At 36.2% G+C, this 484,648-nt stretch overlaps 10 protein-coding genes across 15 annotated transcripts; 3 read left to right on the forward strand and 7 right to left on the reverse strand.

Moving 5' to 3' along the window:
* Positions 1-11,336: 11,336 nt before the first annotated feature.
* foxg1a (forkhead box G1a) lies at positions 11,337-28,886 on the reverse strand. 2 transcript variants are annotated; one of them, XM_051133382.1, is made up of 2 exons: positions 27,306-28,886; positions 11,337-11,736 (listed from the first exon to the last, which is right to left on the reverse strand). In XM_051133382.1, the coding sequence occupies exon 1, from the start codon at positions 28,573-28,575 to the stop codon at positions 27,328-27,330; it is 1,248 nt and encodes a 415-aa protein (XP_050989339.1). In that variant the 5' UTR covers positions 28,576-28,886; the 3' UTR covers positions 11,337-11,736; positions 27,306-27,327. The 2 variants fall into 2 exon arrangements, with proteins under 2 accessions (XP_050989339.1, XP_050989338.1); XM_051133381.1 differs by lacking the exon at positions 11,337-11,736 and adding an exon at positions 16,680-17,205 and having other exon boundaries at positions 27,306-28,885.
* A 4,024-nt stretch (positions 28,887-32,910) lies between these two features.
* sptbn5 (spectrin, beta, non-erythrocytic 5) lies at positions 32,911-77,423 on the reverse strand. Of its 4 annotated transcripts, none has more exons than XM_051133457.1 (71): positions 77,277-77,423; positions 76,390-76,536; positions 70,847-71,014; positions 70,615-70,731; positions 70,377-70,534; positions 70,070-70,298; positions 67,155-67,789; positions 65,069-65,207; positions 64,722-64,945; positions 64,475-64,628; positions 64,058-64,258; positions 63,728-63,934; positions 63,436-63,580; positions 63,199-63,335; positions 62,883-63,086; positions 62,641-62,793; positions 62,381-62,511; positions 62,044-62,295; positions 61,583-61,870; positions 61,275-61,512; positions 60,580-60,719; positions 60,363-60,462; positions 60,055-60,225; positions 59,800-59,964; positions 59,394-59,620; positions 58,346-58,532; positions 58,011-58,211; positions 57,813-57,926; positions 57,575-57,732; positions 57,348-57,480; positions 55,325-55,470; positions 55,052-55,166; positions 54,850-54,960; positions 52,271-52,450; positions 51,952-52,155; positions 51,677-51,826; positions 51,395-51,499; positions 51,101-51,292; positions 50,852-51,007; positions 50,563-50,754; positions 50,351-50,446; positions 49,526-49,644; positions 49,302-49,416; positions 48,442-48,555; positions 48,024-48,145; positions 47,723-47,885; positions 47,288-47,476; positions 47,122-47,199; positions 46,833-47,005; positions 44,947-45,037; positions 44,679-44,825; positions 44,438-44,575; positions 43,966-44,222; positions 43,424-43,610; positions 43,066-43,278; positions 41,684-41,880; positions 41,144-41,348; positions 40,716-40,892; positions 40,484-40,639; positions 40,185-40,402; positions 39,913-40,102; positions 39,074-39,250; positions 37,867-37,974; positions 36,943-37,686; positions 36,806-36,871; positions 36,579-36,662; positions 36,230-36,321; positions 36,019-36,135; positions 33,937-34,040; positions 33,734-33,841; positions 32,911-33,518 (listed from the first exon to the last, which is right to left on the reverse strand). In XM_051133457.1, the coding sequence occupies exons 2-71, from the start codon at positions 76,510-76,512 to the stop codon at positions 33,373-33,375; spliced, it is 12,141 nt and encodes a 4,046-aa protein (XP_050989414.1). In that variant the 5' UTR covers positions 76,513-76,536; positions 77,277-77,423; the 3' UTR covers positions 32,911-33,372. The 4 variants fall into 4 exon arrangements, with proteins under 4 accessions (XP_050989414.1, XP_050989413.1, XP_050989416.1 ...); XM_051133456.1 differs by having other exon boundaries at positions 77,273-77,416; XM_051133459.1 differs by lacking the exons at positions 70,070-70,298; positions 70,377-70,534; positions 70,615-70,731; ... (1 more) ...; positions 76,390-76,536; positions 77,277-77,423 and adding an exon at positions 67,960-68,176.
* A 1,641-nt stretch (positions 77,424-79,064) lies between these two features.
* Positions 79,065-97,404, reverse strand: ehd4 (EH-domain containing 4). Its single transcript, XM_051133551.1, has 6 exons — positions 96,931-97,404; positions 95,638-95,814; positions 93,025-93,122; positions 87,720-88,132; positions 83,851-84,015; positions 79,065-80,930 (listed from the first exon to the last, which is right to left on the reverse strand). Exons 1-6 carry the CDS (start codon positions 97,158-97,160, stop codon positions 80,373-80,375), a joined length of 1,641 nt encoding a protein of 546 aa, XP_050989508.1. The 5' UTR covers positions 97,161-97,404; the 3' UTR covers positions 79,065-80,372.
* Positions 97,405-99,186: 1,782 nt separating this feature from the next.
* On the reverse strand, positions 99,187-116,528 carry traf3 (TNF receptor-associated factor 3). The gene is made up of 11 exons (XM_051134117.1): positions 116,121-116,528; positions 108,250-108,506; positions 106,231-106,282; positions 105,952-106,056; positions 105,578-105,742; positions 105,064-105,144; positions 104,844-104,918; positions 103,821-103,913; positions 103,532-103,672; positions 100,834-101,017; positions 99,187-100,754 (listed from the first exon to the last, which is right to left on the reverse strand). Exons 2-11 carry the CDS (start codon positions 108,501-108,503, stop codon positions 100,183-100,185), a joined length of 1,722 nt encoding a protein of 573 aa, XP_050990074.1. The 5' UTR covers positions 108,504-108,506; positions 116,121-116,528; the 3' UTR covers positions 99,187-100,182.
* Positions 116,529-118,075: 1,547 nt separating this feature from the next.
* Positions 118,076-128,096, reverse strand: rcor1 (REST corepressor 1). The gene is made up of 13 exons (XM_051134000.1): positions 127,329-128,096; positions 127,172-127,231; positions 126,102-126,182; positions 125,423-125,475; positions 123,054-123,215; positions 122,615-122,733; positions 122,358-122,436; positions 121,840-121,890; positions 121,522-121,725; positions 121,329-121,406; positions 120,026-120,083; positions 119,685-119,920; positions 118,076-119,518 (listed from the first exon to the last, which is right to left on the reverse strand). Exons 1-13 carry the CDS (start codon positions 127,483-127,485, stop codon positions 119,477-119,479), a joined length of 1,380 nt encoding a protein of 459 aa, XP_050989957.1. The 5' UTR covers positions 127,486-128,096; the 3' UTR covers positions 118,076-119,476.
* Positions 128,097-133,730: 5,634 nt separating this feature from the next.
* Positions 133,731-134,963, forward strand: ankrd9 (ankyrin repeat domain 9). The gene has a single exon (XM_051132596.1). The coding sequence runs from the start codon at positions 133,937-133,939 to the stop codon at positions 134,798-134,800; it is 864 nt and encodes a 287-aa protein (XP_050988553.1). The 5' UTR covers positions 133,731-133,936; the 3' UTR covers positions 134,801-134,963.
* A 2,162-nt stretch (positions 134,964-137,125) lies between these two features.
* On the reverse strand, positions 137,126-158,868 carry tecpr2 (tectonin beta-propeller repeat containing 2). Its single transcript, XM_051133031.1, has 20 exons — positions 158,734-158,868; positions 157,953-158,213; positions 157,720-157,848; positions 156,564-156,695; positions 156,306-156,463; positions 155,890-156,196; positions 155,663-155,795; positions 153,752-154,216; positions 152,946-153,670; positions 151,903-152,086; positions 151,618-151,791; positions 150,264-150,444; positions 148,875-149,016; positions 148,439-148,679; positions 148,221-148,310; positions 147,853-148,086; positions 143,343-143,491; positions 140,066-140,207; positions 139,764-139,913; positions 137,126-139,682 (listed from the first exon to the last, which is right to left on the reverse strand). The coding sequence occupies exons 2-20, from the start codon at positions 158,169-158,171 to the stop codon at positions 139,531-139,533; spliced, it is 4,107 nt and encodes a 1,368-aa protein (XP_050988988.1). The 5' UTR covers positions 158,172-158,213; positions 158,734-158,868; the 3' UTR covers positions 137,126-139,530.
* Positions 158,869-163,008: 4,140 nt separating this feature from the next.
* ptpreb (protein tyrosine phosphatase receptor type Eb) lies at positions 163,009-182,750 on the forward strand. 2 transcript variants are annotated; one of them, XM_051134125.1, is made up of 21 exons: positions 163,009-163,115; positions 169,407-169,605; positions 170,568-170,639; positions 171,648-171,744; positions 174,671-174,744; positions 174,920-175,053; positions 175,163-175,253; positions 175,391-175,467; positions 175,640-175,676; positions 176,695-176,792; positions 176,952-177,071; positions 177,286-177,449; positions 178,393-178,528; positions 178,609-178,758; positions 178,897-178,990; positions 180,516-180,592; positions 180,689-180,823; positions 180,963-181,088; positions 181,196-181,347; positions 181,467-181,602; positions 181,744-182,750. In XM_051134125.1, the coding sequence occupies exons 3-21, from the start codon at positions 170,570-170,572 to the stop codon at positions 181,816-181,818; spliced, it is 2,043 nt and encodes a 680-aa protein (XP_050990082.1). In that variant the 5' UTR covers positions 163,009-163,115; positions 169,407-169,605; positions 170,568-170,569; the 3' UTR covers positions 181,819-182,750. The 2 variants fall into 2 exon arrangements, with proteins under 2 accessions (XP_050990082.1, XP_050990083.1); XM_051134126.1 differs by lacking the exons at positions 163,009-163,115; positions 169,407-169,605; positions 170,568-170,639; positions 171,648-171,744 and adding an exon at positions 174,408-174,591.
* Positions 182,751-185,082: 2,332 nt separating this feature from the next.
* kctd3 (potassium channel tetramerization domain containing 3) lies at positions 185,083-200,394 on the forward strand. Its single transcript, XM_051132844.1, has 18 exons — positions 185,083-185,487; positions 185,984-186,037; positions 186,233-186,278; positions 187,321-187,394; positions 187,491-187,549; positions 187,652-187,732; positions 187,838-187,993; positions 190,273-190,363; positions 190,446-190,636; positions 190,728-190,843; positions 190,934-191,021; positions 192,531-192,647; positions 192,728-192,898; positions 192,975-193,130; positions 193,267-193,363; positions 193,590-193,789; positions 193,871-194,009; positions 195,688-200,394. Exons 1-18 carry the CDS (start codon positions 185,417-185,419, stop codon positions 196,259-196,261), a joined length of 2,481 nt encoding a protein of 826 aa, XP_050988801.1. The 5' UTR covers positions 185,083-185,416; the 3' UTR covers positions 196,262-200,394.
* Positions 200,395-201,556: 1,162 nt separating this feature from the next.
* Positions 201,557-471,079, reverse strand: ush2a (Usher syndrome 2A (autosomal recessive, mild)). The gene is made up of 73 exons (XM_051132845.1): positions 470,803-471,079; positions 468,783-469,435; positions 467,193-467,358; positions 445,181-445,316; positions 443,458-443,521; positions 443,029-443,323; positions 440,339-440,523; positions 437,030-437,251; positions 433,962-434,055; positions 427,821-428,016; positions 425,656-425,786; positions 422,249-422,444; positions 416,680-417,327; positions 413,455-413,638; positions 411,347-411,510; positions 408,271-408,429; positions 407,431-407,928; positions 404,714-404,992; positions 402,598-402,767; positions 399,544-399,688; positions 392,694-392,924; positions 381,340-381,470; positions 371,843-371,969; positions 371,252-371,353; positions 370,984-371,172; positions 370,751-370,881; positions 370,200-370,476; positions 368,779-368,982; positions 368,202-368,282; positions 365,813-365,998; positions 361,721-361,834; positions 359,357-359,518; positions 353,876-354,035; positions 346,630-346,792; positions 344,518-344,665; positions 341,330-341,481; positions 339,092-339,239; positions 331,588-331,776; positions 321,318-321,465; positions 318,796-318,938; positions 304,399-305,027; positions 299,686-300,014; positions 297,102-297,224; positions 296,263-296,426; positions 295,911-296,120; positions 289,697-289,899; positions 288,092-288,204; positions 283,554-283,752; positions 281,385-281,553; positions 281,042-281,263; positions 268,962-269,185; positions 266,004-266,256; positions 261,830-262,027; positions 260,948-261,102; positions 257,739-257,937; positions 247,320-247,427; positions 246,949-247,132; positions 241,091-241,248; positions 235,409-235,567; positions 233,773-233,935; positions 228,937-229,291; positions 218,175-218,402; positions 216,576-218,095; positions 214,380-214,701; positions 208,646-208,852; positions 208,304-208,542; positions 207,967-208,184; positions 207,671-207,847; positions 207,460-207,543; positions 205,935-206,170; positions 203,898-203,963; positions 203,142-203,366; positions 201,557-201,689 (listed from the first exon to the last, which is right to left on the reverse strand). The coding sequence occupies exons 2-73, from the start codon at positions 469,313-469,315 to the stop codon at positions 201,600-201,602; spliced, it is 15,780 nt and encodes a 5,259-aa protein (XP_050988802.1). The 5' UTR covers positions 469,316-469,435; positions 470,803-471,079; the 3' UTR covers positions 201,557-201,599.
* Between the last annotated feature and the right edge of the window lie 13,569 nt (positions 471,080-484,648).

Raw genomic sequence — 484,648 nt, forward strand, 5'->3', positions numbered from 1 at the left:
AAAAGAAAGGAATCTTCAAGCTGTGGAGGAGTGTAAATTAGTTTTCTCTTTCTTCTTCTTGGTTGCTTCCAAAAGCCAACAGAACACCTCTCACCCCATTCCTCCTGTAATGAGGAAGGCTATACAAAGCTTTCCAAGTCTGTAAAGGTGCCATGTGCTGTATAACCCCCCCGCCTCCTCCAAAAAAAGGGAGAGATAGAAAGAAAAGAAAAATCAAATTTTATTGCATTTTGACTTCACATAAGTCATTTCATTATTTACTTTTATTAGATTATAAAATGTTACTAATTACAGATTACATGCTAAAAAATAGTAAGTAATATAATCTAGGTTACTCATTATAGGTAATTTATTCTGATTACTTTTTACTTAGCTTACCATTAAATGTACCATATTGATATAAAAAAGCAAAGAGAGAAGATATATTCTAATATATTATGTTAATTTCGTTGATGAATACTTTTCATCAAGGGCACGGACCTTTTCATGGACGAAAACGAGAATAACAAATCTATGATGAAAATAAATAAAAACTAGACGAAAATGTTAGGGAGGGACGATTTGGGAAGAGATTTATTGAGAACGAATCTGCTGCGTGGTTACTCCTAGCAGTAGCAGTTAATGCGCACATTTGAACTGTATCACACAGCGCACGAGTGCTCTTTTGCTTTGCTTGAACTGAGAAATACACATAAAATGATGGCGAATTGTCCATTTTGTTCCATTTTGACAAGTAAATACACCCAGTTATGTCTTATGTTAACGTAAACAGTTGGGAGAATATCGGACATGTATCAGTACATTGCGTCTGTGCATTCGATTTTAAAGGGACAGGAGCCAAATTTATTTGCTATTGTCTGAGTCACTGATGTTAATCAAGCAACGAAAGAAAGACAGAAAATCACTGCTGTTGACAAAATCCCTTTAGTAGCCTTAATAAAGATTAATCTAAATTTATTTATATAAATAAATATGTCTGCTTGAAAGAATGAAGAATATTGTAAACAAGTTGTTATAAAGAAAGCATAATTAGCCTGTATAACCATTGGTATTTCATTAAAAAGAAGACCATGTTCTTGTTTCTTTATGAGAAGTGGTTTCATTTAATTTGAATATAAAGATGTTGCGTGTCACAGCAGTTAAATCTATGTATCATGTTAAAACCATGATATCAAACCTATGGAATGAGTTTGGTAATTTTAGAGAAATGCTTATTAAATGCATTACACTGTAATTAAACCTGTTAGATTTTAGCCGACTAAATTTACTGTAGACTTACTTATAAACTAAAACAATTCAGATGACTAAAATATGACTAAACCTAAATGGCATTTTAGTCAGTAGACTATGGCTAAAACAAAATTTGCTGTCAAAATTAACACTGCAGTATATTTTTTAAATCAACATGTACATTACACATTACATTAAATCAGGGTTTCACAAATTTGGCTTAATGTAAGAACTGCAATGGGTTTATAAAAAGCTATAAAAATGTAGAACAAATTATTTAAACTTGAACACTAAAAATAGAAATAATTTCTTTGCCTGTTTACTACTATGTCGATGTGACCATTAAACATCAGAGAACTGAAAACATACAAATGTGTTAAATGATTGAAATATTAATTTTCTCATTTATTGTTTATTTCTCAACTGAAACATTGAAATGTCAATACCATTAACCTCAATTTAAAATACAAAAAATTACAAATTTCATAGAGAGTACTAATTTCATGTCAGACATTCCATATACAAATGTTATTTTTAAAATATGTAATCATTTAAATGACTGAATAGGTGATCTTCTGTCATGTCAAAGCGGTTTAACTGACAAAAATATTTAGGAATCCCTGCAATACAGGATTAAACATTAATTCTTTCAAAATCAATAAATTATAAATGATTTACTGCCATTGTAAGAATAACATAATCAGATAATCCATAAAAAAGTAACTGTAAAATGTAACATACTCTAATTACGAGTAGATTATGTAATCCAGATTACATGTAATCAGTTACTACCCAAGTCAAATCTGTTTACTAAAAAAAAATTACTAAATTAATTTTAAATAAGGACTAAAGTTAGTATGAAAATTTGGTCAATGTTGTATGAATAATTTAATTTGCATAAACTTTATATGTTTCTTAAGAGATAATAATAATAATAAAAAATTTGTGTTAGGCGAGCTCAGGTGTCAGAGTGAATTCCTAACCCTTAGTGCCAACGATTAAGTCACATTGCTTTAAAAACTGCATTTAATTACTTTGTCAAAGCCTATGTAAGTACAATTAAATATAATAAGAGAAAACTGAGAGATCAAGATTATGATATGCACATATTTAATGAAAGCCCATATTTTGTGTCACCGCACTCGCTTTGCTTTACATTTGTACACTTGACTCGGAGCGTCTGAGATAAATTTAATTGTCACTTTTCGAAATGAATGTTAACGTCTTATAAGTTATTGCAGAGCTGTAATGTGTTTGTTATTTTTGTGCTGTCTTTTATTGAACATTTTTAGTCTTGTCCCCTATCCCAGAAGGGGGATCCATACGGCTAGCATCAGGAGTGTTGCCAAAACACCTATCTAGATTGACAGGTCAAACAAGTGAGGCAAGCGATGTGATGCAGTGACCGGAAAGATGTGTTGAAGGCTGAAAGAGCGGCTGACGTCTCGTCTTCGAAAGCAGAGAGTGTGGACTGTGGGAAAATAAGAGGAGAGCCATAGATCCTGATTTTGTAGGATCTGAAGTGTGAATGTGTTCTTGGCTCAAGTTGTAAGGCGGTTCACTGCTGTCATATTCAGACGCTAACCACTAAATAACTCCAGCTTGTTGTGGTGAGGGGACATCTCCAGAGAGGCTATTAATTTTTTACCTCCCGGTTTCCCCTGTCAGCAGGGCTGAATATAGCATATGCAACTGAAATGTTCACTTTAGAAAAGTTAAGAGGCTAATTATTTGATTTTTAACATCGTTCGGATTTCTCGTGGAGTTCGATACTTATTGGTTGTTTTTCATGAAGCAAATCGCTGGAGAACTGCTCTTTCTAGTTCTGGTGTAACTATGTTGAACATTTGGATCAGCAGTATCGCTTTATAACAATAGCGAACCTCTTGAAAATAGTGATATTGCTGATAATTGAATATTCTGGCACAAATGCGATTAAAACTTTTCAGACACTCTGCTGGGAATCACCTTCCAAACAACTAGGTAACAGTTTCTTCCCTGTCATTCCGAATGTGTGCGCACAAACTGGGGATTGTTATTTTCAGGATAAAAAAAATGTGTGCAAATATTAAAAATGGAAAATAGCACACACTCATCCTCCCAGCTCCCACGGGGGCAGGGTGATATTGGGCACACCACTCTGGTGTCAATTTATGCAGTCCATGCTTCTGTTGCCTCGATTCATTAAGATGATTCACGCTGCTGAAATGCTGTGAGGAAAGAGACAGAGTGCAACAGGGAAACATTAATTACATGTGACTTAATTCTCCCTACTCTTAAAAAACTGCAAAAGTGTATATGACCATGTTTTACATCTAGACAGAATTCTTTGAGGAATACAAAGCGATGAATAATACGCCGTGAGGTGTTTTGTGGGCTCCACACAGGCGTATTTCATGAATTTACTGGTTTGCTTTAGAACGCAAGTTCAGCTGTCCCAAAGGATTGCTCTGGGAATGGTAAACAGTGGGGGAGAAATCAATGCAAAACTGTTTGGAAAAAAGAGTTCATAAAAGGAGTTTCTTAGAATACAGTGGAGAATCTAATTACGACCTAATAAACACAGTGTCTCAAAGCCCACCACTGAGAGAGCGATGCAAATGGAGCTGGAATTCATAGCAAACCACTCAGACCAATGAGCTCTGATCAATGAAAACAAACATCAGGAGGAATCATTAGCAATATTTCAGCTCCAGATAAAAAGCCCAAGACACTGTCTAATACAAGTATTATGGCCATTTGTCCATTTACAGTTTGTTTTGCTTTCTGATCAGGTTACAGTCTTTGCTCCTCTTTGGCTTGTTTAGAGTCATTAGGATAAATATGGCAAGAGTGCTACATATATAATTCTGTAATATATATATATATATATATATATATATAAGGGCTGTCAATCGATAACTTTTTTTTAATCTAATTAATTACATGTGTCGATTAATTAATTTAATTAATCACAAAATAAATTTGACTGTGAAAACGCTCCCCAGAAGATTATTTTAAACTATTTTTGTGTTAAATGAGAAAGTATCAAGTAGACATTACAAATTGTAGCTTTAGAAAGAAATATTTTATTTGATTCAACATAAAATTTATTACACACAAATATTTAGGCTGCAACGTCCTAATGTAAACTATGGAACATAAAAGAAGATCATTTGAGAAACGTCTCAGTATTCTTTGTTCATATAATGAAAGTCATGGTAACCAAAACAGCTTGTTACCAACAGTCTTCAGAATACTTTATGTCCACAAAAGAAAGGTTTCAAACGATATGAGGGTGAGCAAAATTTTAAATCTATTTGGGTGAACTATCCCTTTAATGTTTTTATTATTATTATTATTATTATTATTATATATGTATTTTTTTAATTTAATTAATTTTTTTTTAATGAAATGAATACTGGTGGTGGTAAAGGTCTTTATGAGTCAAGTTCAAATGGTTCGTTCAAACGGCTGATTCATTCAGGAATGTAGTTAACGGCTGTCTTTATGAGTGGGACTTTGAATCATTGATTCACATGATTCATTCAAAACACCGCTGTGTTGGTCGGAGACACGCAACAATTCTACTATGGCTTCAAAGGTAATATGTTCTCTGCAAAATTGAGCAAAAACACATAATATTGTGTTTAAAATATAACACAATATCAACTTCTTATTTACTGAACTGTTGTATAAAATCACATTTAAGCTTGTGATAGATCAGAACAAAATCAGCACTCGTGTCATAATTGCTCTTGCTGCCGTGTGGTATGTGTTATATATAAATATGAGACAAAATACTTACAGGGGCATTTTTGAACCATGCAATATCTTGAATTTTAGGGAATAACTGCATTTGTGGAGTTGTTGCCCTGAATCATATTTGTCAACAGTCAACTGTATAAAATATAAGATGATGTAAAAGTCTGGGGGCGGGGCCAGCACGTTAACTGCTTTAAAATAGTTTAATCACCTTGTGTTTCATAACTAATTAATTTTTAATTAACGCCTTACACTGACAGCCCTAATATATTTATATATATATATATATATACACACACACAAAATTGGCACTGATGGTAATGTAAATCAAATTTGGCCTTTAAATAAAGTATTTTTGTAAGAAATCTTTTACCATTTTGTGTGCAAGCTCCTCTTGAACTTTGGTATGGTTTTTGAGCTTTTTCACCAAAGTATTTATCTACTAACTCCTTCAATATTTACTGTGGATTTTGTTATATAATCATTGTATGTAATTATATTACTAATTATATTACTTAATTATATACTTAATGTATACTATATATTTCAGTTTTAACATTCAAAATTGTTTTCGAAAGATGTCTCTCTTGCTCACTAAGGCTGCATTTAAAACTTCAATCAAAACAGCAATAGTGTGAAATATTATTACAGCTTAAAACAACTGTTTATATATATTTTTGAATAATCTGTAACTGTGCTTTCAGTGTCTCACGATTCTTCAAAAATCATTTAATATGTTGATTTGTAGTGTTGGGGGAAGTTACTTAAAAGTAATGAATTACAGTTTTGCTTTATTCACAAAAAAATTACATTTTATAGAAAGTAATGTATTACATTACTTTTGCATTACTTTTTCTCACTTTACACTTTACAGTAAGGTTCACTAGTTAAGTACATTAGTTAACATGAACTGAGAATGAACAATACGTCTACAGCATTTATTATTCTTAATGTTAATTTCAGCATTTACTAATACATTATTAAAATCATAAGTTGTTTGTTAATGTCAGTTAATGCACTGTAAACTAACATGAACAAACAATGAACAATTGTATTTTTATTAACTAATATTAACAAAGGTTAATAAATAGTGTAATAAATATATTGTTCATTGTTCGTTCATGTTAATACATAATGTTAACAAATGACACATTATTGTAAAATGCTACCAAATAAATTAATAACAATAACACTTTTATTTCAGCAATAAATACATTTAAAAAACACACAAATGTGATGTTTAACTAAAGTCATTTTTGCTTATTCATATGATTGAATTGGACCATAAAAGGTCAGCAGTAAGAATAAATGCACAACGTATATTTGTGTAATTTAACAGATGTAATTATTGCAGGTTTGTGGAATATTTTGAGTTTGGATTTCATTTCCAGGAATACTGAATTTGTTTTTGAGCAATTTCACATTTAGTCTAGAACTGCAATAACCATCATGTTTACTCAAACGCACACAACGCCTCTGCACTTACTCCTAATTTCTCTCAACTTGGAAACAAGAGAGATCTCAATCAAAAATGAAGTAACTTCTAACTTGACCCCCAACACTGCTGATTTGGTGCTCAAGTAAAATTTCATCATCATATTTTTGTTTTTCAGGATTCTTTGATAAATATAAAGTTCAAATATAATACAGTATACTTATATTACTTGCTTGGAAGTACAAATATTTTTTGAACCATGTTCTTTTTTTAAGCTACTTCTCCAAAGCGCACGTCCTTGGTGAATTTGGAGTGGTGTCATCATAATTGCAAATAATTGCCTAAATATTTTTCTCCTGATCTCAGAATAGTCTGCGCTTTAACTCTCTTGACCCTGTCTTCTTCATTCATTACTTTATCACAAGTAACAATGTTTTGCAATGTTTGGTATCATCCTTCTTCTGCTGCATGATAAATTCCCCCTCTGGGATTTCGAGCTAATACTCTCAAGAGCAGTCCAGCCCCCAGCCCGCTCTTCTCTATCAACAGCCACTTGTTCAAATAATTAGAGAGCAATATCTCACTTTACCTCCTTCTTTTCTTTCAAAACTTCTTCGCCGAGCCTGTTGCTCAGTGTCAGCCCGAAGCCCAAACCTCGTGTTGCCCCAGGTGTGCCCTTTCAGTGTTTCTTCCATCGGTGTTTATGCTAAAAGTGCATGTTGAGGACAGGATGGTTAACAACACTGCGCCTGGCCTCTCTGTGATGTTTAAACCCAAAAGGTCCGCCGCCAACCGTCAGAGCTCAAAATCTGACCATCGTCTTAATTATAACCTCCAACTACAATGAATTTCCCCATTTCTGTGCAAAAATAAATAAAGAAAGACTATTAAGGTGTCATCCAGCTGGGATTTTTCGCCTAGTCTGTGTTCTTGCAGGACTTTGTCACCCTCACACTCTTCACCTCCCCAATCAGCCAATCCAGAAGGTCCTCATTCTTCATTGCCTTGTATATAACATCTGGCTTCTAAGGCTAAAGTTGATCCATCCATTGCGCTGAGGTCCAGTCCATGTTTAGATGTGAAATTGGGCAAAATAACTTTGAATGCAAAAAAACATGTCTTTCTGGCGTTGTGTAGAAAAGTAGAGTCAGTCGAAAACTCATACAGGACAAAATAGTAACAATAACAGCTTTGGATTGAGTAAACATTTTGGTCAACCAAAATAATTTAATAGAATCATTTATCCTTTTATTTATTATTTCATTCAGTTATTGTACGAATTTCTCGAGGAATAAAGTAAACATGGTGTCATCATTGAGAAATGAAATTCACCTTTAAGAGTAACTTGAGAAATTTTAAATAATAAAAAAAAATATGACAGAACAACAACCATAATAATAATAACACTGACATTTAACCAGAATGACTTGAATTGTAGAATCACAAATTACCTGTTACATGGCTACAGTCTTTTTTTATACATCTATGATGATTCAAATGCTTTTATACAATTGAGTGAACATTACAAAACACTTTATCTCTCCACACCATATCTGCATGATAATGTTATGTACGTTTCAGTCCTCACAAGCAAACTCCCCCAGGAACAAATATCAACCACAAACAATTGCTAAGCACTTCGAGAGAGCAAGAAAATCTATTCCACTTAACAAACTGCTCAATTGTTCAGCTGCTACTATTGTCCTAATACTTGTAAGCTAATTTCCGCTCTGGTTAACAGTGCACCGTTTCAGATCTTTGACTTCTAAAACATTGTAAAATGACATCTTTCAGCACGAAAGAAATTCTCATCACTCTCCTGCAATTCGTGACAGTTTTAAAGGCTTAAACGATGCTAATGTATGCCCTCCTTCGCCGTGTGAAACCTGTAAAATGGAGTGTAACAAAGCAAAATGTCTTTAACAGTCCTGTAAAATAACAAAACATGTTCTTTTACAAAGAATCCTCACGGTACTTCGGAATTAAGAATAATGCCTCACATCACACTTTTCCTAAAAGTGACTCGGGTCTGCTAAGGAACATGAGAATAAAAAAAGGAAGTGAGCGACCAGAGTTTTTTGGCAAAATTCATATCTCTCAAAGCTGTTGAAATATGTAGAGCAAGTAGAACGTCCAGCATTTTCAATAGGACTTGCACTATAATCTCATCTACGATCTTTCTCAAGCATTGTTTGCTTCAATACCTGGTGGATTACACTAATGGGCAAAGCAATCTGTCAGTGATATCTTTATCTCACAGCTGTTCCCAGGTCAGTCAGGGCAACCAGTTGAGTGGTCAGTGATACACCACTCATGAGCCCCGGGACATGAGTCCTAAAACTGCTCGAATATCGCCCTTTACGACTACCTTATCTGTCACAAAAGTGTAAGATGAATTTGGACATCTACCTGAAAGCACATCTGTGAGCCTGGAGAGTTTGTGTGTTCTTTGTCAGTTCATCACTGAAGAAATGCATTGCCTCTAAGCATGCACAATATTTATTAAACTAATCAGAATTAGTGCATAAACTACATAGTATGATTATGTAAATGATTAAAAGCAAATTAGCACTACATTCAGCAGTTGCATAACATTGTTTTATTGCATAACAAAGAAACTTGTACTTTCAAGATTACTTCCACAAAGGTTAAAACAGATCAATATTATTTTTTTTGAAGAGCATTAAAGAATAATCTTTAGTAACTATGTTGATACAATTAATACTGAGCTGTAAAGGGATATTTAGCTCCAAATAAAATTCTAGAATTGTTTACTTACCCTCATGTCATTACAAACCTGTATGTCTTTTTTTCTTCTGTGGAAGATAAAAGAAGATGTCTTGAAGAATGCTGTTAACCAGACAGTTTTGGTTACAGTTGACTTCATTATGGACAAAAAATAAGTAAGCAAAGAAAGAAGTAAAAATGTAATGCTGGTTTGGAATGACATAGGGGGTAAATTACAACAGATTTTTTATATTTTAAACTTTAATTAATAAACACAGGTCAGTGGTAAATTTGTGTAGGTGTGGTCATTAATTCAATTTTTTGTGCTTTTGTATTTTTAAGTGCTGTCAAATCGATTAATCACGACTAATCGCATCCAAAATAAAAGTTTGTGTTTACATAATATATGTGTGTGCTATATTTTATGCATATATAAACACACACGCATACATGTATATACTTAAGAAATATGTGATATATATTTATATTTATATGTGTAATATAAAACATTTATAAATATATGTATACATGTAAACATTTCTTAAACATAAACATGTATGTGTGTGTATTTACATATATATAAATATACACAGTACACACACATACATTATGTAAACAAACGTTTATTTTGGATGCGATTAATCACGATTAATCGATTTGACAACAGTAGTATTTTTATATTTATATTATTTTGTAAATTTTAGAGCATCTGTTTTGTTGTTGATGATGCAGACTGATGCATACAGTGTACAGACTATATATGTAAGATAAACATTGTGAATAATTTGTAAACGTGTCCCAAAGTGTTTCAAGACCATGCATGCTTGGTTGTTCGTGAAGCATCAATATGATGAATACTTTGCATCAGTTGTTGGCTTCGTAAGCAGTGGTGAAAAAATGCTTACGATTAATTTTTGCTTGTGTTCTTTTGATGTTTATTCTGGATAAAGCAAATGGTTAAACAGAGATAACCTCGCATTTTTATTTACTGCAAGCATATACAACAAATGCAAAGCTCGCTCATATAAATCACCTACTGTTAACCCCTGGCAAATTACAATACAAGCTGTTATGATTCATCATGATGTTTATATTAATCATATTTATATAAATGTAACATTCTTAAATTATAGCGTCTGAGACATCATGATTGTTTATGTACTGCAACATTGCATGAAAAAATACAGCTGTTTTTCACAATGCAAACAACCTTTATCTTACAAGTACAAAGAAAGAACCCCGTAATCCTTCATTTTTATGTGACTTGTTGGAAATTCAAACATGTTGGACAACTTTTCAAGTACTCCGTCTGCAGACAGGGTCTGTTATTTTTAGGTAGCCTATTATATCAGTTGTTTTCCAGATTTCCCGTAATTAGAGGCTGACTCAACCGATTTAAGACAAATGCTTTGAAAAGAAAGCTCAAAACATTAATTTTGTCCTCTGGTGGGATGCACAATTTTTTTCAATTATAGGCTATTGTTGCTTGTTTGGTCTGTTCATGTTCTTACAGTTGGTAATAGCAGGCCTAAGTGTGGCTGTCAATGGTGTCTTCAGTTTTCATAAATATTCTCCTCGGTATAGACACTCATGCAAAAACTTTTGCCCTCACAATGTCAGTTACACCTCTGAGATGTCAGGTATGTATTAATCTGTCACATAGGGCTTTGCGGGTCACTTAATTACTCTCTAATCAGATGTATTTCAGTGGCTGAATGACAGATGTACACTATTCTTACTGATGTTATTCCATTAGTGGTCTTTGTGACATACTGGTCCCTCCTTCCATTACATGCAGCAAATGATTGTCATCGCATGATAACCGCACAGGTGCTTTGTTGCGGCGGTGCAGGTGCTTCTTGTGTGTTTGCAACAAGAGTAATGATCAGCTAGGGCTTTGCAATAATTGCAGACAACACAGCATCCGTTCACATATACATAAAATGTATTCGGTTCAAATAAAGCTTTTGATAATGTCCCACTTGCCACATGTCTTCTATCCACCCTGACCCTCCCCCTCGTGACCTCACCAAAACTCCAAACGCGTTTGATTCATTATTTGTCTCTCCTACTCGGAGATTAGCTGTCTGAAAACAGACACACATTGCGCGGGTCTTGTGTATTCCAGCACATCTGTTTTGAATAAAGACTTCTCCTGTGGTCTCGCCCCTTACTTAGCAAGACTCCCTGGTTGAATCCAAGTCTAATTTTCAGTATGACACCCTGAGGTATCGCTTACCGGGCTTTAGTGGTGGAGCGGCGGCTCTTTGTGGCCAGCAGGTCGATATATGAGAGTGTTCCTGCTGGAGCTGGGCACAGGTGAAAGCAGTAGATTAAGATAATGAGAAGAGTGAGGCTAGTCTTTGTGTCCCCTGAACACATTCAGCATGTGAGAAGGTGCTATGTGCAGTTTAGCCGTTCTGTACCATGGAAGGAGACCGTTGTGTACATTTGCAGATAAAAAGACAGGAAAGATTTATTGTGAGAGGAAAGCGTGTGTCTTCAAACCCAGGGTTGCAACCGAAGGTAAAAGTTCAGGACGCTGTCCTGATTGACCACAACATGAATTTGGGGTAACGCGTTCGTGTTCCCCTCAATGTCTGTGGAGGAAGGAAAGATGAGTATTAAATACATGATTATTAAAACAGGTGTCATTCAGCATCACAAAAATGCATGGTATTTCAAAATGCATTTCCAAGCGATAGAGAAAAGGAATGAACCCCGTTTTCTGTGTACACCTGACTCAAATAAACACACAAAACAAATTCCACAACACATAATGCGGCAAGCAGGTTCGGCTCTTGTCACTGTACGTCTCGCCAACTGAAATAGCAGTGGTGTAAGGCTATTTCTATTTCAGCCGACCACGACAAAATCCAGTTCAGTGGAGAGCAGCTCTCCCTCGTTTTCCGTGAGTCGACAATCATTGGAAGCGCGCACAACTTCGTAAGTGAGGGGCTGCCAGCTGCCGCGACGGGTAAGAGCAGGTTGCCATGGCAGCCGCGTTTGGAGGAGAGCTGCAGATTGGCAGGAAAAAGCGTGTCAACAATTGCCCTGTTGCAGCGCAAGAGAGGAGCCGCTTCGTAGCCCTGCACTCCTGACGGCCCCGTGCCTCGCGCCTCAGCCACCCCATGCTGTTTAATAATATCCATTCGCAGAATGTGATTGATCTTGGACTGTGTGGTAAAGATCAGCAGTCAGAGACTTTCCATTTTCTTTCCTCAAAACTCTCCAAACAAACATAACTGCCGCAATTAGTAAACAAAGGTCTGTCTCCGTGCTACGAACGCTTAAACGCGCGGGCAATTATAACAGATCTTTTAAACCGCGTGTGTGTCTTCGCCACGTACAGTGACAAACTGAAACCTGGGCGAAAAAACACAGTCGTGTTTGACATATTATGGGTAACAAAAACGGTTTATTTTGTCGACTTATTGAAATTATCAAGCCATTGTCAATTTAAAAAGGGCTTATAAACGAGGGCCTACAGTCTCTGCTGTTCACTATTCCTTACAAAATGCGTCTGTAATAGTTCACTTAATAAAATTCTTTTGGAACGCCTTTGAAACGTCATCGAGCACCTGATTAATAACAAACCCGTAAATTCTAATACATGAGTGTTGTTGTGCTGTTGCATTTGAAAACACTGATTTCGTCAAATTTATAAATGTGTCTTATTAACCTTTTATTGAATGCTGGCATTTTGCGGCCTTCAAGGCCACAGGACGCTTTTCGTTCCAAGCGGGAGCAAACTAACCCACAAATGTGACCCTGGACCACAAACCAGTCATAAGGGTCGGTTTTTTTAAATTGAGATTTATACATTATCTGAAAGCTGAAGGGAGAAATAAGCTTTCCATTGATGTATGGTTTGTTAGGATAGAACAATATTTGACTGTGACACAACTATTTGAAAATCTGGAATCTGAGGGTGCCCAAAAATCTAAATATTTAGAAAATCGCCTTTAAAGTTGTCCAAATGAATTTCTTAGCAAAGTATATTACTAATCAAAAATTAAGTTTTGATATATTTACGACAGGAAATGTACAACAGATTCTCATAGAACATGATCTTTACTTAATATCCTAATGATGTTTAGCATAAAAAGAAAATCGGTCATTTTGACCCACACAAAGTATTTTTGTCTATTGCTACAAATATACCCGCGACACTTACGACTGTTTTTGTGGTCCATGGTCACAAATCCATTTGAAGTGTGCATTCCATGCTCACTTCAAGGAATTCTTTTTGCAGTTTATGATCACGTGATCCCTGGTTACGCGTAAAGGTGAATTTATTGAGATTTTACCTGCGATTCAAAGCCAACGGAAAGTATTTCATAGGCTGTATGTGTTCATAGGCTGTTTGTTTTTTTTATCAAGTGCTGCGCAAACAGACAGTAGGATACACGGGTTGCAATAAATTTGATGTATTGCCGCAAAGAGATGACGCAAAAGTTGACGTTTACCACATCATAATAGTTAAACATAAATTTATGATGTTGTCAAGGTAATATTTTGTGAATAGACAAATAAATAAAAACAAACAAACAAACAGGTAAACGCACACGCACCTCAGTGCTCCCCTAAAGTGGTCCGCCCTGTTAAGTGAGTAGGGCACGATGCTCATTTTCGACTGGAATTCGCCCAATGACATAGTGCAACAGTTGCGTCTAGTGAAGACACCAAAGGTGAATTCAGGTGAATAAAATGCCAGTTCACTTCGCAAGGCACTATGGGCGTTTGGAGCGTGCCCGGAGAGGGTTGTATTTTCACAATAGTTTTTCGTTCACATTGTCCTTTTTCATGAATGTTCTGTTTTATCACGAGGTAAAATACCAATCTTCTTTCCTTTCTTCTTTCTGTCTTTATTTTGCTGTTTTTGTTCTCTGAGGTCGATGAAATCAAACCTGTCGGTTAATGTGGGCCTATTCAGCGACTCGATACACAATGGCTTTGAAAATTGTCAAAAATATTTTTCATAAAACGCTGGCGACAAAACAGCCCGAATGTCCTCGGTACCCTGCAATCATTCCGGATTTTTACACCTTATAAACAAAGACGGGGGGATTTTTCCTTTGTGTGCAGACAAGTGCGACTTATTTGCCATACACCTCGTCTCTTCCTGAACACTCTCGGTTGAAACTGTGAATTTGCTGTCATCGGTCTAATCACGGTGGCATTGATTTTTTTGAGCTCTGGAGCCATATCTGCCCTAATAGCCGTACAAGTCCAATTGACTGGTCTGATGATGACAGACTGTTGGTGTTGTTTATTTAAAAGCAAGGCAAAAGAATATGAATCATAATTGCTATAAACAACAGCAGCATGGCCACGGATCAGCACACAGAACTGTTCGGGTGAGTAATTAAGGCTAATAAGATGCATAGCATGGAGGTAACACATGTATAAAATGGACACCTGTTTTAAGACACAAAAATAATCGATACATATAGGTGATGAAAGTGTAGTCAGGGTGATCATCGATGGCGCTTTGTGATGTAGAATTGATCTGGGCCGCAGCCTGAGAGGGGCGCAGCGGGGCTGCCGTTTGTTTAGTAAACTCCCATGAATCCAAGTAGATAATTGCTCTGTGAAATTGGTGGCAAGGGCAGCTTGGGTTCCGTGTTCCGCCCACCTAGAGGGCCGAATGAACGTCTGCATCTCTTTATTTTCTCAAATTATCAGAAACCATCGCAGCATGAGTACGAGGAGAGAGGTATTTTTATTTGTTGCATGAGCGAAGAGGCCGTTGTGTGACTGGAGCCCGAGCTCTGCTCCTCCGTGTTGAGTCTCTGTGACGAACTTACTGATGATGACTGCGACTGTTTATTGACTGAAGAAGCAACACATACGGCATAGCTGCTCCCTTCCGATACCTCCATGATTGTGTCCTCGCTCATTCAGAGAATCACCCCCAGAGCGTTTGTTACACTGATTTATTTTAATTAGTCATACGCGAAGTTAAGTGCGCTCGTTTTCTGTGTGTGTGTGTGATTGATAGATAGATAGATAGATAGATAGATAGATAGATAGATTTTAAGGTTACGCTTAGTATCAGCATTATTTTAGTGTCATTATTATTTTAATTCAAAAAATGAAATGGTGGGATGTCATTCTGTGTTATTATCCCGTAGTCATTTGCATTAAAATTAATGCGGCCATTCAGTGCATTAGAAGTAAGGTTTTATATTTGGATGGATCACATACTGTGGTGAAAAAATAAAATAGGGCTGTCAAACGATTAATCGCGATTAATCGCATACAAAATAAAAGCTTGAGTTTGCCTAATATATGTGTGTGTACTGTAAGTATTATGTATATATAAATACGCACAAATTAATGTATATATTTAAGAGAAATATGTTATGGACAAAATATTTGTATTTTTATGAAGTTAAATTATATAAAAATTATAAATATACTTGTAAATATTTCTAAAATATGTGTTTTTATTTTTATATATACATAATAATTACACACACATATATTAGGCAAACTCAAACCTTTGTTTTGTATGCGATTAATCGTTTAAAAGCCCTAATAAATAATAATAATAATAAACATGTAAACATGTCATATATTATTGTTATTTTATTTTGAATTCAAATATAAAAATACATATATGGGCCTGCCTTATTTTAAGTATTTTTAACTGCTGCACCTCTCTCATATGAATTTATTTGATACAATGCACTTATTGTGTATGTACATGGTTTTCCATTATACTTATTTTAAAAATACCTCTTATTACATGAGTAATTAATTTCTTTAGTTTCTGTTTATATTATGTATAAACCTAATACCATCAAACCTGTCCTACCCTAATTTTAACCATATCTCTCCCTCACAATGAACACAATAAGTGCACTGTACCTAAAAAACTTTTTCTTTTTAAAACATAAATGCATAGTTATAGACACCTAATATCAAATTGGACCATATATATTTACTATATATACTATTTACATTCTAAGGCATAACTGTTTTTTCACACGTTTCCCTTATGATGTTTTCTCACCTAAGAAAGCAACGCAAACCCTCATTATCTGCTCCATGATGTATTAGTTGTCTTTCAATGAGACATGTGTTGTTTACTTTCAAAACTGTAGACAATAAAAGACACCCTCAAGATGATATCTCTGGAGACCTGTAATGTCTACAGTGAGTGAAGCCTTTGGGTGTTGAAAGTGTGCAAGCTTAAACCTCTCATATCACATGTGGGAAATGCGCCATGGCTTGATAAACATTTTTTTTTTTAATAAATAAATAAATGCATGAGATGTCTGAATTAAAATAGCTGCTGTGACACTGATCCATTGCATTCCCTGCGTATGTGTGTGTGTGTCTAAGCAGACCTTTGTTCAAGGTTTTCTTACGTTTACAAGCTGCCAAACAGAAACACACACAAATCTGATATTATTTAGGCATCAGTCTCATTTCTGTCAGCAAACTGGCCAAATGTTGGGAAACATTTCAGGAAATACAGAAATCTAGAAGCTGCAGTGGTCATGCAAAGGCTTCTCTCCCCAAAGGAATCAACGACAACAGATATGTTTTTATCTCCCAAAGTAACAATTTACTGGGTCACAGTAGATCAGCATGTTTCCTCCTTTACAGCAAAAACATTAGCAACAGGGGAATACTGTCTTGACAACAAACAAAATCTCACAAAACATTGCTTTTAAAATACGGAAAGTATACAGTTCTTCATATGCAAAGCAAGTCGTACAATGCCATGGTTTTCTTTTCTATTTAATTTAAATAATACGATCGTCTAACGGGAGAAAAATTAAACTCCTGCTATAAAGGGATGCAAAATAACAGTCTAGGTTTTGTACAATGCTTCTGTTTTCTTTTTCTTTCTTTTTTGTACTGACAGCAATTTAATCAAACTGTGACTTCATGCCCTACTATTTGCAAATTGTATAGCACCTCTAAAACATAAAGGCAAAACATTTCACAAACAAGTTACATGGACCTTGATTACAACTGTAAACATTCTCAGCATGGGTGAGTAACGCATCACAGGGTGGATTCAGGCTACTGCAGCACACACTGCCAGACATCTAGGAGGAAGACAATGACAAATTTAAGACTGTTATTTCTCTTTTCAATTTATGCACATCCCTCTATCCCCCCCCTCCCCCCTGCCTCTTTGGCACTAAAAGAAATGGTGACACAGTAACACTAACAGATGCCAGATCATTCATCATAAGGCAAGATAACAGTAATATAGCTAAATTTACCTTGTATTTAAAAAAGAAAAACATATGCTATTAAAATGATACTGAGAGCATACTGACAATAGCAAATAGAGGAACTGGGTGAGCACGGCGGAACATCTTCAACATCTGTACATTTTAAAATAAAGATCATAACTTTGTATAGACAAATCAAAACAGAATGTAAATTAAACTGGGTATTAAATACACAAAATATTTTGAATCAGAAATTAATAGCAGATATAATGCAACAAGTTCTTTGTTGATGTAGAGTAATACAGACAGCAAAAATAAAAACATTTGAAGTCATACAATAATATACTTTTTTAAGTATCAAAGCATGGTTTTAGTTCTATTTTACCATTATTCTGTAGCTAAAATAAATAAAATGACATTTAATCACTCTTTTTTTCTATCATTTTGATGTAAAATTTGTTTTTTGTCAGTATATGATAGACACTTCACCACCTGGACAGATATTAATTGTTTTCCAAAGCTCTGCTTTGTATTTCAAAATAACACTGTAAATTCTCAGTGAACATTAACCTAGTAATAATTACTCATAATTTGCATTGCCAAATAATGCTGTGTTCTTCTGCACTTGCTAAATTATGATCAGATCATTTTGAATTTTACTGACGATAATGACGTCTGATGATGCTCAATAATTTCCTGCCAAGGATACCAAAAATATTTAACCTGATGCTAATTCAAATAAAGTTATGTTCTTTAGTATTTCAGTGGACGCTTTAAATATACCTCCATAACCAGTTTACATATTGTGCAGATTTTCAGAGTTTAACATGCATTTTTGAAGTTAATGGCTTGTTGCACAGAAATGTAGTTTTTATTCAGTTCTACTACCAAATTCCACATTCGTTTCCAATGTCGATGACCATATGCCACCCTCGACGACATCGTAATAGTCACGTCTAAATGATATGTGTGACTTAATCTCTCTGTCTTCTTTTTTTGTCTCTCTCCCTTCCTCTGGTCCTCCTTGAAGTGCAGTCAGGCTGACGAGGATGAATAGTGAAAACTATTCAACGTGTCACGGGCTTGTGCACAGAGCATCAGAGGGACAGAGCTGAGGTCAATAGGAGGCACCTTAAACACCCTTATTTCCTCCCAGCCTCTAAACTCATGTGCTCTCATTTATATAAAACTTCAAACTTGTACACCAGCTTAGAAAGTAGTACAACTTTGAAAGAAAAGCGCAAATTCTTGTTTACTCAGTGTTTCAGAGCCTCACAGCACTTAATACTGGCATTATTGTTTCTTCAAAAGAATATCTCTTGCACCTCAAAGCAAACAGCCAGATTTTCTCACAATATCAATACTCCCATTTCCCCCTTATACCTTTATTTAACCTGGGAAAACTCTTGGAGAACAGTTTCTCTTTTGCGGCGGTGCCCTGGATGGAGGAGGGGTTAAGGGGACCAGAGTAACATGATGCAGCACTCAACTTGGGGTTAAGTGCTTTGCTCAGGTGCACAACGGCAGTACTATACACTAGGACCCTTCTGTTGGCCATTCATTCTCTTTGGTGCCCCACTGGGGAATCAAACCCACAGACCCCCAGTTTGTAGTTGGTAGCCCTGTGTGCTCAGCTAGCTACCCTATATAGACACACATGCTCCCTCAGATCTCGGCATCTTTCCTCCCGATCCGTCCTGCGGAATTCCCCCTTGATCTCAGTCAACAATGCCTCACAAATTAGAGCGCCATTGGTTTGCAATCTCATCTCAAGTCCTTGTGCCCAAATCCTCTGGGCCTGTCTCTGTAACATCCTCAAACAATCGGACATCTTAACACATCTTCCCGTATACAATCTCCTGCAGGCTGGCAATAGAGAAGTTTGCCTTGTTTGTTGAGCAGCCAGAGACTTTTTTATCAGTATAAAAAGTGTCCCCTGATGAGATACTCCATGGGCACGGATGACCCACATCTATCTGCTATCTTTGGAATGATGCCACAGCCACCATTTAGAGTATTGTCCATTCATAGTATTTCACAGGTGTACGGATGATCATCAAGAGCAGTGTAACAGCCACCACATTTTGCATAGCATTCAATCAGGATCTCATATACCAGAACAGCAAGTGCAAAAACCGAGTTTGCTAGCTTGAGTGTTTGTTTACTGGTGAAATGTTTTTTTTTTGTTGTTTTTTTTTAACATGAAATATATAAGGACATTAAAAATAATCAACAAAGAGGGCATTTATTTTATATGGTGCCCAGCTGCGCTGTTTGATCGTCGTAATTTTGATTATGACTTTATGCTAAATGAAACGCAACCAGACATGCCAAATATATATATATATATATATATATATATATATATGGTAATGTGTAATGTGAGTTATTATTTCACTCTGCAATTCGTGTGACGTGAATGTTCATATTTATTCACCATCACGTAAGATGTCAAAGCACGCATTGCGTGCCACAAGGGTCTGGCACCTGTTCGCTCCGACTTGATGTATTTGCGTATAGGCTGTGTGCGTGTTCAGATAAAATCTGCTGAAAAATTCTCGCTTGTGCACATGTTGTAAAATATTATGGCTCTAACAAATCCGCATGCATTTGCATCCGAAATTAACAAAGGAATTAAATTAGCCGAGGCAACGTTTTCCTCTCTGGTTAAGTTGGCTGTCTGTCAGCAGCGCCGTGTTCAAGGCATACTGATAAAAGAGGTGGGCGCAGGGCTGTATGAATGAATCTGTGCGACACCATTGCAGACGAATAGTTGTACAAGATCAGAAAGTAATCTTGATATGTTTAACAAGCAGCCCAAAGCGAAGGCTGATAAATAATAAAGGAGCTTTTAGTGGATCCAATTTATGAAACATTAACTCTAGGGGCATAATGGAGTAATTAGTTTTATCTCACGTTGGATGTTATTGGACACTGCGCCGCTGAATGAAAACTTTTATTTTCAGGCCTAACTGTTAAGACAACGGGGAGTAATTTTCTGCACCGGGAGAGAAGGGTGGTCTCTAATGCTGCTGGTGAGATCTGGATGTTCAGGTACAACACAGTGTTTATGTAGTACTCCCAAAAGTGTATCAAAGTTCGGATCCATGGAAATAAAAGAAATGTCAAACAAAACAAGCATTAGACTGCATAAAATAAAGTATGGACAAGGGAAACAGGTGAGGCTTTGTTTAGGTGGCTGAGGTAGATCAATATCTCGGCTTGCAGGCCAGGAATCTTGCCCGTTTTCCTCTAGCACTCTGCAGATCAGCTTACGGCTTGTAGACAGACTGTCGCCTATACCTCACTGACAGACAACCTGCCTCACCCCAAAAGACGGAATAAGGAAAATATCTTCATTCTCTTCTGAGGGAACCGGTCGAATTAGTTCATCAAAATCATTCAGAAACGACCAATAGGACTAGTTCGACTGAAATAATCAACGTTGTCTGTAAACAGTGAGGCAAGACGCGGCTTTGTGGCTTTATCAACCTACGCGTGTTTATGATGGGACCGTCTTAATGGCCAGGCCCATCCTCCTCTGGGCCTCCTCCGCCTCCACTGAATAACCTACATCTTCAGTGTCTGTCTAAAACAGCCCAATGTTCGTTTTTTTTTTTTTTTTTTAAATAAGAAACATTTTTGTGATACGTATTGATATAGATTTTTTCTTCAGATTTAGTCTTTCAAGACACCATGGCGTGTTGTCCACCAGCAAGGGCGGAAGTCTGAAGAATCGATAGATGCATCTGTGCTCGACTGGCCAAACTGACAGCCAACGGGTCTTCTCTTTCTTTCTTTAAATTTTTTTTTTTTCTTTTTTTTGCTCAATTCTACATTTTTATGGCTTTTGCCAGACCCAAATATAATTTATTTTGAAGGTGGATCTAAGGTCCTCATAGTCTTCGATCGAGCGTTATTATTATTATTAGTGTTGATGATGGTGATTTGTTGTTTATTATTTTTGTCTTATTATTGTCTAACAATTTATTGTCATTATTTCTGTTTTCACTGTATTCGTTTTGTTGTTACTATATGTTTCTTCACAGTTTCATTAGGTTTTAGAATTATGTAAAGGAAATTGGCACTATATGATTCAGTAGACCAATGTGTTACACTGGCTTCATTAAACCCCATGGGTCTAAGTGTTTACATAGACAATCAGGATTGTTTGTGAAATCTCTGAATTTTAATAAAATAAAATAAATAAAAACAAATATTTTTTGACTGAAGGTTAGTGTTCCATTAAAATAATCATCGTTTACCATACAACATAACGGTGTGACAGACATATAGTGGGATTATATGTTCACAGGAAAATAAAAAGCTTAGACCTTAGAGAATAATGTCTAATTTAACAAGAAGCTCACACCGATGTGATATCACAAATAAGAGCTTGTTGCATTAATCCATCAGTCGTTTCAGAGGCGCGAGTGGGAATTCATTACAATCAGCAGTCCTTTTTGTAAGCCTGTTGGTTCCGTTTCGGACACCCAACCCGCACTGGGAGTTTGCAATTTGATAGCACGAAGGCTGTGATTCCACGCATTGTCTCGAAGCTGCTTTTGATAGATAGTGCTTTACAACTTAAGGAGTGATGTCAGGTAACAAGAAGAATTTTGGCACCTGTTGGTAACGTTTAAACCTAAAGAAAACTTTAGTTTACATTATAAATAATAAAAATGACACGACCATATAGTGGCAAAAGAAAACTGGCCTAATATTTAAAAATAATGTATGTAATGTATAATAATAATAATTTTATATATATATATATATATATATATATATATATATATATAGTTGTTCATTAGCCTGAATGAATGTTATTACATCATGCATCCCAGGTGGTGTTTCCTTCTTGTGACTAAATACACCAGACTAAACATATTGGTTTAGCGCATGTCTTTTATGTGTCACACAACTCTCCAAAAATGGCTTTGGGGTTTGTTATAAGAAAGAACAAACGATATTAAAGCTCAGACTATCACAATTAATATTAAAATAATTAGATAGATAGATAGATAGATAGATAGACATATCCCCTGAGGGAAAATGTAGGCGCAAAACAGCAGCAACGTCAAACATAAAACTGCATGATATACGAAACATTTAACAGTAGCTATATACCTTTGGGCGTTTTAACACTTTTTCAGTACAAGGAAATCTGTGAGAAAATAAAAATTAAATAAATACATAAATAAATATTATATCTTAACAGAGAAGAAATTATTAGTCACCAAAAGCTGTCTGCAGTTATAGACAATGCGGTAAAATCACCGCGTAAACATATTCCAATTGAAAGCTTTTATTTCCCCCGTTTTACACTACTATTTTGACATTGTGAATGCACAGTATTTCTGATAAGCTGAGACAGCAATCGACTATTACGAAATAACTGGCAAAATTATTAATGTAAAAACTTTTATTTATATTTAGCACTCGGAATCTGAGATAAGAGAGACAGATAGAGAGAGACAGGAGTAGGGGGAAATAGAGGTAGAAATAACGGAGAACTGGGCTGAACGCATAGGCCAAGGGACTCACGAGAGCGTAACTTTAGTAATAAATCTTTTAACATTAAATCAATAAAATGAATCATTATTTTTTATTTTTTACTTAGACTAAATATGGCGCATCTTTCACTTATTTTTGGCAGCTTATTCCATTGGGGTTAACGTTCAAACGACCCGGAACACAAATAGTCTCTCAGTGGAGACTTGCCCCTCCATTGTGGTTTAAAACCGTAGAAGAACAAGACGACAAATTAGAGCAAAAGCATACAAGGATTAAAATTAGCTATACTACTCTTCTGATTGTATCCTTACTAGTCACACCTTAGCGTATTTGCAAGAGTGTAGCAAATATTTCGCCAAAAGACACAAAAAACCCAGTTTGATAATAACAGATAAAAGGTGAATAATTAGCTCAGATGTGGTGTTTAATCTAGTAATATTTCGATAAGGAATTTTGTCAAAAGAAGTATAAAAATGTATATTTTAATTTGCGATATTGTTGATATGAAAAACTACCTTATGACTGCTTGTCATAAAAGCTACACGCTTTTAAACACTGAAGTATCTGGAATAACTAAAATTCTGTATATAAAATCCCACAGAGACAATGAATTAGAAGAATTACATTTGCTTTTAAACAATCCAATTTCATCATGATACAAGTTGTTTGTTTAACTCGACAGTTCCCCTCACTAAGTCGAGAGCTTTACACACACTCATTAAAACGATTATTCACGATCTGTCGAATGTTTTCTTTCACTAAGCAAATATTTTACTACAATATAGACCGGGGTATACCACAAACCCTCTTCCAAAATAGCCTGTTGACCCAAAGACAAAGAAGATTAGCCTACTCGGTCTAATAGCAAAGTAAATCTTGTTTTATACTGCTAAAGAAAAACTCTTTTTGTGTGAAAAAAAAAATCATAGAGATGTATGACATGATAACCTACATTTGTATTCACTATTTTGACAACAGTGCGATTTATTTATGCACATTGTTAATTTATTATGCTTAATATTTAGTTTAAATTTATTGGTTTTAATGTTACAGTTTTTATCAATTTAATAATAATAATAATGGTTAAAAATTCCACTGCTTATTTTTGCTTTGTGCATATATTTGTTAAAATATTAGAAGTCTTTTTAGTGGTTTAGTTGGAGCAGATTACTGTATTATCTCTTGTGGGTTTTTTTCACAGCTTGTAAATGATATTACAGTTCGTCTTGCCACAGGGAAAACTAAGTTTACGAGAGGCCATGTATTTTGCAAAGATATGAAGTTAATGTCACCACAGTTCTGCGTCATTCTAGCGCCCTCACTCTGCCTGGCTCGTCTGGCTCATATTACTTGAAGAGAGGAAACGTCCTTTTACATTTTACAAGTATTTTAATGGTTAAGAGTTGGATCAGCTTCGTTAAAGTTTCGTTTTACCACACCATTATCTGTGAACTGGCGAAAGGGAATAAGCATTATAACACTGACTTATATTACATATTCTAACCTGGCCTCTTCATAGGGCTGTACTGACATTTTATAAGACAAGTAATACCAAGCAGAAAAATTACACTATTATAGGCGCCAAGGATTTTTTTAAATGTAAATTTCATGTGCAAATAGCAGAACGGAATATTTAAGCACAAGCTGTCGCAATATTCAACAGATTTGACAGTTTATTGGAATAGATGAATCGTACAGGTAGCACTTTTGCATTAGCGTTTCGGTCACAGAGCTCAAATAATTATTTCATCGGCATTTTATAAACATATCAAATGCTTTATATTCAGCCAGTGACATAATAATTTATTGTATAATCTGTACAACATATTAAATATGTTTTGTACCGTATCGCTTTGCACGTGTTGTTGTACTTATTTTGTTTAATGCTTTAATTTTATAAGGATACCGCGATATTATGATGCTGATGTGCTTGCGTGCTGTCCCCAGTTCCCCCCACAGTCTCTCTGTGCCTCGGGGTAATAAGCAGAAACCACGCCTTTTGTGTAGCCTGTGACTAAACCCTGCTTACAAGATCTTGTCAAAAGACACAAAGGAAAAATAACTATTATTTCAAGAGCATCGCTTCATTAAGTCTGCATAAACGTCTGTACAATTCAATACAAGCGATTCGTCTTAACTATGGGTCCACAGCGTCGAGCCGAAAATTATTTCCTTGCAGATTTCAATTATTGGTGCGAGGCCTTGTTTCTGTTGCAGGTAGAGAATGGTTGTTAATCTTTGTGGGTTGAAAACTCACGCTGTTGACCGGAAACAGATGCAAAGCAATTAAACAAACTCAGAGCAAACAATCACTACCCAAAGATCATAATTTTGCTGTCACTAAAAATGCTTTGTTCGTGATGCTGTCATTTAACATCCGCCACATGCAAGTTCTGCTTTTGATACATAGCCTCCACTCGTTGTAATTATTGCAAGGTGTATGTCTTTTAGAAGTGTAGAGAACACATTAAAATAATTAAAATTGAAAACATTGAAATGGAAGTTCAGCTGAAACATTTCGTGCATTACATCTAAATCCTCATAATTATTTTGCATCTGTATAAATATATGTGCACCCATAAGCACGCATAAATAAAAAAGAGGGCGGAAGAAACACTTAAAATAAAGCATTAAAAACAAAAGCATTTTGCATTTCAGCAAGTACACCAAGCGAAATTATTTTCATATGAAAAAAATATATATATTTTAGCATTTCCACTAAGAAAAAAAAAAATATGCTTCTATATTTGACCTCTGCCTTTTTGCTTTTGTTTTTGAGTGGTCACCCCGTTTAACATTTGAGCGATAACATCTTGCGAGGAGATATTGAGTTCCACCGGTCTATTGTATAAAGCACAGAGGTTATTGCATTACGGTTGGGCACATTTAGCACAATGTCTCTTTTAAAAACATGAACAAATTACTGGACTTCAAGTGTTGAAAGCTAGGTTGTTGCTCTGTACTATTGCAACGAATGACTCTATTGTTGGTTGAAAAACAAGAGCTGATAGTGATTATCAGGCGTTATGCATTGCTTTGTATGGCCTCTACAACCAGGAGACCCTTGTAATAAATGTGTAATAAGCTACAGCAAAATATATCAGAACAAATATTTGAGAGGAAAATAGCATAAAGTAAACCAAGGAAATTGAAGAGTTTGTTTTTCAGACACAATATTCAGGTAGGTTTGTTAGGCCTACGATAATAGGCTAATGTAATAATTTTAGTCTATATCGACTGCCATTGTTTGCTTTTTTTTCTTATCGCTAAAAGAGTAAAACAGACCAGATTATTTTTTGACGAGTGTAGTAATTTCTGTCCCCCTTTCGTAAAATAAATATGTAAGTTTATGTTTGTAACACATTGCAGGCCGGGGCCTTCAGGTATACCCGCAAACTGTCGCTTAAATGTTTTATTAAACACACTATGCTAATCAGTATCTTGTCAGACAGCTACTATAAATGCTAGCTCTTCAAAAAAGACAAAATGTTCGTAATAAATGTACTTAGCCTACTTTTTTTTTATTTTGTTCGGTTAACATTTTAAGCGACAAACACGGGCATAAGACCACAAAATCACAACCATGGAATTTAAAGACGACATAAACAATCACTCAATATTTTATGAGGCATTTACTCAACACGGGTTACACGTTCGCAAAGTTAACCTATAATTACAACAGGTATTGACATTTCACTAATTACAAAAAGAATGTGACCTGCATGGTGGTGACCACATACAGTAAATATGCAAACACAAGCTAAAAGCATTCATTACGTCTGTCCCCTTCAGAACTGTCTGTAAAGTTATGAATACTGAAAAAAGAAACTATATTTTGTTGTTTGATACCCATTCTTTGGTCTACAAAGAAACTGTATTGTTAATATATGTATAGAATGCACTAAAGATGCATTATTCAGTCTGTATTATTAAAGAACAAAACAACAAGGAGCCACGGATTTGAACGGGCATTGTGCACTTATAGAACATATTTATTTCAAAATGAAAATAAAACTTTGTGTTAATTTTTGAAAAATCTCACTCCACCAGTGCGCTCATGACGTGATAATACTGCAAACATGATGACTGGAGGTTGTTCTGTAACGTATTAGATATTTCAACATTTAAAATTAGACAAAACTGCAACCACTATTTAAATAAACATTCTAAAGTAATCATACTGCCTTTCCAACAAAAAAAAAAAAACAACCTATGCTTCATCCTTTTTTTTTTTTTTACTCTGGTCACATTGCACGTTGCTGACAGTGGAATAATAAACAGTTCCGCGACACTTGACGTTTGTATACAGTCAGAAATAAATGCAGAATAATAATAATAATAATAATAATAATACAAAATACCTGGAATTCGGCTTGCATTGTCCGTTCATTCTCCTTAATTTTTTCATTTATATATATTACAGTGTAAATTGGTGTAAAATGTTCACTTACAGTCTGATCCTGTGGATGCTAGTTAGTGTATAAGTGGATTTGATGTTGACCCTTGATTCTGATGTGTGAAGTAGTCAGAAAGTCCACTGGAAAGTCCGGAGGAAAAACTAGGTAGGGAAGGCCTTAAGGAGTCACACGGGAGAGAGGAGGCCGTTTGCGGGGAGGAGGAAGAGGCGGCCCGGGAGCTCATGGACGTGCTGCTCTGGGAGGTCATGGATGGGTGAGGGACGTGGGGGAAGAAATAACTGGTCTGGCCCGCCAGTAGGTTCACCGAACACGGATTCAAAGAGTAGGTCCCGGAGCAGGGTACGGAGAGCCCACATGGCACTGAGGCGGCCAAAGCGGCCGCTGTGAGGTGGTGTGTGGCGTACGGAATCTCTCCATTCACGAGTCTGTCAACAGTCAAGCCATTGGAGGCCGGGAAAGAGTGATTGTTCCCCAAACTGTTTTGAGTCAACATTGTGCTATAGGACATTGGGTGACTAGGGTAAGCCGACGACGTGCCGTTGTAACTCAACGCGCTGCTCGCCCTCGGATGGTGGAGCGACAGGAACGGCGACATGGGCCAATATAAAGAGCCAGCTCTATCCATAAATGTCAGTCCGGTGGAAGTAAGCCTCGCGCCCCTCTTAAACGCCAGCTTCGCCCTAGAAGTGGTCGATCTCCGCCGAAGTTTGCCCGTCGTGCCGCCAATGAACACGTCGTCACTGGAGGGGTCAAGCATCCAGTAGTTCCCCTTCCCGGGGTCATCGTAATGCCGGGGCACTTTGACAAAACATTTGTTCAAACTCAAGTTGTGTCTGATGGAATTCTGCCATCCCTGCTTGTTCTCCCGGTAATACGGGAAATTTTTCATAATGAACTCGTAAATGCCGTTAAGGGTTAACCGCTTCTCCGGACTCTGCCGGATAGCCATCATAATCAAAGCGTTGTAGCTAAAAGGTGGTTTCTCGTACTTGCCGTTTTTCTTGTCGCCTTCCTTGCCTCCTTCGCCCTCTTTTGAGTCCCGTTTCTCTTCCTGCTTCTCCTTCTCGTCCGTGCACGACGAGTCGTGGGATGAATTGTCACTTTTAGCGCAAGTGTTCTCCGACTTTTGCTCCTGTACTTGGACAGGTAAAGGAGTCTTCTCTTCTTCCTCGTGCACCGCTCTGTGGTGTTGGTGGTGATGGTGGTGGTTGTCGCTTTGCACGGCTTCGGGAACCAGACTGTTTATACTGAACGATGATTTAGGAATCATTTTGACTTCTTTCCTTTCTCCCATATCCAACATCACAAGTAAGATAGAGTAGCGACAACCAGCAGCAGCAGCAGCAGTTGGACTTCAAATCTCGTGCTCTGGCAACTCCTCTAATTAAAAAACACAACAACTATTTCATGTTCCTTAAAAACACGTCGATATGAGACAGCTAGCTACAATTAATTACGGAGCCACAGACACTAAGCTGTAAAAAAATTGCTTGAACCTTTTTAGAGACTGCAGCCAACCACAGCAGCATAAGTATTAACCGTGCAGCCAATCATTGAGCAGTTCTTAGCGCCTGTTCCAGTGCGTAAGGATACACAAGATCCACCAATGCTCATGCCCAGTCAACAATGGCTTTCATTTCCCCCAGCAAACTCCTACCAAGAAAACAGACCACATAACCTCAATCAATTTTTTTTTTTGATAATTGTAGAGTGCTGTTTCAACATATCCATGCGTCCTCAATTTGTTTTCATACCGCAGGGGGAAAAACAAAAGGGACTCAAAGGTAGCCACAAAAACAGGTACTACTTCCTGTATCGGAAATTTATGCCTTTTAATATACATGCAGCTACAGCACATAGGTATAACATTAATTGATCATATTCGCTGAACAGCGACAGCATATTTGCAGCTTTTGCATTAAATGCAGATCCTTTTTGACGATCGGCTGTATTTATACCATGTTATATACTTATTCGTTCTCGCGTATCTCTCACATTTTAAGTGTTTTTCTTAAAAGCGTCAAGTCGGTATACATAAGTCGCACGTTTATAAACGATTGTTAAACTTAACGATAGTATATTCATCCACAGCGTAATAAGACGCTATAAACATCTTTATTCCTAGCGTGTGTTAATAATCATGCTACTAAGCACCACCATGAACGATATCATATTAACAATTACACTAGAGGCATTTGATAAGAACAAGATATAGCGCTATCACTATTAATAATAACAATAACACAATAATAACGCCAGTAGAGGATTATTTATTTCTTGCTACGTTTTTAGATTATTAATTTAGCGTGATAAACCACACGCTTGCAGGCTTTTCATTGTTGGAGCTATTTACAAAGCAGGCAACAACAAATAACAGTTAATATAGAAGGTCAATTAGTATGATCAAAAATGTCCGCATACAAACTTCTCGCCTAAGTGGAGGAAATATAGTATTTGTAGAGGATGGAGAGTATCTTCTGTAAGAACTGAGAGATAACAGGGAGCTCCCAACACAAAATAAGGACTTTATATACCAGAATAGTATTAGATAAGGCCCCTAGTATTTTTAAGGAATTCAGAATAGACCTACAATGCGTTATAGTTTAAAAATAAAAATAATAATAAATAAAATTAATCTTATTAAGGATGCAAGAATAACCTCACGGATGCCGACATCAATTAGTTGCTTTATATTTAGGGTTGAAGTTTCTCTAATGGAAGGGGTGATATGTGTGTATTTGTGCTGGGGACGTTGCAGGGGGGTTGACTGAACAACAGACACACGCACGGCACACACGCATTCACATGTGCAAACAAATCGTACACACAGACACACGCAAACAAACAAACAAACGTACTGGATTCCCACAAGGTGGAATTTTAATAATCAACTCGGGCCTGCATAAACCTATAGCTTCACATTCAAATCAATCAGATAAACATTTGACCAAATTCAGCCTATTACAGTATAATAAAAAATAGTAGTTTATAAACACAAAATGATTTTTTTTTTAAACTTTTATGTTGTTTGTTTTGCATTATTAAATAACCTTTTATTTTCTGCACTCTAGACGTGACCAAATGTTTTAACTTACACCAACATGCAATACATTCGCTATTATTTCACGTTAAAAACTAAAAGTGAATCAGAGAAAATACTTAAGGATTATTACTGGTCGACATTAAGTGTTTTTCGCATAGGATATGATAGCTAATGTTGCACTTGCAATTTGATTTCACAGAAAATCTTGCACCAGTTGCACCGGCTATAATCATGTATTGTAGTTATGACATAAACGATTGCATATATTTCAGACCATTTGTATCAACGCACATCCCACATGTTGCTTTTAATGTACTTTGATGAAAAAAAAGGCTATTGACCCTTCCAAGTCGAAGGGAAAATAACAATTTGAGCGGGTAGGATTGTGTCTCGATCATGTTAGGTTGTTTTTATAAATGACACGTGTTTGTAGCCCACCTTCAGCAAACAAGATGTAAAGATTTCTTCGTCACTGACCGACTAAAGTGGACCAAAGGCGCAAAACATCTTTGCGCGGAAAATCCAGATCTAGATCAAACTGATTAGAAATAGGTATGCGGATAATCCACAAGTTTTCAAACTTCCCTCATTTGATTACAGCTGTCCACACATTTTCCTTTAAGTAAGTGCATTTTGCCCGTATTCACAGCTTGAAATATTGATATATTGTTTTATAGCCCATATCAAACATGAGCTTTCGCTGCCATTGCAAAGTTCTGTTTGCCGTTAACAACAGGCACCGGCCTGAGTAATATTATCATCCGATTAATTACATAAATATGGCACATTGTTGTATTTGACGTAGCCTTCTGTTTGATAAATTGTAATAAGTATTAATAGGCACATTTTATTGCTTTTATTAAGGCTGGATCATATATCTAGTCTAGTCTATGGCCACGTCTTGTGCTAACGAATTATAAACTAAACGAGAGGGGGTTAATTTGTAATATTTATTTATTTTAGTAGTTGTTATTTCCACTGGACCAACCTGAATGCATACGCATGATAGGTTATACCTGCAGCAATATAAAGTAAAATGTTGATGTTTCTATGAGTAGGCTATGAAAATATGTGAGTATGTGATATTTTCTGAAATGTTTATTACCACTTAATAACGTCTATTTGTATTTTTTTTATTTAGACTATAACATAATCTTCATCTTTTACCAACAGCAGTACGGTTGTGTTGATGCTAGCTAGTAGACTGCCAAAGTTATTTTTGCAAAGTGATGTGGGCTCTTTCTAAAATGACTGAAATGTTCATGAGCACGTCGCTTAAATAAACACAGTTGTCACTTACCTTAACAAACATACGCCTGTGTTGAAATGAGAACTGATAAACAGGGAGGTAATCCTGCACAAAGTCAGACCCGTCTTTTGTAGCTTGTGTCTTTATAAGAGTGCCCTCTACCGGCGAGGGACATTTACAACATGTCTTTTCTTTCGCGCTTAGAATTTATTCAACAGAGATATTGGTAAACTCGCTTTTTTCAATATAACAAAATATACTTTTTTAGTAGTATTTAGTTTTCCAACAGGCTACAAAATAATTTAACCACTCACAGGGTGGAAATGACAAAACTTACGCAAACATATATGTCATAGCGCCAGCTATAAAATGATTTAAAGTAAAACAGATGTGTTATATAAACTCAGTCGCTTTATAAAGCCAAATAAATAGGCAAACATATACATTTAAAGCATAGTCTGCTTTTAGGCCTAATACCCTCTTCAATTCTATCTTTAACTAAAATCTTTAGTTGAATGAAATTTTGACAACGCGTCAAAAACAAAACTCGTAATGTATTTTTTTGCATTGTTGTAGCCTACTATAGACTATTTATTTGAGCGAGATATTATTTTAATGTTTAATGCTAAAAAGCATAAATAAAAACATTGTCAACAACACTAGCATATTATGACTAAATAGCCTACATCTCGTAAAGACGACCAAAAAATAAGGTCATAAAACTTTTACGGACAATAAATCGTGCATAATCATTTCATTTAACCATTATCGTTGTGCAATGCATAAATCATAACTAATAATCATCATAATAATAGACTAATAATAATGCATTTTGTGTTCAAAATAGTTCAAAGTTTAAATATCCGGTAGCAGTGAGACTTGTGTATATATATATATTTGTCTTTAACTGTTTATACAACTAACATAAGTTGTTTCTGAACTATTCCTAATATTATAAAATGTTTATAAGCTTGAACACGACGGCTTTTTGTGGGGTGGATTTTCTCATGGAATGATAACAATCGTTTTTCATAGTCTGTAGCGCCATCGTGTGGAAGGTCAACTGACAGCATAATTAAGTTATTACGAGGAAATATATACAATATCAAATGACTTATTTATGTGATATGATTGTATTTAGGCTGCAGTATGCAAACGTGGGACCAAAAGTTTTTGATAAATTCGTGATAGAGCCCCTTTTTTACTACTATAAATGTAAAACAACTGTAAATGTAATATTTGTAGACCAGTGAACACAGTAAGCACAGCTTTTCCATGCTTTTTTGTTCTTATTCATTTTAAAACAAAGACACATGCGGCAATTACTGATGACAGGTATATTTGATTGTTTACTCATGTTTAATAAAAAGGCAAAAATCATTGTTTTTGTTCCATTTTACCCCACTTTTGCTGAACCCACCCTACAGTACACACCTTCATCAGGACTAAAATCTTTAAATATAATACAATCAGAATTAAGCACATTTTTATTCATATACCAAAAATATATATTCATATATGGAAAAAAAACCCTGGATTTTAGTTTTTAACATTTGCATTATTTGTGAAACACTCATTTACTGTATATCTTGGAATTCTATATACAGTAATCAATAATTTATGAGGTATCATTGCACATCTGTAATCACAAAAAAGTTAGATCAGCATTATTAGTTTTAGAGGATATCAATTCTATCAAATAATGTATAATATTAGATTAAAATATAAATAGATTTTGAAAGAAATCAATTGTCAACTACTACCACATCAAGGTAGAGAAGGTCAAATCTGTTAAGTGAAAAGAAAAATCATTTTTTGAAAAACTTCATAAAGACATTCTTGTTTTTGGACTTGTCCTTGACTCCATTCTCAGCCTGGTTTTGTGGTGGAGGAGGTGGGGCATACGAGGGAGGCTGGTTCCTCTGTAGACTTCTTACACTTTGGGTCACACTCACTGAGAAGAAAAAATGATTCTGTTTTAGATAAATCAGTGACCATGTGATGATCCATCACAATAACATTAAACAGAGATCTTCATTTTGATTAACCTTCTTGTTGCATTTGATTACAGTCCAAGCACTGATCCTAGAGACTAATTATCCTTTAGTAATTAGATTTTACAGCAACACTTTGAGATGCATGACTCATAGCAGGTATGGGATATCTCACCTGAGTCTTGGCTCTCTCCTCCTTCAGGGTAGCGGTGTTTGTTGTAATAAGTGTGGGGAGGTTTAGGTGGTGGCTCTCTCTCTGTCTCACAGCTCTCGGTGGAGTCTTCTGTTAATACAAATCCACAGTAAGTGTTAAGCAGAAGCACACACATTGGCACACATAAACGCACAGAAGTACTCAGGCTCTGTTTGTTCTCTCACCCTTTTCCTGGTTCGACTTTGTGGTGGAATCGTGTGTGTCAGATGTGTCGGCTGGCACAGGCTCGCGCTGCTCTGTGCTTTCTCTACTTGCTTCTGTGTTAATTCTGTGTGGGGACAAACATGACAATCAGATGAGCATGTGAGAAAACCTAGTTGTCCAATAATCTGATTCTGTCAGGAACTGATATATATGTAAATGGGTCAAAGACAAATAACAATGTTGCTTTCAAATGGTTTTAAATAAGTGTAATATCCAGTTCGTAAAAATTCATACATTTTCAATACGTTGAGTGTACACATCTTAACAATTAGTATCAAGAATTATTCATTCATAAATATTACATTTTTGGGTTGGAATCATGTGACATTTTATGACATATTTTATGACCTGAAGCAACCTTGCCTTGTCATAAAAAGTCATATTATATTATAAGCAGGGGTCGACCAATATTTGTTTTTCAGGGTCAATGAAAATACCTAATATTACAAGTTGACCGATAACCAATATTTTGAAAATGAAAATAAATGTCATTAAGAATAACAAGGGCTCTGCCGAAAACTTTTTTAAAATGCTTTTAAATTATTTTATCAGACATCGGTTTTGAAAATGACCAATGCTGATAACTGTAAAAATCACTTGCTAAACTTGACACACAGTCATGGGGGTCTGCAAAGCTCCACTTTTGCATCAAATTGAGTTGTATTTTGGTGTTTTTTTTTTTTTTTATAATAATAAGCAGTAGTCAGTTTTAATCATGCATACGCTACCAGTCAAAAGTTTTTGAACAGTAAGATTTTTAATGTTTTTTAAAGATGTCTTTTCTGCTCACCAAGCCTGCATTTATTTGATTCAAAGTACAGCAAAAGCAGTAATATTGTGAAATATTCTATTTAAATGTATTTTAAAATGCAATTTATTCAAATATTACATTTTCAGCATCATTACTCCAATCTTCAGTGTCACATGATCCTTCAGAAATTATTCTAATATGCTGATTTGCTGTTCAAGAAACATTTTTTATTATTATTATTATCAATATTTAAAACAGTTGAGTACTTTTTCCAAGATTCTTTGATGAATAGAAAGATCCAAAAGATCTGCATTTATCTGAAATAAAATGCTTTTGTAACATTATACAAAAGAAAATAGGGGAAAGAAATTATAGAAATTAATACTGTTAATTAGCAAGGATGCTTTGAATTGATCAAAAGTGATGATAAAGAAGACATTCATAATGTTACATTTCTATTTCAGATCATTGCTGTACTTCTAAACTTTCTATTTATCAAAGAAACCTGAAAAAAATTCTACTCAGCTGTTTTCAGCATAACAGTAATAATAAATGTTTTTTGAGCAGAAAATCAGAATATTAGAATGATTTCTGAAGGATCATGTGACTGGAGTAATGATGCTAAAAATTCAGCTTTGAAATCACAAGAATAAATTACATTTTTAAATATATTAAAATTGAAAACAGTTATTTTAAATAGTAAAAATATGTTTGTTCTGTACTTTGGATCAAATAAATGCAGGCCTGGTGAGCAAAACAGAAAAAAAAAAACATCTTACAGTCTTTGACTGATAGTGTACACTATTTTTCAAAAGCTTGGGGTCAGTACTGTAGTTTATTTATTTACTTTTTTTTTTTTTTTTAATTAGTACTTTTGTTCAGTAAGGATAAAATAAATTGAACAAAAGTGACAGTAAAACATTTAGAAAGTAAGTTTATCCAATGTAATCAATGTTTATAATGTTAACAATATTAGATATTAAGAACACTGATAACAAGAACAAATGTTTCTTGAGCAGCAAATCAGTATTTTAGATTGATTTCTGAAGGATCATGTGACACTGAAGACTGGAGTAATGATGTTGAAAATTCAGCTTTGTCATCACAGGAATGAATCACATTTTAAAATATATTAAAATAGAATATTACAGTATTACTCATGTTACTGTATTCATGTTAAAAAATACCACCTTGATAAGCATAAAATATCAAAACTAATTTTAATTCTGAAAAGAAAAACATGCTCAAGTCACGGAATGCATCAATGTAATCGTTGTTTATATGATGTTACCCAAGACTCTCTTGTGAAGAAACTGCTGGATTTATGCAGTTCTGAATCTCATTCAACCACTTTTGCTTCTCTTCTTGAGAAAAGGCGGCAAACAGATAGTGACTGCCATCGCTCAACCTAAGCCAGAGAGTCAAACAGATTATAAATTAGTTTTCATCTGACACGTGAGCAGATGTTTTTACAATGGCAGGTGGTGTGAATCGTAACTCACATGATTTTGAATGTGTTCTCCTTTCTCCTGTAGTAAGGATTGTCTTTACAGACTGCTCCAGTCAACGTGATCGGTGGCCAGCGTGTACAGTTCTGTATTACACGACATGGATTAAAGAGAGAAATAATCAGAGTCCACAAAGTCCACCACAAAAACATTAATATAATGGCTCTTAATTATTGTCATCATGTGGTGGACTCACAGATGCAGGGTTGTCTGCAAAAATAATTGCTTTGTCTGTCTGGATATATAGTTGATTAATAATAAACACAGCGCTCACTGAATCTGTCTTTCAGTAGCGCGTCTAGCCAAGTGTGTGTGCGACCATGTTGTGTGTGTAGACTCATACCTCACTGGCGGCATCTTGGTCTTTAAACAGATTGAGTGTCTCCTCTTCCAGTAGTGCATAGACTGTTTCCCAGTGATCCAAGCCCTGATCCAAACCAACAGATCAATGTTCCACCATTAAGTGCTCTTACAGAAACAAAACCACACTATAAACAAAGAAGTGGAGCTAAGGATGTCAGAGAAAGCTTTTTAATCAATATCACCATTGGTGTTGGTTGGAAAGCTTACTTTATTTCCTCCTTGCTTCAGTTTAATCTCCAAGGTACCGTCCATTTTGGCACGTCCCGCTCCGATCTAAAAAAAAAATACACAAATTAGAGACTAAAAAAAGTGGAGTCTAAAAAAAACAAATAAGAAGCATTTACCTTGGTGGCAACAGTCGTCTCTATTGGAGACTCAATAGAGAAGGATGTTTGTATTTCTTCTGGGTCTGAAAGGGAAGCTGGAGGAGATGAGTGAGTTTTTTCAGGTGGGGTGGAGAGAGGAAAGTTTTTATCCTCTGAGGTTTGGTTGTTGACTATTTCTTCATCTTTGGAAGGTGGCTCAGGGGGTTTTGACATAGGAGGAACCAGCATCTCTCTATCAGGGGTTGATGGTTTCAAATGCCTAGGAGTGATCGTTGGTTTAGTAATGACGTTGAAGGCGGTTTCGCTGTGTCTCAGAGTATCGACCTCATCTTCAGATGTAGTATGGTCAATCTTGGGGGTGTTGTGTAAATAATGGAGTTTGTACATAGCACTGGAAATTTCTGAGTCGTCGTCAGGGCTGTCCGGAACAGAGGTGGACGGTTTGTCGGGGACAGTTACGATTTCGCTGTTGCTGCTGTTTCTCCTGAGGCCTGATGCCACTCTTGACACCACAGAGGAATCATTTTTACCGCTGCTGTTTCTCCGCAGGATGGCAGATCTGGCTGTAGGGACTCGGGAGGGTGTGGATGAATCGTCACTCTTGCCATCGCTGTTCCTTCGGATAGAACTGGTCAGCGAGGGACGTGGGGTCAAAGCTGGTTGCTCAGATGGCTTTCGCTTTAGGGAAGTTACACGAACGGGCTTGTCCCTACTGCTGTCTGTGCTGCTACCTCTCCAAATTTCTTTGATTTTCTTTTCCCGCTGGGAGAAAGAAGAAAGAGAAGAGAAATGACAAAAAAGGTGAATCGAAACTGATAAATGTCAATGCTTCTGTTCTTTATCTTGTTTTTGAAACATTTCGCAAGCAGTTATGGACAGAAATATGCAATAAAAAATTAAGAGTAATGCAAGTATGTGTAATCATTATTTTATACTTCTTACCTGTATTTTTCTGGCTTGAAGGGCATTAAATCTCTCACTCTGAGCTTGAATCATGGCCTCCAGATCCTCCTGCTTTTTCATCAACTCCAGAACATCTGAAACCGAGTCCTGTCCACAAATTTAATATAGTTACATTTTTTTGAAGCTTAAAGGCAGAGTTCATCCAAAAATGAAAATGACTCCTTGATTTACTCACCCTCAAACCATCCTAGATGTATATGACTTTCTTCTTTCAAACAAATAGAATCAGACTTACATAAAAATGTTCTGGCTCTTCAAAGCTTTATAATGGCAGTGAATGGGTGTTGAGATTTTGAAGCAAAATAAAGTACATCCATCCTACATATGAAGCAGTCCACATCGCTCCGGGAGTTACAAATAAAGACCTTCTGAAGCGAATCAATGCGTTTGCGTAAGGCCCGGGACACACCAAGATCACTTCAAAGAACTAGTGGCGAAAAAAACAACAGTGTCTTGTGTTGGCAGCATCTGGACCTAAAAGCTGCGCTTGAACACACCGCTCGGACTACAGCCAAAGAGAGGGGAATTCCAGCAGATGACGAAGGATGTAGGTGTAGCATAAACTCCGGTGAGAAGTGATGAATGCAGAAGCACAGAGAAGAGAGCAAAACAAAACACCGGTCATGAATTAGAAGTACAAAATGAGGATTTATAAAGAAAAATGTTGGAGGATTTCGATATAAACCAAGAGGAGACAGGTTTTGCTCTCCTGTAAACAAAACATGGTTCTCACAAGACTTGCATATTCTCACCGGAGCTAAGCTACACCTACATCATCTGCTGGATTGCCACTCTTTTATGAACATGCATTTGACAGCGGAAGCTAAAGATTACGGTTTATAACATCTTAAATATGGATATTTTTCTTATACAAATGCATCAGTTTGCTTCAAAAGGCCTTTATTAACCCCCCGAAGCCATGTAAAGCACTTTTTGGATGGATAGATGCACTTTATTTTGCTTCTAAATCTCAATAGTCATTCACTGCCATTATAAAGCTTGGAAGGGCCAGGACATTTTTAAAATATAACTCCAATTGTACTCATCTGAAAGAAGAAAGTCATATACACCTAGGATGGCTTGAGGATGAGTAAATCATGGGATAATTTTCATTTTAAGGTGAACTATAACTATAAGTTGTCTAGAAATATGTAAATAATTTTTCAAATTCCCAAAATGTTCCCACCCCGTATTCCTCTGCTCTGAGTGCGCTCTCATAGGTGTTGAGCCAGTGCTCAGCCTGCTCCAACTCCCTCTGCAGCTGCTGCAGTTCAAGTTCATCCTGATATTGAGCTCTTCTTTCGGCCCAGGCCTCCTGCACCCGCTCTCCCAGCTCCTTGAGCTCGGCTAGACGGTCCTCCAGCTGCACAGACATACATACACAGAGTGATATCAAGTACTGTTACAGGTTTATTTTCATTTGCTTTGACAACAAAATGATAATTTTATAAAAAGGTTTATAAAATTCTGTCATTAATAACTTACTCTCATGTCGTTCCAAACCTGTAAGACCAGTGTTGATCTTCGGAACACAAATTAAGATATTTATAGGTATTTATAAAGTAATTATTTTTGTTTTCTTTGCACACAAAAAGTATTCTTGTAGCTTTGTAAAATTAAGGTTGAATGACTGATGTCACATGGACTATTTTAACAATGTTCTTATCAGCTTTCTGGGCCCTAAGAATGGTAACTGCATTGCTGTCTATGCAGGATTTCATCAAAAATATATTACTTTGTGTTCCTAAGACAAAGGTCTTATGGGTTTGGAACGACATGAGGTTGAGTAATTAATGACAGAACTGTCATTTTTGGGTGAACTATCTTTTTAACTAAACGTTACTTGCTTTGAATCTCTTCTTAATCTACCTTAGGTTTTTAAAGCCTCTCAGAATTTTAATTTAGATTGTGACCCCCCTGAAATGTGCAGACTGGCTCTGGTGAAACTAGCGTCAACTCATCCTGACTGAAAATCAGGGCAAAACTAGTGTATTGTATTCCAGCCTGTAGGCGTAAGTGTCATACCTCGTGACTCATGAAGTTCCCCTCTTCCATCAGACGTCTCCCTTCATTTTTAACCATTTCTGATTTGTCTAATTGCCTGTCAATCTGTGTGCGGTACTCTTCGTGTCTTTTAATGAGCTGCTCCAGGTCTTTAACCTCACCTCCAACCCCATCCCCTGTCATTAGAGACAGTGTCTCCTTAAGCCAGCCCCTAAGACAGAATCAACAACATCAACAGCTGAATAACACATGGAAAAACAGAGAGAGAGAGGGGAAAAAAAAACACTGCATACATCAGCTCTCTCCATTCAGTGAGATATCTCTGAACGGCCTCCGCCTGTTGGAGTCTTTGTCTGCGCTGGTTGGCCTTTTCCAGCAGGCTGCTCCAAATCTCCTCCACTTCCTGCAGCCTCTCGCTCAAACTGTCCTTCACTTGAGGATGCCTGCGAACCAAAGCTTTGCCTTCCTTTTTTCGACGAGACACATCTTCTTCTATCACTGCAAGGTCTCTCTGATGAAACAAAAGGTTGTACTATTTTAGAAATCCACCTGTGGTAATTTAAATGTTTTCAATATTGGGAATATTGGGTACCTCCAAGCCTTCATGTTGGCGGATAAGAGCTTGGACGCTGAGCAGGTCGTTTTCCTGCTCCTCTGAGTCCAGAGCCACCTCTTTCTCATTCATCCAGCTCCTAAGCTCATCCAGGTCATGGTCAAACTGGTGAACCTCTCGAGCGGAATGCAGGTTCTGTCAAAACATTCACTTTTAGCCTCAAGAAGTTTCAATCAAATAGAAACAGATACGCTGTTGTTTTTAACATTACCTCTGCTCTTGCTTTCATAGCCTTGTTTAAATCCTCCCAGAGCTTGAGTAGATCTTTCTCTTTCTGCTGTGCCTCTGATGACTGCACCGTCTGCTTCAGCTTTTGGGCCGTACTCAGCTTACTCTGGCCCAGAGTGCCGACCTCTTCTGCAAAATCCTCAAACTTCTTCTGCAGTGCCTAACAAGAGCAAGCCAAGTTGATTTAAACATAATTTTGATGTTACGGCTATGATGTTGTAGTCTGACAAGTGTTAAGTATCTTTTTGTAAGTTACCATGATGGAGTTACAATATATAAATGTGGTATGACTTCTAATCTAAACCCATTTATAATTAAGATATGGAAAAAACAGATTAAGGCAAATCAAGAATATATTAATCTTAAAACTGTACAGTGTGTTTCTGCTCTCTATATTTGAGCCAATCTTACCTCCACTCCTTCCAGATCTTGTCCAAAGTCATCAGACTCTGCTGTGGTTTTGCGAGAAAGGAGCCAGTTCTGTAGGTCTTTGGCTTCTCTCTCAAATACATAGAGATTGTACTGATTCTCCAACTCTTTGCGACGTTGAGCAGACAGTTGCAGTAGTGTCTCAAACCCACCATGCATATCTTCAAGGCTCTTACTCACTAAATGACTGCAAAGACACATTATAAATTCCAAACATCATTATTTGAGGCCTTCAGCTTCAAAACCGTTCAAAGGTTTGGGGCCGGTGAGTTTTTTTTTAAAGAAATTAATACTTTTATTCAGCAAGGATGCATTAAATTGATCAGAAGTGACAGTGAATATATTTTTTAATATTATAAAGATTTTTGAGCTTTCTATTTATCAAAGAATCCTAAAAACAGTATGTTTCCACCAACATATTAGACAGCACAACTGTTTTCAACATTGATAACACTAAGAAGAGTTTCTTGATCACCAAATCAGCATATTAGAATGATTTCTTGAATGACCTAATAACTGTACCTGTTTGGATGTTGGGTCTTTTCTAGATCAGTGCCAGTTTTCAGGAGTGCCTCTACTTTTCCACGCTGGCTTTCCAACTCCAGGTCAACTGTGTCTATTTTCCTGATGAAAGCTTCAGTGGCCTCCTCACTCTTTCCATAGTCCTTGGACTCTAATACAGGCCTCTGCTCATCCATCCATTGCTCTAGTTGGGAAACCTGGGTCATTATGAAGAGACATCAGGGATTAGACTTAATAATATATACAGCTGAGATCAAAAGTTTACATACATAAAATCTGCAAAATGTTAATTATTTTACCAAAATAAGAGGGATCATACAAAATGCATGTTATTTTTATTTAGTTCTGACCTGAATAAGATATTTCACATAAAAGATGTTTACATACAGTCCACTAAAGAAAACAATATTTAAATTTATAAAAATGACCCCATTCAAAACTTTACATATGCTTGATTCTTAAAACTGTGTTGTTACCTGAATGATCCACAGCTGTTTTTTTTTTGTTTAGTGATAGTTGTTCACGAGTCTCTTGTTTGTCCTGAACAGTTAAACTGCCTGCTGTTCTTCAGGAAAATCCTTCAGGTCACACAAATTCTTGGTTTTCCAGCAGTTTTGTGTATTTGAACCCTTTCCAACAATGACTATTGATTTTGAGATCCATCTTTTCACACTGAGGACAACTGAGGGACTCATATGCAACTATTACAGAAGGTTCAAACACTCACTGATGCTCCAGAAGGAAACACAATGCATTTAAGGAGTGAAAGCCAGGGGTGGAAATACAGGGTATTTAAATACAGGGTAAATTTAACTTATTTTGTCTTCTGGGAAACACACAAGTATTTTCTGTAACTTCTGAAGGGCAGTACTAAATGAAAAAAATATGGTATTTAGACAAAATAAGAAAAATGTAAACATTCTGTTCAAAAGTTTACACCCCTGGCTTTTAATGCATATGAGTTGTACTCAGTGTGAAAAGATGGATTTCAAAATCATTAGTCATTGTTGAAAAGGGTTCAAATACACAAAACTGCTGAAAAACCAAAGAATTTGTAGGACCTAAAGGATTTTTCTGAAGAACAATGGGCAGTTTAACTGTTCAGGTTAAACAAGGGACTCATGAACAACTATCACAAAACAAAAACAAACAAAACAAAACAAAAAAACATCCAGCTGTGGATAATATAACACAGTATTAAAAATCAAACACATGTGAACTTTTCTACGGGGTCATTTTTATAAATTCCACTATTATTTTCTCTTGTGAACTATATGTAAACATGTTTTATGTGAAATGTATGATCCCTCTTATTTTGGTAAAGTAATTAACATTTTGCAGATTCTGCATGAATCACATTACAGTGTGAACTGGCAACACACCTCTGAAAGAAAGGTCTGGATTTTCAGTGCTTGTTGAAGCTGGCGATCTTTATTCGCTGACTCTTTCTTCAAAGTGTCAAAGTTCTTCTTTAACTCCGCAAGTTTTTCACTGATCTCACGTGAAGCAAAATGTCGTCCTCGTACTAGGTTCTGTCCTGCCTCCTGTACAGCCAATATTAGAGGGGTTCGGCTCTCAATTTCCTGCATCACAACCTGTAAGAGAAGGTGTTTTGGATTGCCGACAAGTTTATTAAATCAGATCAGATTAAAAATATAGTACTACAGTCTGCTAGAGTTTTGAAGCACCAGTTTAAACATGCATAAGTATTATAGTTTCAGATTTCTGGACCAGACTAACCAGATGCTTTTTGACTATAGCCTGTATACTGTGCAGGGAGGTGCCCCAGTCTTTCACGGCTGTGGCCTGCAGCTTGTCCTGAATCCACAGCAGCTCATCCTCTAAGTCCCTGTAGAACTGGAACAGCAGCTGCCATGACTCCAGAGTTTCCCTGCGGGCCTGCAACGGCTCAGCCAGCCCATTATACCTGAGAGAAATTATTAAATGTCAGTGTTTTCCTCTCAGTCTGTCAGTCAGATGGAAAAAAAGCATAATACCACATGCTATGGGATTACATGCAGTATGACACAGCAATTATGTGGTGACATTTCAAAGCTCATGAAGAGTAGCCACATTAATGTTTAATCTTTGAACGTCAGCATTGCTCACTTGTAAATAACGCTTATCAAAAATCCAAATTATTTACTTTCTTTATTATCAGTTTTCGTGCACTCGGGTTAGGACTATGGACTCCAACCACATTTGAACGTCAATCAAATCCATGTGAAGGACTCACTAAACTTTCTACAGCAGGATGAAATCGGGGTAGAACAAAAACACACCTGTTGACCACTCCCAAAACCCTCTGCTGTATATTTTCTGCAAGGAAGTTGCCTTGAGTGCTGAAGTCTTGGGCTGTGTCCACCAGCCCCTGGACCTTCTCCATGTGTGCATCTACCATTTCCTCCAGACCCTGGAGGGCCTTAAGCAGCCTGTTAACCGAGGCCAGGTCACTACCGTAGTCCTTATTCGCCACATCTACCTCCACTGACCCAAGCCACTCCTCTATGTCATCCAGAGAGCGCTGGAACTGTAACGCCTAGAGGAAAACCACATTATCCAAGATGATATTTCAAACCCGCGTCAGTAATCTGAATTAGCTTTGTCTGAAAGCCATGTTGGTGTATCTATTATTCATTGTAAGGGAACAATGTGTAAGTGGCACCTCTACATGACATCATATACAGTAGATTCAGGAAAAAATCATTTTCAGTGTGCACACTTATGCCTTGATCTTGATGTTCCATGCTGTACCTGGTATGCTTGCTGCAGACGTAACTTCTTCTCTTTGCAGTTGCTTAAAAGCTGATCCCAGCTGTCATCGACATCCTTTATTCGTGGTTTTATCTTGCCTTTTGCAGGATGACTGGAAGTTAGCATGTTATTACCCTCCTGAGAAAACATTTAAATGCTGTTGATGCTCTTTTAAGTCTGAATTTCATACAAATAGATTAAGATTAAAGAGATATTCAGACATTCTATTCCAATGACGTACTTTCATGAGGTTCTGCACTCTGTTGCGGTTGGCCAGAATCTCTGCCTCAAAGCTCTGGTGTTTTAGTAGCTTAGCCTGCAGGTTTATAGGATCTCTCCAGCTTTCATCAAGAGCTACAGAGTTCTTCTCATTCAACCATGAGGAAACCTTTACAAATGAGAATTGAACTTTGTTAAAGACGTACTGATGTTTAAAATAAATCAGACCACGTAGGTGAATGTCATCTCTCTATTTTCCACATTCAGCAGGAGCTGTTTACTTCACACACCTCATAGCTCCCTTCCAGGAATTTCTGCAGCTGTAGAGATTCTTCCAAAGCTTTTCGTCTGGATTTGCTCATTTCCAGTACTTTGTCTTTCCTTTAAGAAAAGAAATTTTATTTAAACAGTACTTTCCAATATTTCTGATCTATCCACCTTATTCTTAATGCAGAAGTAAGCCTATGAGCGAGACTTCTAGTTCATTAGCTGCTATAGGGTAATAATGAGAAAAAAACAAAGTGCTGAAAACGGTAAAACTTTTTGCACTACAAACCAGTGTGTTTATAATTAAAATAATACATTACAATAATATGGTAAGACACACCAAGATACAATATCAAACAGCAAAACGAGCTGTTTTGTACAGTTAAAAATAGTTGGACGTGGATGAGACCTGACGTCAGACTTATAAAATGTACAAATGGCCACACCCGCTCTTAAGAGAAGAATAAGGTGGATAATACATTTTCTTTTAATTGCAATTAGCATGCAATTAAAGGTTCGTAAAAATTACACTCAGTTTGCACTTCTATTAAGGATATTATTTTCACTTAAGTATATTATTTCTGTAGTACTTTTTTTTAAAGAGCAGGTCATCAGGTATTTTAAAGTGTCTTAATATTGTGTTGTAGTCCCCTCTAACAGGTTTAAATACATCTAAAGGCAGAAAGCATTGTAATTTTCTCATTTTTAATATTAAAATCATTTTGCAATGATTTCAAAACTATTTGTTCAAAGCAGTTCTGAGCTTTAGGCCTTTAAACCCCTCCCTTCCATAAGCTTACTCTGCTCTGATTGGTCAGCTGGCCAAGTCTGTTGTGATTGGTCTTTCTGTATACAAAGCAAGCAAATCGTGCCCACAGCTAAAGTTTAGCTGCTAAACTACATTCTTTATTATTAAATGAAGTAATTAGAAGAACGACAGTCTACATTAATCGACACATTCGTAGGAAATAGTGGGTTCACATCGAATTATCAGAACTATTTCAGTAAGACTAGTAAGATATCGTTGTTTACCTAAAAACTAGGTATACATCACATATTAGCACAAAAATCTTTTGAGCACTAAATAGAAAATGTACACATAACGTATTAATCATACTTACAAGTTGTGGTTCGGAGACACTTGTTGGTCCAAATAAAGAAGGTACGGATTTATCTTTCATGTTTAGCAAATGTCGCATTTAGCGAATCCCGTAAAGGTTAAAGACGCAGTCCTTGGTAAAATGATGAGCACACAACATGGTTTGAATTGTACTGCTGTGGTATCATGGAGAAATTTAATTTTGACCGTCAATTATCATCTTTCGGCAATAAAAACAAAACAAACTTGCTTTTACAGCACAGAACACAGCGTCTTCTCAACATGATGTAAACCAGGGCTGGGCAACTTCGGTCCTGGAGGGCCACTGTCCTGCAGAGTTTAGCTCCAACCCTAATTAAACACACCTGCCTGTAGCTTTCTAGTGACCCTAAAGACATTGATTAGCATGTTCAGATGTGTTTTATTAGTTGGACAGTGGCCCTCCAGGACCGAAGTTGCCCAGCCATGATGTAAACACACTAACTAGGGAAGTGTTTGTGGGCAGGTCAGAAAGTTTGTATTCTGTGGGCAGGTAGAGATTATTATAATATGTTACCTAGTGACATATATTGGTAACAGGCAGAAGATTCGAAAATATGACGGCGGTTCAGAGTAGACTATTTCTTTTGATAGACGATATCTTAATGTATCATGCACTTTTTTATTAACTTTGTAGACTGTTTAAATTGAAGGATAGCTATGTTACAAACTGCAAAAAAGATATTTTTCAAAAACCCATATGACGTGCTCTTTAAAGTACACTAAAGTGTATTTCTTCTGAGGAGTGAGTTTTCTTGCCTTACTGCTTACCTGAGCAGAATTGTTTTAATCTTCTTCTTGATGTTGTCAGAGTCATAGTGCTGTGCCTTTATGAGCTGCTGAGCATATTTGTCAACCTCTGCCACCTGCCCCATCTGAGCTTCTAGAGAGTTCTCAAACAGAGCGTGCTTCCTCTGAAGTGCCTCCACCTCTGACACTGAACCCTGCAATGACATCCATCCATTACAGAGAAGAAAACAACTAAGGGCATTTTGTTTTCTTATGAGGTGAAATGTTACTCTGTCTTTTAAATGATGTCCAATAAAAATGGAGCTCTTACCCCAAGATCTTCATTGATCAAGAAAGCTTCCCTGTTACTCATCCAGCTCTCAGTCTGGTCGACATAGCCCAGGAATATCTGCAACCAATCAATATCTCAGTATGCTTTACATAATAACTCACAGATACTCCAGAATAAACAGAACCTCAGTGAAGCCATTATTCACCTGGAGCTGCAGAGCTTGATCCAGAGTTTTCTTTCGGTCCTCCCAAGCTTGAGAAAGCTTTGTTTTGGCATCCTCCAGCTTGCGTAGAGCTTCTTTAATCTCTGCTGAATCGCTGTGTCCGGACTTCACAAGATTCTCTCCAGAACTCTTAACTGAATTAATACGCTCAGCGCGAGCATCAATCTCAGCCTGCAGTCATTAAATGTTTATATAACACAAGTCTGGTATCATATGACATTATGTATTAGTATGTACTATGGAAAATTATAATGCACTTTGGATCAGTACGTCTCATAAAAGAATAAATGTAACTGTATTAGTATTAGCATTGTATTTTGTGACAGAAGATCACACAATCTGAAAAGATGAATGATTTAATGTATTATATATATATATATATATATAGTATATATATTTTTTTATATATTTTAGTACCTTCCAGTTCTTGTGCTCTAGTATGAAACTCTCAGCTTCCTTCTTATTCTTAGGCAGGCCTTTCTTCACCATCTCATCACTTTGTTTCAGGGTCAAGTCCAACAGGAGGCGCTGGTTAGCTTTAAACATCTGCAACCCATGAGACTCTTGCAATCGCACCTTCCTACCAAAACAAAATACATTGTTTATTTTCTCATTTAATGTATGTTTCAAATACATTTTTTCCATGTTACACTATTTAAATTTTCAGAATTATTATTATTATTATAAATTAAGAATATAGCAACAAATGGTTGCATACCTTCGTTTGATTTCCTTGTCCAGCTTGACTAAAGCAATGTTGACCTCTTCCTGCTTCTTGCTAAGTTTGTCAGCCAGATCACAGTGTCTCCTTAACCGATCTTTAGTCTCCTTCTCCAGGGCCTGGTTTTACAAATTAGAGCAATTATTTTCTTTGTAACCCTTCTTGTAAGCAGACTAGCTTTAGTGAGTTACACAAACCCTCACTCTAAAGCATATAATGCACCATGAATGTTTTATTTAAAGGCTTTTGTACATACAGCAGTTACTTCAGTGGAAGGTGCTGAGACTTTTTCTATAAAGCCTTTAACCACAAAGCAAGCACACACAATAGATATTGTATAGGACGTGCTACCCACAGTGCACTGATTAATATGGATGAATGTGTTCTTTGTATAACAGCTGTTCGGTCTACTCACAGTGCCTCTCTCCTGGATGACTCTGGCCTCCCTCTCCATCTCCTCATGTCTGCGAATAAGGTTTTCCACACTCTCCACATCCACTCCATAACTCTGACCCTGGAGCAACAGCATCTGTGGCCAAAAATTGAAATTAAATATTTAATTAAGAATATATAATTAAAAGAGTAAGAATATATAATTTAAGGAGTAGTTGACATCCAGAATAAAAATTCCCTAAACCAGTGTCATCCAAGATCTGCATGTGTTTCTTTCTTTAGTTGCAAAGACTAAAAAGAAGTTTTTTGAGGAAAATATTCCAGGAATTTTCTCCATATAGTGGACAATAGTGGTCAGCAGGTTGAAGGGCCACAATGTAGATTCAGTGCAGCTTCAAAGGGCTCTACATGATCCCAACCAAGGAATAAGGGTCTTATCTAGAGATACGATCTGTCATTTTCCAAAAAAAAAAAAAAATTCTATACTTTTTAACCACAAATGCTCATCTTGCACTAGCTCTGCGATGCGCATATACGACTTCACGCATTACGAAATTATGTTAAAAAAAGTCATGTGTGGTTTGTTCTTCATTTGTGTACTTTGGTTCAAAAAGGCTTAAAACTTTTGAAAAAGCATTTGTGGTTAAACCGTATATAAATTTGTATTTTTCTTAGAAAATGACAATTTTACTAGATAAGACCCTTATTCCTCAGCTTGGATTGTGCAGAGCCCTTTGAAGCTGCATTAAAACTGCAAGTTGGATGTTCAACCCGTTGGCCAAACAATATCCACAAAATCCTGGAAGTGAACTACTCTTTTAAAAGCATGTAATTTGATACATGAAAAAATGTAATCTTATAGCTATAAAATCTCTCTCTCACCTTCTCTCCAGCTCTGTCCCGGACTTCCTCTAGCTCTCGAATCAAGGCGTGGATCTCTAGCGCTGCCTCTAGCTTCCGCTTATAGCTGCTCAAGTTGCCATGGAAATTACTCCATCTGTTGGGAAGGTGACAAGAAAGTCAAAACAAACATATTAGATAAAACGGGAGAATGAATGTATTTCCTAAACTGAACATGGATCCAGGTGAAATGTAGGATAATGTACCGTTCATTGAGCTGCTGCCTACGCTTTTTCACAGTCGCCAGCTCATCACTATTCTGTCTCTCTAGCCGGGCTGCCAAAGTGTTGATTGTCTTGATGTGAGCATCATCAACAGTCACATCCTAAGGGATGAAAGTACTTAGTGCAAGAATGTTACTGAGCTGTATACTTCTCTTACATAATACAAAGCAAACATTATCTAGTTAATTTAACCTACAGTCAAAAGTTTTTGAACAGTAACATTTTTAATGTTTTCTAAAGAAGCATCATCTGCTCACCAAGCCTGCATTTATTTGATCCAAAGTACAGTACAATTTTAAAATATTTTCACTATTTAAAATAACTGTTTTTTATTTAAATATTTTAAAATGTGATTTATTCCTGTGATTTCAAAGCTGAATTTTTAGCATCATTACTCCATGCACATGATCCTTCAGAAATCATTTTAATATTCTGATTTGCTGCTCAAAAACATTTATTATTATTACTGTTATGTTGAAAACAGCTGAGTAAAATTTTTCAGGTTTCTTTGATGAATAGAAAGTTCAGAAGAAAAGCACCGATCTGAAATAGAATATATATATATATATATATATATTTTATATTTTTAAATATATTAAAATAGAAAACCATTAATTTAAATAGAAAAATATTTCAAAATGTTACTGTTTTTGCTGTACTTTGGATCAAATAAATGCAGGCTTGGTGAGCAGAAGAGATTACTTAAAAAACATTAAAAATCTTACTGTTCAAAAACTTTTGATTGGTAGTGTGTGTTTTACTTTGTTAGGTTTGCATTTTCTATACCACACCAAACACCAAACTTACTCCAGAACCTGAGCCTCTGAATTCACTGAGCTTCTTTAGCAGCTGCTGACCATGTTCATAATCCTCTCCAACATCACCAACATTTATCATCACCTCCTATACAGAAACAAAAACAAGGTTCAGTGAAACCAAATATTAATTCTGGTTGCACCAGTAGTTTATATCAAGGCATGTTTTCAACAGTTCGTTATGGGATGGCCTCATGTGTTTACCTTCTGCCTAATCCAAACTTCAACCTGTTCCACTTTTTGCAGGAACTCGAGAAAATCACGGTTATCCTCAAGAGCTTTTCCACGGACTGCAACTGCTTGCTTCAGAGCCTCCCAATGTGAGATCAGCGCAGAGACGGTCTGCTTTATCTCCTTCGATTTTGGGTGACGCATGTTCACCAGCTCATTTCCAGCCTTTTGATGTGACAAATTATGTTCAATATATTTATGAAGACCAAAAGAAGAACAAATAACTACTGGACCAACTTGTCAATTTGGTACAGCGGCTTACCTGCTGAACAGATTCAATGATCTTTCCATGGGCCAGAATCTCTGCTTCAAACACTTGATGTTTCTGCAATATCTTCATTTTAGTCTGAAGGTTGCTCATGTCCATTTTGGAGTCTTCTTGTATTTTATTCATACGGTCTGTGATCCATTCCTCTTGCTAAAATACAAATAACCATCACAAACCAACCAATTAATTTGTTTGTTTCTCTTCTTTAAAGGTCACCTGAACCGGAAATGACAAGTACTGTACCTCAGAAACATCTCGGTTGAAAATACAGAGAAGCTTTGAGATCTCAAGATCCTCACTACGTTTATCCGACAGATCTTTGATGCGTTCTCTTCTCTCCTGGAGAGCTTTCAGTTTGTTCTTAATGTTGCTGCTTTTTTCTCGCTTCAAACCTTCTGTCTTTAAGCGTTCTGCTGACTCCTGAAGAGCCACCATCTACATGACATGATAAGATATTCATTCATCTATACTTTTTCTAAAAAAAAATGTAATGGGTTTGATGCTCTAGGCCATACTGTAGCCTGAAGACCAACCCACCTTGTCTTCCTGAGAATTAAGAAGTTTTTCAAAGGCTTCATGTCGTTTGATCAAAGTTTCAACATTATCCACTGTTGTTCCCAAATCACTGTTCTTCAACTGGATCTGCAAAGAAACAGATGTTATTAGTCTTAAAATTATAAATGTCTAACTACAAAACCTAATTCTGAAACAAGCCTGTAAACTTGTGAACCATCTAATACTAAATGGATATTTATTTTTAGAGGTCACCAGACTAGATATTTCTTACATGTTCTCCTGGTAATTTATAGGAGCACTAACCTCTTGGGAGTTAGAGATCTTTTCCATGTACTCAGTGTCTCTATAAAACACCTGCTCCAGATATGTGTTCTCCAGCCATTTCTGCTTGGACTGCCAGTTGTCAGAAAGCTTCTCTTTCTCTTCTTGCAGAGCTTTCAGTTTTTCCTTGATCTGATGGCCACACAGGATGTTTAAACATACATTTGTTATGTATTTAGCATTTATATTTATGTCAGTTTAATAAACTGCTTTACAGTTTGCAATATTGTAGTTTCAGAAAAATGTGAGTTTCTCACCTCTTTAGCATTAGGTATGTCATGCTCTAGTAGGTTCTGGCCCATGGATACGGCCTGAGCATACGTCTCCTCACGTGCCACAATCTCAGCCCATAGCTGCTGGTGTTGGAACAACTGCAAATCGCAGGTGGCAACATCTCGGATGGATTCCTCTGCCTTCATCCCACTCAGCACCTGCGAGCACCAGAGGGAGTAGTCCTGTGCCTGGAGAATAAAGCAATTTAAAATGATCAAGAAAAGGTTTTAAACCAATATTTTCTACTGTTTTTGAATTTTCCACTAAATAATTTAATTTCAAAGTGCTGTGAGTGTAGCGTACCGTGTTGAGGAACATGTAGCGGCCCTTAGCTGCCCGCAGCTCCTCCTCCCTCTGCTCCATGTGCATACGGAGACTTTCCCAGCTCTCCACCACCTCCTGCTGCAGCTCCTGCAACCTCTCCTTCAGCTCAGGAGAGCACATGTCCAGAATGTCGTCGGTTCCGTCTAACAGCTCCTGCAGCTATAAAAAAAATCATAACGTATAATCAGCCTCCCAGATAGCACACATACGTCTGCATGATGTCTGTTAAAGATCGCTTCATCTAGAAAGCATCTGCTGTGTACAAACATTTAATAAATGCCTTTAAAACATTGTAGGGGGAGAGTGGGGTAAGTTGAGCCAGTGGGTAAGTTGACCCACCCCCTGTATCTTGGCAACTGTACACTTTTACTTTTTTTCATGTGACCATGTATTTTGGAATCACACATCATTTCTGTCAGACTGTGAAAAGGAGAAACACATGGGAAGAGTGGAAGGCACCCATTTACTTTATAAACTGTTGTTAAAGTAAAATTTTAGCATAACAGATGTAATGGCTGTTACGTCAAAGCAAATTAATCCAGGGCTAAAAATATTTATGATACATATAGGTGATTTAGCAACATATAAAACCATGCAAATCATTTAGCTAAATATTAGCTAGTTTTTTTCCAAAATGCCAGCTATGGGGCAAAGTGAGCCAAATGCTGTGGGGTAAGTTGAGCCAACACTTTAACTCACCCCACCATAAGGCAGTTAAGTTAAATCTCTGAAGTATAAACTGGTATTGAGATTAATGTGAGATTAAGCAGCTGGTTTAGTTTATCATATATATACATATTATTTGTGTAATTTATTTTATAGGGACAAGTGCACCAAAACCTTCTCTGAGAACCAGAATATGCTTTTCATCACATTATAATCAAATATATCTTTCCACCTGAAAAACTACCATGACAAGAATCTTATGACTAATATGTTTCAATTACATTTATTCCCTCATTCTAATTCAAATTTTATTTCATTTTACTCAACAAACTATGTGTTTAGTCTTTTTGTGAACGTTGTGAACTTTGGTGTTCAACATATTGTTTCGGAAATGCAAACAATTAAGGATTAAAAAAATTAAACTTAATTTAATTGGTTTTATTTTGTTTAAGTTAGCTTTAAGAAAAGAAATATGACTGTTTGTAAAATAAAATCGGATTATTAAGTTAATTTTTAAAAGAGGTAAATTATCTTTATAAATATCTAAATTTCACATGGGTTTGAATCAAATTCAGTCAGATGGTCAGTTTTCACCCAGATGGTTTATTTTACTCACTGACTCGGGTCAACATACCCCTAACCTGGGGCAAATTGAGCCACAGGAACACTTTTCTTTTATAAGAAGCCATAATGTTAGAACCCTTTGTCATAGATACATTCTGATAATTTAAAACAATAGGAAACATCCTGAAATTACTTTATATACTTTCATTGTACTTCTGCCCCATTTTCCCTTATCTTGTGGACCACATAAGTAAAAAATGGCTTATCTTACCCCACTCATTATCCTACATACATTCTAAATCATAAACATCTTAAAGACATTTTCTAAAAGTCTATTTGACATCTGATAGAAAATGTCCTATAGACGTATTGCAGATGAGCAATCAACACTATAAAAAATGCGTCTTGCAGACGTAGATGCAGACGTCACATCGATGTCTCGATGATGTATGTGTGCTGTCAGGGCTGAGAGAGCGAGTTTGCAGTGAACATTTCTAAATTAATTATTTATTTACTTATTTTCTGAGTAATTACTTCTTAAACCCTTTATTTATTTACTTATTTGCTAAGTAATTACTATAAAATCCTTCCATTTATAATTTTTAGTTATAACGCACATAAGATCTAAAATGTTTTCACCACAATGCGACCAATCAGACCACAGGGCGGGTAAAGCTTTGTGGCGCGAAGTAACGGCACAAAAAGGAGAAGAGAGGACGAATACGGAGAAAATTATCATTTTGTGTCAAAGAATAATTCACCAGTTGTAGTATTTCAGTATTTTGGACAAAGGAGAGATGTCACTGAATCAGGTAAATCGTAAATTGACTAAGTTACCAAGCTTTTCCAGCACTTACTCAGCGGCACAGACGGATGAATAGTTAAGACGAGGCGAACATTTATGAAATCCTTAAAGACACGAAATAAACCAGCAAAATAAATTAAAAAACGTCACTTACAAGCAGAAATCCGAGTGACATGAGCTCAAAGCGACATAACCGAGTCATTACTTTTTACTCATAGCCAGATCGTTTTTATAACACTCCATAAGAGACTGATAACCAGCTTTTAACCACACGTTGCTGTTCTCCAAAAACTATAGTCTATATAGGGCTATATAAAATAATTATAATACAAAACTACATTAGCGAAATGGTAGTGGATAGTTATTGTAACTTAAACAATAACTTAACGGTAATAACGGATCATTTTTCCCTTTGCGCAAAAGAATCCATGCCAGCCATTAGGTGTCGGTATAACGTTACTGTAAATTCAAGATAATCGCCATTTTACCAGTTCAACACACCTGTAATGCTCTCACTTCATACCTGTTGCTCTGTTCCAGCCAGCTCATGTACAAGAGCTTCATGTTTCCGTAGCTGTGACTGCACTCCTTTCAGATCTTTAGCTATGTCATCAGGAATGCTTTTGTTCCTTTCCTGTTACAAGATATGTAACGTGAGCACCAGGGCTAATATGTTTATTATATTATTCATTAGCATGACTTTAAAGCACAGTTGGACTGGATACCTTTATGTTTCTTAGTGCATCAGTCAAGTCTTTGTAGAACTTGTGGCATTCCTCAGATTTTCGTAGCTTTTCTTTACGACCCTTGGATAAATCCTGCAGCTCTTCCCATGATTCTCTGTCATAAAATAGACTTAATGTAAGTATGAATTGCAAATGGTACCTGTAGATTGTAAAGTCATGTAACTGTATACACAGGTTTTATTTGACATAAATATGATTACTTATTAGTTTGTAATATTTTGTTTATAATCTGTTTTCCTTATCAGCCGTTACCTGAGTTGATTCTGTGTTTCTCGGATGAAGCGGCTCTCAGGATGATTACTTTTGATGAGTTTGTCAGCCAACTGTTCACAGGTGTGCATCCTCTCAAGTCCCACCTCCAGCTGCTTTAAGAATACCTCAAATCTCCCACACAGTTGCTGTCATAAAACAAGAGGTGCTTAGATCGTGATCACAGACAACATGCATATCTGATACGGGATTAACTTTATGAATCATATTAAAATTTTAAGAATATTAAGAAATAAGAAGATTTCAAATATTTCAATGCCAAGGACCCGAAAATATGATCATCTCTAGGGTCAAATAATATGTTTGAATTGACAATTAAATAAAAAATATACCAAATATATACTGCCTTGTGTATTCATACCTCTTAATTTTTTCACGTTTTATGTTGCAGCCTTATGGTAAACTGCTTAAAATTAGTTTTTTCCCATCCTTATACACTCCATACACCATAATGACAAAGCACATAATAGATTTGTGACAACTTTTCAAACTTATTAAAAATAAAACACTGAAATAAGTACATTGCATAAGTATTCATACCCTTGATTCAGTACATTTTCAGGTTTCTCAAGAAATGTTTGAATGGGTTCAAGCCCGGGCTGCAGCTGCTAAAAACAGCCCCACAGCATGAGGCAGCTACCAGCACACTTTACTTTTGGGATGGTACGCTGCAGGTGATGAGCCATTGTTTGGTTTCTTTCAAACATAATGCTTGAAATTGAAGTTCATCAGACCATAGAATCTTGTTTCTCACAGTCCCTTTAGGTGCCTTTTTTGCAAATTCCAAGTCGGCTTTTAATGTGTTTTCACTGAGGAGAGGATTGAGTTTGGCCACACCGCCATTAATACCAGATTGGTGGTGTGTTGCAGTGATATTTGTCCTTCTGTAAGTTTCACCTAACTGCATATATGATCATGGAGCTCAACTAGAGTGATCATCAGTTTCTTGGTCACCAAAATAAACAAAGGATCTTCTCCATCAGCTGATCAGTTTGGCCAGGAGGCCAGCTCTAAGAAGAGTCCTTGTTGTTCCAAACTTTTTCCATTATGGATAATGGAGGCTACAGCGTTCTGTGAACCTTCAGTGTAGCAGATTTTTTTCTGAACTCTTCCCCAAATCTATGACGCAGTCCTGTCTCTGAGCTCTACAGGCAGTCTTTTTAACCTCAGTGTTGGATTTTTGCTCTGATATGCATTTTTTAGCTGTTAAACCTTTTCTGAGAGGTGTGCGCTTTTCCAAATCATACCCATTCAAGTGAATTTTTATCACAATGTAACTCCACTCAAAGTGTAGTAACATTTACAATTGATATGAATGCTCCTGAGTTAATTTTAAGTGTCCCGAAAAAGGGTATGAATACTTATGCAATGGAACAATTTCAGTTTTTTGTTTCTAATAAATTTGCTAAGTTGTTATAAACCTGTTTGTGCTTTGTCATTATTGTGTATGGATGTGTAGACTGATGTGGGGGAAAAATACTTTAGCAGTTTAAAATAAGGCTGCAACATAACAAAATGTGGGGGAAAAAATGGGGTATGAATACTTTCGCAAGGCACTGTATGAGAAAATAAGTGTGAAGACAACAGATTGTAAAAATTAGCTGTTATATTTATATTGTCACTGCACTAAAGCCATAAAAAGATAAAATATTAATAGGCATAAGATATTATTTGGAAATTATTCACTTAAGTTGACAGTGTATCATTCTTATACCCAATACTGAATTAATGCAACTATTAAAACTGTATTGTAATAAGTCTCTCAATTTCTGACCCAAAAATGAAAAAGTAGTACCAAATTTAGTAAATGTTTTAAAAATTGTGTTATGTTAATTATCATCCTAACCTATTATAACTATCACCACACTAAAATACCTTTAGTTCATTTTTTTTTCTTTTAAAATTTCTTGATCCAACCCTGAAGTACAGTGCAAAGTAGTTTGAAGGTAAATAAACTGGACAATGACAAATCATTGGGCAGGTAGTCTGCAAAAGATGGTCTCACCAGTGCGTTTTCATAATCACTCCCTAAGTCATTAGAGGCAGCAATCTGTCTCTGCTGAGCAATCCATTCGTCCAATTCGGCAGACTCACGCTTAAATTCATGCAGGTGTAAAGTCTCTCGCAGCCTCTGCTCTCTGTTGTAATGACATATGTTTGTTTTAACAAGGCAAACCAACATGAGGGTGTGTACTTCTGTTATGCAGGTTTATCAACTGATTTTTATTTTACCTGACTTTTGCTGAGTGCTGAACCTCATTTAGCTTAGATTTAATGTGGTTGCAGGGCTTGTTCAGCTCCTCTAAACCCCACACACGTACAGCTTGCTTAACGTTTGACTTGAGTTCATCTACTTGAGCAGCAAGTACCTCAATCTGCCCCTCCACTGCCTGAAGAAACAAACCAGTACGTGCTGTTAACATGTTAAAACCTTAAGCTATTGCATTAGTACAAGCCAAAGATTACTCACCTCGTGCTGCTTTATTAGACTCTGAGTAGCTAATTCAGTCTTGCCATAATCAGTGCTGACCAAAGCTGATGTTTCTGACAGAAGGGTCTCTAGCTCAGTGCAGTCAAGCAAAATCTGTCCAACAGGACCAAAACGTTAACACTAATGGTTTGAATAATTACTGGACCAAAAAAACTGCAAACACTCCTACACTTTTACCTGCTCCCGTGTAACTGCCTTGTTAAGTTCGCCAGACCGTTTCTCACACATCTCTTCTAAATCCTCCCATTCTGCACTCAGTTCCTCACACCTTTCCTGTACTTCCTGTCCATTCCACTGATTGGACCGTGCCATGGCTCGTCCTCTGTCCAGGACTCGTTTTAAGTACTGGCTGTGGGCATTTACCTCTGCCTGCAGGTCCTGGAGGATTTTGAAAGATTTAACAGTTACAATGAATACAACTTGACTCTGGAACTGTACAAAGAAATGTACAGTCATTTGTTTAAAGTTATTAAAACTATTTGTTGTATTCATACGCTCAAATCTAATCGCACCTTGTGTTTCTGAAGCAGGCTAACTGCCCCTGCAAGAGATCTTTCATAGTTTGTAGTATCAGCTACAGGGTGATGCTCTGATATCCAGTTTAGCTCTAGGTCTACATCATGGTAAAAGCTATATAGAGCCACATCTGCCTCTAACTGGCTCCTGCGATGATCCAAAGGTTTCTGTAGAGACTTAAATCTGGCAAATAAAACAGAAGGCATCTTAAAGCATGTAGATAAAGCAACGCTTTTGTACTGATTCACCCTTCATATACATACACTACCAGTCAAAAGTTTTTAAATGTTTTTTCAAAAATTATCTTCTGCTCACCAAGCCTGCATTTATTTGATCCAAAAAAGCAAAAGCAGTAATATTGTGAAATATATTTACTATATAAAATAACTGTTTTCTATTTGAATATATATTTTAAAATATAATATTTTCCTGTGATCAAAGCTTAATTTTCAGCATCATTACTCCAGTCTTCAGTGTCACATGATACTACAGAAATTATTCTAATATGCTGATTTGCTGTTTAAGAAACATTTTTATTACTATTATTAAATTAAATCAATATTTAAAACAGTTGAGTAATTTTTTTCAGGATTCCTTGATGGATAGAAAGATACAAAGATCAGCATTTATCTGAAATAAAAAGACTTTCGTAATGTTATACACTATACCATTCAAAAGGAGACAGTATAATTTTTGGGAAAGAAATTACAGAAATAAATACTTTTACACAAAAACTGTTTCAGCTTAGAAAAGTAAGCATTCTTGCTGCCTTAAAAATTTAAGTTTAGTCAACATGAAGCAAGGATGCTCCAACCCTAATCAAACACACCTGATCCAACTAATCAAGGTCTTCAGGATTACTAGAAACTATTAAGCAGGTGTAGGTTGGAGCTTGTTGGAGATTTTTTTAAAAAAACATTAAAAATATTACTGTTCACAAACTTTTGACTGGTAATGTATAAATGATTATTAATTTATTAGCTATTGTTTCCCCAAAACAGGGAATTCATTGCAAGTAAGTTTTGAAGAAAAACGAGTACTAACAGTTTCAGGTAAGTGTCAGTCTCCCTGAGAATGCGTTGAGAGTCAAAATGGTTGGTTGCCAGGTGTTTGGCACGGGTGACAATGGAGTTGATTTTTTCTGCAAGTTCTTGAGCCTCCTCCTCGAGCTGCTTGTGCTCCTTCAGGAGCTGTCTGCTTGAACGAAGGTCATGACCCCTGATTGCATTCTGTAACATCCTTTCAATTGCCTCAATCTTCAGTTTTGCATCCTGAAAATGTGCAGATGTGTAAATTTCAACTGATTTGATACACTGACACCAATTTACATAAGCACAGATTTAAAAACTACTCAGATAGAAATTTATTCTGCTTACATTTCAATAATAAATCTAAAAATATTCTGAAGTATTCAAAAGTAGAAGTAGAAGTAGAGCTTGAGTTTAAGTACCTGAAGCAGCTCCATGAGTTGCTCTTGCTGGCCAGCCTGTCGTAGTTTGTCCCCTCTTTCTGCCATCTTCTTCTGGAGTTCGGTCCACCTTTTGCGTACCTCTCGAGTCTTTCTCTGTATGCTCTGGCTGTTGTAGTGATCCTCTCCTAGCATTTCCTCTCCAGTCTAACCACATGAAATCCAGTAATCAAAATAAAACAAAATCATGGCAAAGTACTTAGAAGAGTAAACAATACATCTGATGTGGTGCTGTACCTCAGTCAGTCGGTCTATGCGGACTTGATTGGCCTGCATCTCTTTTTCAGCCGCCTCGTGTTTTTTGAGCTTGCGAAGGATGTTGGTTGGATCTCTGTACGATTCGTCTTCAGCAATCTCAAACTTCTCCTCTATCCACAACAGCACCTCTTCTGCATCTCTTAAAAATTCCTATGCAACGAAAAATGTATTTTAAAGCACTGTAGTAGTTTAGACAACTTTCTTTGATATATACCTACTAACACATTTGAACTTCCATTATTTATAAATCATGCTATAGCTCTTCAAAACATAAACTGAAGGTCTACCTGGTACTTTTGTGAAGCAAGTAAATCAAGCCTTCTTAATTTACAACTTTCTTTCAGCTTCTTGAATCGATCTTGAATGACCTTTGATCGCTCTTGAATTCTGGAAAAGGGTAAATGCCAGAGTTAATTAAGATAATAGCACTAAGAAACAAGCAATTATAATTATTTAGTAATCAAATTAATTATAATGTTAAAACAAGTAAAAGACTATACTTACTCTTTGGCGGCAAAGTTACGTTTGCTGATGAGCTCCTGGCTCTTGTCTTGAAAGAGGTTAATGGATCGTTCTAGTGCCTCAAGCAAAGCCTCAAGCTCTTCTTGTCGGCCCAGCAAACTGTGAACGCTGTCCACAGAGTCCTGTATAGAAATTATGCATTACATTTTTACAAATTTTGACAAAAATGTGCTTAGAGACATAAAATTAATTAACTTCTATCATGACAACTCTCAAAAGATTTTAGCATGGTAATGGACCTGACAATGTTAATGTATTTGGTCTTGGCAGAATAGATCTGTTACGCTGCTGAATTGCTGTTGTTGTAAATTATTGCTGCTCCTGCTGCAAAATCAAGTACAGGAACTTGCTACTGCCAATACAATACGCTGCTTGTGAGTATTTAAGACATACTGCTGCTGCAAAAGTAGCATATATAATAAGTTGTAGCAGATCTATACAGGTGGAGCTGGGGAGGTGGAGGGTTTCAGAGTAACTGAAAGTGCTCTAGTGAATGCTAACCAACCATTTAAAAGTAAAGCAGTAAGCTCATTGGCTGCGTATGCAACATAAACCAGTCAGGTGGGCAAGTAGTTTAAGCCTTGCCATTTAGAGTTTCATGACAGAACTTGACATTTAACGAATATATTAAAATAATAGAAGAAATTAAATGTCACAGTATCATCTCTTTCATTTACCCCCAAGTCTTTGACTTTCAGTCTGGCTTCATGACCAGAAATGGTGGCCTCTATGCGATCTGCTTCCATATTCAGCTTTTGAAACTCCAGTGCTTGCTCAAGCCTTCTGTTGCGGCTAGACCACAGTTTATCCAGCTGGCTCCACTCATTATCCAACTTAGAGAGTGTCTGGTGAACATCTTTAGCTCCTTTGTCTCCAGATGCCAGAGATTGACCCAGCTTCTCCATATCTTTCAATCTGAAATAATGTTAACGTCAATTATAGGAACTAAGTAAGAATTACAAGATCAAGACCAAACACAACTAACTTTGCTCTCTGAAGCTCAATCTCTTGCTTGAGATCAAGGTGCTCCTTGAGCAGGGCTTGAGCAGATGCTACATCAGATCCAGTGTCGTCTTCCAGAAGGTGCTCTTTTGTTGCCTCGCCCCATAACAACAGGTCTCTGGTCTCTTTCTGAAAGCGTTGCAAGCGTCGGGCTTCCTCAAGCATACGTTGTCTCTGAATAGCTTGGGCTTTCAACTGCCGCAGCAGGTCCTCCAAAGCACGTACTTCTTCCATGATAGCAGCGCTCTCTGCAGGACTACAATCTTGTTTCCTGTACAGTCAACAGAGAGAACAATGAAGATTGATTTAGTTTTACAACTTTATACATAACACTGGACATTCTCCTGTTAGTTAGTGTAATGATGGTTAGCTGTGCCAAGGTTAGAAACTATAAACATATCATCAAAAAGAAGTGGTACTGCAATAATTTTGTAGCAAACCTACATCTTGGCAACACTTTTAAGGTATTCTATTTTCCTTTCCAAGGCTTCTATGTCCCTCTCAGCTTGAGCTTGTCTTTGTTCCTCAGTCTGTAGGGCTGATGATGAGCTTCCCACATCAGGTGTGTCAAGCTGAACTAGCCTATCCTGGAGCTGAGCCTGGACTTCCTGGCAGGTCTGCAGGAACGACTTCACATCAGCAGAGCTAAGCAGCTCATGAGCCATCTCATCCTTTAGTTCTTGAATGTGTTCCCACCTGGTCACATGAAAAAAACTCTTTAAGGACAAAATAGCATGGTGGGACGGTACGGTTGCACCAGTGCAGATTTTAACCTTCATACCTGCGGGTAACGATTCCAAGTCTGAGCTGAATTTCTTTTTTCTTGCTGTGCTGTTTTTTCACAAGCTCCTCTCCAAGCTTGGTAATGTCATCGAGCTGCTTTCTACCACTGGCTAGTTCGGTAAGAAAGTTCTGTGTGTGACATTGAGAAGGAAGTGAAAGTTTTTCAATCAAAATACCAACAAAGTACACAAGTATATCTATTGGAGATTCTTTTTCAAGCAACTTTAAGGCTCTGAATGTTATGCTTGGCGAACTGACCTCATATTTGGCTTGTACAACCTCTAAGTTGTTGGAGTTGGAGCCAAAAGTGTTGAGGACATTCTCCTTGTCTCCCATCCAGGACTCAAACTCCTCACAGGCATTAAAGAACCTATGTAGTTGTGCAGTATCATCCAGGATCTTATTTTTTGACTGGTGGGAGAAAATGCTATTTTAATGCCTGGAAAATGTTTAAAATCATCTAAAATGGTAAAGAATAGAGGTGAAACTTGAATACTCACCTGTGCTAAATTATAAAGGCTGTTGAAATCTTGTTCCAGACTGCTTTGTGTGCTTTCTATTGTGTCTTTTTGGAAGTGTGGGTCGGGCAGCGATGAGCTAGATATTTCAGCTGTGCCACGCCGCATAGAACGAGTGCGGCGAGGTCGGCTCACTTTCTTTTTGGGACTCTCAGCTTCTCCATTCGCAGTTTCAGGTGGTGCGTTCTGCATTTAAATGCATCAAAATACAAGCAAAAGCTGTCTAGTAGATGCAATTTACAGAGGAGTGTTATTACTAATAAGATTTGAAACTCAAGTAGATTTTCAAGAGTCTTACAGAAGATGGCATCTCTTTGATGTATGTGGGAGATACTAGCTGCTCATTTCCTTTGTTGTCTCGAAGAAGAAACCTATCATCTTTTTCCCTGCTGACAATTGTCAATATTTCTCCTCTGTCCCAGTTTACTATAGGACCTGGAAAAATGGTCAGGATGAGAAGAGAAACTGGTTCACTGTACACACAAACCAGACCAGTAGCATTTATCATTTTTTAGCACTAAAGGATGCTGGGTACCTCTGAATCTGAACCTAATCATTGCTTGTTCCTGTGGTACAACCTTGCTGAGGACTTTTCCTCCTTTGTCAGCTTTTTTATCCTTCCCATCTTCACCATCTGATGAATCACTGTAGTGGACCATTCTACTCTGCTGGATTTCAGTCTTAAATTGATTTAAAAAATGTATCATTGAATCTGTATCCATTAAATTATACAGTAAGTGCTGTAATTGCATTACAAAATAATTTGTATTTCTTGTAATATTTGTAATAACTTTTGTACATAATGGGTTATTTTGGTTGTGACTCACAGTAAGAGGAGCAAGTTGGGCAGCACTCTTGGCCTGCTCACCCAGTCGTTTAACTTCTGAGGCATATGCTTCCATTTCTTTCTCCAGTCTTTGGTGACGCTGGAGCAGAGCAGTAGTGCTGGCCTCATCCTTTCCATAATCCTCATCAGTTAGAAGTGGTTTGCGGTCATCAAGCCACGAGCTGGCTTCGGTAACATCTGCAAAATACTGATGGAAAGGAGGAATGGCATTTACAATGCATTTTTATCCCAACCACTGCTTGATGTAACTCTCATAAATTCTCACTTTCCTCCCAGAAGGAGCCTAAACATAGCCAAGCCTGGTTTCTACCTGTTTGATGACATTGGCTGCATGCAGCCTGTTTTTTCGGATGGTGACTTGGTCTTTAAGTTGCTGCCATTGTTTTTGAAGAGTCCGAATCCACTTTTGGATGTCTCTCTCGTTGGTGTGTCTCCCCCTGCACAGCTCTTGGCCTCTGGATAAAACTCCAGAGCACAGAGATTCCTGTGACTGAATCTCTGCCTCTAAAGCCTGCAACATACATAGTGATTTTTGCTAATCTTAGCAGTTCTGATCCAGTCACACTGAGGTTAAGCAACATAAGTCTGTTCTCCATTATAGAAGTGCTTAAAAGAGCATCAGTACGCATATAACTGTTTTGAAATAGATCTAAAAATGTATGCAGTAATGGCTTTCTTCAGTACTTCAATTTTGTATCTTATCATGTAGTATCTGATGGCCACATACCTTGTGTTTCTGAATTGCTTGCTGAATTTGACTGAGGTCTCTCCCCAGAGATGCTGCCTGTAAGAGAACCCACTTCTCATAGATCCATGCTTCTACTTCTTCACAATCATAGAAAAATTCAAAGAGCTTCAGCTGTCCCTCCAGAGCTTTTCTCCTTTTTTTCACAAAAAAAGATCATGTGATTGATGTACAGTATATGTCTTATAAATGTCCACAAAGTACAATTTGAAGGGCTTAAAGAGTTTACCTGTTCTTGTTGCGAACCAGTAAAGAGTTGTACTGGCTGTTAAGATCTTTAACTCCTCTCTCAACTTTTGTGGCACCTTTGTGTTTAACCTTTAAGGCACTACTGCTAATGGCATTCAGGCTTTCTCCAAGTGAGATGATTTGAGTGTCTAGTAAGTCCTGTTTTTGCAGTAGGACTACCACCTCTGGCAGCTGTTTTCCTATGTCAGAGGAATCTACCTGGGCCTAGGAAAGAACGTAGTTTATTCTCAAGTGATAATTTGTTCATAAAGTTCATAAAGCTCAGTGGTAATATCTGTAGTTAAAAGCACATTATATATTTAGATATATTTTGGAAATTTGACTCACCTGTAATTCCCTTAGGTCCACAGATATTAACTCAATATCTCTGAGAACAGCAAATGTGTTCACAGCATCTCCAGCATGTTCTCTCTGCTGCTGCAGAAGCTGCTGCAAAGTTTGCCATTGGTTCATGATATTGTCGTTCCTGTCATGTATAAGATAGTAATGAAACATTCATAAGATAATATGCACATATTATCTACTATTAGGTAATGTTTCCACACCGATAAAATGTTTTTTTTACTTAATTAATGAGAAGTGATTTTCAACATCCACATTCCTAATGATGTGTGCACACTAAAAACGAATTTCAAAGTCAATGCAAAGACACGAATTGATGCAAATTCACACCGGGCATCGCAGATTACACAAATTGGGTGGTGCAATTGACCCTTCGCAAAAACCTGCCCTCCTTAGTTACTATTGCTGTGTCCAAAAACAGTGCCGCTCTCACACTAAACATCATGTTCTTACGCAGTGAAAAATACACTGCAGAACAAGAGGAAACTGACAACATTCAAGACAGAGCAGGTTACTTTTAGTATTAAACAAGGTTTCAGCTTTAAAATGTCATTTTTTAAAGAAATTCAAACAATAAATACTGCTTTGTGGCTCTTTGTGTGTTGTGACAGATCACTGTACTGCCTTATTAGATCAATCGACACGTGAACCAATGGTCTTTTATTTACTTGAAATAAACATGAATGAACATTAGAACATGTATTCCAACTGCGGAAAGACATTACTATACACAATTTTTCAAGTTTAAGTCCACCCAAATTAATATACCCTCATGTCTGATTGGTTTGTCAGACAAAATGGCGGATTTGGTGTTATGACTGGTCAGATCCAGTGTTGCCAAGTCCGCGGTTGGAATTGGGCCTTGTTTTTTACGTCCACGGGTTGAAGTGACTCCAGTAACGTAATATTTAGCCCCTGGAATGGTAATTTTGACTAGGGGAACCCCGCCAAAATATGTGTATTTTACCCCCCGAATTTAAACAGGGGACCCCCCCTCAAAACGCAATTTGGCTACTTTTGGGCTAGTTTTGAGTAGCAATTGGGCAGGTTTTGTTGTGAAATCCTGGCAACCTTGGTCAGATCCCCTGTCATTCAAGATGTTTTCTAAGGGTTAATTACGGCAAACACACGATATCGTATGATGTTTGTCACGCAAGCCAATCAGCCAAGGACTTATTGACACGTTCAGTTGTATCAGAAAACAGAGAAAAGCATTATGCAATGATTTTATTCACGTGAGTGACACGAAAAACATTCTGTGAGTAATCTAGAGCGATAACGCAATGAGAATATTCGCTTTGCATTTGGTGTGCACACAGCATAAGGATCAACAAATGTTGAAAAATCTAGTTTACCTCAAGATTAGTCATATCTAAAATGCTATAAGCATTTTACATTAAATAAAAGTCAAGCACCGGTACATTGCTGCAACAGCCCAGTATTAAAATAAAAAATCATCACTAAGAACCAAAAACAACAGCACAAATAGGAAATTATGTTTTATAGAGCTAGCATTAGCGGAAATGTTTTTACTAAAACTTTATTTATTGTCTTTTTCTCTATATGTGACCCTGGACCACAAAACCAGTCTTAAGTAGCATGGGTAAATTTGTAGCAATAGCCAAAAATATGGTATGGGTCAAAATTATTGTTTTTTCTTTTATGCCAAAAATCATCATGTTCCATAAAGATATTTTGTAAATTTCCTACTTTAAATATATCAAAACCTAATTTTTTTATTAGAAATATGCATGGCTAAGAACTTCATTTGGACAACTTTAAAGGCAATTTTCGCAATATTTGGATTTCTTTTGCACCCTCAGATTCTAGATTTTCAAATAGTTGTATCTCGGTCAAATATTATCCCATCCTAACAAACCATACATCAATTGAAAACATGTTTATTCAGATTCCAGATTATGTATAAATCTTAATTTCAAAAAACTTACCCTTATGACTGGTTTTGTGGTCCAGAGTCACATATTATAACAGGACATGAAAAACAGCTATAGCCCGTGTTAGAGTTTGTATTAAGTGTTTATGAACTACCTGCTATTCTTTGTCCCCTCACCTGCGAGTCACTTGTGTCTTGCTGTGGTAGTTCTCTTTTTCAATAACAGCAGCCATCTTACTTAAAGCTCGGAAACGCGGTTCACGAGCCAGCACATCGGTTCCCAGGGCCTCTAGTTTGCGAGCCGCTGTCTCAGCCTCCTCCAGTCTCTGCAGCCCTCCCAGGTCTTGTTGTTGGATCAGTTGCAGAGTGTCCTCCAGGTAGCTCTCCCTCAGCGTAGCCTTACGCCCAAACTTTTGGGCCAACTGTTCCAGCTGCTCCAGCCTCATCAGTGCACCCTGGAGGGCCCTCTCTCGCTGGTGTTCTGCTCGCTCTAGCAAAGTCCAGCTCCTTTCGATATCCCCCAAGGTCTTGCCTTCCGGTGGAATATAGTCCCACTGGTTGTTTGCTCTCAGCTTGGTTCGCAAGTTGAAGAGGTGGGCCTCGATAGCCCCTCGCTCCTGGTACTTGGGTGGTTTCTCAATAGTGCGGTATTTCTTGAAGGCAGAAACCAGATGCTGCATTTCTCGCAGGGAGTTGGGGAAAGAACGGTCGTTGAGCTCCATTATCATGGTCTTGATCCAGCGTAGTAAGTCAGACACCATGCTCTCATACATGCGCTTCATATCATCCAGCTCTTTCAGAAGGTCAACAATCTGCAGGCAGAAATAAAGTATGTTGAAGCACAGTAGGTCAGTATTAAACATTAAGCAACATCCTGGTTTTAAAAACATGTTAGCAAGCATGTATTTCTTTAAAGGATGGGTGATTTGGGAGCATGTTTTTGTTCAGCAGCTACACTGACATCTATCTACTGAATACACACCTGTCCCACTTCAGGAACACTCCTCTGCGGCTCAATAATTGTTTGTCTCATGTTCTGCCATCGCAGCCACTGACTGCTGAAATAGCCACTGAAAGCCATTGTCATCTAGTGTCCCAACAGCGTCACACCTGAGAGCTGCTAGTCTTACCATAAATGAACTCAGAGTCTTGACATCTCAGAGCCTGGCCGGGCTTATCTCCGTCCCATCTATCCATCCATCCAACGAGATCTGTCTGTCATTGTTTAATACACTTTTGTGACAGCTAACACTACTCCACAGCTGTGACCCAGTCAACACATACCGCTATTTCTATTCACACTTGTGGACATGGCGGTGAGTGAAAGTGTCGTACTGCACAGGCAGAACAGGACACTTCACGCCCCTGTTCCTCTCCATGTGTATCCTGCCAGCATGTTAATGGCATCGCCTGACCTCTGAACTCATCCTTGCTGGATCAACGCCTCCTGTTTTTCAAAGAGTATCTGAGAACGTCTTCTTCCATATTGTCAGTATGATCTGAAAAGCTGTGTCTTGACTATGCAGTGCAGACACCTGGCTTTCTTGGTTAGAAGCATTTACAGCCCAGTGTTTACACTGATCTGATTAAGACCAGGGCTCCTCCTTTTGACCCACAGTCAAATCCACTAATCCTAAAGAGTTTGAGATTAGAGTCCTGATTCAACATCACAGTAGCTGCAGTTCATACTTTCACAAACAGATGGTGCCAGTGCTTAACATTTCCCAAAACAGCTTTGCATAAACTTGCCTGGAAGGATATGCTCATGTGACATTGCTTTGTCCTAGTGGACCAAAGCAAGAAATGTATATCTTTGTTGTAACAACCAAATCTATTCCAAACCAAGTCTAAAAAAGACTAAACACCCAAGGGAATAAATCTTATGTCACTAATAACTATGATGGCATTAGTGTAGTTCACAATATTACTACTACTAAGTTAGTTGATTAAATAAATTGCCAATATACAGTAGTCAACATCTGAAGTGGATCAAAACCTTTCATCAAAGTTGTCCTAAAACCAAAACAATACCAGTTCTTGTCTTAGGACAAATCTGATGAAATGTTTTGATCCACTTCAAATGTTGACTACTGTACATACAGTTGAGGTCAAAAGTTTACATTCAGAATCTGCAAAATGTTGTTTTACCAAAAATAAAAGAAATCATGCAAAATGCATGTTATTTTTTTATTTAGTTGACTCTTAATACTGTGTTGTTCTCTGAATGGTCCACAGCTGTATTATTTTGTTTTTTTAGTAATAGTTGTTCATGAGTCTCTTGTTTGTCCTGAATAGTTAAACTGTCCGCTATTCTTCAGAAAAATCCTTTAGGTTCCACAAGTTCTTTGGTTTTTCGGCATTTCTGTGTATTTTGGACCCTTTCCAACAATGACTATATAATTTTGAGATCCATCTTTTCACACTGAGGACAACTGAGGGACCTGTATGCAACTATTACAGAACGTTCAAATGCTCACTGATGCTCCAGAAGGAAAAAACGATGCATTTAGAGCCGGGGGGTGAAAACTTTTGAACAGAATGAAGATTTTTCTTATACTTTTTTTTTTTTTTTTTGCCTAAATATTATATATATTTTTTTCATTTAGTACTGCTTTTCAGAAGCTACAAAAGATACTTACATATTTTCCAAAAGACAAAATTTAAGTTAAGTTAAATTTACCCTGATCTTCAAATTCAAAAAGTTTTCACCCCTGCTCTTAATGCATTGTGTTTAACTAATGTATGTAATGTATGATCCCTCTTATTTTGGTAATTAACATTTTGCAGATTCTGCAAGGTGTATGTAGACTTTTCACCTCAACTGTATGGCTCGGGTCACTAAGTATAACGTTTGGGATTTTTTTGCCTGTATTATCACCAGGTAAATCACCATATGCCTGATTGCTTAGAAGAGTAAACGCACACCTCTTCTCAAGCAACAACTGAACCAATGCACTCGCTCTACACCATAATATGGAAAAAAAAAGTTCTGTTGCTACTTCCGTTACGTCATGAATTTTAAGTGATGAGTAATAGCGATGCATCCCATTGCATTTTGCATTACTTAAAACTACACATATTTGCTAACTAACCTTAGCTATCCTTTTCTGGATAGTCTGACCCTGCTTCATTTTGGAGAAGTAATGGTAGTACAGGGAGACATAAGTCATAATAGACTTCTCATCGGGATGGGGCACCATGACATCTTCCACATCCAAGAGCTGCATTATACCAAACTCCTCCTCTGCCAGAACGAAAGCATGGGTGAGGCTCCTCTTTGGATCATCTTGGCGTAGTCGGTTGTAGTCAAAAAGATCAGGCCTGGAACAGTAGTGGAAAGAGAACATAGTCAAATTCTGTTCCTTATCAAAAGAAAATGCTATACGCTGAAGATACTACCGATGAGCGTGAATAAGAGCATTGAAGGCCAGTCCATCTCTCCAGCTGCCTGAGAAGTCTTGCACATTAACATTGGCGTAACCAGCGGTCTTACGCTGACACCATATCAGTAGAGCTTCTCTGGCTGAGCGCTGAGCACCACTGGCATCACCACTAGCCTGAAACCAAAACAGAATGTAAACATCAGTGTATCTTTTGCTTTTAAGAAAATTTACAGTGGCCATTCTTAAGGCCTTACCTCAACAATATTGATGGCTCCAATCTGGAAGCGGAGAATGATGATCCAAATCAAGCCTAGGATCAGGGTTCTGTCTCCATCAACAACATTTTCTGGACCAATCAGATCTACTTTGATCTATAGGAAGATGAACAGAGGGGAAAAGGATGCATACAATTATAAGTAAATAACTTGTACAGATTTATTTACAGTTCAGTTTTAAGAAGTTTAATGTGATACTTGCTCAGTGTACCTTGGTTTTAAGGAAATTAATGGCAATGCTGTTATTTTCCAGACAGTGAACTCTTAGGGTGCGTCGACTGGGATTGGGCAGTTTCTCCCCAGAAATGAGCTCCAAAAGTCGCACGAGATGCACACCAGTTCTTAGTTCAGTGTATACATCAGTCAGTTCAACCTTTTCCTTTAAAGTAAATGCACATTAAAATACAACTAGATGAGTAAAGTTTGCAAACAAACTTTGAAGATGGCTTGAAAAAGCCTTGACTGAAAGTTTGAAGCAGTTGTAAAAGCTTTAAGTTTGAAAGTTTAGATTGATTAGATGTTGATAGCACATTGTTAACATGATTAGCATGTTGTTAGCATGTTAACATGTTCTTAACAAGAGCTATAGCATGTTTTAACACAATTATCATGTTGCTAGCATGTTTGTAGCATTATTAGCATGTTAGATTAGCATTAACATGTTGCTTACATTATTAGCATGTAGCTAACATGTTATAACTGTACTAGCATGGTTCTAGCATGATTAGCATTTTGCTGGCATGTTTTAGCATGATTAGCATGCTTAACACATTGCTAACATGTTTTAGCATGTTGCTAGCATGAATTAACATGTTGTCCTAGGACAGTCATTAAGCTTTTCCAGTGATAGATAGTTGAAACATTCTATTAGTCTTATTGTACAACGGTTTTCACCCCTCAATAACAGTCTGTGGGATTTTTGCTGGTTTTGATAGTCTGGTTTTCAAAAACTGTAAGACAGATCAGTTAAAAAAGATATAGCAACTACACTGTTCAAAACAAAAAACACAATTTGTTGAGTCATCTTAAAATAATTTGTTAACCCTGCTGCCTTAAAATTTTAAGTTCAGTCAACTCAAATAAGTTTATTCAACCTGAAATGTTAAGTTGTATTAAGTGACAACTTAGATATTTGTGTTTATTAAACTAAAAAGTTGAATCAACTCAAATATCTAAGTTGTCACTTAGTATAACTTAACATTTCAAGTTGAATAAACTTTTTTTGAGTTGACTGAACTTAAAATTTTAAGGCAGCCGGGTAACAAATTATTTTAAGTTGACTCAACAAATAGTTTTTTACAGTGTAACTTCAGGACAGTCTGAAGGTCTGACCCAATTTTGGTGGTTGTAGCTTTAAAGCTTTTTCAAGCCAACTTAATTACACACATTTCCAACACACCCAGTTTATACAATTATATAAACAAAGTGGGAAGACTCCGGCCTACAAGTAACACAGTGACATACATGTTCTTATATCCTATAATTATATTTGTTTTATGCATCGTAGGCAGTTTTAAACAAGTTTAGGCATGAAATCAGCAGCTGGCTTTGTTTTAACATTGTGTTTGGCTAATTGCCACTGTATTCCACGATGACGTGACTCACTCACACTCCTCTCAGTAAAGCCATCCTGCTCTCAGCTTTCAAGCAAGAGACTTGCAACCACTCCCTAATCCATGTGTTGTGGGAATCTGATGTCTCTCAACAGATCTGCTTACTGCCTTCAATAGGCTCTGCTTACCCAGGGAATGAACCAAAGGGAGCTTAGAGCACACCCTGCTCCTCTGGTAGGTCTACAGAGATGCAGTTCATCACTCAAGAGCAATGACAAAAAAAATATGCTTGCAATTACTGCACTTTTTTTTGCAGCTTCCATAATTGCTTTTAAAAATGATGGTTTCTAGCTAACCTCTAACTTACATGTGAACTAGTGAAGGAAATGCTATGTGTTTGGGTGGAGTGGTTTTCTCAGAAAGCAATATTTAGTTATTTAATTATCAGTGTGACCTTTTATAATGAACATGTTATGTACTGTGTTGTTTGATATAGAACAATACACAGAAGCAACTAAGGAAGGGGAAAAGGAAAGGGAAACATTTAAAACATGTCATTCTGCCTGTATACAACTATTAATATATTTGTGAGCCCTAACAAGCTGAGAAAGGTCGCTGTAGCACCACTTGTCTGTTTTAGCATCTTCCTGCTGTTAGTGTTTATTATGTAAGTGAAGTCTCTCAGTTGGTTCACACAACAAATGGCAGTAAGTAGGAGAGGAAGTAATATGTAACCACTGTTAAATATAACATACAGTGGAAATATCAGGTATAACAAACACTACATGATGACAATCAAGGCGGCACTATTTCCTTCCTAAATCTAATATTGGTCATGTTGAAGTAATACAAGATAAATCATCTGTGCTTTTAAATCATCACGTCTTGGCATCTATTTGCGCCTTTGCGTTCACTTTGTAATCTACTTCAACAAATAATTAAATTTGCTTTTGGTGTGCACACAACATCATAGTGACCAAACGTGAAGTGAATATTTGCATCACGTTACTCACTCTAGTTTACTCATGGGATGACTTTTGTGTCACTTATGCAAATATAATCACTGTGTAATGTTTTCTTCCATTTTCTGATGCAACCAGATCAAAGTGTCAAACTGTATGTGTCAATAAGTATTTGCGGATTGGCTAGCGCGGCTTTCGCGTCTTTGCATTGATTTTGTATGTAATCTACTTGCATGAATAATTAAATTAGCTTTTATTTGCAGCACGTTTCTTGCTCTAGTTTACTCGTGGGACATTTTTAGTGTCACTTGCGTGAATTAAATTGCGTTATGCTTTCCTTGATTTCTAAGTTCTTCGCCGATTGGCTTGCACGAGAACGTGTTGGGCGAATTTTCCGCTCAAGTTGAAATTTTTCAAATTGCCTGAAAGACGCGGTATCACACATTTGTGGAAATCCCAACACCCAGTTCACATTATTCACATCGCCCGGCATCTGTTCACATCTTTGCACTGACCTTGTTTGTAATCTACTCGCACAAATAATTAAATTAACTTTTAGTGTGCAGACCAAACACTAAGCAAATATTGTCATTGTGTAGATTACTCGCGGGATGTTTTTTGTGTCACTCACATAAATTAAATAATTGCGTCATGCTTTCTTCCATTTTCTGATACAACCGGACGTGTCAATGATTAGGCTTGCGCGACAATGTGTCATGTGAATTTTCTGCTCGTTCGACTGCACTGACACTGACTTTTGGTGTGCACACAACATTACAGTGACCAAATGCGAAGCGAATATTTACATCGCGTTTCTTGCTCTAGTTTTCTTACGGGATGTTTTTGGTGTCACTCATGCAAATAAAATCATCACGTAATGCTTTCCTCCATTTTCTAATACAACCGTAGGTGTCAAACTATGTCAATGAGTTCTTTGCTGATTGGCTTGCGCTTGCTTCAAGCTAATTTTCCTCTTATTTGCGGCAATCGAGTCGCCTGGCACGAAATTGCGTCTTTGCATTGACTTTGTATGTAGTTTACTTGAATGAATAATTAAATTTGCTTTTGCACATTATAGTGTTGCACCAAACGCAAAGCGAACATTTGCATCATGTATCTCGCTCTAGTTTATTCACGGGACGTTTTAGTGTCACTCATGTGTAATGCTTTGTCAAACTAGACATTTCAATAGGTTTTTCACTGATTGATTATTTGAATAATTAAATTTGCTTTTGGTGTGCACATCAAACGCAAAGTGAACATTTGCATCATGTTACTCGCTCTAGTTTACCTGCATGTCACTCGTGCGAAGTCATTGTGTAATGCTTTCCTCCATTTTCTGATACAACCCAACCAAACATGTCATACTGGATTTGTCAGTAAATTCTTCACAGATTGGCTTGCACAAGATCGTGTCATGAATTTTCCTCTCAAGTTGAAAATTTTCAATTTGTGTAAAAGATACGGTATTGCAAGTTTGCGGCAATCACATCACCCAATTCGCATCATTCATGTCGCCCAACGAAATTTGCATCTACTTGCGCAAATAATTAACTTAGCTTTTGGTGTGCACAAACATGAAGCAAATATTGTCATTGCATTATCGCTCTAGACCTCTGGGAGTTTTTTTCATGTCACTTGCTCAAATAAAATCATTGCGTAATGCTTTCCTCCATTTTCTAGACATGTTAATAAATACTTCACTGATTAGTTTGCACGACAATGCGTCGTGTGAATTTTCAGCTTGATTTGTAATTTTTCAACTTGCACGGAAGACGTTGCCCAATTGACCATATGCACGATTACTTTCATGTTTTAGACAAGCCAGCTCAATCATTTCCGGTCAACTGTACTGTGTTGTCACAGGAGTGCCCTTAGCACCAAAGGTCCACGTATACCGTTTCAAGAATGACAAATGCGAGTGTAAAAAATCATGCGTCATATTGATTCATATTGAATGCATTAAAAAGTATTTTATAATAGATCGAAAAGAAAGACTGGGGAGTTGAAATGGCAGGTGCAGTTAATGAGTGATCCTCTGTTGCCATCCTCTGGTTATAAGGAAAATGTCATTTTCATCTTAAAAAGTCTTTGTTTTCCATGAAAAGACATATTTTTATATTGTCTTCATGAATGAAAATTGAATCTTTAAAGTGAATTTTACTGCACAGCTGTAGAATTGAATAAAGGCATTAAAATTGAATAAAATTTTATAAATGTGTTCATGGCTATGAGGGCAAGTTATTGATTATCAAGAATACTATTACAATGTCGTTGAAGAGATAGCATCGCTAGCTAGCTAACATTAGCCTAAACAGTTATGACAGTGTTTAGCTGTCAGCATTTAAATGTACAACTATATGTCTAGGTACTCTCCTGGGATTACCAGGCTTGGCATTTAAATTATATGTTGTTAAATAACATGAAACTGAATGCTAATGTCACTATCATTTTTTACGATGTTTCAATTATTAATTTCTCAGTTTCTGATAAGAACCAGGCAGGGGAGGAGTCTCAAGAGTCTCCACCTATTTATAGCACATATAAAATGAGCTTCACCGGAAGTTTACGAGCTGGCTTATCATTATGCGGAAGTTCTAAAGAACGCTCCGTGCAAATGGTGTTTTCCCGGCACATGTTCATGTCTATTCACGTTTTTACATTGACTTTGTAATCTACTTGCGTGAATAATTCCATTCGCTTCTGGTGTGCACACACCATTACAGTATGTATATATGGAAAACAGTGGGCTAACTTGTTTAAAGCAACTAAACTAACTTTTGACTTATTATGAGACAAGTACATAAAGTATGTAGAAGGTAATGTAATTGGCAATGTTAAAATAATTATGACCCTAACTGGGTTCAAGGGTTCACAACTAGAGGTAATCATGTTGGAATGAGCATATTATATCATAAACCGAAGTAAGTCACAAGACTGGAGTCACGATTACTAACATTATATTACACTAGATATCACCAGTTATCGTGATATCTTTTTGTGAAACATGGATTTTTGTGTAATCAAACCGCTGTACCGCCAACAGATATCACTGATATTTAACAAACTGGATTATTTATAGATAGATAGACAGCCATAGCAAGATAAATTGCTTTGAAAAAGGGTTTGATCATGACACATTTGAAATGTAAGCTTTAGTTTAAGTGTTGTTGGTGCTTAGTTGTGTCTCTAATCTTGTTTCCTGAACTAGCACTGAGGTTCAGGATATATATTCGTACCCCATTCTTCGAGAAGACACTGTTCATCCATTTTGTGTAGGTCTTCTTCTGCACAGTCATCCGCTGTTCCTGAAGCTCTCGGAATCGGCCATCCGACTCCTCTCCATCTCCCTGTTTAGACATCTCCTGACTGTGTTACTCCCGTCCCTGATAATAACACATGAAAAATGTTTCAAAGACACAAAAAAGTCAGCCATCTCAAATGCTGCACCAGAGATTGTTCATTTACAATAAATAGCTGCCCACAATGAGTTTAAACATTAAGCCATACACATGATTAGTGAGGCCTTTGAGTTTCATTTTTCAACTTTTTGGAAATTTTAAATAAAAGAGGATCATACCAAGGAAATGTCATTGTGAAACTTAAGTATATATCATTTTGAATTTAGAATATCCTTTGTTCTCATGTTTATGAGGAAGTGAAAGTATCAAGGCAATCATGCCTCTCCTGCTGACAGTGTAATTATGTCCTTCAGCTATGACTTTACAGACATATTTAGAAGTATCATAAAAATACCTAGTATTTCCCAGTAAGGAGATAGATTTAATATGTTGGGATCAAGGATTACAGATTACTTAGGCCAGTCTTTCATGTCTTAATACTTTTCAAATGTTGAACAGCATCCTAATGCTATGGTGCTACTATATACATATATATAAAAATATTTAATATTCGTATTTATCATTCAAATTAATAGACATTTTTAATCTAGTTTAAAACATAAAATAAAAAATAAGAATAAACTTTCTTTTGCTTGTATTTTTTGGTTTCTTAAATGTTTCCATTTGCATATCCCACAACAATTATTTGAAAAATTTGCGAAACATATTACATTTGTCAGATTATGATTAGCAGCATGCAGCAAATGTAGATATCACTTACCCACCTCAATATTTGTTTTCAGCACTTAAGCACAGTCAGTGCTAATCACAGACTTTCATCATAGGCAAATATTCATGATATGAGCTTAATCCGATAAATCCTCTTTTAGACTGATCAGTGTTAAGAAGCTGAGCTGAACTTTGACGCTGTTGTAATGGACTGGAAGGGAGGGTAATTCTTACTCACCTGACAGTGTGCTACATAAGGGGTAAAGGTTGCAGTCATATTCAGTATTTCATGCAACTCAGCAGCACACACCTCTCTACAGGCCCATTCAGGAACAGCCATGCCAGTCGTATGCTAATTATTTCATGGTTGAAACTCAAATTTCTGTTATTCAAAAAAGATTTAGTACACATTTCAAGTTTGTTATGATTATGAATTTAAAATAAAGTGTTTGAGAAAAGATTTCCCTTGAAATAGAATTTATTACATTCCCTTATTTCATTTAAAAGGGTATATACAATTTGCAAATTACATATTAACAGATGGTTGAAGGTTGTTTATACGTCAAAGGCTCATTAAAGTATAGGCAGCACCATCAAACACGTATATAAATGTCCCAGAAACTTGACTAGAATGACTTTAATCACATTTTACAGTAATCTGAATTTCACCTGCACATAAACACAATGATTTTTTCCTTTGAAAGCCGTAAGAGTTGGCCTCATGTCAAATAGTTACAGTCTACTTGATGTAATCCACCTCTGAGCTGACAATCTACGTATACTTTTTAGTTGAAATGTACATTAGGTTATAGTGACAGTGTTTAACATACACAATTACATTCATTAATGTATGTACAGCATAAAGGAATTTCATAATAACAGCCGATGCCATCATACAATCGTTTTTTAACACCTCAGAAAAATAAAAACTATATTTAATTCAATGTTGTCTTTTACTGTCATTGTATATAACATTATTTTTTATGTAAAATATTTAATATATACATATTTTTTTTAATTAGAAGGCAGGGAATTGGCAGCTTATAGCCATTCTCTTAAAAAAAAAAAGCTTAAGTAAGCGAAGAAAAGCTAAGAAAAAAGCATGGTACTGGAACACTTCTGAATACTGAAATTGTAGAATAATTTTGCAGGATTATTTTTTAAATGTAGATGTTTGACATTTTTAAATGCTTTCCGCTATAAACTCTTTATAGCCTAGTCAGTGTAAGACAGAAATATTATACACAACAAAAAAAAACTTTGGCAAAACTCAGTGCTGTTTAGGATAATGCTGTTATATGTGTGTACATTTAATCCCATAAGTCACATAACTCGATCCAAAACATAAAAAAATTTAACACCCAGTGTGAGAAAAATATATGTAGTATATGATGTAGTACTGAACATAATTTTAACTGCATCATGAAACACTGAATACTCTCAATTTGCCCACATTAAAAAATGCCCACAAAGAGTCTATTTCAGCATTATGATGCAATCATTTTCCAGTTCATACGAAGTGTACATTCAATGAAAAAACTATACTGTTTCAAAATTAATTTAATAGATATTCACACTGTGTCAGAATGAGTGAAATGAATGGATATTTCTGTCAGTGCGTCTGTGATAGTGTGTCATGTACTTGTATTATTTGTGGCTGCTATTATGCATACTTAACTAAAATTATTTAATATGAAATGTAATATAACATTGAAAGCACTGCACTGCCATCCATTTTTAAGAGTCTGCAAGCACATGGTGAAATAACACAAGGTTAGGGATAAAATTGCAAATAATCACAATTGTATGGACTGTAATTTATGAAAGTGTTTTAGTGCCACGTTAAAAAAAAAATCTAAGATTATGAGATTAAAGTGATAATATTTTGAGAATAAAGTAAAAATTATGAGAATAAAGTTGATTCTCATAATATTTTGAGAATAAAGTCAATATTTCAGAAATTTCAAGAATAAATAAATTTCAAGAAATTTCAAGTATAAAGTCGAAATGTTTTAAAAATAAAGTTGAAATGTTTCTAAAATTAAGTCGAAATTACGAGAATAAAGTTGAAATGTTTCAAGAATAAAGTCAAAATATTTTGAGAATTTAAATCGTAGAAATTAAAGTTATAATATTTTGAGAGTAAAGCCTATACTGTGCATGCAAATACCCCAGATTGAGAGCACCAGGAGATCTGACTTTATTCTCATAATATTTAAATTTTATTCTCGTAATTTCAACTTTATTCTTAAAATATTTCGACGTTATTCTCGTAATATTTCAACTTTATTCTCATAATTTCGATTTTAGTCTCAAAATATTTCAACTTTATTCTCGAAATATTTAGACTTTAATTTCGTAATTTTTACTTTATCCTCAAAATTATTAGATTTTAATGTCATAATTTCAACTTAATTCTCATAATATTTCGACATCATTCTCGTAATATTTCGCCTTTATTCTTGTAATATTTCAACTGTGTTTTTTTTATAATTTTGACTTTATTCTTGTAATATTTCAACTTTATTCTCGTAATTTCGACTTTATTCTTGTTATATTTTAAATTTATGTTCATAATTTCAACTTTATTCTCGAAATATTTCAACTTTATTCTTGTAATATTTCAACTTTTTTCTCATAATTTTGACTTTATTCTCTTAAAATCTCGACTTTATTCTCATAATATTTCAACTTTATTCTTGTATTTTCGACTTTATTCTTGTTATATTTTAAATTTATTTTCATAATTTCAACTTTATTCTTGTCATTTCAACTTTATTCTTGTAATATTTCAACTTTGTTTTCATAATTTTGACTTTATTCTCGAAATATTTCGATTTTAATCATGTAATCTTAGATTTTTTTTTAACGTGGCACTAAAACGCTGTCGTGGTAATTTGAATTTGTATGCCTTTAAAAATATTTGTCTTTAAAATGTATGAATATGTTGTTCTTTAACACTGAGTTAGTGCACTTATACTTAAACATACTCAAACTTAGGCATGTGAAAGTCATACATGTCTAATTTCAAGACATGCACTGTTGAAGATAAAAGATAAAATGTCATCCCTTTTTGACTGAAGTAAGACTTCAATATTCAAAGGCCACTTTGTGCTAGCAGCTGGCTGATAAATATACAGATATGAAGCTGATCAATCCTCCTGGTGGTTGTACAAGATGTCTGCGGTTGGGTTCTTCCTGTGCGATGGAGGCACTAGGTGATTAGGTAGCTCTGCAGGAAGCTCAAATCCCTCCAGTTTGACTTTAATAAGGTGCTGAGCCAGCGCAAACTCTTCATCATCCAGCATGCCGTCCTTATCGCAGTCTGCCAGCTTCCAGATCTTTCCCAGTACAGTGTTGGGCAGACGAGAATTCATCATCTCCTTCTTGGCATTGATGCCAGTTACCTTTCCATTGATAGGCATCAGCGTGTAGAAGATTTCGTCGTAGCGATGTTTGTCACGACTCACGATCCAGTCCTCGGTATCAGCCCCTGCACTGATACCCTCACCATAGCCGTGGCCAAAAGGCCCGTCGGATGAGTCCTCAAATGCTCCTCCCATTACCATCTGAGTAGGCTGTTTGCTTTCTTCCTCTCGGATCATGTTCATAAGACCTGAGATCTTGGTGGACAACATTCTGTCCACAGATTCAATCAACTTCACCTTCAAAGAAGGGAACTTGCTGAAGTCGTAGTGTAGCAGTTGCTCCTGCATGTTAGTAGATGTGAGTGACAGAGGGAGATTTTAATGTCAAATTAAAGTGTCTGAAATAATATTGCATGAACAGCTGATGCACACTAGTTATTTTTTTTGTTTCATTATTCATTAGCATTTTTTATAATGTGTTTACACATCACAACCAAAGCACTGATTTATAAAGTGAGACCTAAAGGAATGAGGCATCCAAGTACTAAGGTTTTTCAGTGATGTGATGTCTAATTTTGGAGTAAATCAATGTTGCCTAGTCTATTTTGAGAATGCCCTTTATCTTTCAAGTGCTGCCTGGAAGCTGTCTGGTTGGAATGTTCACTGAGAGCATGTGTGCAGTCAATAATCAGCAATGTTATTATAGTTAATTAATGAGTTATTCCGTGTCAAATCAACCGAATTTTATCAGTATTTTTCTGAAGAAAGATAAACATCTATAGTGATAAAAGCCACTGAATATCACGGATGTATATTTACTGAGCAATCCACTATTTTGTAGAGGGAGGGAAGATTACAATTTTCACCTGAGATTTGGAGCCAGAGTACAGGGGGGTAGGGCTGGGTGATTTTATACACTGCCCTCCAAAAGTCTGGAAACGCCCTAGAAAAGTGGGGTTTTGGACAATATTGGCATGAATCTTTTTTAATTTGTGATAATTTTACACTGATAAGGGACAACACAAACTACAAAAAAATATTTTATTACATAAACAGTTTATACACAGAAAAAACTTACATTTTTCGATTCATCAAAATATCCACCATTAGCAGCTATTACAGCTCTGCATAATCTCGGCCTAAATTCACTGTATTCTAAACTTAATTGGCAATCAATTGTTGAAGCTATTAAGGTGTGCTGACTCAAAAATCTTTTAAAAATCTGGGATTATTATTGCTGCTCTTCAATGATAATGTCAAGTTACTTAATGTATTTGCACCAAAAAATGATAAGGATTTATGCTGATATCCAAAACCACACTTTGCCAGGGGTGTTTCCAAACTTCTGGAGGGCAGTGTATTAATTCAAATGTAAAGTTTTGCCAGAATTTTATTTTTTAGAAATCAAGGAATTGTGATTTTGAATAGAATATAACCAAATCTTAGAATTAGACACTTTGACAATATGCCAATGATAACAGTAAAGTCATCATCATGTGTGGTGCAGTTGGAATGTAATTTTCTTCATAAAACAGATAGCTCCAGTCCTTGATTCTGATTGGTTGAGCCACGTTCAAAGCTGTTGTAAATTACTCTACAAACATACCAGTACACCACTTTGTTTCTGTGTGTTGCTCTGCAACAAGTGTTCTGAGGAACTACTTTTTTTGGCGGAAGAATAATGTTTGTATTAATACCATTACATTTTATTTGCATTGTTTTATTTTGTGAAACCTTGCTACATACGGAATATCTGTTTTATAAAAACAATAAGCCCAGTGAAGCTGTGTTTTACAGTGAATTTATAACAGCGTTATACAAGTGGGTTTAACAACGGCCGTTAGCTGTTATAAATTCACTGTAAACCACGGCTTCTTTGGGCTTATTGCTTTATTAACTAGAGGGTTAATAAAAAAAAAGTTGCTTGAATCATGTTGTGGTTGCATTTTAAGGCTGACTAGTTAACAATTTAAAAAAATTGAGAATCGGTCAAACGTTATGAAAAAAGTTGACATTTTAATTTTTTGCCACATTGCCCAGCCCTATGGGGGTAAGAATTACTTTAGAGATTACACAGGGATTGGTAGCTCTGTTAGTAAAATCTGTTGACTTTAACCATCTTTGTTGCATTTTACGCCAGTGATGACCATTCAAAAAGGCAGAAAGCACTTTTATGTTGTTTTCTCTAAAGTTTGCATGCCTATAACTCAATATTTTAACATCCTTTTAGAATTTGGGTCTTAATAAACTTTCCTTTTGGCATCTTCATTTTTAAGGCCCTATTTGGTTCATTTCCAGAGATCTCTCAATATGGCTCTAGGAGTAAAATGATAAATTGTACATATTTTCAGTGGTCAAAAACCAAATGTGGGTCACTTTGAATAAAGATGACACTTTATTTAGTTTTCCTCTATCAAAACAAAAGTATCATCTGTATGCGAAGGAATTTTACTAATGCATCTACCAGTCTCTGTGTAAATATAATATAATGACGCTGCCATCTTTCTAAAGTCATTTTTATCCCACTGTAATCTGGCTCTGAATCTCAAGCGAAAATTGTTATTTTGTCCACCCTCTACACAAAAGTAGAATTACTCAGTAAATATACACTGATGACATTTAATATTTTGGGCTTTCTCACTATACATGTTCATCTTTCTTCAGAAAAATTACTGACAAAATCAAAAATGTGAGTTGACACAGAATGACCCTACTGTCATTTCATATCAGTTAAGATTCTGCATGCCTGGACAATAAGTAAATGTGAAAGACCGGAATATGAGATGCGTCCCCATTGATCTCTGTTTAATAATGTGAAACTGCATTACAGCGCTTGACTGAAATCTTGTTTATATATACTGTAATGCAATTTCTGATGCGGGCCTAGAGTCTACAGAGAGTCATGCTAGGTAAACATCCTCAGACAAGATTAGAAGAAAGTGAAAGTACAGACTCTGTCTGATCTTCTAACAAAAGCAGGACTGGGACCCCTCAGGGACCACAGTGCTAAAACACTGTACAAAACAAACATTTCTCAGATCTACAGCTTGAAATCCTCATAACATCTGCACCTATACTAAACATTTTCTAATAATCTGCAGTTGTTGGAAATTTTATTCATGCAAGAACAGCTGCATAAAAAGTATCTTTCTAAATAAAACAAACATCCTGGTTAGTTTTATTTAGTTTCTAAACATATGCAGAAGCCACAGTATAACATCTAATATTTACCCATGTTCCAAAGACACAGGCCAAGTCTCACCTGCATTTTAATGACGTTAGGGAAGTCTCCAGGTGAGATGTGGTGCTCCCTCTGCAGAATCTGATAGATCTCAGGCAGGTGGGCAATCAGCTCCTCCTTTTTCTTCTCTTTTCCAAACAGGGAGGGCATTTCCTTTTTCAAGTAGCTGATGATGTAAGCATGCACCTACAACACACACAGCAGATTATCGTCAGTAAGTTCATGAGAAGGTATGGTGAACCTGCGTTTCTGGAATAATATAAACTGGAAATATGGACCCACATTTAAAAAGACAGTTCACCCAAAAATGAAAATTCTGTCATTAATTTCAAAACCCGGTAGACCATCGGTCATCTTCAGAACATAAATTAAGATATTTTTGATGAAATCCGACAGCTTTCTGACCCTCCATAGAAGGTCCAACCACTTTCTAGGCTCGGAAAGGTATCAAGAACATCAACAAAAGATGACCGAAGATAAACAAAGGACTTGTGGGCTTGGAACAACATGAGGGTGAGTAAGTAATGACAATTTTTGAGTGAACACATTGCAAGAAAACCCAATTATTATATTTTTGTTCGTAATATTTTTTCCCTTTGTCTTCGTCTTTTTAGCATCAAATTAAACTGCCCTTACATTTAAGAACTATATTTAAGGTACATTTATGTACACAAGATGTAGCCTAATGACAATAAGAGCAGGTCAAACTATTAATTTAAAAAAAAGGCTAATTTATGGCATACAGTGTTGAAGGTAATGCATTACAAGTAGCACGGGCTGTAATCAGATTATTTTTTTATTTAGTTACTGTTCTTTTTCAAATAAGTGATGCCAGTTACTTTGTTTTCCCATTTAATGACAGACAGCTCTCCTGTCCCCATGTTGAGAGAAATCAGGAGTAAGTGCAGAGGCATTGTGTGAGTTTGTGTAAACATGATGGTTACTCTAGATCTAGACTAAATGTGAACATGCATTTACTTATCTCACTTACACGAAACAGATTCAGTATTCCTCAGTGAATAAAAACAGTAAAATCATCCTGTGTCATATTCGTCATCCAATCCAAAATGGCAGCACAGTTGAAAAGTTTGTTTGAGCTGCGCCCTCTACTGTACAGACACTGTACAGCCTAAGGGCTGTTTTATGTTAAAACCAACCAAACAAGCAAGCCAGCCCAAATGAGAAAAAGTAACGCAAAAGTAACATAACACAATACTTTCCATAAAAAAGTAACTAAGTACAGAAATAGTTACTTTTTTAGGCAGTAATGCAATATTGTAATGCATACATTTTAAAAGTAACATCCCCCAACACTGATGGCATACAGCATAAGTTAAAAAAAAAGTATGTTTAAAATGAAAACTTAAATGTTACATACATAAACACACAGGATTATATCACTATTATTACACTATAGACATATTTTCTCACATGACATCCACCTCCTGTTACTCTACGCTGGTTACATAATCAAACAGCATCTGTGTGTTTACACCTTGAAAGTGCTTTTGCCAAAGGAACATTCAAAAGTGTCTGTATTTATACAAACTTTTTCCTCAATATAGAGGAAGTACACCACGTGAGATCCAAATTAAGGCTGGGCTTTTCCCTTTTAAGCTGTGTTTATTCCTTTTGAGGAGGACAGGAAAGGCGTAAACATGACGAGTGGCAAGACTAAGTGGGGAGGAGAGGTTAGGAAAAATAAGGGCCGTGCTCTCTTTAAGCCTGTTACACACATTCCTTTGTACCACGGAAAGGGACTTTTCTGTGCTTTTCCAGGAGATGGAGAAGGCATTTAACTGCCTCACATGGCTTTACCATTACAGGAAGGCATGCAGAGGGCTACAGGATTCCTGTTTGCTAGACGTGTTTGGAAAATATTGCGGAAGAGATAAGACACACTTTCTGTCATGGTTCCATGAGTGGATTGTTTGTACATTCATATTTAAGTGTTTAAGTGCAACCAGGTTGTGTTAAACGGGCTCATGTGGTACAATGTGTAAGTTCATACAGTGCACTCAGCCAAAAACAACAGTGGTTGAACTAAGGTCAAACACAAGACAAAATAATACACAATGAGCAGCTATGCTGGAAAGAATGACAAGCAGCAAGGTATTATTAACAATATAAGATCTCAAAGGATTAGTTCACTTCCAGAATAAAAATGTCCTGATAATTTACTCACCCCATCTCATCCAAGATGTTCATGTCTTTCTTTCTTCAGTCAAAAAGAAATTACGAGGGAAAAATTCCAGGATTTTTCTCCATATAGTGGACTTCAATGGGGATCAATAGGTTGAAGGTCTAAATTGCAGATTCAGTGCAGCTTCAAATGGCTCTACATGATCCCATCTGAGAAATAAGGGTCTTAAAGGGTTACTCCACCCCTAAATTTTGTCATTAATCACTTACCCTCATGTCGTTTCAAACTCGTAAAAGATTTGTTAGACTTCGGAACACAATTTAAGATATTTTGGATGAAAACCGGGAGGTTTGTGACTGTCCTATTGAGTGCCAAGTAAATAACACTGTCAAGGCATCGAAAAGTATGAAAGACGTCATCAGAACAGTCCATCTGCCCTCAGTGGTTCAACCATAATTTTACGAAGCTAAAATAATTTAATAAAATTATTTTACTGGAGGCAAACAGCATATGCTGTTCTGTGTCAGCCACATCACACAGATACGTTTTCTACATTTATTTACGCTTTGATTCAAACGAAAACAGCGTAACCGTGTGACACAGCTGACACAGAACAGTGTGCGCTGTTTGCACCCAGCAGATACTCTCCAAAATGGTGCTACGGTGACGCGGAGGAGACGAATTGTTAAATAAAGTTGTTATTTTTGTTTTCTTTCCGTACAAAAAGTATTCTCATAGCTTTGTAAAATTAGGGTTGAACCACTTATGCCAGATGGACTATTTTGACAATGTTTTTCATACTTTTCTGGGCCTTGACAGTGTAATTTACTTGGCAGTCAATGGGACAGTCACAAACCTCCCGGTTTTCATCCAAAATATCTTAAATTGTGTTCCGAAGATGAACGAAGCTTTTACAGGGTTGGAACGTCATGGGGGTAAGTGATTAATGACAAAATTTTCATTTTGGAGTGGAGCAAACCTTTAACCTGTGAAACGATTGATCATTTTCTAAAAAAAAATTTTATTCATATTCTTTTTTAACCACAAATGCATGCCTTGCACTAGCTCGACCTCACGCATTACATAGTCACAAACAGGCAGAAGTACCAACCCAGTGTTTACAAAGCAAACAGCAAACACTCTTTACAAAAAAAGGAAAAAGACTTTTGAAGTTGGAGGAGAAAATTAGATGTTTTTTGCCCTACCCTACCTTTTTGAACCGAAGTACATAGACGAAGAACTAACTTCAGTGTGATAACGGACATGGGCATCACAGAGCTAGTGCAAGACAAGCATTTGTAGATAAAAAGTATATAAATGTTACTTTTTTTTAGGAAATGACCGATCGTTTTGCTAGACAAGACCCTTATTCCTCGGCTGGGATCGTGTAGAGCCCTTTGAAGCTGCATTGAAACCACAATTTGGACCTTCAACCTGTTGGTCCAAAATATGGAGAAAAATCCTGGAATGTTTTCCTCAAAAACCTTAATTTCTTTTCAACTGAAAAAAGAGAGACATGAACATCTTGGATGACAACGAGGGTGAGTAAATTAAATTATCAGTCATTTTTTTATTCTGGAAATGAACTAACTTAAAATACATAAACACTAAATATAATAGTATCTAATATGTATAAATGTGTAAAGTATAAACATTTTCTAAATATAAAAAAAAAAAAAAAAATTGAAAGCATCAAAATGTATTTCTAAGTGTGTGGACTGCTAAGCTGTGACATTAAAACCCTTACTTTAGCAAGACGAGCTCTTTTGATGAGGTCATTCAGCTTGCGCAGGGCAGCGTTGCGAGGCAAACTCTGGATGTCTCTGAAGAGATCTTGTGTTTCAGCTTCAAACAGACGCCGGTTGTCTGCATTTTGAAGAGGTTTGGCCCAAAAAGAGCCAAGATAGACTCTCACCACCTCTGGAGTGTTGATCACCTTCCCCAGCGACCACATCAGCGCACCATAAACCCGCATCAGCTGCTGAGTGTCCACCTGGTCGGCCTTGTTCAGTACCACACGGATTTTGTCATCCTGCCCACGGAAAGCTTTGATTGCTTCAGAAAACTCATCAGAGATATCTAGCTTATGGGCATCAAAGAGGAGAATGATACGGTCCACTCGCTCTCCAAACCAACGCAGAACCTCAGAGAAATCATAGCCTGTGGGGGAAAGATGTCAATAGATGTCAATAGAACAGAATTAAAATTAATTGCCCTACATGTAAGGGAAAACAGATTGAGTGTACTGCATTTTCAGCCGATACTGATTAGTACAGATCAAGTAGATGAGAACCGATATTTTGAACCGATATATATATGTCTGGTGTGAAAATAAAAACTTATGTCAAAATTAAGAATAACAAGGGTTCTGACAAAAACTTTCTTTAAATGATTTTAATTTATTTTACCGACAAATCGGTTTTGAAAATGACAGATACCGATAACCATAAAAATACCTAATATCGGTCAACCCCTAGTAATAACATAATACAAAAACATATATAGAATTATAAAGGAATTCCCAAACTTTTTTTTGTTAGCCAAACCCCAAAATCTAAAAGTAAATTTTAATGTAGTATGTTAATAATTTGACAGTGCATTCATGTGTTCATGATCGAAAGACATTTTAAAATCTATAATAAATAAACCTTTTAATATAACATAATTTCATAAAAAAGATCCAAGACCAGCTTGATATTTAAAACACTCATTGTGGAAACATTACATTAAAAATAATCTGAAATTGGTTAGGGATGCACAATCTTATCGGACTGAAATCGGAATTTGCCAATAATGGCTTTAAATGTAAATATTGGCATTGGCCCGATAAGAAAAATTATGCCGATATGTCTTGCCAATAATACGGAGGAATACGTTAACTTACATGTGCTTAGGGTGTGCTAGCGATTTAGTTCACGTCAGCAGTGTGGCTCATTCTCAAAGCAAAGTTTTGCCTGAATGATGATTAACTTCACTGTTTTGGATCACTGCATTTAATCTGAGAATGCATGTACAGAATGACGAGTTCGATGTGTGATAGAGTACACAGTAATAGCAATGTAATGTAATGATCAAGTAATGTTTTGGTCAGAAAATCAGAAGCTATAGCTTGCATGAATACAAAAATCACAAACATAACACTTGTAACTAAAATAATTTTATATATACTGATTTATTCATTAATGTGTAATATGTTATATTTTTAAAAGAAATTATAGGCTCTAAAAGATTTTCAGAATGCTTTTTTGCCTCATCTACAAATGTAAAAATCTTTAAAAAATCTTTTTAAAAAAATAAAGAATTAAGGTTACTACCGCATCTTTCTGAAAAAAAACAAAACAAAAAGGCAAGGATTGATAAATAGTTTATTAACAGTTTTTTTCAAAGCTTCAATGTACTGTCATTATAAAATAACTTCATTATTTTTTAATTCTAACAAATAAGTTCTTGTTAAAAACTAACCAAAGTAAAAAATATTTTCTGAAAAAAAGCACAGGAGAGACTTGGTGATGTTTCCAAACAAAAGAAACTATATCGGTATCGCCATTGGTTATCGGCCAAAATGAGTTATCGTACTTCCCTAAAATTGGTATTTCACAACTGGAAAATGTGTTAAACTGTCCTTTATGCATAAATAATGGTCACTGATCTGTCATGACCATGAGAACCTTGTAGAGACAGGGACACCACTTCAGCCCTCATGCACATGTAGCTCACTATAAACCAGTGCAAATTCAAATTTTAAAGTAATGAGATCCCGCTTATCCAACCACCCAACAGTCATGAGGAAATTACACTGTTCCAACAACAATGGCATGGATTACACATTGCTAAAAAAATTTTTGCAAATAGCTCTGCCAAGATTTTACAAAGGAGGAGTGCAGTGGGAATGTGGGAATCATCAATGCTGTTCCATGTACGGCAACTTTGTACAGAAGAAGGACTCTAAATGAATCTTTTTTAATTAACCATTTCTTTTTAAATATTTGACCATTTTAATCACTTTTTGTTCAATTTAATTGATCCTACAATGTGAATACAATTTTAAAAATACAAACAGTCCTGTGTAAAATTGTAAAATAAAAAAAAATTAGATGGTTGTAGAGTATTACAAGCTACATCAGAAGTTGTCAACTTACCAGCTTTATTATATATTAAACAGCAGTCTTAAATATAAATATGCTGCACTCACAGATATTGGAAAAAATTAAAGAAGATACAACACTAATGTGACCCTGGACCACAAAACCAGTACTAAGTGGTACATATTTGTAGCAATAGCCAAAAATTATTGATTTTTCTTTTATGCCAAAAATCATGAGGATATTATATGTAAAGATTGTGTTCCATGTATAATTTGCAAATTTCCTGTCATAAATATATCACAACTTAATTTTTGATTAGTAATATGCATTGCTAAAAACTTCATATGGACAAGTTTAAAGGCAATTTTCTCAATATTTAGATTTTTTGCACCCTCAGATCTCTGCCAATTTTTGTCCTATCCTAAAAACCATAAATGGAAAGCTTATTTATTAAGCTTGAATAAATGATGTTTCAAAAAATTGATGCTTATGACTGTGGTCCAGGGTCACAAATGTCTGGGAGTAGAATTCAGTTATTTTAAAATTTTGAAAATCTATAGTTGTATTAAAAATGAAATATGATTAATGCATAAGGTTAATGGTGCACTGTGAGATATGCCAGAGACGCTAACATAAGAGGAATGCAACCTCAGCTGAGCTGGGCTAAAGCAGGAACAGATGTGGAACGCCCATGTGTCTTATCCCTCATGGCCGAAGTTGTGGCCGTACATTTGTGCTGTTCTACATTTGTGCCACCAGGCCTAATCTGTAGTCTGCAGACCCTCTGAGTCTGCGTACACCCGCGGTGTACCTCTGCTGCTGTGCATTTTCATAGATAACACTTGTACAGCATTATCAGGCATATCTCACAACTGTTAAAAATTGCTTGGCCACGTCTCAGACATACCCTGTGTTCTTAGTTTAATAAAAAATAAAAATATAAACAAAGCACGTAGCAGCTTGTGTAATTAATTGATTATCCAGTAACACATTAACACCAGCAACATGATGAGATACCAGAATGCTGATGTAAACCTTGAAGTGTATTTGGCAAGCTAAACTCATGCTTTGGAAATGAGGAAAAAGAAAGTGAGAAATGCTGACTTCACAACACCACAGACTCATCACAGTTTTCAGCTTGTCTGCTGGTGTCATGTAATGGGAGACAGGGACGGAAACAACAGAGGAAATTTACAATGAAACAGGCCAGATCTGGTGACTAAAATGAAAACGAATGACTTAAGCATTATGATTGTTCCTTATACCGGGAACATGAGCTTCAGTCCTCCAGGGACTGAACCAGGCTGTCTGCTCTAATGCATCACACCAAATCTGTTTTTACTGGAAAATAGCCACAGAGACTTCAGAATGAAGAATTCTGCCAAGGCTAAATAGCACGGTTCACATTGTTTTGGACATTATCTTCCCTTCATTAAAGTCCCCATGAAATCAAAATTGAAGTCTTTTGGCTTTTAGTGTGAATATGTTAGCCTTAAGGTTATCTGTAAACTAGTATGCTCCAAAACAATGACAAAATTTCATTGCATTCAAAACTTTACCGAGCTCAGCAGCTCTGGCCCAAGCTAATACAAAAAAAAACACTATTGGCTACTTTAAGAAGTGGGTGGGACTTCTTGATATGTGCCACCCTGTCTTCCTGTTTCAGCTGAAATTACGTCAACACACAGAATAATGCTGCATGTTTCAAATCTTTTCAGTGGGCCTTTAAGTGTCCAATCATGTCTAGTTTTACCTTAAAGGTCCACTGAAGTGCTTTTAAACACACTGTATTATTCTATTCGCTGATGTAATTTCAACTGAAACAGGAAGGATTTTTAAACAGCCAACAGCATTTTGTTTATAGTAGCTTGGGCCAGAGTCGTTGAGCTCAGTAAAGCCACATTTGACAGTGTATGACAGTCAAAATCTCATCCATATCACAATAAAATATAGCATTCAAATGTAGGTTTGTGCATTTTAACCACTCCATGCTATTGTGTCTCTGAACTGGAGCAGACTGTGCACGTGCTGTGGTGGTTCACGTGACACAGCGCAAAGCCAGACTTGTTTTTTTTGGGGGGCATTTTTCCATTTTTCTTGACAGGACAGTAGAGATGAGACAGGCAGGATTCAATCTCGGGACACCCGAGGTGCAACTGCACCACATATGCGCACTGCCCACAAGGCTACCGTCAGCCAGACTTCTTTTGCCCCTATCAAAGGCATATTTACTCTAGCTGCATTTCCATAACCTGTCAAATTGCATAAATTGAAATTGCGAATTGAAATTACAATCAGTGGAACCACGTCAATTTTATTTTTCCCATATATCAATGTATTATCGATGTAGATGATGTTTTAGTCGTATAACATCGGTTAATGGAAACACCGTCATTTCGCAAGTTTTTTATCGACATTTATAACATATTGCAAAAATAAAATTTGCGCAAATTGTAATGGAAATGCACGTAGTGTCTGAATTGTAAACAACTGTAAACAAGTGACCGATTTCAGCTGCAGCTTCAGTGTCTATTTATAATGCAGGGGGCGGGACGCTTCGGATTCTACAGAGCATCTGATTGGACAGAAATTTGATGAGAAGCTGAAGTGCAGCGTGATGTCATCAAAATCACTGATCCATAGTGGCGTACGTTTTGAATACTTATATCTTATAAATGCGAATTTTGTCATTGTTTTGTAGCACACTAGCTTACTGCTAACATATTCATACTAAAAGCACGAAATTTTGATTTCACTGGGAAGCACTGTCAGAGAGGAATGGTGTTTATTTGATGTGTCCGTTTTGTCATTTGATACCCTATTGCATGTGTGTACCCATGTGACAGAGTCTGTGCGTAACTCCCGGTCTTTGTTTGTCATACAATACAGGATGGACCGGCTTGAAGACGCTACAAAGACTAGAGTGAACATCCTCCTGTACAGTAAACTCTCACCGCAGTCACTGACCTCTGCTTATGCGCTGCTTCTCGCCAGACAAGATCCCTGGCGTGTCAATGATGCTAATGCTCTGCAGAACTTGGTTGGGCATTTGTGAGCAGATGAACCTGGCGAGACAGATGGAGAGAGTTCATCACCTCATGTTGTCACAGGAAATGTTGGTAGTATCACTACATTTGTCAGCTGACTCATTCGATCTTAGTCACGGAAAAGTGTAACAGCTGAGACACTTTTTAAAATTCTTGCTAAAATGATACAGATGGTTACCAAAATAGATAGAATGTTAGAAGTAACATTCTCTGACAATGCATTTATCTACAACACGACATTGTCAAGGCCAAAGACAACAAATGAGTTTTAGGGAGGGTTTTAAACATGTTGAGGTGGAGGACCTGTTGGACAGTGGTAAATTACTCCACAATCTTGGGATACAACTCACATATTTAACAAATGTATAGTACATTTATAATGCGACTATAACAATTATTTAACTTCATATCAAAAAATCTTCATATTATCAGTCATGTTAAGATTGCAACACCATCTCAAGTGAGTTAGAGGATGTCTTTTTTTTTTAAATAAGACCTTAGAGGAAATTGCAACATCTGTAAGCAAACATCACCTGTCAGCTGCAAAGCAGAAGGACACGCTGAGAAATAGAGGAAGAAGCATTCAACCAAGTTTCATTTTCAAGAAAATTACACATGCATCTTATTCAAAAAAGCCAGTGGATAAAAGTGAGTAGATAATAAGCAAAAGAAACCGCTGTGCCCAAACGCGCCATCACATGACGCACGACGGGGTCCACAGGAAACAAAGTGCATTGTTTTGAGGTTCCTTTGGAGGAGAAGAGATGTTCTCTGTCAAGTGGTCCTTTGACCTCTATAGTGGTCACTGTCAAAGAAGTACTAACCCATTTCCTCTCCACATAAATATCCAGCAAACAGGAAAAAAACCCTTTGTCTAACTGTCTAGGTACTAAAATTAAACATTAAAACTTGTGGAAGCTCTTGCAACAGCTATTACCTAAAAGGAGAAGTGACTAAGAGAAACTTTTTGGAAATTATTTGCACTGTAATAGAAAAGCAGGCTGCGTGGGATGAAAGGAAGAATGAATAAGCAGCAGAATGAGCTGGTTAGAAAAACATGTCAACCTAATAGAATGTAATGTGACAACTGCAAATCCACAAAGCATTGTGTATTAAGTGAATGCATGGTCTCAGTAGTCTTTTTATAGTTAAACTGTAAACCTTAAACTGCGCTAAGGCCATTCCAGACAGTTTTCCATACCCTTATACCACTGCCTGAGCAAGATAATGGAAAATCCTTGTTTTGGCAACGGCCCGGGCAAGAGGGACATCAGTTACAGAATGTAGCGAGTAAGGATATGTGACCACATCCTAGTTTTACCTGCTGCATGACATCCTGTCTAACAACTATTCTCATGGAACAAGCTTGACTGAACACTGGAATATGGTGTTATCAATTGATTCAGCCTCATTTTACTTCTTTAGAGGTGCTGAAGGGTTAGTTCATCCAAAAATGGGTAAAAGGAAGTGCAAATGTGCTTGTTTCATGCATTAATAAGTGTTTATATGCAAATTAAATTCAAGACAACTTGGATTAAACCTCTTGATTCATACATACACTATCAGTCAAAAGTTTTTGAACAGTAAATCTCTTCTGCTCATCAAGCCTGCATTTGTTTTATCCAAAATACAGCAAAAGCAGTAATATTGTAAAATAGTTTTACTGTTTAAAATAACTGTTTTTTTATTTTTAATATTTTAAAATGTAATTTATTCCTGTGATCAAAGCTAAATTTTCAGGATTATTACTCCAGTCTTCAATGTCACATGATCCTTCAGAAATCATTCTAATATGCTGATTTGCTGCATTATCAATATTTAAAATAGTTGAGTAAATATGTTCAGGATTCTTTGATGAAGAGAAAGATTAGCATTTATCTGATATATATACATTTACATTTACATTTATCAAAAGTGATAATAAAGACATTTATAATGTTACAAAAGATTTCTATTTCAAATAAATGCTGTTCTTGAAACCTGAAAATAATCTACTCAGCTGTTTTCAGCATAATAATAAATGTTTTTTGAGCAGCAAATCAGAATATTAGAATGATTTCTGAAGGATCATGTGACTGGAGTAATGATGCTAAAAATTCAGCTTTGAAATCACAGGAATAAATTACATCTTAAAATATATTCAAATAGAAAACAGTTATTTTAAATAGTAAAAATATTTCAAAATTTTACTCTTTTTGCTGTACTTTGGATCAAATAAATGCAGGCTTGGTGAGCAGAAGAGACTTCTTTAAAAAAACATTAACTGTTCAAAAACTTGACTGGCAGTGTATTACTTTTACAAACTCTTAAAGCTCACATTTTAAAGCGTCCAAATATCTTACTTTGTGTTTCAAAGAACGACAGTCAAAGATGAATAACAGTTTCCAGTTTGAAACAACACGAGGCTGAGCAATTGGTGACCTTTTTCATTTTTGGATGAACTTCCCTTTTAATATGCTAAGATTGAAAACTGCTTCTGAATAAGAATGTGAATCGAGAATATCAATCACAATCATTGAAACTTGGTATTTACCTGTTTAAGAAGGCATTTCCAAATGCATTGAGTTTGCGGAAAGGTTTCTTGGGGTCCACAACCAAGGCATTTCCAGGAACAATCCCTTCGTTCTCATTATACATCACAGCTATGAATCCATCTGTCGTTGGTTCGGGGCCAATTCGCATCCCTGGAAAATCTTGCTCCAGAAGATACCTGCAGGAAAGAGAGATTAAGCATTAACAAACCACTGCTTTGTAAACCAGAGTAGCCTGCTCATGTGACAGCACATGCTAACAATAAAATGTCATGGTTGGGTGAGAATAAAAACAAAAATCGAATATACGCTGCAGCGATTTAATTTTAAAAGCTACCCAATAACTTTTAGGCTAAGACACAATGCAATTAAATCTCCAAGCTGATCTAGGATCAAAGCTAAACAGTAGCACCCAACTTTTGGACGAATGCGAGAATGTGAAAACAGACCTATTCATCAGCCTCGCTCTTCCTGTAATTCCCTAGCCATAGCAAAGATCTCTACTACATCCTGTCAGAGGATGAGAAAGTGTCAAAGGTTTCCAAGCAAAGAAACACACATGGCTTGTCATTAAAATCTAACAAAAACATAAGGGAACTGTAAATCAGACTGTTCATTGTTAAATGTTGCTAGATTACTCCTTTGTGCAAATGTAGAGACGTGAAACTCTCTACATACGATGGAAACACAAGTTGCCTCTAGAATTCATTCAATTATTAATTCAACAGTGTTTAAGGAGCCTTAAATATCCATAATTTTCAATAACAACCTTGTGTTTTACATTACGAATGGCTGATTTAGTAATAAGCTAATTCTAGTTTAAGAGGAGTTAGTCATGAAACACAAAGCTACTGGATTTTCTCATTCATTCAGAGACTGAGAACTGGACTTGATGAGCAACAGCACATACATCAAAGCTAGATGGTATTGACTTACAGTGGAAAGCCAATAAGAAGAATAATGATGCTTTTATGAGCTGTTTGCATAGTCTCCAGCCTTCTGCATCTCTTCAAAGATGAATGCACTATGTGAGTTGGCATAAGCTGTTTTTACACACCCCCTTGCTAGGGTTTGGGGCAACCACAAAGAGCTGGCTGTACTAAACTTTACACGTGTACATGCTGTTCTTCGAGAAGTTAAATAAAAATAAAATAAATACATGAAAAAAAAAAACAAACATGCTTGAGTCTAATAATATTATAATAACACTGTAATGCGTTTCTTGACTTACTAGACATAAGTATACTACTTAGTGTTTTGCTGACACTCACCCATCTGTCAAAGCCATGCATTACCTTATGAACGTGGTCTTCCCTGTGGAATACTGTCCGACCAGGAGGACCATAGGCTTGCTCTGGAAGTCCGCCTCCTCCAGCGCCGGTGAGTGGAAGTCATGGAAGAGGTAGGTCTCCTCCAAAGGCAGAAGTTTTTTCACATAAAGACTCTGAAGTCCCTCAGTCACCGTTTGAAACATGTCTCCCTCCTTGTTCCTTCCACCCTGTTCCTTATTTACCCAAGTGAACATGTTGGCGTTCCTCGCAGAGCTTTCTTTTATAAGTGATGCAACCTTAGTTCCCTTTTTATGCTTGAGGAATTCAAAACTGCCCCAGTGTTGCTGTTTCTATTTTTTTCTTCTTTATTTAAGTATCGATGTAAGCCCGTCTGCTGCCCTCTGCGCGGACTGTCCAGCTGCGTATCTGTGTCTCGGTGACCTCACCTGTATCCTTTTATGTGACGCGCTGTTTCTCGTGACGCCCGTTTGAATATTCATGAGTTGGAGTGACGCACTGGTTTCACACTGGAGAGCTGCAGTTGCTGAGCTGCTCAGGGCGGGTGCAGTGGTTAGGGCGCAGTAGGCACTGGCAGTGCTGACTGCTACTGCTTTTCAGTGGAAACGAGAAGGGTAGAAACCAAATTGCTGACATGGAGAAAACCAAATTCTTTTACAATTTCAGAAATGTAATGCTTTCTCAAACACATCCCGCAGTACATAATAGAAGCCCTGGTTAAATTGTTTGACAAAAAGCCGAAGGATATTTTAAAGAACTTTTAAAAAAGCATTTTAAAATATATTTGGACAAAGCAGATGAATGTATTAACAGCATATCCGTTTTGTTTACATCATGGTTATTGCGTGGCGTCCTTGTACGTTGTTTCACTGTGTCCGAAATTCCCCGTTATACAGCTCAGCTGATAGTGGGCAGTCAGACTTGTGCACTTACGCCACCTAGTGGCCAGCAATGAAATAGCACAATATTTTATTTTATTTCAGGCCAAATGGCAATTCTACACTCAACAGCGTATGAGGCAAAAATGCCACCCAATGTAACAAGAAATTCCTGGTTTAGAAATCTGTTATATAATATTTGATATATTTTGTAATATTATTTCACTCAAGTCATTAGACATAAACAGAGCAGGAGTCGTTAGAAAAAATGCCATTTGCTCCTTAATAAAATAAAATAAAATAATTATATTTATATATATATATATATATAAAAGATAAAAATAATTTTTTGGTGCTGATTATACAACCATGAAAAATAATGTCAAAATGGGCGTGTTCAGTTAATTTTTCAGCTAGGATAAGTCTACGTAATTTTTTTTTTTTTACTCTAAATGATTTTAAGCCTGTAGTAAAGTCCTGGTTTATAAATCTATTATGTAATATTTGAAATATTTACTCTAGTCATTAGAATAAAATGTCATTTGCTCCTATTAAAAAAAATAATAATAAAATAAATGGACATGGTTTAAGCATTTTTTGTTGTTTCTAATCGTCTAGAAGTCTACATAATAATTACTTTTTTAAAACTAAATGGTTTTAATTCTGTAGTAGAATGTTAAAATGGGAGAGTTTTAAGTGTTTTTTTTCCCCCTAGCCATTCAGGATAAGTCTACATAATAATTACTTTATAACAATTAATTATTATTTTATACATAATAATTATTTAAAACTAATTCCTTTTAAATTCCTGTTTTATAAATCTATTATCTAATATTAGATATATTTCATAATAATATTTTACTCTAGTCATTAACCAAAGCCATTTGTACCATAAAATAAAATAAAATAAAATATAAAATAAAATAAAATAAATTTTGCCACCGATTACACACAACCACGGAAAATAATGTCAAAGTTGACATGGTTTAAGCGTTTTTGTCTGTAATTGTTCATTAGGCCTATTATTATTATTATTATTATTATTATTAATAGTGTAGCAGTATCTCAAGAAAAAAAAAGCTACTTTTTGTCCAATAGGAAATGGGTATTATAGGTATTGACCTGTTATAAGACATTGGAGAGAGAGATAAAAAAAAAAAAAAAAGTATAACGGTATTAGTTTGTGAAAAAAAGTTCTAAATTGAACTAAATTGAAATTTTTCTAGCATGACATTTGCCTAACTGCACACTGAGAAATAAAAGCAGTCGCAAAGTCTAGTAAGGTAAGTTTCAGTTCCCCTCAGGTCCAAAAAAAAAAAAAAAAAAAAAAAAAAAAGTACTTCAACTTGACATCCATAAAAACAGAATTCAGAATGTTTTCCAACAATTTTATATTGATATATTTATACATATATTACACATTCAAACAATACTTGTGCAAAAACCATCCCTACCATGAAAAATGATCTGGATTATTGTATGTGTCTCTGGCAGCATGGCTGGAGGCATAAAGGCATTATTTCAGACAGTTTTAAAAAATAAAATACAAAACACAAAAGGACAATAGATTCTGATGCATAGCATCTATTCATTAGAACATTACAAAAAATAATGTGTCAAAGTGGTAAACGCAGAGAAGGTTAGGTCATGTAAGAATAGGTTTTACATGCATAAAAACTGAGGTTTTTGCTTTTTTTGACAATGGAACCCTCACGGGGTCACTGTTTAGTGCCAATGTAGTCCTTCATGAATGCTCCCGTCAGGTCCTTTATATCTTCTACAGAAACATGTCCACCACTGCCCTCACAAACAAGACTTTCTACTCACAAAACTCCCATTCACATCAACTGTCCATCAACAAATCCTCACAACACAACAGATGTCAGTTCAATATTTGCAAATTCTACAATACCACCAAAAAACCCACCAATACAAAACTTGCCATGATTACCAAACATGAAGGGTTACCTTCCAGACTTAACAACCAGTATGAGAGATGGCCATTAGCCTCAAACACATTCATACTCATTGAAGGCTAACATAACGAGTGTAAACAGCTTCCTTGTACTTTGGGCTGGATGTTAGTTAACCAACACATCATTTAGGCATCATCCGCTTCCATTTCACCTTGTCCCCGTAGATCCAAAGACAGTGGTTGATTAGAGTTGACGTACTACTCTTCACTGCATCTTAGATGTGGTTGAGATGGGAGATTTCATCTACTCAAACCTCCTGCAAAAGGCTGAAACTATCTAGCCCAGCAAGGCACTGTTTCCCGAAGAGCGCAAGCTTACGGCTCGGGCTGCTATAACCCCAAACTTGAAGTCTTGGCTGGGAGGGCTGCGCGACTTGATATTATCTGGACCCGGCGAAGATGAAATCAAGGGTCCGGGAGGTCGGAGGTGTCTACAGTCACCTTAATAAAGATGGTGTCGTCTTTGATGTAGGTTCCGTTCTCCAGGACAGTTTGAGCCACAAAAAGTGGACAGCCCGAGGCGATGTTCATTTCCCCAGTGGGCCGGCGAAAGCTACTGCTATTGGGGTCCGGTTTGAAGGCATCGCCTAAGTGTTTCCGTGCCGGCCCCTGGTCCATTAGCATTAAAGTTACTTTCTGTTTAAACGGCCACGGCAGCAAGGCGTCATATTCCCCGCGCATGACCACGAAGAACAGCGATAGGTGTGTGCCTTTACCCATTCCGTCCCCGTTTAGATAGACGCGGGCACACATCTTGTAGCCGAAATACCCTGTGTAGAAGGGCTGGCTGTAGAGCGAGAGGGTTTTGGAGGCTACGGCTTCTTGTTTCCGTCTTTTGTAGTCACGGATCTTCCAAATGAGCGTACCGTTGAAGCTGGCCGTCTCTAGCACCTGCAGCTTCAGGTCCATCTCTGCTAGTCGGATGTCGTGGACACTCATCATGTCGTCGTGACGTGAGAGCTGCTGCTCTAAGGAGCCTGGAGACGGTATTGAAATGTGTTAAAAGCATATCATGTTTAATGTATAACAACCGAGGTGTATATGAAGTTTTCTTACCCAGGGTGTGAGAACCAGAACTGGAACCGACACGACCCGAATCGAGAGAAGATACAATTGAACGCATGCTCTCCACGGACCCTCTCAGAGCCTCCACCTCCTCTCTCATAGCTCGCAGTGGACGGAGCTCCCGCAGCTCCATCTCAACCTCAAGCAGTTTCTCTGAGTGAGCGCTCATTAACATCTAAAAAAAACGCAAACAAAGAATTGTAATAACAGTTTTCCAGCATTTTTGTGTATTTGAACCCTTTCCAACAATAACTGTTTGATTTTGAGATCCATCTTTTCACACTGAGGACAACTGAGGGACTCATATGCAACTATTACAGATGGTTCAAACACTCACTGATGCTTCAGAAGGAAAAACCATGCATTTAGAGCCAGGGGAACAGAATGGAGATGTGTTATTTCTTATTTTGCCTAAATAACATATTTTTTTCATTCAGTACTGCCCTTTCGAGGCTACAGAAGATGTTTAAATGTTTCCCAGAAGACAAAATAAAGTAAATTTGCCCTAATTTTTAAATTCAAAAGTTTTCACCCTCGGCTCTTAACGCATTGTGTTGGCTTCTGGAGCATCAGCAACCATTTGAACCTTCTGTAATAGTTGCATACAAGTCCCTCAGTTGTCCTCAGTGTGAAAAGATGGATGAGGAATCAAGGGGACGTAAAATAAAAATAAAAATGTGTATATTTTTAAGCACAAAACCTTGTGTAGCACGGGCTCTGGGATGCGCGTCCACGATGCTACGAATTAGTAATGAGTCATTCTTGAACGTTCAGTCGCGCATGTGCAACATCCTATTAGGTTCTGTACTGGAATTAGTTCACCTGTTTCGAGTTGTTTGTTCATCTTATGGGGCTGTCATGTGATGAATGAACGACTCAAACCCAAACATTTGTCAGATAAGAGGTAAGGTGAGCTAATCATAGACTAAAGACCCAGGTAAACAATGAATTCATCTTTTCTGTTTCTTATAGCATTATAGTTCTGTCTTGTTTGTAGTGTGATCAACGTTTGTGTAAGCAGTAGATGTGTTAGGGGAGTAACACGTAACATTTTAATTATATTTTGCTAAAATGAACGAAATGCCTCAAAAAAAGATTTGTTCATTTTGCTGAACGAGACTCAAAGGTCAGAGTCGGTAAAATGATCCGAACTTCCCATCATTACTACGAATCACGTGTAAGTTCATCGTCTGTGTACTGAGTATGGCGAAAAACTCCATCTTATTTTCTCCTACAACTTGAGAGGAGGACATCGTTGTACCTTTTTGTTTGTAAACAGCGTTTGACTTACTTGCACTTTCTTAGTCTTTGCGCATTCACTTTGTAAACACTGGGTCTGTAGTTCCGCCCACGTTCGGCGTGACCTTTCGACATGATTCAATAGTATGTGAACGCACATCTCAGAGCCTGTGCTACACAAGCTTTTGTGCTTAAATGTATAAAAAATATTTTCTGAAAAAAATGACAGATCGTTTCGCTAGATAAGACCCTTCTTCCGTGGCTGGGACTGTTTAGAGCCCTTTGAAGCTGCATTTAAACTACATTTTAGAAGTTCAAAATCACTAATAAAGTCCATTATATGGAGAAAAATCCTGAAATGCTTTCCTCAAAAACCATAATTTCTTCACAAATGTAGACAGAAAGACATGAACATCTTGGATGACAAGGGGGTGAGTAAATTATTTGTGAATTGTTGTTCTGGAAGTGGACTTTTCCTTTAATGGAAGGAAGAAATCTAATAACCTTTTATACAAAGTTAAAGGGCTAGTTCCCAAAAATGTCATCATTTACTCCCTCTCAAACAGTTTGAGTTTCTTTCTTCTATTAAACACAAAAGATACTTTAAAGAATGTTGATATCCAAACAGTTGCCTGTACTTTTTTACCATACTGATGGAAGTCAACAGCTACTGTAAACTGTTTGGTCATCAACATTCTTGAAAAATATCTTCTCAGCAGAAGAAAGAATCTCTTACAGGTTTGGAACGACATGAGGGTGAGAAAATGATGACAGAATTTTTTTGGGGGGGGGGGTGAATTATTACTTTAATTTGTATAATACATGGTAAATGCCACACACCTCCCATGAACTATCATTCACTATCACTTGATTACTGACAGAAGTCTTGGTAAAACTCTACAATAAGGTGTCATTTGTTAACATTAATGTATTAACTAACATGAACAACAGATTTATTACACTATTTAACAATCTTTGTTAATGTTTTTTAATAAAAAAAACATACAGTCGTCCATTGTTTGTTCATGTTAGCTCACAGTGCATTAACTAATGATAACAAACAACTTGTGATTTTAATAATGCATTAACAAATGCTGAAATTAACATGAACTAAGATTAATAAATACTGTAAAAGAATTGTTCAGTCTTAGTTAAATGTAGTTAACCAATGTTAACTAATGAACCTTATTGTAAAGTGTTACCGAAATCTTCAGTGTTTTCTATTTTCAGGATGTTTCTTTCTTTTAATTGTTTAAAATCCAACATCTTCTTAGTCTCAGTGTAGGAGGCATGTCTCAAAGCAAAGGCATTAAAACTTAAAAGCCTGTGTCAGACTGAAATATTGCACACTACAGCAGACTTACATCACATTATACAAAGTAGAAGTTATTTATAGCTTCACCAAATGACTCAAAAGAAAGTAAAACCACTTCTTGATGACGACTCTCACCTGCATGCTGACTAGCTTCTGCTCCAGCTGCCTGTTCTTTTCTCTCATCTCCTCATACTCAGTCTCAACCTCCGCAAGACGACTGCTGAGGCTGGGCAGAACTTTATAACGCTCCATCAGCTCGCTCTTAACATCCTCTACCTACACACACAGATTAATCAGTGGATGTGTTTAATGTAAATACATGCATGGTGGAAATGTGAACAGGAAAAAGCATATTCATTTTCACACCGGAAACAACAGTTTCTTGTTTCGGATATGTTAAATATAAATGTTTATAAACGTGTACCTTGGCTTCTAGTGTGGTGTTTCTGACTGCCATCATTCTCAGGTGCTCAGATGCAAAACTGGACTCATGTTCCCTCATCTCTTGATTCAGTCCCTTTAAAATAATTTGATGCATATTTTTATATAACTCTAAAATACACTACAAGTCAAAAGTTTTTGGACGGTAAGATTTGTAATGTTTTTAAAGAAGTGTCTTCTGCTTACCAAGCCTGCATTTATTTGATCCAAAGTACAGCAAAAACAGTAACATTTTGAAATATTTTTATTACTTTAAATAACCACTTTATGATTTAATACATTTTAAAATGTAATTTATTCCTGTGACTAAAGCTACATTTTCAGCATCATTACTCCAGTCTTCAGTGTCACATGATCCTTTAGAAATCATTCTAATATTCTGATTTGCTGTTCAAGATAATTTGTAATGTACTTCAAATCAAATAAATGCAGGCTTGCTAAGCAAAAGAGTCTCCTTCAAAAAAAACATTAAAAATCTTACAGTCCAAAAACTTTTGACTGGTAGTGAATTCAGTAAAAAAAAAAAAAAAAAAAAAAAAATAAAGAAACACTTGAACCACAATATACACAATATTTGACTGAACTTATGACTTCCACCACAATATAACAGCAACATCAATTAAACAAAGAAATATTTTATTATCATTATCATGTTGATGTTAAATATATATAACAAAAATATAAAACGCAAATACTTGTAACACTTTACAATAAGGTTCAGTAGTTGACCACATTAGTTAAAATTAACTAATAATAAACAGCATTTATTATTCTTAATGTTAATTTTAGCATTTACTAATGCATTATCAAAATCACAGTTGTGTTTGTTAACATTAGTTAATGCACATAAAAAATGAACGACTGTATTTTTATTAACTAACATTAACAAAAATGTTAAACAATTAACAAATGACACCTTATTGTAAAGTGTTACCAAATTAAGTACTACAGTACTGTTAGTACATTTCATATGTCTTTTAAATCAATATCTGCTCAAGAATATCACCTTAAATGAGCATCCGTAGCGGATAAAGGAACAGGTCACCTGGGCCTTTGGACAGTCATGCTGATGAATGGACAGCTATAGGAGACACATTCATCTCATAAATATATATTTCAATTAATCTGCCTTAATCATTCACTTGCAATCGAAATCACCATTCATGCGTTTAAATGCAAAACATACACAAGTTAGTGAATGAATCAAAAGTGCACTCCAAGCCTACCTCACTTCTCAGAATGGAAGGAAACGAGCAGTGATTAGGGCATGCTACAGGAATTGCGGGACAGACTGTATCTTTGTGTTTCTGTAAAGAGAGATGACTGTTAGACTGAAATGCACTCAAACATACATACTGACACTTTCATGGTTCAAGACACTCACGGTTAAAAAAAAAAAACCTGTTAGTGTGTGGAGTAATAATGACAGGATCAACCAGGCGGAAAAACAAAGCATTCTTGAAGTGAAAACATACATCGATCATTCTCTAAATGACAGTCAACATAACGGGAGATTCCCCTAAGTTCCTTGTACAAATGTGAAACTCAAAGGTCATGGGACATTAATGACAGACACAAGGGGAATACTTCTCATAGAGGAACTGAGACGTCCACTAATTCCAATCAAGGAAAAAAAACTCAATGAGAGCTGAAAAAAGATCTCTTGAATTTCTAAGTACTTTCCATTAGATTTCAGGTCCTTTTTATGGGAACCAGGGGATTTTGAGTAACATGTGGTACCTGTAGTTCGGTGAGGGCCATCTTGTGATTGCAGAATTCACAGGTGATCTCTCTGTGTTTGCATTTGCGGCTCAAGTGCTCAGACATGTCTTTCCTCATCATCTTCTCCTTGCATTTTCCCAAGGGGCACGGCACCTCGAAGTACGGACAAACTTCCAAGTGGTCCTGTTTTAAAAAAAATAAATAAATAAAGAGACAAATCTGAATTTTGCACTCTAACAAACACACGGCATGTCATCTATGCACTATTAAACTACATCCACTAGTTTGTTGAAGTCTAGGCTCACATTTCTCTGTGCTCCAGGCAGGTTCTAGTCGTGAGGAATTTACCATATGATATGTAGACTATTGTGTGTAAGAATCATATGACTTACCATGACCTGCTGTAAACTCATTTGTTCTTTACATCCATTTTTCTCACTTCGGCAGTAGACCTTCAGAGCCATAATTTCCCTATTGCAGCAAACATCCCGGAATATCTAACATCATGAGAGAGAAAATAAATTAATTAATCCGTTACACGGTTTGTAAAATAGAGATGTGTTGTGTGCCTGTTATATGGCCCACAGTACTTTCACTTGGAGCTGTGAGAGTGAGATTTAATATGTAACGGAGTGGGTGTGTCCTTGTAGGTTTTGGCTTCACTTTCTTACCTTATCTTCAAAGAGTGGTTCTAGATCAGCTGGACAAACTGGGTTAGGCTTACTGAAAAAGAAAAAAGTCAGATCCAATTGTAAGCATATTGTATGTAGTTCAAATGACCTACATTTTAAAATAAAATAACGGGAATACCCCAAGTTTATTTTGAAATGCTATTTAGATCAGTGGTTTTCAACCATTTTGACTTTTAGGCCCATCTAACATCCACAACAATATTCAAAGGCCCCATGACTTGTCAAGTTGTTTGTGAAGGACTGATGGTAAGAATTTTTACAAATATTTTTTACTCAATATATTTTACTTAATAAAACTTGGTTGAGCATAACTAGAAAAATGTAAATTTATTATAAAAACACCCATGGAGTTTTATCATTTTGTTCATTTACATACATTTTCCAAGTCTAGAAATCACGCTTTAAAAATGAACGATGAACAGTACATCACAGTATTTATTAATCTTTGTTAACATCAGTTAATAAAAATACAGTTGTTCATTGTTAGTTCATGTTAGTTGCATTAACTAATGTTAACAAACACAACTTTTGATTTTAATAATGCATTAGTAAATGCCGAAATTAATATTAACTAAGATTAATAAATGCTGTAGAAGTTTAGTCCATCTAATGTTAACTAAAGAAACCTTATTGTAAAGAGTTACCGACAAAACAAACATTAAAATATTCAAAAAAAAAAAAATTCAATAAAACAGATACTTATTATTTTAATTCACCCTCTTAACAACTGTTTTCTATATATATATATATATATATATATAACTAATATTAACTAATGAACCTTACTGTAAACGGTTACCAATATTTCTTACAATTGCTATTCAATAAAATATTTTAAAGTTGGAGGTAACTAGAAAAATGTATATTTATTAAAAACACACACATGGAGATTTATAAATGTCTAGAAATCACACTTTAAAAATTAAGCTACCTTGTCAATTTGGGTTTTTCAAGACAATATAAAGCCTGGTTCTTCTTAAAAAATAAGTAAAATAAAATAAAAATAAATTAATTAATTAAAAAGACAGAAAACCGTTGTTAGGTGAATTCAAATAAGAAGAATCTTAATTTTTAGATGAACTATACTTCTACAGCATTTATTTATCTTACTTAATATTAATTTCAACATTTACTAATGCATTATCAAAATCAGAATTTGTGTATCTTAACATCAGTTAATGCAACTAACATGAGCTAACAATGAACAACTGTATATTTATTAACTAACGTTGTTAGTTAATAAATGTTATTTAATATATCAGCTAATGTTGACAAATGACACCTTATTGTAAAGTTACCATTTTGTCTTTAAAAAAATTGCTAGTTGAGAAACCCTCATTTCAATCATATTTAGCAAAACTGGCTCACTGTACATCTGGCAATAACATGCATTTTAGGAAATCAGATAAATCGAACATCACTTTACCATAAAATCCAGGTGTAAATGCACCCAAGACACATTGTGGTCACATTAAAATCAATAAAACAACATTTGGAGGTGATGAGGGTATAGCTTCTGGCCACATTTGATGATGGGTGGTATTTTTATATGATCTCACAATGGGAAAATAACCTTTCAGTTTTGTCATCTGATTTGTCATCCATTCTCTCATTAATGATTTCACTAAAAAACACGTCTATTATTTTAAAAAAAAAATCACCCATCTAGCTCTCTATTTATAAGATTTCAAAACTTTTTTTCTTATTAACCCCCTACTAGCATATTGCATAAATTATATACTGTACTTTTTACATTGGAGGTTGTTTTTACCAAAGAATAAGTCAATAAAAATTTGTGCCATTTTCCATTTTGTGCAACTTAGTACTAAATGCAATCCAGATAAAGAATACCCACACACTATCAGGATAAGAAATATGCTGGAACAGCTTTATGTAAATAAATATCTGATGTAGCTTGGCTTATTTCTTGACTTGTGATACTGCATATTCTTATTAACACAGCATTTGTATGAAGCTCACTAATGAAGTGTCGCCCACCTAAGCAGGTCTGCGATGCAGCTCTCGCAGAAGCGATGTCCACACTCAGTTTGCCGAGGTTTACAGAGCACTAGGCTGCAAGACTCGCAGCAATACTTGGCCTCCGGCGTCGTGACAAAGCGGTCCCTGAATCCACCAAGCAGGGGCAAGAAGCCCGGCTCGGACCTGGGCCGCTGGGCCATGGAGGGCACGGCAAGAGACGGAGGACGCTGCTGCAGGGCAATCTGCTGTTCCACATTACGCCCTGCGGACATGACCTGAAGAAAAACACCCAGATTAGAATCTAAACTCTACGCCCATAAAAAGTACATGAGAAAAGTTGAAATGATGAATATATCAGTTACAGAAAAAGGTTCACAATGACTTCCAAAAACATGACATCCTGAAACACGAAAAATGATAGCCGACTGTCATCTTTGGCATATGAAATTCTTTCTTGTCCAGACTGAAGCTGTCAAGATTTCTGTATTGTCTGGGAAACATTATTCATACTAAAATGGAATAGGCTGTTGTCTGATTGGATCCAGACCCCCTTGGCAAACACCAATTTGTGGCCGCCTCGCTGCCATTGTTTCAAGAACACAAGTGCTGTTAAGTGTTTAGTAGGAATAGTGTTTTTAACCATATTAAGTCAGAAGAGTTTGATGAATTGAAGGTGTGACTGGCTGAAACCCCCAAAAGCATTTGGACACTTAAAATATCAACAATAGATTAAACCAAGTGGCATCTGCAAACAAATCATGCTTGACTTTCAGTTGTCTAACTTCACTCTTGTAATTACTTTTACTAGTCCCAAGATGATTTTACTGGATGAATGAGTCAGTTCCTCTCAAGTTCACACAGGTGTCCTGCTAGAGAAACCACCGGTGTAGCTCATCATGTTAGCTGCGGAAATTTGTGGAAATGCTTGAAATTAGCTTAGCAGAGAAATATAAATTCCCCATGTATAAAATAAAATAAAAAATGAAATAAAATAAAATAAAATGAAACAAAATAAAATAAAATAAAATAAAATAAAATAAAATAAAATAAAATAAAATAAAATAAATACTACCATTAAAAAGTTTGGGGTCAGTAATATATTTTTTAATAAAATTAATGAAATTGTCTTATTTAAGGACATATTAAACAGATTAAATGGACAGAAAAGACATTTCTAACATTTCAAAGAAATGCTGTTGTTTTTATCACAACAGCAATTAACGTTATGTTCATCAAAAAATCCTGAGAATCCTAATATTATATATATATATATATATATATATATATATATATATATATATATATAAACACTGCCAGTCAAAAGTTTTTTAACAGTAAGATTTTGATTTTTGTTTTGTTTTTTTTAAGAAGTCTCTTCTGCTCACCAAGCCTGCATTTATTTGATCCAAAGTGTAGCAAAAACAGTAACATTTTAAAATATTTTTACTACTTAAAATAACTGATTTCTATTTGAATCCTTGCTAAATAATCCTTGCTAAATAAAAGTATTAATTTCTATCTTTTTTTTACCAAATAATAATAAAAAATAATAATCATACTGACTCTAAGCTTGAATGGCATAGTGTATAATGTTACAAAAGAATTTTATTTCAGCTAAATGCTGATCTTTGGACCTTTTTATTAATCAAAGAAACAATGGGGGGGAAAAAAAGTACTTTAAATATACATAAAGTGAATCTGTCCATCCACCTTTACAAAAGCAGCGTTTCTGATACACACAAAACCAAATTACCATAAAATGATGTCAGCATTTTCATTTCATAATTGCTTATGAAAAACATGACGGCAAAGTAAGCCATGACTCAATCATCTTGATTGCGAGTAAGTGACGAGGGCGTCGTCAGACTTATTAACCTCTTAAATGCCGTCTGACATCACAACAGCTTGTCTTCTGCCTCTGCCTGTTCCACGTCTTGAGCCGAGGTCAGACAGATAGAAGTTAGTCATCTCCTCTTACATTTTCATATTCTAATGCTTGCCATTAAGGCGACGCTTCAACATTGTGCTTACATTGCCACATCAACAGCTCCTGACCGGCAGCTCTCAGACTGGGAAATCCCTTCATAACAGGCATAGCTCTCGAGCTCTAATAATATCTCCCCTATGAGCCAGCTACACGCTAACCACACATACAGGAAGGTCCCGACTCCACTGCTGAATGCTGTTAGAATTCCTTTAAGCAGAGGATACCACAGTTATTCCACAAGAGTGACTGGTACCCACCGCACATGCCTCTTCTCCAGTACAGAGACTTTCCGACACAAAAGGAAACTGAAATTATAGCTATTTATGGTGAATTTTTATGAAGGTAGGTAAACCTCATAAAGAAATATTCTGAATTGGGAAATTAGAGCTCAGTCAGATCAGTCGAATCGGTTTGGCCAAACATCTAGTGACAAACAACTGCTCTTGATGTGAAAACATTAGTATTATTGTTTGCTAAGACATATTCATGCTTACAGATATGAACAAGCTTGTACTTTAGCATGTAACTCGACCCGCTTGTACTGTACTAAGGACAAAAATGGCACCTCAAATTGTGAGACTTGTTGAAGAGAGGTGTGCAACAATTTTTTCAACCAATCAGCTGGTGAATGACAAAATGGCTGAAAATCCCATTAACTTACATTGAAAAATAGACTAGAACCTTTACTTGCACCAGCAGGATTAATCAAATTTTTATTTTCAATTACAATTATGGCTTCCAACAATTATGAACAAATTTATAATGTTTTAACATTTGATTAGATAACTTGTTATATAATCTTATTCTCATCACTGATTGCTTTTTGCTATTGTTCTCCTGTTATACTATATATGCCAAAAATATTTTTTAATATATAAATACGTTTATTTTTCATTTAACAAAATCATGCATCTATGCACGCACATAAATAAGTAAATAAATAAACTAACAAAAACAAAAAAAAAAAAAAAAAAAAAACCACACCCGGTCAAAAGTTTTTGAACAGTAAGATTTTTTTTATTTATTTTTATTGTTTTTTACTTTTTACTATTTAAAATAACTGTTTTCTATTTGAATATATTTTATTGAATTTAGATCTGTGATCAAAGCTACATTTTTAGCATCATTACTCCAGTCTTCAGTGTCACATGATCCGTCAGAAATCACTCTAATACGCTGATTTGCTGTTCAAGAAACATTTATAATTATTATTATCAATATTTAAAACAGTTGAGTATATTTTTTCAGGATTCTCTGATGAATAGAAAGATCCAAAGATCAGCATTTATCTGAAAAGAAAAGCTTTTGTAACTTTATACACTATGCCGTTCAATAGCTTGGAGTCAGTATATATTATTTCTTGGGAAAGAAATTATAGAAATTAATACTTTTCTTTAGCAAGAATGCAAATTGATCAAAAGTGATGATAAAGACATTTATAATGTTACCAAAGATTTCTATTTCAGATAAATGCTGTTCTTCTAAACTTTCTATTCATCAAAGAAACCTGAAAAAAATCTTCTCAGCCGTTTTCAACATAATGATAATAATAAATGTTTTTTGAGCAGCGAATCATATTGGAATAATTTCTGAAGGATCATGTGACTGGAGTAATGATGCAAAAAAAATCAATTTTGAAATCACAGGAAAAAATTACATTTTAAAATATATTTAAATAGAAAACAGTTATTTTAAATAGTAAAAATATTTTTACATTTTTGCTGTACTTTGGATCAAATACATGCAAGCTAAAAAAAAAAAAGACATTAAAAATCTTACTGTTCAAAAACTTTTGACTGATATGTATATTAAAATAAGTAAAATCAAATGCTATAGTGCACTGTGGAAGTCCAGTGAAACTTTCATATTTGCATTTTTTTTTCAATTTTATTCCATTCATGTTGTACTGTTTATTATCAAATGTATAATATATAAATATTTATTTGTATCTACTTTTGTTTGTGCAATGATGAGCAATCATTGCGCAATGATATTAAATAATCATCAATTTCAATATTGACCAAAATAATCGTTATTATAATTACTGCCATAATAGCAACATGCTAAAAACCATTCAAAAACTTTTTTGAACAGGCACTCTTATTTTCTTCAAGCGATTAAAGGTTTGTTGCCCAGATACAGATAGCTTTTGGAAGGAAGATGATGACCATGTTTGGACAGCCATGTGGGATGCTCACACACACACACACACATAGTCACACCCATCAAATTATTCACACTCTCAGCAAGAAATTTTAAATCCCATCTGACGTACACAACGCGTTACAGCCTTAGTGACGGGTGTTTCACAAACATTCTCCATGGCTCAACATGCCTTTTGTAAAACTATGACGACAGTACCTTAACTTATATCTTTACACTACGACTGAAAAACAAATCCAGAGTCCCTCATGAAAACAAAAGTGAATATTCCCAGTTAGTTGCGTTGGAAAGTTCAGTGGATCTGGTCGCTGATTTTGTTTCTGTTTTACTTAGGCACAGGTATTTCCCTACCTTTATCTCTCGCCTTACGCTGCATTGTGCTGAAGTCAGAAATAAAACCACCTACAAGTGTGCATAAAACTGTCCCTGAAATAATCCACAGACTCTGAGAAAGAAATGCAACTACACAAACAAATAAAAGAATATTCAACAGAGTAGAAATACAAATCCATGTACTGGTGGCTGACCAGAACGTGCAGTTCTCTAGGGATTTCCAGGAATATTTAAGGGGCTTTTCCATTTGCTGCCTCATCCCTCTCTGTCACTGCTGACAATACACATACACACCCACACAGACGCACACACAAGCACATAAACACCCATTAAGAAAAAAAAGACGTTAGGCAGCTGCTAGTAAACTATTGTTTATGCCAGGAATTAGGTGACCTTATCCAAATGTAAAAGAAACTAAATAATGAATCAATTTTATAAACAAAAATTCCCATACACTACCGAAGTACAAATCTTGGGAACGATTTAACTTGCTTGTTTGTTTCTGAATGCAATTATTTAATAAAAAATACAATAAAATAGTAAGTTTTAGTTGTGAAATCTCGTTACGATTTAAAATAACAATGTATTTTAATATATTTTAAAACGTAATTTATTCATGACGTCAAAGCTGAATTTTCAGCATCATTACTCCAGTCGTCAGTGTCACACGATCCTTCAGAAATCATTCTAATACGCTGATTTGATACTCAAGAAATATTATTTTCAATGTTGAAAATAGTTGTGCTGCTCAACTTATTTGTTGAAACTGACATGCAAATTTCAATAGAAAGAGAACTCCGCTGCAGCATTCTAAAAAGCGTTTGCCGTCACTTTTGATCGATTTAATGTGTCCTTGCAGAATAAATGCAGTAATTTATCTAAAATAAACTATTGAACGGCAGTGTGAAGTTCACGGTGAAATACAACTTGAAATTGTGACCTAGTCAAAGACGTAACGCAACAGTTTACTCACCGTCATGTTACAAACCCGTATGCCTTTATTTCTTTCGTAGACAACAAAAGGAGATGTTTAACAGAATGTCTAAGACATCCTTTTCCATTCAATTAATGAACTGTTTCACCATTTACTTTCACTTTATAGAGACATTCAGGTCATTCAGGTTTAGAATGACGGTGAGTCAATAAGGACGGGGTTTCCAGGTGAACTATTTTTTAATGTTAATGTTTTATATTTTAGAGAAGCGTGTCCCAAAAAGCAAGCTGAACAACAAAAATGTGTCCCATATTATCAGTGCACTTACAGTTTGAAATGTGTGACTTAAAAACAAAAAAGAAAATAAAAACTAGGTCTAAGACTAAGAAATGTTAGTGTTAAGCAAGCATCCATCTCATAAAGAACATAATACCAGAGAGAGCTGCAGGTGAAACGTGTAACACAATACATTTCAGACTGTTAGTTTAGAGCTGAGAAGCGTCAATGTAATACGGATTCTTTGAATGTATTTGCGCTGCAGGAGATCTCATAACAAAAATGAAAGAGAAGTAAGAAGGGGAATATCACCTCTTTCTGGCCTGACCTTTTACTAGAGGAAGACAAGTGTGACTACTATAGGTCACTTACAGGAATAAAACACCATTTCAGAGGTGAACATATGATGAAGGTGTGATGGGTAAAAAGTAATGGGGTTACTTTATGTGAAAAGGAACAAGCTGGGCTTATGTCATCTTCTCAGCCACCTTCTGCTTTTAGCAGAGCGTCTGCTCCAACTTCTGTTGAAATCAGGCCCCTGTAGTGTATCACAACACTTTACTGTGTTATTCTGAGAGTGAAAGCTGGATTCAAACAGTCTCAGTTTTGATCTGCACACAGCAGCACATGTTGGACTGTTTTAGATCTTCAAACCGCTCCTGTCCACTGGCTGTTTTTTCAGCAGTGTTTTTAAATAGAGACGGATCTACATTCGCGTTTTTCTACTTTATTAGCCGTCACTTTATTTAATATCAAATTTGCTGATATATTTCATATGATTCTTCTTGGTATAACATTACCTAATTTACATAACAGTCACCATATGCATCCACAGCTTGTAGGAAAATTAAATATGGCCAAACTCTGGATATAATAGTTACTTTTTTTTTTAGCATTCAACATAATTACACTTAATTAAAGACATTTATTTCTTTGGGGAAATTAAACTTTTATGAACATTACTATTTAAAAAAAAATGTGTTTTTCTTGAACTTTCTATTTAAAGAATGCTCAAAAAATGCCTCATGGTTTCCACTGAAATATTAAGCAGAACAACTGCCTTCAACACTGATAAGAAATGCTTCTTGAGCACTTGATTAATGGCTGCTGAAAATTCAGCACTGCCATTAAAAGAATAAATGACATTTTTAAAAAATTCTATTGAAAGCAGCTATTTTAAATTGTAAAAATATTTACAAAATTTATCACATGAATGCAGCCTTGGTGAGCAAAAACATTCCAAATGACGTAGTGTTTACAGACACATGATTTTTATTAGCTGTCGTTATTTGTAAATGTTGATCAACATAATTAAAACACTACGTGTTATGTTTGTGTGTTATTTTGCACACATAAAATATCAGTTTTACATATAGGTTATCTGACACACATACAAACAATCATCATATTCGCTGTGAAAAATCAGTATTGGTCAATCTCTATTTTTAAAACTAAATTAGTACAGAAGCATTGCGTTAAAACTCATATACACTGATAAAAGTAGTCGTTTCTGATTAGAATATGATATGTAAGACAGAAGTACACCCATTCTCTGTCTCATAAACTGCATCCAACAGTGGAATACAGTATGCCATCATGGTTTTTTCCATCAGTAGCGTACAGGCCTAAATCATGCAAGAATTTTGCAAGTTAGGTATTGCCCCCAAGGAATAAGACCACAGAAGATTAAAGAGAAGAAAAACATTAAAGATCACACTGTATGAAGGTTATACAGGCTTCAGTTCGAAGACCATACGTCCTTTCTATACAACAAAGCCTATATAAAACGTACATGTGGAATTTATAAACCCTTAAATATTAAAAGATCACAACTGTGATCTCATAATAAAAGCCAAAGTAGATAGCACACTACACATAGACATGCAAAGGTGAGAAGGTCTTCTAGCAGCATTGGTAGCAAAATCATCCATCATGAATTTGTGAAAGCAGCTGTTCAGGATTTAACCTGTTAACATGTTGATAGCCTTAACGTTACGTGTTTCACAACTTAAAGAATCGGAAGCCAAAAGATCCATATTTGTCCAGGAGAGCAGGTGAACATCTCAGATCAAAGCAGGACACACTTTGATTACAGTAGGTGAACCCATAGACTTCGCGTTTGCCTAATCTCACCTTTCAGTAACACGAGCTACACATTATTTTACATGTGGACCTGTGAAAAAGCCATCCACTTACATGAATCAGTTGGTCAACGATGTCGTCCGATGATCCAACCGTGTTTCTCTGAAGAATTTCACGAAGGGAGCCACGGATGGTCCACTCATATGACAGACACACCGAGACAACAACGTCCAAATTTACGCGGCCACAGCTCCGTCCTCGCTTCTCAAACAGGCAACAACGGCCGTTGGATCAAAACGGGTCATTTTGACATCGGAATGTTCCAAAAACGACTCGGTTGAGGTACACGAAAAGGTAGAGAAGCCGCCACTGTGGCAGGGTGCTGTTGATATCAAGTCTAGTAACTGGAAAGCCCCCTTGCTCTGACTTCCTCAGGAAATCCCCGTCATGAAAAAAATTGTAGCTGGTTGTAAAAGGACGCCATAGAGAACGAATAAGCTGCAACGTAGCGTCTGGCCGCTGGGTGGAGCCAGAGCTCATGACAGAATCGCTTTCACTTCAGCGGCTCTTTTCCACGTGTTTCTAATAGGTGATGAACTCTGAGGTGCGTGCATTTGGCTACTGCTCAAATCTACTTACAGTATCAAGCTGAAGGAATCGAATTCAAACACCTTTACGATACTATATTTTTCATAGTTGTTTTGTGTGACAAAACACTATATTGAAATAATAGGTAACGGTGCAGGGTTATTAGTTAATTACAAAAACATTTTCGTTACTTGAGTAATAAACTTGACTAACTGAAAAAACGTATTGCATTTTAGCTAGTTTCTAAACTAACTTTTGGTTTAGTTTAGCGTAATGTATTAAAATAACTGACAATTAAGTAATAAATTCTCTTTACTGTGATTCACCGATAATCTTCCAAGCTTTTCATCGCATATAACAATGGGGACACTTTAGACTAGGAAACACTATTCACTATGAAAGGTTAGTTCACCGAAAAATTTAAATTCTTAAATTAATTACTCATTCTTACGTAGTTCCAAACCCTTAAGACCTTCCTTCACCTTCGGAACACAAATTAAGGTATTTTTTGATGAAAACTCGCATTCATTAGAGTACCACAGCCACTCGTGTGCATTCCTCTGCTTGTAAACAAAGCAAAGCTCATCCGGGTTCTACATTAGAACTCTGGCTCCTGCGTTAGCAGCACCACACGCATGCGTCGTGGTACTCTCCTGAACTCATGTTAAGACCGACACGTAAGAGAAGAAATGGTTAAGTACAGTCGCTATTTTTGTTTTCTTTGCGCTAAGAAAGTATTCTCGCTGTTTCATAACACACCGGTTGAACCACTGATTTCACATGGATTTTTTAAGGATGTCCTCACTACCTGTCTGGACTGAAAACGTGGTAGTTCCGTTGCTGTCTATACAGGGTCAAAAAGCTCTTAAAAACATCTTAATTTGTGATCAGAAGATGAACGAAGGTCTTACGGGTTTGGAACAACATGAGGGTGAGTAATTAATGACAGAATTTGCATTTGTGGATGAACTAATCCTTTAACTAGGTATGTATTAGCATGCATATAACTAGCATTTTGGCTGGTTATTAGTACTTATAAAGCATATTAATTCTTTTTTCTTCAAGACCATATTGTAGATGCCTTAACCATACCCACTACCTAAACATACCTATTACAACTACCTTATTTACTATCAGTAAGAAGTAATTAAGGTTTACTGAGGAAAAACTCAATAGTTAATAGTGAATATAATATTACCTAATCTAAAGTGTTACTATTATAATGGTAACACTTTAGTATAGGAAACAATTCTCACTATTAAAGTTACTTGTTAACATGCCTTTTATTAACATATTGGCTAAGTTAACAACTACTAACTACTTTACAAACTATTAATAAGCACCAAATAAGGAGTTTATTGAGGCAAAAGCCATAGTCACTGGACCTTAAAATAAAGTGTAACCATTATAATTTATATTGACAATTAACACACTAAATATAACAAAATGTAATGTACAGAGGTTGAATAACTCAGTGCATCTGACAGTATAAATCCCTTAAGTTTATTATGACTAATGTGACAAACTTGATTACATATATGGGCCAGTCTTTGACCTCATTAGCTCCCACCCACACACGCAGACACACAGAACTTCACCCCAACCATGTACTTGTTATCTGCACACATAATAAGTTTAAAAGGAGTTCACACATGTATGGTACCATTACAGTTATTAGAGGGAAAAAGTTGGTCGAAACAAGTGAGAGTGCATGTATTTTAAATAACTTATTCCATTATCAAATTAAACAAACAAACAATATGAACCCATCTAACGTTCATCTCCAAACACCATAATAAATTAGGATGTGTGGAAAAACATATACAAGCATGGAATAGTAGTAGAAAATTTGATGTGCTGCCATATTTTGAAATTCTTACCAACACGCGGCGATCCATACGTTTAGACACCCTTCAGAGGGTGGAAAGCTTGACCCTGGCATTAAGAAACTGTTCATGCATGCAAAACAGTTCGAAATAAGATTTTAAAAATCCGAGCAAGAACAAAAAAAATACCTCCCATTCCGTTACAACACTCTGCTGTGCCTGTTCTAACAGTCAACAGCCTGTCAAGAAACCTTTTGAGATAAAATGCATTTCAAATACACCATGTACAAGGGTCCATGATTAAATGATATATATTACGACCTAATACTAAACCAACTCACTTAAACAATATAAGAGTTGCAAATCATCTCATTTTTAAAAGAATAATATTAAAATTGGTATTAAAATTATTTAAATTTCATCTACACTGGCAATTCATTTTATCTACACAGTGCAGTTCTTATAATTCACTTTTTATGCAAATAAATAGCTTAATAACAATCCAACCAGAGATCAACTAACCCCCCCAAAAACTATTTTAAAATAACAAATCATAACTAGATAATATGCTACAGTAAGAAAAAAGTAACTGGAAAGGGATGTCGCACTAGGACCAAATCAAAGTCCTATGAATATATCAAGAAAGAGAGATGGTCAAGTGATATTAAACTCCTTCAGATCTTTCAAGACCACAATTCACTGTCCAGTGACGCTGGGATGGGTATATGGGTGTTTTATTCCCCCCCACTACAGACCAATAACCATTTGTGGAGACTATAACTGTTGGAGCACCAGACTGGTAGAGACCAGACAGGAACTCTACTTCTGTTGGCAGTGACAATCCTAGTTCCGTAGCTTGGTGACGTTTGCGCTCCTATGCGGTAGCACCTGTGAGAGTCCTGGGTTCGGCTGGGGGGTGGGAGTTGGAGGGACCGGGATGGGGGGAGGAATGTCCATTACGAAGAGGCTTCACTTGAGGCAGTTGAAGCCTTAATGCCTCTTACGCGCAGCTGCGATATTAACTGATCTGAGCTCGTGTGACCGCTGTTGGAGAAATCAGGAAACTGAAGGGTTCTGTGTTTCCATTGCTGTTGGTTCCTGTAAATTATCATGTGATGATTATTCCCAAATGACACTGATCAAACAAAACCAGATGCAGGAAAAAATACTTCAATTAGAATATGAATTTCCACCCTGACGGGAATCTAAAGCCACATTTTGGTGGGAAAGCCCATTAACTAAGAGGTACTGATGGGAAACTGACCTCTGTCTGGTTTTCTGAAAGCCCCGGGGTGGTTCCCTCTTCGGATGACACCTCCATCTTCTCTTCATCTAAACTTTTGCGTTCCTCCACGCCGTGCTCAGCTTCCCACTCCTGCAGTACCTCGTCCAAGTTGAAACGACGCCGGTAATTCACAAAGAAGTTTTTCACTTGAACCACAGACTTGTTGCCGATCACATCAGAAATGGCTTGGAAATCCCGCCCGTACTTCCTTATAGCTGAGAGAGGAAACCCAAGATTTCGCTACTTGAAACTTGCCATTTAAATTATCATTCATTATCCAGTAAGCCCCACAAATATTTGAGAAATGGGGTCAAAATTACCTTGTACTGCAAGCAGCTGCTCTTCTGTGGTCCAGCGGGTATTAAATTTCTGATTAGCCTGAGGGAAAAAACAGCACATTTATATTCTTTTGTGAATGAAATGCATAAAGATGGCCCTCTATGAAGCAAGTATGGTGGAAAGTAGGGATGTAACACTATCAAAATCTCATGGATCGATATTTATTAAGATATTTAAAAAAAAAAGAACACAAATGACTTGGGGGAATTTTTTTTTTTTTACATTTTAAAGTTAAATTCTTTTATCTAATGCACTTTTAGAGTTCAAAATTAAGAGCTCCAACCCATGTTCTTAAATAAGAAAACTAAGAAAGTCAGAGAAAAAAAAAAAAAAAAAAAAGTGAATTGAATTGACTTGTACCTGAACATTAAAGGGGACTCAACCCTCTTTTTAGTTGTAGTATACTTTCTCAGTCTAAATTACCTTCACACTGGTGTTTTAGGAAGTCAAACAAATAAAAATATAATAATAATAATAATAATAATAGCAACAATAACAATAACAGCAACTATTTAATATTATTGTTATTCATATGACAGTAATGGCCTTATATTGTAAAAGTTGCACTGTAAAACAAATAAAAAGGAATCCATATATGATTTTTTTTTTTTTGCTTTACACTACAAAATATTAATTACTACTTTCCTAATTTCTACACTTACAATAGATATTTTGAATTTGCTCTGCATTTAAACCGATAACTATCAGCGATTCATACTGCGCTTCTAAGCTTTTTTTTTTTTTTTTGACGGAAATAGCAGTAGAGCTTTTATTTTAACGGAAGGCTCCAGCTTCAGTGAAAACAGGCTTACAAAAACACGTCTCTCTACAAATGTTGTGGAATGCTGTAATAATCTGCCATTAAAATAAAGCAGAACTGGTGGCCGTTGCATTCCCAAACGGGCACTAAACTCGCAGCACATGCAATAAACGAGTTCAATGCATTCACTGTGAACAGAACCCTTCTGAGGCAAGGAAAACATCGAATCACAAGCTGATCGCCTGAACGACGTGCGCACTTCACAACACAAAGACACAACAGGCTTGATGAAGGGATTAAGCCATATTGTGCTTTCGGTCTTAGTTTAACAAATACTGTGCCAAAGCATAATGGCCCAAAACGGAACTTAAAAGACTTATGTTAGAATAATAAGTTTAAAACATCTACACTTTCCCCGGAAGACCTAACGTTGTCATGTGACCAAGATGATATCGAGACCAGGATATTGATAATACCGTTACATCCCTAGTAAAAAGTAATACAAAAGATCCGAATATTGTTACCTCAGATGGCCTAAACTCTTCCACGCCTGTGTCCAACTTTTCTCTGAGGGCACTGTTGTGCTGTTTAATGCTCTGAATCTGTAAAAAGACGTTAGGGTTATTTGCATCACTTCAAACTTACAATTTTAAATCACGTGTAAATAAAACACACTGAGATGAAAGAGATGTTGCTGGGAAGTAATACAACGCTAACCTGTCGTTTAATGGCAATGAGCTCCATATCCAGCTGTCTCAGAACACTAACTGCGGCCGGGCCGCTGCTTGACATTGCCGCCACATCATCAGAGTTTAAATGCATTCCTTTAGGAGGTTTCTTCTTCGCCCTGTGTAGGTTCCTCCCAACAAGTCCCTGTGGTTCCTTCTTAACATGCATTGACTTCTCTGCAACATTCGCTGGCTGCAGAAAATCCATGAAAATATAGAGATAGATTATAGATTTACATATGTACAGTCAGTGAGCATTCCACATAAACAAAACAACATTTTAAGAAATACATATTTAGTGTCATACCTTCTGCACAACTGCAGGTTTTGAATCTTGTTTCTCAGGTCCAGATGCTCCCTTAAAAAAAAATATATATATATTTTTATGAAGATAGATGCCCTTTATGTAAAGCGTAGCAGCACTGACATAATATATTAATATATTCAAATAAAATAAAATAAATGAAAAGACAAATGCAATAAATTAAATTACATTAAAATGCATTTTATTTGTCCTTGTTGCATGTTACGTGAACTTACTATAGTAATAATAAATTACACACAATTAGACGCAACAAACCCTAAACCAAGTCTTTATCTTAACCCTTACCACATGATATTAACCCTAACTACATTATAAGTCCATGTAGTTAATAAGTATTATTCACTACTCAAATGTGTAATTACACTGTAACAAGGGCATTGTAAAAATAAAGCATAACCTTAAGTGTTAATAGAATTTTAGTTATTATATAGTTTTATGTTAATGCAAAATGTAAAAAAAATGGGCATAATAATGTACAGAAAAATATTCATTTATATTACCTCTTTCTTCTCATCCTTATTTGGCTCAAATTCAGCATCCGCTGGAGAGTTGCAACTATTTTCTTCGCCTTCTTCATCACTACATGAAAAAAAAAGGTATAAAAGTTTCAAATATGATATTTCCTTTTCAGCAACGACCACATACTCTAAAAATAGACGTGACAGCACAACTCATCTTTGATCAAGACTTTCAAAAACAAAGAATACACAAAAGGAGACAGCAAACATCCTATTAATATTTTCATGCCATGGCTGACCTCTCCTCTCTGTCTCTCTTTTGTTTGCGCGCATGGCGGTCCATCACACTCGTTTTGCTGCGCGTTTTCTTCCATGAATAATAGAATCTAACCAGGCTTGCAATTGACTTGTCTGGAAGCTGGAATTTAAAAAAACAAAACAAAAAAAAACTTGTTTGTGATCAAACACAGTGATGGAAACATCAGACATACCATAATGATACATCATTATTCAGGATCAAAGCTGACACAGATTCAGTTGTAATTTAATCAAAGTGTTGAAATTTAGGACCTGACAGAACCCATTTGGTCTTCATATGCACCAGTGATTGTCTATTAATGAGCTGGATTTCTGAGGCTCCTTATGATTAGTTGTCACTTCAATACGTGAAGATGCTGCTTCTCAAGTGCAAGTTTTATTTTAATGGTAAGTGTGGTTGCAGCCATCTCACTCACTCACCATCTGCTGGATGCGGTGAAACGTCTTTCCATGAAAGCTGAAACCCTGTTCAAACAGAACCTTGTCTTCAACTGTCCACTCATCTGGAAAAGGGGTGAAGTTGGGGAGATCTGCCAATGATTTTTCAATGTTGTGTTTGTGCCAAAATAGCATGCCCAATGCCTGTTAAATACAGAAAGCCACATCATGAGACCTGAATGGAAAAAATGTAAACTATTTGAAATGTTAGACTTGTGGCAACTAACAGTTGAGGTCAAATACTCCTTGCAGAATCTGCAAAATGTTCATTATTTTATCAAAAAAGGAGGGATCATACAAAACACATTTACAAAAAGATGTTTACAAACAGTCCACACAAGAAAATAATAGTTTTATTTCATAATTTATAAAAATGACCCCATTCAAAAGTTTACATACACTTGATTCTTAAAGGAGTCGTCCACTTAAAGAACCAAAATTTACAGATAATGTACTCACTCCCTTGTCATCCAAGATGTTCATGTCTTTCTTTCTTCAGTCGTAAAGAAATTATGTTTTTTCAGGGAAACATTTCAGGATTTTCCATATAATGTACTGGTATGGTGCCACGATTTTGAACTTCCAAAATGCAGTTTAAATGCACCTTTTAAACGATCCCAAATGCGGTTGTAAACGATCCCAACGAGGTAGAAGGGTCTTATCTAGCAAAACGATTGGTTATTTTAATTTAAAAAATAATATTTAAATACATTTTAATCTCAAACTCTCGTCTTGCCTTGCTCTCCCTGAACTCTGTGTATTCTGGCTCAAGACAGCTAGGGTATGTCAAAAAACTCAATTTTTTCAATTAAATTTTTCAACATAACCTAACTGTAATGAACCGGAAAAAAAGAGAGTTCAGGCAGAGCAAGACAAGACAAGCGTTTGACATTATATAAATTGTATTATTTTTATGAAAATAACTGATTGTTTCGTTAGATAAGACCCTTCTTTCTTGGCTGGGATCATTTACAGCTGCATTTGGGATTGTTTGAAGCCGCATTTAAACTGCATTTTGGAAGTGCAAACTTGGGGCACCATAGAAGTCCACTATATGGAAAAACTAAACACTAAAATGTTTTCTTCAAAAAACATTTTTTTGGGGGTGAGTACATTATCTGTCAATTTTTGTTCTGGAAGTGGACTTCTCCTTTAATACTTTGTTGTTACCTGAATGATCCACAGCTGTGTTTTTTTTTTTTTGTTGTTGTTGTTTTTTTTGTTTAGTAATAGTTGTTCATGAGTCCCTTATTTGTCCTGAACAGGTAAACTGCCTACTACTGTTCTTCAGAAAAATCTTTCAGGTCCCACAAATTCTTTGGTTTTTCAATATTTTTGTGTATTTTAACCCTTTCCAACAATGACTGTATTATTTTTAGATCCATCTTTTCACAATAATGACAACTGAAGGACTCATATGCAACTATTACAAAGTGTTCAAACGCTGATAAATTATATATCATTTTAAAGCTTAGAAGCCCAAGAATCATCCTATGAAAACCATTTTGAAATCAGACATTGTGTTACCATGGAAATTGTACTGTAAATTCTTTTGGCGATCTCCTCCCCTTTAGCGGCGGTGTCAAGTGTCATATTACAAAATTATTTATGGTCTTTTAGAATTAAAACTTTTTATAATCTTGACAAAAAAAGCATATCATTGGATAGGTATGAGTCTCAGGATTTCGTATTTGGTGGTATTTTGTGATAGAAGTAAAACTGACAGAGAAATTTAGACATTTGTGACAGAAAAATGCATTTAAAAAAAATTCTACAGCGTTTGGATGGCACCCAGTGGCTGTTTGTGGTAAATCGCCCTAAACAAACTTTCACAGGAACCTCAATTTTTTTCATATCAACTTCAAATTTGGAACATTACTTATTTAAACAAAAGGCTTTAATTTGATATCAAATTTAGGGTAAAATCTTTTATGTAAAATATGTATTTTATATAAAATAAAATAGAAATTGTACAGTGCATTAACTTTTTAGTAAATTTAAACTTCTATAACTTATCAATAGTTTATTTATTTATTTTATTTTTTTTTTAAACTCCACTTCTGCATTTTGTATGATCCCTCTTATTTTGGTAAAATTAACATTTTGCAGATTCTGCAATGTATATGTAAACATTTGACCTCAACTGTATGTTTGACACTGTCAAACTGTAACTACAAGAAACATTCAACTAAAGCAGTAAAGAATATACTACCATATCTTATAAGTTACAATTGGATACATCGAAAGAGTTAAAAATAAAAACACTGATCACTGATTGTGCCTACAGAGCTTCCTTTAAAAAATTACTTTCAAGTTTATTATTTTTAGAAATCAAACATAAATCTTTTTACCTGCTCCATATTGTATCCATGTTTTTCTTTGGCTATTGCAATGTACTCATCCACTGCAACAAAAAAGGGAAAAAAAACATTAATCAGAATATAACTTAAAATTCAATCACGTCTAAAACCAAAATCACTTGAAAGATACACATTTATTTCACATATAAATTTCTTTATAAACTTAATGACAAATATCTAATTCAATAAAATTATTTCCTCCTATATTACAGCCTTCTCAATGCTATTGCAATGTGAAGCTTTTAAATCCTGTTCTACAAGAGGCACATGACTGTTTGGAATAACATACTATCAAACCACCAATATTCTATGCAAATAGTAGAACTGATACATATCTAACATGTACAGTAATAGGAAGCCAGTGGTCCAATATGAACACAATCTGTTTGATTATCCGTTGGCGGCATCTGTACAAGCCTCTTGTCTTCCGTTGGTTGGACAAACAGTCCAGCGCTAGACTCAACATTTGTCTAATGATGCCATTTTGCGCTATTCTGCATGCTCAAGTGCATCAAGATTTTGTGAGTATCACACAATAGCTTTAAATATAAGGGCCAGAATACCACCGGGTGACATGGTAAAATTAGAAAGAGTGCCAATATTTACATAAAAATACCATTAACTGTTTTTATATTTATAGGGCCAATTAACATCTTCATAAATGACTCACATTTGGCCTCTGGTATACTTGGATTTGGAAACCACACCAGCATTCCCAGATTATCTCTCTCTTGGCTTGCCTTTGCTACCTCTGTTGAAAAAAGAGAGAGAGAGACATCAATGGATTAAACAAGAACACATTCATCTATTTTGATTTCAAACAAAATCATTGTCATTACTAATAGCAATTTGTATTTACTCAAAAACCTTTTAATAAATCTAAGAATCTAAATCTTTTGACATCTGTGTGCCTAGACCACAAAACCAGATGCAAGCACAGATATATTTGTAGAAGTAGCCAACAATGCATTGTATGGGTCAAAATTATTGATTTTTCTTTTATGCCAAAAATCATTAGGTTATTAAGTAAGAATGATGTTTCATTAAGACATTTTGTAAATTTCCAACTGTAAATATATCAAAACTTAATTTTTGATTAGTAATATGCATAGTTAAGAACTTAATTTGGACAACTTTAAAGGCGATTTTCTTAGTATTTTGAATTTATTTATTTATTATTTATTTATTTATTATTATTTGTATCTCGGCCAAATATTGTCCTAACAAACCATACATCGATGGAAAGCTTATTTATTCAGCTTTCAGATGATGTATAATTTTCAATTTCAAAAAATGTATCCTTATGTCTGGTTTTGTGGTCTATGGTCACATTTAGGTAATAATACATATCAAATGTTTAAAGTTTAATAAAAATAAACTAAATCAAATCAGAATTACGTGAAGATATTTCTTTAAAAAATACCTCGTGTGCTGTTCTCTTAACAAATAAACAGTCAATGATTGACACATCAGGTGCTCATTATCATCACCTCAAGTTTTAAACAATAGTCAACCACTTAAAGTTTTTTATTTCATATTCTGTTTTTGTTTTAACATCTTTTTCGTGAGTACAAAAGACCACTTTCTATGTAGGCTGCTAGCGAGGGAAAAAATAAAAATATTAATCTTGCTGAACATGAAGTGCACTAAACGGACGAACTATTCCGGACAGTGTTCGAGGCTATTACACCATCCACCCTGTGTTGTCAATGAACCTTCCAACACTCAAAAATCACAAACCAGGATCATAATCAGGAACAACTGCTTGATACTGCGGTCCAACTCGCATCCCGCCTGCACCTTGTGAGTGACAAAAGAACAAATAAGACGAACTGATTACATTCGTGAGAAGTGTATGAACTTGTGAAGAGCGACCGAGGCTACCACCATGACTTACCATGCTCGTCATCACTTGAGGAACCCGAACTTCCTTCCTCCCATGAATTGTTGCTGTTCCCATTTGAAGTAAAACTTTTGGTCGGATTATTGACAGAGTTTCTGCCCCTTCTTTTACCCGATATCTCAGCGGTGCCCTTCTCTAACATCGCAGGCATCTTGACAGCGAAACGCAAAGGAGCTTGAAGGAACTTGGGCTCGCTGGCTGCTCGCTACAGCTAAGCTAACTCAGCTCAACTGCTCCGATCTGAAACAAATAACACCGTCCTGCACTGATGCAAACTCCCCCAACTGGCAATACAGAGTTAGGAACACTTCAAAAGGTGCATCGAATGCATAATATTTCCCCCAGTCGCGTTAATAATAAAGTTTAGCTTTGGAGGCAGATAAAAGCACATACGGCTGCAGTGCTAGCAGTGCGGCTGCTCTAGCTTTAGCTCTCTCTCTCGCTCTCTCTCTCTCGCTCTCTCTGATTGACCTGCTTTAGCTAACGTCAGTTCCTCTTCAAGGCAGAAATTCTAACTTCTTCTGCATTCAGTTAACAAGCTAATTATTTCCCCAGACCAAGCGTCGATACAGTCTTTATCTAAAAAACCTCCATGTGCATGAAAAGCAACTCTAGACATCCATAAGCCGTTGCATCAGCCGGCACTTCGTACTTATGGACTAGTTTAGTGAAAACCATCAATGCATCAGCTAGCATGATCTCCAAATACAGCGAATAGTGAAAGATCCCCTTCATATTTGATTTTCTTGATGCTGTTTTGCTTCACTCCATTACCCACCACACCGTTTCATAAAACCCAAAACTCAAAGTGGGAGAGTTATCATCTACAGAATTAAACTAGAACATGTGTGGCTTGCACCTAAATGTGAGCCTGGACCATAAAACCAGTCATAAGTAGCACGGGTATATTTGTAGCAATAGCCAAAAACACATTGTATAGGTGAATATGATCGATTTTCCTTTTATGCCAAAAATCATTAGGATGTTAAGTAAAGATCATGTTCCAAGAAGATATTTTGTAAATTTCCTACTGTAAATATATCAAAACTTAATTTTTGATTAATAATATGCATTGCTAAGAACTTTATTTGGACAACTTTAAAGGTGATTTTCCCAACATTTTGATGTTTTTGCACCCTCAGATTCCAGATTTTCAAATAGTTGTGTCGGCCAAATAATATCCTATCCTAACAAACTATACATCATGGAAAGCTTATTTATTCAGCTTTCAGATTATGCATAAATTGATATTGTTTATAAGTCATGGTTAGGACAGAGTCATGTAATAAAACAAAAATAGAATTTTAAATTCTAGTTCAATACATGGTTATGAGACAGATTGGTTTAGGTTGTTACCAGCGTTGGGGGTAACGCATTACAAGTAACGTGAGTTACGTAATCAGATGACTTTTAATAAAGTAAAAGTACAGTAACGCATTACTTTTAAATTTACAAGAAAATATCCAAGTTACTTTTTCAACTTTTTCAGTAACGCCAGTTACCTTTTATCCCGTTTATTGATTGTAAGCTCACCTGTCCCCATGTTGAGAGAAATCTGGAGTAAGATGTTACTTTAGTTCTAGAATAAATGTGAATGTGCATTAATTCTTACTCACAAAAACAGATTCAGTATTTCTCAAAATAAATATAAACAGTGAAATGGGACTCGGAATATGAAGCAAACCTGCAATAATTAAGTATGTTAAATAATAGAAATATCCTGTGTATCCAGTGTCTTTGCTGCTGACCTTCGATGATCTAATTCAACCATAAGCAAACATTACTCAGGATAAACTAACATTTGTTCTTTTTTTATTGCTGAAGAGTGCTGAACTTTCTTCTTTCACGTTCTGCTGTGCAGGCGTGAATTTACTTTTCCTTCAGCCTGAGGCTTTTAGTGCGAAAGGGTTTTTATATTTGCCAAAAATAGAACTTTTTATATTAAAAACAAACAAGCAACCCCAGCCCAGATTTAAAAGGTAACATAACGCATTACTTTCCATAAAAAGTAACTAAGTAACATTATTAGTTACTTTTTTAGGGAGTAGCGCTTTTTAAAAGTAACTTTTCCTAACACTGGTTGTTACTAGTAACATTTCTTGTTTTATTATATATACATATATTGTATTTTTCTATTCAAATTCAGTTAAAAATCTAGAAAATCCTAAGAATAAAGTTACAGCAACAACTGGAATGCATAATTGTCTAAAAAAAGGCAGGTAACTATTGAATAGTTACTATTCTGTTGAATATAGAGTAACTATTTGAATAAACACTACTGAAAAAAAAAGTTATGGTGTTTAATGCAAAGTCAATTGAAATATACTAGTCAAGATTACTTACTAACAATTAAAATATTTAATTATCTAGTTATTAGTAGAATATTAGTCATTATATTTAGAAGGAATAACTGTTAATGTTGCTCATATGCATTCTGTCTCATTCTAATTTGAAGTACATCTATCCAAACGCTACAAAGTCATCAGGATAACTGTGTAATCAGATTACTTTTTTAGGCTAACTAGTAATGTATTACTTTTAAAATTACATCAAAATATCGGAGTTACTTTTTCAAATATGAAACACAAGTTACTTTGCCTTCTATTTATTGATTGAGATCGCTCTTGTTTCCATGTTGAGAGTCATTGTGTGTGTTTGTGTAAACATGGTGCTGTAGTTCTAGACTAAATGTGAAATTGCTCAAAAATAGATTCATTATTCCTAGAAATGAACAAAAACAGTGAAATTCAAACTCAGAATATTCAATCTGTTAATAACACAAATTTATTCTCAATGCTGACCTTTGATGATCCATATGAATACATGAAAATGACTTGAGTTAAATATCACTGTTTTGAAATTTATTGCTGAAATGTGTTAATTGATATTATTTTTTGTTAGCAAGCCCAGCCCAGGTAAGAAAAAGTAACACAAAAATACAACACATTGCTTTCCATAAAACGTAACTAAGTAACACAATCATGTAATGCATTACTTTTAAAAGTAACTTTCCCCTACACAGGTGGCATCTCAAAACAAATTTATGAATAATAATTGCAAATGGGATGAACAGCATAAATACAGCACACAGCTGCAAATAAATTTGATAATAATAAATAATAATTGGGTTGTTTTGATGCAGCGTTTAGGTTAAATGTTTAACCCAACCTTCTGAGTAGTTTTATTTAACTCAAATACTGTTTAAAAATTACTATATGGCTGGGTTTAAATGAACCCAAAGCAGGTTGTAAATTAAAAATCAGATAATTACGAGAGGCATCAGCAATAATCAAAAGGTGAACATTTCATATTAAAGGAGAAGTCCACTTCCAGAACAACTATTCACATATAATGTACTTACCCCCTTGTCATCCACGATGTTCATGTCTTTCTTTCTTCAGTCGTATAAAGAAATTATGTTTTTTGAGGAAAACATTTCAGCATTTTTCTCCATATAATGGACTTCTATGGTGCCCCGATTTTGAACTTCCAAAAGGCAGTTTAAATGCGGCTTCAAACGGTCCCAAATGCGGTTGTAAAGAAGGGTTTTATCTACCGTTACAACTGGTTATTTACATAAAAAAAAATACAATTTAAATACTTTTTATTCTCAAAGTGCGTCTTGCCTTGCAGTCCTTGAACTCTGTGTATTCTGGCTCAAGACAGTTAGGGTATGTCGGAAAACTCCAATCGTATTTTCTCCCTCTCAAAAATTCAAAAATCATTTCAAAATCATCATTCCTACATCATTGAAAAAGTTCCGACCCAGTCTTTGCAAAGTGAACATGCAAAAAAGATCAAACACCCTTAAAAAAAAAAAGGTAAAACAATAATATAGGGCAATTTTGAAGTTGAGGGAGAACATGAGATGGGAGTTTTTCTAAATACCCTAATTGTCTTGAACAGGAACAAAAACAGTCCAGGCAGAGTAAGACAAGACGAGCGTTTGACATTAAAAACTATACAAATTGTATTATTTTTATTAAAATAACCGATCGTTATGCTAGATAAGACCCTTCATCCTCGGCTGGGATTGTTTACAACCGCATTTGGGATCGTTTGAAGCCGCATTTAAACTGCATTTTGGAAGTTCAAAATCGGGGCACCATATCAGTCCATTATATGGAGAAAAATGCTGAAATGTTTTCCTCAAAAAACATAATTTCTTTACGACTGAAGAAAGAAAGACATGAACATCATGGATGACAAGGGGGTGAGTAAATTATTTGTAAATCGTTGTTCTGGAAGTGGACTTCTCCTTTAAGCAATTAAAAAAATAGATTATTTATTAAACTTATTATTTATTTATTTTATTTATTTATTTATACTTTTTTAACATAGATTTTAAATTACAACCTATTTTGGATTCATTTTAAGCAATAAATGTAGTAATTTTTTAAGCAATAGTTGAGTTAAAACTACCTAGAAGGTTGGGTTAGACATACAACTGCAGGGTATTCATATTTCACCCAGCACTGGGTTGTTGTTAACTCAGCCTTTTTTTTAAAGTGTGAATAATTAAATCCAAACAGTACAATTTTTTTACCAGTAATATGTCTATAATATAAGTTTTGCAGTATTGCTAGGCTGTAATTACATGTTATTACATCTGATTATGATCCATCTGATTAGAGATAAACTAATATTATTTTTCTAAAATGGGCAAAACCAAAAAGACATCAGAAAATTAATTTATTGCTATTTTCCATTTTATTGGGACTCAAATAATACAATTTCATGATTTTTTTTGACTCTTGACTCTTATTTTTTTATTTTAATATTTGTATTCCCCAGGATACGTCGCCCCTTTGGGGGTAAACATTCACTGAAAACAGAACACTTGTTTATCAATGCTTGTTACAACATGGTTGTAATTCCTAAACACTCTGGAATACAGACCTGCTGAAAGCATTTCAAAAAAAGAAAGTATGAAAAAGTTAAACAAGTTTACAGAAGTTTAAGTTTACAGTAAAGATAATGTAGTATAATTTTTTTTATTTTATATAAAATTAATATTTTATAAAATATATTGCACTCTAAAACTGGTATAAAATCAAGTTATGTTCCAAATTTGAAGTTGTCACAAAAATTGTGGTTCCTGTGTGATTTTGTTTGAGCACTATACCGAAAATAACCACTGGGTTCCTCACAAACTCTTGAATTTTTTGATACAGCTTTCTGTCACAAATCAATCATTCTCTGTCACAATATCACTTCTGTTACAAAACATCTACCAAATATGGAACCTTGACTGTCAGATCTTTTCTAAAACACAAGCCACAAAATGACAGAGTCCATGTGTTTATACCTTGATTTATACCCCCCTAAAAGGCAGAGGCAGATTACAAAAAATTTAAACATTTATTTTGTAAAATTTCAGTGTAAACCTAATAATCTAATGCTGAACAACAGACAGGTAAGTCCCATCCAACATGTGTAAATATGTAAACTAGGTCAACTTTTATCAGCAGGTGAGTAGATTTCCCATTACAGGCGGCCATGCAGATTTAAATGATAAACAAAGAATGTAGAAACAAAGTCAGTTCATCTAAATACTCACAACAAATACAGTTTCAAAATGAAACCAAGAAATAAAAACCCACACTTTCACTGCTTCTCCTCACAGCTTCTCAGATGTTTGTATCCCCCATACGTCGCCCCTTTTAGGGTTAAGTGTCCGGGATTTGCAGAAACGGTTTGTCTACATTAAATAATAAACTGATTATTAAATAACCGTCAAAACGTGGCGCTGGTCCTATATTAATAATGAGAAAAATATTAAATGATAAATGTGCTTTTTTTATGAAAACAAGCAAGCATAATATGTATCCGCTAGGTGGCGCAAGTGTTCCTCAACACATTCTGCCATCCACTTGACTACTGCAGTTTATTCAAACATTCTTAAAGCGTCTGGAGTCGTAACTCGACGAATTTTATTCATTTTTACTTTAACATGCGCTTCACTTCTTCAAACGAAAAATCTCTTAACTTCAACTAAACATGCATACATACATGCAACTCTTAATTGTGCATATATACAATTAATATAACCTCAAGGAAGTATACTTAATCGTTCACCCATCATAATAAACTCTTTCATACTGCCATGATAAACAGATCAGGTAGACTCGATCACCCCGTGCAAAGAGCGCATGGCTCGGTCTATGAAATATTATGTAACAAGACTCGCGCTGAATGTACTGAATGCGCTAGGGTCACTCGATAGCGCCCAAACATACGCACACATGCGTTCTACACTAATAAGGAAAAGTTGGAGGCACTTTGTACCCTGGTGACGTGCGCCAGCGTCCAATGGAAAGGCGCGCAGCGATAGGCACAAACCAACACGGGCTGCCCAGCATATATAAACTCTCGGCTGAGTTTGTAGTGGGGTTTGAAGGCGGCTGAAAGGTTTTAGACACTATCGGACGAGATCACAGTCTTATTATTCCGCCTGGCCTCCTGGGTTACATATTTCTATTCTCACAGATGTTTCAGTATCAGCTGTGGCTGCACTGAATATCCACGTAAAAGTCGTTAAATCGTGATTTTAAATCCAAACAGCCCCTCAAAAACGTTTAATAACAACAGCGGAATTCACAATGCCTATGGATCTGGGGATGTACGAGAGCCGCGCGGATTATAAATCCCCGAAACAATGCCAAAAATCCTCATTTGCATTTTATCAGGCTGTACGGGACCTGTTGCCGGTGTGGGTCCTGGAGGACATGCGAACCATGGAGGTGTTTCATTGGGAAGATGACGGACAGGCGTGCGCGTACTCCCCGTCGGAGGCGTTTCTGTACGCGCTGGTACATGATCACCAGCAGTACGCGCGTTATTTGCTCAACAGATTCTCCACCCGCGCGTTGGAGATGCCCAGCAGAAGTTTCTGCTGCTGCCAGGCATCCACCACACCGCACCTGGCCATGGCCGTCCGCTACAACCGCGTCAACATCCTGAAAATGATTATGACCACCATGAAAGATTTCACAGACTGCGAGAGACGGAGCTACCTCAACCGCCACGGATGCGTCCACACGGACGGCGGCAAGACCGCGCTGCATCTCGCTTGTGATCTGGTGCGTCCCGAGTGCTTGATACTCTTGCTTGGTCATGGAGCGTGTCCTTACGCAACGGACCTGACAGGGAACACCCCCCTGGACTGTTTACTCAGTCAGATCTGCCAGAGTGACTTTGACATGCGGACGAAGCGCATCTGCCTCGGCTACCTCATTTTATTCATGCCCACATTTCGCTTCCAGATGAAGAGGCAGTTGCAGGACAATGCTGATGTGTGGAGGGCGCTCATAGGAGAGCAGGCCTTCCAGTGGCTTTCTGGATCATCACCTCCTTCACTCTTCGTGCAGGCCATGCAGAAGCTCAGCCAGTCCATTCCCACAGACCAGCTGGACTCACTGCCGGACTTCCTGAAGCCTCTAGACTTCAGACTGGATCAAGCTTAAAGTGCACAACTGGAAATCTTATTGACTCAAATGTTTCTTGAAATATTCAGGTTTGAATGTACATGGGAAGCTCTGTAAATATGTGAATAGTTTGATGTTGCATAGTCGCATTGTGAAAGACTGTAAAATTATTAAAATATGTCTATTTTTTGCATTTGTTGCCTTGGAGCTTACTTTTTCAGACTCGGTTCATTCAAGACATATCTTGGGTTTTATGAATTGAAAATCACAAGACATCCTCTTGTCTTCAACATGAACACTGCCATTGAGAAGTCTGAACATGCATGCTCATCTTAATGATTTTTTTTTCTGATAGAACAATAGTAATTAAAACTATCCACCCTTTTCCTCAATGCGGAAGACATGGGTGAGACTTAACAAGGGAAACAACGAGAAGAATAACAACATGCAGTAAACAGTAAAACTGTTTGCACTACAAACCAGTGTGCTCATAATTAAGATAATACATTAAAATAATACGGTAAGACACCAGTTTGCAATATCAAGTGCAAAATGAGCTGTTTTGTACAGCTAAAAATGGCTAGGCACGGATTAGACCTGGAAGCCACGCTCATAAAATTTACAAAATATAAAAAATAGGTAAAATATAAAATAATACTAATTAAAGTATTTGCAGTAAGAAAATTTAAGCAAGATGCAAAACATGTTAAGCAAATCAAAATCATTACATTTGAACATATTTGAGGATGTTCTCATGAGGCCAATTCTGGGATATTTGTTGGATTTTTTTTTACTATTTGGTTCAATTTATCCATTTAAAAAAAAAAGGTTTTGCAAAGTGTAAATTAATATCCACACAGTTTACAATTGCCTTTATAAGTTTGACTTAAAGTATTTAAGCATAAACAGTAAGCATTTGAGCAGAAGATCATGATAAACACACTACCATCCAAACATTTGGGGTCGATTAGAAGTTCCTTGTGGACTGTAATTATTTGATTAAAAGTACAATTAGACAGCAATTATCAGCACCGATATTAAGCATTTTTATGGTTATTGGTATTGGTCATTTTCAAAACCGATTTGCCAGAAGTTTTTGTCAGAATCCTTGTTATTCTTGCATATATTTGCATAATCTGCAAAATGTTTATTATTTTATCAAAATAAGAGGGATCATACAAAATATTTTTATGTTATTTTATATTTACTACTTACCTGAAGATATTTCACATAAAAGACGTTTACATGTAGTCCACAGGAGAAAATAAAAAGAAAATCTGTTCTTCAGAAAAATCCTTAAGGTCCCACAATTTTTTTGGTTTTTAAGCATTTTTGTGTGTTTGAACCCTTTCCAACAATGACTGATTTTGACATCAATCTTTTCACACTGAGGACAACTGTGGGACTCATATGCAACTATTACAGAAAGTTTAAACACTCACTGATGCTTCAGATGGTAAAACAAAGCATTAAGAGCCAGGGGGTGAAAACTTTTTGAATTTGAATATCAGGGAAAAATTTACTTATTTTGTCTTCTGGGAAACATGTAAATATCTTCTGTAGATTCTGAAGGGCAGTACTAAATGAAAAAAAAAGATATTTACGTAAAATAAGAAAAATGGACCCATCTTCATTCTGTTCAAAAGTTTTCACCCCCCAGCTTTTAATGCATTGTTTTTCCTTCTGGAGCATCAGTGAGCGTTTGAACCTTCTGTAATAGTTGCATATGAGTCTCTCACTTGTCCTCAGTGTGAAAAGATGGATCTCAAAATCATACAGTCGTTGGAAAGGGTTCAAATATGCAAAAATGCTGAAAAAACAAATAATTTATGGGACCTTTTGGGATCACTCAGGTAACAACACAGTATTAAGAATCAAGTGTATGTAAACTTTTGAATGGGGTTAATTTTATAAAGTCAACTATTATTTTCTCTTGTAGACTATATGTAATTGTTTTTTATGTGAAATATCTTATTCAGGTCAGTACTAAATAAAAAATAACATGCATTTTGTATGATCCCTCTTATTTAGGTAAAATAATTAACAATTTGCAGATTCTGCAAGGGGGATGTAAACTTTTGATCTCAACTGTATAATGGTCCAAAATATTGGTTATTGGTCTACTTGATCTGTAATAATCGGTATCGCATCGGCCCTGAAAAACACATATTGGTGGACCCCTAGAAAGAACAACATTTATGTGAAACATAAATGACTTTACTGTGACCCTTTGATTCATTTAAAAGCATTAATTTCTTTTAGAAAAATCATAAGAACTTTTGAATGGTAGAGTAAATTCAAGTGCATCTGAACATTTGGTAGTGTAATATCGCATCATTGCAAATAAACCACAAAATGCAGAGACTCTTTCTGTAAACATTTTATTTGGAAGTTTGTCATGACTAAGCATGGAGTAAAGACCGCAGATGTTAAGTCATAGTGAGTTCACATTTAGCTGCATCACCACTTTAACCACACTGGCTTAGCATTACATGTCCAGTGTACCACATTTATTACTTTAATCTGATTTACAATATGGTCTAAAAGTGCAAAACTAAAACTAGTGGGGCAGATCAGGCCAAAACAATGGCAAATGTATCAGTAACGAAAACAACTCGCAGCAATGCTTACATGGTAATTTTAATCTATCTGCATATGATGCATTACTGGGGTGTCAAAATCTCAAAAAGAAAGATTTACAAACACTTCACAGTCAGACACTAAAGAGAGAGCAGAGGAAATGAAACATCAGACCTAACACTGAATGAATATTTAGATATCTATGATAGATTACTCATCAAGATGCGTTCTTTATATGGACGTATATGAAGAATGCTCGCCCAGCATTAATATACAGTATTTTTCCATAACAGACTATGATAGATTCTATCAACCAAGTAGTAAGTTCAAATAGTTTCTGTTTTAAGAGTTAAAAGTCAAACCGTCCTTTTAAAATACCTCACGTTGAACTGCAATACGTCACTAACAGTGTAGACAGAGGCAAGTCAGAGACCATGCTCCCTACACGACTCACAGATGTGTGCCAAATGCTACCATGATTTCACTCCTGTGTATTTAACAAGGTACAAGTGTATTTACAGATAAAGCTCAATCCCTTCTTCAACTAAACCCAACTTACGCCAAGTTCCCTTTCTATATTTTAAAAAAAAATTAAACAAAACACCCTGCCTTTCCAAATGTGTTTGTTAGTCTGAACTATATTGTAGTAGCATATATTTCCTGTACCTATAATGATAATAAAATGTGTTTGGTCAAATTAGAGATATTTACATAATCTATCCTTCTAAAGCAGTTGACCATAGCTATTAACAGATTCACATTAAACATTTCCCTATGTTGTGAGCAAAGTGCATTAGGATACACTAACATTCAAAAGCTTAAGGTTAGTATGATTTTATTTATTTTTTGTGTTTTTTGGAATGAAGTATCTTATGCTCAACAAGGCTGCATTTATTTAATCAAAAACAGTAAAACAATATTCTAAAATATGATTACAATTTAAAATAATTGTTTGCTATATTTAGATATTTAAATGTAATTCATTCCTGTGATGGCAAAGCAAAATTTTCATCAGCCAATACATCAGCCTTTAGTTGTCACATGATCCTTTAAAAAGCAATTCTAATATGCTGATTTGCTTCTTAGTAAACATATCTTTTTATTATCAATACTGAAAACAGCTGCGCTGCTTCATATTTTTGTGGAAGCCATGATAGATTTGGTTTCGGTATTGTTTGATGAATATAAAGTTGAAAGGAAAACAAATATTTGAAATCATAATCTCCTGTAACATTATAAATGTCTTTACTGTTACTTGTGATCACTTCAATGCATCCTTGCTCAAAAGTATTAATTTCTTAAAAGACAAAATAAAGTAAAAAAATCTTACTGACCCCAAACTTTTGAATGATAATGTATAAACAGAACCTCCTTCTTAAATGAACAAGAGTTAAAAAAAAAAAAAAAAAAAATTGATCTAACCGCTCACCAAGCCTGCATTTATTTGATCCAAAGTAGAGCGCAAACTTTTGTAAAATTTTGAAATATTTGTACTATTTCAAAATAACTGCTTTCTTTAGGGATTATAGAAACTAGTAGAAATTACAGAAATTAATACTTTTATTTAGCAAGGATGCTTTAAATTGGTCAAAAGATAATAAAGACATTTATAATGTTACAAAAGAAACCTGAAAAAATTCTACTCAGCTGTTTTCAACTTAATAATAACAACAAATGTTTTCTGAGCACCAAATCAGAATATTAGAATGATTTCTGAAGGATCGTGAGACTGGAGTAATGATGCTAAAAATTCAGCTTTAAAATCACAGGAATAAATTACATTTTAAAATATATTCAAATAGATAACAGTTATTTTAAATAGTAAAAATATTTCAAAATTTTACTCTTTTTGCTGTATTTTGGATCAAATAAATGCAGGCTTGGTGAGCAAAAATCTTACTGTTCAAAAACGTTTGACTGTTGTGTATGTGGATATTAAAACTTCATAACGTGCTGGATAAAACAAAATGGGTAAACAATTTCAAGTCACAAGGTGCACAAGGTATTAAAAAAAAAAACACCCTCAGAAAGGTTTCAACAGAGCATAAGAATAGCATAACGGTGAGTAAATGATGACAGAATTTTCATTTTTTAGGTGAACTACTCCTTTAAGAAGAAATGAGTAAAGTGCCTAGAAAGAAATTTCACAGAACAGTGATTCTGGGATGCTTTGACACAATTTGTGGCATCTAAATCACCTCCCACTCTTCCTCCAGCTCCTCTCCACTCAGAGAACCTGTGTTGCCATGGTTTTTGCTCCTATTGTTTTGCAGAGTCTTGGTAAGGCGCTGGTTGAGAGCTCCAGCAGGAGCAACAGCCCACAGTTCATCCATCGGGGTCACTGCGAAAGACTTGCTTGGTCAGTTTTTTATCATTTACGTGTGTAGATATACATGATCACTAACCGACTCTAAGCGCTCACCTGCAAGCCAGCTGACCAGTCCTGGGATCTTCTTCCAGTAGTCTCCAGCTGGGTTCTTCTCTGTAATGCCGTATCGTCGAGCCACTTCACCATTATAAAGGCGAACCCAAGCGGTCCTCATACTAAGAACCAGTTGGCTTGCCTGTAGTCCTATAATTTGGAAAAAAAAAAAAAACTTGAACCAACAACCATTTAAACAAGCTCCTTCTCTAATTAAACATCTATAAAAATGAGTTGAAGAATAATAAAGTCTGAATACAACAATAATAAAACCATGAATGAGATTATGTAATTAACTATACCAGGAATGTGCTCCCAGGCAGTTCCAACAGGCATCTCCTCAGTAATGCCGACACGCACATGCACATTGCCTCTGTTGTCCAGCGCCCACAGCATTCGGTCATTAGGACTAGTCTGAATTTTCACCAGGTGAAGGCCTGCAGGCTGCTCAAAGAGCACATGAGAATAAGAAAAGTGCATAAGGCTGGTGAAATAATGACATGGTGTATTCAAAGGGCCAAATGTATCCCTCACTGGTCATGGTAGAATTGATCCATGTCATCTAAGATCTTCTTTCTTCAGTCGAAAAGAAATTATGGTTTTTGAGGAAAACATTCCAGGATTTTTCTCCATATAGTGGACTTCAATGGTGTCCAACAGGTTGAAGGTCAAAATTGCAGTTTCAATGCAGTTTCATAATACCAGCCACAGGAATAAGGCTGGTATAAGCGAAACGATCGGTCATTTTCTTAAAAAAAAAAATTATATACTTTTTAACCACAAATGCTCATCTTGCACTAGCTCTGTGTCCACAACTTCATGCATTACGTAATCATGTTGAAAAAGTTGTACGCGGTTAGTTCCTTGTATACTTCGGTTCAAAAAGGTAGGGTATGTTGAAAAACTTTTCTTTGCATGTTTGCTTTGTAAACACTGGGTCGGTACTTCTGCCAACATCACACATGAGCTTTCCAACGTTACTACATAATGCCTGAGGTCAATGAGCTGAATCAGGTGTGTTAGATGAGGGAGACATACAAAATGTGCAGGGCAGGGGTGCTTCCAGGACCGGTTTGAAAACCACCTTAGAGTATGACATTATAAACCTACTCAGGTGCAAGCAATCAACTTCCAGATTAAACACCAGACTAATTGCCCACCTGACATCAATAGTAGTGGTGTTGATTACTTCAGAATAAAACGAGCTGTTTCTTGAGGATTCCACTGTCAGTAGAGCATGGTACGGCAAAGAATTCGCCATGGTTTATCCGGGATAAAGTTGTAGAAAGGCACAAGTTAGGAGAAGGCTACAAAAACATTTCAAAGGGTTTAGCTGTCCCTCGGAGTACTGTTCAGAGCATCATTAAGAAGTGGCACCAAAAAGTGTATAGCACCACTAGCCCAGCACATTGCCTAGATCAGGCCGTCCATCCAAAGTGGATGACAGAGGCAGGAGGACTTTGATAAGAGAAGCTGCCATGAGGCCAAAAGTAACTTTGAAGGACTTACAAGACTTTTTGGCTGGGTCTGGTCAGTCTGTGCATGTGACAACTATCTCCCAAGCTTTACACGAAGCTGGCCTGTATAGCAGCCTTTCTTAAAAAAGTGTCTCGCTCAGACATTTGGAAAAGTCTGATACCTTCTGGCAAAATGTGCTATGTTCTGATGAGACCAAAATTGACCTTTTGGTCTGAACTCCAAGTGCTATTTTTGGTGAAAAGCAAATGCAGCACACCACCCAAAACACACCACACCTACTATGAAGCATGGTGGTGGCAGCATTATGTTGTGGGGGTGTTTCTCTTCAGCTGGGTCTGGCCGATTGGTCAGTATTGAAGGGAAAATAGATGCTGCCATGTACATCCAAACTCTTGAGGAAAACCTACGTCCCTCTGCTGGACAGCTGAAGATGGGCAGGTTGTTCACCTTTCAACACGACAATGATCCTCAACATACTGCCAAAACAACAACGAAATGGCTTAAGGATAAGAAGGTGGATTCCTTGAGTGGCCAAGTCAGAGCCCTGACTTAAATCTAACTGAAAATCTGTGGATGGATTTTAAGACAGCAGTCCATTGCCGCTCACCACAAAAATTTGACTGAACTTCAGTTCTGCAAGTAAGAATGGGCAAATATTTCTCAATCAAGGTGTGCAAAGCTAGTACAGACATATCCAAAAAGACTGATGGCTGTAATTACAGCAAAAGCTGGCTCTACAAAGTATTCCTTTTGTTTAGAGCCCTTTGAAGCTGCATTGAAACTGCAATTTGGATCGTCAACCTATTGGGCACCACTTAAGTCCACAATATGGAGAAAAATCCTGGAATGTTTTCCTCAAAAACCTTAAAGGAGAAGTCCAATTCCAAAACAAAGATTCACATATAATGTACTCACCCCCTTGTCATCCAAGATGATAACATGTCTTTTGTCTTTCTTTCTTCAGTCGTAAATAAATTATGTTTTTTGAGGAAAACATTTAAGCATTTTTCTGCTATCTTATAATGGACTTCTATGGTGCCCCAAGTTTGAACTTCCAAAATGCAGTTTAAATGCAGCTTTAAACGATCCCAAATGCCATTGTAAACAATCCTAGCGAGAATGAAGGGTCTTATCTAGCATAACGATCAGCTATTTTAATAAAAATAATAAAATTTCTATACTTTTTAATGTCAAATGCTCGTCTTGCCTTACTCTGCCTGGACTGTTTTTTTTCCGGTTCATGACAATTAAACTCCCATCTCATGTTCTCCCTCAACTTCAAAATCATCCTATATTGCTGTTTTACCTTTTTTGTTAAGGGTGTTTGATCTTCTTTGCATGTTCACTTTGCAAAGACTGGGTCGGTACTTCTGCAGTGATGTAGGATGATTTTGAAATGATTTTTGAAGTTGAGGGAGAAAATACGATTGCAGTCTTTCGACATACCCTAACTGTCTTGAGCCAGAATACACAGAGCGTTTGAGATTAAAAAGTATTTAAATTGTACTTTTTTAATGAAAAATAACCAACCGTTTCGTTAGATAAGACCCTTCTTCCTCGACTGGGATCATTTACAACTGCATTTGGGATCGTTTGAAGCCGCATTTAAACTGCCTTTTGGAAGTTCAAAATCGGTGCACCATACCAGTCCATTATATGGAGAAAAATGCAGAAATGTTTTCCTCAAAAAACAATTTCTTTATGACTGAAGAAAGAAAGACGTGAACATCTTGGATGACAAGGGGGTGAGTACATTATATGTGAATCTTTGTTTTGGAAGTGGACTTCTCCTTTAATTTCTTTTCGAATGAAGATAGAAAGACCTGAACATCTTGGATGACATGGGGGTGAGTAAATTCTCAGGAAATGTGTGTTCTGGAAGTGAACTAATCCTTTAACAAAACCGTATTTACTGTCACTTTGGATCAATGTAATCTATTTTTGCTGAATACAAGTATTAACAGCATTGAAATAAATCTTACCTACTCTTAACATTTAAACATTAGAGTATTTAAGCTGGATGTAAGTTTGTGTATGAGCTGAAACTACATTAAAGTTAGGATTCTGCAGACAGTACAGTCATGTCAAATACTTGTTTACCTGTTCGGGAGGTTCGATGCAGATCCAGGCAGGGAGCATCATGCTAGGGTTCAAAGGTTGAGTTCCAACCCGAAAATACACCATTCCATTACTATCACACGCCCAAACATTTTGACTGCCACAAGACAAACTGAGAAACTTCACGTGTCCTGTGAGTAACAAAGAGAGATTTCCCATGTCACTATGATACTCCAGTGAAACATGATTAGCATTTGAGTGATTCAGAGAATGAACATCCCATTTATGTAAGACTAAGAAAATTTTCCATCAACCAAAACCTGTATTACTCATGAAATACCACACCTTTTATCAATAAACCATATGATTGGTCATATTCATGTCAGTAAACAACATCAGATAAGTTACACACAAAAGTTTTTAAGGGTTCACTTTATTACACTTTTAACGTGGTGAAATTCCTTAAATGACTCACTGTACCTGGAAACATTCATCCATCACAATCCATCTGAGGGTGACTGACAAAATAGACTGTGACCTTGTGCAGGGTGTCCGAACTAAGCTCTACAACATACATCACATCTAGCACTATTTCACTAATGTATATGTCAAGGACATCCAGGGCCATTTTTCCAGACTCTTTAGTGAGCAGTAGGACTGTGGGGGGACTATAGAACTGTGCAGAGGTCTTGTCTGTACACTATGATATGATAGGGAAACCTTGAAATGACATTTATACGTCATGTGGGTTTTGTTGAGGACTTAGATAGCAAATCTTAACATAACATGTGATACACTAGCACACATTCTCTCCTCCTTTTGCAGCTCATATCATCTGTCACACTTTCCATGACAGTGTTTATTTTGCAGTATGATTACATTATCTACAAAGCAATATATATATAATCAAAACACTAATTTACATTACCACTTAAAATTTTGAGTCCAGAGTTTATTTAATTTTTTGCTAGCACTTTACAATAAGGTTCCATTGGTTAATGTTAATGTATAAACTAACATGAAGAAACAACGAACAATACATTTACAATACAACACAATACAATTACAGTTATTTATTGTTAGTTCATGTTAATTCAAAGTGCATTAACTAATGTTAACAAGCACTTTTGATTTTAATAATGTATTAATAAATGTTGAAATTAACATTAATGAAGTTTAACAAATGCTGTAGAAGTATTGTTCATTCTCATGTTAACTAAAGTGGTTATTGTAATATGTTCACTTTAAAAAAGCAAACTTTTATTTAGCAAGGATGCATTAAACTGCTCAAAAGTCACAGTAAAACATTTATAATGTTACAAAAATATAGTTATTCACAAGTTTGTCCTGAACAGTTAAACTGTCTGCGGTTCTTCACAAAAATCCTTCAGGTCTAACAATTTTTTTGGTTTTCGAACATATTTATGTACTTGAACTATTTCAAACAATGACTGTATGATTTTGAGATCCATCTTTTCACACTGAGGACAACTGAGGGACTCATATGCAACTATTACAGAAGGTTCAAACACTCACTAATGCTCCAGAAGGAAAAACGATGCATTAAAAGCTGGGGGGTGAAAACTTTTGAACAGAATGAAGATGTGCACATTTTTCTTATTTTGCCTAAATATTATATTTTTTCATTTAGTACTGCCCTTCAGAAGCTACAGAAGCTGCTTACATGTTTCTCAGAAGACAAAATAAGTGAAATTTACCCTGATCTTCAAATTCAAAAGTTTTCACTCCCCGGCTCTTAATGCATTGCGCTCCTTCTGGAGCATCAGTGAGCGTTTGAACCTTCTGTAATAGTTGCATGAGTCCCTCAGCTGTCCTCAGTGTGAAAAGATGGATCTATAAATCACACAATCATTGTACAAAATTAAATGACATTTGTTTAAAATGCAGTTGCTTAATAGAACTGTCACCCAATGCAAAAGTGAAAAACAGAAAACCTGAAATGTACTTCATATATTGATGTGTTGTTTCACATTCTTTCACTAGACGAAACACACCTATCTACCAAATCAATACAAAAAAAAAACGTGTTTCCCTGATGAACACAATGAATAAAAACAAAAGATTGCTTAGATGTCGTCACACCCGTGACCTTTGGCCGCAAGGGCTTTTCACACAATGTGCTGATTCATTACCAACAGAGCAAGATAAAGCAAAGCTGACGCTTCAGTTCAGCGGATAGCCTTTTTCTAAGCCATTAGTGTTTGTCTGCTGTGGGATTTTAAGAGTTTTCCTAAAATGAGACGACTCAGTGAGAACAAATGCCACAGGACAAGTAACACAGAGTAAAGTTCATGAGACACTAAAGAACCAGTACTTCAAGACACTTTATTACACTAGACGAACTCCAATAACCCTATCTGAAAGTTAGTCAATAGGCCTGAGTCTAAAAACACTGAAAACATCATGTGCCTAGTCTGTACCCGATCTAAAAATGCTCATAGATCCAGGACTAGCCCCAGACTCATCTTTCACATTGCCGCCCACATGAAAACAACCCGAGACGGACAGGGCTACAGCTGTTCTATCACATGGCTCTGCCTATTTGTGTCTCCATCCTGTCACATCACAAACACACACGCACACAGACACAAAACACACACTTGCGCTCAATAAACAAATGCCTTACATTGATGGCACCGAAGTGCAAGGCGTGTAATTAAAATATGTCTGATGTAATCAGATTAGATCAGCCTGCATTGTCATTTCAATGGAAAGCTGCATTGATTGCATTTGTGAACTTTGTTACCAAATTCACTGATTAAATGTGTGTTTAATGCATTCCTAAAGCCTAATCACTGCAATATTCAATACTAAAGGATTGCTCTCTTCCTCTCATGACCTTTGATAGTTAGCTTACCGGCTTTATTACAAAATATGTGTTATGCAAGAACCACCTGCTTGAATTAAAAATATAACCAGCACCCCTGGCAACAGACGGCTTTGATACACAAAACCATGGCTTGCTATTTAACCTGCTGGAAGCTCAAAATTCCAAGAAATGGAAGTTAAGACGTGAAAGTGAAAGCTAAGTGTGTTTAGTAGAAGTATAGCTTCTGTGGAAATGGGAGTGCGCTGGTTACGTGTGAATTTGACAGAAGTAGGTCAGCGACAGGCCATGTGGACAGCCAGGAGACACAGTAATCTGAACTAGGAGAAACAAGAGAGGGTCCTCAGCAAGGTATGCCCAACATGCGTCATTCTGTCACACATGACCTGTGTATACGGCACTTGAGACCTTGAAGAGCAGTGACATTTGAGCAAATTATTTAAATCATGTGTCAAAAAACATCATCATCATGATGTTATCTAATGCATACGTGATTAAATGCAAACAAGCAAAAAAAATAAAATTAAATTTAGTTATTAGTAAAATCTTACATAATCTTACATTTAGTGAATCTTACATAACATGTCGAAAATATGTCCAGGTCAAATCTCAAGTCTCATTACCATTATGTTCAAAAGTTGTTGTTAACACTTTTATTCAGCAAGCAATTAATTAAACAAAAGTAAAATCTTTTATATTTTTTACTAAAAATTCCATATAAAATAAATGCTGTTCTTTTGAACTTCCTACTCATCAAGGATCTCTGAAATGTATCACAATTTCTATAAAAATATGAAATATTTACCCTACCAGTCAAAAGTTTTTGAACATTAAGATTTGTAATGTTTTTTTAAAAAGTTTCTTTTCTCACCAAAGCTGCATTTATTTGATCCCAAGTACAGCAAAAACAGTACAATTTTGAAATATTTTTCCTATTTAAAATAACTGTTTCTATTTGAGTATATTTTAAAAAGGAATTGAATTTTTAGCATCACATGATCCTTCAGAAATAATTCTAATATTCTGATTTCTTCCTCAAAATATTATTATTATTATTATTAGTAGTATTATTATTATTATTATTATCTTCATTTAAAACAGTTTTTTTATTTAAATATTTAAAAGAGTATATATTTTTTTTAATTTTAGGATTATTTTATCAATAGAAAGATCCAAAGATCAGCATTTATCCGAAATAAAAAGCTTTTGTAACATGACGATAAAGACATATGCAATGTTACAAAAGATTTCTATTTCAGATAAATGCTGTTCTTCTGAACTTTTTATTCAAAGAAACCTGAAAAAATTCTACTCAGCTGTTTTCAACATAATAATAATAAATGTTCAGCAAATCAGCATATTAGAAAGATCATGTGACTGGAGTAATGATGCTAAAAAAAAATTAGCTTTGAAATTGCAAGAATCGCAGAAGTCTCACAGTTCAAAAACTTTTGACTGGTAGTGTATACTTTTTAAATAATTTGCAATCATATTTGCTTTAGTACTGATGATACTGATGACAAAAACATGTAATGAGAATGGGGGTGCTTAATTATCACGAAACCACTGGCACAAATGCAAATTATTTTCTTCATTTTTACTTCTTTGTCCTTGGATTCATGCTCTCACATTACAAGAGTTTAAATTTAGCCGGCATGTGATCCACTGATAAAACCATTGTTAATGGAAAGAAAATTCTCTCACCAAGCTGGCTGAGGTCCAGTAATGTCCAGTGCATTCCTATGGAGCAACTGGCAGATAAAGTGCGGATGTGAACACGGCCGTAGTGATCTAAACCCCACAGAGCGTCACGACAGGCAGAGAGCTGCACCATCTCTACATCTGGGGGAAACTGTATGGTGAAGGGCCGCATCTGGAGGTCTTGGTCCCAGATACAGAACAAGTCTTTCCTGCTCTGACCCAACCATAGAAAACTCCCTGTGGAGACATCAGTGAGACGTACAAACATGCTTCAATATACAGTTTTAATTATGCACAATAATATTTAATTGCTTTCTGCATGACAGCAGTTACTGCATGGGTGTGAATGTGAAGACAGGATTTCTAAATACCCTCTTTTGCTGGAACAGCAGAGGAGAACACAAAGGCCCATTTTGCGGCAGAGGCTGTTCCTCTGGGTACAATACTCTTCCAAAATGTCCCTGTATTAAGATAAAAATCACTTTAATGTAATGAAATTTTCAAACAAGAACAAATCAAAGGATCCTCAGTCAATAGGAGAGCATATTTCAGTTCTAAGCCCCTGTTTCCCACGCTCATTGTGTCATACCGATGAGGCTGCCTTTGGCAACGTGAAACTCATTGCGTCCAGAAGCAATCCACACGCCGCTGGTGCTGACACTGATGAGGCTAGGCTGGCACTGAGAGTGCTGGGAAAGGAAGGCCACACGCAGACGTTCAGCAACCCGCTCAACTGGAGCTCTGGTGGCTGTGGCGACAGTCTGTGTGGCCTGGATCAGAGTCTGGAATAGGCTGCCCTGATCAAACACCACATAGTCTGTGATGCTCACCTAAATGAAAAAAGTAATGAAGACAAAAAAGATGGTCATTGTTTTGTCAAATCTAAAACATTTGCTCACAGACATTTTTACACAAAATGTGTGATTCATCTACAGAAAGGGTGTTAAACACACAGCATACAGGAAGAAAATCTGACCAGCTGTAGGACAGGATGTATTTTGCATGCGTATGCTACATATATGTACCTGCCACCAGTGGTCATCTTCACCCTGGGGGTTTTTAGCCGTTACCCCCGTTCTGAACCATAAGTTGCCACTGGTATCCAATGCCCAGACTGTGTTATTCTCACCAAGAGCAATACAGATGGGTTCCAGACCTTGGCTCTCACTATGGGCACACATAAACAAATATCTCAATGTTTAAATTTATTTCCATATCAAAAGCCAGCATAAAAATTTCGCCATTTATGCACAATATACAGTTGAAGTCAAAAGTTTACATACACCTTGCAGAATCTGCAAAATGATAATTATTTTACCAAAATAAGATAGATCATACAAAATGCACATTATAACATAAAAGACATTTACATATAGTCTGCAAGAGAAAATAATAGTTGAATTTGTAAAAATTACCCTATTCAAACGTTTACATACGCTTGATTCTTATTATCTAAATGATAACGAGGGTGAAAACTTTTGAACAGAATGAAGATGTGTATTTTACCTAAATATCATATTTTTTTTCATTTAGTACTGCCCTTAAGAAGCTACAGAAGATACTTACATGTTTCCCAGCAGACAAAATAAGTTAAATATACCCTGATCTTCAAATTCCAAAGGTTCCCCCCCTGGCTCTTAATGCATTTTGTTTCCTTCTGAAGCATCAATGAGTGTTTGAATCTTCTGTAATAGTTGCATATGAGTCCCTCAGTTATCGTCAGTGTGAACAGATGGATCTCAAAATCATACCGTCACTGTTGGAAAGGGTGCAAATACACAATTATGCTGAAAAACCAAAGAATTTGTGGGACCTAAAGGATTTTTCTAACGAACAGTAGGCAGTTTACCTGTTCAGGACAAACAAGGGACTCATGAACAACTATCACAGCTGTGGATCATTCAGATAACAACACAATATTTTGCATTTTGTATGATCCCTCTTATTTTGGTACAATAATTAACATTTTGCAGATTCTGCAAGGTGTATGTAAACTGTTGACCTCAACTGCATATAAACAACATGCCTTTGAAATACAATAATTAAAACAGCACAGTGTTAGGGCTGGCAGGCCATAAATCAAATATTCATTCACATGGTGCGACATGTATATAAACACATTTAAACATACCTTACCTTTTGAAAATATACTTTACAAAAATACTATACATGTACTTTAAACAAATACGTATTATTTGTAGCACAATATAGCATCTAATGAATTTTAAGTCTCACATTTTTACCAAAAATAGCAGTGCAAAATAATGTGGGCACAACTTTGATCTTGCATTAGGTGGCACCCTGAAGTTCAAAGTAAAATCTGTGTTCTAAAGTAAAATCCAGAAACATTGTTTCATTTATTCCTTATAGTGAATTTGCCACCTGCTAAGAGAAAACCACACTGACAAACATACCTGACGGTGTCATACTTCCAGTGTTCCCCTTCTGCACAGTAGCTGCTAAGACCCTCTCTGTAAAACACACCCCTCTGCTCACTCAGTGCCCACACCACACTGCCCCGTGCTGCTATCTGCGCCATGGGGCACGGACAGTCCACTTTCACTGACCTTGCACATGGCCTGTCCACACTTAGCCCTGAAAACACATGGAGCAACATTATTGCAGCTGATTCATGAACAATTTCATAGTTACTATTCTCAATGAAACAATTAACATGGTTAGTAATATGTTCACAGTACTGTAGCGAATTACCTCTACTGGACTGGTAGAGGTCATTAAGGGATGACCAGGCTTTAACAGAGCTTTAAGGTAATGGGCAGAGCCAGCATGAGATGATTATGTCCTTCATATAATATCAAAGCAAAGCTCAGCCCAAAGTTACTTTAAAGCAAAACAATCTGACAACAGGAAACACCTATAATTGCAAAAACGTGATGTGACATGTGATATGACTATTTATTATGTCACTGATGTCAGTTTTGAGGAAAATTAAAGTGTCATCATCAGGTCACACACCCATATAATTGCTTTCTTTTGTGCAACACTAATGGAGAAACTGTAAACACTATTTTCCATTCACTTACACTGTAGTATAAATGATATTTTGTAAGTTAATTCAGTCTTTTTCCAAGTCATATGGAGAACTTTTATGGTGCTTTTACATTCTTCTTGTAAATACTCAGCCCACAACTAACTAATATATAGAAAATAGCAATTAGTGCATTTTTCCTTTTGTGTCACAGTGGAGAATTAAATTCACATGGGTTTGGAACAACATGAAGGTGAGTAATAATGAGTAAATTCTCATTTTTGGGTGAACTGTCCTGTTAATGAAAAGACAATGACTTATTTTCAAGAACATACAGCACTCTCTAGTGGTCCAATAGTGAAATAACATTTCAGTGTGATCTGTGGTGATACAAGCACTGTCTTTGAACTTAAAATACTTTATTCTATCCCAGCTAAACAAACATTTGTTGGTTAACTTCCCCAGGAAGTGTAAACGCTTCAAGCTCTGTTCAGCTATCAAAACATTACTCTGTTTATTTGAGCATCTAATACGTTTCAACCAATGTTATAAGTTTGGGCCGGCACTATCTGTTTTTCCAAAAAGTAGAGGTGTTCGGAAACCCGTTTGAAAATAATAATTGTTGCAATTCTTGAATTTAATAAAGGGACAGTTCACCCAAAAATGAGGGTGAGTAATTAATGACAAACTTGGGCGAGGATACTTTGGGCGAACTATGCCTTTAGGTAGAACATGTCATTGTAATGTGAGATCAGTATGGTGTGTTTATTCCCCCACACCTGTCTGTATGTACATGTCTCCATTAGTGCGAATGATCCAGGCTGTCTCATCACCAAGTGCTACAAACGCTGTGTCGTCCAGAGCTTTGTACCAGTGTCTCTTTCCCTTGATGGTGACTTTCCCGCATGCGTAAGCAGTCATGGTCTTCTGTTCCACCTTCCATAACAATGAGCCTATGAAAACACATCAGCAACAGGACAACACTTAGTCTAGAATACATTAATTAATGTTTGCTGAAGCAGTTGTATGCTTATTTAATAACAAATCAAAACCATGCCCCTTACCTGATGGGGACAGAGCCACCTGATGGACATTTTCCTCAAACTTCTGCCAGCTCAAGCTACCGTTAAGAAGACCACTACAGAAAAGGCCTCCTTTAAAGTCTAGACACCAGATATACCTGTCTGTCACTACTAGACTGAGAATGCCATAGCCAGGCCCAGTGTAGCCCATCCAACTTTCAGCCAACTGCAAACAAAGAGAAATACGTACAGAAATTGTGGTGATTCTCACAAAGACTTTTAAGAATATTATACTGCTGTTCAATGGCAAGGATGCATTAAACTGATCAAGAGTGACAGTAAAGACATTTACAGTTGATCAAAAGTTTACATACACCTTGCAGAATCTGCAAAATGTTCATTATTTTACCAAAATAAGTTTAGTATTGATCTGAATAAGATATTTCACATAAAAGTTATTTACATATAGTCCACAAAAGAAAATATGTAAACTTTTGACCTCAACTGTATAATGTTACAAGAGATATTTATTTCAAATAAATTTATTCCTTGAACTTCATTCTTTTATGAATCCTGAAAAAAAGTATATCACAGTTTCCCCTAAAATACTGTTTTCAACACTGATAATAACAAGAAAAACTGCATAACAATAATTTATTTCTCTTTTTTTTTAAGTTATTTTCATGGGCTTTTTATGCTTTTTTATTGAGTAGAAAGACGACAGGAAGATATTGGTGGGAGAGAGGGGAGCGGGATCGGAAAAGGACATCAAGATGGGAACTGCCCATTGTCGACGCGCTAATCACAAGGTTATTGGCGCCGACATATCAGAATGAATTCTGAAGGAGCATATGACACTGAAGACTGGAGCAATGGCTTTGCCATCAAAATGAATATTTTGATCAAATAATTGTAGCCTTGGTGAGCATAAAAGACTTCTTTCAAACTCAGAAACATAAAAAAAAATCTTACTGACCCCAAAATTCCAAAAGGTGTTGTATATTACACAATTATATAAATCATAGAAGAAACTTTGTCCTGATCTGATACAGATCCTTGATCTATTAGTTGGTTAGTTCTCTAACCTGGTCAGCTTTGAGGAGCTGCGTCTCTTCGTCCTCTTTCTGCTTAGCAGATGAGCTTTGCAAGCTCAGGGCATTCAGTCCATCCCCCAGACTAGCACTGGATGGCACTCCATGTGCGTAGATGTCCTCCTCGTCACTAGATGGCGTGGGTTCTGGTTCTGGGGAGTAACCCAGCGGCCTAATGGGATCGTAAGATAAGTCCAAATTAAAGTCTCCATGTAAACTCTCTTTAAAATGTTCTTCTGAATCCTTCAGGGTGTCTTTGTCCTCCTTCACGTATTCCTTCATGATGTCCTGCTCGTCAGTTGTCTGCATGTATGAGAAGGTACATTCCAGCAGCATGTCCACGTCAGGCGTAGCTGCAATTTGCTCATTCTCTGCAAACACGTTTTCACTGTACACCTGACACTCCATGTCTTGTAGTGACAGTGATGTAGGGCAAGGCGGTAGGGTCTCTGCGGTTTGGTTAACTGGATCCTGACTAGGCTCTTCGCTCTGTAAGGGTTCTGATGGGCTCTGAATGGGAAAGGCATCGGAGTTGTGGGATTCGGAACCGTCCTGGTCGGGTGAGCCAGCACTGTGCAGATCGAGGCTGCTGCACAGGAGGCTGGTGTGGTCAGAAGGAGGCTCGCTCATGGGGGTGTTTAGAACGTCACTGCCTGCACCGTCCTGGCTTAAGATGCTCTCTGACCAGCTGCTGCGTTCGTTGACACGACTCCCACTATCTACAACAATGTATGGAGAACATCAGTGAATGGGACATAATCAAATTTACACACCACATCATGTGATACTGAACCTCTTACCCTGTCGTCTCCTCTTGCCTTTCTTCTTCAGCTTGATAGCTTTGACCACTAGCTCCTGCTGGAAGTCTTCTTGGGCGATGGTGCTGTACCGGCTGGAGGAAAGCTCCGAGGTGGAGGCCTCTGTGGCGGTAAGCATGCCCTGCGTGCTCTCCCATGAGGTGATCGAGCTGCTGCGGCTGCGGGACTCCATTGTACCCAAACTGGCCCGCTGCTGCTCCAAGTCCTCTGCCACCTCCACAGCCTCTACCACATGACTGAATTCCTCCAGATGCTGCTCCTCCTGCACCTCCTCTGACTCCTCAACTTCATCATGCACCTCCTCTGAGTTAGGACTGGCTTGAGTCTCCTGCTCTGTAATAATGGGCATGGTCCTGATTGGCTGAGCGGTTTCGACGGAGCCATTAGGAGGCAGCAAAATAGTGGGTGTGGAAAGAGGAGATGTAAAACGGTAGGAGTGGTCTAATACTGAGGGGAAAAAAGCAAAAGAAAGATATGTATGTAAGACACAATGGCCCCAAAAGGAGTGTGGACACTCAAGCAATAATTAAAAATGCCTTTTAAGCTAAATACTACAAAAAGAAGTTTTCTGACTTTTTTCTTGCGACTTTATATCACGTAATTCTGAGGAAAAAAGTCAGAATTGCAAGTTTATACCCCATAATTCTGACTTTATTTCTCCAAATTGTGACTTTATTTCTTAGAACTGAGTATTTTGTCTCAATTTTGACTTTGCAAGTTTAAACCTCACAATTTTGAATCATGTAATTCTAAGAAAAAAAGCCAGAATTATGTGTTTACATCTCACAATTTTGCCTTCATTTCTCCAAATTGTAACTTTATTTCTCAGAACTGTTTTTGTCGCGATTCTGACTTTTTTCTCAGAATTGTGTTTAAAACTCGCAATTTTGAGTTTTTCTCACAATTGCGACTTTGTCACGTAATTCTGAGAAAGAAAAGTCAGAACTGTGAGTTTATATCTCACAATTCTGACTTTTTTTCTCCAATTTGTGACTTTATTTCTCAGAATTGTGAGCTTTTTGTAGCAATTCTGACTTTTTCTCAGAATTGTACATTTAAAACTCGCAAATTTTAGCTTTTTTTCCTCGCAATTGCAACTTTATATCACACAAATCTGAGAAAAAAAGTTAGAATTGCGAGTTTATATCCCATAATTCTGACTTTATTTCTCCAAATTGTGGCTTAAATTCTCAGAACTGCGAGTTTGTAATCACGCAATTCTGACATTTTATAACTCGCAATTGCAAGAAAAAAAGTCTGAATTGTTATAGACTGCAGCTAAGTTTAGGGACAATAAATTTGTTTTTTTTGTTGTTTTTTCATTCAGTAAGGATACATTAAAGGGATAATTTACGCCATAAAAGTCAATGGGGACCAGCAACTATTTGGTTTCCCCATTTTTCAAAATATCTTCTTTTGTGTTCAGCAGATGAAAGAAATTCATACAGGTTTGAAACAACTTTAGAGTGAGTAAATGATGACAGAAGTTTCAGTTTTGGGTTAATTAGCTTTTTAAAATGGTCAAAAGTGATCACATTTTAAAATATAAATGTGCAGTAAATAATAAAAAGTTAAATTGTAATGATATTTCAAAATGTTTTTTGGTCAAATAAATGCTGCCTTGTTAAAAAAAAATATTTAGAATTTATCTGCTAAGAATTAAATATTCTCTTTATGTTGAGAGAGAGAGAAGGGGAAAACATCAACAACCATAACTCACAAAGTTACGATTTATACCAATTGACCCATAAAGGATGACTAAGTAAAAACACTGCAATTTTTCAACTGCCAAGGGCAAAATAGGCTTTTTCCTATCCCTTAATATCTGAGTACTGCTGATGGAGCAGAATGCATGACTAAAACTGCCATTACGGCATCAGTACTGCAACTCACGGTTAGAAACCAATCCCTCAGGGCAATTTGAGATCCGCAAAATGTCCCGATCTCCTTTCAGAATGAAGATTTCATTCTCAGTGCATGACACAGACACTATATCTCCACTGCTTTCCAATCCTCCAATGATGACCTTAATGAGCAAATGAAATAAGTGAGAAAATTAAGTTTGCATTGACAACATTTCAATTATGGATATAATTTAGATTTAAAGTGTACATTCATACTTGATTGGTACAGTCCACAACATAAACACTATATTCGTTCCAGCTGAGGACCCAGCCCTCCTTCAGGAAGCAGCTGACTATTCCCAACTGTCTTTCTGAAGGTTTATAGCCACCATTGTGGCCTGAACGAGGGAACAGCTCAAACTGAGGTATATCCTGATTAAAAAGTGGCTTTAGGACGTGGGTCTCCCCGACACGTCCTCGCACGTCTGTCCTCCACAGACGCAACCCTGGCCTGGATGCGTAAATCACCAGATCGCTCTGCTTGCACAAAGCTGGTTGGAAGCAGGCACCAAATTTGCCATTACTGTGAAAAGACAGCCAGATTTTAAAAAATTCAGTATAAACTCAGACAGTGCAGCAACCCTGACAATGATAGACTATTTTTAGGTGAAAACTGATTGGGGGTTTTGTACCTTTTACGTGGTTTAGTGCCCAGCTGATGATGCGACTGCTCTTGCGTGTAGAAGAGCATCGAGCGCTGATAGGATGAAACCAAAAGTACTTTCTGACTATATTCCAACTGAACTATTGCTGAAGGCTCTTCAAAGAGGACCACTGGATTACACACTCCCTAAAATACCAATGCACATACACATATTCAACCATTAGATAGTAAAACTAAATCAGATGTCAGATAGACAGATTAAATCTACTGCTTATAAAAGGCTTACCTGATCCAAGTCCACAGCAGAGTAGACCACCCTCCCTTTATCATCACCAGAGAAGAGCTTCATGCCATTAGCACTCCACGCTAATGCAGTAATTGTGCTTTTGTGCAAACCCACAACATCAAACCTTCTCAGCTGCAACAAGACGACAAAAAATTAGACACCATGGACCATTCACTAATAAGATTTAATCAACAATAGTCAGATTATTAATTAGATATATCTGTATTTATGCTTTGTCACTGTAGAGACAAAAAACAGCTACTTTGGACATAGATATATAAATTATGTTATTATGTATTTATATGATTTTATGTACACTACCAGTCAAAAGTTTTTGGACAGTAAGATTTTTGACATTCTGTAAAGATGTCTTTTCAGCTCACCAAGCCTGCAATTATTTGATCCAAAGTACAGCACAAACAGTAACATTTTGAAATATTTTTACTCTTTAAAATAACTGTTTTCTATATAAATACTGTGATTTCAAAGCTGAATTTTTAGCATCATTATTCCAGTCACATGATCCTTCAGAAATCATTCTAATATTCTGATTTGCTGTTCAAAAAATATTTAGTATCGAAAACAGCTGATTTTTTTTCAGATTTCTTTAATGAATAGAAAGTTCAGAAGAACAGCATTTATCTAAAACAGAAATCTTTTGTAACATTATAAACATCTTTATCATCACTTTTGATCAATTTAAACCATCCTTGCTAAATAAAACTATTAATTTCTATAATTTCTTTCCCCCCCCCAAAAAACAAATTTAAACTGCTTCCAACTGTTTTAAATATTGCTAATAAAAATCAGCACATTAGCAAATCAACATATTAGAATGATTTCTAAAGGATCATGTGACACTGCAGACTGGAGTAATGATGCTAAAAATTTAGCTTTGATCACAGTAACAAACTGCATTTTAAAATATATTCAAATAGTACACAGTTATTTTAAATAATACAAATATTTCAAAATTGTCCTGTTTTTGCTGTACTTTAGATCAAATACATGCAGGCCTGGTGAGCAGAAGAGACTTCTTTAAAAAAAAAAAACATTAAAAATCTTAGTTTAAAAACTTGACTGGCAGTGTAGTACATATAAACAAAATCTAACCACTTATTTAATGAAACCTTTGTAATCAGAGGTAAAATTGTACCTGTTTGTTTCTACCAGGCAATGGTGACACAAGCTGAAAGAATGCAACCCGGCCTGATGCCGTCCCAACAGCCACAAGATCATCGAAACAGCTCAGCAATTTCACTGCAGTAATAGCTTCACATTTGCCCTATTAAAACAGATTATAAAAATACATTGTATAAAACACCACCCATCCAGATGAGCTCAACCGTGGATGCTGCAGAAGAGTGAGAAAGCACTAAATGGACTTACCTCTAAATTGTATTTGTTCATTTGGCTTACTCTCCTACAGTAAAGGTACAGCATACCGATGCTGCTGCCAATGGCTATATAATCATTGTTGCTGTCCAGTGCGGTCAAGTAGACGAGGACCGAACGGAAACCTTTCTGGATTTTAGCAGGTATGGCATTGAGAAGGTAGTAGAGGGGGCAGAACTCCCTCAAGGGCAGAGGTGCTGGATGGGTGGCCATGGTCACCCTATGGATCTGTGCTCCCACTGATGATCAATCAATCTTAAAAGAGAATTTCAAAAGTCCATTTCCAAGTATAGTCTTTTATGTTTTATGATTATAACACATAGGATATTATATAGCTTTATTCTTTTATTGCATAACTTAATCACGTGGACAGTCAAAAACAGCTACTCATTCATCTCTCTAACACAACACGTCCACTTCACATTGACACTTCAAGTATGAATCGCATCTAAACATCCGTATAATGAACTAAATAGCGAACACACCCACAAGACAATATTAATAACATTAACCACGCCTCACACACACAACACAAGAGCATCTTCTGCTATTTTCCATCATTACAAAGGCTTCATCGTGTTTAACACGGTAATGTAGGACAGTAAACGTCCAACTTTTAATCTGTGGCACATTCACTAGTTTGAATAAATAACAAAGGCTAATAACAAAAACAGTCGTTTGCTATTTGCTGTACAGGATGTGTATGTTTTCTAGTTAGCGAACTCTACGCAGTAACGTTAAACAAGCTGAGCGTTTCAGTTTCTACAAAACTTACCACAGGGAAAAGTTCACATTGATTCTCAACCGTAAACGTTTTTATACTTCATATGAGGGCGATCTGTTGACATTTCTGCTGCTTTGACAGATAGCTCTTGTTGACAGGCTCGTGATTTTCTTCGCTGTGTTTTGGGTTGAAACAGAGATTTAACGCCAGCGACACCTACAGCAGCGGAGGTGAAACTCACATCGCTTAAATTCCTCTTCTCTCATGATACTAGCTTTATTTGTGAAGAATTGCATATTTCTTAAAGTTGATCCAAGCTTTGTGTCATTTAAAAATAATTTAGGATCTATGTATGATGCTTTAACAATGATAACGTCTGCTTGTCATTTGTAATAAAGTGAACTCTGCTCTCTGTGGGTTTTATTTACATTGATCATTTCATGTTGTCCTACTTGAAATATGTGACCCTGGACTACAAAACCAGTCTTAAGTCGCTGGGGTATATTAGTAGCGATAGCCAAAAATACATTGTACAGTGGGGCAAAAAAGTATTTAGTCAGCCACCAATTGTGCAAGTTCTCCCACTTAAAAAGATGAGAGAGGCCTGTAATTTTCATCATAGGTATACCGCAACTATGAGAGACAAAATGAGAAAAAAAAATCCAGAAAATCACATTGTCTGATTTTTAAAGAATTTATTTGCAAATTATGGTGGAAAATAAGTATTGGGTCACCTACAAACAAGCAAGATTTCTGGCTCTCACAGACCTGTAACTTCTTCTGTAAGAGGCTCCTCTGTCCTCCACTCGTTACACGTATTAATGGCACCTGTTTGAACTCGTTATCACTATAAAAGACACCTGTCCACAACCTCAAACAATCACACTCCAAACTCCACTATGGCCAAGACCAGAGAGCAATCAAAGGATACCAGAAACAAAATTGTAGACCTGCACCAGGCTGGGAAGACTGAATCTGCAATAGGTAAGCAGCTTGGTGTGAAGAAATCAGCTGTGGGAGCAATTATTAGAAAATGCAAGACATACAAGACCACTGATAATCTCCCTCGATCTGAAGCTCCATGCAAGATCTCACCCTGTGGGGTCAAAATGATCACAAGAACGGTGAGCAAAAATCCAAGAACAACCAAGGGGCGACCAAGTGAATGACCTGCAGAGAGCTGGGACCAAAGTAACAAAGGCTACCATCAGTAACACACTACGCCACCAGGGACTCAAATCCTGCAGTGCCAGACGTGTCCCCCTACTTAAGCCAGTACATGTCCAGGCCCGTCTGAAGTTTGCTTGTGAGCGTTTGGATGATCCAGTAGAGGATTGGGAGAATGTCATATGGTCAGATGAAACCAAAATAGAACTTTTTGGTAAAAACTCTACTCGTCGTGTTTGGAGGAGAAAGAATGCCGAGTTGCATCCAAAGAACACCACACCTACTGTGAAGCATGGGGGTGGAAACATCATGCTTTGGGGCTGTTTTTCTGCAAAGGGACCAGGACGACTGATCTGTGTAAAGGAAAGAATGATTGGGGCCATGTATCGTCAGATTTTGAGTGAAAATCTCTCTCCATCAGCAAGGGCATTGAAGATGAAACGTGGCTGGGTCTTTCAGCATGACGAGGATCCCAAACACACCACCCGGTTAACGAAGGAGTGGCTTCGTAAGAAGCATTTCAAGGTCCTGGAGTGGCCTAGCCAGTCTCCAGATCTCAACCCCATAGAAAACTTTTGGAGGGAGTTGAAAGTCCGTGTTGCCCAGCGACAGCCCCAAAACATCACTGCTCTAGAGGAGATCTGCATGGAGGAATAGGCCAAAATGCCAGCAACAGTGTGTGAAAACCTTGTGTAGAGTTACAGAAAACGTTTGACCTCTGTCATTGCCAACAAAGGGTATATAACAAAGTATTGAGATGAACTTTTGTTATTGACCAAATACTTATTTTCCACCATATTTGCAAATAAATTCTTTAAAAATCAAACAATGTGATTTTTCTGGAATTTTTTTTTTTTTTTTTTTTTTTTTTCTCATTTTGTCTCATAGTTGAGGTATACCTATGATGAAAATTGCAGGCCTCTCTCATCTTTTTAAGTGGGAGAACTTGCACAATTGGTGGCTGACTAAATACTTTTTTTTGCCCACTGTATGGGTCAAAATTATTGATTTTTCTTAAAAGTCACTTAAAAAAAAAAGTAAAGATCATGTTCCATGAAGATATTTTGTAAAATTCCTACTGTCAGTATATCAAAACTTAATTTTTGTTTAGTAATATGCATTAAGAACTTCATTTGGACAACTTTTAGGCAATTTTCTCAATATTTTGATTTTTGATGTATTAATCTCAATTTACTCTTATGACTGGTTTTGTGGTCCAGGGTCACATATTTTTATGCTTTATTTACCAAAAATATAACATGGTTTTGAACTTTTCAGCAAAAGGAGATGAAAATTACGCACAGCTAATGAAATAATGATTTCATCAGTATATGGAATGACAACACTTGTCAAAGTACCACCATACAAAGGGCACTCAAATTTAATAGGGCATATAAAAAACTATGGATCTGAAACAGAACAAACAGTAGACTAAAATTCACAGACCACGTATTTAGTCATAACATCGTTAGCTTCTAACTAGTTTGCCCAAATGTTTGTTCACCAAATAATCCGTTGGATGGACTGTATCAGCATTATGTTAATACTCATGACACAACTAAGCCTGCTGGTCATAAACATAATATGAGGACAGGATCAATGCTTTTTCCAATCAGTATTCAGTCACAGCACGATCATCTGTGAGACTAGAGCATAATGTTGTTACTGTATGCCTAATAAAATGTATGGAAATGTTTATCTGTATTATTATCAGTATTATGGACACTAGATAATGCCATGCCCTCACATCCACATTCAATTAACAACTGCATCTATTCCTCTCTCCTTACAGACAAGAATAGAATCTGAGCCAAATCTGGCTTACATTCAGCATTTCAGAAGAAACAAAACGCTAAGGCATCTGTCTGGATAAGTTGAGTGTGGTCAGCTAAAAAAGAGAAAATAGTTGGATGAGATCTGGGTTGGTTTTGGTTACTCTGAGATTGCTGGCCTGGCACTGCTGTCCGATATGGTGCTGCAGTTCAGCAGAACTAACTTCAAATATACAGTACCAGTCAAAAGTTTTTTAACTAAGATTTTTAAAGAAGTCTTTTCTGATCATCAAGCCTGCATTTATTTCAGTCCAAAGTACAGTAAAAACAGTAAAAAAAATTTGTAAATATTTTTACTATTTAAAATACCTGTTTTCTATTTGAATATATATTTTATAAGTGTAATTTATTTCTATGATTTCAAAGCTGAATTTTTAGCATCATTACTCCAGTCACATGATCCTTCAGAAATCATTCTAATATTCTGATTTGCTGCTCAGTAAACATTTATTATTATTACTGTTGAAAACAGCTGAGTAGATTTTTCAGGTTTCTTGATGAATAGAAAGTAAATGAACAGCATTTATCTGAAATATAAATCTTTTGTAACATCATAAATGTCTTTATCATCACTTTCAATCCATAAAATACATACATACAGATTCCAAGCTTTTGAATGGCATAGTGTATAATATTACAAGCGCTTTTTAAAAATGTTTCTTTAATGGCAAAACAGAATATTAGAATGATTTCTGAAGGATCATGTGATACTGAAGACTGGAGTAATGATGCTGAAAATGTAGCTTTGATCACAGGAATAAATTACATTTTAAAATATATTCAAATAGAAAGCAGTTATTTTAAATAGTAAAAATATTTCACACTATTAGTGCTTTTGCTGTATCAAATATTTTGGATCAAACGAATGCAGACTTAGTGAGCAGAAGAGAATTCTTTAAAAAACAGTAAAAATCATACTGTTCAAAAACTTTTGACTGGTAGTGTATAATCTCATCCCTAACTTTCAGTTTGAGACTGCTGGCCTGAAATTGCAGTCATGCATGGCAGTGCAGTTCTGCAGCTGCACACTAGAGGTATGTCCAACTGCAGACAATATGGTTATTATAAGTCTATTGTCCTTCCTCAAAGAGATTTTTTTTTTTCTAATTTGTACATTTTACATCTTAAAATTAACATTTTATGCGTTTTATTATTATTAACGTTTTTTTTTTAAACAAACATTTGCTGTCTGGCCAGCATCCAAAATAAGATCATTATTTGCAATGTTCCATCTCCAGAGTACATATAGATGTGATGACTGACTGGAGAAATTTTTTCACCATAAATGAGAGTGACGCACCGACGGCGCATCATCATCACACGGCACCGGCGCTCGTAGAGGAGGGACCACCGACACTATCTGCACAGCATCCTCAACAACCATCTCAGCACTGGATTTTACCGATACTTTACATGGACCGGGACATCACACTGGTAATACCGCAGTTATTACTTTGCCAAATAGAGTCGGTTTATCATTTGCATAGTTTTTTTCGCCGGTAAAAGGAAATATGTTTTTATTACCGGCCTCAGTCACGTTCGCGTTGATGATGAGTTCGAAATAATTCATTCTCTCAGCATCGCCCATTTCGTCGTTCAGTCGAATTAACGTGTAAACACGAGGTTTCATCAACACGTTTTGCGTTTTTGTCTGTTTATTCTGCATGCAGTTACTGTAGAATTTAACAATTGCAAGATCTGTTTATGAGGAACACGAGTAAGTGGGCTGTGTTTCAAAATCTACTGAGCTGCCTGTCTAGACAGCATTTTGCGTGCAGCAGTATTATTTTTGCAGCTGTCTCGTACCGCATCTATGGTGCCCAAAAATGTTACACACGCCTATGGTGCTCAAAAAATGTTGTCTAGGCAGCTGGTACACAGATATTAACCCTTAAATGGTTTCTGTATACTAGGGGATACAGAGGTTAAAAATTACATTAAAAGGGAGTCTCTGCAAATATTAGGCCAGGTGACTAAAACCTGAATTAAAAATGTATAAATTTACCATACTGATTATAAAGTAAAATGGCATAATGTTGATATCTCTAGATGTTATTTTAATAATATTAATTTATCTATCTATCTATCTATCTATCTATCTATATATATATATATATATATTAATTATGCTGAAAAATATCAGTAAACTAGTTCTGTGTCTAATTTTAAATGTATTTATTTTATGTTCCTGCCCTTCTAAGGGTTAAACAGTAAACAGGGAGGCAGAATAGTGTTATTGCATTATTGAATCAACATCCTGTGTTTACACTAATGACATATAGATGAAAACAGCTGACTGACCTTTTCGTCACTTGAGTTATTCCTTTACGTGTATATTAATGGAACATAAAAAGTTGCATAAGGCAATTCTCATGAGTCTGTTTGTGTAGATGTGATGTTTGGAAAAAGAGGCCGATAGATTTTGCCCTGAGGGTGAGGCAGAGAGTGATGCCATTGGTATGCCCAATACCATTCTTGCCACAAATGCTTTAGAGCCACTGTAAAGGATGTTTAGATGTAAAATGAACAGATTTTATTAAATATTAAAAATACTAAAATATTATTTTATATGACAAAATCAACCAGAATTCATTAAGATACACCAATAAAAATAATTATTATGGCTAAAGTCAAGTAAAAGTAGTTTTAAACAACTAGAATTTTTATACTGTACTTTTATTTCAGGGCACAGATCATGTGGTGACACAAACATTAAAATGTATTAATAGTACTATAAACTGCATAAAAAACATGACAGTGAATAGAAACATGTTCAAATGTCCCAATATTTCAATAGTTTTAGTAATTTTTTCAATATTTCAAAAATTGCAGTAGTTTTAAAACAATAGCCTTTGATGTCAACAACATTCCTCCCTCTTCCCTTTCAAAGTTTAATTTGATTCAAGTAGACCCTATCAAAATCCATTTTTGGGTCACTACCCACCAGCCAAGAACCACTGTGATCTACACGCTATATTAAACCATACATCTACTACAGTAATAGTTTTCAAAAGCGTGGATTATTCATTAATAACCATTTTTACAAACATCTTCAGTCACAAATCTTTTTATCCCTACCTTGCATTTGAGTATTATCCAGCGGTTAGCCTTTTTATTTCTCAGAGATTAAAGCAAAGCTGTTTTAAGACTCAAAAGCATTGCATAGAAAGCATACTGTGTATTTGAATCCTATTATTGCAATAAATAAATGTTTAGAAAATGGATTTTAATAATATTAGCATATCTCACAGATGAATTTTCCTGAAGTTTATGTAACATTTACAACAATGGTGTGATGTGACCTTGTTTCTGGTAGAGAGAGAGAGAGCACAGCCAACAGGATTAAAGCGACATGCGCTTAAATGGAGATTAATTTCATAATTACTTGTGCGCAGCACTCTAATCTGAAAGCTTAAGATGTTGGTAAACACTTGGGTTTTAAGACCCTCGTAGCTGACAAGGCCAAGAGGTCAGTATAAATGAAATGGCAGATTTAAAAGACTTACTGGAATCTGATTCATTATCGGTTCTTATTCCATAATGTGAACTCAGGTAGTAGATATTTCACATGAAACAAATGCCTGTGACCTTTTCCACTAAAGTGATTATGTTTCAGGTCTCTCATCGATTTAATCTAATTATAGGACATTCGACTGCACGTGAGTAATGTAAAGTTGTTACAAATCATTTTGCTTCTAGAGGTTCGGCCACGATTATGGATTTTCGGTCTATATTGGTTTCGAAGTTATCCGTTACTGATGCGGTAAACCACATTTGTGAAGGTTAAGTGAATTTTAGATAGATAATTTATAGACTATAAGTCTGGTAATGCACATAAGAAATTAATAGACGTAGAAGCTCTCATAGCTTATGGAAGAGCCTTTTTACTATGCATCAGCATTTGCATTTGTTCTGCATTAAACGCGTCTCTCTCGAACTTGAAAATAAACGCTGGTAGTCACATTCTCGCACAGAGGTCAGTTATAGTGCAGAGTCAGCCTTCTGTGTGCTGGTCAGCATCTCTCCATGCGCAGCAACCACCTCCGTCCAATCTGTTTCCTGTGTTTGAAAAGACTGCATGGTTACTTGGACCTACACTAATGTCATTATGCTGTTTGTACAACTGTTAAGATCTATGTGATTTTTGCTCAGAGAATTTATCAGTTAATATCATGAATGAAAACAAACACATTGATTTCTAGGATATGCTTTGAATGTATTAGTGGCACAAAAATCACATACTAAAAGGTTCTGGAAAATTGTTCTATTCGAATAGGATGTTATTTTGGAATGCCTCAAAAAGCAGAAAGTCTTAATGGACCATAAGCAACAATCAGTTAAAGGGAGTAACAGGAGGCAACATCCTGGCTATAGATCTAAAGCCCCCCATTAACACAGGAAGTCTATTGGATTTGAAAGCTAAAATCTCTTCCTGTTTTGTACTCAAAGGTTCTGGTTAGCGGATGATGAGGAGCTTATTGCCTCTCGTAGAGACAGAAAAGTGTTCTGTTTTCCTCTGCGAATGAGTGGGAAAATGTGTCTGAGATCTATGTAAAATATATACATACATACATAATGCTAACAAAGAAAAGCAAAGGCTGGATTATGTTAATGTTACAGGCACTTCCTCCTGTCTTTATTCATCAGTGGTGCTCTCACATTGTTCATTCAAACTATTAAGCATCAACAATATGCATTCAGTTTCCATATGAAAGATCTGCAGAGCGCAGCAACATGCATTTCTCAAGGTCGCAGGATATATTGACAGTCAGATCAGGTTTTGCTGCTTGAGATGCTGCTTGTTCCTTGTAGTGTGTCAGTATGTTGTTTCGTCTTTGGGGAGATTGTTTCATTTGGTGTTGTCTGCATGATTTTTTCATGAGAATTTGTCATGAAGGCCATTGACTCATACATTAACAACAGCCTCCAGACTGCCACAGTTGAGAAAGCCACTGTGTTGACTGAGCAGTGCAATCCACATTCAGCAAGACCATGAAAAATAAAGAATGGTTGCATGTTTTGAATAAAGGTTTGATGATATGCACATATTCTATTCACCTTCTCATCAGATTTGCCATGTGACTTTACACTCGCTTTTGTTAAATGAAAATTTACAGCCATCCAGAATTGAGTAAAATCTACTTAATGGATAAGATGGACTGTAACCAGATATACTAAATTAACCTTAATTTAATACAAACTTGTAATATATGACTAGATGCTGTCATTATTCACAATAATGGTTTATGTAAAAATAATGTTGGCTTTCAGTGCTGTTATAGCCTGAGTACCCGTCACTTGGTTTTGATTGACAACGTTCTTGATTTGATTTGCTTTCATGTGATCTGGTCACGGCCCCGAGATGACCAAAAGTGACTGACCCAGTTTTACACAGTATATTATGATTAGGGTTGTTGCTAAAATTTTTATGGGTGGGACACTTCTCCTACTTGCCCATAATGTTCAAGGCTTTTGGCATTCTTTCCAAATTCCTTTATTTCTTAACTTCAGATTAATTTAAAATTTTCTATATATAACATTTTATATTGATGAATATAAAAGTGTTACGAGGTTACTGTGGTGGGATATAAAAATTCTTATTTAGTAGAGACAATGCTGCATCACTGCTTAAAAGCATTATATTAGACTATGAATAATAATCTGTGGGGTCGTTAATGTTAGTTAAAGTTTGCCATGCTTGACTCAGGGTTGAAATTCATGAGAACTTGTGGCAAAAATGCCACCAGAATGAACAAAAATGCCCCATAAATTCAAGACAAATGGGCAAAAATTGCCCCTGCACAATTAAACAATGTATTACGTCTGTTGCAATTAAAATGAAATGTGAAAATGAATGAAAAGTGTAAAATTCGCAGAAATACATTCAGATTGACACACTAAATCAGATTGATTTTACGCGCTATTTTGTGCAGCGTTGAGCCAATCAAAAAGCGTTTCTATTACATTTTTCAAATGCATTGGCCAATCAGAGGCGCTTAGATTAGTCAGCGCTGAAACGCGCCAATCAGAGGCGCCGGAGCTGTGTGGCATGCGTGCTCTCGCGAATTCGCTCATCATAAACAACACAGTGCAGAGAAGATGTAAATAAAAGATTAATTTCGTAGCTTCAGTGATTATAACGGGTGTTTTTGCATAACTTGCGCAAGGCTAGACTAACCACCATGTTTGTCTGTGAAGCCAGAATGTGATGTGCCCAAAGCACAGACAAGAAAAAAAGTTATTATATTGTTTTCTATATCGATATTAATAATCATTACAAAAAGAGCATAATCTACAATAATGATTTTTGTCATATTGCAGCCTCATGCAGCTGTATACATCTAAAACAGTGTCCACAGAGAAAGGTTCAATCATTCATATGCTATAAAATGAATAAAAATGTTTTTTTAATGATAAAAAAGACCATGATCAATGATCAAAAGCAACACAATAATATCTCATATCAAAGCAAGGATGTTTTTCAGTGACACATGCATGTTTCATAAGGTTTCAAAGTTGTGTCCCTACTTTTTGTCAACACCGTCAGGCATTCATTAAAATGTAATAAAATGGGAATATCGGGAGCAGCTGTCACTCTAAATGAACCCCTTGCCACAATCCTCCTCTGCGGAGTACATCAGTGTCAGACAGGCTCAGCTAAGTTTTATAGTTTTAGAATATTTTAAATCCTAATGTTAATATTTCCTGTGTCACAACCATGATATGTCAACACCATCTTCCAATTTCTGAGGAAATTATTTAAAATATTTAGATCATTTTATCCTACTGAAGCAGGTTCCATTAGCATCTAGCATCAACAGAAAAAACAAAACAAAATGGCTACTACATGAACCAATTTTTGTCAACACCTTCAGATATCACCACCATAAGATTTTGTGTTCCAATGATATATCAAAATACTTAAATGTGACTCTTGAATAAAAGCTTTATATAAACAATAACATACTCACTGTTTGTTGTGTTTGTTTTAATACAGTAATTGACTGATTCAATGTATTTGATAGTAAAAATGACTACATATTCAGGTTTTCGTCACCAGCTCTGTCATTTCTGTCACCTCCGTCAGTTGAATATTTTGATAATATTTCATTATGATATTTTATACTTCGTTGTGGAATTGTTGGTCACATGTGAAAGTGTAATCTGTCAGCTAACATGAGAATGTGTTTTGAAATGTTGATAAACTTGAAATTATATTACACAGTCCAAGGTAAAAAGCACATTTTGTTGGTTGTATCAAAGCATAGCTTAGTAGATTAGTACATATATAAGATACATAAATGTAGTTTCATTTGTCTGAGTACAAGGTTTTATTTTTTCAATTTTGCACCCTGTTTTGTCCCACTTCTTAAGAATGACTGTAAAAATATTGAAGTAATTGGGTAAATCTAAGTATTTGACATTGAAGACAACATAGTATGGTGATTGTAATAATACGGTGATTAGAAACATTGCCCTCACCAATGTAAAAAATACTGTGTCTTAATGGTAAAGTTAATTTCTGGCATTTTACTTCAGAATAAAGTTTTTTTTATTTCTGGGTGAAAAATCAACTGGCACATGCTAAAAGAGAGCTTTAAAGTAGATCTTTTGCTTCTCTCTTCCTCCACAACCCTCTGCCACTGCCTGTCATACACATTTTATAAGGTTTTAAAAAAAGACAATTCCCTCTCCTAATGTAACCTTATTCTTTGTTCTTTGCAGGCAGTGGCTATCTAAGGATAGCCCACCCAGAGAGGACAATGAAAAAACCTGCACTCATGTATTATTGAAGGACAGAAGTGCCTTCACAGATATCATGACTCGTGGAGACCTTCTGGAAAAGTATCATAATAATTAATGTCTCCTCTCTTGAAAGCTATGGACTGAGAAGTTGCCTCGGAGTGAGACATATTTCACATTTGTGAGTATGCTTGTGTGTATGGCTGCTTTAGTCCTTCATGTTTTCTTTTCTAATCTCTACAGACAGAATTCATAAACGTTTGGTGGCAGGTAGATTTTCTGCTTCAGCTTTTGAAAGGATTATTATGTGAAATCTCTGTGGAGTGGGATTGAAAAAGTTACAGGGGATCAATCATAAACAGGTTATGTGACAGATTTTCTGAAGTCGGCTTATTTCTCACGGGTGGACATCTATAAGTGCAGTCTTATAAAATGTCTTATTTATTTGGGAAGGCATTTAAAAAATATAGTGGGGTTCAAATGTTTATGACCAGACATAAAAATGGACTTGAACAGCTGAACATCTGTGTAAGTTTCACATGATCAGTGAATCAAATTTGATTATTTTCCTAGAAATAAAGTAGAATCTGAAATACTTACATAATGAATATTCATTCAACTTTTTATTTGAAAAATTGTCTTTTGAAATCTTCTGTATTTTATCCTAAGTTTATTATATACTGTAGATCACATAGTTCCATAATGATCATTGTTGAGATGCATTTGCACACAGTACCTTTTTAGATATATAAAAATGTGATCATATCTGGGGTAGTAAGTCTTGTCCTACTTTTCTCAGTTGCTGCTGGTTGTGTGTGGTAGATGATACCGTATCTCCAGAGGCCATAACTCTCTGGACCATTAATTGGAATTAATTTTAGATTTGGTCATGCAGAGGGAAGATTCTTACTGAATGCCATGTGAAAAAGACTGATGGCTTTAATATAGGCTAATTGAATCTCTTTTGAAGCTTTTGCACATTTGAACATGTCTTAGTTCTGCAGAATTTTTTCAGAAAATGCCATTTTTCTAAATAGTACCGATAATAGACTCTATTAATCATAATAAAAATACAGATTTTCATATAAAGTCAATTGTCACTCACATAGTTGTTTGTTTGTTGTTTTCTCTTTTTATGTGTAGCCATGATGGTCCTGTTTCTAGTTTCAGCAGCTCTCATTTCAAACAGTTCCTCTCATGGAAACCTGACCACAGGTATATATTATCTCTAGATATCTGTTTTTCATTCAGAATTATTTATAAACAGGCCGACACATAATGCGTACAAACAAAACATGAATTTCCATAGATTTAGAATGTCTGAAATTGGAAAGTTTCACATTTAAAATTGAGAAGTCTCATCTGCTCACCAAGCCTGCATTTATTTGATCCAAAGTGCAGCCAAAACAGTAAAATATTAAAATATTTGTACTATTTAAAGTAAGTTTTTGTAACATATTTGAATATGTTTTAAAATGTAATTTATTTATCTGATTTCAAATCTGAATTTTTTGCATCATTACTCTAGCCGCATGATCCTTCAGAAATTATTCTAATATGCTGATTTGCTGCTCCAAAAACATTTAGTATCATTATTATGTTAAAAACAGCTGAGTTGATTTTTTTCAAGTTTTGACGAATAGAAAGTTTAGAACAGCATTAATCTGAAATAGAAATCTTTTGTAACATAATAGTCTTTATCATCACTTCTGATGAATTTAAATCATCCTTGCTAAATTATATAATTTTAGATAAATGCTGATCTTTGGATCTTTCTTCAAAGAATCCTGAGAAAGTACTCAGCTGTTTTAAATAATGATAATGATAATAAAAAATGTTTCTTGAACAGCAAATCAGCATATTAGAATGATTTCTGAAGGATCATGTGACACTGAAGACTGGAGTAATGATGCTAAAAAAATAAAGGAATAAATTATTATTTTTTAATATATATTTAAATAGAAAGCATTTTTTTTAAATAGTAAAAATATTTTAAAATGTTACTGTTTTTGCTGTACTTTGAAACTCAGGCTTGGTGAGCAGAAGAGACTTCTTTAAAAAAACATTAAAAATCTTACTGTTCAAAAACTTTTGACTGGTAGTGTAAATCCATTCTGCAGAATTCCACACATTATCTCTCTTAAATAAAGCCTGCAGATTCCATTTGGGTCTGCTGAAAAGCCTGTGGAGAATCTTACTTCACTCACTTCCATTGTCTTTCAGAGTCTCCAGCGCCTCAGGGCTCACATGTCTTAGCCTCAGGCCTCGTCACCTCTCTCCTGCTCATCATCTTTCTTCTCCTAATCGCCTACATACTACGGTAAGAAAACACACATACCCCCAAAACATTATATCCGAAACAAATAACACATTATACATTATATGTAGAGATACAATGAAATATGTATAAGTGAGCTGCCCTTATTTGACTCAGCACTAGGCTGTTATAGTCTGGCTTACAGTGTTGCCAACTGCTGTGCTTCCATTCCTTTATGAAACATTTCAGACCAGCTATGCCTGTACAAAGATCTATTTGTAGACATCTAACTTCCTGCTCTCTCTGCATGAAAAGTGCTCATTTGTCCAGGCCAGAAATTTCTTTATCCAAAGCTTCCATCGTTACCACAACATCAACTCAGTTTCAAATACCACCTTATTCTTCCCGTAAGAGTGGGCATGGCTATTTGTACATTTTATGGGTCTGGCTTCCGGTCTCATCTGCGTCCAGCTATTTTTAACTGTACAAAACAGCTTGTTTTGCTGCTTTATATATTTTAAATTGGTGTGTCTTACCATGTTATTTTAATGTATTATTTTAATTATAAGCACGCTGGTTTGTAGTGCAAACAGTTTTACCATTTACTGCACGTTGTTATCTTTCTCATTATTTCCCTATAGCATTTAATGAACCAGAAGTCTCACTCATAGACTTACTTCTTGTTGAAGAAAAAGGTGGATACTTTCTCTAGGGCTCCTCTACATCTTGTTTGGAGTACCTACAAAAACTCTCAGCCTTCACTAGCTTTGTTTCCATCACCCCGTTTTTATGTGCATTATGATGAATCGCATAAGAAACATGATGGAAACGACAAATTTCAAAAGTAAACCCTTAATTTGCAAACGTTTTTATGTTTACATGAGATGTTTCTTGACTTTTTAGTGCAAAAAAGAGTTAATGCGAATTATAGGAGTTGGAAACACATTTGCCGAATAAATTCGTCCATACGCATCAAAAAGTCATGTGACTTGGCGCTATGAAACAGCATAACCTGACTTTTTTTTTTGCACAGCATCTATGTTGTTATGGTCATTTTGAAAAGTCCAAGCAAAGTCTGTCATCAAAGTATTTCTGTATAATTGATTCCCAGAACTGTCTCACAACTGTATTCCCAAACAGCAGGCATCCACCTCCGAAAACAATGACCGCATTTATTATATATTGTGTTTCTGCTCGCTCTGACCTGCAAGTAATTCATTATATATAAAAATTATTATATTTAGTGCCTTCTCCTACTTTTCTTAGTGATATTTATTGCCAGTTTATCAGCAAGTGACGGTTTTGTTCTCTTTGACTCATTGGATGGAAACTCTGCATATTTGCACGTTTTATGCAATATTCCAGATTTGCACATAAGTTAAATTTGCAGCTTTGGATGGAAACCCAGTTACTGTTCCTTACTTGTTCCCCTCCAGTCTTTACAGCTAATTACAGCACTGCAGTTTCAAACATATCCTGTATATGGCAAAAAATGCTTTTCTTACTTAGATTTTTTTGTCTTTCTTTCCAGCCAAAATATCTAAAAATTCTAAAATCAAGAATGATTTTCAAGCAAAAATTATTGTCTTGTTTTTAGAAAAAACAAGTCAAAATTAAGTGAGTTTTTGCTTAGAACAAGCAAAATAATCTGCCAATGGGGTAAGCAAAATAATCTTGTTTTCTGCGTGAAATAAGATTATTTTGCTTACCCCATTGGTAGATTATTTTCTGCTTGTTCTAAGCAAAAACTCACTTAAATTTGATGTCTTTTTTCTGAAAACAAGACTTTTGCTGATTTTTGCTTGTCTAGAAAATCCCTCTTGATTTAAGAATTTTTAGATATTTTGGCTGGAAACAAGACAAAAAACTAAGTAAGAAAAGCATTTTTTGAAGTGTAATATAGAGCACAGAAATAGTAAGCAGAACATAATTTTAAAAATCAGCATATTCAGATGATTTCTAAATTATCATGTGACACTGAGGACTGGAGTAATGACTGCTGGATATTCAGCTTTACCATCACAGTAATGAATTACATTTTAAAATGTTAAAATCTGTAAAATGTAAAAATATAAAACTGTAATAATATTTCACAATATTACTGCTTTTTTGTATTTTTTGATTAAAAAATGCAGCCTTTGCGAGCATAAGGGACTTCTTTCAAAAACAAATGAAAAAAAATTACCAGCCTACAAAATGTGTCCCTCTTATTTTGGTAAAATAATTAACATTTTGCAGATTCTGCAGGTGTATGTAAACGTTTGACCTCAACTGTGTGCGCTAAATTTGCAGATATTTTTGTAATTTTGGATGCAAATAATGTTACAGAAAGATGTGGGGCTGGTAATTTTTTTTCATTTGTTCATTTCAGTTTATGTAAACTTTTGACCTCAACTGTATAAATGCAAAAACTCAGCCTCTGTGTTAAAACTCTGTCCTAAGAACTAGTCTAACCAACTAGCATTTACCAACATTTTTATGTAATCAGCCACAGGCTTTCAAATAGGTTTCTTGACACTTTCCCTGTCCACCATTGGTTGGTCTAACAGATAGTCTTGCTCCAAACTCTGTGATTAAACAAACAGAGCAAAGTTTTGAAAGACAGAGCCACTGAGGGACAGTGTTTACACTTTTTCAGGGAGTCAGCCTATAAAAGGCTTAGTTACAGTTGTTGCTGCCTTTTCAGCCGAGAGAGAATAAATAAGTTAAACATAAAATAGCACACTTCACCTTTAAGAGTATGTGTGTGCGTGTCTGTTTATGACCCTGCCTAGTTGCTCCAGCAGCAGCTGCATGTGTAGTGAAATGTGAAAGCAGTTGTGATGGTGTGTCAGCGAGTCATTCTCTCTCATCTGCTCTGAGGAATCAGAGAACCAAACAATCTCCCATGAGAAAGAACTTTAGATTCTGGTGTGTATTGTGAACTTTGTCATTTTTGGAAAGTTTTTGTTTGTTTTGTCTCTCTGTAAATGTCTTCAAAATCTCTTAGGTTTAGAGAGCAAAGGAAGGATCTTGTCGCCTCGGTTGACAAAAAGCTGCCAAATGGCTTTTTGGAAGATCAAGGTAAGTTTTGATTTGTCAGATTTTTTGTTGGCATTTTGTTTATTTGTATTAAGCCAGTATTTTTAGAACAAAGCTTTTAGAATTTGGAATCTGTTCGAGAGATATAAAACGGTGACAGTAAGAAAAGTAAGTCTCTCTTCCAGCCTGTATGTTTTTCTACTTCTCTCTCTGTCAGAACAAACGGTGGTGCTCCTCCCCAGATCACCCTCTCCATCAAAGCGTTATTTCCCCATCCCTCTGGACTCCCTGGAGGAAGAGTTTCGCCTACGCATGGCAGATGATGGCAAACTGTTCAGAGAGGAATTTAATGTAAGAGCTTAGACTCACAAACTTTATCATTCTCCACATGCACACTAACTCCATTTTGTTTTCTTATACTCACATATTGTTTCTTTCTTCTGCTGCTTCTCCTTTACAGTCTTTGCCTTGCGGTTTTGGCTGTGGTACCTTTGAAGAGGCGAGCAGAGAGGAGAACAGAGAAAAGAACAGATATCCCAATATTCTGCCCTGTAAGCATTTTTTTTTCACTCATTCATAGACACTTGCAAACTTTCCAAACACTCTGAAAGAGCTTGTGACTAAGATTTGAATGGAGGAAGTTGGTCCCTAGAGTTTAATAATACACATCTTTTCATTTCCTTCTCAGATGACCACTCAAGAGTGCTGCTTTCACACATAGATGGATATATGGGCTCTGATTACATAAACGCCTCTTATATAGATGTGAGTACTTTCTCCATGCTTTTGCAATAAGAAGTAGGGATTAAATCCTGTGATCTAATATATGTAAAATGTTGTTATAAGACTTTAATACCTTATATATAATACATATAATACATTATATCACTAATGTAGTTTTCTGAGCCTCAGGATTGATTCATTGATCTTTCTATAGGGCTACAGAGAAAAAAGCAAATTTATTGCAGCTCAAGGTACGTGCAAATATTTTCAATCTTCCCATCTGTAATAAGTAAAAAAAAAAAATTAGTAGGTAATTTAATCAATCAAATGTAAACATTCTAATTGTAAAGTATTAGTTCACTTCCAGAATAAAAATGTTCTGATAATTTACCCACCCCATGTCATTCAAGATGTTCGTGTCTTTCTTTCTTCAGTCAAATTAAGGTTTTTGAGAAAAACATTCCAGGATTTTTCTAAATATAGTGGACTTCAATGAGGATCAACGAGTTGAAGGTCCAAATTGCAGTTTTAGTGTAGCTTCAAAGGGCTCTACACAATCCCAGACAAGGAATAACGGCCTTTTCTAGCAAAACAAGGGGTCATTTTCTAAAAAAATGAAAAATGTATGTACTTTTTAACCACAAATGCTCACCTTGCACTAGCTCTGAGATGCACGTCTGTGACTTCAGACTTCTTTGTCTGTGTACTCTGTGTAGGGCACAAAACTAAATCTCGTTTTCTCATTTTCAACTTCCAAATCGTCCAACATCATTGTTTTACCTTTTTTGTAAAGGGCATTTGACATTCTTTACACTTTAGCTTTGTAAACACTGGGTCGATACTTGTGACTGCGTGACTACGTAATGTGTGAGGTTGAGCTAGTGCAAGAGGAGTATTTGTGGTTAAGAAGTATATAAATTCTTTTTTTTGTTGTTGTTTTTTTTAAAGAAAATTACAGATTCTTTCGCTAGACAAGACCCTTATTTCTCAGCTAGGATCGTGTAGAGCCCTTTGAAGCTACATTGAAACTGCAATTTGAACCTTCAAACCATTACCTACGATTAAAGTCCACTGTAAGGAGAAAAATCCTGGAATGTTTCCCTCAAAAACCTTAAATTTCTTTTTGACTGAAGAAAGAAAGATGTGAACATCTTGGATGACATGGGGGTGAGTAAATCATCAGGAAATTTTATTTTTTGGAAGTAAACTACTCCTTTAAATGACATTCAATTCATCTTTCTTTTGATTTTCAATATTTGTTATTTTCAGGCCCAAAACCAGAGACAGTGGGAGATTTCTGGAGGATGGTTTGGGAGCAGAAATCAGCCACCATAGTCATGTTGACCAACACAAGAGAGAGAAAAGAGGTAAGAGAAGACATTACAAAGTCATACCGCAGACTTGATAAGAGTTTAACATGTAAATAGGGGGCAATATAAAAAAAAAAGAATTTCAAAACACTACTAACGAATTGCAATAATCAAGTATTTGGTTAAATATGTGTGATGTCTGTGTGTGAAATGCAGGAAAAGTGCTATCAATACTGGCCTGAGCAGGGCTGCTGGATCTACGGCTGTGTGAGGGTGGCAATGGAAGACGTTACAGTGTTGGTGGACTACACAATCAGGAAGTTCTGTGTGCAGCACGTGAGTGGCCATTTCCCTTAGAAACAATACAGCATCAGTAATCAAATGCTTTGTATACTATCCTGATATACTAGTACACTACGTCTCCTGACAGGCCTGTAATTTACTAACCAAGCACATTTTACACCCTTGTGGAATCAGCCAGGCCATTCAATTGAGTATTTGCTGTGCTATTTCTAAATTTTTTTTAATGCAAGCTGGTGTGATTTTGCAGCATGCTGCTGATGGTTGCAGACCTCCAAGGTTGGTCACTCAGCTGCATTTCACCAGCTGGCCTGATTTTGGCGTACCCCTTTCACCTATCGGTATGCTTAAGTTCCTCAAGAAAGTCAAGACTGTCAACCCTGCCCATGCAGGACCAATCATAGTGCACTGTAGGTAAGACTGTGTACTATTCTTAACATACATTCGCCTACAGACTAATGGGTAATTCATTTTCCATTCCACAGTGCTACTTTTCCATTGTTTTTCTGTGTAAATTAACTAGTTCACTTTGTCTTTCCCTGTTGAAAGAACCAACGTATGCTGGTTAGGTATGTTTTGAAGCATGGCTGCTGGTTTGAGCTGGTTTAAGATGGTCCTTACCTGGTCAAGAGGTGGTTTAAGCTAGTTCTTAGCTGGTCATGTGCTGGTCCTAAGCTGGTTATAAGCAACTAGCTCCTGCTTAGGACCAGCACATGACCAGGTTAAACCAGCTCAAACTAGCAGCCATGCTTTGAAACATACCTAACTGGCATATGCTGGATTTTTCAATAGGGTTTGTCTAGTTTTTAAAAAATACAGCACAACTTGTCTTGATACCTTCTGTTTTTCCCATTCCCATGCCTGCATCTCGCATATTTCAAAGCAAAAACACATTTTGTGTGAATGGCCCCTAAGAAAAGGAATGTATATAATAAAATTGTGCTAAACATTTTAAAACGGTGAACATTTCAACTATAACAAACTGAAATGTGAAGTATGCAGAAACAACCACCAACGCAGATGTCTTGAGGCTCAGCTGTTAAACGCCCCCCTCATGTGGGATTGTTAACACCTCAGCCAGAACTACAGACTTTCCCACTTGTTAAAGTGTGAAAAGTGCCTTATTGCAGTTGAATGGCAAACTTTTTCTGGTATGCTGTACAGTAAAAACCTGCAATATTCACAGCATTATGAATGTTAATATAAAATTGCTCCCATGTTTAATTGATCCAAGATAATTATCTAGCCCAAAATAGTAATTCAAATAAAAAGACCCCGCAGTTTTTACTACATTATCTCATTATCCCTTATTTCATGCCCTACTTCACATCTCACGACTCATTTTCTCTCCGTGTAGCGCTGGGGTTGGCAGGACTGGGACGTTCATTGTGATTGACGCGATGATGGATATGATGCACGCTGAAGCGAGGGTGGACGTGTTCGGCTTCGTGTCCAGAATAAGGAAGCAGCGCTGTCAGCTCATTCAAACAGACGTAAAGGACTTTCCGCAGTCCCTCTGCTTGACTCATTTCAGCAGTGACTGGCCACTGATATTCCTTTCTCTCACCCACAGATGCAGTATTCGTTCATTTACCAGGCACTTTTGGAGCATTACCTGTATGGTGACACTGAGTTAGACATCGCTTCTTTGGAAGGCCACCTCCACAAACTTCACAACACACACACACAGATGGACCGAGTGGGTCTGGAGGAAGAATTCAGAGTAAGAACCATATCAGTTACACTTACCACAGAATTTGCTAAGCAAGAGTATGGAATGATCTTATGATTTACTATGAACATACAATGACAGAAAGTAATAGCTGTTTTTAACAAGTTGTTTTGTTTGGAATCTCCTTAGAAATTGACTAATGTCCGCATAATGAAGGAGAACATGAGAACTGGAAATCTGCCTGCCAACATGAGAAAGAACAGAGTACTGCAGATCATCCCATGTGAGAAGAGGGATATATTTATATATATATGGGAAATTCTACAGAATTGGGCCAAACTGCTGTCCCACAACCAAAAAACACATTTAAAAAACATAAAATAGTGTATGTTTTAGTCCATAGGCTGAGACTGATTTTAACTACACCCCTACATTTATGACCGGGAAATATTCATGTGTCCCTCTCTCTTATAGCTACATGGTGAGTAGACAGGCAGATAGGCCATCATTTTGAGGCAAATGTGTTCAAAAGTATTAAAAATCTGTAACTTTAAAGAATGTCAGTGAATGTTTCAAATAACGTTTAGTTTTTATATGCGTATAGCTGTTCAGAACTGTCCTAGCTAACCATGTGCTGATTTACATCTTTGAGCTAGCTTCAAAAGTATCTAAAATCTTTGTTTTTTTTGGGTGTTATCCCATAAAATTTTCACTACCGTAACAGTCACGACCAAAACATGCCATCACTGTTTCGGTAATGACAAAAGGGAACACGCAATCCTTTATTTGGGAGAAATAAACCAATTTTAGTACAGCTATGCAAATTTTTGTAGTTATGTTTTAGTAATGTTTTAGTATGTGGGTTAAAATTCTGAAATGTGATGTGGTCACTACCAAAACATTACTGACACTATCGAAAATGTGCTGTCAACCCCGAAACATGGAATGTTTTTTCAAAAATAAAGTATACTAAATTATCAAACAAGATGTTATGATAGTGTATATTCAAACGAATGAGTCCTTAAGTTTAAAATCAGTATGACGGGGTTGCCAGGTTTTCACAACAAAACCCGCCCAATTGCTACTGAAAACTAGCCTAAGAGTAGCCTAATCGCATTTTGAGGGCGGGTCCCCTTAAAAATCATGTTCCGGGGGTAAAATACACATTTTTTGGTGGGGTTCCCCTGGTAAAATGATCATTCCCGGGGCTAAATATCACGTTAGTGGCGTCGCTTCAACCCACGGGCATGAAAAACAACCCGCGGCAACATTGTTAAAGTAGCCCAATTCTGCAGGAAAATCGCTGACTTGGCAACACTGCAGTATGATCAACTTTTTTTTTTTAGAAAGAAAAATTGGATTCAAAATACAACAAATCTCATAAATCACACTTGAAATATTGTTCAAATTGTAATTGTTATTGATTTACCTCTGAAAACTTGTTAATATAATAGAAAAAAATATATATTTACAAGGAAGATGTAAGCAAAATCTTAATAGGTCAATATAACCCTTCTTATTAAATTGTATATTACTGTGTTTCAGTAGTGACAAATCTGGGTAGAGGAAAAATGTTCCAAACCTTTCTGAAAATACAGTATGAGAATTAACTGCACAATTACTAGAAATGTGTTCCTTGGAAATTAAGCAATTTGCATACATACAAAATTTGTGGAAAAAGACACATTCAAGATGTTTCTTTGACTTTGAACCAATTCTGTAGAATGACCCATATACAGATTTATCATATTAGTGCTTTCTTTCTTTCTTTTTTTCTTAATGTAATTATTATCCTGTCTTATTACCAGACGACTTCAACAGGGTAATATTATCAATGAAAAGAGGGCAAGAATTCACAGACTACATTAATGCATCTTTCATAGATGTAAGTATATGTTTCATAAAAATGTTTAAATACTGCCTGGATAATTAAACAGAACATTTGGAAATGTACTCGTGACACTGTGCCTTACTTTTTCAGGGTTACAGGCAGAAGGATTACTTTATAGCAACTCAGGCACCTTTGGCTCACACTGTGCAGGACTTCTGGCGCATGGTATGGGAGTGGAAGTGCCACTCTATTGTCATGCTGACCGAGCTGAAAGAGAGAGAACAGGTACAGTTTAAATGTTTATATCTATCATTTTAATATTTATATATTAATCAACATAAAGAAATGTGCAGTTACTCTTCCACAACTCCATCTCTGAAGTATTCACGCATTCACTTCCTTTCCAACAACTCCCACATTTCAGGAGAAGTGTGTGCGATACTGGCCAGCAGAGGGCAGCGTTTCATTTGGAGAGTACGTCCTGGAGCTGAAGAGAGACACACTTTGTGAGACTTTCAGCATTCGAGACATGCTGCTGTCATATGCATCAGTGAGTTAAATGTGCAATGAATTTGGCCATTTTATGCTCCAACACACGCTTCATGTAGGAGTTTACTTTATTTTGCTCAAATTGAGGCTAAATTGGGCTGTTTGCAGGAAAAGCAGACCCGTCTAGTCAGACAGTTCCACTTCCATGGTTGGCCAGAGATTGGAATCCCATCAGACGGAAAGGGAATGATTGACATTATTGCTGCAGTGCAGAAACAACAGCAGCAATCTGGAAACAACCCTATAGTGGTGCATTGCAGGTACACATACACTCACTATCACTCTCTCACTAATACACACATAGTCTTTCATATTGTTCAACAGCATTTCTTTGTATAAACCTCATATAAAAGTATGTTTTTTTGGGGGGTGACATCAGTGCTGGTGCTGGTCGGACTGGAACCTTCATTGCCCTCAGCAACATCTTAGAGCGGGTCAAAGCTGAAGGGTTACTGGACGTATTCCAGACAGTAAAGAGTTTACGCACTCAGAGACCACATATGGTCCAAACTGTGGTAAGCATGTGAAACCCAATGCATATTTCACATAGATCTGATGGCTTCACTGTTATATTACAATATGGAAGATAATAAAAAAAATAATAGAACAGATAATATGTGAACTATGATATAATGTATTTCCATTTGTCTTTTCAGGAGCAGTATGACTTCTGCTACAGAGTTGTGCAAGATTTTGTTGACATCTACTCCGACTATGCTAATTTCAAATGAGTGCAGCTTACCAACACACATTTATATTATATTTAAACTGAAGAATATTACTGTGGCTTAGTGACACTCCATGCACTTGACATTTCCTATTCTTGTTATATGCAGTAAGGTAATATTTTGGATATGACCAGACTCCAGTGGCTTAACCACATCAGTTCTTTTGCATTAAGTTTAGTGTAAGTATTCAGTATGAAAAAATGTTTTTCTTTTAATATGAGCATAATATTTAATTTGTACATTACCAAATTTTGTTTACTACAAAATTATTTTTATTTAAAAAAAAATGTTCACAAGTGTAAAGCATTCCATTCTCAATATTTGTTCCTTCTATTTATCCTCCAGCTTGCTTCCCAAAAAATTCTGCATGGTTATTTGTGTGTACTAGTGTACTAAAATTAATTAAGATACTTCTAAATTTGAATTTTATGGCAATTCTTGGCCAGACTCTAATTTGCATCAGCCCTGATAAGTCACTTGTACCATATACATGCTCTTCACCTTTCACATCACCTTCATAACCTGACTGAGATGTCCAACCACTTAATGAAACTTTAGCAGGCTTTAAAGTTTCTGTGATGATAATGTTGTTTATTCATATGACTTCTCAAGCCAATCAAATACCCAAAAGGCTAAAACTGTGACAGAGATACAGATATGGATTAAAGCGTAAAACACTCAAAGGAATAGTAAAATCATAAAGGGTTTAGTGAAACCTGTGAAATAACAAAGGAATAATTTCCTTTCATTATTTCTTACAAACACTGTCGATATCTTGTGTGTTTTTGTCTGCTTGTTTAAACGTCAGGTAGAAAAAAACTCATCTGCTGTCACTGCAGTGCTACAACAGGGTGACAAATTCTGAAGAAAATTAGAAAATACATATGCCTTAATCCTGAATAACACCATTTTCTGCAATAAATGTTTCAGTCAGTACTTGTGTCTGGGTGTGTGCGCAAAATTCTGTCTATTGTTTTACTATAAAAAGTCGATATAAGCTGATTTTCGTAGTCGCATACTAGTTTTACAGGTTGTAATACTCACCACTTTGCATTTGATATTGGTAATGCAATTACAATTACTTACAGCAATTAAAAAAAGACATTTTTACCCATAAAGAAATTAATAATAGACTACTTGAAACATGGTAAGACTCCTGGTAACCTAATAAAATTTTATTTTACATGGAACGAGTCACCTCACAGAGGCAAACATGTTGTTTATGATTTGTAAAGTGCCATCAGACGTAAAGGGATAGTTCACCCAAAAATGAAGGTTACCCCATGATTTATTCACTCTGAAGCCCTGCTGGGTGTTTCTAACTTTATTTTTTTTTCAAGTGAATACAGTTGAAGTTATATAAAAAATTGTCACAGCTCTTCCAAGCTTTTTAATGGCAGTGGAAGTTGAGATTCTGAGGCCCAAAAAAGTGCATCCATCCATCATAAAAGTACTCCACATATTTCCAGGCCTTCTGAAGTGAAGCAATGTGTTTGTTTAAGAAAAATATCCATATTTAAAACTGTAAAAACCATAATCTCTAGCTTCCTCTAACTGTCATACGCACATACACATACATAGTGCAAGCTCTGGTAAGACTATGCTAGTCTCGCGAGAACCAAGTTTTGTTTACAGCAAAGGAAAACCAGTCTCTTCTTGGCGTATATCGAAATCTGAATCCTCTGACATTTCTTTAACAATTTCTGGTTTTGTACTTCTAATTGGTGACCAGTGTTTTGTTTTTCCTCTCAGCTCTGCGCTTCTGTGTTCATCACTTCTCACCGGAGCCTACACTAGGTCCTAAGTCATACACTGGAACACCACTTTCTCATGAACATGTGTACGACAGTTAGTGGAAGCTAGAGATTACGGTTTAGAAAGTTTTAAATATGGATATTTTTTATACAAATGCATTGTTTCACTTCAGAAGGCCTTTATTAACTCCCTGGAGCCGTGTGGAGTACTTTTTATGATGCATGGATGCACTTTTTTTGGACTTTAAAATCTCAACAACTATTCATTGCCATTATAATCTTGGAAGAGCCAGGACATTTTTTAATATAACTCTGATTATGTTTGTCACATACACCTAAAATGGCTTGGGTGAGTAAATCATGGAGTAATTTTTATTTTTGGGTTAACTATACCTTTAAGTCATTAAACATATTACTATGGTAATTATTATTGGTGGTCAACTGCATGACAGCTGGTCATGTAAAAACCGTTGCACTGGATATTTCTCCATATAATGGACTGATATGGTGCCCCAATATTGAACTTCCAAAATGCAGTTTAAATGCAGCTACAAGCGATCCCAAATCAAGCGATCGGTTGTAAATGATCCCAGCCAAGGAAGAAGGGTCTTATCTAGCGAAATGATCAGTTATTTTCATAAAAATAATACAATTTATATACTTTTTAATGTCAAACGCTCGTCTTGTCTTACTCTGCCTGAACTGTTTTTCCCAGTTCATGTCAGTTAGGGTATGTCGAAAAACTCCCATCTCATGCTCTCTCTCAACTTAAAAATCGTCTTATATCGCTGTTTTACCTTTTTTTGTTGAGGGTGTTTGATCTTCTTCGCATGTTCACTTTGCAAATACTGGGTCGGTACTTCTGCAGCGATGTAGGATGATTTTGAAATGATTTTTGAAGTTGAGGGAAAAAATACGACTGGAGTTTTTTGACATACCCTAACTGTCTTGAGCCAGAATACACAGGGTTCAGGGAGAGAAAGACAAAGACGAGCGTTTGAATTTAAAAAGTATTTAAATTGTATATTTTTTAATGAATATAACCGATGGTTACGCTAGATAAGACCCTTTTTCCTTGGCTGGGGTCGTTTACAACTACATTTGGGATCTTTGAAGCCGCATTTAAACTGCATTTTGGAAGTTCAAAATCGGGGCACCATAGCAGTCCATTATATGGAAAAAAATCCTGAAATGTTTAACTCAGAAAATATAATTTCTTTACGACTGAAGAAAAAAAAAGACATGAACATCTTGGATGACAAGGGGGTGAGTACATTATCTGTAAATTTTTGTTCTGAAAGTGAAAAGTTTTTTATTACTAAGTTTTATTTATTACTACGTTTTTTAATACTATCCACCCTATCTACCCTAAACAGTATTGAAATTTACTAGTATCACATAGACTGTAGGGTGGACAGTATGCACGTTGGGACGCAAGCCAGCTTTCTCTTCAAGACACACTCCCAAAACACTGGGCGGAGTCTGCGTCCTGTGTCAGGAATGACGCTATTCGATTGGCTGACGCTCTGTGGAGTCCACAGTGTTCTAGCATCGCTCTATGGCGTCCATAACACTGAACGTAGCGTTCCCAAGTCCCACAAGCTACAGAAAAAAGGCCTTTGATAGTTGAACAGCGTGTTTTGAGTTGTTTAATAAAGCTCTGAATATGGAGAACACTGTGTACGAACAGCTTCATACCACACGTCCGTCTCGTTACGCATAATTTATGGGTTTGCTGGGTCGTGAGGAAGAGTAAAGAGAATCTTGAGGACTCCAGCTTGATCGATGCACAAACTGGATAATCAAATCGCGTGTACTCCTCCTCGCTAACCGTACGGAATTAGAGGATGGCTGGAATCGGGAACGGTTCAACATCTGGGATGGGTGACATCATCCAGCTGAATGTCGGAGGAACGAGGTATGCGGACGTCATGACTTCTTATATGAACTCGGGAGTCAAAACAGTTTTATTTGAGATCAAAGGCTTCGTCACTGTGTAGCGGATTTTGACTTTGATGTTACGCAATGAGCGTTAATATGTAACGGGACACAGCGTGTCCGCTAACCATGCCTTTAACTATGAAGCATATCATTTTTAGCTCTTAAACCTACCCATAACTATTATTGACTAAGAGTATACAGTTCCTTATTTCATCCCCAGCTTCCACATGTTCTACAAGATGTCATCATCATATCCAAAACCCCCTAAACTACCATGATTATTAAATAGAAATGTATAAATGACACAAATACCCTATAATTTCTCACAAAATATCACGGTTACTTAAGTTACTTTAATAATAAAACATTAAAAACTTACTATAACAATAACTGCAAACTATGTGATTCTAACTCACAAAGTGATAGAGAAAGGAGAAGTGATTGTATCATAAATCTTATCTATGTGTTTTCAGATTTAGCACATCAAGGCAGACTCTGACATGGATTCCTGACTCTTTCTTCTCAAGGTAAGATAAGATGTCTGAAGCAGCACCACACAGCCTATTGTTTTTCTGCCTTTTTTGGGCTGGGAGAAAGTTTCGAGTTTTAAAAAGCTGTAAGAAGTTCAAGAGAAAATTTATGCATATTTGCTAAGCCTTTGTACATTCTTCCTGAATAATAAAACTAACGCAGTTTTTTGTTTAAATGTGTTTTGTGCCCAGTTTACTTAGTGGAAGAATATCAACACTACGGGATGAAACTGGAGCTGTGAGTAGAAGTCTTGAAAAATAGCTGTAATTGTGTATATACAGTTGAAGTCAAAAGTTTACATACACCTTGCAGAATCTGCAAAATGTTATTTTACCAAAATAAGAAGGATCATACAAAATGCATGTTATTTTTTATTTGGAATTTATTTATTTCACATAAAATATGTTTACATATAGTCCACAAGAGAAAATAATAGTTAAATTTATAAAAATGACCCTGTTCAGGAGGTTCAAATGTTCACTGATGCTCCAGAAGGAAAGGCGATGCATTATATTTGAATTTGAAAATCAGGGTAAATTTAATTAACATGTAATGATCTTCTATAGCTTCCGAAGGGCAGTACTAAATGAAAAAAAAAGATAGGCAAAATAAGAAAAATGTACACATCTGAATTCCGTTCAAAATTTTGTGTTTCCTTCTGAAGCATCGGTGAGCATTTGAACCTTCTGTAATAGTTGCATAGGAGCCCCTCAGTTGTCCTCAGTGTGAAAATACGGATCTCAAAGTCATACAGTCATTGTTTGAAAGGGTTCAAATACACAAAAGTTCTGAAAATCCAAAGAATTTTTTAACTGTTTAACTGTTCAGGACAAACAATGGACTCATGAACAACTATCACAAAAAAAAAAAAAAAAAAAAAACCCACAGCTGTGGATCATTCAGGTAACAACACAGTATTAACCCATTGAAGTGTATGTAAACTTTTGTACGGGGTAATTTTTATGAATTCAACTATTATTTTTTTCTTTTGGACTATATGTAAATGTATTTTATGTAAAATATCTTATTCAGGTCAGTACTAAATAAAAAATATGCATTTTGTGTGATCCTATGATTTTGGTAAAATAATTAACATTTTGCAGATTCTGAAAGGTGTATGCAAACTTTTGACTTCAACTGTAAATGAAAACAAAACAAGAAAATACTTCATGAATACTTAATTACCACGTATTGTAGGTTAATTATTTAAAAGTTGTCCAGATGCAATAAAATTAGAAATGTTATCCAGCTCTGAATCTGATCTTTTTTTTTCCATAAGATCTTTATTGACAGAGACCCAACAGCATTTGCACCCATATTAAACTTTCTTCGAACTAAAGAATTGGACTTGAGGTGAGATATAACATATGCATATTTGTTGTCCATTACATTTCCCAAAAATATATACCTGTAGTTTCAAGTGTGTAATATTCCTACTTTCTCTGATAGGGGGGTTAACATAAGTGTCCTGCGACATGAAGCCGAGTTCTATGGTATTACACCCTTAGGTAAGTAATAGGAAAAGCAATGTGAGTGAATTAGGCACAACACCTAATTTATGCATGTGTAATTCTTATCGTGCCTTTCTATATGTTACCGACATGGTTTAGTCCGACGCTTACTGCTTTGCGAAGAACTGGAGCGATCGTCGTGTGGAAGCGTGTTGTTTCACGGCTACCTCCCTCCACCAGGTAGGGTGAGAGTAGATCTGTAGAAGAAAGAGAAATACAGTCAACGTTTTATCCTCTGTGCCAAATATAACACATCAGGATGAGACTGGTATTTTTGTCCTTCAGCTCTCCCAGCGCGGAGCAGTGCCGGTGGGCAGGCGGCAGCTGTTGCAGGTCCAGAGGAGCGCTCAGGCCCCAGTGGTGCAGAGGGAGGTTACTCTCGTTCCTGCCCTCAGTCTTCTCTCCCTGGACCCTCTGGGGCAGATGGACCTCAAAGACTGGGTGAGCAAAGGTCATTCAGTGACCAGATGTGGTTAAAAATAAATAAATTAATTAATAAATAAGTAGTATACTTGAAACAAGACTAAACAAGGGAAAAGGGGGGAAAAACAAGAATCTGCACTAAAAATTAATATGATCCCTGACATTTTCAGTTTTTGTTAATAGTGTTTTGTAAACCATGTTATGTAATATTTTTATAGATGTACTGTGGATTTTGAAATGCAGCAGTAGGAGAGCTGTAGAACTGGGTTGGCCGTAGCTGTGTCAATGCAGACTGGAGAACAGCATGTGCTCCATTCTGGTATGGGCAGGCGGAGAGGAGGGGGTGGGGGTGCCATGAAGACAAAGTATTCCCCTTACAAGCAGTAGTGCAGTAGGCAGGGTGAGGTCATCTTAAAAGGCCTTTTATATCCTCTGTGCCCAGCGAAGTCATGTGAGAAGAATGATGAAAGAGAGCTGGAGAAAACAAGTTAATGGAAGGGCCTTCTTTTTAACCATTTTATTGCATCTTGGTGCATTCATTTATTTACAGGACAAAATGTACTGAGCCAGTACCACAGAGAATTTGGATAATACTTGTGTAATAATTGACAGAAGAAAAAAAAATTGTGTTTGCAGAGGATTTGTTGTAATGGTACAAAACAAAAGTGACTATAGCCACTAATAACAGGCAACAGCCAGAAGTTTAAACATTAAGAAATAAAACTAAATAAAATACAAAATTAATAAAAAAAATACTCTAGGGCTGCCCCGACTAAAGATTTTTCTGGTCAATTAGTAGTCGTTCATTTAAGGCATTAGTCAACTATTAGTTGCATGTTTAAACTATTAATAAACCATATAAATCATAATAATGAGCCTTTAATTGCCTACATAGCCTAATAAGCGTTTAAGCACGCACAAAAAAGCTTGCCACAGTGCACTGGCAGATATAATAATTATGAATGTGTTAGGGAAAACCAGTCAGTAGACTGCATTAACATTTTAGTAATGTATTGATAAACTAGTGCTTTCTTTGTTTTCGGCTTAAGAGATGAAGCCGGCAACACTGACTCGTCATCTCTACAGTAGTGGATGAGCCTGTATGCATGTTTCATATGGATTACATAATCTGAGAATATTTGTTTTCTATTTGAATTGGTTAATTTAAAAGTTTCTATAAATATATTTTATAGAATAAGTCTGTAAAGCAAGTATACACAGTTTCGAAGTTTCAAAATCGAGACGGCAGAAATCGCATCCTGTTTGTTTTTTTATTTTACAAAAGCGCAACATTTTGTTGTTATTGTGAGTGCAGTCTTTACAGATTCGAAAGATGTATTACTTTTATTTGTATGACCTAAAATGACGGAGTATTTTAAGAGCAAGTGACCGCACCAACGCTTGGTGCTTGGCTTGGCTTCCGTCTTTCATGTAAGCGCACTACTATTCAGCTTCCAGATTCGACACAGACACTTCAATAGCACACATTTTTCTAGGTTAACATTAGATTAAACGTCCATGTAAAGTTGCTACTACTTACATCTTTCAGATGAAAAGCCATATTTGAGGTAAATGAACAGTAGGTGAGCGTATGGATGTCCTGCCCAATGTACTGTATTACCACATAGACCAGCCATTAATAATCTGTCTGTTGCGGATTGCGTGACTTCTCCACTTCATGTTTTTTCTGTGACTAAGCGACTAATAAAATTTTGGTCGACCAAGCCTCTTCTCGCCAACTAATAGTCGACTATTAGGGGGCAGCCCTAAAAAACTCAAAACACAAAAATAGCTTGTTGTTGTGTTATCATATTATTACTATTTTTTAATTTCATGAACTTGTAACTTTAATAATATATTAATAAAATTTTACTGTAAATATTGCTGAGTCCACTGAACTGAATGTTTATATACTAATTACTTTCTCTGATTAATCATAAAAATGGGACATTATTCACTTTGTTATTTTTGTTTTCTTTGCACACAAAAAAGTATTTTCATAGCTTCATAAAATTACAGTTGAACCACTGATGTCACATGGAATATTTTAATGATGTCCTTACTACCTTTCTGGGCCTTGAACATGTCAGTTGCGTTGCTGTCTATACAGGGCCAGAAAGCTCTCAGATTTAATAAAAATATCTAAAATTGTGTTCTGAAGATGAACACAGGTCTTACGGGTTTGCAACGACATGAGTAGCCATTGACTTCCATAGTATTTGGCTACCGTCAACATTTTAGCCTACATGTGTTTCAACATACTCAGATATTGTTTGGGAATTTTTATATTACAACAGGATCACCAGTGGACCCTAGGAAGGTGCTGATTGTCGCTGGCCATCATAACTGGATTGTAGCTGCCTACGCACATTTTGTCATTTGCTACAGGTAAAGCGAGCGATCACATGACTTTAAAATTGAAAATAATAAACATCATACTCACCATTGGCTGACTGTGATTGTTCTTTAGGATAAAGGAATCTTCTGGCTGGCAGCAGGTGTTTTCCAGCCCTTACCTGGACTGGGCCATAGAGCGGGTGGCCCTCAATGCAAAAGTTGTAGGCGGCCCCCATGGAGATAAAGACAAGATGGTGGCAGCGTCATCAGAGAGCAGCATTATATTGTGGAGCATCCAGGATGGAGGGAGCGGAAGTGAAATAGGTGGAAGGACAAAACAAAAATAAAATGTGCAGATGTGTAGTCATTCATGTGTGTCGATTTTGTGAGATAATGTTTCTCTGTTTTTGTGAAGGTGTGTTCAGTCTTGGAGTACCTGTAGACTCTCTGTTCTTCATTGGGAGTCAGCTGGTTGCTACCAGTCACACAGGGAAAGTAGGAGTGTGGAACGCCGTCACCCAACACTGGCAGGTCCAGCCATTTAAATTTGATTCTACATGCAAACATATTATCAGGGTTCATATTTGATTATGTCATTTGCAATATATATCACTTGTACAGGTGCAGGATGTGGTGCCCATCACAAGCTGTGACACTGCTGGCTCCTTCCTCTTGCTGGGCTGTAACAACGGCTCAATTTACTATATTGGTAAGCTGCTTAACTTCTCCTAGATTGCATTGAATTTATTATCATATGACGTGAGGTGTTAATGAGATGAGAAGTCGGCAGTAACAGAATCAGTGTCGAAAATGTAATTACAATTGCATAAAGACATCGGTGTAATTAATTTTTACATAGTAAATAGGTTAAAAATGTGGTGCTGTGATCCATATGTGATTGAAGTTTAGATCCTAATGTTTTGTGAGATTTTAATGTAATGAACGGTAGGCTTATTAGATATAATTTTTACATAAATATATAAAAGTTTGGGATCAGTGAAATTATTGTTAAAGAAATTTATACCTTTACTTAGCAAGGATGCAGTAAAGACATATATAATGTTACAAATATTTTGAACGTTCTTAGAATGATGCTGAAAATTCAACTTTGCCATCACATGGATACATTATGTTTTAAAAGATATTAAAATAGAAATGTAATTTCAAATTGTAATAATATTACTAACAATATTACTGTTTTTCAAAACAAAACAAAACAAAAAATCTTTTGAACAGTAGTGCACACTGCCATTCAAAAATTTGGGATTAGTAAGAATTTAATGTTTTTTTTAAACAAATTTCTTATGTTCATGAAGGTTGCATTTATTTGATCAAAAATCCAGAAAAAAACATCAGAATGTTGTGAAATATTATTTCAGTGTAAAATAACCATTTTTTATGTGAATATCTTTTAAAAAGTAATTAATTCCTATGATGCAAAGGAATTTTCAGCATCATTACTCCAGTCTTCAGTGTCACGTGATCCTTCAGAAATCATTCTAATATGCTGATTTATTATCAATTTTGAAAACAGTTGTGCTACTTAATATTTTAGTGGAACCTGTGATACTTTTTTCAGGATTCCTTAATAAATAAAAAGTTAAAAAGAACAGCATTTATTTAAAATAGAAATCTTTTGTAACAATATAAACTACAATTTAAAGTTTGTGGTTAAGTTGATTAAAAAAAGTGATAGCAAAGATTTCTATTTTGCTGTTCTTTTTTTAATCAAAGAATCCTGAAAAAAGAATCACAGTTTCCAAAAAAAATATTAAGTAGCACAACTGTTTCCAACATTGATAATAAAAGTAATAAATCAGCATTTTAAAATGATCTCTGAAGGATCATGTGACACTGAAGACTGGGGTAATGGCAGATGAAAATTTGCTTTGCATTACAGGAATAAATTATACTTTAAAATATATTAAAACAGAAAACCATTATTTTAAACTGTAATAATATTTCACAATATTACTGTTTTTTTCTGTTTTCGATAAATGCAACCTTGATGAGCATAAGAGAATTCTTTAAAACATAAAAAAAACATTAAACCAGTGTATATTAAGTTTTTGAGTTAACTGTAGTAATTAGTATTAAACCCATTTTACGTTTGAAATATCACCTTTGTAACACTTTAAATACCTCTAATACGTACACGTAATATGCTAAATGAGAAGATGATAAAGGAAAGACCTAACCATATACTCTCCACTCTCAGACATGCAGAAGTTTCCACTGAGAATGAAGGACAATGACTTGTTGGTGACAGAGCTGTACCACGACCCATCGAATGATGCCATCACAGCCCTCAGTGTCTACCTGACGCCTAAAACCAGTACGTTCAATGATGGTTAATTAGACTAGAAACAATGAAGTGGTGAGTCTGACCAGTCACTGATCTCACTGTGTTTGCAGGTGTGAGTGGAAACTGGATTGAGATAGCGTATGGAACCAGTTCAGGGGCTGTGCGTGTCATCGTGCAGCATCCAGAAACAGTTGGATCTGGTCCACAGCTCTTCCAGACCTTCACTGTCCACCGCAGCCCCGTCACTAAGATCATGCTCTCAGAAAAGCACTTAGTCTCAGGTAAAAACTACCCAGATATTAGACAATATAATTAAAAATGGTGGTGATTTATAATTTTGGCCTGGTTTTGTTCAAGTGTGTGCTGACAATAATCACGTACGCACATGGACGGTGACGCGCTTCAGAGGCATGATCTCCACACAGCCAGGATCTACTCCACTGGCCTCTTTCAAGATCATCTCACTGGAGGAGACAGAAAGCCACAGCAGCTATTCCTCTGGCAATGACATCGGTGAAATATTTGCTTGTAGCTTTCCACTGTATCTGTGCAATTAGAATTGAAAAGCTGCCATTGTCCTCCATTATCCTGTGAGCCAAACTGCTGTTGTAAGCAAACCAGTATCACTTCATCTGCTGTTTTCATTCAGGTCCATTTGGAGAGAGAGACGACCAGCAGGTGTTCATTCAGAAAGTCATTCCAATTACCAACAAACTCTTTGTTCGCCTCTCCTCTACAGGAAAAAGGTACATTCTGAGGCATTTAATCCTTAACATAATAAGTGTACTGTTAAAAACACCTCAGTGACTCCAAGAGATAATCCACACAAAAATGAAAATTCTGTCATTAATTACTCACCCTCATGTCGTTTCAAATCTGTAAGACTTTTTTTTGTTTCGTGGAACATAAAAGAAAATATTTTACATTTATTTATTTTATACATTTATTGATATTTTTGTCCCTGTATTTCAGGATCTGTGAGGTCCAGGCTGTCGATGGCACCACCATCACGTGTTTCACAGTGCGAGAGTGTGAAGGCTCGAGCCGGATGGGATCCAGACCACGCCGTTACCTCTTCACTGGCCATGCAAACGGAAGCATTCAGATGTGGGACCTCACCACAGCTATGGACACAGTCAACAAGAGCGATGACAAAGCCAAGCGGGAACCAGGTATGATTATTACTGTAGGCAAAATAAGGAAAATGAATTGCCTGTTTGATTAAGTTGTAAAATGATGTTACCTGTCTGCAGAGGTGGGAGGTCCAACTGAGGAGGAGCTTCTGAAGCTGCTTGACCAATGTGATTTGAGCACATCCCGTTGTGCCACGCCCAACATCAGCCCTGCCCCTTCTGTGCTGCAGCACAGCCGGCTGCGAGAGTCCTGCTCCAGGTACTAAAATTTAAAGGCTTATTGGGATGCACAATTTTATCGGACTGATATCGGAATTGGCCGATAATGGGTTTAAATGTAAATATGCACGTACAGAATGACGCATTTGGTGTGCGATTGAGTACACAGTAATAGTAAGTGCAGTGGCAGCAGTGTCAGCCTCCCCAGGGTCCTAATGCCAGTTAGGTAAGGAGTTTTAACTCCGTAGGGGGCGCTAAAAGCACAAATAACATTTAGATTGTCTTTCTGATTAAATAAAGCAGTAGTTGATGTCATAAAATCATGAGTATGTTTTGATTTAAAGGCCAAAAGTTATAGCTTACATGAATTTAAAAAAAAAAAAAAACAAACACATGACACTTGTGAATTAAATAATTTTTATATACTGATTTATTCATTAATGTGTCATTTTTTTAAAACAAATTATGAGCTCTAAAAGATTTTCAGAATTTTTACAACTCTTCTGCTTTAGACTGTCTACGAATGTTAAATATTAAAATAAAATGTTAAGGTTACCACTGCATTTTTCTGAAAATAAATAAATGCAGCGATTGATATATATATATAGTTAATTTATAGTTTTTTTCAAAGCTTATTATGAAAGGACTTCATTATTATTATTTTTTTAACTAATAAGTTCTTGTTCAAAATAATTTGCTTATAATTCATACACAGGAGAGATTTGGTGTTGTTTCGAAAACAAAAGGAAATATATTGGTATCGGCATTGACTATCGGCCAAAATGAGGTAAAAAAAAAAAGTCAGTGCTGATAGCCTCGCGGTTAGTGTGTGACCCTGAGTTCAAATCCTGTCTCGAGGTCCTTTGCTCACAAGTCAGTATTACTTAAAATTTATATTTTGGCAGCTCTTTTTCATATGACTTTTCATAGTACCGACCTACCAAAATGTAAAAATTGTGATGATCCCAGCATTTCCCGCAAGCACTTTGAGCGCTGCTGAGTGTATCATAGACGGATCCGCTGATAGACGAGGCTTTCAAACGCTCCCTTTTATATCTGTGTAAGCGCTTGGTGAAAAGCGTGTAGCAATGATCATTGTAGCCAATCACAGGCTTTTCTGTTGAACACAATGGCCAATCAGAGGTGTTTAAGAATCCGATCAACAGCGCTCAAAATGCTTGTGGGAAATGCTGGTATCGAGGCATTTTTTAAATTTCAGTACCGACTGGTACAAATCGAAGTCAGTACTTTTGACAACACTATTGGTCACTATGAAAAGTCATATAAAAAAGAGCTGCAAAAATATAAATTTTTAGTAATATTATAAACAAGTAATGTCAGAATTTTCCTTCTTTGGGTAAACTATTCCTTTAATTTTCTTATTGAACCTTAAGATTAACTATGTAATCTTAAAGTAATCTAAGGCTCAGACTAAGCGACTAATATGTTGATCGACTAAAGGTCCTTGTACACTGAATCTGAAATTTTTGTATGCGTTTTTTTGTGATGTATTTTTATGATGGATTAAAGTTTCAGAGGCAGTGTGTAAACGTGATTTACATAAGGTGAGGTCGTATTTATTTTTTAACGTGAAAAAATCGGACAAGACTTTTAGGCTCAGTGAGCAAGGACCTTAAGCCTCTTCTTGTTGACTAACGGTTAGTCGACAATTAGGGGGCAGCCCAAATATTAACACAAATGTTTTATCATTTTTACAGTCTCCAGCTGCAGGCTCAGGAGCCCATACCTGAGACGGCCACTTATGGAGCTTTACGGCCATACCGAGAAAGCCCCTTGCTGGCCCGTGCTCGACGCACAGAGAGCTTCCACAGCTACCGCGACTTCCACAGCTTAAACCTGACCAAGGCCCTGCTGGAAAACCACGGACAGTGCGGATCCTCTGAGGACGAGATGCGCCAATCAGTGGGAGAGAGCAACGCTGAGGACCCCGACAAAAGAAACTCTACCCTGGATCTTTGGGCATCCAGATCATCCGAAACCCAGTCTGCAGTCGCACGCAAACCCCCAGACAGCCCCGGAGACCAACGGCGAAGGGCCAATTTGATGGAAGAAGGGGCTGCAGACTCCAGACCGGATGGGGGCAGGAGGAGAGGGGCATTTGAAGCAAATTTTCTCAGCAGGAAAAAGGCTCCTCCGGTTCCACAGTTGAGCCCCCCACCAGCAGGAGCCGATGGAGGGGGCAGTGACTCATCCAGCACCGCCTCACCCTCGCCAACTAAAGTTTCCACGTCCCCACGCCATCGCAAGGCTCCTGACACAGCATCTGAGTGATGGTTTACACAGGTTTGTCATACGCAGCGGTCGTACCAAATACAATAATCAACGACAGGGAAAAGTAAGTAGTTGAATGGATGATGAAATAGTCAAAAGTGAAGTGTTTCAGAATGCAGACGTGAAGCGTTGGCAGCTAAAAAAAAAAAACCTCACTCACTGTGGATAGATTTAAAGGGAAAATACAAATGTCAGGTCAATTTCATGTGTGTTAACCAGTTGAAAGAATTTATTTAGCTTTCGTCAGACAAATATGGACCCAGTCCTCTCTTCGTTACTTTTTCCAAGCTTAAAAATGAGATTCATTTACTTTTCAATTCTCTGAGAAAATTAACAAAGAGTGACTAGATTATTTATTACTCAACCAGTTAGACTTTAGCTTTGTTCACCTGCGCCTTTACTGCAATATTTAAACGTTTTAAGTATTTTTGGCCATTGAAAATAGATTTCTTGATTTTAACCAATTCTCATTTTTCCAATAAGATATTGAGTCTTAAATCCCAAGAATCGATAAGTCAAGCCTGTTTTCAGTTAATGGATGGAACATTGTAGCACACCTCTCATCAAATGAATCGCAATAAGCTTTGTGCTTTGTTACATTTGATATTTTTTAGTCTGATTTTTAATTTCAATATTCAAACAATAAATACTGTTTTGCCGCTGTTTAACGTGGAGTGACAGATCACTGTAGCGCCTTGGTTCAAGAAGCAGCATGTGAACTGATCATCTCCAGTTTCAGCACAAAATAAACATCTGAAGGTATATTAAAAAAAAAAAGGGTGCAACTTACCAAAATCCATATCCTGTCTTGTGTAGTCGCTCAATCAGAGTTTCAACCATAGAAAGACAATGCCACAAAACGTCACATTTACCTCAGAAAAAACATATTCGTTGACAATAAACTTGTTAGTCAGCTAGAAAACTGAACTCTAGGGAGGAGCATTTTACTAAATATATCAAAAATACAAGTTGAATCGTGAATTGTGGTGCTTGTGATTCAGAATCGAATCAAATTGTGAAATTTGTGTCAAAACCCAGCCCTAATAAGTACATGAAAAAACATAAAAATTGCCCATACAGCGAACAATATCTATTCAGAGCTCTAAGTAGTAGAATTAAATTTAACTTACTGATAATCTTGTTTTGCTAATCCTTTCTGACAGCTGTGATATGCATTTGCTTCATTGTATGGAAAAGATCGTATTGGACAATGTGCTGCTTTTGTGTTCCATAAAAAGAAAAAGAAAAAAAAAAAAAAACAGGGATTGAAAGGCTCTTCAGATTTTGGGTGGATTGTTGCTTGAATGGTTTGCTATTCTCTTGTAAATTAAGTTGCTTTTTTAAAAAGTAGATTAGCATGCTGATGCTACTGGCCACTAACGGTACCTTCAAAACACTGTGATGCACTTTACTGTCTGTCTTTACATTCACCCTTTTATAATGAAATACTAAAGAAACGAACTTTGAAGTTTGAAGCGCAGGTTGGACTCTACTGCTGTCATGAAGGCTGCAGGAATCAGAAGCCTCTGACATCTCAATATGTTTCTTTCTTCATCAATCCTTTCAGAAGGTTTGCACTCTCTGAACTTTCAGCATGCATCCGCAGGGGATTTTTACTTGCTCTATTCATTTTTGGGATTTATTCAGTGCATTTTGCTAATTTGGATAGATACTGCTGTGAGAAATCAAAACAGATTTAGCCTTTTCTGTCTTTCTGATAAGAGGGTTAGTTATGGAAGTCAGTTTCTGCCGCTGAATGGCAGGAAAAAGGTTATTGTGAATTTTATCTCACAATTCTGACCTTTTTTTCCCTCATAACTACGTGATATAATCTCGCAATTGGTATATTGTCCTGATATACCATGATATAAAAAACTCGCAATTCTGACTTTTTTCTCCCAAATGCGAGTTTGTATCTTGCATTTTTTTTTTCTCAGAATTGTGATACAGTAGAAACTCACAACTGCAAGTTAAGTCCATGTTTGAGAGAAAAAAAACTGGTATGTTCTCACAATTCTGACTAAATAACTTGCAATTGCTTTATAAAGTCAAAATTGTGAGTTTATATTTAGCAATTCTGACTTTATTTCTCAGAATTGCTTGTTTGTTTTGCAATTCTGACTTTAGAACTTGCATCTGCAAGTTAATAACACAAATCTGACTTCATTTCTCAGAACTGAAATGTCTCAATTCTGGCTTTATAACTTGCAATTGCGAGTTTATATCATGCGATTTTGAGAAAAAAAGCCAGAATTGTGAGTTTATATCTCACAATTTTGACTTTATAGCATGCAATTGCGTTAAAAAGTCAGAATTTATATAAACTCCCAATTCTGAGAAAAAAAAGTCAGAATTGTAAGTTTATATCTCAAATTTCTGACACTATTTTTCAGAATTGTAACTTTTTGTCTCAATTCTGGCTTTATAACTTGCAACTGCGAGTTTATATCATGCGATTTTGAGAAAAAAAGAGAATTGTGAGTTTATATCTTGAAATTCTGACTTTATTTCTCAGAATTGTGACTTTTTGTCTCAATTCTGGCTTTATAACTTGCAACTACGAGTTTATATCATGCGATTTTGATATAAAAAAGCCAGAATTGTGATTTATCTCTGACAATTTTGAATTTATAACACGCAGTTGCGTTACAAAGTCAGAATTGATATAAACTCGGGAATTCTGAGAAAAAAAAAGCCAGAATTGTGAGTTTATATCTCAAATTTCTGACTTCATTTCTCAGAATTGCGAGTTTGTCTCACAATTCTGACTTTATAACCTGCAATTGCCAGTTTATATCATAAAATTCTGAAAAAAAAGTTAGAATCGTTTATATCTCTTAATTCTGACTTTATTCCCAAAATTTCAAGTTTGTGTTTTACAGTTCTGACTTTAGAACTTTTATGCAAGTTTATATCATGCAATTTTGAGAAAAAATTTCAGAATTGCGATAGAAATTACCTTTTTCCCGTGCTGGAAACAGGCTTCCATAATTGGATTATCACATTATGCAACTGATTTAAGTGAAGCTGGTTCAGTTTAACTCGAAGAAGACATTTGTCAAGATGAGAAAGAAAAGAAAAGAAAAGAAAAGAAAAAGTATGTTTTACAGACAGTTGCCAGATTTAAAGATAATATACAATTAAAAATAGGAAAAACATTTTTTTACTAATGGATTAGCTCTGTATTTACAAACGTATAATCATACTGACTTATGTAAATACAAACTTTTAAATATATCTAAATTAATCAACGTGAATAATTTCATCATAAAGTGTGTTATCGTTTGCATTTTCACTTCTGTTTAGAGTATATTGTAAAGGATTATTTATATTTGACATGAAGCTAATTTTGCATTGTTGACTGACAAGCATGATCACTTTTTTTCCAGCCATTCCACTTTGTGCACAGGTTATATCCTACAAGAAAATGTACAGTATATATCAAACGATCAATGATACATATCCAATATGTAGTTTTATGTTGCTAAGTGAGATTATTATTTTAATTGTAACTAAATAGAAGCCTTTAACAGAGTACTTACTTTATATGAAGGAAATAAGATCTTATTAACGCTATGCAATCAGTGATAGTGCTGACAGTAGGCTACGCAGCCTGAAACTTAATGAATACATGTATAACAGAAAGTTCTTTAGACAACAGCATAAAGCTAGAAAAATAAAATAAATAAAATACAAATAATTAGCCCTCGAAAGATCTGTATCTTTCATCTGTCAAAATTTTGTTGCTCATAAATCTTTTTAAAATGTTCTTTGTGTATTGATCTTGGTATCAAAATGATATCAAACCAGAAATTAATATTAATTAATTGCACTAATGTTTTTTTGGTTTTTGGTCCATCATCTACTATACATAACTGTTGTGAGCAAGCGAAAATAAAATCTTATTACATGTATTTCATTAAGCATTGTACTTTAATCAGCCACTTGTATCATTCATTTGCCTTCTGGGGTGTTTCAGTGTTGGGGACTATTTAATTGACAAAAGTATGATGATTTTTCATGCTTGCTTTCTGAAATACAGCCACAAGCTGTTTTCAGTCTGGTTACATGCACTACAATTTGGTACTCAGCTTCTGTACATTTCCAGTGGCTCAATAAAGTAACCAAACAGAGCAGCGTCTCAGACTTTTTTTTTTTTTTTTAATAAGCATGGAAACATCAGCATTAACAAACAACTTTCTTTAACATTTCACAACTCTCTATAACAATTGTCCACATACAAGTTTACGAGACCACAGCCACACAAACCTCTGATTAATCTTAGCGTGAAAAAAAAAAAATATTGCAACAATAAATAATACTGACAATCTTTAAAAAAAAAAAGTTTATGTAAAAATGTTTTTCTTTTTAAGAGTGCCATCTCATTTTTTGCTAATATCTATGTGAAATAATAACAACGCATGTATAATTAAATATATTCACACTTTACAGGTTTAAAACAACCTCTGATAATAATAAAAACACATCCACATGTAACAATGATGACAATTTTTGTACATTTAAGACACTTGATCCATTGGCATCATCACAAATGTGTTCACGCTATTGCTCAGTCTAATAGGCACAACACCACATTAGCTAACATTTCCATTAATGCACACGTCTACTGGATTGACTATCTTCCTCATTCATGTGTCTGTAGAGACAGAAGAGATAGACTTCCTCTCTATGTTGGCATGAATAATTTGGAGACTCAGTTCATTAATACTTTATGATTGTGGTAATATTTCATAGCTACACAGCCAGTCATAAGACTCCATTTAAAGCTATAACAATACAGTGCTATTTTCAGAACAGTTCACTTCCTCTCTGCATCAGTGCTAAGCACATACTACCGCAAAATATAATCTATGTCCAGTAAGAACGTACAAGAATCAAATCAGAAGTTAGACTATATAGGTAAGTGGAGACAATGGGTGATACCTTGAAAATATGATATTCAATGAGACTTTTCTGTTAAACAAAATAAAACCAATTTGAGTAGACCGTAATATAAATAAATAAGTCATTCTAGGATTAAAACGGAAGCAATAATGTGATGTCAGAGGTAGTCAACACTTAGCTGCAAAATATATATATGCAATAAAAAAAAACAAATTTCAGCATTATCATAGTCTGTATATATATGCTGTATACTGTATGTATATATATATATATATGTGTGTGTGTGTGTGTGTGTGTGCTGTATTAACTGTCACTGTCTTATTTTATTGTTGTAAATGTTGTAAATTCATTCACTCAGCTACATAATAAGCTGGCGAATAATGTTATTGCCAAGAATGTTTTCTAGTTGTAGGTGTGTTTGTGTGTGATCGCTTTACAAGTGAGTGTCTGTAAACATGGTTTGCTCTTTCTTCACTGAGCTGTAGCTTTTAATCGTCTCCCCAAACTCCTCATCCCCCACATACTGTAAAAAAAAAACAAAAAAAAGAAACAGTTATCAGGTAAGGTGTCTCTTATGTTCACCAAGGCTGCATTTAATTAAGCAACAAGTACAGTAAAAATAGTAATATTATGAAATATTATTACAGTTTAAGATGAGTGCATTCAAGTTTAATATATTTTAAAATGTAATTATTCCTGTCATGCAAAGCTGACTTTTTAGCATCATTACTTCAGTCTTCACTGTCAAATGATCCTTTAGAAATCATTCTTATATGCGGATTTTCTGCTCAAGAATTGATATGTTGAATAAAAAGTTGTGTAGCTCAATATTTTTCTGGAAATTTTAATATAAGATTCTCGAGCATTTATTTGAAACAGATTTCTTTGTAACAATGTAAAGTGTTTACTGTCACTTTGATTAATTGTATCCTTGAGGTACAGAAGTATAAATGTAAAAAAAAAGTACTGTGTACTGTACATATCTCTTGTATCACTCTGTATAAATCAATATTTTATCTCAAATAAACAGCATATCCATTTATTTATTTACATGTAATCTTAGAACCCCTTTAAGGGCAATACAAGGCCTCTCCTTTTTATTGTTTTTATGGTAACACTTTACAATAAGGTTCATTAGTGAACGACATTCGTTTTATATTGCATTAAGTTCATACTCAATCTTCAAATTAATGTAGAAACAACATAAAGACAGTATATTTTTTAATACAGTTGAGGTCAAAAGTTTACACCCCCCCTTTCAGAATCTGCAAAATGTTATATTACGAAAATAAGAGGGATCGTACAAAATACATGTTATTGTTTATCTAGTACTGAATAAGATATTTCACATAAAATATGTTATTATATATTCCACAAGATAAAATAATAATTTAATTTACAAAAATGACCCCATTCAAAATCTTACATACGCTTGATTCTTAATACTGTGTTGTTACCTGAATGATCTATGGCCTTGTTTTTTTGTTTTGTTTTTTGTTTAGTGATATTTGTTCATGAGTCCCTTATTTATCCTGAACAGTTAAACTGCCTGCTGTTCTTCAGAAAAATCCTTCAGGTCCCATATAAGTATTTGAACCCTTTCTAACAATGACTGTATGATTTTGAGACCCATCTTTTCATACTGAGGACAACTGAGGGACTCATGCAACTATGAATTTAAATTCAGAGTGTTCTGGCATGAAACCCTACATGGCACAATCCTGATAGGTCTAACTCGATCTAACCTAATGACATCATTATCACATGGCACAGCTGATTGGTTCTCTCCTGTATCAGTAGCCAATGAGCTCACTGCTCAACATTTAAATATATGACTAGTGCTAGCTGTAAGCAGTTTTGCAGCTTCCTTCAGAAACCCTCCACCTTCCCCAGCTCCACCTGTATAGATCTGCTATGAGGTGATTCATGTATGTTATTCATATATGTTATATGTGCAGCAGCAATATCATCTTACCATGCCGCTGTCAGTGCCGTGCAGGTCAGCGTCCCATGCTCCACCGCCCAGAGATTTCTTATCCTGCGTGTCGATCAGCTGGCTAACACTCCGATGCAAGGAATTCTGGGAATAGGCATGGCTGAGCTGGCTCTGGCTGGGAACACGCAGTACGGACATGCTGGCCTGATAGCTGTGGTTGCTGGTGCAGGTGCTGGTGCCTCCGATCTTAGTGTCAGTCAAACCCTGATCATAAAAACACACATCAATATAAAGCACAAATACACACATAACTGCACACACAATTGTCAATCACATGCAGTCGAGACAGTCACTTCCAGCTGATGAGCAAACACCAACAACAAGCCATTGAATAAGAAGGGTTGTGCATTAATAAATATTGCAAACATATTCTGCATGCATTGCCAGTCACCAGCAAAACAAAACCCAAAGCATAAGTGAATGCAGTCTCTATTAAGTGCTTGAACATGCAAATGGTACAAATGACATTCATGACTTTAGCACAAATACTTTACACATAAGTATTTGTAATTAGTATAAGAAACAATAATAGTTGCCTTAGCAAGTACCACTAAATGAGGAAAAGTGCAAAACATGCCAGTGCAAGCAGGCCATGGTGATAATCTATTTTGAAACACATCCCAGAGAGCCTGTACCTCAGTGCGCATGACAAAACGCTTTAGTGTTATACTGCAGGAGGAGTCCGGTATATTGTCAAACTGGGAAGAGGAAAGAGAGAGAGAGGAGCGAGCTTACCATTGGTGCGTCAGGCTGAAGTAGAGCAGCAGAAGCATGGTTAGAGCAGAGTTCAGAGGAAGGTCTCTGGAGCAGCAAGAACAGTGCAGGAAAGAGACAGTTAAAAGACACACAGAAGATTTAAAGAGAAAGGCCTGAGTTTAAAAGAATAGTTCACCCAAAAATCTAAATTTTGTAAAAATTGACTCACCCTCTTTTCAACATGTAGATGAGTTCGCTTTTTCATCAGAACAGATTTGGAGAAATTTAGCATTACATCAGTTGTTTGTTTTAACATTTACTGATGGACTGAAATCATGTGGATTACCTATGGATAACTGTGATGTTTTTATTAGCTGTTTAGACTCTCATTCTGACGGCACCCATTCACAAGAGGATCCATTGGAGAGCAATGGATGAAATGCAATTAAATTTTCTCCAGATCTGTGCTACATTTACACTTTATGTTCAGTCATTTAGCAAACGCTTTTATCCAAAATGACGTACATATGAGAATAATAGAAACAATCAAAACCAACAATAGTTGAGCAATAATAAGAGCAATAATATGCAAGTGTAGTAAGTCTCAAAAAAAAACATTCCAATTCACCTCAAATCAAACTGCAGTTGGCTTATTCTGATCAGGTAAAAAATAACTAAAAAAACAGCTAACACAATAAAACAATAAAAACATGATAACATCATAAAAAACATGATATTTGAAAATTAAAAAAATAAACTATATGTAGCAAGGGTGTTTTGTTTGTATGTTTTTAAAAAGAAAACAAGTAGATAGAATAGAAAAAGAATAGAGAACACGTGTTATAGATTCATTCTTTTTTAAATGAATATAAAGAAAACAAATTGAAAGAATAGAAAAGATTAAAGAATGCTAGTGTTATAGAATAGAGAATGCTAGTGTTAGAGGGTCAAGTTTTTTTTTTAAATAAATAACTACATAAACAAGTAAATAAATAAAAAGAAAGAAAACAAGTGCATAAAATAGAAATAGAATAGAGAGTGCAAGTGTTTAGAGGGTAATTTAAAAATAAATAAATAAATAAATCAATAAAAAAAGCAGATAAAATAGAAACAGAATAGTATGCAAAGCTGTTTTTTGTAAAAAAAAAAAATAGATAAACAAATAAATTTACAAATAAATAAAAAGTAGATAAAATAGAAATAGAATAGAGAGTGCTCTGATGAAGAAAGGAAAACTCATCCACCGCTCAGATGGCCTGAGAGATTTTAAGCAAATCTTTTAATTTTGGGTGAACTATTCCTTTAAAGACTGGGAGTTTGCTAAGAGGCTCTTAGCAACTAGACAGCAGCCAAGGCTAAATTTATTTGATTGAACTTTACTGGAAAAACAGTTAAATATGATTGCAGTTCTATATTTGAACACATTAAAAAATGTAATTTATTTTCATGATAGTAGAGCTGAACTTTCAGGAGCCATTACTCCAGTCTTCAGTGTCAGATGATCCTTCAGAAATCAATGTAATATATGCTGATCTGGTGCACAAGAAACATTTCTTACTATTATTAATTGTAAAATTTTTGTGGAAAACTTTTGTGTGATACTTTTGTTTTCCAGGTTTCTTTGTCGAACAGAAAGATTCTTTTGTAATACTATAAATGTTCTTACTGTCACTTTTGATCAGTTCAATACTTTTATTCAGGATATATTAATTTCTTTAAAAAAAAAAAAAAATCCTACTAACCCTAAACTTTTGAACAGCACCCTATCAATAGTAAGTATTATGGTAATCTGAAGAGTCACTGCCTTCATGACTATGACATTGCCATACAATTGCAGTAGAAAGAGAAGAGCAGTGTTATCACTCCCTCTTCTGGACATCTAAAGGAAGTGCAAGTTGCAGCTACGAGAGTAAACATTTGTGCAAGCATAATTGAAAATGGAAAAAAGGGCATCTTTTGTATTACACCACCCCAATCTAACATACACCTTTACAGAATTATAAAAAAAATGGTAGAATGTTAGAGCAAGCATTACAGACCCTAGTGAATTACCGTTCGAAAATAACTTTCTCTCACCAGATAGGTGTCATTAGGTGGATACTTGGTGCTTCTCCTTTGAAGGGGCACTATTGGAGGTCTCTCCCTGATGAAGGGGGGCTTGCTTAGGGCTCTTCTCAGCACCAGACCCATTAACAGAGCCAGCAGCAGCAGCCCCAGGAACGCCATAAGAATGATGAACCACAACTCGGTATAGAACTTGTATTCAGCACCATACAAACCTGTTTTACCTCCAGAACTCGTCTCCACGGCATCTGTGAGGAACAAATGAGATGCTCAGATCAGAAAAAACCACAGAGAACAGAAAAAAACATATATTTAACTATTTAGTCTTAAATAGAAAGAGCTTACAAACTATTTCACAGCTAAGACAAAGAGGCTTCGCTTAATAATACAGAATAAAAAAGTAAATTCTCTTTTATTCATAATTTAAAAAAATGTATATTATTAAGAGCAAACTGTGATATGAATTCAAGTAATGACTGCCTGTATTTTTGTATTATCTCAAAACCTATGCCATTAATACAGTTGAGGTCAAAAGTTTACATACACCTGCATAATCTGCAAAATGTTAATTATTTTACCAAAATAAGTGGGATCACACAAAATGCATGTTATTTTTAATTTAGTACTGACCTTAATATTTCACATATAAGACATTTACATATACTCCACAAGAGAAAATAATAGCTGAATTCATAAAAATGACCCCGTTCAAAAGTTGACACACCCTTGATTCTTAATACGGTGTTGTTACCTCAATAATCCACAGCACTGTGTGTGTGTGTGTTTTTTTTTTTTTGTTTGTTTAGTGATAGTTGTTCATGAGTCCCTTGTTTGTCCTGAACAGTTAAACCGCCTGCTGGTCTTCAAAAAAATCCTTCAGGTCCCACAAATTCTTTGGTTTTTCAGTATTTTTGTGTATTTTAACCCTTTCCAACAATGACTGTATGATTTTGAGATCCATCTTTTCATGCTAAGGAAACATGCTATTACAGAAGATTCAAATGCTTACTGATGCTCCAGAAGGAAAAACAATGCATTTGAAGCGGGGGGTGAAAACTTTTAAATAGAATGAATAGAATGAAGATGTGTACATATTTAATTTATATTATATAGTATTTGCTATTTGCGTCATTTAGTACTGCCGTTCAGAAGCTACAGAAGATATCTACATGTTTTCCAGAAGACAAAATAAGTTAAATTTACCCTAATCTTCAAATTCAAAAAGTTTTCACCCCCCATGCCAGGAGTGTTTCACCACATGGAACTTCTGGAGCATTGCAAGTAGTAAAAATGTCTCTAACCAGACAACGAGGGCTGCTACATCCACAGATTTAGTTGTATTTATTCAGTGTGACTTAAACTATTTGTATTATTGGAATTCCTAAAAAAGTGTTTATTTACTCGCCAAACCCAATAGTGTGATTGGCGCTTCAATGAAAATTGAAGAACTTTCAACACTGATATTGGCACACGACCAGCTCAGCTCAGAAAGAATAGAGACACTGTCCAGTCACCTGCCAAGATGGAGTAAACATACCTATACCAGTAGCTGTGTTGTATTTAATGACAGGAGAGCTGGCGCTGCCACTGTCAGTGGTGCAGGTAACTTGAAATGCAAGTGCTGGAGAGAAAAGTGACAAAAGAGATGATGAGAGAAAGACCCAAAAAAGAGAACCACTGAGCTTTACAGTAAGACAGGAAAAAATCAAGCCCGGCCCGAGATCATTGTATAACCATAGTGGGCATACTTTTATCAGAGGTGCGTGGGATATGCAGTGAGCTGTGGAAGCCGCTGTAGATGCGCAGGTTGTTCTCGGTCAGGCTGTATTCTCTCAGAGGCCCGTTCAGAAAGAAAGAGCCGCTCCAGTCCACAAACACTGTGGTAAGGTTACTGTGCACCACAAATGGCTCCTTATACTGAGGAGCTACAGCGAAACAGCAAAAGAGGAGTTTGATTTAGGTGCCATAACTATATTTTAAGAATTTTAGATGGTAAAAGCCATAGTGGAGTACCAAACAGTAGTGAGAAGGAGAGAGTCCTTACGTTCTTTGAGTGTGGTGATGGAGACCCAGTCAGACACAGCGCTGCCCATGTTATTGTAAGTTACTACAGACAGCTCATAGTTGGCATACGGCAGTAGATCAGTAATGTTGAAGCTCTGCCCCATTCCAAAGAACTTGATTTCCACAGGGCCGACGGCACAGGTCACAGGGACAGGCTGCAGCGGCTGAGGACAGGACGATCGCACATGGAGCTCACAGCTACAGAGATAGAAGTGAAAGGGTCAAATAAAAAATTAAGCTTTGCCATAATATTTTGGAATCAATGACATTTTAAAATTAGGTTATGCAAAATAAATATTTTTCTGTGAGATCTGCACCTTTCAATGATGCCGTTGGGTTGAAGAGGCATGTCCCACTCCACCAGAGCTGATCTGGAGGTGAGGGCGACTAGACGTGGCGGGGGCTGCTGGGCCGGGGCAGAGGCCTGGGTGCGGAGCTCACTTAAGGGACCTCGGCCGCAGCACAGGAAACAGGTGCAGGCCTCTACACCTACAGAATACACTGTGAAGGGCCTAAGACCGTGGAGAGTCTGCTGGTGGGACGTCCCCTCAGACAACTGCAGACACAGATGTGAAGGAGTTGTTTCCAGTTTTGTACTAAATTCTAAGTTGCTTGTATGTAATGTTAGAATAAGAGTACTTATATTGTACTTTATGTACCAGTTGGTATGAGTTTTTGTTTTGTGCGAAGACTCTGTAGAGGCTGACAATGCCATTTGGCTTGGTGGGTGGGCTGATATCCACCACAGCTGAGGTGGCGTGGATGTGCAAGAATTTAGGTGGGCTCAAACCTTCTGGAGGAGCTGGACCTGTGCGACCTTGAGCCCAGGGGCTACCAGCACGACCTGCAGAGTTTACAGCCCACACCTGTAAAAACAACACATGAAATCAGGTATACATATCAGGGGCAGTGCCTCCTCAGAATATTGGATGAGAAAAAAAATTGTAGTACAAAAGTAAAACAACGCCAATATTACAAAATATAACAGTGGAAAGTGTATAAATCACTTGTTTTTCTAAAGAAATATTGTCTCACAGCAACATAGTGGGTAAAGTTACAGCGGGTGTCTGTCTCTCTCATCTCCCCTGAGCCCACTGAGTTTTAACTGACCCCCTTAAAATGGCATTAAAACATGATCCATGGGAGTTTTAAGTGAGCAATCATCTTGGTAAATTTTAAGTTAAATTTCCATGTCTCTGAGCAATATTTACCGAGCTTTGATGACTGATGATCCGAAAAATTAAAAAATTGTTAAAAGTAAGTAAAAATATAAAATATAATGTTTAAGTTATTATTTTGGAATAAATGTGAAAGGCTTAAAAACACTAACTTGATGAGATTCACACTTGGCTTTTACATTACATTGTTCATGTAAAAATATATATTTTTTTATATATTAAATTTCTTTATCTGATAGTGTAATGTTTATTTAACCAAAAATTTCAGAACATCATCGCACACCACTGAATATATACATATATAATCTAAAAGTATTATTATTATTAGTTGTAGTAATAATTTATATCATTACTACTATATCATTTTTATTAATAATAAAATTATAAAATAATAAAAATAAAATATTATATTAATATTAATGATATCATTTAAAGTACACATACAAAAAAAGCAGTTCAAACTACTTCAAAGGTCAGAATGCGTAAAAAAACGACAATAAAAGCACAAAATAAATAAAAAAAGAAGTAAGCAGGTGAAAACGGGATATAATGACAAAAACAATTACTTAAAAAAATCATTTTAAACATGAAAAACTTAAATCGCAGTAGAATTAAAAAAAAAATCATAATAATGATAATAATTTGGTGCTGTATGAATAAAGAAAACAGAGAGAAGAGGGTTTTAGTCTTCCATTTTTGCTAAAAACTTCAACACTCACACATAATGCATTTTTGTTTTTGGCGTCATCCCTCTGTTGATTCCATTTTTCATATGCAGGTATACAAAAATGCAGGAGTTCAATCTGTAGTTTTAACTAAAACCGCACTTTGCATCATCTGGAGAGTACACATTGTACATTTCCATATGCTACCAATTGTACAATACAAAGCTGACTGAAAAACTGTGAAATTATCACAGCTTTTAAACGAATTTCATAATAATTCTCTCTTTTCTTAGCACTTGCTAGAACACAGCTGCGATGGACAGCGTCGAATTTTCCCTGCTGTTTGAGTCACCACCAATACTTTTTTGAAAGAACAGGAAAAGAAACTTTAGTATGCAAAGCTACAGGTGAGCGTTTGGAGACGCCTGTGGTCTCTCTCACACCTGCAGGGCCAGATCTGATACCGACACCGGCTCTGAAACGGCCCAGCAGACAGAACGGAGACTCGGCACCATCCTCCTCTTAAACAGGAGTCACCTTCACCTGATGAACCCACCTGGCGCCTTTTGCAAAAGGAAACTACCCATTCAACTACTTTGAGGAGTCAGTAGTCTTGCACTCTCAAAGCCCTGCTGTCATTAATAGCCAAAACATCAGCATCCATTACAGAATCACTCCGGCCCGAATCTACATGAAAATTAAATTTCACCTTCATCAAGGAGTAAATGAACACATGGAAAGGTGAAGTAATCTTATTTACTAGACGAGCTGTTTGTATAATTACACAGGAAGAGTAGGAAAAGGTCAGCCGGGGTCGCTATTTGCATGAGTAAGTAATTTGTAGACTGTCAGTTATAATAGCAGCGGCAGATGGATGTTCCTGTGGATAGGGTTAAATTAGCCTCAATAATAGGCAATTACACCGTGATCAATCCAGATGATAGATCTAAGTGGCAATACGCACGGACTGCACGAGGCACCGGCTGATTTCACATTCCCATCCGAACCCCGTTCCACTGCCAAAGTGACGACTGGACGTGTCGGAGCGCAAACGGGCCGACGGAGGTGTTGCAGGGTGACAGAAGAGAACGAGGCCGGTCACCGCAACAGCCTCTTGTCACCCAAAGAGAGAAAAGGTCACGTTGGCAGGAAGACAGTGAGGAAGAAAGAGTGACGGTTCGCTTGTGCGACGTTACGAATGAGCACGGGACGAAGAAATGCGATAACCTTAATTTCTCACTGATAAATCACCGATAGGAATTTGGTGAAAAGAGATATGGGCGCTACGTTTTAAAGTGGAGTCAGCCAGGACATCACCATGCCCTTGTATGCGCCGCAGACGTTTTATTGCCACCGAAGCACTTGCATACAGAGCTGTAATTAACGCGGGAAAATAAAACTATTTCATGAGCGAGCTCTAATGGATGTGGGTGTACACCGCCAGGGCCGAATCTGCCCGGAGACAGGCCCTCATTGGCTGTGGCCACGCCCCCAGTCATGGACACAGGGCCAAAAGTTCCCTTTTCTGTTATGAGCACTAGGCTAATTAAGATTTGACATAAAAGTGTCAATAAAATATGTAGCCTCTTAACATGGGATGGGTTTGATTTCACAGGGACACATGCCCTTGTGTGAGAACGAGTAAAACCAAACAACAAAAAGGAGACAACTTCATGACATTAGGACAAAAACATTAAATAAAACGGTAGTCCTGACTCCCTCAAACACACGAGCGATTTATATTGTCAAACTAGCAGACATAGACGTAAGTTCAATGACGCATCCAGTATAGTTAGCAACCTCCCCGGGGAAAGCCAATAGGCATTAAAAGGTCTTTCCAATACTTGTACATTTGGGAGGCCTAACAGCTAATTCAATGGCTTCGATCGTAATCGTCAGCATTCAGCCAGGCCCAGATTAATGGCCCTGTCGCTTGTCCGTCATCACTCAGCTCCGCCCGCCAGCTGTCATAAATTACCGCTCATAAATAAGATGGAACAATCAGGCAAACTCTATCAATTTAGTCCTGATCAGCCCACGCCTCTCAGGCCTGACAGTCAAATGCTAATGTTATTTTGCTCCAAAGGCTAGGCTGTCAATTAAGAAAGGTCTCGTAAGGCGATGGCGCTGCGATGAATGTAGTGAGTTAGATTAAACGCCTGTCTGTGTGAATGAGAGAGTATAGATGAGCAGAACGTTAAACACAACAGCAACAAATAATCATGCTAATTAAATATTCCTTGAGGACGACTTTATACGGCAGATCTAATTATGTTTAGCTGCGTGATTACATTAAAATGTTATGTATCATAAGAATATAGAAACACAAAGTCTAGAGGGATGATTTTATATTCAGGATGCATCCTGCAGCGGAGAGACTTACAGCAGTCTTGATATTGTTAACCATGGATATTAAAATAAACTTGAAATAAAATAACAAATTCTACAAATATTAGATGAAAAACTTAAAAACCGTAAAATGAAAATAAGAAATGCTGTCTTAACAACTAACTGAAATAAAACAGGTTTAAGTTACTAAAAAAGAACTAAATTTACTAAAACTAATACTAAAATAAAAAAAAATTACAAAAACTTACATAAACTTAAAAATTTAAATTAAAAATTTAAAGCCAATTTAAAATATTTTAAATACAAAAATATTGTTTACTACAGCTATTAAAAATAGTTTTTCATTAATTGAAATAAAGCTGAAATGAAATAACAAATTATATAAATATTAGATGAAAAACTTAAAATATTAAAGAAAAATTTAAAATTTAAAAACGCTGTCTTAGCAACTAACTGAATTTAAATTAAAATAAGCCAGTGTAGAATATTTCAAATATTTGCTACAGCTATTAAAAATAGTTTTCGTTAACTGAAATAAAGCTGAAATAAAATAACGAATTATATAAATATTATGTGAAAAACTTGAAATTTAGAAATGCTGTCTTAGCAACTAACTGAAATAAAACAGGTTTAAGTTACTAAAAAACAACTAGATTTACTAAAACTAATACTGAAATGAAAATAAAAAAGCTAAATAGAACTTAAAAAAATAAAGATGGTTAAAAATGGCAAATGCATCTAACCAAATTACAAAAAAAACTTAAAAACTTTTAATTGAAAATTTAAAGCCAATTTAAAATGTTTTAAATACAAAAATATTGTTTACTACAGCTATTAAAAATAGTTTTTTCGTTAATTGAAATAAAGCTGAAATAAAATAACAAATTATATAAATATTACATGAAAAACTTGAAATTTAGAAATGCTGTCTTAGCAACTAACTGAAATAAAACAGGTTTAAGTTACTAAAAAACAACTAGATTTACTAAAACTAATACTGAAATGAAAATAAAAAAGCTAAATAGAACTTAAAAAAATAAAGATGGTTAAAAATGGCAAATGCATCTAACCAAATTACAAAAAAAACTTAAAAACTTTTAATTGAAAATTTAAAGCCAATTTAAAATGTTTTAAATACAAAAATATTGTTTACTACAGCTATTAAAAATAGTTTTTTCGTTAACTGAAATAAAGCTGAAATAAAATAACAAATTATATAAATATTAGATGAAAAACTTAATTTTAAATTCTAACTAAAATAAAATAGGTTTAAGTTACTAAAAAACAACAAAATTTACTAAAACTAATACTGAAATAAAAATAAAAAAGCTAAATAGAACTTTAAAAAAAATGTTAAAATGGCAAATGCATCTAACCAAATTACTAAAACAAACTTAAAAATTAAAATTGAAAATTAAAGCCCAATTTAAAATATTTTAAATACTAAAATATTGTTAACTATAGCTATACAAATAGTTTACGTTAATTCAAAAAAAAGCTGAAATAAAATAAATTATATATATTTTAGATGAAAAACTTAAAAAACTTAAATGAAATTTAGAAATACTTTCTTAGCAACTAACTGAAATAAAAAAGGTTTAAGTTACTAAAAAAGAACTAAATTTACTAAAACTAATACTAAAATAAAATTAAAAAGCTAAATAGAACTTAAAAAATAGTTAAAAATGGCAAATGCAACTAACCAAATTGCTAAAAACAAACCTAAAAAATGAAAATGAAAAAAATTACAAGCCAATTTAACATATTTTAAATATTTCCTATAGCTATTAAAGTAGTTTTCGTTAACTGAAATAAAGCTGAAATAAAATAACAAATTCTATAAATATTAGGTTAGAACTTAAAAACCTTAAATAAAAATTTGGAAATGCTGTCATGGCAAATGCATCTAACCGAATTACTAAAACAAACTTAATTAAAATGTTAAAAAATTAAAAGCCAATATATATATACATATATATATATATATATATATAGAAAATGCATAGCATCTCTCTGTCAAACACCTACAAGCTTACAGACAAATGACCCATCACATTTTCTTAAGAAATGGAAAAAGTCTGTCTGTCTTTGTGCAATATAATAATTTAGGTATAAAAAGTTAAAATAAATGCACCAGTGACAGTCAATTCTGGCATTAGGATTGTAAAATATCTAAGCGAAATGAGAAACAGCGGTGTGACCTGGTATTCATAGGCTGTGTAGGGCAGGAGTTTGTCATCGTGGCAGGAGGTTGAGGAGTTGCGGTAGACCAGCGTAGTCACAGATCGACTTTCCATGTCTAAAACGTGTTTTCGGTACAGCTCGTAGTGCAAAAGTTTCCCATTCGGCTCAGCTGGAGGAGACCAGGACAGCAGAAAGACAGTTTGTATGCCCTTAGGGTTAGTCTGCAGCTCCAGCAGCGGCGCAGGTTGTCCAGCAGGAGGCGACTCAAGCGTCTGTATTGAAGACCAGTCACTAGCAGCGCAGCCTAACAGGGTGCAGGCCTCCACTCTTACCTCATACCTGCAGAGATATGCAAACAAATAATAAAAATAAACATTAAATAAATAAAATAAGGTAAAAAAAATCAATAGGGCATATATTAAAATAAATAATAATATATAAAGAATATAATATATAATAAATATATATAATAAATAATAATAAAACACTTTTTTAAAAAAATATTGGTGTGTAATGTTTTTTCACCTTAGTTAAAAAAGGACACAAATATGGTAATTTTTTGGAATATAAACAGCATCTTTTATACCTAGTAAAAAGTGACATTATTTATCAACAGTATAGACAACGGACACTGTTCTCCTTCAAAAGGTCACCATCGATGGACTGAAGGAGAAAAAGGAGAGAAGAGAGGAGAGCAGGAGAATAAAGGGAAGGTCGTCTGAAAGAGGCAATGAGTGGCGAGTTGATAATGTTGATGAACCATTATCATCACCCCACTTATCTGGATTTTCACTTCAACATACGTATACAGCTCCAGACTTTAGTCATCCCTCATTTGAGTGTCTCCTCCTTCTGACCGTCTTTGTCTATGCCAAGGATGGAAACATTAGAAAAGGCTCAAGGTTGACTCCCTCCCCCTTCAAGATTCTCTTGCTCTCCTTTTCTTCCTTCTCTCATTTGATTTTATCAGTCTGTCTGTCTTTAGTGCAGTAACTGAAAAAGTCTGACCAGCTAATTTAATTAAGATTAAAATTACGATTTACAGGTATTAATCAAAAATATATATGTACAAATGTATTTAAATATGCTTTAAGTACTCTTTAAGCTTATTTATCTATATTCAGACTGAAATGATACACTCTTTTGGGTTATTTGGCAACCCAGCGCTGAAAAAAAAAAATTAGACAGAACACATGCTGGGCTATTTTGACCCAGGTTGTTGAGTTTTATACATTAACCCATTTGCTGGGTTGTTTTTTGACACAGAGTGCTGGGTCAGTCAACTTATATATATATATATATACACATATCTACCCAGCACATGGGTAAAAAGTTTAAAAATATCCCAATAAAATGACCCAACAAGCTGAATCCAGCATTTGGCTTAAAAAATAACCCATCATTTTTTAGAGTGCAGAAAAACTACCCAGCACCTGGGTAAAAAATATAAAAAAACAAAACAACAACAACAAAAAAAAAACAATAAAATAATCCGACAAGCTGAAGCCAGCATTTGGGTTAAAAAAATAAAAATAACCCAGCATTTTTAGGGTGCAGAAAAACTACCCAACACCTGGGTAAAAAATATTTTAAAAAATCCAAATAAAATGGCCCAACAAGCTGAACCTAGCATTTGGGTTAAAAAAAACAGCATTTTTTAGAGTGCAGAAAAACTACTCAGCACCTGGGTAAAAATATTACAAAATAACCCAATAAAATGACCCAACAAGTTGAACCCAGCATTTGGGTTGAAAAAAATAACCCAGGACTTTTTAGAGTGCAGAAAAACAACCCAGCACCTTGGTAAAAAATATTAAAAACAATCCAATAAAATGACCCAGCAAGCTGAACCCAACATTGTGGTTAAAAAAAATAACCCAGCATTTTTTAGAATGCAGAAAAACTACCCAGCACCTGGGTAAAAAATATTAAAAATAACCCAATAAAATGATCCAACAAGCTGATCCCAGCATTTGAGTTAAAAAAAAATAACCCAGCATTTTTTAGAATGCAGAAAAACTACCCAGCACCTGGGTATAAAATATTAAAATTAACCCAATAAAATAATCCAACAAGCTGAACCCAGCATTTGGGTTAAAAAAAAATAATAATAAAAAAATAACCCAGCCTTTTATTTTAGAGTGTAGCCATTTTTTTTTCACCTTACAATATACTTGAGTAAACAGTGTTAGTGTTGCATGCTGGTATTTTACCTGTAGTAGGGCTTTAGTGCAGTAATGGAGAAACTTTGGCTCTGAAACGCACTGTGGTGTGAAGCGAAAATGAAGCGTTTCACGTTGGGCTCAGCTGGGTCGCGTTTGTAAAGCGAGTAGCTGATGATGACCCCATTAGGTCGTGCAGGAGGTTCCCACTGCACCATAATGCTGAATGGCCCCAGAGCCTGCAGTCTGGGGGGAACCACACCAGAGGGCGCTGAAGGCTGCGTCCTGGCCACCGTCGGTGGACTAGTAGTGGCGCCTTCACTGTTATTGGCAGTGATAGTGTAGCTATACGCGACGCTTGGAAGTAAGGTGAAGTCGTGGTAACGGGTGTCCATGCCAGTGTAAATGAGGCTCTCGTTTCGACGTAGCTCGTACCCTGTGATTACTCCATTGGGGTGGATGGGCTCTCTCCATGTGACCTCAACTGATTCAGGGCCTGTGACTTTAAGAGTCGGGGCGGGCATCCCTGAGGGTAGTGATTCTCTTGTCAGGACTGAAGTGGGCGAACTGGCAGTGCAGCCGCCGTTCGTGCAAGCCATCAAGACTACGGTATAGGTAACATGTGGGTGTAGATCGAAAATCTGTGCACTTAACTGTTTCCCTCGGTAGACCTCCTCATCGTTAAGTTTGAGAATATACATCACAATCTCACCATTCTGGATGGATGGAATTGTCCACGATGCATTTAGTGAATAGGAAGTGACATCAGACACAACAGGTGGCTCTACATTGGCAGGGGCGGCTTCTAACGTCCTGATCTGCGTCGGCTCACTAGTAACACACCCAGCCACGGTGCAGGCAATGACTGCGTAACTATAGAGAGTGTACGCGGTTAAATCCACATTGGTGTAGTTGAACACGCTCGAGTCGAAACTGAAATGGAAGCCAACGTTGTCCCTCTGAATCCTGTAGGTCAGAAGAACACCATTGGGCTCCAAAGGAGGTGTCCAAGCAAGGAAGACTTCAGTAGGCTTTCCCTCTACATGACTGACAACTGGAGGAGCCAAACCTCTAGGAGGAGCTTGTTTGGTTTGAACCGTGAGCCATGGGCTATCGGTGTATCCTGCCGCATTTGAAACGCGCACTCGAAACTTGTACCTGCTCCAGGGCAGAAGGCCAGACATATTATAGGAGAAGCTGTTAGCCTGGGTATTGTTCTGGATGAACACAATCTTGGCTCTCATTGAGTCATCTTCATCACTCCGTACCCTGCCATCCTCGAGACTTACAGCCAGAACTTGGTACTGCAGGATCTTGCCATTGGGCTGGGCAGGTGGAGACCAGCGGAGCTCGACGCTGCGTGATTGGACCTTCTGCACCATAGGAGCCGGTTGAGAAGTCGGGGCAGCCTCTTCTGTGGTTACACGTTGAGGTGCGGTCCTCGTACAGCCCGCTTCAGTGCAAGCTTCGAGAATGAGGGTGTACACAGTGTATGATTCCAGACGACGGAACAGGAACTGACGTGCAAGGCCGCTGAACTCCAAGTTTTCCTCATTGAAGATATTGTACATCTGTGGATATAAATATGTTACATAATGTCAGATTCTGAAGCGGGATATTGCAATGTTACCATCATTGAGAGGAGCATACTTTAATGACTCCATTTGGAGAGGCTGGTTCAGCCCACTGTAGCAGCAGTGCTCGGCCGTGTTCTCTTTTCTCCACGCTGAAGTTAGCCAGGCCACTTGGAGAGGCTTCAAGGGTCTGAACGGTGGTCCAAGGACTAGACACCTGACCTGCTCCATTAACTGCTTCTACACGCACATTATATGTGGTGTACGGCTCCAAACCAAACACATGAGCCTGAAAAATGTTACCCTACAACACAAAAGACACAAATGTAGTTAATGTTATACAGTGTTAAGAAGGTTACTTTGGAAATGTAATAGGTTACAGATTACAAATTACCCTAATTAAAAAGTAATAAGTAGTGTAACTATTTCAGTTACTTTAATAATGTAACAGATTACATTTGATTACTTTTCTAAATTTAAAATGACTGTTTTGTATTTGAATACATTTTAAAATGTAATTTATTCCTGTGACAGAAATCATTCTAATATTCTGATTTACTGCTCAGAAATATGTATTATTATTATTATGCTGAGTAGAGTATTTTTTCAGGTTTCTTTGATGAACAGAAAGTTTAGAAGAACAGTATTTATCTGAAATAGAAATCTTTTGCAACATTATAAATGTATTTATCATCTTTTGATCAATTTAAACCATCCTTGCTAAATGAAAGTATTAATTTCTATCATTTCTTTCCCAAAAACAAAAAAAATAATACTGTCTCCAAGCTTTTGAATGGTATAATGTATAATGTTGCAAAAGCTTTTTATTTCAGATAAATCTTTGGATCTTTCTATTCATCAAAGAATCCTGAAAAATTACTCAACTGTTTTTTTGTGTTTCTTGAACAGCAATTCAACATATTAGAATGACACTGAAGAGTGGAGTAATGATGCTGAAAATTTTGCTTTGATCACAGGAATAAATTACATTTTAAAATATATTCAAATAGAAAGCAGTTATTTTAAAATATTTATTTTTTTTATTTTAATATATTATTTTTACTGTTCAAAAACTTTTGACTGGTAGAGTATATATCATTAAATACATTACAGTATATACAAATTTTCGTCAATGCAGTACTCATGAACAGATCAAGAATGCAAAGATTGCTGAAACAAAACAAAACAAAACAAACAAAAAAAAAAACACTGTCAGTATCCATGCTGGATATTAGTTTTGTAAATAGATGTTTGCATTTTTTAACAGCAAAATTTTTTGTTCTTTAAAAATAAAATTTCATTTGACCAGAAAAAGCACAACACATAATTCTCACCATCAACGATAAAACTACAGGCCCCTCTTCTACTATCCCAATGCAGATTTTACACCCCAATCCATTACATCGCTGGGAGGCACTGAAGCATTTAAAACGCTACCTTTTTACGTGGTTGAAAAATTGAGAACATTTGGACTATAAACCAGCAAACATATGCACATTGTCAATAGAGACAGCTGTTTCATTTCACTTTATTTCAGCACAGAGACTTATATCCTGCCCCTAGATGGCAATGCTATCAAACACTTTCCTAAACACGGGCACCAAGACATTAACAAGCAGGCGCTCCCTCATCCTGGATACTCAAGGCAGCCATTAAAAAGCGACTAAGAGAATTGATTTTTGTTATAGATTTCCAAATAAATGTTTATGGCACAGATCCCTAAAATGGGAAGTGTTTAAGTTTTGATTAAGAGAATTGGTTATGCCGCCTTTTGCGTGTGCATAGATCCAATGATCAAATTCTCAACATTGCAGAATTACATTTCTAACTTCAAAAGGAAATGTGTCAGGTATTTAAAGTGTGAAATACACTTTAGATTTTAAATGATACAAACAATGTTTTATACGGAATCCAAAAGCAGCCTTCTGGACAAAATCACTGAATTCGGACTTGCTGTAATTGAGGCCGAAAAAGGCCTCACCGTTTTAAACATTAAAGAGATATCAGAGTCAGAAGCGCATTTAGCGTTAGCTCAGGGAATCAGTCATTTGTAAAGGGGAAAGAAGTCTTTTAAAGCCCTTTTTCTTTCCTCTTTTCCTCTTTCAACTGAGCACAGGTCTCCCTTGTCTCATCAGCTGCTTACATATGTGTTATTTCCTGTGACAGCGCTGGGGGCTGCTTGGGCCAGGGGATGATTTTAATTAAGAATAACCATGTGGATTTGTCACAACAATTATGCTGATTAGATGAAAGTGGAGATTCCTGACCCTTCAAAGGTGTGGGACTGCTTCATTTGCATACAGTAGACATACTGTCCCGGCTTGCCACTGCTGACTTCAGCCTGAGCTGGATTTTATTAGTATCACGCTAACAGCTACAGGGCCCGAGAAATGCCTCATCAAAAAGCATCAAATGGAGCCTTTGGCAAAGTTGAGCCTTTGGTCATGATTTAAGTAACCTACACTCAAACTCTGTCAGAAATGTATACCAGTTTTAGGCAGATAAAATGATGCACTGATGCATTTTGTTGTAAGCATTATTATTCATCTATGAATTCCCCCAAATGTCTAACGTTTAGTTTTTATACACACATAGACGCTTGAATAAAATGCAAATTCTTCTCTACACTGACATATTATAACAAACTGAGGAAAGATATTCATAATGCATACTTCCTGTGCAATTTCCAGGACGTTCACCCAAAAAATGTAATTCTCTTGCAGCACCTTAGTTTAACTGTTGAGAAAGTCTACAGACTTTGGAGCATCATTTCAAAGCATCTTCTCTTTTGTTCTGCAGTACTAACAACTGACAACCCGCTCCTGAGATGCCTTGACACTATTAATTATTTGTGGTTTAGATGTAAAGTTCTGTTCAAGCCAAGCCTCAATCAGATGGAGGGCTCTTGAATCACTGAGCTGTTCTTCAGACTGGGCTGGCGTCTGATGAAGGAAACCCCTCATGCATGCAAACGCACACATACAGAAACAGAGGAAAGTACCGTTTACCTCCTCTGAATGTGGCAATCTGAGTATGTATGACAATCAGGACTGTGAATGATAGTAGCTGTTTTCAGAAAACACAAGCACACACAGTCAAGTACACCACTAACTTTAGCTCTTTAAATAAGAAATTAGATTTAACAGGCTCTTCCAGAATGTTTGCGTAGTACTACAATCCAAAAGCAGATTCTAGACAACATAATAGCAGGCTAATGCTTTTTCAGTCTACTGTTTGGCCAACTGTCCATATTGTTTTCACGCCATTTTAAGTCTTATTTTGACGTAATAAAGTAGTTACATCTAAGCGTGTGAGTTGTAGGGCTGCCCCCTAATAGTTGACTAACCATTAGTCGACAAGAAGAGGCTTGGTCAACCAAAATGTTATTAGTCGCTTGGTCAAAGAAAAAAAATATTCCACAGGAAGTGGCGAAATCACGCAGTCTGTGACGGACAGATAATGGTTGGTCTATGTGGTAATACAGTACATCGGGCAGGGGATCCAAACGCTCACCTATCATTCATCGACCTCAAATATGGCTTTTAGTATGGAATAGTAGCGCACTTACTGCATGACGGATGCTGCGTGACAAAATACTCAGTCATTTTTGTTCATACAAATAAAAGTAATAGATCTTTCGAATCTGTAAAGACTTGTGTGCACTTAGAATAACAACAAAACGCTGCGCTTTTGTAAAATAATAAAAGCAAACAGGATGTGCTTTCTGTTCTCTCGGTCTCTGTGAACTTGAGCGCGAAACTTCGAAACTCTGTGTATACTTGGCTTACAGACATGAAATTCTGAAACATTCATACTGTAATTATTATATCTGTCTTTGCGCTGTGGCAAGCTTTTTTGTGTGTGTGCTTGAGGGCAATTAAAGTCTCATTATTATGATTTATATGATTTATTAATAAACAAGCAACTAACAGCAACTAACAACTAATGCTTAAAATGAACGACTGCGAGAATGACGCAGACTCCTATTGTAACTTCACCTGCTGGTGTCACTGTTGCACAATGATTCTTTAGAAAACGAGTGATTTGTACACTTTTTAATGTTATGTTTTCTAATACTGGGATTGTTTTATTTTTGTTCTACAAATATTCCATCCAATATTTTGAGGAAGCATTGCTTCCCTTGCCCACTTGGAGGAAACGCCCCTGGTATTTATATACCCTGGACCACAAAACCAATCACAAGGGTCAGTGTTTTTAAATTGAGATTAATATGTCATCTGAAAGTTCAATAAACAAGCTTTCCATTGATGTATGGTTTGTTAGAGATGCTATATGATTATGGTTAGTATATATTTGGTCGAGATGTAACTATTTGAAAATCTGGACTCAAAATATTGAGAAAATCACCTTTAAAGTTGTCCAAATGAAGTTCTTAGCAATGCATATTAATAATCAAAAATATAGTTTTGATATATTTTTGAGAGGAAATTTACAAAATATCTTCATGGAACATGTTACTTACTATCCTAATGATATTTGGCATTAAAAAAAATATAATTTTGACCCACACAATGTATTTTTGGCTATTGCTACAAATATACCCATGCTACTTGTGACTGGTTTTGTGATCCAAGGTCACATATATAACCTAGAGTCCATGATACGATATGATGAGGAGAACAGGATCCTGTTATGACGCAAGCCAGGTTCGAACCCGCAAACTCATGACCTCTCAATATATATAAAGCACATGTCCTAACCACCAGGCCACAACTCCTTAAGCTACACAAATAAACCCCTCAGAATAGTGTCATCAGCCTGCTCTTAAACTATGAGATTAAAGTTTGTGAAAGCTCAGAGGAATCTGCTATCAAAATCCACAGACCGTCGGGAGCTCCCCTCTGCGTGTCCTTTCGGCAAATGAGCGCGGGTTCAACTAGGGCCCAAACGAGCTGCTCGCGGTTCTGCTCGGATCATTCTGCTCCACTTCAACAGTGTGTGTACGAGTCTACACAAAGACATGGTCCAACGCGCCGCCATCATGTTTATGCACTCTTCACTGTGTTCTTAATGATAAACTAACAGATTGTAAACATGCTGCCGGAGTTTCAACCCCCCCCCTCATTTTTTTTTCCTGTGCATTTTTTAAACAATGTCCTTCATGTTAGAGTGGTTACAGGCAGCAGAAGGACATCATTAGAGCCATGGTTAAACTGTAATTTACACCATTAGGAAGGCAGGAGCAATTTTTATTGCCTAGTAAATTTCAGCTCTGAAATATTTGGACCATATGGCTCAATTTGTGTAATAACCTTAATTTCTTGCACCCTTCAGGTCCGCCTGCATCTCCGCTTGCCACTCCGACAGAGTCGGGCTTCTGTGCGCAAAAGGCGAAGCGTCTATAGAGCGGCGGTGGAGATTAATAAGGTGTCACGTCCTGTTTGGGTGAAGGCATTGGAACAGCAGCCAGATGGTATCTCTGCAAATGACTGTCAGGGGTCCTGATCTAATCAATAGGATGTATTAATACATCTCCCATCGCTGGGGTTCTCATGGGGCTGCTGAGCAACATCTGGAAAGATCAGGAGGGGGAGAGAGAGAGTAAGAGAGGCAGAGAGAGAGAGCGGTGGAAGCTACGTACAGAAAGCAGAGGAAAAAGGCGATAGTGTTAAGGGGAAGGGAAAGTGCGAACGCAAAAAAAAAAAAAAAAGGAAGAGAGGAAGGGATGGGACAGGTCTGGTGCTGGCTGTGACTGGGCCTGCCTAATCTCTCATGTAGGCTTGATAAGTGTTCGGTAATGAGGGGCGTCTGCACACATGGTGAGGGAGGAAGCTTTTGGCGGCTCAGACCGCCTGTGCTCCGTAGCCTCATTCAGTCCCGCCGCCATGACGTCCACATTAATCACACGCACTGGCACGAGGTACGGCACACAGCACAGCCAGGGATCAATAGCAGCCCCACCCACCCAAAAAAAAAGAGGATGGGCATGCTCAGACCACAGAAGACCACAAGCTCTACTCTGCTAAAGCACTACTGAACAGCATTACACCATCTGCTCCACGATCTGACTCGTCTCTACATCTACATCAAGTCTACATCTACTGTCTAAGCAATGATTTCTATATTGAAATCACATCTAGCACAAACTCATTTTGGATTGATTTGATGTCTACAGCATGTTTACTCATCGGGGCTCAACAATACGGATGACCCATATGTTTTTGCGTTCCAAATAAAACCAAATAAATCTGGTTTTAAGAGATGTTTTTAACAGTACTGTTTAGCATATTCCAGTGTTGTTATTATTAACTAAGACTAAAAATCTAAAAATTTCTTTGGGTAATCTAAATAAGACAGAAGTAAAATAAAACGTAAATAATCTATTAGACGTAAAATGAGAAATGCTCCATCCGGAATTAACAGAAACAATTCTGTTAAGTACTAAAACTAAACAGCTATTATATATTATATATATATGAAGAGTTTAGATGCAAAAGCCTCTAGGTGCCATCTGAAAATTTCTTCTAAAATTAGCATTTTTATCAGGATCCTATGTTTATGATCAGTTATTTCACTTTAATGGCAATGAAAAGATCCTATTCCTTGCCATTATATATATATATAAAAATATATATATAAATTAATAAATGTGCAATTAATCGCACAAAATAAAAATTTGTGCTTGCATAATTCATGTGTGTACTGTATATATATATATATATATATATATATGCGTATATATTTCTATTTATATACACATATAAATATACACCATACACACACATATATTATGTAAACTCAACATTTATTTTGGATGTGATTAATTGCGATTAATTGCAATAAATCATGATAAATTGCTTTGACAGCACTAAAAAAAAACAAAAAACAAAAAAACTGCAAATACAAAAGCACATAAAAAGACTAGACTAAAACAAAACTAAAACTTAACTGAAAATATAAGACAAGTTAATTCAAAATATCAATAAATGTGCAAAAAAAAATTGAATTTTGCTGATGTAACCAAGATAAAGTTATCCACCCTTGGAAGCATCAGTTAAAATGAGTAAAAGCTACAATTTACAATTTAATTTAAATAAAAAAAAAATTGTTTAATGATAAAATAGATTTTTAAAAATATTAAAAAATGTATATTCGTATAATTTATTAATTTAATTAAACTATTTTTTTTTTAAAACTGTAACTATTTATATATTTGACTCTGGATGACAAAACCAGTCATAAGTTGCACGGGCATATTTGTAGCAATAGCCAACAATACACTGTATAGGTCAAAATGAACGATTTTTCTTTTATGCCAAAAAACATTAGGATATTAATTAAAGATCATGTTCCATGAAGATATTTTGTACATTTCTTACCATTAATATATCCAACCTTAATTTTTGATTAGTAGTATGCACTGGTAAGAACTTCATTTGGACAACTTTAAAGACGAATTTCCAGATATTTAGATTTTTTGCACCCTCAGATTCCAGATTTTCAAATAGTTGTATCTCGGCCATATATTGTCCTATCATAACAAACCATACATCAGTACATCATACAACAGTGAAAAGCTTATTTATTCATGGAAGTATAAATCTCAATTTCAAAAAAATTTACCCTAATTTACTGTTTTTGTGGTCCAGGGTCACATATATAAATTTCTAGCCATTATTAGACACTTTCTTTTTTTTTTTTAAAGCAATGTTTATAATAATATAATATAATATAATATTGTATAATATAATATAATAATATATGCATTTAGTTTTTAGTTCATAGCTACATATTACTGCAATATAATACATAAACATATTTAATACTCTTATTACAATATATTACTTGCTGAGTTTTTTTTTTCTTGTCAGATTCATAAGTGTGTGTGTACTAGCAGCAATGACAAGTTTTTTTCTCTGCATAATCCTTCATTCTCAGACATGAAAACAACTTCACTCCACCAGAGAACATTAACCTGTAGCCACTCAACAGTTGGCAACAGCTAAATCAATATGATGCCCCACTGCAGGCCAAGTATTGACATGGCAGGCGGACAGCTGATATAGCACAAAGTCAGTGTCCAAAAAAAGATTCTGCAGGATCGATGGATTATAAATGTAGCCGTGAGAAATTGCACTAATACCCACACTACAATTTCCCCATGGCAGCTGTTATGTGATTGGGCAGATGAACATGGAAAAACTCAGAGCAGTGTGGATAAATGAACCTTCATATTGTAAACTCATTTTTTACATTACAAATAATCAGCCTGGTTTGTGGTAAATATAACGAACATCCTTGTAATAGATATTATCAACAAATATGATTCAGCATTACACCTAACAAGTGACAGTTCAGCTTCTTTAAAATGTATACATTAAATACTCTATAAAAAAATATCATTTTTAATCATAAGTTATATTAAGAAATAACAAAAAATGTAAAATTTGCAAAATGATAAATTTGCATCAGCCTTTAGGAGGCCAGGGTCATAACTCAAGAGGGCTGAGGACACGTGGAAAATTAATTACAAGCTGATTAACTGCAATCTGACGTCACACGTTCACCACTGAAGCCGACCTCTGGAGGTCAAGAAAACCTGAAAGGACTGCCAAGAGAATAGAAGCGGAACTGTAAATTACTCTGGAAGAAAAGAGGGGTGCTGATAAAAGGCCTATCCTGGATGACGTTCATTAATTGCTATCAAAATAATTAATTTGTCTATTAGGCAGGCATCTATCTGGCGCTCTGTGGGAGAAGCTGAACTCCTCAGTGGGTTCTGGATTCTTTCCCCTATGGTGTTGCTGCTATCAGGGGGCAAGCTGGCTCTGTTCACACTTGTTTTGAACAGGAGCTCAAGCTGAAGCCTTTAATTTGGCCATGATGCAGTTGTGAGCATCTGCGAGGAAAGCAGCACACTATTTTTCCTCGGTGTCAAACATGAGAACACCATGAATCACAGCGGCTACTTTTATAGGTGGAGACATCAGCGGATGAGGAATCTGTTTAAACATGCGAGCAATGGGCTGATCGCTGATGAATGATGCTGATGCTGGAAACTTCAGGTGCTAAAGCTGAACTGAAAACTAGAAGCAGCTGCAGCCAAAAACACAACGGGTCAATATTCACTCAAAGTTGGCTCAACATACATTATGAAATATTCAAAACAAATAATTTAACTATACCCAACTAAATAATCAACTATTATTTCAACTAAAAATTTTAACTGAAAGCCTTTTCAGACAAGGGTGTTTTCTGAAAGAGACAGTTCACCCAAAAATGGGTTGTGGTAAATTCTATGAAGTCATTATTTTTGTTTTCTATGCATGCAAAAATAATTCTTGTAGCTTCATAACATTACAGCTGAACCAATGATATCACATGGACTATTTTAACGATGTCCTTACTACCTTTCTGGGCCTTCAACGTTTCAGTTGCGTGGCTGTCTATGCAGTCAGAAAGCAGCTGTCAAAGCCTTTAGAAGTATTCACTGGCGTAAAACTTGTGACAAGTAGCCCCAGCCTCCCCTACATTGTCGTACATATCATATACATTATTTTTCACATTCAGAAAGTAGAATTATATCTGTTCAACTTCCTTTAGAAATGATATCATACAACCCCAATTCCAGAAAAGCTGGGATGTTTCGTGAAATGCCATAAAATCAAGAATATGTTATCTGTTCATTCTCTTTAACCTTTGTTTAATTGACTTGGGTACAAAGAAAAACTTTCCAGTGTTTTCAGTTTTCATTTTATTTTGTAAATATAACCAATTTTTAATTTTCATGGCTGCAACACACTTCAAAAAGTTGGGACAGAGGCATGTTTAACACTGTGCCACATCAACTTTCCTTTTGATTACAATGTTTAATTGTTTGGGAATTAAGGATGCTAATACTTGTCCAATCTGGCTTGATAAAAAACTTCAGATGCTCAGCAGTCTGTGATCGTCATTGTCTGTTTTTCCTTTTTCAAGACTGGTCATACATTTTCAATAGGAGACAGATCTGAACAGATCTGGACTCCTGAGCCAGTGTGGCTATATTTAACACCACAGCATGACAGTTTCTTATGCAGTGCCATTTGAGGGCTCAAAGGTCATGCACATTCACCTGAGGTGTCTTGCCTTGCCCTACACAGACTGACATTTCTTTAGATTTCCTGAATCTTTTCACAATATTATGTGTGATAGCTGGTGAAAGACCTAAATTCTTAGTGATTTTCTATTAAGAAATGTGATTTTTGATTTGTTTGACACTTTCGTCATGAAATTTGGCATGAGACATGATCGCTTGCAAAGACTGAAATGCTCCTTTTATACCCAAACATGATATCCTCACCTATTCCCATTTCGCCTGCTTACTGTAAACAGTTTCAAAACAGTTTAATTTGTATATTCTTTAACACTTTCACTTTTATTTTGCCTCTGTCCCAACTTTTTTGGAGTGTGTTGCAGCCATGAAAATCAAAATTTGGTTATATTTACAAAATTAAATTAAAAGCTGGCAACTGAAAACACTGGCATTTTTTTCCTTGTACTTTAGCCGATTAAATAAAGGTTAAAAAGAATGAACAGATAACATATTCTCGATTTTATGGCATTTCACGAAAGTCACAACTTCTCTAGAATTGGGGTTGTAATATTGTCGATCAATAATCACAGATAAGTGTTTCTTTGATTCTGGTTTCTGACTACTAATAGGAAAAAAGTGTTGCCTCTTTATTCATTTGATAGATTTGTGCAAAATATTTTTTTGAGGGTGCTATTTCATGGATCATTACTCAATCGTCTTGCTTCTTTGCACATGGTTCATTTATAACTTCTCACATAATGTATGGACAGCATACCAAATTTATGGGAGAAAAGAGTGTTACCAGGACTGTAAGAGCAGTAACAGTTGTGGAGCTGAACGTAGGGTCGTTGGGTAGTTTCTGGTACACCACTCTGTACATGGTGATCACTCCGTTTGGCATGCTAGGCTGGGTCCAGCTCAGCAGAAGAGAGTAGGCACTGGCGGGGTGGGCCGAAGGTGCGTCCATGTCCTGCGGTTCTGCCTCTAGAGTTCGGACGGAGGTCCAGGAGCTGAAGGTAGAGCCTTTGGAGTTGACAGCGGTGACTCTGTATTCATATTCACTGAATGGTAGAAGGGAATCTGAGGCATCGATGAACTCCAGGGGACCTACGGTCCAGATGAAAACCAGCAGCTCCTCTTGAGTTCCAATTGGTCGCCTGGAGGAAACAAAGTTACATGGAAAACCAGGAATGCTTCATCTACTATGTAGTGAAAGACAGCAAAAACATGACAAAATGCACAAAGCGTCTTCCTTAAAGACCCTTCAAATTCAGTTGCAGTTAAAAATGAGGCCCTAAACAAACAAATCCAGTGGGGGTGCCAATGAAAGGATGCAGAGATGAGGAAGAGCACACAGAGGAGGGTGAGGAGCAGGGGCAGAGCGCTGGGCTTTGCTCAAGCTTCGTTAATTCCTCCACATTAGAGGCCTGGCTTCCATGCTGCTGGAGAAAATGACATTCACTGCTCTAATGTGGCCCCTGCCGGCCCCACTCGCACCGCAACGGCCTAATCTCACCCACCGCATTAAAATAAAGCCAAACAGAGACTGGCAGGGGAGAGGAACGTCTCACACCATGCCGCTAAACTACAGCACACAGCTGCGATCAGCAGTCTGTTCCACACACATACCGACATTGCATCTGGAACACAAGACCTTCTGCTTCAGGAAGTCAAGAAGTAAACGTAAAAATAGGCATTTTATTTTTCATATGTTTGGGCTGATTAAAAAAAATAGTTTAGGAGACTTCAATCTAAATTAAACACTCTGTCCAGCAGAGCCAATTAAAAATTATTTTTAGAAGAATAAGAGTTATAAAGTCAGAATTTTGAGATATAAACTCGTAATTCGGACTATTTTTTCTCAGATTTGCTTGATATAAAATTGCAGTTGTGAGAGAAAAAGCTCTGTCTCAAAGTCTTAATTTTGAGAAAAAACGTCAGAATATAAACTTGCAATTCTGACTTTTTTTCTCTGAATTGTGAGTTTATATCTCACAATTCTAACTTTGTAAAATAAAATTGCGTGTTATTAAGTCATAATTATGAGATATAAACATGCAATTCTGAGAAAATATCAGTCTTTTTTTCCCCTTGGAATTGTACTTTATAACTTGCATCTCATTATTCTGAGAAGAAAAAAAAATCTGAATTGTGAGAAAAAAGTCAGAATTGCGGGAAAAGGTCAGAATTACTAGAAAAAAGTGAAAACTGTAAGATATAAACTCACAATTGCGAGAAAAAAGTCAGAATTGTGAGATATAAACTTTCAGTCGCAACAAAAAAAGTCAGAATTGCGAGAAAAAAGTCAGAATTGTAAGATATAAACTCACAATCGCAATAAAAGTCTGAATTGTGAGATATAAACTCGCAATTGCGAGAAAAAAAGTCAGAATTGCGAAAAAAAAATTATTAGAAATTGTTAGTCAGAATTGAGAGAAAAAAGTCAGAATTGTGAGATATAAACTTGCAATCGCGAGAAAAAATGTCAGAATTGCCAGAAAAAGTCAGAATTGTGAGATATAAACTCGCAATTGCAAGACAAAGGTCAGAATTGCAAAAAAAAAAAAATTGCTAAAAAAGAAATGTCAGAAAAGTCAGAAAAGTCAGAATTGCGAGGAATAAAAAAGTCAAAATTGTGAGATATAAACTTGCAATCGTGAGAAAAAATGTCAGAATTGTGAGAAAAAAGTCATAATTGTAAGATATAAACTCACAATTGTGATAAAGTCAGAACTGTGAGACTCTCAATTGCAAGAAAAGTCAGAATTCCAAAAAAAGTCAGAACTGAAAAAAAAAGTTAAAGAATTGTCAGAAAAGTCAGAATTGTGAAAAAAAAATTGTGAGATATAAACTTGCAATTGCGAGGAAAAAAGTAAGAACTGCAAGATAAAAACGTGCAATTCAGTTTTTTTTTTGTAATTCTGATCAGTTTATATCATATAATTTTGAGAAAAAATAATTGTCATAATTGTGAGATAAAAAGTCAATACTTTTAAAAACAATTTAATCAGTGGCAACGGGTTTCCTTACATTACAGACTTCTTAAAAATAATAATAATAATAAAATACATTACAAACAAAAATTACCAACCTATACATTTCAGCCACTATTTCATAACACTAGGATCCTCTGGACATGCAGAGCAGCAGGTGGTACACACAATTAGTAAGAGTACAACGTTTTTCAATTTTACTCATTTTAAAGGTCCACTGAAGTGCTTTGAAACACGCAGGCTTATTCTATGTGTTGACGTAATTTCAACTGAAACAGGAAGAGAGGGCGGGACAAATCCAACAGCCCCGCCCCCTATTTTAAATAGTGTTTAGATGATATCACAGCTTGGGCCAGAGCCGTTGAACTCAGTAAAGCCGCATTTGACAGCCACAATCTTATCCATATCGTATTATCTAAATATAAAACAGCATTCTGTCTGTGTAGAATTAAAATGTGTCCGATACAAGTGACTGATTTCAGCTGCAGCTTCAGCGTCTATTTATAATGCAGGGGGGCGGGATGCGTCGGATTCCAGAGAACATTTGATTGGACAGAAAGTTTGATGAGAAGCTGAAGTGCAGGGTGATGTCATCAAAAATCATTGATCTAAATTGGCAGAAGTCAGATACTGTACGTTTTGAATGCTTATATCTACTAAACGAATTTTGTCGTTGTTTTGGAGCATACTAGCTTACAGATAACCTTAAGGCTAACATATTCATACTAAAAGCCAAAAAAAACAATTTTTATTTCATGGGGACTTTAAAAATGAAATATCTAACCTACTTGCTCCTTATGAGGTCAAAAATACAGCATTTTTACTTTAAAAACATCAACAAGAATTTAATTTATCATGATATGACCCATTTAAGAAGTCAAGAAGGCTGAGTAAGGAGTTCATCAATGCTTGTATTGTCTCACCAGCATCTTCTGCTTGAACTGTATGCATGCAATATGAACACGGATGTGTTCTTAGAAACTGATTTACAATAATTCTGTACAACAGCCAAGGACTATCCCAGGTAATGCCTCATTCTCCTGTGTAATATAAGTTAAACGCGTGGAGGACAAACATCCCTGAGGAGGGGACACTCACTTCACAATCTCAGATAACCTCCAATGAGCTGAATACATACACAATAGCACATTAAACCGATTACATTTAGCGCAGCACTGATCGCCGGTATTAAGATGAGCAGATAGAATAATACACCAAGTCCTTTAAGCCACGAGTGAATTCTCTGCCCCCTGAATGTGATGTATTTGCCAGAGTTTATCCCGCTCCCAAATCAGGGCTAAGATGAAATCCAGTCATGCGTTTGTCGGAATGCCCCGGCATCTGTGGCTATGCTAATGATATTTTCTTAAGATTTATGCGGGCTTAGACTGATCTGACCTTGCATATGAATGACACTGGTCAACAAGCCGCGTTGCCCTTGACTAAAATCTTACTCTGTTGCTAGCACACACACACACACAGACGCAATCATACTCGCGTAGAAGCCTAAACACTGTTTTCGCTGCCATCCAAGAGCGAAAACGTTGGGAAGACGTCTCAATTTATGGTTTAATCTGATCATTGTCTGGAATCCTTCAAGTCAAATCTGAATGGTTTAAATTGGCGTTCACGACGAGCAGCAATAAAGGTTCAAGCACGGCCGGCTGTGTTGTTTCCGACCATAAGGGCAATGATGGCAGCGTAATGATAGAGTTAGCTACTCTCCGGCGCGTTGCTCTCCGTTCTCCTTGAAGAATGCTTCTGTAACAGCGGAGTAAAGCATTCTGATGTGATCGTGCCATGTCAGTCTTAGCTTTATTCCCTCTGTGCGGGGTGCAAGCATCATGGCATTCTGTTTCATATTGCTCTCAAACGGCTCTGAATGTGCCTGGAATAATCAAAGTCAGCAGGGCAATGTCATCTTCCATTTAGAGCTGCCGATCAGCCTCTCTCTCTCTCTGCTCTGCGCTCAGATACCACAGTCACTGATATACAGCTGATATCCACATAAGCACTCCGCACTCCATTCTGCGCTTTCCTGCTGTCAGTTAGACAGGAACTAGAGAGGAAATGTTGACAAGTGTAACCAGCAGTGATTGGCCTGTTCACCTCAAGGTCACGGCATAATTACTGTTTGTGTTCGACTACGTTTCCGGCCTTCCTTTCAAACATGCCCTGACATGGACTCACATCTACACACACATTTATCCCCATGCAAGCTCTGTTTGACAGCATCTTTGTATGGAAGTGCATTTGCAGAGATTGAGAGAGGAGTATAAATAGCACTGGTTAACGTGTCCACGGAGCCAAAATATGTCTTAAAATGGCTTCAACTTTACACCAACTTTATTCAAGTACTAACAACTGGATGTCATGCTAATATAGCTATGAACATTTAATGATGAAAATTTTTAATGATGAGTCTTTATTTTTTAAGTGTTTGTAGTACAGTATGGTACTAGTAGCGCCAAAATTATGGGGAAATGCCAGGAAATGGATGAATAAAAAATTCTGTTTCTCAGAGAACATTTCTGTGCCAAATGTCTCTTTCCAAATGTCTTCTTCTTGCACAAAGGTTTTGAACCCCTAGTGGTACATAATGGACCTGTAGGGGATTTTGAATATGAGTGATGAGTGCCTTGTACCTGTATATGAAGTAGTTAATGATAAGGCCGTTGGGTTTGTGTGGCGGACTCCAGCGGACCTCGATAATGTCCGCACCTGCAGCTGTGAGTACTGGAGGGTCCTGAGCTAACGGAGCAGCTTCGGGGGTTCGAACAGACACCCCGTGTCCTACGCCACAGCCATCTGCACACGTACAAGCATTTACATGAAAGCATTTGATACACAGGTAAAAATCACAACTAATACAACATATTTAAACAGACAGAAAAGAAAAATTGAAGAGTTCAGATGCAAAACCAGCTAAAAGCCATCTCGGTCAAAAATGAGATAATGATACTGAGTGAATGCTCTCGACATATATTATACGTCCATCAAATACTTTTTCTTCAAACTCGCTAAAATACCAGCCTCAGCCCAATCAGAAGTACCAGTACTTACATAGAAACCCATACATCTGAGCCTGATAAAAATGCATTTTTTAAAGAAAGATGCCAAATGGATTTAGCTGGTTTTGCATCTGAACTCTTCAAATGTAAATATGTGTCTTTGATCCCCCCCTTATTTTAGACACTGACTGAGATAAATTAAAGGGTTAGTTCACTCAAAAATAAAAATTAGCCAATGAATTACTCTAGGCCTCCTAGGTGTATATGATTTTCTTCTTTCAGACGAATCCAATTGGAGTTATTTAAAAAATTGTTTTGGCTATTCCAAGCTTTATAATGGCAGTGGGCAGGTGTTTCTGTTCAACAGTCCAAAACAAGTCCAGTAAAGTGCATCCATCAATAATAAAAAGTGCCTCGCACAGAATATCGGGGGATGAATAAAGGTCTCATGCAGAGAATCAAACTAGAAAAAAAGTCATTATTACATTTTAAATATGGAAAAATATGGATATTTTTTCTCACAAAAACACATCAAAACATGAATCACCACCGCCATGTGAGGCACTTTTTATTATAGATGGATGCACTTTATTAGACTTCTTTTGGACTGCTGAACAGAAACACCTGCCCACTGTCATTATAAAGCTTGGAAGAGTAAGGACAATTTTTAACATAACTCCAAATTGATTTGTCTGAAAGAAGGAAGTCATGTATATGTAAGACCTGTATGACCTTTGTTCATCTTCGGAACACAAATTAAGATATTTTTGATAAAATCAGAGAGCTTTCTGACCTTGGATAGACAGCAGCGCAACCAAAAAGTTCAAAGCCCAGAAACGTAGTAAGGATATCATTAAAATAGTCCATGTGACATCAGTGGTTCAACCGTAATGTTATGAAGTAATGAGAACACTTGTTTGCAAGCAGAGAAATGCAACAAATGCGATGTGGTACTCTCGTGAATGTGCAGCAGAGACTGGTGTTGTTATTTATGTAGTATTTGTGCACAAAAATTATTTTCGTAGCTGCATAAAATTACGGTTTGAAACACTGATGTCACATGGACTATTTTAACAATGTCCTTACTACCTTTATAGGCCTTGAGCGTATCAGTTGAGTTGCTGTCTATGCAGGGTCTTAATCTGTGTTCAGAAGATGAACAAAGATCTTACGGGTTTGGAATAACATTACTGTGAGTAATTAATGGCAGAATTTTTATTTTTGGGTGAACTATCCCTTTAAGGTTTGCACTGTTCAGGTTTCAGAGTACCTGGTTGACAGGCCTGTACTTGAATATGGTAGAAGGTGTAGGGGTCCAATCCTTGAAGTAGCAGAAAGTGCTCTGGTCCAGCAGGGCGGATGAGGGGCCGCTCAGTGCCTGCATTAAGCAGGATGTTATATTCCAAAGGGGCGCTTGCATTATACACACCTTAAAGGGAAACAGAAACATAAAGTCACATTTACTTCTTTTTACTAACCGATATCCAATCATATCAAATGTGACAGTTTAAACGTGACACAAATGCAACCACTCACTAAACTGACAAACTAACCGAAAAGATTAGTGCCAACCCAGCATGAAAGCAAACACACAATCAGCTCACCCAGTCCACAGTCACAACATCCGAAGAGCGGTATGTACTCGTAATACAGTGCAAGGACTGACACACAGTGGATCTGACACTTTGGGAAGCTTTGCCCTTGATTCAACATCCTTCTGGGCAGGCAGGCACTTCCCCCGTTCCGTCTATCCCACGGCTGTCCGAAACGCACAGACACGCACGCGGTCTTCGGTAATGCATTTGAACTAAAGAATGTAGAGTCCCGGCATCCACGCTTTGTTAATATTCCCATCACTAGCGCCTTTCATAATTTACGGCAACTGGAGGCTGATAGGTTATTCAACATTTATGAGACCCGAGATGTATTCAGAACGGGCTGATTATCTTTACAAATGAAAAAGTTAAATTATTCAACTTCCTTCATTGCGTCTCCCTGAGCAGATGTAGTCTTTTGCCTGAGACACAAAAACCCGCTGGAATTAGACGGCGCTTTGATCAAAGCTTCCTGCCTGAGAAGTTCAATCGCACAGGTCCCTAAGTTCTATTATTTACAACTAATCACTGACTTTGGAGTTTTTGCACTTTCAACTTGAATGAGAGTCTAATAAGAAATAATGGCACAAAGGAAAAGAAAAGGAACATGCTATCAGATCTGATCCATCAAGCACAGGTGCAGCTTAAAACCGTGGCCGTTTGTGCATTCGGACTTAACCAAGCGTGAGATATTGTAGTTTGAAGCCATAGATTTTTCGCTTGCCTCTCTCGGAATGTAAAGTCAATAAAAGATCCGGGCTATGTAAATGTTTTCTGTGGGTATCAGGGCTGTTTAAGGGCTCTTATGGTGTAATTGAGGTTGTTTAAGGGGATCCTCTCACAGGAGAGAGGCATAATGGGGCAATAATAGCAAAAGATGGACCATCTGAGGCAGACAATCAGGACCGCTTGAATGTAGCCTGTGAAATCACTCTTGAGTGTGCGAATATGCGCGTGCACGCTTTGACACCCACCCGCCCTCCTGCACCTTCTTGAGGGAAAACAAATAAGAGCATGCAGATTCGCTTAGAAGTGCTTTGGACACAAGAGCAGGTGAATACACACACACAGATCTGACATGCAAAGGGTAGATGCTGCACATAGGTGCACATTTGTGCAGCAGGTGGGCTGGGTAGATGCTGCAAGCATGCATAAGAGCGGTCTGGGGTGCTGGAGTCTATGAACTACCACAGCTAATACCACGGGGAGAAAGAAAGGGAGAGGGAGTTTGCATTTGCTCTCCATGTGAGAGAACACTTGGCCCACATGCACAGTGGGATGTGCAGATGAGCCTGGTGCTGCAGTCTGAGAGTGTAAACAGAGTGATTGATTGATCAGTGGAGGCCAGTGGACTGCAATCTGCAATAGAAATGATGAGAACATCATGCAGGATCACAGCAATGACAACACACTCTGGATGACTGAGTGAACCAACAGCATGGCCACACCAAAAGGGACTCCCTGGAAAAAGGTAGCGATTTAAAAAAAAGTTATTTTCTGTTCTTTACCTTTGTGTTCACACCAATGAAAGGTTTAAGTACACACATTTAGCTAGTTAAGTTGTGGGATGTTGGGGAAACAGTAGTTAGCAATACCACAAACAATTACTACTCACTATGACACTATGGGCCAGTTCTACTTACGCCATCTTTTGGCGTTAAAATTGTACTGTCAGGTTTTAAGACGCACAGTGATGAATTAGCGCTGAAAAGGCGTGGACATTTATTTTTGCACCTGACCTTATTGAATATGCATTTGTAGGAGTTTCCTTTTCAGACACAGAATTTATGGGAGAAGAGTATTCGAATGAATCACGCAACATGTTTTACTAATGTTTGCGCTCGTCAAATTACTGCCATTTGTGCTATAATTTAACACCCAAAAAAGCATTAAACTATGTTGTGCTCAAAATGGCTGCAATTATTGATAGGAGGAAGCACCGCAGAGAACAGAGAGGATTTTTTCCACATGTATTAATTTCTTTGGAATGCCAGAAGAACACATTATCCGAACATATCGTTTGCCAAGTCATGTTATTTTTAATTTGTGTCAGGAAATAAAAGACGACTTGGAACCCTCAACAAGGAGTCACGCAATACCAGGTCTATCAAAACTTCTAGCAAACCTTAATTTTTTGGCCTCTTGGTTCTTTTCAACGTACTGTGGCTTTTTTATTTCTTTATTCTTTATTTGCAACTACACTAAGTTGCGCTGCGCTTGGTATACTGCGTTGGTCGATATGTGAATTAGATGTTGCGTCTGTGTTCTTTAATTTGCGCATTGTTAGTAAATCACCCGCAGAAATTTCCCCTCCCCATCTGCGCTGTTTTGGAATTGCGTTCTCGTGCTAATTCACCGTTTAGTAAAACTGGCCCTATGAATGTGGTGGTGTTCTGAAATGAAAAGTCCTCAAAGGTTTTTCTCTTTCGTCTACTGTTTTTTTTTGTTTGTTTGTTTGCTTTTATGAAACATAAATTCATGTCCCAGTCAATTTTTTGGATCACCAGTCATCACAGCTCAGTAAATGTTGGCCACGGACACAAAAATTACTTTAAATTTCACAGATCATGTTTTCATGCCATTTTAAGTCTTATTTTGATGTAACAAAGTGGTTTATATCTAAGTGTGTGAGTTGTTTACTTACTTTTTTATATTAGCCTTCTTATTAACGCCATTATACCGTTCATTCAGACAGATTTGCGAACGTGCACAAACACAAGAGGTGAGATTTGGGCCTGTTTACACTTGGTCAATTCATGCGTTTTCTTTGATCGGATATCTATCTGATTAGTTAAAACGTTTCCATTTACACTTGGCCACAAAAATGTGTCCTCGTAAAAAATGGATATAAATCCGTTCTTCAATTCCCGCACTATAAGCAAATTTAAAGGAGTTCAAGTCAATGAAAGCAATAGACATGCACTGCATTTTATTCAGCATCAGCTAATTTTAAGATCAAAGACTGCAACAGGAGAGGGCACAGCATTAGCACTGGAAATATACAGGTGCATCTCAATAAATTACAATGTCGTGGAAAAGTTCATTTATTTCAGTAATTCAACTCAAATTGTGAAACTTGTGTATTAAATAAATTCAATGCACACAGACTTAAGTAGTTTAAGTCTTTGGTTCTTTTAATTGTGATGATTTTGGCTCACATTTAACAAAAACCCACCAATTCACTATCTCAACAAATTAGAATATGGTGACATGCCAATCAGCTAATCAACTCAAAACACCTGCAAAGGTTTCCTGAGCCTTCAAAATTGTCTCTCAGTTTGGTTCACTAGGCTACACAAATCATGGGGAAGACTGCTGATCTGACAGTCGTCCAGAAGACAATCACTAACACCCTTCACAAGGAGGGTAAGCCAAAAACATTCATTGTCAAAGAAGCTGGCTGTTTACAGAGTGCTGTATCCAAGCATGTTAACAGAAAGTTGAGTGGAAGGAAAAAGTGTGGAAGAAAAAGATGCACAACCAACCGAGAGAACCGCAGCCTTGAGAGGCTTGTCAAGCAAAATCAATTCAAGAATTTGGGTGAACTTCACAAGGAATGGACTGAGGCTGGGGACACGGCAGACTGAGGCTGGGGTCAAGGCATCAAGAGCCACCACACACAGATGTGTCAAGGAATTTGGCTACAGTTCGTCGTATTCCTCTGGTTAAGCCACTCCTGAACCACAGACAACGTCAGAGGCGTCTTACCTGTGCTAAGGAGAAGAAGAAATGGACTGTTGCCCAGTGGTCCAAAGTCCTCTTTTCAGAATGGTGGAGAAGCACATAGCCCAAGTTGCTTGAAGTCCAGTGTTAATTTTCCACAATCTGTGATGATTTGGTGTTGTCATCTGGTAATGTCATCTGCTGGTGTTGGTCCACTGTGTTTTTTGAAAACCAAAGACACTGCACCCGTTTACCAACAAATTTTAGACCACTTCGTGCATCCTTCTGCTGACCAGCTTTTTAAAAATGCTGATTTAATTTTCCAGCAGGATTTGGTACCTGCCCACACTGCCAAAAGCAACAAAAGTTGGTTAAATGACCATGGTGTTGGTGTGCTTGACTGGCCAGCAAACTCACCAGACCTGAACCCCATAGAGAATCTCAGGGGTATTGTCAAGAGGAAAATGAGAAACAAGAGTCCAAAAAATGCAGATGAGCTGAAGGCCACTGACAAAGAAACCTGGGCTTCCATAGCACCTCAGCAGTGCCACAGACTGATCACCTTCATGCCACGCCAAACTGAGGCAGTAATTAAAGCAAAAGGAGCCCCTACCAAGTATTGAGTACATATACAGTAAATGAACATACTTTCCGGAAGGCCAACAATTCACTAACAATGTTTTCTTTTATTGGTCTTATGAAGTATTCCAATTTGTTGAGATAGTGAATTGGTGGGTTTTTGTAAAAATGTGAGCCAAAATCATCACAATTAAAAAACCAAAGACTTAAACTACTTCTGTCTATGTGCACTGAATTTATTTGCGGCCCAGACCACCTCCTGAAGTGGTTTTGGCGATCGGATTTTAATACGTCTCAAAAGCGTTTTGGTGGGCATTTACAAAAAACGCATGAAGTGACCAGGTGTAAACAGCCCCTTTATGGCATGAACCAATCACAGCCGAACATAACCAGTCATATCCAATCAGGAGGCATTGCCTCCTTTCATGTGACTTTTCTCCATTCGTTCTCAATTACCCCCTACCAAACTCACTGCAGCTTTAGGGGGTCTGTTAAACATCAATGGGCTCAGAGGAGGCGAGACAGACGTGGATTCCTGTTGTAACTTTACCTGTTGGACAATGTTTTGCTGCTGGAAAATGTTTTTTTAGAAAAACTATGTACTACGATTTTTTTTCTCATCCAATATTTTGAAGAGGATCTGCCTTCCTTGCCTCTTCGGAGGAAACACCCCTTATATATATAAATATATTATTTTGAACAACATGCACGTGATCAGCATTGGTACACCCCATCTAATACCTGAACTTCACTTCAACTCCACAGCAACAGCGGAGAAAGAGAGAATGAATGGGACACGATTGGACAGTGATGGCAGAACACGTGCAGGTGAAGGGCGAGCGCATCTCAAACAACTCTCCCCTAAATCACACTAGAGGTAGGAAAAGCTGTCACTTAGGTTTGAATGTTAATTGATTGGTGGGACCCATCTACGTCCGGCCCGCACTGATGCATGTACACCACGACCATGTTGGGACCCTGGTAAATTACACACAACGCCACTCGTAAATCCCTGCCCGCGTGCCGTCACTCTCGCAGGCCCGAGCAGGGATAAATCAGCCTTGCGTGAGTGCTAAATAGAGAGGCTGCATAGTGCATTAGGTTGTAAACATTACCTGGGGGTGACCAGGCAACAAAGACGGAGCGAGGACCATGGAGGCTGACATTATACGGAGGAGGAATCCTTTCCGGGGAGGAGACGGGGGTCTGAATGACGTATCTATCACTGAGACTGCTCCCGCCGCCGGTGCTGGCCTCCAACTCGTACACATATCTGTGAAGCAAAGACGGATAGGAGATAAATAAGTCAACTGCGAAACTAAATTATGCTATTAGCTTAAAAGTCTCCTGTCACAGAAGTTAAATTTGCCTCCGTTTCAGCGATTCTCCATTTCAGGTGGGAGTCGACGCTGCGTTTAATTATTCATCGTCTGCGAGAGAGGCGGATGCATTGATTCTGCCATTAAGCCATGTCTTTCACAGCAAGCGCAGTTTTGTTTGAGGATGTGCGTCTTTCATCAGAGTCCTCAGAATTGAGGCGTGAACGTCGGCGTAACAAACCAAATGTTATTTAAAATCATGAATGCAAGCTAAAAATAGTTACTCACGCTGCTAGTTCAGAATGATGTCATATAGAGTAATTTTTGACAAACATACAGCAGTTACAGCTGACGTTACAAAGAAAAAAACAAACAAAAATACATTTTATTAAAAAACACACTGTGAAGTTGAAATTATAGTATTAAATAGCAGCAAGGTTATTTCTTTACGAATTATTTATTAGGGCTGGGTAAAAAAAAATAAAACATTTATTTTAATCAATTCTTATTTTTATAAAACAATCTTGATTCTTTTCAATTAGTCTAGCCTGTTTTTAGTTAATGAATGGAACGGAAGCGCACCTCCCATTCAATAAATAGTAATAAGCTTTGTGCTTTTGTTACTTTTTATATAAAACAAAGTCTCAGATTTCATATTCTGTTTATTAATATTGTTTAATGTTGAGTGACAGATCGCTGTGGTGCTTCAGTTCAAAAGAAGTGTGTCTGAACCGATCGTCTCCTCCACTTTAATACCAGTTTCAGCATTAAATAAACATGAATAAACTTCCGAAGGTATGTTAAAATAAAGAGTACAACTTACTGAAATCTGTATCCTGTCTCATGTAATCACTCAATCAGTGTTTCAAACATCAAAATACGTCAAAATATCAGCTTGTAAACAACGTCACAATGTCAGTTAGAAAAATTAACTATAGAGAGGAGCATATGTGCACCATATAACATATTATAATTTGTACTGTTCTTCAGTGTTTAATTTATGTTTGAACAAATCCAAAAGCCATCATTTAAATATTTATAATTCAAAAAACAAACTGGAGTAGAAATATAATTATGTAATTGTAACTTTATTATTAGAAAAACTTTTTTGAGTGTTTGTACAAGTGTTTGTATATGAATCAGTTAATTTTAAACCTTCAATATTATAGTAATGTAGTACCAACAGTACCAATGTACTGTATATTTTACAGCATTAAATTTTTTTTCCTTGAAAAATTTGGCATGTACTGTACCTGATATACATCCAAAATAATCTTTTTTTTTTTTTTTTTACATTTGAATTTTTTTTTTTTATATAAAAACAAATCAACTTGGTGACTTGTTTATTTATGTTTTTTTTAACCATGACATTTTCCATTAAAAGAAAAAAGATTTCCCCACACCGAATTTGCTAAGGGTTCAAGTTACATAGATTCACTGCCAGGGTTTTTTATCATTAACAATTAAAAAAAAAATAATATAAAAAAAATTAACATTAATGATTTCCTGAAATAAACAGAAAACTTTTTATTTTTTAATTACACTTATAATTTTTTGTTACAGCTACTTGTCAAAGCAACATTTGTCATTTTCATTTAGAGCTGAAGTACTAAAATAACTAAATAACTAAAACTAAATAAAAATTAATAAAAACTATATAGAAATATTGAAAAAAATCTAAAAAAACACAACAAAATTACATTTTTTTAAAATTAACATATTAAAGAAGTCCAAGAATCCAAGATCCAAGTCTTTCTTTTTTCAGTCGATAAGAAATTACATTTTTTGAGGAAAACATTCCCGAATTTTTCTCCAAATAGTGGACCTCAATGGTGCTCCCAAGTTTGAACGTCCAAAATACAGTTTAAATGCAGCTTCAAATGGCTCTAAACGATCCCAGCCGAGGAAGAAGGGTCTTATCTAGCAAAACGATCTGTCATTTTCGAAACAAATTGTCATTGGATGACAAGGGGGTGAGTAAATTATCTGTAAATTTTTGTTCCAGAAGTGGACTTCTCCTTTAAAATAAAAACAACAAAGAAAAAAACCCTGAATAAAATTGAATAAAAAAATTAACAAAATCTATAATAGTATATTAATGATAATTAAATCTATTCATTGCACTGACAAACAAAAAGCATTAACACATTTTATATATCACTATTAATAACAGACAGTGGACAAACCTTTTCTGCAAGCAAAATGTTAAATAAATAATACGAATGTGACCAAAAATTAGTAACTGTAAAGACAAATGGTCACTATCACAAAATAAACTGGCAGTATTTAAAAAAAAATTAATTTCAAATAACTTTTCAAAGAGGGTTTCACCAGACTGAATGAATGAATGAATGAACTTACGACTACTCAACTACTGAGCCTCATGAAATGTACCATTTTATTTCTTATATAAACGGAGAAAAGAAACGGCTCAGATGACTAAGCCTTCTTATAATTCTGCTTTTACATTATACTTGATTCATTGGAAAAGTCCCCGCTGGATCGATATGGTGTGATACTATTTAACAGATGACATTGTTAATGCAATGCTGATCAGCCCCTCCACTGTGATCTGTGACAGGCGTGACAGATGCTCTGAACGGACATGCATATGAATAGAAAGGGAAGTGTGTGTGTGTGGGTGTGTGTGTACTCGCATGTATTAACGCTTGATGTGGGTTATAAAAACACTCTGCGGAAGGCTCTTTTAAGACATACATGACTTCACAAGATAGATTTGCCTTTTAAACAGAGATGGGTGTCAGTGCAAAGGTGTGCATTAGCAATGTATGTGGGTCATGTTCAACATTAAAGGCTTTTAATTTGCCATAAACTCCATAGCCAGCCATTAATACCTCCACATTAACTATTGTTCCAGCACTATCCCTTTAAAATAGTCACATCAGTTATTATATACCGTGCTCATCATGTGTAATAAAAGCATTAGCGATATTAATCAGAGAACACGTGAAGAGTCTGGCCAGAGAACAGCTGCGCATACCAACGTGGCCATTGTGTACGTTGCATACTTCAACTCAAATAAACATGATGTGGCGCATCAAAGGAGGTGGCGAGCGGCTAACCTGTTTCCCCAGAGGGAGAAAGGTTAATATTTCACTCGTCAGAGAGACTTTCTACGATGGTGAGGTAAGTGACAGCTAATCAACATTGTCATAAATAATCGATGAGCAGGAGTGCAGGCAGAACACCCCCCACCCCCAGCCCCCTGCTTAACTGTTTCCCACATCAGCCTATAGCCTCTCCGGATAATGAACCCCTCGTCTGCCGCTGTAACGCTCCTTACAGGGCTAAATTGGAAGAAGAAAGGGAAAGGGAAGAGCACGAGAGAAGGGAATGCCTTTTGGCAGGTCATCTGGAATTACGGCAAATTAAACGTCATGGCTATCCCCGAGCTACAGTATAAACACAAGCAGTGGAGGGACAATGAGAGGGAGGTCAGGTGACCGAATGACCTGTCCAATCAGAAGACACATGGTTTTGACAGTTCAAATCAGTGTGGAAGATATAGATTTGCATGTTGAAAAAGGTTTAAACACACACACACATACTCTGCTTTTCTCTCTCTCTATATATATACACGTGAGAGAATGCAGCGAACAATCTACGAATCACTGATTGTAAAATAATGAAACAAACAGATTTATCCTGTATCTTAAGCAGCTTATGAGACTGAACCAGTGCAAATATTTACACAACATATTGCACAAACTAACCAATTATTTTGCACACACAGCGTCCCTGTGTGCATTTTTTGATTACAGCCAACCAACAGATTTCACAGATGCTAAGACCAAATATATTCATGAATAACGAGGCAGTGACAAAACAGCTAAATTTCGACAACATCAAGATTTTTTTTTCTCAAACTGTATTTACTAATGTATTTACAATACAAAATACTTATTCGTTAGTAAGATTTTTTTTTTTTTTTTTTTAAAGAAGTCTCTTCTGCTCACCAAGCCTGCATTTATTTGATCTAAAGTACAGCAAAAATAGTAAAATTCTGAAATATTTCTACTATTTAAAATAACTGTTATCTATTTGAATATAGTTTAAAATGTAATTTATTCCTGTGATTTAATAGCTGAAGTTTTAGCATCATAACTCCAGTCACACGCTCCTTCAGAAATCATTCTAATATTCTGATTTGTTGGTCAAAAAACATTGGCTTTATTACTATTATTATGAGGTTTCTTGATAAATAAAAAGGTCAGAAGAACTGCATTTATCTGAAATAGAAATATTTTGTAACATTATACATGTCTTTATCATCACTTTTGATCAATTTAAAGCATCCTCGCAAAATAAAAGCATTAATTTCTATAATTTCCTGCTAAAAATAAAAAAAACATTTATTATTATTATTATTGGATCTTTCTACTCATCAAAGAATCCTGAAAGAAAAGTACTCAACTGTTTTAAATATTGATAATAATATTAATAAAAATGTCTTGAACAGCAAATCAGCATATTAGAATGATTTATGAAGGATCATGTGACACTGAAGACTGGAGTAATGATGCTGAAAATTTAGCTTTGATCACAGAAATAAATTACATTTTAAAATATATTCAAACAGAAAACAGTTATTGTAAATAGTAAAAATATTTTTTATAATATTACCGCTTTTTCTGTATTTTGGATCAAATAAATGCAGGCTTGGTGAGCAGAAGGGTCTTCTTTTAAAAGCATTAAAAATTTTACTGTTAAAAAACATTTGAATGGTAGTGTATACTACTATTTATATACTTTAATTACTATGTTCTACTTTAAAATTTTATCAAATAATGATATATTGTATTATAATATTATAATAACCATATAATATATATAACTGTAATATATAATGTATTAAATATATACTATTACATACTAATATATATATATATATATATATATATATATATATATATACAGAGATAGTATACACAGAGAGAGAGAGAGAGAGAGTTTTATTTTTTTCAATTATGTAATAATAGTGAATTATTAATAAACGTATGCTAGAAATCCTAAAAATATCCTAAAATCCTAAACACTTTACAATAAGGTTCATTAGTTAACATGAACTAAGAATGAACAGTACTTCTATATAATTTAATAATCTTAGTTAATGTTACTTTCAGCATTTAACACATTAATAAAATCACAAGTTGCGTTTGTTATCATTAGTTAATGCACTGTGAGCTAACATGAACAAACAATGAATGACTGTATTTTTATTACCTAACATTAATAAAGATAAATAAATACTGTAATAAATGTATTGTTCATTGTTTGTTCATGTCAGTTAATACATTGTTGACAAATGACACCTTGTTGTAAAGTGTTACCAAAACTCCTATAACAGTCTCAGTCTCGCTATCAATCAACGGCAGAAAAGTTTTGTTGCTGTCCTATCCTGAGTCACAAGGGGAACGCGATCAATGCGCTTTTTCAAGCCAACGCTGCTGCTCATTAGCTAGCCTCCCTGCTCACTCCTCTTAAAAACTTTTAATGATTTGGTATCAGAGCAGCTCTGTTACTGAAGAGCTCTGTTATTGTAGAGTCCCAGGATTCTTTAAGACACACATAGGATTAGATGTCATCGATAATCAAGTGCTAATGGCTTGTTAAAGATGGCTGACAGATAGAACCTGGTGTTGGGCTGAAGGCCAGTGTCTGTGTAGCTCATCTTTCCTCCGTCACCGGTGAAGACGACCACTCCGTCACGCAGCAGCCGATACCGAGAAAGCAGGCCGTTGGCTTTGAGCGGCTGGCTCCAGTGAAGCTCCACCGCTGAGGAGTTCACCTGTATATGCCTGGGCACTGCCCACACATCTAGAGAGAGAAAAAATGATAGGATAAGTGTTGAAAGAAGGCCAGAATGATTTATCATTTTTATACTTTTAGAATAGGGATAAATAAAGCTCTGATTGTGTGATTATGCATTCAAAATCAAAATAATTCAATTATGAGATGATATATTAGAGTGAGTGTGAGTGTGTGTATGTGCCTGTGCATTAACCTGCTGGTGCATCTTCCAGCGTGTGGCCCATAGATGGCTGACTTGCTCCGCAACCAGCTGCAGTGCATGCAACAACAATGAAGCTGTAGTTGGCGTGAGGCTCCAGACCTGCAAAAACAGTCAACAGACATATTGCCTTTAAACACCACACCTAACAAACACCTTCTCAATATCCATAGGTGCTAATGAATTTATTATTAACCATACACTCTAAAAATGCTGAGTTGAAAACAACCCAGCTCTGGGAGAAATATGGACAAACCCAGCGACTGGGTTGTTTTGACGCAGCGGTTGGGTTAAATGTTTAACCCAATCTTCTGGCCAGTTAACTCAATTATTGTTTAAAAAGTACTATAAGGCTGGGTTAAAATGAACCCAAAATAGGTTGTAAATTAAAAATCAGACAAATATTATTAGAGGCATCAGTAATAATCAAAAGGTGAACATTGATTCAACTTATTAATAAATGCTCAATGTTAATTTTCAACCTATTTTGGGTTCATTTCAAACAAGAAATACAGTAATTTTAGGCAACAGTTGAGCTAAACGAAATTATCCAGAAGGCTGGGTTAAACATTTAACCCATTGTTGAGTCATCACAGGACCCAACCCAACCCTATCTTCTGGCTAGTTTTATTTAAATGGATATTTCATTTAAATGACTATACGGCTGGTTTAAAATTAACTCAAAATAGGTTGTAAATTAAAAATCAGACACATAATTATTAGAGACATCAGTATTAATCAAAAGGTGAACATTTGTTATCTAGCAATCTAAAAAATGTGTATTACTTAATTCTTATTTATTCAGCGTATTAATAAATGTTAATTTATTGAACATATTAATACATATTAATTTCCAACCTAATTTGGATTTGTTTTAAACAAGACATACAGTCATTTTAAGCAATAGTTGAGTTAAATCAAACTACCCAGGTGGTTGGGTTAAATATTTAATCCAACCACTGGGTCAAAACAACCCAATCACTAGGTGAAATATGGACAAACTCAGTGACTGGGTTGTTTTGACACAGCGGTTGTGTTAAATTTTTAACCCAACCTTCTGGATAGTTTTAACTTAGTTATTGCTTAAAATTAATATATGACTGGCTTAAAATTAACCCAAAACAGGTTTAAAATTAAAAATCAGGAATATAATTATTAGAGGCATCAGCAATAATCAAAAGGTGAACATTTATGAACAAGCAATTAAAAAAAATATTTAATTATTATTGATTCAGCTTACAATAAATGTTAATTTATTGCACATATTAAAACATTTTGGGTTCATTTTAAGCAAGAAACATAATCATTTTTAAACAATAGTTGAGTTAAACAGTTAAATAGTTGAGTTTAATTATTATTTATTCAACTAATACTTGTTAATTTCCAACCTATTTTTGGTTCAATTTAAGCAAGAAATATAGTCGTTTTTAAGCAATAGTTAAGTTAAATAAAACTACCCAGAAGGTTGGGCTAAACATTACAACGGCTGAGTAAAAAAAAAAAAAAAAAAAAAAAAAAAAAACAGTCACTGGGTTTGTCCATATTTCACCCAGCGCTGGGTTATTTTTAATCATTTCAAAATATTATTGTTATTATATGATATTGCAATCTCTTTTAATAGAGAGACCCTGTAAAATTTAAATAATATTAAATGTGAATATAATGTATCATATTTAATACTTATATTTTTCACACATATAATTCATCTAAAAATCTAAAAATACTATTAAAACTAGTAATTCAGCTGCTAAATATATAACAAGTCAGTAACACTTTACAATAAGGTGTCATTTGTTAACACTAGTTAATTTATTAACTAACATAAAAGAACAATGAACAAAACATTACACTATTTATTAATCTTCGTTAATGTTAGTTAATAAAAATAGCCATTCATTGTTTGTTCATGTTAGTTCACAGTGCATTAACTAATGTTATCAAACACAACTTGTGATTTTAATAATGCATTAGTAAATGCTAAAATTAAATGCTGTAGAAGTACTGTTCATTTTTAGCTCATGTTAACTAATAAACTTTATTGTAACGTGTTATCAACATATACATTTATATATTTTCTGGAATGAATATTCTTGGACTGTTAAATGTAATATTAACGCCAATGGAGTAATGAACAGCTAAATGTATAAATAATAGAATCAACAAAAGCCTTTTGTTTCATTAAAAAACAGTGTGTGCTATTGTAATTATAAATAAATAAAAATAAAAATTAAATTTTTATAAATAATACCGTATTAAAATGAGAAATACTGTAAGTAAATAAATAAAGTGTGAGTAATTTGGTGTCTATCACAGCACCTGTGACAAAGATGCAGCTTCAGCAGTCAGAACTCTAAATCTGGTCCTAATCCCGAAGCACTTTAAATCTCGCTCTAATCCTGAACTCTGCGCACCCCGTAAAGCCATGCCCGTGTCCGTGGAGCACTGCTTCCACATCTGGAGGAACGCGTGCACCCGCGCTCCTGCTTAGTATGCCTGACGGCCTCTCTCATTTAACCCAAACACAGATCAATGTTTTCAGAACGTTGAGCTGTGTTTGGGTTAAGTAAAGAATTCTGTTGAGCATACTAAACACAAGGGACAACCGCTGAATACTGCCTTTAAAGCTTCACTTCACACATCGCCATGCAAAACATGTCCAGGTGTGTATTCTAGAAGGGCTAGGTTATTATAGTGTTGAGGGGTAAGTTATTATAGCATTAGTGTTCAGAGAGGCCGAAGGCATTTGCATGGCATAAATCCAACCTAATTTAGAGATCAAATCTTAAGGAGGTTAGCTTTAGAAATAATATTAGTAAAAGCATTTATATTCTATTTTATTACTATTATTATACGTAGGAAAGGAGACATTAAATAATTAGAAATATTAAAAACAACAACAACAACAACAACAACAACATTTATATGACTTATAAAATTATTTTAATGAAATCACCCTCAGTAAGACTTTGAATTCTCATTCAAACTGAAGGGGGCACTCTTAGCCTATTAAAGACATATGCACCTTTAATCAAAACGGCATATAAATAAATATATAAATAAACAGGAGTTTAAAAAAATCAATCATTTTAGCTCTAACCCCTCTAAGCACACAGCGGCCCATTTGTAGCACATGGCTAACACAAAGTGAAACAATGCCGTAACTGTCATCCAAATTGCTCTGTACAGCAGCGTGAGGAAGTGTGAGGTAATAAATGATATAAAAAGGTATTTTATTGACAAGCTGCCATTTGCTGTTTGCATTAGAGAATACGAGAAGATGACAGGTGCGATCCCTGAACGTGGCGACCTGATGAGAAAAGGCCTGCAATGCTTACTCACTTTACCTGCCACATTGATAAAACCTCTAAATAATTAAGTGCCCACTTCCTGTCTACAATTACTTAATGTTTTTTTTCTGTCTGGAGGGGATTATGAAGCGATCTGTGGGCTCCACGTGTCGGCCAAGCTAGGAGACTACCCCTGATGCCTTTTATAGGATCAGTTTCCTCCCGCTCACGCATAATTTAGGAGGCAGAGGTTCTTCTCTTCTATCAGGACATGGGCAGACCTCGCTGAACCCTGATAAAGCAGCAGCTGCACACGGGAGACAGATAAGCCAGGTAGAGAGAACGCGGGGTGATGGTGGTGCTGGTTGAAAACTAACCAATGACTTCGTACGCTTACATGAGAGCTTATTATGACATGACGTCTTTAAGTTTTTAATTGCGTAAATGATGTTATTATGCTCAGAACACTCTTATAGCATTACACTTCTGTTCTCTAGTGGGAAACAGAAATATAAATGCTAGTACTGTATATTAATAAATTATTAATTCATTTACAAATGTCCAATTAAACGCATGGCTTGCGACATAATTTTTATAATTGAGAGCCATAATTCACATCAGTTAATGAAAAGCTATACATATTTTAGATTCTTTGGGGATTTGATAGTTAATTTAACAGAAGCTAATTTGCAATGATGAAGTGACTATACAATATAAAGAGTTTTATCTGACAGGCATGTATAATCTCTCATATTTGAACAAGCAATTTACACATTGACATGAAAATGCATTTTTGGATCATTTAAATATTAAAAAATGTGTTATGCAATTGCTTAAAGCTCACAGGCCATGCTGCAATTTTTCATCAGATATATATAAATAAATAAATCTACAATTTTAATTATACCATCTAAATAATCTAAATTATATTAAATCCATGAGGTTAGGATGACATTCATAACACTATTGTTATTTTAAAAAAAGAGAGAATATGCACTGCCAGTCAAAAGTTTTTGAACACTAAGATTTTTAATGTTTTTTAAATCTCTTCTGCTCACCGAGCCTTATTTGAGTCAAAGTACAACAAAAACAGTAACATTTTTAAATATTTTTACTATTTAAATAACTGTTTTCTATTTGAATATATTTTAAAATGTAATTTATTCCTGTGATTTTAAATATGTATATTTATGAATATCCAGTCACATGATTCTTTAGAAATCATTCTAATATTCGGATTTGCTGCTTATTATTATTATGTTGAAAACAGCTAAGTAGATTTTTTTCAGGTGTCTTTGATGAATAGAAAATTCAGAAGAACAGCATTTATCTGAAATAAAAATCTTGTAACATTATAAATGTCATTATCATCACTTTTGATCAGTTTAAAACATCCTTGCCAAATAAAAGTACTAATTTCTATAATTTCTTTCCCCCCAAAAAAATAACTCCAAACTTTTGAATGGCAGAGTGTATAATGTCACAATAGATTTTTAAATTTATATAAATGCTGATCTTTCAACTCATCAAAGAATCCTGAAAAAATGTACTTAACTGTTTAAATATTAACAATAATAATAATAGTAATAATAAATGTTTCTTGCAACAAGCAAATCAGCATATTAGAACGAATTCTAAAGGATCATGTGACACTGAAGACTGGAGTAATGATGCTGAAAATTTAGCTTTGATCACAGAAATAAATTACATTTTAAAATACATACAAATAGAAAGCAGTTATTTTAAATAGTAAAAATATTTCACAATATTACTGCTTTTGCTGTATTTTGGATCAAATAAATGCAGGCTAGATAAGCAGAAGAGAATTCTTTAAAAACATTAAAAATCTTACTATTCAAAAACTGGTAATGTATATATATACACATCTATATATAACATTTAACCACTTTAAACATTTTTTTCTCGCTCACTGCATTTTCCCCCAATGAGTTAAAACTAATAATGCTTTAATTATTGATGCCTTTCATATATTTGGTCTCCATTCATTACAATAACAAAGTGGACAGGAACTGTCTTTGTCACTAGGAGTGCTGTCATATGAAAGGACCGGCTCTCACAGCGCGTGTGAACGTGCGCACAGCTCCTGTAGCGACAAAGGCCAGCAAAGAAATGTTTGAACGTGATCACTTTCAATTCCACGCGTCACACACCACCTCAGTCAATTTCAGTCTTTGATAGTACAGCCAGATGTAAACTGGCATATTCAACTTGCTTCGAAAATAAAGTTTTAGTATTAGTTGTTTCATAGGTACCAGCTAAATCTCTAATCCACTGACTCTAATGTGCTGTTTAAAGTGGCGGCTTTGTTGCCACAGCGAAAGCAAGCAGGAGGCTTGAGTGCTTTGGTGTGTGTGTGTGCGCGTGTTTAATCATGTCAAGTGAGGGAGGGCAGGAAGTTTGGAGGTTTTAAGAAGCACAGAGGTGCTTCTCAGCAGCAGTCGGCGCTGAAACACAGACGCTCGGGTCGGTCGAGTCGGCGCACGCCACAAAACACTGGTAGGATTTACCAGCTCCGCGCAGAGGGACATGAAAGTCTCAACGCGGCTTTAGAGCCTCTCCACAAAGGAAACCCCGAGCAAAGGCATTTGCAGCCGCTGCCAGCGATTGAACAGCATCGCCGCCACCTCGCATCCCAGCCAGCGAGTCCGCCTACGCCTGCCATCACCCCCAGCCAAGTCTTAAACACGCCACACTGCCAGCCAGCCAAATCTGCCATCAGATCCCCTCCCTCCCCGCTCACCCCAGGATCCAGGACTGGCTGATTGGTTTGGTGCGTTCCTTCGCTGCCAACTTCAGGGCCTTCAGAGGAACAGAGAGAACTCCGAAAGCCCCTTACCGCTCAAATATCTTTGGTCGACAGCGAGTTGCAGAGGAGCTCCAGCCATTTGAAGGTCCCTGCTGATTTCAAGCTTATTTACAAAGATGTGCTGCTTCCCAGCGGCCCCTCTGGAGTGTGCAGACAGACAGCCAGTGGCTAAGCGCCGCTGAAGCTGAAGCTGAAGGCAGAGAGGTCTGAGCTTGTGTTCTGAGAGGAAAAGCAGGAACTACACGGCAGGAGATTCCTCACAAAGAACAGCAGCCGAGAGGCCGTGTACATGGGAAACCTGCTGTTTAAACATTGCTTGCTTTCAGTGCGATTCTGCCTAAGAGGTGTTTAAACTACACAGACTACACAGTCAGAATGCTCTCAAAAACATACAAGGTACTCAAATAAATGAACATGGTTTTCTTCTGGATGTTCGTGAGTTCAAACGCAGGAAGTGAGGATGTCAATCTTTTTGGCGTTGTGGGATGTTAGCATTCCCAGAGTCAGCTAGCTCTCAGAGGAGCGGCTCCCCGCATGCGATTCATTCAGATTAATCCTGACTGGAAAGAGATCAGATGCTCCTCAAAACGATATGCCCGACTCAGGTTTGATAATCATGTCAGTGATAGTGTCGACAGGCTGGAGCGAGAAATCTCTTTTTTTTCTCTGCATGAAATGTGTGTTTCGTATGGTCCGTAGAGACAGACACTTACAACATAAATGTGCTATCTGAACAGAAGCCTGTTCAAAATCATGCTTCAAAAGGAAACAAAATACATATTTCATTAAGAATACATAATAAATGAATTAATAAACAAATTATTAAGATTACCTCTGCTATTATTATTACTGCCACCAACTGATTATCTACTGATTATAATAAATTATTATATTAACAGCAGTTGCACATATCAATATTTGCTGAGAAAATAAAATGGAAAAATAAGTTTAATTATCATTATTATTATCATCATCATTAGCATTAAACAACAACTACAACAATAATAATAATAGTGCCACCAAATGATTGCCTGAATTTGACCTGATTTTGTTAAATTTAATCTTATTATATACTAATTATAACAATAAACTGCATTAATGCATATGTCAGTATTTGGTTAACAATAATAATAATAATAATAATAATAATAATAATAATAATAATAATAATAATAATAATAATAATAATAATAATAATAACAACAATGATGATGATGATGATGATAATAATAATAATAATAATAATAATAATAATAATGCCTTCAAATTATTACCTGAATTTTACCTGGATTTGGTGAATTTAATTTTTAATATGCACTAATTATAATAATAAACCGCATGAATGGATATGTCAATATTTGGTTTGCAATAATAATAATAATAATAATAATAACAACAACAACAACAACAAAAATGCCTCAAAAGTTTAGCAGAATTTTGTACATTCAATTTTATTATATACTAATTAAATGCATATGCATATTGTAATAATACTAATACTAATAATAACAACTGAATTTTACCTGAATTTGGTGAATTTAATTTTATTATATAGTCATTATAATATATATAATTAAACTGCATTAATGCATATTTCAATATTTGTTTTGTAACAATAATAATATCCATTTTATTAATACAATATAATACAATAGAATATAATAATGCTTCCAATTGGTTACATATTTTATCTGAATTTACTGAATTTAATTACATTACATATTAATTATATGTAACCTGCATTAATGCATATGTCAATATTTAATTTGCAATAATAATAATAATAATAATAATAATAATAATAACTCCAAATGATTAACTGAATTTTACCTGAATTTGGTTTAATTTTATTATATAGTAATTAAAATAATAAACTGCATTAATGCATATGTCAATATTTGTTTTGTAATAATACTAATAATAATTTCCATTATAATATAATAATATAATAATAATAATATAATATAATAATGCTTCCAAATGGTTCCATATTTATGAATTTACTAAATTTAATGACATTACATATTAATTATATGTAAACTGCATTAATGCATGTGTCAATTTTTGATAAGAAAAAACTCTAAAACCTATAAACATTACATTATTAATACAGACATTATAATTTGTGGCTACATTAAGATTTTATGCACAAAATGTAAAATTTGATCATCAAGATGATGATTATTATTATATTATTATGGCAACACTTTACAATAAGGTTCATTAGTTAACATTAGTTAACTACATTAGTAGTAAGAATAAACAATACTTCTAAAGTATTTATTCATCTTAGTTAATGTTAATTTCAGCATTTACTAACACATTATCAAAATCACAAGTTGTGTTTGTTAACATTAGCTAATGCACTGTGAACTAACACACAAACAATAAACAACTGTATTTTTATTAACTTACATTAGCAAAGATTAATAAATATGGTAATAAATGTAGTTCATCGTTTGCTCATATTAGTTAATACATTAACTAATGTTAACAAATATCACCTTATTGTAGACTGTTACCAATATTATGATATTAATAATAATGATAAAAAAACGAGTAAAAAAACAAAACAAAACAAACAAAAAAAAGAAAAAGAAAAAGATAAAACAGATACTGCTCAGAGAAAAATGTAAATCTTCCTTGGACCGATATTTGTGAGCACTTAATCTAAATCCCTCTCTCTGTGTGTGCTGGCTGTTGTGCAGCTGTCCATTGCCATGTGCTGGGCTGCCGAGTCGGGCGGCGCTGAAAGTGGGAGTGCGCCGCGCGCGTACCCTTGCGGTGGTGACGGATGGCTCAGGGCCAGGAACACTGCTCCTCTCCCAGGCAGATAAAAGAAGCCCCACAAATCAGCGGAGGCCTCAGGAGTGATGGGCAGGCCGGCTGCTCATTGCGGGAATCAGGTGTAAATTCAGTCATTAGATTGCTTCCAGAAACAGCATGCATAAATAAAGGCAGGGCACATGGAGGAGACACGGCGGATCCTCACTCTCTTACTCTCGCCGCTGCTGCCGTCAGGGCCAGCATGGGGCAGCGTGTAGGGGGCGGCTGCTCTCCACTGCTAAACTGATTCATCACCCACTCTCTGACTTTCCTCTTTATTTCTCTCTCCTGCATTCAGTACTTTCCATACCTCCTAATGTCAAAGTTCAACATAACACTGAGTGTTGTTAAGATACAAGCCTTTCTTTAATGGTAATACATTTTACAGTACAAAATATTCTAAAGATATTTGTGGATTGTAACGCAAGTAATTAGATGGTATAACAACAAACATGTGACCCTGGACCACAAAACCAGTCTTAAGTAGCACAGGTATATTTGTAGCAATAGCCAAAAATAATATTAATTTTTCTTTTATGGCAAAAATCATTAGGACATTAAGTAAAGATCATGTTCCGTGTAGATATTTTGTGAATTTCCCACCGTAAATATATCAAAACTTAATTTTTGACTAGAAAAATGCAACTTTAAAGGCGATTTTCTCAATATTTTGATTTTTTGCACCCTCAGATTCCAGATTTTCAAATAGTTTTATCTTGGCCAAATATTGTCCTATCATAGCAAACCATACATCAGTGGAAATCTTATTTATTTATTCAGCTTTCAGATGATGTATAAATCTTAATTTCAGAAAATTGACCTTTATGACTGGTTTTGTGGTCAGGGGTCACATATTAGAAAACATATATTCGTGTTACAAAATCTATGGATATACTATATATAAAAAACAAAAACTAGGCTGCATTTATTTGACCAGAAATACAGTAAAAACTGTAATATTATAAAATATTATTCATTTAAATTTTAACTTTTTTTTTTACTTTAATATTGTTTAAAATGAAGTTTATTCCTGTGATGGTAAAACTTAATATCAAAACTGTTAATCAATTTTACAGTACAAAATATTCAAAATACGTTTGTGGACTGTAGCATAAGTAATTAGATGGTATAACAACAAATATTAGAAAACAGATATTTGGGACACAAAATCTATGGATATTTATGAGTCACTACATAAAATGTTTAAATTATTTCTATTCTTGTCCTAAATTAAATTAAATTAAATTAAATTAAAATAAAATTATATTTTTTTTTATAGAAAGATAGAACTATATTAATAATATTAATTATATAATTATATTATAATTATATATATATATATATATATATTTGAAACATTTTGTTCTGTAACAATGTGTTTAACTAGTCACTTCAGATCTTTTTAATGCAAACTTGCCAAATAAAAAAAACTTACTGACCCCAAACTTTTGAAAGGTAGTGCATTTGTAATACCTGTGATATTGTAAGCCATCTCCCCATCTTTATGCGTGTGAATGACTCCAACGCCGCTCTGATTGATGCGGTACTCCCGGACGATACCGTTCGGTTTGGCCGGAGCCACCCAGCTGATCCTTAGGGCCCCGGGCCCCAACGCGCTCACCGCCGGAGCAGCGATTCCCTCTGGCTCCCCCTGGACAGTCACTGCCACAACCTGCACACACACCAAAAAGAATTACAGAGCAATTTGCCCTAATGGAGGCTTGGATATCCTGCTCTAATAGAATGTCACTAGTGGTTTCAACTCTTGTCTTTAGGAGTGGCAGACTATTAGGAAAGGGCCGCGAGAGGTGGTTAAGGTGTTTTTTTTTCGGCTACGTGTAGGCTGGCCCGGCGCTGGCCTGATGTGCTTGTGAGCCTGCAGAGTGTCCACAAAGATTAAATCAGGTTCCTCATTCCCACCGACAGAGCTGGCTGAGCAGGGTCCCGCTGAGCGACAACAGGGTGCCCCGTGGTAATTGCTCCCCTTGTATTGGGTCGGACAATAATTGCAACTGTTTGGGCAATGCTTGCAGGTGTACAAGTTAATCCTGCTCCACTTAAAAACGATCGTGCAAAGGGGAAGAAGAAAGAAGTAGTGGATCATTGGTGGCCAATTGGTGTGCCGGCCAAGACCCCAGAGGTGTGTGGAAAGAAAAATGGACCTAGCGCTGCTCTGGGAGGTTCTTTTTACTTTGCCTCCAGCAGATCTGTGCGGTTATTGATAATCGGGTCCTAAATTAGACATAAAAAGAGAAGATAGACAGGTTAATTTGCTCTTTCATCAGCTGAGCCGCTGACAGCTATTACAAGGAGACAACAATTATGGCAGGAAGTCAGCTGTTGCTCTGCTTCCATTAGCTTGCCATTAGAAATATCCTGTTTACTTGGCACTAGCGACATAACATTGGAATTAAAGGGGGAGTACGACTCCTGTAATCCTTTACAAGTGTTTTGTGGCTCTTAGACAATGCTCGTAATACTTGGAGGTAGGACTATAACAAAGACGAAGGACGATAGGAAAATATGCAGTGACTATAAAGGTGCACCATTTTTTCATACTTGAAAAGTACCTTCGACAAACCTGTTTAAAATCATTTATACTTACAACGGATGTTAAAATATTTGAATGAGCAAAAACTACAAGTCATTTGTAGAATTCCTTCCCCAAAAAGTGTAACACTGTGTCACTTTGCTGGTATTAAAACATAGATTTGTTATAGAAACGTTCAACCAGTGTTACACTACTGGTTGAGACAATGCTGTATCAGACCAGAGCATCCCTACATAGGGCCCTATGATTTCCGCGATGCGGAAAAAACACAATGAAATCAGGGAATCCAGTCATAAAAAAGGAATTTACTGTATAAAACGGAATGTGACAGAATTTGCCAAATTTTGGATGAATAAATCAAAAGTAGGTCGGTACACTTACATAAAAACGCAATATAAACTAGTGTCTGTGAATATTGCAAAATACCATTTAAATATGAATCCTGCATGTTCTGCGTGTTTCTGTGTGAATGAATGGCGCAAACACGCAGTTTAGTTTATGACACACATACTGAAGCAAACGTGACACTTGCTGCGTTTTCAGCCTCTGGCGCCTCAATATAATAAACACAAAACATCATGTCTATAACTGCTCTGAAAGTCACTTCATGAGCATTTTACCATTTCTTTTGAGAAAAACTATCATCATATCATAAACAAACAGAAACGTAAAGGTCTTCTTAGCAACCTGTCAAAATAAAAGTTCAGTTTAACTTGAAGAAACTGTGACAAAAATATATTACTTAATGTAATGATAGTACTACTACTAATAATTAACATTTATTACTAAAACATTATTTTTAAATATATTTACCAGAACAATTATTGACCAAAATTTATTTACTAGAAAATAAATAACAATAAAAAATAAACAGAAAAATACATTTGATAAAATCAGTTATTTACAGATGCTTTTAAATGTGGAAATAAACAAATAAATAAATAAAATGTATTTCATAGGGCCTTAAAAATGTAACTTTTGTGGTAAAATTGTAATAAATTGCTGTTAAATTTAAGCTCTATAAAATCTGCTTTATTTTAAAGTTGAATTTCTCCATTTGAATTTTTTGCAAAGTCTTTTTTAATGGTTAAAATTAAAAGTTTTTAATCAAGCATGTCTAATTAATTAAAATCATGAAACTTTATTTAACATCAATTTATTAGAAGTTTAACAAAAATGACATACTTAGGGGCCTATGAAATGTTTTTAATTTTTTTCCACCTTATGTTTTATTGTTACCAAATTCTGTGTTTCAGCATGTCTAATTATTTGAATGCATAAAAACAATGTGCAGTAAACAGTAAAACTTTTTGCATTACAAACCGGTGTGTTTATAATTAAGATAATACATTAAAATAATATGGTAAGACACACCAGTTTGCAATATCAAGCATCAAAACTAACTGTTTTTGTACAGTTAAAAATAGCTGGACGCAGATGAGACTGGAAGCCAGACACATTAAACTTACAAATGGCGCACCCATTCTTACTGGAAAAATAAGATGGATAAAGGGGATCTACTATTACAAATAAAACACTGAGGAAATATTGTATCATTATTCCTTAAAAAATAAGGTTTTAATTTTTGTAGTAGTGGTAGTATTACGAACTACTAAACAATAGTAATGTATTTCTGCCACAATATCTTCAAGTTAAACCGAACTTTTATTTTAACTTTGACAAATTCCACAACATGATCTGTATCGTGGAAATCATAAGGCCCTATAAATTGTGTAAACTTCATGATTTCAAATAGTTAGACAAGCTTTTGCATCAATAAAATTTTATTTAACCATTAAAACTAGTCTTTAAAATGTAAAACCGAAAAAACTGAATTGAGAAAAAAAAAATGGAATTTGGGAAAAAATAAAACCGATTTCATAGGGCCTTGCCTACCGGCCCGACACAGCAATATCATCTCAACCGACAATGTAAGTTTGGGGCAGGCTTGTTTATTTAGTCAACAGATGGTAGGTTGTGTTTGGGAAACCTGTATGGAAACAATCATTATTGTTGCAATACCATTTGGTACCACTAGAAGAACAGAAATGATATATACTTTACTGCTGTACTGTACATGATTTTCTGCCTACAATGATCAAGATGAGAGACAAATGAGAAAAAGACTCACTTTTGTGCTGTCTGTGCAGCCGGCGGCAGTACAGGCTCTGAGCCGGTACACGTACTCCTGAAAAGGTCGGATTCCTCCCGCATCAGTAAAGCTATGATCAGTGCCACGGTAGCGCTCTTGTCCATCACGCAGGATCACATAGTGACTTATCTCGCCTATCACAGTATAAAAAAACACAAAGGGTCAAAAAGTAGCTTCAACACTCAGCATAACAGTGAAACCGATAGACTAACTTTCTTTCAAAATCACAACAGATTGGACGGCAAGCCGTTTGATTAGCACACAGAGCGAAGTCCTAATGAGCAATCAGCATGTTTCTTTACATATTAAGTGGCACAGAAGTTGCCTAAAATGAAGCTTGTTATTCTCACTTAGTGTTTATGCGCATGTGAATTTCATTCTTCATAAATTATTCTGCCGAGCTATGCAGATTACGCTTAATAACAGGCAGGTCTTCAGAGGAGAGATGATAAAACAATCAGCTAGTTCCACTCTGTCTGAGTCGTATCATTACAGCCCGAAGAAAAACCCCGTCTTCTGGTTTGTTGGGGGAAATGTGAGTAAATCTTCGGAGAGTCACGACTTCAGGCGCGGATTACCCAAACTGATTCTCTCCGTGATTAATCATTTACATAACCAAACCTTCTACTGAATAAACATACGACAATATTACCATGAGAGCAAAAAAAACAAAAAATGACTTGCTCTGATTTGATCTGATTTGAGGGGAGACTATGCAGCATTTTTAATTCAAAACGTTTGTAACTATAAAGATGTTAAATTTACAAGAGGATAAGTCATTTACACTACGTTGTAAAGAAAATATATATTCTTAAAAAATAAATAAGGATTGGTTTCACTCTGTTATAGAGGGATGATTACCATTGGGCTTGGTTGGAGCTGACCATTCAAGCTGAATGATGTCATCACGCAGACCCACGTGGCTCCAGTGAGGAGGAGACACACCCCAGGGTACGTCTTCTTTCGTAGTGACACGAGACGAGGGACTGAACCCACGGCCGAAGCTGTTCCAGGCACCGATTCTATACTCATAAGTGGTGTACGGGTCCAGTTCAGAGTCTGAAATGACGCACCAGAGAACACACATTGTCACACAAATGCACACATTCCTCAGAATTACCATGGAACCTCTTGACGGCACCATTGGAGAGTCTCTAAAGTGTCTCAGTCTTCATACTAAAACAAGACTAAAGTTTAAAGAGTAGCCAGGGACCCTGCGTTTACTGTAAAGCTCTTTGTTATCAGAAATACAGTGGTTTGTTGTAAACGTGTGTTTGGGGAGTCATGGGTGTAAATCTCCGAGATGGGTTTCATCAGACAGGTGGAGGCACTTATAGGAGTGACAGGATGACAAAATACCCTTCTCAGAGGACAAGACACAGTCTCACAATAAATTAATAAAGTTAACCAAGCTTTATTTTATTTTATTTTATATAAAAATCCACGTACACTATCAGTCAAAAGTTTTTGAACAGCAAGATTTTTCATGTTTTTTTAAAGAAGTCTCTTCTGTGATCAAAGCTGAATTTTCAGCATCATTACTCCAGTCTTCAGTGTCACATGATCCTTCAGAAATCATTCTAATATGCTAATTTGCTTTTTTTTGGAAAAGAAATGATTGAAATTAATACTTTTATTTAGCAAGGATGCTTTAAATTGATCAAAAGTGATGATAAAGACAAAATATTTCTATTTCAGATAAATTGCTGTTCTTCTGAACTTTCTATTCATCAAAAAGACCTGAAAAAAATTCTACTCAGCTGTTTTCAACATAATAATAATAATAATAATAATAATAATAATAATAATAAATGTTTTTGAGTAGCAAATCAGAATATTAGAATGATTTCTGAAAGATCATGTGACTGGAGTAATGATGCTAAAAATCCATCTTTGAAATCAAAGAAATACATTCATTTTAAAATGTATTCATATATAAAATGGTTATTTTAAATAGTAAATATATTTCAAAAAAGAAATGTTTTTGCTGTACTTTGCATCAAATAAATGTAGGCTTGGTGAGCAGAAGAGAGTTCTTCAAAAATCTTTAAAAAAAAATAATAAAGCTTACTGTTCAAAAACTTGACTGGAAGTGTATGTAAAATTCATCTAAAATTTTTAAAAACATTAAAACATTTTTTTTTAAATTTGTACTTTTTATTTTAAAATTGTTAAATTATGTCCATTCGCTTGAACATTAAGCAATACCATTTTACTATTTTTCTTTTTTATGTAAAAATAATAATAATAATAATAATAATTAAATTTAACCAAACAAACTTATTTACAAAAAATCAACATATGTAAGTTTTATATACAAGACAAGTATAGAAGTAAATGTATAAGAAAAAATGTTAAATTCTGTGTATTTGCTTGTACATTTGCTTGTAAGAAATACCAATTTACTTTTTTTCTTTTCTTTTGTAAATAATAAAACGAAAACATACTGCTGTACTAAAACATACTTTCAACAAGAAAATATAATGTACAGTGATTTTATCTATAAGCAATTGTTCGGATACTGAACTGGGTTTCATACTAGAATGGAGCAGAGTGGTGTTGTCAAAAAAACACGTTTGGATGTAAAACATGTTTTTTTGTCTATTAAAATAATATATAATGGTCACAGCACTATAGGCATACAAGGTTAGATTTAACCAGGGTCATTTTTGATTTCATGATGACTTCAAAATTCACAATACCCAAAAAGGCCTGAAGGGTGTTTACTACGCAAAGTCAGGAGGAAGTGAAATCGTTCATATTTGTGTGGCTGGCAAATCAACGCTTGTGCAGCATTTGTCCGAGAGCACTCAGTGTCATCTTTCTCCGGGGTGCGGGTATGGGGGCGTGAGAAACATCTGGAGGAGTGCAGGGCCACGACAGGTTTATACGCTTCTGCCCAGATGGTGGCACAGCGCTGACTAGAATCACTCTCCTCGTGCCAGCCAGCCCCCTCAACTCCGGCATTAGTCTTGATTAAACAGACGTAACTAACCAAATAAATAACACCTCAGATGAGGTTGAGCCAGTACGAGGGGCCAGCACTCCCCCTGAAAAGATAAATAAGTGTACGAGTCAAGGGGGCGCTCTAAACGCCCTTAAAGTTTTAACGATGAGTTCGGAATAGCAGCCGAGATTTATGACTCACGACAATTAATACACACTAAAGCATCTGGTCTTGTGAACGCATGAAATGTGCAGATGTTTACAGTGTGAGGAACATCCCCGAAATGACTGACACTTTCCTTTTTGTGTGTGCGTGAGCCATTCGGTTTGATGTCTTTACATAAAAGAGCATGTTGGGCATATACCATTTCTTGTTTATTGAATACATTTGGCTCTCGTTTGCAGGGCTGTTGCCTAAATTCACAGGGCTTGGGGAAAAAAATTTGTTATGAAAATATTATCACCCGTTTCCTCTTGATGATGGCCCTGCTTTTATATTAATTAATTATATGGGACACATACAATCATAAATTCATGCTTACACATTTAAAATGTTACAAAACACAAGCGGGTACACAATTTTTATTCAATTTAATATATTTATCCACACTTCATTTTTCTTTATTCTGTTAATTTTGTTCTGTTATTATGGTAGAGTGCAGTTATTTTGTTATTTTTGTTTTATTTATCTAGTATTTGACATATAAACATATATTGACATATCGTGTGTGTGAACTAGATTATGTTTAGCTTAAGGTTTAGTAATGTTGCATTTCTGTAAATATATCTAGCTTTATTTTTATTTCAGTTGTGGCTTTTCATGTAATATTTATATTTTATTTCAATGTTTTTTTTTTTTTTTTTACAAATGTAATGTTATTTAACATTTGTTTTAGATTTAGTTTAATTTTTGTTAATAACAACAACAACAACACTGGTTCAATTAATTTACATTTTTTTAAAATAAAAATAGTGAAAGTAAAAAAAGGGTAAAATATAGTAAAATTAAAGTGTAAATGTGTGTGTGTGCATGAATTTGATTTAATTTTATATTTTCAGTTTAATTGTTTATGTTTAGCTTAAGTTTTAGTTATGTTGTTTTTCTGTAATTTTTATAACTTTTTTATATATATATATATATCTATTTAGCTTTACTTTTATTTCAGTTGTGGCTTTTCATGTACTATCTATATTTTATTTCAATAATTTTTTTTTTAAGTTTTCTTTTTACAGTTTTAGTTTTATTTTTGTTAATAATAACAACCATGGTCCAATTAATTAATCTTTTTTTAAATAAATATAGTGAAAGTAAAAAAAAAAGTTAAAATATATTAAAATTAATGTGTAAATATGTGTGTGTGTGTATTTATTGCAATTTTTTTTATTTAAAAAAAAGTTTTTTTTTTGTTTTTGTTTTTTCAGTTTTAGTTTCATTTTTGTTAATAATAAAACCGGTCCAAGTAATTTACATTTTTAAAAAAATAGTGAAATTAAAAAAATATAATAAAAATATAGTAAAATTAAAGTGTCTGTGTGTGTGTATGAATTAGATTTAATTTCATATTTTCTGTCAAATTGTTTATGTTTAGTTTTAGTAATGTTGTTTTTCTGTCATTTTTATTAGATTTAAAAAACAAATATATATTTATTGCACTTTTTTTTAATTTTAAAAAAAGTTTTCTCTTTTTCAGTTTTAGTTTCATTTTTGTTAATAATAACACTGGTCCATTTTTATTAGATTTAATTATATTTATTGCACTTTTTTTTTATTTTAAAAAAAGTTTTCTCTTTTTCAGTTTTAGTTTCATTTTTGTTAATAATAACACTGGTCCAATTAATTTACATTAAAAAAAAGTTAAATTAAAGTGTGTGTGTGTGTGTGTGTGTGTGTGTGAATTAGATTTAATTTAATATTTTCTGTAAAATTGTTTATGTTTGGTTTAAGTTTTAGTAATGTTGTTTTTCTGTCATTTTTATTAGATTAAAAAAATATATATATATTTTTGGTAAATTAAAATAAAAAGAAAGTAAAAAAAGATCAAATGTAGTAGAATGTGTGTGTGTGTGTGTGTGTGTGTAAACTGTTTACCTGTGAAACTATATCGATTTGCCACTCCACTGTATATCAGCTCCTCTGAGGATGGGCAGAGCTGGCTGTGGGCGGCAGCAGGAGGAGCTTCTGTTTGGGTGGCGGCAGTAGCAAAGGGAGATGAAACGTGTGCTGGGACCGGCTCGCCTGGTACCCATGTACAGATGGACCGTGCCGGGCTAAAATCACACAAGCCGCAGTAAGCTCCTGCGGCCGCCGACACAGGACACACCGTACTGGGGCGGCATTTCTCCTAAAGGACACATACGCACACACACTCTCATTAGTGACAACAGTCATCAGACAACTGCTGTGTATCAAAGTACCGCTGCCAGCGGGTGTGTATGGAGTCCTCTGTCTCAATAAATAGCACGGATGCCCCTTAATGACATAATTACAAGTTAATGACCGCCATCCCAGTTTTCTTTTCTTGGTCTCTTTCTTTTCCTCGTGAGCTCAAGCTGGGTGCGCGATGAGCTTGTGTTACAGCGAGCAAATCTGATTAATGAAGTGTGACTGCGAGTGCCTACTTCCTGAGGAGAGGAGCAGATACATCACTGCTCTGTGCCTCATATTTCCAACCTCCACTTTACATCATGGCAGCTTGAGTTTTAAAACTCAACTACTTTACTAAAACACCTATCCGGTAACGGTCTTTAACACTGACAATTTATCAGTGCTAAACCTAACAGCTAATTATAAAAAAGAGTTTCACATGACAGTCTTTTCCTAGTCTTGTCTCACAGTCTCCTTGCTGATTATCTGATGCAAACTGAACATAAAAGTCTGGATCAAGCCGCTCTAATCTGATTGGTTGATATTATGCAAATTTTAGGAATGAGACCAACCAAATTTATAATTAAATATGTGTTTATAAGATACTGAATTTCTACAATAAACACTTTTGAGGATTATATTATAGTCACTGAATATGCCAGAAGGTTAGTGGTGGGTTTAGTAGTGTGGCTGCTTTCTGGTAAATTTTCAGTACATGGAAAATCAGGTTTTCTTAAAGGGATAGTTCACCCAAAAATGAAAATTCTGCTGTGTTTCCCCTGCCATTATATTAGGCCCGCCCCCTCAACTGCACCCTCTGCCCCCCTTGAAGGTCAAGTTAATTTTATTTAATTTTATTTTCCATATAGCGCCAGATCAAAACAATGATGGTTTAGAGTTGAATCCTGCATGTTCCGCTTGGCTCTGTATGTATGAAAGGTGGAAACACGGTTTTGTTACTACACAAATACTGAAGCACATGTGAGACTTGCTGTGTTTTTCAGCCTCTGCGTCTCATTGTATGATGACATGAACACACTTTATCTCCAGAGCTGCTGTGAGAGTCATTTCATGTGAATTTTACCATTTCATTTGAGAAAACTAGCATCATATCATACTATACACACACAGAAACTTCACGGCAACCTGTCAGAATAAAAGTATGGTTTAACTTGTAACAGAAATATATTACTCTTGTATTACTTTTGTACAGTATAATGCACATCTTTATATATTTCTATTTCTGGCCAATTTAAATAAAACAATTAAATCATAAAAATAAATATTACAACCAGATCAACCACTTTACTGTAGAAAAAAATTCTACAATTATTATTAAAACTTTTTTTAATGGAATTTTCACATACATTTTCTTCCATGTATTAATTTTAACAGTAAACCTCTGTTTGTTTGCCAAAAAAATAAAAGGGTTTTATTTTCATGATTAAAAATAAGTAAATGTTTATTACCTTCATTCGATTAACAGAAAAATTAAACCACAAAAATTTCTGAAAATAAAAAAGAAAGAAAAAGATTGTAGAGTTTAGAACTTTTTTCTTCACATTTTCTTCACAAATAAATGTTTTTGTTATTATACAGAGAATACAGTACCGAAAAAGTACCAGCACCCCCCCAAAAAAACCCTGTAAACCTGGGGGAGACACTGTTCTGTCAATAATTACTCACCCTCATGTTTTTACAATGATTTTCTGAGAATTTTATGAAGTGCAAAGAAACTAAAAATAACTTAATAAGAGAAGAAATTGCTGCATAAAGTCGTTATTCTTGTTTTCTATGCGCATATGTGACCCTGGACCACAAAACCAGCCATAAGAGTCGATTTTTTTGAGATTTATACATCATCTAAAAGCTGAAAATAAGCTTTCAATTGATGTACGGTTTGTTAGGACAATATTTGGCTGAGATACAACTATTTAAAAATCTGGGTGTGAAAAAAAAATCAAAATATTGAGAAAACCGCCTTTACAGTTGTCCAAATGTAAGTTCTTAGCAATGCATATTACTAAACAAAAATTACATTTTGATATATTTATGGTAGAAATTTACACAATATCTTCATGGAACATGATCTTTACTTAATATCCTCATGATTTTTGGCATAAAAGAAAAATCGTTAATTTTGACCTACACAGTGTATTTTTGGCTATTGCTACAAACATACCCGCATGACTTATGACTAGTTTTGTGGTCTAGAATCACATATAAAGTATTCTTGTAGCTTCATAACATTAAGGTCGAACCACTGATGTCATACGGTCTATGCAGGGCCAGAAATCTCTTGGATTTTATCAAAAATATCTTAAATATGCTAAAGAGCACTTGTTTTTTCACACAGGGCTGATTACAATATATTTTTAATTTCCGTCTATTATAGAGGGTTCAATGATTCCCGATCAACTTTTTGTTTTTACCTATCAGTGGCAGTTCTTGGCTGAAGTGTGGACCAGACATTTAGTCACAACTCTAGCTACATAGTACTAGTCTCTCCATAATCTGTTTCTGCAAATTTTGGCAAGGCATCGCCTTAATCTGAGTTTGAGAAACTGGCGTGACACTACAGAACAGCTTGAGGGCAAAGTCTCCACTAAGTCTTCATCCTGAAGAACTATTGCTGAACGAGCATACAGTGAATATGTCACTCTGAGTGAAAGTGTTAATTACCGGGATGAGGATGCTGGCCGGGGCTCTGTCAGCACACACAGATGTGAGCGGATTGAAGCCCACTCCATTACAACACTCTTCCTCCTGATCAATCACCTCTGACCAGCAGCACTTCAACGACGCCGTCCTGTTCTCCACCACGTGGACTTTAGACTCTCCGCCGGGACCCGTGCAGCACCAGGAAGTGGACTGGTTGATGTACTGCTCTCCACAGCAGATGAATCCTATAGAAAACAAATTATATGTGAAATATATTGACACAAACTGCTTTTTAATAAACCTTAATCATCATAATCCATTATGAACTGCAGTTTTAGTTGCATTTGGAATTTATTCAGACTTCATTCTCGTACTTTAATGCAGCATTGTTGCCATGAGGAATAACAAAACTAAACCGAAATGCAACTAATAATGCATATGACACCATTTTTGACTGTAGTCAGCACATTTTTAAAATCAATAAGGCATCTAACATGTGGCCATTACAGTTCTAGTTGATGTCGGAGAGCTGCATGCGCAGCTGACATGTGAAAGATGCAGACGGCCGTGCTGTGTGAGGAATCAGCTTCACCTGGCGATGTGGCCACTGTCTCCTCCCATCAGCCATCAGCGCTCAGCACCCACATCTGCATCCTCTCCTATTACCTCTAAAAGCATCACCGCGTTCTCAGAGGCCTGACTCAACACACACGCACTGCAAACACAACTATGTTTGATGGGGCTTAAATACCTGCATTTACACTACTGTTCAAACATAAGGGCTCAGTAAGATATCTATTTTTTTTTTTTATTAATAATTTTATTCAACAAGGATGCGTTGAAGTATTAGTTCACTTCCAGAACAAAAAAATTAGAGATAACGTACTCACCCTCTTGTCATCCAAGATGTTCATGTCTTTATTTCTTCAGTCGTAAAGAAATTATGTTTTTTGAGGAAAGCATTTTAGGATTTTGTCTATGTAATGGACTTCTATGGTGCCCCCAGATTTGAACTTCCAAAATGCAGTTTAAATGCAGCTTTAAAGGACTCTAAACAATCCCAGCCGAGGAAGAAGGGTCTTATCTAGTGGAATGATTGGTTATTTTCCAAAAAAAAATTGAACAATTTATATTCTTTTTTTTTTTTTTACCTCAAACACTCATCTTGTCTAGCTCAGTGTAAACTCTGTTTTTTTCCGGTCATCGCTGTTTTACCTTTTTTTGATCTTCTTTGCATGTTCACTTTGTAAAAACTGGGTTGGTATTTCTACGATTTTAATTTTGGAGGAGAAAATGAGATGGGAGTTTTTAGATGTACCCTTACTGTCATGACCAGAAAAAAAACAGAGAGAACACACAGAGCTAGACAAGACAAGCATTTGAGGTTAAAAAGTATATAAATTGTAATTTAAAAAAATAAATAACCGACTGTTTGGCTAGATAAGACCCTTCTTCCTCGGTTGGGATCATTAAGCGCCCTTTAAAGCTGCATTTAAACTAAATTTTGGAAGTTCACATTCGGGGGCACCATTGAAGTCCATTACATGGAGAGAATCCTGAAATGTTTTCCTCAAAAAACATAATTACTTTACGACTGAAGAAAGAAAGACATGAACATCTTGGATGACAAAGGGGGGTGAGTAAATTATCTGTATATTTTTGTTCTGGAACTGAACTAATCCTTTAAATTGAGCAAAAGCGGCAATAAAAACCTTCAGAATATTACAAAAGATTTTTATTTCAAATGAAAAAATCTTTTGAATTTTCTTTTCATCCATGAATCCATAAAAAAAGTATCACACAAATATGAATTAGCACAAATTGTTTTCAACATTGATAATAAGAAATGTTTCTTGAAAATTCTGCTCAGGAATAAATTATATTCTAAAATATATTAAGAAACAAAACATTTACTTTTAATTGTAATAATATTTCACAATATAACTATTTTTACTGCATTTCTGATTAAAAATAAGGCAGCCCGATCCCATATTTTTGAATGGTAGTGTACACTGAGAAAAGCTTGCAATATTATATGTCTGAAACTGTAATAAGAAGGTGAAACTGTATGAACATACTTTTTGGTTTTTTTTTTGGGCTATTTGCATTATGACTCATTAGCATTAGAGATCGTGGCCGAGGGAAAGAATAGAATTTTCTGAAAAGCAGTTTAATATTCTTCTAACAGGAAGTGACTCCTGGTTTATTTCCTTGGGTAAACCATCACTACTATAATTACCATCAACCCCCAGTATGATAAATTGCTAATTGTTTAATACCCTAATCAGCGTTCATTCTTTGCACAGATAAACTGTGACAGCGCCATTAATTTAAATAGTAATTTCACTTAACGGCCAAAACGGCGCAGCAGATTTTTATGCAACGTTTTCTAGGGGCCGCATCCATCACGGCTCTGCAGTGACATAAAGATGTCTGACGTGCTCTAACTCACTTAGGGACAGCAGATGTTGCAGCGCTGCGTTTGGTGGCAATTCCCAGGGTGCATTACTTCAGCTCCAATGACTTGCAAATAAACAGCTCAACAATTTTTCCAAAATAGCTCTGCCGTCCCGTCCCATCCATGCCCCGCTGCATTTTTCATGATATTTTATTTAAAGACCAGTGAACTTTGACACCCTGACCTCTTGGCTGGGGATGTCCCTCTATTTGGTTTTCCGCACTTGACCTTGGCCTGTCAGCTAAACCAATTCATTTTCCTCCATCTCCACCTTTGTCTTGCTATGAAAAGGAACAGGAGGGAAAGCCACTGCCCGCAAAAACACGAGCACCCCTTTTAGCTCACGCTTTGTTTTTTCAAGCACCGCAAAATGATTTAGCTAATCTTCAGATTTATGATGGATTTGCATACATTCATTAGAGTGCGAGTGAACGCAGGCGAGCATAAGGTGCTTAGGCTGTGTGAATTAAGGTTCATTCACTTAATGATAAGTAAATATTTAGCATGCAATGAGCAACTGATAAAAATGTGTGCTGTGGCTTACACAAGCCTTTGGATAGCACAACTAAAACTTCGAACAAACAAAAGCACTTTTTAAACAAAAATGATGGCTGAGAGCATTCAAAGTCATACTTGTAGAGCAAAAAAACTTCATAATGCTCTTTATGACGAACTTTACACAGTGGACATTACAATATTTGAAAGAAAAGGTGCTTTTTTGCTTTATTAATCCTTTTTTTTCTTTCAAATGATCATTTCCAGGCATCTTTAACTGATTTGTCAGTTGCATGTATTTTTCTGGTTAAACAAAATATACTTTAGTCATTGGAGGAACAGAAAAAAGCAATGTTTCAAAGCTATCAAACGGTCGGTTTAAAAAACAATGTTGCCTGGCTGTTTTATTCATTTATTTATTCCAGGCATTCCTGAGGGAGAGGTGAAAGGACAGCACATTAAACTGACTTTCTTCGTTTCATCCATTGGCTGCGGTTGCATGTGACAGAAAGTGCTTGGGCAGCAGTAATATTTTCACTGCTCTTTGGGGAATCTGAAAGGAGGAACAAAAGGGGGAGATTTAAGTTTGAACATAAAACTTTTAATGCACATGACGGAAATGCAACAAATGGGACTTTTTAATCTTAAATTAACATCTTTTTTTTTTATCTAAATTAACATCAATTAACATTTAAAAAAAGTTGAGACAAGATATATATTAATATTTATACAACAGTTATTTCTGGTCCTCAAATCTGATTGGCTGAGAGTCTTTTTCAGCGGTGCGATATTCTAGTGATAACAGAACTCCAACCGTTTCAACATTTGTATCACTCTGCTTGCACTATTTCTCTCAGCGAGTGTCATGGTGATAAATAATACTGTTTCTGTGTCACAAAATTATTTTCGTTTTTGTGTCAGAAGTTTTTTTAGGCGAGAATGTACTTGTTTAGACTTCAAATATTTGGTTTCTTAAAGGAGAAGTCCACTTTTAGAACAACAATTTACAGATAATGTACTCCCCCCTTTTGTCATCAAAGATGTTCATGTCTTTCTTCAGTCGTAAAGAAATTATGTTTTTTGAGGAAAACATTTCAGGATTTTTCCATATAATGAACTGCTGTGGTGTCCCGAGTTTGAATTTCCAAAACACAGTTTAAATGCGGCTTCAAACGATCACACATGCGGTTGTAAACAATCCCAGCCGAGGAAGAAGGGTCTTATCTAGCGAAACGATCGGTTATTTTCATTAACAAAAATACAATTTAAATATTTTTTAATCTCAAACGCTTGTTTTGTCTTGCTCTCCCTGAACTCTGTGTATTCTGGCTCAAGACAGTTAGGGTATGTCAAAAAAACTCTGATCGTATTTTCTCCCTCAACTTCAAAAATCATTTCAAAATCATCCTACATCACTGCAGAAGTACTGACCCAGTCTTTGCAAAGTGAACATGCAAAGAAGATCAAACACCCTTAACAAAAAAGGTAAAACAGTGATATAGGACGATATTGAAGTTGAGGGAGAACATGAGATGAGAGCTTTTCAACATACCCTAACTGTCATGAACCAGAAAAAAACAGAGGTTGGGAAGAACAAGACAAGATGAGCGTTTGACATTATAAAGTATATAAATTGTATTATTTTTATGAAAATAACAGACTGTTTTGCTAGATAAGACCCTTCTTCCTCAGCTGGGATCAATTACAACCACATTTGGGATCGTTTGAAGCCACATTTAAACTGCATTTTGGAAGTTCAAATTCGGGGCACCATATCAGTCCATTATATGGAGAAAAAATTGTTAAATGTTTTCCTCAAAAAACATAATTACTTTACAACTGAAGAAAGAAAGACATGAACATCTTGGATGACAAGGGGGTGAGTACATTATTTGTAAATTGTTGCTCTGGAAGTGGACTTCTCTTTTAATAAAGATAATGTCTATTTTGCTTAGATGTTTTCGGAGATGTGAGCTCCAGGGCGTCAGTGGCCGTTCGGCACTCATGAACCTGCCGAGAGCAGCCTTACCTCAGCTGCATCTTCTGAAATTTGTCACTGGCTCTGATATCTCTATAGTGGTTAAACATGAGATAAATTAGTTTTGAGTAACAGGGAAATTAATCTTTGATTTCATTAAATTACAATTTGTTCCAGAGCAAAGAATTTTGGCTGAGGGCAAAATCGTTATATTTTATGTAAATTTAATACTGTATATCAGAGCACTACTTTTGAATGAACTGCCTAGCAACTTTTATGATGGCTGTTGTTGTTGTTTATTAAATATTATTATTCAAGGAATAATATTTAATATAAATAATAGTAGTATTTATTAATAGTATTTACTATTGTAAATACTGTGTGTGTTCGTGATAATGATAGTTACATCATTCCGCCATTAAATGGCAACAACAGACTGTTTTCATGAATGAGTCGGCTGTAAAGACTTTTACACTGAAAAGGACTGAAACAGGGTTGTGAACAAGGAAGTTATTTTTACTTTCAACAACAGTTTTTAATACGCAGCTAACAAATGCACTGGCAGCGCTGTTATTGGTAATCACCCTTAACAGATGAAAGAAGAGTATGACAAAGATATCGCTTTCCTCAATGGCCTACAGCCTCCTGCCTACGGCCAAATCACAGCCGTGTGGATATACCGTCAAAACGCACTGCTACTTGTGATATTGTTCATTTATATAATGACCTATAATTACCTAATAGTAATATTTAAAATCTTTAAAACGTAAAACAACACTTGAAACTTCACAACCATCACCATCACCACTATTTCTAAACCAAACATGTACAAAGGATTAGAAGTTTGTACTTTGTGATTTGTAGTTGAGTCATGCAAAATGCTTTAATTGCTCAAGGATATTAACTGAGATTATTAGGCATGATTAAAGTAAGAAAAGCTATCATCATAACTGTGTTGAAAGAAAATGGTCTTAATCTGTATGATCTCCAATCGGTCTCAGCAAAAAAGATCCAGACGTGTGTGTTCAGAATGATTCCCACTCTGGCATTCATGTCTTGTCATTTGCAAGACAGTTTTGGCAGAACAATATGAGGACATATGAGCCATGATGAAGCGCTCGTGCAGTAACAAATACAACGCAGACACCAACGCATTCAGCCACCGGGATCATTTCCACTCGCAAATGGTCATTGTGTCCTTGAGAACATATTTAATTATTGCACTTTTTTGACATCGTAACAGCCATTTTCCACACCCACTCTTATGATCCTTCTCTCTCTCACACACACATACACAGCTCTAAAGCTTTTAACACTTAAATGGTGTAAAATATTCAGATTTAACCTTGACTGTGATACAGGCACTGTGCTTTTAAGCAAAGCTCTGTACATAAGCAGATATTAAAAGAGCTCTCCGTATGACACCAAGAAAACCCTGTAATCCAAATCTAAACTTTAAACAGGACAGCGGGACATTCACTGTAATACCCTGTATTACTCAAGGCTATTGTCTAAACTGTTTCTCGTGTCTCAAATGGAAAAAAAAAATCAGAAGACTAGATTGGATTTCGACACTTTAAAGGCTTTCGTAACTTGTCATGGAGGATGATGAAATGTTTCACAGTTCACCTTCAAACAGATGTCTTTGTTTCTGTAACTGGTGTGAAATTCAGGTTTAATTTTAGGTTATAATTAAGCAACATTGTTAATATTGATATAACTGTTATGTGTTCTATATTTGGTTACGATGTTTTCTAAGCCTGTGTTATTAGAATTGCAAAACTGTGTTAGAATTGGAAAGTTTAATTCAATTTTGTTGCTTCACTCCAAAATGTTCAAAGATTTTTCATATATGAAAAGGTTTTAAAATAAATATAAATAAATACTGCTTTGTTCTTTGTAAAAAATAGATTTTTTTTTAAATAGTCATTTAGTTTTATTTATAATATCTAATATTTTATTATAATATATTATTTATCACGATATAATTATTTTGAATATAAACCATGGCAATAATGCTATAAAATTAGGTTTAAAAAGAGTGTTTATTGTCAAACAAAACTCTGTAATCATCCATCAAAAAGCAAAATACTAGAGACTTCGTATGGCACATAATGCTGTTCTAATTGATTTATTATCTGGCTTATTGATCGATCGATTGTTTCTTTAGTGATTTATACACCGTGCCCAAAAGGTGACATTGTTAATTTTCTTTTGTAATTTGACTAATAGCAGTTCTTTTGAGACTGGTTATGGGATTGGTTCACAGGCAGCTTTTCAAACAGCTGATGGCTGTCTCTAACAATTCCATCTCCGCTGCGCCGGAACGCTGCGAGTCCTGACAGGCTAGAGTGTAATGTGTGACAGATCGCACTTTGGGGACCCGGTAATCACATTTCCATCGGCCATCAGCTGGATCTCAGTGGGACATCCTCAGAAAACCGCCTGTGATTCTATTTCCACAATCTGGAGGAGCACGTGCAGCTTAAACACAATGTCACGGCATTTCTGAACAACAGAGTTCAGAAATACAAATAGAAGAACAGACACATTGCTCTCTGAAGACAGGCCTAAACATATATTATATTACATCTAAATGTAAAATATTATGCAATATAGTAATAGGAATTAAAATTTGATTGGTTGAATAACATTTGAAGGCATTAATGGGATAGTTCACTCAAAAACGAAAACCCTGTCATTACTCACCTTCATGTCATTCCATACCAGTAAGACTTATGTTCATCTTTGGAACAAAAATTAAGACATTTTTTGATTAAATATGAGAGCTTTCTGACCCTGCATTGACAGCAATGCAACTGACACGTCAAGGCCCAGAAAGGTACTAAGGACATCATTAAAATAGTCCATGTGACATTAGTGGTTGAACCTGAAAGTCCCCATGAAATCAAAATGGAAGAATTTTGGCTTTTAATATGAATATGTTAGCCTTAAAGGAACATGCCACTATTTTTGAAAATAGGCTCATTTTCCAACTCCCCTAGAGTTAAACAGTTGAGTTTTACTGTTTTTGAATCCATTCAGCCAATCTCCAGGTCTGGTGGTAACACTTTTAGCATAGCTTAGCACAGATTTTTGAATTTAATTAGACTGTTAGCATCTCGCTCAAAACTGACCAAAGAGTTTCTATATTTTTCCTATTTAAAACTTGACTCTTCTGTAATTACATTGTGTACTAAGTTTCTTACGCTGTCTGACTATAACGCTATTGCCTGATTTCACTCTATTTCATCATCAAAAATAGTTTGGAACCATTCACAACTGAGCTACTTCGCATCTCCATTCAAACACAGCAGAGTTTTGTTTATGAATGAACACACTTTTTAAAATCAATCTAGTGAGTCAATGATTCAATTTCCCATTCATAAAGACAGTCACTTGCTTTATTCCTAAATAAATCAGCCGTTCAAACTAATCAAATGAATGAATGATTCAGTAATTAAATCAGTGACTTGTCGCCACCTACTGGCAGTTTTAGATTCATTTTAAAGTATCTTTTCAGTTATTTAAATCATTAAATATTTCTATATTCAAAATTTTATATTTAAAACATTAACATCAACATGACTTTATGAATTTGACTGCACCACTCATGCCACCTCTGAGCCACAATACACCTACAAGCCACTTTTTTGTTTTTCTGTGCCACCTCTGTAGTACAAATTAATTTTGTTAATACTGATTTAATTTGATTGGTAATTTATTCTCATTCTACTTGTTGTTATTCTGTTGTTTTAATTAGAAATTGTAAAAAGCTTATAATACATATATATATACATACATATATATATATATATATATATATATATACATATATATGTATATGTATTATAAGCTTTTATGTCAAATTATATATATATATATACATATACATATATATATATATATATATATATATATATGTATATACATATATATATATATGTATATATATATATAATTTGACATAAAAGATGCTATACTTTTAATAAAGGAAATACCATTACAAAGGTAAAAACAACATTCCCCTGTAAATCACTTTAGGGAGTCAAATACCACCTCGCAGTGGGAAGGCTAATTTTTGATCAGATTTTTTGATTATTGATTAGAAGGTGCTCCTGAATTTGTGACTGTGTTTTGACTGTCACATGGACTATTTTAATCATGTCCTTACTACCTTTCTGGGTCTTCAATGTGTCAATTGTCTATGGAAGGTCAGAAAGCTCTCAGATTTCATCAAAAATATCTCAATTTGTGTTCTGAAGATGAGCGAAGGTCTTACGGGTTTGGAACAACATGAGGGTGAGCAATTAACGACAGAATTTTCGTTTTTGGGTGAACTATCCCTTTAACTAGTTACACTAGGTCTCACATATGATATATTATCACTATCAAAAATTAAAGAAATGTACAGCCATACACCTAATAAATCTAATTAAGCACCCATTAGTTTTTCGCCAAAACTCATTTTGCCACAGTCTACAGCATATTTCAGCTTTGACTCACATTACATCCTCCTCAGCCAATAGAAGAGGATATCATCTCATGGCATATGCTGCGTTATCTGTCCATTAGCTTATATTTGCACAGACACTCACCGCCGCTAAAGGAGACGGAACCTTGAGGGAGTCGGGGTGTCTTTATCAAGGTTAAGTAGCTCATTCAATAATAGAGCAGGCTGACAGAGTCAGGAGCCAGCGTGGAGCTCGCGGCGTGAGCCCCCAGCACCGCGCACCAGCGGTGTGGCTACCAGGCAAATGGCCTTTAGTTATCCTAACGGTACTATCCATCATAACATATGCTCTCCCCAGGATGCTCTCTTTAATGAGCGATGACTTCTTCATCTGCCTTATTTCAGTAAGATGAACCAAAGGAAGAGAGGTAATGTGAGTGAGCGCTGTGGCGTGTTTGAACCTGGAGAAAAATGTTTCTGTTAGCTTCTGAAATAACTCCAGGTATGTAGTGAAGTTATTAAGTTCCCTAAAAAAGGGGACAGCTTTGAAAAACTGTATATCAAGGGCAGGGTGATTAACCAAAGCCTGAAAATGATTACTGGAGCCAATCCCAGGATGCTACTGAAAAGCCACTGAAAGACTTAGAGAATGTGTTTGTATGATAAATACACTGGTGCCACTGACCTCATGGTGGCCATTAGTTCTGTTGCATCCTGGGAGCCCGCTGTGGGCTTGGCACAGCTCTAGTTGGTGCTCAGATAGACTCAGCTCCATCATCCAGCCTGACAAAGATGGCTGACACCAGGGCCAGTGCCCATCCAGCCCATCTGTGCCCAGGTGCCCACTTTAGCGGGGCACTGCGGGGGAGCCTGGGTGACCCCAAGAGGGTTCAGCTCCTTTGACACTCCACCACAGTGTCATTAGAAAGTCACTAAGGAGTGAGGGCTAAACTTAGCCACAATGAAGTGGCCATACGTGCTTTGGCCCATTTAAAGTTTACTAGTTCCACGTTTTCTGTTTTGCAGGAGAGGATTTTAAGGCGGTCCTTACAGTGCAATTCTTCTCCCTGACAAGAGGCTATAACAAATGGACTGTTTTATGATAAGTGTGATGTGGAAAATGCAGATCCATGGGTTATGATGGACTGCAAGTGCAAATCAGATAAGTCTGATTTCTCTTGAAATATTGGACCAATGATTGGACCAATGATATTGGACTATTATCATTTTACATAACATTTATTTATTTTATCTTACAATTCGGACTTTTTTCTCGCAAATGCAAGTTTATATCTGCTAGTTCAGACTTTTTATAACGATTTAACTCAATAATAGTGAGTTTGACAATTCTCAGGGGAAAAAGCCAGAGCTGAGGGGAAAAGAGAGAATGACGAGTTGTTTTTTCTTATCAGAATTGAGAGATTTAATCTCAGAATTGCGATAATAAAGTCAGAATTTTGAATTCCATGGCTCTATAGACTGCTACATCAAAACTGTAATTTTCTGCAACCAGATAAGCTCCGCCCACAAAAAGATGTCATCACTGTTTGCAAACACTGAACTGGTCTATTCACCAAAAGTGACAGACATTACAAAATATTAATAAATGCTGTTCTTTTGATCTTTCTATTAATTAATAAACCTTTAAAAATACACATTTTCACAGTTTTCTCAAAAATATTACACAGCACAACTGTGTATTATAAATGGCTTTAACATTTATAATAGTAGGAACTTGAGCAGCAAATGATCATATTAAAAAAAGTTTGATTTAATTTTTTTGCCTCATACAAAAATGTTCAGAGATTTTAGCATTTTTCATATATTAAAAGGTTTTAAAATAAATACAAATTTGATGTTTTTAAATGAAAAACAGAATGGATAGAAATTTCAGTAAACAGACTTTGTAGGGCACAGAATGCTATTCTAACTGATTTATTATCTGGTTTATTGATCGATCTTATATTAGAATGATTACTGAAGAATCATGTGACAGTAGGTGTGTATCTATTACCGATTTGTGGAAAACGTTTTCATTGTTTTATAAATGACGACAGAAAAAAATGTTGCTTAATGACAGCGTTTCCATTAACCACTGTTATGCGACTGAAACGTAATTTTTTCCTCTCGCAATAAGTCACGCCTATGGATGTTGGTAGGTTTACGTATGTCGCAGCCACAGAACTAGCCACTAATTTTAATCATAGCAGACGTAGGCTTCTATCTTTACAGAAGCAGCGCGGAGAGCCGCTTATTCAAGCATTGTGTAGTCAATGCTTGTGTAAGCAGCCACATATAAGGTGTTTCTTGAAGGCTGTAGTACGCAAAAAAAAAAAAGCTGTTTCGATCGCAGTTTCGGGAAATATTCTTTTTCTGTATTGCCTGAAAAACCACCTCATGCGAGCATAAAAATTTTTTTGCGGTATATGTGAGTTTTTGAACAATTGACGTGTTTTCCATTAGGTGTATTTTCAATTCACACAGCTACTAAAGACTCTGTATCACAGGAATAATTTCCATTTCAAAATATATTAAAACAGAAAACAGTTGTTTTAAATTAATAATATTTCACAGTATTACAGCTTTTTGATGAAATAAATGCAGCCTTGGTGAGCATAAGAGACTGACCCCAAACTTTTGAATGGTAGTGTACAATACATTGCAGTTGTGACTGAAAACAAAAACATTGATTGGCAAGCATGTTTCTCCAAGCTGACCTGATACATGTTTATAGGGCGTTCCTTGGTCAGCATCCCCACAGCACACTGTCTCTCTAGGAACTAGCTGTCCTCCACAGCACTGCGAGCTGAAGCCATTATAGAGACGCCCCCCACAGCAGATCTGTCCGGCTCCAGACATGAAAGGTCTCCCACCACAGCACGAGTCCCCGAGACCGACAGATACACGCCGTTCCACGGAGTCCGGACAACAGACCTCTCCTACAAAACACAGAACAATCAACTACATTACGTGATCATGTAAAACAAAGGAATGTTTAAAAAGAAAGAAATATTGAGATTTGGCACATCTGGCTGCGTTAATGCTGAATGCAGTGCATACCTGATGGAACTAGTACGTAATATCCTCCACAGCACTGGTGTTGAGAGAGAGGCTGGACAAACCGACCTCCACAACACACACTACCAGAATCCTCCAAAGCTGGAACATAATGCTCTTCACAACACAGATGAGAATGATTTAGGCTGTGAACAGTTCCTGCACAGCATACCTGCAACAAATTAAAAATACATGCAATTCAAAGACACTTTCCATACAAGTTTTGCACTCCTCAAGGCAATTAGGAAGTTAAGAGGTGGCAATGCGTCAGCCCTGAGGGCCCGCAGAGGCTCATGTGAGCGCAGGTAGAAATCCAGCCCACCTCTTCGCTCCACAGCGGCGGGCTATATTTAGCCGGACTCCACTGCCTACTTTGGCGAGAAATCAGGGCAGGATAGATTCTCTACAGCGCTGAGATGATACTCTTGTGGCGTCTGAAAAATCTGTATTGCCCTGAGCCACTGACATTGTCCTTACCTTCTGGCCCAGCTTCCAGTAGAAAAATGGCATACAGTAAATACCTCCTCTGCTGTGCCTTTGAGAGAGGGCTGAACTTTTGAACCTACTTGAACCCGGTTTATCAAACTCCTGAGAATTACAACCACTATGTGTAAAGGCAGCACAAAAAGAAGGCTTGTGCATACAGTATATAATTGCCCTCAAAACACAATTTTAGCAACAGTAGAAGTACACTGATAAGAGCTGTTAAAGGGACAGTTCACTCAAATGAAAATTACCCCATGATTTACTCACAATCAAGCCATTCTAAGTGTACAGTGCTGCCTAAACGTTTGTGAACCCTTTAGAATGTTCTATATTTCTGCATAAGTATGACCAAAAAGTTAATTGTCACACAAGTCCTGAAAGTTGACAGAGAACCCACTCAAACAAATGAAATGAAAACATATACTTTGTCATTTATTTATTCAGAAAAATGGTCAAGTGTTAAATATTTGTGAGTTGCAAAAGTATGTGAATCTCTAGGATTAGTGGTTAATTTTAGGGTTCATAGTAAGCAGTTAATAAGAGGAAACTCACCAATATCAAAGGGTTCAAGTGTTTCTGTACTGAAGAATGGGCTAAAATTCCTACAAGCTGTTGTGCAGGACTGATCAACGGTTACAAAATATATTACCTTCGGTTACTGCTTCAAAAAGGGGTCACACCAGATACTGAAAGCAAAGATTCACATACTTTTGCAACTTGCAAATATTTAACACTGAATCATGTTTCTCAGTAAATAAATGACATATTGAGCATATTTTTTTGTCTCAAAAAAAATTGAAAGATCTTGTTGTTTGATGTCTTCCATGCTTTGTAATGGCAGTGAATGGTGGTCGAGATTTTGAAGCAAAATAAAGTGAATAGCTACTCTCTCAAACGTGCGTACAACAGTTAGCAGAAGCAAGAAATGACGGTTTTTAAAGTATTTTTCTTACACAAACACAGTGATTCGCTTTAGAAAGCCTTTATTTGCAGTGTGGAGTATTTTTATGATGGATGGATGCATTTTATTTTGCTTCAAAATCCCAACAGCCATTCACTGCCATTATAAAGCTTGGAAGAGCCAAGACATTTTTCAATATAATGCATTTAGAACATAGATAGTGTGAATTTTCAATACATGCTTTCTATTGAGTCTTTTTTATAATTAAAACAACACAATAAATTGACATGACTAATTACAACAGCTGATATTTCCTAGTGGTGCTCATAAAGAATCAAACAAAACACCTTTCACAAGGTGTTAAACTATGGATAATGCTGAATTCAAGAGGAGCTCTATTAACACATCATCACAATAGTGTGTCATGTTGCCTCTGTGAAACTCATTTTTCTATTATACTGCTTTACAGCTTTGAGAGCTCTTGTCCTTATCTGAGTTGTGTTCTCTTTGTGTGCTTGTCTCTAGTGTATTACTGTCTGATTTAAGCTGGTGGAGACGTATGGCCTGTGTTTGCTTGCCAAGTTGGCTGTATTTCAATAACACCAGGATGGCAGCAATCGCAGAAGACAAGTTAATCTGTTTACTGAAAACAATCACAGGCACTGTACTTCATAGATAAATACCAGCCGCTCCAACTGATACGTCACTGTTTCTTCATGGAATACGTTACGAGCAAAACTAATGATCTGAGCGTAACAGTTTAAATGAGGTTTGTGAGTAGTTACCTGCGTTTCAGGCTTATAACATGTCTTGCCGCAGAAGTCTCGCTCTGCAGGGCACTCCAGGTATGAGCAGTGAGCCTGAGGAGCAAACGCCTGCTGGGTCTGTAGCTCTTCGCACCATGGCAGAGTCCTCCGCCACACGTCATATCCTCCCAGAATGCCATTGGGCTTACCGGGTGATGTCCATTCTAGTTTAATGGATCTAACACATACAGTACACAAACACAGGACAGGTATTACACCTTCACCAATACTGCTCGCCACTTTGTTTATATTGTCAGTCTGGTTTTAGTTAACACTTTGTTTTTGTTCCATCACTGTCAAGGAAAAAGAAGCATGTAATATAATAGAAAAAATGGTGCTAATCGCCTCGTTATATAGCTCTTTCTACAACTTGATATACTAGAGCCAAATAGATTGTGCTGTGGAGTATGAGTTATGATATGTGTCATCTTTTCTTTTTCCGATGTACTTCTTGTATTGATTTTCCTCTCCACTCATCATGCAGGAGAGCTGGCTTTCTACAGAAAAGAACATTTTTTGTTCACTACTGCTTACTTTGAGATATTGGATAAAATATTGAGACCTGCATTATGCCATTACAATATTACATCTAAGTTGTATTACAATAATTATACTGTACGCCGTTAAAACATTCTGTAATATTTAGTAGTAATAGCAACATTTATTGAATTTTATGGTAAGTTTGATTATGACTCATTTTAAATAGCACACTGTATTACTAGAATTAGTTAATTAATGAGGAAATACAAAGCTCTGTCATGAGAGTCTAGATGGTGCAGGCTGATTGGTGCGACAAGACAAAAAAAAAACAAAAGAAAACAAAAAAAAAACAAAACAAAACAAAACACATTTGGTTATGTAGCTTGCCATCTGAAGAGTAGACAGGGAAGAAAAACAAGGGCAAGACAGAACCCAAACCAAACAAAACACATTTGGTTGTGCAGCATGCTATCTAAAGCAAAAGGAAGAATAGACAGGGAAGAAAGACACGGACAAGACAGAAACCAAACAATAACAAAACAAAACAAAGCAAAGCAAAGCAAAGCAAAACAAAAAACTAAAACACATTTGGTTGTGCAGTTTGCTATCTAAAGTAACAGGAAGAGTAGACAGGAAAGAAAAACAAGGACAAGACAAAAACCAAAACAAAACAAAAATGATTTTGTGGTGCAGCTTGCTATCTAAAGCAAAAGGAAGAGTAGGCAGGGAAGAAAAACAAGGACAAGACAGAAACCAAACAAAAACAAGACAAAAAACAAAAATCACATTTAGTGGTGCAGCTAAACAAAACAAAATAAAAAAAAAAAACAACAAAACCACATTTGTTGCTGCAGCTTGCAGTTTAAAGGAAAAGGAAGAGTAGACAGGGAAGAAAAACAAGACAAAAACAAAACAAAACAAAACAAAACAAAACAAAAAAAACAATCTAAAGGAACAGGAAGTATAGATGGGAAAGAAAAACAAGGAAAAACAAAAAACAAACCAGAACAAAACAAAACAAACAACAAAGCAAAAAAACAAAAAAACAAAAATAACATTTTGTGGTGCAACTTGATATCTAAAGCAACAGGAAGAGTAGACAGGGAAGAAAAATAAGACAAAAATAAAACAAAACAAAACAACAAAAAAAAGAGCAATCTAAAGGAACAGAAAGTATAGACGGGGAAGAAAAACAAGGACAAGACAAAAACCAAACCAGAACAAAACAAAACAAACAACAAAGCAAAAAAAAAAAAAAAAAAAAAAAACATTTTGTGGTGCAACTTGATATCTAAAGCAACAGGAAGAGTAGACAGGGAAGAAAAACAAGGTCAAGACAGAACCCAAATGAAATCAAACAAAACAAAACTAAACAAAACTAAAAACACAGCTTGCTATCTAAAGTAACAGGAAGAGTAGACAGGGAAGAAAAACAAGGACAAGACAGAAACCAAACAAAAACAAAACAAAAAACAAAAATCACATTTAGTGGTGCAGCTAAACAAAGCCAAAAAGACAAAAACCAAACCAGAACAAAACAAAACAAACAACAAAACAAAACAAAAAAATAAATAACGTTTTGTGGTGCAACTTGATATCTAAAGCAACAGAAAAGAATGAAAAAAGGGAAGAAAAATAAGACAAAAACAAAACAAAACAAAACAAAACAACAAAAAAAGAGCAATCTAAAGGAACAGAAAGTATAGACGGGGGAAAAAAACAAGGACAAGACAAAAACCAAACCAGAACAAAACAAAACAAACAACAAAGCAAAAAAAAAAAACATTTTGTGGTGCAACTTGATATCTAAAGCAACAGGAAGAGTAGACAGGGAAGAAAAACAAGCTCAAGACAGAACCCAAATGAAATCAAACAAAACAAAACAAAATAAAACAAAACAAAAAAAACACAGCTTGCTATCTAAAGTAACAGGAAGAGTATACAGGGAAGAAAAAACAAGGACAAGACAAAAACCAAACAGAACAAAGCAAAAAACAAAGCAAAAATCACATTTTGTGGTGCAGCTTGCTATCGAAGGCAACAGGAAAAATAGATAAAAACCTACCTAAAAAACAAACAAACAAACAAACAAACACAAACACAAAACAAACCAAAAAACATTTGCATCTGGTGGTTTTCTGCTTAAAGGAACATTGCAGAGAGCAAACAGGAAGGAAAAACAAAAAAAGCCATTAAAAGAGCCTTATTTCTTTCTTAACTGTAGCCATAACCTTATGGAAATGTGCTTTTGTTTTCATCATCTTTTTCATCTCCTCTCCACACATGATAATATCCATACCGCTCTGTGATTGGGCTTCCTTTGCTTTTTGCCCATCTCTTTTGTGTTGTGCAAATCTCTTGTCACATACGTAAGACGTGGAGAATGACATAATTACGGTTTGCGTGGGTCTCTCTCCTCTCCTCTGCCCCCTCCCTGATGAGGAAGCTAATTGATAGTGAAGGCCTCTGACGACTTAAAGCTGACAGACCTTAGTATCTGATTAGGAATTCATGAAATGCGACAAGGCTTCCTCTTTTAAAGTACAGACAGAGAATCGTTTGGAGATTACTGTGCGCCTTTACAACACAAAATATTATTCATGATTACTTTCCTTCTGGACGGGAGGGGGATGGGGTAGCAGCTTTGCTATAACAAATGCATTAGTATTATATTACAAAGGGTGTCATTGCTGTCCACCGTTAATCCCTCATGGAGAGAAATAACTGGAATTCATATTGGGCGGCAGCAGCGGGTAAGCCATCGGTTGCAGCACTTGTCATATTTCAATCAAAGCTTAAGCCAGCCGCCGATTCCTGTGCCCAGCCCCCACATAGCACCAGAGACAGAATTAATGAATTAGCTATTGATTAAATTCCACTCGAGCAAATCTAGCGTGGCAAATAAATGAACTGTTTGGGGCATGTGTAGGCCACGGCCAGCCATGTCGGGCCAATCGATCAGTAGTTAGTATTCTATTGGGAGTGAGTACAGCACACTGGTGATATGACACGAGGGTGGGAGACAACATGGCAGGAAATGTGTGAATTATGGCTTATTATGGCACACTGCCTTCAAAAACAGTGCTTACACTGTGTAAGGTTGTCTTATATTGTGTACAGTGTACTGGGTCAACACTGGCTACAACTGATTTCAAGCTGCTGAAGATGTACGTCATCTCAAAATGTTCACAAACCGCAAATCCATAGATAGGGGAAATACAGGAGAAATGGCTCAAATAGCTGTGTAGCATGTAAAACACTCATGTTTTTTATGTTTTATGGGCTTTTTTGTTGCATATGTGTAAACACAAAAATTCACAAGAGATCCGTTTTTGGATGTGGATTTTAATCAGATTCATATCCAATATCTGGCCATCGATCAAAGCCGATAAAGTCATCAATAACAATCTTTCTGGGCAGGAATTATTTAAAACACAGATATCGGATACCAGTCTAAAGTGAATGTAAACAGGCGGGACAAAAAATCTGATATGGTCAAAAGATTGTATCTGTGTATTAAGACTTGGAGTGTAAATTCAGCCGTAGATCTGCAGTAACAGGACTAGGTATCCCTGAAGTAGTTAGTACTGGTGTTATACCTTCAGTCATTTTAAATTTGAACTATCTTGATTTTTGAGATTTTTTTAAGCATTTTTCTCGTATTATTTCTTAACATACAGTATGTATAAGACAAGTTTGTACAAGATGTAGTTGTAGTTCATATCTTTTCTGCAAAGATATTTAACAAGTGATCTGTCTGACATTTACATCATGTTTACGAATTCATGTGTGGTGCACTCGGAATATAATTTTTTAACTAGAGGGTTAATAAAGAAAAAGTTACTTAATCAAGTTGATGTTACATTTTCAAGTTGACTAAAACTAACTAAAAAAATCTAGATTTTAATTTTTTGCCATACTGCCCAGCACAAGCACTGATAATGAACATTTTAATCAACTGATTATCCACAACATAGACACAAAACATCAGTATACTCACTGCTACACCATTGTCTGTGTCTGCATGACTGACTCACCTAGAGCTGAGCACCTGAATCTGAGGTTTGGTGATTTCGGCAGGTGTGTCCTCCACCGTGGTCACCTGAGTGCTGTTACTCTTCACACATGCGTACACGGTACACACCTCCACCTAAACACAGACAACAGCAGACCCACTGCGAAGGTTAAAGGGTTAGTTCAACCAAAAATTTAAATTCTGTCATTATCTCATGACGTTCCAAACCTGTAAGACCTTCATTCATCTTCGGAATACAAAATTAAGATATTTTTGTTAAAATCTGAAGAAATTGTTAACTAAAGTCGTTATTTTTCTTTTCTTTGCACACAAAAAAGTATTTTCATAGCTTCAAATAACGGCTGAACCACTGGTGTCACATGGACTGTTTTAGCCCTCTGGGGCCCTGGAGAAGTTTTGACATCCCCTGACACTTATAAACATATATAAACATATAAACTGGGCGATGTTCTTACTATCTTTCTGGGCCTTGAACGTTTCGGTGCGTTGCTGTCTGTGCAGGGTCAGAAAGCTCTTGAATTTCATCAAAAATATCTTAATTTGTGTTCCAAAGATAAACGAAGATCTTACTGGTTTGGAACGGCATGAGGGTGAGTAATTAAAGAGGTTCACTTCCAGAACAAAAATTTACAGATAATGTACCCACCCCCTTATCATCCAAGATGTTCATGTCTTTCTTCCTTCAGTCGTAAGGAAATTATGTATTTTGAGGAAAACATTTCAGGATTTTTCTCAATATTGTGGACTTCAATGGTGCCCCCAAGTTTGAACTTCCAAAATGCAGTTTAAATGCAGCTTCGAAGGACTCTAACTGATTCCAGCCGAGGAAGAAGGGTCTTATCTAGTGAAACGATCAGTTAGGGTTTATAGAAAAACTCCCATTTCATTTTCTCCTTCAATTTCAAAATCATCCTACATCGCTGCAGAAGTACCGACCCAATGTTTGCAAAGTGAACATGCAAAGAAGATCAAACACCCTTTACAAAAAAATGCAGGACGATTTTGAAGTTGAAGGAGAAAATGAGATTTTCGACATATGAGAGTTTTTCGACATACCCTAACTGTCTTGAACCAAAAAAAGTTCAGGCAGACTTTCGTCACCACAACGTAAGGCCCACCTCCATTAATTCGATTGGACAATGGAAAAAAACGTGATGATGTTGGGCGCTTTTCTGCTCAGAGTTGCTTTTTTTTCAGCTTCAGGTGCTCAGAGCGTTCCTGCAAAAACGTGAGGCACACAGGGTGCATAAACAGCATGCTTAACACTCACTGCCAATAGAAAACAATTCAAAAAAGAGGCCTCTCACCGCAAAAATGTGTTCTGTCTGATCGGGGCCTTAAACTGCATTTTAAAAGCTCAAACTCGGGGGCACCATTGAAGTCCACATTATGGAGACAAATCCTGAAATGTTTTCCTCAAAATACATAATTTCTTTACAACTGAACAAAGAAAGACATGAATATATTGGATGACAACAGGGTGAGTACATTATCTGTAAATGTTTGTTCTGCAAGTGAACTTCTCCTTTAATGACAAAATGTGGTCTCAGACTTAATATTTGCTAAATAAAACAATGTATTTGTGCATTTAGGTAGCAGGCCAGACCTGAATACTGTGTACAGTGAACGGCAAAAGTCCTCCCACTTCCAGTGATCCAGTTCCATTGCTAGTGGACTCATAAAGACGGCCATCCAGGTAGACGGAGTACTGTGTAACGGCACCATTTGGAACAAGAGGAGCCGTCCATAGAACCCTCACTGCTGTGCTATTTAGCACCACCACCTCTGGAGGAAAGACCCCTTCGGGTTCTGCAACACAGAGAGAAAGCCACACTAAATCACCCAGAAGAGCTCAGCAGACTGGAGCCCAGACGAAAACATACGGCCATATTGACATAACCCGAGAGCTTCTGAAGAGCTCAATCCTTAAGATTTGTCTCTTTAACCTCTGCCCAAGAGGAGACTCGATCAGGGAAGCCTTGAGGTCCTCAAGTCTGCAGTAGTCTCCAGAAAGAGTAATACAACGACCAACAACATCTACAGAAAAAAGACCTGAAGGAAAAGCAGTTTTTCATTCTTTTTTTTTTTCCCAGACCAAGATCATGCCAGCGCTAGCATAAACACACAGCATATTCTACCCTTAATAGTCTCTGAAAAGGCTTTGGGCAGCATTTTTATTTCAGCCTTAGAAAAAGAACATGAAAAAGATGAAGAGAAAGGGATAAACAAAAAAAGACTGAGGCATTTTCTTAAAGCTGATCTGTGTAATTTTTTTGATGTTAAAATACTTTTTCCTATCCTAGCTCAAGAAACCGGAAATCAGAAATCATTATCCATCAACTAAACATAACATCTTAGATATTATATATTTTAACTAAAAAATAATATACATTTATATAATTATAAACATATATATTTGTCCCTCAATTCAAATAATAACCTATAAAAATGCAGCAGTACACGTGTCCGTGTGATGTGTGTTCATGAGTGCACTCATGTGTATAAATAATGTAATTTTATATGTACATCAGGGAATGCTGACAGCAATACATCAGGGAGGATTGGCAGAATGAGAAAAAGCTGAGTGTGACTCTTTCACTTTCCCTTTTGCTTTTGGGGGTTCCCGCAGATGGTTTGTGGGCAAATTGAATCAGTCCTAGAGAAGCGCGCAGGGATTGGAGTGCTGCACCAGGGGCAGAGGGGGTTAACTGGGCCAGTCTGGGGGATTCTTTCTACAGCTTGCACCATTTTCGCCTTCTTTTTCTTTTTTTCCCCCCTCTGTTTTTTGCAAGCTCTTCCTTTCCCATGACAAATCACACTGACTTACAAAAGAAGACCAGAGAGCCTATTTTTCAGCTTGATGTGACTCTAGTAAACAGCTATTGTGACAACTTTGTAAGGCTCTTCTGAAAGAATGTAAAAAGGGAGTGATTGATAAAGCTTTTTTTCTGAGGCGAGTGAAGTTAGTTTGTGAAAGAGAGCTGAAAGACATGAGTGTAGTGCTAATGACAGCTGAGAGATCAAATATCTCAGCAGCGGCTTTGAACAAGCCATTGGCTGACATGACGGGCTGGGGAATGAATTCGATACAGAGCAGGGGTCCTGACACTTACACTCTCTCTAAAGAATATAACTGCTGTTCTTCCTACTCAAATCCTCAAAAAGTCTCTCTTCAGGAGATATCCTGCTAACACAAAGGTCAACAAGTGAAGAGACCCCATCTAAGATATCTTCTAGTAAAGTTAAAGCGCTTATACCTTTGCAGTAGATCTTACTGAAGGTTTATGAGGGACAGATAAATGTTTTGATATCGGCAACAACTAACAGCCACCGAAACACCTTTGGTCATGCATTAATGGGTGGCATATCACTCAAAATAATGTTTCATACAGGCCACGCATTTTGTGTCCAAAAATGCGAAATGCAAGGACTTAAAAAAAGTTGTATTTCTTTTAAAGGATTAGTTTACTTCCAGAACAGAACTTTCCTGATAGTTTACTCACCCCCATGTCATCCACGATACTTATGTCTTTCTTTCTTCAGCAGAAAAGAAATTAAGGTTTTTGAGGAAAATATTCCAAATATTCTCCATATAGTGGACTTCAATGGGGATCAGTGGGTTTAAGGTCCAAATTGTAGTTTCAACGCAGCTTCAAAGGGCTCTTCACGATCCCAGCCGAGGAATAAGGGACTCATCTAGCGAAACGATGAGATAGTGCAAGATGAGCATTTGTGGTTAAAAAGTAGAAGTTGTAATTTTTTTTAGAAAATGACAAATCGTTTTGCTACATAAGACCCTTATTCCTCGGCTGGGATCGTGTGGAGCCTTTTGCAGCTGCACTGAAACTGCAGTTTGGACCCTCACTGATCCCCAATGAAGTCCACTATATGGAGAAAATTCCTGGAATGTTTTCCTCAAAAACCCTAATTTCTTTTCAGCTGAAGAAAGAAAGACATGAACATCTTGGATGACTTGGGGGAGAGTAAATTATAAGGAAATTTTATTCTGGACGCGAGCTAATCCTTTAAAAGTTAAGATGCTGCAAAAGGCAAAAGATGTGAGTGCAATGGACAAATGCGACCCTGGACCACAAAAATAGTCTTAAGTAGCACAGGAATATTTGTAACAATAGCCAAAAATACATTGAATGGGTCAAAATTATTGGTTTTTCTTTTATGCCAAAAATCATTAGGATATTAAGTAAAGATCATGTTCCATTAAAATATTTTGTAAATTCCCTACTGTAAAAATATCAAAACTTAAATTCTGATTAGTAATATGCATTGCTAAGAACTTCATTTGGACAACTTTAAATGTGATTTTCTCAATATTTTGTTTTTTTGCATCCTCAGATTCCAGATATTCAAATAGTTGTATCTCGGCCAAGTATTGTCCTATTTTAACCAAACATCAACAGAAAGCTTATTTATTCAGCTTTGTGATGATGTTTAAATCTCAGTTTCAAAAAATTCACCTTTATGACTGGTTTTGTGGTCCAGAGTCACAAATGTCTGTCTAGTTTATATATAAACAAAATAAATAAATAGATAAATACTGCTAAACTAAAGGGTTCATTGTGAACAGACCCTAACATTGTTCTTAGTGAACCAGCTAGCAGGTTCACTTTGAAAAAAGTATTAATTTTCATTATTATGATGCAAAGATTATTCAAATTAATCACTAATCAATTAAATGTTTTTATCAGACGATGAATGAATGAATAAATAAATAAAAAGTGTTACTTGTATTTTAAAACAGTCAAACAACAAACAAAATATTCTTTTTAAAAGTAGTTTGGTGGACTAACTACATCGAAGCTCCTAAACTACATAAAATGTTCTCTCGTATGATTTTTCTTAAAGAGCAGAGCAGTAATTATCCACCATTAAAAATAACTTAACAAAGAGATAAAGTTTGAACAGATAAATTTCCACTAAATCATAATCATGATCATAAATCATAATGCAATGAACACCACTATTATACGAAGACTGTAAAATCAAGGGTCTCAGGCACAGGGACTCAAATGAATCAGTGAATCACTTGTCAAATGGTTCATTTTCAGGAACTGTCCAAGCTAACCAACTTCCCAACATGGCGATATGTGACCCTGGACCACAAAACCAGTCATAAGGGTCAATTTTTGAAATTGAGAAAGTTGAATAAATTTGGAAGTTGAATAAATAAGTTTCCATTGATGTATGGTTTGTTAGGATAGGACAATATTTGGCTGAGATTCAACTACTTGAAAATCTGGAATCTGAGGGTGCAAAAAATCAAAATATTGATAAAATTGCCTTTAAAAATCTTAAGCAATGCATATTGCTGATCAAAAAATAAGTCTTGATATAGTCACGGTAGGAAATTTACAAAATATCTTTATGGAACATGATCTTTACTAAATATCCTAATGATTTTTGGCATAAAAGAAAAATCAATAATTTTGACTCCTACAATGTATTGTTGGCTATTGCTACAAATACACCTGTGCTACTTACGCCTGGTTTTGTGGTCCAGGGTCCCATACTGTATAAGACAGAACACATATAGGAGAGCTGAGAGCACTTTAGATTATTGACTCGGATATTAAGCAGCTAAATAGAAAAAGTTGGAAGAGTAGCTTAGCACTTGAAAAAACTAGGTTGTTTAGCTGAAGTACTCAAGTTATTAAAAAATGCTTAGTGGCTGCTTGTTACTCCCCATCACTGCCCAAAAGAGCAATGAGACATACTTGTAAGTGACCAATATCAGTGCTCTCCTGAAGCGTTTCTTTCCATATAATTTCTGCTGCTGTATTATTAATGCAAGACTTCACATGGGCAACCTCATCTCCATTCTCGTTTTTAATTAGCAGGCTCTTAACATATACACTATCATGCAGCATAGTACGATCTTTAAGTTCAACTGCTTTTAATAAGCTGCCCTTTAGGCTGTAAAATAATGAAGGTACCACTACTAGCTCTTTGGTAAATGACCTGTAACCTTTATTTAGAAGCAAATGATATCTAATGTTTTTAATTATACTGATAGGTGGGAGCGAGAGAAGTTGAAGCATGTTATGGAAAGCCAGGTGTTTAGTTTTTAGTGCAAAAGGCACTAAAGTGTGTGTGTGTATGCGTATATAAGAGGTTTGCTGAGCTTTCATCTGTTTCCTGTACTATCAGTGCATCAGTACATTAACTGTGTGAGAGGACAGCTTAATGACTATTGATCATAGCACAGAGGTCAAGATATCAAAATTTTGGTAAAGGCAAATTTTTCTGCAGCTTGTGAGGTTTGCCTTTAGAGTACAGAGCGAAAATATTCAATCAATCAGTTCTTCTCCTCATCCGTTTTTTATCTCTGTGAGCAGGGGCTGCTGGAGTGATATGAGAGAGGCAGGCTGACAGAAATCACAGGAATATTTGAAGTGTTGACAGGAAAACCATAATTAGCCAATATCTTCAATCCAAAATTCATCCAGTTAACCATACAGAAATGTAGTGGTCTAGTAAACTCCATATTTCAGCTGAAACCATTTGGTTTTTAAATATCATCTAAGATGCTTTGCAAACTTTTACATTACTTGCGTAGTTGAAGAAAACAATATCCTACATATAAATTTAAAAAAGTCCACCTGGTCTTTTTGTTCTAGGATGTGGCAAATATAGTAGTTACAGTTGTGGTCAAAAGTTTATATCCCCCTTTCAGAATCTGCAAAATGTTAATTATTTTACCAAAATAAGAGGGATCATACAAAATGCATGTTATTGTTTATTTAGTACTGACCTGAATAAGATATTTTACATAAAAGATGTTTACATATAGTCCACAAGAGAAAATAATAGTTGAATTTATAAAAATGTCCCCGTTCAAAAGTTTACATCCCCTTGATTCTTAAGACTGTGTTGTTACTTGAATGATCCACAGCTGTGTTTTCTTTTTTTGTTTAGTGATAGTCCCTTGTTTATCCTGAACAGTTAAACTGCCTGCTGTTATACAGAAAACTCCTTCAGGTCCCACAAATTCTTTGGTTTTCCAGTATTTTGTGTATTTGAACCCTTTCTAACAATGACTGTATGATTTTGAGATCCACCTTTTCACACTGAGGACAACTGAGGGACTAATGTGCAACAATCACAGAAGGTTTAAACTCTCACGGATGCTCCATAAGGAACATGTTTCACCAGTGGGTGAAAACTTTTTGAATTTGAAGATAAGGGTAAACTGAACTTATTTTGTCTTCTGGGAAACATGTAACTATCTTCTGTAGCCTCTGAAGGTCAGTACTAAATGAAAAAATATGATATTTAGGCAAACTAAGAAAAATGTACACATCTCCATTCTGTTTAAAAGTTTTCACCCCCCAGCTTTTAATGCATAATTTTCCCTTCTGGAGCATCAGTGAGCATCTGAACCTTCTGTAATAGCTGTTTCTCTCGTGAAATACCTTATTCAGGTCAGTACTAAACAAACAATAACATGCATTTTGTATGAACCCTCTTATTTTGGTAAAATAATCAACGTATCTACATTAGTGAGTTGAAATGTGTATTCTGAAGATGAACGAAGGCCTTACGGGTTTGGAATGAAATGAGGGTAAGTAATTAATGACAGAATTTTACTTTTTGGGGGAACTAAACCTTTAAGAGACAAACAAGAACATTATAAATGGTACATCCAATACATGCATCTAACAATACATACATTAAATGCTTTGTTTAAGTTTTAATCAAACCTGGAAAATTTAACAATAAACATTTAACAACAAATCTGGGTCCCTGTGGCTTGACAGTCAAAATAGATGTTTGTATCAAACATCCACGTGGCATATACTCACCTCCATCTGTAGTAGTGCAATTGATCTCAGGACTGGTAATGCTGTGAGCGCCGTTGGATACAGTCAAGGAGAGCTTGTACTCTGTGCTGGGCTGCAGGTCAGAGATGACCACAGATGTCGCAGCGGGGTCAAGTGTAAGAGTCTGCCGGTGCTGGGTGGATAAAACCACAAGGATGTAGTCCTCTACACTTCCCTGCAAATCTTGCACAGCTGAAAACATAAAATATAGAGTGAGCCAGGACACACTAAAGGTCAATCTCAAAAACAAGTTCTCTAAACACAGATACTTTCCTGAAATGTATTTTCGGTCAAGGGCCAGAATAAGTTTAAGATAGAGATTCTAGAGTCTTACTAGGGGTGGACCAGTTGACCAGGACTGCTGTATGATTGAGAACTTGGACAGATATGTTGGTGGGGGTGAGGGGTTGACCAGCCAGTGTGACCCCGGTGGCAACCTCCGCCGAAGCGTAGCCAACATCATTGTGAACCAGAAGTTTGTATTCGTACCATGTGTACCTGTAACACATTTAAAAACATAATGCACAAGAACATTTTCTGAAGCCACAATCATATAATCTTTCCTTTATAATGCACAAAATGCACATGAAATAATTTAAATGCATAAAAACTGATTTTATATTTTATTTTCTAAAATACATTTAATGTATTCATATAAATGTAAAAAATAATCTAAATATATATTTAATAACTAGGAACAACACTTAAATGAATGCATTTATTATAAACATATTCAGTGAAAAGTGTGGGGTCAGTATGATTTTTTACGATCTATCAAGCTTTCTATTTATGTATCAGTTTATCTATCTATATATATTATCAATATTAAGGCTGTGAGGCTGTATAATATTTACAAAAGTCGAGTATTTAAACATTCTGCATAAAGTCAAGCTCAAAGTTAATCTTTACAAGGACTGAAAACATTTAAATGAAGTCAGACATGAATCTAAATGACAGAACCTGTGATACATGGAAACATTTGGGGTTTTTATGTGGGAGTCTTTCAGCGTACACACAAGGAGTGCCAGAGAAAGATTAGCGAAAACAATTTAATTCTATGGAATATTTGCTCAAAGTATCTTTGAACAGCATTAAAAAGATGGCATCGGTGCACAAAAACAGTTTTGTACACACAAGCAAAGTTTGCATTAAAGCTAATTTCAGTAATCTCACCTGCTAAGGCCTTTATCTTCATGAAACAATTTGGTTCCTGCGTAAACATTGTACCAGAGATTCAAATCTTCAGGGGGACGGGAGGCCAGGGGCTGCTGGGTTTTCCGTCTCAACAGCTCAAATCTGAGGGCAGCGGAAACAGCCAGATAATCAGAGCTCGCTCCACTCCCACAATCCTCCTGCCATTTCACCCGCACCGCTGTTTCGCTGGGTTTGTGCTTTTGTCTTTTCTCTCTCTCCTTCTTTCTCCCTCAACAGTAATGCTAATTTTGCCTGTAATCAGGAGAGCTCAGCTTAATGTGCGCTTTATAAGCCTAGTTAAACAAACAGAGCAGCAGCGGGAAAAGTAGTCATGAATTTTAATCATCCGCCGTGAACAGACCTTTATTTACCACCTAATCAGCTCAAAAACAGACTAAAATATACAGTGAGAAAGAACAAGAACTCTTACATTGTCCCTCACTCTTCACAACCTAGGGAGACACTTGCTGTTCTCATATAAAATGCGAGTTATGGATTATTCCCAAGCGATTTGAGAAATTCCTTTACCATATGAACAACTCACAATTTGGGTTACAATTGATTTTACTTTGAAGAATGTAAACATCCATTTTAACACCCATTTTACAATCATATCTATATGCATCAAATATAATAAAAGGGCTGGGTAAAAAAAAACATTGATTTCTGGATTTTAATTGATTCTCATTGATTCTCATCTCATTTTTAAAATTCATGAACGAAAACATTTTGTAATATGATTTTGATGTACAATTTCCATGGTATTGCAATGTCCGATTTTAAAATGGTTTTCAAAGGAAGAATTTTGAGATTTTAAGTTTTTAGTTGATATATAATTTCTTAAGGTTTCTATTGCGTGATAGGGAAAAAGGCAACAAAGAAAGTCTTTCTGTGACAAAGGTCAGAACTCCTGTTATGATGTAGATTTGTGAGGTGCACTCTTGTCATAAATTAATCTGTTATTTTTCTTACATAATTTGTAACACAAAAGAGTGATAAAATATCTATTTAGGAGTCTTAGACCTTCCCAGTGATATATAGTTTGTCATGATTAGATTAGGATTGCAGGAGGCACCATTCTAAAATGAAATGCTTGCATTCGGTGAGCTACTGGTGCTTCGTGTTGCTATATTTACTGCATCACAACTCATCACAAAATAAAATACTGATACAATGACCACAACTACAGAAAGAGCTTACAGGTGGCAAGGGAAGTTGGTTTAGAATTAAACCAAATGGCATACCATCGATTTTTTCTCACAAGAAGTCTAAATGCTCCCGGATATTGAGTGAAATTTGGGCTGAGAAACTCCTTCGGTGGCTGCAGCGTCAACAAGCGGCGGCATATTTACATCCTGTCAGGATGGCATCTAGGTTTTCTTGTCTCTGCCGTTTGTAAGCTCTTTCAGTAGCTGTGGTCTACTAAAAGCCTCAAATGCATAAGGGCTAAAGTGGAAAGAACAAAGACGAACGTCTTTCGGAAGTTTTATTCGTCCACAGGCATCTTCCCATGCTTTTCTCCTCTTCTTATCGCTAAGAAAGTAACGAAGACTTACATCGCTTATACTTTTGCCCTTTGACTGAAAATTACAACCAAAAGTCGCACAATGTGGCATCGTATCAGTATTTTATTTTCCGTGTCATGTTGTAATAAAAATAGCAACAGGTAGCGCCAGTAACTCACCATTTCAGGACATTTAAATAATGGCGCCCCCATAGTCCAAAATATGTATAAAACAATGTGTTTTTCTTAAATAACTTAAGTCTTTTATGGATTCTCTGCTATATATTTCAGTAAGAGACATCATTTGCATTATATTAAGCCATACAAGTCTTAATACCCGGGTTCCCTTTAATGTGAGACATCTCAGATTTCAAATTCTGTCCATTTTATTACAGCATTCAAACAATAAATACCGTTTTGCTGCTGTTCAATGTGGAGTGACAGATCGCTGTAGCACCTCAGTTAAAGAGAAGCGGCAGAGCGAAGTGCACATGAACTGATTATCTTCTCTGCTTTAATACTAGCTACAGCATGAAATAAACATAAATGAACATCTGAAGTTATGTTAGAAGTGACATATCATGAAAATCTGACTTTTTCCATGTTTAAGTGCTATAATCGGGTACCCGGTGCATCTACCAACCTAGAAAATGATGTAGTGATGTAGAAAGGGGATCTAATTATAATAATACCACCCCTTAATCTGCAAATTTCCACCCACTGCGCTAACATTGTGTTTCATGTGATTTTAACATAAACTGTGTATTTGACAATTTAAGCGCAATAACACATTAAAGAGAACTAAGTTTAGTACTCATATGCTGTGTGACATTGTACAACTATGTCTATATAATTTAAATGTAGTAATACTAGTACTACAACTAACTAAATAAATAAACACATTTTACTTTAAAGAATGTAAACATCAGTTTTATCTAACATTTTAAAGCCATATGCATACACTTCAAATAAATAAATAAATAAATACATCCAATTGGTAACACTACTTAAATGTGTGTCAGGAAACTAAGATATATGGACAGAACATTAATTGGTTACCTTATGTTGGGCCCATTTGGCCTCGATGGACGTTGCCATGAAATAGCCAGAAAGGATTCGCTGATTGCTACTACCAACAGAGATGGCAGACCTTCTGGGATTGTGGGTAATGTAGTAACCAGCATTGGAGGGCTCTCAGTGCAGCCTCCGACATGACCTCCACCTCCTGAGCAGGCGAGGACGGTGATGCTGTAGTTTGTGTAGGGCAGCAGGTTGGTAACAGTACGGTTGAGCACGGAGGTATTAGTGTGCGAGATGCGTGGATCAGGCAAGCGGATCTCGTACCGCTCAACTTCTCCATTGGGTATGAGTGGAGCGCTCCATGTAACCTATAGTAAAACACAGGATACTTTTGAACCTGGAGAATTTGACATCAGAGTCAAAAAGTGTTCTTGTGGTCATGTAGTTATAAACTAAAATGGTTTCACAAGCGTGTCCAAGGCTCCAGAGAAGGGCCAGAGTCCAGCGCAATATCGCAACACATCATCGCAGGCTTTTAGATCGATGAGTTTGTGGAACCGACGTCATGTGATGAAGCGAAGGCACCCTGACTTTGACCCAAGACAGAATATTCCTTTCATTACATTTAAAAGAGGCCTCAGCCCCTGGAGATCATAATGAAATCCTAATGGAATTGCATAGGAAACGCTGCTTGTTGCTGCTACAGTACATACTGTCTCTGGAGCAAGGGAGGCGTCAGCATGTGGCAGACACATTAAACATATTGTGCATGCCTGGGGAAAGGAGATGAAACGGTAGATTGGATAAATGTTAGACTTAGGATTAGTTATGATAGAAAAGTTAGAATAATGGATATTAAAAGGTTAAGCAGGAGTTAAGGCTGTTTTAGAAAGCATTTTTAATCCAACCTAATTTTAAGATAACCTACAGCTATGCATTGGTAGAAATTTGTCAGCCAGTTGAGATTTTTGACCATTTCCATCACGATTACATGTTTAAATGATGTTGTTGTGCCATGCAGTCCTGAAAATGTATTGCTTACATACGTTTTTAGGCAGTGTGGTTTAAAAAGTTTATATCCCCTTGATTCTTAATACTGTGTTGTTACCTGAATGATCCAGAGCTGTGTTATTTTGTTTAGTGATAGTTGTTCATGAGTCCCTTATTTGTCCTAAACAGTTAAACTGCCCACTGTTCTTCAGAAACATTTTTCAGGTCGCACAAATCCTTTGGTTTTCCAGCATTTTTGGATATTTGAACCCTTTGTAACAATGACTGCATGATTTTGAGATCCATCTTTTCACACTGAGGACAACTGAGGGACTCATATGCAACTATTACAGAAAGTTCAAAGGCTCACTGATGCTCCAGAAGGAAACACAATGCATTAAGAGCCGGGGGGTGAAAACTTTTGAACAGAATGAAGATGCGTACATTTTTGTTATTTGGCCTAAATATCTTTTTTTTTTTCATTTAGTACTGCACTTCAGAAGCCAATTATTTTGGTCAAATAATTAACATTTTGCAGATTCTGCAAGGTGTATGTAAACTTTTGACATGTAGTGTTTCTTATTTATTTGTTCTACTGTAGTTTTTTGTCCTACTGCTTGTAAATAGTTTCTTATTCTTATTTAATCGCTGACTGTGTACTTGTCTTTAGTGAGCTTGAGTTCTTTTTTTTATTATTTAGGCTAGTATTAGTTTTTTGTGATATTGACACTGGTGACAAGAATTATGAAATTTCTATAGCATCAAAGATTTTGATATCATAAAGACCTTATAAAAATGCATAATATAACTATATTGTAATCAATACTGTTACATGAAATTACTCACATCGTGATATAAGATTTTGGTCATATCGGCCACCCCTACCTACAGCATTCATAATATTCATTACATTTAAATTATATAACAAAGTATCAGTAAAAGTATTAATAAAAAAAGTATTGTGTTATTAAAATTAACTAATTTTATCCTATTTGTTTCGAGGAGTATTACGTCTGTTAACTTAGCAGCATGCTAACTCCACTGTGCACTGCAATGTACTAGACTAGAGCGTTCCAAATCATCTCCATGATGGTCAGTATGCGGCCTTAGAAGGCAGCTGCCTATGTAGGAACAGTAGTAGACAGCATGGCAGCTCACTGAAATGAAATCATCAACACTTGCTAACAAAGAGTTGCCGTGAGCACCGTGGAGACTGCTAGCATCTCAACAGGAATTTAAAATAACGTATGCTAATGCGAACAGTTGTTTTTTGGCTTTTACATGTAGAAGAGTTCTCATCCAGTTACATACAAATGCAGCAGTTAACAAATTAATGAAATAATAATGGTATTACAATACACTAAACCTGGGGTTAGGGGAAAATGAATAATTCAAGCAAGTTTATGCAAATGCCGCCTTTGTTTGAAGTGGTAAGCATTTCTGTCCGTGTTTCTTGGCACTAGCACACAACAAATAACAAAGAGAGAAAGAGAGGGGGTGCACGGGTGTATTTACACACTGCAGGATCTAAGCTGCAAAGCTTGTTTGGTTACATTAACGCCCCTTAAATCCAACTTGTAAACCAGCCAAAAGACTGCAAGCTACCTAGCCCTCTTTAGTATCGTGTCTGTTGAATAACAGGGATGTCTACGCAGTTTGCCTTGAAATTTACTTTGTCAAAGCGTTAATAAGGTTTGCCGTGCTTTATGTATCTTGCAGAAGTACAATCTTTAAAGCGTTAGCTAGATGACCAAGGGCACATTCATGAGGGGTTCCCACAATACTCTGACAGTCTTAATTGGCTGTTCCTTAATAATCACCTCTGGATGACCTGGAAACCATGCGTATCAATGTTCTCAGAGCATGAGGGTGTCACTGGAATAATGATGGATGCTCTGGGTGTGGCATTAATGGGAAGAAATACAGTAGATTCTCACTAACAATCACAGCAAAGACCTCATTTGCACCTCATTGGTGAAAAGGCGGCATAAGGCAGTACAGCCTGCTGACAGGAGGGTGGGACAGGATTGAGAGACACCCAAACAAGTTCATTTAAAGGGGTAGTTCACCCAAAAATTAAAATTACCTCACGATTTACTCACCCTCGAGCCATCCTAGGTGTATATGACTTTCTTCTTTTAGACGAATACAATCGAGTTATATTAAAGAATGTCCTTGCTCTTCCAAGCTTTATAATGGCAGTGAATGGGTGTTGAGATTTTGAAGTCCAATAAAGTGTATCAACCCATCATAAAAAGTACTCCACACAGCTCCAGGAGGTTAATAAAGGCTTTCTCAAATGAAGCGATGTCTTTTTATAAGAAAAATATCAATATTTACAACTTTATGAACTGTAATCTCCAGCTTCCGCTAACTGTTGTACATGAACGTGGTGACAAAACGCGGAAGCGCAGAGGAAAGAGATTGATTGTGCAGTGTAGAGAGCTTCGTTGATTATAATGGAACTTTGTGAGATTGCGATGAACTAAGATGAGTGACAGCTTTTAGTGATTTTTAAGGGAGTTTGTAAATGAGATATTGATTTATAACAAACAGTTAAATAAACAAGAAGTTAATATTAAGTGACTTACATTGTTGGACTATAACACTATTGCCTGATTTTGCTCTATTTTGTTGTCAAAAAGAGTTTGAAACTACTGCACATCTACATTCCAACACATCGGTGTTTAGTTTATGAATGAACATGCGTTTTTAAACTAATCTAGTGAGTCAATGAATCAATTACCCATTCATAAAGACAGTCACTTGCTTTATTCCTGAATGAATCAGCTGTTCGAACGAATCAAATGAATGAATGATTCAATAATTAAATCAGTGACTTGCCGCCACCTACTGGCAGTTTTAGTTTCATTTTTAAGTATCTTTTCAGTTACTTAAATAATTTAATATTTCTATACTCAAAATGTTAAAATATGAAATTTAAAAATTCAAATAATAATCTTAAAATGAATTTATGAATTTGATTGCACGCATGCCACCTCTGAGCCTCATTAAACATATGAAAATACACCTACAAGCCACTTTTGTGTTTTTCTGTGCCCACTCTGTAGTACAAATGAATTTCATTAATACTGATTTCATTTAATTGGTAATTTATTCTTATTGCTTATTCTCTATTTGAAATTTTAAAAAGCTTATAATATAATATATATTTATAATATATATATATTTTTAAAATTTGACATAAGAGGACATACTTTTAATAAAGTTAGAAAAATGTCATTAAAAGGTGAAAACAAAATTCCCCTTTAATTCACTTTAAGGAGTCAAATATCACTAATTTTTTGGCTAATCAGAAGGTGCTCCTAAAATTTTGACTGTGTTCCTGAATTTTTTAAGTTAGGAGCACAGGTGCTCTTAAAAAGAAAAGTAAGCATAGAGAAAACGAGAATTTATAAAGTAAAACGTTGGAGGATTTCGATATAAGCCATGAGGAGATACATTCACTGAAACTCCACTCTCTCGTACACACGTGTATGACAATAAGTGGAAGCTAGAGCTTACGGTTTATAAAGTTGTAAATATGGACATTTTTCTTACACAAACGGTTTGATTCACTTCAGAAGGCCTTTATTAAAAATAATGCAACTAAATAATGTAACTCCGATTGTATTTGTCTGAAAGAAGAAAGTCATACACACCTAGGATAGCTTGAGGGTGAGTAAATCATGGGGTAATTTTCATTTTTGGGTGAAATATCCCTTTAGGTAACATGACTTAAGAAACTGACTTTCCATGTACCTGTACTGACTCTGGTCCCAAAACCAGCACATGAGGTGGCTGCAGTCCTGCAGGTCTTGAAGGTCTAGTGGTCACTTTCTCCCACTCACTGCTATTGGATCCACCCAGTTTTGTGTGTGCCACAACACGGTACTCGTAAGTAGTCCAGGGGCTGAGTGTAGCTGAGTTGTCTAGGTAAGTAAGAGTCTGGTTGGACTGCAAAGAGGCCAAAGTAGAAATCTGTTGTGTGCCAGAGACTCTCCTCTCAATGGTATAGCCGTCAAGTTCACCGTTGGCATGACGTGGTGGGGCCCAGGACAAGAGCACTGATGTGGGGGTGTCTGAGTAAAGCTGTGGGGCTGGGACGTCTTCTGGAGGGGCTGGAGGGGTGCGTATGGCGTGGGAGTTGGAGGAAAGAGTGCAGCCGACTGCTGTGCAGGCTTCCACCTGTATGGTGTACTGCTGATAGGGTGTAAGCTGAGAAAGAGTATGGCTGGTGCTGTTTCCCAACACACTGGCACCTAACTGGTGGTTTTGGTAGATGTTATAATGGGTGACGATGCCGTTGGGCTGGGACGGAGGAGACCAGGAGACAGAAGCACTTCTGGGTAGGATGTCAGAGAGTACAGGTGGGTCAACAGATCCAGGCCCTGAAGAAAGAAGATAATTTATATTAAATAAGTAAACTAAAATAATTTAACATATTTAACTAAAATTCCAAAAATTAAAACATAAAATGGTATAAAATATAAAAAATCTATTAATTAAAATCTATAAATATATAAATGATAATATGATTATTATTTATCAACAATAATCAATAAAACCCATAAATAACAAATATTCCAAAATGAAAAATTATTGTTGTTGTTATTATTATTATTATTATTGAATACAATTTAGTATAGATTTAATGACTTATCATTCATAATAACAACAATAATATAATATAATATAATATAATATAATTTTTGTAAATTTGTTGCCACTAATGGTGCATAAAACACACACACACACACACACACACTGGATGTAGTTTAGTAAATATTGTAGTTTATAGTAAATATAAAAATATTTAAATAATTTAAAAATAAAAATATAACTATAAATATATAAAAATATATAATATAAATTACTGTTATTAATAACCATGATGGAATATTAATCATTGAAATTATATTGATGGATTTATTACGATATACATTATTTTTATTATTAATATTATTAATTATTAATAAATACAAGTGAATTCTAGATTTAAGGATTTATCATTTATAATAACAACAACAACAACAACAATATAACAACAAATATATATAATATATAATGTAATATATATCTATATCTATATCCATCTATATCTATCTGTCTATCTATCTATATATATACACACACACACACACACACATATATATATATACATATATATTTAAGAAGAATGTTATTAGTATATGTTATTAAGAATATGTGATATTTATATATATAAAAGATTTATATTTACACACACACACGTATATATACATATATATATATATATATATATATATATACTTTAAGCTTCTGTTTATACACACATACATAATACATATGCACAGTACATACACATATATTATGCAAACACTATTTTGGATGCGATTAATCGCAATTAATCTTTTGACAGTCCTACATCTATCCACGTTCATCATTGTATCTTAATATTGCATTTAATTTTGTCTTTAAATTATCTGAACCAAAGGACCGATGAGTCTGGTCGATCTCCATGATCCCATGATCTAGAGAGACGCAGCTCTCTCTCTGTCAGCACAGCATTGAGACTGACAGCACAAGGACACTGTCTGATTGGAACAGCCTGATTCTCTGGATTAAAATGTAGAGCAGGCAGTGTGCAAATCAGCTCATTTGCCAAAGAGGACGGAGTCAGCCGCTGCATATCGCAAGCAAATATGAAATTATATTTATGGATTTATTCGTTGGGGTGATGCGGTTAAGGAATATCAGCGATGTGCGAGGCGAACCTCTGAAGGGTCTGTAGTGAATTGGAGGAAATCACTTAAGTTTCCTGCCCAGTCATTTTCTCTGAGTGGTTACAACAACAGCCGTCATGGCAGCACTAACATCAAGAAATCCTTCATGGATCTCCACGCCTGGACAGCTCGGGTCATTTTCATAATTACACATCCACACATGCATATACCAAAACACATGCCAGCATCCCCATGCACTCCATCCCTCTCTCATACTTGATGGCTTGTGCCAGTATCTCCAGTATAAAACAGTAAGAAGTTTTGAAGTTAATTTCAATTAAACAGAATATTAAGTGACGTGTACAGGAACCTTCATGCTTTACAGTGCTTGAAAAGATTTTCTAAACTCCCAAGCCTAAAGGGAAAATACAAATTTTGTCATTATTTACTCACCCTCATGTTCTACACCTTTGTAACGTATGGAAGCCATTTCCATCAATGAATAAAGAAATATAAAAGGTTATTGCAACTTTTTTTCTCAGAATTGTGTGATATAGACTCACAATTGCAAGAAAAACTCACAATTGCAAGTTTATATCTCGAAATTCTGATTTTTTTTCTCGCAATTCTGACTTTTTCCTTGCAATTAGAAGATTATATCTTGCAATTCTGACTTTTTTTCTCACAATTTCAAGTTTATATCTTACAATTCTGACATTTTTCACACAGTTCTGACTTTTTTTCTCGCAATTCTGACTTTTTTCAGTTGCAAGTTTATTTTGCAATTCTGACATTTTTCTCGCAATTCTAACTTTTTTGTGCAATTGCAAGTTTATATCTCGTAATTCTGACATTTTTCCCCTCGCAATTCTGACTTTTTTCTTGCAATTGCAAATTTATATCTCGCAATCCTGACTTTTTTCTCGCAATTTCAAGTTTATATCTCGCAATTCTGACTTTTTTCTTGCAATTGCAAGTTTATATCTCGCAATTCTGACTTTTTTCTCGCAATTTTAAGTTTATATCTCGCAATTCTGATATTTTTCTCACAATTCTGACTTTTTCTCGCTATTCTGATTTTTTTTTCTACCAATTCTGACTTTTTTCTGCAATTGCAAGTTTATATCTCAAAATTCTGACTTTTTTTTCTTGCAATTTTGACTTTTTTCTTGCAATTGCAAATTTATATCTCGCAATTCTGACTTTCTTCTCACAATTTCAAGTTTATACTTCACATTCTGACTTTTTTTCGCGACTACAAGTAGCTGTTTATATACATACATACATGTATATATATAAGTCTAATTTTGAGGGGGAAAAAACACTGATATGTTCTCAGAATTGTGAGTTTATATCTCAGTTCTGACTTAATAACATATAACATATAAAGTCGCAATTCTAAGAAAAAAAAAGTACATATCTCACAATTCTGACTTTATTTCCCACAACGGTGAGTTTGTCTTACAATTCTGACTTTATAACTTGCAATTACAAGTTTATATCCCACAATTCTGAGTCAGAAAAAAAGTCAGAGTTATGAGATAAAAAGTCACAATTACCCTTTGTTTTTAAAAAAATCAGTGGTGGAAACGGGCTTCCACAGTAACTTACTTTCCTCTGAGGGACAGAAAATATATTTTCAAAAATGATGGGGTCTAAACATCACAGTAAATCCCACTGCTTTTGATTGTTTATTAAAAAAAAATCAAAACATCATCTTTTGTGCTGATGCATACTTAGCGTCATGACAATGGCAAATGCAGCATTTCATTTAAAAACACAGCCGAGGCCTAAAACCTAAGATTACCTGAACACCTTCTTTTGCTGCTTTGCAAGCACTGGCATTTCCTTCAGGAAATGCAAATCGAGAAAATACTATTTTGATGATTTGTCTTTATTTGCTATGTGGAGCAGTGCTATTGGGTTTCAGAATAATGCTGATCCAAAATGTCACATTGGTTTATTGCACTTTTTGTGCTCATTCCGTGAGGCCGATATATGGATGCAGATTTACATTACAGTAATTTCCCATACCATTCTCCTGACAGAACTGTTAGGAAACTCCAGAAAAAAACTGAAGAATGATAAGTAAAAGAGCTCGAACATTTGGTAAAATGAAAGCAGTTAGAGGAATATATGAGATGTGGTAATTGAAGTGAAGTTGTTTTGTTGCGTTTTAAGCGTCTCCTGTCTGCTCTGTAGCCTGGGCTGTCTGATTGATATTTGGGCCCTATGAAAGCTCATTTGAAGGTAATGTTTTCCTCCTCCATTTACATCCCACGGTAGCACGGTAATGGCGTACCGGCAAGGGCGTGTGGATCAAGGTGACTGGCTCTCTCTCTGCCGTGCTGGGCTGCTGATGTCTCCCCACAGATGGCCCACTTTCCACCTCCCATCACCATCACCTCCCAACTGACTCACTATGTATAGAGGAGACATAACCGGCTACATGTACGCTTTCTCTCCACAAAGCTCAGCGGCCACCGCAACAAGCATCAAGATAATGACTTAAAAAAAAACTAATAATGAAAAAAAGGGACATGACAGAGAGGAAGCACGCAGATGGAGCAAATTCACTATACACTGACTGTTATTTAAGCACAAAACCCTGCATCTTATTCACTAAGCACCCACAATCCACTTAAGCAGGTGGAAAAGCACTAAAACAGATCTGCAATGTAAATTAGACTCGTGTACACTTTCATTTAAAAGTTTGGGGTCTTTTTTGAAAGAAACTATTACTTTTATTGAGCAAGAACGCATAAAATGGATCAAAAGTGATAGCAAAGACATTTATAATTTCACTAAAACTTACTAAAACTATATTTCAAATACATGCTGTTCTTTTGAACGTTCTAATCATCAAAGAATGCTGGAAAAATACATAATGGTTTTCACAACAATATTAAGCAGCACAGTTGGTCTTTACATAATAATAATAAAGTTTTTTGAGCACCAAATCAACATATTAGAATGATTTCTGAAGTATCATGTGACACTCAAGGCTAGAGTAAATGGCTACTGAATATTTAGCTTTGCCATCACATAAATAAATTCTATTTTTAAATAGATTAGAATAAAAACATATATATATCACAATATTGCTGTTTTACTGTATTTTTTAAACAAATAAATGCAGTAAAGGTCTTTGCACACTCCGAAATTCTCGTCAAAAATGTTAAAAAATAAATATGACCTCATGTTGTCAATCACGTTTGCACACTGCCTCCGAAACTTTTGTCCGTCATAAAAACATTCGGATCAGGTTCGATTTTCTGTGCTTTCGCATCCGTACCCAGCATTTTGATCGGAAAGAATGACGAATGCGAAAAAACGCATACAAAAATTTCAGACTCAATGATCTTTTGAAACACCTACATTTCTAAATTCTAAAATCGATTCCAAATTTTGAATGTAGTGAATATTTTCTATCCACCATGGAAAGCAGATGTTTATTAAATGAAGAAATGATGGAAAACAGTATAATATACATCCAGATGTGCAAACTTTAAGCATTTTTGTGTCTAGAACGTAGGAGTAATAAAGTATGCCAAATTCTAAAGTCTGCCGTATCTTCCAAAATAAAACATTTAGAACTGACCCGCTCGCACCACGAAAATTGTGTTCAGCACAGATTTTGTTTTATTAAATGATCTACATAATTCAGACACTAAAACAGTAAATGCAAATAAATCAGCCGAAGCAATTCATTCTCACTAATGTTTTATAAACGCACTACGTTATCTGAATAAACGGACCTTTTTAAAATAGATCAGGTTTATCATAATAACTCCGATTACGAAATAATGTCAGGAAATAAAGAGGTTTAATTCTCATTAGTCATCCCTAACCCTAACTCAAGCTTCATCCATTTTCACTTCACACAGCCAGCCGCTGCTTATGATTCCGGCCCAGATTTCTCCATTCATCTAGTAGCTGTTATTTTTGGGGGTAATTTTTTACTGTGTCTGTGAAGGGGCCCTGCCGATTTCGCTCACTCTCCCTCCTGATAAATAAACAATGCACAGATCTGACCTTTGGGTTAACAGGTTTTTATGCTTGCTCCACTCAGCACTCTAACTGATTCAATTACCACAAAGGTTCAGGAGCGTCCATGAATACTGAAAAAGCTCACGGCCGTCGCCGCCGCCAGCGCTACGGCAAAACGCCCGCTTAGGTGCTCGGCGGCAAATCCAATGTGGCTCTCAGGAGAAATTCCTTAATTGTAAATAATTTTACCACATGAGACAATCAAGTCACCTTGAACGCGAACCACCCCTCCTTACTTCATCCCCGGCCAGCCTTCCTTCCTCGGCTCAGCCGCCCGGTCTTTTGGTCTGCAGAGGCAAAGTGTTATTTAAGCTTTACTGGTCTGCGTTAAATTCCGCAATTTGAAGGGCTGTTAAGTTTTTCAATTGAAATTTCATTTAAGATGCAGGTGCTTTTGATTTTATTGATGCTTTACTGCTCTCAGGGTACAAGCAAGAACACAGTGCAATAACAGCAGTCGGCCTCAATCAGGCATCGGCAACAGCTGTAATCTCAGGACATTTGGAATACTTAGAGAGGCCTTTCCTGGGCCACTATAAATCGCTACAGCAGAAGGGAAAACAAGAGCGCGGGCCGCCAAGCCTTAAATCACATTTATAAGGATTTGGTTAGCATAATAATAACACAATCAAGTGACAAGGCAAGGAGGGGGGACTGGTGAACGTGAAGGAAAGAGAGGATTATTTTTAGCATTGTAGAGGTCCTTGTGACAATATGATAGCTTTGAAGGTTAGCGTGGCTGATGTCAACTAGGACGGATGTCGGTATGCTACTTTCAAGACGCTGTTTAGCGGAAAGGAGATTGAAAGGAAAAGAAAAAAATTCATGAGTATTCTTTCTGAAAGATTCTTTTGGTTTTGAACTAATATTTGATGAAGTGTACACTATTGTACAGTAACTTATTTCAAGGTGAACTGCACAGCTGTGGTTGCGTTACCCACAACATGTTTACAACTACAAATGGAGTGCTAATTAAAGAAAGTTCCACCAAAAATTAAAATTTGCTTAACAATACTATCAAGACGTAGATGAGTTTGTTTCTTCATCAGAACAGAATTGGTGAAATTTAGCATTACATCACTTGTTTACCAAAAAATCCTCTGCAGTGAATGGGTGCCGTCAGAATGTCCAAACAGGTGACAAAAGCATCACAATATTTCAAACGACTCCAGTCTATCAATTAAAGTCTTGTGGAGTGAAGAGCTGCGTGTTTTTAAACAAATCCATCTTTAAGGCATTTTAACTTTAAACCATCGCTTCTGGCCAAATGAGTCCATAATTCATAAAAATGCTTCCTCCAGTGAAAAAGTCTGTCCCCTGTTGTCCTCTACCATCAAAATATTCAACATATTTGTTTAGAACTGTTTTAGTTATAGTGTAAATCTGTGTGTGAGCAGCACTACAGACATATGTCGTGGTGAAGACTGACACAGAAGAGAATTAATTGTCGAATAAAATCGTTATTTTTGTTCTCTTTGCGCACAAAAAGTATCCTCGTAGCTTCATAACATCAAGGTAGAACCACTGATGTCGAACGGACTATTTTAACAATGTCCTTACTAGGGCAGTCACTAACGATTATTTTGGTAATTGAGTATTCTGTCGATTATTCTGACGATTAATCGAGTAATTAGATAATTATAATGAATTTTTTGCAGCAATAAAAATAGATCTAAGTAAACAATAGCTTTTAAAATGACTTAAAATACACATACAATAGCAATGAGGCAATAATAATTAGTTCAAATAAAGTATCAAAAGCAAGCAAGCATGGTTTTACTGAACAAAATTGTTGAAATACATAACGTATTATAAACAATAGTGCTACAACAAAAGTTTTTACACTTTACTGCACACTTTATCTGATCGCTGTTCAATATTGACTCCAAAACATTTGATACAAAAATCCACTTAATCTTTCATATTTGGCCTTTTCTTTATGATAGAAAAGCTATAGCCACTGTAATTTCTTGAATATGTGTACATTATAACGTGTAAACGGGTTTAAACTTTTATTTCGAAATCGCAATGAACAGTTAGCATATTGAGAAAGATATTGACGTATTCTCCTGTGTTTGCATATGTAGGTTTATAAATGATATACCTTACAAATCTGCACACGCTTCATTCCCAGATAAATGTTATAATAAACCAAAACTCACAACAACATGCAGAGATGGAGTTTGAGATGCTCCACGCATGTAAATGATAACAGTTTATGTAGCAGCATTTACTGTAAACGGAGCTGCTTTGACACGCACGCATGTAACCGACACGCATGTAAATAATTAAAGAGCAGACATTAAACCTGCATCGCATATATTTATTTAATTGAATTGTAGCGTTTGTGGATTCGTAACAGCATTATGCTTTATTATAATTTTTAAATGGATTTAATATGTGGAATGCATCACTTTCGGTATTTTACCGATTACTTGAGAGATTATTTAAAATTGAATACTCAAATAGAATCAAGAATTGTTGCCACCCTACACTCTTAAAAAAAAGGTGCTTCACGATACCATACAAGAACCTTTTTTTGTCTAAATGGTTCCATAAAGAACCTTTAACATCTGAAGAACTTTCTGCTTCACAAAAGGTTCTTTCTTCAGATTATAAAAAGTAAAAAAGAGATGGTTCTTTAAAGAACCTTTGACTGAATGGTTCTTTGTAGGACCATAAATAGTTCTTCTATGGCATCGCTGTGAAGAACCTTTTAAAGCACCTTTATTTTTAAGAGTTTAGTCCTTACTACCTTTCTGGACCTTGAATGTGTCAGCTGCATTGCTGTCTATGCAGGTTCAGAAAACGCTCAGATTTCATCAAAAATATCTTAACTCTGAAGATGAATAAAGGTCTTACGGGTTTGGAACGACATGAGGGTGAATATTTAATGACAGAATTTTCATTTTTGGATGAATCAACCTTTTAACTGATAGACTAGATTGTGTGGATTACTTGTGAAATAACTGTGATGTTTTTAATCAACTCTCATTCTGGCGACAACCATTCACTGCAGATGATCCATTGGCGAGCAAGCGATGTAATGCTAAATTTCTCCGACTCTGTTCCGATTAAGAAACAAACACATCTATAGGATGGCCTAAAGGTGAGTACATTTTAAGCAAATGTTCATTTTGGATAAAAAAAAATTGGGGTTGATCAAAAATGAACAATTAATTAACTAAATTCAAGAAACGACAACAAATGTCACCTAAAAACAATTAAAACACTACAGAAAGAGTACTGGTCATCTGGAAAAAGACCAGATGTGGTTTTAAAACAATACTTTGCCTAAAATTTGTAAGTTAAACCATATAGGTCTTTTACACAACAGATTCACTACGAAAAAAACAGGGGGCTCAAAAACGCCCCTCTAAATTCTTTTATGTATATGCCACTCCAGCACACAGACTCATGTGCTTCAGCACAGACAGAGCAGACAGAGAAAAGAGCTCTTTTACATGGCAAAGTTTATGTTCACAGAACCGCCTGTCAAGTCCAAGGGGTAAAAATTCATGGATGGAATTACATTAAAAAGATGGTTATAAAATCTTAATGGAATGATAAAAAGGAGAGGAATGAGAGCCTTTTGAATACTTAAAATGCTCATACATCTTCACTAAGGAGATTTCTAGCAGTGTTCTGACATAACGCAGCACAAAAGGAGCCAAATAGACAAATCAGACAATTGTTTCCACCACAGCTCCATCAGTCGGGCTCGTGTCAAATGTCGTGTTCAAACTTTCCAAATACATCTAGTTTAGAATTGCTGTCACAAAATGTGTCTCTCATCATGTATGAAATGAAATAAATAGAAAAATAATAATGAAATCAATGTTAAATTGAAATAAGATGACCATTTGAATATGTACATGCATTTATGAGACACTGTTTGTTGTATAAACGTGAGCGTGTTATGTAGGGCAGCTCATGCACACGTGTGCCGCTGTGAACATTTCACACAGAGGTGGAGAACTCTAGAGGGGATTTCTAAATTAGAGATGAAGACGTGCGGGCAGACTGGGACCCTATCAAAGAAGAAAAAGAGCTAAAGAAAATATGACATACGTTTCTCTCCTCCTATTTCACCTTGCCCATCCTTTCCTCTTCCTTTATCATGCGGCCGGCCACATTATTTTGAAGAATCTCCTCAATTCTTTCCTACTGTTAATTTAGTGCGGCTTTGCCGGGTACTATTTCACGTTGATGGGGCGGCTGATGATATGTGTGAGAGTGTTTATTAGCAGTGCCAGGAGCCACTAAAACTCACGCTTTCCCCATAATCCTGCCGCAGAGAGCCGAATATGCCGCACCGAGGCTCTTCACAGCCCATTTCGGAAAAGAAATAAAGGGCTTTTCTCTTTAACAATAACAATCATTTCTCTCCTTCTTGGTAATGCCCACCTGTTCTCAAAGTCATCACCCCTGCCGCAAAGAAAGAGATGTGTAAATAGAGCCGGAGTGAAGGGCTCATTTCTGCTGCCAGATACATGCAGATGGAAAGTGAGGAGGAGGATGGTTTTGATTTATATAGCATGCTGACTGGGATTTGACATGCCGCTTGTTTGGGATTAGAGCGACTTTTAGAAAAGCTGGTAATATGGTGCATGCTGGGTCATGGCAGTTTTGGCATATGGTAGAGTACATACATGAAAGCTCCAGATTCCTTTTTGCAATCCTCAGCAAAATACAGTGCTAAAAACACATGCAGTCACATTTAAAAAAAAAAAAAAAAAGTTCAATCATTACAGTTTCTCCAGAATCAACAATCTTTTTTTACACAGGAAATATGTTAACACTTTACAATAAGGTATTTTAACTAACATGAACGAACAATGGACAATACGTTTATTACACTATTTATTAATCTTTGTTAATGTTAGTTAACATAAAAATGCAGTCGTTCATTGTTTGTTACGCATTAACTAATATTAACGCAACTTGTGATTTTAATAATGTGTTAGTAAATGCTGAAATTAACATTAACTAAGATTAATAAATGCTGTAGAAGTATTGTTCATTCTTAGCTGATGTAAACTAATGTAATTAACTAATGAACCTTACTGTAAAGTCTTACCGAAAATATATTTATAACATATAATACACACACACACCCACCCACACACGTATATATATTTCTAACATAAAAATTTGTTAATAATATAATATTTATTAAATACTAATAAATACATATTTAAGGAAATTTTTAAATAAAAGTATTAATAAATATGTACATACTTTAGAGCACTGATGACAGACTTACCCTGAATTTCAAACACCTAAATGCCCCAAAGTATTTACATACTTTTTATTATTATATTCCATATTAAAGTATTTGCTTATTATTATTTAATAAATAATAGTATATTTATTAACATGTTTAAGTACATATATTTATTAAATATATATTCTGTATGCAAAATACATAAACAAATAAATATTATTTATTAAATAATATATAACAGTATTTAATAATTAATATAATATTTAGCCAATGTTAAAATGTTTGAGTATGTATATTATTAAATATATTTTATGTATGCTACATAAATAAATAATGTTATTAAGATTTATTAAGTCATTTATTAAATATATTTACTTAAATATCTAAATATTTTTGGAGACAGTTGTATATAAGAATAAACATGTCAATTCAACAAATTTTGAGTTTTAACTGAAAACAAATTGCAACAAATAGTAAAAAAAAAAAAATCCTCACTAATATCACAAAGAAATTAGTATTTTTTTTTTTTTTGTAATTTTTAATCACAATTAAATTTTAATGAGTTCAGCGTACACTTCAAAAAGCGATATTGTTGTCATATAACATATGTTATCTTTATCAAAAACCTTAAAAAAACAGGCCTATAATCTAAGCATAAAAACACTGAATTAAAGGCACAATATGTAAGATTTTTTTTATAATTTTTTTTTTATTGTGCCGCATTTAGCATGTTTAGCCGCAAAACTTGCTAACTAGCACATTATTAGGAAAGGTGATTGCAGAGATTCATAAAAAAACCCTTATACTCACTTCTGCTGTAGGTGAAGCTGGATCACGAATGATTTGCGCGAACATAGACGCATTTATGCAGATCGGGAGGCACATTCTCTTCATAATCAAATGTAATCCACTGTATCTTTAGCGGCTCAGATGTTGGGAGTAAAAAAGATGACCACAATGTGCATTATTACATCCAGCAACACAACACCTCAATCGCTCAATCGGAGATATTCTAGTCTAATTTACATCCCTAGCAAAGTCCACTAAAGGAGGTAGAGCTTTTTCGCATTTGGCACCCAAACTCTGGAACAGCCTTCCTGATAACGTTCGGGGTTCAGACACACTCTCTCTGTTTAAATCTAGATTAAAGACACATATTTTTAGCCAAGCATTCAAATAATGCATCTCATAAACTTTTCCTGCAGCTATATCTGATCAAATGTTCATTATTAATCTTTTAGCTCTGGTTTAACAAATCTTCCTTTTCTTAGTTTGAACAGCAGCTACGCTAATTATGTTCCTATTTGTTCTCTGTTTTGCCATGGGATTGACATCCCATGGTAACTAGGAATTCACAAACTCCAGTGTGGATCCAGAACACTTAAGAAGAGATGATGCCAACCCCACAGAGGACTTCAGATGATGCCAACCCTGAAAACATACAGCACTAGCGAATTCTGCTACTAATTTATAGTGTTCTTTGTCTGTTTGATTACGTCATTAATTGATCTTTACCACACATCTCTTCCATATGTACATCAAGCTACTACTACATATATTGTAAAAATGTCAATTTGGTGTAAAGCTGCTTTGCAACGATATGCATTGTGAAAAGCGCTATACAAATAAATTTGAATTGAAAAAATTGAATCCCTTCTCCGGCATAGAAACAACGCAGGTTGGACTGTTACAGCTGATCTGAGGTAAGACGCTCATGTCAATCAACTATTGTGGGAGCGGCCTCTGTCTGTGTTGATTTGAAAAAGGGAATATTATTTTTACAGATTAATTAAAAACCACTGCATGGATTTTTATCATTAAAGGGTAGATTTGTACATACACTACCAACACACACTAATGTTCAAACAACATGTAAAAGTGAACTTTGCATCCGATGACCCCATTAAGTTTTAAACCGTGTCATGGTGTCGCCTGCCAATGACGTCTAACACCAAAACATGGAAACACTAAAGACGCTTTATTCTGTTGTGCATTGTATTAGACAGCGTTATAACAGAATATATCTAGTATGATAAAACAGTGGTGTTTTACCTCACATACGCATGATCGAAAGGAAAGGAAGCGGTCGACTGTGGCATAATAAAAGCTCTGCTGCTTTTTAAGCCGTGTGCGATTGTCTCTCATTAGCAATCGCTCCACCGGCCTTGTTTCGCTTCCACGACTTTCAGCCCCACTCTGCTTCATACTACAGTGATGTTAATAAAACTTTAGTATATTAGCTCATCCATGAACATGATTTCTTGCCGAGTCTGTAGGGATGAGGACGACAACTCCCATGATTCCACACACAATCATGGCATCATCAAACTACGCCTTGGTTTCATTGTTTGTTTTGAATATGCACTCTCCAGTGTCGAAAATTACATATTGTGCCTTTAAAAACATCAGTTGAGTTGTTAAAATGAACATAACTTCGCAAAAGCTGTTTTCATATACTTCAGTGCTCGACTATGCAGCTAATGCAGAGTTTCTTAAAAGCATGACAATAGTGAATACAACCTATGAAAGATATGCTAAGCATCCATAAAGAATACTAATTACAAGTTGCAAGATAAAGTATACTGACACATGGTGCAACACAAGCAGAATCCAAGACAAGAAACTGAGCAAAAAGTCTCAATGAGGCTGTGAATGTTACTCAGCTCACGTAATTCTGCTTTCAGACAGAGGGAAAACTCTTCCCAAAAGCAGAAGTTGTGAAGTGCTGCAGGGCATTGTGGGGAGGGGGATGTCTCTAAGCATGATAATGAAGAGGTGATGGTCCATAATACAGTGCAATCTGAGTGTATGCAAATACTGGCTCAGTAATTATAATGTATGTGCTAATAGGCTGAAGTATAATTAATTTATAACTTAGCAGAGAGTGTCTGTTATGATCCTTAATATGATTCTATTACAGTAATCAGTCCAAAATGACACCGGCAAGGTCATGTGGAAGAGGCGTACCTTTAACTAGTGATCTCTGCCCACTGGCCCCCTCTCTCTCTCTCTCTCTCTCTCTCTCTCTCCTTTCTCTTTCTCTCTCTCAACACCTGCTCTTCTCTGTGGGACGAGCCTCACAGAGGAACCGCCTGACATGTGGTTAAACACAACACACTCTTTGTGTGCTTAATGATTTTCTGTTGTGCTTGTGGACAGTATGTGTGTGCAACTCACTGTCTTGTGCTGTAAAAAAAGAGATCCACGGGCTGCTGGTTTCTCCATGGCTGTTGGACACAAGCAGTCTGAAGTGATACTCGGTAAAGGGCTCAAGTTCCTCAACTGTGTGGCTAAATACAGTCGTCTCATCGTCCATTAACCTAAAGATAGAAATAAATGTACATGTGAATTTGAAATTTTTTAAAGGGAACCCTGGGTATTAAGACTTGTATTGTCTTTTACTGAAATATGTAGTAGAAAACCCATAAAAGTTTTACGTTATTTAAAAAAATCCACATCGTTTTATACATATTTTGGACTATAGGGGGCGCCATTATTACGATTATGTAAACTGGTTGCACTATGTGAGCTACTGGTGCTACATGTTGCTATTTTTACCGCAACACTCTGTAAATAAAATACTGATTCAATCCCACATTGTGCAGCTTTTGGTTCAGTTGAAGGGCAACAAAAGAAGCTATGTAAGACTTCACTGCTTTCCTAGTGATAAGAAGAGGATAAAAGAATTGGAAGACGCCTGTAGATGAACAAAACTTTCAAAACACCTGCGTCCTTGTTCTCTAAACTTTAGCCCTGATGCCTTTGAGGATTTTAGAAACGGCAGAGACAAGAAACGCTAGATGCCAACCTGGCAGGATGTAAACATGATGACGCTTGTCATGACGCCGCAGCCACTAAAGCGTTTATGATTAGCGTTTATGTAGATCGCCGGGCGCATTTCTTTTAAAACGAAAGTAACGCTAATCCTCTGCGTCTTCAGTGGCTCAGATGTCGGGAGCAAATGATGACTGCTATGATCATTATTACATCCAACAACACCTCCATCGCTCATTGCACCACCTCTGCACCGGAGTAGACACAATGGTGGTTGGAGTCGGTCTGTTACAGCTCAGTCAGGGCGGGTCTAAGGTAAGACCGTCATGTCAATCAACTATCGTGGGAGCGGCCTGGGTTTTTGTGACGTCACACCGACAAGAAGCTGAGAACAGCTTGATTTGAAAAAGGGGTATTTCTTATAAAGATTACAAAAATACCACTGGGTGGAATTTTATCATAATTCCACACATTTATGTTCAAACAACACTTAAAAGTGAGTTTTGCATCCAGTGACCCCTTTAAATAACTTAATTCTTTCATGGGTTTTCTACTACATATTTCCGTAAGAGACATCATTTGTGCTATATTAGCCATACAAGTCTTAATACATGTTTTTTTTCTGGAAAGCATGATACATTGTATCAGGATTCTTTATTGAATACAAACACAATAATTCAAGTTTAAGTTTAAATGCACTTTCAAAGGGCTCTAAATGATCCCAGTCGAGGAAGAACGGTCTTATCTGGCAAAGCGATCGGTTATTTTCTAAAAAAAAAATGACAATATTTACACTTTTTAATATCAAATGCTCATCTTGTCTAGCTCTGCGTGAATTCTGTGTATTCCAGTTCAAGACAGTTAGGGTAGGTTGAAAAATTCCTATCTTATTGTCTCCTCCAACTTCAAAATCATCCTACATTGCTGCAGAAGTACTGACCCAGTGTTTACAAAGTGAACGCCCTTTACAAAAAAAAATTAAAACAGCGATGTAGGATGATTTTGAAGTTGATGAAGAAAATTAAATGGGAGTTTTTTGACCTAGACAAAAAAAATGCCCATTTTTGTTGATGAGGACTGCATTTTTTAAATGTTCATAATAAAAAGCTAATTTTGTCATCTCTTAGTAATACAATAGGGGCTTTAAAATGATTAACATATCTTTTCCATTAAGTGCTTAGCAAATCAAATCAAAAGTGAGTTTAGGATTGAATATGCTCATCAACTGCTATGGTTAGAATATGACATTATTCTGGAGAAAATCCAAGTGGATATTTTTATTGAACTGAAATGAAAAATAGATATAATCACGCTGCATTAAATGGCTTACAAGTCCTGCTGATTGGAACAAATCTTTGCTGGTTTTTAAGCAGCATCAACTTCCACAGAGCCCCACGATCAAATTTACCATGGAGTATAATAAATAAATCACATGAACAATGAAATACATTTCAAAAGAATCCCAGGAAATGAGGGTGATATATAATACATGCGCCTAGTCATTTATTTATTACAACAGAATGAGAATTCCCCTATTTCTGATTAAATTGCAATTTGTTGTCAGGGAGCATGTAATGCATACATATTAGATAAAACATTTGTTTCTTTCTTTTTTTTTCTTTTTACAGAAGCAGATTTTTTTCATAAGGACAGCTCTGGTCTAGGCCTACTGTTTGATATTCCCGTACATCTGCTCTACAACAGTCTAACCACTGCTTTCTTCTCTTCAGATCAAATACTCATAGATGTATCCTGTCTCCAGATTCACTGCTTTAAATCATTTTGTATTTTCAGTACAAAAGTACTATTGCTTACTGATGACTGCATGTTTGCAGTAGCAGTGCTGACCTACATGTGTATGTAGTGTGGAAAAGTACATGTGTACAGTGTTAAAGGTCTTCATAGCTTTGTTGCGCTGAACTTACTGGTGAACTTGTGGGGAAGCTGAAGTCCTCATCTGGAGCCGGTAGCGCAGAGGTCCGGGAGCGTTGTGACGCGCTGGAGCAGCCCAGGCCACCTGCAGCGAGGTGGGGGTGGCAGCTGCCAGCCTGGGGGGCAGGAGGCCATCTGGAGCTGTATGTGGAGAGGATGCAGAGGTGAAGTAGAGCAGAGAAAAGACCTGCACGGTGCAGCATATGCTAAGGAACATGGGTAGAAATACTGCTGGGGATGGGAGCATTTTAGGGGTGAGAGACTTCGAAAAAGCCCAGCTTACTGTATATGCTACATCACATGCTGGACAATAAGCACTCACAATAACACAACCGTATGTGTACTGTATGTGACTCGGGACCACAAAAGCAGTCATAAGTAACACGGGTATATTTGTAGCAATGGCCAGTGATACATTGTATGGGTCAAAATGGTCAAATTTTCATTTAATGCCAAAAATCATTAGGATATTAAGTAAAGATCATGTTCCATTAAGATATTTTAATGGAATTAGACATTTTAATGGAATTAGATAATTTCCTACCATAAATATATCAACACTTAATTTTTTATGATTAATATGCATTGCTAAGAACTTCATTTGGACAACTTTAAAGGTGTTTTTCTCAATATTTTGATTTTTTCTCCAGACTTTCAAATAGTTGTATCTCAGCCAAATATTGGCCTATCCTAACAAACCATACATCAATGGAAAGCTTATTTATTCAGCGTTCAGGTAATGTATAACTGTAAAATTAAAAAAAACATTTACCCTTATGACTGGTTTTGTGGTCTAGGGTCACGTATGTCCTGAGAGGTCCTCCAGAAGAGTTTTTTTCCCAAACAGTGGCCAATATTATATTGCATCTACATTAGGCTGTTCAATTATACATAAATTAAAATAATAATAATAAAAATTGTATATATACACACACATATATATATATATATATATATTAGTTATCCTAACAGGTGTAGAAGGGCAGTTTTTAAAGCATATTTCATAAGTTAATTGTATTGTAACACAATATAAAAACTTACATGAGATATTTGAAAAAGAACTCTAATCAAAATTAGAGAACACTTGCAGATGCCTCTAAGTTATTGGTGTTCATCAGGCACCTGGTGCTAATATCCTTAATTATGTGACAAATCCTATTTAACTGGCAGCATTCCTACAATTTTCACTAAGATTGAAAGATGGCAGGCCGCTCTAAGGTGACTAAAACCCTGCGACAGGAGGTTGTCCAGATGAAGGCCAAATCGATGACCCTTTTCAGCCACTGAAAGAGAAGCTGGTCATTCCAAAGCTGTGATTTCCCAAATATTTCAGGTTTACTATGATACTAATTAATTCAAAAAGGCTGGTCATCCACGTAAGACAAATGCATAAAAAGACAGGATAATGCAGCGACTCAATGGGGAATCGGTACAGCACTGCAGCTGGAATTGCTTGCCAGTTCAGTTCTGTCTCGGCATGTTTAAGAGAAGTTAGACTGAAAGTGCACTCTGCAGTGACCAAACCTCTAATCAGCAGAAAGAATGAAATGGCAAAGCGCACCTTTGAAGAGCATGTTGTGCGGAGAGAGGGGAACTGACCCCTCACTTTAGTGATGACTGGGGAAAGACTGAAGCCCAAGTGTGTAAAGAAGTCAGTGAAAGTGAAGGAGGGAGTGTCATGGTTAGGGGGATGTTTTTTTTGCAGGAGTTGGGGTCTCATACAGCTACATTGCAAGGGGAATGCAAATATTTATCAAAACCTCCTTCAGCAACATGCGGTACACTTCCTACTCCAAAATTTTAGTTGGACACTAGCTACAGTGGTTACTGTTCTTTAATTTCGATCACTGTGTTTTCTACAAAATAAAGGTTTTTGTTGAAATGCCTTGGAAATTTTGTCAAACATGTTAGTAGGACAGTAGTATACCTACAGCTAATATTAATTCAAATTTTGAGCGAATAAAATAAAAATAAAAAAATTGAAAAATTAAGTATTTATAGATTGTTCTCTAATTTTGATCTCCAGTGTATTTTATAAAATACACATATTTTAATATGAAATTTAAATACACTGTTTTCAGAAAACGCAAGTGTATACAGTGTGTTCCTCTTTTGTTTTAAAGATTTAATATTCTGCCGGTGAGGAATCATGGACCGTCTTTAATCTGTGCATATCACAGATTCGAGAGAGAGAGGTTAGAGAATTCCTCTGTTTTAAAGAGAGAGTCAAGAGACGGGTGGAGAATGTGAATGGCACTTGTCTAATGGTGCGGTCAGCTCTCCGTGCCTCTGATTTACAAGGACTTCCTGGCCCCTTCTGAGCCTCCTCGCCTCGCTTCTAGCCCAACGCACCATCAACCCCACAGATAATACTGCGCCTTCTATTTACAGCGAGAGTCATTCGTCCTCAACACAATCTCACTGGTCAGGGAACTTACACACATACCCTTGCGCATACATATTCAAATAATATCCATGAGTTTCACAATATTAGTACTTTACATAATCCAATCTAAAATGTTTAGTTTAAATGTTTCAGAATAAATAAAACAATACAATACAAAATTTATAATGAATAAGTAACTGCATGTGGATCTCTTGATTTGCACATTTCTATCCACAAGACACTGAGACTATATTACAAAATTGCCTGGAAGCACATGACGTCTCACCCATCAAGAAAGAAAACATCTTGATTCTGAGTCTTGTCTCAGTGCTTAGGGGGGACTCCAGGCAAAAATCATCTATTCTGAGGAGCAATCTAGTCAGCATCAGCCTCAATAATACAGCACTCCAATGCTCCAAGTGAAGTCCTTCCCCTAAGTGAAGTCTCATTCTCAATCAACCCTCCTCTTGTCCAGCCACAAGAACTCAATAACTGTTGATTACTTAAGTCATTTCGGCCGTGCTGAAATAGAATCGCCTCGATAGAATACGAATTAGAATCAAATACGGCTGTGATGGTCGAAGCGCTAAAAAAACAAGCAAAACAAAAGGTTATGAGGGTGAGACTGAATTCCTGGTTGCGTGGTCTCTGGTGTACGGAGAACGAACTAAATGAGATCAACTCATTGACATTACGGTAAGAAAAAAGATGTTAATACTTTGATTGATGAGCGATGGAACTGCCAATTATGTCAATAAAGAGTATGGATATGCCAAGCTGTTGTGGGAGTTTCGAAGCTTGACGTACCCATGCGTCATTTAGGAGGACAGGGTGACAGTCTGATTGAACGGAGAAGGAAGAGGCGATGCGGACGTCTGAACCCAACGCTACGTAGGCTGGCATGCGGGAACAGGGACGTGGCTCGTGCTCAGCGGGGGTCAGTCTCATCACTCAAGTCAGCGCTCCAAAATTAGTTTTACTGCCAAGCTGCAATTTTCATAATGTCCATGTGGCTTGTATTAGGCAAGAAAAAGCTCGGCAGAGGGACGCTGCTGCTGCTTTGAGAAGAGTGGATAGGGCTTTGCTGGACGGACTCGGGGATAAAAGCCATTTCACTCTTTTCCTCCATCTGCCTTTGCTGCTATGGCTTTTGGGCAGGAATAAACAGCGCAAAGCCTGGCCAACCAGTCATAAACATAATGATGATGATGAGCATATGGACAGGTCTGGACCATGTCCCTACAGATTGCCGCAGCTCAGAGATGCCAATACTACTTCATATAGTTTGGACCTGAACACCAACACACACACACAGCAGCAGCAGTGGTGTAGCACTGACTGAAGAAGTGGGCATACTGTGAATTTATCAAGACACCACCAACTGGACACAAATATTCAGTAAAAGGTGACAAAAGTCATATTTGTTAAATTCTACTCCATGTAAAAAGCTTTTTGTAGATACAGTACTATATCATAGGCCTTTCTGCACTGTCAGGGTTAGGAAGTTTCTTGCTGGCATGGCGCAAAACGATTTTACTAAAAACAGTGGCATGATCATGTTAAAACATAATTAAGTTAATTATAAAAAAAAAAATAAGTTGACTATACTTCAACAACACTACTTTACACTTCATAATACTATTAAAATCCAATAATCTTTTAGTTATTTTAAATTGTAATAATAAATAAATCAAATAAGTATAGCCAAATATATATATATATATATATATATATATATATACACACACACACACACATACATACATGTATATTCACTGAAATTTAAATACACACTTTTCAGAAAATGCAAGTATATACAGTGCTACTTTACACTTCATATAACTGTTGAAATGTCAAGAAACACATTGAATTAAACGTTACATTTTTCAGTAGAAATACTGAAATAGCATTTTCTTGTAAAATGTTCTCCAGTAATTTTAGTTTTATATAGAAATACAGTTTTAATTAGAAAAACTAATACAATACAAAAAAATTTGAAAAAAAAAGTGTTGTGGAAGCTATTAATTAAATCAAATTAATATTAAAAAAATAAACAAATGTTGCTGCACAATTAATCAAAATTATCATCACTGATATATCACAGAAATATTAAAGCAACAAAAATAGTTCTCAACATTGATAATAATAAGAAATGTTTCTTGAGGAGCAAATATTAGAATGATTTCTGAAGGATCATGTGACACTGAAAACTATAGTATTTCAGTTTTGCATCACAGGAATGTACTGCATTTTAAAATATATTAAAACAATTATATTGTAAAAATATATATTTTTATATTTTTTCATCATTATTAAAAAAATGTTCCTCAGCTAAAACAACTATGAGAGTTGAATCAAGAGCTTTAATTGGGATGGAAAGATCTAAAATTGCAATAGGAAAACTTTTAAAAATAAAATAAAATAAAACAAAACAAAACAAAAAACAAAATAAAATAAAATATTTCACAATTTTATAATTGAAGATTTGGTAAGCATAAGATACTTCTTTCAAAAAGAAAAATCTTACAAATTGCAAACTTTTGAATGCCAACTATACATTGACATTAACTATACATTAAAAACTTTACATTAAAAATAAAGTTATCCATGTTAACCTAAATTAACAGGTCAGCAGCTGTTTAAATTTTTTTTCACTTGTACTGTAAATAAGTGTATAAATGAACAAAAGCACAACAGTTGCAGAACAAATTCTGAAATGCTATTCCAACTACCATGGTTACGTATCATTACTTATTTTTAGGTGAGCATGGAAAAAATCTTTAGAAAACTGGTTTCATACAGTGTATGCTTGCGTATGCCCTTGTCTACACTACTGTACCAAAAACATAGGTGTTAACCTGTACGTTCTGCAAACTGAGGAATGAACAATATGTTCAAAGCATTTGATTTCTTCCTTTAAGTTTGCAGAGAGAGAAAAAGATAGAGAGAGACAGTGAGAAGGAGAGTCTAACGAGAGTAAGACACGCCATTGACAAAAGAGTTAATTCCTCACAGCCTTATTTCATCAAACAGTCGGCATGAAGCTTCCTTTGTTTCACCTCCCTCCTTCCTCAGGTATATCAAAAGTGTCACTAATCATTTTAAACTATGCACTTTTATGTTTCGTCTGTATCCTAAGCCTTCTACTCCGTCTGTTCTTTGATATAACAAGGACAGTTTGAGACAAGGCTTCAGTTCAGCTAAGACAAACCAAAAGATCTACCGAAAGAAGTGGAGGGAAACGTGTGGTATTTAAAATTTATACTTCTTGTGTCTTTGTGTTGAACTTGAACAATCTCGCAGAACTTTAACTTGGGTGAGCTGCTGTGTTTTAACAGGGCCATCGGAGAGCGATTGGTCTGTATTTAAAGGCTGGGCATTAACGTGGAGTGGCGTTTACAGGTCAGCTTCATCATCTAAGAACATGCAAGGCCATGTCCCATTCCCCCGAATCAATCCTCAATCCATACGCGCTCCTCTGGGAATGAGCGTTCCGTTCACCTCCGTGAGAGATGAGACAACGGCGGAGCTCTGGGGTTTCAAATGCTGATGTTTGTTCATGAAACGTGTCCCAGCAACTTCATTTTCTTTTCCCTACAGGAAAATGATCTTCCTTTCAGGTACAGACAGAATGATAATTGTCACAGAACGTTTAAGCAAAGCAAAGGTGGTTATCATGTCGAAAGACATGTCTCGCCAGTCTCTTTGATCAGTAAAGATGTGTGTGTGGAAGCATTAATCCCAGGGAATTTATAGTCGTCTGGCCAAAAAAAATATGGGTCTGGTTATATTAATTTTACATATGAGTCGCTAAAACATGTCTGAGAGTGGCATCAAGAAAGGATTACTTCAATTTAGAATCAAAATTTCCTGGTAATTTACTCACCCCATGTCATCCAAGATGTTCATGTCTTTCCTTCTTCAGTTAAAAAGAAATTACATTTTTTGAGGAAAACATTCCAGGATTTTTCTTCAGATAGTGGGGACTTCTATGGGAGCCAATGGGTTGAAGGTCCAAAATGCAGTTTCAATGCAGCTTCAAAAGGCTACACACAATCCCAGCCGAGGAATAAGGGACTTATCTAGTGAAAGGATTAGTCATTTTCTAATAAAAAATACAAATGTAGACTTTTTAACCACAAATGCTCATTTTGCACTAGCTTGACTTCACGCATTACATAGTCACGTTGGAAAGACCACGCGCGGAAGTACCACCCTATTGTTTATGAAGTGAACGAGCAAAGAAAGTCAAGCGTTCTTTATAAAAAAAGGTAAAACAATGATGTCAGACAATTTTGAAGTTGGAGGTAAAACCGGAGTACACAGACAACTAACATGTGAACAGCATGTGAAGTAGTAGACGTGCACTGTAAAGCTAGTGCAAGATGAGCATTTATGGTTAAAAATGACAAATCGTTTCACTAGATGAGACTCTTATTCCTTGGCTGGGAATGTAGAGCCCTTTGAAGCTGCACTGAAACTGCAATTTGGACCTTCAATCCGCTGATTCCCATTGAAGTCCAATATATGGAAAAAAAATTCTGGAATGTTTTCCTCAAAATCCTTAATTTCTTTGCGACTGAAGAAAGAAAGACATGAACATCTTGGATGACATGGGGGTCGGTAAATTGTCAGGAAATTTTAATTAAGAAATTAACTAATCCTTCAACTGGGGTATAAATATCTAAAATAGCAATAGGAAAGCTTTGAAAAATAAAATAATTTTCAAAATTAAATTCTAATCAGGTTAAAAAAAATGTTTACTGCTTACTAAATTACAGTATTCTTTAGAAGCGTTAATCAAGAAAATTTCCCTAAACAAAATTTACTTAAATGAGTGTAAAAATATAACTTTTACTTGCAAACATGCAGATAAATTTACTAGCAACTTCCTTTTTTTTTTAAATGAATCTCAAAATTTGTTTTTGCATTTTTTTTTTGTATAGAACGAAGCATTTATCACATGTTGTCCACCTGGTTATGACATACGGTAAAACAGTAGGAAGGAGAGAAACAAGAAACAGAAAATATCAAACATGTATTATAAAGATAAGAAGTAACAATTGCACTAGGGGTGTAACGGTACACGTATTCGTACCAAAAATGTTCATATTCTTCTAGGAAATTCAAACAATAAATAGCGTTTTGACTGTCTAGAGAGGCCATGATCAGCTCCCGTGGCCATGTCGGAGCCGCAATTGTGCAGTGTAAATTCTGCCATTTGTCCATTCAAATGGCAGAGCGAGTGCAAGTGAACGCAATCATTCCTTGCTCTTTACCACTAGTTTTAACGTGAAACAAACATGAATGTACATCTCATGTAATCCCTCACTCAGCGTTTCAGCCGTGGAAAGACGTCAATAAAAAGGCTTCTAAACAAAATGTCACGTAGAAAGAAATTTACCTCAGGCAAGTCATCTGTGTCCACAACTCGTTAGTTCGCTAGAGAAATCTAGAAGTCTAGAGAAGAGCATTTTGCAAAATATTACACTATATTCTCTTTATATTTTATTTTACCAGTTAGTGATATCTTAATGATTTAATGTATGTTGAAATTAATGTTATGAAACAAGTTATGACAGCCACTGTGTAACTGAATATATTTCAATAACAAATAGAAATGTTATAACTTGTAAATTAATTAAAAAACATGTTTGCATACAATTGTTTTAAGTTGAGTGTTGATTATTATATTTTTAAATATAAATAGTAATTAATTTTAAGTTTGGGCTCTGTCGTTAATTGTAACCAGTGTTGGGGGTAATGCATTACAAGTAACTAGTAAAGTAACGCATTACTTTTTAATTTACAAGAAAATATCTGAGCTACTTTTTCAAAAAAGTAATGCCAGTTACTTTTATGTTTCCTTTATGTATTTAATTCCCTTTTATTAACCAATGTCTTTGCTGCTGACCTTTGTTCATCCAATTCAACCATACTAATAAGCAAAACTTACTTTAGATTAACTAACATTTTGCTTCATTTTTCTCAGTGTTAAAGATTGTTGAACTTCCTTCTCCTACAGTTCTACTGTACAGACATGAATTTACTTTTCCTTCAGCCTTAGGCTTATTCATTTCATTTTTTGGGGTGAAAAGGCTTTTATATTTACTAAAAATCAAACTTTTTATATTAAAAACAAACTAGCAAGCCCTGTCCAGATTTAAAAAGTAACACAAAAGTAATGTAACAATTGTAAACCACTGTTTAATTAAAAAAAAGTAATGTTTCTTTTTTTTTTTTCCTGCTGTACCGAAATCATACCGAAACGTGACGTCAAAACCAAGGTACGTAATGAAACGGCATGTTTGTGTAGTGTTACACCCCTAGTTTGCACTGAATATCCACCCTCATCTGAAAAAACACTGGTCCACTGACCCCTCTTTTCCAACGATTCCTTCCCACTGAACACACAGGGGGTTGGGAAGGTAGAAATCAGTAAATTGTCTTTTTTTTTATCTCCTCCATGGTAATTTACCCTTCCCTTAAACACATATAACCCAGTGTGTGTCACATGCTTCCCAACAGCCATTCTCTGTATAAATCAGCTTAATAAGTTCCCACACCATTAAGTAAAAGGAAGGATGGACCAAGGCCTATTTAACCAATGAGTTGTTACCTTTCATTTGCCTGAGAAGGTCGTAAAAAAGAACATTCTGGAGCCATAAGAGTCATAATTAAAATCAACAACAATTTAACAGTGGGAAAGTGTGGCTCCTTAGTGTGGCAATAAACTTATAGTGGCTACTCTTGTGTGCATACGCTCTTATCTGCCATTGCCATAGACAGGAAATGGCATGTCTTTAGATCACCAGCAGCGGGCATTGTTCTCTGTCAGCCAGCAGATGTCCAATGTCTCCCCGCTGGCCCCGTACAAAGCAGCGTTACGGGGCCCAGAAGATTCAGCCTGATCAAACAGCTCGCTCTCTGCCCGCGTGGAGGCATGTGATTAAACATTAGTGCAGAGAGCCTGTAGCTCTGCGTCAGATATGACGAGCCAGGGCTGAAGTTTACAGCCTGTCTGTTAATGAAGAACATGGCTATATTATGGAAATAGACCTTTTCTAACTTGTATATGCAAAAAAAAAAATACACATTATACTTAGGAAGACAGGTTTTGGAAGGAAAAAATCAATATCAGGAGATTGCATCATTTTAGTTTGTGTACAAAATCCCAGGGAGTTACTGCATATTGATTTACAACTAACTGCGCTAATCATATTCTTGTCAGCTTTCTGGCAGATGCTGATGTTTCAGCCAGTGGAGTTTATGAGATTTCTGAGGATCATTCAGATTTCATAACCTATTCCTATTTCATATTTCATCTAATAATTATATTTTTTCACCTTTCATCGCCCCCCCAAAAAAAAAAAAAAAAAAAAAAAAAATTTTCCAGAGACATGTGCACTACCTGTCACATACTGTAGCTACGTTAAGCAACGCTTATTCAAATGACACAGGTTTATGTCTGGCCTGCAACATGGCCTGATTTTGTTTCTGCTTTATCTTCCTAAGAATTTTCTATTACTATCTATATAAAGCAAGGGCACGTTCCAATAAAATAAAATAAAATAAAACAAAATAAAACAAAATAAAACAAAATAAAATAAAATAAAATAAAATAAAATAAAATAAAATAAAATAAAATAAAATAAAATAAAATAAAATAAAAATTATCTTTCTTAAGAATTTCTAGCTGTGTTAATCTTTACTAACTAAGCAAGGGCACCTTCCACCCCAATAACATAAAAAATAAAATAAAATAAAAATTTGGGTTTGGAACAAACGGTTATTGAAATAATTAATTCTTTGCCTAGTCTGTGTACAACAAAAATATAAATGGTGCTCTATTACAGAAAGCTGTGTTTGGTACTGACCTCCTGGTGGGAGAGAGATGCTGGTGGGAGAGCTCTCCACACAACCCTGACTGTTACAGGCCTTCACCAGCACAGTGTAATTAGAATACGGCAGCAGTCCTCCTATGGACACCCACTGGCCCTCTTTACCGGTGCTGAGCAGCTCTCTCGCCTCTGTGTCCGACGTTTCGAAACTGCTGAAGTTCTGACCTGAAACACACAGAGACGCAATTTAACATCCATATAAAGCCCCATCAAAGGATCAGAGCCACGCTGACCTGCGGACATCTTTGGGAACTTGGATGATGATCACTTTGCCGATAAGCTCCTAAATACAGATCCAATTTTCTTGAATCATCGACAGCGAGGTGGCCATTTAGTTCACAGATCAAACTTATCCTAGAAATGAAAGGAATGTTGTTTTCTTTAAAAAACACCTTTTAAACACATTGACCCTTTTTAGACTAAGACGACGCTGGGCACTGTTGCGCTGTGTGTGTGTGAACTGCAGTGCCCTGCTGACACAGGGAAGCCCAGGCTTTGGCTGTCTGGGTCTTAATCCAGAAATGGGGATTGATTGCTCTGCCAGCCCAGACATTGATTCAACACACAGGATGCCGGATCCACAGAAAAATAACACACAGTGGCAAAAATAGAAATACAATTTTATAAATAATGGCTGAAAAAAAATTGTGAGTAAGCATATTGCCAATCTGGTAAAAGCCTTATAAAGAGCTGTATTAAAAATAGGAAACAAAGAAAATCCATTAAAAATAACCTAGATGCTCACATACTCAGCTGTAATAAGCATTATTGAAATAAAATTTCCCCAAGTGAAATGCGTTTGCATCACAAATTAACAACCCTTCCTACTTAAAGGGATAGTTCATCCAAAAATGAAAACCCAAACTCATAAGACCTTCATTCATTTTCAGAAGACTGACACTGAAAAGATGAAATTGTTAAATAAAGATGTTTTTTTTTGCATTCAAAAAGTATTCTCGTAGCTTCATAACATTACGGTTGAAGCACTGATGTTACATGGACTATTTTATCGATGTCATTACTACCTTTCTTGAACGTGGTAGTTGTGGGAAGTTTGGGAAAACTGTTTGAAAACAGTCATTTTTGTTGTTTTATTTTTCTGTTTGGTAACACAAATAGCACTGGAATTACACACTTCACCTTTTAAGTCGGTTTTCTCTTAAAGGAGAAGTCCACTTCCAACGCAAAGATTCACATATAATGTACTTACCCCCTTGTCATCCAAGATGTTCATGTCTTTCTTTCTTCAGCTGTAAAGAAATTATGTTTTTTGAGGGAAACATTTCAGCATTTTTCTCCATATAATGGACTGATATGGTGCCCCGATTTTGAACTTCCAAAATGCAGTTTAAATGTGGCTTCAAATGATCCCAAATGTGGTTGTAAATGATCCCAGCCGAGAAAGAAGGGTCTTATCTAGCGTAACGATCGGTTATTTTCAAAAAAATAATACAATTTATATACTTTTTAATGTCAAATGCTCGTCTTGTCTTACTCTGCCTGGACTGTTTTGTTCCGGTTCATGACATTTAGGGTATGTCGAAAAACTCTCATCTCATGTTCTCCCTCAAAATCGTCCTATATCTCTGTTTTACCTTTTTTGTTAAGGGTGTTTGATCTTCTTTGCATGTTCACTTTGCAAATACTGGGTCGGTACTTCTGCAGTGATGTAGGATGATTTTGAAATGATTTTTGAAGTTGAGGGAGAAAATACGATTGGTGTTTTTCGACATACCCTAACTGTCTTGAGCCAGAATACACAAAGTTCAGGGAGAGCAAGGCAAGATGAGCATTTGAGATTAAAAAGTATTTAAATTGTATTTTTCAAATGAAAATAACCGATTGTTTCGCTAGATAAGACCCTTCTTCCTCGGCTGGGATCATTTACAACCGCACTTGGGATCGTTTGAATTGGAATTTAAACTGCATTTTGGAAGTCCAAAATCGGGGCACCATAGCAGTGCATTATACGTATTCAATGGTGCTTGAAGGTTAAAAATGCAGTTTCAGTGCAGCCTCAAAGGGCTCTACACGATCCCAGCAGAGGAATAAGGGTCTTATCTAGCGAAGCGATCGGTTATTTTCTAAAAAAATTTACAATTTATATACTTTTTTTTACGGTATGTCGAAAAACTCCCATCTAATTTTCTCTTCCAACTTCAAAATCATCCTACATCGCTGCAGAAGTACCAAACCAAGTTTTGACAAAGTGAACGTGCAAGGAGATCGTGGAGGAGAAAATGAAATGGGAGTTTCTCAACATACCCTAAGTGTCCTGAACCGGAGTGCACAGAGTACAAATGCGCATCGCAGAGCTAGACAAGGTGAGTATTTGTGGTTAAAAAATGTGTATAAATATTAATTGTTGAAAAGAAAATGACTGATTGTTTCACTAAAAAAGACCTAATTCCTTGGTTGGGTTCATTTAGAGCCATTTGAAGCTGCAGTGAAATTGCAATTTGGACCTTGAACCTGTTGGCCACCATTGAAGTCACTATATGGAGAAAAAATGAATATTTTCCTCAGAAAAATGTATTTTTTTGTGACTGAAGAAAGAGAGACATGAATATCTTGGATGACACAGGGGTGAGTAAATTATCTGGAAATTTTTATTCTGAAAGTAGTCCTTTAACAACAGTACATGCTAAAGATAAGGCACCATAACTTCAACTTGCAGCACATTACCATTACAGAAACTCAAACAGATCTCTCAAGACTCCCACTCATTGGCTGTAAAGCTTTCAGTCAGACCCATGCATGTGTGCACATTAACCAAGAGGTCAAGAGCCAAGCCTCCAAGTCCCCAGCCACCACCACTTACTGTAATGCAATCGACCGCAGGATATACGGCCCTGCTTGCAAATTAAAAGAGAATTAATTCCCCCAAGTTCTCACCTCTCCTCTGGACCAGATAGACTTCTACCTTCACGGGAAGGGGAAGACGTGTGCGCAGGCTGAGTCAATAACCTCCACCCTTTCCCCATCTAAAGGGCTTGAAATGCAGCATCATAAAGAAATCAATAGGCATGAAGTGCCCCAATGACTGGAAGCCTCCAAATGTATCTCTCCTCCAAGTCTTTAACCGACGTTTTACATTACAGTGCAAGCGGAAGAAGAAAAAAAAAAGTCATAACTTACCTATTTAAGCAAAAATAAACATGCTTAATGAATATATCTGAGCTCCATGCCCTCAAAGAATCATTCTCTGTCATCTACGACTAGCTCAGCCTTTTTTTTAGTCAAATCTTATAATTGCTTCCAATTTACCTATTTCGCTTTTGGCGGTTTATAAAATGAACTGCCGCAACAGCAACCGTCTCATTTTTTAAGGGCAAGAGTTTTCCCCCCTCTTTCAGCTGGGAGTAAGAAATATGCAGCCAACACACACTTTATTTCCACGAAGAGATAAATGGAAGGGTTTGGAGACTAAAGAATATATAACGGTTAAAAAGTCACTTTTTCCCTGAAGCTCTACATAAATCACAGGAGTAGTCAATATTTAATAATGCTAGCCTCGGTCCACAGTCCCTTGATCACCCCTGTCATGTGTAATAGCCCCCGCTCCGATTTTTTTGACATAAAAGCTTGGCTTTACTGCAATACTAACATGTAGAGGGGTCATTACTGATCGACATTTCCCTTAATCTGTGATAGCCAGCCACCCGCCGATAAATTCTCCAGCAATCCACTGGGAGAAATCGCTTAAACTTCTTCTCTCCTGGCACAAAAGACAGAGAGCGAGAGAGAGCGAGATGCCTGTGGATCTGACCCTGCTAGCCTGGTGCGAACAAACCCTCCCTCTCGAAACAACACACTCCACAATAATACAAAAATAAACAGTGCTGAACCCTCTGGAGCCAATGATATAATCAAAGAAGCCTAGAAAAAGCATAAAAACACTACTTCACACTCAACGTAAGCTATCATCTCTATCAGAGGTAGCGTTGTGAAAACAGCAACAACAAATACGCCGAATACGACGCGTGGCACGGCAAAGGGAAAACAGGAGTTTGGTTGGAAGAGTCCACTGGCGGTGATCTCGCTCTCTCAAATCAATCCCCCTGCACATCATAATCTTGCTCTCTCTGCTCAGAAGAATACTTCAAAGCTCTTGCTCTATGAGAGGGGGGACGTGGCTGCCTTTGTGAGAGGTCACTTCCATCTGCTTGTACTAGGAGATTACAATCTTGAGTCCGTAAGCTGCTCGTCCTGCTTGTCAGATAGCTACTTTTAAGTCTGGCTGGGCTGCACACTACCTCAGATTGGCCTGCAAGCTGAGAGGATCCATAGCAAACCGCTGGTATATTAAGTTACAGATTCAGCAGTATAGACCTCAATGATACAATGAAAGAAAACAACGGGTGAACGGCAACGGTTACTTATTCATACGAGCAGCAGAAGTAGACTGTAAGGCCTGTATAATACACAGTTTCCTCAAAAAGTATGTTCCATTAGCCAAACAAGTTCATTACATTTGTTATTTTGTTCTCAGAGTTTCATTAAAGGTGACATACAGTGATGGGAATAACTTACTTTTTATAAAAGTAAACATTTCAAGCTATCTATACGTATATTTCTCATGTCTGTAAGGTAGGTATTCGCTGAGATTTAGGTTTTTTATTTACGTGTCTGTGAAGAGAGGTGACGGAGACCGAGACGGCAGAGAGCACACCCTGTTTATTTTCTTTATTTTACAAAAGTACATTGTTTTGTTGTTATACACAAATAAAAGTAGACCCTTTGCAGTTTCAAACGATACCTTATTCTTATCTGTACGATCAAAAATGACGAACTGTTTTTAGTTCTTTTCGTGGTCATCAAAAAAAACGAGACAGACCGCACAGGTGCAGGCTTCGACCCCAGAGAGTTGTTGCCGCGGGATGTTTTTCATGTCTGCGGGTTGAAGCGACCCTAATAACATGATATTTAGCCCCTGAAAGGTGTCTCTCACATTGTCCCACAGCAACATTAAAAGAGTGTAGATTAGTGTACAATGTTTTATTCATTTAACATATGTATTACTGGGGACATCCAAGTTATGATATATTTGAACTTTTTTTTTTAAGTAACACAATAGTTACTTTCCCTGGTAATTCATTACTTGTATAATGATGTAAATTAAGTAAGTTACTAACTCAGTTACTATTTGTGAGAAGTAACTAGTAACTATAACTAATTACTTTTTGTAAAGGAGAAGTCCACTTCCTAAACAAAGATTTACATATAATGTACTCATCCCATTGTCATCCAAGATGTTCATGTCTTTCTTTCTTCAGTCGTAAAGAAATTATGTTTTTTGAGGAAAACATTTCAGCATTCATCTTCAGGGACTGATGCCCTGGTTTTGAACTTCCAAAATGCAGTTTAAATGTGGCTTCAAAACAAGCCTTTTTATGCAAGCATTTGAGAAAATGAGTGCGTCAGATTTTGTTCCCCCCAATGATGTAGAAAGGGAATCTAATTATAAAATTACCGCCCCTTATTCTGCACATTTCCACCCACAGCGCTGTCATTTTGTTTTTTGGAAGCGACAACGGTGTACCAGTTCTAACGCCATGGCAAAAGTTCGAGCAAAGCATGCTAAGTGTTCTGTCAATGGCTGCACAGATGAGCTCAGAACACTATTTAAAGTCTCAGCCTCAGAGCAGACAAGAGAGCAGTGGATTTATTGATTTATTTACTGTATATTACACTGCTGCCACACAGATATAATTTAAACATGTGATTTATTTCCCAGCTGTTTACCTTCACATAAATAACGGACTGTTTTTCTAACTCCTGTGTGTTTTGAACACGAAATTGTGTGTATTTGACAGTTTAAGCACAATAAGACATGAAAGACAAGTTAGTTTAGGACTCACATGCAGTGTGAGCCACTTTCTGTGCGCGTGCTTTATCATCGAAGACTGATACGGAAGAGAACAAACTGTTGAATAAAGTCGTTATTCTTGCTTTCTTTGTTTACAAAAAGTATTATCATGAACCACTGATGTCCTTACTACCTTTCTGGGCCTTGAACATGTCAGTTGCGTTGCTGTCTATGCAGGGCCAGAAAGCTGTCAGATTTTATCAAAAATATCTTAATTCGTGTTCTGAAGACGAACGAAGGTCTTACAGATCTGGAACAACACAAGGGTGAGTAATTAATGACAGTATTTTCATTTTTGGGTGAACTATCCCTTTAAAAGTTACATATTCAGCAGTATATAAGTCAATGACACAAAGAGAAAAAAAGACAGCTAAATGGCAAACCTCTGACAAATTTGATTCTTATTTATCCGTACTAACAGCAGAAGTGTATACACAGTAAGGCCTGCGTCCATCAAAGCAGCCGGGTGATTGCTTTGTAAGCGATCTCCCGCAAATATTAACGATCAGGTGAGCTCAGCTTAATTAGACGCTGACAGGGTAATATGGCGGTCTGTGAATCAACCTATTTTTTTCACAAACAAGCACATTATAGGTTATAATTTGCTGATCGTGGACGATTATGCGGTATAAAAATGTCAATGTATTCATTTAGGTAGCCACACATACTGTAACACGCACACACGGGTCTGTTGGCAGGATTAAATGTGTAGAATCTGTAAGCTGTACAGATGAACTCTTGATTAATGGAGAGAGACAATCTATTCTATTGGCCTGGCAGACAAAAAGAAGTGCTGACACATAGAGGTGCAGGTCAGTCTTTTCATCTGAGACTGGCTGGACTTTGACCAGGAATACACACAGTTTTGGATGCCTACCAGCAGGATATGTGAAAGAAAGAATGGGGGACACAGGGTTCAGCATTACGCTCAATTCATTCACATACTGACAGTATATGAATGCAAATTGAATCTTAAAAACAGATCAAATCAGCCCTATGGAGCAATAAAGAAAAAAGGTTAAGTTGTATGCATGTTCAGTATGTACTGTACAATGCGACTGCACACTTGTGTTTGACAAGCATTTCCGTACCTCTACAGAACCTAACTGATTCATGAGCTTGACAGATTCACGTAGAGAACGTGTGTTTGCACCCCTCACCCTCTCATTACGCCAAGCGTTTATACTCTAACCAGCATAAGGGAAGCTCCAGCGGAGATCAGGGCGGCAAGCGGTGGGAGATTCCTTTTGAGCGTGCCATTACGCTTTTTAATAAACCTGTCCGCTCTCATCCAGTGAAGAACGAGAGGAGAAGAGCGCACGATGAGCACTGGTGTCCTCCCGCAGCCCTTACGGCCTGCGATAGCACCCGCCAGCCAGCCTGAGCAAAATGGAGGCCGACAACAATTCATTTAAGCCCATTACCGCGCAGGCAGGGCGTGCTAAGGTTCGCTGACCTTTCAGCATTTTTGTTTGTAAACAAACAAAGGGAAAACAGTAGAAGTCAATACAAGGAGCAGAGGCAGCATGCAGGGAGGCAGTGTTGTGTTTACTCGGAGGAACTGAGTGGGGGATGTGGAGGTGTGAGGGGGAGCAGTTAAGTTTGATTTACCTGGCCCGGTGAAGAGGACTGTGTAGGTCAGGTTGCCGTTGGGTTTAGCTGGGGCCTCCCACTTAGCTCGCACTGAATGTGGAGTCTCGCTGAGGACGTACAGGGTCACATGACCAACGGGAGGCATCTCTAAAGTCCTGCCTTCCACCTGGCAAAAGAAAGAAAGATTAAAAAACTGAGGCTGCTTAAAACTAGGACTAAGCATTCAGTTTTACTTAAAGTCGACATGAAATCTAAAGGATTCAAGGATTTTTTAAAAGTATTTCTATTGTCATTCCTGGTTAAAATCACTCATTCACAAAAAACACACATGCGATACAGAGTCATATGCACACACACACACACACGCACGCACACACATACACACATACATATAAACACTAGAACCTGAAAAAAAGCAGCATAACAATACAAAGCAACAATTTTAGTATTTTATTATATATTTGTACTATATTTAGTATTATATTTATGAAATGTGTAATTAAAAAAAGTGACCCTATTTACTTTCTATTCATCAGTGCAAGTTAGTCAAAAAATAGTCTGTAATAATTTAATCTCTGTAAGAAATAATTTTGCTTTTATACTGACATTACAAAAGCCAAAAGCAAGCAAAACTAAACAAAATTACATAAAAAACACAAAACAAAATTTTAAAAAAGCAGAACAAAAAAACAAAATAAAATAAAACAAAAACAAAGAACAGAACAGAAAAAAACTTAAAACAAAACAAAAACAGAGCAGAACAAAAAACTAAATAAAAACAGAACAGAACAAAGCAAAAAAACTAAAACAAAGAACTGAATCAGAACAGAACAGAAAAAACAAGACAAAAGAAAAAAGAACAAAGTAAAACAGAACAAAACAAACTAAACAAAACAAAAAAAGCAAAGCAAAACAAAACAAAAACAGAGCAGAACAAAAAACTAAACAAAAAACAGAACAAAAAAACATAAAACAAAATAAACAAAACAAAACAGAAAAAAACAAGACAAAAGAAAACAGAACAATGTAAAATAAAACACAAAACAAAAAACAAAGCAAAACACAACAAAAAGCAAAACAAAAAAGCATAACACAAAATAAAAAACAGCAGAACAAAACAAAAACAAAACCAAACAGGAAAAAAACATAAAACAAAACAAAAACAGAGCAGAACAAAAAAATAAAATAAAATAAATAAACAAAAACAGAACAGAACAAAAAACAGAACAGAATAAAACAAAAAACAATACGAAAACACAAAAGAAAAAGCGGAACAAGAAGAAAAACATAACAGACTGAACAAAACAAACAAAACAAAATAAAAACAGAGCAGAACAAAAAACAAAACAAAATAAAACAAAAGCAGAGCAGAACACAGAGCATAACAAAACAAAACAAAACACTAGCAAAACGGGTTTTGTTAAATATTGCAATTTACTTAAAAAATGCATTGCTGTAGTCAAATAAACAGTTTGGGGTCACTAACATTTTTGTTGCTATTGTTTTAAATAGATTAATACTTTTATTCAGTAAAGAGTCATTAAATTGATCAAATGTGACAATAAAAGACTTTCACGTTGTTACAAAAATCTTAAATTCTTTTTAATTTAACTTTTAATTTATCAAAGAATTCTGAAAAAAAAGACAGAAAAGGGTTATTTTAAATTGTAATTTTTTACTGTTGTCATCACATAATACTGTTTTACTGTACATCTGATCAACTAAAAGCAGCCTTAATGAGAAAAAGAGATATTTAAAAAAAAAACCTTGACCCATAACTATTAAATGGTAGCGTAGGTTGAAATTCAATTCACACTGTCTGAACTGAAATGTTATATTAAACACACTTAAAATCCACACTTTGAAACAGTGTGAAGAGCCATTATTTGAATTTAAACAAAAACACAGGAATTAAAAATAAATAAATAAAAATGAACAGCCTGCACCATCTGTCCACTAAATGATCGGATACTTCGTAGCCCGACACCACAGCTACTCAACCTCTCGCTGCTTGCTCCAACTTTTGCTGTGTCTGCAGAACTGGCCATTTGACTAAATATTGCACACATATTGGAAAAATGCCCAAATATGGCCCATCAAAGCAGTAACCAGCCCAGAGTGGCATTTATACCAAATGTCAAGCGTGAGCAGAAGGTGCTTTATTGAACAGAGTGAATCGATCACCTTTATGATGTTGAGCTGCCATCTGACACGCAGAGGAGGCATTAACATAATGTAAATGTGGTGGACTCTCACCAGGGGCCCCAGAGCGCAGCCCTGAGCCGTGCAAGCCTGCACGCGGAAGCTGTGGAGGCTCCATGGGGACAGATCGCTGACCTCGAAGCCCATAAGGGACGAATTCTGCACCAGCGTGCCATCCATCCAAAGACCATAGCTGCTAATCACACCTGTGTGGAAGAAATTAATACACGTTTAGCATATTGACGATAGCTGTGTGATAGCGTACGTGGGAATATACGCTTGACATGACCAATAATGCTTTGTTCGTCCCTACAAAATGATTGTTGACTACAGACAATATTTCAAACAGACATTCTCTTAAAGAACCCAAACACCAATTAAAAGAATAAAAAGAAGCTGAAAATCAGAAAAACATGCAACATTCACTGTACTTCTGCTATGGAGCCTAAAATTGCCCCTCCATCACGAACCCTTATTCCAAGACACGTTTTTATACCCAAACATTGTTTGCTCCACTGATTTCCTCACATGCCCTGATGTAAACTGGCCATTTTGTTTAAAGCCCTCTGTTAAAGCCGACCATTAGGGAAAGAGTGCTGTAAAACATGTAAACACAGCCGTATACTGCTCCTGCTCTCTTTATTGCTGCTCACGGGACACACCCCTCAAGATGGACCGGTCAGTTAAAAGGTTCAAGAAGGACAACTCAGCCTGGCCCAATGCACAGCCAAATAATATAAACAATTACACTGAGATTCAACTAAATAACCTTAAAAATGCACAAATATTACATATAGGAAATAAATACTTAATATTTGTGCATTTTTATTGTGTTTTTTTTATTATTTAATTTAGGGTTCTATAATAATACACTGAGTAGGTCTTGAGATGGAAAACGCATTAAATAATAAAAGCTATGTATTTTCCATAACCATTAAAAACTGGAGGTTTCATTAATACTTCGGATTATGTAATTAACTCAGTTAACTTATTCATGCACTCATTAATTCTGATTTTTTAAAAATAAGATGTCATTAAAATGTTTATTTTAACATTTAACATTTAGACCAGAACAAGTTTTTATTTTAAAGAATTCTTTCTTTCTTTCTTTCTTTTTTTTTGAAAATGTGGAAAACTTTGGACATTCCTCAAAATATATAATGTAAAAAAAGTGTTTAAATAAATAGATAGATAATAATATAATAAATAAGTAAATAAATAATACAATAATAATAAATTAATACAAATAAATAAATAATACTACATATTGACAACTTAGCCTGGCCCAATGCACAGTGATATAACAGTCAGCTTTAACTAACCCTAAAAATGCACAAATAATAGGTATTTATTTCATATATTATATTACATAATATTATAATACATATTTTAATTGTGTCTTTATTTATAATTTGATTTTCACCAGTTGTATAATAATACAATTAGTAGGTATTAACACAGAAAATACAGTAATAAAAAAGCTAGCCTATGTATTTTCAATAATCACTGCAAAAAGGAGATTTTATTAGTACTATTTAGATAATATAATTAATTTAGTAATTCATTCATGCACATTAATTCTGTGTTTTTAAAATTAAAACAACATTAAAATGTTTGTTTTAAGATTTAGCATTTAGACAAGATCAAGTTTTTATTTTAAACAATTCTTTATTTATTTATTTATTTATTTTATTTATTTATTTTTTCTTTATTTTAAATTCTGGAAAACTTTGAACATTCCTTAAAATATACATTGTAAAATAAATGATATTAATAAACAAAAATTAATTTAACAATTACACTAGCCTTAAACATTTTAGTTTTTATTTTAAAGAATTCTTTCTTTTTTATTCAGTTTTTTTAAAATGTGGAAAACTTTGAACATTCCTCAAAATATACAATGTAAAATATATTAATGTAAATAAACAATAAAATAATAATAAATTAATTAATAAAAACAAATACATTTCACTACATGATCTGTAGTGTTCAATCAATTGTGCCTCACTTAATATAACATATATATATATATATATATATATAAAAAGTAATATTTATATAATTTATATAATATTTATTAAATGTACTTACAAGAACATTTATCATTCATTGCACAATTTATTTGGAATCAGCTGGACTTAAAATCACAGATTATATTTGCACACGATTAATAAAATGTAATATATATATATATATATATGCAGTCAAACCAAAATTTATTCAACATTTCTCACATTATCACTATTGATTCACTATAGTTTAGAAAATTATAATAAAATTTGGCAAGAACTCAAGAGTTAAATTGTGAATTGTGACAGGAAAAATTCATCTTGATAATGTCAGATAACTATGTAATGTAATGGATTACAACATCCTAACAACTGTTAGTTCGATCATATTTACACAACTATCAATATTGTTGACCAGTTACCAAGCAATGCTTAATTATGTTCAGTCTATGGTATAATAAGGTCGAAATAAGCAAAACATGGTCAGGTCAAAGTGTTTGAATATTTTTTGCTCCCAAATTTTTACAATTTTTACTGAGAATTTTTGGGTTTACTTTATTTTGCTATCCTGTGTCTGAATAATTTTTGGTTTGACTGTATATATATATATATATATATACACATATATATGAATAAAAGAGAGATATATAACAGAGATTTATTTCTCTAAATGACCCTTGATGAATAATCAAAAAAAGTAAATAATTTACTTAATATTTTCTTAATATTAGTACCATGTAAAATAATTTTTTCCTTTATATAAAACAACATAATTTATATAAATACTTACTTAATACTTATAAATACAATCAATGTTAACTGCATTAAAATTAACGTTCACCAAAGTACAAAAGGTAAAGGATTGAACTCCAGAAGCACTTCTCCTAATCTGCATGTGCTCTCGAACGCAGGGGCCGCAGTGGTGTCCCCCATCCGTCGCACTCAGGCTGAGTGAATGAACCTGCTGCTGCGCCCCTGACAGCCGCTGCTAAAGCTGCAGTTCACAGCATCAGTCAAAAGGGAGCACTTTTCATCCACTTTAAACGCAGCACCCTCCTTTTCTCTGTCTCGCTCTCTCACGCGCTCCCAGTCGCACCGCCACACAAAGCGCTCCTCTTTTCCTGTCCCCTTCTCGATGTGCTAACCCATCATTAAACATGAAGCACCCTTAACTAAACGGCCATTTGGAATATGAATTCACCTTTGCCGGGCACTAGTTTTAACCCCACTAACCGTTGGGCTTGCGCGGGGGGGTCCAGGACACATTGAGGGAATGTGGGGAGAGTGACAGGATGTTGGGGGCAGGCACTTCTTCCGGTGAACTCTCCTCGGTGTGGGCGACGCTGGGGTCACTGAGGGTGCATCCACCTCCCGTGCAAGCCTGCAGGTCAAAAGACAAACTTTAAGTGGCATCATCAGTCATACATAAAACATAAACATGCATTAAAAAGATTTAAAATGAAAAAAGCTCCGCAATATGCTCTTCCTTGTGTGTTTTTTGGTCAATTAGATGATGAATTAGAAGATTGTAGTACTCTCAGCTCCATTTAGCACATTTTATCAAGGGAATTCTGAGATATTCCCATAAAATCAGCACTAAAAATGTGGAAAAAGTCACATTCAGATTCATTATGTATTGTGTATGTCTTGCTCATTATGTATTAGTACTAAATACTACATAAATACATAATCAAAATTAATTTTTATATTGTCTAATAATTTAAATGATTATGTTTACAAAGTTTGTTTATTTTAAATTTGTTTTTATTCCTCTCAATTTTAATTCATTTTTATTTCTTCTTTAAGATGTACTATTAAAGGTGCTATAAAACTAAAAAAGTTTATTATTATTAATTTTATTATTATTATTAAAGTTGATCAGCACACTATGCTGTCTGATCCAAAACAGTGTAAATAATATAAGCAACAGACAGTAAGAAAGTTTAAAGTCTGTATGCTGATTTTAACACGTTTTAACATTCAAATCAAATACATTTTATAATGCTTTTAGCAATTTTTCCAAAAATAAGCACAGAAAAAAATGAAGAAAAAAAAAAAGCTAGCAGATTTCATCTTGGTTTGCTAACTGTCATATATATATATATATATATATATATATATATGTAATATTTTTTTGTATTCAATAAAATTAATGAATTAATTAATTTTAATTAAAAGAGTTACTTTGGTGTATAAATAATACATGAATAACTTAAAAAAAAGTTAAACAATTATTTAATATTAATATAATGTAAAATAAGTGTTTTCTATGTGAATATATTTTAAAATGTAATTTATTCCTGTGATGCAAAGCTGAATTTTCAGCATCATTACTCCAGTGTAACATGATCCTTCCGAAATTATTCTAATATCCTGATTTATTAACAAACAGTTGTGCTGCTTAATATTTGTTAGTACCTTTTATTTTCAGGATTCTTTAATACATAAAAGTTAAAAAGAACAGCATTTATTTAAAATAGAAATCTTTTGTAACAATATAAACTACAATTTAAAAGTTTGTGGGCAGCAATTTTTTTTTTTTAATTAAAATAATACATTTTAATTATTTTAAATTTTAAATTAAAAACAATTAATACTTTTATTCACCAACGATGTATTAAATAGATGAAATGGTCTTTTAAAAAATAATCTTTTTTAACTTTTTATTGATCAAAGAATCGCAGCTTCCAAAAAATCTTTTTTATAATACTGTTCCCACAACGTTTTCCAGCACTGATACTAAAAGTAATAAATCAGCATATCAGAATGATTTCTGAAGGATCATGTGACACTGAAGACTGGAGAAATGGCTGCTGAAAATTCTGATTTGCATCACAGAAATAAATTATATATTTAAAATATTTTAATATAGAAAACCATTATTTTAAAATGTAATAATATTTTACAATATTACAGTTTTTTCTGCAGTTTTGATCAAGTAAATGCAGCCTTGATGAGCATAAATGAATTCCTTAAAATGCATTAAAAATTGTACTGATCCCAAACTTTTGAACAACAGTGTATACACTGTATATGATTTTCAAAATGATATTTATATAAAAGTTAATTAATATGAGTTAAAACCAAAACTAAATTAATAAAAAGGAAATACAAAATTAAAATGAAAGTCTTTGTAAGATCTAAATCAGTGTGAGTAATGAAGGTTTAAAGTTTGTGTGCTAATGTGACACACAATTTTCATTTTTCACAATATTCAAAATGACTATTTAAAGCCTCGTTCTAATAAACTTACTAAGGACAAAACTAACTGAAAGTCACAATGACATGATATTCTGCTTTACTCATGTAGGTGTGTGTATTGTGAAACAATGACCAGGAACGCACTGCTATCTGAAACAGGTAGGTTGATCCAGGGACGAGGTTCCGCACTGTATAATCCTCAAAAAGCTCTGAGCTGTTATAGACGACGGCCGGCTCCTCTCCTAAGGCAGTCTGGTACAGCGTGTAGAACTCCAGCAGGCCGTTCACCTCCATTGGAGCAGCCCACCTGAAGAACACCAGAGACAAAACACTGAGTCTGCTATCCTGTCACAAGACCCCTGTGCCTCCCCTGTGAGCCCAGCAGCAGCTGCAGTCGCAGGTAAACCAGTGGACCACCCAGAACCCGGACAGAGTCTAATAAGCCTGATCATGATAACTCTGTCCGAGGATGTGCAGACAGAAATAGGAAAGCCTGGTGGGTGAGCGTTTCACTCTCTAGCTTGACTTTCTAACAGCTAAATTTAGAACAGAGGACACTGCTATCTACTGAGGGATCTGAAAGACAGAATCGCACAGGACGACTGAGAGGAGAAAAGAAAAACTTAAAGAGAAAGAGTTCTTCATCTTTGTGTGTGTTGTTGTTCATTGTTTTTTATTTTTTATTTTCATGTATTGTTTTAAATACATTTCTTGTTTGATGATTATTAAAGTACAATTTTGTAAAAATTCTTATGACTGATTTACTGTCTGACATTACTAACCCTGTAAAAGGTCATGAAAGTGTTCTATAGCTCTACTGATATTCTACAATAATTATGACCTTATGATTTCCACGATGCGGTAAACGCAGGTGGAATCGCGGAATCCAGTCATAAAACCGGAATTTACTGTATAACGTGGGATGTCGTGGAATTTGCCCGGTTTTAGATGAATGAATCAAATGTAGGTCAGTACACTTACATCAAAACACGATATGGACTAGTGTCTGTGAATATTAAGCGGCAAAAAGACCATTTAAATATGAATCCTGCATGTTCTGCGTCTTTGAATGAATGAAGCAGTCAGACCCACGATTTTGTTTACTGAAGCACGAGTGACATTCGCCATGTTTTCCACCTCTGCCGCCTCAATTATATGAACACATAAACATTATCACTAGAATTGCTCTGAGAGTCACTTCATAAGAGTCAACTGCTCAGAGAGTCAATTACTACCAGTTCTTTTGAGAAAAACCTACCATCATATACACTAACAGAAACCAGAGCAACCCGTCAACATAAAAGTTCGGTAAAACTTGAAATTATGACTAAAATATAATGATAGTACTATTACTAATAATAAAATTACTATTACAACATTATTTTTAAAGAAATATTAAGCAGAACAATTATTTATTAGAATTTATTTACCATATATATGTAAATACAAAAGTGTTTCAGGAAAAAAAAATAAAATAATAATAATAATAATTATTATTATTATTCATAAAATAAATTATTTAGAGATGCTTATTATTATTAAAATTTAAAGAAACCATTAAATGGAATCCAGAAAATTAACGGAAAAGAGAATAAATAAATAAAACAATTTGAAGAAAAAAAAAATATTTCATAGGGCTTTAAAATGTATTTTTATTAAACTATTAATAAATTGCTGTTTAATTCTGCAAGTTTCATGATTTCAATTAAATAGGCTTTTTTATTAATAGTTTTAATTTAACCATTAAAACAGAGTCTAGAAATATTTAAATAAATAAATAAATACATTTCATAGGGCCCTAAAAAATTATCTACTTTTCAGTTAGCAGTGGTTGACATTTTAAGACTGTGCTCTATTGACACTCTTAACTAAACAGTGATTTTTTTTTTTGTGGATGAGTTCACTTCTAGAGAAGATAATGTCTTTGTGAGAATTTAGTAGGATGGCAACAACCTATAGACACTTTCAAATTTTTAAATAACACACTGTCAACAAAATCTAAACAAACAAACAGAGTAAAAAAAAAGACAATATACTAGCATTTTATTCAGTATTATTGTTTGTAGCAATAGCCAAAAACACATTGTATGGGCCAAAATGTTCAATTTTTCTTTTATGCCAAAAATCATTAGGATATTAAGTGAAGATCATGTTCCACGAAGATATTTTGTAAATTTCCTATCGTAAATGTACTATTTTTTGAATAGTAATATGCATTGCTAAGAACTTCATTTGGACAACTGTAAAGGCGATTTTCTCAATATTTAGAATTTTTTTTTTTTTTTAACTATTTCAAATAGTTGCATCTCAACTAAATATTGTCCTAGCCTAACAAACCATACATCAAAGCTTATTTATTCATCTTGAATAAAACTTAAAAAAAAAAAAAAAAAATGTTATGTGGTCCAGGGTCACATATATATTTCACACTAATTCATATATAAACAGAAATCAGAAACACAAGACAAGAACAGACTCAAGAAAAGAAAAAGACAAATAAGACAAAATACATTTGTTACCTGATTTGTATTGTTTTTTTAGTAAAATACCCATATTAACACAGTAAAAGTGTTTAAGATTATTTTTATAGTGCCCATATTGTAAAACAACCCTTATATCCCAGTCAAAATTGAATGCCACATCTGTCTAAATCCTCAAACAAAGAGTTAAATGTCAAGAGGAGACAATGTCCCTGTTGAAAGTAATAGTATCAAGACTGAGACATGAGCTTAAGTCATCTTTGTTGTTTTAAGAGGGAAATAGGACAGTAACCTCCTGTGTGATGAGAATAATCATCAAGCACAAGCACACGTCTAAAGCACAATGAGTTTGACCTGATGTTTCTCCGACCCTCTTTGTTTCCTTAATTTAGTACAAAGCTCACAAGGGCCTCCCGGTCCACACGGAGCAAACACACCCGCAGGTGACCTTATTCATTATTGTGATTAATTTAGTTTAGGCATAAATTAAATTGCATTTTAAATGGCAAACGACAACGGCCATTAAGACGTTTCATTGCATAATTGATAAGCAGTCGGTTATAGCATTACTAATATGGCATTTTAATCAATTATAATACACTTGAACAAAGCAAACATTATTTTTTGCAAAACTGTTCGTAAAAATTCAAAAATCACACATTAGCATCTAATGTCCGTGTATTTTTTTTTTTTTCTGAAAAAGATATCAAAAATTAAATAAGATGTTAATGTCATACTAAGAGCGTTATTCTCATTTCCTCAAGATGCCGTATACTTTCACGCAGCTTGTTTCTGCTGATATTCTGTTTGTGCATATCCTGCAGTCCGGGGTCTCGCAACCTTTCTCACAGGCAAATCGCAACACAACAAAAGAGTATTGAACACATATGATCCTTCACCCTCTCCTATTACGATTCTGCTAACAAGGCAATACCTTTCAAAGGCACTGTATCCACAATTAGACCCTGAGAGAAAAAAAGAGAGAGGGAGAGAGATATCATCTGTAATGTCAAATTACAATGCTGCCTTTCTCTCTCTCTCTCTCTTCCCCCAACCTCTCTCCTTCTCCCTCTCTCGCTCTCATTCTCCCTCTATCATCATTGCAGCTTCTCGTCCTATTCAAATTGAAATATCCAATGGAAATAAAGCAATAACCATTTCCCCCTCTTGGCGGATGAAGACAATAAATAAGGTGAGTTTCCCTCTGAGGCGCTGCCGTCAGGATAGAGCAGATACATAATGAAGTTATGAAAATCGGTGATGAGACAAATTGGGTCATATACATCTTTTTAATAAATGGCTTACAGAGATCACAAGCTCTCCACTGCCATTAATACAGAGGTAGCAGGAGAATAAAAAGAAAAGGCTTGTATTTTTTTTTCCTTCTTCAATGCCTGAAACGAGCATAATTGAATGAAGGCTGTTGAGATGGGCCGCTACGCTGCCGAAGACGAGAGAGAGAAGGAATGTTGTGGATCCAAGGGGTCAAGGTTTTGCCGGTTAGCTCGGCCCCCATCAACCCCTGCTGGTAGATGCTGTAACTACACCTTGACAAAAAAAAGTTCTCTATTGAAAACCATTTTAACATATTCAGATGAGATATATTGAAATAAATAAATTAAATAAAAATAACAAAATTGAATAGGGGTTGATAGGATTTTTAATGCTTGTGCGGTAATGAATGGCTGCATTATTTTATTAAAAATACAGTAAATAAAGTAATATTGTGAAATATTATAATTTAAAAGCATTTATGTATTTTATTTGTTTATTTTCTATTTTAAAGTGTAATTAATTCCTGTGATGGCTAAGCTGAGTGTCCTTCAAAAATCATTCTAATTAATTAACCTCATTAATCAACTAATTAATCAAATATTTATTATTATAAACATATTAATGTAGAAAACAGCTGTGCAGTGTAATATTTTAGTAGAAACCATGATACTTTTTTTGGGATTCTTTTATTAAAATTTATTATTTAAATAAATATATTAAAATTTAATAAAAAACAAAATTGTTACATTTGTTGTAAGCCCATTGACTTTTTTTTTTTTATTTCAGAATAGTGATATAAACTCACAGTTGCAAGATGAAAAGTCCAAATTGTAAGATATAAACAATTCTAAAAAATATACCAGTCCAATCAAACTTGGAGCTCGACTCACACTTTGAGAAAAAATTAGTATTATGAGAATAAAAGTCCGAATTGTTGATATTGTTGAGATATAAACTTGCATTTGCGAGAAAAAAGTAATAATTGCGAATTTTTATTTCACAATTCTGACTTTATTTCTCACAATTGTGAGTTTATATTACGCAATTCTGAGAAAAAAAGTCAGAATTGTGAGAAAAAAATTCAGATTTACGAGACATTGCGTGACAAAAGTCAGAACTGCGAGATACAAACACACATTTGCAGGAAAAAAAAATCATAAATCCAAGTTTTCCTCTCTCAATTCTGAGTTTATATCATGCATTTCCTAGAAAAAAAGTCAGAATTATGAGAAAAAAGTCAGAATTGCAAGATATAAACTCACATTTGTGAGAAAAAAAAGTCATAATTACAAGTTTCTCTCTCAGTTCTTTATAGTTTAGAGTTTATATCATGCATTTCTGAAAAAAGGTCAGAATTATGAAAAAAAAAATTATCTTACAATTCTGACTTTCCATCCTGCAAATGTGAGTTTACATCATGCAATTCAGAGAAAATAGTCAGAATTGTGAGATAAAGTCACAATAACATAAACTCAATTCTGAGAACATATCAGTCTTTTTTCCCCTAAATATTGGACTTTATGACTCAGTTGCAAGTTTATATCTCAAGTTTTCAAGTTTTCGCTCTCAATTCTGAGTTTATATCATACATTTCTGAAAAAAAGGTCAGAATTATGAGAAAAAAGTCAGAATTGTGAGAAAAAAAGTCTTAACTGTGAGTTTTTATCTTGCAGTTCTGACTTTGTGAGTTTATATCATGCAATCCTGAGAAAAAAAGTCACAATAACCTTTTTATGTATATTTTATTCAGACATTTATTAAAAATACAGCTAAAACAGTAATAGTGTGAAATACTACAATTTAATAACCTTTTTCTATTTTAATATATTCTAAAGTGTAATTTATTTCTATGATGGCTAAACTGATTGTCAATAGAAAGCATTCTAATTCTAATCATATTAATCATATTAATGTACAAACAATAATTATTTAGTAAATAATTTTGTAAACCGCAAATATTTAATTACATTTCATATATTCTTTAAATGCATATTTTGTACATGATAATATACATTACAGTAGAGGTTTTACCAATTCCCAGTTCATTTTAAAGTTCTAGATTATTTATAGAAGCATGATTTCACAGTTTAGGACAGTTGCTAGTAAAGAGTTTGGGGACTGTGCGCATGCCAATCACAACTCTCATGACATCATTTACTATATTTACTGCTCAGCTGATTGGTCAAAACATCCTGAGCGCTGTTAAGCAAAGATTGCAGATTTTAAATTGCGTGCTTTGGACAACCGAGCGAATGCCACTGAGATGAATGGGGGAAAAAAAAGTATAGCTCTCTCCCTCCAGGTATTACAGGCCTCCTCGGGCGGCCCGGTAAAGGTGGAGTGGTGTGAGTAATTTAATCGCCGCTTTCTGATGGCAGCGAACAGGTGGTGGATTTTGCCACGGTGTAGGTGACAGCTCAAATATATATTCTCCTCATGGCCCTCTCCTTCTCGCTCTCTCCTCACCTGTGATCATTCAGTAAAGTGATGACATTTTCTTTCTGATGGGAAATGCGCCGGAGCGCTTCTGTCATCTCTCTTGGCCTAAAACAAAGTGTACATAAGTTCACTTTCCCCATTGCCCCTTAACTCCTTTTACAGTTCTCTCCGGCTCCTCTTCTATTCTCTCCTCGTCCCCTCGCATTGTTGTGTGGCATGGTGCCCTCTCCGGATAGTTCTTAAGTGATGGCGACGGGGCAGCTGAAGATGAACCTCTAAAGGCTTTCACATAGATTGCTATAGGCCCGGGGTCCAGGCTGCTGGGAAAAATCTTGTACGGACTCTTTTTTTCCCCTCTTCTCTCTCGAAGTCAAGCGGCGAGGGTCAAAAGCTGGAGAATTTTCTGCATGCTAAACAGGCTGGAAGAAGGTCGGACTGTGCGTTTTCATATAGTCCAATGAGACGGTCCGGCGTGGGTGCAGGAGTTGAGCATTAGCCCCTAAATCAAGGCCTGCTCCGTTGCTCCGTTCCCCTGGTTGCTCAACTGCAGCCAGAGGACACGCAAAGACAATAAGGACAAACAGCCAATGGCATGACTGGCGGAAGGGGCGTACTTTATGATTATATGGAAAACACTCAGTTGATTAATGCACCCACGCTGTGGATAGGGACAGCTTCTCAAATTTGACATACGGGTTGGTCAGATAAATCGCTCTAGTGTGAGATTTTTGTAGTGAGGACTTTTTTTTTAAACAGGGGTTATACTGTATCTTCAGAGGGTTATGCTTTGACATGCGGAGCTTAGTTTTAGTATAATGGTGAGGGATAACAAGACCTGAGATGTATTCGTCCTCTTACAGAGAGCAAATGTCTGTCACCTCATTAGCGTATCTCTCTGATAAAACATTGTCATATAAAAGGTTAGAACGACCACCTTCACTCCCGTTCACGCCTCGTTAGTGTGCATGTGTGCGTGCCGTCCAAGGACGGACCTAGTGAGGTTGGAACATGTTATTTAAATAATAAAAAAAAAAGTCAAACTACATTGCTCAAAAACACATGCCCTAAAAAAGCTTTAAAAAACTCATAGATACAAAGCAAAACCTTTATGTAATTATTTCAAACTCATAATATTAAAAGTACTTTTCCTAAAAAGACAAACAATTTCTCGAAAAATATATTTTTTTCATACTCACTGTATGTGGATACTGCGGGCATCCAGTACAGTCAGGACGGGTGGCTCTACATGCGTGGGAGGCAACTGACCTGTGAATAGGGTAACCTGGGAACTGTTGGTGCATCCTGCCTCAGTACAGGCACTCAACATCAACTTATGAGGAGTGAATACACCAACACCTGGATAGAGAGAAAAAAAAAAACATCAGCATCACTTCAGAAAATTATGAAACACTGTAAAAAAATAAATAAAAATTTCCATATATATATATAAAATGAACTTAACAGCCAGTGATTGCCATGCTTTTTTGAACAGAAGGAAATCAGGTTTGATATTTTGATAATCTAATGTATGTTCCGGAAGGAAACAAAGTCATAACTATTCATAAACATAAATATATAGAAAGATGACAAATTTGTTTAAAATGATCTGTAGAATGAGCTACAGATTCACAAATGTAAACTCATAAATGGGACATTTTGAAACAATTTTTAAACATTAGCCACTGAATAAAAAATTGAAAAACGTAATTCTACTTTTTCTCTCATAATTCTTAATTTTTTCCTCAGAATTGTGATATAAACTCGCAATTGTGAGAAAAAAAGTCAGAACTTTGAAATTTCTGAGAACATATTCTTTTCCCCCCTCAAAATTGGACTTTGTAACTCGCAGTTGCAAGTTTATATCTTACAATTCTGAGAAAAGTCATAATTGCGAGTTTTAATTTCGCAATTTTGAGTTTATTTCTCGCAATTGTGAATTCTGAGAAAAGTCATAATTGTGAGAAAAAAAGTCTGAATCACAGATGCAACTCGCATTTGTGAGAAAAATGTCTGAACTGCGAGTTTTTATCTCGCAATGGTGAATTACATCACACATTTTGAGAAAAAAGTCAGCATTGTGAGATACAAACTTGCACATGAGAGAAAAAGGTCATAATTGCAAGTTTTCATCTCGCAGTTCTGAGATTATTTCTCACAGTTGTGATTTTGTATCACACAATTCTGAGAAAAAAGTCAGAATTGTGAGAAAATAGTCAGAATTGCAAGAAAAAGTCATAATTAAAAAAAAAAAAATCATTTTAACCTTAAATGATCATGAAACTTAAAACTGAAAACCTAAACAGGGTATCAGGATTGGAAGAAACATAATTTCTTTACGTCTGAAGAAAGAAAGACATGAACATCTTGGATGACAAGGGGGTGAGTACATTATATGTTAATCTTTGTTTTGGAAGTGGACTTCTCCTTTAAATTTGATACAACTAAATGTAATTATAATGCTATATAATCTTGGCTCCAAGATTATAGGGAGTTTGATACTCTGTGATACAGTGAACGTGATGTTACCATGATATTAAAACCTTAAAGTCCTTGTAAACTGACCTGCGATTGTAAACAAAGTGTGATTTCATTATCTTTAGTTGGCATGTGTATTCCAGCTCTCTGAATTTTGTCACTAACCTTTCTATTTGGTCACAAACCTACAGAGATCAACCACTTTGTGTAATTCCACTATGACCTGTAAGCTGTGATCTAATCTCTCATACTGCAGTATTTTCACATGTTTGGGTTCTTTATGTTGCTGTGATGATCAGCGAGCTCCTGGCTCTCCGCTCCTCACACATGGTTGGAATCATTTGTTAATCATTTGTGCAGTTGCAAACACTGCCTGCGTTTCAAAGGTTCCTCTTGACGGGAAGGAGGATCTCTCCTTGAAGCGCCTGAAAGCAGTTTACTGTCAAGGAAGGAGGAATAAAAAAGGTGAGATATTCCAAAATCACAGCGGGGGCAGCTTGGAAGCTGAGCTAAGATATCCTGAAAGAAATTGGAATCCCCGGGTTTGCGCGTGGCGGGGTGAAGAGGAGGGGACGGCAGCCGCAGCAATGCAGCGCTCCATAGCGTCTTATCACATCAGACCTCTGCCTTTACAACGACCCACAATAAATACGGGATACCCCACCGAGCAGACTGAAAATAACATCCTGCCGCACAATGTGTCTTATGAGAAATGCCCCCAAAGCCTTCAGTACATTTTCTGCTTTGGCTTGGGGTTGTAATACATATGTAGTCAGGCATATCTTTAGCCATTCAGGAGAGAAGCTAAGGCTGATCAAAAGGAAGGCGATGTAAACGGAGACCCTGGTGCGGTGCCTCTGAAGGCTTTATGGCTCTTTACACAGACTCAATGTGATATGCGCTCAGGTGTTTCTCTCTGAGAGTGGACTGAGGACATTGACTTCAGCGTGACCTTTGTTTATGTGGGTTTGCACTGGACCGGCAAAAACGAGACAAGGTTGAGTGAAAAGAGAGCTCACATCGTGACAACATCAGCACAGGTTAGGTGCTGCAATAAAATGATATTCGGATACATGGATGCCCCAATGATTACACTCAGGAAAGCTGTAATTTTCAATCTGGAGGTGGAATAAGACCCTGCTCTCACTGATTTGTTGGTACCATTATAAAAACGCATGATTTTTTTCATGAAAAACAACTGATTATTATTTTGAAGCCATGGAATGTTTGGTTTTAAATACTCTTTCCAATAAAGATGTATAAGAAATTTTTGAATCTATACCACATCTTTAGAAATATGCTCCCATTAAACTCAGGTACTTGTGCTTTATTATTATAAATTGATTATTTGCACTTACATTATGGTATCAGATTTTTTTATCGTACATAAACCATACTTAGAATTTATATACACACACTCAATATATTTTAAAAATTGTATTACATTTTAACCATATTTTTTTCTGTAATTTTTAGTGCTGTCAAATCAATTATTCATGATTAATCGCATCCAAAATAAAAGTTTACATTATGTATGTCTGTATACTTTGTATATATAAATATACATCATCACGATTAATCGTTTGGACAGCACTAGATTTTAACAGGACGGAATGTTTCAGTGACAAAAAACAATAAATAAAACTAGAAAAAAAGAAAAAGATATAAAGAACTCAATTGGCAAAATTTAGTAATTTTATACTGTACAAAAAAAATTGAAGTTAAAAAATACTTATGTTTGTTTTATAAAAAAATTCAGTTAAAGTTATTCTACTTCAAATTTCATGTTTAATTCAAGTGTTACTTGCCCTTTCTTTGTAGTTGTTTGTGAAATTTACTAGGAATATTTGAGTGAAAATTGTTTCTACACATTTTTTTTTTCAGTGTGTATATATTATATTAAATTATGCAACAAAAATATGCAACTTCCTGAAGGATGATGCCATTAAGGCATCATTACAAAATACTTTTATTTCACTACAAACTATTTTATACTATTTCAGATAAATGCTTGTATAATTCTGAAAAAAATGTATCTTAGTTTTAAAAAATATTAAGGAACACAACTGTTTTCAATATTAACAAGAAATTAATATTAATGAGTAATATTAATTTACAACATGAACTATAAGGTCTTGAGTGCACTTTTTTGAGCACCAAATCAAGATATTAAAATTCAGCTTTAATATCCCAAATATAAATTACATTTAAAATACACTGAAATTGAAAACAGGTATATTGACCTTTAGCAATAATTCCCAATATGCGACCCAGGATCACAAAACCAGTCATACCTTTGTTTTTTATTTGTATAATCTGAAAGAACCTGAAAGTTAAATAAATAAGCTTTCCAATGATGTATGGTTTGTTAGGATAGAACAGTATTGGCCGAGATACAACTATTTGAAAATCTGGAATTTGAGTGCAAAAAAGTCAAAATATTGAGAAAGTTGTCCAAATGAAGTTCTTAGCAATGCATATTACTAATTGAAAAAAAATACGTTTTCATATACTTATGGTAGAAAATTAACAAAATATCTTCATGGAGCATGATCTCTACTTAATATCCTAATGATTTTAGCATAAAAGAAAAATCGGTAATGAGTAATCTGTGCTACTTATGACTAGTTTTGTGGTCCAGGGTCACATATTACTGTTTTTACTGAATTTTTTTATTAAATAACCCCAGCCTTGGTGAACATAAGAGACTTCTTTAAAAAAAAAAAAAAAAAAAAAAAAATACATATATAAATATTTGTCTAAGTCACAAGGTTTGTAAGATGCTTGAGAATTCCTTTCAATCCAGTAGCCGAAGTCTATACGTCTATGTGTGGGAGTGTGTGTGAGTGGAGGAGGGGGGGCTGACATTCTGAATGATTCATCTCAGTGAGAATATACCTGTCCTGAGTGTAAATTGGCCTTTTGGGGGCTCCATATCATTTAGGCATGCTTCTCACCCCGGGTCAAACGGCGGCTGGAGCATTGGAGCCTTTTAATAAAACATCTCTCAATGTTCGTGTATTACCGCCAAGAGCAGAGGCTGCCGCTACTTGCAAAAAGAGCACACAGGGAATAGAAAAAAAGAAAACAACAACAAACAATGGCTGGCTGTTGGCCCTGTCTCCACTGGCAAGATGAAATACAGTAATACAAGTGACGCTCTTTAGAGTCGAGCATCTGCTCCACCTATTGACTGCAGGATTTGATTAAATCAAGAGGAACATGGACAGCCATTCCCCTAGTTTGTATCTGGCCCATGCATCCACCATGTGGTCTGAATGGTTTTTTTTTCTTACTTTGAAGGTAACAATTTTTGACCTATGCATTCCATTTTTTAATTTCTGTTCTATTCTCTTTTATTCTTATCTCAATTGCTAAGCACTAAATTATGGGGACATATTACATAGATTTAGTTAATTTACTAAACTAAATAAAAAATAAAATCTCCCACTTCGTTTCCTGTCATTGCTATACTGTCCTATCAAAAATAAATGCGAAAATGCCAAAAATAAATCTTATTTCACATTAACATAATTAAATTAACATCTCAAATTAATGTCTAAATTAACCAATCATAAAAGAGGTCATTTACATATCCTGTAGATGTCTTAATGGTATGGTACCAAATAGTCTATTTAGTTCTAAGGGTCAAAAAGAGAGTGACTGGTTGTGTAAAATTAAATTAGGAATGTTTTTGGCTCAATATACATTATATAACAAGGACTACAGGGGTGAAAAAAATAACAGAAAAGTCGCCAAAATAGCTTCTTTAAAATTCAAGTTACACACTGGACACTGCTCTGTGCTTTTTTTGCTGAACATATCATAAGAACATTCCATCAGCGCTGCTTTTCTTCCTTACAATATGACAGTTAGAATGTTTTATAATATAACAAGGCTTATAGAAACATCCCCTGGGAAGGTATGAGTTGCTTTTTTGTCTTTCAAATGCTAATCATCCTCTTATTTTTGAATTCTTGCATTTAATGTGTGTAAACATGGATACAGTGAAGCACTAACAGCATATTTAATGTTATGGCACAAATGCTGTTTAGCTTGTAATGAACCCAGATCATTCCTTTTAGGAATGAGTAAAGGAGACAGATCTTTTTAACGCATACGTGACCCTGACTGGACAGTTGCCATTCAAGCAATGGATACCAGGTAGCAAAGGCAAGTCTTGCATTTCAAGTCTTGCTAACCTGTGATATTGAAACTGGTCATGTTGCCTTGGTACACGACAGTAGTGTCTTTGTAGAGGATGTATTGGGTGATGACGCCGTTGGGTTTGGGTGGAGGGTCCCAGCGGACAGACAGAGAGTTGGGGTAAGAGATCGCAGCAGGTGACGGAACCTCCTCTGGAGCTATTAAAAATAAGGCAATAAAATGATCAAACTGTTAATTACTTTAGTTAACTAGTAGAGACAACAATGCATTGAGACTTGAAGTAGACATAGAAATTCATTAGAATGAAAATTTCCAGATTTACTGAAATTTACTCACCCTTATGTCATCCAAAACGTTCATGTCTTTCTTTCTTCAGTCGCAAAGAAATTACGTTTTTTGAGGAAAACATTCCAAAAATGTTCTCCATATAGTGGACTTCAATGGAGGCCAACAGGTTGAAGGTCCAAACTGCAGTTTCAATGCAGCTCCAGCAGAAGAATAAGGGTTTTATCTAGCAAAACAATCTGTCATTTTCTTAAAAAAAAAGAAAAAATTATGTATTTTTAAACCACAAATGCTCAACTTGCACTAGCTCTGCAATGCACATGCGTAACTTCACGCATTGCGTAATCACACTGGAAAAGTCACGTGTGGTTAGTTCTTCGTCCTTCACATTTTCTCCTCCAAGTTCTAAATCATCTGACATCGTTTTACCTTTTTTTTTGTAAATGGCGTTTGACTTTGTTTGCACGTTTGCTTTTAAACACTGGGTTGGTACTTCCACCTACGTAATGTGTCAGGTCTAGCTAGTGAAAGACAAGCATTTGTGGTTAAAAAGTATATAAAGTTGTATTTTTCTTGGAAAATGATCGATCGTTTCGCTAGATAAGACCCTTATTCCTTGGCTGGGATCGTGTAGAGCCATTTGAGGCTGCATTGAAACTGCAATTTGCACCTTCAACCCGTTGATCCTCATTGAAGTTCACTATGGAGAAAAATCCTGGAATGTTTTCCTCAAAAACCTTAATTTTGTTTTGACTGAAAAAACATGGGGGTGAGTAAATTATCAGGAAATTTTCATTTTGGAAATGAACTTCTCCTTTAAGAAATAATAAAATAAAATAAAATAAAATACTTTATCATGTATTTTAGAAATGTAGCTGTATATTCCAAAGGTCTGAAATTACAGTAAAATTTGTACAATCTTTCATTATTATTATTGTTAATTATTTAACAGGTTAAATAACAAATAATAACATTAAAGATGTACATATTTTACAATGTTTCAGGATTATAACAGTTGCTATTAATTGATATATATTTGTAAACAGACAAAGACTTCCTGAATGAGCAATTTAGGTCAAACATGCTCAGATCAAGAGTAAGTTGAGAAGTTGCTTCTGTATGTGGTATTAAAACAATGTTCAAAATTCCCCTCATGGAGAATCGATACTGTAATTTGGGTTAGTAATCAAGTCCACATCAGATCGATTTTTTCACTCCACGATGACCCTTAATGTCATACTATCCTTTATACAAGGATATTTAGCCTAGCTTATATTAAAACGCTATCTACATTTTTCAACCTCTGCGCTCGCTGCCAGAAGAGAGAAATCTGACAATATCGGCCTAAAAACGAGCTCATTTTATTTTGGGACCGGCTCTATTTCTACAATCAGACAGAGAAAATAATTGCTGCTGACAATTAATCTGTCTTTATTCTTGCCGTTTCATGTAGGAAAAAGGCTCTCGGTCAATAGACATGACATTTTTTCCCTCTCTGACTGAGGAAGAAGGTTCTTTGTCTTGCCTGTGCGGTCAGACAGATGTGAAGGCAATAAAGAATGAGCCCGGACGAGTCGAAAGAAAGCGAGAGGAATGATGTTTGCCGCGGTGCGCTCGCGCCACCGGATTGAACGAGAGCGGTGGAAATGGGCCGCTTGATTCTCGATTTCATACTTTTCGGCTCCACAATCAATTCTTTTTAGCCCAAACTGTCTTTAGATTTACTTCTCTGCTTGAGTGAAATGAAGAAGCTTTCATTAATCTTTCAGATGCCTTACATTAAGACAAGGCTCTCGCATGAACAATGTAACAGCAATTAAAAAGCCCATTAATCTGCATTACGGCTATTAAAGATGCATGTCATTAAAGGGGAAAGAGTTCAATCCCGCACTTACCCCTGTTCCTAAAACCACTCTCTCCGAAAACGCGAATGAGAACGAGACGGGGAAATAAAAAAATAAATAAGACGGAGCAATTACAGCCTGGCATTGCACTTTGTCATCAAATTAGTTTGGAGTTTTCAAGCAAATGGCTCGGCACTATTTGAGCCCCTCTCGTCACTTTTATTATTCATCAAAGAAATGTGGGAGTCAGGACCTTCTAAATGACTTTACCCTCTTGTGGAGTGCTGAAGCCGATGGCGAACGGGCTCTCGCCACACCCGGCCTGAGTGCACGCCGTTAGGGTAATACCGTAGCTGCTAAAAGGAGCCAAGCCACTTAAAGTGCCTGCGAAAGAAGAGAGGAAGAGAACGTTTCAGAGAGCAAGAGGCAAATGTCATTCTTTTCCCTTCCATATTTCAAAAAGTGGGCCTCCCCAACTCCGCTTCCTAAAAGACTTAATGCAATGGCTTTTCAAACACAGCATAATATAACCATCACTTCTGATAATAGGTCTGGATTTAAAAAGGTCTTTATTATCAAACAGTAATATCTCCTATTAATCAGACGGATGGAAAGTGATACGGCCTTTGCTATTCGGGATATGGGACACTAATGATGTTATTTAATGGATAAAGTGGCTGATGCTATTTAAAGCGGGTTTCTTGCACGCTATGAAAGTCACTATCCGGCCCTGCTGTGATCAATATGCCTCTGACTTTAATTCATCGCTCAGGACTTTTTCCCATTAGTAATTGTTTCTCAAGATGTTAAAGATGTGGCCTCAATTCACTAATGTTTGTTCTCAGCTTGGACACAGACATCCAATCAAATGATATTCTGACACATATTCACCTACCACTTGGACGTTTGTCAAATTTGTCCCTCATTCTCAACAAACATAAGCAAAAACTACCAAAAGCAGAAAGAGAATATGACCCACAGTACATTTTTTCAGAAAACATGTTTTCTGTTTAGTTTTAGAGTGCATGAAACCATCTAAAAAACAAACATTCAGACCATAAATATTGAATAAATAACAGTTCTGTAATGATTTATGCATCAGAACAGATGACCTCAGCAAGTGCTGCTTTTAATTCATTTGTAGACTTTAAAAGTGGATTTATTTTTTAAATTTGTCAAGCAAAATAAAGGCAGGATCCTTTAATGGAGTCTATGAGTGAATCTTTGGCTAGCTTCCACTGTATCCATGTAGCAGACAGATCTTGGAAGAGTTGGAAGGTAAACACCCCTAGCCGAGCTGTAATTGGCCAGGTAAGTGTAACTTTTTTTTTTTGTCAGACGTCTTTTAATTCAATTAAGAGCTTGACCCGCTCTCCTCTCGTTACCCACTCATTTGCTTTCGGAGTTTTTATCTGCCTGTGTAATTCTGCTTTTGGTGTCACGGCTATCATAAATTAGTGCGGCTTAGGCTTGCGCAGGTTGAAGCGTGCCAAGAACAAGGCAAAAAAAAAAGGTCTTCTTGTTACGCTTTGCCCGGAGACAGAGAATAGCCACAGTGATTGGTCATCTGAGAACGTAATCGTTGTTTCAAGATCCTCATTTGTTCTTTGAAGTAATTTCAAGTAACCAAGCAGATTTTCAGTCTATAAACTTGCAATGTCACATAGGGAACACTGCCGTGACTACAGACCGTCTGGAGCATTAATGCGTTTCGCTTTTAAAGGGACAGTTCATCAAAACAACAAGAACTGTGCTATTTGCTCACCCTTTTGTTGTTACAAACTTTATGCCTTTCGAAAAACATAAACAAATGATGTTTAGCAGGCTGTTCTCTTCTATACAATGTAAGTGAATGAAGACCAGGGACTGTCATGCTCCAGAAAGAACAAAAAAGTTGTCTGTAAGACTTGTGCACTGTTTTCTGAGTCTTCTGAAGCCACAGATGTTCCTCAGTGTGAGGAATGAATTAAAATTGAAAACTTTTTTACTTTTTCACCACTGGTCACCACTGACTTAAACTGAATAAACACAAAGTGCTTAATTGTATTTAATGGGCATTTGTAGGGTACATTACATCTTAAAAGGCATATGCTTTTAACAAATACTACACTTAAAGGAGAAGTTCACTTCCAGAACAAAAATGTACAGGAATTTACTCACCCCCTTGTTAAACATAAAGAAATTATGTTTTTTGAGGCAAACGTTTCCGGATTTCTCTCCATATAGTGGACTTCAATGGTGCCTTCAATGGTGCCTGTGAGTTTGAACTTCCAAAATGCAGTTTAAATGCAGCTTCAAAGGGCTCTAAATGATCCCAGCCGAGGAAGAAGGGTCTTATCTAATGAAAAAAAAATATCTAATTTATATACCTTTAAACTTCAAATGCTTGTCTTGTCTAGCTCTGTGTGAACTCTGTGTATTGCAATTCAAAACAGTTAGGGTAGGTCGAAAAACTCTAACTTCAAAATTGTCCTACATCGCCGTTTTAATGGTAAAGGGTGTTTGATCTTCTTTGAATGCTCACTTTGTAAACATGCTCACTTTTTTACATTCTGCAGCGATGTAGGACAATTTTGAAGTTGGAGGAGAAGAGTTGGGAGTTTTTCGACCTACGCAAACGGTACTGACCCGGAATACACCTTTGAAGCTGCATTTAAATTGCATTTTGGAAGTTCAAACTTGTAGGGCACCATAGAAGTCCACTATTACCTTAAAAACATAATTTCTTTACGACTGAAGAAAGACATGAACATCTTGGATGAAAAAGGGGTAAGTAAATTATCTGTAAATTTTTGTTCTGGAAGTCAACTTCTCCTTTAAGTATCCTTTAAGTCACTTGTTTTAACAATTACAATTTACAATTTAAAAATTACACTTTAATGTCAAATTAAAAGTTCTACTCTAAAGCATGACAAAAGATTATTAAAACAATAGTTTTAAAACTTTAAAGAAGTGCACTTACTTTGATTTGATGGTAACACTTTATTTTACGGTTTCTTAGCTAGTTGCTTAATAGCATAGTGTATAAGTGTTCCCTATTCTAAAGTGTTACCGATTTGACTAACATGTATAAAGTACTTTATAACTTTAACTTAACTCTACTAAATTGTAACTATCATTACAAATGTGTAATTACAAATACATTTAAATACATGATATACAAGTTTCAATAGAAATTACATTAACATATTAACTTATATTTATGACCCTGGACCACAAAACCATTCTTAAGTAGCACAGGTATATTTGTAGCAATAGCCAAAAATACATTGTATGGGTCAAAATGATCGGTTTTTCTTTTATGCCAAAAATCATCAGAATATTATAGATAGTAAATATAGTAGGATAGTAAATATCATATTCCATGAAGATACTTCGTAAATATGCAATGCTAAGAACTTCTTTGGACAAAGGCGATTTTCTCAATATTTAGATTTTTGCTCCCTTGGATTCCAGATTTTCAAAAAGTTCTATCTCAGTCAAATATTGTAACAATTGTAACTATTCTAACCAACTGTACATCAATGGAAATTTTATTTATTCAGCTTTCAGATGATGTATAAATCTCAATTAAAAAAAAAAAATACCCTTATGACTAGTTTTGTGGTCCAGGGTCACATTTACATAAAGTAAATTTGAAAGTACATTTGACAGTATCTGAACCTTATTTCAAAGACAACAGAAGTAATTATGAAATTGCATGGAAAAATGTATGCTTAAGTCCTACTCTGAAATTCAACTAACTGCACATTACTTATTTCACACTTAAAGGGATAGTTCACTCAAACTTGACAATTCTGTCATTATTACGCACCCTCATGTCGTTCCAAACCTAAAAGACCTTCGTTCATCTTTGAAACACAAATTAAGATATTTTTCATGAAATCTGAGAGTTTTCTGACCCTGCATAAACAGCAACTTAGACTTTATTCGACAATTTCTTCTCTTCCATGTCAGTCTTAACCAGATGTCCTAACTAGGTTTTATGGCCCTTAAATGTGGTACTTGCATTGCTGTCTATAGAGGGTCAGAAAGTTTACAGATTTCATCAAAAACATCTCAATTTGTGTTTCAAAAATGAACAAAGGTCTTACAGGATGACACTTTTCATTTTTGGATGAACTATTCCTTTAAAGGTGTTTTTGCGCAGGTTATGGCCAGCTAAAATAATACCAAATTTAAAATCAACATGTTATTTTTCCTAAAAAAATTCATGACATCATTACGAACTATCCTGATAACTTAATGTTAAGTATGTTTTTCAAGCTATTAAAATGGCTCTGGGGTCTCTGAGAACCCAAACGGAACATGGGGGTTAAAAGGTGTCAGAGCCAAGCTCCAGGCGGACGGCGTGGCTTTTACCTGTCAGGTGCTGAGAGTGGGGGAAGGTGGCGCTGATGGGGGGAGAGGAGGGACGGTCCCGGCTGTACGCTTTCAGTACGTACTTCTCAATTACACCTCTGACCTCCGCCGGCTCCTCCCAGCTCACCTCCACGCTGGAACCATTTACACTCCCAACTCTGGAGGGAGGCAGCACACTTTGTGGAACTGTACAGGAAATAATAGGTGAGAGAGACACGTGGAGAAGCAAAGCAGGAGAAAGAGAGAGAGAGGCAAAGTAAGGGGGAGGAGAGGAACGAGAGTGTGAGAATCCAATTGGGAAGGAGAGAAAGTGTGTGTCAGGCCAAAGAAAAGCAGCACACACATTCCTCACTTTTAATAGACACAGTAAATCATATCTAACCATTAGCATAAATACAATTTATTAGAGTTGTAACTTTTTCAGCACTGATTTAATATGACTGTACATCCAGCGTTCATTCTGGGCTATATTTCACGCCCATCAAGCGACGGCTTGCTTTCTCTCCAGGATTCACATTTTAGGGGGCATAAATAAAACAGTCAAACATATGCAGAAATGCAACAAACATCATTTATGATGTGTCACACACTACAGAATCTCTTTAACACTCGTTTATACAGTCAAAACAAGCCAGACAGCAGACGTGTGTGATATATCCACCACTGGAACGCTGCTCTGACCTATAATGCGGTGTATACACATTTAAGTTGGAACTCCTTGTGATTCATCATCTGTACCAACAGGCCTCGTATTACAAATTACTGAGGTGTTCTTAACCAAATAACACAGGAAGTAAATGTGTAACTATACAGCGAGTGGAAAAGAAGCCTGGCAGAATTAATGTAAAATGAAATCAAAATCAACCCTATTTACTTTCTTAATGGGTATGTTACTTCAAAGAAAGTAACTTGTCTTCTTAATCTTTATCCAAAATGAATTAACTATGAATCACCTATAGCTATTTTTAGCAAACAAGCTCTGTTTTAGAAACATTTTTCATTCAGTATCTTTAATATCAACCATATAATGCATGAAATTACTTTATAAAAATGCAACAGGCAATTTACTTACTTTAAGGTGCATTGTCAATACACAACCTGAAGCCATATTTAATAGGCCAATGCAGCTTGCAAAGTCAACTAATTGTTTTGTGCTTAATTCCTAAATTAAATTAAATATTTAACCATCATTTGACATAACTAAGCCTCTTTGTTTCAGTACGGACACCACCATTTCTCTCTCTCTCTCCCAGACAGCTTCTTCATCTGTAATAAGGCAGTGTGTGTGATGCACGCTCTCACCGAGAGCTTCACGATAAGCTATCTGCAAGCACATCTCATCTCCTTGACTGCTACATATATTGTGCAGATAAGAATAAAATGGCTTGGCCTGAAAACTATGACACAAACAAATATCAGTATGGAGCCTGTAGTGCTGGCTAAGTTGTAGGCCTTCTGTCTTATGTGAAGGAGTAAGAGTGTGTGCTCAGTATAAATGATTGTAAAGTACAAATAGCAGCCAGATTACACTGTATTTTTGGGGGGAACATTAACTGTACTTTATGTTATTATCGTAAAGTTTGGGGTTGATAAGATTACTTCTTTCTGCATTAAGAGCCAGGGGTGTAAACTTTTGAACAGACCGAAGATGTGTATATTTTTCTTATTTTGCCTAAATATCATATATTTTTCATTTGGTACTGTCCTTCAGAAGCTACAAAAGATATTTACATGTTTCCCAGAAGACAAAATACGTTACATTTACCCTGATCTTTAAATTCCAAAAGTTTTCACCTCCTGGGTCTTAATGCATTTTTTTTCTACTGAACCATCAGTGAGTGTTTGAAACTTTTGTAATAGTTGCATATGAGTCCCTCAGTTGTCCTCAGTGTAAAAATATGGATCTCAAAATCATATAGTCATTGTTGGAAAAGGTTCATATACACAAAAATTCAGAAAAAACTAAGAATTTGTGACACCTGAAGGATTTTTTCTTAAGAACAGCAGGCAGTTTAACTGTTCAGGGGACTCATGAACAACTATTACTAAACTAAAAATTCATTAAGGTAACAACACAGTATTAAGAATCAAGTGTATGTAAACTTTTGAACTGGGTCGTTTTTATAAATTCAACTATTATTTTCTCTTGTGGACTATATGTAAATATCTTTTATGTGAAATATCTTATTCAGGTCAGTACTAAATAAAAATATGACATGCATTTTGTATGATCCCTCCTATTTTGGTCAAATAATTAACATTTTGTAGATTCTGCAAGGTGTATGTAAACTTTTGACCTCAACTGTTTGTACATCAGGCTGTATGATTTTTCCAGTGTGATCCAAAGCCTAAATGCTGACATTTGACTGCCTATTGACACCTGTCCTACCTGTCTCTCCGCTGCGCCCCCGCTGCCACGGCCCAGCTGTCCAGCCTCCTTCTCCTGATGCCATCACTCTGTACAAATACTCTGTACACAAAGAGGAAAACAATTTAAAAACGAATTTGTTTCTCAATACTGTTAAAAAAACAGGCTCATGTATTGACAATTTGAGTTATATCACTGAATGTTGATCCGTAACCCTGCACAGCAAGTCTTTTTCGCTCCATCACTCACAAGAGAGGTACCTCGGCTATATTTGTCCGTGCGCATTAGCTAAGGTGCAGTTCTCAACAGTTTTGCAGTATTGCTGATGAAGGGGACAGCAGTAGCTGTTTTAGATATGACCTCTCCGCGCCCCTGGTGTCGTGTCTGCGCCCATTGCTGGGCTGGACATATTATGTTGTTCTTCTGTTTGGTCTTTACAATAACAAACCCCAAGCAGAAAGGACAAATCAGGCCAAACAATCGCCTGACATAGAGACAAGGCAGGCAACGCGAGGCCAAAATAGCTGCGGGTCAATGAGGCTTGGCTACCGCGCTGGTGGGGATGTGCTTGCGAAAAGGGGTCGGATGCTGCTTTTACCCGTGAAGGGCTGCAGTGTCAGGTCCTCTGCGCTCCTGTCTCTGCCCGTGTACACCAGAATGGAGTCGTTTCCCCTGCAGTTAACGCTGGTGTCAGCTGACAGGCATCCATCCAGATTGACTCTGACAGCACTGCTGGACACGGCCGCCAAGCTTACGACAGGCCCGCGTGCGAATCTAACATCCCTGATGCAGCCGCCAAAACCTGCAGCGCAGCACAGAAGAGGATGAAAGAGAGACAAAGACAGAAGGAGAGACAAAGGGAGAAAGATGTACAAGTCACATTCTGAATTGGCCGGATTTATCTGAAACAACAAAAACTGTCAATAAACTCCTGACAGATTGAGTACATGAATAGTTTTATCTGTTATATTATTCTGTAACTATAATGTCTCAAATAGTTGACTGCAGAAATCAGTGAATAATCTAAAATTAAAAACAAAGCTTGCACTCAATTAGTGTTAATTTCATCAACAAAAACTATGATGAAAAATGTTCGTTAATGAGCTTTTTTCCCATGACTAAGACGAGACAAAGACAAGATGACAATAAGGTCAATAAATGAAAACTTTACCAGTTTTTTTTATAATGTAGACGGAGAGAGTGCATAAGTCTTTGGTATTAATTTATATAATAAAAAGCCTATAATAAATCAGTACACTAGATGAGGTCAGATAAACCATGAGTCCACATTCTATTGATTTGTGCTTACTGGTGAACCTAAAATGCAAAAGTAAATTTCTGAACAATCATTACGATTATAATTTTGAGCAAAAATAATTTTATCAGTTTAACCATCATACAGCATGACAAAAATGTTACTAAGATTTAATTGACTAAAACCTGACTAAAATGCTCATAACATTAAACTTGACTAAACAAAACAAGACAAGGTTGACTAAATATGATATCTAAAACGTACATTTGAGTAAGACTAAGACTTAATTAAAAATGAAATAAATTAATAATTAATAAATTAATATTTAATAAAATTAAAGAAATGCCAGAGAAATGAAATGGAAGAGAAATGGAAGAGAAATGCCAGGATTAGGCCATAGTTCAATAAGGACATTTAAGTAATTTTCATTAACATGCCTTAGAAAAAACATTACTGGGGTGCATCTTGAAACAAAACAAAGGCACTGATATTTTTAAAGATCAGTCTGTGCAAGTTAGAATTACATTTTAGTCTGGGACTAGGCTTAAGCCTTGTCTGTGAAACTGGGGGTACGTCGATTAAAACTTGACTAAAACTAAATTGGATAAAATTGACTAAATATGATAAAAACTAACAAGGACATTTAACACAGGACTAAGACTAAAATTGAAAATAGCTGACAAATTTAACACTACACTCAATTTAGAGAAATATATCAGTTTTTAGGATAATAAACCTACAAAAATTAACAGTAAGTATCTCACCATGCAGAAGGCTGTGTTTGTTCAGGGCTGGGTGCTTTACTTCAGGTGGGACTCCCCCTAGATAAAGTGGAGAGCTGACGGTCAGAGAGCCACCCATGCTCTTCCTGTCCTGTTCATATATGTCATTGAGGCCAGCGCTTGCTAACGGGCCTCTCTTTAGCACATTTGCAGTGTTCCAGCCCCCATCACAGTAGGACAGGCCCACCCATACACTCAACTCTGCCGTCTGTTCACCCCAACGCAACACCCAGAAAAGAACTCCACCCTGCAGCTCCGCCTGGATGTCACAAGGACACAAACAATAGTTAAGTTATGATTTGGAACACTGCACGTATGTATTTAAGCAAGTATATATTGTTAATTACCTGAATGAATGGCACTTGACATTGAGGTGGATACTTGAACAACAGAATTTAAAATATAACTCACCCAAAAATGACAATTCTGTCATTAATTACTCACCCTCATTAGTAATTCATGACAGAATTTTCTGATTTTTTAAAAATTCATTTAAGTGCAAGTAAACTTAGATTAGATTTAAGCAAACTTACCAAAACGAAATCTTTCCCATCTATATCATAGGCAAACAACAGCAGTGCATTTAGCTGATCAGTTTTGAACTCAAATGATATTTCAAAATAATCTCCTCCAGTGAATATTTCAGGTTTGACCTTCAGAAACCCTGAATATAAAAAATAAAGAAACAGATTTAGTTAGAAAATCGCAGCATTAACATTACAAATTATCAGACCATGTGAAAAAAAGTCTAAAGCAGAGGGCATACCATGTCCTAGGAAGTACGCCCCATCTTCAGAGACAGCAGGACAGCCCTCCCAGCTTTCATAGGTCTCATGTTTTTCAAGTGCTGAGTCCCAGTCCAAAGGCTCCCATGCATCAGTAGCACCGCTGGATTTCTGCACCATCACATCTCTCAAACACCCAGCAAACCCCTGCTGCACCAGCTTGGCTGGACCTGTATACATATGACAAGCACTTGCAACTCCTTGTAGACACATGGATATTGTCAATCAGAACACTTAGAGATAAATTACCAGCGTCTTGACGAAGAATGGTAAAATTCTCTGGAATCCCTCCTATGAAGACACCCGTGTTCTGACCGATGATGGTGCTCCCACTTGTAGCTGATGCCGATCCTGTTGGAGGAAAAAATACGACCTGATACCCCTGAACACATGCCAGTGCTAAATCAATACAATAATGTTCTTCTGAGACTGTTCCTGGCTGGTCTAATAATCAGAGCAGGGCAAAGTAGTATTTTAACAACTTTATTGTTATATTCCAATGGTTTCACTTGGTGCACCAGAGCAGATAAAGTCATATTACTCCAAAAAGAGTGACTGTGATAAAGCCATTCTCCCTCTGGTGGGGAAAAATCCCCCGAGACTGCTTTGAGACAGGAAGCGGGAGACTCGGCTTCACACCTCCAGCCTTAATTGAAATGTAAGTTCGAAAAAGGAAAGGCTTCTTTGGCCTAATTATTCTAATCACACAATGAATGGCAACGATTAACCTTGATAATTCCTTTGCTTGAAATCTGTTCAAGTGGGGGGCTTTACAGGCACTGAATAACCGAACAGGACAGAAGTGAGGCCTATGAATATCATATGTGTGTGCGTCATTACCGCTGTATTGATTGTCGACAATGATCGTTCCCACGGCCTGTTTCCTGGTAGCGATCAGATGGTGCCACTGGTTGTCATTATAGCGTCTACCTCCATCGTTGCGAGGGCTGAGGGCCACGGCCGAGGCCTAGCATCAAACGCTGAGGGTTAATCACTCGCTCATCATGAGCACAATGCACACACTGCTCAAACAATAGCTGATCAGCAACTTTAGGAAGAGGAGATGTTTCCTCTCCCTGTGCTGCAGCAGAGCTTAGAAGGTAAAAATGCATGTATATAAATTAATACAGACTAAAGCTTTCAATTATGGCTGTCACTAACAATTATTTTGGTAATCAAGTAATCGGTCGATTATTCTGACGATTAATCGGCTAATGGAGTAGTTTTGTGGTAATAAAACCAGACCTAAGTACGGCTGGGCAATAAATCGATATTGAGAATTAGCGCACAATATGAATTTCCTCGATAAATGATAACAAGAGTTTGATAAATATTCAATATAATGTTTTTGCAGCAACGGCTGAACAAAAGAGCGCTAGTCAAAGCACTAATATACTAATATACTAATATACATTAGTATACTAAATGTATTTAGACTGTTTTTTTGCAAATACATACAAACCATATTACATTTTTACCATGGTAGTGAGGTGCTGTATTTGTGGTTTTAACTGTGATCTATGGATGATACTATGGAAGAGCAATGGTTAATAAAAAAAAAAAAAAAAACTCTCACAGGCATAATTATTAAATTTCACCATATAAAAATGAGGTTGCTATGATTTTTACAGATATTACTGATTTTGATAATGAACATAAATCTACATCTGCTTCCTAACTCAAGCTACTATCAAATGTATATTTCTAAGAGACATTTGTTTATGATTATTATTATTATTATTATTATTATTATCATCATCATCATCATCATCATCATCATCAGGTAACACAAACCCATTTCTTGATTTGAAACAATATTGCAAAACTAAGAAATATTTTTTTTCTATTAAGATATTTATTTTGTTAAGGAAAAATGACTGGAAAAAGTGTGAAGAAAAGTGTTTGTCATGTTTTGACCATAAAGAATATTTTAAAGCCAGATTTAACCATCTGGTTTTTAAAACTTTCACACTGTAGCAAAAATCTGCCTTTAAACCTGAAAGAAATAAATATTTGACATTTATCGTGATAATTATTGATATCTAATATCAATAAAACTACATTAAAAAAACTACTGTGATCATTTTTTGGCCATATCGCCAAGCCATAGACCTAAGTGAACAATATACTCTAAAATTACTTAAATGCATATATAAAAGCAATGAGGCAATGCAAATTGCTTCAAATAAAGTATCAAAAGCAAGTAATCATATGTTTTCATTGAACAAAACTGTTCAAATACATAATGCATTACAAACAACAGAACTAATGTACAGTTTGCATAATAACAAATGACTGCAGAGGGCGGCAACGGCCTGACAATTGTTTTTACACTTTACTACATGATCTAATCTGTTTAATATTGGCTAAACAATATTTGATTCAAATATCCACTTAATCTTTAATATTGGGCCATTTCTTTATGAAAGAAATGCTACAGCCATTGTAATTTCTTGAATATGCGGACATCAGAGTGAAACTCAAAGTAAGAGTTTGAGCTTTTTACATTAAAATCGGCATAAATAGTCAGCATATTTACAAAGATACTGATGTATTCTCCTGTGTTTGTGTAGGTTTATAAATAATTTACCTTTTAAATCTGACGAAATGGTGCATGATATGTTCCCAGATGAACGTTATAATAAACCCAAACTCATAACAATGTGCAGAGATGGATTTTGAGATGCTCCACACATGTAAATGAGAAATGTTTGTGTGGAGCAGCATTTACTGTGACCGCAGCCGCTATAACATGCACGTACATAACAGACATATTTATTTAAATAAATCATAGCATTTGTGAATTTGCAATAACATTATGCTTTATTAAGATTTTTAAATGGGTTTATTATATCACGCAGCCTTGGAAAATGGTCTAATAATGCATTTAATGGATTCTGGTAGGTGGAATGCACCACTTCAGGTATTTTGCCGGTTACTCAACAGGGGCAAATTGTAGTTGAGATTTTTAAATTGAGTACTCAAACTAAATCAAGGAATTGTGACAGCCCTACTTTCAATATGACAGGATGCAGAATTTCAAATTCGATCTTGAATGTAAAGAATGTCAACTGATTTGAAATATAAAGCTATGGTTTTGAACTAGAAAAGCAATTTGACTCTGTTGAAGTCACAGAAATTCTTCCTTAAATTTCTGAAAGTAAACACGTTTGACTCCACTGTCAGCACTGAAATGAGCTTCAAGCTCAATGAAAGTGCAAGGTCACTAGATGTAAGAGGTAAGCACACTTAGTAGATAAAGATTCACCAAACTGGGCACAAAGTGGTCACACTGACATATACCCAGAGCTAACTTTGACCATTTACGCTGCAATATCAGAGGAGAAGTTGGAGATGAAGTTAAAAAACTAGCAGCAGAATCCCTCTTGGCACAGAACACAAGCCGCTGAGGATTTCTGCCCAGAGATAGGACATTCCCCAAAAGCAGTAAATTTCATGGGCTGGCACCATCAACATAAGATGGGGTTATTGTCCTGCTAAAATATGACATCATTCAGGTTCATACACTTAACAGCCTGACTGAGTGCTCTGCAGTGAAAGCACCGAGACACAAAGTATCGCATCTCCTCTTTGTGATGAAGATTTAATGATCAAATCAATATGTGTGTGGATGCTGAGGGAAGTCAGCCCTGTGATATGCTTACTGCAGAGAGCAGGAGAGAGAGAGAGGGAGAAGAAGAAACAGCTTTAGGGAGATGTCAGGACAGACACAACACTGCATTCCTATCTGTCCTCCCTTTGAAAGTATTCAATGGGGCTTCTTTACGATGGGAGATCAATTCTGTCACAACAACTAAAAGCCTTTCTGAATAAAATCATCTGCCAGCAGTTTAACAGCTAACTTTAATTACGCCAGACCAAAATGTGTTTACTGAATTAATCTGTTTATTTTAGATGTTTGAGAATAAAAAATCATATCAGTCATCATATCAGTCGAGAGGCAGACCTGACCACCTAAACATCTGATGCAACATATTCAAGTTTCAGTCACGTGCCGTAAACATCGGCTAGGGAGTCCTAATGACTGAACCCCAAACCATCAGTCACAGCATTCATCAATTTTAAGAAAACATTGCAGCAATGCTAGAGGATATTTGCACCACAAATCATCTACTTGCATAAATTAATTGCTAATTGCACTCATGAATTATCAATTAGGTCTTGTTTCAAGGGAATTTCTTTGAGATGAACATACAAATACTCTTGTGAAATGCTCAAAGAAATGGCTCAACCAAAACTGAAATTCTGTTTTCATTTATTCAAACTCATGTCTTTCGTCCTTCATTCTTCTGCTGAGCCAAAAAGAGACATTCTAAAAGATGCACTGGTTGTTTTATTCCTTGCAAATGCAAAGAATGTGGACTTAAATGGTTACTTCACCCAAAAATGACAATTCGGCCATAAATTTTCACCCTCATGTCGTTCTAAACCCATAAGACCGTTGAAATTTTCAATTAAATCATTGTTTTTGTTTCTTTTGTGCATGAAAAGCATTCTCGTAGCTTCATAAAACAACAGTTGAACCATTGATGCCACATGTCTATCATCAAAAATATCCTAATTCGTGTTCCAAAGATGAACAAAAGTCTTATGGGTTTGGAACGACATGAGGGTGAGTAATTAATGACAGAATTTTCATTTTTGGGTGAACAAACTCTTTGAACTTGCCTTAAAATTTACTATTAAAGTCAATAAAGTGTACAATCCTATACAAAAGTCCTATAATAGTTTTGTTTTAGAAAAATACCCAAAATTAAGCCATTATTCACTGAAAATCTTCTTCAGAAGGCTGGAAACCACTATGACTGTCTCGTTGAGACCACGAATTGAACTCAAGAATGTGTTTATGAGCAAATCAGACCAATTTAGAGGAAATATCCAACTCATTTCAATTATTCTATTAAAGAAGTGGTTTTCAACCTTTTTAACACAAGGGCCAACACATTTTTTTAAAGCTCCCCCTTACAAGCTAAGAAATTTTCTTTATTTATTTCTGATGGAATGCTGCTTGTTTTTATTTTTATTTCTTTCTTTCTTTTTATTACAGAAACTAGGAATTTCTTTCTCTTCATCAGTCCAAAACAAGTCTAATAAAGTGCATCCATCCGTGCCTCACACGGCTCTGGGGGGTCTCCTGTAGCGAAACGATGCGTTTTTGTAAGAAAAATATCCATATTTAAAACGTAAGCATTACTTTAATCTAGCTTGCGCTAACTGCTTTGAAAAGGGGCGTGGCAGTACTGAAACTGTTCGCCAATCGCAACGCAGTGGGTCAGCTAACCAATCATAACACATTTCCTTTTTTCAGAAGGCGGGCCTTCATTAAATCCGGTACTAATCGAGCTATTTGTGCCAGGCTGGGGAGAAAGGTATTGTAATAATGTAAATTATGTGAAAAATAATGCGTTTTTCGAACCACCAAGCATGATAGCATGTTCTAGTAGACTTTGTAAAAGAGCATAATAGGACCCTTTTTAATATCCATTTTTTTAAATAATTTAAGTCATGCTGTGACCCCCTTTTTTTAATTTTTTTAGAAAATGACTGATCGTTTTGCTAGATGAGACCTTTATTCCTTGACTGGGATGGTGTACAGCCCTTTGAAAACTGCAGTTTGGACCTTCAACCCATTGGCTCCCAATGAAATCCACTATATGGAGAAAAATCCTGGAATGTTTTTCTCAAATAATAATAAATAATAGTAATACATTTTATTTGTAATGCGCCTTTCTTACACTCAAGGCACCACAAAACATAAAAAAACAGAATTAAACAAACAAACAAACAAACAACACAATTCCATAAAATCACAACACCAATACAATAACATTAACATCAACTGTAAGATTACAACTTAAAAGCTTCACTAAAAAGATAAGTTTTAAATAATTTCTTAAAACAATCAAAAGACGGAGCATTCCTAATAGGAATAGGCAGAGAATTCCACAACCTGGGGGCAATACAAGAGAATGGCCTCCCACCCATAATTTTGAGTTTAAAACGAGGCTGGTACAACGTAAGAGAACCAGCAGACCGGAGAGGCCGAGATGGTGTGGACACTGTAACCAAAGTCAAAGACCTTAATTTCTTTTCGACTGAAGAAAGAAAAGAACATCTTGGATGCCATGGGGCTAAGTAAATTTTCAGGAAGTTTTGATTCTGGAAGTCAACTAATCCTTTAACTATAAAAACTAATGGTCAATGGAAAACAGCGAGCATGGCGAAAAGAATTTACGCACTACCACTCCAAAGAGTTCATTAAAGATCTGTTCCACAACAGTCCTATGGAAGCTGCTATAGGTTTTGGTGATGTAGTGTGTGTCATTAACATAGTGAGTAGCGTACTCTTGCTTAATAGCCCTTGAGTTTGTTTAAGATGAAATGGGCGCTGTCCATGCTACTAATGCAACTAATCATGCCCATGGGCCTTGGAAAGACCTTCTCTCCTCACTGTATGCCTGGAAACCACTCATCACTCGCTTATCTCTGAGAGACTCCGATAAGGAGACATTGGGAAAAAAACAGCATCATTTGTGACAGCCTTTACAGGAACTAAATACGCTTTCATGAGACAGTGTTTCATAAAATGCTCATTAATTTCATCATTAGAAAGAGTGTGTGGGGAAGCATACCAGTTCCCTGTGTCACGCTCAATTAGCATCCCATGGTGCTAATCCCATTAGAATTGTTGAATTCGTTAATGGGGGAACTAATGGGCATGCTATCAGGGGACATTAATTGGGCATGACACCACTTTTAGTTATAATTATCAAACTACCCCGACAAAATGTGTTTACGAATGCAAAACCGGCAATATTCGGCAATGCCGCTTATTGGTGGGGAGAGTTTCTCGGTGGTCTCCTGGACACTAATGTGAAATCATCTTTCATGATTGCTTTCATCATCAGAGCAATAGACTCAACCCCACATGCTAGTGCTGCAGTGTGCATAATTAGCATGCTATTGCAATTCCCACCCAATGTCTGCGGGTAACGAGGTTAATTGGTCTCAAACACTCTTTTAGCTGAAGTTTTTAGCACAGAAGAACTTGATAGCTCATCCATCAAAATCCACAAATTTCTGTCCAAAGCAGGTATTAAAGTTCATATTAAATTTCTGGACGACATGATAAGTTGATCATTATTTTTGCATTACAGACCAATTTGGAATAGATTACGTCACTTGCAGCTGTGCGCGCATTGTGGTGGCAGAAAAACATTGATAACAAGTAAAGGAAAATGAGTAGAATCCATAGAATAAGATAAAAAAATGTATTATTGTGACTTTGGATGTCAGAATCGGAATGAAAATAATTTGTATAGAATACTGTCGTCAAAGACGACATTTGAAATAAACGCAGATGTTTAAATAGACAGACTATGGATGAAACCTGCTATGATTACTCTACTTTAAAAGCATAAATTTGATTTAAACAATAGGTTTACATAATATTCACATATGCAGAAATATTGTATTAGCCCTACAGTTACAGCATGAAATACTATTTAAACCTACAACTAGAGGTCGACCGATGTATCGGTTTTGCAAATTAATCGGCACCGATAGTTGATTGGTGGAATTATCGGTTATCGGCAAAAATCCATGCCGATAGTTTTTTCCGGGTTGGGTCCGTTGCTGGAGCGGCTGAGAGGGTCATCATTATACAGCAAAGTCCCTATAGTCTTTGTTATACAGCACGAGAGCGGCCTCTAGTGCCGGAAATCACATGCTGCGGGACACTTCAAAGGCAGATTTGAAACATCGACAACAAAACAGTGTGTACAGTATACTGTAGTGCATGTTTTCACTTCATTACTAAGTGATGAATTTATTGACTAGATGCTGCATTAGTGGAGAAAGGACAGCAGTATACTTTTGCCCGTTTGGTGATCAAATAAAGTCTTGTTGACCACCGCTTGAATTGAACGTAACGCGTCCAGTGTATGTGATACCGGATCTTCTAGACGCAGCGCTGCACTTTTGCCCGTTGTGTGACTAACATATTTTTATATTTTGATTAGATAACCACAAATGTTCTAGAATAGAAGCAGTTAAATTGTGAAAGTACACAATATCCATATGTATGTAATTTCAATACTGTGGCCTTTGTGTAGATATTTAAAGATGGACAGCTTGATTGTTGATGTAATGGTAGAACTTTACAATATGAGTCCATTTGTAATATTAAGATTGATAAAAGCTGTAGAATAGAAGTACTGCTCCTTGTTAGAGTGTGTTAATTTCAGCATTTACTGATATATTTTTAAAAATTTAGTTGCTTTTGTTAACATTAATGAACAATGAACTAACTGTAAGATTAATAAATAATTCATATTAATATTTTTATTCATTTACAAAGTATGGTTCAGTAGGCTACCTTTTTTTTTTTAAATAGCAGAGCACTTTTTTTTCCGTTCAGTATCCATTTTAAAGACTATCGGTTGATTAATGGTATCGGCCAGTGTGGTCCAACCTATCATAAAATCCAATATCGGTCGACCTCTACCTACAACATTTTACATAACATTTACATATTTTATCTCACAATTCTGACCCAGCACAAAACCAGTCTTAAGTAGCAAGGGTATATTTGTAGCAATAGCCAAAAATACATTGTATGGGTCAAAATGATTGATTTTTCTTTTTATGATATTAAGGATATTAAGTAAAGATCATGTTCCATGAAGATATTTTGTAAATTTCCTACTGTAAATATATCAAAACTTAATTTTTGATTAGTAATATGCATTGCTAAGAACTTCATTTGGACAAATTCAAAGGTGATTTTCTCAATATTTAGATTTTTTTGCACAATCAGATTTCAGATTTTCAAATATTTGTATCCAGGCTAAATATTGTCATATTTTAAGAACCATATATCAGTGGAAAGCTTATTTATTCACTTTCAGATGATGTATAAATCTCAATTTTGAAAAATTGACACTTATGACTGGTTTTGTGGGCCATGGTCACAATTTTTTTTTTTCCTTACAAATGCAAGTTTACATCTCCTATTTCTGACTGTATAACTATTTAACTCAACAATTGCGAGTTTGTCAATTCTGAGGAAAAAAGCCAGAATTGTGGGATATAAACTCATGATTCTGAGCTGAGGGGAAAAGAGAAAATGAAGAGTTGATTTTTCTTATCAGAATTGTGAGCTATAATCTCAGGAATGCAAGAAAAAAAGTCAGAATTTTGAAATATAAACTCAAATTTACCTTTTTTATTCTTTCATTCCATGGCTTCAATAAACTGCTACTATAAAACTGTCATTTTCTGCCACCAGATAGGCCTTGCACACAAAATAAATGTTGTCACTGTTTGCCAACACCGAAAGAGGTCTATTACCAGGGATGGGTACATCAATACTGCAGTATTGATATACTGATACTTTTATATAAGCTATTTTTAACAGTATACCAGTATAGACATATAACAGCTTCCACAAGCTTTCACACAAAGCTACTTATTTGGTCTCTATGTCTTTAAAAAAAAAAAAACATATATATTAAAACTGCATTAACATAAAACGGTTTTCTGCATCACTTTCAAATGTTCTCAGTACTTTTGTTTAATGTATGTGCCCAAACACCCTCAACATATTTAGCTGACCTACGTCAAGTGATTTTGAAAAGTTTGACATGAGAGATGAAGAGAAAAGAAACATTCTCCTAATTTATTATTATTTAATCACAACAGAGGATTATTTTTACACCTTTGGTGCAAACATTTTAATTTAATTGTGCTCTTATCTGATTTGTAATAAATTTGTTATTAATGGCCAGTATTTGTCATGTAGATGTGATTTTCCTGTAAGTATAATGATCTCTTTTTTTTTTAATTTTTTTTTAATAATTAGGAAATGACCAGAGTCTGTTTGAGCATTGTTAAAATTGTAATAAAAAGTAACAGTATCATATTGAATTTAAATAGGTTGTTATGATGTATAAATCTCAATTTTGAAAAATTGACACTTATGACTGGTTTTGTGGTCCAGGGTCACAATTATGATTTTTTTTTCTCACAGATGCAAGTTTACATCTCCTATTTCTGACTTTATAACTCGATTTAACTCAACAATTGCGAGTTTGTCAATTCTGAGGAAAAAAGCCAAAAGTCTGGGATATAAAAGTGAACATGCACTATTAAATATTCAATATCACTAAATGAAATCACTAACGTCGGCTGATAACTAATATGGTACTGATATATAATACATTCCTGATCTAGAGGTTGGCATCTATTACATTTAAGGGTTTGGAGGTTTTTTTGTAGCATAAACAAACACACAGCGGCCCATGACCATGATGTACCTGAGGGTCAAAGAGGAAGTATGGACGACCGTTGTGTATTTGCAGAGCGACATACTCCTCCTGTTCTCCGGGGGAAACCGCAAACAGCATAAGTCCCTCCTCAACGCGTGTCCGGAAACTCAGCTGCAGGCCTGGAGAGACAGTCAATGCATGTTGCATATTAATCGACTGTTTGATCAAAATACATTATAAAGCTGCACGAAACACATTAAAATGCATGCATATAACAAAAATACGTAAAAGCAAATGACAAGATAAAAATGCCCAGAAGTGTGAGAAACTGAATGTGTGATGCCTGTGAGAACAAAACATTGAGCAGTGCCTGAACAGTCTCACAGTGCCTGAGCAGATCTACTCTCTAAAGACTTTATCCTAACAGAAAAACCCCAGAACTGTTCTCAGTAAAACCTTCCACCATCTGACCTAAAATCAGACATAAAAAACACCTTTGAAGTGATATCCCTCCTCAATATAAGTTCATTAATATGTTGAGGACTGTGAGTACAAACCCACTCAAATACAGACTGCTTAGATTAAAAAGATTCCACTTAATCTATCTTCGAATCTCCAGTGGATTGAAGAGGTTGTAAGTCTGGTTGACCTCATGTAGAGCATCAAGATGTTTCTTCTGGCTTCAGATCTATACAACTGATACAGGGATTATACCATCTGAATACCAACCCTACAGGACTGACTCTATATGCTGGATTAAACCGATAAAACTATTCTATATTACATTATATAGGATGCATTACACCGATCAAAAGTGACAATAATAACATTTATAATGTTACAAAAGATTTCTATTTCAAATAAACGCTGTTTAAATAAAGTATAACGTTTCCACACAACTATTAAGCAGCGGAGCAGTTTTCAACCATTTTTGACGTTTATAATAATATTGATAACAATGTTTCTTGAGCACCAAATCAGCATATTAAAAACTTCAAAAACTTCTGAAGGACCATGTGAATACTGAAGACTGGAATAATGGCTGCTGAAAATACAGCTTTGCCATCACAAGAATGAATTGTATTTAAAAATGTATTCAAATAGTAAACAGTTATTGAATTATTTCACAATATTTCTGTTTGTACTGTATTTTTACTGAAATACATGCAGCCTTCATGTGTGTATATACAGTTGAGGTAAAAAGTTTACATCCCCCTTTCACAATCTGCAAAATGTTAATTATTTTACCAAAATAAGAGGGATCATACAAAATGCATGTTATTGTTTATTTAGTACTGATCTGAATAAGATATTTCACATAAAAGATGCTCACATATAGTCCATAAGACAGAATAATAGTTTAATTTATAAAAATGACCCCCTTCAAAAGTTTACATCCCCTTGATTTGTAATACTGTGTTGTTACTTGAATGATCCACAGCTGTGTTTTTTTGTTTAGTGATAGTTGTTCATGAGTCCCTTGTTTGTCCTGAACAGTTAAACTGCCTGCTGTTCTTTAGATAAATCCTTCAGATCCCACAAATTTCTCGGTCTTCCAGCAGTTTTGTGTATTTCAACCATTTCCAACAATGTCTGTATGATTTTAAGCTGGGGGTTGAAAACTTTTGAACAGAATGGAGATGTGTACATTTTTTTTTTTATTTTGCCTAAATATGTTACTTTCTTCATTTAGTACTGCCCTTCAGAAGCTACAGAAGATGCTTAAATGTTTCCCAGAAGACAAAATCAAAATTTAAATTCAAAAAGTTTTCACCCCCCGACTCAATGCATTGTGTTTCATTCTGGAGCATCAATAAGTGTTTGAATCTTCTGTAATAGTTGCATATCATACAGTCATTGTTGAAAAGGGTTCAAATACACAAAAATGCTGGAAAACCAAATAATTTCTGGGACCTGAAGGATTTTTCTGAAGAACAGCAGGCATTTAACTGTTCAGGATAAACAAGGGAATCATGAACTATCACTAAACAAAAAAACAAAACAAAAACACAGCTGTGGATCATTCAGGTAACAACACAGTATTAAGAATCAAGGGGATGTAAACTTTTGAACCGGGTCATTTTTATAAATTCAACTATTATTTTCTTTTGTGGACTATATGTAAACATCCTTTACCTGTATGTGAAATATCTTATTCAGGTCAGCAGATTCTGAAAGGGGGATGCAAACTTTTGACCTCACCTGTTTTTAACATGACAAATATATAGTCAACTTTATTGTGGGGATACCACACATAAAAGGTGCATAATTCAGCCCTTAAAAAGGTGTTCTGTAAAAAAAACCACTGAGAGATCTTGTCTCATATTGACCAGACAGTCTCAGTCCTGTGTAGGGTGGTGGGGGAGAACCTGGATCAGAAGTTGTAGGTTCAGCAGAGCAGATCTCTCTGGGGTGATCAGCTATTTTTTGACAAGTGCTTCACATCCATCAGAACGTCTGGTCCATTACAGGAGAGGGAACGTGGAGGCTAAAGGGACATCTGTGGGATTTGAGATCCCAGTGGAGCAGCGTGGCGCTGTACGCACTGACAGGCCTGTCCAGAAAAGCTGTGGTCAGAGGTCTCTCAGGCACAGGGCCGGTCTGAGCGGGCTGATGAGGAATGAGATTCACCTCTGTGGGTCTCAGGGCTAGCGCTAAGACATGGGAAAGATGTGAAGCACTTTTACACGGGGACTGCATCAGCACTTTAGTGCACACAGTGCTCAGGGTAATGCACATACCAAATATGGAGGGTGACTAAAAAAATATGTATACATGTGTGAGGATATATTTGTGACCCGGACCACAAAACCATACATCATCTGAAAGCTGAATAAATTAGCTTTCCATTTGTGTATTGTTAGGATAGGTCAATATTTGGCCGAGATACGATTATTTGAAAATCTTGAATCTGAGGGTGCAAAAAAAAAAAAAAAATCAAAATATTGAGAAAATCACCTTTAAAATCATCCAAATAAAGTTCGTAGCAATGCATATTACTAATCAAAAATTAAGTTTTGATATATTTACGGCAGTAAATTTACAAAATATCTTCATGGAACATGATCTTTACTTAATATCCTAATGATTTTGTCATGAAAGAAAAATCAATAATTTTGACCCATACAGTGTATTGTTGGTTATTGCTACAAATATACGCATGCTACTTATGGCTGGTTTTGTGGTCCTGGGTCAAATATGAAAACTATGAAGCAAGGATATATTTGGCAGTTGGTGGATATAATGGGAATTGATGGCAAACATGTTCATCCCAAAATATTTTTCTCTGCCAAAAACCATCATATCAGCTATAAGTGTCATGTGCCTGGTCTTTGTCTTCTGTATTCGTGTTTAAGGACTTTTATTTTGTAGTTTTTGTGTCTTATTGTTCCCTGCTTCCCTGTACCTCTGTTCCCTTGTTTGTTGCCATGGATCTTCATTGAACCACACCCACTCCCTCATCAGTTACTCCGGTTACCAATTAGATCATTACCTCACCCTGTGTATAAATAGTCCTTGTCTTTCCCCTGTATTTTGTCAGTTGTTTAATGTCTGTGATGGTTGCTCCCTGTTCTTGCCTGGATTCTAAGGGTTCCCCGTTCTGGATAATTTGTTGTTTTCTTTGGATGTACAATAAACTCTTGCACATAGATCCTCGTCTCATCTCCGCTTCGTTACAGAACAACTGACCAACTATGGATCTAGCAGGAGTTTATCGCGACCCTCTGAGCACTCTTTGCTCAATTTTTCAAAACGGCCGACCGATCGAATATTATGTGGAGGAGTTCCTTTATTACAGCCAGCTAGTGCCTGGAGATGACACCAAAATAAAGGACTGTTTCTGGAGTGGACTCGATCCAGAGGTTAGTTTAAACTTACCGGATGAGGACCCCAGCTGGACCCTGTCACAGTATATAGACTTTGTTTTGCTGTTCTGTGAATCCCCTTTTTCTGTTAAGGAAGTAGAAAGGGTAATTCACAGCATGGTCGCCACTCCTGAGTCTCCTTGCAAGATGGCCGCCAGCCCAGACCCACTGCACAAGATGGCCGCCACGCCAGAGCCAGTCGCAAAGATGGCCGCCACGCCAGAGCCAGTCGCAAAGATGGCCGCCACGCCAGAGCCTGTCGCAAAGATGGCCGCCACGCCAGAGCCTGTCGCAAAGATGGCCGCCACGCCAGAGCCTGTCGCAAAGATGGCCGCCACGCCAGAGCCTGTCGCAAAGATGGCCGCCACGCCAGAGCCTGTCGCAAAGATGGCCGCCACGCCAGAGCCTGTCGCAAAGATGGCCGCCACGCCAAAGCCAGTCCACAAGATGGTCGCTGTCTCCAAGTCACGCCACATGATGACCCACGTGTTGGACTCACCCCTAATGGCTGTACGGACAGCTAAGATGGCGCTCCCTCTTGTTGCGGCAGCTACCCCTGATTCAAGTCAAGCTACAGGGCCGAGTCAAGCTACAGCAGCTGTTCCCCACGAGTCAAGCCAAGTCAATGTTGTTCCCGAGTCAAGCCATGTTGTTCCCGAGTCAAGCCATGTTGTTCCCGAGTCAAGCCACGTTACAGCAGATCTTCACAAGCCAAGTGACGTTATCGCTGCTGCTCTTCCCTTAATGGCAGTGGCCATGTGGTGTGTGTGGGCTACACACTGTGCTCCTGAGGTCACGCCTGTTCACAGGTCAGCCTCTGAGCTCTCGTCTGATCACAAGCCTGCACCAGAGCTCTCGTCTGGTCTCAAGTCTGCCCCAGAGGCCCCGTCTGGTCTCAAGTCTGCTCCAGAGGCCTTCCCCGTCGGAGAAGCTGCGCCAATGCCTCCAGAGGTGTCGGCCCCAGCCGTAGAACCTCTTACGGAGGGGGCGTTAACCACCAAACTCTCTGCTTCTCCCTTTTCCCTGTCTACATCCTCTGTCACTGTTCTCCCCAGGTCCCAGTCGATGACGCAGCCTCCTGTTCCGCCCGGAGGGCTGCTCCGCCTCCTGTTCCGCCCGGAGGGCTGCTCCGCCTCCTGTTCCGCCCGGAGGGCTGCTCCGCCTCCTGTTCCGCCCGGAGGGCTGCTCCGCCTCCTGTTCCGCCCGGAGGGCTGCTCCGCCTCCTGTTCCGCCCGGAGGGTTGCTCCGCCTCCTGTTCCGCCCTGGAGGGCTGCTGCGCCTTCTCCCTCTATTCTGTCTGCCTCCTCTGTCCCTGCTCTCCCCAGGTCCCAGAGCGTGATGCAGATTCCTGTTCCGCCCCCGCAGGGCTGCTCCGCCTCCTGCTCCGCCCCCTGTTCCGCCTCCTGTTCCGCCTGGGAGGGCTGTTGTGCCTCCGGCTCTGCCCTTGGGGGCTCTAGTGTCGCTGGCTCTGCCTCCGGCTCCGACCTGGAGGGCTGTAGCGCCGTCTGTTCTGCCTCCGGCTCCGCCCTGGAGGGCTCTAGTGCCACCTGTTCTGCCTCCGGCTCCGCCCTGGAGGGCTCTAGCGCCGCCTGCTCTGCCTCCGGCTCCACCCTGGAGGGCTCTAGTGCCACCTGCTCTGCCTCCGGCTCCGCCCTGGTGGGCTCCTGAGCCTCCTGCTCCGCCCTGCTGGGTACCGCCTGCTCCGCCGTGGAGGTCTTCTCTCATGATCTGGTGGTCCTCAGCTCCTCCCATCTGGCCGACTCCACCCTGGCCTCTTGCTCTGCTTCAGTCCCTTGTTTATCTCCCCTTACATGGACCTGGCCCTCCATCCCTTCCCCAGTTCTGCCTGAGCTCCTCCCCCTTCCTGGACTGGTATTTCTGTTTGGAGCGTCTGGAAGCCACTCTTTTGAGGGGGGGTTATGTCATGTGCCTGGTCTTTGTCTTCTGTATTCGTGTTTAAGGACTTTTATTTTGTAGTTTTTGTGTCTTATTGTTCCCTGCTTCCCTGTACCTCTGTTCCCTTGTTTGTTGCCATGGATCTTCATTGAACCACACCCACTCCCTCATCAGTTACTCCGGTTACCAATTAGATCATTACCTCACCCTGTGTATAAATAGTCCTTGTCTTTCCCCTGTATTTTGTCAGTTGTTTAATGTCTGTGATGGTTGCTCCCTGTTCTTGCCTGGATTCTAAGGGTTCCCCGTTCTGGATAATTTGTTGTTTTCTTTGGATGTACAATAAACTCTTGCACATAGATCCTCGTCTCATCTCCGCTTCGTTACAATAAGTAAAACAAACAGGGCTATTTGGATTTAATCTGCTTAGTACATAACCTGAATAACTTCAGTCATGTTAGTATTATTGCGGCATTAATCAAGTCGTTGCGTATTAATGAGTTTTCAGGAAATGCTAATTACTGTCATAGATTCTGCAGCACCCCATTAAATATACAAATTACAGAATTAAAGAGCCAGAGCTTTTCATGATTAATCTTTAAATGGGGAAAAACTAATGATGTCTGTACAAAGTTTCCCTCTACTTTCCACCGACTGAGGCCGTTTGACAATCAATCAAATTAATTAAGGAAAATAATTTGTATCATTTAACATTTCGTGCTACAATAGCATGTAGTCTTTGAAAATGGCTTCATTCTCATGTATTACTGCCTCCCGTTTTATGAAACTGTACATTTATTCAATGCAGATATGAAAATAGACTGACTTGAAAGGAAAAAAAATACAAATGAAATAGATGAATGATACAGACAGTAGGCAAATGAGACGAGCCTGAAATACAATATATTACAAATAAAATAAAATAAATTTTCACTGTTACTTTAAAACACGAACATTTGACATAAACAGAAAAAAAAGAACAAGACTGCTGTTATTTCAGTGACGATCAAAACTCAAGTCAATTCACCTCAACTATATTGCATTTTTAATCTCATTTTTACTTTGATTTGTTGGGACTTGCATCCTTTAACAAAGTCATTTCACACACAAGATTAGATGACCATTGATTTTGCTTAATTTATTGCTTTGGCTACATTTCAATAATATTCAAAGTATTTGTCCCTGAGCATGCTATTTGTTCATCGCTTTTTGCTGTTGTCATTATGCCTCATTTCAGCCATTGAGCTTTTCAGTCCGATTTATCTAGTTCTCGAAGTTCAATACAACAAGCATCTTATTTTCTTTGCGTGCATCGCAGAAATCAACAACACAAACATTTGGCCATTTAGCACCTGCATTTGAAATAAAACCAGTTGAACTACAGGTGTGGAAAGCGTAAAAAGGAAAGTCGGCTAAAAGGGGTGTTGTCGTTCTGGTTTGTTCTTTGGGTTCCCTCATTAGTTGGTGGCCATTTATAATCCCAGCAGGCCCAAGGACGAGCTCACCACTTTGACTGCAGCCATTGATCAATTAGGGAGTGAGCTGAACTCAACTCAGGGCTTGATTTATAAAGATTTATCCGTTTGTCATTATTTAAGGAAAAAAACTGGAAATTGCAGTGCTAAATGTTAATAGAGTTAGAGGGGGAAATGGCCATTCATTTCCTGAAATTGCAAGGTCACAAAGGGTCACCCATTTATATGCACGCTCCTTAAGGAGGCAATTTAATGTCCCCGACTTCTTAGGGAGGATCTACTAATTGCCTCGTTTTAATATAAATAAAGTCAGATTTCCCAGATATCTTAGAGCATGTGTCCAACAAAAAAGGGCTCGCGACATGACATGGTTTCATGTTCGTTTGTGCATTATGCAGCAGAGAGAGACTAGGGAATGGAGAAGAGCAAATGGCATAAACCTCTTTGAAGGCAAGAGGGCCTCAATGTGCCATAAAGCAATTCTCCACCGCACATTCTCACCTGTGAATCACTTCCAATGCTAAAAACGTATCACATCACACACACAAAATGTCACTCAGAGGAGGTCATCTGATGTTTGTCTTCTTTGTCACATCACACTGACCAATCTGATAACTTAAAGCAACGCCTTCCGAGCTTTTAACGCAATTAAAGCGCAAGTAATCTAAACAAATGGCAAGCTGAAGGATTTTTGCATTAGTAGATGAACCGGAACCTGTATTCATTTAGAACTCAATTCCCCAATTATGTTAGTAAACAAAAGTATAATTGCCCTTTGTCTAATCATGGAAGTCATTAATACATCAGTATGGAGAAGAGTGAGGAAAGTGAGAGATGAATAAAGAGTGTTTTGGGCAGAGCGATGGGCTTGGAGCGGCCCTCATGAACATTTGAATATGCGTTAGGAGTGGGAAAACTTTTTTGTTTGGAACCAACACAAATCAATACAAATGTCAAGATAGTTTACATTTAGAGTTGATGGTAGTAATTGTTCATGAACTACTTAACTGCCCATTACAGCTCATTAGCACCAGTCTAAAACACAATTTTAGGAATGCAAATTAAGGCACTTATATGCTTTCACATTACAATGGACACCCATACGTGTGATTGTACTCTATTTGTCCCTGGAAGACTTATGTTGCATTAACAGTGTAGCAATCATTCATTCATTGAATGATTTTCTGTCAGATGATCATATTTAATAATAATTGTTAAAAGAGTAGTTCACTTCCAGAACAAAAAATACAGATAATGTACTCACTAGTGTTGGGCGATATGCTCAATTTTAATATCGTCCTATCGTCAGCCTGTGAGATCGCCGATACACAATATTATCGTGCTAATTATTTACTTACTTAGCTTCTTTATTTAATAGAAACATTGTAACACTTACATTTCCTTAATTATTCCAAAAGCTGCTACAGAAAACGAACAAAGAGCATTTATGTTATCAAAGAACATCATCACTGACTTGACTAGCCTAGCGCGAGTTTATGCACTTTATAAAACACTCCCAGTACCATAAGTACATACAATAGTTACATCGCTGTATGATGTATACATTTCTTACCCCCTTATTTACACTGCACACTTTTGTGGCATGTTCCCCCCAAAACGAGTTACTGTGCCCCCCCCTTTTCCATCCTCTCCCCTCCTTGCTGAAGGGGATCGATTTTAAAAATGAAAGCGGAAAAACATAAGAAAGCGATTGCACAAGCGTCAGCAACTGCAAAAAGATTGCATGCTTCCCACCCGAAACACCCCATCCCGCTCACTGTGAATTGTGCCTTTGTGTTTATACCAGCCACCTCGCGAAATTTCTGAAGCACTCCAGAAGTGGCTCTCTGCACTGCATCGCTAAAGTTAGGTGCCTAATCTATTTTTGACGGATAACAACATCCGTTAAATACACAATACTGTTATCTATCGGCACAACCGTAGTACTCACGCCCTTGTCATCCAAGATGTTCATGTCTTTCTTTCTTCAGTTGTAAAGAAATTGTTTTTTGAGGAAAACATTTCAGGATTTCTCTCCATATGGTGGACTTCTATGGTGCCCGTGAGTTTGAACTTTCAAACTGCTGTTTGAACGCAGCTTCCCATCTCATTTTCTCCTCCAACTTCAAAATTGTCCTACAATGCTGTTTTTGTAAAGGGTTTTTGACCTTTTTTGCATGTTCGCTTACTAAACACTGGGTTGGTACTTCTGCAACCGTGTAGTTGGGGGAGAAAATAAGATGGGAGTTTTTCGACCTACCCTAACTGTCATGAACCGGAATACACAGAGTTCACGTAGAGCTAGACAAGATGAGCATTTGAGGTAAAAAAGAATATAAATTGTAATTTTTTTTTAGAAAAAAACAAAAACAAAAAACAATCATTTTGCTAGATAAGACACTTTTTCCTCAGCTGGGATTGTTTAGAGCCCTTTGAAGCTGTATTTAAACTGCATTTTGGAGGTTTAAACTCAGGGGCACCATAGAAGTCTATTATATGGAGAGAAATCCTGAAAACTTTTCCTCAAAAAACATAATTTCTTAACGACTGAAGAAAGAAAGACCATAACATCTTGGATGACACGGGGGTGAGTAAATTATCTGTAAATTTTTGTTCTGACAGTGAATTACTCGTTTCAGTTCAACAATCATTTATATATTATCACATCAACAAATCTTTTGGTCAAATTTAGCTTTGTGTGGTGAAATTTCGCATTCAATATCCATTCATTTCAACAGGAATTTATGTTATTGATTGTTTGAGTGTGGGCAAATATTTTCCCATGTATACTTCACATTGGGTTTAAGTTTAGGTTAAGCAAATTTGTGGTGTTGTAATTCAGCTGTGTGAGCTGTGCCTCATGCATTGCTACACAACTGACAACGGACATTTTTTGGCTTTCTAAATTTTGCTGAAAAATTTGCTAATATGATACACTATAAGAAAAAGTGCTTTATGCTGTGCTTATTTTTGTACCAACCAGAATACATGTTTGTTGCTTGTCTACTCAGCATCAATATTAGCACTACAATCAATCTGAAATCTAAAATTTTCCTATTTATATAAGTGCTGTCAATCACTTTAAAAAATTAACTAATTAACTTCACATTTTTCTGAAATTAATCGTGATTAATCACAATAACATTACAGTTGTTAAATATACTTTTATACTGCAATAATTTCACATTAAATCTTCAAATGAATGAAAACAACATAAAGACGGTATATTTTAAAAATTTGTTAAACATTTTTTAATGACTGAAGGTGAGTATCACTGATACCAATATTACTGATGTCTCTACGAAATTGCTATTTTTTCTTAATATTTAACTATTGACTATAGCCATTCCACATAACAGTACAATTAAGAGCTATCAATTTTGACATTTATTAGACTAAAATAACAACTTCTAAATTAAGTGAACTTAAAACAATCATCACATAAACCCTTTAACTGCCTGTGCACCTCAGCAAGTAGAAAATATACAGAAATTAAATAAAGTTATCAAATACTAAATACTACATTAAATATAGTTGAATCCGTAAAGCTACAAAAAGTTACTGATTTCCTCTTTTTTCTGTTCTTTGATTAATACACATCACAGCATCTGGGTTATTAGGTTATTAAGGGTGCGTGTCTAAAAAGTCTCCCATTTGATGTGGTCATAAAGACGCCTTTTGAATAAATAAACACTTCTTGTCAAGAAAAAAAAAGACAGAAACTGTGAGTGGGGTGGCGAACCCTAGCTAAACCCCTGCATTAACTGCGTTAAATATTTTTTACGCCATTAAACTGGAAAAAAACACTAATTTTAACAGCACTAATGTACATTAATACATGTTATATTGCATCAGTGCATGTTTTTACAAACATGAGTGAATGAATGAATAATGCCTGTCTTGTAATTCCTGAAGCAACTGTCCTTTTTCGGCCAACTTCACATATCCGTCTTACTTTTCAACCCTAGGCTTAAATCTGAAAAGTTAAACCCACTTTTCACAATCCGCAATAGATAAAATTGTCCCATCTGACATTTTTTTCCTGGGAGAATATCTGACTTCTCCTTGAAATACACCATATTATGTAAATAAAATGGATATTGCTCTACATTTTACAATCAATCGTTCATTTTAAGGCACGTAGAGCATCGATGAGACCCCGTACCTGTGAAGTCAGTGTTGACAGGCAAAGTGGAGCTGGGAAATCTGAAGTAGCCACTTCCCGTGAAGCGTCTCCCCCTTATAACTTGACCCTGGGCGTCAGACAAAGACACATCCGTCCGCTCCACGTGGTACAGAGGCGGAGGCCCGTTGAGCTTGGCCGGGACATCCCAGGAAACCTTCATCGCAGTCATATTCAACGGCCTTAACGCAGGGGCCCTCAGACCTGCCGGAGCTACCATAACGGAGAAGAGCAAAGGATGGAGAGATGTGAGAATAAAAAAAAGAGATGTGCATTTATAGTCATCGCTCAGTTTCATGTATGCTGCTGTAATGATCTAATGGGGCTCTCATGTAGGCTGAGAGGAGGTAAATTACCTCGGCCTGACACATCCTCTGTGCATTTAGCCCACTCTGCCTGTCAGGCCGTCCACACCAGCAGCGCTAATAAAAACCCTCCATAGGGAATGGACGTGTTGTCTTCCAAGGCCCATCACGGCACACAAGTCATAAATTACACTCAATCAATAGCACTTGAGTCTATATAATTGAAACTCTGATATCATTTCAAATCCCTCCCGCTGATTTAATAGGATTTGTGTGAAGTCTCGCTGGACATTTATCGTTTTCGCCTTAAAACATAAGGCGGTAAAAATGAAGTGTGACTGACGTGGCTTCACGTGCCCTTAAGTACTACAAAGGAAGTCATTATTCATGAAGAGTCTGCAGGTGCTGGAAACTCATTAAAGAGACAGTTCACCCAAAAATGATAATTCTGTCATCAATTACAGAAGCAGCAATTTGTGAATGAATTGTGAACTTTTCAGCATCTTGATGCAGTTCAGAAAATTGGTTGTGATAGTTATATATATATATGTTAAAGATAGCCATAAAGGTTTGTAATGACATGAGTGTGAGTAAATGATAACATCTTTTTTTTCAGTAAACCTGAACAAAAACATTTAAAACAACACAGCAGCAATTCATCTTTTCTTTTTCAAACCAGCGCATTTATTGTTTTGACATGGCTCACGGGCTCTGCAAAAAGGTTAATATTGTCTTCATCATATTACAGTTTTTCTCAATTGCTTAAACACATTTCTTGAAATTATGCCTCGCTTTTGCGGAACTCTAAACACAAATCCGTAACTTCTAACTCAATTCCCTAAACTTACTATATTCAGGTCAAAATGAAGCTCTCCACTCAAAACCACTCAATCTTGCTGAAAAAACAAACTTTGCTCTCAGACATGACACACAAACCCTCAAAAACACACACACTATAACACAGTTTTACACACTGATGAGATCAATTCAAAACAATACTACGAAAACTGGTAATAAGTGTTGCTTGGGGAAATTTTTTTTTTTTTAAATTAACACGATGAACACAACAAATGTATGCATTTGCAAGTGTTTTAATCCTTAATTTATTGTACTGTAGAACAGCAAACAACAACAAAAATAATTGTTCTGCCCCAGCACCCTGTCTTTGGTCTGGGACAGGCCAAACAACCTCCTCAACATCACAGACTAAATTGGGCATGGACAGGCAGCAGAGGTAAAATCCCCTTGCATGGCACGCATCAACTAAAATATATAAGACTGCTTGTTTTCTTGCCCTTCCTATTTCTCTTCCATGTTGTTGTCGTCATTCTTCACCTTATACTCTTTGTCTTCGAAATTGCATATTACTGTATGCGGGATATTGATTGAAAAAGAGCAGATAGTATTCACAGTTACACTTTTACTAGTGGTCTGACAAAAAAAAAAAAAAAAAAAAAAAAAAAAAATATATATATATATATATATATATATATATATATATATATATATAACAAAATAAAATAACATATAAATACATTACAAAGTCATTGTGCAATAGGACAGAAAAAAGTAAATATGGGCAAAGGCGGAAATATACATTAGAAAGTGCACTGTCAGAATTTGTAACTGTGTTGTGTTGTCCTCTGTCTATATATGCTTTCCAACTGAAGGTTCATGAGATGTTGAGATGTACCTTTGAGCTATTTCAAAGAACTGCTTTATCATTGGTTGATCTGTAGTCTCTGGTGAAAGTCAGTATTCACTTTAACAATTTATGGCAAATATACAAAAAGTCTAATAGAAATGTGTAGAATATGCTTGACCGTTTATGACAACTAGATAAAAAGTTTAGCATTTCCTGCAAAGACATATACGATGAGCTAATGACTTGATGTTTTGAGGGGTAAGACTATAGCAACATGACAATAGGGACTGAAAATGTAGGAAAAAGCAGACAAATCCATTGCATAATCAGTTACATGAACGTACCAAAGCAAACACAACTTGTTAAAAAAAAAATTAGAAACATTTTATGATGTGCACAAGTGATTACATGATGTGGAGGTTGAACAAGTAGTTTTGAGAATTTCATTTCTGATCTGAGAAAAGCACCAAACTGTAAACTGACTTTGGCCCTTTTATCTAAATCGGAGCTTCTGATTGGTGTGTGATAAATTTTGACTCCTAGTGTTTCCACTTGGGTAATTGTGTACTAATTGAGCTCAAACTTTGCAGACTTGAGTGAACAATATTGAATGCTAGTGCTTTCTAAATGACCACATGATGTAAGCACTGAGAAATGTAGGGATTTGTGTGTAGAGTTTTGCAGTAACAGTTCACCAAATCTGACTCATGTGTTAAAGCAGGGGAGTAGTGTTTATAGTTTAGGAAAATGGGTGTGCTTTTTGAAAAATGGCATTATGGTTTTGAAATTTTAGTTCAAAAGACTACTTATAGTGTTTTAGCAATCGAGAAAAACTGTAATGACCAAGTCAAAGACAGACATGTCTAGCACAAATTACAGCCTGGCCTGAGTGTTTGCTGTATTTATATAGCCTGACGTTTTCCGTGGAACTATAATACTTATTTCTGTAACAGGAAAAGTATTGATTTATGCATAATTGTCTAACCCTCTCGGGTGGGGGGGAATATATGCACACCGTATTTCGAGTCAATGCGATGTGTACAGGCGGGGTACACTTGTTCTGCTGTCTTTATGGATGTAATATACATAAAACATTACCATCAACTCCTGATTAGCTGTTCACATTTCAACAAGATCAATAACGACAGTGTGCTTCCTTTTTAAAATGCTACAGGCCTATGTCCTCATCGGAGAGGGCATGTGCGCTCAAAAAAGAATTATGGTACCTTTTACACAGAAAAGTGAGAAGCTTTTTGGAGGGATTATGAATATTTGCTGAACATTTTTGAGCAGCATAATCTAAAATAAAAAACACACGCACAGTGTATATAACAGTGATTTTATAATTGTAATAATATTCAACAATATTCATGTTTTTACTGTTTTTGATCAAATAGTTTTAACACTTTTAAATGGTAGTGTACATAAGAAAATTGTCTTAAAATGAATCTTGCATCTGACAGGGCGATATATTGTGGATTTTATGCATTTGAACCAATCACGGCAGCTTTCCAACCAACAATTAAATGGATTGTGCACAATGATTTTGAATAGTTACTCTCTTGCTATGCATGCAGAAATTTCTTTGATTTGTGTCACATTCTGCCTTGTTGATTAATGTAATTTTTATTGATTATATGGAAGCAAAACCTTGACCGCAAGCTGGAGTAAAATATCAAATATTGTGTTTGCTGAGATCTTTCCGGTCTGTTCAATGAAAAGTGACATTGCAGTGCATATTAGTAAAGATAAATCAAAAACAATTAAATATTGCCTTAAAGAATGTGACTTAAAAGACAAATCTGACTCATAAAGTTCAAATTATTGGAAACAAACTGTTTATTTCCACCACTGTGTTCTATAGCTATGAGAACCATTAATCTACAGTTTAACCATTCTGCTATGAAGCTATGAATAACTTAAGTGTCTCTGTTCATTTCAGTGGTGTGCTATTTAAAGCAATTTGATGTCATTCCACTCGGAGAAAGCAGATGCTGACTTCTCGGTTTGAACAGATGGTAATTCTGTCTAATAGTGCATTGATGTAATAGTGATGTGCATTGTGTATACAGACAGTCATAAAACGGAGGTAAGGCTCAAATAAATTGCAATCATCAACATTAAATCCTGGCAGAGAAGTGGGAGAAAACAAGGCTTGAGGGAGACATAGTCTTGAGTGGTCCAGACAACAGGTTGTGTTGGGTTAGTCAGCGTGCTGTTTGTTCAGACATACAGGAGGTGTGTTAGGACGTTAAGAGCAGCTTGTGTGGGAGCAGAATATTAATGAATTGGAGGCAAATTCAGCTTAAGTGGTCATAAAATGTGCTTTCATATGAAAAATGAATAAAAAACATGCAATGAAAGCGGAAGCACAAACCCACTCAAAGATCAAAGAAACAAGAATCGAAGCAAATATTTGTTTATGTCCTTAAGTATAACTATGCTGACGAAAAAACCTTCAGTAATATCCCTATAAACAGGAGAAGAGCGTTAAAAGTCTCCCGCCATATGGAAGAGCCGATGACATCGGCAGCTCCATCGGCTGCAGCATATTGAGCTGACCATATGTTACAGCGGCGCTGCGAGCCTGACTGATTCATGCCCATCACATTCCACTGTATCAATTAAAGGCCCTTGAAGGCTGCATGATTTGTGCCTCTGTTATTAAACCCTGCTAATTCATCCTACTTACATATTCCTTATAAATCTCCGGGAGTGTGCGGTGATTCATGGCAATCGGGGAGAGCGCTACGGCACATTTTTCTCCTTGTAATTAACAGTAAATTGTTTTTACTGCCGCACAATGAATTTCTCGGCTTGGGCCGCAAATGAAGTAGTAAGAAGCGAAGTGGAGAATCCTGACTGAGGGGTTGGTTTAACTCATTAAGCCGTCACGTGAGCCGATGTGTAAATGGCAAAATAAAGGCAATGGGAAAAAACTGAAGAGGGAAATGAGGCTGGTCATTGTCAGGAAGTATATCGCCTTCCTGTACAATTAAGAAAAGGACGAATCTGGAAATGCTAAGCTGAGATATACGGGGTAAGATGGGCCGGTTTCATGTGTTCTAGTAGTAATTAGTAATTATTAGTAGTTGCTGAACAAATGCAAAATCTGGAACAACCAAACAAAACAAAATCAAGCCAAACTGAGTCAAACCAAACCCAAACAAGCCAAGCCAAGCAAAACAAAAAAACAAAACAAACAAACAAACAACAACAACAAAAAAACAAGCCAAGCCAAGCCAAATCAAACAAAACAACACAAAACAAACAAAAAACCATTTAAAACCAAACAAAAAACAAACCAAACAACAAGCTAAATGAAACCAAACCAAACAAAAATAAAAAGCCAAACCAAACCAAACAAACAACAAACCCAAGAAAACAAAACAAAACCAAACAAAAAAAACCAAACCATTTAAGCCAAACACACACAAAAAAAACACAAAACCAAAGCAAGCCAAAAAAAAAAAAAAAAAAACAAACAAACAAAAAAACAAACCAAACAACAAGCTAAATTAAACCAAACCAAAAAAAACAAGCCAAATCAAACTAAACAAACAAAAAAAAAACAAAGAAAACAAAACAACAACAAAAAAAACAACCAATTCAAACCAAAACAAAAACCCCAAACCAAACAAAGCAAAACAAAACAAAAAACTTAACCAAACAAAAAACCAAACCAAGCTAAACAAAACTAAATAAAACCAAGCCAAACAAAACTAAATAAAACACACACACACAAAACCAAACCAAACAAATGAAAAACCAAAAACCAAAACAAGCCAAGCCAAACTAAGCAAACTAAAACTAAACAAAACAAAAAAATAAATAAACCAAAAACAAAACACATAAATAAACCCAAACAAAAAACAAACTAAACAAAGCAAAACAGAACAAAAAACCTAACCAAACCAAACAAATAAACAAATCAAATCTAAACTAAAAAACAACCAAAGCAAAACGAAATAAAACAAAAAAAACCTAACAAACCAAAAGAAACAAATAAACAAAACCAAACAAAAAGCCTAACAAACAAAACAATAAAAAAACAACAACAACAACAACAAAAAAGGCAAAAACAAAACAGAAATATACTTTATATATGAGTTTAAAAAATTTATAGTCAATATGTAAAAGGTGGCAGCAAGAGTTAGCAAGAAAAAGAATGAGAGAGAGAGAGAGAGAGACATACAGAGAGAAAGCAGAAAAGCCTGATAAAAAATAAAATGGTGTTCTTGATGACACACTTTCAGAAATTGCACAAGGAACAAACCTTCTTTCCTCCGACTGTTCAAAATTCATCAATTTTAAAGTATGAAAATAATAGAGATAACCTGAGAGTGAATCTAAAATAGCTTTAGTTTGTATTCCTTTGAGATAAAAGACTTCCTCTCTCAATTGAGAGCAGGGCAGACCATATGTGCTCCAGTTCACCGATGGGTTTACGTACACAATTAAAGGTGGTCTGGCCCAGCCTTCACTAAGGGAGACCTATTCAACAAACTGACTATGAGCAATGACAGACACTTTCCATTAAAGGCACTTCATTAATATTAACATAAGAATTAACACCTATTCAGGTTTTTCTCCTTTCGACGACAACATATACCGAAGCTCTCACACGTAATTGGATGTTGAGTGCTCACACACACATACTCTGTGTGTAATCCATTATAAACTCAGAATTTCTAAAAGTAGAAAAGTTTGGATTGGTTCGTGTATCAAGAATGATACAGCATTGCAGAAAGAGAATTTTACACCAATCAGTGAACATGACATAAATAAGGACGAAGCAAATCCGTAGCACAGATTCAAAACGGAGACCTGTGATAAAAACTTGTACGGTACACTGGATGTACGTCCTTGGGATGGTACTTACCAGAAGGCAGAGTACGGCCTGACGCAGGTGGACTGCTCACACAGCCCTGTCTGTTGCACACGGTCACAGTAAAGGTGTACTCCTCATAGGCCTTTAGTCCTCCTGCTGTGTAACTCCGCTCCTGTGCTGATCCACTGTACAACACCTAAAAGATGAAAACATACATCACTGACTACAGTTTAAAATATATAACAACAGATATAGATAAATACAGCACGAACACAGCCAAGGTCTTTTTGTGAGCATGGTGCTCACATGGACATGCAAGTTTGAATGAAGTTCACATAATTTGTCTTTCTCTCTTTTCCTGTCTTTTCTCAATCGAACATAAAAAGGAGTAGCTAGTTTAAAACTGTTACTCATAATAACTAAGTCAACTATAATTAAGCAACCCTTTATAAAAAGTAGTTTAGTTAAAAAAATGAAAAAGTATCTGCAGTTGGCAGAAATTCACCATAAAAACTCATAAACATGAACTAAATGACCAAAATGTGATATACAAACACCCTAACATACATTACTGATAACAAAATTATTTATATAAAATGTAATCATACATCATGCAAGGAGTTCTGGTAATGTCCTCTTACTGCTTTATACCATAAATTATATTATAATTTAGAGTTGCACTTCCAAATTTGACAGTATTTCACAGTAGAATTACATAAAATGCGATGTTATATCAATTTTATGAATTACAAATTTAGTTTAACCATCTAATCAAAATAAAAAAGGAATTTTTGGCATACTATTGAGTGGTGATGTACATGAATTGGCAAATATCCTGTTTGAATAATTTAACTGGAATTTAATGAACAACAACCAGGGGTGCACATACGTTTTTAACTGTGGTTTTCATAAGAATACATATACGGGGTAAGACGGGCCAATTTAATGTGTTCTACAAATACGTAGTGCAACACAGGGGTTTTTAACTGCCTAACACAGAAGTTGGCCTAATGTTTAATATATGTTTTATGCTGGAGGATCACACATCTGCTATTTCTGCATTTACAAAATTGTCATTTGTCGTATTCAATTCATCACAATTACTGAACAAATGCAAAATCTGGATCAATCAAACAAAACCAAACAAAAAACCAAGCCAAACCAAGTCAAACCAAACCAAAACAAGCCATGCCAAGCCAAAACCAAGCAAGCAAAAAACAAAACAAACAAAAAAACAAGCCAAGCCAAATCAAAAATCAACAGAAAAACAAACTATGTAAGCCAAATTAAAACTAAATAAAAAAACTAACAAAAAAAAATAAAAACAAACCAAACCAACCCACACAAAACAAGAAAGCAAACCAAACCAAACCCAAAAAAACAAATGAAAAATCAAACCAATCCAAACAAAACAAAATATAACAAAAAAAACAAGCCAAGCCAAATAAAAAAAACAAAATAAAACAAAATAAAACAAACAAACAAAAAAACAAAGCAAAAACAAAACAAAACACAACAAAAAAACAAACAATTTAAGCCAAATAACCAAACTAAATAAAAAAACAAACAAACAAAAAAACAAAACCAAGCCAAGCCAAACAAAACAAGAAAGCAAAGCAAACCAAACCAAACCAAAAAAACAAACGAAAAACCAAACCAATCCAGACAAACCAAACCAAACCAAAACAAAACAAAACAAAAAACAAAACAAAACAAAACAAAACAAAACAAAACAAAACAAAACAAAAAACAAAACATTGAAACATGTTATTTAAAAGTAGTCATTTAATTAAAAAAAGTTATTTTATACTACACTTAAAAATAAAATGCTAATATTTACCTTTTTTTATATATACAAATTTTCAGCATTTTCAAAATTAAAATCAGGAAGCTTTTTTTTTGGTGGGTTGCCAGCAACTTTCAAGTTTTGTGTTGCTGACTGAAGTGTGTTAGTGAATGAAATGGGTCCTATCACATTTTTGCATTGTGCTTTCAAAACGGCAGTGCATAGCCTAGATTTATTTTGACTTTTGGTTTGAATTCGAAATCTTACAGTATTACAGTTAGTCAGTCTAAAACGGTGATTGTGCATTAACAGCTGTCAACCATGTCGGTACGCAAACGAGCGGTCTGAACTTACAGTGAGCATTTTTGATATTGGTCAGGCATACGCACATGCGCACCATTGATGTGCACCCCTGACTATAACATTTTAAACAAGTATTTTGCTAAACAATAACAGGATAACAATCTAGCATGTTTGATTATTTCCTCAGATTTCTCAGTTGTACAATAAGGCAAAATAATACAATGTGAAAAAACAGTGATGTAGCATTTAGAAAAGCTGTTTTGAAAACAGTGGAGCAAGACACATGCAACACTTCAGCAACTGATCATGCCAATGGGAATTCTTACAACTGCTCATAAGAGCATACACATGTAGACACACACCGCAAAGATCACACCTTCCGAGCTTTCGATACCTGCCTGACCTGACATATTTATTAAAAACGTTCATATCTGCAGGTTACTGATTGAAAACATCATCAATGCTAACATACACTTATCAAACTAATTAAAATCTAAGATAATGAAATCCAATTAAAAAGAGGATTGTTCAGGAAAAGTAATCTCAAAAAACATCCTTGAAACGAAGACAGGAAAGGTGATTCTGATATGGAAAACACCGCTTTAAATACAGACTAACATGCAGGAGACAGAGCTGCTTTAACCTTTAAAGGTTTGCTACCCGAACGAAGAAAAAGAAACACAAAGATTCACATGAGTAATAGAGGAGACCTTTTTGGACAGTTCAGCCCACGCCACATGCATACTGGGACACAAGGCACAAGCTATGGAAATATAAAACTGGACAGAAATAAAGGTTACTGGGGACAAAAAAGCTTTCTGTATCAATATAGCAACACATATCACAACAACACAACAACAATGAAAGAAGGATAAAACTGCAACAATAGGAAACGTCCTGTTTGATGCATGAAGCAAAGTATGAGAAGCTTCAAAGCTGTGTGCCAACACATCAGATTATTCTGGCAGTGGCCCTTTTCTATCAAGAAAAAAAGTTGAATGTGCTGAAATGGATACCTGTGTTACTATAGGTGGAGTGTATGGGTTGGACATTTGTTCTTCCTGAAGGTTGACTCTGTACTCAGTCACTTCGCCCCTGACGTCTTTGTCCTGTGGCGTCTCCCAGCTCACTCTGAGTGAGGACGAGGACACCGGGGACACGTGAGGAGAGGGCATGTACTCTGGCACTGTGGAGCAGCACAAACAATTCATCAAAACAATAAAACCGTTTCCTAATCAGCATTTTTGTCGTTATCTAGCAAATAAATGTACTTGAGATGAAAATGTACACAATTTATTTACTGTTTTAAGCATAAACCTAACTTTTTACCTTTATCAAAAAATAAATACAATGTACTTACTGCTGTCATATTGTATTGCAAAACAAAAACCTTTGCTTCTATTAAGGTGGGATATGGGTAAGGTTAGGGACAGGTTTGGTGATATGGGTAGGTTTAAGGGTGGGTTAAGATGTAAGGGAATTGCAGAAAATGTAATTACAGAAATTAATTACAGATGTAATTACATATAGGTATTTTTAAAAATACAAGTACAATGTAAAAACATGTTTGTACACAATGCGTGCATTGTACAAAATGATTAATATAATATAAGTACATAGTACTTAATATAAAGTGGGACCGAAAATAATAGTTGAAGTTATAAAAATTACCCTCTTCAAACGTTTACATTCCCCATTAAGAGCTGGGGGGTGAAAACTTTTTGAATTTAAAGATCAGGGTAAATTTAACTTATTTTGTCTTCTGGGAAACATCTAATCTTTTATAGCCTCTGAAGGGCAGTACTAAATGAAAAAAAAACATATAATATTTATTTATATTATATCTCCATTCTATTCAAAAGTTTTCACCCCCGGGCTCTTAATGCATATTTTTTCCTTCTGGAGCATCAGTGGGCGTTTCAACCTTCTGTAATAGTTGCGTATGAGTCCCACAGTTGTCCTCAATCTGAAAAGGTGGATCTAAAAATCATACAGTCATTGCTGGAAAGGGTTCAAATACACAAAAAGCTGGAAAAACAAAAAATTTGTGGGATGCAAAGGATTTTTCCGGAGAACAGCTGGCAGGTTAACTGTTCAGGACAAATAGGGACTCATGAACAACTATCACTAAACAAAAAACAACAACAACAAAAAACGTATTACGAATCAACAGGATGCAAACTTTTGAACAGGGTAATTTTTTATAAATTCCACTATTATTTTCTCTTGTGGACTATATGTAAACATTTTATGTGAAATATCTTGTTCAGGTCAGTACTAAATAAGCAATAACATGATTTTTGTATGATCCCTCTTATTTTGGTAAAATAATAAAATAATTTTGCAGATTCTGAAAGGAGATCTTTTTGAGAACTTTTGACCTCAACTGTATAAAGTCTATATACAGTCAAAAATAATTAAAAATATTAAACAAACACACAAATAAATACTGGAAAAATGCTCTACACTGTTTAAACCTGACTTATTTAAAACAGCTGTTGGGTTTTCCACTTAACACAACCTTTGACAAGGAAATTCGCAAACTCAAGTGCAACTCGTCAAACAAAAACACGGTAAGAAATAAAAAAAGTAAAGTACACCTCCTTCTAAGTGTCAAAATATAGAGAGGAAGTTGACAGAAACACTAAATGAAACTTCAGCTGTCTTCTTTTTAAATAAAGTAGAAAGCCAGGATGGGCTCCTTCCTGTGAAGCACTTGCGGTGAAAATTTATCCCACATAAACAATCCCTCACATGTTTATGCTAATTCCCAGTTTCCGTTTTTCAGGAACTGTCATTCTATGCTGTAACACTAGCCACCGATTCTTTCTCTGCTTAATAAGCATCTCCTCAAAATCAATTCTCCAGGGCTCCCATCTAAATAAAGACCGAAGATACAGGATTTTCTCTGCGGGACGGAGCGGCGTTTGTGGCCTATGAAATGCAATACTTGTTTATTTCAAACTGTTTTGAGTGTTGTTCAAGATAATTCGTTTCATAATCTCTTCGGATATAAAACAAAATGAAACGAGCCATCCCCAACCAAAATTTAATACACAGTTTCATATCATTTTATAGCTATAATAACCATAATTTAGTAAAAAACAAGTTTAAATGGTGTGTTCGACTGACCTCCTTCTGCGGTTCGCCCTGTGGCCCACTCTGACAGAGTACTGCCAGCCATGTTAACCGTGAGCACTCTGAAGCGGTATGTGGAAAAGGGTTCTAGATTGGACACAACAGCACTGCTCTCAGGTGGGGTTAGAGCGTTCTCATTGGCCGAACTCATCGAGGGCCGTGGGTTCAGCCAGCCGCTACTGAGGAAAACCCTTTGCTCTGGACCGTAACTGTTGGCGTTTTTCTGCGACTCATTTAGCTGCTGCATAAAAAGCTCATACCTGATAATTATACCTGGAGAGAGAAAGAAAGAGATGCATGAAACATACATACGCCAATACCTTCTTCCACAATTCCTTATTACGCCTCAGACAGAAGCAGATGATATTGAGATGTAAGACTGGCCATTGACAATACACAATTACAGCTGCTGCATGAAATTATGTAGAAAAGAGAGGCAGACAGAGAGAATCAGATAGACACAATTAAACGGAGAGGAAATTCATTGAGAGAATCCTCTAAGGGCACTTTATAATGGTCCATGTTAATGAGCTAATTTGGCAAAAAGCATGATAACTGGCATTAAAAGTCATTGATATACAGAGGGCTATTTTGCGACGCTTTCAATGGCGCGAGGCACAATACATAATTGTATGCAGCAATCAACTGTTTTAAATGTGAAATGTTTCTTTGCGGCGCGCAGTCCCATCAGTTTATATTGCGAAATGAAGCATGGGCTGAGCCTTAATCAAGCCTCTTGGTTGTAGATTAAAGTTCGTAAGGAATTAATTTTCATCCCGGCTGAGATCAAATGGCATCTCTATAATAGTATTTCTCATTATTGTAATGATGTAGCTGGAGACGGCTAAAAAGGAAGCTGAGTGGAAGAGCATTTCAGCTCTGCTGTATGCATATAAGAATCACTGTTAAATAAAATCACGTCTAACAAAATCACTACTCCCTCTAAATAAAACAGGAAAGTGAAATTCGGGGACTGATCTGAATATTTAAATGAAGAAGACAACGTTACTTCCAACAAGTCTAACATCTAGTACTGTATCAGTGCGGGGTTAGAAAGTCAAACGCTGATTATTTTAATTTATTTAATTTCTTTCAGCATATTAGGTTTGGTGGAAGACAAAAATTTATATAAAATGGTACAAAATACTACAAAAATATGTAAAAATAAGGGACAGTGATCGTTTTAACAACAAGAACATGTACCCTATGAATATTTGAAACGGTTTGTATATTCCAGTCGTTCTCAAGCAGTATGTTGGGGCCCACTGGAGGGCCTCATCAAACAAGGAAGCCACAGGATGACTTAAAATAATTGTATTAAAACACACACACACACACACACACACACAAACACAAATGTAGGGCTGCCCCCTAAAAGTCGACTAATTGTTAGTCAATGATAAGAGGCTTGGTCGACCAAAAATTTATTAGTCGCATAGTTGCAGGAAAAAAAAAATCCACAGGATGTGACGAACAGATTAACGGCTGGTCTATGTAGTAATATAGTACATCGGCAGAACATCCAAACGCTGACCTATCATTGACCTTATCAACCTTAAATATGGCTTATTATCTAAAATGTGTTAGTAGTAGCAACGTTACATTGCCGCTCAATCTGTAATCTTTCGAATCTGTAAAGACTCTACGTTTGTGTGCATTCAGAAAAACAAAGAACGTTGCGCTTTTGTAAAATAATGAAAGAAAACAGGATGCGTGTTCTGCCGAAAACTCTGTGTATAGTTGCCTTACAGACATGAAAAATATATTGCATATTACTTATCAATAATTAAGTTTTGATATATTTAAGGTAGGAAATTTACAAAATATCTTCATAGAACATGATCTTTACTTAATATCCTAATAATTTTTGGCATAAAAGAAAAATCGATAATTTTGACCCAAACAATGTGTTGTTGGCTATTGCTACAAATATACCATATATAAGTGTTACTTATGACTGGTTTTGTGGTCCAGGGTCACATGAGGTGTGAATGGAATATTTATCTCTTTTATCCCCCCCTTCAAAAACTATTGTTTTATTAAAGTACTTTTGGAACCAATAAAAATTGTGGTTAAAATACCTAAATATTTCAAACATTATTATAGTTTATGTAAGGGACCTTCAAATATTATGTGTTGGACAATAGGTGCCTTCATGTCAAAAAAAGTTGAGAGCCACTGGCATTAGTCTCAGCCTCAGATATCATGCTCACAGATTGTTGGCTGAACGTCTGATTCATATGGCACATAAAATTTGAAACGCTTTAGCAGTTTCAAAGTTGTCATCTGACTGGTTGAAGTGTACAGAATGTCCATGTGTGGGTGTCGCATTCTTTAACAATCCACCTGGAAACAAAAATGCTGCGTCGCCAAACCCCCTCATGGAAGAACAAAGCCGTCATGTTTAAAACTGACAATGAGGGCTTATCAGAATCAACTTAAAGCTAGATTTTCAAAAGTTAGTGAAATTTACACACTGGTCTGTTACCGGTCATTTCCATGCCCCTAAACATGACGTGGCTCAAAATGAAACATGATTGGTTGCTTTACCTATCAGTAATATGGCCTCAAAGCGGCCAAGGTTCCCAGACCTTCTGCAGTCAATCTGAAGGTCTGGCTACACGAGACTACACTGGCATATGCTCATGCCTTAATGTGGCCCTGTCAAAAATAATCTAAAATAGTGAAATATAATCTAAGTGTGTCAATACCATTAGGTAACACAGGCGGTTCCCAGTCCACTCTGAGTTGAGATGGCCCTAAGGTTGTGATTGTGGGTGCAGGCTGTTGCTGTGGAGGTATCTGAGCGGTAAGTACGATCAGGCTCTCGCTGCGAGCGCAGCCTCCATCAGTGCAAGCCTGCACACTGAAGTTGTATCGAGTGAAGGGTTGCAGCTCCTCAGCAGTAGCCTCTGTCTGAAGTCCTGTGTAGTGGATCCTCTCTTCTCCGGTCAGATCATGTATTGAGCTCAGGGTATAGCTGTCGACTGGACCAGTGGTGTTTAAAGGATCTGTCCAGTTAAAGGAGGCACTGGTGGGCTTGGCTCGACCCACAATGGTTAATTGGAGTTCCTCCTGCTCGGGTACAGCAGACAGGGTGCGTAAGCTGATCGTGGCGCTGCTGGTGTTAGCACGGATATTACTGGTGATGAGTTGGTAAGAATATGCTGTGTAAGGAGACAAATCAGCATCTGTGTAATACACAGTTCCTGTATGAGAAAGAAAACAAAGAAGTTGTGATACTGATAATTAAAGGGATATTTCACACAGAAGAAGAGAAGAAAATTTTGAATAAAGTCATTGTTTTTGTCTTCTTTGCACACAAAAAGTATTCCCGTAGCTTCATAAAATTAAGGTTTAACTACTGATGTCACATGGACTATTTTAACAATATGCTTACGACCTTTCTGGGCCTTGAACGTGTCAGTTGCGTTGCTGTCTACACAGAGTCAGAAAGCTCTCAGATTTCATCAAAAATATCTTTAATTGTGCTCCGAATATCAACAAAGTATCATTTAATTCCATATTTTATATACTCCATAAAGACTAACCGAATGGGTGCTGGCTGTGGCTGACATGGATGATCTCTGAGTCTCGAAGCAGTGTGTACATCAGTTCATTGCTGTTGGGGGAGTCAGGGGCTCTCCAGCTCAGCTCTATAGCCGTGGAGTTCAGAACCCGGCCGAGGGGAGGAGGCTGCTGCTGGGGATCTAAACAGGAATGGAAGAGTATAAGCTGATTCATATTGGTGATAAATCTGCGTTGTGAAACAGAACTAAAGAGATGGAAGACACAAGGTTAAAGCACCAAAACTACCAGCTAACAAGGAAAATGGACTATGAAAACACTAGAGCAACAATCATTTGTTACCAGTTAAAAAATGCTAACTTAATAAAAACACTGTACTGGAGGGGCACATTAGGGCTTTAAGAGTCTCAGTGAGGTTAAGTGCTGTATGCTCTAAACACATACAGACCCATAAACAGGTCACCTTACAGTACACATGCTGAATGTTTATAATGTAGATATGCACTGGAATGGCATTAGATCATGAGAGAGATATATATGTATTAAATAGAAATGTTCAGCTAAAGCATAAGGATGCAACACGATTAAATTTGAGTGTCAGCTCCTGGGCAAGCATTTTAAATAAAGTATGTAATAAATTCCACAGTCTAACGTAAATACCACAGCAGTTGAGTGACGGCAGTGAGTTCTGACCTTAGGTATGCCTCTCTTGCATTAAACTTACAAAGCAATTTGACTATATTGGGGAAATCTGCATTTAAATTACAGTCACTACAATAAAGAAACTCTTTGATGTGATCTAAAAGAGGAATTTTGCTGATTATGAGCCAAACTGCATTTTGAGCCAAAGGATTTTAATATTTAACTATTAAAATGTTCCAATAAAGATCCTCAAAATTATATAGTTTGATAGATATTGTTTTTCTATGTAAAAATTTTTCCTACTGAAGGCTGAGATATATAACGGGCTTGTTCTTTTGTTAGCCGATAGCCTTTAATTTATGCCAAATTTAGATACCATGGCATTCTGCTGATTAGAGTTAAATATATATGTTATTTAATATTGAAAGTATCAACAAAAACAGTTCAGTGTCATTTAATTGTATTTTTATTGCTCTGTGTCATTATGCGTAATACACTATTGTGCCATTAGCTTTGGAACATGCTAAATTAAAACTACTAAAATCAGTTGTGAATTATATATACATACACAACTAGCCAAAAGTTTTTGAACAGTAAGATTTTTAATGTTTTTACAGAAGTGTCTTCTGCTCACCAAGCTTGCATTTATTTGATTCAAAGTACAGCAACAACAGTAAAATTCTGCAATATTTTTACTATTTAAAAAAAATGCTTTCTATATTAATATATTTTAAAATGTAATTTATTCCTGTGATTTCAAAGCTGAATTTTTTAGCATCATTACTCCAGTCAAATGATCCTTTGGAAATTATTCAAATATTCTGATTTGCTGCTCAAAATACATTTATTATTATTATTATTATTATTATGTTGAAAACAGGAATAGAAAGTTCAGAAGAACAGCGTGTCTGAAATAGAAATCCTGTGTAACATTATAAATGTCTTTATCATCACTTTTGATCAATTTAAAGCATCCTTGCTAAATAAAAGTATTAATTTCTATAATTCCCATAGTTTTTTATTTCAGATAAATGGTGATCTTTCTATTCATCAATGAATCATGAAAAAAATGTACTCAACAGTTTTAAATATTGATAATAATACTAATATTAAAATGTTTCTTGGATATCAAATCAGCACATTAGAATGATATATATTCTGAATATTCTGAAGGATCACGTGACACAGAAGATCACAGAAATAAATTATATTTTAAAATGTATTCTTTTACACTTTTAAACAGTAAAAATATTTCACAATATTACTGCTTTTGCTGTATCTTGGATCAAATAAATGCGGGCTTGGTGAGCTGAAAAGAAATCTTTAAAAAACAATAAAAATGTTACTGTTCAAAAACCTTTGACTGGTAGTGTACACACACAGACTATATACAGTACTGTTCAAAAGTCTTAGGCCACTAGTATTTTCACCAGCTAAAAAATGGTTAAAAGTAAGTTATTTCTATCTTTTGCTGTGGTGTGTCAGTAGGAAACATCAGTTTACATTTCCAAACATTCTGTTTGCCATTAATTGTAATAATCTAGTGAGATTTTTGTTTGCACAAGGAGTCTGACAACAGCCAGTGCTCCACACTGGGATCTGATCTCACCATCATCCAGTCTGTCACTGAAATGACATGAAGAAACAGAATAACTGAAACTAAACTGGACTAAATCCAGAAGAACTGATGTTTCAAGTAACCTACTTCAAAAACATCTCACAAGATGTTTTTGATAAAGAAAATCTATTTATGACATTGTTTTTGAAGGATCCTCATTTTATGTTCTAACTGTAAAAATGTTAACCTGTACAGTTCTTCTTTGGATTTAGTCTGGATTTAGTCTGTCTCCGTTTTTTCTGTTTCATAAGACAGACTGGATTGAATGATGGAGAGATCAGATCTCTGTTTGCACAAGGAGTCTGACAACAGCCTGTGCTCCACACAAAAATCTCACTGGATTATTATTAATTAATGGCAAAATGAATGTTTAGAAATGTAAACTGATATTTCCTACTGACACACTACAGCAAAAGACCGACTTTAACTGACTTTAAACCATTTTTTAGCTGATGAAAATACTAGCGGCCTAAGACTTTTGCACAGTACTGTATATATTCACATAGATAGATTTTTTTTTTTTCATTTTTTGCTTATTCATCAGTGTTGTTATTGTTAACAAACATAAATGTTGCCTTGCAAAAAAGTTACATAAAATAAACTTATGTTTAAGTAATAAAATACTATTATTGACGTACTAAAAGAAGAAGAAGTACTTTAAAAGAATTAAAAAATTAAAATAATTTATAAAAATAACAATAACAATAAAAATAACAATAATACTTAAAAATTACAAATTAAATAAAAACTAAAATACCATAATAAAAGAAAAAGCTCATTCAAAATTTATAAAATAAAACTGCTATTAATACATATTTAAAATACATATTTATTCAGACCTTTACTGCAGCCCAGGTAGTTGTTTGGATCCATATGACTGGCTCCCTCCACACATACGTCACATTTATCTCCGGTCACATAAGGCTTGCACAGACACTGCCCTGTCTGGGGGTGGCACGTGCCATTGAATCCCCCGACAGGATCACATCCACACGGCTCACACCTAGACACATGTAGATCACAAGAGACACAAAAACCATTTTCATAAGATAAAAAACAGTATCACTTCTTGTGACATTCTCCATGTCTGTAGAGGACGTGAAATCAGGTAATTAACCAAAAGTAACAAGTCCAGTTCTATTTACAAAAAACTGTGAAACTCCCCGACTGTCCTAAGATACGAAGAGTTGCAAAAAGTAAATGTGTGCGTGTTAGTGCGCGTGTTACTCCGAGAGAAGTGTTGGGAGGGGGACACTTTGCCTAAATGGAGGCATTCACAGATGCACCTGTCAGTGACACTTCTGGGAGGGGTGTAGGGGATGGAGGAGGAAAGGCCCTGAGGGGCCAGCAGCGGGTGATGTGGGGGCCAAGCGCCTGACACCCTCGAAAGCAGCTGATAAAAGCCACAGACTCTTAATGAGCTGAAAATTTGTTCTGTCAACTAGAGGGGCGTTTTGGGCTAAGCCACCCGTTTCCCAATGTGGTTCGACCTTGACTCCTCGGAAGGAGACGGTGAACTTTTTTTCTCTTCGTCATGCAAAAATGAAGCCAATTGAGGTATCAAAGTACCAATATTGCTAAGTTCCACATGCTTACATTCTCCATATTTGAGATATACCAATAGCTTGCAGCTATCAAAGTAAATGACTCCAGATTGCGCCTCAATGTCTAGAACAGGTGTTGCAAACAGAGCTGGAAAGTTTGCAGACAAGGAATCTGACTAGCAACAGATATGAATATGACCTACAATTCTGTAAAATGAAACTTGCGTTTTTCCTCCAAGGTTAAATGATTAGGCAAGCAGCACTGTCATTTGCTGTGATGGCTAATCTTCCCTAACCATATTGTGGGTTTTTAACTACCTCTATTAGGTGGTCCGCAGCGAACGACCCAATATAAGAAAACAAAATAAGACGCATCGTCTTATTGATTCCGGGGCAGACAAATGAGTTTATAATATTTAGATAAAGAAATCTTTATTGTGTAGGATCTCCTGATGCAGTTCAAGCTTCCCCTCTAATCAGTTTAAATAGTTCATTTTTCATCCTTACCGGGCGAACGAGTGCAGCTGGATGGATTGCGTATGCAGTGATCTGTCACGACTCGTATGGATTAACAATTTGTGATGTCCGGTAGCCCTGTTGTTGATGCATCGAAAACACGCGCTCACGCTATTTGCATCTCACCAGCCAACAATTAATGTTCTCCCTGCCTACTGTGCATCCCAACATCATATTTTTTATTTTGAGGGGGGAAACGCTTAAAAGGTAAACGATGGTTGATATGGGAAGCGTTGACGATGTCCCCCACTGTTCCTTTTATTCACCCAGCGTGGCTGGGGTAGTTAAATATCTCCTGCAAGCCTTCAGGAAGGTCATTCAATGAGACTTCAACCAAACCAAGACTTAAACATAAAAATCATCAAAAGAAAATCTGCCGTGTGTAGGAAACGAAAAAAGAGGAAGAAAAATAATTTTCCAATCCACTGAGTCCCGAGAATGCCAAGTTTTCCATCCCCAACTTAGGCCATATGTTCAAGCTGGGGAGCTGCTTTGGAGTATATCATTAAGACAGCTAACATATGATGTATTTACAACCTAATTGATGTATCCAACAAATCAACTATGCAGAGAGTATTAAAATGCAGCCTCGTTTAGAGGCGGGAGACTTTAATGGCTAATTTGACCTTTGCTGGCTCTGTCTGAACCCGTGGGCCAGTAAGCAGCTAACTGGCTCAAATCGCTATGAAAAGTGATGTGCATGATTTTCTAAATGGGCTTTATTCACTAGTGTTCAGTCTCGGTGACGGGAGGGAGGTCTGGAGTCATTTTCGACGGTGATTTACACTGGTCTTTTTTACTTGAAGATATATCTCGATGCATGGTAATAAATGAAAACGTCTTTCTCGAACATGACCGAGATAAAGGTGTCAGACTATAGCACTGACCTGCCAACACTTGGATCGAAGCCAAAGAAGAGATCCTGGCACTGGTCGCATCTGCGACCGGTCAGTGATGGGTGAGCACACACACACTGCCCTGAGTGAGCAGCGCACACCTGCCCCACCGCTCCGACCGAGTGACATTCACACACTTCACACTTGCTGAGCCCCGCCTCAGACAGGAAGAAACCTGCGATGACACATAATGCGAAAAACACAGACTCATTATACATTTTATTGTGAGGCCTCTCATTAACTACTAGTTCCACAGAAGAAAGTCATACAGATTTTGAACGACAGAATGATGGTCAGTAAATGGCGACAGAAACTTCATTTTTTTAAAATATTCCACCCAAAAAATTTAAATTACCCCATGATTTACTCACCCTGAAGCCATTCTAGTTGTATATGACTTTCTTCTTTCAGATGACTGCAATCAGAATTACATTAAAAATGTCCTGGCTCTTCCAAGATTTATAATGGAAGTGAGTGGGTGTTTTCAAGATTTTCAGGTCCAATAAAGTGCATCCATCTATCATAAAAAGATATGAAATATAACGGAGGATTTTGATATAAACCACAAGGAGATTGGTTTTCCTTTGTTGCAAACAAAACTTGTTTCTCGCAAGATTAGCATATTCTCATCTTAAGCTTCTTCTGGAACATCACTCTCCTGTGAACATGCGTACAACAGTAAGCAGAAGTTACAGATTGCGGTTTATAAAGTTTTAAATGTGGATATTTTTCTTACAAAAAATGCATTGATTTGCTTCCGAAGGCCTTTATTAAAGAGATAGTTCACCCTAAAATGAAAATTAGCCCATTATTTACTCACACTCCAGGCATCCTAGATTTATATGACTTCCTTCTTTCAGACGAATCCAGTTGGAGTTATATTAAAAATTATCCTGGCACTTCCAAGCTTTAGAATGGAATGGGCAGGTGTATCTCTTCATCAATCACTTTATTCTAGCTTGCGCCAACTGGTTGTACACAGAAGCCTTTCCGGGTGCATGATATAGGACTTTGGCGTTGCACATGCACCGGTGAGTCTCGCACAAACCAGCGTTTGTTTACAGGAGCAAACGAAGCAAAGTTTCCCTACTTTTGCAAAGGAAAACCAGTATCCTCTTAGTTTATATTGAAATCCTCTGACATTTTTCTTTACTAATCCACATTTTGAACTTCTAATCTATGACCGGTGCTGTACTTACCATGGTGCATTCTGAGCGGTGCATGCGCAATGTCAATGTCCTACGTCATCTGCCCGGAAAGGCTTCTGTGTGCAACCAGTTGGCACAAGCTAGATTAAAGTGATTATTATGTTTTAAATATGGATATTTTTCTTACAAAAATGCATCGATTCCCTACAGGAAGCCTTTATTCACCGCCCCCCCCCATGTGAGGTACTTTTATTTTTATTATGGATGGATGCACTTTTTTGGACTTGTTTTGGACTGATGAAGCATGAAACACCTGCCCATGCCATTCTAAAGCTTGGAAGTGCCAGGATAATTTTTGATATAACTTCGATTGGAAGCCATATTCACCTACAGTAGGATGCTTGGAGGGTGAGTAAATAATGGGCTAATTTTTGTCTTTGGGCAAACTATCCCTTCAACCCCCTGGAGTCATATGGAGCACTTTTTTATGATGGATGGATGCACTTTACTTTGCTTCAAAATCTCAACAGCCATTCACTGCCACTATAAAGCTTGGAAGAACCAGGACATTTTATAATATAACTCTGAGTGTATTCGTCTGAAAGAAGAAAGTCATACACACCTAGGATGGCTTGAGGGTGAGATAATTTTAATTTTTGGGTGAACTGTCCCTTTAAGAGTGTCCTGGTCCACTTTCCGTCTATATCTTCTTAAGAATAAAGTACGAGTTGAATCTCAAGGGCTCCGTCAGGCTCCTGCGCGCATCAATCAGACAGGGGGCGCTGAGTTTGAGATGTTTCAATCACAGGCTGCTTCCCCTCCGGTGAAATACGACAGAGTGGCTCCGTGAGGGGAGTCGGGGGAGGGCCTGCAGAAACACAGTCATCAGTCCCCCCACCCTCCTCCAAATGGATCTCCCCCCGCTCCCTGTGCTTTCAATTTACTCCTGCCAGCCCCACTCTCCGTACACATGCTTTATGTGCCGGCATGGGCGGCCTAGGCTTTGGTGAGCAGCAGGTACGCCCGCATTATTTTATCATGTGTTGGGGGGGCACAAGCTAGGGGAGGGTTGGCCGTACATCCTTGTCTGGTTACCACGCAGGCTTATCGCCCTCATATCATATGCATAGGCTCATTGGTGGATGGTGGGAAGCATGGTTTCCCTGCTGGAAAAAATAGCTTAGACCAGATACAAGTTGGCCATACTGGTTTGAATGGTTACCCAACCTTGAAAATGAAGTGTGCTTAGCTGTACTGATACTAACCCCAATAAGACCTTTGTTCATCTTCGGAACACAAAATGTTTTTAAACAAATTTGAGCGCTTTCTGACCCTGCATAGACAGCAACGCAACTGACACGTTCCAGGCTCAGAAAGGTAGTAAGAACATTGTTAAAATAGTCCATGTGACATCAGTGGTTCAACCGTAATTTTATAAAGCTACTTTTTGTGTGCAATTGTGTGGTACCAGACGACTTGGAAGTGCTTGGCATGCAAAAGTTGTTTTTACAGTAAACAGTGAGGGTTAATCTTCATTAAGAAGACAAAGGAACCAACTGGCACAGCTGATCTAGCCACACTGACCCTTGAGCCCCTGGCAGTGGATTTCTAGCACTTACCATGCTGCAAAGAATAAGGGAAGTGCAAATATTTCCACCCCCTAAAGTGCACTTGAGTCATGAGGCCAGCGCTGGCCCAACAGCCACTGAGGGGGTTGATTGAGGTTACATGAGGAATGGCCTGTAGCTATGCTAGTTAAACGCCATCGGCCAAAGTGACTGCCAAACACACTCAATTCCCAGGCACAATCTAGGGAAAAAGGAATAACAAAACAATGCAGCAGCTTGCGGAGCCAAGAACAAAATGCGAGGGAGTCATTAGTAAAGAAAAGAAGAGAGTGCTTTGTAATTCAAAAGATGTTTACGCAGATACTTTAAATGCGATGCGCAATGGCTAGGAATCATGGTAAAAACAAAAGCGATGACTTCACTGGCATTGCCAACACAGCATAATGAGCTTACAAAATACACACATACTAAGAGATTCAAATCAGACTGAAAGCACCAACCTGGTTTACAGGTTCCACAGTCTCGGCCGTAGCGTGTGGGCAGGCAGACGCATTGACCACTAACAGGGTCGCACACGGTCGCAGGCACGGTGCCCATGTGGTCACAGTGACATGGTTGACATCCATGCGTGGCGTTGGCAGAACTCAGGTTGTAAGTGTGAAAGGAGCATCGATTACACCGCAGTCCCTCTACGTTGTTTTTACACATGCATTGGCCCGTGATCTTGTCGCACACACCTGAGCCATTCACTGTGCCTCTGAACTCACACTGGCAAGGCAGACAGCCCAAAGAGTTGCTGCCGTCCAGACTGTGGTATCCATCCCGGCACACGTCACACTGCCGGCCCTCTGTGTGAGGTTTGCATTTGCACTGTCCGGTTATGGCATCACAAGAGGTACCGGGGACGGAGCCGTTCGTATTGCAGTCACAGGGCAGGCAGACTCCACTACCGTTCAGACTATAGAAGTGAGGGATGCAGGTGTCACAAAGGAGGCCTTTTACGCCATCTTTGCACTCGCACTTGCCGGTGAAAGGATTACAGAACTGGTGTAGAGAACCCCGTGGGTCGCAGCCACAGGGAACGCAGCCGTCGGGATCTGTGCGATTGAGGAATTTGAAGCCGTAGTTACAACGGTCACAGGATAGACCTAAGTAAAGAATGAGGAGAACACTATTAGTTCTATTCTCAACTAGGACCCCAGGAGGTACTTAAAGGGATAGTTTACCCAAAAATGAACATTTTGTCGTTAATTACCCTCACGTTGTTCCAAACAAAGTAATCAAAGACAGAATTTTTATTTTTGGGTGAACTATCCCTGTAAGCAGGATTTCAAGAGCTACTTGGAAAGATAAAACAAAAATTACAACGCGTTTTAGTGCCATATTAAAAAATAAAAAAACTAAGATTACAAGATTAGTCATAATATTTTGAGAATAAAACTGAAATTACAAGAACAAAGTCAAAATTATGAGAATAAAGTCAAAATGTTTCAAGGATAAAGTTGAAATTTTTTGAGAATAAAATATTTTGAAAATAAAGCCAAAATTACAAAAACGAATGCGTAGCAATTATGAGATTAAAGTTTATTAATTTTGAGAATATATTCTAGCCTATTGCTCATTCAAATGGCCTGAATTAAGTGGTGGAATTTTCACAAACAGTATCATTTAATGAAAGCAATGTCTCATTGTAATCAAAACGACGAATGATTCATCTAACAGCGTGAAAAACACATTATTGCAAGACCCATTGTTTATATTTCGCTAGAAAATACAGATTTTGAAAGCTGAGACTTTGTTTTATATTAAAAGAACCAAAAGCACAAAGCTTATTGCTATTATTGGGTGGCTGGCACACTACAAATAGGCAGGAATGCAGTCAAAAACATGAAATATTATTTCCAAGCATACTGTCCCTGTCAGTACAACACGTCATCTGCTTTCTGCTAATAATCCCACATATACTCATATTAATTATGGTGGCCTGGCAACTTCTCCCAGTGCTCCCAGTCTGGGCCATTTGCATGCGCAGGCTGTACTTTCAAAATATTAGGCTATAACTTCAATTACTACCAAATATTTGAACTTTATTCAACATTTCAACGTTATTTTCGCAATTTTGACTTTATTTTTGAAATATTTCCACTTTATTCTTGAAACATTTCGACTTTATTCTTAAAACATTTTGACTTTATTCTTAAAACCTTTTGACTTTATTCTCATAATTTTAAATTTATTTTCAAAATTTTTCAACTTTATTCTCAAAATATTATGACTTTAATCTCGTAATTTTAGATTTTTTTAACAGCGTACTAAAACAAGCAACTTTAAATCTTTCAATTTAAAAAAGATAAGAGCTGTGCCCACAGCCAGTGGTTTTTCATTTCCTGTTCATGCTTTAGTTTTATTTTTTACATGGTTATTACTACCAGGATTGCAATTTATTTAATCCTTCTACTAATTTTTACAAAAATAATTTGTGTAATTGCGAATATCAAATAAAGATATTTACTCAATTTCACAATAAAAATGAAAAAGACCACCTTTACATGCATGAACAGTTTTTTTGTAAATTAAACTGTATAACTTCAATATTTAAAGCAGACAGAATGGTCTGACCTTAGCTTTGTGAAATTATGCTACATAAAACACGATCTGAATGAAACAAAAACACCATACAGGCTGCATGAGAATGCAAATTCACTTTCTGACAGCAGGTGGCACTTATGAAAAAGCAGCAATACAACGTTTCCTTTATTACAGTTGTAAGCAAAGCAGCACAGCACTTTTAAATACTACATTAATATGCATTATACAGAGGTAAGATGAAAAGAAAATCCCATCTAAACTTTTCTGAAGACAGTCAGTTCCCCTCAGAGAATTTCAATTTACTATTTAGGATTTTCTTCCATAATTTTGCACATAATGAGCAGTGATTTTGCTCTGCCTGCTACAGTATTTTCACCTCTTTACGTTCATCTTCAGCATCTCTAGCTTTTGTTAAAACATGACATTTACAGTTGGTTTATTTGCCAAGTTAGATAATTAGTTATTAATAGTTCTTTAACCATTAGTCTTAAGTGTATGCAATTAACAGGAATCTCCTCTCAGTTCACGACGTTAGCCTTTTGTACCTGGCATGTAAAAAAAAAAAAATATTGATAGGTACTGTGTGCGTTTTACCGTTTGAACCGGTATATCTCCTTGCACTAACCTAGCAGCAAAAAAAGTGCATGTGATTTCAGCATTTCATTTATCTTCGTTCAACTAAAGTTATTCAAATTTGCCCTAACATCCACAAACAACCAACTCAACATCTGATTTGCTCTTGGCCTTTACATCATAACCCACATTTCATAACACACTGTAGTACATAGTAAACAAATAAATAAATCAGTGAAATATTACACGAGGAATAAAAAACGAAATTGGTAATGTCATCATTAAGTGAGCCCCTTTCCCAATGATGAATGACTCACCTCGGGCATAACACTTAATTTCTCTAAAAGGAAAATAAATAAATTAAAAGACCCAAGAAAGGCAAAGGAAGGGAGAAAAGTAAAAATAACTATGAGGCTAAAAAAGAATTACAGCTCATTTGGAGAACCTAAAAAGTGGTCTAGGTGGAATCAAATCATATCAAGTTTTTTAAAATGTGTGCGGTGCTTATTTGAATACGCCATACATATTCCTGACAGGTAATCTATTCCTAATGTTGCTGAGCAGAGCCTACAGGGCAAACCGTTTACAGCCATAAGTACTAAGAACTCCACACTCCTCCGCTGCTGCGTATTCCGCTACACAGCTCCACTTTAATGAATTTAGATATTAATATATTGCTCCCTACCCACAGTTAAACCTCATTACAACATTATGTTAAATGCACAATGTGACACAGATGAATACCCCAATAATATCCCGCCAAAGGTGCCGCAATTTGTCATTGTGTGCATGGCTTGTGGATGTTGGAAAATTTGTGTAACTCTCAAAACGCTACTGTAACTGTGCGCCGTCCAACTGTGAACATAATAAGAAATTAATTACTAAATCTAACAACAAAGTGCAGGTAAAAATAAGCAAGGAAATCTTTAAGCTTAAGATAATATTTTTGTACATATATATTTTTAATATATATGTGCATTTGACTGCCCACTGGTGCACCCATGGAGTGGGACGTGTACGAGCGCAGCCCACATTTTATCAGTAATGCTTTTCTGCATAATATTCTCATACATCAACATTTCAAAGCACATTGTGTACGCAGAGTACTTTGGACGCTTGATAAATTTTGTCCTTATGAAGCTGCGGCTGGCCTCAAACGCGCTGGAGGTAATAAATTGCCTTAATCAAATCTAATTTCTGAAAAATACCTGTGGGAACTACAAACAAAGAAGCAGGTCTTGTAAGAAGCGTGAAAAATAAGGAAGACAGGGGCAGTTTATTATAATCAACTTGGCATTGAATTACAAAATTAAAATGAGGTGGCCCTTGATATCCTGGCTTAGCAATACACATGATCTTCTAAGTAACATTCTTTTGCATTTCATAAGAAAACGGTTCAAAGGTACAAAGAAGAAGAAAAAATGGAACAGATTTATCGCAAAGGACCTGGAATGCCTGGAAAAGCTGGAAGAAAAATCCTTTTGGCTGCTCCACAATAAATATGTGGAAAAAAACAGGGCTTTGCCAAAAAAAAAAAAGCCTGATGGTAAACAATTTAATCATGCCATTTACACATGAAGCACAGTAGAGCGATTACTGTATGCTTCATATGGTTTCATTTCAGAAATTAAAGTGCAAACAAGTAGAAAATTAATCATTTCTAATACAAAAAAGAAAATATCAATCATTGTCAAAATAATTTGGTTATATATTCAGTTTAAGACTTACTGAAAGACAACATGGAATATTCTTTATGTTTTATATGTATGTATATGTTACACACACACACACACACACACACACACATATACATTACAAGTCAAAATGTTTTTTAAAGTCTCTTCCGCTCAACAAGCCTGCATTAATTTGATCCAAAATACAGCTAAAACAGTAAAAATGTTTAATATTTTTACTTTTTAATATAACTGTTTTCTTTTTGAATATATTTTAAAACGTAATTTATTCCTGTGATTTAAAAGTTGAATTTTTAGCATCATTACTCCAGTCACATGATCCTTCAGAAATCATTCTAATATTCTGATTTGCTGCTCAAACATTTGCTACTCATAATATTTTTATTATTGTTATTAGTGTCGTTGTTGTTATAACACTGCAAAAAATGCTTTTCTTACTTACTTATTACATATTTTTTGTCCAGATATCTAAAAATTTCTGAAAACAAGACAATAATTTTTACTTGTCTAGAAAATCCTTATTGATTTTAGAATTTTAAAATATTTTGGCTGTAAAAAGACCAAAATCTGTATATGTGTATTATTGTTATTATGTTGAAAACTACTGAGTAGAATTTTTTCAGGATTCTTTGATGAATAGAAAGTTTAGATAAACAGCATTTATCTGAAACAGAAATCTTTTGCAAGATTATCAATGTCTTTATTATAACTTTTGATCAACTTAAAGCATCCTTGCTAAATAACATAATTAATTGCTCTGTTTTCTGAAGGATCGTGTGACACTAAAGACTGGAGTAATGATGCTGAAAATTTTATTTTAATCACAGTAATAAATTACATTTTAAAATATATTCAAATAGAAAGCAGTTATTTTAAATAGTAAAAATATTTCACAATATTACTGCTTTTTCTGTATTTTGGATCAAATAAATGTAGGCTTGGTGAGCAGAAGAGACTTCTTTAAAAATACATTAAAAATCTTACTGTTCAAAAACTTTTGACTGGTAGTGTACATAGATAGATAGATAGACTCATTCATCTGTTTATATATGTATATTTTGCCCTGTACAGCTTATCAGTTTTGTGGGAATTAACAGAGAGAGACAGAGAGAAAGGCTGAGAGACAGAAAAAAGAAGTTGGAGGGAGAGGAAGAGAAGGATGGGAGAAGAGAACGAAAGAGCGATGGAGGGCGCAATGCTGCTTGATACGTACCGATTACGTTTGCCTTGCACTGGCATTGACCTGAGTCCTGGTGACAGGTAATATCTGGCTGCACGGTCCCGGCGGTATTGCAGTTACAGGCGCGGCAGCCGTCAGCCAGCGCCGACTGCAGCTTGTAGAATCCGTGTTGGCACTGATTGCACTGTCTGCCAGACACATGTCGCTTGCACTTACACTGCCCCCCGATCTGCGGAGGAAGGAGAGCGTCACGTGACCGTGCTCCAATTAGTCAAGTTGAGCAGGCCAGTGTGAGTGTGTGTGTGAGTCATGGATGGGCAGCTCTGCTCTGTCTCTACCCCCCACCCCGACGATCCCCACTGGGCTGCTGGGATGCTTTTTATCTCCATTACAGAGAACGGAGTGGTTTGGGATAGGGGGGAGAGAGGTCACAACACCTGAGCTCAAAAGCTGCCATTGTGCAGAGGGTCATGTGGCTTAACAAAACGGGTCTCTTCTTTGGAATGGATTGAACGGACCAGCTGTTGTTTGGATGAACAGAGGAAATATTTGATACTACTGACATGAATAGCTACTGTGATGCTTAGGGTAAAGTTCCATATGTCAGAATTTAAGGAAAAGAGACTAACTAATGACTCAAAGCTTAAAGGGATAGTTCACCCAAAAATTCTTTTGTCAATATTTACTCACCCCCAAGTTGTTCCCAACCTGTACCAGTTTTTTTTTTCTTTCTTTATCACTGAACACTTTCTTGTGCTTCCCATTGACTTCTATAGTATTTTTCCTTACTGTATAAGTCAATGGCTATCCACAAATGGTTTGTTACCTACATTTTTCAAAATATCTTCTTTTGTATTTAACAGAAGAAAGAAACTCATACAGCTTTGGAACAACTAGAGGAAAAATAAATGACAGACTTTCATTTCTGGGTGAATTATCCCTTTAAGTGATGATACAAAAGTCAATAATAATAATAATAATAATAATAATAAAATAAAAGTATTTTTATAATTAGAAATATAATTAATATTAGCAGCAGTGGTAAAAAAAAAAATACACTAAAAATGACAAATATTCTGCAAATATTATTTTACAAATTATTATTACTAGTATTAGTAGTAGTAGTAGTAGTACTAGCAGCAGCTGTAGTAAAAACACATTAAAAAGTACAAATATTCTATTTAGTCTCAATAATAATAACAATAATTATAATAATAATAATAATAATTATTATTATTATTATTATTATTATTGGCAGCAGCAGCAAAATAAAAAGTATAGTTATAATTATTATTAGCAGTAGTACAGAAAATACATTAAAAAAAAACAAATATTCTATTTAGTCTCATTATTATTATTATTATTATTATTAATATTTTAATTTATTATTATTATTATTATTATTATTATCAGTACAAGTATATTAAAAGTACAAATATTCTATTTAGTCTCAATAATAATAATAATAATAATAATAACTATTATTATTATTATTATTATTAGCAGAAACTGCAAAAAAGACAAATATTCTATTTAGTCTAATTAATTAATATTATTATTATTATTAGTAGCAGCATTAGTTGTAAAAAACATTAAAAAGGACAAATATTCTGCAAATATTATTTTACAAATTATTATTAGTAGTAGTAGTAGTAGTACTAGCAGCAGCTGTAGTAAAAACGATATTATTATTATTATTATTGGCAGCAGCAGTAAAAAAAATAAATAAATAAATATAATTATAGTTATTGGTAGCGGTTGTACAGAAAATACATTAAAAAAGAACAAATATTCTGTTTAGTCTCATTATTATTATTATTATTATTATTATTATTCTTTTAATTTATTATTAATATTATTATTATTATTATCATCATCAGTACAAGTATATTAAAAAGTACAAATATTCTATTTAGTCTCAATAATAATAATAATAATAATAATAATAATAACTATTATTATTATTAGCAGCAGCAGTGAAAAATACATTAAAAGGACCAATATTCTATTTAGTTTCATTAATTAGTTTTATTAATCATAATCCTAATAATATTAATAATAATAATTACTATTATTATCAGCAGAAATGGCAAAAAAGACAAATATTCTATTTAGTCTAATTAACTTTAAATATTATTATTATTATTATTATTATTAGCAGCAGCAGTAGTAGTAAAAAAAAATACATTAAAAAGGTTTAAGGAAAATAAAGGAAAAATGTTTTATTTGGAAACAATATGCATAAATGTAAAAAAATAAAATAAATAATAATAATAATAATAATAATAATAATTAGTGCGACTAAATAGAATATTTGTCCTTTTTGCATGTATTTTGGTGTGTATGGTGTAATAATAATTATTATTATTGATTATTATTAATAAAAAATACTACCACTAATAATAATAATAATAATCATTATTATTATTATTATTATTAGCCGCAGTAAAAATACATTTAAAAAAGACAAATATTCTATTTAGTCTCACTAATTATTATCATTATTGTTATTAATATTTATTTATTTATGCATATTGTCTCATGACCTTAATTTAGAGACTACTGGATTTTTTTTTTTATCTATTACACCTCAGTGTTGATAATATTTACTGGAATAAACTAAATCCTTTTTGCTTTACTTGTTGGAAAAGGAAAAAATACGCATCATAAAACACTCTCAAAGTGAAACATTTATCAATAATGCTAATAGGATCAAATCTATAAGCTACATAAGTTTCAACCATAAACTAAAAAGACTCAATCCCTTCTGAGCGTCAAACAGAAACAGTCCAACCAACCAGTGTAAAGTCATTAGCATACATGAGGAAATAATCATTCTGATAATTTAAATAAGGTAACAATCTAACATGGGGCTGACCCAGCCATTGATTCTGAATTTGTCATCCAGTATATCTATCGACACGGATCTGTTCCTCCAAAATGGCTTTCATGATGCTAAGATAAAGGAAAAGGTGGGGGAGAATTCTCCCGAGAGAGGCACTTTTACATACTCCCTACTGATCAAACCACTGATAAATGCTGTTGTGAATACTAAAGTCCTCAGCCAATACATCAATGCAACCCTCTCGAGAGAGACTGGCCAATATCGTTATCTGAATCTACATTTCTCAGGTCCGTCACAAAGCCGGGGATCAAAGCCTCAGATGTCTTCCTTTGCATATGCAGAGAGATTGCCTTGACGCTAGTGTCGCGCCTCGAAAGTCAGAAATCTATCTGACATCTCAAATATCAAATATAGATCAGAGTCAAAATAATGTGTCAAAATGAGCTCTGAGTACTCTTAACTGTTGTGGAATTTATTGTTAAATTAATCACCAAATTACCTTGGTGAATGCTGGGGGTTGATTATCTGATTTGCTTTCTGTGGGTTTTTATTTATAAATGCATACATCTTTGTGTTTGTGTGTGTCTACACTTACCGGCTCACATTCTAAACTGCCACTGACAGTCCCAGCGCTGTGGCACTCACACGGTTTGCACACGTCCTTGGCCCACAGGAGTGCACCCACCTCCCTGTAGAAGAGACTCTGACACCGCTCACAGTTCCAGCCTTTAAACCCAAAGAGAGAGAGTCTGGGTGTGCTTGTAGAAGGAAATGGGTGGGGGAAGGGGGGGAAATTGATGTCAACCTATTAAAATTCAATCATATCATAGGACTATGATTTCAAATTAAAAAACTGCAGTCTTGGGAGAGGTCCGGCGAGAGATGTGTAATTTTCTAAGGTGTCCATTTTAATGTCCTCTTTCATCCCTACCTGCCACTGTGCCTGATGCCCAGCATATGAAACAATGAACCTGTTAGCATGGCCTGATTTACTTCATTAAATGTCCATCTGTTTTCGCTCTGATGCATTATTTCGATTTTTCTGCTCTGCTTTTTGATGTTTTCATTATATTACTACTATTTCTCCAGCTGTTGTAATGAAAAATATTTGGGTTTCTGTTGGGTACGGCATATTGGAACAATACAAAATTATTTTATAAAATATATGACAGAAATATGTCTTTTAGGCTGACCAATATGGGGTTTTCAATAATTGATTGGCATCTCCAGAGAGCAGGATGACTCATAGACAATACAGTCTGATAATATAGCCTTTTTTATTTTATTTTAGTTTACTTTTTTACACAATATTTACTTTACTTTTTTTTTTTTGAGACCACTAGGAAAAATTACTCTGTTTTGTCTTACTATTATTTTTGTAACCATTTTTTCATTATAAATTATAAGCTTAACGAGAAAGACATTTAATTGAAAAATACATTTTAGACTGTCTTCGTATTTAGTTAGTCCATTTTTAAAATTACAGATTAATTTTAAAATTTTTCAATTAAATTAACAGTACAATTTAATAATTTAATTCAGACTGTTTTACAACTTTGAGGTTTTAATACATTGTCAAATTTAAAATCACATTTTAGATTTTTGCATTTTTATTTATTTTTTAACATTTTATTATTATCATTATATATATATATATATATTTTTTTTTTTTTTTTTTCATTACAAATTCTAAGCATAAAGTGACAAAGGTTAAGTTGAGAAGTTCATATTTAGACTGTCTTTCTATTTAGTTTAATAAATGTGTTAATGTGTCATAAATGATTAATTTCGATAAATGATTTAGATTTCAGCATTTTTATTGTTATTATTTTTGTTTGTTTGTTTATTTATTTATTTATTTATTTATTTTACAATTTACAAGAATAACAACAGAAACATTAAATTGAAAAATACATTTTAGACTGTATTTATTTTGCCTTTTTTAAATGTTGTGTGTGTGTGTATATATATATATATATATATATATATATACACGCACAAATTATATAAAACAATTTGTAAAAATTTAATTCAGACAACTTTTTAATTGAGGTTTCAGTTTTTTGCATTATTATTATTATTATTTAAACATTTTTTTCATTACAAATAAGCATAATGAGAGAATGTTTATTAAAAAATAAATTTTAGACTGTATGTATTTAGTTTGTCCTTTAGAAATGACAACAATTTTAAATAAATGTATCATTATATATATATATATATATATATATATATATATATATATATAATGTAATATATATATATAATTTATTATTAAATTCAGACAATTAAAACTTTGAGGTTTCAATACACTACATTTATATGTCAGTTGAATTATTATTATTATGTAAAATTTTATAATAATTTAATTCAGACCACTTAAAAATGTTTACGTTTCAATACATTTCCCAATTTAAATTTACATCTCAGATTTTTGCATTTTACTATTATTTTTTGTAATTTTTTCATTACAAATTATAAACATAATGAGAGAAAGGTGAAATTGAAAAATACATTTTAGAGAGTCTTTGCATTTAATTTGTCCTATTTTTACATTGCAACTATTTTAAATAAATGTATCATTATATATAAATTATTAGTTTAACAATTTTATAATAATTTAATAATTTAACTCAGACTATTTTAAAACTTTTAGGTTTTATACATTTCCAATCTCAATTTTCACTTCAGATTTTCACTGCTTCAAAAATAGGAACACTGCAATACAGTCACACTCTGAAAAAACATTCACGTTGTTACCTGTGGTGTTATGTGTACAATTATCACACACCCCTCCGCCTCCTCTGAAATGTTCTCCAGGGTGAGGATCCAGGCTGGCATTGTAGTGGCAGGAAGAGGCGTGGCCATAGCACTGACATGGGCGGCAGTTGTACGCCTGTACCTGATCTCCAGCTCTAAAGGGCTTGTCATTGAAGAGAGGAGAGCAGCGCTCGCACTGTTGGAGAGAGTGAGAGATCACAGCACATCTACATACATCATCTACATATACATTTATCAGCAATATCCAGATGCGACCTCAAGGTTCAATGCTAAAGTCCCCACAGTCACAAATAACACAATATTTCCATACGTACAAGACAGAGTCAAATCAGCTCATTTATTAAAAGTGACTTTCAACAACTGAACTATTTTAATAGGACACTTTCATCAAACGAACATCTCATAATCAAGAGGGAGACGAAGAGACGAAGAGAAAAATGAGTTTTTGAGCCTTTACTGGCAAAGTATTTGATTTTAGTGAACAGTCATTACAAATTACAGAGAACATGGGAGGCATCAAATGAAATGATTAAAAATGTATTATAAAAACCAAAGGATTCCCCAGCGACTGCTCAAGCAGTGGCAGAGGCTCGCTGTGTCAGGCTGCCGTTTGGGCAGCCGTAGTGGGCCGTGAGCCCGGAGGGAATTGCAAATTCAGCAGGCTGGATGCTGGAAGAGCCAGACACAGACCACCCGCCACTACAGCCCTCTATGCCAATCATGGGTCTGACAACATGCTACAGGGATTTGGATTTTTATACACTGCAGAAGATAGTTTCAGAGAGAGAAACTATAGGTGCAACAGTTTTGCAATACTAAAGCATAAATTACCCTATAAAAACAAATCCCAGATATGATAAAAATTAAAGGGATGTTCACCCAAAAATTAAATTTCTGTCATTAGTTACTTGTGTCGTCCCAAACCCGTAAGACATTCGTTCGTCTTTGGAACACAAATTAAGATATTTGTGATGAAATCCAAGAGCTTTCTGACCCTGCATAGACAGCAATGCAACTACCATGTTCAAGGCCCAGAAAGGTAGTAAGAACATTGTTAAAAAAGTCCATGTGACATCAGTGGTTCAACCGTAATTTTATAAAGCTATGAGAATACTTTTTGTGTGCAAAGAAAACCAAAATAATGACACATGGATTACTTTAACAATGTCCTTGTTAGGGCTGCTCCCTAATAGTTGAATAACCGTTAGTCGACGAGAAGAGGTTTGGTTGCTTAGCTGCAGAAAAAAATCCACAGGAACTGGCAAAGTCATGGTGTCTGTGACGGACAGATCGTTACCGGCTGGTCTATGTGGTAATATAGTCCATCGGGCAGGACATCCAAATGTTCACCTATCATTCATCGACCTCAAATATGCCTTTTCATTTGAAAGATGTGAGTGGTAACAACTTCACATTGCCACTCAATCTACTGTTATCCTAGTAAAATGTGCACTATTGAAGTGTTTTTGTGGAGTGTGGAAGCTGAATAGTAGCGCGCTTACTGCATGACAGATTGGAGGTGTCGGTGCGGTCCCTTGCTCTTAAATTCTCCATTTTTGACCATGCAGATAAAAGTAATACATCTTTAGAATCTGTAAAGACTCTAAGTTTATTTGTGTGCAACAAAACGTTGCACTTTTGTAAAATAAAGCAAACAGGATGCGCTTTCTGAACTTGAGCACGAAACATTAAAACTCTGCGTATGCTTGCCTTATAGACATGAAAAATACATCTATAGAGAGTGAAGTGTCTACTTTTATATAAACTAATTCAAACAGAAAACATTTTTAGATTATGTAATCCGTATGAAACATGCGTACAGGTGCATCACTACTGCGGAGGTGACGAGTCAGTGTCGCTGACTTCATCCCTTAAGCCAAAAACAAAGACAAAGCTAGTATATCAATAAATTATTAAAACATTAATGCAGTATCCTTGCTGTTTTCCCCTCACACATTCATATTCATATTATTTCTGTCAGTGCGCTGTGGCAAGCTTTTTTTGCGTGCGCTTAAACGCTTATTAGGCTATGTAGGCAATTAAAGGCTCATTATTATGATTTATATGATTTATTAATAAACATGCAACTAATAGGCAACTAATGCTTGAAATGAACAACTACTAGTCGACCTGAAAAATCTTTAGTCAAGGGCAACCCTGGTCCTTACTGCCTTTCTGGGCCTTGAACATGTTAGTTGTGTTGCTGTCTATGCAGGGTCAGAAAGCTCTCAGATTTCATCAAAAATATCTTAATTTGTGCACCGAAGATGAACGAAGGTTTTACGGGTTTGGAATGACATAAGTAATTAATGACAATTTTCAGGTGAACTATCTCTTTAAGTAGACTAATTTAAAGCCAGAATTTCATCCATAAAACTGAAACTGCAGGCCAGAGATCAGCACACGCAAGTATTGTGTGTTTTGTATTCGTCTCCAGTGTGTGAGGTGGAGAGGAGCTGGGCTCCAGTGGGGAAAGAGCCTTCATCCCGTGTGAAAGGCCTCTGTGAATGCCATGGCTAATTTCACGCTCCCTCAGGAAAGGTCTGCGCGTGGCTGCACTAGTAGCGAGCCTACAGTTAACCTTTAGCCTGTTTGAAAACACAAGGTTTTTTTTTGAGGCTATAGTGCATTAAAAATGATCATGTGACACTTATATACGCAATGTGACTTGTAAATGTGAAAAAGCTGTTTCCTTTTCGAACTGCCTGAAAAACCACCTCATGCGAGCGTAAAAACGCTTTTGCGATATATGGGAGTTTTTGCGAAATTTGACGTGTTTCCATTAGCCATGTTTTCAACTTGCAATTTCAATTCGCGCAATTTGAAGGGTAATGGAAATGCAACTACTGGTCTAGAAGACATACTCTTAGACATGGACAGCAGATGAAGATTTGTTAAAGGAGAAGTCCTCTTCCAGAACAACAATTTACAAATAATGTACTGACCCCCTTGTCATCTAAGATGTTCATGTCTTTCTTTTTCTTCAGTCGTAAAAAAAAATATTTTTTTGAGGAAAACATTTCAGTATTTTTCTCCATATAATGTACTGCTATGGTGCCCCAAGTTTGCACTTCCAAAATGCAGTTTAAATGCAGCTTCAAACAATCCCAAATGCAGCTGTAAATGATCCCAGTCGAAGAAGGATCTTATCTAGCGACACAATCAGTTATTTTCATAAAAATAATACAATTAATATACTTTTTAATGTCAAACGCTCGTCTTGTCTTACTCTCCCTGAATTCTGTGTATTCTAGCTCAAGACAGTTAGGATATGTCCAAAAACTCCAATTGTATTTTCTCCCTCAACTTCAGAATCGTCCTATATCGCTGTTTTACCTTTTTTGTTAAGATTTTGTTTTGTTGATCTTCTTTGCATGTTCACTTTGCAAAGACTGGGTCTGGGACTGTAAATTGTTGTTCTGGAAGTGGACCTCTCCTTTAATAGACATTGTCTGAATGGCTTCTAAGGGCTGAATGGTGTGGAATGAAGTATTAACAGAACACACTGAAATGTTCTCTGTGGAACGTGAATGACATGAATGTCCCACGTCACATACATGTGACCTCCAACACTGCCGTCCCCACTCGGTGACAAGCAGTTCCGTCAATGAGCACAGAAGACGACAAGTGAGACACCAGCAGCACTTTCACTGGCTCTGGCTGGAATATTACGAGGGAGCAAACATTAGTAAGGCCAGCCTAGGTCTGTGTCTCAGAGCTAGTAAGCAAACACAGCAGATAGCTTCAGGGCAGGCGGCAGTCCCTCCTCGAAGCCAGGTGTTTGGGTCTAGGGGCGTTTAGGGCGGTGAGACAACTCATATTTATCATATTTACACACACACACACACTTTCTGGCATCTACGTGTTAGATGTGGCCCTTGTTTGTTTCGGTGAAAACAACAACAGTAGCAGCAGTAGAGAGAGTGTGTCGTGTCTGGCCCTGAATAATGCATGACATCTGGTGAATAATTTAAATCACCAAACATCAGGTTTAAAAGTTTAATCCTGGGACTTGCTCCCAATGTTCAGAATTATATGCAGCGATCTGGACAGTGCAGACTCTCAATAGGACGAACGGTGAAGAGATTCCAGAGAGGATCGGAGAAGATGGAGGATACTAGAAAGAAGCAGTTCTTCAAATACAGGAAGTTTAAACCCAACTACATATATTCGTAGCATGATAGTTACTGTTACTTTTGCCAACAAGGGACTGTCTAACGCAATTAAATGTTACATATTTGCTTTTAATGTCATATTGTATTGCACACAAAACTTTGCTGAAGCTGTAAATCAAACACTCTCTCCTAAATGGTCTTTTTTCTCAAATGTAGTGTCAGAAGGTCTGATTCGTTCTAGTAATTCAGTTCATTTGAAATGGTCCCATCTATTGAATTACTGTAGTTTGGTCATGAATAACACTGTCTAACTCATTTTAGTGAATTGGTTTGCATAAAAAGTCCCTCTCTCTAGAAATCCGAACCAGTTTACCTAAAAATTCTCTCAAATGTGGTGTCAGAAAGTCTGATTCATTTGATTGAATCAGTTCACCCCAAAATGGGCCCTTCTTTCAAATGCAGCATTGAAAAGTGTGATTCATTCTAGTGACCTGAATCACCCTAAACTCTACTCTACCTCAAATGTAGTATGAGAAGGTCTGATTCATTATAGTGAATCAGTTTGGACAAAATGAACCTTTCTTGCATATTTAGCACCAGAAAATCAGCAAATCAGTTGTTCATCAGTGAATCATTTGAATGGTTCATGAAAATTTATACACAATATTATACTCCCAGTCAAAAGTTTCTGAACAGTAAGATTTTTAATGACTTTAAAGAAGTCTCACCAAGCCTGCATTTATTTAATAAAAAGTACAGCAAAAACTGAAAAATTGTTACATATTTTTACTACTTTCTATTTGAATATATTTAAAATGTAGTTTATTTCTGTGATCAAAACTAAATTTTCAGCATCATTACTTCAGTCTTCAGTGTCACATGATTGTTCAAGAAACATTTTTAATTTTATTTTTATTTTTATTAATATTTAAAACAGTTGAGTACATTTTTTTTCAGGATTCTTTGATGAATAGAAAAGATCCAAAGATCAGCATTTATCTGATTTTTTTTGTAAAATTATACACTATACCATTCAAAAGCTTGGAGTCAGTATCATTTTTTTAGACATAAATTATATAAATTAACATTTTTATTTAGCAAGAATGCATTAAATTGATCAAAAGTGACAATAAAAACATTTATATGCTAAAAAAAGATTTCTATTTCAGATAAAATGTTGTTCTTCTGAACTTTCTATTCATCAAAAAAACCTGAAAAAAGTCTACTCAGCTGTTTTCAACAGTAATAATAATAAATGTTTTTTGAGCAGCAAATCAGAATATTAGAATGATTTCTGAAGGATCATGTGACCGGAGTAATGATGCTAAAAATTCAGCTTTGAAATGACAGGAATAAATTACATTTTATGTAATTCAAATAGAAAGCAGTTCATTGTAGTAAACCGGTTTACCCAAAAAATCTCTCAAATGTGGTGTGAAAGAAGGTCTGATTCATTATAGTGAATCAATTAGGACTACTGAATGGTTCATGAAAATTTATACACAGTATATATATTTTAAAAAAGCCTTTTGTGGCACTTTAGCCCTTTTTTTTTTTTCTCTCATACATTATGAGTAGCTTGCTAAAGTAGCTTCCCAACATTGGCATTCCTGAAAAGTGTGAGTACTGGAGCCTTATGTCATCAGAGCTTTCCATGAGATATAATTACCTTTGCTGGACTCATCATCAAGACACCCAGGGGCTGATGGGACAGGACGATTAGAGCATTGCTGCCCACAAAACCACTTCCTTCTCTTCTTCCCCTTTCTTTTTTCCACTACTTCTAGCTCTTTTCATCAGGAAACTGGAGATGTGCGTGAATGATCTCCCTGTCTCTTGTTTTCCTCTTCCTCCTCTCTCTCACTCACTCTCTCTCTCCCACCGCTTTTTTTTCCTGTCATTCCATTAAAGCCTATTTTTGAGTGTGCTGTTCATTAAAGAGGACTCTTGCACGTCATTAAAGGGAAGTGGTTAATTAAAAGGGGGCCTCCCCTGCGGGACTCACATTAGCTCCATGTGTGTGGCTCTCTGGGAGGCAGGCGCAGCGGTACGGACTCACACTAGTGTCACAGCTGTCTGCATGGCCATGGCACTCACACCTAAGGGGACAAAGACACACAATTAGAAGCCACATCCTTCTGGAGAACCTTCATTGCTGGTCTTCTCATATGTCTAATGGAAATGGTTCCCAAGGTAAAGCCGGAATCTGGATTTACATTAATATAGTAAACAGAAAAGCTCAAAGGATATGATAATGCAGATTAAAATTAAAAGGATGCATAAAATGATGCATGAAATAACATCTTAATATGACACATTTCTAAATGAAATGGGATATTTTCATTTTTCATGTTTCATTTAATAAATTAAACATAAAATGTAAAAAAAAAAAAAAAAAAAAAATATATATATATATATATATATATATTATTAAATATTATATTATTATTATTCAGCCTTCAGATGTATAAATCTCAATTTCAAAAAAATTTACCCTTATGACTAGTTTTGTGGTCCTGGGTCACATATTATATTATATCATATCATATTATATTATATTATTTTTATATTATATATATATATATATATATATATATATATTACATCTCTGCTGTAATTTTTTGTTGGCATGAACTTAGTCTGATGTCAAATCAGTTATAGGAAGTGTCACCTTTAAATTATTTAACTGTATAATAATTAATGCTCTGGAATGCATGTTCACGTACTATTGAATCAGGTCGAAAGGTCACGCGGAACGTAGGTGGAACCACAGACCCATGGTTTACAAACCGAATGCGCAAAGACTAAGAAAGTGCAAGTAAGTCAAATGCTATTTACAAACAAACAGGTACAACGATGTCGGACAATTCTGAAGTTGTAGGAGAAAATAACATGGAGTTTTTCGACATACTCTACCTTTTTGAGCCGGAGTACACAGACGATGAACATGTGGTGATTCGAAGACGTGATTCGTAGTAGTGATCGGAAGTTCGGATCATTTTACCGACTCGGACCTTTGAGTCTGGTTCAGCAAAATGAACGAATCTTTTTTCAAGTCATTTTGTTCATTTTAGCAAAATCAGCATCATGTGACAGCCCCATAAGATGAACGAACGACTCAAAAAAACCTGAAGACTCGATACAGGTGAACTAATTCCAGTACAGAACCTAAGAGGATGTTGCGCATATGCGACTGAACGAATCACTCCCGAGACGACTCGTTCTTCCCGAGTCACATTAAAGATTTGTTTAAAATGAATGAATCGTTCAAGAACGACCTGTGGACGCACATCCCAGAGCCTGTGCTACACGAGCTTTTGTGCTTAAAAAGTATACAAGTTTTTATTTTTTTTATTTTTCAATTCGCTAGATAAGACCCTTCTTTCTCGACAGGGATCGTTTAGAGCCCTTTGAAGCTGCATTTAAACTGCATTTTGGAAGTTCAAATTCAGGGCACCAATGAAGTCCATCATATGCAGAAAAATCCTGAAATGCTTTCTTCAAAAAACATAATTTCTTTACACCTGAAGACAGAAAGACATGAACATGTTGGATGACAACGGCGTGAGTAAAATATTTCTATACTTAATTTAAACCTAAATGTATCTTTCTAAGTTCAATTTTCAGGCCACTTGGAAATAGGCAGCAGGTTTCAGCTAAATCAAGAGGGTCAGCAACATCAACGGCACCTGACAAAATCTTTCTCTTCCCTTTTCACATTCTCTAGATCTCTCTATCAGTCTTTCATTCCTTCATTCTCTCTGTGCATGGCTAATAGGACGTTCGCATTCAACATTTATAAATGCCAGTGGAAATATCAACGGCGTGTCGTAATGTACAACAGCAGACCTGACAGGTCTCCATCAGACGGAACACGCACCTGCAGGTCAGCGTTTTAATTATTCATTCTCAAGGGCCCTTATTCGGCATTATCATCCACCCATCTTTACACGGCTCCCTCTAAAAGCAGCACCCTTCACCTCCGTTACTCAAACAAACAATGTAACAAGCAAACAAGAGAGGAGGAGAGTGGAAAAGAAAGAGGGCTGTCATTATTGCTGGAGGTTATTACCGTATGAGCGTAAAGCAGACGCTAATGCTCCCAGACACAGCTTGACACCCTGTCAGAATACCTCAAAGGCTGAATTTACGCACATTTTAGTCCCCAAACACACATACATCCTCTTCTCAGGCTCTCGCAGGTTTGAACTGTCAGTCTCCCTAAGGGGGTGAATCCACTACTGTTTACTCTCTGCCTTTGTTTCTCCGGCGAAGCTGTTGCGATGTTTCAGAGAGCGAAAGAAGAGAGCCGTACAGGAAAAAAAAGAGAGAGGAAAAAGGCGGGGAGGACGGGGGACACCTCTGAATGTCAGAGGATGATGAGATTTCACAGTCTCTAAATCTCGATTTCGTCTGTGCCAGTTTAACTAGCTCTTAATTAAAGCTGCCTTCTCTCGCTCACTCAGACACACTCGCGCAGCGAGAGCGAGCTAAGTTACAGCTGCCTGCATAATGACATAATTACCATAGTCGTAAGAACAGTGGCTGTTTAATGTCTGAAGGTATACATGGATATAACACCATGTCTCAGCTTCTGAAGAGACAAAAGAACAGATTCGACATTCTTGAGAGACGCGGAAGAACACTTCGGACTGATTAGCTGAAGCCTCCGAGAGAAAGAACACAAGTTCTGAAGTTGATTTCCAAATGTGGCATCCACACTGTAATTACGAGACCATTAACGGGAAGACAAAATCGGTGTTAAACATGGCATTACTCTCTGTGGCTAATAACATACATGTCATCGATCCCCCAGTTGTGTTAAACTTGCAAACATCATTTGTCAGGCATCTCCGCTAGAAAGTCTTTCACTTTCATCAAAGTCTGAATTATCTTGCTTTATCTGCCTACTGATTTTCTCATCAAACACCGAAATCCAATCAAATTTAAAAAGTCCGCTAATTTGTGTCAAATTTTGTTACTGGGATGGTAATCATGGGGCAAAAAGAGGAGATTGTGTCGTGTGACGGTTGATTGGGGTTGACGGGTGTCAGGGTGCTACTGGTTTCGGACCTGCCGCTGATGGTGATCTCGTCCACGGCGTAGTAGCGATGACGGAAATGAACCGCGGGATCTTGGGTGTGGTACTGGCCATGGAGGTGAATTCTCACATGTGTGGCTCTCACAAATTCCTGCAGGGAGGCGCTGTTGTAGAAGTCGTTGTAGCCTGGTCGCAGGTTCGGCTCAGGTGTCAGCATGCTGAAGGTGATGTTTCCACGGGAAAAAGGTATGTTGCTGATAGAAAACACAGACAAAAAAATAAAAAATAATAAGTCTGAAGCTGTTAAAAGAGTTTTCATAGCGCCCTATGTTTTTCATGACACGTAAAACACAAAGAGAATTGTGGAATAAATGGAATTTACTGTATAACGCAGAATATCATGGAATTTGTCAAATTTGGATGAACTAATCAAAAGTAGGTCAGTACACTTAAATCAAATCGCAATATCAACTAAAAGGCAAAAGATTTAAAAATGGTTTAAATATGAATCCTGCATGCACTGCATGTCTGTGTGAATGAATGGCGCAGAGGCACAGTACTGAAGTGCACTGTGATTTCAGCATCTGCCTCCTTACCAAATTATGACATAAATACACAAACAACATCTCCAGAACTGTTCCGAGAGTACTTTATGATCATTTTACCTTTTCATTTGGGTAAAACTATCACTGTATCTTATACACACAGAAACTTAAAGGTCCTACTGGTAACCCGTCAAAATAAAAATTTGGTTTATTTTGAAGAAATTGTCAAAAAAAATATTACTATTGTACACTAGAATGTGTGTAACACTACTACTACTACTACTACTACTACTACTATTACTAAAATTATTTAAACTTTTTTTTTCTTCAAGGAATAATCACACAATATTTCTTCCATGCTTTAATTTTAATAGCAAACCCCCTTTGTTTGCCAAAAAATTAATAGGGCCCTGTATTCATCAGTGGTTCTCAACCACAGGGCCAGGATCAACTAGGTGGACTCAGTACACTTCCAAAGAGACCACAAAATGTGTTAAAATTAGAAAAAAATTGTTAAAATTAGATAAATCGAGGTTTAAAATGACCTAAAATGGCTTTAAATCTATCTGTCTGTCTATCTGTCTATCTATCTATCTATCTATCTATCTATTTTTGGATCAATATACAGTAAAACCAAAATTTATTCAGTCACCCTCAGCATTTCTCACATTATCACAGTTTATTCACTATAGTTTAGAAAATGGTAATAAAACATGACAAGAAATCAGAGTTAAACTGTGTTAGAACAAATTTATCTTGAAAATGTCAGATAACTTTGATAGAAAATTATGTAAAGGATTACAAACAACCAAATTCAAAATTATTGTTTACCAATTACCAAGCTTAATATTGTTCAGTCTGTGGTGTAAAAAGGTTGCATTAGCAGAAAAGAAAAACACTTAAGCAAAACATGATCAGGTCAAAGTGTCTGAATAATTTTTTTCCACATTTTTATCAGTTTTACAGGTAGTCCACTGTACAAAGAATTTGTGGGTATAATATGGTATAAAATAATTACAATAAGAATTTATATAATTATTGATATAAAATATAATTATATAATGAATTTAATTTATATAACAATATAAAATAAAAGCTCAATATCTCAAAAGTGCTCAGAATGCAGACAGAACCTTATAATTCCAAGGCAGCGATATTTCTCCTTGGAAGAAAGTTTTGAAAAGACGTACATGTAAGGATGAGTAAATGATGACAGTATCTTCATTTTTGGGTGAACGACCCCTTTAAAGTATTACAAACATAAAATGTACCTTATATTATCCTACAGACTGAAAAAAGAAAGAGAAAAAAGAATAATATTCCTGCATCTTAAGCTTTGAGCTTGAGAGTGATTGAAAGAGACCGAGATTTTCAAGTTTTGACACAGCAGGGTAACGCGTTGTCAGGTTGAAAATGAAACGTGTCACAAGCTACTGAAATGAACAAACATCAAAGAAATTGGAAAAGCAAAGGTCTTTTCTTTACATCTCAAAACTACTGAGAGGAAATTTCACTAATACAGGTTTAAAATATAGTTTAGTGATATGGGGTTTGAAAGGGAGATTTCTCAGAGGGCAGGAATAAATGGGGTGAATGAGAGAGTTCTCGAGGTCTTTCCAGGGGGCAGGACAGGTATAGCCCCTACTGCATTATTCACTCTCAAGAAAGATCCACAGAGCGCTTCTGCATGTTTCAGCCCTAATGCTGGCAGACTTATCCAGGACAAACCTGTGGGAAGAAAGCATTTTGTCCCCATCTCTCTGTCCTTCTCCATCTTCCTGTTCTCTCTGTGTCTCTCTTTCCCCATATGCTCTGATGTGACATTTCTGAAGAGTCTAAGTGCAGACCCTTATGCCACTGGGTCGAAGCTTTTGTTTGTAAACTAAAATACCTGGACAGGTAAAGTGGTGAAACATCTGGCCAGTATGGCCTTCATCCAAGCAGGAATTTGAGAATTTTTAAACAAAATATATTAGAGACTTTTCATTAAGACCCTAAAGAATCCTATCAACTTGTGGAAAAAGGGCATCCGAGGACCCCTTTAAGAATGAAGAAAGAAAAACATGAACATCTTGGATGACACGGGGTGAGTACATTATCTGGAAGTTTTTGTTCTGGAAGTGGACTTCTCCTTTAAATTAACTATGATTTAAATACTTTTAAGTCATCCTGTAGCCCCCTTGGAAGTTTGCTGAAGCCCCCTAGTGGGCCCCAGCCCCTGGTTGAGAACCACTAATGTATACATATATTTACACATTTAAACTTCAATGAGAGTCCTCAAATGACTGTAGAACTCAAAGAAAACTGCACCATTTAAATATAATTGCCTTTCACTGATCATTTTGTGAGGGATAATCATGCATGTTTAATGTGTATTGAAAAATTAAGACACATGAACTGTAGTTTATCGTCATAAACAGTTACGATAACCCTCTCAGCCCAAAGCCATTAAAATAACTGTCCTCATTTTCTCTGTCGTATGCATGTGAAACCAGGTGCTTGTGTGGTCCATAACAGCTAAGTATCTCTGCTGTCTTGATTGCGGCCAAGGACAGCAGAGATCAGATCTGAGCAGGCTGGACTGCAGCCAAGAGCAGCATTTTCCTCCCCATTCTCCTCCTAGATCCTCCAAAAGCTCACTAAACGACAATCCACTGCTTTTATCAAAGTAGGAACTTGTCTCAACCCACTTTGATACAGCTTACCTGGCAGGAATCATTAGTTCAAGGACTGTTATCAGAGTCAGAAGCGCTTGTGGATGGACTAACAGATCGAGCGAGTGTGTGTATAGAGTACCTGGGCAACTGTAGACAGTTTACAGAATCAGGACGAACCAAAGGCCCGTTATCCTCCATCCCAAAGTAGCTGCAGTTCTTGGCCAAGAACTGCCAGTCCTTCCATTCTGAGCTGCCGACTGTCTTCCTTTGAATGCGGACCGCTTCAGGCTGAGCATTGAGGAACTGGAGTATCACGTAGAAAACCTGTAAAGGAAGCATGCAAAATTGACAGAGGGTGAAATATGCATGAAATACTAAACAGCAATGGATTATCTATTATCTGCACAGCAACAGTCAATGCTCCGCCGCCTCCTAAAGCACGCCGGCGCTTTGAAGAACAGCTTGAAGCGCCGCTTTACTCTTCCCTCTCTCCCTCTGTGGCTTCATTTTGAGGAGTTAGTCGAGAAACTGGTTGCAGCTTTGACTAAGTGGACACTTCAAAGTCTGTGTGGTGGTGTGTTTTATCTGCTATTGAGAGGAGAGACTGAGGCAGAGCTGCATAAATCCTCTACTTCTTTACAGCTGGACTCTCTGCTCGGCTTGGCTTAGCCACATGGATGACTGGCCGACTCACTCAGACACACACAAAGGACTTTAGGTCGGCTTTAGTGTATTCAAATGGAAAAGACACTACCCAGTGTCTGGATTTGAGAAAGTTGCCACACAGACAGACAGCGTTGGGTCGAAGTGGACTTTAAACCAGCGTTTCTCAACCAGTGGAGCAGGGCCCAAATGGGCCCTTTGCAATCTTTCTGGGTGGCCCAAATAAGTCTTAAAATTTTGTTATATTAACATAATCACAATTAAAATGCCAAAAAACTAAAAATAAAGACGTACAACATTAAACTGACATTTTTTTTTCATTTTTAAGGTTATTCATTTTTATTACAACGGAAGTACCATAGGTGCATATCAGCTTATATATGAGGATCTAAATTAGGTAAAATTGTCAAAATGGGCCTTGGAGTCAAAATGGTTAAGAATCACTGGTTTAAAATATAGCTGCAAACAGGGTTACCAGGGTTCAAGCACCTTAAGGCGGTTAAGCACATATGAAAAAAGACATGACATAGTACTTGGCAAGCCTGTTTTTTGATAATTACTGACCTAGAGAGTTTTGCACTTTTTTTTCAGATTGAGCGAAAAACCTAGGGCTAGTTTGCAAAAGTAGGGTTTTTTTTTACATTTTCTCAATCAATTAACAAACAGTTTGATTGACAGCAGTGGTTCTACAGGCAAAGTTTTTCAAATTGAGGAGGTTTATCACATGATACAAATGCCGTGTGTATGTGCAAAAAAATGTGCAATATACAATTGTTCATATGTTTTTTGAAACATCCTCACACCAAGACCATGCGTACCGATTTTTATGTCGATAGGACAAACGGCTGCATACCCTAGTGAAAAATAATTATACTAAAAAGTACTTGAAATACATTTATTTCATTCTAAGTATACTACAAATACATTTACATACAGCATTTATGTGTTTAATAAAAATACCCTGCAATTGTACTTTCAGCATACTAGTATAGCATACTAGTATACTTAAAGTCTGCTAAATTGGAACAACTAATTTAGTACTTAATGCACTTTAATTGTGCGTAAGTAGTCCTGAAGTCCAACTAAAGATACACTGAAGTATATTTGATTGTGCTAAAGTAGAACTATTGCAAGTATACTTTAGGTACATTTTAAATATCTCGCATTTAAAGACATAAAACGACATAAGACACTTGAGCCTGTAATGAACTGTTTAGGAGTTATGAGTGGTTTCGTACTGTTGATTGCTGTAGCGCCCCAATCAGGCCGATTGGGGCGAGCCTTGATGACGTTGTAGACGGTGTGAGTACAACCACCCCTCCAAGTTTCAAGTCTCTACGATTTACATTTTAGCCTGCCAGATCCGTTTTACTTGGAGATTGCCGGGTTTCAGCAATATGCGCTTGAACCCCTAAATATACTGTATCTTGATGCTCCTTAAAGGGAAAAAATGACAATTCTGTCATTAATTGCTCACCCACATGTCGTTCCAAACCTGTAAGACCTGCATTAATCTTTGGAACACAAATTAAGATATTTTTGATGAAATCTGAGAGCTTTCTGACCCTGCATAGACAGCAACGGTGCTACCACGTTCAAGGCCCAGAGAGGTAGTAAGAATATTGTTAAAATATGTTATGACAACTGCTTCAACTTTTTGTGCACAAAGAAAACAAAACTAACGACAGCAATTTATTCTCTTCTGCACGTTCATGAGAGTACCACAAATTGTCAAATAAAATCATTATTTTGTTTTCTTTGCACACAAAAAGATTTTTGTAGCTTCATAAATTTAAAGTTGAACCACCGATGTCAGATGGACTGTTTTAATGATGTCCTTACTACCTTTCTGGGCCTTGAACGTGTCTGTTGCATTGTGGTCTATGCAGAGTCAGAAAGCTCTTGGATTTCATCAAAAATATCTATTTGTGTTCCAAAGATGAACGAAGGTCTTACGGGTTTGGAATGACATGAGGGTAATCAAGAGTAATTAATGACATAATTTTAATTTTTGGGTGAACTATCCCATTAAACTAAAAAAATATCAAGCTAAACTTACTATAAACTCTAATAATAATTTAGGTCTGCTAAATTAGGTTTGCCAAGAACCACTTTATTCTTCCTAGCACAACATTCCCATAAAGCCACATATTGGTGAGTATGTACCTGGTACTGTCCATTCTCCAGATCTATAGTGATGGTTACCCCTTTGTCCAGCAGCTCTAAAGTGGAAAAGACGGAGGAGATCCAGGTGGTTCCGATGTCGTTGTCATTGATGTAATGCAGTGGGTGGGCGTCCTGGTTGAGACGGAGCACTTTGTTATGCGTGGTATCATTGGCTGCATTGGGAATGCAGTACCTCTCCACTAGGGGGTGCACTCTGGGGTGGCTAGCGGGGCAGCGGCATGTTGACTGGGTGTGCAAGTGAGGGAACTGTCCAGTGTACACCTCTTTAATCTCTCTGAAATACAAAAATACATGAATTGTTAAAATCTTTGTTTCTATACTGGTTTAGCTTCAAGACCCAGATTATATATAGCACAAACTACTTCTGCTGCTACATCTGATGTTAATGCCCTGTGACCTTATACTTACCTGTTGGTTAATGTCTTTGGATAAAATCTAAAATCCTGCATCCTTCCAATGAATTGATTTGACCCTGGGGAGAAAAAGAAAGGAAAGTCAATGGGCGCTATTGAAGACGGTCTGCAGGATCCATAGCAACTAGTGGATTACCTTATCTGTGTCTTTATTTGAGTTAAAGAGACACTTGCTGCATGGTGGGATCTATTATGCTTATTTACAGTTCTCTGTGAGCATTAATCCCACCGACTGGATGGGCGGCATAGATCCAAGCCTAAACGTGTGGATCCATCTACATCACCAGATAAGATATAATCACTTCTGTTCTAATAACCGGCTCTGATTGAGACATCATATATGGATGTTTGCCCTGAAATCTTTTCATCTTTGTGTGCAGAGTCTGTGTTTTATACGAGATATTGTTGTATTTATATAGTGTATTTCATTCATTTATTAACAAATTAATAAAGGGTCTGAATGCATGAGTATGCAAGACATGCCAAACCAAAGAAACATTTAACTTGCATACATAAGAGTAAAAGAATTTCATACAGACAACAATGAGTCAACAAACCAGGGATTATTCACTATTAAATGACATAATCAAATCTGTACAATATTTTCAATGTTTTTAAGAAGCCTCTTAGGCTGACTCACTGCAATTATTTGATCAAATGATTTTATTCCTGTGATGCAAAGCTGAATTTTCAGTGTCACGTGATCCTTCAGAAATGATTCTAAAATGCTATTTTATGTTAAAATGTCTTTATTATCAATGTTGTAAGCAGTTGTGCTGCTTAATATTTTTTGTAAACCACAACGCACATATGCTAAATATGGCCATCAAATTTAGAAATGCTGAAAATAAAAGATTCATACCAAAATTTGCATTTTTATGCTCTAGCCAAAAATTTGAAATGGCATGATGTTTGTCCTAACCAGCGTTTGACTTTACATCTTATAAGAACACCCTCTATGCTTTGTCCACATGAGTTCTACATGAATCAAAGAAGCATTTCAGACCCCTGGGCTCTGGATGTAGAGTTTGAAATGTGTGCGAAATGGATTACACAGACTGCAACTTTCATGTGAAGCTGTTGTGTGTGTGCATGTTTGACAGTAAATGAGGCATGCTCTATTTGAAGACTATATACACAGTACAGTGGGTTGCTTCCTTGTTCTTCTGTGCCATTTAGAAAATGAGAGAAACTAGCAGCACTCGTAACCAATCTACTGTGTCCTCTAAAAGATCTGGGCAGAATTGTTGTCATTTTTGCAAACAAACACAGCAATGTTGAGCTAGGATTAAAATAAAGAGTGAACTTAAAGAAACTTTAGCAAGTCTATGCTATTTGTGGATGTGTATTCAAAACGTGGATGTGTGATTGTGTGTGTATTTCATTCCCTGGGGGTATTACAGAAATCCCATCTCATCTCATTTATGAGGAGATTATTTGTTGCCATATGGTCACCCTTGACCTATATAAACTCCAACTATGATTAGTTGCAGGCTTATGAATATTTCTATAATGGAAAAATGTAACATGTCTGCAAATTAGTGTGTCCTTTTCCGCACTCAATTTTGAGTGATAGGAAACTGTGTGATTCTGAGGAGGAGCACTGTTAGATGAGGATAGCTGGAGCTTTGGAAAAAAAAGCGAAGTCAAATCAAATATATAATAAAAACTGCATAATAAAAACTGAAAGAGCAATGTACGAGTACAGAAATGATTACCGTTAGAACTTCTACCGATCCACAGAGCACTCTCTGAGGTGATGTCATCAACCGGTCCTGCCAAGGTTTGTGTGTCCAAAGCTGTGCCATCATCCTCTTGACCATTCAGGAACAAGCTCACACTTGTATCATGCATCTAAGGATTCATTAGAAATAAGACAAATGAGTTACAAGTTAGTTTTTTTAAGCATTTTACATTTATTCCAAAGCAATAACTCAATGCATTTAAACAATATATTTTCTTTGTGAACTTATGATCAGCTATTCTTTTTTATAGTTAAATTTGAACTATTTGTTTGTTTGTTTTTTCAGATCATCAGTCATCAAAGCTCTGTAAATATTGGTCACAGACATGGAGATTTGTTTTAAATTTCACCAAGTTAATTTTTCAGTTAAAAACTCCTACACATCATGTTTTCATGCCATTTTAAGTCTTCACTGATGTAACTGAAGTGGTTATATCTAAGTGTGTGAGTTGTTTACTTACTATTTTGAATTAGTCTTCCCATTAACACCATTATATTGTTCATTCAGACTGATTCGTGAATGTAGAACACGCACAAACACAAGAAGTGGGATTTATCACAGCCGAACATAACCAGTCATATCAAATCCAGTGTTAATTTTGACATGGATTTAGTCTTTATTTAGTCTGATTTAGTCTTAGTCTTTATCTTGAGACTGAAATACTTAATAGTCTTACTCACATTTTAGTCATTTGAGATTTTGAAAAAGAGGCACAATAAAACAAATACCTTAGAAATACAAATTAAACTCATTTTTCAAATAAAGTAAGTTTAATCAACATGTAAGATATACATTTATTTAACATCTTTTGGTTCAACATTAATGACAAATAGGTATTTAATTAGGAATGCTGTCCCTTTAAGACGAATGGCATGCATGTAATACTGACACTTTCAGCTGTTACCCACCTGTTTACGTTCACTTAAGCCATAACTTACATAATTTACGTGAGATACTAACATTTTGGACAACTGTGTGTGCATTTGAGCACTGAGAACTGAGAACCGTGGGAGCGGTCTCTGTCGGTGTGACGCCACAGCAAAGGAGATATTATTTTTACAGATTAATTAAAAACTACTGCATGGATTTTTATCACATAGGGTAGATTTGTACATACACTGCCAACACACATTAATGTTCAAACAACATTAAAAAAAAGTGTACTTAGCATCCGATGACCCCTTTAAGAACATGGGTTGGAGCTCTTAATTTTGAACTCTCAAAGTGTATTAGATAAAATTATTGAACTTAAAAATATACTAAATATTCAATTTTTTCCAATTCTTCATTTGTCTTATTGCAATGAATATCGTATTGTGGACATATTATCGTATTGTGAGATTTTGATATAGTTAAATCCCTAATACCCAATATGTGTGTACACCATGTATCATGGCAACATGCTAACACTTAACTCTTCAGGGGCATCTCCAAGTGGAGTGTTATTTGTGTTGTGTTGAGTATTTCCATATCAGTAAGGTTCCATGACAGATGTCATGTAGGCAGCAAGGCAACAGACCTATTTATGTTTTTTTATGGCTGATGATTGTGGGTACTTTTCTCAGATAACGCCCCTTCATCACATTCATATTTGCATGTTCTTTCACAGTCTCCTTTAAAAAAGGTGCATGGAAATAAATCAACTAAAAAATCCATAAGGATGAAGGCAGCGTTAGACTGGAGGATCCTTAAGCTGCTCTCTTTCATGGCCGCTGATTGAAGACTGTAGAGAGGCTATTCTTGAAATCTCTAACCGGCCAATGACTTGCTGCTGAGATCTGAAGCAACGTCACAGTGATGTAAATGAATCCTGAAGTGCTTCATCCCATTTACCAGCCCTGCAGACTCTTGAAAGAGCTCTGGTGCTCCCATTGTTGCTTTCCTAGCATTTATTTCCTCTCCTCCTTCCATTCTAGTAACTGTTGCTCTGGGAAATTAATACGTGGGTATATGTTTTTTCAACTGTATCATCAAGCCTTTTTGCACCATCAAAATTGGTAAAATTTATACAATGAAGTGTTTATAACATAGGATGTTTAAGCAATATCACACAAGTAAAACGGTTGTGATTCAGCCCAAACAGCACAAGTATGATACAAGAAATATTAAGCAACTACCGTTTCACACAAATAAAAGTGAACAGATAGTTGTTGTTTTTTTCCAGTCAACCAAATGGGCTCCAAACTAAATCATGCATCAAGATTAATGTCACCAAGCAACACACAGACTGAAGGCAACAACTGCAATATTTTCAGCTACAATCCAGAGGAAGCCTAAAATGCCTGGAGAAATTCATCCGCTAACATTCGCATTCATGACCTCATGACGATGCTGATTGGCTGATAGCACAACAAGAACGCACACAGGGTTGAATACTTCACTAGTGACATCCCTTAGCTGTGATGTCCAAGGCGTAGATAGAGAAGAATATGACATTCAAGTTCCTTTTATACTTTTAACTACTAATCAGGCACTAATAAAACATCTCATATTATGTAGTGAGATATTAACCATAAATGTGATTGTAAAAGATGCTTATTGTTACAGCCTCTATGGCCTAAGGCACTATGCTAACCAGGCAAACATGGCTGCTTGTACAATCTGGCTTTGACTCCAAATTGATTCACTCCAGTAGAAAATTGGACTATTGTAGTCAGGAAGAAAGGATCGTCGTTCTTCTTTGCAGTAGTTTCAGTGCTTAGAGGATATATTGTCATCCAAGACGTTCATGTCTTTCTTTCTTCAGTTGTAAAGAAATTAAGGTTTTTGAGGAAAACATTCCAGGATTTTTCTCCATATAGTGGACTTCAGTGGAATCCTTCAGGCTTCAGGTTAAAGGTCCAAATTACAGTTTTAATGCAGCTTCAAGGGCTCTACCCAACCGAGAAATGTGTCTTATCTAGTTAAACCATCTGTCATTCTCTAAAAAAAAATAAATAAATAAATATATATATATATATATATATATATATATAGTGACATAGGCAGAAGTACCGACCCAGTGTTTACAAAGCGAATGTGCAAAGAAAGTCAAACGCCCTTTACAAAAAAGGTAAAACAACGATGTCCAACAATTTTAAAGTTAGATGAGAAAATGAGATGGAGTTTTTCACCCTACCCTATCTTTTTGAACCGAAGTACACAGACGAACACCTTTCCAAATTTATAACACAATGTGTGAAGACAAGATTTGTGGTTAAAAGTATACACATTTTAAATTGTTTTTTAGAAAATGACAGATCATTTCACTAGGTAAGACCCTTATTCCTCGGCTGGGATCATGTAGAGCTCTTTGAAGCTGTACTGAAACTGCAATTTGGACCTTCAAACTCTTAATCCCCATTGAAGTCTACTATATGGAGAAAAATCCTGGAATGTTTTCCCTCAAAAAACTTAATTTCTTTGTGACTGAAGTGACATGAACATGTTCATGAATGTGACATGAACATCTTGGATGGCATGGGGATGAGTAAATTATCAGGCAATTTTTATTCTGGAAGTGAACTAATCCTTTGTACATTGTTTTAGTATATATATAGTTTAAATTATGTTTATTAAAACATTACCCATATAAGTTTTAGGATTTGTTTTTTTGTCAGTTGATTTTACCACCAAACTGGTATAGCCAGACCTACAGTATAAATTGAAATGCCTAAAATAAGCTCTATGGTTGACAAAAGCTTAAAGGAGAACACCACTTCCAGAACAACAATTTACAAATAATTTACTCACCCCCTTGTCGTCCAAGATGTCTTTCTGTCTTCATTCGTGAAGAAATTATGTTTTTGAGGAAAGCATTTCAGGATTTTTCTGCATATAACAGACTTCATTGGTGCCACGAATTTGAACTTCCAAAATGCAGTTTAAATGCAGCTTCAAAGGACTCTAAATGATCCCAGCCGAGGAAGAAGGGTCTTATCTAGCAAATCAGTCATTGTTTTCGAAAAATAAACATTTGTATATTTTTTAAGCACAAAAGCTTGTGTAGCACAGGCTCTGGGATGGATTCATTTTGAACGAATCTTTAATGTGACTCGGGAAGAATGAGTCATCTCGGGAAGTGATTCGTTCAGTTGCACATGCAAAACATCCTATTAGGTTCTGCACCAGAATTAGTTCACCTTTTTCGAGTCTTCGGGTTTTTCGAGTTGTTCGTTGCATTTAAACTAGCAGTTAAAGGAGAAGTCCACTTCCAGAACAACAATTCACAAATAATGTACTCACCCACTTGTCATCCAAGATGTTCATGTCTTTCTGTCTTCAGTTGTGAAGAAATTATGCTTTTTGAGGAAAGCATTTCAGGATTTTTCTCCATATAATGGACTTCATTGGTGCCCCGATTCTGAACTTCCAAAATGTAGTTTAAATGCAGCTTAAGATACCTTTTTACGTTTCATTCTACAACATAAAGCAGTTCCCCACTCATGATCTTCAAAGGTTTTATGTGTCTTGAAAAAGGCAGTTGCTAAGTAGCTAAATGGGACTACGGAGGTTGTCTGGGACATTAAACATCATCATGCAAAACCAATCTACTCACTAGTCCACTTTTACAGCTTCATTGTGTTTATGCTCACACTACTTCAAAAAATTCTTTTTCAAACATTCCAACAGATTTTAAATAAAGACTAGAAGAGTTGTTGGAAGGTTAGTGGTGATGTTAAAATCATTCAACTGTTGTGTAGTTTGTTTATAGCCTAACTTTAGATTCTTAATTCTAGCATTCTAATTCTAAGATTATCTTGAAGAACAAATATTTTCTGCCTTAATCCAAGAGCCAATGGCAAAATCCTATTAGCTTTTTGTAGAGGGATCCAGGGTAATGCTAATTTCTGGCTTGTCCTACAAAATTCCATCATGCTTTCAAACAATCTATCTCATCTATCTCTGAAATATCTTGGAAAAATTAGTAAAAAACTAAATATGTGAATATGGTCCTAAGTGCATCACTTGGCCAGCTCATATTGTGTTAGAATGCAAGTGTGTTTTTGTAGTGTGGGACTGGTCTGACCTGTCTGGAACGCTGCCTTATGAGATCAAACCAGTGTGGAGCAGATTAATAACTGGCCGTTCTCTGGAGCTCTTAGTAACGTACTAATCAGCAGGTGCTGACATCTTAAAAGCTCTTCTCCGCTTTCAAATTGAAAAGGGAACATTTAATCTGCACTGGGATTTACCAGAATGTGCGACAAATTTATGCCATTATTTATATAACAATGGCTATTAAGCAAAGGTCCAACTAGCAGTAGAAACTCCCAAAACTAACAATATTTTTTGTGAAATGGAAATAGCTTAATTGGAAATCATTTTGGAAATGGTGTAAAAAGTACTGAATTAAACATTTTTCAGTTTTAAACCTGTGGGAAATGACAGCACTAAGTGTGTCGTAAGACACCAAAACACTCTAAAAACACCGAGCCAAAGGTGTAACATAATCACTAGCTGACATTAAGAAATAGTAATACTACCTAACCACTAAAGGTCTGCTGTCCATCAGCCTTGTAGAAGTGAATATTGAACAAACATTAACTAGCTTTGTTGTTGTTTTTTACATATGGCAACACAAAAGGGTCACAGAGGGGTCACCAAATGAAAAAGCTAATAATTCTTATGAACGGAAAACACAACTAAACACTTATTCAAACTGAGCTGCAAAAATATGTTTTGCCTCCAATGATCTGAGAGAATCCCCCCAAAAATGGTCAGGGAAAACTAAATAGCTGTATTTGTAAAAAGAAACCTCTGGGGGGAAAAATGAATAAACTAATAAAATATGACCTCTTTAAACTGAGGCAAACCATCTGACTTGAGATTTATGAAACACTCAAAACCCTTTTCGAGTGTTAAAGGAAGACAATTTAGCCTCCGATTTTGTTCTAAGAAAACAACAGGGCACAATCTTTGGAAAATCTAACTGGGGGCTTTTTATATCAGCGATTTCATAATTCACACCAAAAACAATGTTGTGATCTTTGGGCTTGGACCATAAAGCAGGGGCAGATACAAGCTTAACCCGAAGCCAAGTCGTCTGCAGCAGCGTGAGTGACAAACCATTCCATGATAAAGCCCTTTCCATTTCGGCACTGGAGGAGCTGTCAGGGCCTCTAGAAATATTCCACTCTGGATGAGGGTATCAGCGCGAGCAATCCTCCTCTTTTAACGCTGATACCTGCCGGAGCCCTGCCCTTCTATCTAAACGCACACTCTCTCCCGCCACCTCATACACACTCACACATACATAACCGCAAACACGTGAGATGTTTTATTTATGGCTTATAGCTAGGCCTCGCTGTGATTCTTATCATTTAAATGAAGCAAAAAGGTTTTCCTGTTTGTAATTTGTTACATTATCACATGTTTCATAATGCACTCTGAGGCCAGTGCGGTGATGTGAAATATAACCATCACAGACAGGAAGTTTGCAGTGCTTCTATTGACGCCGGGGCCTCTCTTCACTGTCCACCATTACGGTGCGAAGAAAACTGATGAAAAGCCAATTTCCCCTTTATCACATTAACGCAGCCATGAGAGAGAAACATTTGTTCTACTCAAGTACACTAAAGATACAATTACCAATCTCACATATACATGTTTTATATCAGCCTTCTTCCTCCTGCTGTGAGGATGGCAACAATATATTAAGACTAGCATGACAGTTTATTTAAGAAAAGAAAATTGTCTCTGTGGAGCTGGAGAAGTCAGAAATATATAAGGCAATGTGTCAGTGCTTTTAATAAAGGTAATAACTCTTGAGAGGCTATGCTTTGCACAGAAAGCATATCTTGAGTTTTTTCCACTGTTCACTGTGTCTGAACAGAACACAATTTATTTTTACTAACTAGGTTCTCGATACAGCGTAATATTAGTTTCTACGCTTATGGTTATGTGTCAGTAAAGAATTAGCATCCTCACATAAAGTATTAGTGGCATTAAAAACTAAATCTGATTACACATTTCTAACAATAAATAAATGTTCACCATATGCTCAAGCAGTGACTGTGCGTTACAGAACGGCGAGCGCAATGGGTATCATTGCAACTTTGACATTTTAAACTAGGAAATTAGCAAATATTAATAAACCCCAGTGTCTAAACATATGGAATAATTGTTTTACTGGAAGCTGTTTGTTTTTACAGTATCATTAATGGTCTTCCTGCTGGGGTAATTGCTGATGCAGGAATATCTAGATTTGTGGTGGATTACAATCTTTTTACATCAAGATAATGATTTCAAGTGAACTGTTTCTTGAAAACATGACATTTACAAGCAATTTACAAGTGCAAACGTTCTTAATTGATCCAGTTGTCATTAAGGATATTAATCAAGCATGCTCTCTCACCAGTGAGCGAGGAGGGTGAATTCAATGCAGCTTCGATGCAAGAATGGAAAGAACAATGTCTAAGTGATTTTTCTCTTTTTTCTCACTGGTTTCTGACTTTGAAAATGCTGGAAATACAAGGAGAGCTACATCTATGGCTCATCTATGGATAAAAAAAATGCTTAATTTCTCTGGGGAGCCATAATAAAAAGGTAAGGGTTAAGACAATCCACTGATTGAGATGATGTTCATGATGTTTTTGCTTTTTTTTATTAGTGGAGGTTGCTATAGCAAGCATGACTAATACTATTGCTTGTTGTCATGATTTAAACTTACTTGTTTAATTTAAACAAACTCCTTATCCTTCATATTATATTTTAACATACACCATTTTGTTGAAATTTACCTCAGATTTTGACGTTTTTAAGAACAGGCATGCTATTACTTTTCCAAGCTACCAGACTTGAAACAAAACAAAAAAAAAAAAAAAAACATATCTAGGGATACTATACGACAGTGTTTTAGTGCTACGTTAAAAAAAAAAAAAAAAAATCTGAAATTACAAGATTATAGTTGTAATATTTTGAGAATAAAGTCGAAATCACAGAAATAAAGTTGAAATATTTTAAGTTGAAATTACGAGAATGAAGTCGAAATGTTTTGAGAATCAAGTCGAAATTACGAGAATAAAGTCAAAATGTTTCAGGAATTAAGTCAAAATTGAGAATAAAGTTTAAATTATGAGAATAGTCTAAATATTACGAGAATAAAATTGTAATTATGAGAATAGTCAAAATATTTTGAGAATAAAGTCAAAATTTAAAGAATAAAGTTGAAGTGTTTCGAGAAAAAAGTTGAAATTACAAGAATAAAGTCTAAATGTTTTGAGAATAAAGTCGAAATATTTCAAGAATAAAGTCGAAATTACGAGAATAAAGTCTAAATGTTTTAAGAAAAAAGCAGAAATTATGAAAATAAAGTCGAAATGTTTAGAGAATAAAGAAGAAATTCTGAGAGTAAAGTCAAAATGTTTAGAGAATAAAGTACAAATTTCGAGAATAAAGTCGAAATGTTTCAAGAATAAAGTCAAAATATTTTGAGAACAAAGTTAAAATATTTCAAGAATAAAGTCGAAATTACTAGAATAAAGTCAAAATATTTCAAGAAAAAAGTCGAAATTACGAGAATAAAGTAGAAATTTTTTAAAATAAAATCAAAATTATGAGAATAAAGTCTAAATGTTTTGAGAATAAAGTCGATATTATGAGAATAAAATCAAACTATTTCAAGAATAGAGTCGAAATGTTTAGAGAATAAAGTTGAAATTATGAGAATAAAGTTGAAATTATGAGAATAAAGTCTAAATATTTTGAGACTATTCGATATTTCGAGAATAATGTCGAAGTTACGAGAATAAAATCAAACTATTTTAAGTCGAAATGTTTAGAGAATAATGTCGAAATTACTAGAATAAAGTTTAAATTATGAAAATAAAGTTGAAATTATGAGAATAAAGTCTAAATGTTTTGAGAATAAAGTCTAAATGCTTCAAGAATAAAGTAAAAAATTTTCAAATAAAGTCAAAGTTTTTTGAATAAAAAAGACTTTAGAATTTCTCCCGGTGCTCCCAATCCGGCCCATTTGTATGTGCAATAGACCAGAATATACTTAGCTTTAATCTCGTAATTGCTATGAATTCATTCTTGTGATTCTAACTTTATTCTCAAAATATTTTAACTTTATTCTCAAAACATTTCGACTTTATCCTCAAAAACCTTAATTTAATTTATATTTCAAACTGGTGTGTCTTACCATATTTTTTAAATGTATTATCTTAATTATAAACAAACTGGTTTGTAGTGCAAACATTTTTACCATTTACTGCACATTTCCCCATAGTGGCTAATAAACCAAAAGTCTCGCACATTTATAGAAAACAGCTTACTTCCATGTTGAAAAATGTAAAAATCATTAAGCATTATAGCCCTTCAAAATCATGAGGTGTTCAAGCAGTTAAAATGTTGATATAACCTTTATGAAACTGAAAATCAGCCCAAGTAAGTGAGCACATATATCATGCACTTGCAAGATTACAAGTCTCGAACAACCATCAAAGTGAAATAACCAATCCCACATTTCATGTAGCCGCTCATTATTTATTACCACCAAAGATGAAATATATAATTGAGCCAATGTAGCGCACATGCGACGTTTACCGTTTGATGAATTGCCGCTTATTTAGAAATGCCGGAAATGTTTAACATACCGGCGCGTTTTAGCACCTGACTTATAGCCGTCCGGCCTTATTTATGTAGTGTGCTGAGTGCTGGTGTGTTCATATGACTTTGCCGTACACTTTACAGATTGTAGATGCGGGGGCAGCGTGCCACGAGCTACCCATCCATCTCCTGACAGGCCTCAGATCCAGGATTGTACACTTCATTTTTTCCTCTGCCCATCCCTCTCGCACCTTTCACTAGCAATAAACACATGCTAACTAGGCAGAAGGGCAGCGGCAGCTAAACAGAGGAGACGTAATCAGCTCCGCCACATCTGCAAAGAGCCACGACCCCGCAGCTATGACAGATTACGGGACTCCGTTGCGGCCACACAATGCATTTGATCTGTCTGATCAGTGCGGACGATTTCCGGGACGGTTCTCGCCCCGTGGCCGTACGCCCGTCTGTCATTGTTACTCACGCCCGGTCTGAGAGACATAATATACAGTGAAATTGCTCATATCGACTTATGGCCATTACCAGTTCGCAGGAAGCTCTGCCACTCAGCATTGCCCCTTTTGATTTATATCCATCCGCCACTGATCTTCTCTGACTTTAATCTGAATAAAGACTCCTGAGAAAACTTGGCAAGGAAAGCCCATCTCTGGGCAAACGTTTAATTCCGTCTGACATTGATGTGCTGAAACACATATAAATGCCTCGACGGACCAGATTAAACAATGCTCTGCACGTCATTGCTGAGGGTTCTCAAAAGGCCAGTGTATTTTCCTCTCAATACGACACGTAATTTAAAACCAGTATATTCGCAAGCGCCGCAAGACGTGCCGCCCATGTCCTGTAGAAGTCAACTCCAAGAGCTTAAAGCTGCAAAGACTCTAATTTCCTGTCAACACTTTGGGGTGATTTATTCGCCACTCATGGCCTCCGGTGCCCGTAGACAGTGAGCTGGGGAAAGGTGGAAGCTCTCCTTGCCTCCATCCACCTTGTTTCACCTTCACTTGCGCTGCCAATCAGTCTCCATCACTCTGGGTGGCATGAGAAGCTCTGAAAGGTCAGCTGACCCACTGCCAGCTCCCCTGCCAGAGCCAGAGGGCAGCCTGATAGCAGTGCTGATGTCTCCTCTGCTAGAGATTTACTCCTGCGCTTCAGCAAAGTTTATTCACAGCACACCTTTATTTACAAAGCCAAACATCTACGTGACATTCTTAGTATTTGAATTTAGAATTCGAAATGCAACAGAAAACAAACCTAATCGGAGCTTACAACAGGAAGTGTGAGTCTATTTGTGTTAAAAACTGTATTACTAAACATATACTGTGAAAGCGAGCTGCCTACAGGCCTTTATTATCCTGTATGATCTTTTTTTTCCCTCACACAGATAGTTTGACTCGAGGCAGCCAGCTACCCTTCGCCAACCCCACCACCCCACCACGGTTTTAGTGGTCCTCTGGCTCATGGGGCCCTGGGCCATGGGCTGGCTGGCCTACTTATCTTTGGGTGGGGTGAAGTTCACGCAGGGTGATGAGGCATGTGCACATTCGGGTTAAGAGCTTGAGACTCGGCAGCTCTTGGCCAAAACAAATGTCCCCGGAGAACGAGCGTCTGCCACAGTGCAAGCCTCTGCGATCGAAATGGCACGGCCAAGGCCTAGACCCTTGTGGAAGCTCTAATTGTGCGTGAAAATGTTCATTAACTTGTGGGATTCTCACGAACTTCGAACAGCCAAAGACAACATATAAACAGCCACAAAAGCACAGTTTCAGATCACTTCCCACAGAAGCTGCAGAACATAATATTATAAACAATGCTGTTCAATAAATAAGAGGAAAATACTGAGTAACTTAAAAGCATGATGTTGCTACTTTCTTGTCTATTTCTGCTTTTTCAATGAAAATAGAGCCATGTAAACTCTCGTTTAGATGGACTATTTTGACGATGCCTTTCATACTTTCTTGGTCTTGACAATGGTATTTACTTGTCACAAGCCTTTTGGTTTTCATCCAAAATATCTTAAATTGTGTTCCGAAGATGAACCAATGTTTGTTTTCAAACTAATGAGTTTATTTGAAGGGGACATTGGGGACATCTTAACAGTGTGTGGACACAACCACTCTATAATAATAAAAATTCATTCACTTCTTTTCTGTAGTCCCCAAAAAACCTAAACAGTCTCAATTATCAAGCCGTTTTGATTTTCTGAGCAGTATGATGTCATATTGCACAGGCCCCGCCCACAGCCGCTGATAGACTGTCCTGTATTTGCATACTTCCGCCCTCAGTCAGTTGTTTGCTGTCCGCCATTTTTTCCACACTCGAGCCACTGTAGCAACAACGTCTCGTAAGCAATGCAGGTGTTTTTAGTTAGATGTTAAAGTGAACATAAGAGTCTTCATTTTCTCCCGACATCAGAGCCAGTGAGGACTTCGTTTTCTTCATTTTCTTTCTGATGGTAATGCACCACCGAATACAAAAAAATGGAAGAGAGGGGCGGGGTGAGCAGTAGCTCATTATCATTTAAAGAGACATGCACTGAAACTGCTAGCTGTGAGCAGAGCTGCCAAAAAGGTGTTTTACAAGACCATTAAGGAGTTTTACTCAAAGTATTTTGGAGACATTTCATGAAGGCCCTAAAGAATCACACCAACTTCTGGAAAATGGGCATCCGATGTCCCCTTTAAAGGATTAGTTCACTTCCAGAATAAAAATTTCTTGATAATTTACTCACTCCCCATTGATATCCAAGATATTTGTTTCTTTCTTTCATCAGTTGAAAAGAAATTAAGGTTTTTGAGGAAAACATTCCAGGATTTTTCACTGGACTTAAGTTCCAAACTGCAGTTTCAATGCAGCTTCAAAGGGCTCTACACAATCCCAACAGTGGAATAAGGGTCTTATCTAGTGAAACCACTGGTCATTTTCAAAAAAAAAAAACAAAAAAAAGTATATACTTTTTTTAACTACAAATTCTCATCTTGCACTAGCTCTGCGATGCACCATCCACGACTTGGAAAGGTCATACTCTGGTTCAAAAAGGTAAGGTAGAGCAAAAAACTCCATCTAATTTTCTTCTCCAAATTCAAAATCATCCAACCTTTTTTTTTTTTTGTAACAGGCATTTGGCTTTCTTTTCACATTCGCTTTGTAAACACTGGGTCGGTACTTCCACCTACGTCAAGCATGAACTTTCCAACGTCATTAGGTAATGCGTGAAGTCGAGCTAGTGCAAGATGAGCATTTGTGGTTGAAAAGTATATAAATTTGTTTTTTTTTTAGAACATGGCAGATTGTTTCGCTAGATAAGACCCTTATTTTTTGTCTGGGATCATATAGAGTCCTTTGAAGCTGCATTGAAACTGCAGTTTGGACCTTCAACCCATTGGCTCCCATTGAAGCCCACTATATGGAGAAAAATCCTGGTATGTTTTTCTCAAAAATCTTAATTTCTTTTTGACTGAAGAAAGACATGAACATCTTGGATGACTTAGGGGTGAGTAAATTATAAGCAAATTTTTTTATGGAAGTGAAATAATCCTTTAATAATTTAATATCCCACTCACAAAAGCCACCAACTGGCAACCTGAAGAAAGAGTCACTGAAAAATCCCCACCACTAATGTACAGACTGACATCAGTCGAAAAGGAAACTGATTATGGTTTTATTTCTACACTCTAAAAAACTATTTGTTGAGTCAACTTAAAATAATTTGTAACTTGGCTGCCTTAAAATGTTAAGTTCAGTCAACTCAAAAAAAATTATACTAAGTGACAACTTAGATAGTTGAGTTGAATCAACTTGAAATGTTAAGGCAGCTGGGTTACTTACCCATCTGTTAAGTTCAGCAAACGCAAATATCTAAGTTGTTACTTAGTACAACTTAACATTTCAAGTTGACTAAACTTATTTCAGTTGACTGAACTTAAAATTTTAAGGCAGCAGGGTAACAAATTATTTTAAACTGAATCAACAAATTGTGTTTTTTTCATTTTTTACAGTTTACTTCTAACTAAGAAACGAAAGGGGTAAATAAGTCTTCAAGAAGCATAACTCGTATCTGTTTGACCCAAGCAAGGTCCTGTCTCTTCTTGGCATCACAGCAGCTTTTTAAATTGTAACCAAACACGAGACCTGAAAGTGAGAGCAGACAAAACAATGTCTGTGACATAGACACCACAAAATGGACAAGAGTGATAATGTCCACTTCAACAGCGAAGAACTGCATCAAAAGAGTCCCAACCTTTATATGCAAGAACAAGAAGTTTTAAACATTCATAAGAGCGTGTTTTGTCATGACAGGCACCTGACACGCATTGATATGATAATTCAGATTTACGTTGAGGAGCGGCTGTAATCACTGTTCCTCCGTGGCATTTACATTTTCAACTTTCCCTCTTCGACGACTCTTTTCATGTGTCGAGACCTGCCGAGGCTCGTCAGCTACGCTGTGATATGTTCACGGTTTTGAACTGACGTGCAAAGAGAGACAAAAAGAACGCTGTTGTACTTTTCCTCCCTGCCGAGTCTTATGCCACTCGATACTTGCTTGATCTCAATTACGTCCCACAACTTCAGAGAGACAAATTACCCACAATAAGCAGCGCAACAAACAACCGACAGGAGCCCACTGTCGCTCCTCATCGTCATCTGAGCGGGCGGCATAAAAGGCATATCACTCTTCTCTAGCTTCTCCGCCTCTGTTGCTCTCACTCACCTCTTAAAGTAATGACTACGGACAAGCACCTACGGATCAACTCCTCTTTTCTTTTTCCCTGAAGCCTTTCTAAATGCTGTAATGTTGTATTCCGTTTGAGTGTTTCTTTTTTCCTTAGCTCTCTTTATCTTGGAGTTTCTTTTGACTATACAGGCTTCCTCAACAGGCAGCACGAAGACAGCTACCTGTCAGGGTGCTTAATTATTTGGTGCCCTGCTTTTGACAAAACAGTACTGGCAGTCAGTAGCAGAGTTAAAGACAACAAACAATCCCAAACTGACCCTAAGGGAATGTGAAAGTAATGTGATAATGATTATAGTAAAAAACAAAGCTCACAGTCTTATTAGGCTTATATATGCAATAAAAAGGAAGGAGCAATGACACATGACAGACATACAATTGGGTCTGGATGGTCAACTAGTCCAGTAAATCTCAACCAGAGGTAAGCAGCTTTTAGTGGGTACTTGAACAGATTTTGATGATATATTAGGTGGCCTTAACTAATATGTACTTACATCAAAACATAAGTACAATGTACTTATTGTGTTCATACTGTATTGCAAAACACTTTCGCTTCTATTGAGGTGGGATACGGGTAAGGTTAGGGACAGGTTTGGTGGTATGGGTAGGTTTAAGGGTGGTTTAAGGTGTAAAGGGTGGGACAACAGCGTAAATAAAAATGTAATTACCGAACATAATTACAGATGTAATTACATGCAGGTATTTTGTAAAATATAAGTACAATGTAAAAACATGTATGTACACAATAAGTACATTGTATCAAATGATTATTTTAAATGTAAGTGCATAGTAAGGCCACCCAATATAAAGTGGGACCAAATTAATTAATCCATAAAAATGTAAATGATCACATGTTTTTTTTATATAGTAGTGTAACTTTTTCAACCTAATAATTTAAAATACAATTAAAGTCAAAATTTTTGGAAGCACCTTATGTCACACCCCTGGACTATCTAGTTGGTTTCTCCCAGCATCTCCCCTGCAGTTCTGTGTGTTTTGGTTTCTCCCTCATTGTCTGCACCTGTTTGTAATCAGTGTGTGTGTGTATATATAGCGTGTGTTTTCCCCTCTTGCCTTGTTGGACGTTGATGTTACTACCCTGTGTTCCTGTGTCTCCTGTGTTCCCCGTTGGATTTATTAAATACCTTTCATTATTTATGTCGTTGTTCGGGTGCTTCGTCTTTGCGTGACAGAACGTCCAACCTAAACAGTTTTTTCGTGTTTTCCCCTCCGTTTTGTTTTCCGTCATTTTTTCCTCAGTCTTTTGTTTCCGTTGTGTTTCCCCCATGGCTTCCCTACTCCGTCCAGAATTCATCCTCCTTCGGCTGAAGCAGGGGGAATTACCGCTCGAGGGATATACCATCATGTTCCAGCTAGTAGCTCACACCACCAGCTACCCGGACGACGCGCTCTGTGCGTTCTATGACGCCAGCCTCAACGCGTCATGCAGAGCGCCGTCGTCCGAGGACGGCCCTCGAGCGGATTTTGCCGCGTTTGTGGAGTGGACACTGGCGAGAAACAAACCCTCGTTCCCCGCCTGTTCCTTGGAGAATCTCGCTAGTGCCACTCCGGACCCGGAACCCAGCCACCCACCACCCCGACACGCGGAGCACGAGCCCGAGCCCACCGCAGACGGATCCCACGCTACCAGCGCGACCCAGGAGCCATCGCCCATCGGAGCGACAGAGCGAGCGGTCGCCACGGAGCTGGAGGAATTTGCGTCTGACCAGGTGCGAGAGCCGGCCACAATTCCCGCGACGGTGGTAGTGTCAGCGGAGCGTGAGAGTGCTGAGAACAGCATCACCCACTGCACCACCGCTGAGGGTGAGCAAGATCTGGAACTGGGAGAATTTAAAATGGACGGTAAACAGGACTTAATGTATTCTAAGGATATAAACTCTGAAATGTCAGCATGCATGGATTTCCCACCCACCCTCCCTCAGTTATCTATGTATAATAGTCATAATACTTCAACCATGCCACCTCTGCATCCTGTCAGCCCCCCAGCTCACCCTCAGCTCACCATCTGTGCGGTGGGTTCGCCGCGGGTCTGCCAGTCTCCATCGGTGTCATGGCTGGAGGATCCCTCATCTTCGCCTCCAGCCTCTGAGTCCTGGACTCCACCTCGGCCCTCCGACCCTGCGGCTCCACCCCGTCTCTCAGCTCCCTCGTCTCCACCGTCGCCCGTCGGTCCACCAGCTCCACCGGGCTCCATCGTCCCTCCGGCTCCGCCCTGGTCAGTCGTCGCCCCACCTTCGCCTCTGGACTCTACTCCTCCGGTTGCGCCTCGTCGCTCCGTCCCTCTGGCTCTGTGGACCTCCTCCCTCCCGCGGGCACAGCCTCGGTCCTCTGTCGCTCCGGCTCCGCCGCGGACCTCCGGACCTCCGGATCTCCGTCTCTGCCTTGGTCGCCAGAGCCTTGGGCTCCGCCTGGGTCCTCCGGATCCTCGGTGTCGCCAAGGATCATCGGCTCTCCGTCGCCGCCTCGGGCTCTACCACCACCTGCTCTGCCTCCATCGGTCGGCCCCATGGAGTCATCAGCCTTTCCTCCACCATGGCTCCTCCCTCCATCGGCTCCACCGTGGGGTTCCATCATGGCTGCGGTCTGGGTCTCACCTGGCTCCTCCTGCTCCAGCCCCCTCCTGTCACCTCCTTGGCTCCTCCCTCCGTCATCACCTCCATGGACTATTCCGTCATCACCCTGGACTCCAGATTTTGCCCTCCTCCCGGGAGTCCGTCCTCCGCCTAAACCCCCTCCTAAGACTATGTACATTGTGTTTTCCTTGTTTGTCGGCGCGAAGACGCACCTTCCGGGAGGGGGAGGTAATGTCACACCCCTGGACTATCTAGTTGGTTTCTCCCAGCATCTCCCCTGCAGTTCTGTGTGTTTTGGTTTCTCCCTCATTGTCTGCACCTGTTTGTAATCAGTCTGTGTGTGTATATATAGCGTGTGTTTTCCCCTCTTGCCTTGTTGGACGTTGATGTTACTACCCTGTGTTCCTGTGTCTCCTGTGTTCCCCGTTGGATTTATTAAATACCTTTCATTATTTATGTCGTTGTTCGTGTGCTTCATCTGAGCATGACACCTTAACATTTTCAATTTCTTTTTAAAGAAATTCAACAAGCTGCAAAAAGTGTTAAAACAAATACATTTTAAGTGGTGTTGATGATTCAAGTAAATAAGACCAAAAAAGGTTTAGGAAACACTGGACTAGTTGATCACTAAGTTCGACTAGTTTATGCTGAATTTTTGGTACTTTGTAATGAATTTAGAGACTTCTCAGATAAGAGTTTCTTAGCCTTTATATGATTACAGACATTCAGCATAAATTCAGCATTAATAGGCTAAACAATCTTTTATTGCACAAACTATCATAATCTGTATATCATGCATAATCTATATATCTCCATTTTTTTATAAAAAGTATAATATTTAAATACAAACAGAGTCAGAGTTCATTAATCTCTGTGTTTAATACTTGTCTTTTATTTTATTAAAACATTAATATACCCATAAGAAATGCATCTGATAGATGTCTGACCCTAAATCAACCTAAAGACCAATTACTTAAATAACCATAGTCAATGTTGCAAATATGTAATTTTACAATTAAAATGTCTATCTGTCACTTTTAAATAGGGCAGGTACATAATGCATTAAAGTGACATTTCACCCAAAAATTTAAATTCTGTCATTAATTAAGACCTTCGTTCACTTTCGGAACACAAATTAAGATTTTTTTTTGATGAAATCCCAGATCTTTCTGACCCCGCATAGACAGCAACGCAACTACCATGTTCAACACTGTAAAAAAGGCTTGTCTATTTTTGTCTTGTTTTAGTCCAAATATCTAAAAATTCTTAAATCGAGAATCATTTACTAGATAAGCAAAATGATTTAAGATATTTAGTTTTGTTTCCCTGGGGGACCTAAATTAAGTGTATTTTGCTTGAAATAAGCACAATTATTGGTAACACTTTATTCTGATAGTCCACTTTAGACATTCTACTAACAGTAAGTAACTTAGCAACTGCATGTCAACTAGTCATTAGAGTATTAGTAGACTATCTGCTTAATATCTTGTAACACTCTTAATATCTTGTAACACAACATAAACTTTGCAAGTATATGTGCTTATTCTACTAACCCTTAATCTAACCTAACAGTTTGCTCTGAGAGTTAGTAGAGAGAGTTATGTAGTTGCAAATTAATGAGAATTAGTTGACATGTAGCTGCAAAGGTACTTAGGGTTAGTAGAATGTAAAGTGGACAATATCAACATCAAAATAAAGTGTAACCCAATTATCTGCCAGTGGGGTAAGAAAAATTGTATTTTCCTTACCCCACTGGCAGATAAATTCACTTGTTTTAGGCAAAATTCACTTAGTTATTTAAACAAGACTAAATATCTTACATCATTTTGTTTCATCTTGTAAATGGACCTTGATTTAAGAATTTTTTTGATATTTTGCCTAGAAACAAGATAAAAACACTAAGCAAGATAATTCTGTTTTTGCAGTGAAGGCCCAAAAAGGTACTAGGGACACTGTTAAAATAGTCCATGTGACATCAGTGGTATAACCGTAATTTTATGAAGCTACAAGAGTACTTTTTGTGTACAAAAAAACGACTTTAACTATGACGTGCATTTATGAGAGTACCACAACGCATGTCTATGAAGGGTCAGAAAGCTCTTGGATTTCATCAAAACTAACTTAATTTGTGTTTTGAAGATGAACAAAGGCCTTACGGGTTTGGAATGACATGAGGGTCAGTAATTATTGACAGAACTGTCCTTTCTGGGTGAACTAACCCTTTAATTTCTTGTGTTCACATTTGTGTTTACATTTGTAATGTTTTTCATAATAACATTCAAGGGTTAGTTCTGTATACCTAGGGAAAAAAGCTTGCCTGAAACCAGGTACTTAGAGACTGTGTCAGTAATAGTCCTCAGCAAGTAGACCACCATGAAGAGTTAAGGCTGAAAATAGGCTAATTTTGTCCCCAGAATACAGTGGCCGGCCTGCAGTTTAAATTCCTAATGGGCAGAGAAAATTTATCTTATATAGTCCAAGTCAAGGCTGTCACAGGAAGGGAACATATTACCTCTGAATTTGTGGGAAGGATCTCATTATCATAATAATGTTTTCCGTCCCAGAAGTCAACCTGCTATTCATAATCTGAACGATTGCAATTTAAAGCTATAATAATCACTACTATTGTAAGGTAATACTCTCCACAGACAGAGCACTCTGTTTCCTGATGATGGCCAAGTTTATCCTCTGCTCCTTCTCCTTTCATTTCTGACACAGAGATACAGGCAGCCATTTCCAAAGCCGAACAATGCCAGAGAGCCAGTCCTAATGGGACCGACTGGTACTTCGTCTGTGCGAAGGGCTCTGAAAGCCGAGAATGAAACATGACCCGGCAATTCCACAGTTTTTGTGCTCTTCATATTTGCATTGCTGCACTGGATGCGGATCATTCTTTGAAAACAAAGCAGCTGAATGTTTCTGACAGGAATGAAGCAGAAGCGACTGGACCCAGTGTGTGTGTTGATATGTATTCAGAGCGGGGTGTGTGAGGGGATGACCTGCTCTCTTCCCCCTTCCTGCCCTCACAGCTGCAGGAAAGCAGATGTTTACCACTGTAATTAACGCCTTCTATTCATGCATCTTGTCCAAAGTGGAAATCTGTTGTGACATGGGTTCAGCGAGAACCTGCTGCGGGTTCTCCCGACACAATATTAATATCAATATTTTCCAGAGGCTAATTAGCTCAAATATGAATGGATGGTGATTTAGTGTTGCCAGAGCAACACTACATGACACCCAACCAAGCTTATTACATTATATGATTTCTTCTGAAGCGCTAGAGAAACTATTCATCACTACTGGCACCTAAGCAGCATATACATAATTGTACAATATACATTCAAATAATCTTGATCACATCAAGCCTCTTTATCCCTGAAAAAAATCTGTCATAAAAAAAAATGAAATTAAAATCATGAATTTTAAATTTTCTGTCCTGAAAGGAAGACGAGTTGTAAAATATTAAAAGAAAAGTTCACTTAAATTAAATTTACAAATAATTCACTCACCCCTTGTCATCCAAGATGTTCATGTCTTTTCTTCAGTCGTAAAGAAATTATGTTTTTTGAGGAAAACATTTCAGGATTTCTCTCCTTAAAGTGGACTTCAATGGTGCCTGCGAGTTCGAACTTCCAAAATGTAGTTTAAATGCAGCTTCAAAGGACTCTAAATGATCCCAGCTGAGGAATAAGGGTCTTCTCTAGCAAAATGATCAGTTATTTTCTAAAAAATGTACAATTTATATGCTTTTTAACCTCAAATGCTTGTCTTGTCTAGCTCTGCGATGCGATGCGCATGCATACTCTGTGTAATCCGGGTCAATACAGTTAGGGTATGTCGAAAAACTCCCATCTAATTTTCTCTTCCAACTTCAAAACCGTCCAACATCGCTGTTTTACCTTCTTTTGTAAAGGATATTTGATCTTCTTTGCACGTTCACTTTGTAAACACCGGCTCGGTACTTTTGCAGCGATGTAGGACGATTGTGAAGTTGGAAAAAAAAATGAGATGGGAATTTTTCGACATACCCTAACTGTATTGACCTGGATTACACAGACTACACATGCACATCGTAGAGCTAGACAAGACAAGCATTTGAGGTTAAAAAGCTTTTTTTTTTTTAGAAAATAATCATTTTGTTAGATCGTAGATCGTTCTTCCTTGACCGGATCATTTAGAGTCTTTTGAAGCTGCATTTAAACTGCATTTTAGAAGTTCAAACTCGCGGACACCATAGAAATCCACTATATGGAGAGAAATCTCTTTCAAATCAAATTTTTTTTAAAACTGAAGAAAGAAAGACAGAATAAAGCACAATTTCCATCCAACGAGTCATAGACCAAATCATCACTTCCTGATGAACTGGCCCTGAATATCAATAGAAAAGTAGGAGAAGCTACTAAATGCAATAATTTTCATATATAATAAATTACTTGTGCCTCAGAGTGACCAGACGAAACACAATAAATGTGTTTACTGCTTTCTGAGGCAGATGCCTGCTGTTTGGGAACACAGTCTTGTAAGAGAGTTCTAGGAGGCAATAATACTGAAATACTTTGACGACAGACTTTGCTCAGGAATTTCAAAATAACCATAATAACATTTCAGATGCTGTGCAACAAGATCAGTCTGCTGGTTAGTCAAGTTATACCATATCATCGCGCACATGTATGTCACATGAATTTTTTGATGCGCATGGAGGAATTTATTTAGCCTTTTGCACCATTAACCCTTTTGCACAAGTCAAAAACCACCTCAAATAAGCATAAAACCTTTTTGGGAATTAAGGTATTTTTTCCCAAAATTTGGCGAATCTATCATTGATAGGATGCGCATAAAAACAAGATGACGGAAACATAGCTAAACAAAGAAACATTTTCCACCTATGAAACAGCTTTTCTATTCTGTTAACCAAAAATGACACAAATCACAGCTATCCAAAAGTGATCCAAACCAATCCTGATGGATAAATCTAGACCTGTCCTATTTCGCACTACAGTTGGATATCGCACTATGAAGTTACATGCGGTTTCATGTTGTCTTGAATAGCATGTGACACATACAAATTACCACAGAAGGAATAAGAGAACAGAAACATGCTGCCTACCTGTAGAGCCAAGTGTGTCCAGTGGCCTATGCTAATGTGACCTGCAGTCTTCATGCTTATGGAGAAGTTTTGTTTGCTCTGAATGCCATAGTGGATGTGAATGTCATCCTTGGAGACTGTCACCAGCAGCACCAGTCTGCCCACAGCACTCATTTCCATTAAAGTCCTGCATATTAGGAAAACAAACATTTATGACTGGATGAGAGCAATCCAGGTACTTAAAACAAGCCACATAAAAGAATATCCAAAACAGGCCTAAATTTACATTAAAAACATCATTTCGAATTGCATAACGCATCTTTGTATGAAACGCCTCGTATTATTTCACATAGGAACAATGAAAGACATTAGTAAGCAATCAATACACCTTTAAAATATCAGCTATGAAAATCCAACAACTCTGTTTTACTGGGAAATTCCTTGCCATCTAAAATGAACATCACGCTGACATTTATGCATGTTGTATCAATATTTTCCATTTGCCTTTTCTTGTTACTCGAAAACACCCTCATACGCTGTCATATGAAACACCATTACAGACGTTTTACGGGAAACGGCAGCATTTACGAACACAGGCCACCGCATCCAATAAATCATAAAGCATTTGTACTCAGGTTGCGGCTGGCCCCGGAGTCAGAAACATCTCACCTACAGCCAAGCTTCTGCTGCCTGCTCCACTTGCAATTAGGCCAGGCTTCTCCAGGGAAGGCAACGTTTTAGTATTCAATATGTCTACTAAGGCAAGTGTTCCAAAAAACTGCGTCTGAACGGTGTATATTTTTATGTCATATTACCAAGGGGATCTTAGGCAGGTATTAAACACAGGCCAATTAATTCACTAAGAACAGAATAAACACGCAAGCCTGTTGACTCTGCCTCGCGCCGCTTCAAGGAGACAACGCGACGGATGAACCGCCTTGACCGCGCGGACTCGCTTATTTATTTTTCAACACTACACGCTTGTGGCTTTCTCTCTCTTTTCATGCTCTGCACTTGATATAAAATGCTGAAACAGTTGTTCTTCTTCTACAGCCTCTCTGACTCCATCCTTTCATCCCATCACCCACTTTCAACTATATCATTTTCTGTGCTGTGGAAAAACAAAGTGGCCTTTGAGTTGATGCTTTTTTGCCAGAGCTCAGGAAACACTGTGGCAATTTCATTTCATTGATCTAAAACTGGCCACAGCTGGTCTTGCCGGAGCAGAGCAAACAGGGCTCAGAGCTTTTTCAACTTGGCAGGACTCCTCACAGAATGTGTTCCATGTACCAACACGGTTTCAAAGTGGAGATACAACAGAGGAAATGTCTGAAAATGAGGTGAGGACAACCAACAGCTGAGTGGGGATCAACTACACAGGAAAAGCTAGTTTGAATAAAACCAGCTCTGGCAAGGCGAGCGGCTGAGCTAATCCATATCGGGTTCAGATCATACAGTGGTGTTCTAACAAGTCATTCTTTTCCTGGAACGGAGCAGGTATTGAAACTGATCCGGTTGATTAAGTAAAATATTCACTCTCTAAGTGACAGAAACACTTGCACTGCCTCTCTGATCTTCTTAAGGGAAAATTCTGGACGTGTGTCTACTTACATTACAGTGTCTTGCTCGAGTTTCACCCACACCGTTAGAGTAAATGAGCTCGCTGGGCTGAAGCTTAGAGTCGTGGGGGAAGCCGGACAACCTCCTGAGGTCGGAAAGATGAAGCTGGTGGAACCGGCCTCCGCGCCTGGATGGTGGTCCCGTGCATCACCCTTCCAGCACGCGCCCACGCTTGTGGCGAGGACGGCGGTGTAGTCTGGCGTAGAGGAGCTATGTGGACACTCCTGGATGCAGAACTTCTGGACACAGGTGTGGAGATCCTCCCGAACCCGGCCGGCTTGACAGAAAGTACTTCTCTCAGGAATTCCACACGTGGCCCTCGTCGGCGTGGTGCTGACAGATTTATATGCCCCGATGTTCTCGAGCCTGGGGAAGTTGCCCTGAGGGGCAACCAGGCTGAGGGAGGCATAAAAGCCTAGGGTGTACAGTAATAACATAGCACCTTTGTGCCCAAGGAGCCAATTCGTCGTTGGTGGCGAGGTTGCCTCCTGATGTAGTGATCTTAAATAAGTAATGATGGTCATGCCGGTGGTGACATTTTTACAGTCCAGTGCCTTGGGTAAGGCAGCGCAGCTTAATGGCACAATGTCAAAGAGGAGGCCAAAGCCTTCACATGATAGCTAGGATTTGGGCCCGTCAAAGTCCTGTAGAAAACCAAAGGGAGAAAGGAAGAGCAAAATCATATGTGAAAACATATTTATGAAAAATATTATACCCTGACACCCTTCCTGAGGCTCTTAGGATTCCACTTGATGCAACAAAAGCTTAACAATTACTTTTGCCGCTGCATCTGAATTGCACTGAGCATGGCTTTATGTCAGCAACATCCACCCCGAATTCAAGTGGCATTCCAAAAAGGAAAATTATAATAACCTCTCTAAAATGCTGTATAGTAAAGACATAAAATACATGCACTAGAAAGGTGGAAAAACACATCAGGTGGGTTTATATATGCATACATCTAGAAGAACAGTCTACAAGATTGATGATTGAGCAGGAGCTCAATTGTCGTCAACCTCGTTCATGTTACAATAGCAGCTGGCTATTTGCCAACATACATTCAACAGGTTGCTGGAGCCAATCTTATTGACTTTGTATCAGAATGAAGAAAAAGAGCAAGAACAAGAAATCCCGTGGGAAATTTTGTCCTCTTCAATCGTGTCCCATTTACAAAGACTTTTCAACGTTTTAAAGGAATTTCTGTCGGTAACTTTCTCTTCGCGTGATAGATGTTGTCTTTTGGTGCCTATATCCACCTTATTATTCAATGCGGAAGTAAGCAGCTTTCTGTGAATGTGTGACTCATTAGCTGCGATATGGTGAAATAACAATGAGAGTAAATGATAAATATGTTTCCACTTCAAACCGATGTGTTCATAATTATGGTATGGTAAGACACTAATTTGCAATATCAAGCAGCAAAAATACCTGGAAGCCAATGACGCCGGAAGCCAGACACATTAAATTTAAAATGTCCACGCCCACTTATATGAAAAATAAGGTGGATACCTACGTGTCAAATATCTTTAAGACGTTCTACACAAAGCAGGTAAGTTGCCTGATTATAATTTGTAATATGTAAATATGTAATTCAGTGATAATGTCATTTTTACATGTTCCCGCCAGACACTTAACGGTAAGCTCTCGAGTTACTATGGTTACCTTCTCAGGCGAACGCTAATTCTCTTCCTCTTAGCAAACTTTTGTGGTAACTGAAACGTTTGAAAACTCGTTTGAAACAAATATATACTTCTATGTAAAAGAACACATACTTTAAAGCCCCAACGTTTTATTTTGACTTTTTAAATTAGTCTGAACCCCTCATTATGCGTACCCCGCACTTCCATGAACAAAAGCACAGACTGTTTTGTGTTTGAACGTCTTGATTAGCCTTCAGTGAATAAAGAAATATGCAGCATTAAATTAATCCAAGCAAATATAAACTAAACAGAGGCACGTTAAATACCCATACGTGACACTGAAAACAATCTATAGCCTAATATATTCTTACCTCGGCGCACGATGCATTCAAGGAACGCGTGGCCAGTCTGAGCAAAGCAGATTATGAGTTTGCCATCTGCTCCTATCCAGAACTTGAGCGCTCGATCACTCTAGAAACAATTGAGCGAAATGCTGATAAATAGCATACATGCACATATCCGCCGCGAGTAAAACCAAAACACCTGTTGGCATCATTGATCGGTCGCTGGAGGAAGATGTCAGTGTTACATTACGTCTCGATTTAACAAGTGGATCTCTTGGCTCAGGAACGCCACTCGACGTCGCTAAGCAACCCGGCACAGAGTTGCACATTCAGGTGCTGGACTCCGGGAGGGGAAAGCAGGACAAAGGATTAAAGAGAGGGGGGGCTGAATGAATCCACTATGTGGGGATGTCTGAGTATTATTATGGTCCATGACGCAATGGCTCATACTGATGACTGGGATGGTATTACTTTGGCCAAGTGTTGCATCCTACTTTGTTCGTCTTAAACTCACCTGATATGGGCCTAAATGAAACAACCCTTGCATCTGCTTAAACTCACTTTCAGAGCCATAAACAATGACATTAATTGTAGACTATAGACTATAGCTCATGTAGTCTATAGCTAGTCTATAGCCGCCCCCCCCCCCACCTCTTTTTTTTCTTTAAGGAAACCATTGGTTATAGACATAATATATTTATTTTAAATTTATTTTGTTTTGTTTTTAAGTGAATTTTGTAAAAATTTAAGTTTTTCAAATTAAAATCACCATGAATTAAGTTTAAAATATGTTTTGATTTTCCTGAGAAGCATTTCCAGTAAGCTAGGAATAAATTCATATCCTTTGATACTTCAAGTTTGTGGGATATTTTCTTTAATTTACTAATCCCCTGTAAAATATGCATGCATATTTAGAAGTCTACATCACATTTGCTTTGCAGTGTGCATTTATACATTTTCATGTATACATTAGGCTACAGTAGGCTCTAGACTAAAATAATCTAAAGTAATGTCATTGACTGAATGGGCTTAATTGTATGAGTACAGTTTATATGAAGAGTTTATTTGCAAAAGCAGATAACTTTTTTTTTTTTTTTTTTAAAAATTATGTTGTTGTTTTTTAAAGTGTGTTACATTTTTATTGTTTTATTGTGTTAGTTAGCTGCATTTTTTTGTTATTTTTACTTAAGTCAAAATAACCCAACTGCAGTTAAATTGAGATTAATTGCACACTCTAAAAAATGCTGGGTTAAAAGATAACCCAACCTTAACCCAGCCGCTGGGTAACTATGGGACAGAACACACGTTGGGTTTTTTGACCCAAGTGCTAGGTTTAACCATTTGACCCAGAATGCTGGCTTGTTTATTTGGCCCAACCAGTGGGTCAGGTTAACTGTGTTGCTGGGTTAAACATAACCTAATCATTGGGTTATTTGTTGTCTTATTGCCTTGCTACCTTTATATTTACCAATAATAAAAAATAATCACAAAAGAATGTAAAATTGTTGCTTTTCTGCAATACAGTTAGAAAAACAAAAAATGCAACTGTAAACATCAATTTTCATCAGTTTTATTTCTTTTTAAAACAATTTTCAAATGGGTGCAGCTGTCACACATTTTATCCAACCATTACAGACACATAAAACAACAACTTTAGTAGATCAGTTAATTTAAAACACAAAACTGTGTAAACTAGGCACTGTAGATTCAGATTCTTTGTCAACATTGCAGCAGCAGAACACTAAAAATTAATTATTACCACGTGAGAATCGTTCCAAACATTGTGCTATTAAAACTACGCCAAACAAAGTGTCCACCAGACAATACATATGACAATTTAAGTGGACAGAAAAAACTGTTGGCCTTAAATTCACACATGCAGACTTATGTCCATCAATATAATATACTGCAAGCTGGAGAAATTCCCAGGCAACAAGTCTGCTTCAGTGGCACGGCCCGTAACAAAGGCGAAGGTCTGGGATGTTGTTGTCTCGTCCCCAAGGCACAAATTCACCATGCTGGTCCCCACCTGTTACATATACGACACTTAGTCTTGAAGACACTTAGGCCTGAAAAAAAATTCTCATTTTAGAAGAAAATTTCAAACTGCACATTTTTAGTCTTTTACATCTGAACACCTCATACAATGGTGGTCAAAATGATTGGAACACTAGTATTTTCACCAGCTAAACAATTGTTTTAAGTCAGTGATTTCTATTTTTTGCTGTAGTGTGACAGTGGGAAATAACAGTTTGCACTTCCAAAAATTATATATATATATATATATATATATATATATATATATATATATATACAGAAAAAATAAAACAAAACTTACAGGTTGTATGTCAATGAATGGCTTCCAGAATTCTGTGGTTGTGGTTCTGTGGACCAGACCTGGGCAAACTCAGTCCTGAAGGGCGGGTGTCTCTGCAGACTTTAGCTCCAACCCTGATAAAACTCACCTGTTTGTAACTTTCTAGTAAACCTGAAGACACTGATTATTTATTTACGGCATTTTAGACAACAGAAAGCGATGTCAGTTGTGGCACTCGTTACCCCCCTGAACGGCGTAAATTAACTTTATTTTTTTCTTTTGCATTTTACTAGTTTTTTTTTTTTTATCTAAAAATTGTCAAACTGCATTTTTTATGGCACTCCTAAATGGCGCAACTTATATTAATTTTTTTATTTTGTATTTTACTAGTTTTAAATGGCGCAACTTAAATTAATTTTTTTATTTTGTATTTTACTAGTTTTATTTAAAAATTGTCAAACTACGTTATTTACGGCATTTTAAACGACAGAAAGCGACGTCAGTTGCGGCACTCATTATCCCCTAAATGGCGTAACTTACATTTATTTTTTTGTTTTGCATTTTACTAGATTCCTTATTTGAAAATTGTCAAACAACATTATTTGCTGCATTTTAAATGACAAAGCGACGTCAGTTGCGGCACTCATTATCCCCTAAACCCCCGCAACTTAAATGAATTTTTTTATTTTGTAGTTTACTAGAGGAGATTCTCCCAGTCGATACCACTTTTCGTCCCATTGACTTCCATTCAGAAAAGCAAACGCGTGCAAAAGTTTGCCGTTTAGCACATTTAAAGCTTCGTGAACTCTGACCTGGCAATTCGTATCACGTGAAACCGTGTGACCAATAGCAGATCGATACGTCATTTTTGTCATACTGTACAACAATAATACTTTTTTTTAGTAGTAGTAGTAGTAGTAAGGGCTACATTTATGGTTGGGGTAGGTGTAGACGTTATAAAACACAGTCTAATAGCTAGAACAATTCATTTTATTGTTAGTTTCCTAACATTTTCGGAGTTGTACCCCTTGGGAGAAACAAGTCTTTTCAAAGCTTCGCATCGCGTGACCGCCTGACGAGGAGACGAGTGAAGAATTCAGAATGTTCGATGAAGTGGAAAAATAATAGGATAATAGAAAATAACAGAAATAACCCAGCACTGTTTAGAGCGTAATGCACAATGAAAAAAAACAAATTTAGTAAGTTTTGAATCACTAAACATGTTGAAGGAAAAAAGACAGGTAAATTTTCAAAAAAAAAAAAAATAAAAATAAATAAATAAATAATGCGATAATGCGCTTTTTTTGTAATTTTTAAATTTTATTTTACTATTATAGTAAAATAAAATTAAAAAAAAGAAAAAAAACATATATAGCCTACATTATGGCCCCATAACCTAAATCTTAAGGATAGGGATTGTCAGCTAGTGTAATCATTTGCACATTCAAGTTCAAAGGAATTATAGGCCATGCAGAGAGAGAGAGAGAGAGAGAGAGAGAGAGAGAGAGAGAAAGAGTCAGCAATAGTTCAAGCAAGGTTCTCCAGATACCAACCTGCTGCCGCTTCCAAGGCGCATGTCCAGAAGCTCTCACCTGTTCGTCATATACAGACGCCAAAAGCGTGCAAAGAGTCTGTTTACCGATGCGGCAAGTATTGTGTAGATTGAGCATTCGAGGTAAATGTACTGTTTAGAAAGGCATCATGAAATTAAAGGAAATATGTGTATAATATTGTCATCATGACATGATATGAACGTGACAGCCTTCACAGTGAGGCACCAGGCAGCTATCGCATAGTTTTAGAAGACTATAAGAATAAATCTTTTAGAATAATTTCATAGTGTTTTACTTTTGTCATTTCGTATGTCTGACTTGAAAGGTACCAAGAACAAAAGGTCAGAACAATCAGGGGCTTCAGCTCAAGCTCTGATCAGGTTTGCCAGGTTTTCATAACAAAACCCACCCAAATGTCACTTAAAACTAGCCCAAAACTAGCCCAATCTCATTTCAAGGGGTTTTCTCAGAAAAAACTCGCATTCAGGGGGGTATTTATTATTGGTATTTATTGGTATTTACATAGTATGGCCCTATTTTGAAATTTATTCTTGTACGTTCAGGTGCTGTATTAAGTAGTACAAATGCCTATTGAACGGTAAATGACCGACAATTTCATCTAGACACAGGCAAGTCGAAAACACCCATTGAATGCAATGAACCTAGTAGTGTAAACAAACGCTGGACCATTTCGATATGGATATTTTACTATATTTAAGAGATAACAAACCATACAAAAAAGTACAATATGATTCAAACAAAGGTCTCATTTATTATCTATGGGAAATATTTAAACAGTTGCAATTACTTTTGTAAACACAGACAGTCCTACCATCTTTTAATTAAGTGCTTCTAATGACCTTAAGCGGCTTAGCTCACTGGCCTAATAATCAATAAAGTCCATCAGCTGTGTCCAGCGGTAAAAAGATTTTCTCTTTAATGTGTGGGTCTGAGGGACAGAAGCTGATTTCTGCTGCTATTAGGACACATGCTGGACTTGTTTACATACAGGCTGAGTATAGCACAATCAGAGCTTAATGTAGTTATATATTTTTTGGTGCTAAAAATCAATAAGTTTCAAAATTAATCAACCCAAAAATGAAAATTCTGTGTTGTTACCAAGATTCTTTAAAATATCTTCTTTTGTGTTCCACAGAAGAAAGTCAAGTCAGGTTTTCAACAAATGAGGGTAAGAGTAAATGATGACCAATTTTTTTTTTATTTTTGAAACACCCAATGATGTTACATCCACTATTAGAAATGTGGTAATAAAAAAGAAAACACAAACATATTCTAAAAAGGTATTTTGCATATCTTATTTATTCTCATGAGATTAAAATGTAGGATCAAGTACGATAAAAGTATTTCTCAACATTGACTACAGTTTCATCATGTTTTCCTCTTCCTCTGGACTGAAACAGACATCAGGTTTGGATTTTAATCAAATCGATTTTTCTTAAGCCTCCTGTCTCGCAGCCTCCGCTGCACACAAATGCTGAGAATGTTGAAATGAAGAGCGGTATTAGAATTAGCCTTAGCATTATCTTAGCTTTTGTTCACAGAGATAGCATGCAAATGAGGCTAACACTGCTATCCTCTGCATTCCAGTTACTCAGGAGACGAACCCTGGCAGTTTAACCCAGCTGTGCGCCAGGACTCTTCCTCTAATTAATGAAGCTCAACAACTACAAACACAACACATTGACTTTTTTTTTCCTCACTTAAATATGTGATTCGAAAATAAAAATCCGTGCTGGACTGTGTAATTTCATTGTTTCCTATATTGCCAAATTAACATAAACCAACATACAAATGATTCCTATTCTCCCTGGTTTTACTAAAGGGAGTCCACTGGCAGGAACGCACCTTTTGACTGTTAAACTGGCATATGGTTTGTTTTACAATAAAATATGGGACATGTTAATGCCATAAATTGTAATAAAGCCTGAAAGTCATATCTTGAGCTTTATGCTGCTGATGTGCAGTTCTGTGGTATTTTCCCCCAGGGTTCCATAGTGAAATCCCTGTCCTGCTGAGATACATATGATTATATTAGCCTCTTACTCCCAGTGCAGCAAGAAAAACCTGCCACAGTTTGGCAAAGGGGTACAGATATTGTGCCGGTTGTATTTTTCAGCACACCTCAGCAATTTGCTTGCTAAATCTGTGATAAAAGTTGTTTTTGTGTAGCAGTATTTATTTAACTGTTTTTACTGTTGTGTGGCACTCCACATCTCTATATTTTACTATATTTAAAGACTTTGACAGTGTTCTAGTTTTGAAAACATGCCATTTAAATGATTAAATGTACTTATTTAGCAGGCTTTAAATATTATAATAGCAATTTGTTTGTTTTTTTGAACTCCAGATCAACGTTGTAATCATTCTCTATGGTACAAAGGCAGTGAAAATGCAGTCTAACTGTTGTTGTCTTTTGTTATATTGTTTTATTCTTTATTTGTTTACACTGTTATTAAGGCACTGAAATGTGCTGTCTACATCCTGCTTTCTTTTGTTTTGTTAAGTTGGGTTTTTAGTCTAGCTGTTTTTTGGTTTACATTATGGTACAAAGGCATTGAAATGTGCTTTCTACCCCTTTGTTTTGTTACACTGAGTTTGTTTAATGTTGTTGAATTTGGGCTTTGTTTTATTTTTTTATTTACTTGTTTGTTTAGTTAGTTCTTTGTTCCTTTGTTTACCAACATGATCTCATGACGGAAACATACCTGTGGAGGTACTCATTGTGAGTCATGTTTTTCATGGGATTCGTACCCAAAGATACAGCGTCCTAAGTCCAATTCCGTGCTGGCTGAACAACCGAGCAAGATTGTTTCATTTGGAAAATGAAACATATGGAGCTGTAATCATAATTGTGTCATAAAACTGCAGTGATAATTTACTTACTTGTATGTATTTTGCTTCTTGCAAAAACGCTTTTGTCATAAGATCAGGTACAGTTGAAGTCAAAAGTTTATATCCAACTTGCAGAATCTGCCAGATGTTAATTATTTTACCAAAATAAGAGGGATCATACAAAAAGCATATTTTATTATTTAGTACTGACCTGATTAAGATATTTTACATAAAAGATGTTTACAGTCCACAAGAAAAATAATAGCTGGATTAAAAAAAAAAAATGATCCTGTTCAAAAGATTACTTACACTTGATTCTTAATACTGTGTTGTTATCTGAATGATCCACAGCTCTTTTTGTTGTTGTTGTTGTTGTTTAGTGATAGTTGTTCATGAGTTCCTTGCTTGTTCCTTGTTCCTTTTCACACTGAGGACAACTGAGGGACTCATATTCAACTGTTACAGAAGGTTCAAATGCTCACTGATGCTCCAGAAGGAAAATGATGCATTAAGAGCCAGGGGTGTAAATTTTTTAACGGAAAGAGGATGTGTACATTTTTTATTTTATTTTGCTTCAATATCTTTTTTTTTTTTTTTTTTTCATTTAGTACTGGCCTTCAGAAGTTACAGAAGATATGTACATGTTCCCCAGAAGACAAAATAAGTTAAAATTTACCCTGATCTTCACATTCAAAAAGTTTTCACCCCCCAGCTCTTAATGCATGGTTTTCCTTTCTGGAGCATCAGTGAGCGTTTAAACTGTCTGTAATAGTTGCATATGAGTCCTTCAGTTGTCCTCAGTGTCAAAAGACGGATCTCAAAATCATATCAGTCATTGTTGGAAAGGGTTCAGGTAACACAAAAATGCTGAAAAACCAAAGAATTTGTGGGACCTGAAGGGTTTTCCTGAAGAATAGCAGGCAGTTTAAATGTTAAGAACAATCAAGGGACTCATAAACAACTACCACTAAACAACAACAACAACAAAAAACACAGCTGTGGATCATTCAGGTAACAGCACAGTATTAACAATCATATGTAAACTTTTAAACAGTGTCATTTTCATAAATTCAACTATTATTGTCTCTTGTGGACTATGTAAACCTCTTCTATGTGAAATATTTTATTCAGGTCAATGCTAAAAAAAAATCCTTTTTATTTTGGTAAAATAATTTACATTTTGCAGATTCTGCAAGGTGTATGTAAACTTTTGACTTTACAAAAATATTGAAATGTCCTGTTCACCCCCATTTTTTTTGTTTAGTTTTATTTTTGTGAGCTATTGTTGGAGTTTCAAAAACTTTGTCAAATACATTTTTTATACTACATCGGCACATCCACATCTAAATGATTTAATAATTGAGGACATGTGTACCGAGATTGTAAACAAGTTGCAGCGTGAACTAGGGGGAGCAGAAAATGTGGGCGATGTACATTTCAAGACCGCTGTCGTGCTTGGAATCCCTGTTGCTGTCAGTGAAAAAGATGGACATAGAGGGACTGTGCCAGTGCATCATCTCTCAGATTGCTCCTCTCCTGTGTAGCGACATGGCTGTATATTGAGTTGTCAGATGTGACACTCCAGACACCCCATGCTGGCTCGGAGTAGGAACTGGAGATCACTGGGAAGTCAAGTCACAATGGGCTCTGGAGTGTTCGGTTGCCACACACACACATACACAGTCAGTCACTCAGCTCACTGCGCCACAGGGGGGGTGAGATTTCAGCAGACACAAACACCAGCTCTGGTTGAAAGCATGGACAGGATTATAAGGAAATAAGGAACAGCAGAGAAAATACAAAAGAAAATAAGTCATTTAAGTTTATTACTATAAAAAAAAACAACTACAGGAAGAAAATACAGTCAATACAATATCTATAAATTTGGCTTCCTCTAGGATTCGCACCAAGAAACCCCAATGTGAATCCACACATTAGTTATTTATTATGCTTTATGCTATTTTATGAAGGCCTCCCCTAAAGAGTTCTCAAGTGCTACTAATTCAAACCCGGATGACACCCCAAACTATTTATAAAAGTGCACTAACCGAATTAATGGTTCATCGAATGTAGAGTAAAACATTTAAGTGCAAATAAACGTGCAAGTGTGACCCGCTAATGCTCTCAATGAGCCCGATGCCGTCTGATCCATTTTATCCCGTGTATTAAGGAGATGGTGAACTTGCCTTTTACAGGGACGACAATTAATTGCTTTTGAGTGATCTACCAGTTACATTTAGTGTTAAGTAGTTCTAAAATTGAAAAAGGCTATTCTGCTGGAGATGAGTCATTATCTGCCTCAGTAGAACGGTGGAGACGTGGTGCGTGAAGAAAAGACTAAAAGAAGGGTGTAGATGGGAACTAACCCACTTTGCTAATAAGATAAAGATGACTAATGAGATACTAACACTGGAATTTCTGATAGTTTTACATAATGTCTTATAAGATTTTTTATTTACCTACTCCGTGTTGTTTTTATAGTTGTGCTAATAAACCTACAGTACACTACCAGTCAAAAGTTTTTGAACAGTAAGATATTAATGTTTTTTTTTTTTTTTTTAAGAAGTCTCTTCGCCTCACCAAGCCTGCATTTACTTGATCCAAAATACAGCAAAAGCAGTAATAATGTGAAATATTTTTACTATTTAAACTAATTGCTTTCTATTTGAATATATTTTAAAATGTAATTTATTCCTGTGATCAAAGCTAAATGTTCAGCATCATTACTCCAGTTTTCAGTGTCACATGATCCTTCAGAAATCATTCTAATATGCTGATTTGCTGTTCAAGAAATATTTATTATTATTATTATTATTGTTATTATTATCATTATTATTATTATCAATATTTAAAACAGCTGAATACATTTTCTTTCAGGATTCTTGATGATGAACATAAATATAAAAAACAGTATCTGAAATGAAAAGCTTTTAAAACATTATACACTATAGTATTCAAAAGCTTGGAATCAGTATTTTTTATTTTTTTGGGAGGGGGGAGATTATAGAAATTAATTTTTTTATTTAGCAAGGATGCTTTAAATGGATCAAAAGTGATAAAGACATTTCTAATGTTACAAAAGATTTCTATTTAGATAAACACAGTTCTTCTGAGCTTTCTATTCATCAAATAAACCTGAAAAATTCTACTTATCTGTTTTCAACATAATAATTATAAATGCTTTTTGAGCAGCAAATCAGAATATTAAAATGATTTCTGAAGGATCATGTGACTGGAGTGATGATGCTAAAAATTCATCTTTGAAATCACAGGAATAAATTACATTTTAAAATATATTCAGTTAGCAAACAGTTATTTTAAATAGTAAAAATATTTCAAGAATTGTACTGTTTTTGCTGTACTTTGAATCAAATAAATGCAGGCTTGGTCAGCAGTAGAGAAAAAAAAAAAAATTTTGACTGGTAGTGTACATTATAATTGTGAAAAGCATTTAAAACATTGGCAGTGAAAGATGGAATTTAAAACTGTGAAGTGATAGTTCATCCAAAAATGAAAATTCTGTCAATACTTACCCTCAAACCTGCAAGAACATCTTATTTAAAATTAACTGGAAGTTAACTTTAATAAATTTGGTTAACCATTCTTTGAACTCTCTCTAAAGACCCAGGACTTCAGCGATCGTCTGGTAGCTCCTTGCATCTGGGGTAAACAGGGTCTCGAGAGGGACAAGCCCAAAGCTGCCTTCTTTGCACATTGTCAGGAATCGGATCTACACACTTCCTTCTCTCTTTCGACACACACATATCAGGCCCCGTGATGTCTCTCGCAGAGACATAACCGGTGTCGAGGGAGCAGGAGACCTGTGAAAGGCCATTACCACAGTGTGGCCCAGGCCATCAGCACACTAAGACCCAGGAGAGTGACCCTGCTCTCACACTGAGAAATAAATTGGGTGGACTCACTGACAAAAAGCCATCAGGGCCCAACTGCACACATTAGCACTTCACAGATGACGCCAAGAACACCCGTGCCACCAGTCCAACTTTGTTCCCATGGCACGTCGGGGACACCACAAAACATACAGTCCTGCTCAAGGGACACAGTAGTTTGGCGTATGAAATGACCAGGAAGTTGGTCTACACTGCACTTAACTCTTTAGAACCTGCAGATGACGACGAGCAAAATGCGTTTGGTTAGACTGAGCCATAATGCTTCCCTTGACCATCCTAACAGACTGGTTAAATATTGTTTAATTAGCTGAAGCAACAAAATTCTTGAACATTTTATCACAACTTAGTTGTAGTTCACCCAGAAATGAAAATTCTGTCATTAATTACTCACCCTCATGATGTTCCAAACACGTAAGATCTTTGTTCATGTTCAGAACACAAATTAAGATATTTTTGACGAAATCTGAGAGCTTTCTGACCCTTCATCGACAACAATGCAACTGACACATTCTTTGCAACTGCTGTTCTTTAGAAAAATCTTTCAGGTCCCACAAATTCTTTGGTTTTCCAGCATTTCTGTCATGACTGTATGATTTTGAGATCCATATTTTCACACTGAGGATGACTGAGGGACTCATATGCAACTATTACAAAAGGTTCAAACGCTCACTGATGCTTCAGAAGGAAACGCAATGCATTAAGACCCGGTGGTGAAAACTTTTGGAATATGAAGATCAGGGTAAATTGAACTTATTTTGTCTTCATGTAAGCATCTTCTGTAGCTTCTGAAGGGCAGTACTAAATGAAAAATATGATATTTAGGCAAATTAAGAAAAATGTATACGTCTTTATTCTGTTCAAAAGTTTTCATCCCCGGTTCTTAATGCATGGTTTTTCCTTCTTAAGCATCAGTGAGTGTTTGAACCTTCTGTAATAGTTGCATATGATTTCCTTAGTTGTCCTCAGTGTGAATACATGGATCTCAAACTCATACAGTCATTGTTGGAAAGGGTTCAAATACACAAAAATGCTGAAAAACCAAAGAAGGATTTTTCTGAAGAAACAAGGACAGCTGTCACTAAACAAAAAAAGACAGCTGTGGATCATTCAGGTAAAAACACAGTATTAAGAATCAAGGGGGTGTAAACTTTTGAACCGGGTCATTTAAAAAAATCAACTATTGTTTTTTCTTGTGGACTATATGTAAATATCTTTTATGAGAAATATCTTACTCAGGTCAGTACTAAATAAACAATAACATGGATTTTGTATGATCCCTCTTATTTTGGTAAAATAACATTTTTCAGATTCTGAAAGGGGGATGTAAAATTTGGAGCTCAACTGTAAGTGTTTGTCTAAATGCAGTGGCAGGAATAACATTTAAATTTGGTCAAAACAATCAAGGTTCTCTGCAAATGATTTCCTTTGAACAAATTTTGTCATCAACCGAACAGTTTTTTTTTTTTTGCTTGGGTCATGTCTTATTTCAGCACTGATGCCTTCTTAAAAATGCTTGGCCACTCCTTTTTAATGTCAGTTCATACGGTTACCAGAAACCATTAAACGGATGTGAGCGGGACAGAGGTCATTTCAAACAGACTTATCAAGATCAGCAGTTTAACTAATATGTCTAGAATAGATCAATTAATCTAAAATGAGCTTAACTTTGAACTAAAGCTTTATGGGGAACATCAAAATTCCCAATTGGACTATAAGACACTTTCCCGCTCCGGTTCCAAATTGCACCGACGGGATGATCCATAAATTGACATAATGGAGAAATACAAATAGTCCGGCATATCCGCGCATATACCTCGGCGTAGCTTACACCGGGGCCTCCTCTGAGGGTCCAACCTCAGTGCAAACCCAATTACAGCAGCTCCACGTTGCAGCCGTGTAACATGGAAGAGAGTGGAAAGAGTTAAAAGAGCCATTACAAATGCCATGGAGCACTTTTAGCGTCTCGCAAGGTTAATGATAACGGTACTTGGCAGCTGAAATGCTCAAGTAGCTTTTATTGTATCATAATAATGAATCAATGGCGTAAAGATAAAATAAAATAAATGAACTCCGAAGTCGATGAGTAAAATGTATGTGCCGCAGCGCAAATAATAAAAAAAAAAGTGGGGGGAAAAAATCCTCCGCCAACGGGGCCCTCTTTAAGCAATATCTTATGATGTCATCTTCTTGAAAAATATTTGCCTGCAGGTCACTGCTCTCTGTTTTAAAGCCTTAAACGCTTTTGCTACAGAACATTAAATGTCTCCCCACATTATATGATACATATTAGCGGCAGATGATTTTACACACAACGCTTATATCTTACTATATAGTGCTGTACTTTCTTTGTCCAAGCCTGTATGCAGGAAACTGCACTAAACAGCCTTCTTATTTGTCTTCTTTGTCAAATTTATTATACAGTAGAGTGTAAAATCAAGCTTTGCTATTTAGGTATCCTAAGTGCTTTCCTCTTGATGTTTGTATCTCCTGTTTCTCATTTGGAGAGACAGAGCGGATGTGGGCAGACCGTGAGGCTGTGCTGATGTTAGGAACGTTGTCTTACATCAATGTGTCTGCTGTAAAGCCTCAGGGCATAGCGGCTGATTACCCTCTGAGTGGACATGCCTCAAACGCTGCATCAAGTTGTCAAGAACTTTCTGCTCATCCACCATTTTTCTTCCCCTTTCCGACGCAATAATATTGTAACCGCGACAGAATGAAGAGTGGCTGCGTGAAGATGCCAGTGCAGGAAAAAAAATGACAGACTGCTCTTGAGAGGAGAAAAAAGTCAAGTAGCCAAGCAGACGGCTCTATTGCTTGGATACCAGCATCATGCTCATCAGCTGTTACATTCATTATTCATAATCCATAAGTGTTTTTTCTATAGGAAATGCAGAATATGACTACTTTGTAATACAAGTTTATATTCACGTTACGTATGTGTCTACTAGAAACAAAGTTATATTTCTATTCTGTTTCAAATTTAAAAAAAAACATGCAATGTTTTGATAAGAGTGTAACTGAGAGTTTCTAACTTCCCTGGTGAAAAAACCAGCATATGTTGGTAGGTAGGTTTTGATGCTGGTTTAAGCTGGTCCTTTGCTGGTTTATGCTGGTCCTTAGCTGGTTTAAGCTGGTCTTTTGCTGGTTTTTGCTGGTCATCTTGCTGGTCAAGGACCAGCATGAACCAGCAAAGGACCAGCTTAAACCAGCATCAAAATCTACCTAACCAGCATATG

The sequence above is a fragment of the Labeo rohita genome, chromosome 17 (genome assembly GCF_022985175.1).
Source record: "Labeo rohita strain BAU-BD-2019 chromosome 17, IGBB_LRoh.1.0, whole genome shotgun sequence".
NCBI lineage: Eukaryota > Metazoa > Chordata > Actinopteri > Cypriniformes > Cyprinidae > Labeo > Labeo rohita.

Excerpts from the sequence above, each read along its gene's own strand:
- ush2a (XM_051132845.1), bottom strand. The coding sequence starts at position 469,315 with ATGACCATCATTACTTATTTAAGATCACTACATCAGGAGGCAACCTCG. Across the intron at positions 318,939-321,317 it reads GCTTCCCCACAAGTTCACCA|GTTAATGGACGATGAGACGA; the intron begins GTAAGTTCAGCG and ends TTCTATCTTTAG. Across the intron at positions 281,264-281,384 it reads TTACGTACTAGTTCCATCAG|GAGAGGTCTGTTGTCCGGAC; the intron begins GTATGCACTGCA and ends TGTGTTTTGTAG.
- tecpr2 (XM_051133031.1), bottom strand. The coding sequence starts at position 158,171 with ATGGCCACCCATCCAGCACCTCTGCCCTTGAGGGAGTTCTGCCCCCTC. Across the intron at positions 148,680-148,874 it reads AAGATGACCACTGGTGGCAG|GTGAGCATCACAGACTATGT; the intron begins GTACATATATGT and ends TTTTTCATTTAG. Across the intron at positions 140,208-143,342 it reads GCATCGAACCTCCCGAACAG|CCTGCAGGCCTTCACCTGGT; the intron begins GTAAACAAGTAT and ends CTCTTTGAGCAG.
- traf3 (XM_051134117.1), bottom strand. The coding sequence starts at position 108,503 with ATGTCCGCAGGGCGTAATGTGGAACAGCAGATTGCCCTGCAGCAGCGT. Across the intron at positions 106,057-106,230 it reads AACCACTCTTTGAAGATAAG|ATATTCCGGGATGTTTGCTG; the intron begins GTAAGAAAGTGA and ends TCATGATGTTAG. Across the intron at positions 104,919-105,063 it reads CTTCCATTCTGAGAAGTGAG|CTGTCCATTCATCAGCATGA; the intron begins GTAGGCTTGGAG and ends TGTCTCCTATAG.
- kctd3 (XM_051132844.1), top strand. The coding sequence starts at position 185,417 with ATGGCTGGAATCGGGAACGGTTCAACATCTGGGATGGGTGACATCATC. Across the intron at positions 187,994-190,272 it reads AGATGGACCTCAAAGACTGG|GATCACCAGTGGACCCTAGG; the intron begins GTGAGCAAAGGT and ends ATATTACAACAG. Across the intron at positions 192,648-192,727 it reads CTACCTGACGCCTAAAACCA|GTGTGAGTGGAAACTGGATT; the intron begins GTACGTTCAATG and ends CTGTGTTTGCAG.
- ehd4 (XM_051133551.1), bottom strand. The coding sequence starts at position 97,160 with ATGTTCACTTGGGTAAATAAGGAACAGGGTGGAAGGAACAAGGAGGGA. Across the intron at positions 95,815-96,930 it reads GGGAAGACCACGTTCATAAG|GTATCTTCTGGAGCAAGATT; the intron begins GTAATGCATGGC and ends TCTTTCCTGCAG. Across the intron at positions 93,123-95,637 it reads GGAAATGCCTTCTTAAACAG|GTTCATCTGCTCACAAATGC; the intron begins GTAAATACCAAG and ends CTGTCTCGCCAG.
- ptpreb (XM_051134125.1), top strand. The coding sequence starts at position 170,570 with ATGATGGTCCTGTTTCTAGTTTCAGCAGCTCTCATTTCAAACAGTTCC. Across the intron at positions 181,089-181,195 it reads TGCTGCTGTCATATGCATCA|GAAAAGCAGACCCGTCTAGT; the intron begins GTGAGTTAAATG and ends GGCTGTTTGCAG. Across the intron at positions 181,603-181,743 it reads CACATATGGTCCAAACTGTG|GAGCAGTATGACTTCTGCTA; the intron begins GTAAGCATGTGA and ends TTGTCTTTTCAG.
- foxg1a (XM_051133382.1), bottom strand. The coding sequence starts at position 28,575 with ATGTTGGATATGGGAGAAAGGAAAGAAGTCAAAATGATTCCTAAATCA.
- sptbn5 (XM_051133457.1), bottom strand. The coding sequence starts at position 76,512 with ATGTCTAAACAGGGAGATGGAGAGGAGTCGGATGGCCGATTCCGAGAG. Across the intron at positions 65,208-67,154 it reads AAGACACAAGTGACTCGCAG|GAACGACAATATCATGAACC; the intron begins GTGAGGGGACAA and ends TATACATGACAG. Across the intron at positions 63,581-63,727 it reads CCCAACTTGCTCCTCTTACT|ACTGAAATCCAGCAGAGTAG; the intron begins GTGAGTCACAAC and ends AATCAATTTAAG.
- ankrd9 (XM_051132596.1), top strand. The coding sequence starts at position 133,937 with ATGCCTATGGATCTGGGGATGTACGAGAGCCGCGCGGATTATAAATCC.
- rcor1 (XM_051134000.1), bottom strand. The coding sequence starts at position 127,485 with ATGCCTGCGATGTTAGAGAAGGGCACCGCTGAGATATCGGGTAAAAGA. Across the intron at positions 121,407-121,521 it reads TCATTGCCATTAAACGACAG|ATTCAGAGCATTAAACAGCA; the intron begins GTTAGCGTTGTA and ends GTCTTTTTACAG. Across the intron at positions 120,084-121,328 it reads AAGAGTTTAGGCCATCTGAG|GCTAATCAGAAATTTAATAC; the intron begins GTAACAATATTC and ends TTTTTCCCTCAG.